Below are 487,587 nucleotides of genomic sequence, written 5' to 3' on the forward strand. Positions count from 1 at the left end.
ACCTTTATGTCTAGCTCAGGGATTGTAAACACACCAATCGGCACTCTGTATCTAGCTCAAGGTTTGTAAACACACCAATCAGCACCCAGTGTTTAGCTCAAGGTTTGTAAACACACCAATCAGCACCCAGTGTTTAGCTCAAGGTTTGTGAATGCACTAACCGACACTCTGTATCTAGCTGCTCTGGTGGGGCCTTGGAGAACCTGTGTGTCCAAACTCTGTATCTAACTAATCTGATGGGGACATGGAGAACCTCTGTATCTAGCTCAGGGATTGTAAACGCACCAATCAGCGCCCTGTCAAAACAGGCCACTCGGCTCTACCAATCAGCAGGATGTGGGTGGGGCCAGATAAGACAATAAAAGCAGGCTGCCCGAGCCAGCATTGGCAACCCGCTCGGGTCCCCTTCCACACTGGGGAAGCTTTGTTCTTTCACTCTTTGCAATAAATCTTGCTACTGCTCACTCTTTGGGTCCACGCTGCTTTTATGAGCTGTAACACTCACCGCGAAGATCTGCAGCTTCACTCCTGAGCCAGCGAGACCAGGAACCCACAAGAAGGAAGAAACTCCGAACACATCTGAACATCAGAAGGGACAGACTCCAGACGCGCCACCTTAAGAGCTGTAACACTCACCGCGAGGGTCCGCGGCTTCATTCTTGAAGTCAGTGAGACCAAGAACCCACCAATTCCGGACACACCATTATGCTGGGAGACTTAATGAGTGGCTCATGAAATGTGATAAACATCCTGGGCAGAATATGAGTGGAAGCCAGGTGTTCTAATCTCCAGCTGATGAGTTTGCAAAGCAGATTGTGGTGGGCCTGGTCTACAGCTCAAGGAATAAAATAGTGCTATCTTTTCATTAAGGAAAATAGCTTATAGGACAAAGAAATAGCAGGTTAGCAAACCATTTTATGTGAACCCACAAAGCATTCTCTAAGCCCCAGTTTGTGAGAGGCAGATAGATATACACAAAGGTTGTAGAGGCAGTCACAGCTGGAGAGCTAATAAGTTTTTGAGAGATGATTTGGCCCTTAGATGACACCACTCCCTTCTCATTAGGGGGCACTTGAGAGGGAGAGGCAGCAACAGCCTTCCCTGACCTTCCCTGCAGGCCCTGAGCAGAAGTTGAATAAAGGCCTGGAGTAATTTTAGAGCTGATGGGATGATGGCCTTTTTGTGGCTAGAATGTTCACTCTAGGAAATTTTGAAAATAAGACACAGTGGCATGGTAATCTAAGAGTCTATTTATAAACAAGGATTCTAAATTTTGATGAACCAAAGAATAGGCATAAATTCAAAATACATACTTGTCACCATTAAGAACATTCTTCTCCAAAAGAACAGAATTTCTCAAGCCAATCTCTGACTGGGACAGGAACCAAGAAATATACTGCTTAGGGTTGTGGATTTTAAAGATTCATGAACTCTCCTAGGGAAATCTATATTAAAAATTAAGAGCATGGAACTTGGAGTCAAAACTGAGTTAGATTCTAGTCTTATTCTATATTAGCTACACAACCTGTTATTTAATCTCTTTGAGGCCTCATTTTCTCATTTTTATAATGAAATATCATGACCTTGGATAGTTCAGTAGAAGTTTTGGGGTTACAACCAAAGAGTCGGAAATTTTAAATGCGAGGGGTCCCTGGGTTTGTTCCTCTACTCTCCATCTTCATGAGACCAGAAGACTAGGGTGTCAAAAAAAACTGTACCCCAAGCTCAGCTAAGAAGCTGGGCAGGCAGAGAAAGGAGCACAGTCCAACTCTCAGAGTTGAAAAGAAGGTTCAACTTCTGAAAGATCTTTGATAACTTAATCGCTGGAAACATATGAGTGAGTTCTTTTTCCTCATTTATTTGCTCATTTATTATCCCTTGCAAGTCCAAGGGCTATACTGGCCATTATAAGGCAGACCCACTTTTCTGCTTCAAGCTAGGACACTTTGCTCCAATGTGGGGAACTCTCTTGGACCACAAATAGGAGGAAAATTTAAGTCATCTGAATTCTGAATTATTCAGAACCATAAAGCTGAACTTGCCATCCAAGCCACCAGAGGAATAAATTTTTCAGTATGCCTCAGCTTTGTGAATTTGTACATTTGAGAAGTTTTGTGAGTTTGTGAGTTTGTCCTCATTTTCTTCATTCATACCAAACTTTACAGAGATTAGCATATTTTTAGTGACACTAAAGACAAGATTCATCCCATTCATTGAATCTCTTTTTGAATCAAATGTATAATGAGCCTATGCTTATAATTATCAATCCCAGTGAACCCCACTTCATTTCTCTGTGACTGTCCCAAGACACACCTTCAGCCCTGGATTCTCCATTGTGCCAGTGTCATTTTTTCAACTGTGTATTAGGCATTTGAGGATAAACTGCTGCCCGCTAAAGCTAATATATTTAACATTAAATTTATATTTTCTCCAAAGCACTTCATTTTATTAAATAGCCACTAAATGAATACTTGTTGGCTAAACCCGTAAAACTCTTCTGTTCATCTTGATATTAACATCCATTGCTCCATTATTCCCTCCGTTTACAAGCCTTGAACACATTCCTGTCTTTGACTCCGCCCTTTCCATGAACCCTCAAGTTCAATTAATCACCAGTTTGTTCAAATATTTCTTTGACACACATTCACCCTTGTCAATGCCCAGATTCAAGGATCTTACTATTTTATAACCTTTATTAAATTCTTTATTCTCACTTTCTCCCTCATTCTAATCTATCTTTTTAATTAATCGATAGTTACCAACCATGGCTTTGACTCAGGACTTACCATTTCTTCAGTAGTGAAATGTGCCAGGCAGTGTTTTAAGATCCTAAAGCTGTAGGTTTTAATCTGTGTTGCAAAGATCCATGGGAGTCCCATAGAGGGAGGAAGCTAAGGGGAACTTCAAGGCTCTTTTGTCTCCTCTTCCACCAGAGATGATCGTTCGTTTCCTCTATTTTACATATAGGAATCTACATAAATTGCTTTCAAATTGTCTTTCTTGGCAAAAACGAGTTTGAGAATCATTGGTACATGTGTAAAAGGCAAACCTCCTTAGCCTGCTATTTACAACTTTCCCAATCTAGCCCCACACATCTTTACAAATTAGTTCATTTTATGTCTCTTCATGTTGAGTTTTCTCAATGGTTTTTTCCAATAGATCTTAGGTGCTCTCACCCTCCCTACTCATTGTCTCCTACCTAAATGCTGCCCATCTGTGGTAGTCAATGGTTCTATTATTCATCAAATATGTCTGCTTCTCTATTCTTCTGGTACAAGAGAGGATTACATTTCCTAGGATCTTGTGTATAGTTCTGGCCAGTGACTTTTGAGTGAAAGTGGTTTGTATCCCTTACAGAGAAGAAAATTAATTGTCAGTTGCAGACCCTCCGATGGTCTATCTTTCTCTCTGGTGCTTCATATCTACACTCCAGATAATGGTCACACTATTAGACTCAGTCTAGACTGAGCCTGAGACTGAGCAGAGACTTCAAGTAGATAGAGTGAGTAAGAGCCAAACGTCTGTGCTTAAAAGTCACTAAGATTTTGAGATTTTGTTGTGTTACTGTAATCTTTCCTAAGCAATACACAATCCTTCTTTAAGAATGGGCTAAAATTCTTCTCAAGGCAACTCTTTAAAAAAAAAATCATTTTATTATGTACACCAAACCTGCTACCACCAAGGAAAAATATCTCTCATGAATCATATCTGTGGCATATCAAGTAGTCATTCTATAGAATGCCAAAACACTTATTACTTATGCTCATGGCATTTAAATCAATAGTCTGTCCCATATTGTTAAGTAATAGATGTATGTGCATACCTGTTTTTCATATAAACCACAAACTTCACCTTGATTATTCCCTACTGTGTATCAGAGTGGAGGGAGTATAACACTGTGTGCTTCTCTCCCAGTCCCACCTTGGAGCAAATATATTTATTAATATTCCACATGAAATTTAGTTAAATTACTATCAGAAGGTTGTCAAACGAAAGATTACCTCATGGCCAGGCACAGTGGCTCACACCTGTGATCCCAACACTTTGGGAGACAAAGGTGGGTGAATCACGAGGTCAGGAGTTAGAGACCAGCCTGGCCAACATGGTGAAACCCTGTCTCTACTAAAAATACAAAACATTAGCCGGGCGTAGTGGCAGGCACCTGTAATCCCAGCTACTAGGGAGGCTGAGGGAGGAGAATCGCTTGAACCTGGGAGGCAGAGGTTGCAGTGAGCTGAGATCGTGCCACTGCACTCCAGCCTGGGTGACAGAGTGAGACTCCATCTCAAAAAAAAAAAAAAAGATTATCTCATTAAAATATAGGATAAAAAAATGTACAGCCTAAGAATTAAATATGTGTGTGATGGGCGAGAAAACCAAGTGCCCCAAAGGCTATGCGTAGATATTTCTCATTCATCATTGGCCTCCTCATCCTCCCCTATCTGTAACTTCCTTGAATCAAGAAGAAAACAAAGAGTTTTGAAGGTCCACTAAATTGTAGAGCCAAGGATGAGGACCTCAGCTTGACATATCTTGCACTTCTGTTGTCTGTGAAGTTCAAGACTGTATCAACTTTAAGTTCCTTCTCATATATAGCCCCTGAGTATCCAGCCCAAGGATGCTAAATATGCATTCATTTCTGGGTTGATGGGATTTTTTCAATTCCCCTCAAAGGATTGAATCACTTCCATGGGCATATCAAGTTGAAACAGAAAGTTGGTGACTGCCCTGAATTACTAAAAAGAACTGATAGTAGATAATACTTATTTTGTACTCACAGTGTGCCAGGTATTGCTCTAAGCATTTTGCATGTCTTAATTTAATATAGCATGGTGGTTAGTGTGGGGACCTGGGTCAGACTGCCAGAACTTGAATCCTTGCTCTTTAATTATGGCCTATGTGACCTTGGGCAGTCAACCTCTCTGTGCCGTAGTTTTTTTCATTTGTAAAGTGAGGTGGTTGGTCACAGTGGTTCATGCTTGTAAATCCCAGCACTGTGGAAGGCTGACATAGGAGGACTGCTTGAAGCTAGGAGTTTGATACCAGCCTGGGCAGTACAGCAAGACCCCATCTCTTAAAAAAATTAAGTCAAAATGAAGTAATTATCATGATAGTACCTACTACACAGGGTTGTTGTGAGACTTAAAGGAAGTAACATATTCACAGATCTTAAAACAGTGTAGAGCCAGGCATGGTGGCCCATGCCTATAATCAGAGCTACTCAGGAGGCTGAGGTGGGAGGATCACTTGAGGCCAGGAGTTTGAGCCCAGCCTGGGCAATATAGCAAGACTCTCTCTCTAAGACAACATGAAAAGTCAGTCCAGCACAGTGTCCAAGCTCTGCATGTGCTGCCTGGTTTTCTTTTAGGGAGCCAGTCAGAATATATACTTGGGACCTATAGAACATTGCAGATGGGAGACACTAAAACAAATATCTTCACTCTTAGTGTCATGTCAGGGGAGGCCTATGAGAAATCAGTCATTGTCTTCCAGAGGGATGAGGAAATTTGTTCCTGACAGAGGTTCCTGCCATCTAGCTGTGTTGCCGCTGCTGTTTTGCATTAGAGAGATTTTTCCCCACCCAAGAGATAACCACAATATACTTTGCACTTCAGGGCCTTTCATCCCAGACATTTATGGGATGTGATAACAACTCTCCTAGCATTTGTTTCCCACCAAAGTAGGACAGGCCATCAATGGATTGAGCTTTATGGGAATAGGAATGTTCCAATGCAGTTGAATGAGACAAGAACCAGGTCTAATATAATTCTTCAGAGGAAGAGAGGATGCGCATTTGGCCTGCAGTAATTGGTTTTAGAGCATAAACAATTGCCAAGATGAAAAAGATGAACAGTTTGGCAAATCTCAGCTCTGGAATCCTGTGCAGAGATACTCCCAGGTTGCTGTGTCATCCAGTGCCATAGCCACAGCCTGTCAGCGTTTCACTCCCCAGAACATCTAGAGGAGGTAAATCAGAAGTGAGCAGCCTGGTGCTTGGACAGGTGGGTTGAAGATTTGGCTCAGTCAAATGTGAGGATGGCAGCCCTCCAAAGGCTGGCCTGGAGTAGGAAAGAGGAAGAGAAAGCCATCTCCCCTCCTTTCAAAGGGCCTGGCTTGGAAGCTTGCTTCTTTTTCTGCAGTGGCTGCCAGGAAGGCGTGTGAAGAGTTCTCTAAATGGTGAATGGTAGTCCTATTTGCCAACTATGGGCAATTTGCAGTAGAAAAGAACAGAAAATAGTTGTTTGACATAATATTTGTATTGGTAGTTTAACTATAATTGTAGAAATATTAGAATATATAGAAAAAAATCCATATTATTGGCTCATAACTTCACTGTTTCAAATACCATTCCTTGTTAACTTTCCCCAAAATCATATTTCTACATATTTCACACATGAATATAGTGTGATTTATTTAACCTCTCCTCTTCCCGTGCTTAATTAGGTTGTCTCTAATTTCTGAAAATCACAAAAGGCAGAGATAAATATACTTGACCGTACATTTTTATTGTCATTTCTACCAATTTACTTTGCAGAGATTCCTGGTAGAAAAATTTCTGAGTCAAACGGTATAAGCAAATTGTGATATAAATTATATGTGTGTGTGTGTGTATATATATATATGGAAATATATATGTGTGTGCATATATAACCATATTTGCTTTTCAGGAAGGGATTGTATACTTTCATAACCATACATGAAAGAGTCTAGCTCATCCAAGCCTCCTAGCCTTAAAGACAGATAATAGACAGATGATAGATAGATAGATAGATAGATAGATAGATAGATAATTTGCCTTCATATATAAAAAAATACTGAATTAAATTAAGAAGCAGCTGAAAATTCACCCACATGGAACAATATCATACATTGTAAAATGTCCTGAAGGTTTAAACGGGGTAGGAAATAAATAAAATTGAAAGGCTTCAAGAAGCAGCTAGTCTTAAGTTGAACATAAATGTGTGGTAAGTATTTAATCAGGTAGATTTAAAATAAAAACCTATGTATACCTGGGGAAAGGGGAAAGACTGAACAAAGAGAAGAAGCCAGAATAAGCAAGAAATATTTGGTGGATGGTTTTACCAATGAATGTTTATTTCCACATCTGTTCATTCAAATAATATTTACTTGGTATGTATTAGCTACCTGGCAGTGTGCTAGGTGCTGAAACTCCAAGGATGAATAACAAACACAGCTTTGGTCTCCTAATGAAATAGTCTCCTAACTGGCATCCCTGCCTGCAAGCTCAATCTACCACTATCCATCACTAGTACTGCCATCAAAGCATCTTCCAAACTATAAACCTGTTTACATTACACCCAGGTTTTAATCCCCAGATCATTTTTACAGGATTGGGAAACTTCAGCGGCTTAGCAATGCTTTGGGATAAAATCCAAAGACCTTAATGGGGTTTTCGTGGCTTTTCTCCATCTGGAGGCTTCCTACCTCCTCACATCTAGCCTCTCTTCCTCTCTTCCCAAAAATAATAAGGTTCTTTCAGTTCCTTGAACTGGTCAAATGTGAACTCTTCACACAATGTCTAGACTCCTGGAATTCACAAATGCTGTTTCCTCTTATGAAACATCTCCCCCTCTGAGCCCATGTTCCTGCTTCACCATTTTTCACCTAGCTAACTCCTGTTCATCTTCTAGCAGTCAGATTTGGGAAGGCTTCCCTTGGCCGTGAGTCTGGGTTAAGTTTTCTTGCTACTTATGCTCAAAGCACTTCTTATTTCTCCTAGCATAACTCTCATCACATTTTATTTGCATAGCTTCTTTTATCATAGCACCCTCAAGACTGTAGTCTCTATAAATACAAAAACTGTGTCCTTCATGTTCACCTCCAAGTTCCTAACATTGCGCCTTACACACAGTATTTTCTCAATAATTATTTATTGAAATATTTTGAAATAAAGTTAGTTGTAGGGGACTGACCTGCAACTAACCACCTATTCTATCAACTCAGAGGCCAGATGTTCACAACACTGAATTACGGAGTCAAACATAACCAGCAAAGGTTCTGAACAGAACAGAACCCAGGCTCAGGAACTAAAGCATAGCATGCCAATATAATATCAACTTAGAGCAGTTCAGTTATCTCTCTTCTCTAATGCCTCTCTCCCAAGGCCATGGTAACGAGCTAATAAAACCAAATATGTAGGGCCCTGAATAAGGCATCCATTAAACTCTCACATTTACTAAGTATTCATTCCTTTCCCTTCTCTCAGCTCTTCATCTTACTCCCAAAGAAACTTGGACAAGTCACTTCTTCCGGGGCTTTCATGTTTTTTGCTGTAAAAGTAAAGGATTGGAAAAAACAGTTATTGCCTAAACTGGTCAAACTCAGCATCATTAAGACAGCTTTGGCTGAAAACTTCCAAGGGTGGACCTGGAAGCCAGTTTCTTTATAAAGTTCCCCCAGGTGATCCTGCGGCAGCCAGTCCAACTTAGAACTGCCATCCAGTGTGTTGGAAACACTAGCCTTTTCCAGCTCTAACAGGCAATGGTTTCATTTTTCTCTCTGCTTCTCACATGGAAAGTGTTTATTCAATAAATCAGAATATGACTCACTTGGCTGGCATTTTTTGTTCCACCAGATGAAAACTATGCCATAATTAGCAGTGAAGGTCTACTCTATGTGTATGTGTATGTGCATGTGGGTATATGTGAGAGTGTGTGTGTGTGTTTGTGTGTGTGTGTCTGTGTGTGTGTTGGTGGACTGGGGTGGAGAAGCGTAAAAAAAGTCGTGCATCCCTCAATCACTTCCATTCCTGACTGGCAGAAGTAGACTTACCAATAATGACATTACAGCACAGTGAAGCAGTGAGCTGCTTCCAGAAGGCTGCCCTTAAATAGAGACAAAGTGAAGATGTCCTTTATTCTTCTGCTGTTATTACATCAACATCAATCACATTTGCATGTTGGCCAATGGCCACTGTCCTTTTAAGTAAACACCAGAATACTGGTCATTGTGGGCTCTAAGAATGGGTTGGTAGAAACAAAATCAAGACCAGTCCAGAGCTTTGCCATTAGTTTAACAGGCAGTATGACTAGAACCAAAGCCCATTAAAAAAACACTAATTCGATGTCCACTTGATATAACAATAGAAAATACAAAAGCTGAATGGATCATGCAAGAGATTCAAAGCCCATGGAAAAATTTGAACTCAAAGCTGGCGGAATTATATGGCATATGTTTTCAGTAATCCATAAACATTTCTTGAGCCCCTTCTCTGAACTAGATGTTGTATTATAAATTGGGAATACAAATCTATTAAGACCTGGTCTATCTCTTTAAAGAAATTTCAGTCTATTGATATGGAATTTGAAAGAATGCTAATTAAGGATGCACTGTGTGCTAGCTGTATTACACATGATATTTTATTCAAACTCCTTAACACTTCTACATTGTATCAATATTCCACTGACATTCAAACAGTCTGAACAACTTAATATTCAGAGATAATATTAGAGAAACTGGACTACTTCTTTATTAAGAATACAGATGGAACTGTTCAGAAATATTATATATTGTACAGAAAAGATTTGCAAACATTGCCTTCTAGTAAATAACCATGGCTCAAGCACTAATTAAAGGAATACTCTAATTAAGAATCATCAATCCTAATAAGTTTCTCTGTGACAGCCCAGAAACTTAATGGTTACTGGAGTTTTAAGATGAAAGATTCTGATTCTTCAAATGCCATTGTCATTTGGGTGTTAACCCTAGAATGAGTCCTTGCCAGCCACACAAATCTGTTCTTCTGTCTTCCCAAGCCAGAATAAGCAGAACTTTCCCCTTATTTACATCCACATTTTGGCTAAAGCAACAGTCCAGACTCCAAAGAGTCATATGGAATGCTAACTGGGCACTGGTGGTCAAAGCATCATGCCAAAAAGGCTGAAGTTCTGGAGGCAAAATTCACCCAGTGGCTCCCAGAACAAAAACCCATATATTTTCTTTTTTCCTTTATCAACAAAAAAAAACCATCTCAAAACTAACAGTCTATCTAGGCTAATAATTGGACAATCAAGTATTCACTACTCCCCCCTACTCTTTTTAAAAATCTCATTACTGTAACTGGAAAGAGGTAGAAATAATCTTTGTGTCTGATTGAAAACAGGTTTCCTGATTCTCTTGGGCTTCCACATTTAACAGCTCATTCCACAGAAACAATCTTGCTTCTGCTTGGCCTAGAAAGTTTCTGACTTTATTGGTGCATTTTAACACACAGTCTGTCCCCCTTGAATGTGACCTGTCATCATTGAACTTTGAATATACAAATCCCAATCACCGTCTCCTTCCAAATTAACTGAACACATCTCTCTGTTTTGACTCGAGTTAGATGGTTGCTGCTAAACTTGAAAAGGTTGCGTCTCACTTCCTGGCATCATTGGACAGGTTGCAAATCATAACCACACTAATTAGCACATGGATTTCTGGATTTTAATAATGCCAGGCAAACGGAGATGTAAAGGATGGGAGAGGAGAAAGAGGAAAGGGTCACTCAGGGGAGAAAATGGAAGGGAGGGAACATGGGCAAAAGGAATTTGACTTTGTTTTATCCTCCAAAGCAGATACTTGCTGGAGGATTAACTTCAGGGAAAAATCCTTCAGTATTAGCCTTACTTATTTGTTACACAGAAATAAACATTCCTATTCTTTCTTACTAGATCCTCTTCTCTTCTTATTTTGAATCATGGTAATACAACAGGTTTCAGAAGGTACTGAATTCAATTATTTCTGGCCTTGCTGTCAAGTGCGGTCAAGTCAATTGCAATCTCATCAATTACATAAATGAACTAGAGAAAATGGGTCTTTGGAAAGTTTCTGAGCTAAGCTTTGCTTTCATAGCAAGAAATACCAAACCATCTTTTAAAAGTATACATATATGTGTGCATATACATACACATACATATACATATGTATACACGTATATACATATACACATATATAGATGGTCCCCAAATTGCAATGGTTAGACTTAGAATTTTTTGGCTTTATGATGAGTTTATCAGGACATAATCCCATTGTAAGTCGAAGAGCGTCTGCATGTATATGTATGAAATGCTTCCAGGCCTTCTTCAAATAAAAGAAAATTTTTTAGAGAAAAAAATATCCTTTAGGGAACACCCTCCACCCATCCCAACGGCAGTTATTCCAAATGGAGACTTACTTAATTGTGTCACCTACCTACCTCTTCCTTCTCTAGAATCTCAGGCTATTGCATTGGCATTCTCTAATTAGGAATATATTTGAGATATATCGGAAGAAGCAGACTGTGTGTCTTGATTTTAAACTTTGTCTCTTTGCTTTCTCTGTATTCCCCCACATCCCCCCTTCTCCAGTCCTTCAAATAGCCATGTCCTAAATGAACCTTCCAGCCCAGTCTGATGTTAAAAGAGAAATGTTTATCTTGGAGTGTAGAGATAATTGACAATTAGAAAAGAGGACGCTTTTAGCTCTTGCTCAGGGCACTGAGCTCCTGAACAAAATGCTCTTTTCTTTGAAGCCGAGTGGATTGCTGAGTGACTCAGGCAGGGATATGTGCATGTTTATATTTAGGGCCTACAAGAGTCAAGGAGCTTTCTGGGACAGATTTCCCAACCAGCTGGTCCCAGATAATACCAATAACTCATAAAAGACAAGATCAAATGATCCCAGCCCCTCCTGGTGGGAATTTCTGACTTTAATCCCTGATGTGTTGGTTTAGGGGAACTGATTTTTGGAGTGAAACCCAGCTCTGCCCCTAGTTTTTATTTTTTTCTGTGCACCAGAAAAGGAGGCTATGGAAAGAAGTGGCTTTTCCCCAACTCTAATCTGAAAAGTTAGATTCTTTTTTTTTTTTGGAAATTTATAACTGGTTTTATGTTTCTAATTATCATTGTATTTTTATCTCAAATGTGGCTCACTTTATTATAAATTCATTTTTATTTTATACACTATTAAAAATAATTTTTCCATTCTATCCTCAAAATCCACAACCATTACCCCCGCAATAAGGGTAACTATTCTAACGTGTTTAATAAGGTTTTGTTGTTGTTGTTGTTGTTGTTGTTTTAATGTGTTCTTAAGATTAGGTATATTATATATAAATATATATTTCTAAATTTCTATGGAAGTTATGACATTGTACATCTATTCTGTTTCTTGCTTTTGTTCTCACTATTTTTTAAAGATCCCTTCATCACACTTAGTGCACATCTAATCTCCTGCTTCTATCTGAATGCTACAGTGTCTGTCTACTCCATCTTACCTCTCCAATGCTCTGTGTTGCCCCCTGCTATGGTTTAAGTGTATCCCCTGAAAAACGTGTTATAAACTTAATCCCCAATGCAACAGTGTTGGGAGGTGGGGCCTAATGAGAGCTGATTAAGTCACAAGGGTGGAGTGAATGAATTAACATCATTATCTCAGAAGTGGATTTGTTATAAAATGGGTAGCTCAGCTCCCTTTTTATTCTCTCCCTCTTCTCCCCTGCCAGCAACCCCCTCTCTGTCACCCTCCCTTGCCCTTCTACCTTATGCCATGAGATGATTCAATAAGTACACCCTCACCAGATACCAGCCCCTCGATCTTGAACTTCCAAGCCTCCTGAACCATAAGCCAATACATTTCTGTTTATTATAAAATACTCAGTCTCAGGTATTCTGTTATAGCACAAAACAATCGAAGACAGCCCCTAAGTCCAAGAGTAACTAAATAAACCTTCCAAAAGAAAACTAAAGGCAGAGGATTTGCCCTATCAAGTACTAATACACACTACAGAGTCATAATAATAAAAACAGTGCATTTAATGGTCAAGAATAGAAAAAATATATCAATATAGAGCCAAGGGACAAATTACTGCATATACAGAGATTTACTATAACACATAAGGAGAGTACCATAAACAATGGGGAAAGGAGGATGGTTTGATAGGTAGTGGTGGGAAACCTGGTTCACTATGTATGTAGAAATAACTAGAACTCTAATGTTACATTCAAAGATGGGTCATAGATGAATTAAAAGCCCACCTGTGAAAGGTAAAACTATAAAGTTATTAAAAGAAAATATAAATACATATTTTACTTATTTTATTATTAATAATATTTAAGTAATATTATTACTTAAAAGTGTTTACCTGGGAACAGGAAAACACTTTTAAAATAAAACTTCACAATGCAAATGTAAGACAAGAAAAATTTGATTTATTATTAAGTAAGAATTCCTGTTCAATAAAAACCACAGATATAAAAAGTTATTTTCTCTCTTTCCACCTGGATAGTGAACAGAAAATTGTTTCATATGGCTCCTTTTCACTTGACCTGCTCCAAATTCCAAAGAGTACTCATTCGTTCTTTCTGGTCAAAATTAATGAACAATTCAGTTTTCATTCTATCTAAGCCCTGCATGGTTTTATAAATATTGAATGGAAAGACCTCACTTTTTTTTTCAATCTACCCCAAGCTAGTATCCCCCAAAAGGAAAAGAGAATCTTACAAGTGCTTCCTGATGTATTAAGCAAAACTGTGTTCATAGAGATATTTTGCTCTTCTGAAAGCATCAAATTATACAAACATTTATTCTCTCTCTCTCCCAGGTCTGACACCAAGCATACATAGAATTCCTTACATAGTTCTTCTAGGAGAATTCTGAGTTTGCAGAACTAACAGGTTGGGGTGAGTAGCAGGGATGAGATGTCTGAATTCAAAACCAGTTCCGTCCTCACTTTCAAAACAATGACCCAGAAAAATGACTATTTGTTATTTAAGGTAGCAAACTCTTTCCAAGCTTTCTTAGTAACACTGACAGAATTAAAACTCCTTCGATCATAAGCATGAAAGCTAGAAAGGAATTAACAAGTTCAGCTATCCTCCACTGTGATAAGGGTACTGCGATAGAGTGTGCTGACATGACCACCCAATGTTACAGAGCTAGTTAACTGAGCCAGGCCTATGACTCAAAGAGTTGATTCTTGGCCCTGTTCCTAGATTTCCCAATTGTATTAGCAGAGGTGCCTCAAAGTGCCACAGTGCTCACACAAGGTTGCTGTCAGATATTTTAAATTTTCTAGGAAAACAGTAATAGTTGACATTTGGCAGACACCACACCAACTACTAGCTCAAGATAGTTCACAGTTTTAAAATTAGATTGCATTACATTTGTTCTGATGATGTACTACATTTATGAAGCTGGGTTTTCATCTATCCATGCAATGAAAAGTAAGTACAGCAAAGAAATCAATGTGAAACAAGATGTAGAGATGATGGTGTCCAATCTGGTTCAAAGATTTGAGAGTATACGTGGAGCCCAGCAAGCACACATATCCCCATTAGCAGGTAATTGTACTTATTTAAGAATGAAAGTAAAATATAATTTCTCTCCATAAATATATATTAGCTTTTCAAATGGCTTCTAAGTTGTTAGGACAAATATTAATTCATTTGGATTTTAATACTTAAGATACTGAATACTTAATACTTCTCCTTTTTTAAAATAAACATAAGGTTTAAGTATTTCTTTTGGCTTAAGCTCTCCATGAAAAAAATTCTAGGACATACAGAGTACCAAGAGCCAAAAAAAAAAAAAAATGCTGAGAACTTTTGCCCCATTCCTTAGATAGTCACTCAGAAGGGTAACCTATTTCACAGTCACAAAGGCGTCCCTTTAGGGACTTTGAGACTTGGAGTGGAGACTGTGAAAACCTCCATCTCCACTTTAGCAAAGCAACTTCTTGTTTACTAGTTTTCTGCTTTACACATTTCCACAGACTTTCATTTGGAGAAAGGTTTGAGGAGCTGGGGACAAATGGATTGAATCCACTGGCATGGTAGACTGAGACTGGATTGGGATAAGGAGATGAAGAAATTCTTTGTATTAACAATGATAGGTGGCCAGGCATGGTGGCTCACGCCTGTAATCCCAGCACTTTGGGAGGCTGAGGTGGGCAGATTACCTGGGGTCGGGAGTTAGAGACCAGCCTGGCCAACATGGTGAAACCCCATCTCCACTAAAAATACCAAAAAAAAAAAAAAATTAGCTAGGCGTGGTGGCATGCACCTGTAGTCCCAGCTACTCAGGAGGCTGAGGCAGGAGAATTGCTTGAACCCAGGAGGCAGAGGTTGCAGTGAGCTGAGATCATGCCACTGCACTCCAGCCTGGCAATAGAGCGAGACTCTGTCTCAATAAATAAATAAATACATAATAATAATAGTAATTTATAGTAGCTCAAATGAAAACCTTCTTAACTCTAGCCTCAGCTTCCAAATTAGTCTAAATTTCAAGGTACTTTTAGTTTTTTCTAAATACTAATGATTCAGATTTAAACCACTATCTGTTTCTGACCCTGGTTTGATATGTTATTCATGTCTATTGCCAGTATCCACACACACCAAATCACCTAGACTTGTAACTTAGAATCATTTTTGCCTCTTCCTTCTGTCTTACTCTTCACATTCACTTCAGGCATTAAATTGTGTACATTGGTCAGGCGCGGTTGCTCACGCCTGTAATCCCAACACTTTGGGAGGCTGAGGCGGTTGGATTACGAGGTCAAGAGATCGAGACCATCCTGGCTAACATGGTGAAACCCTGTCTCCACTAAAAATACAAAAATTAGCCGGGCGTGGTTGCAGGTGCCTGTAGTCCCAGCTACTCAGGAGGCTGAGGCAGGAGAATCACTTGAACCTTGGAGGCAGAGGTTGCAGTGAGCCGAGATTGCACCACTGCACTCCAGCTTGGCAATAGAGTGAGACACCGTCTCAAAAAAAAAAAAAAAAAACTGTGTACATTTGACCAAACAGTGTGTCTCACACCTGCCCTCTCTTTTCCATGGTGGTATAGCTAGTTGAAGTGAGTAAGGCAGGATGTGGTCCTGTTTTCGCTGAGTTAAATGATGGTTTTTCTGATGGGTATGTAGGTAGATATAGGAGTAGAATAAAGAAGGAAGATATTGATATTATCTGCATGAAAGTGATATTTGAGGTAGCAAAAAAGAAAGTCAAGAAGAGAACTCAGGAGAATATGCTTAGCAGCATGAGAAAGAGGAACTTTATCAAAAGATTCAGGAAATCAGTCACATAGAGACTGATACCAGGGGGCTGGGAGAGACCTCAGCCGACATCCAGGCTCTTGACACCATCGTGAGAAGGAATGCAAGGATGAGTCAGAAAATAGTGAAAGTATGGCGATTTATTGCAAAACAAATACACTCAAGAAAGTACATATTCAAGAATGGGGAGTGAGGGTGTACTCAAGAGAGAATCCCACAGTGGAGTTTAGGACTGCTACCTTTATGGGTTTCTTTAACCAAGGAGCTGAATATTTATGAAAATCCCTGGAAAAAGGTAGAGGTTTCTCGGAACATGGTGCTACCCACTTTTACACCAAATATGTGTGGTCTCAGAACTCTCATGTCACTGGTCGGTGTGTGATTTGTATGTTAATGGGCATATAGTGAGGTCCCAGGTGAAACCTAGGTAGAATCCACGGCCATGTTGGGTCCAGTCAGTCTTAGCCAACTTGGTCCACACCCTGTTTTTCAGAGTCTTATCAGCCCATAGCCTCTAGTCATGTTAAACTATTGCCTAGAATTTTTATTCTCCTGTGACCACCCTGTACTATTCCTGTCTCAAGAGAACCATTGTATAATTCAGGAACAAACACCAATGGATGAAAGAGGGCCGGAAGGAAAGGAGTGACTATCCAGGCTCAGACTGTGTTCACATATGATGTTGGCCAAGGAGAAAAGGAAAAGATATAGAGAACAGTTTCTGGTCTTTAAAAAAATCTATCGTCCAGTTGAGACCAGGACATAGGACAACAGTGAGGAATGCAGGAGCAATGTTATTTCAAAGCCAAAATAAATCTATTCATTGGAACCCACCAAAGGAAAAAAAAAAGGAGGACTTCAAGGTTTCCCTTTTCATTACATATCTTTAAGACCTAATACTTAAACTCCTTCAAAGCAATTTACTAGGTATTTAAGATATATTTGAATGACAATGAGCTCCAAGGAAATTTAGCACTCATTTACATAATCAAGTAATCTTTTTGTGTTACTCGAAGGAACACAACTTAGAAGGAGTTCCAAGGTGTATGGAGTCACGGAGTGTTAACACTCACCAAGACTGCAGAACTTGCCATTTAGACATTGCAAACAGACAATTTATAAGCTACTTCTAGCCCTCAGGCATTTTTTTTTTGGCTCAAACACTGTTTGTTTTATTTTGTACATCTCATCAACAATTAAAAATAAAGAGATTTTACATAAAAATATCTATTTCTAAGTTCTCTGAAACAATCAGAAGGGTTCCCCGTTGTGGACCAGCATTCCAGAGTATCTGCCATCAGCTAAACCGACTCACAGGTGCCCCCTAGAAGAAAGCACCAAAGGCCTGGCTGCTTTAAGTATTCTGCTTTTTGTAGGCCCACAGCCGGGCAAATCTGCACATTTTACAGGCGAGGAACATCCTGGAAACCAGAGTGACAAGAGACTTGCTCAAAACTGATGGCTTACTAGAGGCCAAAATGGCCCCAACTTAATCTCTCAAACCAGATCTCCTGATTTATTGAACTAGGTCATTCTACAATGTGGTTCACCAAAAAAAAAAAGAAAAATAATTCTATCCCAGGTCTGTTGCTTATCTTTGAGTGACCTTTGGTAAGTCTGCCCAATTTTCCTCATCAACAAAGTTTTAGCATTGCCATGTGCCCTAATGACTTCATAGTGTTGCAGTTATAATAGAATATTATTTTCAAAAATACTCTCTAGAAAAAAAGGAAAACATAGTAATTTGTAGAAAAGCGAAGTTCGCCAGAAGCCCTACCTAATTTTAGGTTCTAGACCTAGTTCCTCCACCAGCTGGTTGTATGACCTTTCACATGTTTCTTAAACTCTGGTTTTCCAATTCAAATATTTTATTTTCCACGATCTTTGCAAGATTAATCTCATTCGTCACCTTGTAAAATGTTTTTCTTGAACTAAAATCTTTATGACTTGGGCCAAACCCAATGTGAATTAAACTAATAGAGAATAAAAATGGACTATTGGGTCAGGTCTACTTTATGCCCTGTCAGAAGCACACTGAGATATTGATAATGCATAGCCATTTGAAACCTCAGTGCCTCCCAGCTTGGCACAAAGAGCAGAGATACAGAGCGGAGCTCAGAGAGGAAAAGTAGAGATATAAATGACTGGAGAAGTGCTTCCAGGGAGCTGAGTCAGCCGAAACAGAGCCTCCTGCTGAGCTCAATGGATCTTTTCTCAGTTGCTTGTAGTGTTGGCTGGAGGCTGCTTGGCAATGCCTGCTGGGAAGACAATTTTTAGTCCATCGATTCATTGAAGCTGGGCAGTCTGCCCCAGCACTTAGGCACTCAGACAAAAATGCCCTTAATCACTGGCAAACCCAGAGATGTAGCAGGAGCCAGTGGCTCCATCAGCACCTCAGGTCTGACCAAAAGAGAAGGGTGGTCTAGAAAGCTCAAGGCGTCAGTCTCAGAATTCATAGGATCTATGGCTTGACTTTTAAAGCCAAAACTCTAAATAATCCCTGATCTTGAGGACAGAAACATTGTAACTCAAGAGCACTGCACTCTTTCTTTTGCCCTCAGTGAAACCAAGAGCAGCTAAGAAGCAGGTTTTTCGGGCTTTACTCACACTGTCCCCTCTGCCAATCTTCCTGATCAACTTAACCCAGGGTGTGCCTCCTCCGGGAAGTTTTCCCTGACCTCCCTCTTTATGTTAGAATCAGCTCCCTGCCCTGACCTTCTTCAGAACCTCCTTTGTTCACCACTATTATATCACCATCACGGCATACTTGTCTGTTTTTTTTTTCTCCATCTCCTCAATAAGATTGATCTCTTCAGACTGAAGACCCTTGTTAACTATTCATCTCTAGCATCTAACATAGTGCTTGGCATATGAAACACCCTTGAATTCTTAAATGTTTATGGAGGAAAAGAGGGAGGGAAGGAAGGGAAAAGGAAGGAAAGAAACTTAGGAGGGTAGGCTGAAGGGACTACTGTGATGAAAGTGAAAGCTGAGGGAGTAAAATGGGACACCTAAGTGGGCTATCAAGGTCCCCAAAAACTGTGCTAACAGCAGACGCAGGTGTCTGAATAGTCAATACAGTTAAAGGAAAAAAATAATCCTGGAACTGAGAAACGAAAGGAGGATCAGGTGAGATCACTAATGTATAAGTAATTTGAAAATTTGAAGTGTCCATAAATACAAAGGATTATTACAATTTCCATGTATTATTGTATTATCACAATCACTATGAAGGAATTAGGACCACTTTCTCTCATCAATTCATGGTTTCTTTCCCTGTCCCAAACCTGAGATTGTATGACTCAAATAGGAAAACATTGAAAAGGATTATCTGTTCCCTGTTTATGAACATGTCTTTATCTTGTAAGTAAAATATCTTCATGAACTGAAAATTCCTGCAACACAGAAATTATATCACATTTAAAAAATAATGATGATGATGCGTTAGACAGACCATTGATGGTCCTCAAAACATTCACTCATGTTGGACTCTTAGGAGAACTTCTGACAGGCCAATCAGCTAGGGCAACCCCAATTTAGATGATCAAACTAAAAATCATTGAGATTAAGTGACTTGATCAAGATTGAGCTTGGTAAGCATCTCAAAGGATCTAAGAACAAAGTAAACGTCCAAAAATATTTACAGAAATGGAGTACCAAAAAGGATCTAAAAGATAAACAAGTCCAACTTCCTACATAGCACAGGAAACCCTTCCGACAAACGGGCACACCTAACAACTAACAAGTCATCTAAACATTCTTTATTTTCCAGAAACAAAACATTTTTCCATTATCCATTCATCTTAGAGGCAGTTTACTTATTGTAAAAAGAGGATAATAATTAGCACATATTTCTTGGTTTATTTTAAGGATGAAAATACATGATGTGTATGAACTACTTAGCAATGGCAATTACCAGCACATAGTGGGTATTCAATAAGTGTTAGCTCTTACAATTTTTATTAGTCTCTTCTTGTGTTTTCTGTGTTTTGTTTTGTTTTGTTTTGTTTTACAGAGCCTCTCCAACCTTTCACATCTTTTTGCTTCAGACTCCATCAGTGTTTCAGGTGAATAGAGTGAAATCTGTTTATGATTCTCTAAATTATCCTTGGTGGAGTAGAAATTGTTGGTCTTAATTTTTCTGTGTATCATAGAGACTTAGAGATGTGATGAATTGACAGCAGCTGAGTCAAAGACAAAGCCTTCTGGGAAAGAAAGATTTTTTTCTTCAGGACTTGAAAGGAGCCTATTTGGCAACTTGCCATCTCAACAGCATGACTGTGTGGCATCCAGCATCCTACAAATATAGATGGAATTCCCATAAAACAAAGTTTTACAGTAACAACTAGCTCATTGCTTAGGAAGCTCTGATTCAAAGAATACTACATTAAGTGTCTTGTTTATGTTAACAAACTTCTTAAGTGAGAAACACCCAGATTGTAGGCAAGACCACTCACTGAAATGTAGAAAGAAATTACTGGAATTTCAACTTATATAGTAATGTAATCTTTTCCATTTGAATTTTTATCTTTATATAGAGTTTTTGTTGTTTGTTTGTTTGTTTGTTTGTTGTTTGAGTTTGGGTCTCACTATGTTGCCCAGATTGGTTTCAAACTCTTGAGCTCAAGTGATTCTTCTGCCTCAGCTTCCCAAAGTGCTAGGATTACAGGTGTGTACCACCACACCCAGCTTTTATATAGGTTTCTAATACATATATCATTAAAGTTGCACATGAATATGGTTTATGAATAAATGTGCATATATTTGAGATCTATGATCACAATTTTTACAGCTACGGTATGTGATCAAGGTTTTCAAATCATTGGTTTATATTAATCCTAAGACTAGAAAGTGTTTAAAGCAGTAGCTAAGTAACAATCTTCACCATTATACATGAGAAAAATAGAAAATATATACCCACTTATAAATTAATATTGTTATTTTCCTCATTTCCTGATTTGATTTTCCTAAAATTAATTTGATTTTGCTAAAATTAATTCAGTTTCCTAGGTCTCTACTCTGTCTTTATAAAAGCAAATTCATATTTACTATGATCAGTGTAAAAAGAGTGGGTGGAATATGCTACCAGCATTCAAAAGAAACATTCCTAAGGGCTAATGGAAAACCACAAATCTGACTGGAGGTCTTGACATCCTTTATAGCAGTAGACCAAATGTTAGCTACATCCGCCAACACTTTCAAAAGTTTTTATGGAACAAACAGAGACAAATACCAAATGCCAAGTAACCAAGTTACAACACCTCACTTCCTTTAGGCAGCACTCTCAGAAGCATGGTTCAATTCTCATTTTCAAGTTTGAGTTAACTCTAGACCCACGCCCTGGCCTCCAAAACTGTAGAAAAAAATATTGCAAAAGATGTCTTCTTCATGTTCCTCAAGGTAGTTAATCTCACCCAGAGAGTGGCAAGTACTTGGAATCTTCCCGATATTTTTTTCTCCTCCAGAGTTTTAGTGATGAAAGGTGTTGGGAGAATATAGAATGCTAAGCCCTACAAATCTTGCTGGAGAGATCTCCTAGAGAAATCAGAATCTTTCAAGATTGTTTTAGAGAAATATGCTACCACTTTGATTCCTTTCTAACAACTCCCCTGTGACCCAGCTGGCCTGACAAACTAAATCATGATACTCTGCAAAACATACCCTTTCACACATGAATGCCCAAGGCAATGTTTCCTAACCGTTCATGAGTCATAAAACCTATGGCAGAAATCATTCTACATGTTCACCAAAACATTTCATTTTTCCCTCTGGGCACCAGGAAAACTATTTTTTTTTTAACTTTTTCTAATCTATATGAGGCTATGTGATGGGTTCTGCCCAGTAAAAGGTGGGCAAAATTGATATCAGCCACTTCCAGGCCATGCCCTTAAAGTGTCCTACAGAATCATCCCCACTCTATGTCTGTTATCATTAGCTGTCTGGATGCAAAGTATCAAAAAAATGACTTTATTTATTTATTTGTGTATCGAGACAAAGTATCACTTTGTCACCCAGGCTGGAATGCTGTAGCGTGATCATGGCTCACTGCAACCTTGACCTCCCGGGCTCAAGCTATCCTCCCACCTCAGCCTCCCAATAGCTGATACCACAGGTGCATGCCACCACTCCAGGCTAATTTTTGTATTTTTTGTGGAGAGGAGGTTTCACCACATTACCTAAGCTGGTCTTGAGCTCCTGGGCTCGAGTGATCTGCCTGTCATGGCCTCCCAAAGTGCTGGATTACAGGCATGAGCCACCATGCCCAGCCCAAATGAAGAACTTGGAGTCCATGGTGAAAGGCAGAACCTTCTCAACTCAACTGAGCTGATCATGAGTGAAAAGCACATCTTTAAGCCACAGAAATTTTGGGAGTTGTTTGTTGTAGCAGCTAGAAAGGTTAATACAAACTTCTTTGAACAAATGATGAAAGATATGTTTGCTCATAACAGAACAATGCAAATTTGTCCATACATACAAAAGCTGGTGTGCAGATTCCAGATGCCCATCTGTGAACCTCATGACATTTTTTTATGAGGAGAAATCCTATAGCCAGTGTCAACACAAAGGTCCCATCTATCTCCAGCAGTGCGTTGAAATTCTTCCACTACCACATCCTTTATTTTGAATATTTTTTATTTTAGGGGTATAATCACAGTATAGTGATTGATTTGGTAGTTTCCCTCTTATTAGACCCTAAATAATTTGAAACCCATGTTACCTTTTGGTCCACAGTTTTCAGAAGAAACATGGACAGGTGAGTGAAGCATAGTAGGCAGTGGTCCTAGGTGCCCGTGGAGTCCAGTAATGTAGAAATTCTTTCCTTCCCCTGGAAGAAACTGACTGAGCTGTTAGTATTGCATTGGCTCTTCAGGACTGAGGGTAGCTATGAACTACGAATTTTAACCAACGAGATTTTCTAACTTCAACCGTACCAATAAAACATCATTTTCAATATGGTTCCTTTATCTATCCCTCTTTTATGTTTCCAGACATGAATGGTTTTTAGGAAGTTGTAGCTGATATGGAGAAACAACTAAAAAGCCACCAAGCTCTTACCACTCCTATTACAACCACGCTCTAACATTGATGCTAGCTGTAGCCATACTCACCCCTTACACCACTCTCCCTTCCCCCCACTTCACCCAGCTTGTATTACCACTAATGTTTGTGTTGCCATTTCTCTTGTTCCCCTGGCACCTCCAGTTAATAATGGCACCTGGTAGTAAAGGTACTATTACTAGCAATGGCATGCATTTGGCACAGTTTTAAAAGAGATTTGTAGGATGCGGTCTTGAAATTTTCCGAATGTATAATTTTATTTAAATGATTTGTAGAAATGAATCTGTGTTTACTTCTATATATGCTAGTTTATGAATAATTTAATTATTTACCGGTAATCTGAGTGGCTTTCTTAACCCGCAAACGCAATGGGGCACTACAGACAACCTCACAGTTAGAACTCAGTCGTCATGGCTAGGAGCCCAGGCTTTTCCAGAGTTCCCCTCCCTCAAGTCATTCTTGGAATCACTAAAGAGGCTTATCTATGTCGAGAATCCACCAGCCAGATCAAGATCATCCACAGCCTTCAGGCCCCAGTGGCTCCCCAGAGTGGCCTCTCTGAGTTGGATGAGGCTCTGGCGCCTGATGCTGCCGGAGGACATGTGGGAATGTGCCCAGCCCCAATGCTTCTGGACCTAGTACAGACCTCCTGCACCTTCCAGCCAAAAACCCATGTGGCAACTCCTCTAACGAAAGATCACCCTTTCTACTTTATAGCACTTCTGAAGATAGGGGTGGGGAAGCAGTAGATCCCAAAGCAAGAGGCATGAACGCTAAAGTGTAGTGACTTTTAGTGACACAGCTCGCAACCCACACACACACCCCACCCCATTTCCCAGAGGGGCGGGTCGCAAGAAACCCCAGCCTCAGCTACCACACTGGATCCAGAATGTTCATTCCCTAAGACTTTTTCTCAGGAGACTATTCAACCCCTGTGTCTACTCATTCATGCAAATGAACACTTAAGAGAGGAGTGTCACTTACCTCTTTTCTCATTATCGGACTCCATGAATGCAGCTAAGGTACCTTGTTAAGTACTTCATTTTACACTTATGTAATAACAAACAATAGACACGAATTGGTTGTACAATAATGAAAACTTCTTCAAGCTTCCCACAAAAATGAATTTTATGTTTTTATTGGCCTTCATGTTGTTATTCTCAGGAATATGTGTATGTGGCTATGCTAAAGCATATCACTTAGGCCCCATGTGCTGAAGAAGAAATCATCCAAGTGGAGAAGTGGAAAAATAAGTCAGAAAAGAAAATTATTCTTCCAAGTTTGTTCATTGTTATGAATATATTGTTTATTCTTCTCTCTTAATAAATAGAAAATTTGCTTTATATACATCATTATGGTATTCTAACCACCAACAATTTACCTTGCCCATATAAATAGCCAATTTATAAATTGATACTACTGATACCGCTGGTTTTATTTTTTAATTTCTGAAGAAAAAAGATTTAAACAGGGTATAAAAGTGTCAATCACAAGGCAACTTATGTTAGAATTTCATTCACCTTACACAAAATAGTAAGCACAGAATATCAAGAGTTTAGATCATTTTGAATACTACAAAACATAGGTTTTGGATTTTGTAATCTTATTTAAATTTATAGTTGAAGAACAGTTAATTGTGCCAGAGTATTTATTAATCAACCAGTGGAATAGAATACATTATAAAAGACCTTATGGGTTTTGATTAGTTTCCAAAAGACTTGAAAAAAACGATGAGAAATTTGTCCACTCCTTAGGTTTTTAAAAATCTAGTTAATATTTACATTGTCATGAAATTTATATTTGCATAGTACTCCATAAGTTTTAAAATACTGTCAAATGCATTGTCTCATTTGATTTTTCAACATCTCCGTGAGAAAGTAAAGCCGAATTAATGCCTGGTTTTAAGACAAGGGAAAAGAGGTATAGGTAAGAGGCAAGAGTCTTGTTGAAATCAACACAAACAGAAAATTAAAATCTAAGAATTCGTTCTACAAAATGTCAGTCAAGGTCTTTATATTAATCACCTTCTCTAAGTCAGATAAGCTAAACTTGGAATCTGGGTCCAGCTTCCTGGGTAACCTGTGGTAAGTTAGTTATCTTTCCTAAGTCTCAGCCTCCTCATCCATAAAACAAGAACATTTCTCAAAACCTCATTAAGGTTTTTTTGTGAAGATTTGCATAAGAATGTATATGTAAAATTGCCAGATCTTGTGTAAGTGCTTAATAAATATTCATTTTTTCCTTCTCCCCTTTGTTATTTCAAGAAAGTCAGTCACACTGTCACAGTCCCCTTGAATATGAATCTCTAAAAATTATTCAATATTCATCTGGAACTAGGAAAAGATTAAGTTGGAAAATCATATTGAGTAGGAAATTCAGTGGGGTAGGATTGTCTGCTGAATACTCCTGACATTTCTCTGAACCCTCTTCTGCCCAACTCCATGGGACAGCTAGCTTTATATGCAGATTTCCCCAGGAGCAGCCTCTCTTCAAAAATTCACCTCCTTCCATCCACCTGGTCATTGATGCCTCATCCTAGTTGACTTGATTGAAAATAGCCTGTGGCTTATCAGTATAGAAAGGAAATTCTTTGGCTTTGAGCTGGACCCTACACAGCTAGACAGCATTATTTTGGCACTCTAATTCCCAACATTGGGAGCCTTCTGGATATTTCAAAATGCTGTATGGTCAAAGAAGTCAAAGAATCAGTGTACTGCAGTATAAAGCACTGGCCAAGGCACAGGAGACCTGGGTCAGAGCCTTAATCATCCTCTAAGTGTTGACTCAATAAAGCATTTTCACCTCTCTGAAACTTCTGTTCTTCATGTATAAAACAAAGAGGGTAAAGACATATTGAACCCCTCTTTCTAATACTGTGAGTTTATGATGTGAAGGGGATTTGCAGTTTTTGGTCTAAGAGTGCTGAAGAACAGAATCATACAAAATCCAATACAAGAGCAAAAACGACTTGGGTAATTGAAGGAGGTAAAAGGGATAATGACATTTGTTATTTGTCAAGGTGTGAAGCAGAGTCTGAAAGACTTGTCAACAAGCCAACAAGACCATTGGAAGAAGTCCTAGATGAGACTGGTAGACTTGGGATAAGGAGTGAGGCAGAGAGCATGGGAGAGGAAGGCGGAGGCAAGCAAACCTTTAAAGAAACTTGAGAGCTGCTTGAAGAAACCTAACCAGGCAAAGGACCAGAAGGCCCCTTCTGCAGAAAAATGTGCTTTGGCCACAACAAAAGGGTTTTGGCTGGCCTGCTTATCCTAAGTCCTTCCTTCCTACCAACCATCTTGCCAGTGTTGCCAAATTGTTCATCCTAATTCAGAATTTCCTAATGTGTCTGGGGGATCTTATGCAAGGTTTCCCAAATGAGGTTTAACTTGATAGCATTTTAAGAGATGGGTAGAAGCTCAACCAAGGTGAAGCTGTTGTACTTAAAACAAAAGAAGGAGAAACAGCATCAACTTTATGGATGTCATTCTGAGTGCATTGCATGTATTGCATATAATCCTGTTGCATATAATACTGTTGTTCTGGGTACATTGCATATATTGTATATAATCCTCACATCACTACCAAGATGTGATTATTATCTCCATCTTACAGATGAGGAGAAAGAGGCTCAGAGAAATTAAATAATTTGTCCATAGTTACTCAGCTAGGAAAAAGCCTACACCGAGTCCATTACATGATTGCTCTTTTTCCACCACAACTCTCAATACATGCAAAGCCACAGAGTTGCAAAGGAATAAGATTTCTTTGGAAAGCATTGTCTATGCTTTCTCTGTGTGAACAGGAGAAGAGGTGTGGCTAGGTGGATGGTGATATTTGCTAGAAGACCACTGAAGTTTTGAAGGGATAGTGGAAGACAGGCAAGTTGACACCTAAGAAGTCTGGTGGTTTGTATCACAAGAATCTCTGTGACTGCCTCATGCCTCATTAGATTTTTTATTTTTTTTTTTTGACAGTGTCTTACTCTGTCACCTAAGCTGGAGTGCACTCTGTCACCCAGGCTGGAGTGTAATCTCGGCTCACTGCAACCTCCACCTCTTGGGTTCAAGCGATTCTCCTGCTTCAGCCTCCCTAGTAGCTGGGACTACAGGTGCACACCACCACACCAGGCTAATTTTTGTATTTTTAGTAGAGGCGGGGTTTCACCATGTTGGCCAGGCTTATCTCAAACTCCTGGCCTCAAATGATCCACCCACTTCAGCCTCCCAAAGTGCTGGAATTACAGGCGTGAGCTACCATGCCTGACCCTCATTAGATATTTATATAATATTGTCAAAATCATTCTTTTTTATTAGCAACTGTATCTAGAACAGGATCAGGACCTCCAAGCTACCTGTTATCTGTGATTAAACCACTTTGGCACCTGCCATTAAGATATTAGGTCCAGAGGTCTAAAGATGTCAGGCCCATTCTCCAGTGTAAAGGGGTAAGGAATGCAGTTGCAGACACATTTGCTCATCTTACCAATCAGACTGCAGCCAATAGATTATTCCTTTTAAAGAAATATTCCTTAGTGGAGACCTCATTGGGAAGCCCTCATACCTGGATGCACTCAAGAGAGTCTTCCTTTCTCTGCTGGAGCCTTAGACTCATGTTTCTTTCATGTTTTATAAGCCATACCTTCACTTTCTGAACCAAGATAAGCCTGCTGTAATTTTCATTTTTTTCACTGTGCTCTGTAAAAGAAAATCGGAAGCTTGTGTATAAAAAATAAAATAACAATAATAATAATTATGGGACCAGCTCCACATGACAGCAGCAATAACAGCTTTCAAAATCCTTTGAGTGTAAAAGTCTTATTTGTTTTATGAGCCAACACATGGAGCTAGTCTTAAAAATAAAAAAAAACATGAAAGGTTTCTTGCAGCTCAGATTTCATAGGAAAAAAAATTGTATCTTTAATTAAGATTTATGGGCCTCGGTAGGGCCCAGTGAGAGGAGAGAAATGGCTCAAGAGTGTAAAAAATAACAGTTAAAAATGGGGAAATATGATTCAGGACCTTTAATTCCTCCTGTCTCTTTTGCAGGGCTTCCAGTAGCCCCAGGCAAAAACAGGCACTTATTGTCTTTAAAACAGCATTATTCTTGGCATAAAATGTTTATGAATCAAGATGAAACTTGTAAGGAATAATAATGCCAATCTTACTTGAAAGGCTTCTTTTGCTAGAAACAATATTTAGTTTAATGGGAAAAAAATTTCTTAAGAGAGAGAAAATATGCATATTACTTTCTATATAAGGGAAGATGCCAAAAAGTCGACATCTTGCCTGGTGTTGGTTTAACACCTTTCAGTTTTCTTAGTGTTATGTGCTTGATCTCACTGGGTCTTCTCAAGAACTTTGAGAAGTAATAGAGCAGATGCTAGGACCTCTACTTTGAAAATGAAGATTCTTTTTCATGATATAAGGTTATAATTGCACAGTCTGGAAATGGACATAAATAGAAGTTTGATTCTAAAGCCAGCACTCCCTCCACTATACCATAGTGATATTCCTCTGAGTATATACATGCAGGTTATTTCTATAACATGTATGCATTTTTAAAGTTTCATAAGAAACATTTCTTCAAAAGCATTGAAATACAAAATACTATGCATTTCAACACTATAAATATTCAAACTGAACAATAAAGATACTTTGTGCACATTTAAAGTGATTATAAATAAAATATTTTAGATTTGATATAGAAACTGGAATGCACCAAGAGTCCACCTACATCCCTCCTCAACTGCATTTGAGAATCACAAAAATTGAGAGCAAATCATTTCAAAAATACCTGTGGCCACAGTTGTCCCTTCTATTACATAGACAATTAATTATGCCATCTTATGTTTGTCATTTTATCAAAAAATTATTCTATCTCTTCTTTCTCTACAAAAAGTATAAATTACTTTAGGGAAAGGATTGTGTTGTCATCTGTTATTTTTATTCTAGCTAAAGTTGGAAATGCTGTCAGTATTTAATTTGTCAATTAAGTAGGACTTGCTTTAATTTTTAATTACTTCCTTAATGCTTCAAGGCATGCCCTCTTGATCTTGTGCCTCAATAGTAATACATAAGCCATTCCTTTCATGATTGCATCTCTTTAATTATTCATAGCTGCTGAGAGGTCCTAACCCATCTTCTCAAATTCAAGTTTCAATCTGGTTCTAGCTCTACCACCCTCAGGACCAGCCTGCCCCTTCCAATAGGGGAAATTTCTGTGGGTGTCTACATACAGTTCTGGGATTTTGACAACCTTCATTTTGTTCCAAAGACTCACAAATCTGATAATCACTCTTCCAATAACCTCAACCTTCCAGAAAGAGAAGGGAACCCAAAGAGTAGATGAAAAAGCTTTCCAAAGGACATTCAATGTATTCATTTTGCACCAAAGCAGTCCTTATGTCCTCACCACTCTCTCAATGAATCATTTTTATGACTTCATAAAATATCCTTATGAAGATAATTCCATAGTCAATGTCTCTAGCCCCAAGACCGTTCCAAAAGACCAGCCCTAAAGCTACTGCTACCTGTATATCTGACCAGCACTTCAAACTCATTCTATTTAAAATTACATTCATGATTATGGTTCCTAAACTCTCCTTCCTTATATTGTCCATCAGTACTTGCTTGACTCATTCTCTCTTCCCCCAGAATACCTACACTTCTGTAAATATCCCTTCTACTTTCAATGATCAGCTTCAATTTCATCTCCTCAATTTAGACTCATGATCCCTTTATCTAAAAAGTGGCCCCAGCTTCTTTCAAACTTCTAAAACATATTGTAATTCTAAATGTTACCCAAGAATCTTTCCAACCTCTAAAATATATTGTAATTCTAAATGCTACCCAAGTATATTTCCAACTTCTAAAACATATCGTAATTCTAAATGCTACCCAAGTATCTTTCCAACTTCCAAAATATGTTGTAATTCTAATTGTTATCCAAGTATCTAAACCAGTGATTTGTGCAAAGTCAACATGAATGCCTTTTGTGATATATTTTGCTTCCATTTTGCAAATGATAAAGGAGCTTAAGGAGAGCTATTTCCAAAGTGAGTTGTGCAAGATGAGATCTAGTGAGATACACACACACACACACACACACACACTATTTGATTTCCATTTAAATTTAACTTAAACTTGGAAAATTAACTTTATTCATATTTAATAAACAAACGGCCTGCACTAAACCTTGTATGAAAAGGTCTCATGTCCCATGTAATACATAAGAATCCTCAGAAAAAAATTTATTTCTCAAAGAAAAAAGTGAAAGTGGAAGCCTCATTCTTTGCTTTGCTTTCCAAGTAAGGCTGTGTATTGCAGTTCATTTCTGTCTTATTAAGAATATTTGTGGGTCATGTTGTCTATTGTTGACTACATTACCTCCACAATAAGGTAAACCAGCTTAAAATATTCCCTCATTGAATAACACATGAGTTAAAGTTAAAAATAATAATGTAAACACAAATGAATAGCCAGAAAATGGTACAACTGAAATAGTTATGAGAACATTATATGGCAAAAACAATGGATTCTGTAATGAGACCTATTGCGGGATAGACTTTTAACCTCATCTTAGCATAGGTGAAGCATTAGATTATAGCTATTGGTAGTTATGAAGCCATCAATACGTAGGGAGACATTTTATAATATTGTATATTGTATCTTGCATCATTTAAAAATTATATTTTGGTTATGTTTCTATTGTTCATTATCTGTACTGTAGAGTCTTTATAATGTATAAATAAATATTTATACAGGTGTTTTTTGTTTTGTTTGTTTCTTTTTCCAATAGGGATAGACAATGACATAATTCAGAGGCCACTGTCCTGGAGGCTTGATTTCCCCACCACAGGCTCTGGACATTCATTGGTGGAGTGGTGCTATTGCTGATGATAGTGCCACATCCCTGGTGGCCAAGAGACACAGGCTGACGATGTAACACAATGCTGCCCGTTGGGCTCCAGCAATTTTTCAGCACCACTGCTGCTACTGGTACAGGTCTCAGTCACAAACATCTAATAGAAAATCCACCAGGCCTCAAATGCTGCAGAATTTTACAAGTACAACACGTTTAGCTCACATTCATTTTTTTTTCCCCATATGATCCTAGAGCAGCAAGCTCAGAAAGCCTCAAGAAAGCCTAGAACCGGATATTCTCTCCAGTGATTAGTCCTGTCCTGCATAATGTCAAAAATTCATGATCTCTCCCCAGCACCACTGCTTCCTTAGCTCTGATCTATTTTTTCTCTTGGGACCTTGTATGTCCTGCCCCTTCCCCGGGCTATGCTCAGGCCACCCTAGACCATCAGACATATTTTAATAACTATGAACTCAAAGGAAAGCTGTAAGACTCCCAATTCCTTTGCCAAGAGTCTTAGCTGCTTTTTCATAATTTCATGAATTAAAAAGTGTGAGGAAGATGCTGCCTTCTATGCCAGTATTTAAGACACAAATGAAAGTGGGAAGCTTAGAGGAAGCCAGACCCTTACCCTCTCCATCAATATCCCCTAAACCCCAAACTCTTTCAAGGAATGGGACAGTTACATGGCTCTTCTCATTTTCTCCATGATAAGTTCCATTGAGGGCAAGGAAAAACAGCATAGTGTAGATGTTTGGGGCACAAGCTTGGGATCAAATGGTCTGGGATCCTCACAATCCTATCGCTGATCTGCTGTGTTGATTTGGGGCAATTGACAGAGCCTTTCTGGTCTCAAATTCCTCCTCTCTGAAATGAAGAGGAAACTGAGGCACTGAGAATTCACTGAGCTAATTCTTATAAGATACTTTGAACAGAGTTATCTTTCACATAAAGTCACCTAATACATGTTAGCATTAGTAATTATTATTGTTACTATTTTTAATTTTCTATTTTCATGGTTTCTATCAAACACCATGTATTGTTCTCCATATTTATTTGTTTAATGGATAAATTAAGAAATACCTGAAAGAATGAGTGAATGAATGAATTGTATGTGCTGCAAATATTAAAACAGCTTCTAACTTACATGTGTTCTCCACAGGGCCTCACCATGTGACAAGTATTTTTTTTCTTCTCAATAATTAAGAAATGAATACAACAAAAAAGAATACCTGCCAAGCAGCCAACTTATATATTTTTCTTGATTAGCCTCAGATTTCCATGACTTTAACCAAGAAAAATAACAACTGATTATACAAATCTGAAAAAGGGCATATTCCCTTCTCTCCTATGCAATTTTTAGATGTTTTTGTTGCCCGTCTTCCCTCTGGAGTTGCCTGTATTCCTCCAACATGTTCTTATTCATCAAAGAACTCCCAGGAAAATCTACAGAAAAGACCTTTTAGATCTGAACAGCCCATCACCATTTGGGGAATCTCCTTTAGACCTGAACAGACTGTACCATGTGGCCTAAACCTAAAAAGATGTAATAACCAGGAAACCTTTGGGCTTAAACAGAGGCCCAGAGATCCACAAGTACCAAGCTGAGAGTAACTGAAAAAGTGAGGACATTGCAAAGTATAGGAATATTAATCACACCAGAAGAAATGGCTAAGAGGATATGACCAAGATATTCAACATTGCAATATGCTCCTTGAAAATTGGTTATTTCTTTTCTTGAAAATGTATTCGCTCCACAGGATGTGAGATCACACAATGAACTTAGGGAAGGTATTTTTCAAATGCATATAGGAGAAATATGAAGTTCATAAACAGTCTCTGGAAAGTATATCTGAAGCCAGGAAGTGATTCAGGATATATTCCTATATGGAATACTTAATCAGGTCTTATATCACTAATACTATATGCTATTCAGTCCATAGTAAAGATACTCTTGTAACCTGAAGCACACACTCTTGAAGGCCCCAATGATGAATTCCGATTCTCCGTGTGTCATGACCACATCTTTCTAGATGCATGTGCTGCTGGTAGACCCACAATCCCTCCATCTTTGGTCAGGAGAGGAAGGTACCAAATGTCTCTTCTGTCTGGGTAACCAATGCCAGGAAAATGAGCGAGTGACATTGTCCCTGCATGTCCAGTTTTCCTCTGAAGCAGTTTGGCCGCTGAAACCTCAGTAGAAATCAATAAGAATGAGTCAGTAATGCTACGATAACAAACACCTAAAAAGTTCCAGTGTCTTAGGGCAACAAATATTTATTTATTGTTCATATTGCATATCCATGTTGACTGGGCTGAGGGCTTTGCTCCATTGCGTGGTCATTTCAGGGTCCAGGTTGATAGAGTAGTCACTACCTGGATGTTGGCAGTCATTGTAGCATTGGGAAAGAGTGCTCTGGTGGGTCTCATTGGTAATTAAATGCTTTAGCCTGGAAGTGACATACAATTTCTCTAACAACTCATTAGCTAGATTTTGTCACATGTTCCCATCCAACCATGAGGGAATAGCACATTTAATCAAAGCCAAGAGATTAAAATAGTAACGAATATCACTAAGGACTTTCTCAGCCAGAAAAGATGAACAAATGTCTTATTATAAACTTGAACTTAACACCAAGGGCATAAGAGTGGGAGGAGAATACAATCTAATCTTTGCCCTCAAAGACGTGGTAATCTTTTGGGAGAAACAGAACATCCAGAAGAACAACAAGAGTTTACTTTTAGTGAAGACCATTTACAATCAGAAGGAATATGAAACCCCTAATTCTACAACAACAGGATAGAACATAATTTCCTCTTCAACATGACTGAAAATGTCAAATTATACTCTTCAGATCACTAATGATCTCATAATTCTAAGACGTTCAACTCTTAAATGCATTCAAATTGTTCTTTTCTAAAAATCATTACAATATTGGATCGCTTTCTCTTTAATTCTAATAAAATTAGCAAAATTATTTTCCATGCAGACATTATTTTACACACATGATAATGTATATAATTAATAAGAACTAGTGAATAAACAAAGACAAATGTAAAACAAAAGACTCTGAGAAGCGAGGCCTGACAATGGGATAACTTCACTCCCAGCACTGGTATTGTCCAAGATTCAAGTTTGTGCTTCTATATGACTGCTAAGTTTTATCCAATCCTAGATTTTTTGGATCACTTTCATAAAACCAAGAATACTCAGTCTGAAAACACTGAAATATAAGACAAATGTGTAGAAGAGAATGCATTTTACCTCAATTTCTATCAATGTGCCATTTTGAGGGTGGGGGAAGTAAGTTTTGCTCTCTAAGCTTTGTCACCTATAAATCACTCTCTGTAATCTTGGTTCATCTAATCATCATTGCTTCAGCAGCCTTCCAATGGCTTTAAATATATGCTTTTAATATTTTATAGCATTTCTATTTATTCCAAGAAATCTCACAAGCTACTCTATCCTTCCTGGAATAGACAATATTGGATCATTTATAGGGCCCGTTTCTCAGCCTGTGTTTCAGTTTAGAGAAAAATTTCCATTGCAGTTCAAAGATACCAGAGAAGTTCTTGTGAGTGCAATAAAAACAGAACAAGTATGACATAAAATCATAGTGGTTATAACTAACAAACAGCCTCTTCCCGCTTATTTGTAAAACACACACAATATATTTAGATTTCCTTGTGTTCATTCTCTTTTTTGCTCTAAATGCAATACCTTTTTAAGGGAGAAAATTTGCAATCACTAACTCTCTTTGCCACTTTCAAATGAAGGATAGAGTATCAGATCTGGAAGATTCCACAACTATAAAATGTCCTTTTTTGCATATGAATAAAAGATGCACTGCTTATCAGAATCATGCTATATGTTGTGAAATATAGAAAACGTACCCAAAATATGTCCAGCATATTCTGACACTCAGGAAGCTTACACACATAGACTAATTTATAATTTAAAGAATAGATGGAGAAAATCAACAGTGAGGTTATATAGTATAAACAACAACAACAAAAAGAAGTTCAGAAAAGATATAAGATTACCCTGAATGACTACTGAGGCATTCAAGGGGAAATTGTGAAAAAGGTGGGTTGTGACCTGTAAATCTTGAAACATGAGTTTTATGCCAATAGAAGAAGAAGTTAAGGAATGAAAGAAATATGGAACGACCATTGAATAAGCAACATAAGTAAATGTTCTCAGTTAAGAACCAGTGGAGGGACTTCTTCCAAGCAGGATAGAGTAGCATGTGGAATTTCTCATAGAAGAACTAGAAATGGCTATAAAATATCAAAAGTATATATTTAAAGACATCAGAAAGCTGCTGAAGCAATATGATTTGATGAACCAATATTATAGAGTGAGAACTACAGAGAGATGAGCTGATTATCTGCCGCTGCCTTTCTCTAAGAGCACTGGCTGATTTTGGAAACAGATGAGGAGGAATATCCAGGCCAGGCTTTGCCTGTTGATAAGACCACTTCTGGGGCCTAGGTAGCCAGCAGATTTGGTGGCCTCATAGGATTGAAGGGTTATATTGAAGATTTTTTTTCAGTGTATAAAGTGTTTGCTTTTTGCCTCAAGATATACGCCAAATTCTGAAGCTACACAGGAGCAAAAGTTAAAGGAGAAGCAGACGCCTCTGCAAAGAGAGCAGAGCTTTTCATAGTATGGCAGTCCTAAGGACAGAAAGATTAGAGTCCAGAAAACACCACTTAGTTAAAAATTCTCCAAGGATACACCTTAGGAGCAGAATGATACGGGGCTGATTGAACTTTCCAAAAACTAGAACCCAGACTCAGTTGAACTCAGTGCTTGATTGAAATAAAGATGACCAGTCACCACTGAATTTGCCTGGCAGAGGAAAGAGTGAATCTTGGAAGAAATTATCTGGGGTAACCAACAAATTTTATACACAATATCAGGCATTCAATTAAAAATTATTAGACATGATAAAAAGAATATATAGGTCACAAAACAAGCCTGAAAACATTTGAAAAGAATTGAAATAATATCAAGCATCTTCTCTGACCACAATGGAATGAAACTAGAAATCAACAACAAGAGGAATTTTAGAAACTATAAAACACATGGAAATTAAACAATATGCCCCTGAATGGCCAGTGAGTCAATGAAGAAATTAAGAAGAAAATTTAAAAATGTCTTGAAACAAATAATAATGGAAACTCAACATATCAAAACCTATGAAATGCAGCAAAAGTAGTACTAAGAGGGAAATTCGTAGCTATAAGTGCCTACATCAAAAAGAAGAAAAACAACAAGTAAATAATCTAATAATGCATCTTAACGAACTATAAAAACAGGAGCAAACTGAACCTAAAATGAGAAGAAAAGAAATAATAAAGATAAATTAAAAAATAAATAAATTTGAAATGAAGAAAACAATACAAAAGATCAATGATACAAAAAGGTGGTTTTCAAAAGTATAAACAAGGTGGACAGATTGTTAGCCAGACTAATAAAGAAAAAAAGGGAGAAGACACAAATAAATAAAATCAGAGATGAAAAAGGAGACATTACAAGTGATACTGCAGAAATCTAAAGGATCATTAGTGGCTACTATGAGCAACTATATGTCAATAAATTGGAAAATCAAGAGGAAAAGAATAAATCTGTAGACCCATAAAACCTACCAAGATTGAACCATGATGAAACAAAACCTGAACAGTCTCCAATAACAACTAATGAGCTTAAAGCCGTAATAACAAGTCTCCCAGCAAAGAAAAGCCCAGGACACAATGGCATCACTGCTGAATTCTACCACATATTTAAAGAACTAATACCAATCCTACTCAAACCATTCCAACAAATAGAGGAGGAGAGAATACTTCCAAACTCATTTTATGAGATCAATATTACCCAATTATACCAAAACCAGACACATAGACCAATGGAACAGAATAGAGAACCCAGAAACAAATTCACACACCTACGGTGAACTCATGTTCAACAAAGTTGCCAGGAACATATGCTGGGGAAAAGAGAGTGTATGTCTTCAATAAATGGGGCTGGGAAAACTGGATATCCATATGTAGAAGAATAAAACTAGACCCCTATCTCTTGGTACAAAAATGGAATCAAAATTGATTAAAAGCTTAAATCTAATATCTCAAACTATAAAACTACTAAAGAAAAACAGTGGAAAACCTCTCCAGGACATTGTTCTGGGGAAAACTTTCTTGAGTAATTCTCCACAAGTACAGACAACCAAAAGAAAAATGGACAAATGGGATCACATCAAATTAAAAAAACTTCTGCACAGCAAAAGAAACAATCAGTGAAGTGAATTTTCTCCCACAGAATGGGAGAAAATATTTACAAACTATCCAAGTGACAGGAATTAATAACTAAAATATGTAATGAGCTCAAACAACTCTATAGGAAAAAATCTAACAATTCAATTTAAAAATGGGCAAAAGATTCGAATAGACATTTCTCAAAAGAAGACATACAAATGGCAAACATATGAAAAGGTGCTCAACATCATCAATGATCAAAGAAATGCAAATCAAAACTACAATGAGATGCCATCACACCCCAATTAAAATGGCTTTTATCCAAAACACAGGCAATAGCAAATGCTGGTGAGGATGTGGCAAAAAGGGAAGAAAAGGGAACCCCTGTACACTTGTACACTCTGTTTTTTTTTAATACTTTAAGTTCTAGGATACATGTGCAGAATGTGCAGGTTTGTTACATAGGCATGACGTGCCATGATGGTTTGCTTGACCCATCAACCCATCATCTACATCAGGTATTTATCCTAATGCTATTCCCTTTGTACACTCTTGATGGAAATATAAATTAGTACAACCACTATAAATAACATTTTGGAGGTTCCTCAACAAAACTAAAAATAGAGCTAGCACATGATCCAGCAATCCCACTGCTGGGTATATTCCCAAATGAAAGGAAATCAGTTTATTGAGGAGATACCTGCACTCCCATGTTTGTTTCAGTGCTGTCCACAATGACCAAGATTTGGAAGCAACCTAAGTCTCCATTAATGGATCACTGGATAAAGAAATGTGGTACTTACACACAATGGAGTACTATTCAGCCATAAAAAGGAATGCGATCATGTCATTTGCCAGAACATGGATAGAACTGGACGTCATTATGTTACGTGAAATAAGCCAGGCACAGAAAGACAAACATCACATGTTCTCACTTATCTGTACTATCTAAAGATCAAAACAGTTGAACACCTGGAGATAGAGAGCAGAAGAATAGACACGAGAGGCTGGTAAGGGTAGTGATTTGGGGTGAGCGGGAGGTAGGAATGGTTAATGGGTACAAAAAAAAAAAACAGAATGAATAAGACCTAGTATTTGATAACACAAAAGGGTGACTACAGTCAAAATAATTTAATTGTACATTTAAACATAACTAAAAGAGCACTGTTGGATTGTTTATAACACAATGGATAAATGCTTGAGAGGATGGATACCCAATTTCCCATGATGTGATTATCATGCACTGCATGCCTCTATCAAAATATCACATGTGCCACATAAATATTTACATCTACATTGTACCCACAAAAATTAAAATTAAAAAAAGAATAGATAAATATAATTGAAAACAAAGAGAAAAACATACAATAATAATAAACTAGCAGATATTCTAGAGAATGCCTTTGGAAATAGCAAAAACTTTGATATTAAAATAATAACATTTTTTATTTTTTGATGTTTTAAATAGTCAAAGATATAGATAAAATGGGTTAAAAGTAGAAAATCCCATGAGAACTTATTAGGAAAAAACAAAGAATCAATAGGAATTTTAGAACTTAAAAATAAATTACCTGAAAATAAGTACCAAAGAGTTAAAACACCAACAAAACAGCAGTAGGTTAGATGGAGATGGCTATAGATACAGATGATATAAATAGATATCATCCAAACTGAAGCACAGAAAATAAAAAGAATGAAACATACAGAAAAATGCATAAGAAGCATATAAACATATTAAGAACAAATGTAATTGGAGACTCAGAACAGGAGAAAGAAGAGGATGGACAAAACAATATTTAAAGGAGTCATCAACTGTACTTCTACAGACCAGCAGCAAACAAATAAAAATATTTTAAATGTAACATTTAAATTATACAATAGCATCAAAAACATCAAATACATAGGAATAAATCTAACAAAGCATGTATAAGACACAAACGTTGAAAACTATATTATTGACATAAAAGAAAAACTAAAAAATATATATATATATACCATGACCATTAATTGGAATACTCAATATTGTAAAGATATTTATTCTTCAAAATTAATTAGAGATTCAACTCAATCTTAATATAAATCTCAACGTGTGTGTGTGTGTGTGTGTGTGTGTGTGTGTGTAAATTGACAAGCTTATTCTTACATTTATCTGGTCATGCAAAGGGCTGAGAATAGCTTAGCCAATCTTAAAGAAGTGTAAATCCTCTTCTTGGACTTGAGCTGAAGGATTTATACTTCCAGATGACAAAATTTGGTATAATGTCATAGTACTTAAAAAAGTATGCTATTGACAAAAGGGTGGCAAAACAGACAGATAGAAGAACAGAATGGAGAATCCAGAAACTGCCCTATATCTATAAGGTCATTTAGTTTATGACAAGGATAACATTATAGCACCTTGGGAAAGAGATAGGCATTTCAGTCAATAGTGCTATGAACAAAAAGTACGCCAAAAAAATCAATTCCAGATGGACTTTGTACCTACATTTTGAAAGAAAAACCAGTAATTATTTCAGAGGGAATCATAGGGGAATCTTTATGATCTTGAAGTAAGCAAAGATTGCTTAAACATGATGCAAAAAGTACTTTTGAAAAACTACTGATAAATTGGTTTTTATTAAAGAACTTTGTTTATGAAAAGAGGACAATAAGAATTCAAAGGAAACCCAAGAAGAGTAAGAAGATATTGGCAATACTAGAGTCCAAAAAAAGACTCACACCTAGGCTGCTGGGCGGGGTGGCTTGTGCATGTAATCCCAGCTACTCAGGAGGCTGAGGCAAGGGGACAGCTTGAAGTCAGGAGTCTGAGACCAGCCTGGGTCAAATAGTAAGACCTTCATCTTAAAAAAAGAAAAAAAGAAAGAAATCTCATCTGCATCAGGAAGAAAGACAACATGAAAATCAGCAAAAATTTTGAAGAGAAGCTTCATTAAATCTAAATGCCCAAATGTCAAATTAACATATAAAAGGTGCTCAATCATTCGATATCAGAATAATGCAAATTAAAACCAAAATAAAACAAAACATAATGGCTAAAATGAATCAGTGCAGATAGTAATACCAGTTGCAGATTGATATGACTGAAACTCTCATAGCCTACTGATGGATGTGTGAGTTAATAGTAGCTTGAAAGAACTGTATTTGCTAGAGCTAAACCATGTAACCCAGTGTTTTCACACCAAAAAACATACTCATTGAAATGTGAACATTATGTTTATAAAAACACATGTACAATAATGTCCATATCAGTACTATTCATAATAACCAAAAATTGTAAACCACCAAAAAGTCAATGAGTATATAATGATATATGTATGATATATGTATATGAATGAGTATATATGATATATGTCCATTTAATAATAAACTATTCATATACAGCAATGAAAATGATTCAACTTATATGACATACATCTATATGGATGAATCTTATAACACGGAATGAAAGAAGAACAGATATTTTGTATAAATTTAAATATAAATTTATAAATATAAAATAAAATCATGATGCTATTTATACAGCTTTTAAAATCAAGCAAAATCAGCCAAAGTCATTTTATCCCATATTTGGCAAAGCAATCCAAAAGCTGAATCCATTTCTGCAGCTAGAGTAATCTCTCTGATGTTGGAAGATCATAGTCATCATTGGGCCATGACTGGTGACATGAGAGATCTTCTCTTGTGCTCATAATATTGTTATTTGAACTGGATGCTGGTGACAGGGGAATGTTTACTTTGTGATTTCTGTACCTTCCTATACGTATGATATTTTTCAACAAAATTTTACTTAAGGAACAAATGTGAGATATGGCAAAGAAATTCACAAAAGGTAAATTGGGAAACGAGTTCAGAGAAAGAATTTGTTTGTTTAAAAAAGTAAACACATCTTTTAAATGATTTGTTTTATTTTAACATAAGATATTATTACAACTTTGCTGCCTTAGCACACGATCACCTAAAACAATCCAAATATTTGTAGATGTACAAATCAAGGTTTTTTCAATGCCAATTGAGCAAAAAAAGCAGTATTCTTAGTATTCATGTGTTCATTTCTCATGCCACACACACCTGGGATTCTCTCTTCCTGCTCAAAATGTCAACCACCATTGTGATATGCATTACAGAAAAGATTCTCTCAACAAACTTTTCTGTGTCAGGAATAAATGTTTGCAGTGGAAACATTTTTGCTTTTTAAAATTGAAAACAGTTAACACTTCAACTTGGGGCCATGTATCTCACCAGGGTGTGTTCTGTCACACACAGCTAAAACAATCATATCTTATGAAATTGCCATAAATGCTCATAGTCATATTGAAATTCCAACAAAATGATTATACTTCATAGAATGTCATGGTTATTATCTTTCTACTTTTTTTTTTTCTTCTTTTTGAGACAGAGTCTTGCTCTGTCGCCCAGGCTGGAGTGCAGTGGTGCGATCTCGGCTCACTGCAACCTCTACCACCTGGGTCAAGAGATTCTCCTGCCTCAGCCTCCCAAGTAGCTGGGACGACAGGTGCCCGCCACCACACCCAGCTAATTTTTTTTTAATTATTATTTTTAGTAGAGACAAGGTTTCACCGTGTTAGGCAGGATGGTCTCGAACTCCTGACCTTGTGATCCACCCGCCTCAGCCTCCCAAAGTTCTGGGATTACAGGTGTGAGCCACCACGCCCGGCCTCTACGTTTAACTTTTAAACAGCATAGATGTCTGAAAGTGACTAAAGACTTCAAGGTGTTAGTGGAGATCAGAGCTGACCATACCTTTACCACCAAGCAGCAGTTGTGACCAATGATCATATAAACAATGGCTGCTCATCTTCTGGGCTTCCCGGAATTCTGCTTTATTGCTCTACAAACTCTCCCTCTCCCATTCTAATATCCCACCCAAGTTCTATGATCCTCTGTATTATCAAGAAAAAAAGATAATCCACAGAAGCCATTATTGCGTTAGCAGTAATACCAACAAAATAAATTGAAGCTACAGTGAACTAATGCTTCAATGAAGTGAGCGCTGACTTTATTATAGAGGTATAAGTTTTCTTGGCTTATGGGAAATAATACTTATATTCTGTGTCAAAGAATGTTCTTGTATGTAAGACAAATATGGTTTAAGTATTGCCCTCTTCCTGTAACCTCCTTTAAAATCTAAATAGCCTTTAAAGAATACCAAAGTTCTGAATACTTAATATAGGTTTGATTATCAGATCACTTTCTTTTATAAAGAAGGACAGCCTAAGACCACAGGGCCAGAAAAATGATAGATGAAGCACTTAGAAAGGGAAAAGAAATAGAAAAATGGAGGGATAAGTTGGAAACACAAACATTACCTCCTTCAAAATTATCCCAGGGACCAAAAAAGAAAAAAGAAACAGAAAAACACACGTATTGCTGTTCTCTGTGGCTGCCCCTTGCACATAAGAAGCTCTCCCATGTGGCGTTCGGGTTGACATTAAAACTATAATAAACAGATACTGAATCCCATTCTAAACCAAACACTGACTGTTAGGCCCCAGGAGTTCAGAAAAGATGAGAAAAAGAGAGGTTTCTTCTGTCTCCATTGAAGCAGGAGTTTACAGCAGCCAAAGTCATTTTACCCAATATTTGGCAAAGCAATCCAAAGGCTGAATCCAATCCTGCAGCTAGGCTAATCTCAACTTTCATCACTGTCTGCAAACAGATTTGGGAGTTGCCAACTGCCTTGATTCCATTGGCCTGGAAAAAGTTTTGTAAGCTGAGTGTGAGGTTCTGTTTGTCACTTTTGTCCTTGGGCTAGCAGGTGGATAGATGACACCCAAAGGACACTATCTGAGAGGTGGCAAATGAACAGGTTTTTCCCTTCATAAAAGAGGATTTGGGGGAAAGTAAATTTTCTATTGAAATACAAATACAGGAGAAATAGCAACTCACTACCTGCTCTTAACACTTTTTAGTGAATCTCAGGTCTGAGACTTGGGCTAATTGGCACACTAAGGACAAAGTGACACACTCAAGGTAAATATTAACTGGTGAAAGGGGAGAGAGTGTGAAAACCATCTTCAAAGAAAATCAGGGCTGTGTGAAAGAAAGCAAAAGCAGTCTTAGTCCTTCAATATTTGAGAAAAAAAAACAATGAGTAGGAGATAACATGCAAAAAAAAAAAGAAATCTATAAGAAGATTGTGAAGAATTCTGAGAACTAGCCCTTTAAGACTGGTGGAGATTTATTCAGGAGGGAAGCCCTGCCCCAGGGAAAAGTTGCCAAGAGACTTGTTTTTAGGAGATCACCAGCCCAAATTTCCATGACTTTCTACTTGTAAATTCAAGTTTACTTCTGGCCCGTGTGGTTCCAGAAATGACAATACTCATTGAAATCAGGGTCTCATTGTGCTCATCAGGGTCTGACCTTACCTGAGCTTCCATCCTTGTTTTGTTTGTTCGTTTTGTTTTTTTTTCTTTCTAGAGTAAGTTTTGCTATCTTTCCCAGGTTCCACTTTCCAATGCTTTTTTCCACTTCCTAGTTTTGGTTTTGCAAGGCCCATTCTCTGTGAAGAATTTCTTTCCATGAGCTCAGATGGAAATGCACCACAAATCAACACTGCTGGCCTCATGGTTTTCGCGCCAACAAGAATTCCATGAGATTATCTAGGGACCTGGTAGGCTAGAGTAGTGTGCCTGCCCATGGTGGCACCAGAATGCTTGAATAAGATGAAGAGTTCTACCACCTTCAGGATAAATCAAAAGGTCTAAGGAAGAAGACACCTTAATATAGCGACAGAGCTCTGTACCATACACAGCAGCCATGGACACTGAGTTTCCGGAAGAACTCACCTGGGACGCCTCTACCGTCATACTGCTCAGGAAGCTCATTAGCATTTTAAGGAGACCCGGAAGCTTCAACCTCCCAGTTAAAATATAATTTTAACTGACAGCTTAAGGGCATCAAGGCATTTCCCTCCCTTTATTTATATGTAAAGCAGGAAGAAGCACAACAGTTACAAGTTCCAGTGCCCCTGGGAGAGGAAGGTGTGATTATCGCAGGGTAATCTTACCCCTCCAGGTGCAGCTGCCAGGCTCAGCCAGCTGCTGCCCTCAGCTAACCAGCTGCTTAGAGGACTGTTGCCTTTGGGGTTTGGAGATATGTTCCAGGTTTGGGGACAATTTGGTGAGGCAGCAGGGTGGGAGGCAACTGCAATTAAAGGGTCCGCACATAGTATGAGACCTCAAGTGAATCCCTCAGATTCTGTGAAGTAACAATGACAATGGTTCTTTTTCTTGCTGGAAGAGGTTGGGGAGAGAGGTTTCCCATGGAGAGCCTCTGAAAGGAAGTGAAGAAGGGGAAGCTGTGAGGTTCACACAAGGTAGGAAGGAGCAGGAACCCTCAGCTTTCCTTTCCTGAGTCTGAATGTCCATCCCTCTGCATGCATAGCTCTGCTGCCAGGCTACCTGCTAGTCTTAGGAGGAAGAGATGATGCTGTTTGTTCCCCAGAATTTCATGGAGGAACCAGTTTCCATATACCCATGGGTCTGAAGTTGGCAAAATAAATTTCCTCATTATTTTAGCCTGAGTAGGGTTAAAAATCTTCACATAGAACTTTTCTATGAAACAAATGAAAAATGAAAAGCATGCAAACACCTTCATGAAAAAAAATAGGTATTTTATGAAATAACCTAAAGTCCAGTTGCTATGGTCTGAATATTTGTGTCCTCACCAAAATTCATACATTGAAATTTACTTCTAAAGTGATGGTCTTAAGAAGTGGATGTTTGGGAGGTGACATTAGTGCCCTTATAAAAGAGGCCTGAGAGAGTTTGTGTATGTCTTCTATCTTGTGAGGATGAAGCAAGAAAGTGCTATCTTTGAGATAAAGAGTGAGCCCTCATCAGACATGGGATCTGCTGGCGCTTTGATCTTGAACATGTCAGCCTCTATAACTGTAAGCAATACATTTCTGTTGTTTATAAATTACCAACTCTAAGGTATGTTGTTATAACAGCCTGAACAGACTGAGACACCAGTTATAGGTGTGACTGTTTCTACTCTCTTTGTTCATCTAACCTCTATCTGGGTGGAATGCTGAATGGCCTTGAGCTCTGCAAAAGCTCATTTTGCTTGGCACTGCCACTGACTACGGTGGGACTCTTGACTCTCCCAGAACCTCAACTATTGATATTATTGGTTCAGAATGTAAATTTTCCAAGGTCTCCTCTAGCCATGAACAGGATACACTTAAAATCTCCAGTCCCCTGGAAAAGAAAAGAAATATGTTATCTGCTTTATAAGGGTCTCCTTATGGCTTTGGAGCATCTTGAATTATTTTTTAAGTCACCACTTTTACACTTGAAGTCTCTTTGACTTTTGTGTTTGCAATCACTCCTCCAAAGTGACTTTCTCTGTCTGGGTGGTTTGTTGGTAACACAGTCCCTTGCTTGTCACTTGGCTTCCTCACCTAGTATTCCGAGCCTATATCCAGGCCTAGGGTGACTGATAGTCATATGACTCAACAGCTTTTACAATCATCCTGCAGCCTGAGTGTCTCAATCTAAGCCCTCTATAAATGAAGAGATGCCTCGAAGTCCTTATTGTTGCAAAGCAATATCTCTACTTACCCTTCTCTGGCACTCACTGAGAGATCTGGACACCAATAATTACAGAAATTGCTTTCTTTCTGTGGAGAATTGTGGCCACCTCAATGGACCCTTTGCACTGAGGGGATTTGGGAAGGGAAGTGAAATGGGGCTATAGTAATCAGGGTTCAGTCGTGGAAGCACTACTACCATCAGTATCATGGAATAAAGGAATTAAAAGAATTAGACCTTACATAATTGAGAAAGTCACTGGGGAAGTAAACGTCAAAAAGGGGGAGTGGATGGATCAGAGAAAAGTGATTAGTCATGGTGTGATGGAATGAGCTGAAGCTGGCAGGAAGGACTTCATAGAGGATATGGGAATTCAGCTGAGTCTCAGGGAGCTATTAGGGTAAGGATAAAGGAAATAGAATGATTTGAGCTGCTTGTATTTGTTCTCAACCCTGGCAGTACATTAGAATCACCTGGGGAGCTTTTTAACTTCCTGCTACTCAGACTTCATCCCAAGTCAATTAAATTCAGTCTCAGGAGATGGGGCCTGGGCGTCAGCATTTTCCAAAGCTCCCCCAGGTGATTCTAACCTGCAGGCAGTGTTGAGAATAACCACTAAGGTAGACAGAGCAAGATGAGCAAGACTCTCATTATTTTAATGTTATAATAACACTTAGCATCTGCGAGGTCTTTTCATGTTCTTGGCATTTAACTTGGCATTAATATACGAAACATATATTAATTACTTACCAAAAGAAAACCCCAAAAGGCCTTTCCTTGGCCTCAGCCTTAAGCAGGAGGATGAACACCTGGGGGCTCTATCTGTATATCTGCTGGCAAATGCTCACACCTGAGCCTTCTCGCCCACCCACACAGCAGGAGGAATGATAGCATGCACCAGTAAGCTCCCACAGCTCCCTGCCCAGACATCCACTGTAGGTGCTATGGAGGTACAGGGTAATGTATCTGTTTCACTTCAGTTTCTCCCAACAGATGGTGTAGCAGGCACGGTGACTTACTCCAAGTTGTATTCACAGCAGTAAGTACAGTGCCCAGTACATTTTGAGTCACTGAATAAATGAACAAATGAATGAAATAAATTCAGTCAAGGATATCAACTCATTTCCAGTATTTCCTGCATCCTGGAGATGTTCTCACGAATTATCTGGCCTCTTGGACTCTAGCTTTTGCCTGGATAGCCAGATAATAACTTCTTGGCAGCTTATGTCTTTTCTGTCCTCAACGAACTTGATCTCTCTTCTGTGTTCACCTATGAAATGGAAAGGGATTCTCAGCCTTCCCAGTTCTTCTGGGTGCACCTTCTTACCTAATAGACCTTATACCAAACTGCCAAGTTAGAATCTAGGCAAGAGCTCCAGATTGGGCAGAGCCTCAAAGCTGCCACCTCTGCTCCTGATATCTAATTCATCTTTGACAGTTACATAGAATGTACTGAAAGTATACTTTATTCATAGAAAGTTACTTCAGTTTCCACTTTAAAACAGTTTGCCCCCAATATATACAGTATCAAGATGGTTAATATGAAAACCAAGGCATCCCCACCAGTAGCAGTTTTAGAAATGTCAGATGTGCCCTGCACAGGTTTTTTTTTTTTTTTTTAATGAACTATTGAACAACATTTCTTCTGGGAAAATATGCCTTTGTCTTTCTCATGTCATCTGAATAATTAAATTTAGTAACTATTTCTGTCTGATCTTGTATTTTCTTTTGCTCTGGTATATTATTCTTGTCTCTTCCCAAAAGTGTAAGCTCTTGAAGGCAGGGACAATGTCTTTCACTAAAATATAAACTCCATGAGAACAAGGACTTTGTTCTGTTCATTTCAGGGTCTTCTTCTCAGGCTTGTCACAGGACTTAGAACACTTCCTGAAATGTGACAGGTGCTAGACAAACATTTGTTGTATAAACGTAGTAGCATAGGGATATATTCTTATTATTGAATGTATGTAATTTTCCTGACTTGATAATTTAGATTGATTCATATTTCTTCTCAAAGCCAATTGACAAACTTCCAGCTTAGGTTAAATAAACCTTTGGGAAGGTTCTCCAATTTTTCTTTCTGTACTTTTTCTTAACAGCCCAGTATCTGGTATTTCTGGCCTTAAATCTGGCTACAAAAACAAATTCCCTATATGAGGCTGACCTTACCCTATAAAGTATGACTTTGAGTGAAAGATCACTACTCCAAAAAGACACTTGCTTTCTTGCAGCCCAGTGAGAGCATTACGTTCTTTTATTAGCTCAGCTCAGTTAAGTTTTGGAAATAAAATAATTAACACAGAAGTATGTATAACTAACAGGCCTATACTTAATTTTATAAAGTGTCTGCATTTAAAATAAATTAAAGAAAAAACAACTCCTTAGCCCCGAAGAAATTTTAAGAGATGGGACAAACAGTAGTGAAGAATTTCAGACATTTTTGGCTACAGATGCTTTTTATTGGAAAAGGACTTCTATTATGAGGAAGGCCTTGTTTTGGTCCCAGCTGCATAATCAAAGCCAAATCCTTTTCCTAGATCTCAAACTTTTTATTGAAAAACAGCTGCCATTGAGCCACAGGAGCAGTTTTCAAATTTACAGTCTTTCTTTTCTTTTTGTGAAATGGGGTGGTACAGGGACAGCTATAGGGTTAACTACAAGGAGTCTTTAAATTCACATGTGCCAGTTAGCTGAATGCATAACATCTCATACAAGCTATTTTAATATACATAGATTCTATTATGGTTAACTAAATACAAAATCGCCTTAGGAAAGTCTTGCCAAATTTAGAGTATTTGCCATTATTCATTTTCTTCTTTATGTGATGTTAACTGTACAGACACGCCCATATTTATCAATATTGAGAATTGCCAGTCTAAAATAAATCCCTCTAGATCATTTCAGTTGTTTTTAGCCAGAAAATAGAATTTACTCTGGGTATATAGGGTTTTATGTTAGAAGTAGGTCCTTATCAAACTTTTAAAAGAGCTTGGAAGGCAAAGTTCATGAGAGTCAAAGCTAAAGATTTCAGCCTAAACCCCTAAAGTTCAAAAGAACTTGCCAGAAAGTCCCTTCAATCCCCAAGATTCTGTATGAAGCCCCCACCAACCAGCCCTGGTCTGCAGCAGTAAAGAGTGTTTCTCCAGAGCTAACCAGAAAATTCGTGTGAATCTCACATTTACTCACAGACCTGGCTGCAACTGCCTTCAAAGAATAGTGACTTCCCCTTCTCTTTTGTCTTCCCAATCTTATGTAAGTGGTAAACACTAAACTAAAACTATACGTGAAAAAGAATACTGAAACACAAACTTTGGCTTAGGCATTAGAGGGGGGTTGTACTGATGGGAACTTTACAGTAGCCAGTGGCATGGACTACCTCTTTTGTCAACTCAGCATCTCCACACACCCATTTTACCCATTTTTAACCTTCAAATAGGATATTACCATCATTTTGACCTAACATGACACAACTATATCTCATACAACCAAAGACCTGCTTTTTTTCTACCCAATGCGTAGACACAAAGCCCTGTGTATTATTTTATCTTTTGGCAATGTCCTTCATTTCGAGGTGCACACCAAATTTTCTTTGGTGTACTATAATTTAAGCCCTGAATTATAGGATCATTTATAATTAATGCATCTTTTATTACAAAATAGAAGATGGGGAGGTGGGAGGAAGAACTGACGGACATGTAAAGCACATAAAAGCAATGGAGAAAAACATGCATAACCAAAAAGTTCTCATTTTTGCAACTGATCATGTTGCCAGAGTTAGTTTAATAATTTCCTTCTGCTACCACATATTCTATGTTTCCTTTGCCCTCAGCAATTTAGTTGGTCATGAATCTTTACCTGGCAGGTTATTCCATGATGATAAGTACAAGAATGGTGGTTTTTCAGATGCTATTGAAGGCATGGAAAGCAAATACAAATCTAGGCTCTATCTATTGCAGTGAAGATAAATTATTGCCCTTTCTATGATGGAAAAGATTCAATCTAATCACAAAGTGACATATTTTTCTCCCAAGGAATGGAGCCATATACAGATTTCATTGTTGGTCTTTTCTTTTCTTTGTCTTTTTTTACCTTTTAAGTTCAGGGGTACATGCGCTTGTTTGTTATATAGGTAAACTCATGTCATGGAGGTGTGTTGTACAGATCATTTCATCACCCAGGTATTAAGCCAAGTATCCATTAGTTATTTTTCCTGATCCTCTCCCTCCTCACACCCTCCATCTTCCAGTAGGCCTCAGTGTTTTTTGTTCTCTATGTGTCCATGTGTTCTCATCATTAAGCTCCCACTTATAAGTGAGAACATGTGATATTTGGTGATCTGTTCTGTTAGTTTGCTAAGGATAATGGCCTCCAGCTTCATCCATGCTCCCACAAAGGACATACATGTCCTCATTTTTTTATGGCTGTATAGTATTCCATGCTATTTATGTATCACATTTTCTTTATCCAGTTGTCCATTGATGGGCATTTAGGTTGGTTTCACGTCCTTGCTATTGTGAATAGTGCTGTAATGAATATACATATGCATATGTCTTTATAATAGAACAATTTGTGTTCCTTTGTGCATATACCTAGTAATGGGATTACTGGGCATTGCTGGTCTTTTCTACAAGCAAGTTTGGCATTCAGCTGCACCATGGCCAGATCAGCCTTAATGAAAGCCCATGTTGTCATGCTTGTGCAAAACCCCAACCCTGTCATCATGGGCCCGCTATGGGCAAAAAACCATCGAGCTATGGCTGGAGTATCTGGGGAAGGAGGCTAACTGACATACACGGCACATGTCTTCTTCTCTACCTGAACTTTAAGAACCATTTCAGCTCTTTACTGAACATTTAAGTGGGACATACATATCCCTATATTTTCTACTTATTCGGTGAGATCTTTTCACAAATTTCTTCCCAGACTTTGTTATCACTAACGTGCTAATCTTGTTTTCTACTAAGTACGTGACCACCTAGCCTAATCATCCCTGTGTGCCCTTAGCCATCTTTTCTTCAGCAAAAATGAACAAAAAAGTTCAATGCTCAAAATTCTGCCCCCTTAGAGAATTTCTCTTCACCACTATCCTTCAATGCTGTCCTTAGTGGGGCCATTCTACTCAGCCATTCATTTTGGGGGTGGTGCCACCATATTGGACAGAATTATCAGGAAAACGGGTCCATTTCTTCTTCTTTAGTCGATGGTAATAGAAATCTTCCCATACAGCCATGTGTTGGTTGAGTCAGCAATAATAAGTGCCATGGAAGTGTATATATATTATTAAATTTGGCAAGGATCCTTTGAAGCTCTTGCCATTAAGAAATGTAATCTATTTTTCAATCTCTTGAATCTGAGCTCTTCTTATTACCCTTGCTATTAAATAGAATTCAGCAGAGATAACTTTGAATTCTGAACATAGGCCTTAAGAATCCTTGAGGCTTCTACATTTATATTTCTTGGAACTCTGAATTGTCCATGTGAAAAAAGCCTGGGCTAGCCTTCTGCATGACAGTAGAAACATAATCCAGTCACCTCCATTGCCTCAGCTGATAGCCTGTCAACAGCCACACATGTGAGTGAGATCACCCTAAATATGCCAGCTGTAAACTGACCTTCCAGGTAACAGCAGACATATGAGCAAAGCTAGCAGAGATAAGTGAAGTTGCCACAGACCAGAAGAATGATCTAACTGATCGACAAATTGTGGAAATCATAATATAAATTAATGGTTGCATTTTAAGCCATTAAATTTGAAATGTCACGCTATTCAGTTTAGGTAACTGATATAGAGTCAGCCATGTGCTCATACACCTCAATTATGTATCCAAAAACCTTCTCAAGCCTAAACTTGTATATCCTACTTCCACGGAATGACAGAATGCTGTGTATGCCCAGATTCAAGACTTTGTGGGTCATATGGTAACCAGTTAAAGATGAATAGTTCATGTCACATAGCAACTTTGTGTCCTATAATTAAGTATTCATCTCTATCAGGGCCCTGTAGAAATCAGAAGCTGCTTTCAAAAGAACTATAGCTAAGTGCAAAAAAACCAGTATAGCTTTGCTCCAAATCTGTATATATTTGAGTTATAATTCTTTTGTTGGAATCACACAGCCTTCCCTATCTTTCAACGATACTGTGAGCACTTTGGATCTGCTTGATCCTATATCTCAAGAATCAGAAAACCTGGTGTCTGCCACAGAGCCTTATTTTTATCGGGACCCAACTCAAAACTGGCATCAAATAAAGGGGTCAGGATAGTGTGCACTCATCTAGCATGTGATGTTTCTAGGATCCAAAGAGGCCCCCCTGCCACACCATGTTGTGCTCCTTTCTTTCTTTCTTTCTTTCTTTCTTTCTTTCTTTCTTTCTTTCTTTCTTTCTTTCTTTCTTTCTTTTCTTTCTTTCTTTCTTTTCTTTCTTTCTCTCTTTTTTTTTGAGATGGAGTCTCGCTCTGTCAACAGGCTGAAGTGCAGTGGTGCAATCTCAGCTCACTGCAACCTCCGCCTCCCGGGTTCAAGCAATTCTGCCTCAGCATCCCGAGTAGCTGGGATTACACACCCAGCTAATTTTTGTGGATTTTTAGTAGAGATATGGCTTCACCATGTTGGCCAGGATGGTCTCCAACTCTTCACCTTGTGATCTGCCCGCCTCGGCCTCCCAAAGTGCTGGGATTACAGGCGTGAGCCAACACACCTGGCCCTGTGCTCCTTTCTTAAAGATAGTATGTACGAGATTCAGAAATTTGTTCTTCATCATGGCGGGGAAACTTGGCGGGGAAACTTGGCAGGGAAAGAGAGGGAAGGCTGTGTAATCCAGACCATTGGATACCTAAAAACTTCCTCAAGATGGATGATACCTGAATTTTTACGGGTTTGATTTTTCTAACTTCTGGCATGCTTATTACTTCCAAGACATCTAGGGCATTGTCTATGTCATGATCATCATTTCCAAGCAGCATGATGTAATTAATCTTACAGATTATCATCATGCCCTGTGTGATGGTGAGACAATCAAGATCCCTGGGAACTAAATCATGATAAAGAGTTAATACAGCCTGAAGTAAGTCAGTGAATGTATATTGCTATCCATGACAAGCAAAAGTAAACTGTAAAAATGTTTGCTAACAGGTACAGAATCAAAAAAAAAAAAAAATCACCAGAGCAATAGCTTAATACTAGGCATCAGGAATTTAGATGGTTTGTTCAAGTAAAAAAACAAACAAAAACAAATCAAAGCAAACAACAAAATACTACATCTAAAACAGCAGCTATATTTAGAGCTACCACCCAAGTTCAGAAATATTTATTTTATTCTCTAAATTTCATCTATCTTTTAGACAGGCCAAGTAGGCATATTTCAAATCTTTGATAATACTACTAATCTGAAATTTCCTCTAGTACATTATACTGATTTTGGTTTTCTGCTTTGTTAGGGATAAACTCTTACTTGGTCCTTCTTATCACTGTAGCTATCTTTTCACAGGTTAGGAAACCAATAGGAAAATTTTGTCATTTTCCAAGTATGTCTATTCCAACTATTTATTCAGGAACTGGGAAAATAACTAATGGTGTTTTGGGGAATCACGAACACATTCTGAGATAGGACTTAAGCCAAAATGGCATTCATTGCTTAATTTTTGCTAGTTTCTACTCTAAATTTGTAGAATAAATTGGCATTTTGAATACCCTAGAATTAGCATCAATTCAGATGTTAAGTAATCACTCAGAATTCTTAGTATTCCCCAAGGCAGAGAACCCTTTATTAATGACTACAAGTCAATTTGAGGAAAAGCAGGTAGAAGAGTCATGTTATAAACATTGGCAGTGGAGCAGAGTCCTCCTTCAAGATGCCACAGCTTTCCCTTTACTTAGGAATCTTGGCATCTGTGAAGTGAAGTCTAAGAATTGTGAGAGTCCATGATTTCTATTGTAGTTACTCAACTTCAACATTATGTGCTTTACTCTCTGGTCTAACACCTATAGTCCATTTCCACACCTAAACCACTATACGTTGACAAAATATTTTGATTCTTCTTGTATGAGTGGAACTTTGGCCCTAACAAGAAGTTAAATTTTATCTTATTCTCCCAGGTTTTATCAGGATTTGAGTGTGATTATGGGTTTGGAAGCAAAGAACGGTGATGGGTGGGCCTTCAAGAGAATCATGATTCCTTTGCAAGGTCAATGCCTGAGTTGATATTTTTACAGGGTGGTCAGGCAGGAAAGGAAGCACCACAGCTTCTTCTGGCAACAGAGGCCTGGCAGGTTTGGGGTGTTCAAGGTATTTGGATTCATTGAAATCTGCCCAAGTTTCTCCTCTATATTTCCAACGTGCCAGTCTTTCTTGATTAATTCTGTATCTTTGATATAAGGGACTTAATAAGTCTGTACATTCATTTTGAATATAAATTTACCCACTCTCAGGATTATAATTTTAGTTGATTTTTGGAAATATTTGCCCAATGGCTATGAGAAATATAAGACTCCTTCGACACAGTAACTGAAGTCATACTCTATAGTATTTAAAGCATTCCTTGAATAACTAATTTAAAACCGTGACATTGTCTTTCTTTTTCCAAGTTCTACATTATATTCAGAAATAGCCAACCCCACCCCACATTCCTGGTATTCTTTATTTCTATCATAAAGTTCAGTTACTGCTATTGCTACTTTGCCTTCCAAAGTCTTGCCTTCTACAGCTACATAACTCCAGGAAATCAGAAGTGGTAATGTAAATAGCTGTTTTGCTGCTGCATGCCATGCGTGTACTATCAGTGACCCATTTTGAGCTGCTGTTGAAATTGTTAGTGCTTTCCACTATGATCACATCAAAGAATCAATTTGTCACTTTCATCCCTAGCATTCTAATAGCCCCAAACCACCTACAGTTAAAAAACAAAAACAAACAAACAAACAAAAAACTATCTATGTTAAAGTTCGATTAAGCAATAGGAGTCACTCTATTTCAAGTATAAAGGACTTAAATCAGGAAATAGTAGCTTAACTACTGGAAGAACTTGGAAGCACAGGTTGGGGAAGTTGACACTAAAGATCTTACCTGAACTACCAAAGCAGAAAGTTTGGAGAGCTCTCTGGAACACTGTTTCTATTCTTAAAAATTCCTGAGAAGTTTGTATCTCTTTGTTGTCAGCAGTGAACCAAGTGATTCTCTAGGACTCACCAAGAAGTTACTGTGAGCCACTCTTCTGTTCATGAATCTGGCTGCAGTGACCTCCAAAGAATAGTGACTTCTCTTCCTTTTTCCTATTTCCAGATGACAGGCAAATGCCTCTCACTGACAGACTCAAACCTGACACCATATAGAGAAGAAGATTCTGAAAAAAGGAGTCTCTCACTTCCCCTTTACAATGCAGAAGACACCAAAGATGAAAGTAGTAATATCAAATTTGCTAAGGACACTCCAACAAAATGATCTAGCACTTTTATGTGAAAGACCCTTAAACCATGAATTAGAAAATGGATACTGTATCCTATAGTTTCCACTGACTTTGTTTCATCTGCCTAAACCTTACCCAGGCACTCCCATTGAAAGTGGGAATTTTTCTTGGCCACTCACCCTGAGAAACACTGAAAAAGAGAGACACTGTGGGGGGGCAAAAAAAAATTTATTCAGTCATCCCAGGTGTGGTGATGATGATAGTATTTCAATGAATCTTCATTGTTCAGTTCAAAATGGAAAGGCATCCAGAGGCTTAAAACAGGAGCTAATATTTGGAACACGGTTAAGTCACATGAGCACCTACATTCAATTCAACTAGACTCAAGAGCATTTTCTGTTTATAAAAAGTTCACCTGGCATGGGATAGAAGTAAAAAGATTAGATTTTCAGCCAACGTATTGCCAAGAATTACAATGAAATCAATTTTCTTTTTTCATAATTTCATACCTCCTAATCCATCTGACGTTAAGATGTCCGTTAATTCTTCTTCCTGAGAGAATATTTATCAGAGCATGTAAATAAACCAGAGAAGATTTTCACTTTAGAAATAGCAGAAGGTAAGAGGACTAAGGGGGAGACTGTTCACTTTCTAGAAAATATTTTGCTCGGTGTATACATATAACCTATTCAAGATAACATAAAATAAATATGAGCAGCAGAAGACACTTAGATTTGGGCTTACCAAAAGTTTTCCTTGTCTGCAACAACTCCAATCAGTCAGTAGTGGCTGAGAGAGCTGTGTTGAGGGGCCCAATGCTAAGACCTAGCTCAGGTTGGGGTGGGGAGGTGAGGGGAAGAATGCTGTGATCACCATAAGCAAAAGAGCAAAGGTGATGGCACTGTGCACTTGACATCTTTTCATTCATGTCATGTAAACCTTGGCAACCAATAAGTCTAGCATATCTTACTAAATTCAGCCATACATTATTTCCTAAATTATTATTTTTGTGTCACTTTCAAAAACCACCAAACAGGAAAGCAGGCCAAGTATTATTCTTCACGTTTTACAAAGGTGAACTCAGAAACTTAGAAATCTCAGATGGCTTGTTGAAATGATCTCACCCAGTAAGCTGGAAGTGGCAGAAGCCACACCAGAACACACCTCTCTGAGTCACACATCCGAGGGTTTTTCTCACAGTTCATGTAGTTTGAGAATAATTGGCATACCTCTTACGAGAAGCAGAGGGGAGGAATGACAGTGACTTTGAAAGTATTATAACCAGCTTCTCTACAAGCTAAGATCTGATTTAAAAAAAAAATTCTGTTTAGCATTAAGGAGAAAACGCTAGGGTAACATTTAACCATTCCTATGTCTGCCCTTTAAGGCCAACACATTGTTTCACGGGGACACATGTAACTGATGGCTGAATGTTTAACTTTGTGACTAAGAGCCTCAGCTAGCTGAGGAGAAGGGATTAATAGAGTGAAAGAGAAATAACAATGCTGACCTAATTCACAGGGATATAATTACCCAATTCACCATTGTAAAGTACTTTGAAAACAAGTGTGTTATAAATGCTAACTAACATTATTACCAAAACTAATTCTGTGTTACTATCTCATATCAAGGTTCCCAGAGTATTCCTTGGACATGCCCTGCCCTGCCTGCCCACTCCTGCGAGGTAGCATGTAAAAACTCTGACCAGCCGTGACACCTATTTTTCCCACACCTACTCCTCCTGTTCTTCTTGATTCACTTTTTCATCTTTCTTTATGGCTTCACTTCACTTCATACACAATCATGAAAGAATCTTTGCTTCAGTGATTGGCATTCCACAAAATGCCATTAAGCCAGAACCAGTTTTCCTCTTGCTTTACGGTCAGCTTTCCCTAGTGGTCATCCTATGTGAGCACAGTAGCCACTTCATATGCCAATAGGTGTTCAAAAAATGCCAATAAATGCATTGCGCCTCATAATTGTCCAGCCCTTTTATTTCTACAAGGCACTCTTCAAGCCCTTCTCTCATAAAAACTGTACAAGAAAGACCAGACAGGGATGGTCACTATGGACAGTTGAGTCAACTGATGCAATAAGAAGTTAAGTGGGCCAGGTGTGGTGACTCGCACCTGAATCTCAGCACTTTGGGAGGCCAAGCAGGGGGGTGGGGGGGGGTGGATCACAAGGTCAGGTGTTTGAGACCAGACTGGCCAACATAGTGAAACCCCATCTCTACTAAAAATACAAAAATTAACCAGGTGTGGTGGCACACACCTGTAGTCCCAGCTACTCGGGAGGCTGAGGCAGGAGAATCTCTTGACCCAGGTGGTAGAGGTTGCAGTGAGCCGAGATTGTGCCATTGCACTCCAGCCTGGACAACAGAATGAGATTCTCAAAAACAAACAAACAAACAAACAAGTTAAGTGACTCAGTTCCCATTAAAATGAGCAAGGAGATTGAAATATTCAACTTCACAAGTACAGCAGGTTAGCACAGTGTCTGATATGTCATAGGCTCTGAATAATACCTGCTGCATGAGTAAGTGAATGAGTGAACAAAATAATGAAGTAATGAAAGCATGTGTTGAAATTCAGTGCTGTGTGTTTTCCACTTAGCCACACTGATACCATTTTCTGTGTCAGAAAAAAATTCTAACCTGGTAAAATACTGCCCAGAGAAACAGTGCCAGGGTGAGGTGAGTCCTGCATCCACTTTTCCAGTAATCTTCTAAGACGGGTAGAGAAGATGCCAACAGAAAGCCCTGTTCCCGTGGAGTCCTTCATGGAAGAAGAATGGGATTAGACACTGACTGTTACTATCAAAGAGCATTTCTTGAGGGCCAATTATCATAACAGCTTACATTTGCAACTGCTTTGCCATTTGAAAAGCACTTTCCCATTCATTAGTCCATTTGATCCTTCTAATAATGCTGTGGAGAATGTGTCCTCATTATCCCACATTTTATCGATGAGGAAAATGAGCTAAAGGGAGGTAGGTAACTTGCTCAGGGTTTTATATCTCTCATAAACAGCAGATAAGTTCTGCAAACAAAACCTACCAGCTTCAAAATTAGTGTTCCTTCTGTTGCATTGTGTTGTCTTCCAAAACTCAGAAACTTGTCTCTAGGACCGTTTCCAGAGAAAAGTCAAATTCTCCATCACCACTGCCTACGCCTTCTGAGCCCATGCCCTACCACCCAAGCTTCCCCAGGCTCCTGACCAGGGGCTCAATGGAGTTGTCAGCTGGTCATATGCAATGTATAAACTTGATCACATTCACTTCCAAAGAAAGTGTCTGTGATTAAGAGCTCATCTAGTAGAGTCCTTTCTCTTTAATAATCCATTTTTAGATGACAATATGTCCAGATTTTACCTTCCAAAAGCCTATTGTCTGCCTAAATGCAAACAAATGACTAATGGAGAAATTTAGAGAATTTAGCAGGGAAAGCATTTTCGCTGCACGGAGGCCAGATTAAGACACAGTAGACTCCTATTTGTGAATTACTAACATAAGCATTGAATTTTCCAGGTGCTTTCAATAAGGATTTGTTCATTCACTCTTTCCTACAATGAGTGCTTCCTTCTACTTACAGGCTTGCAAAATGCTGCAATGTGATAATGAATAAGAATGAATGACTTCTAAAATTATTCAGTAAGTCCTGAATTCCTGCTTTCAGTAACTTCAACTATTTCATATGGCTTTTACCTGAAACAAGGTAGGCTTCGCCCTTCCCACTGCAGGTAAGAAAGAAGATTTGGAGCAACATTAATGCATGTTTCTTTGAAAGTGGTTACTTCATCTACTGGAGAACACCCTGGTTTTAAACTTTGCCAATATCTCTTTTTTGTTTGTTTGTGTTGTTCTGGTCTGTTGTGCTTTATGTATAGAGAAATACTTACTGATTTAAAAGGACCAATAAGTCTTTTTATTTGTAACTCAAAGTAACTCAGACAACCGCTAAATATCAGATTGAAGGTGTTAGATCCTCCCTCCCACCCTACTCTCAAGCTTACTGTCCATTTAGTCCATTTAGAGAGGAAGTTATATAGGGGTTAGGGGAGTAGAAATAACTCAGGTTTGAAAATCATCACTAAAAAAAGAGATTAGAGAGTGGCTTCTAGCACATGGAAATTACTGATAGCAAAGCTCGTCACATTTTTGCTGGAAAGAAAACTGTGACTACTTAAGAGTTAGTACAACCTTTGACCCACCAAATGTGCACCAGTAGAAAAGAAGCAACAAATGCTGAGTAGTCTTCTAGTAAGGCAAATTATCTCACACCTGCTTTAGCTGTGGCCGTAGAGAAAATGTTCAAAGAGGAGCCACCAAAAACAGCACACACAGGAATTTCTTCCAGAGGCATATTCAGGGTCTCATTCAGAACTTCCCAATTCCTGGTACAAGGATTCTTCATAAGGACTGCCGAGAGGGATTCCACAACTGCGGGAGAACTTTGTAGATGGGAGTTTTTATAGCTGTTATCCTGTCCCTGCTTTGTAAAGTATAGCGGGGGAGTGAGATGTGGGGCAGAGAAGTGTGGGGGACAGAGGTGGGAGGACAGAAAACTTATCCTTGAGTTTGTCGGTCACCAGACCAGAAGGAGTCGAATGGAGTCCTCATGAAGAGAACTTGCATCACCTGGAAATCCTGAACACTGGCCTGGATGCACTGAATAGATGTATCTTTAGATTTGTCTTCCATGGAATGGGAATGGGAATGGGGACAAGTGTTCTATGGAGGAGTGCATGGTTATTTGATGCCCCAAGTGCAAACCCATTCAGAGACTGCTGCATGCTCACTATTACAATTTCGGTTTCTTTTTGTGTACATAGGGAGACTGTACTGTCCAGCCATCTTTGGAATTACATAGCGTCATGTTCTGAGTTCTGGCCACTGGAAGAGAATATGTGCACCACAGCCTGGACTGGCCCATTTCATATCTCTTCTCCCCATTGAACATACAGAAGAGAAGGATTTTAAAACACAAAGAGTGGCAAAAACTACAAGATGAAAGGAGTTTGGATCCTGAAAACATGAGGTGGAAGACAGGCTACTGAACACTGGTGAGATGAAATGGACTTCTATTGAATTAAGTCATTAAGATTTTAAGATGTCACTGTTTTGGAAGTTTGTTTCACCTAATAAAACTATGTTTTGAATCCTAGGGGAAGGACTTAAACCTTATTTCTCTCTGTGATTCTTGCAGCTCCCAGCACAGCTCCTGATTCATCTTGCAGAGTGTAGAAGATAAAAAAAAAAAAAATTTTCAATAAAAAAGCAAACCAATGAATTCAGACCAGGCCTGCACAGCTATATCAAAATGTGGAAGGATAGAATTTGAATTCCCCTGATTAAATGAAATAGGGAGGATCCCTACTTGTTTCATGGGCTAAAGAAGGCTATTGCTCACTTCATAGAGACCTTATGAGAACTGAATTATATAACACATACAAAATATTTAGCAAAATGCTTAACACAAAATAAGCATTTAATAGTTGGTGGGTTGTTTCATTGTTAACTGTTAATGCTACACAAAATGGCTTTAGTGGCTACAACAAACCATGTCTCTGAGAACAGAGAGGAAGTAGCTTTCTCAAAAGCACAATCTGCGTCTGATTCATGGTCTATGCCTCAAATGCTCAAGCACAGTCTTACACACATAGTGGTAGGGAGGAGTGAATTGCATTCTGTGGAAAGTGTGGAAGGATAGGGAAGAGGAAAACTTATTTGAATAATATTAAGAAAAAAACAGAAGTAAAAATGTAGATAATGCCAGTAATTAATTCCATTGAGATGTATTATTTCTGACAGATATAGTGTTTGTGGTTTTGAATCTATGTTGAGAGAATGTTTATTCTCATACATACACATTCACTTTTTATTCATTGTCACAAACTTGGCATACAACGGCGAAATGTTATAATATTCCCTAAATGGAATCTACTTAGGAGCCAAGATATAATAAAATGCATGAAATGACTTTTGTACAAACACCAAATTATTTCAGGACAGTCCTAAGTAGAAATCCACTGATCACTTTCTACTTGCGTATAGTAGGAAGACATGGAGCACAATAGAAGACTTCCTTCAGGCATTTAGCTGTAGTTAAGTAACAAGTATAGAAATATTTATTTTTTTACAGTGTTTTTATGTGATTTATGTTAAAAGCATAATCCAGTTATAAAATGTAGAGAAAGAAACAAATCATACTAGCAATCTCTTGCAAATTCAGCCTCATACCTTCAGACTAAAACTAAAATGTAACACAACATATTTGAAAATGGATCTTGGCACCAATGCTATGTATTCTTAGATGTGCATTCATTACCTATGGAATGAGATGGGATGCAATGAGACGAGATGCAATGGAACAGATCCAAATAGAAGTACATGTCACCAAATGGGATTAAATGCCACTGGTTTACACAGAAATTTCAGCTCTGCAATTCCCTTCCATGAGGCACACTGGGGACTTCCAACCCCAAACTCATTTTCCTCTCCTGGATGAATGAGTGACCTCTGGTGCCTTTGGGTGCTGAGGATGGATTGCCCAGGCAAGTTTCCAAACACTTCACATTATTTGAGGGGAAGATGCTATCGCTTCTCAGTGGAAGCCTGTTATTAGTGCAGGTGAATCACGGGAGGAGAGAGTTGTGGGTGGATCCTGTATTTCATAAGCAACAACAGCAGTAAGGCAGGGTGGAGGTTGGGGCAGGGATCCAGGACCAGCAAAACTGGGGAAGGTGCTGATGGAAGGATGATTCGGTTTTGGCTTATGGGAGGGTGTGTTGTCAAGAAGTCTGGGCTACAAGGCTAAGTGCCAGCATGGCAGGTTCTTTCCCTTGGCCTGACAAGGAGACAAGCACAGATTCAATCAGAACTTGCTCCAAGAATGTACTGAGAACATTGGTCCTACCCTCTGGGAACTGATCCTCAAGGTCAGGTTATCTTGCCTGGAGCTCCAGTCCTCCTATATTTCAGATCATAGACTGTCCTAGGAGCAGACAACCTGGAGACATTGGTATCTGATTAACCAGGTGAATACTGGCAGATACTACACACCTAGGCAACCCAAAGGATGCATTTCAGGATGTCAGCTGCAAAGCAGCCAGGAGGACTCAGCAGAATAGTCACAGTCATGGAGGGTTAGGAAAAGGAGCTCTATTGAGCAGAAAACACCAAAGAAGGAGTATGACTTGGGGAAATGTTCTCTTCCTTGTTCTATACTTCCTTTGGAAGCTGAGCACACCTTTGATCATTCATTCATTTGTCATTCAACATTAATTAAGTGCTGGTTAGGTGTCTGCAATACTCTGGACACGGGGGAAATAATAAAATAATAATAAAACAAAAAATACACAGCTCTGTCCTAGCAGAGCTTACAGTCTACTGTTGGTGGGAAAACAGAAATAAAATACTGAAACGTAAAGAAAAAGATATGATTTGTCAGAAGATGATTAGCTCAATAGAAAAAAAATAAGAGACAAGGCAGTAGAGTCAGAGAATTGCTATTTTACAAAAGGTAGTCAGGAAAAGCTGCTCTGAGAAAGGAACATCTGGGCAGAAATCAGAAGGAAGTGAGATATAGGTGACGGCATAGCTGGATAGAGAAGACTTCCAGGCAGAAGAAGCTGACACTAAGGGCCTGGGTGCAGGCATCCTTAGCAGAGCAAAGAGACTGCAGTGAGGCCAGAAAGGAGAATTGTGAGAGACTGGGCTATGGGGGCTGGATCACGTATTGCCTAATGGACTATATCTGCTTGTTGGTTTGTTTGTTTGATTGATTGTTTGCTTGTTTGTGTTGGTGAGTAATATGAAAAGGTTTTGAGCAAAGGTGTGGCATGATATGATTTCCATTTTTAAATAAGCACTCTGGTGATGTGCTGAGAATATGCTCTAAGGGTGGGTTGTAGGCTGTTTGTAATACCTGAGGCTGGGTAACTTATAAGGAAGACAGGTTTATTTGGCTCGCGGTTTTGCAAGCTGTACAAAAACCATGGTGCCAGCATCTGCTTCTGATGAGGGCCTCAAGAAGCTTTCACTCATGGCAGAAAGCCAAGGGAAGCCAGCATCACACGGTGAGAGAGGGGAGGGAGGGTCCAGGCTCTTTTCAACAACCAGCTCTCATGGGAACTAATACAGTGAGAACTGGGTCATTACCATGAAGATGGCACCAAGCTGTTCATGAGAGATCTGCCCTCATGAACATCTCCCACTAGGCCCCCACTTCAACTTTAGGGGTCAAATTTCAACAGGAGATTTGGAGGAGACAAGCACCCAAACTATATCAAACTGTCAGGGTGGACACAGGTAAGCCTGTTAAGGTGTCGTGACAGAAACCCAGGGGTGGCAAGCATACCATGCAGTTGATGCTCTGTGTCACCTCCCAGGACCCCCACAGCAGTGCGGCTGCAGCCCCAAAGTATGACCCTCCACCAGCCTCCCGTCTCAAGCATGCTCAGTTCTGTGCTTCTCTGCCTGAGGAGTTTCCTCCAGAACTAGGGCGGTCTGTTCAGGCCACACACAGGGCAGTTTAAAATTACCAGCTACCAAAAATTTAACACCCTGGGGCAACCTTCTACCAGGGAGAGCTGAGACTTGATGGATAAATGCCTCTTCCCGTCCTTCAGTGGAACTGTTCTCAGGTTCATTCACACGGACCACGGTGGGGCTGAGCCCCAGCTGCACACAGCTCATTAATATACCTTACCGCCTTTTCTCCCTTTCTGGATTTCCTGCTTCCTGGGATGACCTTCCAAACCAATTACTGGCCCTTCACTTCTTACCTCGAAGTCTGTTTTCAAGGAGATCTAAGCGATGATGACAGGTGAAAGGTCACAGGGGCTTGAACAAGGGTGATAGCCCAGATGAAAAGTTGTCAAGTTATTTTGAAGCTGAATAAATAATACCCATGAACTGTAGAAACATAAAAAACAAAAGAGGAAAAGAATTATCTGTAATTCTACATTTAGAGGTAGACACTGTTAGCCTATTGATATATAGTTTTTTCCTGGATGTTGATACTAGTTGGGTATGTTTTTACATGTGCATTTATATAATTTTTATGTTAAAAGAATCATATTAAGCATACTATATTGTAGGTGATTTTCAGTTAATATATTATAAACATCTTATTTTTTAATAAACTCAGTAAATATACATCTAAATTCAAATTCTCAAAGGTTCACTCTACTTAGCATATTCTACTCCACATAGCATAAATTTTAAACTAATTCCCCACTGTTGAATATTTAGTTTATTTCCAATTTCTCAATACTATTAACAACACTTCAATGAACACCCTTGTACAAACATCTTTGAACACTTGTCTGATTATTTCTTTAGGATAAATTCATAAAATGAGACTTCTCTGTCAAAGCATATTTACAATTTTAAGTACTTTACATATTGCCAAACACTCTGCCACAAGCTTTTACTAATTTACATTCCTATGAGAGTGCGTGTTTCCCCTTAATCATGAGCAGCACTTTAATATTCTTTTGAAGAGAGAGAGAGAAAGGGAGAGGGAAGGAGGAATTCTGGAGCCTACCACAATCCTTCTATATTTCTATTAGACTTAATTATTTGATTTTAATTTAATTTGATGTTTAATTTTTAGAACTAGCTGGTTTATTAGCATTTAATTAATTGAATAATTTCATGCTTATTAATGAAGATTCTAATAGATAAACTACTTTTTTAAAGAATATCTTTTTTTCTTATAAAATGAAATGGAAAAATATTACCAGAAATTGTGTGTCATCTCCTTGGAATCCATATTCCTGGTTCCCCACTTCCTAATATAAAAGAAATAATATATTTCTCATGGGCACGAGGTAAACCAGGGTGGTTCCCGTTATTTTGCACAACAGTTTTGCAGGAAAGTATACTATGAAGTCCCACAAAAACAACATGCAAACGCTTATCTCAAAAATATCAGACATTATTTTTATTTTTGCCAATTCACTTGAGAAAAAAAATGCCTAGTATTTCATGGTATTTTAATTCACATTTCTGTAATTACTAATGAATGTAAAATATATAAAATATATATGTATGTAGATATATATCTATACAATGTGTGTGTATACACATACACACTTTATTTTACTGTTTTTATCCTTTGCTCTATCGTTTTTATTGGAGTACCTGTCTCTTTTCTTATTGACTTGAGAGAACTTTTCCATAAGGTTATTAACCCTTTTGTAATGGGAAAAAAAGAAAAATAAGCATAATATTCTAAAAATTATGAAACCAAATAAAATAGCTGTTTTGCAAATATTTATCCCAGATTATCGTTTTCTTAATTTCCTTTACTACACACAATTTTAATGACTTATGGTTAAAGTGATTATCTTTCTAATGCCTAAAGGAACCTAACTTTGGTGTTTATATTGAGAAGGGACTTCTGTACTCTGAATGTTCTTCTGGTTGGCTTATTGATTTACTTTTTGGTATTTGAATTTCTCATCTGTTTGAAATTTGTTTTCATATACAATCTAATGTTCGGAGTTTTATTGGTATGTATTTTCCTAAATTGATAGTACCTATTCAATACCATGTACTGAATATTGACAACAGTAATAATATCTCACCTTTTTAAAAGCATTTACTATGTGCCAAGACATTGTTCTAAATGCATTTATGCAAATTATCTGATTCCTGGATTCCAAAGGCTACCTTTACCATGGAGTAAATTATTTGATGTCTTGGGTCTATTTCTACTCCTGAATTTGATCTCTAAAGCAGGTGTTTCACCAGCAGCTCGAAAAGGCTTCCATCCTCTGAGCTCAATGGGGTGAGAGATCTATGTGGGAAGGAGGCAGTTTAAAACCCTTTGAGGCTAGTTTTCTCACTCTACTGTATATCTTTTATGTGTGTTCATAATTGACAAGGTGGCATGTTTAATTTGTTTTACTTTGGTTACTTTTTTTCTCCCTATAAAAGTGATACATATTTCCAAGGAAGACAAACAAAACCTTGAAAGCTAGAGGACAGCTATAATTCCACCACTTTTAAATTTTTGGAGGATCTTCATTACCTTTATTTCCTGGCATACTTAATGGGGCAAGAGGACTGTTTTTCACACTTGTAATTATACCATATGTGGAATTTTAATTTTTTGTAAAACATTCTAATATTATAATGCTGATATTTTTCAAAGTTAGCATGAAAGCTTTAAGATGAATACCATTCTTCTGATGGAGGTACTATAATTATTATTCTAATGGACATATTGATTATTACATTTTTGTGGCTATGTAATGCTGGAGAACATCTTTATGCATAAAGTTTTTCTGTATTTAAAATTATCTCCTTAGCATATGTTTTCTGAAGTGGATATGTAGGGCCAAAATCATGGCTATCTGAAGGATACATGCTATAAAGTTGTTCTCCAAAATATTATACAAATGTACACTGTCTCCAACAATGAGTGATCTTGCATCACAAAGTTATGTCAATATTACATATGCTCATTTTTGCCTCAAATTATATCACGTGGGTTTTATTCCCCAGCTAGACTAGTTATAGGCTCTCTGGTCTTTGGTCACAAATCCCACCTCTGATTTCAGCCATTTATTTCACAAATTCAAAGAATCTATTCTAGCTATATAAAAGACAAATTCCTGGTGTGCAGCTGAAAGGAAAAGCCTGTCTCCATAAACACAATGGCTTCCAGCACAGGTCCGAGGGTGACTGGCACTAGAGGTCAGGTCAAGCTAGCATGGCTCCACGGTAGAGGACTCATATGCTGTTGGGTCTTGGCAGCCATATTTGGAAAAGATTCCCTTCTAGAATTTAAGGAATAAGACTGGGAAAGGCAAGGCAAGGTACAAAGCTGGGCTGCATTTCATGGAAAAGGATTATTTCTAGAAAGAAAACCAAAATCCTGGACAGGATAGCAGTACAGCACTCACAAAAACATGAAAATGGTGTAGAGCCAACAGGGAAGAATAGCAAGCTAACAGTGCCATGCTGGAACTGGGTGGCAGGGCACTGCTCCTGAGTCTTCTGGCAACAAAGACTCTTACACTGGGTTCTGAGGGGACTTGATTTGAAATTCCATGTCAGTGCCATTAAGATACTTCATCTTTCCACCATATTTGCTTTGGGAGTGTACATGGGGCTGAGCCTACAGATGGGAATGTGAAAGTGAGCCCAGCTCTAAAAAACTAGGAGAGGCCGCTTTAGAGGAAAAAAAGGCAAGAGATTGCAGAACAGGGCCTGTTTTTGACTGAATATGAAACATTACACTCAAAATGCCCCCTAACAAGCTTTTACAAACTGGAAAGAATCCTCATTAGAGAATCTGAGCCAGATCCCCACCAACTACTCCAGGGGCCTTGGACACATTGCTTAAGAACTCTGACAAATTTCTTTTCCACTGGTGCAATCAGCTCACTGCAACCCTGAACTCTTGGGCTCAAGCAATTCTCCTCCTTCCTCAGCCTCCCAAGTAGCTGGAATTACAGGCATGTGCCATCAGGCTTGGCTATTTTTTTTTAATTTATTTTTGTAGAGATAGGGTCTTTGTATGTTGCCCAGGCTGTTCTCAAATTCCTGGCTTCAAGTGATCCTCCTGCTTCAGCCTCCTGAAAAAGCTGGGATTATAGATGTGAGCTATTGTGCCCTGCCTGAATTTCTTCAAGTCTTGAATGGGAGCCCCATCCTAGGACACTTGTTTGACAGCAAGGTGAAAATAAATCATGATACAGTCACAAAATAGATACAGCTACACAAAATGAATGGACTATAGCCATATATCGAAATAGAAAAATAAAATAATATCAAAGTGATATAATAGCAAAACAATATTGAGGAACCAAAAATATTGAGTGGGAAAAAGTCTCAGGAGATTACATGTAGAATGATATTCTTTTTAAATGAAATTCAGAATCAAACAAAATGAAAAATGCATTCAAAGCAAAATACAATTTAAATACATATATAGGTATAATATATATATATACATATATATAAATAAAACTATGTTTTAAAAGGAAGAAAATTATAACACAAAACCTAAGATAAATATTACCTTGGATGGGGGAGACCAAGTGAGGGAGGAAGGGCCGACATAGGGCTATGACATTCTCTGATACATTTAATCATATTCCAGTTCTCAGATTGGGTTGTAGGCATATGGTGGTCATAATAAATGAATTACTAAGTAAGTAAATAAGCCAAGAAATACTATTCTGCTATTTTTGTTTTTTCATTCAACAAGCTTTTTGGTTTTTGTTTTTTTTTTCTGAGACAGAGTCTCACTTGGTCACCCAGGCTGGAGTGCAGTGGCACAATCTCGGCACACCGGAACCTCTGCCTCCCGGGTTCAAGTGATTCTCCTGCCTCAGCCTCCTGAGTCACTGGAACTACAGGCACATGCCACCATGCCTGGCGAATTTTTGTATTTTAGTAGAGACAGGTTTTTGCCATGTTGGCCAGGCTGGTCTATGAACTCCTGACCTCAGGTCATCTGCCCGCCTCGGCCTCCCAAAGTGCTGGGATTACAGGCATGAACCACCGCACCCGGCCTCAACAAGCTTTTAATAGGTATCTACTATGTGCCAGACATACAGCTGAAAACAAGACATAAGCCATCCTTTGTGGAACTGCCATCCTTATTTAGGAAACATAAACTAAAGGAATAACAAATAGATGTATTATAAAATGTCAGGTCGTGCTAACTCCTGTGATGCAAAAGGAAGCAAGACAGTGGGCCAGAGAAGACATGGGGGCAATCTTAAATGGGGTGATCAGGGAAGGACTCGCTGCAGAGGTGGCCTTTGAGCAGAGACCTGAGTGGAGGGAGGAAGTCAGCCATGTGCGTGTCTGAGAGAATTGTGTTCCAGGCAGAGAGAGCATCAAGGAAAAGGACTCTGGGCCAGAAACCCGCTAAGCATCTTTGAAGAACAGCGAGAAGGTCAGTGAGGGTGGAGTGAACAAAAATGATCGTAAATAAATAAGAGGTAACCGGGGCCAGTTGGAGAAGGGTCTGGTAGGCTGAGATGAGGACTTTAGGTTGTTTTCTAACCTACTGTTTCCTTTTCAATAGGAAGCCATTGGAGGGCCTTGAGCAGGCAACTAACAAAACTGCCTTACTTTTCAAAAGCACCTTCCCAGCTACTGTGTGCAAACAGACTGTTGAGGGTCAAAATCAGGCCAACCCAATCTCTTCACGCACTGTTGTATGTAGCTCTCTTCCAATCCTGGCAGCCTATGGCCAGATCTCAAACTAAAATTGCTTTCAATATGTGTATGAACAAATGTCTGTCTCTCTCTCTCTCTCTCTTTCTCTCTGTCCTTGCAAGAACTTTTATAAACATATGTATATGAATTTTATGTGTATGTTACAGCTTCAGATGATACACTAAAGATCTGGAAGCTGTTGAAAATGCATAAAGCACTTAACCTGCATATAAGTGTGTCATGTACTTTGAGGGTTAAAAATTAATTACACTTTATTCTAAAAACAGAGGCATTAGCACATGAAAATATTTCACTAATTGAAGGTATGAGCTTGTGAAATGAATGCATGTTTATGAAAAGCAATCTCATTTTATTTACTGGGAGCCTCTGCATGAGGCAAGTCCTCTTGGCCAATCAAATGCATCAACTTCATGCATAGGCCGATAGACAAAAATACAACTTGTAGATAGGTCACTATGTTTTTACTCCGTGGTAGACAAATCTATCTGGAAGCACAAAATGACACTAATCCCATACCTGTCATGGTATTCCCTGGGTTTTCTCTCATTGGGTGAAACATATTTTTTAATGATGGGGTACACAAACACTTATGAAGAAGTTGTTTCTGTGTTTGTAGATCATCCTTGGGAATCGCTATATCACAGTATTACACAAATCTACAAATTATTTCCAAGACTTAATTTGCCCAGGGTTATCTTCCTCAATGCTAGAAGTCTCGTGAGCAATTTAGGTCTTATATTACTTTGCAGCAAATATTCCCATTCATTTCAGAGATATTCCTCCCTTCTCAAATTTCCACTCACTCCTACCGATAATCTGCCAAACTCTCTACAGGGTTCCAAGTTTTGAGAACCCAGATAAAGGCCCTTTGCATACCTGCCACTCCCAAGGCCCAGCTAAAGTCCTATCAGTCCCAGGAGATCGTTGGTTATCTTTCTCTACAAATGCCTGCGGAATTAGTCACCAGTGCTACTCAGTCTCGCATTTAGTTTTAGTGTTGTTGTTTCACTCTTGCGTAAGGCCAAAAGTTTTGGCACAGTTTGATGCTAAATTGTCACTTTTTTTTTTACATTTTTATTTTATTTCATCAGGTTCTTAAGAAAGTGCTGAACGCACAGAAGATAATAAGGCATCTGGACTGGAATATGTAAAATTACTTAGATTAAGCGAGTAAACCTGTTTAGTCCTTTGGAAATTATGGAATCTATACGAACAACACAATGTCTTGTTAAAAATACTAATATTAACTGAAGCTAAATTCTGGACAAGCTGCTACTAATAATTCTAATTAATAAATGTCAACAAAGTAGGCTGGAGTACCAAGTGGGCAGTCTGTAACATCTTTGGAATTTAGCAGGCATGGACTCTGCATTGCCACATTGCCCTGAGTCCCTGGGACCCCTCCAGGAGACCTGGCCTCTGGGCTCTGCTGAGCCTGCTCTAGGGAGGACTGTTCTCTTATCTTCAGGCAGGATTTGGCTGTGCATGTCTTCTTTATCTGTGAATGTTCATTATTTCTATTTGTACCTGAGCCTATATTTATGGATAATCTATTGAAGGAGGAAATATGGCTCAGGTGAGTGGGAATGACAGGGCTGTATTTAATGGCTACAGCAAATAACCTTCTAACGGCCGAAAGAGTGTCATATCTCACGGTTATGATGTCTTCAAAAGGTGATATTTCTGGCTGTGTCATCATAGCTGTGAAAAGCATTTTCTCAGCATCTAAGAAAAATGGGAAGACCGTGGGGTGATGGAGGTGCACTCAAGACAGGCTGGTATTAATCACACGAGCTCAGCCTCAACTTTTGTCTACATTTAAAGAAAGAAATTTGGGGTTGGGGGAAGGGTGGGTAGAAAAGATACAGACTTTCCAGTTTTTGAGGTGGGTGTTTTAGAGATATGTGACAGAGACCTTGTCTTAGGAAAATAGCTTAGGAGAGCTAATTTTCTGTGAAGGTTCTCACTCCCCTTCTGCACAGCCCTGTTTTTCCAACTTCTGGTTCCAAGTCTATCACCTTATCCCACCTGCCAACCCTATGAAACCTCCTTATGTCTCCAACCCACTTAAAATGTGAACCGAGTTTCTCCCAATATACTTGGAATCATACTGGATGTTATGAGGACACAGGAATTACACGACATAATTCTGACCTTTTGCCTCTGGTGAGACTTCCTCCAGAGACACAAATCACACAGAGGCACATACTTTACTTACACTGTAACCCTCACAAGACGATGCTCACTGCATAATGTCACGATGAATTTATGTTCTCTATTTTTGTGTATAGGGTTGACTCTGAGAGTTATAGCATAATACTGGGATTACTTAGGACTCCAGATTTGCCCTCCTGCCTCCACCAATGCAGCTACTAAAAATATGTTTTCTTTCTTTCCACCTTGCTACCTTCAAGACCTAACTCACGTCTCACCTCTCTCATGAATCTAGTCCATGTTACTATCTGCCTTTTTTTAAAACATTTTTGCTAATAGTGTCTTAGATTTGTCTATTCCCTAATTTTTGACCCATATTTTAGCACCATGTTGGTTACACAAAGGTCTCTTGTTCACTGATTATTTCATGTAGTTTATCACTGAAAACATTAGAAGCAAGGAAATACTATAGAGTTCTTTGTACCTCATGGTGTTTAGCCCAAATTAGATTCAGTTAAACTTTCTTTGATTGTAAATTTTGATTTCCAGTTAATGTCCTAAGTTTCTGTCTTTCTTAACCACACTCTGAATTAGCCATCTCATTATAGTAAACATTAATATATCAATATAGACAAAGAAGCTTTTATTCTCCCTATTTGCCACAAATAAGGAAACTGAGGCTTAGAATAATATTTTTTGTCCAAAGTCACATATGGTGGCACATAGGAAATTGTTCTTTCAGTGCACAGATTTTTCTCATGGAAAATATACAACATTATAAGGGTATAAGAAAGTGAATGTGGATGACCTCATGTAGCTAATTTCTAGACTATAGTACCAATTTGCATGCATATCACAGAGAAAAGGTCTCAACCACAGGAAAGAGTAGGGCTTAGGACAGTGTCCAGCACACGGAAAGCATTCAAGAAATGTTTTACAGCTGGGCACGGTGGCTCACGCCTGTAATCCCAGCACTTTGGGAGGCCGAGGCGGGCGGATCACGAGACCACCCTGGTTGACCATCCTGGCCAACACGGTGAAACCCCGTCTCTACTAAAAATACAAAAAAAAAATTAGCCAGGCATGGTGGCAGGTGCCTGTAATCCCAGTTACTTGGGAGGCTGAGGCAGGAGAATCACTTGAACCCCAGAGGCAGAGGTTGCAGTGAGCCAAGATCGCACCATTGCACTCCAGCCTGGTCAGAAAGAGCGAAACTCCATCTCAAAAACAAACAAACAAACAATTTTCCATTATATGTTACTTATTATTATTATTATACATTTATTATATCAGAATCATCTGAGAAGCTTTTTTTTTCAAAATCCAAAAACCTGTCCTTCAAGGGCATAATTGAATAAATCAAAAATAAAGAGAAAGACATAGAAATGTGCAAAAATACTTTGAATTGAATAAGTCTCCAGATGATTCAGATACATCTCCCTTTTCCTGCCCACCAGTGCCTCCAACACACATATGACCCCTACCATCAAATCAAGAACCCCAAAGAATATGGGTCAGTACAGTTGGCCCTTCATATCCACAGGTTTCACATCCAGCTGCAGATGGAAACTCACAGATACAGAGGTCCCACGGCCCTATGCCATTGATTCTGGTGTCTGCTGGGGTTTCTGGAACCAATCCCCTACAAATACAGAGGGCAAACCGTGCTCAGTTCTTCAAGTAGAATTTAATCAACAAGCATGATTTGATTCTTTGTTATTATTTTGTTAGTATGATGATAATAAAAATGACTGGTCTCTTTCCAGTATAAACAAGTTTCTTAGATACGGTTCTGTAATTTTTCTGGCTAGTAGCCACAGTAGTGGCATGACTACAGAGAGACTAGGGCATGCCATATAATAAAGAAGGAATGTTGACACAAAAGAGCACAGCTACCTATGTCATCCACAAAATATGTGATGCAGACGGTGCATGGAAAGTTCGATTGCTGCTTCTTTGGGAAATGTGACAGAATACCTTGTGGTTCTGTTGCTGAGGAGAATTGTACTTATCCCAAGTAGAGGGCAGCAAAGTTTTGGGGGACAAGTCCCCTCATCATGCCTGTGTCTCTGCAAACAAAAGCTTAATAGGAATTAGGACCTCTTTTCCCCAGCTTCAAAAGAGAGTACCCTTTACCAAGCTACACAGACAACAACTGAAGAGTTTCCTCTTAAAAACAATTTGCAACTTGCAAAAGTCATTGTTTAGCTCTTGGATTTCACCAAATCTAAACAAGTTGGAATAACTTGAGTAGAGAGCCTGCTGGAAAATATTACAGGCTATACTCCATGCATACATAAGCCTTAAATCAAAGGCAAGACAGGTAACTTGGTTGTTTGTTTACCAGGGTTTCCATAAGCACATAGGAACAATATCCCATTTATTGTTCAGCTTTCTTGTTTCAAGCTATGTATAAATGTTTTTATTCATCTCAGCCCATATTTTTCTGTTAGAGTTTCTGTTTTTAACGAACATTTGGGTACTGAATACAGTGAAATTTTAGCTATTTATGAAAAAATGAGAGGAGTGAAGAGTTCAAGAGAGTTGAATCTTATACATAACTGGGCATTTAAACATCATTTATTTTTGTTTTCGCCACCTTTTTATGAAAATCTTTATTCTTCTCTACCTTTCTAACCTGTTGGATAAGTACTTTTTAAGGATGCAGTCTGGTACAGCAAAGTCATCATAGTTTATTGGGTATGTAGATGTGTATTTCTGGAGAAAAGCACTCAGCTACCATGCTCTACATTCTTGTGTTTACTTTATATGGTTCTTTTCTCAGGCCATGATCTGTCGCTTTCACTAAGTAGCATATCTAACTAACTCATTCCCTCCTCTAACTCTACTCTTATATTTTCCATGAAATCCAAGCCTAACCAGCTATCTGGGGGCTTTCAAGTGGCTTCTAAAAAGTCAAGTGCTCAAACTTTCATATAAATATTTGTGCAATCCATTTTGTTACCAAGAACAATTGTTTGCTTCTTTCTGTTTCTATGTTCTGTGTTCTGACAGTGAGATTAGAGACAGTAAAATTCCAGATAGGTAAGACGTAACTGACCTCTGTAAACTATCTTTCTTTTTCATGCACCTACTGACTTAGTTGAATTCTCACAATGACAATAAAGGAAGTAATCATCTAATAACAGCTACCATCCATGACACGTCTGCCAATGCCAGCTCTTCAACCTGAATGATTTCAATAGATAGTACTGCTCCTATGGGTAATACACTTTTAAGAGTGGGAACTGAAGTTCTTGGAAATGAAGGTATTCATGGAAGATCACAAAGCTTGTTAGGGGCAGAAATGAGATTTGAACCCAAATGTGGCTGTGTCTAACGCCTGTGTTATTTCCATTGTACGATGCCACACATAGTAATTGAAAACATTTTAAACTGTGACAAGATTTGGGATTGTATTTTCCAGTTTCTTAGCCAAACCTCTTAAATATTATACTTTCAGAATATGCAGTAACTGTTGTATATGGATTTTATTTTTAGTTTATATATAATAACAGTACATATTGATGGAGTACCTGTGAAATCCTAACACATGTATACAATGTGTAATGATCAAATCAGGGTAATTGGGTTATCCATCATCTCAAACATTTGTCATTTCCTTATGTTGGAAAAATTTTATATGTATTTTTTAAAACTGCCAAGTGAAGCTATTATTCTGAAGCTCCTGAAGAATAATTCTTTATATCAGAAATAGAAGAAATTCTTGATATCAGGAAATAGAACAGAGTAGCACAGGTTACTGAGGAAATTCTGGATTCCCCTCATGGATTTTGCCCTATGTGTGCGTGTTTTATTTATTTTTTATTGAATTATAAATAGGTAAATGTTGACATGGTTCAAAAAGCAAACAAGAAATTTGAGAAAATGTATAGAGTTAAAAGTCTCCTTCCCTTACCTATTTTCTTTGGCCCCACATCCAACAACCTTCATAGGTCACTGACAAGCTTGTATATCTTTCCAGTATTTGTGTAGGTCGATGTAAGCATTGTGTTTTTGAAAGATAGCATAATATATATCCTTTGTTTACTTCACTAACAATATACCTTGGAGGTTTTTCCGTATCACTAAATAGAGAGGATCCTCATTCTTTTCTATCTGGTTTCAGTGTATTCTATTTTATGATGATACCATGATTTATTTGAACAGTCTCTCAATGCAACTTTGGGTTGTTTCCATTTGTTTGTTCCTCTAAACCAAGCCTAAATGAATTACTTCGAACAAAAGTTATTTTGGACTTATGCAAGCCATAGGATCAATTATCACAAATAAAACTCTGGGTCAGAAGGACATACATTTGTAATTTTGGATATTTTTCAATTGCCCTCCAAAAGAGTTGTGCCAATTTTCCATGAGTGACAGTGCCCATTGCCCCACAACATTGCAGTAAAATGGATCAAATGTTTTGATTTTTGCTTATCTGTTAAGTGAAATATAACATCTCAGTAAAATTTAAATTTGTACTTACTTCTCTTATTATGAGGGATACAAATAATCTGTTCATATATTTAAGATATTCACATTTCTTTAACTGTGAACTGCTTATTCATTTGCTTTGCCCTTTTTCCTGTCAGGTTATTAGTCTAAGAGGCCACATATTTTTTTCTAACCTGTCATGTGCCTTTTGACTCTGCTGACGGTAGGGCTTTGTTTTGTCTTTATAGGAAGAAATCATTTTTTTTTAGCACAATCATAATTATTTATCCTCTCTGGATTCTGAGTTGTGGTTAAATAGACTATTTTTCACCCATTGGACAAAGTTCTGGATTTGATGATATCTAAGTTTGTAGCATAGTGTCAAGCACATTAGATAGGACTCAGCAGGCTAGAGTGTTAGGCCTACGTCCACACTTATCACTAGGCAAACTTTGTCAAATGATGTGACTCTGGTGGATACCCAGCTACAGAATCAACCATTATCCATCCTCTTGTTTTCTGAATAGTATAAGCAGTTAGCTCATGAGAGAAACAGAAATGGCTTCGAAACTAAATAGCCAAATTCATCCTAAATTGAGAATAAATGGTCCCAGGAAATTACATATTAGTAAACCTGGGATGCCAAAACAAGACTGGACGGTTTTACCAACAGAAATTTATTTTCTCACAGTTTTAGAGGCTGGTAAATCCAAGATCAGTGTGGTGGTGAATTGGATGTCTGATAAGGGCTCTCATCCTGACTTGCAGGCAGCCAGCTTCTCACTGTGTCCTCATGTGGCGGAAAGAGAGGGAAGAAGACATTTCTGGCTCTTCCTCTACGTAGAAGTCCACCAACCCTATCAGATTAGGGCTCCACCATTATGTTCTCGTGTAACCTCAATTACCTCCTGAAAGCCCTATGCCCAGATATAGTCACAATAGGGATTAGAGCTTCAATGTGGGTATTGGAAGGGGGCGCTTAATTCCATCCATAGCAAACTGGATAAACAAATTAACCAACTTTGCAATGTAGAAGCAAATTCCTTCAAATATAGATCAAACATCAATACATGAATCTTTCAAAAGCATTAGAATGATCACATCAGAGCAGTAAAGCAAAAGTATCATGGTTAGAATCCTGAGGTTCTATCTTAACATTTATTTCGTTTTGGTTTAACTTCCTTTTTTACAATGAAGTACAGATGAAGGGAGTGGAGAGTGAAGAATGTGTTCCCCAGAAAAGCATCTTAAGAGAGTCTGAAGCTTGGATGTGAGCAGCCCAAATCAGGCCTGATGCTGTGCACCTGCTCAGCTTTGCACCAGGGAAAGCTGCTGGCTTATCACCACCTCAGGCTTTCTCCCATTCCACATCTTCCAGAAATCCCCGGCTCCAAAAACTCAGTTTTCAATTCATGTGGCAGGTAGAAGAGCCAGACTACAAGTACAGTAAAAATATCATGAGGATTTTCACTGGCAAAATGCAAATATAAAAAAGTAACAACATGCCCTTCATCCACTAATTTTATAATTCTTCTGAGACAAGCGATAAAGTTTTTTTTGCCTGGTTTTATTTCTCTTTCTTTATATACACACATAATGTTTCCCATTGTATTCTTTATGTTTACAGATAGTCTCTTTGCTCCATTACTTTCCTAAATCACATGGAAATCACTTGCAGTGTTTCTAGGGCTAAACGAGAGTAAAAACAGGAAAAAGTGGCAAATTGGATGCCAGGGATGGCCCTTAAGCAGGCTGTTCTCACACGGTAACATGCTCTCTCCTTCTGAGGCCTGGTTAAATCTTGACTGAACTAATTGGATTATGCAGTGGTCAGTCTGTTAATGAAAGTGCTGCTCATGTATACAGCACTTTAACTTTCAGAGGATTGCAATATTTACAACCTAATTTTATCCTGATAGTAGCTTGAGTTAATTAACTAGGCTAAAACCTTTATCCTCATTTTCTAGATGACATAACTAAGGACCTGAGAAGTCTAGATTTATGGTGTCCAAGCTGAAAGTCTAGTTCATGTCTTGGGTATCCTGACTTAATTGATCATTTTGGCTTGTGCTACTTGAATTCAGCTTGAAGCTGGCTGAAATGACATGGTTGACCAAACCACTGCCAGTCAGAAACTCAGCCTCAGGCAACTGCTGCTGAAAGGAAAAAGGAGCCTTGGATCTATGTAGACAGCTACACTAGTCAAGTCTGATCAAATTTATTTATTCCCAGAATTATTGGATCAAGGTGGTTCAGACAACTTGTGTCTATACAGAGCAAAAAGATACTGAGGAACTAAATCAGTTACCTATAAATTTCTGACTTGAGGGTCCTAACTGCATTGAATCACTAACATTTGGTTAAGGATTGGCTTCCATTAATAGACATAGGCATTTTCTCCTTGGAAAAAGAAATGTTCTGTGAATAGTCTTTTAATTAAATAGCCACAATTGTATCATGAATGCCACTAGAGAAGGTAGAGTGAAGGAGTCATGCTAAAGTGGGATCTTAGGGGTGAAAAGTGGGATGATGGACATACACAATAAGTCAGAGAGGCAATAAAATAAAGTGACTGTAACAAGAAAACCATGAAGAAGGCATCAAACCCTACATGGGCTGTAACCATACTTGTAATGATCACTTAGTTGCTCCTTTCAACCATGAAATGTCAGGCATGGAATCATAGAATTTCAATCTTTAAAATTCCTGTATGGTTAATATTTTTCTCATGACATTTGTCACATCACATATATTTAAAGAATTTGAAAAGTACAAAGAAGAAAAGAACATTCATCCATATTCCTACCCATCATTAGACACCTTGGTGTCTTTAGGGTCCTATCCTCCACAAATCAGTTCCCTGATGCTGATACTGGTTCCTCCATGTGTCCCACAGCAGACTCACCCAGGACTGGACTTGAAAACCCAAAAGCTTTCCTTGCTGTCTGCCCTTATCTAACCACTGAAGCCTTGTGTTCTGTTCTTTCCCCTCCAGGCTTGGTTTCCAGATTTCCAAGAATACAGCCAGCTACTCTGGTAACCAATTTGTGCCAACATGTTGATTAATGGATACAAATGTGCAAATCACACCAACCTTTCTTCTCTCCTGGGTGATCTGTATGTTTTAGCTGTGAGATGCCTTCTGGAGCTGTAAGGCTTGATGCAATGGAAATAGCCATTGTGGAACCCAACCGAGAACTCTTTGGTAGCACCCGCATATCACACTAAATAGGCAACCACTTGTTGCAACTAACACTTAGTCAGCTTCTTTTGCCAGATGGTGAAAGCCGTAGATAAAAGAACCCAGAAATCCAACCCAAACTAGTTACTGAAAGGGCCCGGATAAAACTTGGCTCCACAGATGCTCATGAGCTGGGAAATGGCAGGCAAACATGCAGTGAGTTATGGAAGTCATGCAACAGCCCTGGCCTTCTCTGAGATTCATTTTTTTGCAGAAAGGATATAGTAACAGCTAAATTGGGTCAGATCTGCTGCAGTGGCTGGAATAAAATAACAAAGACAAAAGCTTGCTGTGCAAAGAATTATAGGACACATGAAACCCCATGAGACTATCTATGCTATTATTCACCAAGGCGAGCCTTAGATGTACCCGGAGAGACGTCTGCCTTCACCACAATTCTGGGTTTCAAGATAATGATGTTGGATGTTCCAGCCTCAGAACTGTGGTGAAAACTCCTAACATCATACCAGTGTCTTTGCATATCCCTGGCTATTGGGTTGGTGATAAAATAAAGGGAGCACTCTATACCTGCTCCAAACGGCTTTTGGCTGAGATTCTAACATTATAATAGCATTGGAAATTAACAATGTGCTAGAAATGTTTTGTCTATATTATGTAAACTTTATAATAACGATGAAGACAGATATGTATTTACAGAAAGAGAAACTGACTCCCCAAATTTTTACATAATGGGCTTGTGGTCATACTGTTAGCAAAGGGACAAAGCTAATATTGACATTTGGGTCTACATGGCCCTGAAGAACGTCTTTTTATTATTATGCCAAGTTATTTCTAAGATGCAAATGAGTCTGTGGAAATTCAAAAGATGCTTTTTTTTTGAGACCGAGTCTCACTCTGTCGCCCAGGGTTGAGCTCAGTGGCATAATCTTGGCTGACTGCAACCTCTGCCTCCAGGATTGAAGCGATTCTCCTGCCTCAGCCTCCCAAGTAGCTAGGATTACAGGCGTCCACCACCATGCCCAACTATTGTTTTTGTAATTTTAGTAGAGACGAAGTTTCACCATGTTGGCCAGGCTGGTCTCGATCTCCTGACCTCAGGTGATCCACCCGCCTCGGCCTCCCAAAGTGCTGGGATTGCAGGTGTGAGCCACCACACCTGGCCAAAAATGCTTTTCTTTTAGTTAGTCTCCATAAAGGTTGTATGATACTCACCCAGAGATTAAAGGCAATACACAGATGGAATGGCAATTCATCATAACTTCCAATTATTTAATTCACCTTCAGATTTCCACCCGTCAACTTCCTTTATTCCTTAAAATATCTGTGAGGTTAAAACACAAAATGTAAATGGTAGAAGAGGTTCAGCACAAATCCATCTTCCCCATCACTTTCAAAGACTACTTAACCTCCACCTAAGACATTCTGAGTTTGTTAAATGATAAATCCAAGTCAGCCAGGGGTCTCCAGAGGCCTTTTTGCTCTGTTCAGGACTACAGTTAGATGACTTCCAATTATTTTCCCCTTCCTAAGGATTCACAAAGATCAGTGTGTTACCTGAATGATGAGGCCAGATACTCTGAATTCAGATTTAGCATTTCCCAGTTTCACCCCTTCCCTCTCCATCTCAACGTTGTTTTTTCCAAGGAGTCTGTTACTTCCCTAGTAACCAGAGTAGGACAGGGCAGGTGCCATTCCCACTGTAGGGTACATGCAATGAGAGGAAGAAATTAACACCCTTACATATATACAGGGCAGTCCATTAATAGTCTAAGTTGAATTAATTAAGGCAATTACTAGTTTTCCCCTAAAAAGCAGAACACTTTAAACTCAGGGGGAAAAAACCAGAAAGTAGAAAAATATTATCTGAAGAAAGAGGCTATTTAAAAGCATGGAGCCTTGGAAAGTGCTATAACTCCTGGCAGATCTTGGAGGGCTCAGGAATGGGTCTCATGTTGCCTGAAAAAAAAATAATTTAACCTGGTTTTGCCTGGAACACTGAAGATTAACTCATGATTTGCACATAGAATAATCATTAAGGCAAAAGTTTTCACCTATTGATGATCTTTGCTCTAGAACTAAAACTTTACTGTAGAACAAAAACTAAAATCGATGTTCCCTATTTGCCAATTTTACACCCTTTGAGGTGTTAACCATAAATGTGTAAGCTTCAGATTTTCATTTCAGGTACAAACTAATATTTTAACAGGAAACCTCTGGTAACAATGTCATAACACAATAAAATCAGTCTATGGATACTCATTTCACTTAATGAGGCAGATAAGTTTGGCTAGGAAGGGCCATATAGTAATATAAATTCTCCTTAAGAACCAATCAAAAGTATGTAATGTGTATTGACTTTGGAATTCAAGCACAATGAAACCTTACTTACTCTGCATAATGTGGTCATTATTACTACACTATTAGTTTATTGAGCCACAGGAATATTAACATTATATCCTGTTGAAGAGCCTTGATTAGTTAGGAGTAGGTCAGAGAGTGAAAGTAAGTGAAGAAAATTCTAACCTAACAGTTAGAAACTACAAGAGCGTTGATTTTTTATGTAAAATATGGGTAGATGATCCTGGACTGACATAGTACTCTGAGATACCATGCTCCTTTAGTGCATAGTCTCAATCTCTTGGTCCAAGTGGCAGCAACTGCATTCTAGGTACTGTGTTAGTATGGAGAAAAGAAATGTCAGGAAAGGCATTTCCTGAAATTGTATATACCACTTTTACTATCATGACATTGGCCGGAATCATTCGGCCATGACTTGGTGCAGAGGAGGCTGGAAGTGTAATCTTTATTCCCAGTATTCATAAAAAATGTGGAAATTCTATTATTTTGGGGGAAGAATGAGTGAATTGACATCAGGTTATTTACCACAAGCTCTATTAAGAATTAGGCAAAAACTGGAAGAGAAGCCATCAAAGCTCAATGTGTGCATGTGGATGGGTGAGAAGGTGTGTGCTTTGTTTGTATTTTTCATAGCATCTATAACAGACATCTCCTTGCTGATGGGTTTCTACTCAAGAGACAAGACATGCATGTGGGGAAAGATATCGAGAGATACAGGTGGGAAACCAGAAGAGCCAATGAGTGATAGAAATGGGATGTGCAGTGGTTCTTCAGAGGATACAGGTTTTACTGTAGTCTTCAGCAGTAGGCTTCTGGGAGGAGTTGAGGGTTGAGGAAGGCCCCTGAAAATGCTGACATTCATAAGTAGGCAGAGAAGAGGAAGAAAAGACCAGGGAAGGGACATAGAATATTAAGCAATGGCATAAAAAGAAGAGTAAGTCTAATCCGGCTACAATATCCCTGCTGCACAGTGTAAGACAAACATTTTTCATTTTTAGTTTCTGTCATTTCAAATATTTATTTAATACAAATATTTCTTTTCTTTTCTTTCTTTTTTTGTTTTTGAGATAGAATCTTGCTCTGTTGCCAGGCTGGAGTGCAGTGGTGCACTCTCATCTTATTACAACCTCCGCCTCCCGGGTTCAAGTGATTCTTCTGCCTCAGCCCCCTGAGTAGCTGGGACTACAGGCACACACAACCACACCCAGCTAATTTTTACATTTTTAGTAGAGATGGAGTTTCACCATGTTGGCCAGGATGGTCTCAATCTCTTGACCTCGTGATCCTCCCGCCTCAGCCTCCCAAAGTGCTGGGATTACAGGCGTGAGCCACCATGCGCGGTTACAAATACTTCTTTAATGCCCAGTCTGCATCTAATACCTAAGAGTCATGCACCTAAGAGCCATGACTCCATTCAGAACCCTTTCCTTGAGAACCACGTAAATTATTCAAATAAATATTTTAGGGAAATATATAAAATTATATAAGGCTTAGTGTACAGAATCGGGTGAAATAATGGTGGAAAAGAGCTGAGACATGTAGACCAAACAGAATCAAAATCAATAATTAATCTGAATTAACCAGGTAATAGAAAGGAGAGGATTATAGGGTTAAAAATAAAAGACAAAAACCTGATGAACTTAAATAATCATCTCCTCTTGTTTTTTGTCTATGAAGTGTCAGAGAAGGGTTTCTTCTTTTCTTCCTTCTTTTCTTTTTTTTCTTTCTCAGTGTAGACGTTCCTATTAGACTATAAGCTTGAGGAATGCCAGGACTACATCTGTCTTCATTGCTGCTCTACTTCCAGTGCCTAGCAAATTGAAAATGCAAAAATATTTGCTGAATCAAATTGAAATCTTAATCACAAATATGTATATGTATGCATTTAAGAATATTACTTGTGTAACACATATAAATGCAAACCCAAATATATATAATTAAAAATAGGCTCATAAACAAATTTGATTGCAGAACACCAAATTTTAAAATTTTTTGTACTTATTTAAACAATGACTGGAAGCAGCTCAGAAATGTTTGACTGTATGCAGGTCAATGATAAGAACACAATAGTTATATTTTGCTGGTAAAGTCATTTTAAACTTGTGAATCATGTACCTACATATGAGTGTTTAAGAAACTATTTAACCTTTTACAAAATATTGTCTTTGGGTTTATTAATTTATTGTATCTTTACTGTCTTTTTAATTAATTTCTGCTATTATTTAAAATATTTATTATTTCCTTTCTTCTGCTTGTATAGATTTATTTTGCTGTTCTTTTTCCTAACTTCTGTAAACTGATAATGAGATGATTGATTGATTGATTTTTTAGCTTCTACAATTTTCCATTATATATGTTAGGGCTACAAGTTTTATTCAAATCATGACTTTAGCTGCATTGCCAAAGTTTCATTATATTGTATTTCAGTTAGTTATAATCTATCATCGTGATTTTTATTGTGATTTCTTCTTTGACTCATGAACTATTTAGAAGTACATTGCTTAATTCCAGATAGGGATTTTATGATTTTAATGGATTACCTCTTTGATACTAATTTATAGCTAATGCCATTTTTTAATTTTAATTTTTGTGGGTACATACTAGGTACATTTAATATTATTTATTTATTCTTTTTTTTTTTTTTTTTTTTGTAAAAGCAGGGTCTCCCTATATTGCCAAGGCTGGTCTTGAATTCCTGGGCTCAAGCGATCTTCTTATTTCAGCCTCCCAAAATGCTGGCATTACAGGTGTGAGCCACCATGCCCGGCCAGTTAATTTTATTTTGATCAGAGATCATTCTGTGACTTTTAAAATGTTTTAATCCTTTGAAATACGTTAAATCATGCTTTATAGTTCATGAGCCATGCACATCTTTCCAGTTTTTCCATTTGTCTATGCTTGAGGCTGGATATATTTTATTGTCCTAACTGCCAGTTTACCAGTCCTCTCTTTCATTGTATTTAATCTGCCAATAAACCCATTTATAAAACCCTTACTTTCTGTCACCGAGTTTTTTCTTCTAGAATTTCTATTTCTTTTCTTTTTAATAAGAGGTATGCATCTGGTTAACTTTTGCAACTTCTCTTTTTCTAAATATGTAAATAGCAGGTATTTTACAATCCGTAACTGATAACTCCAAAATCTGGATAACATTTTACTGCTTTATTCTTTTTTCTTTTATTCATCTTTTTAAATGCTTAGTAACTTTTTAAGTTTTTTAATTTGACACAGAATAGATGTACATCTTTTCAGAGTATATGTGATAATTTAGTATATTCAAATATATGTCTTTTCTTTATGCATATTATTCTCTTTTAGCTACTTTAAAATGTACAATAGATTGTTGTAAACTATAGTCACTCTACTGACCTATTGAACACTAGGTCTTTTTTCTTTTATCTAACTGTGTATTTGTACATATTAATAAACCTCTTTTCATTCCTCTCCTATGAGTCCTAACCTTGGGGAACTCGTAATGCCTAGTACTATTGATTGAATGCTAGATATTATGTACAAAAATTACAGAAGTTCTGGTCAATGTCACATTCATCTGGAAAAAATGTATTTTTGATCTTTATGAGCAGTTTACCTTAATTTAGTCAGATATTGAACTGATTTGGAGCTGGACTTCTATCACTCTAAGGCCTATTCCATTTTGATCAGAGATCATTGTGTTTCTAGGTTACCCTTACCTTTAAGATGAAGGCTTCAGGAATTTTAGATGAAAGCCTGGGAATACTTATCAGAACTCCTCTTTCTTGGTGGAGCCTGAACTATAAATTTTTTTTCACATATTTTGTCTGCACAATAACTCTGTTTAGATTTTTAGCCTGTTAGTGTGTTTTCTCTTTGACCTCTCAATCTCCTGTTTGGGAACCATCATACTCCTCACTAGGAAAAACGGTATAAGAGTTTAATTATTTGTGTTTTTCTTCTCAGTGTCTTTGGTCCTTCAAGTCCTAGCTGCCTTGGAAGCCCTAAACTGCATTTTTTTTTTCTTCTCAGTTTCTGATATTATCAGACTCTGCTCAGCTCTTCTACCTTTTTGCTTCTACTTTCTACTTCGTTTTTCAGACTCTTGCTTTATGTGAGTTTTCTGAATCAGCAAATGCTTTGAGGAAAGAAATAGTGAAGACTACCAGGTTTTCCTCAATGCATTTTCCTTTTTGAGAGAATCCTGGCACCTAACGTTTTGACTTCCTTGATTGTTCTCAAATGCCTTCGAAGAGATGTGCTTTATTCTAAGCAGGTGAGTAGGTACAATGCAAGTTACTCCATTGTAGCCGGAAACAGAAATCTATTTATTTCTCCATATAACTAAAAACCTACTATAAGTTACCCTTAGTGTTAACCTCAAGTTCTGCTTAGCCAGCAAAGTCATGTAGAGTGATACAGAGAGCTGGGGAATTTCAATAACAGAGTAGAGGGAGATCACGGTAGAGAAGGATCTGGTTGGAGCTTGCAAATAATCTGGTAACTACTCCTGAGAAGGTGATCCAATCGGTTGTTGCCTCCTCTGGCCAGGACTCCTGTATGTCTTCAGCTGAACTGCTTCCCTTCTCTAGGTCTCTTTCCCCCCCAAGGCCAGAGTCTCCTGAATGTTAGTGTGTATGGCCAGGTAGGACCCCATTTGTGTTTTCCTTCTCTGTGACTTTGGCCCTTCAAGTCCTAGCTGCCTTGAAAGCCCTATGGTGCATTTTTTTTCCTTCTCAGCTTCTGATATTGTCAAACTCTGCTCAGCTTTTCTACCTTTTAGCTTCTACCTTCTACCTGCTGTTTCAGACGCTTGCTCCATGTGGGTTTTCTGAATCAGCAAATGCCTTAAGGAAAGAAATAGTGTAGAATATCAGGTTTCCCTCAGTGCATCTTCCTTTTTGAGAGAATCTTGTACTTTACATTTTGACTTCCTTGCAGTACCTCTTCAGAATCACAAGGGCTAAACAGGTAAGTATCTGATCTAGGCACTACAGGGAAAGCTTGATGATAAATACAGAAAATAGTTTATGCAGATGTTTGTTTGTGGGGAGGTATCAAATGTTAGGGATGAGTTGTGGCATGGAGAAATCTATGGCAAGGAAAATCCCTAGTAGTAGTTAGTATCCAATAAATACTTTGAAATCACTGAAGCAGAGTGCTTCTTTCCCTCCTTCACTTAAAATCCCCTGGGCAAGACAGAACACTTGTATTTATACTAGAGATACAATACTTCTGATTTTTTTTCCAAGCTAACAGATTTAGCTAACTAACTGAAAACTAGACCTTGAGTAAAAGCTACTGAGTAGATAAGAGAAACTGTTTTTACAATGTATGAGGACATTTTCAGCAGCATCTCTCATGCTGCCTCCTCAGTTCTCCTGCTGGTGTCTTCCCTCCCTCTTCACAATAGACAGACTGATTTCCACATAAACTTAAATCCCATTCAAACCAATCTGATTTAAGGAAAAATTTTAAGTAATCTTTTCATCTCCCTTTTAACCAATAGGGTGATAAAAAGAAACTGGTTTGTGCAAGTCTTGTTGGAGCAGCCTAACATGATCTGGTGCTGAATATTTAATTTCCTGCCAGGATAGCCTATTTCTGTACTGATCATTGGACATGACTCACTGCCCTACAGTGGTTCCACTCTGACCAGTAGGATCCCTCCACTGAAGTTTCAGAAACAGAGATGCCTTCTTGGACATCCCCTCTGTGGATTCGTAGAACTCCCCATTTGCTGTAATCTCTATTATGACCATCATTTCCCATTGGTCTGATTTGCCTTGTATCCGCATTGCCAGATGTAGGTCCCTGCCTTAGTCTTGCAATCTCCTTCCTTCTCCCGGGGTCATGAGCAGGTCTTCCAGAGGCTGGTGGCAGGGTGTTGCCACCCTAGATTTACTCTCACAGTGTCCTGTCTGCTTATTGGCACACCCACAACTTTATCTTTGACTCTTTATCTCCATTGTGTCTAAACTTAGTGTCGCTGGGGGAAGGCTTGCCCTGCTTATCTTGCTGACCCATGGCTTTCAGCCATGACTTTTACCCAAAGTCTGTCACACCTTCTTCACAGACACAGCATTAAGTTCCAACTCTTTTCACACCTGCTCTGGCACAACTAATAAATATATAAATCCTAAGATAAGGAATATAATTGCCTTCTATCAGCCTTGTGTTTTATTATGCTAGAGAAAAGGCGTAGTCACTACTTTCATTAAAGAGGCATTCTTATTGAAAGACTAGCATGCACAAACAAGTCAACATTTTATCTTATGCATGAAGGTTTAAGAAAGTTAAGTTTTATTAGCTTGTTCATTTTATTTTTCCTTTCTGTTCTCAAACTTGAGAATATTGGTTAGAGGTAATTGCGTTATACATCACAATGCTGCAACCATATACAGGTTGCTGCAGTGGTTAAAGCATTAGATACAGATAGTAATACTATCTAAAAGTTGTTACATCACCATAAACAGAATTTTATTATTATCATTATTATTATTATTAGAGACGATAGCTCACTCTGCCACCCAGACTGGAGTGCAGTGGCACAGTCACAAGTTAGAGCAGCCTATACCTCCCAGGCTCAAGCAATCTTCTCACCCCAGCCTCCCGAGTAGCTAGGACCACAGGTGTGTACTACCATGCCTAGCTATTAAAAACAAATGTTTTGTAGAGATGGGGTCTCCCTATGTTGTCCAGGTCGGTCTCAAACTCCTGGGCTCAAATGATCCTGCTTCTTCGGCCTCCCGAAGTGCTGGGATTATAAGAGTGATCCACGGCACCTAGCCCACAAACAGAATTTTAAATGACTTGATGAAATGATACAAAAAATAAATATAATCCAGGTGATGTGGAAACCACTCTCATTTGCTTGCCATCTTATGTGTCAGACACTGTGCTCTACTGTCTTATACACATCATCTCATTGTTTAGAGAGAAGGAACTGACGGTGGAGAAGTTGAGGAATAAAATGAAAATGAATATACACACACATATAATTTAATCGGTTGAAAAAAATGTCAGACAGGGCTTGATGAAAATTATTTTTAGATACAAGTTTTTTTCCCCAATTTTAAATAATGGATGATACAGAGTGATTAGAGACAATATTATGGGTTTCCACAATATTGTCCATAAGGAAATGTATTCATTTATAATACTATGGGAGATGTCCAGGTGTATATGACTTTGGTAAAATTGACTGAGGATCTGGATAAGCAAAGTTGTGAGTTATTGTACTCAATCATCATTTTTTATTGAATTCAGAGGGATCTTCAATCAACTTCTCTGCTGACCTGAAACTAAGGGATTTAAGCATCTATCTGGATTAAATGTATCTCCCAGGCTAGGATGGAATCTTACCTTTCATAGTATATTCCACAGTCCCTACCATTGTGTCCAGTGGCTTATAATATTAAGGATGGATGTAGCCTACATTTTCAATATGAATATATGACATTGTAATTATTAATTTTTCTTTGCAAAAAGTGTGCCAACCATTTTCAGAAATACCTCATACATATTTCATACTTACGGCTTGTTTTTAACCTCTCAAAATATTGTTTCTTTTACTTTTACTCTGAAACATTTTGTTACTTTCAATTATTACAAGACAAAAATTTAAGTAATTGGCTGAGAGAATATTGGTCTAAATGAAACATTCAACCCAATTTTGTTTTCTTTGGACCACCGTTTAAATGGAAAATGAACAATTGCAAAGTGTATGTCAAATTATTTTCTCAAAGAGATACTGCCCAGATATCTCTCCTTTGAAGGCTCACTGAGATGGCCATTTGCCGAACCTCCTAGTTCCTAGTTTTCTTTTTCCTGGTGTGCATTGGTCTGCAGAAAGTGTAACCAAGCCCTGGCATCTGAATACAATGGGAAGGACTCTGAAACTACAGCCCAATGTGCTAGTTTTAAATCTGGCTTTATTACCTGCATGCTTATCTTTCTGGTTCTCAGTTTTCTCTCATCACGAAAATGAATTGTTTTGGTCCAAGTGATCTCTAACAAACTGCCAGCTCTTTAATTTGAAGTCTCAATGATTTGTTTAGTTTAGAAGGCTGAAATCAACAAGCCTATTCAATACTTACTAAAGAGGCCATGTAAGGAGCATCCAGGTATCTCTTTGCTGCTTTCTGGCTAGGCAGTCGTGCAATAGAATGGCTATGTGAAGCAATGGATAAGAGGATGGGCTCTGGAGTCAAATTACCGGGCTTTAAATCCCAGTTCCAACAACTACTGGGTGTAAAACTTTCCTCAATTTGTCTCAGTTTCCCAACTGGTTCAGTTCCATGGATCTTGTATTGAATCACTTGGAGCTGGGGTTGAACCAAATGACATTTTTAAAGATCTATCTAGTGTCAAGATCCACAGTACTATATTTGATAGGTGCGCTGATGCAAATAACTATCAAGGAACAAAGAGTGACTCTGTGGATTTCAACTTCAGAGTTTGAAATGAATCCAATGTTCAGGAAGCAGAGCTCAAATTAATGTTTTCCCATGGCCATCCTCCTACCATTAAAAAACTGTCCTCTACCCAGATCTCTCTAATGCTCATATGATGTTCACCAAACTAAGAACCAACTCTATTTAGCAATAATAGGCTGACAATTTCACATGTTTCTAAAATACTCCATGGTAAACCTGAATGATCTAGCTAGGACTAGCCAGGTTCCTTTCTATCTATGTCCTTTGCTTCTTTTCAAGGCAGTTCAAGTTGTCCATAAAAGCTTGCATCTTAACTGTGGCTTACTTGGATCTCTCTCTTCTTTCCATCTCTTAGCTTCATAGTATCATATAGATAGAGAACACTTTATAGGTCATCTCACCTAAGCTCTTTCCTATAAGATAATCCCTTCTATACACTCACATTAGTCAATAGCAGATATAGTTCCATATCATGTCTTGTATTTTTTTCTTACTGTTTACATGTCGTCTTGTCTGACAAAATTGCAAGCTGCATGAGATAGGCATATTAGTCCATTTTCACACTGCTGTGAAGAAATAGCTGAGACTGGGTAATTTACAAAGAAAAGAGGTTTAATTAACTCACAGTTCCTCATTGCTGGGGAGGCCTCAGGAAACTTACAATCATGGCAGAAAGGGAAGCAAACACATCCTTCTTCACATGGCAGGAAAGAGAAGTGCAGAGTGAAGAGGAGGAAAGCCCCTTATGAAACCATCAGCTCTCATGAGAACTCACTATCAAAAGAACAGCATGGGGGAACTGCCCCCATAATCTAATCACCTCCCACGTGGTCCCGCCTACAACACATGGGGATTATGGGAACTATTAATACAATTCAAGATGAGACTTGGGTGGGAGCATAGCCAAACCATATCACAAGGGAAGGGCTGTGTATGGAGGACTCTTCTGCTACTAATAGCTAGAGCTGGCCTTGGGTATGAGGTTAAGAATAAGCAGTAACCTCTGTTCTTCAGGTTCAAACACTAAGAGATGAAAGCAGTAGAATGACAGATTGGGTTCACATACATTGCATGAGTCTCTTTAAAAAACTAAAAGTTATCAAGGTGAAAAACATTTCATCATAGTTTTTATATTTGCAGTACCAAGTTCAGGTCAAATATACTAAGTTCTAATGAACGTTTATTGACAAATACATATGCTATGTATCTCCTGTACTCTCACAGCCCCTAACATAACCTTGGCCACATAGGTGCTTTTCATACATTATTTCATTTAACTGCATTTAATCCTCATTGAAACTCTAAAGAGTTGGTGCTACTATCTATAAGCTCATTTTTTTCAGATGAAGAAGCTAAAATGCAGAGAGGTAGCTTGACTAGTTTTCCTCAGGGTGAGTCAAATTCAAACCTGTCTAACTTCAAATCCAAATTCTTCTCCTGTTACAAGATGACCTTGTGTTGCAAGTATGTAAATTCACGGAGAGTCTTTACTCTTCATTCTAAATCGACCTGGAGGGCCAGCCCCATCTTTGACACATTCCCTGTAGTCCTGCTGAAGAAGTGCTTGGGGCTACTGGGCCACGGGGGTACCATCTTCTTGGCCTCAGCCATGGGTACCAGGAATGTGCCTTTGACGCACTGAAGGCAATCAGATATTTTCCTATGAGGAAGCTGTATTCCAGAAAAGATTGCCAAAACAGTTGGAGGTTATCATGGAGGGTTAGGAAAACCAAAGTCAGATGTAAGCTAAAGTTATATAGGAGCAAAAGCAAGAATCTTGCAAAGAAAATTTGTCTCCAGATGGATAAAAAGAAACACAGGCAGGCAAGAGTCAGTATGGCCCTGGAGAGGGAGACAGAGGAGCTGCCTGGCAACTTCCCAATTCCCATGAGGCCTGACTATACTTCTGATATCTGTCTTCTAGGAGGTTCACCTTTATCTTTTTAATAGATTCCCTTTTAACGTAAACAAGCCATCCCTACAATGACCTTTCTGTGCATCCCTTTTTCTCTTACAGCCCATGTGGGTGGGATTTTTAGGGAGAAAGAAGAACCTCCATGATTCTGTGGTATTCCTCTGAGATCTCTTTTTGGCTCCTATGCCAACAGAGTGATATAAACATAAACTCCTGACGGCAGGGCTCCTAAGGCCCTGCTAGGAATTGGGAACATTTCAAATATTGCTTCATATTTGGAGCACTCTGAAGTCGCAGTGACAAATTTACCAAAGAGCCAGAAAATGAAAACCCAGAAGAATGCTCTTCTCTACCTTGTTGCCTTTCAAGTAGTGAAAGCCAGTCTCTTGGAGGATGCTTACAAGGATAAGTGTGCCAAGAAAGCTTCCTTTAGTGAATTTCTTGCAGCCAGGAAAGCAAAGTTTCCAAAACTAAAATCTAGTCATTGTTGGACCTGGGATTCCCTTCCTGGGACAATTACATTGTGCTCCTCCTTAGCGCCTTGTTGCTTAGCAACCACAGTAGTATCAGGGGAAGGAACTGGAGAGATGAGTCTTTTCCAAAGTGGGGCTGGAGTGGAAGGAATCAGGAATGGAAATTACCTTCTCATTTCCTAGAGAGAAAAAGATATGCTATGGACCCCAGAGGTGGCAAAATTAGGCTGCATCAGGAAGGAGTCATGTCCACACGATATTTTAATAATCAAAACTAGTATTTGAACAGAATTATTTAACTTTGTAATGTAACCGTACATCTGATCTTTCCTGTGAGCCTCATAATCATTAATATCTTAGGGCAAGACTGTAAGTTCTCAGCTTATAGAGAACTGAGGTAGAGAGGTCTGAAATTGGCTCAGCTTCACCCAGACAGTTAATGGCAGAGCAGGACTACATTCCAACACTCATTTTCTTTCTCTCCACAATATCCTTGATTGATTCATTCATGCATTCATGAAGCAAGACTAACGTTCATCTCATATGCATAGATAGGCATGATGATCTTAAAATACTGGAATTTTAAAATAATTACTGCTCTAAACTCACCCCCATGCCTCTCATTCTGACATTCTGTCTCCTGAACTCCACAGGATCATATAACCGAAAGGAAATCACTTGGCTGAGCAGAGCCATGGGTCTGCGTCCACTCTATGGATTGATTCCATATCAGGTTGGTTGTCAAATATTTTTGACATTCCACCAGTACTTACTGGGCATATACTGGGCTCCAGGTACAATCTTATCCAGGGAAGATACAGAAGTATAATGCAAAGTCCTTGATCTCAAGGACTTTTAAAAATTTTCCCCTCAATCTGCAGTTGGGAGGAAATAAAAAAATAAAGACCCCAAATTTTTTCTAGAATACTTCTCAAGACAGGGAGCTCAATATTATTTAAGTAATGATTTGTTCTCAATGTAGGTTCAATAACAGTATTTTTCATTATATTGAGCTAAGGTCTGCCTCCTCATAACCTCAGCTGACCAGGGCTTGTTATCACCCACCCCTCCACCCTCGAGCAGAGTCAAGCAATCTCTTTTCTATTTTCCCTGATGCTTTTCTTATATTTAAGAAAAGTTTTCACATCCAATCTGACTGTTCCCAATATGCTCTCACTGTTCTTCTGGGACTCTCTTGTGACCTAGAATCAAAAATTGAGAAAATTTTAGGGCTGGTTTGGTCCTTAGAGACTTTCAAATACTCCTGTTTTTTTCAGAAGTGGAATCAGTGGGGCAGAGAGATGAGGAGACTTGTCAAATAAGTTTATAACTAAGTCTCCTTTATGATCTGGTCTATGGTCTTTTTTATTGCAGCGTAGAACATACTCTGAATTTCTACATTTCCAGAATGGCCCCTAAACTCCAAATGTGACTTATTCACTGTATAGTTCCTTGTGGCTATCACCTCCCTTGTTTAGGGACACCTATGCATGCTATATTAGCTAAGAGAGTAGGAGCTTTGTAAATATCCTGATCACACTGTGGGAGCATGTGCTTTCAATTGGATCAGTGATTCTCAATGCTTGTTACATATCAGAAGCACCTAGGGTTTTATTAAAAGTACTGATGCTCAATGCTGGTTACATATCAGAAGCATCTAGGTTTTTATTAAAAGTACTGATGCTGGGTCTATGCAAGTCCAGTTCAATAAAGATGGATCCCAAGCATCAGTAATTCCTCCAGGTAATTTTGATTCATAATCAGTATTGAGAATCACTACATTAGATATTACTAACCCATTTCCCAGAAAGGCGAGAATCAACACCGTAGAAGGTGACTGGCTCTGAGCATTTGATTACACTGCTTGATCTCAACTTCTTATAAAGGAAAAAAGGATGGGTTTGTCTCATTTCTTTTTACCTTTAGCTTCAGAGATATGAAAATGACATGAGCTGGGCCAGGCATGGTGGCTCATGCCTGCAATCTCACCACTTTGGGAGGCCGAGGCTGGTGAATCACGAGGTGAAGAGATCGAGATCATCTTGGCCATCATGATGAAACCCCATCTCTACTAAAAATACAAAAATTGGCAGAGCATGGTGACACACACCTGTAGTCCCAGCTACTCAGGAGGCTGAGGCAGAAGAATCGCTTGAACCCAGGAGGCAGAGGTTGCAGCGAGCTGAGATCGCGCCATTGCACTCCAGCCTGGTGACAGAGCGAGACTCCATCTCAAGAAAAAAAAAAAAAAGAAAAAAAAAAGAAAAAAAGAAAAAAAGAAAAAGAAAAAGAAAATGACATGAGCTGCTCTTGTGCTTTGAGGCAAACATTGAGTTGTATATATCCCTCTGTTCCTCAAATCCTGCTGCAAATGATCATTCTGCAGATCCTTGGAGTACATCTGGCATAGGGCCTTGGACAAAAAGGAGTTATCATTATGGTCATTTTACAGGTTAGGCACATGGATGCCCAGAACACAGAGCTATATCCCAGTTGGCAGCAATTCAGATATTTGGTGATATCAGAGGAACAATTATTCTCAACTACATTTATTGACATTGTCCATGCAAGGCACAGCCTAGTCCTGATAAGTTTTATATTTGGTTGGAAAACAGGTAATGGAAAAAAATACATGTGTGTGCAAAGGGGAAAATGAAAAGTGTATGTTAAATACACATAGAAAATAAATGTGCAGCAATTTTAAAAAGACATGATTTCAGACCCCACTCTCCTCCCACCACTTCAGCATCTGTACTCCACACACTTTGTAAGCCTCTTCTTCCTGATATTTTTGTGCATTCGTTGTAGTTAGAGCTTCGCATGTCAGTCTTTCCCACTAGGTCATGAATTCTGTGAGGATGGGGACTATGTCTTGGTCACATTTGTATCTCCAGTTGCTACTAATGTATCTGGCACATCACCATGCTCCATAAATATTTGCTGAGTGCCCGCATGATTCTGATACTGGAGACTGTGTGAGACTAAAAGATGTATGTCCTGTGCATTCTCATCAAGTGCTCGGATGGCCTTTTGATTTCTTCAAGGGCTCCTGGGCCCTGGAAATGGGTATCTTAAAATTGCCTGACTCTATTTTCAGGCTAGATCAAGTTCAGACTTTCTGTGTGTCAAGGTTTGTTTCTCAGACGATCACAAAGTGGTCTAATTGAGAAAGAAAATGAGAAGAATTCCTGTGACATTCACCTAGGATTTGAATATAGGTCCCATTCTATTAACAGATGTACAGTTTAGGGATGGGGGTTTAGTTTTTAGAAATCCTTTATTATCATATATTAAAATTTTTATATTTGTAATATATTATTATATACCAAAAATATTAATGTGTATAAAATATTTATTGTATCTATTTTACATATGTATATATATTTATATGTGTGTGTGTATATATATATATATATATATATATCTCCAATCATGCGTCAATTAGCTTATGGGGAGGTGTTCTGAGAAATACATCAGTAGGCGACTTTGTGCAAACATCATGGAGTGCACTTACACAAATCTAGATGATATAGGCTACTGCACACTCAGGCTATATGGGGTAGCCTATTGCTTCTAGGCTGCAAACCTGTACAGAATATTACTGTACTAAATACTGTGGGCAAATGTAACACAATGGTAAGTATTTGTGTATCTAAACACAGAAAATGTACAGCAAAAATACAGTATTATATTATATGGGATCACAGTAATATATGTGGTCTGTTGTTCACTGAAACATTATTATGGGTGTGTGTACACACACACACACACACACACACACAGAGGCATATATATTTTTTCATATATATGTAAGAGAGTGAGAATATCCCTCCTTTCCTTTCTCTCCTCTCCCCTCTCATGATTCAGAGATGGGCTACATACAAGGAAGGAACGTTGGATAAGAAGTCAAGGAACATAGCATCTATTCCTGGCTTTGAATTAACTTAGTGGCTTGGGGTAGTGCATCGTTTCCTCAGTTTTAAAAAGATGGGATTCTAATAGATGATCTCACAGGTAAACTTCTACTGCACTATAATTCTACAGACTTATCATCTATTGCAGTGAATTTTAATAAGGTATGTGCTTTTCTTAGCTACTTTTCTAATCCACACAACACCACAGGAAGGAAGACTCTGTAAATACGCCTAGGTTATAGAAGGGAAACGACTAGGGCAATAGGCTTTAGTTCTGGTTTGGATGACATCAGACAGCCATATGCTTGTGGACAAACCCTTCTGATTTCTGGGGCTACTTTCTCCACTGGAAAAGCGCGGGGAATAGGCCACATGCTATCTTAGTTCTCTGTGGACTTTGGTGTAGGATTTCAGAAATCTGGGTGTACAAGCAAATGAGAAAGGTCATTTGATTACAGAGAATAGTTGTTTTGATATTGTATTCTGTGCCTTGATCTCTACTTCTATCATCAGCTCATATGCTCTGCTATTTTTTTTCCTAACTAAGCATTATTTTCTCAGCAATAACAATGACGCGGTAAAAAAGCATAGTAGAAGACCTATCGAAAATTGCTCCACGGGAGGTCCTGCAGTGACAGAAGAAAAGTTTGTAGCCAGTCAGAACATTCCTCTGAAAAAAAGAGGACAGAGCACTTGGATCAGTAAAAGGGTGAACTATCCGTTCTGAGTCAGACTGAATCTGCATCCAGACAGGAATCGGGATGGGATTGGGGCTGGAAGGGGTTCACCCTTCAATCCCCAGTCTCTTTCACTCCACTTCACTGCAGCGTTCCTATGAAAAACTTGACGAAGAAGTTCTGTGAAGGAACTCAAACCAGCAGCCAATGCAGGGAGGCAGCCACTGATGGCCTCAGTGAGGGAATGCCCCCGACGTACCTCCAAATCATTCCTCAGTCCAAATAGCCTAAAACTCTCATGAAGAACGTGATAGGAGTCCTCTCAGAATCCGAGTCCTCGGTCAACTTTACCCCAAGTTCTTTGAGCGGAACCATTTGCAGACCTTCCCGAATCCGTATCTATCCTATATTGTTTTACAATGTAGACATGTCTCTGAAGGGTTCCATTCGTGTTTCCCTGAAAAGACCCCCTTTGTAGGCCAAATACAAAAACTCAGAGATTACAAATGCCACCATATTTTGTAAGAACTGAAGACATTCCACTTTGTTCTTCCCACCCTGAAAACAACTGCATGCCAGTCTGCGTTTGTCATCTCTCCGTGTCCTTCCCTTCATCAAGTGTCCAATTCTCTTGAATAACGAGAAAATGCACATGAGATCTGAATGCATACAAGTCGCTTAACAACAACAATAAAATAATAATAATAATTTAAAAAAACCCTGAAAGTGAAATATAATTACCAGGTTAAAAAAAAAATGCGCCCAGTTTCGAGAGCCTATCACAGCTCACGTCTGGGCGCGCAGTACCCCCCCGACACTGCTCCTGTTGTGTCAGATAGTGGCAGTGTTGAGCCCAGGAATACGCGCGGAGCCCGCGGCGATCCCCGCGGCCGCTCAGTCTTCGCGGCGGACTCCGGCGCGCAGGAGCCACTGGGCCGCAAGGGCGCCGGGGAGCGGGAGGGGCGCTGGGGGCGGCAAGGGGTCCCAGATCCCAGGCCACGAACTGTTTTCCTTTTCCCCGGGCAAGAGCCCCGCTCCCTTCAACTGACAGAAATTCACTGGGGCAGGGGGGCGAGTGGGGAGAGAGGTCGCTCAGGGCTCGCTACTGGCTGCGCCTCCCCCGGCTCTGGTCTGGGAAGCGGCTCTGGGCCCTCCGGGCGAGCAGCTTGGGCGCCGGCGCCCCCTGCGAGGAAGATCGCGGGGTGACGGTCGGTACCCGTTCGGCTGGGCCGCGCTGCCGCTCCGATCCACCTCCCTTCCGCGCCCGCGCCCTCCCCCTTCCTTTCACTAGGAGTCCGGGATTCGGAGAGGGCGCGGGAGGCAGGCACACGGGCCCGACCCCACTCCAGCGCTCACCGGGGACGCGGGCGGGCGGCGACGGGACGCGGCGGGGGCGCGGGGCGGGCGCGGCCATGGAGCAGCAGCGGCGGCGGCGGCGGCGGCGGCGGCAACACTAGCGACCGCGGGCGGACGAGCGGGCGGGCAGGGCCGCCGGGCTCAGCGGACCGAACTGCACAGCTCAGCAAAAGCGCCCTCGCCCTCCGCGCGCCGCCTCCTGCGAGCCCAAACCCACCAACATTTTTTAACGCTCCAACCCATCCTTTGAAGAAAAGCAAAAAAAAAAAAAAAAAAAAAAAAAAAAGCAAAAAAAGAAAAAGCATTGATCGGAGAGACGGGGATATATATATATATATATATATATATATATATATAAAATTTTTTTTGGCTCCTGCTAAAATTAGCAGGGCTCGCCGCGCGCCTGTGTGCCAGTGTGTGCGAGTGTGTGTGCGTGCGGGCGTGTGTGTGTGAATGTGATTACTCCAGGACTCCTCGGGCTCCGGAGACGCCATTTTCCCCCTTGATATCTCTCTCCATAAATCGGTGGCGCGGCGGAGGCGGCAGAGTCGGGCGGGAAGCGCGGGGCCGGCCGGGGCGCCCGCCGCTCGCCGCCGCCTCCGCGCGCCCGGGGGCCCCGGCGCCCCCCGAGCTAGGGCGGCCAGCTCGCGGCTCGCCGTTTGACAGATGCTCATCGCCATGGAGTTGCCGCAGCAGCACCTTTGGGGGCTCGGGCGAGCGACGGGAGCCGGGATCTGAGCGAGCGCCGGGGCCAGCGGAGCCGGAGCCGCCGGGACATGGGTGAGCACGCGCGGCGACCTTGGCCCGGGAGCCCGGGCGCCCAGCCTCCCTCCGCGCCGCGGGCCCCCGCACTCCCGGAACCGGGGGCGACGTGTGTGCCCTGCATGCAAAAGTTCACGTCGCCTTGCTGGGTCTTTGACTTTGCACCCGGCGGGAAGGGGGAGACCGGGCCGAGGGGGCGGGATGCCGGTCCGGGCGAGGTTGCAGGAGATGGGCGCGATTCCGGCGGGCCGGCGGGTGGGCGGCGATGCTGGCTCAATTGGAGTGGCTCGTTGGTGGCGGCGATGGTGGAAGCTTTGGGCTGGAGGGCTGGGAGCTTATTGAGTTTCGCCTAATCTGATCTACCCCCCCTCCGCCCCCCGCCTTTTGCACCCTCCCTCGGTCCTGCAGCCGGCTGGCGGGGCTGGCGGGTTTGGCGTTGGTGGAGTGGACTCGGGAGGGGGAGGGGGTAAGGAAAGGGGTGGGAAGGCAGGATTTTTTTTTTCTCTCTTTGTAACTTGCAGGTTAAGTGGAGCTAGAGAGCTACATTGTAACCTAGTTGGATTTTTTTGGGGGGGGAATGTATCAGAATCTAACGTGTCGTTAATAGAAAGAAGAACAGGCAAGAAGTGGTCCAGCCGGCGAAGGTTGGTGTGTGCTTGTGTTGTGCCTGTGTGTTAGTCTTTTTCTTAAAAATCTTAATCAATGGATTTGAGTCTCTTTCTTGTGCTCTCTGGTTTTGGGACTCTGAAAAGATAGGAATTCCCTTAAAAGCAGACGAATGCCTTTTTGAAAGCACGCATTGTGTGCGTTTCTAGAGGAGCCGTGGGCTTGGGAATGAACGGCAGGCTTCCCCGTTCGGTGGTTTCCAGTGGGAAATCACTCCGGAAAGGGAACCCTTCGGTATCGATTTATTGTTTTTGTCTTCCAAACCATTATCTCTTTGACCGAAATACTGTCTGAGAAGTTCCGCAGGGACAAAGTCAGGTAAACTGGACCGGGCAGATCTTTGGCAAGATGGTGATAACGGGGATGCTGTTTTCAGTGTCTGTTTGTGATGGAAGCATTGTTGGGTAATAGCAATTTCTGATCGGTAGAGCATGCTGGTTCTAAAAAAATAAGTTAACTGCCGAAATACTGTCTTCCAGCCCCCCTCCCCTGCACAGTACAGCACCTATTCCCCCCGCCCCCCCATCCAGACCGCTTACTACAAGTCTGAAATCGGATCCAACTGGAAATATTTTCATTGGAGATTGAAAGTTGTGCAATTGGAAATAGATGAGGCTAGAGGTATTGAGAGTGTGGAAGGGGAGTTCTTATTGCCCCCTAATGCTGCATTTATTCTTTATGTGTGTCTGTGTTGGATTCTCAGGGTGTGTATCTGTCTAAAAGGACTGTTGTGGGAAGGATTTCCGATTCGTTTCCGTTTCAAATAAACTGTCCTGATAATCTCACGGTTGACATCTAACGCTAAAAGGGCAATTTGTGTGTCTCTTTATCCCTGCAGAAACTCTCCTCCAAAAGGGCAGTTTATTCTGGAATTCTACAGCAGATACCTTTCCCTTCCAGCCCCTACACTCCCCCCACCTCCTGCCAACTATCCACACCTTTCCCCTTAAAGTTTAGTTGGAGTCCACTGGCGTTGATTGTTTTTCTCTTACATCTTTTTCCTTCTTTTTCTTTTCATTCCTTCACTCTTCATCCTGTTTTTCTTCTTTTTCTGTAGATTTATACTAAAAACTAATTTCTTGAAGTCTCTGTACTGTCACCAAAACTATCTGCCGATTTGGCACCATCTCTTACCCTCCTTTAGTAAATAGGTATATCTCCTGTGCCCCATCCAAACTCATCTTCACGTGCAAAGCATGTGTGTGTCGTGGGAGAAAGGGGATGGGGTAGAGAAGAGGTATTTGGAGAGGAAGGGCGGTGTTGTGTGCAGGCCACATCTTCAACACTGGACCAGACCTGGGCATTCCGGGGAGAGTTTCCTTTGCACACCCCAGCTGGGATGGGAAGGCGGAGCCAACCAGACAGGGGCGTGTGAGGGAGGAGAAAGTTTGTAGCACTTTAAGATGTAGCTAGTTTACCATCCCAGGTCACTCCCTCCCTTTTTTTCTGATTTCTCTGGCTTCTACCATCCTTAAACTCCCTGAGGGAGGCGTGAGCTCTTTTGCTCTGACGAGGGATTCCCAGGTGTCAGAGTGAAGGTGAGGTGCTGTGTTTTCCCCTGTGCTTAGTCTCATTGCCTGTTCCCAGAAAAGGGTATTAAGACAGAGTGTTTGGGGGAAAGTCGGAAGAGGAGGAAGAAATCAAGTGTGGTTAAACAGAGTATTTGCAAACGGCAGGGAATGTAGCCCCCAAAGATATGGAGACCAGGTACCCAGAGTGTTGCTTGGCACACGATTTCTCCTCCCCCGTTAAGGGGACAAAACCAAAACCAAAACAAACTATTGGTCTTGGGAAGTTGAGTTGGTGTTAGACCTGGGCTGTGGGAGTTGCTAGCCACTATAGTAACCTGAGCTGAGCTGGGGGAGGAGGTGGTGAGCGAATGCACCACCGGGAGCCAGAGGAGGGAAAGGGACTCGTCTCTCTTAGCTGGGAAAATAGATGTATCTCTGGAATAAACAAACTGGAGGTGGGGGAGGGGATGGCTTGCAGTGAACATAAGGTGGAGTGTCTGAGAGGCAGTAGTGTCGGTTAAGAAGGGGGCCACTTCTAGCTTGGGAGAAAATATCAACTGCCTTATATGTTCATGAAAGGGCTAGGCAAGTGAAGGGCTGTAATTTGATCTTTTGTATGTTAGCATCAGAATGTTACATAGGAAGGCTCTGCTGGAAGGCCCAGTTTTGGACATCACACAGGGGAACCTAGAGGTATCTTTAAGTTAACCCAACAGCCCCTGCTGCCATAAGGGCTTCTGGTCATGGACTTGCCTTGCTCAGAGTGAGCTACTTTGTAAATCACCTGACCTAAATGAGGGTTGGGGAAAAAGGAAACAGTGCTTGGGAGTGTTTTAGGATTTAGTTGAAAATGGTGAGTGGGGAGAGGCAGGAGGCAGGATTTTGCTGAAGAAGAAATAAATAGGTAGGTACTTTCCCCTGGATTCCATTTCTCCTGTTAACTTTGAATTCCTCTAGGGGATGAATCGATACTTGTCTGGCACAAAAGTGTACCTCTAGGAGAGGAGAGTTCTCTCAATGTGGTCATTATTTTTAGTTGTACTTCAATCTCTGCTCCAAAGCTTCTATATAGTATGCAAAAGGAAGCAGATGAGAAATAGCTAGCTGGATGGGGCATCCTTTCTGGGTTCCTGTGGAGACACTGAAACTTGGCTGGGCCTGGACCTCCCAGAATGCCAGTTTTTTCCTTGGAGACTTGAAGTTTAAATTGAAACCAGAAAGCTATTGAAGGCAGATCCAGCCAATGAAACCCTGTTTTCTCTGATGCTCAGGAATGGGAAATAAATAACTTTTTGCTGATGGCATTTCAAGTTGCTTCAGTTTTGCTCCTGCCAGAAGAATGGGGCAAATTATTATGAACACATTAGTATTGTAAGGAGGAGTTGCAGTGCTTTAAAAATGGGATGGTGTTATTGAGTTTGTTCAGGGACTCAGTGTATGTGAGAGTCCTACCAGAGGCTGGTGGTGGGAGCACAGGAGGCTGCCCTGGAGGGTTAGCAGCACTGGGTTGAAGAAAGGAAGCCTCACAGAGGTCTTGCTGCACATCATTTTGTCTGGTCCTGGGGTTCCTGTGAAGGGAGCAAAACAATCCAATTCCATTCCTATCCTGTGGCATATGTTGAAACCTAGTGAGTTTCCCAAAATGTTTTGGGCCATAAGTTTGGGCTTCTTTTAGAGTGGTTTTTAAAGGCAACCCAGGTGTTTTACAAACTCTTCATGAAGTTGCACATACTTTGGCCTGCCATATACCTGAAAAGTGCAGGAAAGAAAACACCAGGATGTCCACAGACTATAATTCGTGAATGCAGAAAGATGATGCCAATCTACATTTTTGCTTAGCTCTGAGTTTTCGTTTTCCCTTTTTACCGAACTTTCTATTAGATTTTGATGCCCCCCTGAGATACATCACACTGGGGCTGGAGAAGGTTTTGGAGGACTGTAATTGTAGATCACTGAGTTGAAGCTTCTGGTCCTTACTGTTCTGATTTAGAAGTTTCGTAGGTTCAGTCCAGAACAGCTGTTTTTAGAAGGTTTTTTTTTTTTTTTTGCCCATTAGAGGGTACCATCTAAGGTTGAAGAACCATTAAATAATTAATTAATTAATTTTTTGTGACAGAGTCTCGCTCTTGTTGCCCAGGCTGGAGTGCAGTGGCGTGATCTTGGCTCACTGCAACCTCTGCCTCCTGGGTTCAAGTGATTCTCCTGCCTCAGCCTCCCAAATAGCTGGGATTACAGGCACCCACCACCATGCCTGGCTAATTTTTGTATTTTTAGTAGAGACGGGGTTTCACCATGTTGGCCAGGCTGCTCTTGAACTCCGGACATCAGGTGATCCACCTGTCTCAGCCTCCCAAAGTGGTGGGATTACAGGTGTGGGCCACCGCGCCCGACCGAGGAACCATTATTTTTTAATGGCCGTTAGCTTAGAAACCAGCAGTTGACTTCCTACCCTGTTCATAGCAAATGATACCAGGTAAAGAATGTGAGCAGCCCTGAAGTCCATAGGATCCTCTGGGAGGTAGCTGCCACCCCCTCCCAGGAGCCCATGATGGTTAATGATCAGCAGACCCAGGTAGAACAAGTGTAGGCAAAGCCAGCTGAGCTGACCCTCAGGTAGGCAGAGGCTGTGCCACTCCAAGTGCTGAGGAGGAATAGGGGATGAATGGTGAGCAGATAAGAGTTTTAGAACTTTGTTAGCTTGGAAAAATGTTTCCTTGGTCCAACTTATCTTTTCCCACCAAAAATACCCCCTTTCATATGCATGGCATTTTGTTCTTTTCAAAAATATCTTTATATGGCTTCCGCCCCCTTGATTCTCCTAAGGAGGAAGGCCAGATAAGCATTTTATCTCCGTTTAGAGGATGAGGCAACTGATACACTGGGTTGCCTGAAATGACACAAGTTGGTGGCCAACCTGGGGCCAGACGGCTGTGGCAAAGTGTGAAGAGCCTCACATCTGAAGTGACAAGATCCTCTTTGGATCGTGTCCCTGTACTTCCCAGTTAAATGACCCCTGGCAAGTCAGTTAACCTCTCTGAGCCTCCGGAACCTAATCAGTAAAATAAAGATAAAGATGCTTACCCTGCCTACTTCACGGGGGTTATGAGGATTAAATAATACCAGCTAATTTCTGTAATTGAACTCTGGGAGGATTTCCATGCTGCCTCCTGGAAACTGGTGCCTGGGATTATTGTTGCCATAGCCCAGCAATTAATAACCCCTTGGAATGATCAGAAATGCCCACAAGGGCTCCTCGTGTTCTAATAATTCAACCGATGTCCATATAACTGTATATATTGAATTATTAGATGCCTACTATGCCATGTGCTTTTTGAGGCTCAAAGTCTCAGGTGGTATCCAGTTGGACTCAAAGATGTCCCAGTGCTCAGGAAATGCTCTTTGAGTTAAGGATCAGCAAGAAAAAAGGAAAAAGATGTGCAAACACACAGGGAGGGGAGGCGAAGTGGAGAGAATGAGGGGGAGGTTCTCCATCAAGAAACCACAATACTTAAGCAATGGCATTCAGGACAGAATTTCTAGCCCCTCTAAAGAAAAGAACTAATAGCAGCGTTGCCGCTGTCCCAGCAAATCCAGTAAGTTCTCCAGAATCAGGAAAGTTCTTCACAGCTCATTTGTTCCCTGACTCTTCTGTGTCCCTCCTTTTACCCTTTCTCATGAGAGCTGGTTTGCCCTGCCTGGCAGCCTGCAGCAGGCACCTTGCAGTGTTCTCGAGTGAACCCCAATTTTATGCAATATGCCCCAGGCTGTGTTGTCAGACTGGTTTCTTCACTGACTCTGGACATTCTGAACATCTTCCTGCCTCCACACCTCAGCTGTCTCTGTGTTGTCACCTCCAGGTGGCCAGCTAGTTGCACCCAGCCTCCTCTGTGGGAGCTAACTAGTTCCTTCTTCCCAGCTCTCAGCTCCTCATCCCCAGTTCCCAGAGCAAGGCACCCCACTTATGCTGCCTTGCTGTTTGTTATCACTTACCCCCTCCAAGCTCTGAGCCCTTGAAAAAGGGGAGAAGTTTTCCCACACAGCCCTGAACCTTATTTATGAATGATTTTTTGTTTCCTGAATGAATCACAGCATTTATGAAGAGATAGAATATTGAAAGTCAATGTTGTTTAAGGTGTATTAACACTCTGCATTATGAAGCAACACAGTGAGGGCCCCTTAGACAGTGTGAATAATAACTACTTTAAGCCAATAATAATTGCTTTTTATATTTTTGGCTACCTTTCGGGGGTAATCACCCAAAAGTTTCTCCCTTAAAGTTTAAGAGTTAAGCATATTTTACCACATGTGCATCCTTTCAGTCACCGATTCACTCATTCAATCATCAAATATTTGTTAATAATAATAGTGCCTACTGGAGTCTCATTGTGACTCTAACACACATAGCCCTTGACTTTCTCTGAAAATTCCAATTGTATTTTTTGTCCATCTTGCTCATTTTGGCACTTAACCATACAGTCATCTTTGTTGCTGAAGTCCAAGTGCTTTTCCGCTCTTCAGTGATGGAGTGAGCCTGGCCACAGTGGAAAACAGAGAAGGCTGAGGAGGCCGGGTGCAACTAGTTGGCCTAAGAGGTCAAGAAGGCTGAGGCAGAAAGCAGCCTGGGCTCACATCTATTAGCATATGATGTGGGACAAGCTACATTGCCTTTCTACTGTTGTACAGTAAAAAAGTTTGGAGTGGTATAGAGTGTCCCTTCTAAAATTCTGTGATTCTATAGCTAGAGGTGTCCTAGGAATGTTAAGGATTTCTTAAAGGTCAGAGCTCCTCAAACCCCTTTAATGGCGCCGCCAACAACTGTCCAAACCAATCCCACTGAGGATTAATGCCCTTTGCTAAATGTTTGATGGGTTGAAAGAGTTACAGAAAGGGAAGGTGGTGCCCTGGGGTAAATAGAATTGGGGGGAGCACTTATTAGAACAGTGGAGTCAGTCTTGGAGGACAGGGAAGGGGAGAGGAGGCAATGGTGAGCTGAATGTGAGGACATACCACTAAGAGTAATGTGGAAGGAAGAAAGGGATTAAATTACCCACATCTGTTTTGAATTGGTTCTCTTTGGTAAAATAACTGACTTGAATCAAGGGAGATGGAACAGACAAAGACAGTTTCTAGGAAGTCCAGAATGTATTCTGTAGTTGAGCTTTGCTGCTGCTTCCTGTCAGGTGGCATCTGGAAACCCTGCTATGGATACTTCACTCATGTCATGGATCTAGTGGGCTGGATGTCATTTCTCCATGTAGATTCTAAAGATCATGAAGTCTAGGGCCATGCCTGGGTTCCTGAGGTGTCCTCTCCATCCCCATAGCACCTGGTCTGCCCAGCCACATTGCAGCCTGTGTTCAATAATAGCTAATGGGTTGGTTTGTGTGCATTCTGAGATCAGATACGGTGACCCACAGTCTGCAAAACCAGAGCCTTTGATTTGGGTTGGAGTAGGATCAAGGAAATTGGGCTTTGGCCTAAGGTGCTGTAAAAGTTCTGTGGGATTGATGAAGCACCTGGGAGCATACTGGTTGGATATTTAGGAAGAGGAAGCCTCTTTAAGCCACTGAAATGCTGCAATTGCTTTTAACCCAGGATCTAGTAAAGGATTTGGGATGAAAAAGGAGCATGCAATATTGTTAGCCAAATTTAGTAAACAGCAATTTCTTCATTATTCCTTTTATCTGCCAATGATTTTCAGTTCTGTCAGTGGAAAGGAGCTTCTTGGAGTTTGAATTTGTGGCTTGGAGAAAGGTTGAGATGGGGAAGCTGAATTTGATGGAACCAACTTAGTAGCCCATCAGAAGCAGTGGGAGCACCAATGTGCTTGTAGCAGACTAATGAAATCTGCGTGGCAAGTCCTGTACAGTTGTTGGTGTCTCTTTCTGTGACCTATTGTTATTTGAGCAATGAGACCTTTGATTTTTTTTTTTTTTTTGAGATGAAGTCTTGTACTGTCACGATCTCTGCTCACTGCAACCTCCACCTCCTGGGTTCAAGCAATTCTCCTGCCTCAGCCTCCCAAGTAGTTGGGATTATAGTCACCCGCCACCATGCCCAGCTAATTTTTTATATTTGTTGTAGAGACGGGGTTTCACCATGTTGGCCTGGCTGCGTCTCGAACTCCTGACCTCATGATCCGCCTGCCTCGGCCTCCCAAAGTGCTGGGATTACAGGCATGAGCCACCGCGCCTGGCCAAGACCTTGGTTTTTAAAAAAGTATTGATTAATAGTAGTGACTAAAAGGGATGATTTGATGTGAAATCTCTGTGAACCTTTCTACTCGTTATACTTTAGAGCTCTATTACGACTGGTGTTTTGATCCACAAATATTTATTAAAATATCAGCATTGCAGATTGTGTGAGCCATTGTGCCTGGTACACTTGCTTGGGAAAGGCCTGCTCTGAGATGTGGCTTTTGCCCTGGGAGAGTGGGCAGTGTATCTACAGATACGTGCTTTGCTGAAATGGAAAGCATTCTTCTGCAGCCAAAGTTGGAACATGATCCCAAATGGAATTTTGCTATTTGTGTGATCAGGCCTAGGGTATAGTCAGGGAAGATTTCAAAGAGTATGTGTTTAGGATTTGATGGAAGATGTAGAACAAAGGGACATTCTTGGCGGGTAGAACAGCTTTGGCATAGGGGCAGCAGTGGGACAGAGTTCAAATGCGAATTGAGAATTGCCTCAAGGAAACAAATGCTTATTTCGAACATGTACTGCATCTGGCAGAAGCAGCATGGCCCTGAAGATGAAGGTCAGAAGGCTGACATTGAGGGGCAGACACCCCCATAGCAGACACCTTTGTGGTCCGAGGTCTTCTGTCCACAGTGAGAAGGATAAAACCCAGGGCCCTCTATGTCAGACTCAATGTGCCTGTTATAATTCAAACTAATCAACCTTCCAACTCTCTGAATTAGCAAAAATTGGTTTGTTCATTGACATTATTATTGATTGTGACCAGACTCTGATGGGTGCCATGGGGATCCCAAGAGATGGAGTGAAAGATGCTCTAAGAGCCCATGAAAACCAGGGGAGGAGTAGCAGCAGCCAGCCATTTAGGTCTAAGTGCTGAATTGTAGTGGGAGCCCGAGGGGTTTAGTGTCTCCAAGGGTTAGTCAGATCAGAGAAAGCTTTGAGGAGTAGGTGGAACTTGAGCTGAGTCCTTGACAATGGAATAGTCTTGGGTAGGTATGGAGCAGCAGGGAAGATCATCCATTTGGGAATGTAGAGGGAGAAAGGAGAACAGTTCAGCATAGGGCTCTGTGGAGTGTAAGGCAGCAAGACAGATGGGATGGTGTCCTGTAGGAAACAGGCCAAGGATTCATCTCCCCTAAGCTGAAATGGGGAGGCATGCCCACAGCTTTCCAAGTGCAGGGAGAGCAGTCTTGGGGAGCAGGTGGGTGTGCCTGTCAGAGACTTCCACACATAGCACACATGAAAGAACGCTGACAGCTGACTCTGCCTCCTGCTGCTAGGTCCTGTCCGCTACCAGCTCTTCAGCATGGGGTTCAAAAGAGGTATCTTTAGAACAAGAAATGAAATTGTATATAAGCATTTGGAATGGGGATGGGCCGCTCTGGGGAACATAAAACTCTTGTGATACTGGTACTTATTTCCAAGTGTTTAATGTATAATTGGAGAAGGAAATAAACAAGATTCAGTAACAAGACAATGTTTAATGACAGTACAAGGTAGCTAGAGGAGATATATCACAGAGAAAGGGAAGTGGAGCTGATATTTGTTTAGTTCTCTGGTATGCTTAGCATCTCCTTTGCAGCAGAAGCACAAACATATACGTGCCAGATTACACTTTATGTTCAAATGACAATGAACAAAGCAATGGCTTAATCAGACGGTTGAGAAGTCAAGGAATTTGAATTAAAACTGAACAGGTAGTGAGGTGAAAGAGAACTTTGAAAGACTTTATTATTATCTGTTAGATGGTTCAGTTTATCCTCATTGCCTCCAAGTATGTCTACCAATTCCTTCCTCAATTTATAAATGGTGTGGTGGAGGACCAGAGTTTTCAGGGACCACTAATACAGAATATTTGAAGACTGGTGGCTCTATGGTTCAAATAACATTTGGAGTCAGACACAACTGCCCCTGTGATTTCAACAAATCCCTCAACTTTAATTTTCTTATCTGTAAAATGGATGTGTCTCTGGGTTAAAATCAGTTAGTAAATCAGGGTTAAATAGTATAATAAACTTAAATCAGATGAAAAACGTAAATAAACTTAGAGAATACCTGATGTATGTTAACAATTCAGATTATTTTCTTTACGATGTGAATTCCTCCTCCCTGCTTGGACAGGAAATATTATGGTCACAATTACTTCTTTCAAATCTACTGTATTTAACCTATTTTGGTATTGTGCTACACATATTATTTACCTTTTTTTCCTGCAAGATTCTGTGAGGAGAATTAGAAAAGGCAGATGAGAAAACTGATGCCCAAGAGAGTTTAAGTGACGTGGCAATTCAGATGGCACACTGGTTTTAGAACTCATGTATGTAGAAGCAACTAACAACTTTTGGTCAAAAGTTGGCATCACTTTGTGTTTTAGATACCTCATGATGTCAAACTAAGAGGCTTTGTAATCATATATACCTCGATTTGATTGTGAATCTGGCACAGAAAGTGTGTGCTCTTGAGTAAATCATTAACCTTTCTGGACCTTAATTTCCAGGTCTGTAAAATGAGGACAAGATCTTCTGCATCACAGTGCTGTTGTGTGAATTAAATTGATAATGACTGTAAAGAGCTCAGCACAAGTTAGTGGTAATGTTTAACCACCCCCCGCCCCCCAACCCTTTCACTACAAGAGAACACTTTTCCTTGACTGCACAGAGGAACACAGGCACAAGTAACGCATCAAAGCCACAGCTCAACCTGCAAACTTGATTGGCCCAGGCAGGATTGTAGAGATTTTTCACCAGGGAGCAAAGACACAAGGGTCATGCTGTTGTGTTGTGTTATTGGTTCCCAGAGGAGACACTGTTTTTTACAGCTACAGCTGGAACTGTTGGTTAATGGATAGTATGTCAGACCTCAGGTCTCAGAAGTTTCATCTCCTTTCCTTATCATAGAGATCCCTGAGTACAGAGACTAACGGCATATGCTTAGTTTTGTCTTAGGCTCAGCCAGCCCAGCCAGGCTGAGCTGCAGAGTCAGCAGAATCTGATAAAAAGGTGGAAGGTACCAGCCCTGGCTTTGAAGGGCTTCTGGTTGAGGAGACAAGGCTCAGTACCTGGGAATGTCAGAGCTGGAAGGGGCCACAGGGTTGAACTCATGTTCTCTGGTCCCAATTCTACATATAATGATGGGAAGACTCAGGGAGAAAAAGGAACTTGCCCAAGGCCACCAGCTCTAAATGGTGGAGGAGGGATTAGAATGTGGAATTCCTGACTGTACCCAGTATTATTTCCTCCATGAGACAAACTGGAAACAAGAGAAGAGCAATAATCAAACAACAGCTAAATGGTCAGGTTAGCAGATGCAAAGGAAACAAGTTGTCTGTGCTTCTCACTGTGTAGCAAGATGGAGGAGGTTGGTCTTCAACTCCTGTCCCTCAGGGCTTGACTTGGAGTCTTAGAAGAGAGGGTGGCACTTAGTCAAATGCTAGCTTGGTGATCAACTATGGGAGTAAATCAAATGTAACAAAAAAGTTTGCACACTTACTAAGGTGATCCCAGTATGTTCTTTCATAATTATTATCTCATTTAATCTTTACTTCTTGAAACAATCCTTGAGGTAGGATTATTACCCCATTTCCAAATGAGACTTGAAAAGATTAAAAATGTTTCCTAAGAACACAATTACTAAGTGGAAAAGGGAGGCTAAGAAATCTAAACCTATGTCATCAAGTCAGAACTGCTTCCATTCTTCTTTTTAAGGAGAAACATGGCTTGAACACTTACTGTTGGACAGTTACTCCCAGTGTTCTCTATGCTTCCAGCTGTGCAGAGACTCATTTAAAATATAGCCCTTGTCCTCATGGAGCTTGTGGTCTAGTGGGAGAGAGAGGCAGGTAATTAAAATGTTGAAACAGAGCTTGCCAAATGCTTTGTGAGAGCAGAATGACCAGGGAAGTGAGAGCAAGACCGTGCGTGTGTGTGTCTGTGCACATGTGTATGCAGGAAGAGGTAGAAAAGGAGGGTCCAGCCAGTCTCCATGAAGGAGGTGAAATCTGACCCAATTCTTGCAGGATAACAAGAGTTAACCAAGTAGAGAAAGGAGAAAGGGCCAGCTAAACAGAGGACCTATCAGGGAATCATATACAGTAATGCCCATCAGTGGGACTTGGGAGATCTGCAGCTTACGAGATGCTGCTAGAGCATGTGGTAGGTGAAGTAGTCTGGAAATGCTGCTTGGAAGAGGTAAAATGTGATCAGGAACTTACCACACAAGTGCAGAGTATAAAAACACCACTGAGTAGGAGCTTTGTCCTTTGCTATAGACAGGTGATGTATCTTCAGGGTCAGAGAACCATGGTGTAGAGCTGCCCTTGCTCTTGCCGATTGAGAGCTAGGTAAGAGTTGGGTCACCTGCTAGATTTACCAGTGTTGTGGAGCATTTACTCTGGGTGTTTCTGCAGCTGGAAGGAATTCCGGAAAGATTACTTAGTTATAGGCAGCTGAGTCAAGTGGTGTCTGTCTGGCCTCTCATTCAACATTCACCGAATGAGTAATTTGGAGTGTCTCTCTGTATCAGAAACTGTGCCAAGCCCTGGGGGTGACCATGGTGAGCCAAATAGGCACAGGTCTTACCCTTCAAGGGCTTATCATCTAGTGGAGAAGGCAGAGTTTGAAACCAAGAATGGCACAAATATTTAATTATATAATTAATGTTAGGAAAGACAAGTTCTGGCCTACAAAGGCACAAAAAGGGGAGTTATGATCTGGTTTGCGATGCTCAGGGAAGAGGCATTTAACCTCAGCCTGAGTAATGAAGAAGTCTAACTCCAGGGGAGCAAGAGGAAGATTCCAGGTGCATGCAAAGTCCCATGAAGTCACTTGTGACTCCCCACCAAAATACCTTAGAAGACATAAAGAAGGATGAATAATCAACCACTCCCAAAGCCAAAGTCAGACAGTCAGTCTCTTGCCAGAACCTGACAAGAGATTCTTATAACTATAGGCCAATGAGTCTAGGTTGAAAATACAATTTCTTCCTCATCTGTAATTAAGTAGGATCACACTCCATCTTTTTACACCATTTGCTTTCTTAATCAGTTTCTGTCAACCAGAAAAGCAGGCAGTCATCAAGTCTACTGTATGGGCAGCTTGAACAAAACCAGCTAAAGACTTCCCTCCCTGACATCATTATGCATATTCTCAAAGACTATAGCTCTCAGAAGACAAATGGGCAAGAGTGGGAAGGGGAGTTCTGGGAGGAGTGGAAGAAGGGCATTGACTTCTGGGCAGAGATGTTGCTTCAAGTAAAGTTCTGAGGTGAGCATGGAGTCTTTGTCATAGAGCATATTGTGAAGTTTAGCTGTTCAGCTGTTTTTGTGAATCCAACAGAAAAGACTTTTCTCAGTTCAGCAAAACAATAGTAGATGGATGTTTACTCTCAGTGGTGTTCTAGTATATGCTTAACACCCTGTTTTCCAGATTTTTTAAAAGCACTGACTTGTAAAGTTTGCTCGTTCTTATGGTGTAAACACTCCCACCATGGCTGAGCTCCCTTGCCCAGGCTGGAGTGCAGTGGTGCGATCTCGGCTCTCTGCAACCTGAGCCTCCTGGGTTCAAGTGATTCTTCTGCCTCAGCCTCCTGAGTAGCTGGGATTACAGGTGCATGCCACCACGCCCGACTAATTTTTGTGTTTTTAGTAGAGATGGGGTTTAGCCATGTTGGCCAGGCTGGTCTCGAACTCCTGACCTCAGGTGATCTGCCCACTTCAGCCTCCCAAAGTGCTGGGATTACAGACATGCGCCACCGCACTCCATGGCTGCATTTTAAGCTACCAACTTAATGCCACTGAATGTGGAGTTGGGGAGAGATACACACAGTGGGCTCTTATGAACCCATAGGCACTAGCTTCATTGCATCCCTGGTTACTGTTCACTAGAACTTGATATGGTCTCTGGTAAGAGGAGTAGCTCGAAGAGGAGGATGTGACTGGCTTCACAATGGGTAGAAGGTAGTCCAGTACTTCCTCTGTAGGCCAGGCTCTCTCCTCATCAGAGTGTGAGCAAAGAAACAGAACCCAACACAAGCCCTCCTGAGGTGGAAGAAACACTTAAAACAAGGTAAAAGGAACAATATCAGGAAAATTAGTTAATCCAACAGCAACATTAGAGTTTCAGAAAGCTACCTGGCATCTTTGACAAGAAGTATGACCCATGGAAAAGGAGCATTAAGAAACAAGGACGGAGCATGCTGATGAAAAGACATCAGAATCAGCTGAAAAGTGGATGCATAAAGTAAAGAAAGATTGCAGGGATACAAAATGTGCAATTGCAGAATTAAAAAAAAATCCACAGTGAAGTCAATAAAGGCAAAGGGGGCATGGAAAATAGAATCAAATTGGTATTATGGAGAACAGATTGGGGTATGCTCTCCCACAAGGCAAAAGAAGGAAAGAAAAGCAGTGAGAGAGAAAATGATAGAAATGGAGAACAGAGATGAGAGCTCTAAACTCAGAATTACAGGAAAAACTTCGAAAGAAGCCAGAACCATTTAATGGAAGAAATTACCAAAGGAATAATTGAAGGGAACATTCCTGAACTAGAAAGAACCTGCATCTACAGATCCAAAAGGCTCATTATGTTCCAGGAAAATTAAAGGGAGAGAGCTCCACACTACACTCATTTTGTCATTAATAAAATTCTAACATAATGAAAAAGAAAGTCTTCAATTATAAACACATAAAGCAAGTTGCCTAAAGAGGAAACCAAATCAGGCCAGCCTCTGTTTTCCCTTCATTAGTTTAAATGCTGAAAGACATGCTACAAAATTTTGAGGCAAAAAGTTCTAGCCTGAGAATTATCTGGTCAGCCCAGTGTGTTTTACGTGTGAAGATGAAAGAAATGCCTTGTGGTATGGGAATTTGCAGAGTCCAGAGCCGAGGGAGGACTGAGGATGAAGAGCTTGGGGAAGTTTGCAAAAGTTCAGGAATGAAGCCGAGTACTCTTCCTGTGTTTGGGATTGTTTGCCTTTAAGACCTGAGAGGTGCACGTGTTGTTCATGTGTTTATTTTGTAATAAGGAGCATGGAGTTCTACTACCAAGAAATACAGTAAAATTTTTTTAAAAAGTAAAAATAATAAGCTAGTGAAGTAGGCTGGGAAACCACCTTTTTTTTTTTTTTCTGTTCATTGATGAGACACTGAGGCTGAAAGAGGCTTATGAAGGCTCCTAAGTGGCAGAACTAGGCCAGGAATTCATTTCTTTTGACTCCTGTTGAATATACTAAGGGCCCTATCTCTACCACCTTGTCCTTTTGGAAAGCAACAGTCAGGATGACAATGGCCTGTATGTGCATGGCACCTGGGCAAAGCAGAAGAGGGAGGTGAATAAATGATGCTGGGAAGCCCAGCTTGAGTTGCTTTGTTCACTTGTTAATTCAGCCATCCAGCATTTCTTGAGTGTTGATTATGTGTTGGCCATGGTGCTAGGTGTTAGGATTTTGTGGATGAATACGACACAAGTCCTGCCTGTTCCCAAGAGACTCACAATACTGCTGTAAGGGAGAAATACCCTCATGTACTCAATAATAATACCTATGATCTAGCAACTTGACAGGGGTAATCATATAGACCAGGCACAGTCTAAGGCACTGGTTCTGACTCTAGGCCATCAGAACCACTGAGAGGGCTTGGTAAAAGCTGGCGTGTTGGGTCCCAGCTCTGGAGCCCTGATTCAGTAAGTAGAGCTCGAGAACTTGCATTTCCACCAGGCTTCAGAATAAGTAAGAATTCCCAGTTGGAGAATGTATTTTAGACTAGGAAAAATATTCTATCTAGCAGTTTTGGAGGGGAGGGAGGATGTACTCTGGAACTTATTTGGGTATAAGTCACATCTAGCCAAGCAGGATTCCCCTGGCCATTCAGAGAAATAATTCTTTAGGTTCATGCTGTTCATTTTGGAGTGTACCCATAGGTCTATGGCTCTGCAGGGCAAAATTACAAAGTGTTAAGTATGAAACAGACTTTCGTCCCAACCCATTCATTGCTAAGGCAAGTGTGGGTCATAAGAGATCCACAAAGTGTGGGTAAAAGACTCATAGTGGCTTGTCTAGCATCTGACTGCCTGTGAACAGCAGAGCTAGGAATAAAGACAAAGTTTTGGACTCCTATCTCAGTATTCTTTCTAAATACATCTGTTTCTTTTCCTTGCCCTTTTGTTTGCCTGGGGCCGACAAGGCTGTTATCTCCTAAGCAATTTTATCTTTCCAATCCTCCTCCACTCCCAGCCCCCACTGCCGCCCCTGCCCAAGTCCTGCAGGCAGTCATAGAAGAGTTAACTTTTGTTGGACTGAAGGCCTGAGCCAAGTACAGAGTGTCCATTGTGTGCCCGCCCCCTCAGGAGGAGTCACTGACTGCTGGAATGTGACAAGGCAAAACATTTTTACCTTGCCTTGGCTTCCCCAACTCTGAGTGCGTGAGCCTGTGCGTGTGCTCACACGCGCATTTTGGCAGGGCTGAATCACAAGAGGACTCGCAGTTGATACCCAGACTCACCAAAAAATTGAGCTGTGAATTTGGGGAGGCAGGTACGTGCTGGGAAGGAAGCTAAAGGAGAACAACAGCTTTGTGTGCTGATGAAGTAAACAGACAGGTTAGGTTTCTTTGCTGTTTCTTTTGAAAACTTATTTTATTTTATTTGTCTAAGATGAGGGTCACATATGGACACCAGGGGCTGGATTATAATCCTCAGGATAGGCAGCAAATTTGGCTGGGGCTGCTGCCTGGGTGGGTGGAGCTGCAGTGGGAGTAATTTGAACTACACGACTTTGAATAGCTGTCAGAGGGCGAAGCCATTTTCATTCAGAAAAACCTTGAAATCCTCCAAGCACCCAGTCCTGCAATGGATGCTATAGGTAATGTCAGCATTATACAACTACAGTTAGGCTCAACCTGAGGCTGAGCTGCAATCATGTTAGAGAAATAAGATTTATATGCCCAGAACAGCTAGAAGACAATACAAGGCTGGTATTTAGTGGCGAACTATACAGCTGGGTGCAATGTCAGTCCGGCCAAGGAGTGAGCACCACGGTCTGGAGTTTACAGAATGTTGCCATGGAGAATTGAAGACTTGGGGATGATCTGGAAATATGGAAAGGCTTGGGATCTTTTTATTCATTTGTTTATTCATTCCTTCGTGCAACAAACATTTGGGGAACACCAATTGCATGGCCGGCATTGCAAGGATGAGAGGAAGTGGATATAAGAACAGATTCTGTGTATTTTAAAAAATACAGAAAGAACTATGTATAACATTGCTGTGGAGACTGGTTTGACTTGAGTAGTTACTGCAAGTTGGTGGCTAATTTGCTTTGGTCTTTTAAGGCGAGATCAGTATGAAAAGTCTGGAATAGATGAATTCCTAAAGATTAAGGCTATTTGAAACTGCATTACTGTTTTACCTACAGTATTTATTATGACATACTCACATTGCCCTGGTTTGGGTCTTCAAGCAATGTGAATGAAATTTCAGCTGAACTTTCTTATGGCCCCCTGCCTCTAACATCAGATTCCCTTAATCCAACCCTCACACCATGTACCAGAATTATCTTCCTAAAGCTTAGATTTGATATTATTCCTTCTCCACTGCCATTCCTTAAATGGCTTCCCATTACCTGTAAGATAAAATCCAAACTCGTTAGCACAACATTCAAGGAAGTTCATGACTTTGCCATGACCTTTTATTTCCAGCCTCACCTCTCATAGATTCCCAGTTTCTACCATACTTCCTAGCCAAACATCAATTCCCTGTTTCTTCTGCATAATCCTGCACACGCCTGCCCAGGACGTGGCCTCACGTCTTCCCTTTCTCTGCTACGTCTTCCTTCTTCCTGCTCTACCTAGGAAACCCCCATCAAGATCAAAGATCTGTCTTCTGCTCTCCTCAAAGCCTTTCTGTGTAGTTTCCTAGCTACCTACACCTTGCTCAAGTGGAGAAAACTTTCTTCCTTTTGATTCTGTCCTTTCTTACAGTACATATAAAGTTCTGTGTTGTTTTAGAGTGATTTGTCAAATCTCTCATCAAAAGTGTAACTTCCTTGAGGAAAAAGATTGTGTTTTCCTTAGTATTTTGATTTGAGAACAGAAAAAAATTTTTTGTATTGAATTTTTTTTGTGTGGATCTTTTATGACTTGAATTTTAAGTTTCAGAACTTTGTCTTGTACACGTAGTAAAATGTAAGAAATGATTGTTTCATTTATTTCACTCTGAAGTGAATCTTTTTTTAATGGAAGATATTTTCTTAATATTAATAATATATTCAGTGTATAAGCCCATCAATTCATCTAAAGTTTAGAGTTCACCTTCTTTTATTGTATCACAGAATCTGTAACATACATTTCCCTACTCTGGTTCAAAGGTCCAAATGGATTTCATTTAGGAAATTTGTATGTATATGCTTTGTCTTTTCTCCTGACCTGGGGAGATTTTATAGGTAGGTATTAGAGAATTAAAATGTCGTTGGAGATTCCTGCCAAAGGGAATAGACTGTGAACATTACTGCCATAAGAAAACATGGCTTGCAATTTGCATGGATCTGGGATACACACTGAGAAAGACCTACTGGATTCTTACCGCTTGACAAATGGGGAAATTTCCTAAGGTACATTGATGTCTCCAACAGCTGGGGTGGTGCCTGACACTAGTAAGAGAGGCCTCCGTAAAGTCAACTTGAGTATAACTTTTTAAAAATAATGTGTATTATTGGGCAGATAAATCTAGATGAGACAAAAAATCTTATCAGTAAAAGAAACATCAAGTGTCATCTGGTCTAACTTCTCCCCACCTCCCAAAGTGGAGACTTTGTCCATCTTGTAGCATGGGTCACAGGTGGCTGTTTTCAGTTTTGGCTCAACAGTGTCAGTGAAGATGCTCATGCTCTCACTAGGGCAGCTTCTTCTTTTTCAGAAAAGCTGTATTCGTTGAATCTTCCCCGAAGTGGAAGCAGTTGTAAATGTGTCTTTCTGCAAAGCTGAGCATTTTCCAGTAGCTGAATATGCTCCTGGGCTTCTCTGGGGAGCAGGGTCCGTGTTGGAGCCGGGGCTGCCTTCCTGGCTGGCTTCCTCACAGGGCGTCAGCTAAAAATGTGCTGATTCTGGAGACAGAAGACAAACGTCTGGTCTTCAGGCTTCCAGTTCTTGGTTATTCTGAATATGTCTTTGCAGGCATCGTTGGGCATTTTTTGGTGGGCACATTTGCCAGCCACTTTAAATTGATGGGCTCAGAGGTAGAAACCTAAGATGTACAGTCATGTCTTCTGCTGGGAAACTTAAGTGTTCAGCAGCTGAGAAAGCTTGAGTGTGATCCAGCGTACAGCCTAAGGGTGGGAGGATGTGATGTTTGCAGCCCCAGGGCTCTTGGTTTTCTCCTGAGACTGAGCGTTTGGGCTTCCTTTTGGGCTTTGAAAATTATGAGTATGAAATTGGGAATAATAGAACGTGGGGTGAAGAAGGGTGAAGGAGAGTTTAGCTGATCCTGTGACAGTTTGGAGAGAGCCTAACTGATTTTTCTCTTCTCATCTTGGAGGAAGGTAGAGAGGAAGATCCTGGGGGGACTCCTGACACTTCCACAGGCCTATAAAATGCTCCTTCTCTCCCTTTTTCTCTTTTGCTGCTATGGAGACACAATACTACTTCATTTAAGAAACCAGAAAGGGAATTACAACTGTCTAGAAAGGCTATTTTTAATCTAAATAATTGATAATGATTAAATTTCTCTCTTTTGTGTCAGTAGAAACATTTGTTGAAGTTGTTTTCCATTAATCACAGTGTTATAAGTGATTTGCCACTGAACTCTTTTTATTTTCTTTTTGTGTGCCTCAAACCTAAGCTTTGCATTTGCTTGAAGAAATAGAGAGGTCTTTGCATAATTGAAATAATGCATAGTGAAAAATGATAAAGGTAAAATGGTTAAGAGATAGGCTGAATGCCCCTCCTCCAAGTGGGTGGAGAGCTTGGCCCAGGCAGCCTGGGGGTTGTGCTCAGCTTTGCAAACTGTTCTTCACATGTGACAGAGAAGCGGTGCAAAAAGCCAACCAAATACAGTTCCAGCAGACCTGAGCCTCAACACTTCAGACTTCCCTTTCGTCATGATTGGTTTTAACAGTGACTCAGCCAGCTGAAGCTTCAGTATAAAGAAACCTCTAGCTTGCTACCGGGCTGGAGAACTCGCACCTCTTATCTTTATTCTTGGGCCTACAGCTATAAAATTAATAGCAATCCATTATGAAGGCGTGTGTGAATGTGTTTTTCCCTCTGCTCTAGTAAAATCCAATTTGGGGATGTGCTTATTCTGGTTAGCTGTTTTTCCATCATTTCTTTTTTCCGGATGCCATAGATACGTGGAAGGGGGCCTCTGGAACTTAGATTGAGTAACCTTGGGGGTCATTTTCCTTTCTGCCATGCCTAACTGTCTCTTTGCTTCTCAGTTGCAGATCTGATCTCTTCTGAACACCTCATCGTGTCTCCATCCCTGGGAATCTGACCCTAGCAACTGGACCACTTTGTTCTTGGAATTTTGGGTGTCCTCTTTTCTCACCTTTCCCTTTTCCCTTTTCCCCTTCCCCCTCCTGAGAACTCCGGAAGACTGTAGAGATTGTCATGGAGTCCAGGGAAACCTTAAGCAGCTCCCGGCAAAGAGGGGGCGAGTCAGACTTCCTGCCGGTCTCCTCAGCCAAGCCCCCAGCTGCTCCTGGCTGTGCAGGAGAACCTTTGCTCTCCACTCCAGGACCTGGGAAGGGGATCCCGGTGGGCGGAGAGCGCATGGAGCCAGAGGAGGAGGATGAACTAGGCTCAGGGCGGGATGTGGATTCCAACTCCAACGCGGACAGTGAGAAATGGGTGGCAGGAGATGGTTTGGAAGAGCAGGAATTTTCTATCAAGGAGGCAAACTTCACAGAGGGAAGTCTGAAGCTAAAGATTCAGACCACAAAGCGGGCTAAGAAACCCCCAAAGAATTTGGAGAACTATATATGTCCACCTGAGATCAAGATCACCATCAAGCAGTCTGGGGACCAGAAGGTGTCCCGTGCTGGAAAAAATAGCAAAGCCACGAAGGAGGAAGAAAGAAGCCACTCCAAAAAGAAGGTAGGAAGCCCTGTCTTATGGTTGTTTTTGTTTGTTTCTCTGTTTTTGCCATTTTATCCTCAACTTCTTAGGGTCTATTTATATATTATATTTGACTCTAGAACAACGTGGGGTTGGGGATTCAGACCCCTGCACAGTTAAATCTGTGTGTAACTTTTGACTTCCCCCAAAACTTAACTACTAATAGCTTACTGTTGACCGGAAGCCTTACTGGTAGTATTATCAGTTGATTAACACTTATTTTATATATTATATGTATTATATACTGTATTCTTTCCAGAATTAAGCTAGAGAAAACGATCTTAAGAAAATCAAAAAGAAGAAAAAATATATTTGCTATTTATTAAGTGGAAGTGCACCATCATAAAGGTCTTCATCCTCATCGTCTTCATGGTGGGTAGGCTGAGGATGAGGAAGAAGAGGAAGGGTTGGTCTTGTTATCTCAGGGGTGGCAGAGGCAGAAGAAAATCTTCATATAAGTGGACTCTTGAAGTTCAAGCCCGTGTTGTTCAAGTGTCATCTGTACTTATCTACTCGTTAATTACCAATCTCCTTGATGGAATATTTAGAGACTCAAGAAGAAACACCTCTGCTATAATCTTGGTATAATGTCTAGTTCTTTATCATATCTTCTGCATATCTGACAAAAAATAGCTATAGAATTGTAATTTTGGAAAGTTCCTGTTTATTGTATAACAGCCAAGTGTCTGGGTCAGCTAAGCCATAACAAACTTTTTAGTATTTTTTTCTTTGTTTGCATTAGTTTTCATAGTTAGGAGTGAGATATTAAAAAATTTGAGTTAATCAGAACAGTCAAGAATTGTTAAAATCTCCTTTTGATTTCAGTCATTACTACTGTAAATCTTCCTAAGATGAATTACTCACCTGACTAAGGAAACCCAGTCTTTGTAGTAACTGAGACTCTCACAGAGCTGAAAAATCATCATTGTGAAAGCCAGTGATGAGCATTAGAACTGGAACTGTAGAAAAACAAGAAAGGGGGCAAGTGATTGGCCTGAATCTCTGTCCAACACATCACGGACTTTTAAGATTGGACATTGACTCAACTTGGTTAGTTGTCATTTTCCTCCTAAAAGTCAAACATGGATGTGCAAAGTAGCTAGACAGGTGGTTGGTGGTGTCAATTGGTTGGGAATGAATGAGTTCATATTTCATTGAATTTATTTTATATCCTAGGGGGTTACAGTGACTTACAGTGACCTCCCTTCCTGTGTGTGGCACTCAGCTGTGATAGCAGAGGACTGCCTTGGTATAGTAAGTTTTTGTCTTCGAAAATCTTTGGGACTTGGAGATGGCTCTAGAAGAAGCCCTTTTGTTGACAGAGTTTTGGGGTTCTAGGTTGTAGGTGTTAATCATAATCTTTGTCACTCTCTCCCTGACATTTGATCAATTATTTGGGCTCTAGATATGTGGATCAGCTAAAAATGGCACAAATGAATGAACTTCTTTTCTTTATAGCCCGAAGATATTCCATAGCATTTCTGTTACCATTAGGTTTTTTTTTTTTTTTTTTTTTTTTTTTTTTTTTTTTTTTTTTTTTTAGCTTTGGGGCAGTTATTTTCAATAAAACCACTAGGAATCATATTATTTCTTTAGCACAGGGCTTGTGTCCATCCTTATACCGGGTGTTGTGGCTGATTTTGTTGCATTTAAAATCCAAAGAACTGGCTAGAAGAGACTTTCTAGGGTGACTGACTCCTCACAGTTTGCCCAAAAAATCTGTCCTGGTTTCAAGACTGAAAATTCTGCATCCAGGAATTGCCCCAGTTCCTAGCAAACTGGGACGATTGGTCACCTTAGTTTAACATTTTGGAAGACAAAGGAACTTTTAGAAATTGGTTTGTTTTGCCAGAACATAGAGGTTGTGCTCTCTCCTCCCCCATTACAACTTTGCAGTGATTTCTGGATACTCTGTCGTGAAACCAAAGGTTTAATCTCCACACATACAGAAACTTCTGAGATTCATGCAAGAAAATGCAACAGTTCAAATCAGGCTCTGAAAGTGAGGCTTTGCATTGGAGTTGGGTCTCTTAAGATATGAAAATGAGTATCTTTGTTTCTGGCCATTGAGTTGGCCAGTTCTTTGTGTGTTGTTGTATTTTTGTGTGGGTGGGTTGTCTTGAGTAATGGTTACCCTTTGTCTCCATCACCTTCACTGCCAGGATTTAAGCAGCAACCCACAGTTTTGGGAGTTCAAACCCAAATTCGCTGCCCTAAAAAGAGAATACATTGTCCTGATTAGGTACCACTTTTCCTAAAGCCACTGATTGTTCCCAAATATAGCTTTCTCCCCATTGGAACACACCAGAATAATGTTTTGGAATCTGTACCATCGGGATGATTTCAAAGCTGAAATGTGCAGTGGACTTTGGTGCTCATATCTGAAGTTCTCAGGCTGGTCATTTTCACCCAAGAAGCTGGATGCTCTTTGTGGACTTTATGGGAAAGAAATAAAATTGCTTATTTGAATATGTGATTTGCCAAGTAAGCATTTTTATGCCTCAGCAACTGGAGGGGACAGAGAGGAAGAAGAAGGGCTGAAATTCAATGCACAGTGCTCTTTATGATGACACTGTGATGGGAATACCCTTGAAAACTTTTTAATTGTTAGAAGCTTGCTTCATATGGTACTTCTCCACCCTTCTTACATTTATTTATGCCTAGCACTGTTACTTTCCAGAAATGAATTAATACAGCTATCATCACTGAGTCTCAATTACTTGATAGATGACAGGAACATCCTCTGATCTCTATGGGATGAGAATGTTAACTTTATTACCCTTAATTCCTGCTGTTTTGCAACCAGAGAGTAAGCAAAGGCTAAAGCTGAGGGTGAGATGTAGAAACCTTGCCTACTATGTGTGTGGAAAAGTTTAGTGGCATAAACTTGCAGAATTTACTTATTTGTATGAATGAGAAATATGTGATCAGTAATTTGGCTCAGAATGGATGAGGATGAGATTTCGTAAGCAACACACCAGCATCTAATCCTGAAATCACCTTCTGGATCTATTTTTATAAGTTGTACCACTCTTTGAAGCAGTGGACATGGAGTGGCCTCTGGGAAGCAGGTCCTACACTAGGAGCTAGAAAGGAAGCCCTGTTAAGCTGATCTTTGAGCTGCTAGTGATTCCTACTAGGGAGTCACCTGAATATATGTGCTGACTTTGAGCTGCTAGTGATTCCTACTAGGGAGTCATCTGAATATATGTGCTGACTTTGAGCTGGGGTTGGCAAACTGTAGCCTGTGGGCCAAATCCAGCCTCCTGCCTGTTTTTGTATTGCCCCTGAGCAAATAATGTTTTTTACATTTTTAAAAGGTTGGGAAAACATCAAAAGAATAATAATATTTTGTAATATGTGAGGCATATGAAATTTAAATTTCAGTGTTTATAAATAAAGTTTTATTGGAACACAGCCAAGTTCATTTGTTTATGTTTTGACTCTGACTGCTTTTTCTTATAGTGGCAGAGTTGAGTTGTTGTGACAGAGGTACTATGACCTTCAAAGATTCAACTATTTACTCTCTGATCCTTACAAAAAATGTGCATTGATCCTTAACTTAGGGTAAGGACATAGAGTTTCAGGATAATAAAGGTTTTGTTTTATTTTGTTTTGCTTTAATAATTCAGCCTCCAAGTTTGGAGGCTGGGGGGAATTAGGTGTTATATTATGTGCTGCTTTTTGTTGTTGTTATTTAAGTGAACCAGTTAATTTTGCTGAAGTCATTGCTTGACAGCTCCAGGCAAAGACAGCTTATATGGGATCCCAAATGATTTTCGTTTTCATTGGTGTTTGAAAAGAAAGCTCTGTGTGATACGGGTAGCATGACTTACATATCATAGGCTAGTTCTCTGTGATGTTAACTCTAGTTATACATGGTCCACTGCTTTGGGATGAAGGCATATATGTGTAGCATCGTCAACAGCCTTGTTCCAAATTTTAAACCTAGGGCTAACTCTCCAAACTGGAGAAGGATTATAGATCGTCAGGGAACATCACCACTTAAGTGGTAAGTTGTGAGGAGGAGCCCATGGAAGTACTACCTCCCTGGCTCAAGGATGCACGGACTCTTCTAACCAGGATAGAAGTCTCTTTTCTCTTTCATATAAAACTAGGATAGGAATTGAGATGCTATTTGGGAGAGGGCCTATGATGGATTTACATGCTTTACATGAGGTGTGAAAGCAGCATTTGGTAGGAAGTAGAGGCTGAGGGGAGAGCTCAGAAGCTACTTCGGGGCCTCTGAACTCTCCTTTGGACAGGTCTAATTTTGCAGATGGACCCCACACATGTAACTTGTTCTTTATCATGGGACCAACGTGGTTGCAACTTAAACTTACTCAGGTAAGTGACTTAATAACTTACACTTCCTCAGGTTTGCTTCTAGGTGATTAGATTAAAACAACAGAGACCATGAAGATGAGTCTCTGGAAGAATGTTCCAGTAGTGCTGGGCACAGTGGCTCCTGCCTGTAATCTCAGCACTTTGGGAGGCTGAGGTGGGTGGATCACTTGAGATCAGGAGTTCGAGATCAGCCTGCCCAACGTAGCAAAACCCCATCTCTACTAAAAATACAAAAATTAGCCAGGCATGGGGTGGTGAATGCCTATAATCCCAGCATCTTGGGAGGCTGAGGCAGGAGAATCGCTTGAACCCAAGAGGTGGAGGTTGCAGTGAGCCGAGATGGTGCCACTGCCCTCCAGCCTTTTTGGGTGACAGAATGAGACTCAATCTCAAAAAAAAAAAAAAAAAAAAAAAAAAAAAAAAAAATTCCAGTAGTGACAGGGTTTTGAAGAGTTTCCAAGCTGGGCAAGGCTTAGCAGCTCTTCTCTTTCGTGAGGATGTTGGGAGTCAGGGACACCTGTCTAGATTCAACAGCAAGATAAGGGCATGGGAGTTCCAAATGGATGCCATACAGTGACTCAGGGTAGGAGATGTGGTGTGATAGTCTGACACCAAGCAGCTTTGTGAATCTGGATCTGCAGTATGAATTTGCTGAAGCCCTAGTTTCCTCACCTGCCAAATACAGGTGATGATTTCTACATGATATAACTCAGAGGAAGATTTTAGAAGAAAATGGATAATTTACAGAGCAAACATCATCATAATAACTTTGATTTCTTGAGCTACATGGCAGACCCTCTGCTAACTGTTTTACATTACTCACCTTATCTGTTAGTCCTCATAACAATGCTGCCAGGCAGATCTTATTTATTTACAGGAACTTGAGGCTCAGATTGCTTCAAAGGAGGAGGAGCTGGAAGGGGCGAGGTTTTCCTATGAAGCCAATTCTATTAGACTCCAAGCAAATGTGTATTCCAGTCCCTTAGTTGCCACACCCTATAAAAGTAAAGGATTTCTGAAAGGTGAGGATCACTAGAGTGTTTTTTCCATACTTTCTCATATAGCTGGGGTGGCACAAGCATAATCTGCCACATTTTCCCTAATTCTAAGTTTTCCATGGTTTTGAGAGAGTGTTCAAAGCTCACTAGTTAAAGCCCTATTTTTTTATTCATTGTACTTACAAATTTTATTTGCTTTTGACAAAAATACAACTTCTATTTCATTTCTTTGGATTTAATTTTTCCTCCTCTCCAGTTCTATTGGGAGATCTTATTTCCTCCTGTTGCAAGGACTTCAACCTTATACCCATCAGGTGCCTGCCATGGTCCTAGAAGCACATTCAGGATTTGTCTTGGTCTAGACCGTCATCATATGCCTAGGGAAAGACTCTTGTATTCCGTCCTGAGCATTCACAATCTGCTTTTGAGAAGCCAAATAAATCATGCACTTATTTCCTCCTTACACAAAGAGCAAACACACAAAGTATGGATAGGAAAAAAGTTTCTTAGGTGTTGTTGATGGGAAGAGAGGTTGGCATTAGATTGCAGAGAGCAATGAATGTCAAATAAACGAGTTTGGATTTAATTCTGTAAGTAGCAGGGGTGCTCACAGGGCTTTGAATCAGGGAGAAGGAACGGTTGCAGGGGTGCTGGGGAACTTGCTGAGAGTGACTCTGTGTAGAGGAGCTTAAAATGGGAGACATGAAAGGGGAGCCTTTTGGTAACACAGTTTTCAGCAAGGAGAGATTGGTCTAGGGTTCTTCCCTTTTCCTGGCATGTCCTGAGAAGCACATTTCTCTCTTGACCTTTAATGGTTGTAGCAATTTCGTTTACACGTGGGTGAGGAGGGGTCTATGAGAGGAGGTGTTTGGCAGAGGGTGAGGGGTGGCTTGCTTTGCCAAGGGTGCAGGTTGCCTAACCTCTGGCTGCTGCACCCATGGTTTTCTTCTCCTCCACACAAGTGGGTGGCTCAGAGAGCCTTCTACCCTCCTGGTGGTTCAAGTGTCCTTCCCTTGCCATCCTATTTTGTCAGCACTTTCTCTGGTCACTCCCAAGTGTACTGCTTTACAGAAGACTTGGCCTCTCTTCTTCTGGGGGTGGGAATGTGGTGTTTCAAACTCCTGGGAGTATGAGCTTCTTCCTCCACAACACCCTCATCCTGACTTGGAGATGAGGTCTCCATAGCATTTCTACACAAGAGGTTGAATTTCCCCTCTTGTTTCATTTTAGTTTTTGTCTCCTGAGATTTAAAAACATTTTTAAGTACCACATTTCTATGTATTCATTAGAATGCCTGGAAATTTTGTTTCCTGATAGATTTCTCTCTGATTATGTTGTAGCTAAAGCAGCAGGGAAGGTGGGGAACGACCTTTTCTGCAGGGCAGCAGGGAGCATTGGACATGTCAGCTGAAAGTGTGAGGGAAAGAACCTTGGCCTTGGAGATGGGGAGCCCTGGGCACCGGCTCTGCCTCTGTGACTCACAATCACATTCGGCCAGCATACTTTACCTCCCTGCTTCTCAGCTTCTACATGTTCAAAAAAAAGAAAAGAAAAGAAAAGAAAAGAAAAAGATGAAGAAGAAAAACAAAGCAGCATTTTCCCTCTGAGGTCTTGTTTCTGTTCTATAATCTAGAAACTTTAAGGGCCATTCTGTTTCATCAGCAGGGCAAGTGTTTCTCTTTAAGAACGCTCATTACTATAAACAGATTTTTGACCTCTGTTTGGACCCACTGTTCCGTCATCAAATTGTTTCCTTTTAGCCCGAAATGTCAAAAGATCTAAAATCATGGGAGCAAGGGTCAGAGTTGAGCTTAAAATGTGGTGATTTACCAAACTCGTGTTCCGTAAATATATTTTGGGAATATTTGGTTATCCCTCAACCCCGTCTTCTATTTTTCTCTTTTTTTCTTCCTGTGTTTGGGATTCTCTGGGGGTTTAAAACATGTAGCTTGGCTGTTTCCTCCTGGTTTGGTGTTCTCTTGTTTGTTTTTTTCTCTTTGGACCCCCCCAAGGAAGGTTTTTTGGTGAATTCTATGCCATTGAAAATGCATCTGGCAGAGTAACCAGCAAAAACTGTGTTCTGTTCAGACAGAAAGTCATTTATTCTCTGAAGCATGGCTGGTGTGCTCTGTATGTGAAATTCTAGATGAGGAGTACAGGGTCTATTAGAAAGAGCCTCCACTCTGGAAGTGGATTAGAACTCAGATACCCTGATTCCAGGAACATGGTCTCTCTGCCTCTGGACAGAGACAGCCTGCATAATCTTAGGCAAGACTTAACCTCTTGAAACGTTTCCTGACAGTTGGAAAATCAGGGATAACAGCAGCCCCTCCTTGTTGATGTCACTGTGGTGAGGTTGAAGTTGTCCGTTGGACACTTAGGACAGCCCTTTGCTTAGTATGTCCTGCTCTCATTGCTGTTTGGCATCTCTCCCTGCGGACCATCCATAGGAGCTTCCTTAGTTGAGGCACAGAGTGGGCACACAGTGATCTGCAGTGGTGCTGGGCACTTGGGAGGCCTGGGCTGTGTTGAATTATGTTAGCTGGGGGGCAGCACCAGTGCCTGATGTCTGATGCCTGGAGAAACTTCTATTAGTTGAGCATATCACTAATGATTTTTTTTTTTTTTTTTTTTGGTGTTGGTGGTAGGAATTGCTATACGGATTTATTTAGAGATAGTTCAAAGGTCTTTTATCTCTGTGGTCATTTATCTGCCAAACCGGGATTACTGCTGAGCACAAAGGATGACTCAAAATGAAAGTTTCAAAGCAGTGTCAAAGGAACCATCAAGTGGGGTTCAGCTGGCGGCTGCTACTCTTCCAGCATTTGCAAAGTCGGCCCCTCTTCCTCATCGTTGCAATTTTACATCCTCAAAAAGTCCTCTCATTGCTACATTGCTAGTTGACCCGCAGTTATATTTCCTTTTTTTCTTTTTAATAAAAGGCAAGAGAAACAATCCGTTTTTGCCTTTTCCTACCACATCTTTGACTTTTCTGATTCCTGCAAGTTTAAGTTAAAAACATCCTACCTTCAAGCTACAAAATGCAGCACATCCCAGGACATCCCTCACCTGCTTTGCTTGTTTATTAGACACAAGTGGCTTTGTTCAGAAAGTTACTGGGAACCGCTAAGGATAGTCAAGGTGGAGAACACAGGGTGGGGTCTCAGAGTCTGAGGCCTTGGTTCAGGTTCCTGATAACATTAAATATAGAAAATACACAGCACAAGGCCTTGAAGCCATGCATTTTAGGAGTTTTTTTTTTTTTTTTTTTGAGATGGAGTCTCATTCTGTCACCCAGGCTGGAGTTCAATGGCAGGTTTTTGGCTCACTACAATTTCTGCCTTCCAGGTTGAAGCAATTCTCCTGCCTCAGCCTCCCAAGTAGCTGGGACTACAGGCCCATGCCACCACATGCGGCTAACTTTTGTATTTTTAGTAGAGACGAGGTTTCACTATGTTGGCCAGGCTGGGCTCGAACTCCTGACCTCGTGATCTGCCCACCTCAGCCTCCCAAAGTACTGGGATTACAGGAGTGAATGACCGCACCCAGCCAGGAAGTTTCTAATATCTGCAATAAACTAAAAATTTGTGTTATACTTTGCACACAGCCAAACTGTTTTGGGGAAAGTGTTTCAACAGCATGGTCCTCAGAGTGACTTGACTTGGAAGGTTGGCACTAAGGCTCTGATCACTCCCCTATGGAGCCATCAGTGGCCAGAGGAAGAGGCTGCCAGAGAGGAGGGCAGGAGTTAAGTAGACCCAGGTCCTCAAGAGGCATACAGACAGACACAACATGCAAACACCTTCACTGATTTTTAGCCACGCCACGTCGTATGAAGTCTGCCTGAGGCTGAATTATATATTAACTGGTGGATCAGTGAGCCCCCGCTGCTGGGGGAGTGCAAGCTGAGGCCGCCATCTGAGTGCGTTGAACAGGAACACCCAGAGCCCTATATTGCAAGAGGTTTGAACTATGCAACTTTTTTCTCTTTTCTTTTCTTTCCCACCCTCCCTCCATCCCTCGCCCATTCCTCCCTCCCTCCCCTACTCCTCCCGCCTCCCTCCCTCTCTCCCTCCCTCCTGATTGTTTCTGCTGCTTGGCTCTGGCTGTGGGTAAACTCCAGCACTGCAGCTTCATCTGGGAGACCCACAGCTCGTTTGCTTCCTTCCTTCCTTCCTTCCTTCCTTCTTTTCCTTCCTCTCTCCCTTCCTCCCTCCCTCCCTTTCTCCCTTCCTTCCTCCCTTCCTTCCTTTCTTCCTCTCCTTCCTTCCTTCCTTTCTCCCTCCCTCCCTCCTTCCCTCTCTCCCTTTCTTTCTTTCTTTGTTGCTTTTTTTTTTCTTTTTTTAAAACAGGGTCTTGCTCTGTTGCCCAGGCTGGAGTGCAGTTGTACAACCATAGCTTACTGCAGCCTCAAACTCCTGGGCTCAAGTGATCCTTTCAGCTCAGCCTACTGAGTAGCTAGTACTGCAGGTGTGCACCACCACATCTAGCTGATTTATCTTTAAATTTTTTTTTTTTTTTTTTTGGTAGAGATAGGTCTTGCTATGTTGCCCAGGCTGGTCCTGAACTGGCCTCAAGCAATCCTCCCGCTTCGGCCTCCTGAAGTGCTGGGATTACAGGCCACCGGCCTGGGCTGACTACACAACCTCTAGGGCACTTCACCATTTTCCATAATACCCCAGTGGATCTCGCCCTATGAAGGCAAGGGCCTCCCTGTATATCTTGAGTCTGCATTTCTCTCTGAATTCCCAGGTTGTTGTATTTTTCTCCCTGCCTGCCCCTTCTTCCCTGGGCCAACTTCCCTCACCTCCCCACCAGCCTGTGACCTCACACGGGAAACAATGGAGACCTTTATTTACTCTCAGAAGTCTGAGCAGTTCCCACCTCAGTACCTGGCCTGTGAGGCCATTTGATAATCATCATTAGTATCAAATGCAGGTTGCTTTGGTGTGTTTTCTAGACCTTGTTTATTGTGGTTCCCTCCCTCCCCCACCAGATGGTCGTCTTTGCCTCCCACAAGTTTCTAGCCAGTTTCACAGTGGGGGATAGGAGGTTGGGGGTGGGTAGGAAATTCTTAAAAGGAGATAGAGAGCAGCTCTGTCCCTCCAGGTGGGCCACCCACCATGTCTTGCCAATAAGAAGCAATCATTTGCAAATATAAACTTGCCCAGGAGTGTGGACAGCCTTTTATGCCAGGCCAGTTATTTCATTTGTTTAGTGTTGTTCATGAGAACTCAGCTCAGGAATTTCAGCATTTTTTACAACACACAGTACCCCTGCAGAACCAACTTAAAGCAGTAGCTCCTCATGGTGGATCATGGGTTTTGTAGTATACAGTGGGACTCTCCATGATCTCTCCATTCTTATCCTTTGGGGGCAGCATTATGTAGAAACTAACTTATTTGGGTGTGTGATTCTTCCTGTGTCATCAGGTTCCTGAACTAACCCAGTCTTCCTGCTTGATTCCTACCATTTAGATAAATGGCAGGGCAGTGTTTCTGATTGGGCTTGCGTGCTATTGGATCATGAAGGAAGCCAAGATTGGGAGATCCAGAAAGGGTCCTCGAATGAGAAGTTGAATTCATTGAGGACACAGGTGAGAATCAGGCATCTGGTCATTAGGCAGGAGAAGGCTGACAACAGAAGCTCTGTGTCAAAAGAAAGTCATAGGTCCACAACTGAGTCACACTTCCAAAATCGTGGATATTGCTAGAAATTAGAAGAGCCTCTGAGCATTTCTCTTTCAGCATCCCTCTTTTTTTTTTTTTTTTTTTTTTTGATACAGAGTCTTGCTCTGTCGCCCAGACTGAAGGGCAGTGGTGTGATCTCTGCTTACTGCAAGCTCCGCCTACCGGGTTCAGGCCATTCTCCTGCCTCAGCCTCCCAAGCAGCTGGGACTACAGGCGCCTGCCACTGCACCTGGCTAATTTTTGGAATTTTTAGTAGAGACGGGGTTTCACCATGTCAGCCGGATGGTCTCGATCTTCTGACCTCGTGATCCTCCCACCTCGGCCTCCCAAAGTGCTGGGATTACATGTGTGAGCCACCGCGCCCGGCCTCAGCATCCCCTTAATGGAACAAAACACCCCTTTCCAACTCCCTAAGGCATAGTTATTTGACTGCTGCTCAAAGGCCTTCACGGGGGGGGACGTGCCACCTTTCGCGGCAGCCCTTGTTTCAGAAAGCTCTTTCTTATATTGCACTAGGCATCCCTTTTATAGCCTAGATATTTCCAGTTCCTGAAAGTGTTCCTTGTATTCCATGGTTTCCTGGTGCCAAACCACCCTGGTTCCTGTGCTGGGAATACTAGTTTTTCAGTGTCTCTTCTAAAAGGTGTAAGTGGGAGAGCTCACAGAATAGAGTACAATACTGGGAGGTGATCTGGCCCTGCATTATGCCAGGGTATTGTAACCTCCTCTGTTCTAGACACAGTATCTCTATTAACATGACCCCAAGCTGTACCAGCTTTCTAGAAGCTATGTCATTGTTCATATACACTGAACTCAAGGTCAAGGAAACCTGCCAAACTAATATTGTCTTATGCTACTTTTGCTGTACAAATTATCACATCCGATAGTCAGTCGATTCTCTAGGCTAAAATTCAGGTGTTTGCGTTATTATCATCTCTTTGTGCACAGTTCTGGGCAGAGACGTGAATCGAATGTTATACAGATGGTCTGGTTTGGGTCTAGTGACTACATAGAAGGCACAGAAACAAGGCACTTTTAAATGTAGTTGCCCAACTCAGTCAGAAATCCTTTTCTATGTATTCTGTAGAGATACATCTCTAGATGGCTATCTGCCTTCTCCGAACCTGGTTTCTCATTTATATAATGACCTCCTTTATCTAAATGAAAGGGCTGTTAAGTGTGTGTTGTTAAAGGTGAAGTCTATTATTCTCAATTATGGTGTAAGCTCCCTGAGGACAGGAATTGTATCTTTTAATGTAATATTCACTTATTTTTATTTTTCCAGCCTAGATGTTAAACAAGTTCTTCTTAGGTCTCCTTTTTTTTTTGAGAAGGAGTCTTGCTCTGTCACCCAGGCTGGTGTGCAGTGGCACGATTTCCGCTCACTGTAACCTCCACCTCCCAGGTTCAAGTGATTCTCCTGCCTCAGCCTCCTGAGTAGCTGGGACTACAGGTGCATGCCACAACACCGGGCTAATTTATTTTGTATTTTTAGTAGAGATGGGGTTTTGCCACGTTGGCCAGGCTGGTCTCAAGCTCCTGACCTCAGATGATCCGCCCGCCTTGGCCTCCCAAAGTTCTGGGATTACAGGCGTGAGCCACCGCACCTGGCCTTAGCTCTTCTGTTCTATTAATATCAAAACAGCTCCTGCTTAGTCAGCTCTGTGTATTTTGCATTGGTAGTTAGAAACATCTGAAATCTTGTGTCTCTCGGGGTGTGTGTATGTGTGTGTGTGCGCATGCACGTGTGAGCGCTCTCCTATCCAGATATACTGTAACAGAGCTGAAGCATCTTAATTCTAGAAGTACCTACAGAGTTTAATGGGGTTTTCAGCCTAAGTGCTGTGTAGGGTATAGAAAGATGTTGCTAAGAAGTATTGATCTCAGGACATTTAGGGAAAAACCCAGGGCACTGTATTTAATAAGTAACTGTCAAAATATGTGATCCAGATGATAGTGCATGGTGTGGACAATCACATCTGCCCAGCACCTTGATAAAGTGTACTCACATCTGCCCAGCTGTTCCTTCTTTTGGGTTTGCTCTTCGTATAGTTAAGCAAAGTTGTTATTTCTCCCTGTTTTATAAACTGGGGAAAGGACTCTGAGGGTTTAAATGGCTTGCCTGAGCTTACAGCTAATTACTGAGGTTGGTGGGGTGGGGGGTGTTTGGGACTCAAACCCTCAGGTCTCCTGGTTTCCAGCAGTGGAAGCTATCTTCGAAACATTCCACCCTGCCTTGCCCTGCTGGGGCATCTTTAAGAAGAGAATAGTTGAGTCTCTTGAAACTCACCTGGTTGTTTCTGCTGCTTGGCCCTGGCTGTGGGTAAACTCCAGCACTGCAGCTTCATCCTGGAGACCCACAGCGCCTTTCTTGACTGCCCATAGCCGTATCCCTGCTAGAAAACACTGGGCAGGTCACAGCGGCAGTGAGGCGTGGTACGAAGTGATGGGCTGGCAGCAGCACAGGGCTGTGGGATAATAGGCTCGCTGTGACTTAATCCAGAAGTTATTTACAGGGTATTCTAAAGTGTCCTGGTTTGGACTGAGAATGTGGGATTCAGCTGAGGCCCTTGCAAAATAAGATTCCATGAGCGCTGACTAGCCTGAGGCCTGAGGGGAACAGTTTCCCCAGTCAAGGGTTCTGGGTCCAAGTCCCTGTTCTGCCTTTAACAAGTCCATCTGTGTTTGCTCATATTTAATAAGGGAGTCATAATGTCACTCTTCTTTTCACATTATTCTGAAGATAATCTGAGCCAATGGCTATAAAACAGTTCTGAAATGTTAACAGTGCAATGGAAATAGAAAGTGTTCTTTTTTAAAACTACTGTATAGTAGATTTCCAACAAACTATCGTTGCTAATTAAACTTTTCCATCACTTCCTTCAATATCCTTTTATTCCCTGGCCTCTCTCCTCCTCTTCTCTTAATAAAGCCCCCAGACGTGGCTGTGATGGACAGCAGCTGCAGGTTGGAAGTGGGCGCGTCCAGATACCCACCACATGGTGTAATTGCCCTTTGTGAAATTCTGGGGTGAGAGGTCAGCCCTCTTTGCCCATCTTTGTCACTTCTCAGTCATCTGTATCCTGGTGGCAGTTGTGTTATCCCAGCATCCTTCCCCTACCCCCACCTTCCCTCCCTTCTCCTGGAGCCCAGGAAAAAACCATCTGCTGAGTTGGCTTTCAGAAGATTTTTTTTTAAATACCAATTTCCCTTTGTTCCGAGGCAACCTCCAATCAGGGCTGGTGTCTGCTGGGTTTGGCGAAAGGCTGGTATTGTGTTTCATGCTCCCGGAGGAAAGGTTGTCCACTTGCTTTTCTTTTTGATTCGATTCCCTGCCATTCTGCAGGAGAGTCAGTGGTTGCAGCTGCTGCTGTCAGCTATAAGTGGGGGATCCCCTTGTTTAAGAACCTATACGTTAATCCCTTGGCAGGAGGAGAAAAACAAAACAAAACAAAAAAAATAGGGAAAAAATTAAATCCACCACTGACGGAAGTTTTTCTTTCTGTGTCCAACCTGCCCCATAAGTCACACCCGGATCCTACTGCTTGCTAAAGGTGAGGCCTTGCTGTCCTTGGAGGTTTTCTTGAAGGTTCTTTGGTGTCCAGGCTCTTTATGTTTTCTTATTTCTGAAAAATGGGAACTGTGTATCAGAAGCATAGGTGAGTCATTCTTTTTGTTTGTTTGTTTGTTTTTGAGACTTAGTCTCACTCTGTTGCCAGGCTGGAGTGCAGTGGTGCGATCTCGGCTCTCTGCAACCTCCAACTCCCAGGTTCAAGCGATCCTCTCACCTCAGCCTCCCAAATAGCTGGGATTACAGGCATTTGCCACCATGCCCGGCTCATTTTTGTATTTTTAGTAGAGAAGGTGTTTCCCCATCTTGGCCAGGCTAGTCTTGAACTCCTGACCTCAAGTGATCCACCCACCTTGGCCTCCGAAAGTGCTGGGATTATGGCATTAGCCACCGCCCTTATCCAGGTGAGTCATTCTTTTGTGGAACCCCTGAATCATAGAGAAAGCCAATTGGCTGTGCAGGTTGCTTTCCTGGACATAACAACAGCTGCCATTTTGCTACTTAGAGGAGCTGAGAACTTTGCCAAGCACTTGACACACATTGCTACCGAATCTTCCCCACAACCGCAATGTGATGTTACTATCCCCATTTTACAGATGACTCAAATGTGGCATAGAGAGCTCCAGGAAATTGCCCTGGGTCTCAGAGGCAGCCAGGAGGTTGTGATACCAGTGCCACACCCTCTGAGCTCCAAGGCAGCCACCGTGGCTCCTCATGCGGTGCTCAGGCAGCTGAACCCAAGGCTGGAATCAGAGTTTCTCACCTCTGACTCTGCCTTCTGGAAAACCAGCAGAGAGGTGTTTTTCTGGTCCTTCCATTAATCTCTTTGTAAAGTGAGACCACAATAGCTAGATGCCAGGGAAACGAGAGAGACAGTTGGGTCGAATCTTGAGAAAGCTGTATAAGATCTGCTCCCAAACTTCATGCTTTTGTCCTCTTTTTCTGTCATGTTCCACAAAATTGATGAAACTTGTCTCAACAGATTTAGGATGCTCAAGCACATTCTCTCAGATTGTCTTCTGACTTTGCAGACACAGGGCTCTGCTGGCCTCTGGCTCTGCAGGGTCTGCCCTCACTGCACATACTCCCATGTCTACTTTGGGGCCATTGCAAGGGATTGGCCCTTTACCAACAAAAGGGTATATTTTGATCCTTTATGGTGATGAGAGAAAGGGTCAGGGAATGAACATATGATGAATGCACTAAATTGGTAAAAATACATGAAATCCAAAAAGCTGTTCTTAAACACACCATTTCTTCCCTCCTCTCACTGGTGGACTAAGCCTGTGACCCAGAGCACTGAAGGACCTGAGGATTCCCTTAGAATAGAGTATAAAATAAAACAAAGATAAGAGAAAGACAGAGATAGAAGGTCAGAGAGGTTGAAGTTTTCTCTGTTTCTTCCTCCTAAGGACATAGAATTTTTCTAGATGACTTAAAATGCATATATGCATCTGTGTGTGTGTGTGTGTGCTTGTGTGTGCATTTTAACTTCTTAAAATATGTCATAGGTTCATAATAGTGTGGATTATAAGAAATGTAGCAACTTTACTAATGAACTCAACTTTACTCCTGAAACTAATAAGAGTTTTTGCTCAGCACTTTACCATATGGAATGATCTGGTTTTTAGTAAATGCTGTCTCCTGTTCATTTTTGAATATAATCCAGATATGAAAACAAGTCTTGCCTGAAGCAATGAGGGAGAAATAGCAGATAGGATCTAGAAACACTGGACTAGGTGAGGGAGGTTGAAAGTGATGGATGCCACAGATTGGGTAGCAGCAGGTGCAGGTCAGACCCTGGACCTGGAGTCAAGAATGGCCCTCATGCTCAGCCCTGCCAGCTGATTCATGCTGCACCTTGGGTTAGCCAGGGTCCCTCTTCAGAGCCCAGGGTCACCAAAAGCTGCAGATCCCAGAGCTGTGAGAGCAGGAGGAGCGGGAGAAGTGTCAAAAACAAAATTTGATTTCAGAACAGTGGGCTCTACTGAGTCTGAGAAAGATGTCCTAGTAGCAAAGAGAGAGAGAGAGAGAGCTAAGCTGAATGGAACCAGGATGGCCCTGCTGATGCTGCTTATCCACTTAAACTGCTCTCTTCCTTAGCATAACTGAGTCATTCATTCATTTATTCACTCATTCAACCAAATATATTTTCTTCAGTAACACTTTATTGCATGCCAGGCAGTACTATGGAGATGTAAGTGGGTATTGTCCCTCAGATGTTGCAAGTGGGGTACCGTTGTCTATTTGACTCATAAGCTGCAGACAGAAAGCTGTCTGTAGTTCTGGCTCTGGGGCTTTTCACAAATGTTTGTTGCTTCACCCAAGGTATTGGCAGCTTCCCACTGGTATCAGAGCTGCTGCAGATACTCTATAAGCAGAAAGCACCTCGTAGTATCTCAACTAGGACAGAGGATGTCAGAGCTTCTCAAAAAATAACTTGTAATTGACCGATTAATTTGACTGAGTAATAGGGACAGTCTGTGCCTAATTGGAAGGAAAGTCAAGAAACACCTTCAAGCAGAACAAGGTGAGATGTTAGTTGAAGGCTTCCATTCTGGTGTCTATGTGAAGACACATGGGGTTTTATGGTACTGATATATTTAATCTATGGGATGTCCTTGAAAGTCCCAGCATAGGAAGAGGAAGGTAGAATAGTAAGCTTGACAAGAAACCTGAAAAATCATGCATCACACATTTTGGAAGACGGAACAGAATCCAAAAAAAGTAGCAGAGGAAATAGAAGCAGAAATCTGATAAATTAGGGGAAGGTCAAAACACCTGAAAGGCCCAGTGTATTCGGGCAAATCAGGTTCAGAAGTGGAGGCCACGCGAGAGCTGACCACTTCATGGAGGAAGGTAAAAACTGCATCCGAGAGAGAATGTGTGCAAGGGGTGGAGGGCAGGGGAGTGGTATGTGCGTATGGGCGGCACCAGGATTTCAAGGTCTGAAGGGAAGGACTGCCTTTGAAAGTCTCCATTAGTTCAGATGACCTTTTCCGAGAAGGAATGGAGAGTACCCTGGAGGAGCCTGGTCTGTGATTCTGGGACCTTTTCAAAAATGCTTGTTGCTCCTCCACCCAAGGTACTGACAGCTTCCCACTGGTGTCAGAACTGCTGCAGATACCCTATAAGCAGAGAGGGGCTGCTCCAGTCTGGCCAGCTGTGCCCCACTCCACCTCCAGGGAAGAGCAGGTGCTGAACTTCTGGATACCTGCCTTTCCTTCTGGCTTCATTTCTAAATGACAGCTGACCTTTGCTCCCAATTTTAGACTTGCAGCAGATTCCTCTCTGGCTGGGCCCTGATTGCAGGAGCAGCAGTGGCCACTTCTGCTCATCTTATTTAACACTGGGAGATAATTGTTGGTCCTTGGAGCTTGTCATCCTCAGAAGACAGTCCAGCTGTGGGGGTCAGAGGTCAAAGCACACAGCCTGCTGGCAGTGGAGGCAAAGATCTGGATGGGAGGACAAACATGTGAGAAGATGTCAAATCTGGAGAGCATCCGGGGACTTCTCAGGCATTTGTGTCATTCTGTCCTCATGATTCTCTGAGGACCTCAGCTGAAGAGGGTGGCGCGCATTGGTTTGCATGTTAGAGAGAGTGCACTGTTGTGTGCTCATACACATATGTGTGAGCATGTATAGCCTCTGGGATGATAGATATTGCATACAATCTGATAGAGCCCTGGCTTAAGAAGCAAGAATTTTAGTCTCTCTCCCTAACCACCTGTGTTTCCTCACCTGCCTCTTGTTCTCAGAGGTCACCTCTTGAAATGAAGGCCATGAAGCAGAAGACACTGAAGTCCTTTCCAACTCTGATATTCCAGGACATCACCATAGAAATACCTATTCCTATAACTAACTAAGTATTCACATGAACATGATTATGTACATGTAAACAAATTTTATCGAATCAACAGTATAGTTTTCTCAATAGCCGCTGCTGTAGGTATCCAACATATATATTTGAGAAAAAAAGTAGACAAATTCAGCTACACCTAGTATGAATGATGCCTGGGAATGAAGAGAGGAACCACATGGGCACTTGAGCAGGTGACAGGATGCAGAGCCATCGCTCCCAGTTTAGACTGACTTGTCTGGCTTTTGGGGAAGCTTCCCAGTGTCTACCTTGTTAGGGAGGTTAGGCCCACGCATGGTGCTTATGTTGTACCCGATGGTGGAACATGTGAGAGAGTACAGGGAGGGATGGAGGAAGAAGCTTGAGTGGGCCTTGAAGAAAGCATAGGATTTAGGTGGGAGGGAAAGGGGTATAGGCAGTGTGCTTGAACACTGTGCAGAGGGCAAAGTGCTCATGGTGGGCAGCCTTGATCTGCTGGACTGCAGAGTTGACCTGGAAAATCTGGAGTGGAAGCTTCAGTAGGCCAGATCAGACAGATTTGACTTTTTCCTACGTGCACTAAGAAAGCAATGGAGCCCTCCAACCCCCACCCCCCACCCCAACCCCTTGGGGAGAAGAGAATGAAGGAATGTGCAGAGAGATGCTTTAGGACATCATACTGCGTCCAGCATTGGTGGGGAGTGAGCCCAGAGACTGGCTAGAAATTGATGGCAGCACCCAGCGAAGGGCATGAGTGGCCTTGAGTTCTGTCATCACATACAGAGAAGAGGCTGAGAGAGCCTTCTGGGACGTGGAAAGGAGCCACCTCTAAGGTCTCTATTCTTGTGACCTAGAGAAGTTCAGGTGTTTTTTTGAAGAAGTAATTGATTTCTTTTCTTAAGAATTCATAAGCATCTTACTGACACTTATTGAAAGCTGACTGGAAAGGGCCTTGCATGAAGAAGAGCTCTGGGTATGCACAAAGGTCCTGAATCCAGCCTCTGTCTTGGAGTTTTGTTTCCAGGAGTTATGCCTCATATAGGAATGCACAGAGGAAAGACTGCATCAAGTGTTTCTTCCTTTGCTGCATAAAGCCAAAGTTTACTTTCTGTATATGAGGCCAGTTGTAACCCATCATGTGAGAAGGTTTGGATTTCATCTGATAGGTTCACTGTCTGTTTCTAGTCCATTTTGTTTTGTCTATTCTTTGCCACTCATTTCTTTTCTGCTACTGGGTTCTCCAGCTCAGCACGGGACTCCATAAATCTCTTCTTTTCTACCCCTTTCTCCAAATAAGGGTTTTAGGGAAATGGTGTAGGTGGGTCGGGGGCGGGGGAGAAGTCAGCATATGTTTGCTTCCACAGTATCTCCTTTTAAATCTATGTTACCCGCTTTAAATATGACCCATTCACACTGTGGATGAACGAGTTGCACTTTTTCTGTGTTGAAAAGGAACAAGAATGCATATGGCCATGAGGGGGACTTTTCCTTACCCTCAGAAGGTGGGGGAAGAGGGCAATGGTGTGAAAGAATGAATTAGTTCTGGCAAATCTTGTTAGTGTCCATTGTAAGCAGAGAAGCTACCTAAGCCATCTGTGGTCACTTGCAAAATTGTTCCTTGTTTGTTCAGGCTCCCCACCGAAGCAAATCTTTGTGGCTTCTGATAATTTGCATATTGTCACTTGTTTGCCAACTAGAGGGTATCTGGACATGTGTATGTGAGAGGGCATCTGCGTGGACATGCATGTGAAATCTTTGTGGCTTCTGATAATTTGCATATTGTCACTTGTTTGCCAACTAGAGGGTATCTGGACATGTGTATGTGAGAGGGCATCTGCGTGGACATGCATGTGTGTACCGAAAAGAGCCCAGCATTGGTATGACATTGACATAGATGTTTGGGGGGCCTGGATTTGACTGGGCTCTAAGCTCAGTAGGAGAGGAAGGAATCCTGGGAACCTGTTTATATTATTTTGGGATATTCCTAGTCACCATCTCCGGTCGCCTTTTTGTGCCCCCTTCCCTTGCTGCCCTACCTTCCCATGAGTCCCCTGCTGCCCTACCTTCTCACACAATTTTGCCTCAATTCTTGTGCTTAATGGGTGGTGTGTGTGAGCAAGAGGCAGAACGTATTTAGGGCAGCTTGTTATAAGCTAAGGGAGATGTTAGAGTAGTATTTGCTACCAATGGATCCTTCTATGTCAAAGATACTGTTGTTTTGTCTCAATTAATTCTACAGTGTTTATGGGGACCTATTGTAGACCCTCCTGCAGAGCAGCAGTATTCGGGTGCTGCAGCTGTCTAAAGGCTGCATGGCCACCATGATTTCTGTCTTCCAGTGGTGAGCATCACGTGCTCTGTGGATGGGATGAACAAAATTCGGGAGTACGCTCATGAAGGGACTGGTTATTGGGTTCTGATGGTCACTAAAGGATTCCCATCTGAGTGCTTGTAGAAGGCTGATGATTGTGAAGGGCATGTCTTCAGGACGGTTCTCTAGTAGGCTTCTAGGATTCCAGATTGGCCAAAGAAAATGGTAAATGCAAATCTGCAAAAATTAAACAGCACAAATACCGTTTCTTTTCATCATCACAATATCCTATGGGAAGGATAATGTAATAGGATTAGAATCTAGGACAAAAATGGGAGTCCTTCTGAGTTTTATTTTTAACAGCACCAATAACTAATTGTATGACATTGGTAATTTAACCCATTTAGGCTGGAGGTTGAAAATTTTTGGGTGTGAAAAATCAGACCTTGGTGATGACCTTGAGCAGTAGGATATAAATAACTCCCACAAGCTTAGTGTTCCAATAATGGAACACTAGGCATAACTGGGTTAATTGGACAAAATTTCCCTACCCCTTAATTTCTCCTTTGTGAAGTGGGTAATCTTGCCTTTTCCTTCTCCTTCTCTTCCTCTCACTTCCTTTTATATGAGACAAACTCTGCCTATAAAGAAAGTTGCTGCTTTCATCTCTTCAGAAGTCCTCTTTTTATACTGTCAGGCGGTATTCTCCATAGCTATTTGAGAGGGTCACACTGTTTTTTATTGCTTGATGGATACACACAAAGAATGTTAAAGCAGAAAGAGACCTTGAAGATCATCAGAGCTGTCTTCCCTTCACAGATGAGGACATAGAGCCCAGATCAGTGATGTCTCGTGATTTGTTCAAGATCACATGGCAATCAGCGACAGTCGGCGGGGGGAAAAAAAACAACACCCTTTTTAGTCATCACAAAGCTGAGTGCTAAAAATGAGACAGGAGACTGAATTGCTGTGGCCGGTCATTGCCACTGCATGGGAGTCTGCCCCAACTATTTGCTTGGCCCATCTTATTACAGTTTGGCACTTCTCTCTTGAACCTTCCTGAACCTACCACGCCTTTGCCCAGGATAATCAGATAAAGGGGCCTTTTATTTCCCAGCTGCCCTGTGCATGCAGCATTCAGAGAAGAGGGGCTGGCAGTGGGGGTGGGGAGGGGAGAAAACATTTGTCTTTCAATACTGGCCTGACATGAAAGCTTCACTGCCGGGCATTTTGAGAACCCAGCTAAATAATGGTCGCAGCCAAGACAAAAGATAAAACTGACCCACTAGTTATGCAGTTACTTAAACATGATTTACCCTGCATAATGCTGCCTGGGACCTGAGGGTCTCGTTTTTAACGAGCCAAGAGACAGAACTATTAATTACATGGGAAGGAGTGCTATCAGAGAGCAAAGTAGTCATTGCCAACGAAAAAGTCCTGAAATATTCCACGCCTTTCTCAAATACTCACAGAAACACCCAGAAGTGGCACAGCTCACATGTTGGTGGACACAGGCAAGGATGGGGAAATGATGAGTCCCAGTGGTTCTAATGTTGGATGTCACAGGGCTGGGGGTTTAGCTGGAGCCAGGGAAGTTGCAGTGGTTAGAGGAAGTTGGGACAGGGGTTTAGAAGCAAATTATCTTGTGGTTTGGCTGAATGTGAATGTTGGGAAAAGTCAAAGAGGAGCTCTGCATCTTACTGCTCTAGCGGACATGATTTCCATTTTATTTCTGCATCTTACAGCCAACCCCTGAGCCTCTAATCTCAGTGACATGCCCATTTAAGGGAGTTAGGATATAGGGTGGGGGAGGGGAGCTGGCCTAGACCAGAGAAGAGGCTCTGAAGACCAGAGATAGGTAAGTGAGAGTGGGAGTCTGTTTACAGATTGTCTCTCATCCACTGTGATATGTTAATTTTTCTGAGCATCTTTTGATCAGATAAGCAAATCTCAGAAGCACAGCTCTTGTTCTGATTGCTTTAGGGGCATCACTGTACCTCTTGTGGTTAAACATAGTAGCCTGTGACACCAGCCCTGGAGTGGAGTGTCTGGGCTGGGAGGATGAGAAGGTAAAGCCTAGAGGATTTGAAGAGGACAGGGTCAAGGGTTAAAGGACAGGGGTTAGCAGCAGGCAAAGGCCCAGGATTGAAATATTTGCTGAAGGCTGACAGGCAGCAGAATAGAGGCAGACAAGTGGCAAATTCCTGTTTTCTCCTCTAATTGAGAAAATATTTTGAGTGGTATTCAGTCAGACTACATAATGAGTGGGGGTGGGGCTGGAAGTGGAAAGAAAGAATATGAATGAGCAAGAATATTATTAAATTACTGCAAGAAGCCAAAGTGTGTGCAGAGTTCAAGGAGCTGTATGAATGTGCCCTCCTTCCTTGCTTCCTAATTTGGGATGCACAGCATTCATTTCTTCACTCACTCATTTAGCACATGGTCACTGGCAATGGGGGTTTACTTTCAAAGGAGGGTTTAGTAGCTGCCCATAGAGTTACCATCAGATAAATGTAAAAGGGGCCAGTTTTCTCTCCCAAGGCTAGGGAGACACATAAGCAGGTGATTGCAACACGTGAGACTCCCATCTTGATGCTGTTATTGTTCTTTTCTTTTCAACATCTAAATCTGGTAATCATCTGTATCTGCTCACAGTTTGGGGAATAATTTCATATAATTTCACATCTAAGAGAGACTATAAAGTGATTCCTGCACTAAGTCTGGCTATCCCAGGGCCTCTGTTCTTAATGAGTTACCTGTACTGTCCAAGGAATTGTGTAGCAAAACTGGGTTGGGGGGTGTGTGTGGAGGGGCAGAGTCTGGGTTTGGGGAAGTAGTTAGGAAACAAAGCAGTTATGTCTTGACTCAACCATAACCAGCCTGCCCTTGCTTGAAAGATTCGGCTTTCATATTTTAGGAGCACAGGTTCATTTTGTTTTCTAGGCTGACAGTGAATAGCACTGATGGTTTATTCACCAGGACCTTTCCTGAATTATAGGGGCATATAGCTGGGAAGGCCTTTAGGGTCATTTTGCCAATAGGAACCCACAGAAGTTAAGGGACATCCTCCCGGTGCTATGTGAGGTTGTGGCAGAGCTGGGACCTCCTCCCCCTCGGCCCCCTGACTTCCCAGCGGCTCTGGGTGTGCTGTCACCTCTTCCAGGAAGTGATGACTCAGATTATTTTCATCAACATACCTCCCCCCTCCAACTCCGTTTTCTTCCCACAGCCACCAAAGCCAATAATAGACTAAGGCAGTTTCAGTTTTAGACAATTTCCTTTTTTACTTAGAAATCTATGGTTAGAAAAGGGTGTAGGGTGGTAATAGTGGCCAGGGGTGGGGAGGGAGGCATGAGAAGCTTCAAAGGGGATGGGCATCTCCTGGCTCTCTGGTGGCCTGGATGGAATTAGAACCAAGAACTTTCATATGACCTTGAGTAGATCTCTAAAAGATTCCTTCCCTCTGAAGTTTTTTGACTTTTAAGTTCAGAAGGGAATTTCCTTTCCACCAATTCAGGGACCATTCCTAAAGCTTCATGAAACCCTTACATAATTTTTAAACTTTAACAACTAACTCATGTGAGTTGTTACACATAGCTTGTAAGTGACATTTCAAGCCTTCTTGATTTTCATTCCAACAGTTCTAGATACATAATACATTCTTTTCAAGGAAGGTAGGGACTTTGTTTTGTTGTAGTAACTAAAGCTGGCAATCATTGAAAGAGATTATGAATAATCAAATAATAATACTTATCTCTTGAGTTCTGTATGGGAGGCACCAATCTAAGCCTACTACCTGCAAATGTATATGTAATCCTCCCCAAAACTCTTAAGAGGTAAATCTTACTGTTCTCATTTTGCTGATGAGTTAACTGGCATGGGGAGGTTGAATAACTTGCCAAATGACATCTAGAGAGTATATAAAAGAGGTAGTGTTTGAAGTCCAGTTAGTCTGATTTCAAAGTTCATATTCTTAAACACAAAGCTATATAGGACCGCCTCCCATTTGCAGATTAGAAGTCATAAACTGTAATAATATTACTTTCAAATTTCATCACGTGTTTGATTCTAAGTGACATGAACTTGAAGTTTATTAAATATGTAAAGTACACAAAGACTTCATAAAGGCCCTATTTTTAATAAATGCCTCAAGCCACACAACTGTGTGCTTCGTTACATAATTTGTTTTTGTAATAATACGTGGAGAAGAGCCCAAGATGAAAGGGCTGGCTAGATTATTGTGTGTCAGTTGTGCACACACTCTGTTTCTGTTTTTCATTCTGGGATCAACTGGGGAGATAAATCCATTTGCCATTGATCTTACCATCGTGAGGGTGGAGTGGTTATCAGAGGATCCTGGAAAGTTTAAAGCATTATCCAAATGCAAAATAAAAGAGGTGGACAGCTTTTTATTTTTTTTAACACTATAAACATGTTTCAGTTTTGCTGTTCAGACTCTTCTCTCTGAAGTCCTTTTCCATAATGTTCGTTTGGGTAACTAGCATTGGAACATTTGGATAACTCAGTGTTTGAGCTCTCTGGATGAGTTGCATGCATTTGACTGAAATATTTGATCACTGTGTGTGTGTGTGTGTGTGTGTGTGTGTGTGTTGATACCCAAATAAAACAAACTCTTAAGGTTTTACTGTCAGTGTCCTTATTTCTGTCTCTCACTTTGGGGTGAGAGATTAGGATAAGTGATATCTGCAGAGGTTCCTGTCTTGAGGCAGGGCCTTCCTTCTCATTTGAAAGCATCTTAAGGATTTGTTGCTGAATGCCTATCTTCCTGTGGTTCACAAAGACGCATTCAGATGACATTCTAAACTTGCTGCTTTCACGGCAGCCTTTTCAGTGAGTGGCCAGCATCACTTTTCAGTGTGGGGGGATGGACAGTAGGTGGACACTGTCTATGTATGAGCCCTGTAGTAAGTTGCCAACTGAATGGTTTGAGATGTCCAGAATGTTCCCTTCAACCTCAAAGGAACAACAATCATTTACGCAACCCCTACTGTGTCTTCACCAAGCTCTCAAAACACCTTAAATATGAAATCTCTACCACCATCATAAAATCAGATTCTCGAAGGTGAAAGAGAATTATCCTGAGTTTCCTCACAGACATTTAGCCAATCTCCTTGGTGCTTTGTGGGTGGCCTTTCTATTGTTGAACACTTCTGGGCTGAGATGCTGCTTCCCTTGTTGGGTCAAAGTAATCCAACAAGTAATTCTTCTTATAGCCCCCACTTCTTGGTCTTATCTAACCCTCAAACACAGAAGCTGTGCTAGAGAGTTAGTGACACTTTGCTCAGAACCCAAATTAAACCCAGAGCAATTGTATCCAATAAAAAAAAGAGACTGAATTTGAGGGGAGGTCCTTACACGTACCATTTATCCCCTGTTTGCTCTACCGTCACTTATTAGGTTCACTCTGAAGAATTAATGAAGGCTATCTCAGGAAGAAAAGCAAAGTCTTCTCTCATTTAAGACTCACTACTTAGAAATATGCTAATTCTGAGAGACAGAATAATGCACTTCTACTCCATTGTGATCACTTTTGCACAGTTTGGCTACTTTATTCAAATTCCTGTATTGTACTGTCTGATTTATTCCAGAGAGCAGGACAATCAAGAGACAGGCAGAAGTAGAAACCTTCTGGAGATTTAGCAGTTATTCACTGTCAGAGACTGGTGGTTCTCAGAGCTGATCATTTCCCTGGACATGATCACGTCTCCCTGTGCTAAGTTTATTTGCAATCTATTAAAAACTACACAAGGCATGCGGGTCTCGGGAAAAAGTCACTGTTTTGTTTCAAGTGCAGGTAATCAAATTTAAGTGTGTTTGGGTACCTGTTACTGATGTTCCATAGGGACCATTTGTTCATTCAGTTAACAGTGGATGAGTGTGGATTCTAAGGTAGTCATTGTACTCATCATTAAGAATATAAAATCAAATAAGACATGTCATTTGCCTTTAAGAATCAGACAAGCTTGAGTCAGATAGGCAAATAAAATGGTAATTATAAAATAATGTATCAAATTCAATGAACAGAAAGTATAATCCTCCAAATCCTATTGGGGGCAGGGAGAGAAAGCTCTGGGATGGAGGGAAGGTAGTCTTGGAGCAAGTTTTGAGGAACAAGAGGAGTCAGCTAGAGGAAGAAGGAGAACAGGCATTCCAGGAAGAAATAATGGCATATGCAGAGGCATGGGTGATGAAATGATAGACTTGACTAGAAGAAATGCAAGTAGATCCATTTGAATGAATGATGCCAAAGGTGGTTGGGAGCAGAGGTAAGAACTAGGCAGTGGGAAGAATGCAGCTAAGAACTAACTAGTGCTTATTGAATCCTTACTGTGTGCCAGATAGAGTTCTAAGCCCTTTACATGTGTATTTCAAGTAGTCTCCATAAAACCCTAGGCAGTAGCTACTATTGTTATCTTTACCTTACAGATCAGGGAACTGAGGCATAGACACAGTAGGTCATCTGCCTGTTACAGAGCTAGTAAGAGGTAGAGTTTGGATTGGAACCCATGAAATCTGGCTCTACAGTTCACTTTGAGTCACTGTTCTTTGGACCCCGTGTCCTAGGAGGTTGAACATTATCCCCAAAAACTCTGATTTATTTTAGACAAAGAAGGACATGAGCAGAGTTATGTTCTGGAAAGGTCACATGGAGAACCATGCAGTGAGCAGATCATAGGGGAGAGAGACTGGAGCAAGAGATGCCAGCTAGAGGCCTTTGACATAACGTAGGTGAGAAGTGAGAAAAACCTGAAACACATGGTGACAGAGACAGCATCAGAAGGGAATTGATATAAAAGGCATTAAGCAGGTAGCATCTGCATGACTCAGTGGCTAATGGGATTTAGTTGTTGAATGAGAAGGCGGAATTTAAGATATCTCCTAGGTAAATGGATATCACTATTCATAAAGAAGGGAGGCCTTGAAAAGAGGATGCTGCAGCAAGTCAATGTGATTCCTGTTGAGTTTAAAGGGGCCTATGGGGACACCCATGTGGTGATACTTGTTAGGCAGCTGAATATTTGAGTTCTGCAGATTACTGTGGGCTTTGGAATCTGTTAATAGTTAAAACCATGGGTGTGGCTTAATTTGCCTGGGATAGCTTGTAAAGTCTTAGAGCTGTGGAGAGATCTTTGGAGATTACAAGCATTTAAAAGATAAGCAGAGGCAGAAAAAAAAAGTGTTTGCAAAGAGTGGTCTGGCTAGAGCAGGAGAAACCCCAGGAGGTCCCGGGGAGGCTGTGGTTTATGTCACACAGGCTTTTGCACCGCAGGGTCACTGTGACTTTTGAGAGAGTGTTTTCTGTGGAGCTGTGAGATCAGAAGCCAGTGAAGAAGATGCAGAAACTGTCATGTAGACTAATCTTTGCAGAAGCCTGAGTGTGACGTGAGGTCTAGCTATGCATCTGTGTGAGTCAACTTCTTGAAAACTCAGCGTGGAACATCTGCAGAAGCCTAGAGTGGTGCGGCTGAGACCTTATCTGCCCTTGTTATATGGGTAGCACTAAATTCCCTTAGATACATATTGAATACGACTTGCTTTATTCTGTTTGGTTCTGTGCATTTTACTATGGAGTATGAAGAAAAATTATATAATATAGGTTCTGCCCTCAAACAAGTTTTATTCTGTCTATTCTACATAAGACAAACATGGAAAACTAAGAGTCAATATGAGCTAAATGGTCAATAATTCAGCTGTCAGATACTGGGGAGGTAAGAGTTTGCTGGAGTCCTTGGGATGCAATGAGTAAACTCTATCCTGAAGGATGGAACTACGGAGGATTCAGAGAACATGCGATCTGCTATACAGATATGTAGATGGGGTGGTATGCAGGAGTCAGGGAAAGAAGGCAGTGAGGAACCTCGCTCTTTTCTTGACCCTGGACTTTTTCCAGCCTCTTTTTTCAGGAACTTTCCTGTGTTGCTTGGTCTCTCCATCCAAGAGGCTCTCATGTACCATTTTTGCCTACCAAGAAGAAAGCATTTTGACACATGCTCCCTGTTGTGCCTGTCCTCTTTTTCAGACCCTCAGCAGATCCTTCTTGCTTTCATCATTCCCCACTGGTCTAAGAGAGACATCAAAAGGAGCAGCTAGAAGAGTTACAGTGGGGGTGGGAGAAAGAGGAAGCTTAAATGGTATCAGGGTTTCTAGATGATAAGATTGTCCTGGGAGCCCTTTATAGACGAGACACAAGATGTTCTAATTATCTACTGCTGTGTAACAAACTACCCCAAAACTCAGTGGCATTAAAACTAGAGCCATTTTGTCATGTTGTCAGGGTTGTGGATCGGCCTAGTAGTGATAGTTCCTCCATAATCAGGAACTCAGTTGGAGTGGCTGTGATAGTGTGACATTGCCCCACTTGTGACTGGCTCTGGCTGTGGGCAGAGTCTGTCAGCTCTTCTCCATGTCTTGTCTGCTGTATGACCCTGGTGACTGGGCTGGGATGGATGCAACAGCTGGGGCTGCCTGGGTTCCACTCTGACCTCTTGACATGGCTGACTTGTACTTTCCAGCCAGCATGGCAGGTCTCGGGGTAGTTGGACTTCACACATGGTATCATTCAGAGAGAATCAGGTGGGAGCTGCAAGGCCCCTTATGTATGACCCTCAGCATTTCCAAATATCCCTTCCCCCACATTCTGTTGACTAAGCACAGTCACTAAGGCCAGCCCAGATGATCAGGCTTTGCAGAAGCTGTGCTTTTTCCACATGGCCACAGGCGGGAGAGGCACCACTCGCTAAACTGACAGAAAACAGGGTCCGCAGAGAGGTTTATGAGACTGTCAGAATCCATGTGGGTTTTTGTCTACTGTCTGGAAGAGCCCTGAGTTAGGAGCCAAGAGACCTGGGTTGTGATTATGGCTTCATCTCGATCTAACCAAACTTAGAATTGTTTTGATTTGTGAATAAAAATGTTGGTCATGATAGTTTTATATTTTATTCTACTAGACCCTGGGGCTAATGGAATTATTCTGATTTTAGAAGGGAGGAAAATGGTTCTTTACACACACACACACACACACACGCGCACGCACACACACACACATATCCTTATATGCTCCATAACCTGAAGTTGAGTGACTGACTGCAATTAAACAGACATTGGTCTAGTTCCTGTTTCTGCCACCCGACAAACACGTGCTCTCTCAACCTGACTTTCCTCATCTATCAAACGGGCATAATTCTAATTGCCTGGTCCACGTGAAGACAGTATGAAATACAATATTCTCAATATTCTGTGTCTGTTCAGAGTAGACTCTCCCTAAGAAGCATCATAGTAATTCTGATTGTTTGCCCTGATAAGAATCAGGATTTCCATAGCATCTGGCTGAACCTGTTTTTCTCTTCCTAATGCCTTGTTTGATCCCATTTTTCTTTATTATGAAATACCCAGTGGCTGGTGTGTGTGAGGTGCATGTTCTCAGTTTTTGTGTTGAGGCTGTCTAGTTCTATTTGATGAGCAATGTGTCTGTGTGAGTATGCAAATATGCTGGACTCTTTGCATGAAGGATTTAAAATAGAAGCTGACCTAAGAAAGTTGATTACCACTCAGATAGACGATCACATACCCTCGTTATGAGTCCTGAATTGGTTGAACTTTGTGACTAAATATGATATTCTTGGAATTTAGCTTACTGCTCCTTGAAGCTGAGCAGGGCTATGCAATTGTATTTTCTTTAACATGCTACGACTTGACTGCAGACGCCCTAAACCCCTGATGTCTTCTGCATGTACGATCAAAAATTCCTAGCTCCGGGAACTTGCTGTGCTGAGCAGACATCCAGTAAAGGAGGAAACCCAAAGCCTGTGTCCCGACGGATATATAAGTGAAGACGTTAGTCAAAACAAGACGTTAGTGCTATTTCTCACCCTTGCAATGGACAGGAGCAGCCATATTGTATGTTGCATTTATTTAGACCCTTCTGCCGAGAATAAGTGCTCTGTAAACATGCCCTATTTAGCCCTCAATGCATATACTGCTGCCTTTCTGAGGTCTTGAAGTCAATGAAATAAATTACTCTAAAAAGAAGTGCTATGCAGCCCCTTAGAACAGTAAACAAGAACAGTTCAGGTCTTTTCAGGAACCTGAAGCCAAGGGATGGTTTGTTTTTTTGGTCTCCAGGAAGAACCAGTACAGAAGGAGGTATTGACCTCGCTACTTTGGCTGGCACCCACCAGGTCCCTTCCTGGCGCTCACATTCCCCAAGTGTGTAACTCAACACCTGTCCTTCTGCGGCAAACAGAGCTTACAGTGATGGCTGAGCCCCTCCTGCCCTGGCCCTACCGGCAGCTCGCACCTTTCACTTAGGATTTCAAACTCTCAAAAACCAGAGTCAGAGAATAAATTCTCCCTCAGGATTCTGGTTTGGGCCAGGAAAAAAAAAATAATCAGAAAAACAACTCCCACAAGAAGTCCTGGGATCAGCACAGCAATCTCTTTCTAGCTCCAGACCTAGATGAGGGAAGGTGTAGGGATCTTAGAGACCTCTAAATCTCACAAGTGGCTCCCTCTGAACCAGAGAGGGGCATGTGGTCTGAGTGATGTCCTCTTTTACTGTTTGAATGCCAGCTCATCTGAGCTACACAACACCCCCTGTTATTTCTGTCTGACATGGCCAAGCTGAATCTCTGGTAAGTAAATAATTAATTTGGAAGTTGGGGATGTCAGTGGAAAAGTCGGCTCTGACGGCTCAAATAACAAGCCCCAAATGTGATAGCCACTCTCTGGCCCTTTGAGAGACGACCTGTCGGTTCTATTAGATCTGGACAGTCCTGTCTTCCGGCCTGTCTCTCCACATTAAAGTCAAGGAACTGTATCTCTCCATCTTTGGATCACATCTCTGTCCCCAAATGCTTGTGCACACTGTGGAGTCTGGTGTTTTCTTTCCTAACTCCACCAGGCCCATGCAAGTCCACATGACTCATGAGAAGAGATGAGTCGCAGCTCCAGTATCCCTGTGGGTTTGGGGAGGGGTCAGGCTGTGAATAAACCACTACGTGGCTGATTTTACATCCTTCTCTTTCACCACAAAAACCTCAATTTCCCTTTTTGTGGAAAACAAAAACCCTCTTTCAGTGTTCCATCAAGGGGACTGTGGCCTTTGAATTGCACGGTGTCCCTGAGAAATTTTAAAGATTAATCAGCTTTTTTGGGGAGTGGCTGGGAGAGGCCCTATTCCTGTCCATTAGGGAGTAGCAGGTCTCCCCTTCTGTTCCTTCTGACCAGGCTGCCATCTTCATGTGTAGATGAGGAAATTGATCAGCCTATGAATGATTTGCAAATCCACAGATGTGTGGCTGAGACCCTGAGGGCATTCATCACAGGATCTGCCCGGTCCAAAAGTTCCCTTCTCCCATCACAATTCAGGGCCTTCACAGAGCTGGGGGAGTGAGTAATGATGGGGGCAAAAGTCACACACTGAAGCAAATGAGGACAAGCCCTGAAAATCAGACCCTGTTGAGGCCTGGTCCAGGGGCTTTCTAGTACACTAGTTGAGATCATTTCTAAAAGGAAATAACAGAATAAAATCTCAGATAGGCAGTATAAGAATTTGTAAATGGTAAATGTGCTATAAGGGTGAGTAAGATGCATTGCTTATTGCTTGAGAGGATTTCTTTGCCCTTCAGTGTATCTGGATTTGTCATTCATGAGCTATTAATTAAATTCGTACTCTCTGCTAGTATTCGTTTCTTCCCTGGGCCTTCCTGAAGACTGCATGTGTGTCCTAGCTGTCTGCTATTCCAGCTCTCCTGTATATTCTGGGAGTGTGTATGAATCAACTTAGGCCCTTGTTAATACCATTGTTCTTGCAAGACATAAAAAGAAAGTGAAAAAATTTAGTTTGACATTCTAGGATCTTCCCATTTCACCTGAAATGTTATTTAAAGACTTATCTCTTACCAGTTTCTGACTTCCGTGAATTCCCTGACCACACTTCCAATTCCCACTTCCATACTTCTGTTTACATTGCTCTGACCTTAAATGTCTCCTCTCTCTCCCTATCTAGTCAATACTTACCTCTCCTTGAAGAATCCCCTTCCTTCCTGGTGTCCTCAGCTCATGCCTTCCTTACCTCTAAACTTCTAGAGCACCTCTCCGCAGTAACAGTCATTTCCTGGCAAAATGTGTCCCTCCATTGTTACGTTTCTTCTTTTGGACTATTTAAAATTCACTTATTTTATTACATTTTATGTTGCTTTCTCTTATTTAGGTTAGAAATTATCTTGGGGATAAAGGGTTTAATTTATTGGCATTTCCCACAGCATATCACATAGGAAGTACTCAATAAATACAAATTGACTCTATATGATTAAGTTTTAGACAATATCGAAGTGTGTTATGTTCCATTTCTACTCCTAAGGAGTTTTGCTATCCAGTAAGAAGAGAGTTATTTATAAGTCTACATAGAATTCTACTTAGAGATATTCACTAATATAATATTGTAAAGTTGGAAAGCCACACCTCAATGATGTTTCTCAATATTCATTAATCCCAAGAAAGAGTGTTGGTATAGATGCAGAGGATTTAGTCCATGTTGCTAAATCCTGTTGAAAATGTGCTTGAAGATTCATCTGTGGTCATGTGTGCTGAAATCAATTGAGGATACAGACCCAGCTTGGCTCTGCATTAGGAGGCAGGAGACCTGAATTTTAGTTCTTCTTTTTTCAGTTGCTGGCAGTTTAGCCTTGGGTAAGTCACATAATTTCCTGGGCTCAGCTGTTTCTTCCTTACAACTAAGGTTGCATCAATTGCTTGTAGTTAGAGATCTGAACCAGATGATCTATTAAATTTCCTTTCTATCTCTAGGTTCTTTGATTCTATTATTTAATGAGACTAATTCTGCTTGCCATTGCACAATACATTTTAGCAAATAAAAGTTCAACTGAACAGACATGATAGTAACAAACACCCAAACATCTGCAAGACTAAACATTAAGAAGAGAGACAGACAATGGCTTAGGCGGGGGTACCTATGATAGGTGCTCCAGGGCACAGGGAGGGTCAGATGCTGGAGTGGCCCAGTCTTCCTGGGATAAAAATGAAAAGGATCAGGAACACTTTTAGAAAAGATTCTAGATCAAAACTGTAAGGATGCATTCCCCTTCCTGTCTCACCTACGCCTACTAGTAGTCCATGACTTAACACAAGTTCTGCCAGGGACAGAATGGTATAAGATATTTCTTACCTGCTGCTCTCGTGTTCAAGGAAACTCATCAGAAAGATGCTCCAGGTTGGCTTCTGGTGAGTCCTTTTTCATAAAACATCTGGGCAGTTTCAGCCTGAGGAACATATACTGCTATCTTCAGCTGCTGTGGTGGGAGGGAAAGATAACATTTTGTGGGGCTTGTTTTAGTCACTATCAGCTGCTGCTGCCTTAGAATCATGAAGAACATTTTTACCTCCAAATGCAGGTCACTCTACTGGTCTTTTGGAATAGCCACAAAGGGAAATGCCATATCATTAAGAAGGTCAGGCTGGGCATAGTGGCTCATGCCTGTAATCCCAGCACTTTGGGAGGCCAAGGCAGGAGAATCGCTTGAACCCAGGAGGTTGAGACCAGCCTGGGCAACATAGAGAGATCCCTTCTCTATAAAAAAAGTTAGTCAGGCATGGTGGTGCACGTCTGTCATCCCAGCTACTCAGGATGCTGAGGAAGAAGGATCATTTGAGCCTGGGAGGTCGAGGCTGCAGCAAGTCATGATTGCATACTACTGCACTCTATACTGGGCAACAGAGTGAGATCACGTCTGTTTACTTAAGCTCTGTAGGGTATGCAAAAGAACACAAGACAAGTCTTTAAAATTGACACTGTTATTGGAGAGATCAGTTTTATAGACATAAGGATGTCATTACCCTAAGTTGGGAAGATACTGTCATCTTGTCTAGAAAACTTACCTTGATAACATCAACCCACTGTGATATTTCTCTTTTTTGTGCCACATGGTTGGTAATGTAGATTCTATCCTACTTCACTCTTTCCATTTTTCATGCTCCTTTGAAATCAGCATATATTTCAATTATATACAATATGATGTTGTGTATATATTTTATCACTTTAATTACTGAAAAAGGATCAAAACAGAAGTTTCTACGTACAGTTCTCTCATAACCCACAGTGCACTTAGAATACTTAATGCATTATTTGTTGACTGACTTGCTCATACAGTTTGCATGACTTTGCAGTTCTTTGGAAAAGAGGTATTGCTGGAAAGGGAGTTTTATCTGGAAGTGTTTCATAAAGCCTACTCTTATCTCCATTGTGCCCCAGGCAAACTTAGCCACTGTGTCCTCTGTGCTCACTCTCTCTCTCTTACACACTTCATTGCCCTCCTTCTTTCAGTCTTTTTTCCTCAGTATATCTCCAGTGTTGAACACAGGGCCTGGTAGACCGTAGACACTTGGTACATCTTTGTAAAAGAATAAATGATGAATGAATGATATTGAGGTCTAAAAGCTCAGGATGAGAAAGAGAGGCAAATTCAGTTGCAAGTCTGGCAAGTGGCTCAGTTGGAACTCCTCAGCAGGCCTGGCTTGCTAGAGGCCTGTGTTGAGTTTGTCTGGGACAGGCCTCCTGTGAAGACTCACATCTATGATCCAGCAGTAACAGCTTTCACTGTCAGGCACAAACTTCTTGGCTGACTGAAAGAGCAACGTGTTAGTCTCTAGAAGTGGAGTGGACTGGTGTCTGAGGTGAGTATAGCCCACTTGGATACAGATGCCCAGTATTTGGTTACCTGCCCTGGGGAGAGGACTGGTTTCTCCCTGGTGTATAGACTCATAGGCTGGCTACAGACATATATACACACACACCCAACTACTGATTTGCCTTGGGAGTACACTGTGCTTACTTAATATTGTACAAGCTGGTGACCAGATTACCTTATGAGAAGGCACATGATGTAGAGTGTAAAATCCACTAGATTTGAATTTAGAAGACACAGATTCTACTTCCAACTCTGGTTTGCCCTGAGTGTGTAACCTTAGAAGGGTCACTTCACTAGGCCTGACTTCTGTCTGTAGGATGAAGGCATTAGGCTACATAATCTCAGAGTTTAAAGCTAGAAATTTCCAAAGCTGGAATGAGTTGCCTTTGTAGGCAGTGAGTTTCCAATAGCTGGCTGGAAGTTCCAGAACAGGGATTCTTAGCCTTAGAAGTGTAGTTGTGTTGGGCCTTTCCAACCCGATTGAGTAACTTTCAGCTGATTTGGAATCCCATCAGCATGGGCCAAACTGACGTCAGCAGGGAGACAGACACAGCATTACGTTGTTTACTCTGTACAACCTATAAGTGAATTAATGACCTGCCATGTCACTATTTTGATAGCAACAACATCACCCCCATTGTCTACCATTTATGAATTATCTTTTTTGGGCTTGTCAATTGATTGGACATCTGCATATCCTAGGGCATGTGCAGATCCACATGGTCACATGCTCATTCTCTGGGTCTTCCTCCTCTGAGAACCTAGCATGTGGTGTTCTTTGTGACTTGCCCATATAAACTGCTATTAAAGCCAAAGACTGGGTGCCCTGTGCTGGCTGTGTCCCTCTGTGAGAGACTCAGATGCTGAGGTCTCCAGTGGCACTTAATGCTCCAATTGCCATTGTTTGAAGAACGACATCTACCCTGTAGTCATATGTGCCTATGTTGACATCTCTTTCCACTTACTCTTTGCAATTCTCTTCTGGTGTCCATGCTGCTGGTGATCTTTATTAACAGTAAAATTCTTCAAGAGCTCCATAGCCCTGAAAGAAGAATTATGCCATCACTTCCATTTTACTCAATTTCATTTTTCTGGAAGCATTAGAAGATGAGTGTTCACATTTTCCATAAATTTATTTGCAGCTTGAAAGAAGGAAAGATTGAGCGCTGTGGCTCACACCTGTAATCCCAGCACTTTGGGAGGCCGAGGCAGGCAGATCACCTGAGGTTAGGAGTTCAAGACCAGCCTGCCCAACATGGTGAAACTCCATCTCTACTAAAAATACAAAAACTAGCTGGGTGTGGTGGCACATGCCTGGAATGCCAGCTCCTCAGGAGGCTGAGCCAGGAGAATCACTTGAACCCAGGAGGCGGAGGTTGCAGTGAGCCAAGATCATGCCACTGCACTCCAGCCTGGGTGACAGAGCGAGACTCCATCTCAAAAAAAAAAAAAAAAAAGAAAAAAGGAAGACGGTATACACGAACACACACACATACACACACAGAGTCTCCTTTTATGTGTAACAGTTGCCCACAAACTTAGTGGCTTAAAGCAACAAAAATTTTATTATTTTATATTTCTGGGGGTTAAAGTCAGAAATGGGCCTCACTGGGCTCAAATCAAGGTGTTGACAGAGCTGTATTCATTTAGAAGACTCTAGGAGAGAATGTTTCCTTTTCTTTTTCAGCTTCTAGAAGCTGCTGTCATTTCTTAGCTCTGTTCTTCCATCTTAAACCTAGTAACTCAAGTCGAATCATTTTCAACCTGCCATCTCTCTGGTTCTACCTATTCTGTTTGCTCTTCCACTTTTAAGGACTCTTGTGAAAACATTTGGACCTACCTGCTTGATCTAAGACAGTCTATTTCAGGGTCAGCTGATTAGCAGCCTTAATTCTGTTCCGCTTTAATTGCCCTTTGCCATCTAATATATTCACAGGTTCCAGGGATTAGGACACAGGACATCTTTGTGGGGCCATTATTCTGCCTATTACATCTTATTTTAGTAGTGCTAATAACTTGGATTAATAAAACATTAACAAACAACTTTACCTTGCCTTTATCTCCTTGATCTGTGACTGCTCCTCCAAGCACAATTCTTTATACTGGGGAATGAAATAATTGCTTTTTAAACAAAAAGCAATTTGCTATAATTTGTAGAACTGTTGGAGTCATAATGCTTTCAAGATATGTTTTAATAAAAAGATACTTGTATATTTGTAAAAGAGTCTGACTAAATATTTTCATTCATCTGAGGTTCTGGGAAATCTGATTTTAATTATCAGTGATATCTGAATTTGGATTCAGGTCTTTCACATTTAAAATACCCTGAAAGGATAATTTTGGTTATTCAACTTGTATCAAATGAATGACAGATACAGAAGAGTTTGGCAATGTGTTCATTAAATTTAAAAACCAGTATACTGGGTTATCATCCAGCAAGTGCTAACTGTGTCTTGGCAGATGTCTGATGTCCGAGTAGGAGTGATTATGGTTACTGTGTGAAGACTTGACTCTCAAGGAGTTGCAGGATCATACGTGGGAAGTGGAGGGGTTCCCATGTGACCTTCTATGAAGATCAGAAGAATAGAAAACCTGAAGAATAGATTTTGGTTGGAAGAATAGAAAGTCTGCCTAGAGTGTCTTTGGAATGCCAGAGGATGAGATCGTCTTGTTTACTAAGAGTTGTCACGGTTCCCCTCACCTCACCTCCCAAATCCTGGTAAGGAACCAGGACCTGCCAAGGTGAAGCACTGATAGATTTGGCTGGCCTTGAATCTGCAGGTGCTAAGGTTTGGGTTATTATTCTAGAGCGGGCATTGTGAGTCATAGGGCTCCAAGGATTCAATGGTAGAGTTACGTCACCTCCTTTGGGCATTGCAAAGTGAGCATAGGTATTTGCCTACTACTCTGCTGACAGCTTGGGAAGGTTGCCCATTTTACCTTTACGCTAATGACGATATTACCTATTACACATTGTGGCCATTACAGTGTGCACACCAGGGGAGGAGACAGCAAGAAAGTGGTTATCAGGACAGCTGAGGGCTGGCACTCCTTAACACTTGTGATCAGTTATTTCCTTTCTTCATGTTCGGAATAGGAATAATGATTCCTGCCCAACTTGCCTCAAGAATTATTACGAAGATGACATGTGATGTAAATGCACTTTGAAAGTGTCTAGTGGCTATTGAGTTCCCAATACTTTAAAAGAGAGAAATAGGGGTAGAAAGCCTTTCTAGGTTAAGGTGAAATGATGCAGTTCAACTCTCTGATCCTGTGCTTTTCCATACATTTCTCGTGGACACTGGGAAAAGGATATGCTGCCTTTTGCTTTGAATCACAAATACTGTGCATTAATTGGAGTTTATTTGTGGAAAAGCATTTGTGGGATGAGTTTGTAGAGTGTAGAATGGAGGGTGTGTATGTTTGAGGTAGGGTGAGTACAAGTTGTTTGATCCATTATTAGTTTAATTCTCATTTTTAATTGGTTTTAATTTAGTGTTTTGTCTGAAGTGATGATCTACATTCACAAAATTTTATGGATGGCTCTTTAGGGAAAAAGGAACCTGCACTTGGATAAATTTGAATGTACATCTTGATTTCTCAGTTCTCTCGGAAATATGGAGGCCTGCTATATCTTGCATTGTGGACTAGTAGATTATAAGATCATCAAATATAGAAACTAAAAGTGACTTTATAATTAACTGGCCCAGAGGGCTAGAGGAAGCAAATGAACAAACAAAAAACTTTAAGGCAAAAATTGGGCATTCATTCAGTATAATATATTTTCATTCATTCAGTGAATATTTTTGAGTACCTATTCTGTCCCAAGCCTTGAGCTAGGTGCTAAGGGCACCAAGATCAAAGACCCAGTGCCTGCCTGTAAGGAGGTCATGGTCCAGAGAGGAGATAGGCATTAAACAAGCAGTGTTCACTGTGCTCCTTGCCAAGTCTGGCTGATGGGAGGATAAGAGGGATGATCAACAGCAAATAGGAACTGTCCTAAGATTGCCTGGGGGTGGGGATGGGGCTGTGAGGAAAGGCTAACTATTTCCTATCTCTTCCTCTAGAAAAATAAAATACAACTAGAGTCCTAAGAGATCACCTTTCATTGCCTGTGCCATCGGGACCCCTTTTCCTTTTCGGTTCCATGCAAACCCATGACCCTAGATGCTGAAGATCTATTTTTTACCATCATCTTTCTTACTGTTATTATTTATGACGGTCATTGTTTTAACTGCTCCAAGGAGATAATTGCCTTAGTTGCTAAGGCAACCCAACATATTGGGTATAAGAGCAGCCAGCAGAAAGGGTTTGCCAAATTGCAGGGCTGGGTGGGAGGTGTGGGGTGGGAGAGCAAGGGAGCTCAGCTGTGGAGCTTGAAAATAGCCATGTTCAAATTATCTCTGCATTTCTTCCACTGAGGAGCGTGAAGCCACTTGGAATCCGGTGCCTGCCAACTCCTCACCCACCCCTGACGCTTCCTATTTTCAACCCAGCCAGTGCACTCCCTCACTAACCCTCAGTGCTCAGCCGAGAGAGCTTTCTTGGGTTCCAGTTCCCAGACTCACAACTCCTATTCTGTCTGCTGCTACTCAGCCCTGGAAATGTTCTTGCCCTGTATTTCTGGCCTCTAAGGACGGAGGTGGAGGTGGGTGCAGCACGCACAGATGTGTCTGTAGACTCCCCTGTCTGGGCAGTGCACATTACCCATTTCAAACAGACCATAATCCCTGGTGGTCTTGCTCAAGTCTTGTCTTCTTTCTAACTTGGAGAACTATAGGCAGATGACAATGACCATTTACATTTTAATTTTTGAAGACTGAAACATCTTGGGGGATCAACCTTGCTGTCTCCATTAAATAGGTAAACTGAAGCCAAGAGAGGAGAGTTATGCAGACAAAGCAATGCAGCAAAAGTGGGTGATCTCAGCCCCGCACCCCGGTCTCCTGACTTTCACACTCAGCCCTTATCAGTGCCATTAGCTTTGCTCCTTGGCTACTGACCATCTCAGTCTGAGGTCTTCTGGGAGATTTTGCTCTGGTTTCATGTCCTCTAGTTAGCACCTTTTTTGTCTCCTGGCCCTGGTCCTTATGCCAAGATGGGGTGGCAGAGAGGATGCTGGGGCAGGAGGATGCGGAGCACAAAAGTATAGCTCATTGGCTGGCATTGCTTTTCATGATTTGACCATCCAGAAGCAGCTATTGCCATGAAAGAAGATAATGGCAGGAGAAAAGGCAAGATGACAAAAGAATCCCTACCAGAAGATTTGGGAGGTTGTTACTGACTTATTTCAGAAAGTCTTCTTTCTTCTCTTTTTTTCCTGCTCACCAAGTACGCATTAGCCCCAGGATGTCTGTGGGGAGGGCCAGCCTGCCTCTGTGTCCTTAGCAACCTCCAGGGTGTCTCCCTAAGTATGTCCCAGGGCCCTCTGCTAGAGCTCTGCCTCAGAGTTGATCTATCTGAACAGGTTAAATAAACAGGTCTGTGTTTGGGTTAATTATCACTGGTTCTGTTGCTCTCCATTACTGCTCCATCCGGGACTCTGGCCAAGGAACAGATGGGAGAGGCTGCATCATCACCCCTGCCTCCTCATTGTGTCTGGCTCTCCCTCCTTCTCTCTCTCTCTCTCTCTCTCTCCCCCCCTGTCCCGTTACCCCTTTCTGTCTCACTCCCTTCCTCCTTCCCTTCCTGCCTGCCTCTCTCTTCCTCCCTCCTTCTCTTATTCTCCACCTTCCTCCCTTTCTCTCTCTCTCCTCTTCTCTCTCCTAGCCCTGCTTCCCTGCCTTCCCTTCCCCCTCCCTATTTTTGCTCTTTCTCTCTCTCTCTCTTTCTCTTTTTGGCTGAGCAAATAGGCCAGATGGTGGTGAGGGGAACAGACAACAAGTGAGGCATGGCATATGGGGAGCTTGTTTAATTTCGGCTCCTGTAGGGAAGTAGATTGGAGGAGGTGAGCTACAAAAGCAGAAAATGGAAAGGGGAAGGGTAAGAAAAAAAAGAAAAGAAAAACAACAACAACAACCGACCCTTCCAAGGGGGAAATTGGATTCAATTTACTATTGTTGGCCAGTAGAAGCAGTTGAGAATGAACTGAATCGAAAGTAGAAAGTGCCCTTTTTGAATTTCAAAGGTACAGCACCCCCCCAACCCCCAACCTACAACAGACCTCACTTGTACCAGCTCCATATTGCCCAAGGATCTGGTTCTGGGAGAAGGGTCTGCCAGGGGCAGTGGGCATGGGCAGAGTTTCTTATACAACGTGGGATATGGCTGTGTGTTGGTGGATCAATTCCAGGAGAGAGAGGAAAAAGAAAATAGCTCTGTGGCTAAAATTAGGGGTCAAGGGAAGACTAGCCCCCATTTAACCTACCTCTTTTTTTCTACTAGTTGTCTGACTTGGTTTGATGCACCTTTTGTTTCGATTTTATTCTGCTCTACCCATGGACAGCTGCCCAACATAGCCACACCTCACCCTGCTGCCATTGTCTGCTCCCTTTGCATACTTGGAAAAGTGCAGGCAGGATCTCGGAGAAGTGAGTGTAAAGATGTCACTGAATGGCCCTCTAGCAGAAGCCTTTTGTTTTCAACCAAAATGTATTTAACCTTCATGGTGACTGCCAAGAATGTCAAATTTAAGGCTACATTAGCTGGAGTTTCTGGAGAGATTCTGGCCACATATAATGGCACATGCCTTGGTCTCATTGGTGTGCCATTCCCACAGATCAGCGAAATACTGCCTGCTACACCCCTGAACATTTCCACTCTGCCATTGCTGGCGAACCCCCACTCTCAGAGAGCAGGTGGATTTCTGACATCCAGGAAAAGCTGTGACCCAGTGCAGCGTTGAGTCTCAGGCTCCTGGGTCTCTGGGGACTGGAAGAGACCAGAAGCCTTAACAATTACCCTAGGAAAGGAGAATACAATCCAGGCTCATCTGCTGGAGCTGCACGCCTGCTCCCCCCTTCCCTGCAGGGGCCTCCCCAGCTCCACCAGGCAACCCGTTGTTCTGCAGCTGATAACCGGATTAGGCAGCAGAATGGGGCAGATGAGTACCCTGAGGGGCCCTGCCTGGGAACAGGGGCTCCCTGGCCTGGCGTGAGGGCTGCCACTGTCAACACCCTAAGCCGCTGCCTCCTGCAGGGCATTTGCATGTGTGTGCGCCCTACTGTACGCGCCCAAGAGCCAGTGGGAAATGCCGGCGGTGGCAGTTCACACGGGGCACTGCTGCACAAAGCCCCAAGGCCAAGCGGCACGGTGGCCCTGGCTGGCGAATGTCGCGCACCCAGTCTCTCGCAGCAGCGCCTGGCGCGACGACTGCTGGAAGCCGGGCCAAACGCAGTCTTTGCATGAGTGTGGCCCTGGCTGTGGGAGCCGAAGCACAGCCACCACGCGCGCCGGAGCGCAGGGAGAGTCGCCTGCATCGTCCAACCCTCCTCTTAAAAAAAAAAAAACAAAAAAAAAAACGCTTTCTTCGTGCTTGCTTTCAGTGGCAGGCCGGCGGTTTGATCTCCCCTGAATGCTGTCCCCTCATTCGAGGCTTCGATTCTGAGAAGATTCAGGGCATTGTCCAGGGTGGCGGGATGTCGGATTGATTTCGGGGCCTTTGTGTGGACGTGGGGCTCCTGAATGAAGCTGTTATGCGCGTCTGGGGCTGGCGGGCAGGCTGTCCGGCTGCAAGCTGGGCCTCCCTTTGTTGTGGGGGCCTCATTGAGCCCACGGAAGAGGCTCATTTCAGCGTGATTTACTACCACCCAAACACCAGCTGTCTGTTGTGCTGCGGCTGCTGCGACGCCCTGCCCGGCCCCCTTTTGGGTAGAATCTCTTCTCCTTGTGAAGCTCTCAGAGCCCCCACCCCTTTCTTTAAATGCTTAAGGTAGATTTATAATCATTCGTGTATATTCATATTATATACTTGTGTATGTACACCTAGGTATGTATATACACACATACACATACACCCATGTGTATTCTTTTGGTGTGTTTCTTTTTAATAGAGGGCCCTGAGCTGAGGTAGGGAGCAGGTGGAAAAACGCTGCGGGGCTAGGGGCTGATGACCAAGATCGCAGCCTCAGTTCTGTCCTTGATTCATTGTGTGACCTTGGGTCAGTCACTTGATGTCTCAAAGACCCAGTTTCTTCACCAGAAAAAAATAAGAGCATTATTTTTGATAGAAGGAAGGCATGCCTGTATTTCTTGAAATATTACAGTATTTCAAAGCTATGACAAAAATAGAAAAGAGAGTGTCCTATTACTCTCTAACAATTTTGTAAAGCATTATTCAGTGAAAAATACAGCCAGAAGCAACAGGAAACGAGCTTGTGCTCAACCTTGCCAGGCACTGGGGAGGCAGGGTTCAGACTCTGTCTTGTCCTGAGGATCTCAAAATGGGGAGTCAATAAGGAGACTAGGGCCATGGAGCCTTGGAAGTGCTAAGTGAGCATCAAAGGAGGGAGCAGGAGGAAGCCTTGGAGGGAGAAGGGCCATCAGGGAAGGCTCCTGGAGGAGGTGGTGCAGGATTGTTTTGATGTTCAAGGTAGTTGGTAAGAGGCGGGGTGAGCAAAATTATTTCATAGAACTTGAGTGTCCAGTGTAGTGGTGACCATCCCTTCTCTGGCACCCTTCCTTGATCTGGAAGGCACACACACACCCAGGAGTGAAGAGAGAGCTTGAATTGGGGCAGGGAGATGTGGTCAAATATGCAGGGTAGAGGGGTCACTCTGCCACTCTGCCATTTCTGTTGGGATGTCTTGAAGGTGTCTATGTTGTCAGTCAGGCAGATGACCATTTAGAAGGTGGCTGTAATAGTTCAAGCAAGAATAGTGATTAAAATATGGGGCGTCATAGGAGAGATGACAGAGGTGGAAAGGGAAGACATTTATGTAGTGGGACTGCCTTTGAGAATCACTGGATGTAAGGAGTTGGAGAGAAAGGAGTGGATCTGTAATGATGCCCACATTTCTGTAAAATAGGATACATGATAGTACAATAGTCATAGCGTTGCTAGCTTGGCACATAATAAGCACTCAATAAGTGATGGTGATAAATAATCATGATGAATATTACTGTGTTTTTTAGGTGATCCAGTGAGTGGTTGCCTTCAGGCCATGTTCCAAAATGGAGAATACAGGAAAAAGAACATATTTTTTAAGGGGGAGGTGGTAAGAAAAGTAGGATGATATGTTTTTAACAGAATCAAGTTCACACAGGGGTTATCAAATGTGATATTTGGGGAGTGGCGTCTGAGTTGGAATATCTCTTTGTTCCCCCATAATGTTTAGCTTAGTGCTCAGAACATGCAAGGCATTTAATAGATGTTTGATGAACTTGTGGATTAATGTATATTCTGACTCTTAACAATCAGGAACTATCAGTTTAGAAATAATCATTTATTCCTCACATATTAAGGGAGTGGCAATTAATATCATGCATGGGACACAGTAAAGAACAAGCGGGTGGGGTCTGTGCCAACATGGAGTCTGTGGTCTGGTATGGCCGTGAGGACAATAGGAAAGCTACGTGCACATGTGATTGGAGACGATTCTGCATATTGTTTCTGAGTGTGTAAGCACTGTCTTCAGGTAAAGGTGAGGAACAGGTAGGGTGTGCTATGGATGCATACGGCACCTAAGTTATATTGAACCAGCCTCATGTTTTTATATAGTGTCTGATGGCCAGAGATAGACCTTGGCCCAACAGTTAGTCACATGCCAGCCCCAGCCTTGGCTGCTGTTTAATGCTGTGCTGCAAGCACTTAGGGAAGCTGCATGTGAATGGAGGTTCCTGGTGACTCCAGCATCAATCATATCTACTCTGAGGCTTCTACAGGTGATGACCAGGTCTCCAAGGTCCTGCTTCTTCCCCATGCATCCTTTCAGGGATACCTTCATGACCCCCAGGGGTTTTGCTCTTGGTTCTCCTTCATGTGGGTTAACAATCTCATGAGCTTTTTAAAGTTTATATTTAGAACAACTATAGGCTCACACTTCTGGGACCTGCTCCAGGAGGTGTTACAGTAAGGACTAGAGTCATTCAGCATCCCAGGAAAAGGGAACTGAAAAGAGCATTAGAAATCCTCAGAAGAAAAAAAAAATTCTCCTTTTATTAAGAGTGAAAATAATTCTAGAAAGGAGAGGTGCTGGCCCAGGCCACACAGCTCGAGAATGGCAGGGAGGAGCTTTAACCCAGACATCCTGGCCTCCCAATCCAGAGCTTGCTCTACTTTTTATGCACTGCTCCACATTGTTGTGCATGTGTGAGATTAAGTACGCTGATGCCTCTGTCTGTTTCCTACATTTCCCATGAGAAATATGAAAGTCAGTATTTTACAATATGCAGTCTGTGTAACTCAGTTATTCAGAATGTTAAGAGGTGTTAGAGGTCAAAAAAATTCTCTGAGCAAGAAACATTGGGAAACAACTGGTTCAACAAAGCTAATCTGATGTCTTTGCAGTAGGATGTCTCAAAGCCTTTAATGTTAATAAGCATCACAGATCTTCAAGTGTGGTTGAGTTTATGTTGTTTCACAAATTTATTAGGTCACAAGCTGATATCTAGGAGATCAGCTATCCCTAGACTGCACTCCTAGTTCTGATTCTTATGTAGAGACAGCCTCCCTGGCAGAGAGCATAGGTCAGGTTGTATTTGTAAAGATGCTGCATGGATCTATGCTTCTGCCTTGGGAGGCTGAGTGGGGTGGGGAGGCTGGCAGTACCCTGACTGCACTGGAGTACAGGACTCTGGAGAAGGAAGCATCCTGAAACACCAACTCCATTGAGTGTCACTCCTCCTGCTCCCCTCCCACTAGAGGAAGAAATGGAGGGAAAGATAGAAGAAAGGAAGGAAGGATGGAAAGGATGGAAAGGAAGGATGGGAAGGAAGGAAGGAAGGAAGCCATTTCACTGCTCTCAAGGATCCTCATGCCCTAACAAGAAGAAGGGGTGCAAATATATTTCTCAGAGTTAGTATAAAAGATGATCTCTCTGTTTCCTATTTACTTAGGAAGAAATGTTTAGACATGTAGGCCTAGAGAGGCAAAGAAAATAAGGAGAGCAAACAAGAACATTGGTTTACTTTTCCAGAGGAGGAAGAGGAGAGCACACAAGCCTGGGGAAGAGCAGAACATGATAGTTTTATCAGCTTCAGTCTCACTGCTTTTCCTAACAAAACTTCAGGACAATTCCTGATCGTGGTCAAACTTCAAGTAGCTCAAGAGGTCATGCTTTATGCAGTGGGTCAGTTGATATCATGAACTCAATCCAAGACTGCTTGAGATGCCCCTTGAAAGGAGGGTTGTGCGTGTGCAGGCACCATGTGCGTGCTTGTGCATGCACATCCCAGGAGCAATGCAGGTAAAGGGAATAGTGTCCACTTAGCTTCTGTCTCATTGGCTTGGTATTTCTGGACCTCAGATCCAGACATAAAGATCAGTCTCAGATAAGCGGCTTTTGGCAACTTAGATTGTGTCTGTTATTTATTGGGAAATGCAGGATGGATCATGCAACGAGACATATTTGCACATTCTCTGTGGGGATGTGGCAGGACACACAAGTTGACTCGCAGACAGGTGAAGAGAGGTGGTAAGCAAAAGTCTCCCAGGGGCTGCTGCAGAACACTCTGCTGGCTGTCTGCATCATTTCTACTCTGTTGTAATCTCCATGACCACAGAGGCTTGCCTGCTTGTCAGCAGAGTGATTTCTGGGGTAGTTATGAGAGGGGCAAGCTTAAGGGGAGGCATTAATGCACATTATCTACAAAGAGCAGCAACTTAGGATCTCCAAGCCTTCTTCCCCCTTTCCATCACTCAAAGCAACACTCTCCCAAGGCAGATGCATAATCATACTTATGACCTCCTCTGCAGCACTTATAAGATATCATCCTTTAGTTCTGTTACATTCATTACCCCTCGTTGGGGAGTTAATAATTGGACCCATTTTATAAAAGAGAAGGTGAGGCGCAGAGATGCAAGTGATACTCTGGCCTTCAGAGAGAAAAATTACAGTGGAACCAGAGTGTGCCTCCAATTCTAGAATTCTAGAATATTGTGGGAGAGAAAGGACCAAGGATGAAGCTCCCTCATCACTGGACACACTCAAGTCTGGCTGCTTTCTGCCTGTGCCATTCTTTTTCGGGAGAAAGGCAACAATTAGGAAACCCAGACCCTGGGAGATGGAGCTTTTCCCTGGATTCCAGGGAAGCAATTTCTTCTTTTAGCAAGAAAGTATGAAGGACTGATACTGTGCACAGCATCTTTGCTAGGCAAGTGAGAGAAAATTGATCTGCAACATGTGGGTCCTTTTTTAAAAGAGCTTGCGGTTTGTTGCATACAGACATACATATGAAAATTAAAATACCATCTCTCACCAAATCTAAGATATCATAAACTACAAGACAGTTTCAAAGAAGTTAGAAGTAAAAAATTGTGCATCCTATAATCATGGGATATGGTAGTAATACAAAAGGTAAATAAAAATGAAAGTTAAATTATCCAGAGTTGTTACAGCCATATGTGTTCATTCACTTGTTGTTTTCTGACTTCTCTGATATGCCAATGCATGGTGAAGCATCCAATGAGTGGTACTGACAGTTGTTGCTTTGAGCTCACAATGAAGAAGGATGGCTGGGTGGGAGCAGGGTGGGATAGAAAGTGAAGGACTCATAAATGATGCAAGATTGAGTTAAGGCTTGAAGAACAGGAAAGATTTCAAGTGGGAAGGCAAGAGGGAGGTGTGATGGGGAATGTCTAGCTCTGGGCTTAATTGCCAAAGAGGACTTCGGAGAAACTGGTTTATTGATAGGAGAAGTAAAATACTGGTGTATTAGTCAACTTGGGCTGCTATAACAAAATATCATAGACTGGCTGGCTTTAACAACAGACATGTATTTCCCACAGTTCTGGAGGTTGGGAAGTCTACATTCAAGGTGGCAGTAGATAGATTCAGTTCCTGGTGAAGGCCCTCTTTCTGGTTTGTGGATGGCTGCCTTCTAGCTATAGCCTCACAGGGCAGAGAGGGGAAGCTCTGCTGTTTCTTCATTTTCTTATAAAAACACTAACTCTATTATGAGGGCTCTACCCTCCTGACCTCATCTACACCCAGTTACCTCCCAAAGGCCCCACCTCCTAATATCATCACACTGGGGGTTAGGGTGTTAACATGAATTTTGGGGGAGACACAAACATCTGTCCGTAACAATTGGGAACCAATTTAAATTAGATTTGGGTTCTGGAACTTAAATCATTGGACAAACTTGGGAGATGTTTTAGGGTCCAAGTATGGCAGTCATCCGATGGATGTTTTGAAGGCATTTGGCCACCTGAGTTGGCATTTAATCATGCCAGACACCACCAGACTTCTTCCGGGTTTCCTATCTCCATTTCACTGCTCTTTCAGAGTTCTGCTTTGTAGAGAATATAAGGGAAGGGAAGACATGACCCCTGCTCTCAATAGGCTTAGCTAGGTCATAAAAAATATCAAGTTATGAAAGATTTTAAGAACAAAACTAGCTAAGATGCAAAGTGTGTAGGGTACTGACAGTCTGTGTTATAAATATAAAAAGATAGGAGACCACTGTGGGCCAGTTGAGTAGGACGTGGCTCTTTGGGGCAAGTGAGATTTGTGCTGGGCCTTGAGGTTATGGGCTGTGGTTATGATGAGGCTGATGGAGTGGGAAGCAGTATGAGCAAACTTAAGTGCACAAGGGTCAGCCTGGTATTTGGGGGTCATGGAGAGGTATGGACAGAAGAGCATTATATTTAGCACTTACTATCTCCTGCAGGACATGGCAAAGTAAAGTTTTTTGTTTGTTTGTTTTTATGGAATGTGTAGACAGTGAAAAGGGTAGGCAAGGGAGGAGAAAGAAGCAGGAAGGTAAGGGAGAGTTAAACATGCTTTCCACATCAGCCTCACCCTTCTGTTCCCCACAGCTAGCCACTGCTAGTCTAGGAGAACAGTTCACAAACTCACATTCTTTAGCTGGAAGACCTTCACAGCTTACCTAGCGACAAGATTTTGAGAGAGTTTGAGAGATAGAGCAGAGAGCTGGAAGGTAAGAAAGTAGATGAGAGAGGTTATCAGATCAGCAAGGGCAAGGAGTTCCTAATTTGATTTGTGTCCATTCTTTACTTTCCATGCCCCTTTCTCTTTTTCTACCACTATTTGACAATGAATCATATGGAAATTGTGGTTTCTATTTTTATTACTATTTATAGTTATTTGCAGGTTTTATTGTTATTTGATTTATCCTTTATTTGTCATTTTGTTTCTTGCAATTTCATTCATATCTTCTCTCTTTTGTTATAATGCCAGAAACTTGAAAGGAGGAACTATGCTTTTTCGTATTTCTCAAAGTGTAAACAGTTTTCTTTTTCTTAGTAAATCCTTAATAAAGGTAACTTCAATACATTTGGAAACCAGGCAGGCGTATTAGTCTTCTCAGGCTGCTATAACAATATACCATAGACTGAGTGGCTTAAAAAATAGACATAAATTTTTCACAGTTCTGGTAGCTAGGAAGTCCAAGATCAGGGTGCTGGCCAATTCACTTCTTGGTGAGGGCTCTCTTCCTGGCTTACAGGCAGCTGCCTTCTCATTGTGTCCTCACATGGTGGAGACTTTCTCTTCCTCGTCTTATAAAGCCACTAATTCTTTCTCTAAAGGCTTCACTAACCTTTATTAGCCATCTCACCTTGACTACCTCTCAAAGGTACCATCTCCTTTCAACATATGGATTTCAACATACGGATTCTGGAAGAACACAATGACGTCTATAGAAGCAGGATACAACATTTAAATACAGGGAAAAAAATAAAAAATATGGAAGAAGTGAAAGAACAATCCACGTTTGTATATTTGATTTTTATGTATTCAATGAATTACCCGCCCAATCCAGGTGATTTACCAATTATAGAGTGAGACACTGCAGGACTCCAGTGGTTCTTGAATGATTGATCATTACATTGATTGGTGGTCAGTGCTGGGATGAGCCCAGGACTATCTTCTTCATGAACAGAGAACCTAGATAGCTGTCTGTGGGTCTTGAGGTAGAAAGTATATATGTCATGGTTAGAGACCTAGGCAGGCAACAGGAACGCTTCAAGGAATGTGGCAGTTCTTGGGGAATGACCTAAATGAAGTGCTGGTGGGTATTGAAATCTTTAGTTGAGTAGGGAAATGTGCAGCATGTTTTTGCACTCCAGCAGCAACAACTGTGGACTTGACTGATTATCAATTGCTGTCTCTATGTCATCTAAAGAAATGAGTATACTGGACAAATTTTATATATTTTATATGTTACTTTAAGGGATGTGGTATGATGAGAACTCTTGTGTAACTGACTGGGGGCTCAAAAACAGAAAAATACTTAATAAAATCTCACATTTACAAAGAAGGTTTGTAGGAAATAAGATGGAGAAGTGGAGGCAGCATAGAGAGTTATCACTGACTGGTCCATGGGGCCTTTGACCTAGGTTCCAAGATCATTGTCAATAGTCATAAGTGGCCTTCAGGTTCTCCTCTAACCTTCTGGAATTGGATGCCCAATTTTGTATATATGTGCATTTAAGTGTTTTCTTGGAAGAGCTTACAACATTCTTCAAATTCTCAAGATGGTCTGTGACCCAGAAAAATTAGAAATTACTACTGATTCCAACTTCTCAAATCTACAGATGAGGAAACCAAGACTTAGAGAGGATTAGTAACTTTCTCAAAGCTACTGAAAGCTGGGACAATTATGGTTTTTTTATGTTACATTGCTATATTCTCTCTACTGTTCCTCTCTGAAAGATCAAGAGGTCACTTTGCTTGTAGATTATTTCCAAAACCCTACAGAGAAAGATGAGCTACTAATGAGTTTATAGATCAGTTTCCTGCCAGAACCTCTAATCCACTGAGGCTGCTCTTGTGTTGGGACCAATTTGAACCCACCATGGGTTCATCACAGAAGAATGGGGATTTTGTGCAACGAATCATAAAACCCCAGAATGATAATCCGGACAGATCCTAGGAGGCTGGCATGAGAATACTCCTTCATCCATGGGAAACATCATTTTAAGGAGCCTGGCCCCCAGGTGTCCTAAGCATAGGAACTACAGACATAGCCTGGGTTACTTAATGTCGTAGAAATGCCTTTGCCTAACCTTTGACAGACTTGTGTATTAGAAGTAGTGCTACCTAAACAAATAATAGAAATACACCATTATGGAGCCTTTCTAGGCCATTGCTTCAGTCTCCCACACCCAAGGAAATTCATTTCTCAAGTTCTGGGCATATGGGCATTGGCCACCCTATCCCATGCCTGCCAAGACCATGAATGACCCAGACAGAAATGCTTTAGGTGAGCATGAGTTTCATGTTGGAGGTACGGAATGTTGACATGGGTGGAAATCAAGTCAAGTGTCTAGGGAAAGAATAGTGGAACACTAAAGGTGGTGTGTGGTGGACCAGTGACAGCAGGGTGAGGGAGGAAGGAAAAAGACTGAATCATAGTCGTGAATGGGAAGGAAGTCAGGAATCTGGAAGAGACAAGGTGAAGAAGGATGGCATAACTCTTGGGGCATAGTTGAAGCCATCTCACCTAATTCTGGCAAAGTCTGGTTAGAGTTGGCTGTTCGAAGGTAGCTTGACATCTGGCTACCTACCATTTGTGGACAGCTCAAACTCATGCAAAGTTATTTCTAATATTGCACTGTAATACTCTCTCCTTGCATTCACCATAGATCGCCTCTGTTCAGTTTCTTAAAAACCCTACAAACCAGTTCTATCCTCTGTTCTATGAGACAGCTTCCCCAGTATTTGAAAATGACTTGGATGCAGTGCCTTAGGCCTCTCTGTCTTAATCTGTTTCCCAATCACTCTGCAGGTTATTCCTAGTAAACCTTCTTAAGTGAGAGCTACTCTCTTTATGCATGTCATATTTAAATATACCTTAAATATGAATAAAATAGAACCTATTCCTCCAGATGTAGAACACAGTGAGACTTCTGTAGGGTACTTTATGTAGGGTCCTAGTCTTCTTAGGCTGTGTTTATGAGAACTTAAACCTCAGTAGTTTCATTAATGCTAAGTTGATTTTGGATTGGCATCCCAGAATGTGGAGATTATTTCAAATTTGATGTAGTTTGTCCATCATTTTGGTTATTTCTATTTTGTATCATCAGTGGATTTGAATTTTTTTTAAATGTCTTAGATGAAATCATAGAATAGGCCAGGGTTAAGTTTAAAAGTCAGGAGCATTCTTATAGAGAAGTCCCTTTATGTCTGTGGTCTTGGCCTCTTAAAATAAGTACCACATACTCATATTAACACATGAGACCATATAGATACCCAGTCAAGAGAATGGAGCTTCATCTCAAGAATTTATCTAAACCGCTTAATAAATTATTTAGACTCTGTCACCCACACCAGTGTGAACTTTGTCACTCTGGTTCTCTTTGGCTCTCTGTCTACTGGACTTGCATCTCACCTTCATGCATCTGTTGCTGGGCTTGATGATGAATTCTGTTTACGCTTAAAATCCTCTCTCAGGAATGAGTCTGGAATTTAGTATACCCAAAGCCCCAACATAGTGGGTCAAAGACACTCCTTCAGCCTAGTGCTCTTGGGAGAGAATAATCAATAGGTTGGTATTGATTTGCTAATCATTATTCTGTCCTGGCATTTTGACCAAATTTCTGGAATCTATCTCCAAACTATCTTATGCCCTTAACTCACTGAAAGATATGAACTACTAACTTGTTTCTAACCCTCTGCAGGTTACTAAAACTTCAGACCCATTTCACACTTTGTAAAATGAAGGATCTTGGACAAAACAGCTTTTCAGAAAATGTTTTCCAAAATGAAATGTTGTTAGATTAAAAAATGAGAAGGGAGGAAATTCAGTGATTAAAAAAGTTTTACAGATGCTTGTGTGATGGTTAATATTAGGTGTCAACTTGATTGGATTGAGGGATGCCCAGATGGCTGGTGAAACATTGTTTCTGGGCATGTCTGAGGGTGTTTCCAGAGGATATTGAGACATGAGTCCGTGGACTGAGAGGAAGACTCACTGTAAATGTGAGGCATCATCCAATTAGCTGGGAGCGGGCTAGGACAAAGTAGGAGGAGGAACAGAGATACTCAGCTCCCTCTTGTTTTCTCTCTTCGCAGTGGGACACCTTTTTTTTTTTTTCTTCCTCCTGCCCTTAGACATCAAACTCCAGGTTTGTAGGCTTTTGGACTCTGGAACTTACAGCAGCCTCCTGAGTGTTCCCAGGCCTTAGGCTTCAGGCTAGGGGATGCACTATTGGCTTCTCTTGTTCTGAGGCTTTTGGACTTGGACTGAGCCTCTTTGGGAGCCACACTACTAGTTCCCTGGGAGACATGCTTGTGGCTCCTCTGGTTTTCCAGCTTGCAGACGATCTCTCTTGGGACTTTGTGTTTGTAATCATGTGAGCCAATTCCCCCTTAATAAGTTCCATTTTATATATATCCCATTTGTCCTGTCTCTCTGGAAGATCCTAACCAATACAGCTTGGTTAAAAAAAGTTAAACAGGGTACTCACTCTGTGGTTCTTCTGTGTACGTGTTAATAAAATTTGTGTTCCTTTTCTCCAATTAAAAAACAAAATTGGCCGGGCGCGGTGGCTCACACCTGTAATCCCAGCACTTTGGGAGGCCGAGACAGGTGGATCACGAGGTCAGGAGATCAAGACCATCCTGGCTAACATGGTGAAACCCCGTCTCTACTAAAAATACAAAAAACATTAGCTGGCTGTGGTGGCACATGCCTGCAGTCCCAGCTACTCCGGAGGGTGAGGAGGGGGAATCACTTGAACCCTGGAGGCAGAGGTTGCACTGAGCTGAAATCGTGCCACCGTACTCCAGCCTGGGTGGCAGAGTAAGACTCCATGTCAAAAAAAAAAAAAAAGAAAAGTTAAACAGTTTTCATTATAAAGCGTTTCTCAGGGTCTTCCACATGCTAATGTTGCTAATGTGCCTCGTGAGTCTCCACATGTGAGAAGTGCTATGCGGTTTTTCCCAAACTTTATTTGATCATGGAACACTTTCAAGTAGGACACATTTTCCCTGGTACCACTTTTGAGAAACACTGAACTAGTTGGTTTCTCACACAGCCTTCTGGGATCACAGTGCTGTCAAGTACATCCTTCACTCAGAGAGCCCAGGGCTGGACGCAAAGGGCAGATTGCTGCCCAGCCACAAGCCAGGCTCCAGGGCACACGGGGAGTGCTTGTCCTTCTGCTGCAATGACCACCATGAGGAGGGTGCCTCCTGACCACACCAGACATTGAAGAATGGAAGCAATTCTTTGGATGTGTCTCTCACACCACCCCTTTCCCTTCTCTTCCCTCCCCTCCTCAGCATTCAGGGCTTCTGCCTTGCTAAGCTCATTAACCTCCTTAATGATGTAGTATCTTTTTTCCATATAAACCTCTGTCCTTAAAATTTGCCATTCTCAGTGCTTCCCAGGAGGAGAGCTTGCTCTCCTGGGCTGCTCTGTGAATTGGAACTTGGCACCCCTCTATGTGGGGAGAATAAATGGCATGCTGTCTCTGGGGTGAGGACATGCTTAGGAGAGCACCAGGGAACAGTTTTGTGGATTTCTTGATTTTTCAAAATGACATTACCGGTTCACAAATGTGGCATTTTGGTGCCCTGCAGATGGATACTCTAAATTTATTTGACAAAAGGCAGATTTAGCATTTTAAATTCTTTTTTTTTGGTAGGGGAGAGCGGCTGTATAATTTAGTTCACGTATCTGACTCCTCAGCCATCCAAGATAAGATACAGTTGTTAGGATGAGCCCCTATGATATTGTCAACAGCATCAGGTGATTTAGGGCAGTGGGGAAGGTTGGAGATTATTTCCAAAATCCCTTCAGTGGCCACTCCCCCTCTGCCCTGAATTTGGCTTTAAGGCCAAGATCAGTCTCTCTGATCATTTTTGTCCGTGAAAAATGTATGATCTGAATTAAATACACTTAGTCTCCATTAGTGGTTTACCAACTATCTGTGTGGTCCATATACAGCTCTACCCCTGCTGGGAATAGCAAGCATGGCATTCTGTAGAGCCTGCCTCACTGCTAATGCTCGCTGACTAGACAGATTCAATCCGCACTAGCCACCTATAGCCAAGGATGCATGAACACACGCATACACTTATATATGCCTGAATTTGAGTGCTCTGTATCCCCGGCCAGCCTCCACTACAGTTAACTGGATTGCATTATTGTAAGGTCTAAAGAACATTATGTTAGTAGCAATAGTGAACATTTACTCAACACTTACTATGTGCCTCCCTACTGTGTGCTTCATCTGTACTATCTTATTTAATCTTCCTAACAAATCTGACGGAAATATTTAGCAGATAATGAAATTGGAGATTTAGAGAGATTAAACGACTTGTCTCAATTTCACACCACCGAGATTTAATCCTGACTCCTGAGTCCAGACTCTTAAGAACTCTGTTTGAAAGTATTATAGGAAGCAATGCATAAATAACACAGTGCTGTGTAGATCAAGTAACATTAATTTGTTGCTAAACCTATCACAATTCAAAATGTGTCAAAGGATAATAATGAGGAAAGTCTAAGTCCCAAGACATCCCAGGTACATCATTTATGTTTGTTAGAGAGATGTGTTTCTGACCGTTCCATTTCTAGTTGGAGATGAGTCTCTTATACATTGTCTCAGCGAGTACTAAGGTTGAGGCGGGGTGGAGGACTCTCTTATCAGGAGGGAGAACAGGGAAATCCCAGCTTCCATCCGTCCCATCTATTATCCGTGTAGCGTACAGCTCTAATTTTGCCACCGATGCAGGGAGAGGTTAGTCTGGACATAGATTACTGAGGCAGCCGCTGATGTCAGGACACCCCAGAGCTCATAGACTGAGAGTACACACACACTCCTGAGCTTTAGCCAAATTAAGAAGTTTGATCAAATAAATCTGTTCTGAGATCATTTTCTTTACTAATTGGCACTTTCCTTGGAGCAAATAAAACAGCTGAGAATAGATCTCAGGACCTTAAATCTTGAGACTCCAGAAGTCACAGAGCTGAAAGAATTTTTTTTTTTTTTTTGAGACGGAGTCTCGCTCTGTTGCCCAGGCTGGAGTGCAGTGGTGCGATCTCAGCTCACTGCAAGCTCTGCCTCCCGGGTTGAGGCGATTCTCCTGCCTCAGCCTCCCGAGTAGCTGGGACTACAGGGGCCTGCCACCACGCCCGGCTAATTTTTTGTATTTTTAGTAAAGAGGGGGTTTCACTGTGTTAGCCAGGATGGTCTCGATCTCCTGACCTCGTGATCCACCTGCCTTGACCTCCCAAAGTGCTGGGATTACAGGCGTGAGCCACCACGCCCGGCCTGAAAGATTTTTAAAAAGATCTTGCTGCTGATTTCATAAATCACATCAATGAACCATTGCATGTCCTTGACAATCTAGTTCTCCTGACTGCCTCTTTTTCTTTCCTGGTTTGATCATTAGGATGGTCTTGTGAGAAATGACGGACCTGGATTCCCACCTATGTTTTCCACATCAGAAAATACCAACTTGGATTAAGGAGCATTTCTTCCATTGTCCATTGATGGAAAAGCCCCCCATGCGTCCCTGGGACGTCTGCAGGGACCACCACAGATGCTGTATGTGTGTGATGCTGGCCCGTGGTCTACACCCAAACTCTCTTCAAAACTAGTCTCTCTAAATAACACGTTTCTCCATGAGAAAATCTAAATGTGGGCTCTTCCAAATTGGAGAACCATCATTTTTATTCCCTTAGTTCATAATTGGTGAGTCAGTTTTTTTGTGATGTGGCAAGGGGAAAATATTTCAGTTATCAAAATGTGCTGCTGTGGGGGTTAGATGTGCTTTTACAGGGCATGGGATGGTGGCAGCCTCTCGATTTTACCCATAGTGGTCCATGAGCCGTGAGCACTGTCTTCCTGTTTTATATCAGGAGGTATGTTTTCAATCAGCAGACCTTTATGGCTCTGCAGTTGCCCCCAAGAATTGTGGCGTCTGCGAAGCTTTCCTGCGAAGGTGATACGTTCAACATGTAAAGCATAATCCCTCCCTGAAACCTTAAATTATCTAAACTGAAAGAGCTTTCCGGGTCTAACTGGCTTTTCTCAGTGAGGTGGATTGTTTTCATTTGCTTCATTTCTCCTCTTTTGGCCTTTGAGCTGACTCTTGTCAGTTTCGTTCCTATTTAAAGTTAGTTTCACCTTTCAGTTCCCTCCTCCATCTTAGCCTTACAGAGTTTCAGTTCCCCAAACAGTGTGTGTGGGGTGAGCTGGGGAGAGAAGCTTTATAATTCAGTCTAAAATAAAAAGATTTCCCTGAAATATTGCAAAGATATTGGACAATGAGAGAAAGGCAATTTGATTGAAGAACTAATCTAGCACATTTTATGATGTTAGGCAAGTCACTCATGGCAAATCTTTGAGCCTCACATTCCTGTGCTGTATGCAATGGCTTTAAACTAGATTTTAGTTCTCAATTCTGGCTGCATGTTGGAATCACTAGGAAATTTTAAAAGCAGCAACCAAAAAACTCCAAAAAACTGACGTCTGCATCCTATCCTGTACCAATTAAACCAGAAAATCAAGAGGTGATTTTTAGGTATTTCTTTCAAGCTCCCCAGGTGATTTGTATGTGTGGCCAGGTTGGGAACTTCTGGCCTGCATGCTTGTGGAGAACCTGGGCTCCTTCTCAGCTGAGCATTGTCAGGAGTTGTGGTGGTGGAGGCTCTTGTTACAATAGCTGTAACAGTACTAGGGTAATACATGTCCCTGACTGGTGGTTCCATTTCCTATCAGACCTTTGCTTAGCTTGGTAAACACTGTTGCTGAAACAGACCTTATTTTAAAGGTGGCCATATAGAATATTTTCACCTTTAACTTCTCACTACTTCCTTGTTGAGATAGAGGCCTCCTCTCATCAGGTCTCAGACATCTCTCTCTGGATGGGGAAGGGAGGAAGCTGGTTTACGTGGGTGCACTGCAGAGGCCTGAAATGTGTCTGTACTTGAAGATGCTCAGCTTAACCTATAAATTATCAGCCAGGACCTGTTTAGAAGCCCAGTTCTGCCTTGGTTACCCAAGATCTCAATGCAGCAGTGGCCAGCAAAAGCCAAATCTGAAATCTTGGTCAACTGACCTTATTTCTGTCATCAAAGGAAGGAGTGAGGCTTTGACTGAAGCCCAGTGCATTTTATTACCTTTAAGTTTAAATGCTTATTCAGAACCATTCTGGCTGACACACCTCCTCTTTCCTTTTCCTTCTCTCTTCTCTCTAGCCCCTGCCAATCCAAACATGACAGAAGCACAAAATCAAATTCAAATTTCAAGTGTAGTGTGCGATAACAATACATTTTTCAGTTATTTTGCAATCACTAGACCTAGAATTTGATTTTTTTATAAGATGGGTATGGAAATAGAGGGAGGTGTATATACTGTTTTTTAACTCGCAGTAAAATATATTTAAATAGCATCGAATGGTGATTTCCACCATGCCATCTTCAGTTTGAGAAATAAAGGACATACAAAAAGAAGGAAGGAATCTTAAATAAGATTTAAGTTATGTTTATGATATCAAAGACATTTCAATCCTTTGCATATGGCTGATTAATGTGACATAGTATCTGTTGCCCATAATGTCTTTCATATTGAAATGATTATAAAAATGGTTACAACATTTGTATCTACTGTGTACCAGAGATTGACTTAGAACTTTTACATTGAGGTCATCTTTAATTCTCACCACAAAATCAGCCGTGCTACTTTATTTATTTTTAAAGCATGTTTTATTTATTTTTAAAAAATTTATAATTGACATAATAATTTTACGTATTTCTAGGGTATAATGTGGGTTTTCAATGGATATATATGTAGTGTAATGATCAAATTGAGGTAATTACCATATACATTACATTAAACATTTATCATTTCTGGTGACAGCATTCAAAATTTTCTTTTCTAGCTATCTTGAACTATACACTTCATTGTTATTTGCTATAATCACCCTACAGTGTAATAGAATACCACAACTTATTCTTTCTATCTGACTATAACTTTGTACCCATTGGCCAACCTTTACTGGTCCCCTCTCCCACATTTTAATTTTACTGATAAATAAAACTAAATAAAAACTGAGGGTTAGCAAGCTTACAAAGCTTGCCCAGGGTCATACATGATAGATCATAGCACAGCTAGATCAGTCCATGTTGATCCTAACATTCTTTACAGCACCCTACTAATCCTGAAGAATTGACTACAGTTCCTTATCAAGAGAATGTCCTCTTGAGTAAGGGCAGCCATAGATTACAGTGCTCTTATTGGATCTATGTTGTTATGTCAGTGTATTTCTTAAGACAACCTACTATATTTTTGTTAGAGATTTATGCCATACACATATTGCTTTTGAATGGACCTTTGGTAATCATTGTTGTATATGAGCCTCGTGATAACCAAAGGAATTAGGCAGAACAATTGTTTTTCTTTCCTTTTTCCTGCTAAGGGGAGAAAATCAAGGCAAGGAGAAATCAGTTGCCTTGTTTATAGGTTTTTTGATGTCCGAGCCAGGGCCTGGACTCAGGCCTTCTGACTCCTGCTCCAGTGGTCCTTCCATGACTTGTGACTCGTGGTAGGTCTTTGTGCATGACCTGGCCCCATTGTTGTACCCTGGCTGACCCTGGCCATCTAAATGCACAGAGGGTGCTATATTAGGACCGTTATGTAATGAACTGGGCCAGCTGGCCAGACTGGTCTTTCAAGGTTTACCTCTCCCTTTGGCCAATTGACAGTTCTACCAAGCTTCTAAACACTTTTTTTTTTTTCTTTTTCCTGCTTCAGGCTTTCCTGACTTCTTTTCCCAGTTCTGGAGTGCTCTCCCTGGAGTTATCACTCTAGCAAATTCTTCCAGTTCTTTAGGCCCAGCCCAGAACACACCTCTTCAGGAGCTCTTCCTTGACAGCAGCCTGTTCTTGGTATTACCCTAGGCCCTGAGTTCTTAAGATATTGTTATCTGGACTGTACAACCCATTAAGCAAGTTGCACATACAGGTTTACATTTTGTTCAGATCTTCAAGTACATGTAAAGCTAGAGGTATTTGTCCATTCTTTTCTGTGTCCCAGGTATGGAGGTAGAGGTGGGAGTGGTGCTAGCATAGTTCTAAGCACGCAGTGCTTAGAGCAGATAACCATTGACTTGTCTCTTGTTTACTATATAGTATTATCTCAATGGTTGACAGGGTATATTGTGAAGCAGAAAGGGAAGATGTAATTATTTTTCAAACAGATATGGGTCAAGAGTTTCCCATTGAGGCTGGGAATGTGGGAGTGGTACCCAGGGAAGGAAAGGCAATGCAAGCCCATGTCTGGGGTGAAAAAGCCAAGTCCTTCAAAGTATATTTAACAGTTCCGTCACCATCAATGATTAGCATTGGCAGAAAAAGGAACAGCCATTTCTAAAGTGAATCTAAGTGTCAGAATTTAAAGGTCCTGAACTGAACTCAACTATTGACTTGCTTTTAGCTCTTAAGTTAGATCATTCTTTTTATGAGTTATTCATTCATTCTCTAAATAGTAACAGAGTATTTATTTGGTGTAAGGCATGGTGTCAAGTATTACATAGAATAAAGACTTGGTAAAGATTTAGTGCCTGTCATCCAAAAGATATCATTAGCAGGAGGCAAACACTAATATGTATATAATAAGTGCTATATGAGCAGCACAAAGACAAGACAGAAATTATTCTAGACTTTGAAGAGACCTCATTTACAGAAGTCTTCACTGATGAATTTAACTGGGCCTAAAAATTAAATAGAGATAGGGAGGGAAGCATGCCAGTCCATAAGTAAAACATCATTCCAGGTGTTGAGGGAACAATGAGTAACTACAGAGGCTGGAGTAAATAGTTGAAGTTATGAAATAGTAGGTCATAGAAGACGTTAAATGCAAGGTCATGGAAGTCAAACTTTGATGGGCAGAGGGGATATGTTAATGGTACAAACCAATGTGGCATAGAATCGAAGGAAATAATTCAAATTCGTGTCCCGGTGTCTTCACCTCTACAATAAGAAAAGGTAAACTGATCACTCCCTCTAGGCTTCCTGGCATGTGGTGAGAAACAGAGAGGCAATTGACATCAAGGTGTTTGCGTGTCTGGTGAAAGGAAGCACCACCAGCCACAGCATGGAGCTGCGTTGTTTGCAGTTGATGTTTACTGTATTGACTCTCTAAACTCCCACTGTGAACATTTTGGAAACTCAAGAGAGATAGTAAATGGCAATGGTCATTTAAAGCTATGAAACGCTTTCTCCGGTACTCTTCTAATTATGCTGAAAGCCAAAATTTAAATAATCTTTGGAGAGATATCCCTACGCTTCTGATAACATTAATTACTGACTGACCTCACAGTCTCATTTGACATATTAATCCTTTCCTCCTTTTTAAAATATGTTTCCCTTGGCTTCTGGGACACCGCTCTTTATTCTCTCCATAGCTCACTGGTTGTTCCTTTTCTGAATCCTTTGCTGGTCCCTCTTTATCTCCCTGACCTCTAAACATTGGAGTGCCTCAGGGCTCAGTTCTCCACCCTCTTCTCTTCTCTGTCCTTTCTCATGGCATTAAATATCATTTACACACATAGAACACCAAATGTTTATCTATACCCTGGACCTAACAGCTGGACTCCAAACTAATATCCGTTGTGTTTTCCACATAGTAGCTAGAGTAATCATTTAAACCATCAGTCAAATTAGGATGCTCCTGTGCTCCAAACCCTCCCATGGCTCCCCATTTCATTTTGTGCAAAAGTGAACTCTTGGCAATGGCCTGCGGAGTCCTGCATGACCTGGTCCGTTAGCTGTTGGCCTTGTTTCACTGTGTTCCACCTTACTGAATACTCTAAACCAAAATCTGTCTCAAGCACTTGGCTTTTGCCATTTCTTCTGCCTGTAAGATTCTCCCCCAGACACCTGCAGTACTTGCCCCTGATTCCTCTGCTTATGTATCCATTCGTTATCCATGATGTTTCTCCTGACTATCCTGTAAAAACTCACAGATCTCTCCCCTTCTAACTACCTCTGTTGTTGTTGTTGTTGGCTGTCCTCCTTCTTCTTCTTCTTCCTTCTTTCTTCTTCTTTCTTCGTTCTTCTTCTTTCTTCTTCTTCTTCTTGGCAGAGCCTTGCTCTGTCACCCAGGCTGGAGTGCAGTGGTGCGATCTCGGCTCATTGCAAGCTCCGCCTCCTGGGTTCAAGCAATTCTCCTGCCTCAGCCTCCTGATTAGCTGGGACTTACAGGCACCTGCCACCATGCCTGGCTAATTTTTTGTATTTTTAGTAGAGACGGGGTTTCACCATGTTAGTGAGGATGGCCTCGCTCCCTGACCTTGTGATCTGACTGCCTTGGCCTCCCAAAGTGCTGGGATTACAGGTGTGAGCCACCGCGCCCGGCCATCTCTGTTCTTAACCTGCCTTATTTTTAGCATTTATCTGTAAATGCATACTACATATTTTACTTGCTTATTTGTTTATTACCTGCCATGCTGTGCTAGAGTGGAAGCTTTTTGAGGGCAGGGACTTTGCTCTGCTCACATTGTGTCCTTGTGCCTAGAACATAGTGCCTGGCACAGAGTGCATGTTCAACAAATATTTGTAAAATGATTTGTGAAGTAATCCCCTCTAAAAATAGAACTCAGAAGAGACAGTCAGGGTTAGGATCTAGCCCAGGATGAACTTTGTTAAAGGCCACAGCAAAGGAAAGCCCTTAAGTTGGAAGCCTTGGGTTGAGACCAGGTTTTGCCGCAAACAAGCTCCGTGTTACGAAATTCACCTAGAGCTCACAAACCACACTTTCCTTGTGTGTTGAATGGGTGCTGATATCTTGCCTATAAGATAGAAGTGAAGATCAATTGAGTAGGTAGATGTACCTTTCCCTCTGTAGGAAAAAAAAAAAGCAGATTTGGTTCCTCTTCTTTCCTTGCAGAAGGAAAGAAGTTTTCCCATTGGTTTTGTTTCTCTCTCTTTGGAACAAGATAGCGACACGAGGGTTTTGTTGTTATTGTTGTTTCCAGCTTTAAGCAGGCATTTTGTGGGTGGATATGAAGGCATTTGGTTTTATTTTGGTGATGGTTTCTAATTTTATCTTCTCTTGTTTATGTAGGTTTTTTGTTTTGTTTTAATGTGATAAATGGCCAGCAACTTCTCTGAGCCCTGTGGAAATGGTATCCAGGCTACGGAATAATTATTTAGTGAATGGCGGATCCAGTTTATGTTGGCACAGATCAAATTAATCATTATTAATCATGCCCCAATGACAGTAACCTCATCCCTTGCAGAAGTGCTATTCTTTATTAAGCAGTAATAGCTGTGAGGAATGACTGAGCTCTACTCCGGTTACACTCTACTATGCCTTTCCCTATTTCTCAGCAGGAGAGGGAGAGCAACACACATCCAGAGTGAAAGTAAAAGGAAGAATTAAAAACAAACAAGCACCCATGAAGCATCTCCCTCTTCCTACTACCTATGACAAGAACTCAAGTTCCAGCATAAGAAAAGAAAAGGGGCTTTGCAGTATGCTGCCCCTCAAAAGGAACAGAGTAAATGATTATAATAGTAATTAGAGTTATACTTAAGGAAGTGGTGTTTATTAGCCAGCCTGTAGTAGGACTAAATCCACAGGCTTCCTCACCTAGTTCCTCTGCCAGTGCTTGGATCTTGAGAGTTGCAATCTCTAAGCTTTTTAAACTCACTTCTATCTGAAAGGTACTTCCCATTCTGGGGTGTGTGTGTGTGGAATTGCTTCCAAGAACAAGATAAGCTCTTTGCCTAGGGAAAGTTGGTAAAGGAGGCTTACTGTTCAGTTTCAGTCCACATTGAAATACAGGACATATGGAAAATAGAGCATGATACATGGTCCGGCAGTGGACAACGGGTCATGGGGCTTGGCTTCAGTTCTGGTTGTGTGACCTTAGGAAAGCTCTTAACTTCTTGTAGTCTTGATTTTTCAGGTCTGTAAATTGGAATGATGATATGGAACATTATTTAGCCTTAAAAAGGAAGGAAATTTGAATGCATGCTACAACATGGATGAGACTTGAGGACATTATATGAAGTGAAATGAGAACAAAAGAACAAACACTGTACAATTCCATCTATACAAGTATCTAGAGTAGTCACATTTATAGAGACAGAATAGAATAGTGGTTTCAGGGGGTGGGTGATAGAAGGGAAGGAGGGGTTCTTCTTTTAACGTATATAGACTTCCAGTTTTGCACAATGAAAAGAGTTCTGTGGATGGATGGTGGTGATGGTTGCGTAACAATGTGAATGTACTTAATACTACTGATTATACACTTAAAAGTGGTTGAAAATGAGCCATGGGTGGTAGTGGGTGCCTGTAGTAACAGCTACTTATGAGGCTGAGGCAGGAGGATTAGTTGAGCTCAAAGTTCAAGGCCTGCCAAGGCAACATAGCAAGACCCTGTCTCTGAAAAAAAAAGTGATTAAGATGATAAATTTTATCTTATGTGTATTTTATGCAATTTCAAAAATGTAAAATGAAATGGTAATAATCTCTAAAAACTTATATCTTTGAGTATGGATCTATTATAGTCCCTCAGAGTGCTGGGGAATAAAGTGATGAGATCACTGGAGGGCAATCTGTAAGACCCCATGAAGGTCTGTCCCATGGAAGGGGGAGAATTTCCTTTCATTGTGGTTTCACAGAGCAAATTTAGAAACAATAGGTAGGAGTGACAGGAAGAAAAACTTTGTATCAACTTAAGAAAATTTGTATTTGCAAATAAAAATTTAAAAAGGCTGTCCAAGAGGAATGAGCTCCCACAGGAAGTAGTCATCTCCCTCTCCTGGGGATGTCCAAGCACAGATGATGCGCTCATCTGCATGGCCATTGTCCTCCTTCCCAAGGTTCTACAGTCCTTTATTCCTTTCCCTTCTTACTAGTGTGAGTGTTTTCTTTCATTCCCCAAAATAATGGCATCCATTACTACAAAGAAAAACACAATCCTGCAGCTATTAAGGACTCCACAGGTTATGTGGGAGTAAATTGAGTTATCTGGGCACAGACCAACTTATTAGAAAACTATTCTCAGAGGAGTCACCACCTGTGACTTGGGTCTTGAACTTAAAAGTTTCTAGTTCAGCAAAGGAAAGGATGTCAGCAAATTCAACTCACCAAATTGGTATTCAGCTTAGGAACTCCTTACCTCCTTAAGATGGTTATATGAAATACTTGTAAAAAAAGATTAAACAGGTTAGTAAATTGCATTAAATGTGATATGCGTTATTAGCTTCATGTTTGTGATTAGGGTCAACATAGGCCACCACCATCCCATCTGCAGCATTATAATCCTGGGGGAGATGTATGCTGTTTGATATCATGTGAAAATTATGTTATTCTTATGTCTTTAAATGTTTGACATCATCACTTATTTACAGCGTAGATATTAAGTGGGAATAAAACGAAATAGACGTTTCATAGAGTCTTTCTCAAACAAGCCTTTGATATACTCGTTTTCTCAGCACCCAATCTTCTGCCTCAAAGTTAGGAAGCTGATAAAGGATAGTCCATTTTGAAACAGTGTCCTGAGAACTATTGGTAGGATGAACATTGGAAGCCCATAGCATCCTGTGACTGCCTCTATCACATTACTTGTTCTAATGGTTAGAAAATTCTGATGACTTTTCTTTCCCGTAATAGACTGAGCTCCTTGGAATCAAGATTCATGCGTCTTTCACTTTGGTGTCTCTGTATAGGAGCACAGTAGGGGCACCTGTTGTTAGTAATGTAAGATCTTGTAGAGTCTGGGCTGGTGGTCTTTAAGGTGTGATTTGGGAGGTTTTGATGCTTCAAAGTCCAATGTTGATTGCCAAGAGATTGTTAAGTGAGAGGAATCTGTTCTTCTGACCCCACTCTAACCATACAAGCTCTGCTTTTCATTTATGTTACATATTGGGATCTCCAGTGAAGTTTTCTCTAAAAATATTTTGAAAGACACATACACAGATACTTAAAACCTTATTAAATGCTTTCATGGTGTATGTGTGTGTATGTGTGTGTGTGTGGTATGTGTCTGGTATGTATGTCGTGTGTGGCAGAGCTTAGGATAAGGTGTAAATGTTTTCAGATTTCTTTATTCAGTTTAATTCTTCAATTAATGTTTCTCTACTTTTGGAGGAATTGGGTTGGTTACAATACAAGTTGTTCCATTAAGGATCTGTCAAGACTAGCTGAGGTTTTTTTCATATTCACCAAGATTTTTGGTGATTACCGGGTGTTTTGTTCTTTTCCTTCTAAAAGGATTTGAGCTTCCCATTAGTGGATTTATAATGATCATTGCTTAACCATATCAGACAATGAATTACACAAGAAACCTACAATTCCTGAATTGTTGCAAACCTCATAAAGTATATACGGAGATCTGTTTCACTAAAGACTTTGTTATTTTGACAGTTGCCCTTGGTTGCTCAAGAAAACCTCCTGGAAACCCTCATAAGAAGACAAAGACTGCTTGCTCTGCAGTTGTTTTCCGTATACCCACAGTGGGTGATAGAGTGGAATATGGGCAGATAGACTCTTTTGTCTCTGCAACAGCCCTCTGAAAAGAGTTGGACAGTGGGACCTGTTGGGTATAACATACCTGCTTGTGGTTTTTCTTCAGTAACAGAGGTGGGAGGTACACTAAAATGGCAGGGAAGAGAGGAGAAAAAAACAAGATGAAGGGTCAGCTAACTGCTCAGGGCTGAACCAAGGAGGCTGGAGAGGGTGCTGGGGCTTGCTTTTGGTTTGGTGGTTGGTCCAGAAAAGGAACTCTCATCTACAATGAATTCAAGGGTCCCAGCAGTTGGACTTTCCATGGGAATCTGGGTAGAGAATTTCTACTTAACACATGTCCCTTTTTACGTCTTGATGCCATTTTTTATTTCTTTCCATGGTAGCTCAACCTCGGGAAGCTTTGGACTTAGCCTGAAACAAGTCTTTACTCTTTAGTATTGGTTCTAACAAATGCAAGTCCCTTGGGAGCAAAAGGTTCAAAATACAAAAGTCCTGATATTTTTTTCAGACCACAAGAAGTTCCTTTCAGAATGTGCTGTTTATCTCTGCTCTTACTGAATGATGATTTCTTAGGAATGTGTCCATTAAAAGATACCTATTTAGATTGCCTTGGCTTAAGCCAAGTTCTCCAATACATTCTGATTGTCTAAATTCTTTCTTCTTTTCTTCTATGTTAGGTGCATTTCAGGGTCCAGAAGTGAGTATTGAGTGTGTATTTCTGTATCTACTTGTTGAGAATGGAGAGTAGAGAATTCAAAGCTTTATTCTTTCCCATAACTATTCTTATAAGGAAATCAAATACAAACAAAAAAGGAAGTCACATGCACAACCACTATTATGCTATATAGAAGTTCATGAAGTGCCACCTTTCTGTGGCCATGGAGGGAAAAGGCAGAGTCTTGCTGGCATCTTCAGCCACTCACATACATATGCTGCTGTGCTGAGGGTCATCTTTTAGCATCGAGACCGACAGCACCTGTGTACCCATGTGCCATCTAGACCATGTACATGAAGGCACACCAGCTGCTGTGTGGCCTCACAAAGACAATTCCAGAAATCCTCAAATTCTCACTCTCAACTGAACCATCTAAAGAAAGCCCTAGGCTGTCCCTGACTCCTAGTGGATCCTGAAATTCTTTCAAAAGGAAGAGGAAAACGCTGCTTTCCATTTCCTCTTTCCCCTCCTCCCAGCTCTTTTGAGAAATCAAACACAGAATGCAAATTCTACAGGAGAGATAATACTGATTTCTATTCGAACTGAAATATTAATGACTGATAACTGATATGTTAATGAGAAGAGTTTCTGTGGAAGCAATTGAAAAGAGAATAAGGACCCTATGGCTAGCATGTTTGGATGAGAGAGAGCATAGAGCCATAAGTAAAACGTGCTGAGTATTGGCTGGGAGCCTGGAAGAAAACAGCACCTCCTTGGTTTGCCTGAGGCTGATCCTGGGTGAGATGGTGGGTTAATGTCCTTACTTCTGTGGCTCTTGATCAGTTAGACATCAAACATCTTCCAAGTTCACCTCCTTTATTTGGTTTATTTTTAACCTATTTTATCTATTTTCACCTTTGATTTATCCTTTTAGTCTAGAATTTTGGTATTTTTGAAGTGTCCTTGGGATATGCAGTGGATTCGTGTTTTCATCTATTGCACTTGGATGTTTCATGACAAATATCTCACCCTGTTTTTGTTTTTGTTTTTGTTTTCACACTTGCCAGAGCAAAACATTTTTCAGCCTTAATTGTTCAGGAACAGCCCACAAAAGATTTAGCGCCATTCCTTTAAAAGTCTTCAATTGTAGGTGATAACTATACAGATGTCTGGGAGCTCAGTAAACCAAATCTTATCAGAAAGTGTGGGAGGCATTATGCACTAGAATGTAGAGTCAAATATTTCCTGACAGTAGGGTGGGAGCAAGAAAAGTTGGATTCCAGAAGGCATTCTTGGAATCAGAGAATGCCTGAGAACAGAAGGTGGAGGTGTGACTCCAGACCCAGGATTGTCACCGGAAGGCAATATAGAGAACTGTGTGGCCCTTAGAATGAGGGTTCTGGGTCATGTGAGGTTCATCATGGCCATCACAGTGGCCTGCTGCATATTGAGCTGCCCACTCTAGACTATTGATTTCACCTTGCAGGGAGGCCAATACCATGATCTCTGATAGCCTATGTCACTCATTTTCAGCCTGCTGTTGGGGTTGCTGGCTGCATCAGAATTACCTGGGAATTTTTCATAAATACAGATTCCCAGGATCCACTCCAGATCTACTGATGCAGAACTTCTGAGGGTGAAACTTCAGGATCTACTAGGAGTTAGGGACAGTCTAGAGCATTCTTTGGATGGTAGGATTGAGAGTGAGAATTCTGGGACTTCTGCAATTAAGTGTCTTTGTGAGCCCTCACAGAGGCTGGTGTGGTTTCGTCTACCTGGTCTAGATGGTGCATGGGTGCACAGGTGGTGTCAGGTCCCGTTACTGAAAGAGGACCCTCACCAGAGTTTCTGAGGGTGAAACTGTTAGATGAGCAGCTAACATAACAAGCACAATGAGAATAGGCAGAGAGCTCATCCAAAAGACCCTGCAAAGGGGCCAGGCCCAGACCATCCATCCAGTGATTTCTCTTTAACTGCTTTGGGCTCTGCAAAAGGACATTTTTTATGTAAGTCCCTAAGACAGAGTTGGGATCCCCACAGAACTGGACACAGGGTCAGAGACACCCACGGTGAGGAGGACATGTGGATGCCATTCATCTCGGGCCTCCCTTGGGCTCAGAGGGACCACGTTATGCCTGGGAAAGAGCAGAAGGTGGAGGCAGGGTTGTGCCCTGAATTCTCATCAGCATGCAGCCCTTTCCACTCTTATCAAAATCAACGTGGGTATTTCCTGCTCACAGGCCCCTGGAGGTGCAGCAAGAACAGAGGCTGGCTGGGAAGGGAATGGAGGAGAAACTCTGTATTGTAGATTCAATATCAGCTCCATGATTTCCCCCCCAAGGGATAAATATTGTGCTTTGCAGCTTATATGATGGAACAGACTTCCTATGTGTACGATTCCAGGAAGAGAGTTAATAAAACCTCTTGATACCTTGCCTCCCCGGCAGCATTTATTTGTCTAGCAGTGAGGCTGTGTGCTGTTCATACAGTACTGGTGTTAGGTTGACATTTGTTTTGACCTTTAAACTTTATGCTTCCTCTTTCCCCATCCTCTCCCCCGCCCCAGCCTCCCCACCTCCTGTTGTTCCTCAGCATGTGAGTTTGATCTTCTGTGACCTGGGCTTTTCCAAAGGTTGACTCTCCTGGGCTTGGATTGGGTGGGGTGCAGGCTTTTCCTCTTTTCTTTGCTCAAGGGTCATCGTGTGACTGTAAAATTATTGTCTGGCAGCAGTGCGAGCGCCATTTCACATGTGGGGAGTGTGTAGAGTTTTGTTTTTTCTTTAAATAAGAAAAAGGAAAGAAAACACCTCGAGGACCCACATCTGCCTGGAGAGCACAGGGCTAGGCCTCCTGCACTGGCTGGAGAACGCATCCCCTCCTTTGGAGTCCTGCCCTGGCCCAGCAGGGACTGGGAACCGCATCCCTGGGAATGCTGGTGCCCGTCAGGGAGAGGAACATTCTTGGCTCTGAGGCTTCTTCAGATCCTGGGGGTATTTTCATAAGAGCGTAACCCCAGGGCTAAAGGAAAATTCCACTCTTCAGCAGAGTGATGCGTCTGTTCTTGGTCATCCTCCCAAGTAATTATGTGCCGTGCTTAAGCTTTGAGCTTTGCACTTGGACTGAACTGGTTTGAATCCAGCTCCACTAGATACTACCAGATAACCTTACCCAGGTTTCTTAATGTTTCTGCACCTCAGTTTTCTCATCTGTTTAATGGGATTCGTGGGGAACATTCTGAGAATTAAATATAGTAATCAATATAGAAATTCCTGGAATAATCCCTGGCAGAGTGTAGACCCTCAAAACATGTTAGATCTTAACATGATTCCTCCTTAAGCGTCTTCTACCTGAAAGAATCTTTTATTCTATTCATATTTTCATAATTCAGTTGGATTTTTGGAGGTATGAACTGTGCCTTTTTGTATAGAAATATCTAGCAAAGGTAATTTGGTCTTTAAATTCCTTTTACTTTCTTGGTATTCATTGAAGACCAAAGACGCTTTGTTCATGTGGATCCTTGAATGGATTGTTGCTGCTTACCTTATCTTCCTCTCCCACCTACTCCTATTGAATAAGGGTTCATAATTATCCATCTAAAATCTACAGTAATTAAAAAAATAAATGTATAGACAGTCCATAGAGGAAGCATAGCATATACACTAAGGTGCCCTAGATCTCTGCACTATCTATTAGTGGGCATGCACAGTTTTTCTCTCCTGATGTATCATGTGCTGTGAGTGATCTTCCTGGAACTGAGGGATGGCCATGGAGGGAGTGCTCTGTAGCTTTGAAACCTACCAGTGGGCCTTAGTTACAGACATGGCCCCAAAGGAATCATAGCAAGCTTGGCTCACAGACAAGCACAAGGAAAGCAGGTAAAGAGGAACCCCAGGAGACACTGCAGAGCTGACTCCAGAGAACTGTGGGGTCTGCTGGGCACCTCCCTCCCCTCTTCTTCACAACAGAGCATTGAAGTTATGTTTTTAACACATTTTTGCAACGTCAATAGAAACAAACTGTCTTCTTGCTCCTAGAATATAGAGAAGTGGTAGTGGGATATTAGAGTTCCACTCTTTAAGTGTGTATTCCCAACTGATGGAAAATAACACCCAAACCAAAACAAACAAACAAGTAAACAAAAACCCAGTCCAACCACTGGGGGCCTGCAGAATATCTCAGGCTAGCCGAAGAGAATGTGATAAAAGTAGGTTCATACCTTAGGTTCCAAGTATTAATCTCAACCAGCCTCTCTCTCTCTCTCTCTCTCTCTCTCTCTGTCTCTCTCTGTTTATGTGTGTGTGTGTGTGTGTGTGTGTGTGTGTGTCTTTCTTCCCCCTCTCTGACTGTATGTCCTCTTTTGGCATGGCATGGTGAGGTAAAAGGCATAGCTCCTAGGTGACATGTTAACATACTTCTAGTTTCCTACCACAACCACTTATAGGTGCCTGGGGACAACATGGCCATTCAATCAGATTGAAAACAAAAGTTTGAGCCAGTGGTAGATTATAGTTATTGAGGACAATGTGAGAAAGAGGAAGGGAGGCCCAAGATTTATACACCAATTCCTCCTAGAAATTTGTTTGGTTTACTATGAGCTGACCCTGTGACTTTGAAGATTTTAATCTTAAAATTAGGACAGGTTTTACTGCCTCTTTTGATGTACGCATGGATCCTGGCACAGTCAGGAGAGTCTCAGTCAGAGTGAGGGGCGAAGCCATAGAAAATTGTTCCATCTGAGGAACTTTATTGAAACATACATTTCTGACCTTGATCCTTGGAAGTACCCTTCAGGAGAGAGTATATGTGTTTGAGTGTGTATGTGTGTGTGGGTGTGTGTGTGTGTGGGTGTGAGTGTGGGGGTGTGTGGGTGTAGGAGGCTTAGATATATGCATCTTATAAAATAAATGCAAAGACATGCTGATGACCCATCTTGGATCTTTATCCCTCCTAGCATGAGCATCCTCTGATGGATCACTGCTATAGGTGGTGATCACAAGTAGGACGTGTAGAGGAGACTGGCAAGAGTTGTCATGTAGAATGTGACCTGGCAGTAGATGATTTGTGGATAGGGTGCGAGCACATGGGATTATGAAAACTCAGAGTTGGAGGTCACTTGTGAGTAATCTAATCTAACTCTTCTACAGACACTCTGGAAAATATTCTTCAACCTCAGCCCGAAAATAGTTATACAGTCTGGAAGGGTCCTAGCCAGGATTTGAACCTGGGTCACCTGATCCCAGAGCATATACTGTCGACCCTCATTGAGACAAATGACTGTACCCTCTCAATTTGAGTGAGTTACAGGTCTCTAGGAGTTTAGCAATAGATTCCTGAGATTCTATGCTTTTACTTGGTGTTTTTTTTTTTTCCTTTTTCTTTTTCCTTAGTCAGAGCACTTCAAATTTGATATAATGCTTTGGAGCTAGGCTAATGGAAAGGTTCCTAGAGGTAAATTTAGAATTTTTTTTTAACTTTCTTGAAAATGCTGATGAAAACTATGAAAATGCTGATACCTTCAAATCAATGCACCTTGCATTGCTACTAAAGGTCTCACCAGAAATCAAAACCTTTAGCCTGTGTCCTGGATCCTTTTTTCTTTAAATTGCTATTGGGGGTATAGTTTCATGGCTCATTGATTCAAAATATTTTTTGGTCAGTTACTTTATAGAGGCTCTGGGCAAGGTCCTACACTGACAAAGTTGAATAAGATGTTCTCCTTGTCCTCAAGGTGTTCACCATCTTCTGGGAGAGACAGTTAACTCAGTCAACATGGATATTTCTATGTGATACCTGCAGTTAGCAGGATGTAGAAGATGCTACAGTAACATAGCCTGGGAAGGCAGGAAGGTTTCCAGGGAAGTAACATAAGGTTTATGAAGTCTAGAATCTTTTCTCTTTCTCACTGAGTTCCTGTAAGAATTCAGTACTTCAGTTCTGGCTACTTTTTTTTCTTTTTCTTTTTCCCTACCATCACTTCCTCCATAGTGTTGTTTTCAAGAAATGAATAAAATATAATTTTGTCTCCTTACTTTCTAATTTGTTTTTTTTCTATAGTTTTTTGTTTTACCTCTTAATTCCTTCACTCAATTCAGGTGATTAGGATGGAGCGTACTTTTCATGTTTAGGTCAGTTTAGGAATTTCCAAGTGTAGAGAGCACCATTTTTTTTTTTTTTTCGTTGTCCAACACTAAAAAACAGTGAGTCATAGAGACTGGATTTAGAATAACGAGATTAAAGACTACCTGAGCTGGAAGAGACCTTAAGGGCCGTCTCACTCATTGCCTGCATAGATCATAGATACATGATGGATTTGTGGTCCAGAGAAGCAGATCCCTGCTCAAGCCACTTTCTTTGCACTTTGATCTCTACATAAACTGTCCAAATGGGATCATGTTTTCTTTTCTGAATGGCCCTATCCTGTCTCTATCCCTTAATTGCCCTTCAATGTTCAATGGACAGAGCCGTTTTAACGTAGTTGTAATTGACTTGTATTTCTCTCTCATCTCCTATGAAGTCCGGAGGTGTGGCTATCTGTGTGTAGCTGCCCTGGCAGGTGAGAGGGAGGGTATTATGAAAAGGTACCCATCATGAAGGTACTGTGGACAGGCAGTTGAGGCCTGAATGTCAAGCAAGAAGCACTTTTCTTTAGGATACTTTCTCCCCTGGTATTTTCTTCCCCCCACCTTCTTCCAGGGCTCCACCGCGCACCCAACCCCTAGGGCTCATATTTTACTGTTCCTGATTGACATCAGGCTATAGAGCCCTCTTTTCGCTCCATAGCACAGCCCATATGGATGCCGATTTAAACCCAGGCTAGATTGTTTTTTTTCTAAAAGGCCAAAGAAAATATGATTTCAAAACCAGACAGAATCTCCTCTCATTTCATTTAGTGACACCGTGAGGTGGAACTGTCTGGATAAGACTCCATCTAGCAAGTTAAAAACTCCCCAAAAGCACAGGGACAGGAAATTTCATGGTAAATATTTAAGCTCCTGGGCTCCAGGGCAATTGGAAAGTGTGTGTTAAGAAGCTTTCCTCTTTCCCTCTAATTCCCTGTATTCATCACTTGAGCTGTGCCATTTGGGCTTATCCTTTATGCCTAAAGAAGTCTTGCCTTTTAATCTTTTAGCCACAAAAAAATAGTAAAGAAATATAAAACACCTTAAATAATAATGCCCCAGGGAGATAATATCCTAGGAAATTTAGGGCTTAGGTGTTCCTATGGAGCACACATGTGTTCACAGATGCCCATCTCTGATGCTGATCAGTTAATAGAGGTTAATACTTCGTGTAGGATCAGCAGGGCTTGAGGTCTTGTCCTGGGCATTCTGCTCCTACTTTGTCGCTGGGTGACTCAGTTTCCACACTGGGAGAATAGGGAGAAGAGTTTTCCCTTAGGCTACCTCCCAGGAGGTGGAGAGGATTAACTCAGATGAGGAAGGCAGAGATGCTTTAGAGGCCAAAATGTGGGCAATAAAATAAGGTAGGCCAGGTGTGGTGGCTCATGCCTGTAATCCCAGCATTTTGGGAGGCCAAGACAGGAGGATCCCTTGAAGCCAGAAGGTTGAGACCAACCTGCACAACATAGTGAGACCCCCGTGTCTACAAAAAATTAAAAAATTAGCTGGACATGGTGGTGTACACCTGTGGTCCCAGCTACTCGGGAGGCTGAGGCAGGAGGATCCCTTGAACCCAGGAATTTGAATCCAGCCTGGTCAACATAGCATAACTCCATCTCAAAAAAATAAAAGTTAAATTACTTGGCCACTATCTCACCATTCTAAGTGGCAGAACTGGGTTATACACTCAACTCAGTCTTTCTCTGAAACTCAGAGTCAACCCCTAGCACTTAGTAATCTCTCCATCAGCATTAACTGTTAGATTGTGGCTGTCATTTTGAATGTCACAGTTATGCATGCTCCTGTGTGGACCTGACTGGTTCCTGGCCCGGCACCATTCCGCGTATGTCCTGGGGCTGCCATCCCCTCATCTGGTGGATAGAGTTGCACCTGTATATCTCTGGCTGTTCTGCTCACCCCTTCAGAGCAGACATCACCACCCTTTCCCCAGGCTTCTATGCAGGCAAACTGAGGACACAGGAGGTTCCTGGACACCCGTCAAGGAGGAAAGCAGGGATGCATGTTGCTCTGGGCTCCGTATCAGTTCATATTTGGCACTGCCTCTGTAGTCTGATAAAAACAGGCCAAAAGAGGAAATCCAAATTCAAAATCTGACTTTCACACAACTTCTGACAAGCTGAAATAGGCCCATTTTGGGGCCAATGATAAAAGTCTGATTTCTCAAGCACTTTATTTGTCTATTGGATCAGAATGGCACTGATTAGTACTTTCTGTGCAAAAGCAGAGACGGGGAGCCGCCTTCCCATTTCTGAACCCGACTGTTCTATTTACAATCTCTAAGCAAATTTCTGGAATTTCACTGACAGATTCCCTGGGGCATGAAAATCAAGCTTCTTGTGTGTGTGGATGGGCTGTGGGATGGGCTGGCGTGTTCTCTAAAGCGTCTTTATCTGCCTGGGCCCCCTCCCTCTCTTCTCCCTGAAAGAGCCAGTGCCAAGACTTGAGTTGTTTCATTTGGCTCAAGTCTGGAGGCATTGATACTGAGCTGGCCTTGTATGAAACCCACTTGCTGGTCCTGTTCGTCTGAGAGTCAAAAACGTAAGATCCTCTGGAGTAGAGAACAGTCCCTCCTTCCCATCCCCCTCTTATTCTCAGCCTAGGGGGGCCTATTCTCAAAAACCTGGAGCTAGAGGGGGGTCACCTAATCACTCACCATTTTTTCTCTGAGTTTTATTCGGGGTATTTTGTAAACTTGGACTTAGGGTTAAGAAGTTCATCAAAAGCTTTATCAGTGAGGCTTTGATGTCACTTGCATAACATTTTCCTAAAGAACTGTCAAGTACCAAATCCTACATATTGTTGATTTTTATCATCTGATTTTCTTGATCTCATTATGGTTTTTACTAAGAACACAAACAAACAAAAAGCCTCTGTTCTACCTTTTCTGGGGTCAAAATGTAATTTTCTTAAGTTGGCCAATTCAGTGGTAAGGCACTATAGTTTTCCACTAAGTGACTCTTTTCTAGTACTCTTCAAAGATTCTACTTAGTGTTTGGCCCCTTCCTTTTTTGCATCTGTTCCTGTCTCTTTCAGCCTAGCTCAGAGGAGGAGTGAGGAGCCTGCGGAAGGCTTCCATGGAGTGGAGAATTATGGAACTTGTCATTGTAACCCAAGGGCTGGGGCAGACCAGGGATCTCTCCCCTGAAGCCCCTGCAGGAAACTGCCTGCCAAGGTCTATTTACTCAGCCCCAGAGCATTTAATCCTGCGCAGTGTGGGGTGGTGTCACTGGGTCAGAGCCTTCGAGCTGCGAGCTGAGCAGCCGGGTGGAAGGAGAAGGATAAATGGCTGGTTAAACCCTGAGGTGTTGGGTGGTCACTGAGCAATGGTTGGAGCAGCCTCTGGCCACCGCCGTGTGTTGATTTTGTAGTGAGATCATTACCTTTCCTGGGTTGTTAAATGCAGTTTAATCTTCCTTAAGACAGGACTGGACAATGTTGCTTTTGTGACTTCAGAGAGTCACTAGACAGGTTAGAGGAGGCTGGGTTTCCAGATATCCACCGGGAGAAAATCACAGCCTTGTCAGAGAGGCAGGGTATGTGTGATGCTTCTGTTTTCTTCTCATATACACTGCATCATCATCTTCAGAGCCTTGCACTTGGTGCGGGTATTGGAAGGCTGAGGACCATGCATTGAGCCTTCACAAAATTGCTTAGAGCAAGAGAATACTCGCCTCTGATAGAGCATAGTACTCTCTCCAAACCAGGAGTAGAGGTTTTAGGAGTGCAAGAAACACATGTCATGCAGTACAGATGTCAACATATATAAACTGCTTCAGCATGTATGAGGTTCCTTTTGTGGCTAGGGTGAGTCTTGCAGTTTCTTTTTCTTTTATAACAATAATGGCCTGTCCGTGGTTACACTGGGGACAAACAGTTGGCAGGAGAGGATGAGGAAGAGAGAAAGGGAGAGCGAGAGGGAAAAAGAGAGGAGAGGGAGAGAGAAAGGTGGCTTACCTAGGCTGCCTCTGGCTAACTGTCGAAGACTTTGTGCAAAGGGAGGCCTTGAGAAAACTCTGACACGCTTGGAGTCTATGTGTGAGCTGATCCACCCTCTGTAAGGGGAGGCTCCTTAATTGTCTTCCTTTTCTAGCTTCTTACCCCTCTGCTCTGCTGCATCAACCTCAGAAGTCACATTTCCCTCCTGCCTGCTGCCTTCTGTTCCTCTGCGGTTGTGTTTTCTTCCCTTGTCTTAATAGTCTAATAAAGTTTAAATTGCAGCCCCGAACACACACACACACACACGCACGCACACACACACGCACGCACACACGCATGCACACACACACGCATGTGCACACTCACACACACTCTGCACTTTCCCGCCAACACTTTGGGACTACTTAAGAGAGTTCCCTCCTTGTTTGGGAGTGGGAACTCACAGCTTGCCTGCTCCCAGCACGACCTGTACCCAACTGTGCAGTCATCTGGGTGTTCGGAGACAAAAAACAGACAAGCCCTGCTCCTCCAACTCTTGCAAGGAGGCATGTGTTGTAGGAGACTGTATTGTGCCCCAAATCCCCAAGGTTCCAGAAATCAGCCTCTCTTCCCCTGCCTTTTCCTAATATTTTACAAATGAAGGAAACATACAGCTGGGCTTTGAGGAGCCCTGAGCCCTGACTCCTCTTCCTGATCCTGCCCCTCTGAATAACACACTTCTCATTTTGGAGCTATCATTTCTGTATCTCTTTCATCCCTTGGGTACCTAAGATTTTAATGGACCTTAGCCACTTTTTAGGATAATAAATCGTAAATATTTGTTTCCATTGAAGGGGTCAGCTTTTCCTTACTTTAGGACATGCTCATTTGTTCTTGAGTTCCAAAACTGACAGATCAAGTTCACGCTGGAACTTTTTCATCCAAGTCATGGTTTTGTGGCATTCCCCATTTGAGATGCCCATGGACACACCTTCATATATTCGTTTATCCAGTCAATCAACAAATGTTTTTGGAAAACTGGCTGATTGCCAAGCTCTGTACTAGACCCCAGCCTTACAGGGAACAAAGCCAAAATAATAGTTGCCCTCATAGTTATGGTCTACTGAGGAATAGAGACCTTAACAAGGCAATATAATAAAGCTGTTGAATGTAAGGCAGAGGGACCAGCATACTGTGGCAGCACCCAGAGGGGCTGTCACTTGGTATTGGGGGTCATGGAGCTCCCTAAAGATGTGGTGTCCAAGCTCAGAGCTGAAGAATGATGACGAGTCAGCTAGGTGAACAGGAGTTAGAACAGAGTGATGAGAAATCTGGCTGGCGGGGGAAAGAGTTCCAGAGAAGGGGAACAGCTTATTCAAATGACCCTAAGGCAAGGGTAAATCCAGTGCTTTGGGGAAACTGACAAGGACCAATATGTCAGGCCTGGGTCAAGCAAGGCAAGTGGGCAGGCTGCTGGGCTGGCGAGGCAGGTAGGAACAGGGTACAGGGTATGAAGGAGTGCATGTTAGGTAGGGGTCTTCCCAACCCTCTGAGGAACTCTGGAATTTTTCCCATGAACAATGGAAAATCATTGAAGAATTTAAGCGAGGGAATGAAATGACCTTAGTTGCTTCTTGAGATGATTGTTCTGGCTCCTGTGCAGAGAATGGATTATAGAGCATTGAGGGTGGCTATGCAAGGATATGCCCACTTAACTAAAATTCTTAGAGACAGGGAAGATTTCACACATGGTATTCTGATTGGCATAACTCCCACCATGATATTTTTTAATGTAACCTCTTATCACCAAAGCAACAGAATAGAGCTGTTGTGCTTCTTTGCACCGCTCTCTCTCTCTCTCTCTCTCTCTGTCTCTGTCTCTCTCTCTCTCTCCCTCTCCCCCCCACCCCCACCTCTGTCTCTCTCTATATCTCAGGGAGAGGTCCACATCATTTTCATTTATGTATCCCTATTGCCTAACACAGTTCCAGGCATAAAAAATGCCTAATCAATGTTTGAGGAATGAATGAATGAAGAAATGTGTAATCCCTCATAGATTCCCCTCTTGAAAGAATTTTTCCATTAAAGTTTCCCAGATTTTGAACCCATGTGTTAGAGAGGATGGTACCACAATGCAAAAAACTGAACTAGGAACCTGGGTTCTCTTCCCATGTCTGCCCTTGAGAAGCTGAGCAAATGGAGCCAAGCTGCAGTTTCTTGATACCCTGTTACTTGAAGTGTAAAATGAAGAAGTCAGGCCAGAGAAAGCCTGTTAATCACTGGTTTTTGTGATTCTATGACTTAAGGGACTGTAATACTGTTTAAATCAAACACAACTCTCACTATTTGCAACCCTTAACGTTTTGAGTTTGTTATAAAATGTCCTTTGCTAGAAGGATGTCAGAAAACCAAGCCTACTTATCTTGGGTATTGCATTATTCCCTTCTGGTCTGGGGATTAGGGAAAATGAAGTAGCTGTTAGGAATGCAGAACGACCTCAACCAGAACATCAGAAGCCACTTAAGAGGCACACTGCTTCCAGCAGGACATGGGTAGAAAGAAGGGATTCCACTATAAAGAGAGATTTGTAGATATGTTTTCTTCTTTCTCCACGTTAAGGAGAGAGAAAGGGAATGAAAGGAAAAACAAGATCTGAACTTTCACACCCTGATAAGGATTTCCTGGTATTTACAACATGTAAAATAAACTCTTTTTTTTTTTTCCAAAAAGAAATGTATTTTTTGCTACGTAGCCAACATGACTGGTTTTGGGGAAAAATATAGACTTTTGATTCTAATATGTAGATTAGAAAGAACAAAAGAGCTCACAACTTTCTTCTTAAAGTATTTATTTACCTCATAGAGGAAGGAAAGAAAAGCCAGGAGGAAAGATGAAGAAAGCCCTGTCAAGAGTGCTCCAGCAAGGAAAGTTTCCTGGCTGTATGGAAATCATCTAGGTGGGGTGTGTTGTTTTTCCCCCTGTTGGGACTCCAGAGGGGGGCTTCTCTCTTAAAAAACCTGGGATGGTTCCAATGGAGAGAACTAGATAATCTTTCAGGCTAAACTCAGTCAACCCACAGGGATTGATAGAAGCCCATTGTCTGCTTTTCCAGGAATCCTGGGGGTTGCAAATATGTCTAGGTCAGTCTGGAACTTCCCCCAGCTTGTATTCGCGGTGGGCATACACCACTAACTGGTCAGGGAATAGAAACGGGCAGAGGAAGACAGCATGCCAGGGTGATCTTGTCCTTGTGATAATTATATCTTACCACTGGGAAGCCCTAATAGTATTTATATCCATGACCCCATTTTCTTAAAAATTAATTTTTGGGGGTACGTAGTAGGTGTGTATATTTATCATCACTAGATCCTCACTGGAAGAGGCTTAGTAAACGTCAAGGATCACTGAACTGAAGTCTGAATATCTAGATTTCTGGGAATTTGGACTAGGCACATAACCCCAAAAGGTTTATTTTCTCCCATATAAATTTGCCTTTCTTATCCCTGTTCTCACTTTTCCCAAAGTTACTAAAGGGATCAAATAAAATAATGGATTTGAAATTGCTCCATGAACTCAAGGATATCAACATTTATGAGATATTTTGCATGTTTTGGGGGACAGATAAGAAGTGCCCTGCACATTTTGGGATTGAAAACATACTGTGGTAGTGGAATGGTTAGAGACTTGCTCAAAGTGCCACAGCTTGTTTTTAGCAGAATCTTTCTCATGGATCTTTATCCAGGAGGTATTTCCATTATAATCTGGGGTTGCTTCTTCCACTGCAGGAAATCAGAAGAAAAGGAAGGAAATCAATGAGAAGTATATTCATGAGGCAGATTTCATAAATCATCAAGTGTCCGTGGAGCTCCTTAGATGCAATTTCTTTAACTCACAAAATAGAAAGATACCCCAAGCCTTATCCAAGGTAATGGTAATTGTGCAACATGGTAGAATGCTGGCAGTAGTGCAGAGTCAATGACCTAAACAGAGCCTATGCACAAAAACAAATGACAAGGGTAATGATATTTGTTTTGTGCTTTACAGTTTCCACAGACTTTTGTGTATATCAGCATATTTGATTCTTTCAGCAATCCTATAATATAGGGATGGAAGGTGTTTTTATTATCCTTAAATTTTAAATGCAGAACATGAGGCCTGGAGAGTTAACTTGACTTGTCCAAGATTGAAAAACCTGTAAGAGGTGAGTCTAGAGTCAGGCCTGGATGTTGAGACTTCAAATTCTTATCTCCATGGTGCTAATGGCACTAATTCTTTATATTAAGCCTTGGGCAAATGGTTCATTATGCCTATATTGCAAATTTCTTGTAGTGAAATAAGTCATCTCAAGAAAAGAAGTGGGAAGCCTTGCTTCCAAGCAGTTAATGTAGAAGGCCACCCTTGCCTGATAGGCTGGGTCCTGGAAGGTCACTGACAGGGACTTGGGTAAGTCAGTGCCTTTGTCTTCCGATCTGGAAGATGAAGGGGTTAGACAATTCTCTCTTGCACTAAAAATTATGTTTTGAGATATATGGATGAAAGATATTCTAATTGTGGACTTTCCTAAAGATACAATGCAGAAAATAGGAGTTCTTTCATGTAAAATAAGCAGGTTCTATTAATTCATTTTACTTTGTGGACTGCTTTACATTACTTTTAAGGATGTCCCCATCTTTTTTCATTCATTCTTATAACATTCTTTAGCAAGGTTGGACAAAGGATTTTTTTTCTTTTTTTACTTCCTCTGGCTATTCTTGCCTTTCTGTTCTTTAGACAAGCCTGGCCCAGTGCCTCCCCAAGGGGTCTGCACTTGCTATGATCTGTTCTCTGCCTTCACATGACCTACCCCTTCTTGTCACTTAGGTTTGGATCACATGTCACTTCCTCAGAGGGCCTTTGCAGATTCTTGCAGTTAAGGTCCCCAGGCCATGTCTTTTTCTATCACATTGACCTGTTTTATTTCCTTCATAGGATTTATTGTCATCTGAATTGTGAATATTATTGATTTGTTTACATTATCATGGTCTGTCTTTCCTGCTGGAAGTTAAGCTCCAATAGACTTATTTTTCTTGCTCTACGTTGTATACCAAACACCCAGAACAGTGCTTTGCACATAGTAGGAGGTTAGTGCATGTTGACCGAAATAAACATCTTATGAGAAATTTAACAACTGCTCAAGAGTACGTAGTCAATGAAGGACTGAACTAGGGCCAGAGTTCAGTCTCTCAACTCTTAGTTTATTGTTCCTTTCACTGATATGATGCTGCCAAAATGTATATGTATTTATACATGGGAGTTCCTGATAATTACTGATAAAATCTGGAGTGATTGTGAGACATTTATGTGAAACTGAATGCATTTCTTAAGGGAAATGAGGAACTCCCTGAGGCTCACACCATTCAGCTTGTGACAACAGAATTTATAATCGATGTACTTTGTATATTGGGAATCAATCATCCCATATTTGTTTAATTCATTTTTAAAGGAAGCCAATTTTAGGAGCATTTTCAATATTTTTTATTGATGATACTTGAATTTTAACAAATAAATACACATCATGTACACACAATCAGGAGAGAATATAAACAGTGACAGGTGACAGGCCAGTTAGATTCTTGGTCAAACTGCAGAGATTTTCTCTCTGACAGAGGCTGAAAGGGTTTTATGGGTGAAACTGTTGAGCATGTGAAGTTGCCAGGGGACATGGCTGTTCCCTCTAAGTTCAGCCCCAGAAGTTGCATTGCAGGTGTTTTCTAGATGGCCTACTTTCTCTCAATTACCCATCATGAATCTCTCGGTTATTAGAACTTTTGGAGGGATGAGGTAGTGGATGTCACCTAGATTACCTCTTAATTGTATTGTTTTTCTTTTTTTATTCTTCTGTGAAGCAAATTTGCTTTCATTTGCTCTATGTTTTCTCTTTTGAGCATTAAGGAAGCTTTCTCTGGATACAAATGTCTGAGTGCTGGTGAAGAGGAGTATGTTTATTGATTTTCCAGTCCCTAGACTTGTCAGCCCTCATCTCCCCATTAGAGAACAAGTGTTATTAATCTGTCATTTTAAGACCATTGTTCCATCTCCTTGCTGATTTTACCTTTGGTTCTTCCCCTTCGTTATCTCTTGATTGAGACACAACATGCTCAACAGCACATGGCGTTTCAGGTTAGGGCCAAGGATGATTTTGTAAAAACACTAGCTTCTCTCTTATATGTTGCCACTTTGCGATTTTGCCTATGGGACCTGCTCAGACCTGAAAGGATGGTATCATTGCCTTATAAGTACATTTTATTAACCCCCCCACCATAAATCAAAGCATTATCTTATGCAAGTAAGCTCTAATTTGACTCTTTTATTTTTCTCACTCCATCACCCAAGAGTTTCCTGCTGTTCCCCTCTGTTTTTACATATGACCTTCTCTGTTTCATGGGGTGCTTCTTCCTCTAGTTCATTTCTATCAATCTCAGTATTGATTTTTCAGAAAGGCCATTGATGAAACTAGCAGAGATATGTCCCTTTCTCCCACCTTTTATTGCTGGCCTCTAAGTCAACTTCCTGTCTATGACAGAGAATCTCCTTTTTCCCTTGGAAATGCAATGTTTTAGTTATTTGTGGTTGATACTTTTTCTAAAGTTTTTGAAAGCTACAGCGTTGACATCCTAGATTTTTTCCTGTGTACATGCTTATTGATTTGCATAAAGAAGACACACACACCCCAGGCTTTTTGGTTTAATATTGACAACAGCCCAGATTTAGTCCTAAGCTCTAGCACACACAGAAATGCAAATATGTGATTTGAGAGGTCCTTGATTTTTTCCCCAAGAATTACATCTTTTCTATGCCACCTAATTATGGAACTACTGTGTACTGTTCTATAGTCATAAGCAGAAGTCACTGGCCAAAGAAAAGATGCAGATATGTTATATGGAACTTGGAAGTTGTACTTTTGGATAAATATGCCTTCTTGGTAAAGATCAAGGGTAACAGGGAAGGGAAAGATTCCATGTAGGACTATGGGGAGGGGAGAATGCATTTGAAGCTCTCTCTAAGACATCAGCAGCTCCTTTGGGCAAAGAGAAACTGCCCCGACAGAAAGAAACATTTTTGGGTATTAGTTAAACATTGCCTGAATATTTGGATCTTGCTTTTTTCTCTCCTCCTCCAAGAACAAGTTTTAGTGGCCTGGGTTTAGAGAGCCACACGGGACCTAAGGAGGGAGGGGTTGTATTGACTTTCACTTGATTTACTAAAGCAATTGAGTTTGTCGGGGGAAATGTGATCGTCTCCATCAGCTGTCGTGCTGAGGTTGCTCCTATCAGGCTGTCAGTAGCTTTCAGTTTCTGATCTTTCTCTCAAATTTGCTGTCTATTTGAAGAGGAGACGAAAGATGCTTTGGGTATCAAGAAGGGAGAACATTTTGAGCAGTTACCTGGGAATCCATTTATAGACTTTGATGCCCTGTCAGTTTTATTCGGATGGTGTGTAGTAACATAGAAGGGACAATAGTGCTTTCAAAGGTAATTTAGATTTCTCTCTTTAGGAATAATTTTATTTATGAGGAACTGAGCATGAGTGGAACTAGGATGAGAAAGGGTGCTGGTGTGTAGGCAGGCTTCTTTCCTTGTTTATGGTGATATAGCTTAATTCAATATCATACAGTAGCAGTAATTGAAAGGATATTTCATTTATATAGCATCTGTCAGCCTGAAGTACTTTCAGAGTCTTCACAAACAGGAACTGCTTTCCTTCTCAGAAAAAAATGCTGCTAAGTTGAAGATGGAACTGAGGCAGGCTCCAGGAACCCTAACTAAATACAAAACTGAATGAACTATTGTGGTAAATGGGAGCAGGCGCTCTTCATTTTATGAGATAGATGAATTACTGAAAAAAATACACAGACATGGAGTTTCTTGGGGAAGTCAATTAAAAACAAAATCCCAGTACTGTAGTAGTTGGTCATTTAAAAGAAAATTGTTGGCCGGGCGCGGTGGCTCACGCCTGTAATCCCAGCACTTTGGGAGGCCGAGGCGGGTGGATCATGAGGTCAGGAGATCGAGACCATCCTGGCTAACAAGGTGAAGCCCCGTCTCTACTAAAAATACAAAAAATTAGCCGGGCGCGGTGGCGGGCGCCTGTAGTCCCAGCTACTGGGGAGGCTGAGGCAGGAGAATGGCGTGAACCCGGGAAGCGGAGCTTGCAGTGAGCCGAGATTGCGCCACTGCAGTCCGCAGTCCGGCCTGGGCGACAGAGCGAGAGTCCGTCTCAAAAAAAAAAAAAAAAAAAAGAAAATTGTTCTCTAAGGAAAAAAAGGAAATAAGAAACAAAAGACTTCATGAAACATAAATAAAGACCTTCTGATTTGTTTAGTTTTACTTATTTGGACTTGTATACATTAGTTTATTGGAGTTTTTTTTTTTTCTTCACAATAGGAGCAGAGCTATGCTTTAGAGATCAAAGATAAAATGTGGCACCGGAAGGTAATGTCCCAGATGTTAGGTGGAAAAATTTCTCAAGTGATTGAAAGAAGTTCATCCTCAGAGTGTAGAATCTTAGTTTCCGCTGGCTCCTGGGAAAAGCCATTCCTGATGGTCGTAAGAAATGGTGCCACTTCTCTTGGGCAGATAGGAGGGAAGGCTGCCTCCTTTCTGAACTGCTTCCTGAACTCCTCCAGCAGCAGGAGGCAGGGGTAGAGAGGGAAGGTATATTTTGGGGGGCTTGTCCAATGACTTCAGGAGACAGGATATCACTTCTGATACATTTGCAAATTAATATGTCACCCGACAGCAGCTGGCTTGTTCCCTGTTGAATCTTTTATTTATGCACAACCTCCTAAGCTATGTCTCTGTATTTTATCTTGATGGGGACCCTGTGGAAGGTTCTCATTGTGTTAACTTTAGATGGCTGAGGCCATTAGCAGAGTGAAGAGAACAGGTGCTTGGAAGCCTGGCCTTGCTCATATAATAGTCTGTGCAGGCTCAAGACCTTATCTTTGCAGTATTTCCACTCACTTATGGTGTTGTTTATTCTGTTACAAACACTCCTAAGAAGGGAGCAGAATTGTTTATGGAAAGGCAAGCATGGAGTACTGTTTTAGTACTGTTTTAATTAGTAAAACTATCAGTCATGAAAGTGATCATTTAAATGTAAGAACAACTCCCCACTCAGAGAAACTGATTTTTTTTTTTCCTTTTTAATTTTTTTTTTTTTTTTTTTTTTTTGGAGACAGGATCTCACTCTGTCACCCAGGCTAGAGTGAACTGGCGTGATCATTGCTTACTGCAGCCTCGATCTCCTGGGCTCAGGTGATCCTCCCATCTCAGCCTCATGAGTAGCTTAGCCGGGACTACAGGCGCACACCACTCCTCCTGGCTAATTTTCTGATTTTTTATAGAAACAGGGTTTTAACATGTTGTCCAGGGTGGTCTTGAATCCCTGGGCTCAAGTAATTCACCCGCCTTGACCTCCCAAAGTGTGGGGATTACAAGTGTGAGCCACCGCACCCGGCTTCCTCCTGTTTTAAAACATGATTTAAAGTGTCTTATTTCTTTTAGATCTAATGGACTTTTTGACTCGTTTTAGTGACAGTGGATAAGAGGAGAAAAGGATCATGCAGAAGAAAACATGAGATTTGATCCTTTACCAAAATAGCTTTGTGACCTGAGATTAATCATTTAACTTCCCCAGTCCTCAACTTTTCCCTCTGTAAAATGAAAGACAAAATGGTTGTTGGTATACTTTCCAGCTCAACATCTCTAAGGTTCTAAACTTTAAAGCTGCATAAAATTGATTTATTGAAATAACGTTTCCTTGCTCTGTGTTTCAGCAAGTACAAACATGCCCTCTTGAATCTGACTTCTTTCAGTTTATTGAAGAATATAGAAAAAAATAAGACAGGATCTAAGTGATCATCCGAGCAGTATGTGGAAGATCACTCAGCAGAATTTATTTCCAGGCTGTGTCCATTTAACTTAAATACTGTTGAAATTTATATTCCTATTTGGGTAGCAGTCCATCACCTCCCTGCGCTCTCGCTCCTGTTTTACTCTGCTTCTCTTCTTAAAAAACAAACAGTAAAAGATTTTATTTTCTGATGATTTTTCTGTCCTTATCTATGAACGGAGAAGGGAGTAGGATGGATATTGTGCTTTTAGTAAACGGAGTCTGTCCCAACCTGTGTGCATAGTAAACTCACTCCTCCCACATTCCTGAAATTTAGCAAAACCAACCATGACATGCCTGGTTTATGTTAGTTTTATTTCAGAAAGTACTTTTCCACACTGATTCCTCCTGATAAGGCCTGCCCGGGGCTGCTTTGCTGGCCCCGGGAGAGTCAGAAGTCATTGTGTGACAAGCTGTGTGATCCAATTCACTGGACAAACCCAGGAATGATGTCATTTACCCAGATCTATTCTTTAAACCAAATCCCCACCCATCATAAGATTTTTCTCACTTCTCCTTTGAATCCTGGTAGCTGCTGCACAGATTACAGTTCTGTGATCCCTGCAGGAAGAACAGGCTGTGTTTTATGTGGAAAAAAATAGCCACATGCCCCCCTGTCAGTTTTTCTTGTGATTACTTTTGCTCCAGAAAGGAGAATTTGGGTACTTTTGGCCCAACTTAAAAAATAACACAACAACAATTAAAAAAAAAATCTCAACCAAATCAAACTGTTCGTCAAGAAGTACTATTCAGTTTTTTTTCTCTGCTGGGTACCTTGAAAGATAAAAGGCAACTCTAAGATACTGCTTCCAAAGTATTAGCACCACATGGACTCTCGTTTACAAAGATTTTGTTGCCTGAGCAGAAGGTATTTATTAGATAATCATACATTAATTTTCTCATGAGTTAAAACCAGCCAGACCTTCTGAGCCATGATAGCAAGTGCCGTCACACTGAGGTGCTGCAAACCCTCACAAACTGAGAACCTTACTCCTTTAGTTAACATGGGCAGCCTTATCCCCAGAAAATGTAAAACTTCACTGTGCTTTTTCAAGTATATTCCCAGGATTCCTTCACAGGCCTGTAAGGCATGGGATCTCAGTATTGGCTGCATGACAGAAATGCATGGGGAACTTTTTGAAGACCAAAATGCCTTGGTCTGACCCCCAGAGATTCTGTTTATTTGGTCTGGGAGGTGCTGCCTGGATGTTGGGATTTTTAAGAGTTGTGTGGCCCAAGTTGAGAAGCACTGTCCTAGGGGCTCAGGAATTGCTTGGCCAACCTTCTTGCTTTAGAGAAGCCTAAACTTTGGGGAGATAAAAATGTACATTCCTTAAAAGAGTCCACCCTGAACGAACACAAAACCTAGATAAACTATGAGAGCAGTTGTCTATTTAAAAAAATTATTAAAAATATGCTTTTTTCAGAAATGCTAATTGAATACCTGCTGTTCCCAATACTATTGTAGACCCTGGGAATACACAGGCTGAGCTGGTGAGGAGTCTGCCTGCCTGGAGTTTAGAGAAGTTCAAGGACAGTTAAGTTGACAATGGACTAGAGCTACTTTGCATAAGAGGTGCGCTGAAGGCAGGATTTTGTCCTGCCCTCAATTCCAGGAGATATTTGGTAAAGTCTGGAGACATTTTTAATGTCACAGTTGGATCGGAGGCGCTCTTGTATCTAGTGGGTAGAGGCCAGGGATGCCACTAAACACCCTCAAATGCACAGGTCAGCTCCCACGAAAAACAATGATTCAGTCCCAAATGTCAAAAGCACTGCATTTCGGAAAACCGTCCTAGTGGTAGAGAAAGAAGATGGGAGAAGGACTTTTTGCAGGAAAATTCTCTTACTGTAATGTTTCTTACTCCAACACAAAACACATACACACACATATATACATGCACACCCACACAGATAAAACAGACAAATCAGTGCATTGCTTTGTGGGCCTCACATCAGCCTCTGAGGAGACTTGCATCTCTCAGTGGTGGGGGACACATTCAGGGTTTCTAGACGTGTCCCAAACCACTCACTTTCCCTGAATTTTCAGCATTTAGGAGAAATTTCCATGGAGAAGAAGAATCGCTGTCTGGTCATCCATGCAATTTCCTGCTCAGTTTTAATAGCAGCTGGGCTTCTCCCTGTCTAAGGTTGAAACCAAAAGGCTGTATTTTCCTGTGGGGGCGAGAGAGAGAGAGAGAGAGAGCGAGAGAGAGCAAGAGTGAGAGAGCGCTTACAAACGCCTCCCTGGACATTTAGAATTTCTAAATAGAATTTTGGCTCAAGTCTTGAAAAGCACAGAGTGATGTCAGCTGAGGCGGCCGCTTAATTGCCCTAACTTCTTGGGGAGGGGTAAGGCAGGTATCATCTCTTCTTCTTCATGACCTCCTACTCAACTGTGGGGAAGGCATCCATCTGGAGCCAGAACCATGCACTTCAGTCCTGGTTCTGACACAGTTGGCTGTGCAGTTTCGGGCTCATCATTTCATTTCTGTCTGCCTCTGCTCCATTTTCTGTGATCTAACAATTCTGCTTTTGGGCTTTGGGTGAGGATTAGATTTAATTTGTATAAAGTACCTGATATATAATATAATAGATGTTTAATAAATAGCAGCATTTAAAATTGTTACCATCAGCAAAGGGGGAGTACAGGACTAGGAGATCCCCAATGTCCCATCCACTACAATACGCAAATACAGTGTCATGCTGGAAAATACAGAGGCTTGGCCTGCACGGAAATATGGGGAAAGGTCTTTGTGTTTATGTGAGAGAGAAGATATCCATGTCTGTGTATGTTCCAGATGATTTTTAGGTCCCATCGAATTCCCCCTTGCTGCAAGGAACAGCAGGAGCCAGAGCGTAAGGTAAACGTGTCTGTTGCCTGCCTGAGAAATGAAGTCAGAGCCGTGCCTGAGCCCACCATTCAGGGAGCAAACTGTGCACCCAACTTTGGTTCCGGGTCTTTGGTGGTAGAGCCAGCATAGGGTAGTTGCCAGAGCTGGCATGTGTACTTTTCCTGTTGCCCACCACCGCCTGGAGTACCTGGACCGGATGCCCACGTTCCTCCCCCTGCTGAGCAGGATGTGTTAATTGTCTTTTGCCCGGCCACTTCCACCTCTCCTCTGCCTCCCCTCCATGCACACCACACAGACAAAGTAGGAATATGCTTTTTGATGTTGGCTGGTTTTAGAAGTTTGCCTCCCACCTTTTTTTCTCTTTCCAAAGGAGAACAACCTGAATACCACACACAGTGTTATCTAGCTCTGACTTTGAAGAGGAATTTCTCCCCTTAGGGCTCTATTCCTGGTATAGCATAATCTAGGAGAAAAAAAAAAAAGTTTATCCCAGGGAAGCCAAGTCAGCCGAGAGTTATTCAGAGTGTCTGACTGCTTGTTATATTTAGAAACTACCCGGAGGAGAGCTTTGAGAATGCAAGAGCCTTCCAACTACGAGTGGTCCTGTTGGATTCTCCTTCTGGTTACATGGAGTGGCCAGATGAAGAAAGTCTCCCTGACTATTATTATTTGGGAATCATGGGATAAGAGAAAAAGCAGAAATGCAGCTATAGAGTGTGACAGCCGTAGAATTAAAATCTAGGGTCTCCAAATTATTGTGTCCAAACCTCCCCTTTTGCAGATGCATGTGCTGAATGAGCCGTCATTGGTCTGCTGAACCTCAGTTTTTTTATCTATAAAATGAGGCAGCTGGGTGGAATCAGTGTTCTAAACCTTTGCTGCACATTAAGATTATCTGGGGAGTTTGTTAATAATAGAGATGCTGGGGCCACACAACCAGAGATTCTGATTGAAAAGGCCTGGTGCACACTGAGCACCGGCATATTGCCAGTGCCCCTCCTCAGGGGAATTCTAATTTCCAGCCCTGGTTGACATCACTGGGCCAGATCAGTGCTTCTCAAAGTGTGGTCTCAGGACCAGAAGCAGCAGCATTACCTGGGAACTTGTTAGAAACGCCTATACTTGGACCCCACCCCAGACATACTGAATTAGAGACTTGGGTGGTGGGGACCCCCTGTGTGTTCTATTAAGCTCTCCAGGTGGTTCTTATGCATGAGACAGTTTGAAAAGAACAATAGATTGGATAACTTTTTAAGGGGTGCCTACTAGGTTTCAAACATAATCCTATAAACAGCCTAGATAGGGTACAAGATCAAGCCAAGGCCACACAGATGGATAAATATGTAGGGGAGCCCTTACCAGAATCCAGGCTTTTTGAACTGCTATCCAGAACTCTTTTAATTATCCAATTAGGAAGATGTTTAGGATTCATGGCATGTCATTCCAGTCTCTCTTTCTCTCTCTTCCCCTCCCTCTGTTGAGCTTCTTGTGGGCCAAAGGATTGTGGAGGACATGTTATTTTTAGTTCATGATATACTTACAGTACAGAATATGTTAATTGCAAAAAGAAATTGTTCTTTAATTCTTAGCCATTAACAAGGGGTTAGTCAGAGTTGGACTATTGGCCGCTTCTTTGGTTTCTGTAACTACTGTGACTGAACAGATTTTTTGGAGGTTGGTTGGCAGGTAAATGTAAAGATAATAACAGCCTGCAGAGTATGAACAGGGGAGGGCTAAATAAGAGGGGGAATGGGGACACCAGCAGCACCTTTCCCTTGGGACACAACTGTAACCCTTTTAGCTCTTCTAAAATAGCTAAGATTGCAGCCATTGTACGGCATTTTGTAAAATTCACTGTCTGTGATGGATACAGCTGTATTCTTAAACAGAAATGACTTTTAGGACTGAATTTTTGATGCACTAAGAGATCATTTTATTTAGTTGTCCTAGAGATAAATGCTGCACCCCACCACCAAGAGGTGGAACTGGGACTAGAAGCTTGCTCTTCTCATGCTCAGGCTGAGGTACTGGAGTCGGAAAGAGCAGAGGGGACTTCCAGGAAGATATGGTCGTGTACAAAACTTGGGAGATTACTGGAGGCAATGAGATCGTAATTCAGAGGCTCCCAGGGCTGACAGAAGGAGTTTTAGACATTGCCCAGCACATCTCTCATTTTATAGAAGAGGATTTTGAAGTTTGGATGAGGAAAGTAACCTGCTGGGAAGTCACAAAGGGTTGCAATGACCCCAGCCCTCTTGGTGTCGTTCTTACCCAGTGCTGTCCCTAACATATCACCTCATTGTCTAAAGTCACTCAAATAAACAACAGGAAGATTTGCTGGACCTCCTACCTTCACATACCACTGCAGGCTCTTCAATAAATGGTATTGGGTAGGGATGTGACTTGGGATCGTGATTCATTTTGTTTAGGGATGACTATTGGTGGCAAAATGTGTCTTAGGATCTGAGATTTGTATGTGATAATTCTTCCTTGGGTTATCAAGCAGGAAACATTCATGGATGCAAGACATTCTACCTAATATTATAGACGAGGCTCAGATGCGGTGGAGGATCAAGGCTTACCCAGATTTGAAAATGTGGCAGAGGCCCTCCCCTCTAGTTTCAAGAAAAATATGATTCCTGTGCTCCAGAAAAGTAAGTTGATAAAGTGCTGCTTCTACCTAAGTGCAATAAATCTAGTATAAAATAGCAGTGTCTTATGAGGGGATGTTATTGTGAATAAGGTCACTGCTTGCCATAGTCAATGGTCTACCAGTTCCATGGATATTTTCCCACTCCTCTCTTTCTCTTTTTCTTGAAATACCATGACTTATTAAAATGCCACAGTGATGGTGATGAGCCCTGAAATAGCATGGGTGGTCTCTTAGTTGTTCGGTCTCAGGTTCCTTTTAGATCCTCATAGTGTCAGGAACCCTGACCAGTTTATAATTCACTCATTGCTACTTGGCACATCGAACACCAAGTCTTCTTCCTCATAGCCTGAGTCTCCTTCGGTAGCTATAGCTGTTATTAGAAGTAGAGTGGGAGTGATTGAGCGGTTTTAGATCAGGTTTACTGACTAAGAGTAGCAGGGGAAACTGTGTCTCATTCTGCCCACCTATTGATTCTGGGGTTTCTAAACTCATCTACTGGTTACATCCAGGGTGATTATTATCTGATGAAAACCTGAAGAATGTTTTTAAGGTGGAAAAGGCTACAGATAACAGGTGTATTTTTAAAAGCCTGACAAGAATACGTGTATTTTATGTATTTTATACATACAATGTTTTATGCTAACCCTCAAATTTTGAACATTTAAAATCATTGCTTAGAAAATCACCATACAGATACAAAAGCATACATACATACACATGTGGCCTTGCCTTGTTAAATAGAACTCAGTCAACATAAGCTCTTCTCTCTCTAATTGTTAGAGAGTAACACAGAGATATTGTCAGTCTTTAAAAATGGGTAGAGCAGTTTGGCCCTACACTAAACATCCCTAGACTATGATTTTACATTGGTTCCTGTGCTGTCTTTTTATATCATTTGAGTTTTCTTTCTCACTGTGAAGATGCTAGTTCTTCTCCTTTTCCACTGTTAATAAACATAACCAGCTCTTTCACCAAACTAACCTTCCAATTTGTGCTTCTAATCTGCTGTGGATGGGATACGACATAATCAAGCTGGTGAAAAATGTGCTGAATGTTGGAGCAAACTGATCCCGAATTAAGACTCAAGTAGATCTTCTATAATGGAGTTCTCTTTCCACAGATTTTTCATTTTCAGTCAGCTCAGTGAATTTATTTATCGGGTATTTGCAAAATGAACATCAATATTTTATGTATTGAATTTCCCTTAGGATTATGATTCCTTCCAGAGTCACAGAGGAAATGGGAAAAGAATTATATATATGACTGAATTAAGTAAAGTTTTAGAGCTAGAACGGTTCCTGCCTATTGCGCTAGGAGAGACCTCCAGGATAATCTAGAATTATCTAGTGGTAATCTAGACCAGTGCTTGTCCATCCTCACTGAATGCACGTAAGAATGACCTGGGGAACTATTAAAATACCAATGCCTGTTTCCCTCCTAAAGAGATGCTTATCTGGGGTGGAGCCCCACAATCTGTATTTGTTAAAAGCTCTTTATGTGATTCCAACTGCAGCATGAGTTGAGAATCAGGCATCTCATACAAGTCTCTCACATTACAGATGAATAGTCTGAGGCCCAGGGAGTGGAAGTGACAGGCAATACAGCATTGTCTATGCCCACAGTCAGCAGCAATCCCTGCACATGGCAGAATACTGTTATGATAGCCTTCTTTCAATGTAGGGTTTCCCTGTCTAAACAGCTCCTATTCCTTCAGCTTTTTCTCAAGTGACATGATTTCAGAACTTGGCCAGCACATGCAAGCCTGCTACACACACACGCGCACACACATGCATACACACACATACACACACCACTTTTATCAACTGTGGGATGCTCTACTGTAGCAAAATAATAATCTCTACTTTATTTTGTCTCTCTCTCTTCTCCCTTATCCCCTTTTCCCTTCTGGACTTCCGCCTACCTGAAGGGGGGTAAATGAGGCCTCAGGAATGCACTTGCTCAATATTGTTCTCTGAACTTGATCTGCCAGTGATGTATTAATTAGCTGGGGCACTGCACCTTAACGAACAGGTTACAGGCAGATCCTGGTGTGTGTTAATGCTTAACCAGAGATGTTCAGCAGTGGTCTCATTTGTGGCCTCAATGTAAAGAGAGAACTGTTCTTATTGTATTTTTATAGATGTTTTCTTACTTGTAAGTGTTGACGTATTGGTTTCAATGCCATATGTCAGCATATTTGCTATATGTTGTCTCACATATGTTTAAATTTTTGAATAATAGCACTTTCTGTGTAAGTTATAACTCCTAAGCTTCAATTTATACATGTTTTTCTCCCATGCATGTGTAACTGTGTATGGCATAGCTTTCACTCTGTCATTACATGTTTTAAATTTACCTTAAAATCAATGAATGTCATGTATTTTGCATTAATCGCAGAGCAATATGATACTGCTAGCTGTCATGACTTATTCTCTGTTAACCATGATGAAAAGCACCAAGCCACTACCCTGTCCCTACCCCTGGTGTAGCCTGGTGAGAGGTGGCCCCATCCAGGCTGAGTCACAGATGCAGGTTCAGGATCTCTTAGAATTCTCTTGGCGAAAATGGTAGCTCTCTCTTGCGCCACCTCCCAGCTGCAAAACAGAGTCCTGCTCTTTCCTTGAACCCAGTACTCTGGGGGCTGATGTTAATGGAGGACAGGTAGAAAACAGAAAGTGCATGAACCTCCAGGTGCGCCATGGAGAGAGCTCATTCCCACAGCAATTAGAGATTTTTTTTTTCTTTTCTTGAGAACACAGCATATTTTGCCCACAATTATACTTTTGCATTGACTTCCCAAACTCTCTTTCTCTTTAGCAGTCCACCTCTCTGATCTCATCTCAAATCCAGAGCCATCCTGTTCCGGAAGATAACCCAGGTTGTCATAGAGCTTGGCAGGTGGATTCATGTTGGGCTTGCTCTTGATGCTGGTGTCTTATGAACACATTCCCTGACATCTAAGCAGTCACCTGTTCTACTAAAAGCATATAGGATCCATTTGTGGACCCAAACGCTATGGATGCTTTTAGGCCAGGAAATATACACAGAGACACAAAGTGTTATATGCAACATCTGGAGATTCATAGACCCTCTTAGGAGGACCATAATCACAAAATAAGAATCCTTGGGTGCAGGGATGGACTGTTCCCTCCCAAGAAATAACATAATGTTGAGAACATGTAGACTTTCAAGACATAGTTGCTGAAACCATAACAAAAAAAATGGTGTTCAAAAATCATAAAATCTGAAGATCTCATAGATAGATCATTTAGTGGAAGCCATTCATTTTACTCATGAGAAAATTGGGCCCCAGAGAAGGAAGGTGGCTCCCTAAGGCCACACTGAGGTTAATTACAGAAATGGAAATGTCCCTCTGACCATCTTTTCTTTCTGGAACAATGAAATCCTTCCACCTAAGTGAAGGTGGACTTAACTTGGCTTTTTCTTGGGTTCTTTATAACTCCTTGAGGTATAGGAAGATACCCAGGAATCAAACTTATACCCCAGGGTGGAAAGAAAAACCAAAGTGGCTGAATCTAAAATAGCACTTCCCCTTTATGAGGAAAGTCATCATTTTTCCGGCAACAGGGGCTTTCCACAATGGTATCTCTGGGTTATAAGGAAACCTCTACTCTTCTCTGATGCTGTGTTTTTAATTTGTGGGGAGCTGGAAACCTCACACTGAGACTGAACTTAACATATTGCCCTAGGAATGGAGGTCACTTACGTGTAGCTCAGCTGTTTTCCTAAGCATTCAAAAGACCAAAATAACTCTCGCTTATCTCCTATCTTGGAGCCTGAGACCTGAACAAACATTATGTAGAGGTAAGTGTAACTTGCCCAAGGTCAGCCCCATACTTAGCCTGAAGTCAACTCATCCACATTTCATGCACTTGCCTCCACTGATAGGCAGTGCTAGGCCTCTGCTGGATTTTTTCCATCCTTTGGTTCCTCAGTGAATCAATCAATTATTTGCTTGTGTTTATTGGACTTCAGCTGTATATTAATTAGCCATTGTGGTGGGCACTGTGGACGAGATCTGGCCTACAAGAAACTTTTATGTGTTGGAGAAGTAAAATCAAAGCTTGAGGATTTTTATGAACAGAATTATGACTGTCATTAACATCTTATATTTGTGTAGACATTTAAAATGGCTGTGTGTTCCCCATAATAGCTTTAATAGACAGGTGAGAACCTTTGTGTAAGAGTGGACAGGGCCTTTCCATAGGTTGTTCTCTCTGCTTGGGATTTTTCCTGTTCCCTCCACTAGCCTCCTATGCATGCCCCACCTAAACTTGGCCTTGTTCTGAAGTCAGATCAAGTATAGGTTTTTTTCCGAGAAGCCTTGCCTATTAGATCCTGCAGCCACCCCAGATCACAGAAATGCAGGCATGCGTAGAAACACATTCCTTACCTCCTAAAACTCATCTCCTAAAACTGCACTCTTGCGCATGTGTGTGCTTATTGAAATGATGTCTCTCTACCTCCAGGTTGTGAGCTGGGTGTAGGGAAACCACAAAGATTGCTGCAGCATCACAGGGATAGTAATATCGCAGATGAACCATGATCACACTAGGCTTGAAGAAGGAGGATCAGTTTCAGAATGTGTAGGTTTGCTGGGGATGCGGAGCTAAAAAGAGGGCACAAGCAAGCTCTGTTGGAGGTATACTTGATAGGAGCTGTGGCCTTTGGTTAAGGACACAGCTAGCCTGGGGTGACCCAGCATGGAGGAAGCTGGGAAAACAATACTTCTGACCTCACTCACCTCCCTTTTGTGATCTCCTGCTGGTGCCCCTTCTTGGCTAAAACCAAAGGGTAAAGGAACCTGAATGTGTAGGTATAGAAATCAGCATCACTGGCTAGATAGCAGACCAAGAGGCAAGGGCAAGATGTCCTGCCCAGTGTGGAAGCTACCCCAGTCTTTGTTCCTTTCATCTCCTTTTCAGGTCAGTACCTTGGAAACTGTGGACAGCTGTTCATGACTGACAAATCATTCCCTACCAGAGTTAATATTTACTCCCCTTTGGCTACTGGGACCTTAGGAACCAGGTGTGTGATGGGCAGGGAAATTGTCAAAACTCAGGCTGGTGGTTGTCAGTGGTTTCTCTGGCCTGAGGGAAGTGGATTTTTATTTTATGCTAGGAGACCTCAAGGCTAATTATTCACCAAGTTGTGGTGGCTACCGTCTTAGCCCAACATAAATTTTAAAAATGCCTGCTTTGGATGTCATTTCCTTTTGATGTTTGGGGTAAGTGATGCTTCTGCTTTCACTTTCTTTTGGGGGCTGGGAGTCCTTTAGAAGCAGCAATGAAAAAAGCAGGGATTTATATTGGGATTCTGTTTATAATTCTTGAAGGATATCTATCCCCATTCTCAGATTTGATCTTCACACCAACCCTGGTGGCCTTCCGAGCACGGATCCGACAATCAAAATGTAAATAAACAGTTTCAAAATGGCAAGAACTTTGAAGAAAACCTGTGGTGCTGGGAAGGGCAGGAAGCTTTCCTGATGCATCTGTGCAGAGGGGTGAGCAGGAGTGAGCCAGTGAATGGAGAAGGGAAGAGCAGCCCAGCAATGAGGACGTTTTTCCAAAAGACCCCAAGAGGGAGTAGTTATGGCTGAGGAAATTTTGAGGAACTGGAAGATCCATGTAGGTCCAATGAACTGATGAGAAACAGTGGGAAATGAGACTGGAGTGAGTACCTGCCCCATCCTTGTTGACCGGGAGAGAAAATTACTGTCCCTAGCTTAAAAGCAGTGGGTGCCATTAAAAGACACATGCACACGTATGTTTATTGCGGCACTATTCGCCAATAGCAAAGGCTTGGAACCAACCCAAATGTCCATCAATGATAGACTGGATAAAGAAAATGTGGCACATATACACCATGGAATACTATGCAGCCATAAAAAAGGATGAGTTCACGTCCTTTGTAGGGACATGGATGAAGCTGCAAACCATCATTCTCAGCAAACTACCATAAGGACAAAAAACCAAACACTGCATGTTCTCACTCATAGGTGGGAATTGAACAATGAGAACACTTGGACATAGGAAGGGGAATATCACACACCGGGGCCTGTCGTGGGGTAGGAGGAGCGGGGAGGGATAGCATTAGGAGATATACCTAATGTAAATGACGAGTTAATGGGTGCAGCACACCAACATGGCACATGTATACATATGTAACAAACCTGCACATTGTGCACATGTACCCTAGAAATTAAAGTATTTAAAAAAAAAAGGTTAAGTAGGGGCAGGACAAGATCAGATTTGTTTGTAAAGAGATCCTTCTGGAAGTTCTAGGCAGCTACTCTTGTAGCTTGAGTGAGGGTTGAGGATGGGGCATTAGACAGAGAATGAGACAGGTTTGGGATCTGTTTCGAGGTAGAAGAAAGGAACTTCTTGACAGGGACATGACTGCCTTTGGAAAGTCATCCAGTTGAAGTGTGACATGAGTACTGTCACTACACAGCCATACTCAGCAGTAGAAGCCTTGACTTTGTTACCAATGAGGAGTATGTGTGTGCATGTGCACAGGTTTGCATATGTGTGTGGATTTGTGTGTGTGTTTCTCAACATTGGGACCATTCATGGTTGAATGACTTTTGAAGGTTGAGATGAATTTTATTTTTTTAATTTGAAAACAAATATTACACTTGTTTATTGAGCTTGCCATATAAAAAGAATGAGGTGTGCGAAAGGGAGTAATTTAACAAAGACTTTTTTTTTTTTTTTGTAATTTCTTGGTCTTTGATTTAGTTTACCCAGAATCCAAAAGGAGCACTTCCTACGTTGTGGTAGTTAAATTGTTCCTTTTCCAAGCAGACATGCCTATAAAGTCATTAATGTATTTATGGGGAACCATCTGGCCACTGGAAATGATCCATTTCATACCCTAATGAGAATGTTCTTCTCAGCCCTTCAGTCCAGCCCAGGTTAAAGGAATTAGACAGCCTGTAGGTGAACTCTGGCTACAGTAAATTTCTCACCCCACCTGGCACTTGCCTCCTTTCTTGCTCTCCTCTGCCAGGCAGAAATAATTGGCATACACCGTCCTCCAGGGAATCTCCTTTTCAAGGTTCAGATCAGAGCTGGTGCTTCCATCATTTTTTTTGCATCAATGTCACTGGCCCTGAATCTTTTTCTGAAACAGAGACAGTCATTCTTCTGAGGATCCAAATATTTTCTATGATAGTTTCTGCTCACCTTTCCTAGTCTGGTTTCATGGAAGAAAGATTCATAGATAAGTAGGTTGATTCTTGGAAAGAACCTTTGTGCAGATGGCTTTTGTTCCAGGAATCAATTATGAAGACCCACTGATACTTGTCAAGGCACAGGATTGGGGACTTTAGCTTTGCGAAAGTGTCTGACTATATACAACCAAAGAATAAGCGACAACTTTGCTTATTTGATCTCATTCAACTGGAATGCTCTCTTTCCTTGTCAGTACCCCATTCATTCTTCAAGAAAGGAGTGTCTTCCTCTGAAAAATATTCCTAGACTTCTTAGATTCCAGGTGTATCTTCCTTCCTCAGCATTCATCTTGAGCCCATGTATCTATTCCTTGTCCCACCCATGTGATTGCTTTATGCACACATCATAACTGAATCTGCTTGAGAGAGAAGGGAATGCCTATGTGTGGTTTGTCTCACAAAATCTAATAAGATGCCATATCCAGAACGATGACTCATAGTTACTTAATGAATTATTCAGGTCAAGCATGGCTTTCTCAACTATTCCTAGACTTTTCACTTCTCCTTAGTAATAGCAGGTCTTCATTTCTGGCCATGGGGTATGCACGTCGGTAACCTGCCAGTCCTCCAAGAACCAAGCTTTTTGTTTGTTTTTTGTTTTTGTTTTGTTTTCAGTAGGAATCAGCTATGTTCCCCTGGCATCAGAGGAAACCTGTAGGTATTTCTGTGGGTCATTTGGGCCTGGGTGTCCTTGAGTAGACGTTGAAAAGTATTCTTCCAAAGCACAGAGCCCCATGCGGAGTTAAAGCAAAGATCAGAAAACCAGAGAAGGTCTCGGGAGAGAACACACCATATAAGGTAAGGGCCAATATTTGCTTGCAGGGATTGGGGGAAGGGACATCCTTAGGAACCGAGAGTAATGACTTTGGTCTTCTGAAAGTGCTGTTCTGTTATATAGCAGGCCATTAAACTATGTTAACAGTCATATCAGTTATGTTCAAAATGCTGCTCCTTTGTATATAAACACAGTGGAGTTCTGTAGCTGTGAAGGCCCAGGCCCTTGGCACGGCTGTTCCAGGGTAGGTAGTAAAACGTTTCTTCAGGACTCTGCAGCAGCTGCCCTAATGGAACACTATTGACTTGAGTTACATCGGAGCTAAATATAGCTGGTGCAGTCATGTCCACAGGATTGCATCTGATAGCCAGGACAGAATGTGCTTCTTAGAGACATGCACTTCTTAGACTGAGTCTCCCAGAAGCTGCTTCGAGACTCCTGCCCTTTCCCTTTCCTCCATTATTTTCTCTCTTGATTACTCTTTCTTTTCACTTTTCCTCTTCCAGCTTTCCTGTTCTTCCCCTCTCCATACTTTAGGTCTCACTTCCTCAATAGTGAAAACAAGGAGTTGGGCATCTTTAAACTACCATTCTTAAATTCTTACATTTATCTTTTCTCTCTGTATTCTTTTCTCTTCACCTCTTTTTCACTATTTTTCTCATTCTTTACATTTCTTAATTTTTCTCTATAACTCTTTCACTTTATCCACCTCTAAACAGGGTATATTCTTTAAAAGAAACTTTTTCCTATCTAGCTAAAATTTACTGTTTTCAGGAAGAAAACTCAGATTTAGACAATTGAATATTTTTTCATTAAGTAGTGATGTCTTCTCATGGTCTGTTGCAAAATGACAGAGAAGTATGAGGTAAACTAGCATATTATTGGAACTATTTTTTTTCTCCTTTTTCATCCCTCACTCTTTTGGCTAATTAGTTATCAGGACAAGGTAAGAGGTTGTGTCTGCAATAAGTAAATTGTTTTTAGCCATCCATACCTTTTGGCAAACCAGTTGCCCAAATACACATGATTTTGAAAAAAGAGAGGCACTTGAAACAAAGAAAGGAAACCAAGAGGTTATAAAATTGAACAAGTTAATCTCTTATGTCTTAAAGTGGAGGATATAGTGTGTGCATGGTTGTGCAAGTCTGTGAGTCAGTGTGTGACATTTATTTCCATTCAGGTTATGAGGATGAAAGAGGAGAATATGTAGATGGGCTTAGGCCAGGCGATTTTGACCAAAATGTTATGTATTCCTCATCATGGAATATTCTAATTTGCTTCAAATCATGTGAACCTCATTTCAAGCAGCAGATATTTTCCTGAAGAGATATGAATTTTTGTAAACTGTAGAGTCCGTGGAGAGCCTGGAGAACATTCTGGCAGAATATGACAGGTAGAATAGGGTAAGAGAGCTGTTCGAAAGTAATCCTGTGGCTAACTTATTTTGCAAGATTTGGTTTTGGGATCTGGGTTTTCCCCTCCCTTTTAATGGGTACCTTAAAAAGAATGAATGCTTTTACTAAAGGATCCCAAAGTATTTTCATAATTCTCATGGTCTATGAGAGAACATGCAGTTCTATCCACTATGAGGAAGGCAAAAGCCCATAAATATGGTTCAACTTGCCCCAAGCACACAAACAGAGAACTTGAGTATTATAAAGGGATTTGGGGACCATTAAATCCAGCCCTCTTCTTATTAGTAAAAAGAATGAGCTCAACGTGGGATGGTGATTTCTGATAGAGCTTGCATCGTTTCTTACACTCTCATGGTTTTTTTCTCCGGATATGGGGGAACATCCTTAAGGGCCCTGTGCAAAGGCTTCCACTCCTCCAGGCCATGTCACCTATCAGTCTGTGTGACATGTGTTTCACAGAACACACAGTGAGACATAAACGATGATGGGAAATTCCTCTGTAAGCCTTAGACACAAGGCTGCTGCAGGATCCTGGCCTCCCCTGGAATAAGCACTGTGTGTGCTTCAACTCCTGGACTCAAGCTTCTCCCAAGATCTCAGGCTGTTTGCAGTCCCTACACTTTGTCCATACAACTAAAGTCTAAGGAGAGCTGATAGAGGAAGTTTTCTCTCTCTAGGGATTTAAATTAGGGATTTAAATGTATCAGAAGACTTTAAAGATGAGAAACCGTTTAAGACTCCAAGTAATTAAATAATAAAATAATAAAAGTATTCCTAGCATGTTGAAAGGTGACATTGGGAACCTGCTTATTTGCTGCTCAGCCATATGTCTGAGGGATTAACTTATTCTGTGTGTCTAGCAGCTGCCAGACACCCATGGGGATGGCTGTGGGTCCATGTGTATGCACATGTAAGTGTGTGTGTGTGTGTGTGTGTGTGTGTGGGTGTGTTTGTACGTGTACTTCTCTTCCTTCACCGTCTCAAAACCTACCAGTTATTCAATTCTATGCTCAAATCTCAACCCCTTCACAAAGCAATTTTGGACTTCTCCAAAGGTGTTTTTACCCTGGACATCTCCTTTTTAACTTTGATTATGTTCTGTTGTCCTGGTAACTTCATATGAATTTCCATGGTCTGTTAAACTGTTCTTTCTTTATTTCAGGCATTTGCTTTTTCTTCTGATCTAGATCGTTATTTCCTTGATGGCAGAGACTGTCATCTTTTTCTTGATTTCGCCATAGCCTGACCATGGCCTTGAGCTCAGCGCTGAGCTTGTAGGGCTAGAGCACCTTTGGTTTGGGCATCCAAAGAGAGCTTGGCTGGCACAACTCATTTTTTCAGCAAAGGAAGTAACACTTCACTCAGTTAAGGTTAATCAGATAAGGCAGTGGTAGGGCTAGGGGGAGCACTAGTTCATCCAGCCTCATTGTTCTATGCTAAATTATAGGTGTCTGAACTAAATTTCAGGGGAGAAGTCTGGTAGATCCTCCATGCTTGGCAGGAAAGTGTGCTGGAGGGTCTAGAAGTCATGCCCCAGACCTTCTTTTCCTCTTTGCCTCTGTCACACACTTCTTGATATTTCTGTTATCCTGAAGTACCATGTGTGCATACATGCACCTGCCTACCATTAAATGAAGGAAATGCCACTTTAGGAAGCTGAGAATAAATAGAAAAATGTGGAAGAAAAGTTAATCTACCTAGGAGAAAGTAGAAAAAGAGATCTTTGTTTATTTTTAAAAAATCTGTTTTCCCTTATGGATAACTTTCAAACTCTGTTTTTGGCTTTTCTTAAAGCCTGTGAATCTGTCTTCTGCCACTGGCATATTTTAGCAGGAGTGGTCACAAGACCTTGTCCCCTGCTAATGCATCATGTTTGATTCTTCTGTGTAATATTTTCTCCTTTTCATATCTTTCAGGAAAGGTTCATTCTAAGTTTCTCTCTCTGTCTCGCTGTATGTGTGTGTCTTTCTGCTATCACAAAGATATCTATATATTTATGTACCAGTTTGTTTTGATTTTCTCACTTATGTGACTACTAGTAACACTTAAACTCTTAACATGCTGAAAACTAGCCTACGTTTTCTGACTGAACTTTGTTTTTCCGTAGTAGACTTTGGCTCATAATGAGCTCCTTTTTTTTTTTTTTTTTTTTTTTTTTTTTTTTTTTTTTTTTGGCAATGGTGCTTTTTCTTTAAGAGATAGGGTCTTGTTACATTGCCCAGGCTGGAGTGCAGTGGCTACTCACAGGTGTGATCATACCTTATTTAATTCCTGGACTCAAGCAATCCTCCAACCTCGGCCTTTTAAATAGCTGGAACTACAGGCATGTGCCATTGCATCTGGCTTGGTAATGGTGCTTTAACATAGTGTCCTTATGTTTAGGACTCAGTTTCCCTCCTGCGTGCCACCTAGCCATTGCTTTCTCATCTTTTAATGTCTAACTTTACATGTAGATTTACCCAGCCTGAACCAGCAGCTTCCATTTCAGGATTCCATTATTGTTCTCAGTAAGCCCCAGAGAGCTAATATAGAACTGGGTTCAAAACTGCATTGAGTGTGTTAATCTTCACCCCCTAACTACACTGTAAGCTCTGGAAGGTAACAGTGGGAATCTTATATTTTTTTCTGTGGCAATCATTTTGCATAGCACAAACTTGGCAATATAATGTGAGCTCAGACTGAGGCTCAGAACACAGGGAACAGTATACATTAAAACCACATTTTATAGATTGTACATATAGTTTATTTCTTGGTTGTATATTTGCACTGTAGATCTAAAGTTTACGGCCACTGATTTCATTTTTCCATCTTAAGAGTCTTTTTTTTTTCATCTTCTGCTAAAGTATTAGTAAGTACTCTATCAGTAAGCATTTTACATTTATTTTACTCAATTCAGAATCACAAAACTTTTTCTATCCTATTTTAAATTATCCATGTGCCATTGTAGAGACATTTCCATTCATATTTGGTGCTGGATTTTTTGTTTGTTTGTTTGTTTGTTTTTCTTTGAGATGTTTCTGGCCGAGAGTACTTAGCAGTTTCACTTTGATTCTGAGAGCCAACAGAAACTCCCAAATGGAAATGATATAGAATTCCCTGGGCCAGTCAACATCTTACCAATTTGGATTTATTTGCTGAAGTCCATTTATGCCTCCTTGATTAATTTTTCAATTATTCCTGTTGTAAGGGAACTAGTAGGATCTTCATTTCTAGAAAGATTTATATTGCTAATTTAGGGTGTCCTGCACAGTGCTATTGCTGGAACCCAACATCTTTTCCAGCCTCAGAGGAGACCAAAGTGGACAGTGTTCCAGTTAGGGGGGAAAATGGAATTCACAAGGGCATGGTGGTATAGATGATGGCAGCTTCAGGGTGGGGGAAGTGACAAGCTGGACATGTGGGCTGGGTCCTGAGGCTGCACAGCCAGAAGGAGCAAACCAAGGAATTTGGACTTTACCCTCAGGGTCAACAAAGCCATCAGAACCTACGAATAGGCAGTGGAATCTTCATATCTGGCTCTTAGAAAGGTTTTCTGGTGACAGAATGGAAACTAGATTGGAGGTGAAAGATATCAAAACCCCACCAGCACTCTGGAGGCTCCTGTCGTTCCAGTACCTTCCTATTTGTGCTTTAAGCCAAGAGGCAGTAACAGCTTTTCTGTTAATAACTTCCTGTGCTTCCCTTTCATCTATCCACACGATTGTAAATTAGTTTTCCTTAACAATCATGATTTGGATGTGCCATCTCTTTCCTGTTAAGACCCTGACTGATCTACCCTCCTTCACATGTCTTTATAAATCTTTGTTTCTTTGTTTGCCTCTCCACTAGCCCCTGAGCATCCACAGCAGAACCCATCTATGTGTGGTTCATTTTCAAGTCTTCACTAGTTCAACTGACATTTACCATTTACCAATTAAGCTTCATTTGAAGCCATCATTTCAGAGTTGGGAAAGGTCAGAGCCAACGAGAGTAGCTCAGGAAGTCTTCAGGGGGAGACCTGAGGTGGGCTGAGAAGCCTCTGCTGGGTGGGATGTATAGAGTGAAAGGAGAGTAATTGTAAGAACACAGCACATGCGTCGACAGAAAAGCGGTCAGGACCCTCATTGGGGCCACTGAGGAGATCAGCTTTTCTGGAACACATGGTGAGCTGCAGGAGGAACCAGCAGGAAGTGCATTTGAGAAACCGAATTTCCCTTCCAGAGCTTGTTTCCCCCTCTAATTACATTTGATCCAGGCTAACATGATTCTTGCTGACCCTAAGCATTTGCTGTAGTAGGGCTGGGGAAGAGATTTCAGAAATTGATCAAGGAAGACTTACAAAACAAACAAACAAAAATACCATTAACCAGCTACTTATGAGTAACTGGGAGTTGCTACAAATCCTTGCTTTCCCTCATCCTAATCACCAATTGGATACAAATCTCACGCAAAGCAGGATTAGGTTCCCGCAGCAGTATATAACCAATGGTGCAGATTCCTTCTGTGTTTTAATCATTGGCAGCAGAATCCTGAAAGGTAATTCTTGGCCTGGGTGCCTTTTCTTTTCCCAGTGAGAATAGTGCCTTTTTCTATTCAACTACTGGAAGGTTCGTGTGTGGTCAACAGAGAAAACAGAGCAGAAGTTCTGGAAACTTGATTTTTTGAAAGAGGAATATGTGAGAAATAGTTGGATGAATCTTTCAAACCACAGCTTGATCCTAGAAACATGAGGTTTCCCTTCACTCTCCTATAAAGGCAAATCCAGCAAAGATGAAAGTTTAAAAAAATTAATTACATGAATAAGCTGACCCCAAGCATTCTCTGTAGTAGGACTGGGAAGAGACTTCAGAAACTGACCAAGGAAGAACCTATTTCAAAATGAAGAAAAAAAGAAATTCAAAACAAGAAATTACTCTCATTTCCCCAGTCTGGACATACATGTCTCAGAGAAGAGTAATGTGTACATTTGATTCCTGACCTTAGGATTTAAAAGGAAAATTCATCTGAAATCCTGAAATAATCCTTGGAACTGTGAGGGGAAGGGATATATGGGGAACCAGGCCATAAAAATCAAGTTGAAAAGTTACCCATGGCCTTTAGTATTTTTCTGGATCCAGGGAAGAGGCTCTGTCAAGCAATTTGTCCCTAATGCAATCTCAGTACAGATGATGTTGTTCTTTTAATAAGAGCTCTGGTCTCATTGGCCACAGCTCATTACCTTAGGGTTGGGGAAGGAGGTGAGGGGTGAAAGGAGCAGAGAAAACTCAAACCCAAGTGTTAGGAAGCCTGATTCATGGGAGATCCATCCAAATTATATATGAGAAGCTCTGAAGCCTGTGGGTCAGTGGACAATAAGAGGTTAGGAAGATTAGGAGGTTGAAACACTCAGAATAACCCTTTTTAGGAAAGAATCTAATGCAGAAAGCAAGGGTCCCTACACCCCATTAGAATAGCTAGTGTTGAGACCACCACGTTCTCCAGGCTTATCCCATCTGCCCTGCAAAAGGCAAATTGTCCTTAGGGCCTCCCTGCAAGAACTATTTTCTCCCTCATTTTTACAGGTCCTTGTGGATTTAATGGATTTTATCACTGCATTTATTAGAAAGTAAAGCAGTGGGGAGCTCTTATCCTGGGTACCCTTTTCTTCATTTCTCAAAATATTCCTACCTTTCCTCTCTTCCCAACATATTCAGTCTGCTTTATTCTCCCATATGGGGTCTCCAAAACAGGCAGCAAAGGACAAGGAAAAGAAAATCAAGATTTGAGAATCGATAGTACTGGATCTGGGCCTCAATTCTACCTGGCGCAGGCCCTCCTTCCTGAACACCCATCTAACATTGGGAAAATTGAACTAGACAATGTATAAGGTGCCTCCTAAGCTCTAACATTATGTCATTTTTAAGGAACACAATGAAAAGTGCTCTAGAATCCCTTAATACAGATGGAGGGTTGGTAACTTTACAGTATTGGCTGAAAGCAAAATGCCTCTTTCCTTTTTATGGTTTCCTGGTGTCCATTCACAGTCAGATTCAAGTAACATTTGAATAATGGAACCCCCAAACAGCATAGGAGAATTCCATTCCCAAAGCTTTCCAAATGATCATTGCCACAGCTGAGTGAATAATGTTTGATTTAGGGTCTGGAGATCCTAATTGTAATATCTTTTGTTCCTTATCATGTCATGTCCACTTGGGTTTGGGAAGTAGTTTTCTAGAACTTGAGCACTTCAAAGCTTGCTGTAAATTTCCATGTAGATCACTGGGTTGAGGGAATGAGGAAAAGAGAAGTTGAAATGGAAGCCCACAGGCTCCAATTTTCTTGCTCAGAAATATTAAAAAAGAGATTTTTCTCAAGCCTGAAGGGACACTGGATGTTGCCTCACCCAGAAATTGGCTTCAGGTGATTAATTCCTTTGAATGTCATGCAGAATTATATCCACATATGAACATATGCATTTTCTGGGGCGAACCATGTAAATTTCAAAAGATTCTGAAGGGGGCTCATGACTCAGTAAAGATTCACTTTCCTCATTTTCCAGATTAGAATGCTGAAACTCCAAGAGGGGAGGTGCTGAAGACCTCCTGTTTGATCTAAGAGTCAGGACTTGAACACAGACTTCTTGAGAACAATTCTATTGCTTATTCTCCTTGAGTCTTTTGCAGACAGCTTGCCATAAGGTATTAGACCAGACCTGAAATTTGAAATTCTTTGAAAACATAACATACTTTATTTACTCATGAAGAGACAAATCTAGCCTTGCAAAACATTTTCCGGGCTGCAACCTTGATCCATCCGCCCATCACTCTCTGAACATTCATCCAGGCAGAGATGTTTAAATGAATACACATACACACGTGCTCACACATATGCATGTGCTTGCTCACACCTGTGTGTACACACATCGTTTGTCATGTGTGTCTCTTCCATACTGCTCCACATGCTTTGCCAAAGGAGGGAGATATCAATGAAAGTAATTACAGGTTGGCAAATTGTTTGTGCTGACTGCGGTAAAGAGAATGGGTTTTCTGGAAGGGTGACCATTCTCTGCCCTTCTGCTGCTGTGCAGTCATATGACTCTGTAACCTGTACCTGCGTGGGTATGAAGTATACATTCCTAAGTGGAACTATGACTGCTGAAGATAACAACAGAACTAAGGAATGAAGGGGGTAGAAAGCAATTCTATTTAAAGTTGCAGTTAAACTTTTGAGTTCACATTGAATGTCAACATCTGCCTTTCTTCCCCTACCATGAGGAGGAGTTAAGCAACACAGCTGTTCATGTCCCTGTGAGGACTACAAGCCTGCCATGGCTCTGGGTATGCAAAAGGCCCCAAGTCAAGACCTGTTTCTGGGGATCCCCCATAGAGATCAGAATTCTTGAGGTGGTTGGTCTCAATGCTGACACTGGAAGGGAGGCAGTTGGCTTTTCATGCTTTAAAGACCTGTGTGGCAGCTTTTCTGAGCAGGACAGCTGATTCACCAGAGAATAACAGCTTGATCCCATTCCCCATAGAAATTAGCTGTAGGAGGCCCAGAAGCATCTGACTGGGTGGCCTGAGCAGCTGCCCCATCAACATACCCAGGGCTTGTAGAATTAGGGGCCTGCAGAGAAGTGGAGGTAGTATTGGTATGGGGCTCTCATGAGGAGACTCTCATGAGGAGAGCTGCATGTAAGTCTCTGCAGACATGGCTCTCTACCTCTGTTCTCCCAGTCCTGCTATCCCATGGCACATGCACACCCCCACTTGTCCCCCACCGCCACATACACCCCTGCAGAGGTTAAGACTATACCACAGTGATAATGATGTCATTCCTAAAATACTTGAATAAATTTATGTTTTTGCAAATTCAATAATTTTTTCTTGATACACAGTTTCCCTTTGGCCATCTATGATTTGCTTGTAATTTGGATTGATTTTTAGTGCTCCTAGATTCCTCTAGAAAATAGTGTCAGGGCCGTAAAATAGCCTTAAGAGAGCAAGAAAAAAATGTTTTCTCAAGCACTTGTGGGTTGCACTATTTTATTAAATGAACAATAATTAATTATTCTCCTCATGATTGCATGTGAGATATTTTTGCTCATTGGTTTGGCATGGAGCACTGTCCATGTGGACAGTGCAAAAGGGATCTGTTGGTGCCCTGGCTGGGTATCTCTGCCTCTCTCCTGTGGACTCCAGGAGAGTTGCCTTTTCTGTGGCAGCACTGATGTCTGTGCCCCAATTGCTCATTGTATTGCTTCCTGCCAACACCTTGAAAATCAAGTTTCTATATGTGAACTGGGATGAAGCCAATATGTAAGCTGGAAAAGGATACCTTATGGGGCAGCATTTTCTTTGCATTTATAATTTGATGAGGGCTAAAATGTGAGAAAATGCTACACTTCAGCAGGCCTGGGATTTCTCTTATTTCAAGATTATTTTCCTTGATGTGAAAACCTCACAGGCCAGAAGTGTTGCCAAGATTGTCCCTTCCATGGCATTAGCCATGGGTGACATCAGAGGTCTCTTTGGGGCCACATCAGTGACATGTTCATTCTGAGAATCAGTTGTCCACAGAACAGAGAGGATACAGGATGTAAAAAGGTAAAAAGGAATGAGTCCACTTAAAAAAAAAAAGAAAGAAAGAAACCAATGCGGTTTCTCTGTGACTTTGTCCACAAGTGTTTCTCTGAGAGTCTTTCCCACTGATGTCCTACACTTAAACAAAATTAAAGTTGAACACTCCATTCTGTGGCCATGTCCTTTCAGGCTATCTTTGAAATGGAGGCATTACCTTTGGAAGATACCCTATGGTGATGGCTCCTCCCCATGTTTTTACATGGCAGAAGATATAAAAACTTCTGGCTGTTTCCTGGGAAGTAGAAGGGCTTTTTTTTTCCCTTTCCTAAAGGAAACTCTTCTTCATGATGGGGAGACAAGTGCTGGACAGGGCTGGAAAGAAAGAAGCCAATAGCCCACTCAGCCATTGGCCTTGCAAGCTCTTGAGGCTTGGATTTCCTGCAAAATGTGACAGTGTGACAGAGCTGAGTGCATGCTAGACTGGGAGCAGGGTGTCTTCTGTGAGATCTTGGACCTCAGAGTTGCCATCTGCAAATGAGAAGCTGGAACCAGCTCCCCAATTCCATCTAGGCTCTACATTTCTATGATTTTGCCATCATTAAAAAGGGAAACTTACGCAGCTTTTGCCTTCTGAGGAAAGACAGAGAACATGGTGATGGATCCAGCTTGTATTCAGGAATTAATTTATGCAAGAAACACATAGTAATTCTGCAGAACGTGCCAAGCAGTGTCCTGAGTGCTGCAGATGTAAGATTTGAGTCAGACCCTCAGGTTCCTCGGAATGCTCACACACTAATGGACCACATCTGTTTCTGGACATGGGAACACTGATGGGTTTTTTGTTGTTAACCCTGGAACCTCCAAATCTCCTGGAGTTGTAGGAGAGTGCTGGAGGCCCTGTCTGCCAGGTTGAATCTGCAGGTCCTTTGGTTCTGTTCCGTGATAGAGTCCAAGTCCTATAGGCTGGAAATAATGATAAATAAAGACGAGGGCCCTTGCCCTCCAGAAACCCCCAATCTAGTGGAGGACCCAGGCAAAAAATAACCTGAGAATGTGATCTATAGCTGAGGCAAGGGCTGAAGGAGTAGAGAAAATGCACCTAGGCCAGTGGGAGTAGGGTGATGGGGGAAGGTTGGTACAGAGAACCACACTCATGAACAGAGAGTAGAATCTTCTAGAAACTACCTCTAGCTTATTGAATTTGCACAGTTATATAAGAATATATCAAGAACTTGCCTCATGCAAAACTTGCACTAGATGCAAGATAGTTGTGGTAGAAATGGAGGTTGCTGGGTGGGGTTAGGAGGAGTTTTGGCCCAAAGAAAACAGATAGCAAATTAAACAGAAGGCCAGATCCAAGGGCCAGGTTGAGTGCTGCTGATTTTTTAAAAATTGAATTAATTACAATAAATTGGGCCAACATGATATATGGCTTCTTACACATCTAGAATTGGCAAAGCAGACATACTGTCTGTTAGTCTAAATGACGGCAAATTTTAGGTGGCCTAGGAAGTAGGAGCTTCTAGTGATAAGCCAAGACTAAATAAAATTCCTTCTCTATGTAACCGAATGTTTGATTAAAACCCCACATGACAAGGACAAGTGTTTTTAAGAATCAGAGATCCATATGAACAATGATCTTTAAGGCTTCAGAGAAGAGATAGATGCAGGCTGGCCGCACTCTGAGCTGTAACCTCTGATGTCGGGCAGTGCACAACTTGTGCAGCTATTCATAGTATTCCAGAATGTCAGAATCTGAACAGGTTTTTAAAAATTGGCTTGGATTGATAATCAGATTTGGTGATGAGCATTTTCTGGTAGGTGAAATATCGTAAGGACAGGTGTGTAGAGGTGGCTATTAAGATAAAGTATGTGGAATTTGGGGTCCTTGAATCCTGTTTAGCTGTACTTGGTGTCAATTGAAATCTCATAACATTGGCTATGTAGCCTCCCTCTAATATCATAAGCATATTGTTGGGCAGGGAGGACTGCCTCATATGACAGACCCTGATGGTGAGGTGAGAAGATATATAGCTGCTGGCCTTGGCACATCCTGTGCCAGCAACTAAGTGAAGACTTGTATTCCTCTTCTCTCCTTGATTCAGAAATCAAGCACCTGATAAGCTCTTATCATATTTCCAGTGCATGTTGAGCACTAAGGAGTAATAGAGGAAAGTATTGTTCCCACCGTTAGGAACTGAACTCTTTCGATGAGGAAACAAAGTTAGACCGCACACAGTCTTACATTAAAATGTGTGGTAAAACCCATCTGGACTTTAGGACTTTGAGATGTGAATTATCAGCAGGAGTTTTGAACTGAACTTTAAAGCGTGAGTTGGATTTGAAGAGGAGGCTGTACGGGGCAGCCCGTATCTACTTTTCAGGGGCAAAGAAGGGAGAAATGGGCAATAGACATTTGAATTATCAAATGAGACATAGTCTATTAGACTCCTCTTTGGCTACTGTTTACTTTGGTCATTTTCTTGGGGCTGGAGATATACAAGTGGCAGAAATCTGGAGCTTTTCTGGACATGTTTTTTTGATGCTACTGATACCTTTGCTATTCATGCATATAGTGTTTTCCAGTTTCTGTCCCTTGGAGGATGCAGGGCAAGTGATAGGACTCATGTATTAACAGTGAGGCTGCAGCCAGGATTACCCATTAGCTGCTCTCGTCAACCAACACAATTGGGATTGTCAAATTTTCTTTGAAATTCCAACACATTGTTTCTGTTGCCAGGCAGATGAGGAAACTGAGACTCAGACAGGCAAAACAACAGCCTGAGGACATATGGATGCCCAGGAATTGGGGCCTGCAGCTTCTCTTGGCCTCTGTTTCATCTTTGAAGTCACAAGCTTGAAAGAGATGATCTTGGAGGACCCTCCCAGCTTCAATGTCCAGAGTCTATAATATAGCTTTTCTGAGGCCACATGAATGAGTCCTCTGTGACACCACACTGTTTCTTTTGCTGAACAATAGTGATTTGATTCCCCAAATCAATAAACAAATTAGAGAAACAGTCGAGAGACCCTGGGAACCAGGGACAATAGATGAAAGAAGGAGGCCTGGGAGACAGAGGGGGAGGTGAGGGAGGGGCTCCAAGGGATCGTCCCATAAAAGCCAATGCAAGGCAGGTGGGGAAGGGAACAGCAGCTTCCACAAGCCTTTTTCATTCTGTGCTGCAGTCATCTGCCTGGGAATCTACTCATGGGTGGGAGGAGGTTTAGGGCAGACCCCTGAGAGGAGAGCGAAGGGGAGGGGCTGTGTAGCAGGTGCAAGCAAAGGCTACAATGCAAATTCTCAGGAAAGCCTGAGGGGCCAGGCTAGAGGGGCAGTTGTGCAGCATATACTGGGAAGACAGAGAGGGGTCAGCAGCTGGCTGAGGGGAAGGGGTGCAGGAGGAGAAGGGAGGGAGCCCTTTGGGGCGGGGTTGGCCAGACTATGGGAAAGGCAAGTGGTAAGTTTTGTACCTCTGTGATTCCCCTACCTCTGCCTTTACTAGAAGGAAAATTTCCCATCAAAATCCAGTTATCAAGCCAGGACGGGAGTCCTTTCTGTGCACACCAGAGCATCAGCAAAAGAAGGGGCGTAGCCTTTCCGTGAATGAGTCCTCAGCTGCCTGCTGAAATAAATGCTGCTTTTACAACCTGTCAGAGGCCTGTGTTCAACGAAATAGAACACCGCAGTTCAACACCCCCACATCATACCCTCCCCTAAATTTTTATTCTTCTGGATCCAGTTCTAACAAAGAAGCAGTTAGGATTTTTAAAAAAACACCTTTCAAATTTGTCACTTTCTGCACCTCCCTTCCTTCCCCGTGGGTCCTCTTGCCTTTTCCTGACCCAGGATACTGTGTGTCTTACTCTGAGTTGACAAGAATGCATTAAACATGTATCCAGCCAGCGATTTAGGGAAATTGACGATCTTCTGGGGCTTGTTGTGTTTGGGGTCAGATGATAATATTGCCCCTTAGGTTAAATCCAGACAGCACTGAGGGATCTCCAAGCTGGTACGGTGCATACCCTCAATCGACAGGAGGCGGATCTGCACAGTGGCACAGCCCTGCTGCTCCTAAACCTAGAAGGCTTGGATCCAAATGACTTTATGTAGTGATTAGGGTAGAACGAAGAGCATTTAATAAGAGACTTTACAAAAAGTGCAGGTAGCTAACAGAAGAGCGTTACTTTTGAAAGCTGCAGGCTTCATTACATTCCAAACCAGCCAGCTCACCAGGCAACCACAGCCCAAACTGGGCGAGTGACTTTCCTAGGGTCACGCAGTTAAATATTGAGGCCTCAGAAATAGAACACCCAGTCTCTGTCGTTGTCAGACCACCTCCACGCAGAACACAGGCAAGAATCTAGCCCAGTAAAGAGCTTCAAGAGGTGGCTCACCCCTGTAATCCCAGCACTTTGGGAGGCCGAGGCAGGCAAATCACCAGGTCAGGAGTTTGAGACCAGCCTGGCCAACACAGTGAAACCCCATCTCTACTAAAAATACAAAGAATTAGCTGGGCGTGGTGGCAGGCACCTGTAATCCCAGCTAATCGGGAGACTGAGACAGGAGAATCTCTTGAACCCGGGAGGCAGAGCTTGCAGTGAGCTGAGATCCTGCCATTGCACTCCAACCCAGGTGACAGTGCGAGACTCCATCTCAAAAAAAAAAAAAGAAAAAAAAAAAGGCTTCACACATGAGTGTTGTCTTGTGGAGGGAAAATGCGGGGACTACGAACATTCTTCAAAATCAGAAAGTCTTCTTGGTTGAGGAGGAACGTGGGTCTCTGTTGAACGATGAGGTGCACCATGACTGCACTTTCCAAACTGAAATCAAAACATGTGTGTCCTTATGGGAACAATGGGCAACCAGAGTATGGGAAATTAGAGCTGTCTCAAAAAGTCTGGCACTTACTGTCTTTGGACATATATAAGCTTCCAGACTTACGTGTTTTGCTATATAATTGACTTACGGCTTGAACATTGTTTTAACCAGGTGTCTTTACTCACTCAGCACCACTCTTGAGTTTCATAAATCACCACATTTAATCTTCTATTACAGCGAGATTAAATAATTTTCTGAAAGAGTAAACATCCAGGAAGCTGCAAGTCAGGATTCGAAACTTCGTCTGCCTAACCCCACATTCTGCACTCTCTGTTAGTCTGTGCTGCCTTTTGAGAAGCATTTTTTTTAATTGGAGAGATGTTTCATTGCATGTTTTTTCACATGCAGAAAGGAATTTATTCATGTCGAGATTTAGAGGATCATAAAATCACCGAACCTTAAAGAAAGAAGGACTTCAGAGTTCGTTGATCTCAACCAACTTGTTTTGCAGATGAGGAAGTGAGGCCCAGCCGGGCAGTGACATTGGCCAAGGTCAGGCTGCATTGAACCCAAGACTCCCAGCGGAGTGTGCCTTCCACTCTGACATGGGAACTCCTTGGGTTTAAAACCAGTGACCATGGTCAGTGGGATAGTGGCCAAAGGCTGCCAAGGTCACCAGAGTCTTCTGTGGGCTTTGTTTAATGTCTTAACTCCCACTCCCATCCCCCATCCATATTAACTACCTTTTAAAAAGATTGAAATCATGCCTGCCTACCTCATGCAAAGTTAAAGGTCTACAGAGATCTAAAAGGCATGAACTACTATTTGTGATACTTATCTTCACAAAAGAGTTTATAAAAACAATTTGAGATTTCTTTTTATGAAAAGAAAAGACACGCACACACTCACACACACACACACACACACACACACTCCTCACCATCATAACACGATTATATTTAGCGGTTAACCAGTGCCCTTCCACCATCTCCCTCTGTGAAAACATGCTACCATACACTCATCATCTTACATATCCTTTTGAGTTTGCTTTCGCTTACCATGGTTACAAATATTTCCCCATGTTTTCTTGGTGATTCTAATTACCGGACAATATTTCACTGAATGTGTGTGTGTGTGTGTGTGTGTCTGTGTGTGTGTGTGTATACACACACATTTACTTTAATGGTTTACTATTATTGGACTACTTTTGGAAGTAGTTGCACAGCTTTTTATGTAGCTTTTTATTCTCTGAGATTGTTTCATTCAGACAGATACTTGAGAGTGGGAGTAGACTTCCCTTTTTCCTCTTGATACATGTGTCACGCTGTTTTTCAAAAGATATATAAGAATCAAAATGCTACCTTTGGTTGGAGATGGGCAATCCATCACCTGGTTTCCTTTTGAGCAGTAGTACCAGACACCAGATACACGCAAAATTCATTTTCTCTCTCATCAGAACTTCTGAATGTTTATCTGTCACTCTGTCAGCTGAGAGAGTGTGGGTATAATTCTATCCTTTTCATCCTCCCTCTGTATATCACTGGATGTTTTCTTTCTCTGGTAAGGCTTACTGTGTATGTTTCCTTCATTTGCAGACTGTCACAAAAACATTTTTGAAAGTAGGTGGAGGTGCACATGGAAATGGAAGCTTTTTCTCTCACTTAATCTTCGTAAGATCCGAAGTGGTGGCAGAGGGTACCCCTGTATTACAGCAGAGGACACTAGATCCTCAGAGGTCAGCAGCCTGCTCATGGTCCCATGCAGGGCAGAGGAAGGAAACTCCCATCCAGGCCCTGTGACTGCATATTTAGCATCTTTTCACAGCCCCACAAGGAAGTGTAATTGTGTGCCCCCACTGAGATCACACATGGCTTGACTATCTTGGTCTGCTTTGGCTTACATGATAATCCTGTCCTCAGGTTAAAATCAGGCAACAATTGGACCCTAACAATTTCCATTGAGAATGATTGTTTCAATATGAACTGGGACTGCGTGTAACCTACATGGACACCTCTTGAAGACAAGGCAAATTGTAATGATCTCCAAACCAGCAGCAAAAAGTAAGGACTCAACAACCAGGTTAGGGCGAAGAAGGATCATTCTTTACAAAAAAAAAAGTTGCCTTGCTGTACACGTCATCATTGCTGATGGTGGAAGGAACAGACAACTGGAAGTTGTACTAGGCTTGCCTGTCCTGGCAGCTTTGGGAGACTGGCTGGTTATGAGGAGTGGCAGCGCTTGCTGGCAGCCCTTTCTGGCCAGCTCAGTAGGGGGACATTCCTCACCAGGGCAGCCCAGGCTGGGCTTGGAGCCACCCAGCTGAGCGCCACGTGGCGGGCAGGCAGTCACATGGCTGGGATTTGGGTTTGGAATCACAGTGCTGAACCTACAGCCTAGTCAACTCCCTGTTTTAGGGCATTCATTTTTTCAATCACACCAGTTGGTTGGCAGGTGTAAATGTTCTGGGGGAGGACACCAGAATGGAGTGAAGACATCATCTGTTTCCTAACTCTTGTAGCTTTTGACTGGGTACTTTCCTGGCCATCAAATGCTGAGAGATCTAGCACCTGCTGGTCCTCTATGTGGGCGGGAACTGTGAGGTCCAGCCTGGTGTATGTCTCTGTCCTAAGCCTTATATTTCTGAATGGTGGTGGGTGGGGGATGGGGACCAAGATTGAGACCTGGGGTTCTTTTCTCCTTTACAAACTGTGCAGGCACAGGGCACAGCTTCAGAGACCCTCCATACTGGAGGAAAATAGTGCAACTCTACTAGCTCCCTCACTTCGTCATCCACACAATTTTCTGAAATGTCAATCCTGTGCTCACTTCCTGGGAATGCAGGGTTGGAATGATTCCAGTTCCACAATGGGCAGAGATCATGTCTTGATCACTTACGGTGGAAATATTCCATGTCTAGCACAGTGCCTGGCACATGGAAATTGCTCAGTTAACACTTGTCTTATGGACTGATTGAAGATGTAGTCTCTGAGTTCAAGGAGCTCACAATTTAGTGGGAAAAGGAAGATGGATAAAGAGTCACAATGACATTGTGGTAAGTGACTTGATAGAAATGTATACTTGGTAGCTTGGGAGCCATCAAAGTAACATTTCCTTTCATTGAAGTAAGAGGATTACAGTTCCTTATTGGCAGGTAAGGATCTTGCTCCCCACAGGATATCCAAAGAAATATATTGCTTCCCACAAAGATGTATTGACTCTGGAAACAGCATGGGTTAGTGGAAAGCAGTCTAGGTTGGGGGTAGGAAGACCTGTGTTCCAGACCTCTCTTGCTGAGTGGCCTCAGGCATAATCTCTTTGTGCCACTGTTGTTTTCATACGTGAAATCAGGACGTTAACTCCTTCTCTGCCCACCTTCCAGCAAAGGCATTGCTTAACAGGCCCTACTGGCTCCCTGTCCTCTACAGAATTAAATCCAAACTCTGGAAGGTGGAATTGAGGCTCTTGCTGGTGCGTCTCTTTCCTTTTGCATCTGTCATTATGGTCACATCAGTCTCCTGGATTTCCTCAGACATTCTTTGTCTTTCTGTGTCCCTATACATCCTTGCGGGGCCCTACCTCTGCCTCAAATGCTCTTTCAGAATTGGCTTGTCCAGAGACTTTCTAAACTTAAATGGCACTTTCTCCCCTGTGCAGAATGGTCACTACCTCACCCATGGCTGGACCCATGCCTCTTTAGGCATCCTTCTAACAGAGTATTAATTCCATTTTATTGTCTTGTTTATGTACCTTTCTTCTCCCCCTGGTTTCTCAAAGACTTTATATACCCCTGCCTATCCCCTGTTCCTGACACACAGCTGAGTGTTAAATAAGTGCTTGTATTGTAGTTGAATGTATCAACATAGACTGATTCCTTAATATCTGTTATTGCAGCGGGAAAGAAAGACTCATGGGTGGAAGCTACAAAGAAGCAGGTTTCAGTTGAGTATTCAAAAGAATTTCCTCAGAATCAGAGCTGTTTAGCAAGGACCTGGGTCTCCTTGGTGTACCTGGGGACTTGTGTGCTGTCCGTAGCTAGGAACGCCTGCTGTCAAGAGCTGTACCCCACATCTGTGACAGCACAGCCCCTCTTGTGTGGTGCTGCTGGAGCAGGAAGGCAGAAGGGGCTGGGGTTCTCTGAAGCCATTATTTAAAGGATATTCCTCTCTACTGATTAAATTCTCACTTGTCTCTCCCTTTATTTCTTTGATTTCCTGCTAGTGTTCAATCAGCATTTGTTGACTGAGTGACTCTGTTTATTTGTACAACAGTGACTTTTGTTCTGCAGAATGGAATAATCCAGTCTGGAACACGAATTCCATGTCTGATTTAGGGAGAATGTTTGCTGTCTTCATTTGTAGCTCTTTAGTTTGACCAAGCACTCCCATTTTGAGAAGAAAGTTATTGAAGGTCAGTGTGGTCTATCCCTAAGTCCTTCATCATCAGCAGTCCAGGCAGTATTTGGGAAGTTAGAAGTTTCTGAGAGTGACCATGTCTTATCCCCTTCTTTATTTTTCATACCATCTAGTGGTGTCTTGCACATAAATATTCATCAGTTTAAATTTGCCTTCTAAAATTATTGATAGTTGACATTTAACCACTGACTGGCAAATAAGATCCAATCAAAATGTCATGGAGTAAAGGGTGTTTAAATTCTTTAGCTGTTCATCCCAAAATTTCCTTTAGAAATTAACCACCTGCCATAGGGAAGATGCGTAGATGATTAGGTTAGAAGTTAGATTGCAACTCTTTGCAGCTCGTTCTGCTAACCCTATTCACCAATTAGCCTCACTCTTCAACTGCCTCCGCTAAAGATACTGAACTGAAACTTGCTCCCTATGGCAGCTACATGGAGAAGCTATGGTTTTGACAGGTAGCATATGACAATGGCTATTCCACTATTGAAAACCTGGGCCTCTGACTTAGGTGCCCCCAATCTCACCTCCCCACTAGTACACATATACATGTAGTTGAAAGTCAACAATTACAGTTGTTTTCAATGGAGTATAGAAATAAGAGAGAATTGGCTGGGCACGGTGGCTCACACCTGTACTTTGGGAGGCCGAGGTGGGCGGATCACCAGAGGGTCAGGAGTTTGAGACCAGCCTGGCCAACATGGGGAAACCCCATCTCTACAAAAAATACATGTGGTGGTGTTAGCCTGTAATCCCAGCTACTCAGGAGGCTGAGGCAGGAGAATCACTTGAACTCAGGTGGTGGAGGTTGCAGTGAACCTAGATCATGCTGCTGCACTCCAGGCTAGGCGATAGAGTGAGACTTCTCCAAAAAAAAGGAATAAGAGAGAATTTATCTTTGCCTAGCTCTTCATGTCTTATTAATTAAAATAGACTACTGCTTACACAAAATATCCAGCAGAGTCAAAATCTTAGAGTGGATACTGGTTACTTGCAAGCTTTTAGCATTTAACAGAATAAAAAGAAATAGATATCCCTGGATTTGTTTTCTTACAGGTGATACTAGTGAAAAAGATCCATGCTTTCATCCATCTGAAGGAAAATACCAAATGAAACAAAAACCAATGATAGCTTCTCCCTCTCTGCTCTAACAATAAGCAGTTATATTTTCAGAAAGCAAATAAATGATTCAGCAGGAAATAGGTGGCATTTATTTCTTATGCCTAGCTCTATCATTTGGTGCTGAAAACACTTGCTCTGTGATGAGGACTCACTTCTATTCAGGCTTACGAGCTGCTGACTTAGGGACTCCCACATACCGGGAGAAAAATATTCTAGAACAGGACTTATGCTCAGGTCAAGGAAGTTCAAACCTCGATGCAGAGCAGACCCCTTGTTTATGAGACCTGGGGCTTTTGTGCAATAAAGAAATAGAAATAATCTTTATTAGCTAAAGTGGCAAAGCAGTAGAAAGGGGGATGATATATATAGGAGAGCCAAAGATCTGTGAGATCAGTCCCCTTGATTCACAAATAAGAAATGATTTTACTCCTTTCATTCCCACCCTCATTGTTCTGCTTAGTTGTGGTAAGTTCTTGAGGTGAGCAGTGAGGTTAAAACCATTTGGTTATGGGATTAGTTGAATTTAAGAGAAAACAATAGTTGGTGAATCCTTCATGTATGAGCACTTTGGCTTCATACCAACCATGGCAGTAATCCCAGGTGGCTGTGAGGATGACTGTTCAGTGTCTTGACAGGAGACATTACTCATTCTCACCCTAACCTCCATTCAAACTTCTTTTCACTCCTGCCCAAATCTTAAGACCAGTTACCTTGACTTGAGAAGTGGCTGCCTGTGTGTGTGTGCATGCATATGCATCTGTGTTATGTGTCTGTGTTTGGTGGGGGTAGGGCAGGGGCATAAATCTTAAGGCTGCAGCTCTCTTCTGCTGCTTCTCTGCAAAGTTCAACCATCCTTCAGAGCTCATCTCAAGCTACCCTTCCTTGAGCCCACCCAACAGTGCACCCTGCCTCTGAGAGTTCGGTGGTGCCCATCTAGTCTCTAGCACTCTACCCTGATACCTGCTTATTTACTGCACATAACATGGGATCTATATAGGGTTTTGTATGATTCACTTGGGTTATTGAATGTGGCATATGTGTATATCTCACTCGATTCTATTCTCTCTGTGGTAAGGGTCCACATTAAAATTTATTCATAATTTTAACAATATCACCTCACTAACCCAGTTCTTGCATAAAGTAAATGCTCCAAAGGTATTTGCTGATGGATTTCCTGATTGCGCCTCTATATTTCTGACGGTGTAACATAACACTGCCAGAGGTGTGTATCTTTCATTTTAAAAGACCCATTAATATTCAACATTAGCAGAATAATTTTCTAAATGACAAGTTACAACCTTTTGGCTGTCTCCTCTTTTTCTTTTCCCCAGGGAATTGCCCTTTTAATGCAATTGAAAAAAAGAAGGGGATGGGAAGAGAAGGAAAATGGAGGGCAGAAGAAAGAGAGCAATAGGAAGGGAAGGAAGTGGTGATTGCCTAGGGAAGCAGATGAAGAAAGGGAGTGGGTCATCGTAGCAAGTAGGTAAGGGAGGGAAATCCTGAAGCAGGAAGATAAAGGAGCAAAGTCTTGGTCTTGCTGCAGCCATGGCGACTGCTCCTCTCCTGCTCTTACTTGGAGTAGCTGCTTCCCACCTCTGCTCCCGGTAGAGTGGAGTGCAGATTCTCCTGCACATTATTCACCTAAACATATAGAGTTACTTTTTTCACTTCTGCTTAGGAACTTGCTGTATCTTATTCTGCTCTATCCCCACCTGGGGGCATTAAGGTTAATGTTTCAAGTTATGGTGCTAGACTTGGAGTTAGACTGGGATAGATCTTAGAGTTATGTCTTGCCTGTTTCCAAGGGAATTTCAGAGGTTTACAAGTGTAATAAAAATTCAGCAATTAGGGGGAAAGCAAAGCAGAGATTATCTAAAAGGACTGGGAGCTACCTGGCTCCTTCAAGGCTCTGATCTTTTACATGGAGGACTGATGTGGGCTGTGTTTGCTGGAAGCCAGAAAGAGAAGGGATCCATCTTATATGACAGTTTTTGTTTAACCGAGAGCACAGGTTTATCTATCAGAATATTTTTTCATCCAGTGAAAAAGGCACACAATTTTTCTAAAAGTATCTTTAAAAAAGAATTGTCTCTTATATAGTAGATAATATTTTTTAAGAGCAGTTTTAAAAAAGACAAAGGCTTTCAAACTGCCCCTCTTGAAATGTAAAGGATATAATGTTAAATTGGATATCCAAGAAAACATTTATAAAGTAAAATTAGATAATGTGGTTTATCAACATTGGGACAATCTTCACCTGACCTTTGTATTCCAAGATAGTTTTGATGAGAAAGGAGAAAAGTAGTTTTATGGATGATGCAGATTTCTTGATGCAGAATTAATGGATAGTACAAATAAAAATACTAGAATAATAATAATGTCCTTGTCTTTGCCGGGAGCTCTTCATTCAGTCTTTCTTTTATTTCTCAAAGTTTACTGTAGCAGCAGAGTAGTGCGGAATAAGTATGGTCCTTGGTATTACAAGACCTGAGTTCAGTTCCCAACACTGTCACCTACTAACTGTGTGATACAGGATAAGGGAACTAATCTCTCTACACCTCGATTTTCTCATCTGCTAATAAAGAGTGACTAGTACCTTGATGTTTCAAGAGTTAAATGCATAAGCAAACGACTTGCATAATACCTGGAATTTAGTAGGTTCTCAATAAATATTAGATGAATCTTTTTGTAACTAAATGTGATTGAAAATGTCATGTCGTCTCTCAAGGAAGGTCAACAGAGGCCAATAGAGTTCAAAGGAAAGTTCTAGTGTAATGATTTTCATTGGTTCAAAATATACTTGGTCCTTTGGAGGTTCACTGTGGTTGCCTTTCTCATTCATTGGGGCAAAGAAATGGGTGGCAAAGAGGTATGGAAAGACCCTCTTGCCCTTTCACCCCTTTTTCGCCTCTCCTGCCTCTCTCCACCTCCGTCAGTCCCTGGCCCTCGCACAAAAGCTCATTGCATTCAGCTCTTTGGTGGCTTTGTACCTGTTGGGTCTGCCCCCATCTAGGGCCCCTTTTTGGCCTTTCTTTTTTTCTCTCTCAAAAGACCCCAAGGGGGTTCCAGGGCCCAGTGGCTGGGCTCCCAGGTTGCCTCACAGAGAAGGTGTTGTTCAGCAGAAAGGCATGTGGAGTCCCAGGGTGAGAGAGTTGGGGGCATTATCAATCATGAGCTGCTAAAAGCCAGGAGAGAGACGGGAGAGCTAGCAAGAGCAGGGAGGACTGAATTGAAGTGGAGGATTTTTTTTTTCCTGTTCCTGTTGTTGTCGTTGTTGAAGGGAGCGTTCTTGGACATCTGCCCAGACACATGCTGAGTTAAAGAAGCAGCAGGATAAATTCTTAAAGAATGAATTGGGAGAGGGGAAGGAGCTGCGGGTGGGGAGGAGTAGTGAAAAGGAACCAAGGAATGATTCCAACCCCCAAACAAAGGAGGCCCCTGCAGACCAGACCAGCCTCAGCCTGGCCCTTCTGTGGTTCAAACATTGGTTTGTTTAGCACATAATCCAGGAACACCAAGGATCCTTAATAGCTGCTTTGGGCCCACAAAAGGGCCACAGAGGGAAACTACAGTTTCTTGAGCTTTCTTCTTTATATCCAATGCAGGCTAAGAATGCCATGGGAGAGCTTCTCTCCCTCACTTGATTGGCCCCAGAAATGCTTACTGAAGTACCTCAGTTCATGATGCAATCAGTGTGGTAGCATAAGCATAGGGCTCACTAGTGGTGATGACATGTTCTATTTGATGACAAATGTCTTTTTCTTTTTAAAGAAAAGAAACTTGTAAAAAAATGCTCTCCTAGATTCTATGGTAGGAAATCAGGGAGCTTCTAATTAAGGAACTTCCCAATATAGTTTCCGAAAGAAAAATAAGCAAAACAAAAACAAAAGCTTGTGACGATGGTGGGACAGTTGGATTCTAACTGCATCCCCTTCCTCACTAGACTAGAATTGCCCATAGACGTGTCATTAGAGACACGCTTGTGTTATTCAGTTCATTCTCTTTGCTCTAAATTTCTTAATAGAAATTATATTGATTGTTGTTCTTAGACTTTGGAATAGGTCGGTTCTGAATATTGAGCTGACATGTCAGACAGCCCCCATGATAGCTCATTCACTCATTTCTTCATTGCAACATATACATCTTCACTATCAAATGTATATCATTGACGGTCTTTTGTGGTTTGCCCCTATGCTAGGGTTTGGGAAGATGCAGGTATATTGGGCCTTAGCCTTATCAATCAAACCATGGAGGACTGGCATTTTCAGCTAGAGTTAACAAACCTTATTCTTCTTGGGTGAGGAAGTTCATACCAAAAGAGAAACTGCATACTTTATAGAAACATTAGGCGATCAAAGCATTATAGTCAAAATATAGTCTCTGAAAATGGCACAGGTTTAGTATTGTACACTCTGCACGTGCCACATTTGTTGACCCTGTTAAGCCTTCAACCAGCTCTGCCATGGGTACCCACACTTTCCCTGTAGTTCCCTAGGTGGGAAATGAAGAAAAGTAAGAAAAGCAAAATATGGCCAACCAGTGCCTATTCAAGCCTAGTCATGCTCAGAACCTTTTATTGATGATCTGAAATTAAGAAAGGTGGTAACACTGCTGTCCAAAGCAAGAGAGATTAAGAGACTAGCTTTTCAAAACACAAACTTGACTTTATTATACATTCACATAAATGTATTCACTTCTCAAAGTGTTCTTCTCGTGACACTATGCACTTAATATTGCCATTGTTCAAACTATGATTGAAATGTCCCTTTGTTGTCTTCAAGTCACTGGTTTAAAAAAAAAAGATCAGCACAGTGGTCTCTAATTTATGTAGCTGATTGTTCTTGACAGGGCCCCAGGGATCTCCAGTTAGGAAGTTCCGTTATGTTGAAATGCGGTGAAACAGGTTATCCATGGCCTTGTCACATGGCAATGAAAACAAAGGGACTCAGGATCTGTGAGCTGCCACATGTGCTGTCTTGACAGCTCTGGCAATGGTTCTTGAACCATCAGTCATTATTCAATGTAGTAGATGAAAATTCAGATACTACTGAACTTGATGTCTCTTTGAATATGGTGATTTCAGGGGCAGCTGAGGGAATGAGATATTTTTTATCTATTCCAATCTGTTTTAAATTATTTTGAAAATTATTTCTTGAACATTGACTGTTTTTCCTATCCTGTATAATATGAAGGGTCGTACAGAAAGGGGGTGGATGATGGAAGGAGAGACAAAAAGAGAAGAAGCTTCTGCTGACTTGTGCTTTGTATCTACAGGGCTGCTGTGGAGGAAATTGTGTTCCCTTCCACCCAAATGTAGACAATGAAGCCCTAACTCCCAATGTGACTGTATTCAGAGTGAAAAAGTAATTGCGGTTAAGTAAGGTTATAAGGGTGGAACCCTGAGCTGATAGGATTAGTGCATTTATTAGAAGAGACACTACAGAACTCATTTGCTTTCTCTCCACCATGTGAGGACACAGGGAGAAGGCAGCTGTCTGCAAGCTAGGAAAAGAGCTCTCAGCAGACACTACACCCTGCTATAATCTTGATCTTGGACTTTCCAGCCTTTAAAACTAGGAGAAAATAAATTTCTGTTGTTTTAGCCACCCAGTCTGTGGTATTTTGTTAAGTAGCTCATGCTAAGACAAGACATTTTTCTGGTTACATCTACCAGATAAATGGAAAAGAGTGAAAAACAGTGAAAGTTTCCTTCCCAATTCCCTAAGGTCAATCTCCATTTAATGGTGGGAGTGACTTAGAGTGAAGAGAAATGGTTCCCACTACAAGCCCTGTTTGGGTCCATGTGGGTTTTCTGAATCCGCAGATTAGACGTTAAAGTGTTATTATAAACTTGGTTGTTGGTGTACCTTCTTGTTTCTCAAGATTGCAAGCTCAGAACATCGTATACATGTTACTGATCTGCCCTATTGCATTGACGCCTGTGAATAATTTTTTTTGGTCAAGTATAATTCTATTGAAAAGACGAAATTTTGCTGATAAAGTGTATCTAAACTGAGTTTATTTAGACTTGTAAGTCAGCTGAACAACGGAAAATACTTAAATGTTTTTTGAAAAAATAAACTGCTTAAGATGAATAAAAATTAGTAAAATGAAATCCTGAGTCTAGTTATATCCTGGTTTCCATCAAGAAGAAGGCCGACCATGATCAGTTCTGTTTCGGCAACATGACATTTTTAATCTCAACTCATCATTAGGCACCTACTGTGTGTCTGCTATTTTGCTCATAAAAAATGTGGGAAAGGAACCTTATAGTAGAAATTAGTGGTCTGGTGCAAATAAGATTTCTAAAAATCAAATCAGGATGAAATTCTATAACGGAGGGGCAAAGCGGTCAGTTGATTGAGTCCTTGTCTTTAATCTCTTTGATGTGGCACAGTCCCACTTATAAAATTTGGCCATGCTCAAGGCCAGATTGTTGTCAAAGTATATTTTGCATGTCTCAGATCCTTCTACGTATCCACATTATTTACCATTGCCTAACCCTTCTTGTCAGGGGGAAAATGAGACTTGATGGGTTCTAAATAACTTAATGTGAATCAGTATAAAATAGTATTCTTGAGGTCTTTTTCTCATGAAGGAGAGAACACACTATGATATAATGTCATACTTTCCAAATGGTTTACACAGAGGCACTCATTCCTCTGCATGTTAGTAAAAATTATATTGTAAAAAATTTAAGTAGGTAAATAAGTTTGGGGAAAAAAACTAAATAATTGGGTTCTTGATGGTAGAACTTATTGGAATCTTTAATAGTGTACTAATCTTCATTGAGAATCCACAAAAGGGAGAAGAGGGGAGGTGATGTAATCCACACAGCATTTTCCAAACTAATTTGACCATGGGACGTTTATTTTGACCCAAAGTCAGAAAGGACCAGCATTTTACTGAACACAGTCTCTTTGGGAAGTGCTGCTGCAGTTTAAAAACTAAATTCTTGTGCAAAACAGTGACCTTATGTAAGGTGGTATTTTACTCAACCATACAATTTGAGGACTGGCCTAGAAGATCTCAAAGGCTCTTTCCAGAATGTAATTTTACACATCTTTTATTATAAAATCTTGGCAGCATCTCTAAAGGGAGAATTTCAGGCTAAGGGAAGATGTGTAGGGGAGATGTTTGGAAGTCCTCTAATTGCACTGAGGAGTTTCCTGTCTCTTTTTTGCCTATACGAAGGGTGTTTCTGCTTATTTGATTGTGCAGTGCAAACTTTTGGGATTTGATCAGATGGAAGCTGGGTGGGACAGCTCTCAGAGAGCAGAGTTACTAGGGATACTGTTCTGCTTCCTTGGCCAGAATACAATTTTATTCTCATCCTCTGTAAACAGTGAATACAGGAAAACCACACACAAGTTTTAAACATTCTGTTGCACGAAGACTGAAGGTTACTGTATACTATTTGGGGGAGGGGAGGGGTAGAAACCCTATACATTGAGAATTTGAATTGATTCCAAAAGTCTGGATTCACAAAACAGTACATTGTGTTTTCTCCAGTTTGAAGTGTTTCCTTGGTTTCATGACTGCCTTATAGAGGGAGTGGATCATTCCACAAAGCATTGGGAGGATGGGGAATATGTATCATTTGGAGAAACTTAAATTCAATTTTCTGCTCAGTGACTTCCCAGAGTGCTGAAGGCCTTGTATAGAGCTGTCTTTTCTTTTCTGTTTTTATTCGCAATCCTCTTTTTTAAAAAAGGACAAATAAGCACAGTTGTAAACTTTGTAAATCCAGTAGAGGCCTGTTTGTGAACATTGCCTATGATGAACCGTTCTTATGTTGGCCTCAACTGATGTGGAGTAGTGTAGCATAGACAGTGAGCTCAGTTTGACTTGTTTTCATGGATTATTTTAGACATAATACTTTCCCTAGAGATTCCCAGAGATTTTTCTACCACTATCCTGTATAAAACCAGACATGTGATTAAGGGATATCTAAGGTTAGCAAGTTTCAGAATTTCCCCTCCAAAGGTCCATCTCTTCCATGAGGTTTATTCCTAACTCTTGAAAACATTGCTGACCTTTTCTTCCTTTGGGTTAGATACCATTATGACTTTCAATGATCTTGCCAAAGTTTGACATTTAATTACATTAGACTCAGATATTCATGATTTTCAAACATAAGACTAACAATGAAAATACTATGTTCTGACTCCATCTCTTACTAGCTGTGTGAACTTGGACAAATAGTTAAGAGCCAAATGACTCAGAATCCTCATTTATAATTAAAAAATAATTGTACTTATCGCCTCAGGTTATGAAGAGGAGTGAGTAAGGTAATATAAGGTGAACACTCTTCATGTCTGGTGCCATATACATGTTCTATAAATGAAGGCTATTGTTACTATTGGTTCTGGGTAACACAAGGCATGTAGACTTCCTGAATTAAAATAAATATTATTTAGGTGATTGTGACACTGATTGTAACAGATTTTAAATCCGCCCATGACCTGCCCTCCCATTCACTTGCTGTGCATTCTGCCTTAGGGTGTCCTTGACCTTCTGTGGGACTGAGTTGTGTTTATCCTGCTGTGTTTTCACTCTTGCTGTCAAGGATCATGGCTTATAATTTTTGCATTCTCCTGATAGGCTGATAAGCACAAAATTGGTATTCAATAAAGATTTATTGATTATTAAATAGGTTGATTTTTAAAATGCTAAGAATGAGAAGCAACATGCCTCCTTTGGCTCTGGAGAACAGGTGGTCTTTGGATACAGTGGACAGGAATGAGCCCTTTTTTATGATTTTTGACTGTCAGGCCCATCAGGTGACGCTAGACATCATTTATAAATTTGAAAACAGAGTTGAAAAAGGTGTAGGCTTCCAGCACAGGTCAGATTCAAGCCACTGACCAGTTATACCCTGGTCAAACATCAGTGAACATAACCATTATTCAGGGAGATTTTGTAGCATGCAGCATCCCAGGCCAGGCCCGGGGCTACCCCTAGAGGTTCTGACTCTGAAGACCTGGCAGAGCCTGGGAATCTGCATGTTCACTATGTGCTCAGGAAATGCTGATGCCCCTGGCTCTCTGACCACTGTCTCAGAAACACATCATCAGAGAAACATGGCAGTCAGGGCGAGCCCCTCTAGCTCTTTGTTTGGTATGGCTGAATTTCCTCCAAATCCCAGGATGCAAACTAGTCATGGCAGAACTAGATATCCATAGTTATTCTTTTCACTTAGCATCAGGATATTTGCTAGGTAATGCTGACATCCCCAAACTCGGTGCCCTTTGGGTCCCCCTCCCCAGCCTTCCTCATCTCTTCCTGCCCCTCTGAGGCAGGGCTGATGGGCCCACCAGGTTCTCATTACAGGGGCCTGGCTGGGCAGCACTGTTCTTAGCTTCCCATTCCTTGGGCCCTGCTGGTCCCTGAATGAGAAACAGCTGTCTACCCACACACTACTCGATCTAGGCTAGTTACACAAAATGCATGCTGTTCTGCAAGTCGGGTCTCAGCTCTCCCAGTCTTCTGGCCCCTGAAGCATTTCATAGTTGATTTTTAATCACATTGGACAAATGTCTGCAGCAGGCCAGGGCTGCACCTTAGAGCATAGTCTCACCCTAGACCCATCACCTCTGGGTCCAAGGCCAGCCACTGTGCCACTGTGTCTTACTGGGGACAGTGGAGGTGGATGGAAAGTGTCTGCTCTGATTAGGGGCCTAAGATACTGGACGGTAAGTCTAAGAGCCCACAGGCTGGGCATGACGTAAGCCAAGTGCCTAGGCTAGCACTTATGTATCACCATCACCTTGGAGTTTTGATAGAAGTACAAAATCTCAGGCCTCACCTGGGATCTTCTGATTTATGCTGGAGGTGGGGCTCAGCCCTCCAGGTATTTCTGACACATGTTCAAGTTTACTTTTAGAATGTTGGAAGCAGCAGTTGTGTTTAAGGTGGAAAGATCTTTCTGGAGAAAGGGAGGCTTCTGAGAGCCTAGCAGAGCTTGGTTTTCCTCCAGTGTTCCGAGAAGTAGGAGTGTGATGATTTGCTGTGACCAGAGGGTTGGAAGAATGAGGAGAGTCCCTGGGAGTGGGAGGTTGTTGGAGTCTGGAAGACTGGGAAGTACAGGCATGGGTACCAAAGCCCATGTCTGTCCTTTGGCCTTCCTGCATTACATGGGCCTGGGAACTGGACCAGAAGTGGCAGACAAAATAGGGATGAGTATTAATTACGGCCCAGGAAACAATGGTCAAGACAGAGAGCAATGCCTTCGAGGAGAGAGCTAGAAGTGTGCCCAGTGGTTCCTGCCCACAAGGCAGACATGCAAAGGTGGGTCAGCTTCCTTAAATCCAGAGAATACGGTCTGCAAATGCTGCATTTCCTGGCTCAGAAATGGCCACTTTTTACTCCAAGCTCCCCTGGCTCATAGCAATTCATGCAGTAGTTATTTTAAGTGGAAAGGGGAAAAGATAAAGGATCTTTTAAATTACAAGATTTGCCTTTGATTCTGCTTCTTGGACAATGTATGTTCTTTTGTTAAACAAATACCTGGTTTTGGGTATAAAAGGTGAGGCCTGCAAGGCATGGCATGAAAGAAAATAAATTGTTCTGCATAAGAAATGATTGAAAATTTTAACGTAGGTGTGGGCAGAGTAGAAAACTGAAAAGAAGGTTTGTGGAAGGGGGAAGATCTTATTTCCATCAGAATAGAGAATCAAAAATAAGAACATAGGACTGGACTTCAGGAATTTGTAGAAACTCAGGGAAGGCATTAAACTCCTCATTTAGCATGAGATAATGGGTGTGGATCCGTTGTATATAGATCTCCAAGGATGGTTCAGCTATGCTATGGGTTACCTTCAGTTTCACCTTGCACACAGAAGCTCCCAAGAGGGCTGGGGCCTCATTTACTGGCTTCATTCCTCAGCAAGAACATGGTGCTAAGCCTTGCATAGAGAGAGTACTAATGAGATACCTCTTTATGGGAATGACAATACAGTGAATAAGTCAAGACATGGCACCTGGGAATGTATGGTTAATTGCTAAGTACGTATGAACTAGACTGACAGTATAGATTATAAAACGGTAATGGCCAATTCAGAGCTGTGAGTCGAAAGGAGGGCTTCCTGAGTGTTTGTCAAGCAGGAAGAGTATATGTGGATGGGTAGAAGGTGGCTAATCCCAGAGATGATTTGTGGCCCCCGGAAGCTATAGAAGAGGCACAGAGCAGGAGAAGAAGGGGTTAATCAATTGTTCTCCAAATGTCCTCCATCAGCAGGGACCAGTAAATGTAATGATTAATCAATCAAATAATTACTGTACACTCGTCAAATGTCAGGAGATGTGGCAAGGACTGAGATTCAGAGATGAATTAAGATAGAATTACTTGCCCTCAAGGAGTTGTGTAGAAAGTGACCAACAGGGGCAAGACAGAAACTAAAAATACAACCAGATACCTTTGTTCAACATAGGCCCACATGGACATGGTAGGGACAAGAAAGGATATGAGTTAAATCAAAAGGAGGGAGAGGGGAGCCAAGGGCAGTTCTCTGGAAAGGGTGCAGTTGTAGGTACTTGGAAACAGGAGCAGTTTTCTAAGCAGAGGAAAGAGGAAAGGGTATGGCTGGCTTATGAAGTATGAGGTGGGACAGACAGGCGACTAGGCTGGGGAGGGAGATCTTTATCAGAGCAGATGGGCCTTCTTGGAGTTTCTAGGGAGATTGGATTTTACAGAGCAGCTAGAGGGAGCCATTGAAGAGTATTAAGGATGAGGGGAGGTAACAGAAGTCCTGTTTTAGGAAGGTCCCTGGGTTGGGAGAAGCAGCACAGGGTCAGGTCACAGAGGAGTAGCCATGCAGTGCTCAGGACAGCTCTCCCTGGGGCCACTCCCCTCCAAGGGAGGGGCTCTACAGCTCTTGCATCTCGAAGAGGCCCTTGGGTGCGGTGCATTTTATCAATATCATCAAACTAAGCCAGCCTTCAAAGGTTTGTGAAGGAGGCAGCGTCGTGTTTGACAGTCTCTCTACTGTGTCCTCTTTGCTCCCTGCCCTCAGCTTTTTCCCATTCCCTGCCTGTGCTCATGCTGAAATCTCTCTCCAGATAAAAGCCCATCTGATTAAGATTTAAGCAAAAGTTTAGCAAATAAAAATACAGGACTCCAACTAATACTTTTTTTGTCCCATGAATAGTTCTAAAAAAGAATTTTTAAGTATTTTAAATTCAAATTTAACTATTGTCCTATATTTTATCTGGCAACCCTACATTTAATACGTCTAAGAATCTCATTTTAGAGTTTAGGGATCCACCTTGTCTGGCTGCTCAATGTTTCTTTCCCATAGGAAGATGCTGAGGCCCCTAAAGGTCAAGTGGTTTGTTTGTGAAGTTCACACGGCCAAGCCAGAGCAAAGCTGTGACTTCCAGACCAACTCTGTGTCCACTTGGCAACCTGTTCTCTGTACCTAGGAATGAATTAGTTAAATGTGGCAGACTTCCTAGAAGCATTTGCATTTTTAAAAGAAGGCCTGAGGGCAAAAACTCCTAGAGTAAGAATGTCTAAGAATGAAAATTCAAGTCCTATTCAAGAGGAAAGGCATTCTGTCCTGGAGCTTTCTTGGAATTAAGGCCTCTTTCTGCAGCCAGGGGAGCCTGCCTGGCCTTCTGATCCGGCAACTAATCACGTGAAGCATTTGGCCACGGACAACGATCCTGTCCATTGGAACGATACTTTGAACTTTTCAGAGTGCATTCAGAAACATCATTTCCTTACTCTCTATAAGCTTTTTTTTTTTTATTGTAAATGTTATTTACATGCTTTCCATATTTCCAATTTGGTTTCTGCCACCAAGCGAATCAGGAAAGTTTGATCCACAAACACTGAATTGTATATCAGCTTTTTATAAACACACTGCAGTCAAATTTCCATTATTTTCTTTGCTTAACCTGCTGCCTTCATTTTATTAGAGTCTCATGCCTTTTCCCTAGTTAGGTTCTGTCTAGCATACCTCTGGTTCAACGTTATTGCTGCCCAAGAAAAAATGTCAGATTGTTTAAAGCCATAGAATGGAAAAACTGGAAGTGCCCTTAGGCCCAGCCAGGCCAAGCTAGTGCTGGAGCTCAGAGCTGCAGAGTCCAGGGGCCTCTCCACTCCACTCCACTCTGCTCCACTCTACTCCACTCCACTCTTTCCTTAGGATTCTGAGTTCTGACTCTTCCCTAGTCTAGAAGAATGCTCTGAAGTTTCTGGACAACCATGGGTTGCCCACTTTTTCAAATTAATTCTTCGTCATGGTTTTTGATGCTTCTCAATACTAGTCTGGGAAATTCTAGGCTTACACAGGTATATAATTGTCTATTTGGCAGCTGAGAAAAAGGACTCCACAGTGATGAACTTACCGAGGACTGGGGCAGTATGGGACAGGTGTTTGTCCTTGGTTCTTCCAGCTCCAGCAACAGTTTGGTTTTGCTGTGATCTGTTCTTAGCAGCTTCTCTGCTCATGTTCCAGCCTGTGAGGAACAAGGACATCTTGTTATATTTCTATTTGAGCCACTGCAGTTTTGGGGCCCTGTCACTTACATCCCTATTTTTTTTTCTTTGCAACTGTATGGGGCCATGATTTTATCTCCATTTCTTTCCACTTCTTCTTTAAGAAACTTTTCATGCTAATGTTTTGAGTTGTTTGTACACTCCAGCCCTCACCAAGGATTGCAAAGGGCAGGAAGGGCTCTGCTCCATGGGCTAAGGACTTTGTTTGACATCTTCATAACCAGCAGTGCTGGTGGTCACCACACCACGTAAGAGCCAAGGATACAAGTCCCTGTTCAAGGTGGGCAGTCTTTGCTATGCACTCCTTTTTTCAGCTGACACTGTCCATATAAGGCAAGTAGAAAGTGTGAACTGAGCACAGAATAAGAGTGCTTCATTCTGGCTGGAGGAGGGTCAGTCAGGCTTCCTGGAGGAGGCTAGTCTTAGTCCCTGTATCAACACTCAATTATTTGCTAGTAAATTATCAACATTGTGATTTCATCTATAGCAAGCCTTTTTCTTTCTAAATCATTTATTTAAATACCTTTATAAATGTATGAAGTATGTTAAATGCATTAAAATAAATTTAATGAAATCGTTTTTATTTGATAACGGATACAGGACTATTGAATGTTCTAGTCCCGCAGAAACTAAGAATATATGCCCTTGTACATAGTCATCACATAAATGCTGTCTTTGCATCACATGGATGGGGTGGGAGAAAGGCTCAGCCTCAGCACACTGGAAAATGCAGGTGTTTTGCCTCAGCCTAAGAGGCGATGCGGTCCATTTGCTGCAGGAAGGAGCTGGGAGGGACACATGCATTCCTAGGATGAGCATGACAGCTGCCCAGCTCCTCCTGACTCAGGTCTTTAGAGGCATTTCATTATTTCTTGGAAAGTGTTGCAAGCCTTACATTTTCTGACCTATCCATATCAATTCCAGGGCATAGATATATACTAAAGGATGTTTTGATTATCTGTCGTTTCAGATTATCTGCCTTACAGTCGTGGGTGTATACAGAGACATATGCAAACACATCTCCTCTAGTCACACTAGAGGAATTCAGCTGAATTGCCCACCATTCTCTTGAACTGACTGGGTGGGCCATGTTTCCACAATTCTCAGGGCTCGTTCCCACTGTGGCTTGTTTTCTCTTGCTGACCCATGCTTGGTGGAGTCTCCCTCCTCCTTTCTGTAATGAAGATGATCCCAGGCTTAAGGATTCTTCTAAGTCCTTCAGCCTGGAGCAGCCCATGCCTGGCTCTGTCCTTTTGCTTCCTCAGTCACTTCTAAAACATTTTGTGAGCCACATTTAACACCCAGCTATATTCAGTTTAGCATTTTATTATCTACTCCATGTTATCCATCCTGTATTTCAGAGTAGGAGTCTCTTACTGCTTATCTACTCCTTTTGTATTGATGTTTAGTATTGAGCTGTATTCGCTTCACACCCTGCGCAGTGTCTTCTTATGGATGTGAATGACAGCCTTCAATATATGCCAGAACAGTGGAAGATTCTACCCTTTTTTGATCTGATACTTTAGCTTAGCCCTTACTGTAATTCATGACAGAATGGGAAGGAGCTGGGACACCATGAAGATGCTCTTTATCCAGATACTGGGAACATCTGGGTCCCTTGCTGCAGTTGTACATCTGTCACCTGGCCAAAGCTAGGTAGCCCTTGGGGTGTGAAGGTGACAAATGCTTATGACAGGTGTACCATTTACATCATTCCTTACTAGGACAGTTTACTCCAAGGCCCTGCTTATTGCCGCTAAGAGAAAAGTGCTTCAGCCCCAGTTCATCCCTTCTCCAACCAATGGGGTATGGGGTGGGCTGGATAGAAACTGTCTTCTCAGCTCTTTCTTGAATGCACGTGAGCAAATCAACCCTTTTAATTACTTACGTTCTGAATCTCATTGCTCACTTTTTCGGAAAACAGGAACACCCAGAATGACCCCCTCAGCCCCACCCCACACTACACCTTAATAACGTAATGCCTGGAGCTGACAGTTGTTGTGGCATGCAGGAGCCATGCAGAGACAGATGTGACAAAGATGAACTGATCCCATTTTTAAGAGAATGAAATAAGCTCTTTAAAACTAATAATCAGGCTCTCTCTCAGGCTGATACACACTCAACTGTCGGTTTGAAGGATGAGACCCTGATGTGACTTCTCAGCAATGAATGATTCTCTTAATATCTTAAAAAAAAAAAAAACCCAGCCTTCTCATTGCTTCTTTCTAAAGAATTAACTATTACAGGATAGACAGATGAGAGACCTGGGAAGCACTGCTTCTGGAGGGCCTGAAATGCTCAGCTGGCAGTGTCTTAAACAGTTTACGAGTGTAGATGAACCCCAGAAATTGTGCTCCTTGGTGGGATCAGGGTGAAGAGCCACCAGGGAAGTAGCAGACATTCTGCCAAAATAGAAAGTCTAATCTGTTTCTCCACTTCCGTCACCCCGGGGGATGGGCAGACTGGTGTGTGAATGGGGAAGGAAGAAGAATGAGTCAGCATGCTAGGCAAACCTGGGTGTTGCTGCTGCTGCTGCTGCTGCTGCTGCGAGGCTGCCCTTAGCCCGCACTGGCTCTTTGAGCATCTCCGGACTCTCAGCTATTGTTACAGATGTGATGGAGAACCATGGGACGTGCCCTCTGCTATGAATCTTCCATTCTCTTGGCAGTCCAGTTGTATACTGTGCAGAATGAGCTGCCAGCACTGGAAATAACACCAAGGTTGAGGTAAATGTGCAGTATTACAAAGTGTCCAGACTACTTAGGCTCTAACAGCATAACAACAGGTAGAGGACCAAAGAGGGGCATCCAGATAAGTGGAGGTCTGAGATGAAAGATAGATGGGATAAGCATTCTCCTTCCCTGTATGGGTTTTAAGGGTACCTGTGTACAGTAAGCACAGGATAAACATTTGTGGAATGAATAGATGGACAGATAAAGGAGGACTCAGACTTGATATTTGCTGAATGCCCAGTAATAGTACAGAGGGATGTGATTGCACCTCCTTAGGAAGAGCAGGTGGAGAACAATCATATTGATATGTAATTTTTGATAGCAGCAGGAGCAGGAAAACGTAAGAAGGAGGTCATTCTGAGAACAAGTTGTCTTCTTGATCCACATTGCTTTTTATTTTATTTGACTTATGCATTTAGTGTTTATTGTTTCCCCAGAAGAGGCCTGTGCATGGTCGAATTCTCTCCATGGCTGTTCATGATTTAGGGACAGAGCACCCTGCACCCTGCCATGTGTACACTTCTCTTTATGAGGCTTACAACGTTTATTGTCTCATTCCTCCATTTGGCAAGGTCAACATGGCAAATATATAATTTCCATCTTTAACAGATGTGGACCCTGAGTTGGAGACATGAACTGACTTGTTTAGTTTCTCGCAGCCAATGAGCCAGCATGCCTTTTGGCTCAAATTCACCAGCATGACTACCCTTGCTAGATCCCAGCAGTGACATGGCGCTACCTCTGCAAGGGGCTCATGCTTAGTGGCATAGCACACCTCTTTTGCAAAAGGACTCTGCTAAGCCAAGCATGGCCCACTTTTAACTCTCTTCATGCAGTGGGATAAGGGAATTGATCAATTGCCAGCTCACCTCAGGTCTGGGCTGTTTTCCTATTTCTCAAGATTCATCCTTATGGTAATGACATTTTACATCTTAAAATACACTTCTTTGTCTTGGGCCAGATTTCACCAGCTGGAGTAAAGAAACTGTCTTTGGCTCTCCTGGACAGTGTCCAGGCATCTGGAGTAATGAGAGGGAGATGGGAATGAAGAAATGGTCCAACTCTCACGTTCCCAGTTCCTGAAACTGCCAAGGGTTTTGTAAAATTGTAAGAAGTATTTTAGAACACAAAAAACCCATCTAGTTCATTGGTACTCAATTCTGGCAGTACCTTTAGAATCACCTGGAGAGCTTTTTAGAAATGTCAATGCTGGGGCCTCCCCATGCCCAGGGACTCACTTTCAATTGGTCTGGAATAGGTCCTGAGTATTAAATGCTTTTAATAGCTTCTAAGTGATTCTAATATGTAGCCAGGGTTGGAAACTTATGATTTGTTCATCCTTAACATAAAAGTAAGGAAACTGATACCTAGAGAGTTTAAGTTAATCACCCTGTATTAGCTATCTATTGCTGCATTAAAATTACCCTAAAACTTAGTAGCTTAAAACGATAAGCATTTATTACTTCTCAGATATTCTATCAGTTAGGAATCTAGGAGCAGCCTAGCTAGGTCATTCCGGCTCATGGTCTCATGAAGTTGCAGTCAAGGAAGATGTTGGCCATGGCTGTAGTCATCTGATTGTGTGATAGGTCTATGGGATCCCCTTTCCAGGGTGGCTCATTCACACACTGGCAAATTCCTCCCGGTTCTTGGCAGGAGACCTCCAGTTCTTCAGCGCATGGACTCTCCATGGAGTTGTTGGGTTCTCACAACAAGAGAGCTGGCTTTTCTTAGAGCGAGTTATCCATGGAGAAAGTCATGATGCCTTTATGACCTTGTCTTGGAAATCACACCCCTCACTTCCACCACAATCTATTCACTAGACATGAGTCACTAAAGCCAGCCACACTCAAGGGGAAAGGGATTAGGCTCCACCTTTTGAGAGGAAGAGTACCAAAGAATTTGTGGACTTATTTGAAAACCATCCATGGCCAAACTCATGTGACTCCATGTAGTACCCGAGCTACAAGTCTCTTGACTGCTAGTTCAGTGCCTCATCAACTAGTCTCATAATTAATTGATTGACTCTCAATAAGGAAATCCCCATGAAATATTTAAGATCCCATCAATTACCTTCTTCCTATGATTAAGCTGGCTTATCAGCATCCAAGGAAGGGCCCCTCGTTCCTTAGGCATGTGACCATCTCACCCCTTTTGTGATTCTCTCTGACTTATCACCTCTTTTCACCTATTAGAGTTCTCTGAAGGATCGGATTACCTTGCCAGTGGAAATATATGAGCTCCCTGTGTGATATACCATAACTGCAGCAGCACATCATATAATTTTCCCCGAAGGCTTGTTGCAGCCTATGTCGAGTCATTTGTACTTATGACAGCTTGGGCGTGATTTAGTGCGACCTCACTTTGATAAAAGCCATTTAAAGCTCATAAATATGGGTGACATGCTGCCTCCCTGGCTGGGGATTTTAAGGAGAGACTGAGATTTGCATTGCCATTCAACTTTTATTGTTCGGTAAAGAGAAAAGAAAAGAAGAGAGCGAGGAAGTAGGAAATGGGAAGAGAGTGTCCAGGAGGGACTGAGAAAGACAGAGGGAGAAATGAGGCACATTGCAGGTTGCCACTTGGATGGTGGGCATCAGGCTTCCCGTGCTTGCCCCAGGCTCATCTCTAGCCTTTCCCCAGGAGGGCTGGGACATGTGAAGGGCACCAGCTCAGGGGGAGGGCCTGGTGAAGCACACAGGAGCAAATAGGTCACCGGACATTATGAACCATTTACTTCCTCTTTTAAAAGCATTGTTAAATCACAACCAAATTACCGTAAATTGTCAAATTTTATTGAAACAGGAAAGCCCTATAGCTTCACTCTTCCCAGCCCTGCTCCCTGGGGACAGCTTTACTACAAGGTGGAGCAGGTGACTACCCTGGTCATAGAATCTGAAGGGCATCAATCTGGTGCCTTCCCCAAAGAATATCCCACAGTGCCCCACAGGGAATGGGCAATTCCATCATGTGTGAGCCAACTGGTTTTGGTTGGGAGTCCTGCATGGTCTACAGATTCGCAAAAGGGAACCCACTACAGCTTACCAATGAATGCATGGATTGTTAGGGTTAGACCCAAGGGTGGCAGAGGCAGGAGGTGTGTGGGAGGAAGCTGAAAGGAGGGACCACACAGTACACACTTCTCTAGTTTTGTGGGTGGACTTCCATTTGGACACCCTGCTTACCTGTTGCCCTCAATTTCCATCTGAGGAACCAACTGTTACAGATGCAGCCCTGATCCCTCATGTGGATTTCCATTGGCTGTTTAGTCACAACCACTGGAAGATGCTGAGGTCATCAGCCATGACCCTTGAGCTGGCAGAGCCATGGGGGGACTCCTGGGGCTTCCCCTTCATTCTATACACGAGGAAAGCCAGGGTCTGACAGCTGGTCAACCAAAGAGACCGATAGCAGCCAGGCCGCTCAGCCCAGAGCTGCTCTTATGCCATGCAGGCCCTAGTAAGCCAGACCTTTTGTAGCCTGCCAACTCTTTTGCTCAGAAGCAGTAGCTGCAGGGGAGGGACCTGGGAAGGAGGATGATGAGCAGACAGCTCCCCAGGCAGCCACACTGTGAGAGGGGCATGGCACCTCTGGCTGCAACTTGAACAGAGGCCTCACACTGAGGGCCTGAGGGCCACAGTCATCCCACAGACATCTCTCCTTTGAACCACTCAGTGTTTTACCAAAATTTGTCAACATTTGAAAATAAAGAGATTTCTCACCCACATACTCATGCACACCACACCCCTACTAGATTTTTGGCTTCTGTCAACCATCAGCTGGAGAGTTCCTGCCGCTCCCCAGATGACCCACTGCCCTCACAGGACTTGTGTGAACGTGCAGCCTCTCTCCTTTCACAGGTGGGAAGACCGAGTCTCCTCAGTTGCTCCTCTGGGGAGCCAGGTGAAGTTAGTGGCCGAGCAGGGTTCTCCTGACACCCATTTCTCAGGTCCTGCTTGAAAGCCTTGCCCTTCCAGGCCAGCCGCAGTCCTCAGGGTCCCCACAGTGGTCATGCACCCCTCCCAGGTGGCTCTTGGTGGGTCACATGCCTCTCCAGTCAAAGGGGCCACCCTTGAAGTGCAGGCATGTGGAGGCAGTAGGGAGTATGGCTTCCTGGGAGCGGGAAAGGTGATTCATGGTTTATCCATCAGTTTCTCACGTGAGGCTAGGCACACAGTCAGGCTTGGGAGGGTCTCAGTGCATTTGCACTGACTATTTTCTGTAAACCCAGGACCAAACCACCACAATTAAACTCCACAGGCATCTTTATCAGAGTGTCCTCCCAACAGACAGAGAGAGGATGTTATTTTCCACAAATTAAGTCTCCATTTAGGCCAAGTTGCCCTCTCAGGTTCACAAACTCTTTTTGTCTTTGATCCAGATTTTTATTTATCTTTTTACCAAAGGCTCAATTTTCACTCCTGTCATTTTTTTTACATGTGTGTATGGAAAATGGGATCTATTCTTTGCCTTATAATACAGTTATTTGGGATGAGGGAACGTATTTTCTCCCTCAAATAAATTGGTTGTTAATTAAAGCTTTTTGATGTGCTGCAAAAGGAGAATATATTTGATATCAGCAGCTGTGTGCTGTTTGATTTATAGTTTGTGCAAGTGCTGTGAGGAATATCAGCCCCCTTCCCCCATATAACTCCTCCTTCTCTCTCCTGGGTCTCTCCTCCCACCTTCTCTCCCCACCCTGCCCCACCCCACACACACACGTGCACACACGCGCGCACACACACACACACACACTATTAAAACCCTACTGCATTGCTCTGACTTCAACTAGAGAGACATACTTCCTGCTTCTTACTGTCTTATGCAGTGATGTGTGCTCTGGAGACCATGCATGGAGGTGTGTGGAACCTGAGTGTGTTGCAGGAGGTTAAAGCAGAAGCTTAGAGAAATTCTGCAGTCTGCTCAGAAAGGCACAGTTAATAAGGCCAGAGCTGGGATTGGAGGTCAGTTTGGATTGCTCCAAAGCCTCCCCTCATCATGCCTCCACCCACGATCATGAGAAATCATGGGATTTTTCCTGCAGGCTCTTACCAACAAGCGGGAGGGGCAGGCTCAGACATGAATTAGGTGGACAGCTCAGCAAGGCGGCATGTGCTAAGTGCCTCCATGAGGGTTCTCGGTGACTGAAGCTTCCAAGTTCAGAAGTGGAGATTGCTGGAAGTTCTTGCTGTCCAGGGAGGCTTTTCAAGGCACACACAAGCTTCCTGCACCAGACAAAGAGGAGGGCTGAGCTTGGCATCAGGCCGGTAGACAAGAGTCTAGGAAAAGTTTGCTTTCAAACACGGTGTGCTATTCACATTCATGCTTGGGGCCAGGAGAGAGATTGGCTTGATGGAGAGGAGGGTCTTGATGGGAATCGGTGACAGACAAGGTGTGATTATGTGAGGAAGAGTTTTTGTTGTTGTTGTTTTGAGTGACACAAAAGAGTGATATGTGGCTATTCCCTTTCACTATGGGGTGATTGCCAGAGTTCTCTTGCAGTAATTAGAGAAGAGACAGAGATCTCATTTTCTTTAAAACTCAGAGCCGAAGAGGTTTGATTGAGTGTGGTTATTGGGCCAGATGATGCTACTTCTCCCTAAGTTAGTTTCCATGCTCTCAGTTAAATGACGTTCCTGTGTCATGGTTCTTCCACAGTAACATCTCCTGGAATCTCAGGAACCATCCAGCCCCCTTCCACTCTCCTCATTTCCCTCGGCCCCTTTGGAACTGCCTGACTGCAGTAATTTACACACAGAGAACTTTCCAGGAAACAGGAGGCTTCACACTTCATCTCATTAACCTACATGGTGCCAGAGAGCTGAATTCCCATTTAGGGTACCAAGATATTTTGCCTGATGCCCTTCTGCACTCAGTCTCTGGTCTCTGGGTGATTAATTTCCTTGTTGGTTTGCACAGTGCACTGAATTCAAAGGAGGAAGACTGCTGCTGGGGGTCTCTAGGGTCATAGGCCCCCATCTGTTTGGCCCATTTCCATGCATCCAGCACTGCCAGGGGGCGTGATGCTCTCTGCCCTGCAGCTCAGGCCTTTCCCCATGGGCAGCTGGCTCACTGCTCTCTCTAGGGCTTGTTCCATGCAAGGCCGGGCCCCTAACTGCTACTTTCTCATTTATCTAAATTCTCCAGGGAGACCACTTCTAATTAATTACCACCTACCCTGCACTCAAGAGGGAAACCTGCCTGGGGGATGGTGGGAGGGAATCGATGTAGAAATTCTATCAAGGTCTTCAGGTTGCGAGCCCTGTTGATGGAAGCAATACCTCTTCCCAGGGTAAATAAGAAGAGGGCAACTGGCTTTGTGTGACGCTGTGTCTGAATTTGGCTTTCCTTCTGTGCCTAGCAGAGGGGAAGGCTGGTGGTGCCTGAGAGCAGAAGCCTCTGAACCTCAGCCTGGAAACTCAAGGCTCCTCATGTTGAAATGGAAAACCACATTCTTACCTGTTGCCCATGGCTCAATCCTTAATGGGCTGCAGTCTCTCCTCTCAGAGAAGCCAGGTGATGACTTAGGAAGTAACAACAGTGGTTCTTAGCTCAGGCCACACTTCTCAACTGTGAATTTTTTAAAAATAATCCAGATATCTAGTTTTGCTCCTTTATTTTTAAAGTTTAATGCTCCCATAGTATCTTTTCTTGAGATATAATTCACATACTACAAAATTCACTCTTAAAAGTGTGCAATTCAGTGGTTTTTGGTGTATTACAAAGTTGTGCAACCATCTCCACTATTTAATTCCAGAAACTTTCAACCCCCCAAAAGAAACTCATACTCATTTTCCATTCCCTCTCTCCTCAACCCTAGAATACCACTAATCTACTTTCTGTTTCTATGGATTTGCCTGTTCTGGATATTTCCTATACATGGAGTCATATACAGCATGTGCCCAGTTCCATTTTGAATCTGTGAATTGAAATATCTGAGCCTTATATGTTAAAAAAGAATCTCAGGTGATTAGGCACAGCCAGAGTTTGAGTTTCCTGAGCTAGAAATAGGGAAGTGCCCTGCACATGGATGACCCATTGCTCTAGTAAACAGCCAGTGCTCAGGAAGTGTTTGTTGAATGACCAAGTCCACATTCTAGAGTAATCTTCCAAAGCCTAGTGGGATTAGGATGTCTGCCTCCAAAGATACTTACCAATTAGCCCTAACTTCTTCAATAACTGTTCCACCAATATTTTATAGAAATCCCAGTCAAAATCAGTTTTAGTCTCTCCTTTTCCAAATCAATATATTGAATGAGTCTCAAGGGCTGTTACCATCTCCCAAACTTGTCTAGAACTTTTCCACATGGGGCTGAGGCTGGGAGTGCATGAAAGGTGCTGTCCTTTGCAGAGAGCTCTATAATGGCAGGGGTGGTCCCGGTCACGCAAAGAAACGTAACTGAAATGGCCAGACTAGGGCCTCCTGAATGCACCAGGATGAAAACTAGAATGATATTAGATAGAGGAGAAGAAACACAGCCTATAAATATGTTAGAGTTGGAACCCTGTGGGAAGGAAGGTTAAGAATAGGCATAACACTACAGTGATTAGAACATGGTTTAGGGCCAGTCTGCGTGCTCACCATAGGGTCTGTTTAGCAGTCCAATTCTTGCTTCTTCACTTCTGAGGCCTTCTGTTTTCCAATGGAGCCAGTCTCAGCCAGAAGACACTCAGGTCATGCCTGTCTGCCTAGTGCCTTACGCAGTTCTGCCACGGTGCCTGGATGGTTATTTATTACATTAGCATCTCCATCCTTTCCTCCGTGCCTTCTGGGATGAGTGAAGGAATCCAGGGTCAGCTCTTGGTCAGTACCTGCAAAGAAAGAACCCTCAGAAGAACATGGGGGTCAGTGGCTGAGCATCCAAACTTGGCAGTTGTGTGAGGAAGTGGGAATGGCTCGAAGCAAGCCCATCTCCAGGGCTAGAAACACAAAGTAGAGCTCCCTGATGTAGAGACACGCATGCATTGCTTTGTGCAACAGGTACTTTTTGAGCCCCTACAATGTGTCAAGCACTGTGGGGGTAGGGCACTGAATAAAACAAGACAAGTCCCTGTACTTCTGGAGTTTCCACTGAAATGGGATGGGACTGGGGTAGGAGAAGGGAGATACACAATAATTGAGTAACAAATATAGAATAAAATGCCAGTTAGAGATCATGCTACAAAGATAAGCCGGGTCCAGAAGATAGATCTTGCTAGAGGAGAGGAACACAAGCTGATTTGGAGATTCTAGCCAGGAAAGGCCTTTCTGAGCCATGTCATGACCTGCATGAAGTTAGGGAGGGAGCAGGCAGGCATCCCAGGAAAGAGCATTCCAGGCAGAGAAAACAGCAAGTACAAGAGCCTGAAAGCTCAACCCTGGCTCAACATCTTAATGACCCTGGAAACTCTCAGAAATGCTTCAGGGCCAGACCTCACCCTAGATAGGTTTAATTAACATCTCTACTCTCTGAAGGTGTGTGTGTGTGTGTGTGTGTGTGTGTGTGTAACCTATGTAAATCACCAGGTGATTCTATAGTGCAAGTAACTAGGATTGTAAACTACTGGGTAAGAAGAACAGCAAAGAGTCAGTGTGGCTGAAGCCCAGTAAGCTAGCGATGCAGGGGTGGGAAAGATGAGGTAAGCAAGGCTTAGCTAGTTTGGGGAAGGCCTTAAAGCTCATGGTAAAAATTACAGATATTATTACAATTGATGGAAGGCCACTAGAGAGTTATGGGGGAGGGGGCGAAATGAGCAGATTAGCACACCTGGGTCTGTGCCCTCCTATGGAAGTGTCATCAAAGGCTGGGAAGTGGCCTGCAGAAAAGCTGTCTTTGCTCATATGGAAATACACATGGCTAAGCCATGTTGGGTTATATGTGTTGAGAAGAGACATGTATACACATATCGTGGGCTAGAAGTCACAAAACTAGAAGACCTGTGAACTCACCACATTTTAATTTCTCCTCTGGCATTTTAGATGAAGAAGATAAATTCATCTATAGGTGCAAGTACAGAGAAATCCCCCAACTGTCTCATTTCTTCCTGGAGAGGTAACTTAAACAATGCAAACACAATGAAACAGATGAGAAGGGTTGCAGATTACATTTCTGACAATGCATAATCTCCGCTTATTTGAGCATTGTCATTCGGAAGCCTCCCGATGATTCCGGCAGGTCTGGCTTCTAACTCCCCATGGACGGAAAGAGGCATGAAGAGAATTACATTTCTCCAAGGATGGGGCCAGAGGTCACTCTGTGCATTGCACAGCTGGCTCTAGTCATATTGAAGTGCTATGGCCTCAAGTATTACTAACAGAATAGCTGATGGCCCTGTTGTCAGTTTCCTGACACTCACTATCTATTACAAATTAAGCTGAAATTGTGGATTTCCAAAAATCAAGGAAGAAAATCTCCACCTGCTCTCCCCATTCTCATGCATTTATTATTACAAGTCCCTAATACCATAGCCTTGTAAAGGCTGTGGGGATGCAACATGCTGTGTACTGACTGGATGTCTGTGCCAGAACGTCCCCCATCTGCTGCTGGGAGGAGGAAATTGGCACAGAGCCCGTATGCTTCTGTGGACAACATATTAGTAAAATATCTCGGGACCTTTTAGGTAGAGCCTTGTCCGTGTAATGATATGCCAAAAAGACAGATACCTCCATACCTCCACTTCTCAACCTCTGTTCTATTCCCAGATCCCATGATTCAATAAAAATGGCACTGAACTGGGAGTTAGAGACTTAAGTTTTAAGGCTGGTCCTATCACTAACTAGCCTTACAATCTTGAGCAGGTGATTAACCTTTTAGAACTCCAGTGCACTAATCTGTAAAACAAGAGGACTCGATGTGAATATGCCCTAATGTTTCCTTCAGCAGTATGAGCCCGGGATGGTTTCCCTATTTGGCAGGGCACTGAAGTGTGAGTGAGCAAGCGGTGAGGTGGGTGCGGGGTGTGTCAGCCCTGTTCATGCTGCATGGCAGTAGCACATCCGTGACGCCCTCTCTGAAGTGTGACTGAGCCACAAGTGATGAAGGCCATGGGGAAGAGTCCACAAGCACTGGGATGAGAGAGAGAGAGAGAGAGAGAGAGGAGTTCAGCTCTCATCTTCATCACTTTCTAACTGTGTGGTCTTGAGCAAATGACATAACCTCACTGAGCCTCAGATCCCATACCTTCAAAATGGAATTACGGTGTCTATTCACAAAAAGAAATGTGAGGAATAAACAAGATTTATATGATGCACCTGGCACATGTGAACATTTATTAAAAGTTTATTATTATAATCAGTCACCTATTCCATACTGAGTAATTATTTATTATTTATTCTTTTGGGGTATTTGGTTATCTTCCAACATGACATAGAACTCAGCAAGAGAAAGATTAGTTCTTTTAGTATATGCTTCTATTGCAAATGTTTCTAAATTGTTCCTGAATCTTCCCCCTTGGCTCTCACCTCCAAAACTTGATCATTCTTGGTGCAGAGGACCCCACAATGTTGTCCAAAAGTTGGATCTGGAATGTTTCTTTAGCACTAAATCAGTGATAAAAACTGCAACATTAACTCATGACATACCATGGAATTTGCATTCCAGTCACCCATTGGGATCTTTAAAAATGCATACAACTCACAAAGGACTCTTGTCCATGTGGAGAGATTAGACTTCCCCTTCACTCAAGGGGGTCGTCAGTCCCACCCAGCATTGACATGCACCCAGGTCATGTGTACAAAGCTTTAATTCGGCCCAGATGGCTTCTTTTCTTTCCTTTTTTTTTCTTTTTTTTTGAGACAGAGTCTTGCTCTGTTGCCCAGGCTGGAATGCAGTGGTGGGATCTCGGCTCACTACAACCTCCGCCTCCCTGGTTCAAGCAATTCTCCTGTCTCAGCTTCCCAAGTAGCTGAGACTACAGGCGAACGTCACCATGCTCAGCTAATTTTTGTATTTTTAGTAGAGGCAGGGTTTCACCATATTGGTCAGGCTGGTCTCGAACTCCTAACCTCAGGTGATCTGCCTGCCTCAGCCTCCCAAAGTGCTGGAATTATAGGTGTGAGCCACAGCACCCGGCACCAGATGGCTTCTTATATCAGGAATAGGTGGAAAATCCCCCAACTCCTTTGCTCTGAAAAACCTTTGTATAAAGAAGCAGCTTTCCTGGCTTCTTGGTTCCCCAACTTCTCCTGCTTCCCAGACCTCTAGGCAGCCTCACTGACCATGTCAAAATTAAATCACAGTAGATGTTCATTCCAAACCCTTTGTGTTTTTTATTCACCAATTGGTAGACACCTGTCTATTCTAGCCAAGGAGAGTGCTTAGTTCTGGAGACAGGTGCATACTCATAAATGCCTATCTCCTGCCTTCAAGGAGCTCCCAGTCTCCTATCAAAGACACAGGATCTATTCAACCTTGGGATCTATTCTGTTAGGTGTGGAGGGGGTCCTGAAGTGCACTATGTAACAGCTGTCCTCTGGACCTTTGGTCTGGCTGATGAAGCGGGGCACATATTGTCATCATCATCATCATTATCATTATCATCATCAAAAGTTAAAGGAATTATTTACCCTTCAACCCAAGAGCCATCTGAAGGACAGTATATGCTAAGTGGTAAATAAGTGGCATAGATAGAACATGGTAGACCATTTCAGAGAAGGAGGGCCCAGGAAAGCTTCCTGTAGGAGGTGAGTCTTCATTTGGATGGTAGTGATGTTTATGATCTGGATTGGCACAGAGAAGTGGGATATCAAACTTTACTCAGGCAGAGTTTATAAATAGAGGATGAGGTCTGGGCTGAGATCTTGCTGTTTTAGGGAAATGCAACTCAGAAAGTTACCAGAAGTGGTGGTCAAAAGAAACATATAAACTGGTAAAACACCTGGACTCAGCTCTTCTGGCCACCTTTGCATCTTTATTGTTCTTTCTTCTCCCAGCATGAGCCTACACGGTCTCTGTACCAGCTGTGCATCACTTCAGGTGACTTCCTTTGTCCCTTTCTCTCTCCTGGTCTCTTCCTTTTCCCCTCTCTCTTTCCTTCCTTTTACACACACAAGTGCCAGCCAGGCACATAATATGCTTTTTTTTTCTGGATCTCATTGTCCTCTTCAATAAGATGAGAGAGTGTTAGAATCCTTCATGAGTCTAACATTGAATGAGTCCTGCTTGCTTTCAGTCTGCCATCTGCCCCATTCTCTAGGTTGGGAATGCTAGCCTCCAGAGGTGAAACCTGGGCCATGGGCCTCTCTGGGGACCTCCTCAAGGTTGCTAAGCCTCACACCGGCGAGGCTACACTTGCCATCCCTGGGCTCTGCTCCTGGAGCCCACCCTCTTTCTGAGTGCCAACAGCTGCCTGCCCCATGCCCCAGGCTCACGGCCTTCCACGCCCTCCCAGGTGCAGGCGGTTCTAGGAAGCGAATAAGAGCCTCAGCTTTGATCACACACACAATAACCTCAGCACCGAGGCATCCATCCTAATCACTTTTGATTACAAATGGATTAAATGGGACAGCAGCTGCACAGAGCTGCTTTGATTCAGCCCCGCTCAATAATGAGATGCACAGGCACAGGCTGGTAGGCTGCAGCTATCAGCCCCGCCCAGCCCTCAGCCCACCACCTTCAGGGGCTCCTCTGAGTGGTAGGCAGTGATCAGAGACACAGAGGAAACTAAGGCAACTTGCATGAGCCCTGAAATCAGTAACCTCAGTGCCCTCAGCCTCTTTTGAGATCTCCTCATGGCCCACCTACATGCTATACTCTGGCAGTTGTGCCCCCACGTTCTGCACCATTGCTGCAAACATGCAGCTTGGTCCGTCCGTATTCCCATGAAGCTGGGTGTGCAGCCATGGGTCAAACAACAGCTGCTCTGCTTAAATGAATCCCCAGAGGGTCCGGGGGCTCTTCCCCTCCTCTATGCCCCATATATGGCCATGTGATCTATCAGGGCTGGTAGGGATAATAATATTCTCACTAATATCATTTATTGGTATAATAGGTATAAAGCACATTCATGGCCTCCATCCCATTTTATTTTCCCCCAAATCCTGTGAGCTAGCCAGGATTTGGAGGACCTTATTTTCAGAAATAAGGAAACTGAATTTCAAGCAAGTAAAATGGCTTTTCCTGGGTGCCTTTGATACCCATTCTGGTTCTTTGGGGACCAGCCCAAGCTCTGTCATTCTGCCATGTAAGCATCTACCAGCTTCTCCTTCCCCTCACTGGAGAGTGTCCTGAGTGTATCTAATTTCTAATGGTGGCCCCATGAAAGCAGTGATTGCCATGTGTGTCTATTTTTGTGTACAGACTGAACCACTCAAGGGCTGATGAGGTATGAGCAGCTGCCTTGGCTAAATTGCAAGGCTTAAGGGAGGGAAGGGAGATAAGTGGAATTCAACCCCAAAGCCAAGAGTCCTCTGGGCTGGTGGATGCACTAACAAATTTGACCTTGGGGCATTTAATGTTTGGCCAAAAGAGTTTGAAAGAGCACTGGGGAATTCCCTGTTTCTAATAAAAGCTTCATAGAAGAGCCAACATTTCCAGTCACCTCCTGCCCACCTTTGCCCTAAGCCCAGGAAGGCAAGTTGCCAACCTTATGCTGAGGTGGCCACTTACAACTTGCCCATGGTAATAGCCAAAGCCCCTCCGCATTGCCCACAGCTCTCCCATGTGAAGAGATTTAGAGGGCCAGGTGTAAGGGAGAGGAAGGGTACAAAGTTTAACACCAACAATTTCATCTGTTAATGTGGTACAGTATCTTCTCCTGATGATCTCATTTTAGTGGTCTAAGTTGAGCCTCGCCATACCCCTTAAAGATATCACAGGATGGAGGGAAGACTAACTCATATTTATGAGGCACTGACTCCTTTGTCTCATTACAGACATCGAAACATCCCCATCCAAACATCCCTATGAGGTAGCTAATGTTATCCACCTTTTATGGATGATAAACAGAAACTTGAGATTCAGCTTCTAAGAAGAGCTCATATCTGAACTTGAGTATGATTGGCTACTAAGCATGTGTTACTTTGCAGAACACACTGCCCCATCTGCATTCTAACTGCACAAGTGAATAAATTGAGCTGAATATGTGAAATGATAAGTAACTGGAATAAGGTCACAGTGCTAGGTCATGACAGGATTTGGATTAGAATCCAGGAGTCTTAACCTCAGTCTAGTCCTCTTTCTACATTATAAACTGCAGGGGCTCTTCCAACGTGCAAATTACTTTTTCCTGCCAGAAGCCTTCACCATGATGTTCCATCTACCTGAAGTGCCTCTCCCACAGCTCTTCAGTTAGCAACTTCTACTCATCCTTTGGGGGATGGCTTTATTGTCACTTCCTCAGGAAAGCCTTCCTTGACCACTCTCAAATTCTACATCAGACCGGTCTTCATTAATTCTTTTGTCCTACCCATACCTTTTTTCTCATTACTTTTTCTTGAACTTATCACAGCTCTAAATTATATTTGGTTTTCATATTCAAAATAAATGCTGTCTCCCCTAATAGACTCTTGGGTTCCCTGAGAGCAGGGCTTATATATTATTTGTTCATTGGCGTATCCCCAGAATGCATCACAAGGCCTGGCACTTGCAGGGGCTCCCTAAGAGAAAGTTGAAATTCAGAATGAATGTAGCAAGCAGATGAGAGGGGGAAATGAATCTTCAGTTCCAAAGAAACTCGCAGACATGTAGACCCACTGGAATAGGTCCAGGTGTAGCAGACTCACTGCGTTTATCTGGGATTTACTCAGGTACATCTTGAATTCCTAATAATGCAGATTTCTCAACGTGTTCTACAAGGTGGGTCAATCCCAAACACCTTTTGATTCTCCTTCCCTAAGACATCCTCAATGTATGTAGTGCTGCAGCCAAGACAAGCTATGCATCAGCCCACAAACCCACTGTGTGTTAGTGTTCTGCATTGAGGCTCCCAGCACTGAGCCAAACCAAGATGTTCATGGGCTATTGACCATGCCTACCCTACCACCTACCCACTCCAATCTTCCCAACGTCAACAAAAATCATTCTTCAACTTCTTAGGCAAAAACCCTTGGCATCGTCCTTCACTCCTGTCTTAACCTCTCATGCCATAGCTAATCAGTCAGCAAATACTGGGGGCTGTTAAGAAAACAGCCAGTGGGCACTTTTTTTCAGTGTATCTCAAATTGTGCCCCACATTGGTTTTTCTCCTCCATATTACCCCCCATATCTCTCAGAGTCATTCATGCACCATGACCTATACCTCTTAGCTCTGACCTAATGGCTCTTACGTGATGTGGCCTCACTCTGCTGTCACCTCCTACCACTGCCCTTGCTCTTTTTCTCTGCTCTAGGGTGCCAATCTCTTTGCTGTTCCACCAACACTTTGAGTACTATTCATGTCAGTAACTTTGCACATTCTATTTCCTCTTTTGGATTGCTCTTCTCCCAAATACCAGATGGCTCACTCCCTTCTTTCATTCATTTGGGTTTCACTCTAACATTCCCTCCTTAGAGAGGCCTTCCCTGATCAGCTTATTTAAAGCAGCATATCCCCCACTCTGCTTTTTCTTTCTGCTTTATTTCTCTCTTCTTTTATTATAATTAACAGGTTATAGTGTTATGATCGTTATTGTTTATTGTTATTATTTTACTTCATTGTTTGTCTCATTGAGAATAAGGACTTTGGGTTTTTTTTTGGTTCGTTTTGGGGTTTTTATTTGTTTGTTTTTTGTTTTTGTTTTTGTTTTCATTTTGCTATTTCCCTACATCCTAAAAAAATAAATATTTATGTAATGAATTCATTGGCATCTTTCACATGAACTCCGTGCAAAAGTCTGACTACCCTCACACCTGGATTGGCACTGAGGACATGGTGATTCCTGAAGTTGTTGGGATGCCCTGTTCCATACAAGTTACCTGGACTGAATTCCAGACTAGTTGATGTCTTAAGTGGACGGGCTGATGAACACACCAGTGGTGCATTGGGGCCAACTCATGCTAGGTGGCAAGAGCCAGATGGGCACATCTCTTTCCAACTCTGCAATCAGTGACTTCAGGCTAGTAGCTTGACATCTTGGGAGTATTTACACTATGGAAATTGGCAAATGCCTCACAATGGTGATTCCCCCACCCAGAGAGCCAGTTGTTGAAGAATTTCCAGCACATGACTGGTTAGTTACAGTTACTCTCACTGGCATGGTGTGCTCAGATCTGCCTGCCACATTGAGGGGAAGGCTTTTATAAGCTAGATGATGAGTGATGGCATTGCGATCCGTGTTCAAGAAGAAAAAGTTGAAAGCACTTGGGATATTTTGCCTGGGCGTGTCATCAAAGGATCAGAGGCTGGCTACTGGAATAAACAGGCTGTAGCGTGTGCCTACGGGCAGGACTGGGGAGCAACGGGAGAGGATGAGTCCTCTAGTTTTGGTGTTTGGATCTAACTTCAGTCATGGGGCCTAGAAGCTGTTGCTTAATCCATCTTGTTTTTTTTTTTTTTCAGTCTGTAGAATGAGGTTCACATTCCCTATTTCACAGGAAGATCATGAAGGTTAAAAAAAAAAGCAATTAGTTCCTGCTCCCCAGAACTAGAGAGACAAGTTTCAGTGAGGCATATTTCAAATGCATAAAGGTAGAACTTGTTAAGGGCTATTGCTGTGTCACTAAAATAGCAAGTGCCACTTCCCCAAAGTGCTCAAGCTGAGCTCCCATCTGTCAGAAAAGGTGGAAAAGGGAATTCCTGCATTGGAGGAAGGCTGGTCTGGATTATCCCTTCCATGCTAAGACTTCTAAAGCCAAGAGCATGTCCCTGGGCAAGTCACTGCCCGATTTTTTGCCTCATTTCCTCCATCTGTCAAACCAGCAGGGAAGTTTCCAGCCCTTCCTGTTTTTCATTGTTGTTGGGATGATTATGTGAGATCATCTTTTGAAATGTTTCTAGGTTGAGGGAGTAAAGCTATTTTATCAATCTCATATCTTACTACTTTTGTTATATTAAAAATGCTTTATATCTTGAAATAGGACAAGACTCCCTGTGACTTGATTATCAAGAATGCCTGCCATTTGCACTCAATAGATTGAAAGGGTAAATATTTAAAGCAGCCCTATTGCAAAACTCTTGTAAATTTTATGTGGAAATAAGCTGTGTTTGTTATAGTTGGAGTGCTTATTAATATCCTATGAGGTTGAGGAAAGCCTTAGAGTGAGTAGAGAGAATGGCCACTGCTGTTAACATGCACATGTCTTTCATTGCGATATGGCAAAGGTAAGAGAGGGGAAAGAAGTTGGTATTCTTTTCCACTTTCTTGATGTTCTTCTTTCCTGGAGCCACCCTTGCTTTGTATAGCTCCCCGTGTAGCAACGGTTCTTATGCTCTCCAAATTATGAGCCTCCCTCACCTCTACTTTCTAGATCTGGAATTTCTCTTTATCAAAAGAGCTGAGTTCTCCAATTTTTCTTATCTAGTTATAAGTGAAGCACAAACAGAAATCCTGAGAATAGTTGCACAGCATTTGTGGTATAATTGACGAATACTGGGTTCTTTATTAAAACTAGAGTTAAGTAGAAAGGGTTGTGGAGAAAACATGAAACCTCTTCTTCTATGAAAGAACAGTGAGAGATGAGGGCATGGCTCTTCCTAGAGATACAGATAGGCTTTGCCAACTCCTGTTACGTCAAGAGCCCTACCACTCCACCACTTTTGTTGTGTTATCTGTTCCTCAAGTGGACTCTAGGTAATCTCTCCCTTTAGTAATAGACAAGGTGTATGAAGCCTGATAATGCCTTGGGTGAGTGTCAGAGCCATCCATAGCCTATCCAGTTTCAAAGGCTGTCAGATCAGAAAGGATTGTACAGAGTTCTTCATGTTAGAGGTGGGGAATATTAAGGGTCTGCAGGGATATGACTTGCTCAAGGTTGCACTTTTAGTGAATTGCTGAGTGTGTCTGCAAAAGTGAACATTGCCAGTCCCTTCGGTGGGCCCTTCTTTGTGCTATAAATAAAGGGTTTGGGCATGTGATTACTAAAGGGCTTTCAGACTAACTTCGCAGCTACTTCCAGTCCTGCTGATGTAGGATCTGTGTGTTACATTCATTTTGCTCAGTCTCAGTGGGCAATGTATAGAGAGCTATCCCCCAACTGAATCAGCCAGAAATTCTGGACAGGTTTGGCCAAAAATGGGTAGACTGTGAGTCAAGCATACGTGTGAGTTCAGGGAGAACAATGAAAGGATATCTTATTTGGAGAAGAGGTCTGGGGAGATCTAATCCACATTTGACTGAGATGTTTTGGCATAAAGAAAACCTTCATTTCCAGATACCTCTGTGAGATGAGCACAGAGTTCTTGAGAGTGAAATCATGGAGATTATTTTTAGCAAATGGATTGGTTGAGGCAGGATTGTATGAGACGCAAATACACACATACATAGCCCAGAAAAGGAGAGTTTCTGGCGACACAGCTGCTTCCAGAAGCTGTTTCCAGAAGGTATGAAACACAAGAGGGAGATTTTTAACAAAGGACGAGGAAGTATACATGCCAAGGAGCCAGACTTCCTTGGAAGTTGTCATGAGAAGAATCTAGTCCTGTTTTCCAAGGATGTTTTGTTTGCCTAATGCACTGAGAGCATCTTTAGAAGCTGTGGCAGATTCTGCAGAGTATCTTCAATGGTGAAGAATCATTTTGAAAACAGCCAGCTGTCTCAGTCCTCAAAGAGCTCCCAATGCTAAGGAGTGGCAGGACCGAATCCTGGCATTTGCAATGCCAGTAACACTAATGCAAGAGCAGGGCCATCTGTGGAAGGGATTGCAAATTGATTGCACAGTTTTCAAATAGCAGTTCAAAGATATTTTCATTTCAACCAATGGCAAAGCATACAAGCAAGCAAGTTCCAGTTGGCTAATTAAAATAAACAAGCAAATAACCTGATTTAATGTCTTTGAAAATACTCAGTAATATTTCTGATAAAAACTGTTAGCAGAAGTATTTGATAGACAAAGACTATATTTTAAAATATTTATTTTGTGAAGGTTGTTTTTTGCAAAGGAGAGGAAGAGCTTGCTTTTCACCTCTCTTCTCTTTGGTGAAGATAGTTGTCTTCCTTGAAGGCCCTGCATCCTGCTGTCCAGCTCCTTCATTCTGTCAGGCACAAGACTGTTCTTGCCACCTGTGCTCTTTCTAGATCTCATGCTGTGTTGGATTTGAAGATGAAACAATAGCATGTTTCATACCTGTGGTAATAGAGATGGCTTACTTGGGATTTTCTACTTCTCTGTATTATTAAAAGTTATAATACACTTTAATATTATTAAAAGTAATAATTGCCCACCTATATGATCATGATATCACTCTTTCTTGGGATGCAACTATCTCCTTCCCATTATTGGTTACCATCTGTGATGGTGTCTGGAACTTGGCATGCCATTGCTGGAAGGAAGGAAGGAAGGAAAAAAGTGTGGGAGGGAGGAAGGAAGAGAGGAAAGAAGGAAAGAAGGAAGGAAGGAAGGATTGGGGGAAGGAGGGGGAAGGGACAGAGGGTAAACTTGTTTGGGGAGAGAAGATACACATGATAATTAACAATGTTCATAGCAGTGTATAGTACAAAATCCTTTGGTCACCCAGATTTAGGAATGAAACTCCTTTGAACAAAGTCAGCTTGAGTTTAGAAAAATTTGAAGGGGAGATCAAGATGGCAGAGACAATACCTTAGATGCCTATCTTGTGGGGCTGCATGGGGCTAATGGAAAGTCTGACTTTTACCTGCATGGTGAGTCACCTGAGGCATGGCTGGCAGTGGTACCAATGTCCCTGGGGACCAGGCTGCCTCCCTGGCAGAGTAGGGAGGGAGATAGCAACCTTCCATGAAGGGATTCCCAAGGGGATCATGGATGGCTGAGACAGAGAACTGGACTTTCCATGATTCAGAGCTATGTCCACATTCCAGTTCTGCCACTTTTTGCTGTCATAACCTTAGGTGAGTTATTTAAGCAGTTTGAGCCTCAGTGTGTTCAACTATAAACTGGAGAAAATAATACTATCTTGCACTGATAGTGTGAAATTTAAGATAGATAATGAAGTTAAAGTACCTACCTGGTACAAGAACAGGCTAAAGTAGGTCCTGAGACAGAAGAACAGGCAAAAGTAGGTCCTGAAAAATCATAGTGACTTTTCATATTATAATAGCCAAGAGTTCAAGGTGGGCTTTCTGGAGGAGATTCTCCTATTTTTCCTGCAACTTTTACAATTATAAAAGTTATGAATACCTGCAACTACAAGGTTCAGTTCATTGAGTTCTGCCTGGCTTTATCCCTTTCGGATGCCCACCTGTAATCATGATTAATTGCTCCAGATTTGGCCGAGGGACCCAGATTCTCTGCCAAATTGGCTCCACTAAGCTGAGGAGCAGAGCTTTTGACTTCGGTGCTCAGATACTCTCTGAAACAAGCACCTTCTGACTTTTCCATTCTCTGCCACTGAGTGAGCCCAGGGATTTAAATCAGTTTCCTGGGATTCACCAAGGGGATGAATTAGAAAGCTTTGATACTCATCTTGGGCCAAGTGAGCAGATCATCTGGTCAGTTCTAAGCAGAAATTCCGTAAATGATGAGAAGAAGAGGAAAGCGAGGGTGGATATTCCCTCAGCACCCAGCTTTGCTTGGCATATGTTCAAGGAGGGAATCCTCCTTTATTGGCTTTTTACGGACTTTGGAAACAGCCCACAGATGCTTGCAATGTGATTTCTTAATTTTGTTGGAAGGAAAGGACCTACAACCCAGATTGTGCTCCTGAGAAGCAACATATCTTTAGCTCTTTCCTCTTTTCTTACATTAGTTGTTCTTTCCAAAACATGTAGCTTGCAGAACTTCAGATGAAGACAGCAGGCATACTGCCTGCAAGATTGGCCAGGCGCAGTGGCTCATGTCTGTAATCCCAGCACTATGGGAGGTCAAGGTGGGCAGATCACCTGAGGTTGAGAAGTTCAAGACCAGCCTGGCCAATGTGGCAAAATCCTATCTCTACTAAAAATGTAAAATTAGCCAGGCATGTTGGCGCGTGCCTGTAATCCCAGCTACTTGGGAGGCTGAGACATGAGAATTGCTTGAACCCTCGAGGCAGAGGTTGCTGTGAGCCAAGACTGTGCCACTGCACTCCAGCCTGGGTGACAAGAGTGAAACTTCATCTCAAAAAAAAAAAAAAGTATAAAGAAAGAAAGGGAAGGCATTTTCCCCATGAGTAACTCATGCACATATTAAAGGCAGTACGGTCTTAAAATGAGGTCTGGTCATGTGTTCAATCCACTCCTAGTAGGAGACGACTATCTTAGCATCTTTACAGAGATAAGCTGCTTAATTCTCTTTCCCCAGGTAAATTCTATTAGCACTGAGAATGGCTTGCTCATGTATGTAGTATCCTTCTCTGTTAAAATATGGATTTGCCAAATTTATTTTTTACAAAGCTTTAATTTAAATAGATGTTAACATGGAAGTCCAATACAATATACCAGTAAAAGTTATGTTATTCTGAATAAAGAGGGGTTAAGAGCCTGGAACTCCCACCTCAGTGCCTCTCACTCACCTCACAATCCCCAAGGCCCTTCCATGAAATTCAGGGCTTCTTAGCGCACAGTTTGAAAACCACTGTCTTGTGGATTTCCTTTTTCTTTTCTTTTTTTTTTTTTTTTTTTTTTTTTTTGAGACGGAATCTTGCTCTGTCACCCCGGCTGGAGTGCAGTGGCGTGATCTCGGCTCACTGCAACCTCCGCCTCTCAAGTTCATGCCGTTCTCCTGCCTCAGCCTCCCGAGTAGCTGGAACTACAGGCACCTGCCACTATGCCCAGCTAATTTTTTTTTTATTTTTAATAGAGATGAGGTGTTAGCCAGGATGGTCTCAATCTCCTGACCTCATGATCTGCCCGCCTCGGCCTCCCAAAGTGGATTTCTTATTCATCATTCATTTCAGAATGTTAGATACAACATGGACAACCTGATAGAGCTCCCAACAGTATACATACCCAAGGTAGCCAGAGGCTCATAAGATATTATGATGTAGTGAAAAAGAACATGAGTTAGCCAAGCCAGGCTCAAATACATTCTATCACCTACTAATCCTGAATGAACCCCAGAGACTACTTTAGTCTCTTGAGCCACTTTTGACTGAAATGATTAATAAATGCTGATATTAACATCCATATCACCAGTTTCTACCAGATTTACCTATGTAAACTTCTCACCCAAAAACCGCAGAAGATGCCCTACATAAAATCCAGTTTTCTTGCATCTAAAACAAATTATATGTCAAGTTTTAAAGGGGTGGGACAAACTTCTGTAGGTTCATTAAGTTCAAATAAGTTTCTTTGGGTTCATTAAGTTCAACATAAAACAAGACTCATCATCTCAGTGAGTCTATATCAGGGCATTTGGAGGTCTCGTCTTTCATGTGGTCTCTAATTATCTCTTCAATCTGAAAGGTGGAGGATTAAAGACATTTCCACCCAGAAGTTGAAATAGCTATGACTTGGACAGCAAGCAAATGTACACACCACTGTAAGAGTATGGGTTGTATGTGCCAAGGTTACACATGGAGTCTTTAAAAATATATATAAAAGCTCTCTTGGCTCCATATCTGGGGGATTTTGTTAAAGATCTCACCTGTAAATATTAGAACCCCATCATTTAAAGAAGCAATAAAAGAAAAATATAAGGAATCAAGACCAGGCTTGCTTGGAGTTATGTACAAAGTTATTATTAGTCATCCTTGTTGCTCTTTAAGAAGGGAGCCTAAAATTAAGACTGGAGGTGTCAGTGATTTCAGGTTTAACCTTTAAAATTTCATGAGGCTGAGAGGATTTAGCAAAAGGACACAGTTCAGCTAGGATGGCAATTTTGAGTATATAACTTGCTTCTTAGGCTGGTGGGAAACCACCCCCGCGGTCTCTACACTACCCGTCCACTGCCACCCCCACCCCAATGCCTTGGCCATTTGAACTAATGCCTTTTGAATTGGAAGATTGTTTACTGTTAGCTAGGGTGTGGATTTGACTTCAGCCTCACTGGAATGGGGAACTCATGTAGCAGTCTGAGTGGCCATCTGTCCAAATTCCTGTTTGTAAGCCAATAACAGATCCATAGTACAAGACTATCTCTTTGTCCTCCCCTCTGACCTTCTGATTATTAATAGGAATTCTTCCACAAAGTGTAAACAAGCTCTTAGAGGTGTGTATTTTCAGGGGACAGAGGAGATGGTGTCCCTCCATCTTTTCTCCAGCCTTGGGGTGAGAGGGATGCTTTAGGGTGCTGGCAGGGTAGGGCCAAAGGGAAAATGACATTCATTTCATAGGTGGTAAAATGAGACCTGCATAGGTAAATGATCCCATGACAGATCCCATATTGAGTTGTTGCAGAACCAGGACTATGACAGAGGTTTGTTTGTTTGTTTGTTTGTTTCCCTCCAAGTCCAATGCTGTTTTGTATGACAGTGTTTCACTTATCCTTGGAAAGAGTAGCAACCTATTGGTTCCATTTTACCTACCTTATTTTCCAATTTCCAGATTTCCTTCTGTGGTCCCAATGGATTTGTGGTCTCCTTCATGGTTGGTCATTTCAGAGCCTTTTGCTTGGTAGAAGCCCTCCTTAGACCCCTTTCCTTTTCTCTGTCTTGACCCCTGACATATCTTACAATTCTTCCTGCCTGTTTCAGAGTCCCCAGTACCCAGTATGGCTGGATATTAGAAACTTTCTTTGGGTTGCATACATACAGTTAGATTTTTTGTTTCTGATTCTCCACTGGGTAAGTCACTTTATCTTTCTGTGCCTCAGTTGCCATTTACAATGGAGAGTGTGGGGCTAGTTCATCTCAAGCAGCCCCCTGCACACATATGATTAGATGTTTGCCTCGGCTTGCTGGAACAATTTTCCTTACCCGTAGGCTGTTCTGAACTTTTTTATGGGTTGAAAGGTTGTGGTGGGCCTGAGTTCAACTTCCATTCTAGAGCCAAAGTAAGAAGTGAGTAACACTTTACGAAATAAAGAGGGAGAAAAAGATTCATTTCCTACATTGCAAATAGAAATGAGGGCAGATTGAAAAGAGGAGAGGTGAAGTAGGAGGCTTACTTAACAAAAGGATGGTACCTTTGAGGGTAAATTTGAAAATGGGTCATTTGTTCTCGCCAAAGCCATCTTCACTCTGTCTCTCTACCTACCTACCTAGCTACCTATGCATCAATCCATCTGTCCATTCATGTGCCAGCATCCTTTGCTTTGGCCCATAAGAAAGGAGATAATCTGGGAAGAGCAAATGACTTGGAGTATCCCCAGGGCCACCAGTCTTCAGCTTGTCCAGCTGCATAAGATCCTTCTGGCCAGATGTTCAGCATGACCCACACCCTGCCTTTTGTGTCAGTGTCCCCCTTCCCAGATGCAAGCATCTGGGTTCAGCCAGAGCAATTGGTGCGGGTATGTGAGGCCCCACTCTATCCAAATGGAGTATGCATTTTTGATAAAGGGCCAGCAGAGGGGACATGACGTTTGTTCCTGGGGCAGGAGGACAGAGGGGAAAAAAATGGAGTCACCTCCTCCCCTCCTGTGTGAAGGTTTAGAAGCTATAGAAGTTTGCAGGGAGAAGGGCAGCTGTTTGGAGGGACAGCCTTAGGCTCACAGAGGTCACAAGGGAATGCTAGTGGCAGCTGTACCATGGATAGTTTTGGGTGGGAGACGCAAAGAGAGAATCCCATTCAGAGAACAGAGTTTGAAAAAGACAAGGGAGCAGAATGCCGCTGCTTAGGAAGCTGAAGGGATTTCTACTCTCACCTCCTTAGGACCCCACAGCATCCTTCATCTCCCTTCAATTCTCCTTGTTCTCCAACCCTGCCCTCAAGCTCAGAGAGAGAGAGAGAAAATAAGAAAGCAACCTGAATTTATGCCAAGAGAGAAACTGCAGCTCCTCAACAAATGGAAGGCAGGGTCATCCTCCTAATATTTTGAATGTGGACTGTTCCAGAGAGCAGCAAGACATGTCAGGAATGAGATTGGTTTGAGCAGGGCCCCAGGAACACTGCCGGGCTCCACCAGGGAGATGAAAGAATTTTCTCCTTCCTTTGCCTTTTAAATGTAATTCTGTCTGCCCTCTGCACCCCGCACCCTCTCGACCCTCTAGCTGGGAGCGGTGCGGACATTTAGCCATCCTGGGAAAAGACAGGATCCTTTTCATTAACTCCAGCCTGATTGGAGTCCCTAGGGCCATGGCGAATTTCATTTTACTCCCTCTCTGCCTCCCTGTCTTGGATCCCCCTCAACCCTAGACACAACAAGGCTACCATGAGCAGTGAACTGTTTCCCAATGGGATGGAGTGGAGATAGGGTTCAAGCAGGAGAGGCAGTAGAGAAGGGTCTAGGATGTGCGCTTTTCAAGGCAGTGGCTTTGAGGAGGGACATGTGTACTTCCTCCCCATGCCTCAATTTCCCCTGGATTTCTGAGCAAATCTATCCCAGCTTTAGGGTAGAAATCAGCAGCCAGTTATGTCTGGTTGTCAGCGCTGGATTGGACAGATATAATCTCGAGTGGAGATTTCTGCAGAGGTGCTCAGGGTTAGCAGACTTAACCAATCCTATTTTTAACTAGCAATGTGATCTTGAAAATGTCACTTATCAGCTTCTTCTGCAAAATAAGGACTTAGTCTGGAGTTTTAAGGTATGTTTTAGTACCAAACATTGGTTTTCAACTGAAGTCGCATACAAGAACCAGGGAAAAGCAGAGCCACTCTGAGTGAAGGTAGAGAGACAGGCACAGTGCACGCCCTTTGTCTACACATTTTCTCACCCCAGTTTCCCAGCAGAGGTGGCTCCTGAGCCCACTGGGGACACAATGATTTTCTCCTCTTCTCCAGGGACCTCCAACTGCCTCCCTCAGGCCCTGACACTAAGAATGGAACTCTTTTGCGATATCCTGATGTAGGTGGTCTGTGATCTTTTCCTTTATTTCTGATCCACACCTGAGCACCATATATTAGTGCCTGAGGTTCAGCTGTTTCTCCATCCCTTGGTGTGTAATTTGTAGACTTATGGGAAATAATCTGCTTTGAAAAGGGGAGTGCTCAAGATGCAGGGTTTATGTTTGGCCCAACAGCCCATGCATTTGGTTAGAGCGTGGTTAGAACCCAGAAAGGCCAGGAAGGCAGAAGGCCAGAAAAGCCAGAAAGGCAAGGGGGTTGTGACGTAATGGTGAGGAAAGACACACTGTTGTACATACCGTTTTTTCAGGACGCATTGTGAGATGTCACAAGCCTTGCCTTTGGTTGTTTCCCAGGTCAGATAACACCTTCAATGCATGCTAGTTTGTGAGTTAAACATTCCAAATCTCCCAAATAAAGGAATCCAGATAGAAGTTATTTGAGTTCCATCCCTGACATTATATCCCTGTATCCTCCCACACATCATCAGATGCACTAACACATCTGAACTGGGATGGGCCCATTTAACATTTTACTGTTTCAACCAGTGCAAGGGGTGAGACCACTATCTCTCCCTGGTGATGGATTTATTCACCATTCAGCTTCTTTCCCTTTTATATTGTTCTTCCTTAAATTTAACCTCCAATTTCTACACTGAAACACCACCCAATATTCTTCTAGTAAAACCTGTAGTGGCTGGAGAAGAGCTTGTCCCCAGTGCCTGAGTTGATTAATTCATTCAAATATTTGAGTGCCTCCTTCACACAGGAAACATGCTAGGCGCTGAGTGCTGTTTCCTTTTGTTGGCTTGGAAGATATCTTAAGCCTGCCTCTCACACTTCTGTTCTCTAGGCTCAGCAATTTAGGTATTCTGGTCCTCACCTCTGGGCTGACAATATTTCCATTTTCCTTTTAAGTCATTTGACAAACAGGTTATTTAGTGATAATTTTATGTCCAGACTCTTCTCAACACATTGAGATATGCAAAATTTACATAAGATAGAAGCCATCGTCTTTTTAGACAGGGTCTTGTTGGGCATGTTCTTGTTAGGTGAAAAATAGACGAGTAAAAATACACACAACAGCACGAAACAAAACTAGGAAGATATCTACCTTCTGCACGCCCAGGGTCTGGAGAATTTGAGCACTGGTTCCAATATACTAACACATGTTGGTGGGCGTGTTCCTGCACAGGTCACTCTCATGCCCGTACCTCATCCCAGCCTTTTATTTTCCGTCCTTTCCAGCTCCATACGAATCTTATGCCCAGCTCAAGCTAGAGGTAAAGGTTTACTGATAAATTCAGATGGATAAATGGTCATTATCAATTAAATACAAGCATTTCTGCAAGGAAGAGTTAGTTAAGGGTTGTTCACCAGGATACATGCTTTATGTTACTTTCTGTGGCTCATTTGACTAATATTCTGGCACTCAGCTTTTTTCCCGTGCCATATCTCCTCAACAAATGGTCTCCAGTGTGCTATAATTCAGACGCATTTTATTATAGAGGAAAAAGCATGAGCTTTGGGAAAATATAGTTGGGGATTTAAATCCCAAATACATGTACTAGCTGTGAAACCTAGAAAATGTTACTTAGCTTTCGTAAGTCTCAATTTTCCCATCAGTAAAGAGGAGATACTTTCTGTCTCATGAAGGAGTTGTGAATATTAAAAATGAAAAATTACATAAAGCAGCACCCAGTATGCCAGCCACCCAGGTGATCCTCACCGTATCCTAATTCCCTACCTTTCTCCTTAAGGTCGGCTGTGGCTGGCACTTAACAGATGCAAATGGAGGTGTGTTAGGATTGGCCATTTCCTTTTTCACATCTTTGCTCTTGCACCTGCTCCCACCTGAAGTGCGTTGCCCTGCCACCTTTCCATGTGAAATCAAGGCCAAATGCAAGCTCCATCTTATTTCAACAAGCCCACCCTGACTGCTCTTGCTTCATTTCCCCAGTTTGATGCTCACACTTGACTGCACTCTGCTCCCACTGATGTACACATGTCTGCATGTCTGATTCTTTCACCAAACTTTAGGTTCCTTTAAGGCAGGGACAAAGTCTATCATTACATTTCACCCTTAGTTCCTAGTAAGTGGCCTAATGTGTTGTGGCTTGGCTGTTTAATTATCATCAGAGGGGTCAAACCAGCTCTCCACCAGGGTGGTGCTGCCTGCCCCCAAGACACCTTCCACATGGGGGGATCTAGCCTGCAGGATGGGGAATGGGGGGGTGGGGAACAGTGCAGGTTTTACCTTCTCCACCTCTCTTCTGCTGGATCCTAGCTTCAACATCACTTAAGCACCATTTTTGGCAGTCATTTAAGGAAGCTAAAAATTCCAGTTGAGCTTTTCTGAAGGCTGGAGGCCCTGGGGCTCAGCATGATTTCTTCTCTTTCTTGACCCAAACAAAACATTGTTACAGCAAACATGAAGTCTTTCCTATTTTTCACAAATGCTCTCCAGGCCTAACAAAGCTAGCAGTCACCCTCCTTGAATCAAAATAAGCATCTGCCTTTTCCTCTTTATCTCACACTTTCCCAGCATTTATTATAAGAATGTGATTATTTTGCTAGTTAATCATACATTTTTATTTAATGTTTTCTTGTGCAAAACCCTGGAAAGGATGCAAAAATATTTAAAACCGTAACTTTAGTCTTTAATATTGATTAAACACAGAGGTGCAGAAAGTACATATAACTGACTTTTATTCTTTTATGTTGTATATGATTGTTTGAAGTATAAATGATAAAATCCTAATAGTGTATAAAATCCTAAATAGTGTATAAAATCATAGGCAACATATGAAAAAGGGAAACTGAGTCACATGTAGCTGTAAAGAGGAGAGGGTCATTTTTACTGAGCTGATTTTTTTTTTGTTTGTTTAAAAAAGAAAGAAAAAATGGTCGGGTGCAGTGGCTCACACCTGTAATCCCAGCACTTTGGGAGGCCAAGGCAGGCGTATCACCTGATGTCAGGAGTTCGAGACCAGTCTGACCAACATGGAGAGACCTCGTCTCTACTAAAAATACAAAAATTAGCCGGGCATGGTGGCAGGCATCTGTAATCCCAGCTACTTGGGAGGCTGAGGCAGGAGAATTGCTTGAACCTGGGAGACGGAGGTTGTGGTTAGCCAAGATCATGCCACTGTACTCCAGCGAGAGAGAGAGAGAGAGAGAGAGAGAGAGAGGACGGAAGGAAGGGAGGAAGGAAGGAAGGAAGGAAGGAAGGAAGGAAGGAAGGAAGGAAGGAAGGAAGGAAGGAAAAGCCCTCTTAGAGGAGATGGACCTTTGTCTCTGAAGCAGTAATTCTTGTATCACAGACCACTTTGATAGCAGGAAGAAAGCCAGGGCCCATCTCTCTAAGGAAATATATACATCTATAGATTCACACATACTTACAATTTCAGGGAGCCATGGACCTGATGAAGGCCATCCATAGCCCATGGTTCCTAATTTAAGACCCTCTGAAGAACTGATAGCACATAGAAATAGTTTAGAGAGAGCAGCAAGAGAGAAGTGATGAAGTCAGAGATGGAGCACAAAGTGGGAAGGCCATTGAGCCTAGATTCCCAGTCCAGAAATCTCACATTTGCCTTCTGCGATCCCACTTCTGTAGCTCTCATCCAGGCTATGGTAAGTCCATTGCTGGTCAGTTGTCGTGGGGATACTGTATGCAAACTGAAAAGTGTCACTGAGAAAATTTCTTTATTCTTTTGCAGCTCCTCACAGCCAGTGACCTTGCAGCCAGTGACCTCAAAGGATTTCAGCCACAGGTAAGTTCCACTGATGCTTTTAAGAAGTTTGGAAGAGTAAAATGATCCAGAGTTTGGTTGTCAACAAGCACCTTTGGGGCCAGGACAGAAACCCGAACCTTGGATTTCTAGCTTCTTTCCCTAGCTAACTGACAATGACCTGGTGGCTTGCTCTCCTCCTCCAGCTCCTCTCATTCTAGCATGGACAAAACCACCTCTTTCTGCTCTTTCGTTCCTAATATTCTATAGGAGAAAAATATATAGAGATCAAGATGCTCGGAATGTTAAGTGTTGGGGATTCAGCTTAGGAAAGGGTTAAACCAATGGCGGCAGAGGGTGGGTTGGGTTTGGGGTTCTCCCCTGCATTTCTCTCTTTTTGGACAGGACACTCGCATGTCTGTAATCTTTGCGGCAAATGCCTCCTAGTCAAGGCCTGATAGCCAAGTTAATCTCAGACTCCTGCAGAGGCAGACAGTTGAGGTTTGCTGATCTTGGTCAGGAAATGGGCCACTGTTATCTCTGGCCAGAGTGGTGTTTGGAGGTTACTATGGGCAAACTGTGTGAGGATGTAGGCAAGGGCTTTCTGGAGACTTTTTTGCAGGGGTGAAAATGGACATCATCCTGCCTGTCTCTGGAAAAGGAGTCCACACAAAGACACATACACACAAATCTCAGCTATACAAAAGCCCTTGTGTGCTCACATAGAGCCTGGTGTAGTTAGAACATGTACATAAAGAAAGATCAATCCAAAGGTGATCATTAAGGGACTTGGCCCCTGCCGCTGTCCCCCTTGCAAAATGAAACTTTCTGTCACCCTTCAACTCAGTGCCTGCCTCAAGGTCTCACAGTGCTGTACCTTTGTGGGAAAATAAATTATAGCTAACGGCAGCGAACTTCCAGGGGTCGAGCAAATATGTTTCTAATTGCAGGAATTTCATGTATTTGGGCACGTTTTCTTCTTTAAAGGTGTTTCACATCCAGGAGCCCACTGCACCCTCCCTACCCTTCTCCCATGTGAGCCACATCCTGTGCGCACCCTCTCACTGCTGAGGAACCTGAGGACCCAGTCCTGATGCACAGTGGCCCCAGATCACACAGAGAGCTAGGAACAGGTGACAGTGGGAGGCTAGAGGAAGAGAATTAACAGAATCAAGGGCCCTGTTGGTGAGAATCAAAGATAGATTCGCACACCAGTGTGGGGTGTTGTCATCTCACCTTGTTAATCCTCCTGTCTGGAAAGTAGTGAGTTTTTAGACAGAGATGGCCAGTAAGCCTTTTTTGTCAACCACTGAAAACCTTTAATTAATTACTTTTTCACATATTTACACAAACTTCCAGTTGGGCTAAGGGAATGTGAAACAAAAACAAAAGAAAATCAACATTTACCGCCTACCCCACCCACCTCCACACCTACACTCATACATGGTGGCAATTCCAGGTAAATATTTTGTTTTAATCTGAAAATTTATAACATTAAAGGAAATTGTGTGGTGCTGTTTTACTGCTTGAAAAGGACACCCGGTAGAGACTGAGTTTATTGGAGTTGTGTGTGTGCGCGTGGTTTTGGCATGGTTTCCTTCGGAGCTGAACACGTTCTCTCCGTGTTTGTTGACCTACACTTTTAGATATTAGATTTAAACTAATAGAGCAAACTTTCCAGTGAAGGAGAAGTTAGCTATATTTGAGGTTCGTGCATAACATTTGAGGGCATTATCCTAGAAAGGCAGCTTCCAGCCTCCCCCACAACCAGCCCCACAGCTTCCAGTGCAGATGGCTCGCTCCTCTGGTTCTGTTCAGCCCTTCCATGTTATTCCATTTGCGTGTCATCACCCTGAGGCAAGAAACATAAATGCCTATTTTTCACTCCTCAGGATGCCTGTTCTTGAGGCCAGGAAGTCCTGGGAAACTGGTGGCCAGGGTGTAATGCCCAGATCAAAGTTAATTCTCTAGTGAAAGGCCCAGATGTGTCTCGGGTCAACAGCATCCTTTTGGGTGCTTTTTAAAACAGAAATAGAAAGCTGTCCACAGGCATTGCACTGCCCCCTCCAGCCCCACTGCACCAAACTGCTGGCTTCTGTTGTTATTTTTCCCCTTCTCTCTTTGGGTTTCAGATGAAACTGAGTCCCACACAATAATGCATGGGTGTGTTCCCCTCCAAGACCCATCATTGACTGTCAGGAGGGGACTCACTGAGGACCCCTCCCAGGGATAACTATCTGTCCTCTCAGCTTTTGCATGGTGCCCACTTACCACTTGAATGTAGAGGTTTTCTGTTTGTTTTTCTTGATGCCTGTTCCTGCTTTAGACTCTTAAGGAAGATAGTTACAAAATCTTTGATGATTTTGAAAGTGTGTAGAGTAGTGACTGTATTGAGCTGGCTTTTCTGTTGATTTGTCTCTGTCTTCTCTCTGCTTCCAGATAGAGAAGAGGAAGGTAAGGAAGTGATTACCTACCTTTCTCCCCATGGTTATTGGTTACTAAAAATGCGATGTTCATTCCTGGAAATAAACACATGACTTTTCAGGTTGAGCCTGAAAGCCCGTGTTTTCTAGGGTATTGTGTTTTAGCAGGTGGTGATCTCCCCAGAGGCTGGTGAGCCTGGCCTCCGGGCCACAGGGTAGAGCTTCTTCTAGAGTCAGGCCTGGTGCTGGTAGGCGGTACTATTCTCAGCAAGTTTTAAAGGCACAGATGGAAAAGCTTCTGAAATTCACACCTAACCCACCCTGACTCTTCTACCTCCAAACACATCTCCTTTTACCTTCTAACATCCTGTTCTTGCCTTTTGAAGCAACAGACACACTTGAGTACCCTCCTTTCTAAGTCTTTGGGTTACTGGAAATGAGAACCCTCACTTCTTTTGTCTGTCTGGTCCCCTGCATTCCTAAGAGGAATAAGAGCTGACATCTAATTTTCTTTAGTAAAAGCCCAAAAACCATATGCTTTCCTCTGCATTTTTCTTTTATGCTTTTTTCCCTCTAATATAAAAGTTGTAAGTGTCCATTGTAGAAATTTGGAATATACAGAAAACCATCAGAAAGAAAATACCCTATCATTTCACCTCAGAATCATACACAATGACATTTTGGGGTATAGTCTTCCGATCTTTGTTCTACATAGACACACACATCTGTTTTTTTTTAATGGTAATATTTTATATGCTTTTTTGTTACCTTATTTTTTGTTGGTTTGCATGCTTTCCACAACACTGGAAAATCCAGCAGCTAGCCATGCTTGCACTAGTTGTTAGTACCATCATTCATTTACTACCCCCTCTTGCTGGACAACCCATTCCTTTTGCAGGCTGAGATCTCCAGGAGCAATCCAAGGCAAACGCTGGCATCCAGTGCCTTCATCCAGGATGCAAAGAGCATTCAAGGCTTCTTGGCATTTATTTATTTACTTTTATTTCTCAGTTCCTACAAGAATGTGCAGGCTGCTTAAACTTTGCAGTAAAGTGCCTGTGGGTGATGCCCACGTGCTTGTGCACATGCTTACGAGGTGGGGGAATGTGGTAAGGAAATAGCCATAGCATGGGCACCATATTCAGACTCAGGTCCTGCATGCCCAGCCACAGTGGTGGAACAGTGATGTGACAACGAACGTCCACCACAGAGGAAAGCACAGACTAAAGGATTTGGTCCTCACCTGCTACATAAACCCTCTGTTGTCTCAGAGAATAGGATACTTCCTTTAGGCAAAATGGAGTATTATTTCAAGTGTGGGGCAAGTGTAATGGCCACCTATGAAGGGTGGCTGTTTTTAATGAGTTTCTAAAATGTCAATTGCTACTATGGTCAAGGGCATGCTGTGGTGGAAGATAAGAAGAGAGTAAACAAGAACACATAGGAAAACATGTTTTAGTGCAGAGAAAACAGAACTTTCACTCACTTAGTTGCCATTTCATTCAACAGGCATCCATGGAAGACCTTTCTGTAGGGCTCCCAGCTATACACAGACCCTTCCCCAGATGTTGACAATTCTGAAATGTTCTGCCACCAATATTAGCTTTGTGACCCTGACGAAGTTACCTAATGTCTTTGATCTTGATTTACCTTATTAAGCAAAGGAGTTGTGCAGCTTATTTCACAGAGAGTATGGGCATTGATGAGACAATGCATGTGAAAGTAGCATTGTATGCCTGAAATGCACAGTGAGGTATTGTTTCTTCCATTAGAGAAGTGCAGAATAAATTAATTGAAAATTCAAATGTAGAAGAAATTATATGTCTATGGAACAAGCAGGGAGGTCGTCCCGGCAGAGGTGGTGTTGTACCTGGGCCAGGATGGGTGAGAAAAAAGTGAGGCAGTGGACTTATTCCAGAGCAGGGGAAGCATGGAGGAAGGCTAAGACAACAATGGCGATGCTTAGGTACATCTGGAGGCTTGGTGTGGTTTAATTGTGGAGCCTCAGAGGAGAGCATCGTGGGAAATTATTTGCAAATTAAAGTGGGGCCAAATTTCAGGTCTTAAAGGTCTGGAAAATGAAATAATAGGTTTTTTTAAAGTCTGAAAAATAAATTAGGCTTAAAAATTAACTATGACTGAAGTTTTCATACTTACACAAAAGTTAGCATAATAATATAATAAACCCATGTACCTGTTACCCAGTTTCAATGGTATACTGCTAAAAAAGCCCACATTTGTAGCATCTGCTAATTTCTGTTGTGTAAATATCTCCATCATGACCAATTTTAAGCTACCAGTGGTTTAGCAACCTGTTGGCAAAGTCTTTGACAGTCAGCTCTGCACCCCAGCGTGCCACTGGGATAGCTTCCACAATTGTTACCATTTTCCAAACTTGTCTATACTCTCATCTACTTTGGTTTTTAATTTTAATTATTTGGGGGTATACTTTAAAACAAATCCCAGTCATCATGTTATTTCACTAATAAAAAATTTAATTAACTTATCTAACAAATAAGGGCTTTTATAGAACAATCACAATGCCATTATCACATCTATCAAAATTACCAGTAATTTTTAAATGTTTTCGAATACTCAGTCCATATTCAGACTTTTCTGATCATTTTTAATATGTCATGTTTTAGTTGATTTGTCTGAATCAGGAAACAGAATTTGGATTTTTGGAATCCATCTGAAGACAATGGGAGGCATTGAAAGTTTGAGGGCAGAGAAGAGTCAGAACTGTGATAGATGAAGGTTCCTCAATGGGTAGAAGGCGTGATGAAACCAAGAGGGCATCAAGCACTCAGCCTGTGCTGTTGGTCCATACAAGGAGTAGGGGGGAATGAAGGTGGGCTGAGGACCGTGGGGGTATCACAGAGGAGATGAATGCCAAAAAGTTTGGTGGCAGAATTAGTGGACCAGCAGCTTCTCAGTAGCTAGAGAATTTGGGATGCTGTTAACCAAAGTGAGGGCCCACGAGAAGTGCAGTGTTCATTCCTGGAGGAAGAACGATTAAGTGTTCAGAGGAGGAAGGCTCAGTCCTGTTCAAATGAACTGTTACTCCACTTTCCTTAGTCCCCACAATTAGTCCTACTCAGAGATCATCAGAGGACACAACCATCTGCAGAACAATCCTGGGTTCCATGAGTCCTCAACCAGAAGTTTTAATGCCAAACCCCAAAGTATTCTGTGAGGAGAAGCTGCTTTTTAGGAAGGTATGACTGTGGAGTTTCTGCATAGAGAGAAATCCTGGCTGTGCTTATCTCCCAACAGAAAAGGAAGGCTGAAGCAGGGCAGGGGCTGTGACAGCAGCTGATGTTTCAAGGAGGGTCTATGTATTGGTTTGCTACAGATGGGTATTCCTACACTGGGAAATGGAAGGCAACTGGGGGAGTGAGAGTCTTCCGACAGCTCTTTTATTTTGTAAAAGGGAATCTCTGAGTTACCAGGTTGCTTGTTCTTCTAGGGTTGATCATGTTTTTCAGAACAAAGTCACCATTATCTGACTCAACTCTAAATGGACATCAGCTGTCTACAAGTTCAGCATCAACACTTAGAAAGAGTAAAATTGGGCCGGGTGCGGTGGCTCTTGACTGTAATACCAACACATTGGGAGGCCAAGGCGGGTGGATCATGGGGTCAAGAGATCGAGACCTCCTGGCCAACATGGTGAAACCTCGTCTCTACTAAAAATACAAAAACTAGCTGGGCGTGGTGCTGCGTGCCTGTAGTCCCAGCTACTCTGGAGAGTGAGGTAGGAGAATAGCTTGAACCCAGAAGGAGGAGGTTGCCGAGATCGGGGAGTGAGCCGAGATCGCGCCGCTGCACTCCAGCCTGGCAAGAGAGCAAGACTCCATCTCAAAAAAAAAAAAAAAAAAAAAAAAGAAGGAGTGAAATTGAAGCTCTGGGTTTTCCAGGGCACTGAGCCTCGTTAGACTCAACTGGAGTTTGTGGTAATGCATGTTCACCCTGCTTTTGGCTCAATACACATATACCAAGGACTTAGTATATATAGATGCCGGAAGATGTTCTTTGAATTTTACGTGTATTTTGTCATTTAATCCTCACAACATTTTGTAAAATTAATAGGAACATTAGCCCCATTTTACAAGTCAGCACACAGAGGCACGGGGAAGTTAAGGTCACCAAGCCCATATGTGCTAGAAGTGGGATTTGAACTCAGGTAGTCTGGCTCCAATATCTGTATTCTTAACCACTTATGCTACGCCATCTTGAATTAGATTTGTCTCTACAGTGAACACAGACCAGTGTGACCACTGGTAAGTTCAGGACAAGTGGCTGCACCTTCGTTTTTGAAGATTGTATTGAGTTTCCTTGATCTTTGACAAGGGCCATGAAAAAGCAATTTCTTTATCTGAGTAATAGAGGGAATTGCTGCATAGCATTTTGAATCCTTCCACCTTGGCAAATAGTTTCTTATTGTTCTCATTCCTGTCCTTCCCCAAACTCTCAAAGGGAGAATCATAGTGGTGTTTGTCCCTCCCACAGAGGAGGAAACTGATATGAGACAGAGGTAGGCAGGGCCAGCAGTGAGGATACAGGTTGCTTGTTTTGATTTCACCACATAATATTTACTTTGCTGTTTAGGAAAGAGCCATCCCAAAGCAAAGCAGTGTATAAGGAAATCCTGCAGCTGCTGCTTCCTTACACCCTCCCACACCCCCACACCCCTATTTTAAAATGGAACGAGACACTAGAGACCAGAAAAGTTGCCATTCCCAGCCTTGGCTGCAGACAGGAATTATCAGGGCAGTTTGAAAAATACAGGAATCCAGTCCTAACCCCTGTAGTGTGGATTGAATTGGTCTGGGTGGGGTCTGGATATTGGTATTTTCAGAAGCTCTCCAAAATCTAAGTCAGCCTCCTCATTTTCTAGATTAAAGACTCCAGTAAGGAGGAAGTCTGGAAGAGAAGAGGAGGCCAAGGCATCCCATTCAAAAAGCAATTCCTGTCCCAGGAACGTGCCATGTGCTTCTCATGCCCCCGGAACCCATTCCCCGCAAAACCCGGTTCTCTCACTCTTCCTTTTCACAGTGAACCTGCAGTCTGGGCACAAGAAGTATAACTTCGCATGGATTCTGCAAAGCCCACACCTGTGGTCATTCCCTGTTCTTTCCATTCAACAATGGAGACTTGCCCAAGATTGTAAACTAGTGAGTGACAGCATTTGGGCTTATGATCTTCTCTGCCTGCTAGCTAGACATTCTCTCTGGGTCTAAAAGATAATCCAAAAAGATCCAGCTTCACAATGCTGCCCTGAAGAGATAATGCATTAGGCGGCCCTGATGCAGCATTCACTGTCTTCCAGGGCAGGCTTGATCCCATGAGTTTGCTTGCTCAGACGATCACTTAGGAAACACATGCCTTTACTCTCTAGGCCTTTTTTCTAGCTTGCCTTGTATCAGCTATGCCATGGATCTTTGCTCTCTTACCCCATGCTATACAGAGTATGGGCTCCAAGCCACAGCTGGCCTGTCAAGTGTGTGTCGCTGGTCCACCATGGGATACATTTAGAAACTTTTATAGCAATTTGACATTTTTGTGATATCCAAGCATGTGATTGTTTTCCTACGGATTTGTCTTATAGTATTTTACCAAAGTTTCCACACAAAAAGTATGGATTAAGGACAAAGTATCTGGTCCTTCATCAAAGATCGTTTGATAAGCTCTGTTCTAGTTAACCAACACTGAGCTTTCCTAGTTTTAATAAAAGAGTAGGATTTGGACTCCTTATTTGTCTTTTTCTTCTACAAGCCTGTATGTGAATATTTGTAATAGGAATAATGTTCACCCTCCAAAAAAAATGGTTCCACTCGTAACAGTATCTTTCTTGCTACTTTTAGGATAACTGCACACAATGTGTATCTTTTCTCATAATTCCTAAGGAAACCCATTTAATTATTACCAGACGTGTGACAATAACAGGGCATTTTTAACAAAAATATTTGCCCACGTGCATACATACACCTCACACTGAAGCCCAAACTGACACTTTTACTCTTCTTACATGAAATCAACAGTTTCCTCCCACAAGTATACATTTTTTGAACTGCTTACCTTGACTGTGTTTTTAGTGGATTTTTTTTTTTAACCAGTATTGGCATTTGGTCCTGGAGAAAGAAGTTCTCCAGGTGTTTTCCAGAAAGTCTGGCATTTCCGTGGAATATTCTGAAGTCTTAATAAGTTCTCCTGGGATACTAAATCTCTAGACCTCAGTGAATATTTTGTTTTTTAATTCCAAGACATTCTGACCATCTGAGGGCTGTGTGCAGGTGGGCCTGACTTAAAACAAACCTAATGTGCAGAAGGTCACGTGTGAGAAAATTGATAGATGACAGGTGGGTGTTGGGGGGTAGGTGGTTATTCTTATGCAGAAAATTTTTTCCACTTGATCAAGGAAATCAGTATAAGTCATCCCTGCTAGTATATTCAAATATGATGTCGTATTTCAAAATCTGATTTAAACTCAATTTTTTCAGAACAGAAATATAAACAAAGTGAGGCCAACTGGTTGAAGTAACTTTGAATGATACCCTTAGCAACGAGGGAGTAGGAGTAGATGATGTCTATGATCCCTGGAGACTCCAAAGATTTCCTTATTCTGTGAATCTTTCCACTGTCTTTACATCTTCAGTTTTTCATTCATTTTTTTTTTCTCTTCAATCCTTTTGGTAAAGTGGCCTAAAGATGAGCTTCTTAAAACTTCTCCTGTAATTCTGCTCACTTGAGACCTGGGGTTATTGATGTTTTGTACTGTATCTCTAATGTCTGTGTTTATTACTAGATTTAGTTACAGCATCATATTTTCCTGTGTCTAAAATGTTAGTATGATACATGACTGTGCTTTATATATTTTTAGGTCTAGGAATGACTCCTGCATAGTAAATGCAAATTCACAAACCACCTTTAGAGCTTGAGAGGTTTCTTTTTCTTAATTCCTTTATCAGGATAGTTCCAAATCTCCCTCTTCAGGATGGAAGAGGCCCATCTCCACAATAAATAAGCAAGCTCACTTTTTTAGTTCTTTCCAACCCCACTACCTGGCTCCCACTCTAACCTTTTTGTCCTTCCACCTATCTACTCACCCCGTTTCCTACCATGTTGTACCAAACAAAAGACATCCATTGAGAGGTGTCAAGAGACCTCCAAAAGAGAGGGGCCCTCATAGTGGAACAGCTTGCAGCTCTCACATGGCTTTTTGCAGACATCTGCTTGCTTGTGTTTGGAGGCTTGGTTAAGACTGCAGGCAGCCTCTACTGCATTTTTTGGATATTTCCCTGATAGTGGCCATCCTCTTCCACCACCCTCCAGCTCTGCCATGATTTCCTTTGTACATCTCTCACCTTCCTAAAAATATGCACCAGAGTTACTGGCAGAACTCATGTTTCTAATGGGTGACCCAAGCCAATGATACATGGAGGGGAAAGCTTTGTGTGATGTTGTTGTAATCTTTACAGCTATAAATAGTAAAAATTGATGCTTGTTTAGCAACAAAACATAAATCTCTCCCACTTTGCTGTATCCAGTATCAAGCACAGAGAACATTTTCCATTACTTTATAGTTTGGTAGTTAAGAGCAATGATTTTGGAACCAAACTGATAAGTTTGAATCACAGGTTGGACTTGTACTAGCTGTGTGACCTCTGTAAGTTATTTAACTTTTATGGCCAGAGTCATCCTTAGTAGAGGAAGGATACCTACCATGGGGTTTTGAACAGGATTGAAAAGATAAGCCCATAGAAAAGTGTCTGGCATCTAGTAAACACTCCATAAATGTGCACTGTAATTCTTGTTACTCTTATAAATTACATAATTGAAATTGATCTTGGACTGTTGAAGTCAGGGTTAGAGCACAAATTTCAGCTTCCCAAGACCATATTACTAGAGTTTGGGATTGTCCAACAGAAAAAACAAACAAACAAACAAAATAAAGGAAACCCACAAAACCTAGATTCACCTAACCTTTCACTAGGCTGTTTATGATGCTTGCCATTTTAAATGAGCAGTGATAAACACTGTAGTCCTGGGAGAATGGCCCTAGGAGAGGAAGGAGGAGGACAGAGACTGATGAGAACAGGCTAAAGGATGCGTAGGGGCCATTTGACCAGGAGAAGGGAACACCTCACACTTGCCTTCATTGACTGCTTCCTTCTCTTCCCACCTACAGCACTTTCTGAACTAACATTTTATCTTTCACTCATGGAAGAGGAATAGCTATAAGGTACTAAAAATGATTTTTAATAAATGTATCAGTAGTTCATTCAACCACAGAGTATTGCCTCATTTAAGCAACTTTCTCAGGCCCAGTAATCCTCTCCACATATTTCTGGAGGTCCACTTTGGCTCCTACCCTGTGGAAGATTCACACGTGCAGTGATTGGTTGCCCAGAAACATCAGTGAGGAACTGGACCAAAGGGCATTTGGCTGTTTGGAGAGACTGCACTAGGACTTGGGGATTTTTTAGGATTTTATATGATGACTTTCACACCGCTAAATTCAGCTGCTTCCATATGAAAAATAAGAGATGATTCAAGAAGCACATGGGTTTTGGATTTAATGGGGCATTGGGGGAGTGAGAGGGCATCTGCAGAAAAGAGCCATCCAGGCTGCAGAACTCTTGTTTCCAGCAAATAGTCCATTGTTGACGTGGTGATAGGGCAAGTAGTTTGCTGATGGAAAAAAGAGAGGTCTGTGCCAGGCTTAATTGTATTGTGAGAAAATGCAGCTGGCTAAATTTGGCTTCCCGCCTTTGATATGTGTAGGAACAGAAATCCCAAAGTAAAGAACATGGGGTGAGCATTGTATTAGGCTGTTCTTGTATCGTTATAAAGAAATATCCGAGACTGAGTAATTTATTTAAAGAAAAGGTTTAGTTGGCTAATGGTTCTGCAGGTTATTCAGGAAGCGTGGTGCTGGAATCTGCTTGGCATCTGGGGAGGCCTCAGGGAGTTTACAATCGTGGCCGAAGGTAAAGGGAAAGCAGGCACATCACATGGCCAGAGCAGGAGCAAGAGAGCGAGTAGGGGCAGAGGTGCCACATGTTTTAAATGACCAGATCACTTGCGAACTCAGAGCTAGAGTACTCTTATCACCAAGAGGACAGCCCAAGTCATTCATGAGGGATCTGCCCCCATGGTCCAAACACCTCCCACAAGGCTCCACCTCCAAGTTTGAGAATGACATTTCAACATGAGATCTGGGTGGGGACAAATATCCAAACTATATCAAGCATGGTGTAAATACAGTCTGTGTGCTTCCAGCAAAAAGTAGATGCTCAATCAATATTTGTGGGACCTATTCTAGGGCTGCTTATATACCCAGGGGTCAAAGCAAATCCCTTAACAAAAATTCAGGTATACAAATTCTGACATTTCTGTAATGCTTTCTGGCCTTGGGATCATATCAAAAATGTCTCCTACTACACATTTTATCTTTGGAGTTAACAAGTTTTGTGAGCCTATTTTAAGACCATCAAGTTTTGGAGGTTTACTTGTCACTCACCATGATTTTATGGTATAACAGGAATGTTCAGGTACCTCTGGAGGTGGGATCAAAAGTGGACAGCTTTGAATTAAATGAGCTTGATTCACCCACCTCAAACCCATTGCATTTTTGGTTTATTGGCATCTTGTGAACAATGACCTAAGGCAGGGGTGGGTAAGAGGAGACGGGAGGGTGCTGGCAAAAAGAAATCTGAGACTGCAGGCATCTAGAGAGACAGCACATTTCATTCTTGATAAACTCCAGCAGAAAAGAGCAATCAGCTAAACAAGAGCTGGACAAATTAAATGGCTGAGTATTATTTCAAAGGAGAGCTCAGGCAGCATCAGAAATTCCCCATCAGCTGTAATAACGCCAATTACTTTGCCAATTGCAGATTCCATCGTGATGTGTTTAGTGCAATCAGGCATCGGACTCTTGCAGGGGCCTGATGGGTTTTGTTTACCCTGAATGTACATTTGTAGAGAATCTTTTGCACCTAAAGGCTTAGAGCTCTGAATGTCCTTCGCTAGATCCAGATTCATACACAGCTGAGGGAGATTATCTTTGAGATGGAGGCAGGGGCAGGCTGGACCCAGTGCCCCCGCCCCTCACTGGAGAATGCCTGGGATTTAAATATAAAGAGCACAGCTGGGTTTGGTGGTTCTAGTAAATGTGACAGTCTCCAGAAAACCTCTCTGTAGAGTAACCAACCAGTTAATCAATATATATTTCTGATTATGAATGAGCAAGGCTTCTTGGCATGTTGGAGTGTCGGACGGATAACCATTAAGCAGCAATAACAAACATGTAGCTCTGGGCGGAGAGACTTGCCAAGAGTTCATTAAGCATTAAATACTGACAAATGGGGGTGCGGGGGTTTTCATTGTCTCCCTTTGAGAATCATTTGGTGGAATGTCAAACATACAGATCATTTCACATATGGAAAGAGATCAGAAAAAAGGGAGATATCTACTGCTGTCCCCAATATTTTAGTAGAGAAAACAAAATTTGGAGAGTATACAGAAACATTCATTTTTTGTTTGTTTACATTTGGCTCCATAGAAATGAATGGGTGTGTGGCTGCCACTACTTTGAGGAGTGAGCTGCGATTCTCCATTTATACCCTCAGTCCAGGAAGGTGCTAATCATGAGCACTTTGGTCAGGCTGACAGCTCAAGTGGAAGTTATATCTATGACTGCTGGGGGTGCGGACGAAGCGCTAAAGGCTGATTTGATTCCACTTATGCTCAGCTGTCATCTGGGGCCACAGCTTGAAGGAGAATGGGATGCTATTCTCTTCCCTCTGCTGTGTGACAAGCAACCTTTGTGTCTTTTTTTTTTTTTAACCTGCCTCTTTCTCCTTCACACCTATGATAAAGGCCTCTTTGCCTGCAAAGAAAGAATTCTCCAAATTCAAAAGCAGCTTCCATTGCCTCCTAGTGAGTGACTCTTGGACTCCTCAAGCCCTCCTTCCCCCAGCTGTTGCTGAGGGCTCCCTGTTCACAAGGATGGGTCAGGTCCTATTTTAGATGGGAAGGCAGACATGGGATCAGACAGGAAGAATAGGTCATAGGATATCAGATTAGCATGGCAGGGCTCATGCTATAGGCTTCAGCAACCTTGCAGATCATTTATTCTAGGCGGGGGTGTGTGTGTGCGTTCACATGTATGTTTTCCCTAAAAAGAGGTACTTCAGCCAGTGCATTTGGTTTGACACCAGTGTTTCTGCAGCTACCTCCTGTTCAGATAATGTTCCTGGCTCTCAGATAAGAGGCAGAGCTTGTCTCCTGCACACACTGGGGACAGGAAAGACTCTCAGAAATCATGAGATAACATATGAAGCAGTGAATGGAGGGGAGGGCACCAAATCTTGCCACATGTACCCAACATCAGTAACTTCACCACCTATGGCAGAGATGGAGCTGCCTCATCCTGCCTTCTCATTAGCATGGAATGGAAAATATTCAGTGATTTATCTCTTTGTCTGTAAGGAGATTCATTTGTTCACATATGAACTCAGAGGACATCTCTGACTTGGTAACATAGCCTCCACCATGAGAAAGATGTTCTGAGATGCAATTTATCAAAAGCAATCTCAGTGGAGTGTGATCCTTTGTCTGCCCTCTTGAGTCTAGGCCAGTTTTAGAGGCTACTAATGTAGCTCAGCCATGAACATAAATTCGGTTCTTGCAACTAATATTCTTCCTCCATCTTTCTCCACAATGTCTTTAAAATAAGTATATGCTATAAGCATGCCATTTTGAGAAAGTTGGCCCTTGTGCTAATCCTAATAACTCCACTTTCCTTAAATATGTATCAGTCTAGATTAGCTAATCAGGTTGTCTGTCACCATATTAATTCATCTCCACTAGGTACAGGACCGTCTACTAAAACTTATGGCCAGAGGGCCTTTCCTTACATACATGGAACAATTAGGGTCCTTCACTAAACTTACTTACAGGATATAAAACAATAAACAGCCTATGTTTATGAAGCAATTTTAAGTGCTTTCTTATACTTGGTGAGCACTAGAAATGTGAAATAGGCAAGGATAATTAACTCCATTTTACAAAAGAAGACACTGAGGCAGATTAAGGGAATTTTTTTTTCCAAAAATTCTCAGCTGTTAAATGGTGAAATTGCAGAACTGGGTTTAAAATCAAGGTCCTCACACTCTAACATCTCTTTCCTCTTTTGTTCAGTCATGAGACAACAGGGAAGTGTGTATTATGTACCGATGGCATCTTCATACATTTCTCTTTTATGTACAAAAGATTTAGCACTTCTGCTAAACTAATTGCTCCCCAAAGGAAAACTAGAACCACTGGGAGTTGATTGAAAGAGGCGGATTTTAGTTTATTTCGGAGAAATTTCCTAGCAACGAAATGAGCTCACTCCCATGTGCCTAGTTAGCACCCCATCTCTGGATACTTTAAGTAGCATCCAAAGGCAAGGCAGTAGACTAGAGGATTTTCTGCAGGTACAGGATCAGCGAGAACTGAGGCTGAATCACAGCTTCAACACTGGCTATCTCAATGACCTTGTTCAAGGTGGATTACTCCTCTGAGCCTCAGTGTTCTCATGCATGCAATGGAGGGAACAATATTCACCTCATTTGGCATAAGAAGGATTAAGTATGCATGTAACGGACCAAGCACTTTGCCTGGAACAGAGGGCTTTTTCAATAAATGCAATTGTAAAACCCTCTCCAGCCTGGCCTTTCTCCAAGTCAGTGTATCCCATATGTCCTCTCTATCTGCCACCCTTCCCAAGGCTTTTGCCACTTTTGCCTGGGTGAGGAAAGTTGGTCCCAGCAGAACCTTCTCATGGCAGCATTGGGAGCCCAGGGGCCATGAACCTCACTTCCAGTTTTGGGTCCAGAACTTTTGTAAACTGACTTTGGATTCAGAAGCCAGAAGAAGGTCATTAGGAAAAATGGAACTGGAATCCCCAGCAACTGAGTAATTCACAAGTATGCCATCAGGGAAATAGTTTTGATGATTGCCAAGAGATGACACATGGCAAATGTGTCAGTGAAAATACTCTTGTTTGAATAAAACTTCTTCTAGTCTATTCTACTGGACCCTGCTGGCACCTCAAAGAGTTTTTTGTTTGTTTGTTTGTTCTCCAAAAATAAATGGCATGGGTAACTGGGTCTCTCAGTTTGTCATGAGTTCAGTGTCTAGGTATATTACTACAAACATAAAATATGCATCTCTTATTACATATGTCTGATTACTACGGTAATACATAAGTATTGTAGAAAATTTGGAAAATTAAAATTAAAGAATTTAAAATCATCTTAAATCCTACCCAGGAATGATCACCAATAACACTTTTAGAATACAGTCTTTAGATTTTATTTTATATGAACACACATAAAAAGATGGGACCTTGTCACTTTGAGCTAAAACCAGGCAAAGCTCACCACCTTAGATTTTCATGATATCAGAATGGCGTCTAGACCTGAAGTTGTCATTACCTGGCTGACTCTAAGAAATTCCCTTTGCAACCTTAGCTCTCAGTTTTCTTATCTGTGAAATGGCCTTGATCAACATTTTGAAAATCATATTTCCTGGAATGTTATGGATGTTTCTTGAAAGAATCTGTATCAAATAGATTTGGCAAAGGCAGAGTTAAAGAAAAAACAACATTGAATATTATCAATATTCTCAGAGCTCTTAACAAGTAAATGAGCACATGAATCCCAAGAAAGGGACTTAATAGGCCATAGAATCCTTTTTTCCTGGCACACCTGTTAGTATGTTGTAGCAGTAATATTCTTCAGAATATCTTGGGAAGCACACTGTACCGCAATCACTAAGGTGTTTCTAATTCAATATGTGCTGGATTCCCACTTTTTGGTAACACATGAACATTGAAACTGATCCCCTGGAATGTGAACCTGATAGGATTAAAAAGCTAATCCATGTGGCATTGACTCCCATTTATTTGGCGAAATCGAGGAGTTAAAAATTGTTGAACAGCTGTAACCTTAGACCTCGGAAAGTAAACATTTCACAACTGATATCAAGGTCACTGACAACCTGAGTGCAGGTGGACTGGAGATGTTGGCTGAGATTTTGTGGATGCCAACCCTGGATCGTGTGTAGACAGGGAAAACATGCTCCCAGGCTATGTCCTGAAGCTTCACATGTGCCCATTTCATTAAAAAAAAAAAAAACAAAAAAAAAAACAAGGTGACTTACCCTGTGAGAGTTGCTTCAATTCTGCTATTCCTTGTGTCCTCCGTGTTTGAGTCTTATATTCAATGCAGTTTATTTTCCTAAGTTCTCAATGAACTGCAGTGGAGTGCCACAAACTATGCTTCATACCTGCTTTACTGGATAGCTTGGCTGCAACATATAGTCGGATGGTTTGGGAAGGACAAAAGTCTCATGCACGGGAAAATTAGAAAACAACATGACCATGTCCCAAAGTATGTTATAAAGTTAATAATAAAAATTCAGGGGGATCAAGAAAAGGACTAAGCTATGTGGCCAGTGTGTCTTTGCTACGGTGTGTCTCAGTTTCTTCATGTAGCACATGGGAGGTGCATACTTGAATGATGCCTCAGAAGCCTTCCAGCCTCTAGCATTTTATTCTTGTCCATCCCATTCCAGTAGAGATGAGACCTCCAGAGGCTATGAGAAGTACAAATGAAGGATTTTCAATATAGGTGTAGCACTTCCAGAGCTTACTACTTGGGACAGTGAGCCGTCTTGATGAACTACTTAAATCTTCACTTTGTCCAAGATGTTCCTCAACTTACTTGGATCAAAGCCTTCCTCTTTCTCGTCTTCTTATTTTTTTGATTAGATATATTTTTCCTAGTTGGATAGTGTACTTTTATATTTATATGTCAAGGTGGTTTTCATTTAAAGTAAAAAAGCAATGTTTAAAATTTCTAGCCCTTAGGTCAGCACAGGTGATTTCTGTAGGAAGGGCCCTGTCACCTTTTAGATACATCCAATTCCTCTTAAACATGAGCACCTATCAGAAATAATGAAAAAACTCACCTTTGGGATTTTCATTAGTTTGGCAATCACTTCTCCTTTTGAAAGATTGGTGGACTGTACATTTTATTATTATTATTATTATTATTATTATTATTATTATTAGTTAAAAGGAAGCCAACTGTTTCATTTGATACCACACAAAGATAACAGCATTGTAAAGTCCCAAAGAGTTTCCCACTGAGTTCCTCCAAAGTGACGAATTCCTAGCAAAAGGTCTTCTCACACTCAGCTTGTCAGAGACCTTGCTTGCAGCAGTGTCTCAGGAACACTTGTTGGCTGAATGAATGAGTGAAGGAATTGGTAAATTAGTGAGTAGTGTCACTGTGTGGTATCTAAGAAGAACTTTGACTTTGGGGTCAGATAGAATTGGTTCTAAAATCGTGTGGTTCCTCTTAGTAGATGTATGACCTTCAGAAAATTACTTAACTTCCATTTTCTCATTTGTCAAGTGGGGACATGAACTCCCTTTGAGTGTTACTGGAAGGATTAGAGATGATCAATGTAAAGTGCATGATACAACGTAGGTGCCCAATAAAAGGAGGTTTCCTTTTTCTCTCATTGCTCATGCAGCATCTGGCTCCTAGTGGGCCTTTGGGACATGTTTGATGACTGAAGGGAGCTGAGCACTATGCATTTGGAGGCCATGAGTCATTCACACCCAGAAATTACAACTCCTTTATCTACTGGGCTGCTGTTCTCACTGGGGAAGTCCCCAGTTGCCTGGTTGGCACATTGTTCCAGCCAACCAGGTATTTACAGCTATCTCTGGCTATTCTGAGCATGAACAAGATTACCTGGGAATTTCCCTCTTGATAGGACTAGAGACTCCTACCCTTAGAGCAGAGAAGGCAGCTCTGATAATGAGATGACAAAACAGAGGGCTTTTCTCTGTTCTCAACTAAGTCCTTAGTGGCAGGAAAACAGACTGTAGTGTGCACAGGCTCAGGCCAAGGGCCACAGAATATCTTCCGAGTAAGAATACAGGAGCAAGGACAAGCTAGGATCATCAGTGATACCCACTCAGAGTGGGTAAAATCCTCAGGCCACAGACAACAGAAAAAGGCAGGCAGAAAGTAGTGAGCAAGTGGCCAATTGTGTCCCGGATGCCCAGGGCTTATTAGAGCAGGGGAAGGCCAGAAGGAGTCAAAAGCCTAGGCAGAGGTGGTCAAACAAAGATCATGTCAAGGAGCAACAGCAGGTTATCCAATTGTAAATACCTGGAACCCAGATTCCAAAATACGAGGGCTCAGTGGGAGGCAGAGAGAACACTGGGGAGCAAGACAGTAGAGCCAAGCTAAAAAATATCTGGACAACCAAGAAAATCATTTTCTGGGATCAAATAAGGAACTGAAACATTAGAAGAGCAGTCAATCTCCATCCCAGATGACAGGCATTCCAAGTTCCTGCCTGGATGGAGTATTTCAGGGTGCTGGTCCTGGTCTCTGCCAGGAGGGGTGATCAATTTCTACACCAGGTTCCCAGTGAGTCAACTTGGATAAGTTGAGCCTAAAGCCATGCACCTCAATTGGTGAGAAATAGAGCTAATAAAACTCAAACCAAGGAATTTATCCCTTGTGAGTTAGTTAGTTCCTCCTGCCTGAAGGTCCCTTCTTAGCATCTAGTAAAATGTCACTTACAGACCACTTTTAGAGCACACACAGCCAGGGGTTTTGCTCAGGTCAGTGCTTGGAGGAGCCTTTTTTCAGGATCCCAAGAAGTAGTATTTCAAAGCTGATGCTGTTCACTCATTTCTTTAGTTAAAGATTTATCTTCCCTCAAGCCTTATGAATTGAATTGGTACCAAAAGGATGCACTTCCCATTTGGTGCAAAGCAAATGTAGCAGATAAGAAAGCTTTGTGCTTTTATTAAAACTGTCACAATCAGCCTGTTCATTTCCCCAGACTTACCTTGTCTACTAAGGCCTAATACCTCTCTATTATGTGAATCCTCTGTGTGGCCTTATATGAGCAGTGACTGTCATTGACATGGCCACAGAGATTAATAACATTGATGCTACTGACAGCTTACCCAGGGGTTTAGAGAATGGGAACTGATTGCTAGTAAATTGGAGGTGCAAGAAAAAGTGCAAAGAGGGCCTAGAAAAAGTTGACAACCAGTCTTTTTTGGGAGTCAAGTCAGCTGACTGCTTTAGTTTTAATACCTTCTTGAGGCCTAGAGAGTTGTCTTGATTTATGTTTGAAATGGTACCTACCTATTTTTTCCCAAACATGTAAAGTGTAGTATCAAATAACAACATACCTGACCACTCCAGCAAGTGGAAGCTTCTCTCTCATTCTGCTTTATTCTGGAAAAATAGCAGCAAATAAATTTTATTTGCTTGTAGGCCTTAATTTACTTGAAAGTTGAATATATTTCCTAGCAAACATTTTGTTTTTCTTCCTATTTTTGTAGAGTCAGTCCCCTCCATGGTTTCTTTTTCTTCAGCATTTCAAAACAGAGATAAATAATTTTGCTAATGCTTTTAGTATTTCTCTGATTCCTTCATTAATCTCCAGGGACAACCATAAACCTCCGTGGCTTTAAAAACATTTCATTTTTCTTGCCAAACCAGGAGAAGAATCAAAAGAGGAAGTTAGTTATCTTTGTACTAAGTTGCCCACTCTTCCTCTAAAAGTTTGAGAGCTACCATCAGAGCCTTATTTATCATCCCTACTAAATCCTGTTCTTTGAACCAAAAACAACTAAAAGACTTGGATCAGTTAGCTTAGACTGTTTTGATTCCCTGCAGAGTTCAGTTTGGCCCCAGTCATGTGGGGAGTGTAGACTAGAGTCATAAGAAATACTGTCTTTGGATGCTCAAGTCATCTTCTGTTCTAGGGAGCTCAGAGCGTTGCTAAGGGAGTGGTGATGGTGTCTTCTAGGTGTGAGTTGCACTGACTCTCCACCTGAAAGTGTTGACACTGAGGTCCACAATTGTTGCATTCTGCTGCAGAAGTCTTAACAGATAGTTAAATTAAACTATTGAGATGAGGCCTATTGATATACAATTAACCCAAGACAGTTTTCTTAGATATATGTGTATATATACATAGAAAGAACAGATAAATTTGAATGTTGGTAACCCTTGCCGTCTATGTGGGGAAGCCCCAGTGAACAACTTTTACAAATAATTGGCCAATAGAAATTCTTCTGCAATCCCTATTTCTCTAAAAATGTTCTCCCTTTTATTGGATAGTATATTTTCCCAACATTTAATGAAGGATTTTTAAATTCAGTCAGCATTTTTGTTTACTTGTTTACTTAATTAACAAATTAAAATTGTACGTATTTATGATGTACGACATGATGTTTTGATATATGCATCCATGGTAAGGCTGAATCAAGCTAATTAACATCTGCATCACCTAACACATTTTTCATTTTTTTGTGATGAGAATATTTAAATTCTATTTTCAATTTCCAGGTATACAATACCTTGCAAGTTTCAAGGATACCATGCCTTGTTATTAACTATAGTCACTATGTTGTAAAATAGGTTTCCTGAATTTATTCCTCCTAAGTGAAACTTTGAACTCTTTGACCAGCATCTCCTCAAACCCCTCACCCCACCCCCAAGGATGTTTTGTTTTATGTTTTCTTACTGCAGTATCGCCAAATCTTTATGTGAAAAGCAGGACAAGAACGACATTGTGAAACATAAAGGGGCTGTTAGTTCTGTATAACAGTAGATTCTTTTGTGTCCTGGGTTTTTCTCCATCTGAGAGATTGTCCTATTTCTCTTCACCTGATTAGGAAACTCTAGCAGATGGGGAAGGCTCTTCCATGGGAATCTTTTTAGAGGTCAAAGATGGAGTATTTGGAGATGTTTGTATAGATCCTATGGACACGATATATCATCAAGTTATTATTAAAACAAATATGCCCATTTCCTCTATTTAATTTTGAGGATCCCTCAAAATAGCCTCAGCCTACACCTGGAAGAAGGAAAATAAGAAGGTGACCTGTGGACTATAATTTTTTCACCTAGTCTTACACTTGAGAGTGCTTTGTTGCTTAAAAAGTAATTTCCTAATGATTTTTGCATTTTATTTTTGAATAAAACCTGCAACCTCATGAAGGCAGTTACTGTCATTCAAGTTTTTTAACTCTAAGGAACTGAGGATGGAGAGATTAAATGAATTGCCCAAGCTCACAGTGTTAGTAAGTGACCAAACTGGATTGGAATTTACATGGATCTTCTGATTCCAAGTCTAGGGTTCTTGGCAAACACTAAATGCTAAAACATTTGACAAGGAAGGGGTATTAGTCTGTTTCCATTCTACTGATAAAGACATACTGAAGACTGGGCAATATACAAAAGAAAGAAAGTTTTAATGGATTTACAGTTCCACGTGGCTGAGGAGGCCTCACAATTATGGCAGAAGGAGCAAGTCACATCTTACATGGATAGCAGCAGATAAAGAGAGATAGCTTGTGCAGAGAAACTCTCCCTAATAGAACCATCAGATCTTGTAAGACTTATTACTATCACAACACCAGCATGAGAAAGGCCTGCCTCCATGATTCAATTACCTCCCACCAGGTCCCTCCCACAACACGTGAGAATTCAAAATGAGATTTGGGTGGGGACACAGCCAAACCATATCAGAGGGGCACATCAATACAAAATGAAATGAAACAGAAGCACTCATATATTTGATCATCTAGGTTTGATCTACATTTTATTATACACATTCAGTCAGCAAACATTATTAAGTACCTATTGCTTGTAAGGCACTGCAGTGCTTAGATTTTACCTCTGAATATAGGACAGAGGTGGATTATATTGGGCCTCATTATAAGCCAACCTTGGCATGAGTGAAAGTCTTATAATGGGGCTTTGCACCAGCCACAGCTTCTAAAGTCATCATGGGTGAGTCTGTTCCACAAAAGTGAGCCAAGACTACTGTAACTATGCTGTTAACTCAGGCTGCAAATGTTCTATTCCTGAAAAAAAAATGTATTTGAGGCCTGCATGATCTCAACTGGCTGTAAATACCTTTCAGATTTCCTGGGTTATTGCTTAGTCTTCTACTGTTCCTTTCCGTCTTTATCTGACCAATTCAGAGTCCTGCTTCACAAATGCCAAACCATTTTAGTTTCTGTATAATGGAGGCATTTTTTTCCTCTTTAGGTCACATGTCTTTCACAGAGATTTTTGTCATAGATGTCTTGAAATAGGAACTGTAAAAGACATTATTTTTGAACGTTTGAACATTGCTTTTTATTTTCTCAAAGGAGTTTGCACATGATCAACAGATATATTCATCAAACCCACCTACGAGATGAGAAACCCAGACTCAAAAGTTGAGGGGAGGAGAAGTGCTCTACTTTGAGAAGAAACAACAGAAATTAAGCTCAAATGTCTTATAAAATGAATCCTGAATAATCCTTTTACATTCAAACATTTTGACAGTTTTTGGGCATGAGAGGAGGAGTGAGGAGTTTATTTGGAGCCTAAATTATCTCCAAATTGTTTGTTTGCTATTAAAGGGCTGAAAGAGAAGTAAGCAAAACAAAAATAAAATTCCACTGGCTCTCCACTATGGATGAGAAGTTGCACAAAGGCCTAGCTGTTTCGTTGGTGGAGAGCTACATGGCTGCCCAAGTTTTGCAATAGAACTTAGAGAATGGCCTTATATGGGAATTAAGGATGGGAAGCAAAATGTGTTTTTGAGGACTTAAACAGACACTCCAGGTGGTGCAGACAGGTGCAGACAGCATTGACATAATGTCACCTGCATATGTACATGGCTTAGGCCTTTTAAAGCCCATTTACCTGTGCTATTGTGTTGAATTTTAGCTCTAAAATAGGTTGTGATTTGATCTTGTTACCAATTCAAAAAATCAGTTAGGCATACCTAGTAGGTCATCTTGTCTCTGCTTGAAAGTTTCCAGTGATGGAGAGCTTTCTGTTGGCCAGGTAATGTATTTTGTGGCTGGACAGCTTTTATTGTTTGGAAATTATTCTGTGTATAGAGTTCAAATATATTTTATTGAAACTTCTATCTACTGGTTTTATTGTAACTGCTACATAATAATTTTTCTTCCTCATCCACACAATAACTTCAACCATTTGAAAGCAGTTATCAGAACTCCCTTAAATCTTCACATCTCCAAGCTAAACACCTCTCATTTTCTCAACCAAGCCTTTATTAATATGGTCTTCATCTCCTCCTAGCTCTGTTCACCTTCTCCTAGAATAGATTTCTGGCATCTCCATGACCCTAAGCAATCAAATCTTCTGGTAGCTCCATGACTTTAATAACAGTATATTAAATGTTTCCTGACCAATATAGGGTGATTGTTAGCAGCCTCTATTGAGATTTTTTATTTCAATTACTGCCATCTAGGATTATGATGACTATTTTAGCAACCATTGTTAGCTCAAAAAAAGCTTGTGGTCAAATGACATTAACAGTCCCTTTTCCATAACAACTGTGACTCATTTCTCCTCATTTAATTCCTTCTCATCTTCTTAAGAACGAGCAACCTACATGAAAAGTTTCAAGGGTTAGAACAGATCCTGTCACCTCAATTTAAAGTAGTACTAGATAACATTTACTGGCCACTGACTAAAGGCCAGTCATTAGAACTGTTCTGAGTAATTTTCCTACAATAACTCACTAAATGCTCATAATAACCCTTGGGGGTAGGTTCTATGAATGCTCCATTTGAAAGATGTGCAAATGGAAGCGTGGAGATGTTTGGTAACTTGCTTAAATTCACACAATTTGTAACTGAGAGAGGTGAGATGCAAACACAGGCTCTTCAGCCCATACCCTTCACCCTGCTTTCTAGCTGGTGCACATAGTTAGTAGTCAACAGGAATTGAACCTCGGTCTCCTGGCTGATAGATCAATGTTCTCTCCTCACCCCGGTGTGGCCTTCCTGAAGTGGTAACAAGTCTTTCATTTTTGAACTTTATATAAGCTGTTTTGTTTTGCTTTTATACAAACTGAGATTCATGACCCATTATGAATTCAATTTAGGGGGTCAATATAAGCAAGAGAAAGGAAAAAAGAAAAGAGGGAGGGAGAGAGAGAAATATCAAAAGACATCATACAGAGTAAGTGCAAATTTTGTTTCTTTAAACTCTTATTTTAACATGTGTAAAATGCACACAAAAATACCTATTTGTGTGTGTGTGTACAGAATATGATGAAAAGTGTATCTCTTATCTCTCTCATACGGTCAAAACAGTTTGAGAGTTGCTGCCTATCTATTGTATATACCAAACTTTGTCCATTTCTTTATGCTAAGGTTAAACAGGGATTGGAGGGGACACTTTAGTTTTAAAACTCCACTCTTGATCTGCAGCCAGTAAGAGCACAACTTGCAACTAAGCAGAAAGTTCAAGCAAAGAACCTTAGAGTGAAAAGAGATGACTGAGGGCTGAAATAAAAAACAAAAAGCTATTCCAATTTCATTTGAGTTTCCATTCAGCAGCCTCATAGATTCCTAACTCATCACCTCAAGCAGGTCACTTCCCCTCTCTCCAAGTTGTTCGCCAGAACCAGCCAAAGAATGCAGGAAATGGTACTCTCTTTTTCTGAGTGAATCTTGGCAAAATGACTTCAATTTAGCCAGCAGTGCAGGAAGCGATTGTAAATATAAATTTGTTTTATATGCTCCTCCCAAAGGAGACTTGCAGTTTGCCTCCCTAGTAAACAGGGATGTGTATTCCTGATCATCTTACTTGGATCATTTTTTTTTTCACCCTTCTATGTAGCAATGTCCTTAATTGAGGTAGTAATATTGGGCTTGTTGGATTGTCATGAAGTTTAATTTGAATGTTAAAGGACCCCCTTGGTGCTCAGATAAAAATCATTATATAAGGAGGAAAAGAAAATTATGTTGACTAATTATAGGTATATAGAATTCCCATTCATTATGTCCACAATGATATGTATCTGAATATGATATGTTGTAGACTGAAAATAGTAACTCTCCCTGGTTATTTCCACAGTCACTTTAGGCACTTGGGAAAATGCATTCTCCCATTTTATTCAATTAAAGTATGTGTAGGAATGAGGCAAGTACAGTACAAAAATCTCCAGGAATCAACAAAGGACCACCAAGAGAATTTAAATGGATTTCAGCCATTGTAAACAGAAGACAATTTAAGTCCAATTCACTGTTGAAAACTTAATTGAGGCTGGGCACCGTGGCTGCTTTGGGAGGCTGACTCAGGAGGATTGCTCAAGGCCAGGAGTTCAAAAGCAGCCTGAGCAACATAGCGAGACCCTATCTCTGCAAAACTTAAAAAAAAAAAAAAGTAGCCAGTCACATGTGCCTGTAGTCCCAGCTACTAGGGAGGCTGAGGTGGGAGGATCACTTGAGCCCAGGAATTCAAGGTTGCAGTGAGGTATGATCATGCCACTGCACTCCAGCCTGGGCAACAGAGGAAAATCCTGTCTCAGAAAAGAAAAAGCAAATGAAAGCAGAGAAAGAAAGGAGAAGAGGGAAGGGAAGGGAAGAGGAGGGGAGGGGATGGGAGGGGAGGGGAGGGGAGGGAAGAAAGGGAGGGGGAGGGAGAGAGGAAGGGAGGGGGAGGGAGGGAGGAAGGAAGGGGGGAGGGAGGGGGAGGGAAGGAGGGAGGGAGGAAGGGGGGAGAGAGGGAGTGAAGGAAGGAAGGAAGGAAGGGTGGGTTTGAAAAACCATGAGTTCACATCAAATACTCAAGTTATTGAGAATTGGGAAAATCTAAGAGCTGTAGAGAGTACTATGCATTTTGAACCCATTTTCCCTGAGTGTGTGTCCTCAAATATAATTGTGTAGTCAAGTGGTATTCAGTCTTCTCTGTTGAGTGATTATGGTTGAGTTAGAAAATGGCAGTGACCTTTGACAGCAGAAGTGAAATGGCTGCTGAACGTACCATAGCAAGTTGTTGGAGCAGGAAGTTGGACTCACAGAGAAGTGCTCTTTCCATTACCCCATGCTGCCTCCCAGTGGGAAGGTGGCAATGGTGTTAGGATGTAATCTCATAAGTTACTATCTTTTCTTCCCACTGGACAGGTGGCTCAGAATTTTAGGATGACTTATTAACTTAACAATGTTGGGTTTAGCATGCAATTTGAGAACTAAATGACTTCTCTTCAGGAAAAATTAAATATTTTGTTTTATTTATTTCAACCAAAGAAAAAAAATGACACTTTTTTTGCATTATGAGCTATTTATTAACATCGAGAGGCAAATCTGAAAACCTTCTTAAAGGGGATTTGATGTAACAGTGAAATGGCAAAGTAAAAATCATTTCCCCATGCCCGCATGCTCACCCCACCCTCCTTACACACACTCCCTGATAGGAGCATGATCACTCCCTCAGTGAAAATGTTGGAGAGGAATCTAGAGCCACAGCAGCGCTTCCTGGGTATTGCATACCTGTAACATTTGATCCTCTTAACTTTGCCGGTTGTCAGTTACTTCATTGCCTACCCCTGACAGGTGGGCTGAAAGGGGTGGTATTGGGAGATGATTAGGGGCAGTGTCTCAGCACACAATCTTTGAATTGGTATTGGAAAGTGGCTTGGAGGTCCACTGTTCTAACTTCCCATATCATAAAGGACTCTCTGACAAAAGGACATTCTGTCTCGTCTTAAATTTCCAGCAGCTTCTCTATTTCTGAACATTTTTGATTTTCAGAAAACATTTTATATTTTGCGGAAATCTATTTCCCAGCTACTTTCATCATTAGTCTCTTCCTGGAATTATGCATATTGTACAAGTCTAATTATTCTTCTGTGCCTTGGCCCTTGATGTATTTGAAGACAGACATCATCCCTGACCCTCCCCACTCTACATCCAAGTTTTTTTGTTTTGTTTTGTTTGTTGGATTTTTTCCGGCTGGAGTGCAGTGGTGCCATCTCGGCTCACTACAACCTCTGCCTCCTGGGTTCAAGCAATTCTGCCTCAGCCTCCTGAGTAGCTGGGACTACAGGTGCACACCACCACATCCAAGTAATTTTTGTATTTTTAGTAGAGATGGGGTTTCACCACGTTGGTCAGGATGATCTCGGCCTCCCAAAGTGCTGGGATTACAGGTGTGAGCCACCACACCCAGCCCTACATCCAAATTTTGACTCTTCAGGCTAAATATCCTCATTTTTCCTCCTATGATATCTTTCTTCTTTGATAACCACCATTATTTGTGTTTCTGTTTATCTTCTCCAGTTTGTCAATGTCCTTCTTACTCTGTACTCTTTGATTACAGATATTTAAGCAGCCATCAATCCACCCAACTGTACCATCACACACACACACAGGGTTCTATCAAAACTGCAAGGGTTGATCGGAAATGTTTACCCAGCTGTCGCCCAGAGTGTATTGACTCACTCCTGTTGAGACTTTGCTTCGCTTCTGGTGGGGCAGCTGTGCACTCCTCACTTTTGATTTTCTGCCTTGTTGCAGAAAAGCACGATAGAGGTTAAGATTGCATTTGCGCTCCAGAGTTGCTGAATCTCTCTGCTTTTAAGTTCTGCGGGGTCCTTTGGGGGCCATTTGAAACCCAAATTGGTGAGGTGTGGCCCACAGTCTGTGGCCACATAACTCACTTGGGCTGCTTCCCTATCCCACGCTGTCAGCTGAAGCTTCGGGGCATCCCTATGTTTGAGAAAAAACAATCTGGACCTTCTGTATATTAGAAAGGGTGAGGATCTGAAGCTTTTGTGAAGACAATATGGTGCTTCTATTGATCCATGTGAGTCGAACATATGGAGGCTCTGCAAAAAAAAAATAAAGTCTGCCCTATTTAGCGACCCGGGCTGATGAGAAGGTGTGTTACAAATTCGTATTCCTCCCAGCATGTGGTCTGGGACACATCGGGCTCATTTTACTGATGAGTTCCTCGAATCAAGCAGGGGCCATCATCTTTTACCAGTTTATAGCATTAATTGAGTTGTGTGGGAAACACTGCAGGTGCGTCTGTGAGAGGAGAGAAAATTAGGAAATGCTGTTCCAGCTCTCAGAGAATAGGTAAATAGAAAAGAGTGAGCAGCCGTGTAACTGGCAGCATATGAACAAGAGCAGCTGTGCAGGGGCAAAACGAGGCCATCTTTTTAGATGGAGGAAGACAGCTCTAGTGCTAATGGGGGAAGACAATCTGAGCTTTGGGCTGTTCTCTTGGTTATGGTGACCACATTCATCAAGCCAGAAATACAGACCTGTGGTGTGATAGAGGATTTTTAGTGCACTTCTGGGAGTGTTGAGTTGGTAAACCTTGGTTACTGAAGTATTGAGACTTCCAGTATATGAGAGTGTTCAGTAGAGACAGTAAATCAGAATACTGGAAGTATCAGCTGTCCTAAAAAGGTAGGTGTGTATGGTAATTGTTGTGATAGTGCCCAGACTTCTGAGGAATGGAAACCCTGACTCTAAACTCACTCAGGGCTCTTTGCTTGTAACTCAGCATACCTTTCCATAGAGAGATGCCTGTTTCATTGTTCCTCCACATTCTTTCTGGATCCCACAGCAGTGACCCATATTGATCAAAGGTCTTTTTAGCCACACCACTACTTGATTCTATATATTTATAACTCATGACCTTTAAATTGAGTTACACTATTAAGCACCAATGGGTTTCCTGGAAGTAATATATTTATACAGTGAATGTACATTGAGGATGTGAATGGCTAGCCACGTCTCAATTTATGGTACATAGGAGAATCACTTGGGAAAATTTAAATATAGATAGAGAGATATAGATGGATAGACAAATTTTCTGTCTCCAACTTCTAATTTAGCGTGGCTAGAATGGAAGCCACCTAGAAAGTTAGAATTTTAATAAGCCCTGCAGGTAAATCTGATGGAGGGCTTCCAGATGTGTATTTTCAAATGCTAGCTGGAAGACAATTCTCTCAAGGGGCCCCAATTTCCTGAGTTTGGGGAAGGAAGCCAGGAAGGCTGCCTCCAGGATTTTCTCTCCCTTCTCCCAGTCTTCATGAAAGGGCTTCGAGTTCTACTGTACAGTCTTGCCAAGCAGAGTTTGGAGCAGAGTAAATTCCTTTTAGGATTAGAGGATTAGGAAGCTGAAAGGTGATTCAAATTCTTGATTAAACAGAAAGAAGGAAACAGGAGGGGACACACCCGAGCACCCACATCACTCCAATGTGTTTTCTCTGTAATTAAAGGAAGTGATTGTAAAATATTTGAGAGGATTAAATGCTCAGAGAATATAGTGATCAAATAACATGAGATGCTGCATTCTTTAAAATGATCTCTGGCTTGGCTTTCCATGTGTTTTTTAACTGCTGTCACTTATACCTCAACACTGAGGGATTGCCCAAATGGAAATACTCTCTGCTAAGTTTGGAAAACAGCCCTGGGTCTCATATCGGGAGATACTGGGTTCTAGTCTGGGGTCCTCCATGAATTTTTAAGTGACAGTGAGATAAGGTATAATGTTTTTATTGCTCGTTTTTTGTTCCTTTTGTAGAGTTAAAACAATAATTCCTTCAATGTCTTTCTATGCTTTTGCCTTTATTAATATCCACTACTCCACCAATGATGTGTTGAAAAGCCATTTTAAATATTCTCTAGAACAAATGATATTCTCTAAATATTCTCTAGAACAAAGGAAGTAAATTTTTAAATAAATAGTCACATTTGTCGAGTAATTTCCAGACACCAAACTTTTTTGGGGAATAGAGAGAGGCATTCCTCCCCAAAGGAGATCATAACCGGGGATTGCAAGGGGTCCTGGTGATTTAACAAGAAAGGAAGGCAATTCTGTCTCCAAAATAAAACTGCAATAGTTCCTCAGGCCAGTGCATGTTGGCCATGCTGTATGGTCAGCCATGTAGGAGAGAGCTCCAAGCCTTGGGACCATACAGCTCAGGACTGGACTCACCACTCAGCTCAGGACTGGCTTCATGGGCATTCCACGCTGGCAGTAATGAAGGGCCCACACTTAGAAGATCTCACACTTGGTTTAGTGCTTGGTTTTTGCTATCTGAAATTCTTAATCTTTGAACAAGGGGCCTCACAACTTTATTATGCATTGATCTCCACAAACTATGTAGCTGGTCCTGACTCAGATTCTATGTGCCCTTGGACAAATTACTCATCCCTCTAAGGTAGAAGAGACCCAAAATTCATTTATATGATTGTGATGACAAAATACAAAAATATATATTAAATGCTTTTTAAGTATAAGATATTTAATAAATATTATGATTAAAGGAAAGGAGAAAGACTAGAGCTGAAATTGGCCAACTTTTTCTATAATAGGCTGAACAGTAAATATTTTAGGCTTTGCAAGCCATACAGTTGCTGTTGCAATGACACAACCCTGCCACTGTAGCTTGAAAGCAGTCATAGATCATGCAATAATGAATGGGTGCATCTGTGTTGCAATAAAACTTTATTTAAAAAACAGGTGATACAATTTGCCAACCCCTGGACTAGAAGGTAGCAAAGCCAAAGAGAAAGAAAGCTGAGATGAATAGATCAGTGGTTTCAAAGTGTGATCTTAGGACAACAGCATCATTAGTACCTGTTAGAAATGCAGGTTCTCAGGTCTTCCCCCTGACTTGCTATCTCAGAGGTTCTGGGGTTGGGCCCCAGCAATCTGTGTTTAACACATCCTGCCAGTGATTCTGATGCATGGCCCAAGTTTGGGAACCACTGCTCTTAAAGAAATTCAAGAATGTCAAACTAAATTGGAGAACAAACTTAAGAAGAATCCATCAATTGACTGTTGATCATTATAGTGATCTTTATGCTGCCTTATAGTTGTGAACACACCTCAAAGCTTTTCTGCTTTTCTCTCCATTAATCCTCATAACCAGCCTGTGTTTCATAAGAAAATAGTCTTACAGAAAATTATTTGAGTGATTTATTTTCTCTGTTCTCCCAAGGATGATACATAGCTAGTACCTTTCTAGATTCATAGGAGAAAAATTCGTTCACAATGAATGCCACAGAACATTAGTTTGCAAAGTGTGCCCCCCAGACCAGCAGCATCAGCATCCTCTGGGGACTTGTTGGAAAGGCAAATTCTCAGGCTGTACTGATTACTCTGGGGATTGGTCCCAGTACTGTTTTAACCAGCCCTCCCGGTGATTCTGAGCACACACTAGTTGGAGAACCGCTGGGTAAGGGAACTAAGGCCTCCCAACTCTGCTTGAGAAGGGCTGCCACAACCACCAGTGAAGGAAATGGGTTGAGTAATTGCCCAAGGGCACTTGGCTGGTACCAGGAAGGGTGTGGATTTGAGTCCAAGCCTTCCAATTCTAAGCCCAGGGACTTTTATACTCTGCCAAATAATACTAGAAACAAATAAAATCTCCTGTCTCCCCCGACCTTTTTAATTTAACATGTGAATTCATTTAACTCCACAAAAACAATAAACTACACATGGGTCTTTAATATATAAAACAGAACAAACTGTTTAATTTAACACCCTGAGAAGATTCAGCTTCCTCACTTGGGCTAATATTGTTAATTTAGTTTTGTTGGGGGAATTAGCCAACTCTTGCTTTGATGGGTTCTCTTCTTTCTACCCTACCCTGCCTAGCATGAGGAAAAATCTCTAGTCCTGCAGTGGTGTATAGCTCTGTCTATTCTGTGCTCTTCTATCTATTCTGGGATGAGACTGGACTTTCTTGTCCTTTGTTCAGGCAGGAGCAATGGCATTGAAAAGTTGAAAGAAAAATAAAGTCAGCAGGAGATAGACTTTTGAGCTTCTAGCTTTTGAAGCCAAACAGATTCATCTAATGAATTCCGTCTTTTTGTGATTCTTTGTATTCTTAACATCATCTTTGCCTGCATATGAGTGACTTCTGGCCACCGAGGGGCAGCACTTCAGCCTGTGGCCATGTGGGAGGCATTTTCTTCCTTTTGGCTGAAGCTTTGGGTATGATGGGAGGTAGGGAAGGTGGGGAATGGGTGGCACAACCCTCTGCCTGTAGCATTTAACCCACACAGTGGGCTTGGTGACATCCTAGTGATTTGATTTATTCCACCCCTAGAATCCAACCTTTCCTGTCATTACAGCCAGACATTATACACTTAGGGCATAAATATGCTGCACATAGAAGCTATAGGGAAACACTTGATACTGGGGAGATCCATTCTGTAATAATTGTGACTTGACCAGTTAGAAATATTACCCAGGGACAAGCATTCTTAGAAATGTTTAACCATTAAGGTTCTTAAACCATTAAGAATCACTACTTTTTATTAAATTTCTTTCCCACCAGTATATATTTTAACACATCTTTTAAATTCCCATAGAAAGTGCTAATTCCCCAGTTACAAACTTATTTTAGAATCTAGTTATTCTGCCTATCTAGGCTCATGTCTGTCTAGAGCTGTATGCTTTCATGTAGTAGCCAGTAGCCACATGTGGCTATTTAAGTTTGAATTAATTAAAATTAAGTACAATTTAAAATTCAGTTCTTGGGTCACACTAGCCACATTTCAAGTACTCAGTAGTTCGATGTGGCTAGTGGCTGGACAGTGCAGGTGTGTAATAGTGCCATCATTTGAACAGCACTGCCCTAGAACTCTGTTCCCACTCACTACATATATCTCTCTCTTTCTCTCTCTCTCTCTCTCTCTGTCTCTTACAATTTATAGTGTCTTCTCATGTCCTTTGCTCCTATCAAACCTATCTTAACCAGCACCTGTGTTAAATATTTATTTCTACATTATATAGTCTAATTGCTAATATTGTTTCATGTATGTACCTTTTAATAAGAGTAAAACTTCCCAGCTAAATTGGGTTGGGGCTCTTGATGGTGGAATTTCAGATATCAGCTAGTGCAAGAGAGAGGTGGAGCCAGGCAGGGGTGGGTGGGCTGGGAATGGCATTCAACCAGGCCCTCCCCAAATCATACACAGTAGATAGGCATTTTCTAGCCAATGTTTACTATGAAAATGTAAAAAGATACAGAAAATTTGAAAGAATACCAGATTATTATTGGTTCATGATTTTATATGTGAATATATAAGATATGTTTTGCAATTTTATAAATGTTCATGTCTTTTTATAAAAAAAGATGCTATTGATATTCTGTCTCTAGCAGGCAAGAATACTTGAGTAACTCTTTTTACCTCTTTATGGTATTTTCAGAATAAATTCTGACTTATGTTATTGGGATTATTAGTGCCTCATTAATTCAGCAATAAATGAAAATATGGATCTCAAAAATTGGTAATAAAAAGTTATTTCATATATATGTGATAAAGTTTACATGTTATATATATATATGTTGTATTGCCAAATATGGCTATTAAATACTATATAATATTTTTTTAAAAAATAATACAATGAACATCTATATACCTCTACCTAGATTCAAATATAGCTGAAATTTGCCAAATTTATCAAATTTGTTGGCCCATTTGAAAGGTCGATTGCAGGAAGCATGACCATCCACTGCTACGTACTTCAGTGAGTACTTCTTAATTCCCTTACTTAACCACGTCACCATTTTTCACACACACACAAAATAAACACTGATTCCACATCAGTTAAGCATTTACTGACACTAAACACACCCACCTGTTCCTATTCTATTCCACATAAAAAAATAGGTTTTAGGTATAAAATAAAGCTCTTTTTCCCCACTTACTCTGGGCAGTGCCTCTCCAACATGCATACACCTGCTGCCCACACAAGGAGTTCAGGGCATTTGTCTTCCTTGCTTGCCCTGAAATGTCAGGGAAAAGGTAGAGAAATAGATCATTATCTGATGTTATTGACAACTTAGATCCCTTTCGCTTATCAGCCAACTAAGTAAGAAAACTCTCTTTTGAACAATGCCCAGCCACGCTGTGAGACAGCTTTTAAACCAATCTACAGAGAGTCCAAGATGACTCTATGGGGATGACATAGATGATGAGAGAGAAAGAAACAAAGAAATGGAAGGCACAGTCCTTGCCCTCAAAAACTTGATAAAGCAGTCAGGGCTTTTGAGCTGGACAAATACAACTGTCATTATTATTGTAACACCTATCACACAATCTCTTTTTCTCTACAGTGAGCTTCTTGCAAGTATCTTCATCCCCAGGGTATATCACAGACTAGGTACAAAATAAATGCTTATTGAAATTCACCACAAACAGTCATCAGACCCAGTTCATCTAATTTCACAGAGTAGGTGCTCAGTAAATACCACAGTGGTTAAATTGAACTGATTTATTCATCTCCTTTCTGGGAACTCTTTGAAACTTAATATCTGTATTGCTCATTTGATAGTCTGATGTTGTTATTTAATAATTGACATCTTATTTATTTTTCCTTATATATAGCTTGTCTCCATATTAAATTAAAGGTCTTTTAGGCCAGGAGCTACATCTTCTAGTTCTTATTATCTTACATAAAATCTTCTAGGGTACTGAGTCTACAGCAGGCAACTCATACATATTTGCTCAATGAGTGGACACATAGATGAATAAATGAATGAATTAAACAGAATTGAATTTTGCAAACAGGAAATACAATTATTTTGGAGATGAGGCTTAGTGTGGATCCATGCTATAAAATCAATGACACTATCGCTTTTTCAAAAATAAGGGCAAAATGAATTACTCCTCTGTGACTAACTTTTTTTGTTTATGCATAAGATTTCTAGTTTTCTGACAATACATACACACAAAACATAACACAAATGCAAAGCTATTTGTTGCTCTATGCCTGGGAGTGAGTGCATATTCCTTTTTGTTTCATGGGCATATGTCACCTCTGTTCATTTTGCTTTGAATTCGCCTGCTCTTGTAAGTATAATGCAGTGGATTTAAATGTCCTCTTTATAGTGTTTTTCTCATAGTCAAAGATGTCAATAAAGTTGGTATTACCAATAAGAAAAAAAGAAACCTCCCAAAATGGAAACTAATTTTCACAGACTTAGCAATGCAAAATCCTGTGATTGTATTGAAACTAGCTAATTACAGAGCACAGGTTGTAATGAATCTGACTTGATAACAGCTTATCTTAAAAAGACCTGGTCATCTGTGGTTAGGGTAGGCTAGACTGACTTAACAACTATGTGATGGTTCAGGGCCTGATGTTTCTGGCTAGTAAGCAATACTTCTCCATGCAGTGACTCAGGGACCCAGGCTCCTTCTACCTCATGGTTCTGCCATCTGCTAGGTCTTATCTTCTTGCATCAAGTTGGCAAAATAGGAAAATGGGAGCATGATAGAGCACTTTCATTCCTCTAAAGACTTAGGACTTGGTTGAAAAAAGGCACATCTCTTCTGCTCACATGCCACTGAAACTATCTCTGGTGGCCACATCTAACAAATGGGAGTTGACAAATGTAATCTAGTGGTATACTCCAGAAAGAAATGGATTTTTCATGAAGGGCTAGCAACCTCCGACAGGAAGTTTTAGGTGACCTCAAAATGCAACAGATCAAAGGAAAATGTAGACCATGAATAAAAGTATAAGAGACCACAATTATAGAGGTGAGTAGCTTTAGGATAACATACTGGTACAACCCAGCTGGAGCAGGTGTCCGGGTACCACATATTAAAGGGAACCTCAATAAAACAAAGCTGGAACAGAAAAGAACAGACCAAGTTCAGTGGAGTCCAAGAAGCATGTTCAGGGAGAGAAGATGACTAGCATTGGAGATGTTTGTCCTGGGCAAAAAAGATATGGGAATATGCAGTGATTGCTAAAAGCCTTTTAGAAGATGAAGCTGACTTTTTCTGGAGGGTTACAGAAGCTTGAATGGTGACTCCCATAGAATTTGGAAGGATACGGAATATGTATATGTTATTTACTTTATACACAGCTCCTAGCACTATGTCTAACACATCTTAGATACTCAGTAACTATGTCTGGATGGAATTAATTAGTAAATTAATTACCAGTACCCAGATTTCAGTTATGGGTGCTAAGAGAATTTCCTGAGAAATAAAAGGGTTCTGATACTAAAGGCACTGAAGAATTGGGTGAACTTTCCAGGAATGCTGCAGCCATGACAGAAATGGGGATGTTGCAACAAGCCACAACATTCACAGCATTCAGTATCCTCTAAGCTAAGGTCGCTTCCACCTCTGATTCAAGGACTCCTCATTACAGGGCAAACTTTTCAGAAGTGACTGTGTCACAGCAGGTTTCAGCATCGAAGCTAACATCAACAGGTGTCACACAAAAATTAATTGACTGGGAGAACTGTCAGAGGAGTTGTTTCCTCATAATTGGAGGAAGCCACCTTTGGAAAACTCTTTCCAGCCCCTTGCCTCCATGCCAGAAAGTTTTGGTGCTACCATGAGCTTTGGCTCAGGATTTTACCTCCACAACCTTTTAGCCACTCATCCCTTACCATAGGTGTCCTCATAGCCAACGGTCAGAATCACCTATTGGGCACCCTTTCATTTCCTATGGCCCAGCAGCAGTTCTGATTAGAAAGGTCAGTCGCTTCATGATAAAACTCCTCAGTCCTATTTTACAGATAGCCAGGCGTTATGTGGATAGGTTCACTAATACCAAGTAAAGACTCCAGGGGACACTGGAAATCTTTGCATTTTCAGCTAAGTCCAGAACTGGTCTGATTCTTGGAACTTAAGTGATTAAGAGGAGCCTGAAACACCAGAATTGTGGTATTGTGGACAACTCTGTAGAAAGCTCCAGGAAAGAAACTAGGGGCTATCCTTTTTCTCTTCTGATAGTAGTCCTAGCAGCCACTAAAGTGACTAGCACCTACTCTGTTTGTCCTTAGTGTTTGTGTGTTCTTAGTACCTTTTGGTGTAGCTAGTACAAGTGAGAATCAAAGGGAGAAAATATCCAGCAAAGATAAAATTTTAGACAAACCATTCCTCATAGCTCACTTTCGTCAGGAGAGAAACTGACAAGGCACAGAAAAAAATGTCCTCCTCTCTTTTAAGAAGAAAAACATTCAATATTCAGTAATAGGAACTGTCCTAAATTGAGTCAGGAACTACAATTTGACTAGATTAATTTTATGTGTTTATTTGTTTGTAGCCCTCCCTTGTTCTGGAAGGTATATTAAATGACTTAAAGGACAAAACTCAACAAGGGAGGAGAAATAAAGAAAACACAACAGAAGAAATCAAAGGTGGGGATATAAATGCACTCAAGAAGAGGACTAGACTAGTTTAAGTAATCTTGTTTTGGTGGTCATGCTCATAATTGTATGACCTTGATAATGCTCTTAAACCCTTTTTTGTTTGTTTGTTTTTACTAGCAGCTTTAAAAAGGTATGACTACATGCCATAATATTCATCTTTTAAAAAGATACAAAATAGTGATTTTTAGTATATTTGCAGATTTGTGCAATCAGTATTACTTTCTAATTCCAGATCATTTTCATCACCCCACAAAATAAATCCTGTACCCATTAGCAGTTACACCCCATTTTCTTTCTATAGTTCCTGGCAACTACTAACTTACTTTCTGTTCCCATACATTTGCCTTTTCTAGATGTAATCAAACAATAGGTGGCTTCTTTTATTTGGCTTCTTTCACTTAGCATAGTATTTTTAAGGTTTAGCCATGCTGTAGGATGTATTGATACTTTGTTCTTTTTATGGCTGAATAATATTCCATCATATGGATATATTCTATTTTGTTTATCCATTCAATAGCTGATAGACATTCTGGTTGGTTCTACTTTTTGGTTATTGTAACTAATGCTGCTATGAACATTTATGTAGAAGTTTTTGCATGAACATATGTTTTCAGTTCTCTTGGGTATATACTTAGGAGCAGAATTTTGGGATATGTGGTAATTTTACACTTAACTTTTTGAAAAAATTTCCAAACTGTTTTCCAAAGCAGTTGCACCATTGTATATGCTCAGTAATAATATATGAGGATTCAAATTTCTCTGTGTTCCTACCAACATTTTCTGTCGTCCATCTGTTTTATTATGGCCACCCTAGAAGGTATGAAGTGGCATCGCATTGTGATTTTGATTTGCATTTTCCTAATTGCTGATGATGTTGATCATCTTTTCCTGTGCTTCTGGCCATATGTATATTTTTTGGAAAAGAAATATCTATCCAAATCTTTGCCCATTTTTCAACTGGGTTGTCTTTTTATTGTTGTATAGGGCTTCCTTATGTGTTCTGGATAGAAGTCTTTATCAGATATGTGACTTGCAAAATTTTCCTTTTATTGTATGAGGTGTCTTTTCACTTTCATGCCAGTGACCTTCGAAGCATAACTTTTTATTAAGTTTAATTTATTATTTTTCTTGTTCCTCATGCTTTGGTGTCATATCTGGGGAGGGTTTGCCTAACCAAAGGTCAAAAAATATACTCATGTTTTCTTCTAAGAAATTGATAGCTTTAGCTCTTGCCTTTAGGTTTATGATCCACTTTGAATTTATTTGGTGTATTGTAGAAAGCAGGGCTCCAGCTCTTCTTCTTCCTCCTCCTCCTTCTTTTTTATTTTTTATTTTTTTTTTGAGACAGAGTCTTGCTCTGACACCTGGGCTGGAGTGCAGTGGCGTGATCTCAGCTTACTGCAACCTCCGCCTCCCGGGTTCAAGTGATTCTCCTGCCTCAGCCTCTTGAGTAGCTGGGATTACAGGCGCCCACCACCATGCTCATCTAATTTTTGTATTTTTAGTGGAGACAGGGTTTCACCAACTTGGCCAGGCTGGTCTTGAACTCCTCACGTCGCCACCTCGGCCTCCCAAAGTGCTGGGATTACAGGTGTGAGCCACCACACCTGGCCCCTCCTCCTTTTCTTCTTTCTCCTTCTCCTTCTTCTTCTCCACTTTCTTCTTTTGCATGTGTATATCAGCTTTTCCCAGCACTATTTATTTATTGAAAAGACTTATTCCCCATTATATTATATTAGCACCCATGTCAAAAGTCAATGAGCAATAAGTATCAGGGTTTATTTCTGGACAATCAGTTCTGTTCTATTGATTTATATGTCTTTTCTTATGCCAGTGTCACACTCTTGACTGCAATAGCTTTGTAGAAATTTTAAAATTGGGAAGTGTGAGTCCTCCAACCTTGTTCTTTTTCAAGATTGTTTTGGCTATTCTAGGTCCATGGCATTTCAATATGAATTTTAGGGTCAACTTGTCAATATCTGTAGAAAGGCTCTCCTAGATTTGTTAATGCTCTCCTAGATTTGCTAAGCCTCAATTTTCTCACGTATTTAAAAAGATTGGTAATTCATGTCCTGTAGAGTACTTGTGAAGCCCCCCAAAATATAACTCTGCTTTAAATGTTTAAAATACTAATTTCAAATCCACATTTTATATTGTTTATCTCATTTTATAAAATTCAACCAATTTTAATCCTCATTTTCAGAAAAATATATTTTTGCCATATTTATTAACCTAGCATTGTCATCATCACACCTCTGGACTCACTGAAAACTGTGACCTTTCCCAGCTTACACAAGGACCAGATTGGTTCTACTGCCAGGTACCTGTGTTAGAATTGAAGAATTCTAGATGTGTAAAGGAAAATGGCCTCACCTACCTTAAGGTGGGATGTGGTTACTCTCAGAAAGGTGAGAAGGAAGGAGCAATTGAAAGGAAGGATGAGTAAGGAGAAATGGGGAACTTCTTTAACTGCTGGCAGTGTGTAGAGAATTAGACTGAAAGTGGCTTGTCTTCAGAGGCTGGTATCTGGAGGGCAAGGCCGAGGAGAAAATGTGTTCCTGCTTGCTACTCCACCTCTAGCTGGAAAGCCCCATTATTTGAATGGACCAGAATCCAGTAATCCAGTTTGTAGGTGTCTGCTCGGCTGTCATTTGTTCTCCTGGCTGACTGCAAATATAACTCAGAGTGATGAAGATTACAAGGAAGAGTATCTTGGCCAAGGTCCAAGGCTCTGAGGTTTTCTCATTCAGTCTGTCCTCTGAACTTAGGAGGGAGTATCGTACCAATTCTGCTGCTAGGCTCAGAGTAGTCTAAAGCAGAAAGCAATCAAACCACAGCTTTTTCTCTTCTCCTGTCCCAACTATTTATAGTAACCGATGCTACTGTCACAGTTATCTTAGCTCACGTTCACTGAAAGTAAGACCTTATGCTATGCATTACCTTCATATGAAGTCAGCACAGTTATTATTATCCTGATTCTACAGATGACAAAACCAAGGCACAGACAGGTTATGTATTTTGTCAAAATTATAAATATTTAAAGGGGAGTATGTCCAGGATTGATCCGAGACGTACCATGCTATACCATGTCAACCCTCTTCTGTTTCTTGTCTCTGTAGCTCAAATAGCATTTTCTCAATTTGGCTATACTTGGAGAATCACAGAATTAGCTTACAACCCTCAGGAATTAAGACTCTTAAGAGCAGTGGCCTAATTTCATTTCTTCAAGGAAGCACCTTCCAAGATTCCGTAGATTACACTATGGTTTCTTGTCTATGAATTCCTATTGCATTCTTTCAAGAAGTCAGCACCTGAGTCCATAACTATCGGATGGGTGTTTCTGAAGGCTGAGAACTGCCCGCCGTCTGGGTTACTGGCATCATTGACAATGCCGAGACATGCCTCTTCCTCTCTGAGATTGTTGTTAACTGGAGCAGGAGGTTCTCACTAAAAACATGCCGACTCCCTCCTATGGCCTTCATGATGTAACCATCATACACATTGCTGCTGTTCTATAATAATAGGTCACCATTCAGGGACAAACAGCAATGACTGACTCATTCAAGAGATGGCGAAGGGGTGAGCGGAGGGATGACCAGGTAAAGAAAGGTGTTTTTTAGCATTTTTCCTTACCTCAGAGCTCCATTGAAACCAAATCTGGATTGACCTGATTTTCCAAACCTTTATGTCTTTGATGGAGTCAGGAAGATGAAAGAAGCTGTTGTCTGTACAACCTATTTCCCCTTCTGTGAGTTGAACTGAATTGAAACTGCTCCATGTTTATCAAAGATCAGGCAAAGATATGAGCAATGTCCTGATGTCAGTGATACGGGCCAGTGTCCTGCCCATGGTCAGCATCCTGGGTCTCCATTATTGGAAGGCCTTAACATCTTCATGAGCAACCCTTTTCTTCCCCCAGAGGAAACTAAATTTCTTGCCCTGTCATACTAAAAACCTAGAGGGGGTTTTATCTATTTTACTTTGTTTTGTAAGCGTACATAAGAACTCCTGATTTCATTTTATGTTGTTAATAGTGGGTAGGGTTGTTTCTACTTTTAGCTCTCCTCTAGTGCCTCCCCACAGGGAAATCAGCCTCTGGTCCCTCCATGTGTTCAAGTGTACAGGCCTCTGGTTGCCCCCTGCCCCTCACACCCTTTTCATCCACCCTACATTATTCTAACTTGCCACTCTCTGAAGTTATGGAAGGTGAAGGCCAGGGAAATTGTGGGTATCAATATAGGACTTTGATTTTCATACCCCCTTGTGTATGTACATGCATTAGTGCTGTGTAACACAGGCTGTAATTTCTTTGGGAAAGAAAGGAAAAGTGAGAAACAGTTTCCATAAAATAAAAAGACCATTGGACCTGGCTCAAATTTGGAGTGGGGGAGGGAGGATCCCTTACCTGAAAATGTTGTATCTGTGATGAGTCATCTTGGTCTAATATGATTACCCTCATTTTCTATGGTGTATCTTTAGCTCTTTGAGGCTTCTATTATTGAAATACTACTAGCTCCATAAGTGGAACCTGTCTTAGAGTATATAACTGAGAGAGAATTTATATTAGGTTGGTGCAAATGTAATTGTGGGGTTTGTCATTACTTTTCGTTGCAAAAACAGCGATTACTTTTGCACCAACCTATAATTGAAAAGGTCCTTAGAAATCCACTACTCTGGTTCTTCGTCCTGCAAATGATATTCTCCAATAAGAGGAACTGAAATGACCTCCAAAGTCACTCAACAGCGTTCACATTAGAACCCAAAAAGCCAAAATCCTGATGCCCTGATTCTGCTGCCTACCAGCCACCTGTCTCCAGTTGAATAGCATTTTATCCAAGTTATAGAAAAGATGGCCACCCTCTGGGTGTCTCACCATTAGGTGATAATGTTCTCCTCACTCTGCTTTGTCTGCTTAAATTGTACTACAGGTCTAGCCCTGCCAAACCTCACCCAGGGAGCCCTCTGAGCTCTCCAATGAAATCGTTCATCAGAAAGGTCCTGCTCTATATGCTATTCACCACCCCATACCTGTTCCCTAATAGACATTCAACCCATATTTACCAGCACTTGACTACATGCCAGGGACAGGGACAAACATTGTGGAGGAGGCACAGATGTGTAAGCCTTCGTATTTACCATTAAGGAACTTCAACAGTAGTGGAAGAGAGAAGGTACAAACGTGTGTGCTCCTGCATACACACACCCACACACACACACACACATAGGCACAAACTTCAAGGCAGTAGGTGACAATTAATATATAACAGATATAACGAAAATGCTAGTGGTTTTGGAGGAGAAGTGAGAACCTCCAGCAGGGGTGAGAAGATGGAGTCTGTTTCTGAGGGAAGTGGCATTGAACTTTCCTTTTAAGTGTAGCTCAGGTTTATTATAAGAGTCTTTTTCTAGATGATCTAGTCTTTTTCTAGATCAAACATTTATTATTTGATAAATGTTGGGTTTTGACTCGACTAAACATGAAAGTTTTCAAGTAGAAAGACCATGTTCAAGGCATATAATGATAGCTCAATTGATGTTTGTTTTGGAAGTGCTGAATTTTACTTGATTCTCCTAGAACTTGTAGCAATATCATCCAAGGAATGATGAAATTTAATTAAGTTGAGTCTGTAGAGGACCATATATGTTGTGAAATAAATGCTACTGATTGCCTTCCTTCTCAAAGCCCACTTTATTTCTTGATGCTCACTGAGCACACCTGTCTACATATTTTAAGGAAACTTTTTGTTTTTTTTGTTTGTTTGTTTTTGTTTTTTTTGAGACAGAGTCTGGCTGCCTCAGCCTCCCAAGTAGCTGGGACTACAGGCACCTGCCACCATGCCCGGCTAATTTTTTGTATTTTTAGTAGAGAAGGGGTTTCATCGTGTTTGCCAGGATGGTCTCCATCTCCTGACCTGGTGATCCACCCACCTCAGCCTCCTAAAGTGCTGGGATTACAGGCGTGAGCCACCGTGCCTGGCCAGAAACTTTTCTTTACAGTAACTTTTCTATGTGCAGAGAATGTTTACCCCTCCTCTGTGCACCATCGTGTACACAAGCAGTCAGTTAGCTGCTTCCTTTTCTGCTCTCTCCCTTCCTTCTTTCTTCTCTCATGGTTACTGGCCTTGTCTCTCAAAAATAACCAAGGATGCAGTGGGGACAGGTGGTGCCTGTGTCGTCCCGGTGCTCTTGAGGTCTGGCTCTGGCACCTCTCTTCAGTGTCAGCAACCACAAACCAAAAAGTTCCCTCCCTCCAGCTTTGGCTTTTATCCCCCAGGAACCACAAGTTCTGGAGCTAGGAAACTGAGTGTTTTAAAAGAGGAGACAATGTCCTTTGAGAAACCCACTGCTCTAAGCCCATTTTGACTCAGCCCTAAGATCTGCCTTTCCTGATCCAGCAGATTACCAGGGGAATTTTCCTTCATAAATGTACATTGATGGGCTTCTACATCAATGAAGGTTAAGTTCAGCTTCCCATACGCCCACAGAACAAGTCTCGGGCAAGACAGAAGTTGAGTTTTCTTTTGATTATGGAAGTACAGGGGCAAGCATGTCAGGACTGGTGAGGCAGTTTCATTACATCACCAGGGACTGAGTCTTCTCCTGTCTGTCCTTCTGCTCTGCCATCCTTAGATCAATGCTTCCGTCCTCCTGGCTACCTCTTATGGTTAGATTCAAGTGTAAACTCTCTGGTTCAGACTGCATGCAGTGAGGGTCCTGAGAAAGCAGAGACATGCATAGAGGGTGCAGGGCCAGCTTCACAGAAGGCAGAGACTAGAGGTGAGTCAGGACTTAAAGCTGGGTACAACTTGAACATGTAGGGCACGAAGGGCCTGGAAAACAGAAGGAGATGTCCTTGGAAAGGGCTACAGTAGTAACAAAAGTGGTTTCCCTGCACTCTAATGAGGAGCTCACACTGGCTACCATTACCGGTCCAAACTGAAGCCTCCTTGTATTGGTGGAGTAGTGAGAAGTGTGTTCATCTCTGCCTTGGGCAGCTCAGAGCTGTATGTATGTTGGCTTTTCAATGTGGTCTCTCAGGCATCTTTGAATGGCCCACAGTGACTATAGCCAACTGTGGAAAGATCAGGCTGATGCCATAACATGGCTGGGTTCATTCCATTTTTAGTTACTGAAAAGGCTTGGTTCATTGGTTTATTTTTTGTTTTCACTATCCCTCAATTCCTTTCTCAGCCTTTTGCAATACCAAACATGACTGCCATTCTGGTGAGCCAAATAATAATAATAATAATGCAGGACTCAGGATGAGGCTCAGACCTGGTCTGTCAGTGTCCACGGCTTTTGTCCTTAGCTGGGGGACAGGCCCTAGACTCAGTGTAGAATATCTGGAGCTGCAGAAGGCACTCCCATCGTCTCTACTCCCAGACACGCCTTTCTTTCATACTCTTTGTGTGTGTTTTCCTTTGCAATTTGTACATTCTTTGCACAGGTGTCAACCCAAAGTAAACTGCAGTGTCGTGAGTTACCTGGGATGGGAATATGTGTCATTGAGAATGTGGGGATCACCATTAGCTGTTGATTATGAACACACTGGCCTAAGACAGAACTTGACTAATGAGGCTATGCCCTGCCCTCTAGGAAATACTCTACTGTTAGGCAACACAGAACGTACTTGAGCTATTGGGGAAATTGTGCATTATATTTTGCTTTGCCATGTCAACATCAAAGATTGAAGTTTTATTTTTAGTCTTCTTTGGTTGTTTTCACTGGTCAGGATCAAAGTCACAGTTTCTCTGTATGACAGGCAAAGACTGGAAGTAAACGAATGGATTTGGCATTCTATTCACTTTTTGAGTGACTATCACCTTTTAGATTCTAATAGAAGGAGAGACATTTCATGCAATAGTCTATGTAATCAAATGATGGTGGGAGGTGGTAGGAAGAGGTGAGGATGGATACCACTGGTTACACAGCCTTTAGACTGAGGTGAGATTTTTAGAAGGTTAATGTCTGGAAGGAGCCTGAAAGTTCAAGGTGACCCACCCCCTCATGTTATAGATGAAGTACTATAGGAACAGAAATAGGACTTGAACCCAGGACTCCAATTCCCAGACCAGTGCTTTTGGCAGCAAGCTTTCCTGGAGCTCTATCAACCCCAAGACTCCACCCAAGCCAACGTCCTGAGGACAGGTGCTTTTCAGCTGGCTGCTGGTGTAAGCTGTGGCTTTTAAAATCAACGCTTATTTTAATACTTTCACAGATCATAGACAAGCAGAAGAGTCTATCTAAAAATACTAAAATTTACTAAGTTAATGGTTCAGGTTGCAACTGATGTCATTACTGCATCTTAAATATGTGTTTTATATTGATTTGAATATAACTGTGGAAATTCGTAATGAAGAAATTTTGCCTACTGCGTGCCCAACTTGGTGATCAAAGATCCCTAATATAATAGGGCATCCTTGGGAGAAATCACAGGGAAACCTTTGCTCACTGCATTTCCCCTCACTTCATTATGCTCCAGGACACCAGCTTTCCAAGCAGTTCTCCTGACTTCAGAAATGTCATTAAGGACTGATCCTCCAAGGAAGTATGGGGTTTTATTTGGTGGCTCAGGGAAGAATTATGAATCTTTTCTTCCAGGCTAAAGGATCTTGGCAGCAAATGGAGGGTACAAGTCATTCAACTAATCAGTGAGTCAATTAATAAGTATACACAGGGCACTTAACAATGTGTGCAACCCTATGCTAAACACCACGGGAATATAAGAGCAAACATGATCTCAGCCTTCAAAGAGCTCAGAGCACTGTTTAGAAGAAAAAAGACAAAAACACATAAAAATAATAGCTAACAACTAAGGACTCAAATGTGCAGTATTGACTGTTAATAGTAATCACATGTCAGACGGGCAAGATGAGAGACGGCTGAGCAATAAAGAATTCAGAGAAGGTTCCAGGCAGGACCAGAGCAGGGCTTTACTTGAACAGAATGTGGTTAAAGCAGTGAAATGAAATGCTTGGGAAGAGGCAAGTACAGGCACCTGCTACGACTTACTGTGTGCCCTAGGCAAAGTATTCCACTTCTCTAATCTTATTCTGTCCCCATGAGATGACTGTTATAATATGATCCTCATTTTACAGATGAGGAAACAGGGCAGGGGCAAAGAGACTAGATGTTCCATATCACACACTAGTGATGTCAGTTAAGCTCCAAATCTAAGACTAGACTCTTCCAAAAAGTTTTCTCTTGGCCACACATAGTGACTCAGGCCTGTAATCCTAGGACTTTGGGAGGCCGAGTCAGGCAGATCATTTGAGGTAAGAAGTGTGAGACCAGCCTGGGCAACATGGTGAAAGCCCATCTCTACTAAAAATGCAAAAATTAGCCAGTCATGGTGGTACGCGCCTGTAGTCCCAGCTACTCGGGAGGCTGAGGCACAAGAATCTCTTGAATCTGGCAGGAGGAGATTGCAGTGAGCCGAGATCATGCCACTGCACTCCAGCCTGGGTGACAGAGCAAGACTCTGTCTCAAAAAAAGTTTTCTCTTAACTACTCTCTTTTTCTTTCCAAATCATCCTTCTTATTGATGCTACTCTTAGTCCAAACAAACATCTGTTTCTTTTCTGATTTCCGATTTTCAGGCTGGCTGGAGTTTGTGGGACCAGGAATGCTGCCTGATGAAAGGTTCCTTGGAATTTTCCCATAGAGGACAATCTTTTGCCTGCCACCCATGAATGTTTCTGTCTTTCCTTTTTTTCTTTCTTTCCTTCATTCCACAGATATTTATTAAGTTCTTCTCAAGCTCTCAAATATCCTAAACTTAATTTGTGTAAATATTGCTACAGCCCAGGTCACAGTGAAATCTTAGACTGAGACACCACCTTCTATTTACACAGGCAGCATGAACTGTTGTTGCCCTATTTGGTGAATACGGCATAAAGTATCCAAGAAACAGCCCAGACACGGAGAGAATATTTTCTGAGCAGTCAGCATAATGAGATTGAATGAGTCCTAAACTATGTCAGAAAATCTATATTTAACTCCCAACTTTGCTATTCATTCTGTCAACCTCAGACAAGTCATCTGAACTCTTTCTGCTACATTGTCTTCAAGTATAAAATGGAACTCATAGTTTCCTCTCTTATGAACTTTACAGGGATGTTGGGTGGTATGAGGGATAACATAAATGAAAATGGTACCAGAAAGTGAAGGCCCCCACCTCCCTGAACCTGGTAACACAGATTTTGCCAAATAAGCCGCTTCCCTGGTTTCCCAGACCTCATCAGTGCATGGCTGCTGTCCAGCCTGCCAATTCATTGACTTCACCATGCCCTATTAATTGATTCTGGGGAACCCCATCAGGGAAAGAAATTAATAGGTGTAGCTGTTTGGAGATAGCCCTATTCTCCAGAGAACCTCCTGAATGTCCCTCTGAGTAGATATCAGGGAAAGGACACCCTTCTCAACCTTCTGTGTGGGATAGGAATAGCGTGCACCAGGATGCCTGTGAGACAGGTGAGCTGGAAGCCCTTACTTGCTGCATGTCAGTTTCCTTATTTGTAAAACGAAAAGGTGGTGAGTCTTACTTGGTGGTTTTTGAACAGTGCTTTCCAAGTGCTGTGTAGGGCCCACTCTAGGGTCACTGCCTGGGGAGAGGCAGTTTGGTGCAGGATATTTGGGAGTGTTTCCAGCTCTCTGATCCCAGAGTTACTCAGCTTTTACTTTCTTTATTTGTTTATGCTCCAGCTGTGATTTTATTTCAACCAAGGGTTACAAAGCTTTAAAATTTTTTTAACCCAGGACCAAGTTATATCTAAATGCCCGACTTTGTGGTTCTCTGATACAGTTACTGAGTGAGTTGTCTTTCTTTCATCTTCTTCCCTTGTCTATGTGCAAGGGGTTCAATGCTCTGATGCCTCCCCATCCACCCCCAGCAGGAGGGTTGGAGCTCTGCCTCCTCGAGTTGTTGATTTCTGAGTCCTCAGCATTTCCCTCACCCTCTCCAGCTTGTCCTCAAGCCTGCCAGTGTCTGTTTCATGCAGCAAAGGCTGTGAGGTGCCCTGGAGCTCTGTGTCCTTGGCTTCAGCACTCAAAGCCCGTGCATGGCAGGGCTCTGGGATACTGGGCTTCAAGGGGATGACTCTACTACTCACCATGACTTTTGGGACTCCCGGGAGCCAGGTTTGGAGAAGGAAATAGAAGGGGAAAGGAAGCCCTGAGCATGTCAGCCCCCACCACAGCGAGCTTGTGTCTCACCTAGAAAAGCCTCCTAGTGCTCATGTGCCCTTAAATGGACTTGTTCACCATGGCCCTCCCACAGCATGCCGCCCTCGGTTTGTATTTTGGAGGGCTTAGTAGATTAGATGTCTGAAAGCCAAAATCCTTCCCGGTGCTGCCGAGCCATTCATACTTTCTTCTCAATAAACAGTTGTCAGACAATTGGATTAAATGAACCCCCACATATAGTCTACTTCAAAATAATAATCCTCGGGACAGCCTGTTCCTCTGCATTATCTGTGTTTACTTTTGGATCTGGTCACAATGCTCTGGTTATACTTTCTGGCAACATGCACTTATGGGGCAAGGGTCACTGGGGTGGAGCCACCACCTCATCCTGAGGAAGAGGGGCCCAGGCTCAGCTGGAGTGACCTGGAGCGTAGGTTTCCCCAGGCCAGGCCTTCTCCATGAAAGGCTTCCTCGGCAGCGGCCTTCCAGGAGAGGATCCCAGTGAAAAGACCACTTGACTCTGAGTTAGAAAACATGGAATTTATCCTACCTGGCCACTAACAAGCCATTGGACTATCAAGAAATGGAAGAGATTTCCCTCATAATCATAGGTTTCTTGTCATTAGAGATGTTGAGGCAGAGATGGGTGGCCCTTGCTCTGAAATGCTGAGGACAGGAACCCAGCAGTAGGTAAAAAGTTGGATCAGATATCCTCAAAGGTCCTTTCCAACTGTGAATGTTTCCACTTCTAGCCTTCTCGTGCAGTTCTACCTAGTGCACAGAATTGCTAGAATGTTTACAAAAGAAGATGTACATAAAAACATTTGACTATATAATATGGCAAGAGAATGTGAGAATTTGTGTTCTAGTTATCAACTTTAAATCTGAGGTGATGATCTTATGTGCACTGCCACTGGGATGGACCCCACAAATGACAGTTCAACAGAACTGTAGGGGAAACTCCCCTTTCCCTGGAGCACTTTGCAGAGATATGTCAACTTCCAGCAGACTCTTCTCCTGGGGCTTAATATCTATAGCAGTCCCACTTTGGATTCTGCTGGAGATAAAGAAGTAGCAAAGCCAGCATAGCTCGGCCCAGTGCCCTTTTCACACTCATGTGGTTAAGGATGCCAGTTCCTGTACTAGACCTTGAGCTCCACGAAAGCATAGCCATGTCCATTCCATTCTCTGCCATGTGGTCATCATCTAGTCCACAGGGTCTGTCACATAGTTTGTGCTCAGTAAATATTTGTTGAACAAAAATATAATACATTAAGAGAATTAAGGAATTAACCATAGGGTTCTGACTCTGCAGGTAGAAACTATTTAGAGATGTGAGAGCTCATTTCACCTAGGTCTCCATTTGCATGTTACTCTATCAGAAAGGGTATCCTTAGCCAGCCTGTCTAAATCAAATCCCCCCATCTTTTTTTTTTTTTTTTGGAGACAGAGTCTCACTCTGTCACCAGGCAGGCTGGAGTGCAATGGCACAATCTCGGCTGACTGCAACCTCCACTTCCCTGGTTCAAGTGATTCTCCTGCCTCAGCTTCCTGAGTAGCTGGGACTACAGGTGCACACCACCACACCCAGCTAATTTTTGTATTTTTAGTAGAGATGGGGTTTCACCATGTTGGCCAGGATGATCTCGACCTCTTGACCTCGTGATCCACCTGCCTCAGCCTCCCTAAGTGCTGGGATTACAGGTATGAGCCACCATGCCCGGCTAGATCCCCCCGTCTTTAAGCTTGTCCCCATATCCTCTCTGGTTTTTCCTTAATAATCTGTGCCATTTGATTAATATATATTTATTATATTATATATATGTATACATATGTGTATTGTATGTACATATACACACATACATATGCATATACACACATATGCATATACATACATGAATTTGTATCTAAATATTACATATAGGTTTGTATGTATGTCAGATATATCTCTGTCTGTGTAAACACACACACATATAGATATAAACATAGTTTTTGGGTTGTTTGTTTTCCTATCTCCTTTCTCCCCACTAGAATGTAAGATTCATGAGGGCAGGCAGGCTGTTTTGTTCACTAATTGTCTTAGGTCATTTTGTGCTTTTATAAGAGTATACTTCAGACTGGGTAATTTATAAGGAACAGAAATTTATTTCTCATAGTTCTTCAAACTGGAAAGTCCAAGGTCAAGATGCAAGAAACTTACCTGATCTCTCTGCTGCCAGTATGGTGCCTTGAGTGCTGCAACCCTCAGAAAGGAACATTATGTCCTCACATGGCAGAAGAGTAGGAGAGAGTGAACCCACTCTCGCATGCCTGTTATCCATAGGAGTATGAATCCATGTATGAGGGCGAAATGGATTAGTCCCATCTCTAGATACTATTGCATTGGGGATTAAATTTCCAATATCTGGGTTTGGAAGGGAACAAAAGCATTTAAACCACTGCCCTACTCATCCGTGTATCCTAGAATGGGATCTGGCATCTAGTTTTTGCTCAAAAAATATTTGTTGAATGGACAACTAAATAAAAGAATGTTTACTAGAGAAAATGGACTGGAGTTGGGTGTGAGAACTTACAGACTAATTGTAATTCGGCTAAGCCCGGCAAGAAAGAGAGAATCCTGCAAGTGAGGGGTGCAGGAAGATCAGACGAGTTAGTAAAAGGGAGAAAAACAAGAGCCCAGTGGTTTAAAAATAATCTCTGTGCTTATCCATCGTCATAAGGGTGGCTGTCAGTCATCAGTGGTTGTCCACTGTGGTTTCAGCCTCTGCCAGTAGTGGCCACAACAGTCCCTATCACATGAGTTAGAGCCCTCAAGAACAACAGCTACTTACTGGGAGTCTATGGAAAGCTCCTCCACTCAGGCTTCCCCACAATTTATGCTTTAAGAGTATACTGATAGATTAATTAAAAACTAGCTACTGGCATCGGCATAGTCACCTTACCTCTTTGCAAATGACTTGCTTGCCCTGCCATCATTCTTCAATTTTTGCCTTTGTTCTCACATCTACTAAAATATTAGTAATAATTACAGGAATATGGTGTAATTGGAATAGCGCTGAACTGACAAGTCTGAGGCCTCGATTTCAGTCTTTATCATTAACTACCTGGATGACCTCTCTGGTTCTCAGTTTCTTTATTCATAAAAGGAGGTAATCAGTTTACATCAATTGTAAGCACTTTAATTCTCAAATTAATCTTCAAATTCTACAATAGTTTTGTTCTTCATAAAGTCAACCATTGATTTAGGAGGAAATTCCTAAAGTCTACTGGCAGTTCAGTTGTGAAGAACCTAACTACAGTGTAATAAATGATGCTTAAACTCCCAGACCAGCTAGTACAACTTACAAAGACTATTTGAAGCATAAGGTAGTTGAACTCTCATTCTGATAGTCCAGCAGTCTCCAGAATCACTGACTAGTGGGTGTCAAGTGCTGAATTTCTCTGAGCTTAGCCTTATGAGCCCTGAGCAGGGGGCTGGACACTGCCTGTTGGAACTGGGTTGAGGTTCCAGTGGCAGTGGGTCTTAGATCATCCATGTTGGAGAGGCTAAAGGCAGAGCAGAAGGGAAGCATGGAGTTCTCCCAAACGAAGGTTAGCGCACTGGGGGAGACCCATAATCAAAAGAACAAAAATACTTTGCTTTCAGTAGTGCTTTATACCTTTGGAAATGCCTCTGCAATTTTTTTTTATCATCATAGTCAGTGCAGATGTCATTGCTTGGATCTGCGCTAAATGTTGTAAGGGATCTCCTCAAAAGATTTACAGTCCAGGAGGGAGGGCAGCAGCAAGTAACTGTACTGTAAGCCTGACTGTGCTAAGCCCTATAGGATATACAGAATGAGTATCGTGGGGGCCCAGGGGACGGAGGGATAAATGTCAGCATGAAGCTTTATGAAGGAGGGGGCATCAGAGATGGCTTTTCCCAGCTGGAACAAGGCAAGCAAGAGTAACACAGCAAATGGCTTTCCAGGGCACAAGGAACTCCACAACTCATGTCACAGGCATGTAGGATCTTTTGTGATGAGAGTGGTTACTATGACCCATGTATTTCCAGACGTCAGATTAGAAGGACCAATTGGCCAAGCTTGAGGAATTTGAACTCTATTCCTGAATCAGAGTAGCCACAAAGATGTATAAGCATAAGAGATACCCAAATATTCCATTTTGGTTACTTTGCATGTAAAAATAAAATAAAGTGGCTTGAAGTGGTTTCCTTATTCTCCAAGTGCTTATAGATTAGGATAGTAAGGAGCGCATGCGCAGGAAGAGATGGAAAAAATATGAGTTAGCTCTCCCAGTATCTCATTTCTTTCTCACTGTGTAAGCCATTCTCATGCTCATTTTATATATAGGCAAATAGAGGAATAGAGATTTTGGTAAGTAAGTTGCCCCAAATCTCACATGTAGTAACCATAGAGCTAGAGCCAGAACAAGAACTTGCACCTGCAAAATTGCAAAACGGATGGTCTTTCTAATAAACTATATTCTGGTCATGTCCATGAACTTCACTGAGGTTCTAGGAAGGGAGATGTGTTCTGCTGCATCCGTTGTTACCATGTGAGCTACAGTCATTGTTGGAATGTAAAGTGTTGGTGTTGCAAATTACCTTTATAAAGAGCTGGAGTAATTATCTCCTGCTTCCTGCTCTCCCAAGTCAGTGGGGTTAGAATCTTAGTTTTGTGTGGCCCAGTTAAAAATCTCTTTTCTCCAGTTCTTTGGAGCAGCTGTTGAGAGGACAAAGGCCCCATTTTAATGACAGAGTTTTTCTTGCCTAGCTGAAGTGATCACTAGTGAGCAGACACACAGCATTGCTAACCTCTCATCTCTGGGTGAAGTGTCTCTCTCCTTTCAAGCTAAAGGGGCACAGCATCTGTAGCAAGGAAATCTAATTACATGGCGCAGGTTCTAACTTAAGATGGTGTCAGTTGTAGAATGCTGGAGAAGCAGAAGCATTATGATAGGCACTTACAGAGACCACTGTATCCTCCAAGGGATGAGAAGAAGAGTGTCAGGGACCACTCTGGGAGATAACTAACACAGAGCTCAGAGATTCCACAGGTTGGTTCTCAAACCATGGATTAACCTAGCCTTGAAAAGAGCCGCTTGGCTAATTGCATCTGCCAGCTGCCATGTTGGTTACTACGTTGCAAAGAAGGATGGTGTCATGATATTACAGATCTCTAGAATAGCAGTACTGACAGCTTCAGGGATCACCTCATCTGACCATATGGTTTTATATTTGAGGAAACATAGAGAGATGAAGTGACTCACTGAGGGTCAAAAAAATATGACCTTCTGGGCATTTGAAGAACATGGAACTTCCCTTGCATAAAAGGTGTGAGTTTCATTCAGCTCAATTCCATTTGTGTAACTTTAACTCCTTTCCTCCTGAGCAACATGACTGAGTATTCCATAGGCAGGGGACAGAATTTCCATTTAACTAATGAACAAACTGAAGTCAGGGAGTTTAGACATGTCCAGAATCACCCAGAGATCTAACATTGTATTGCCTGGATAAGCAGGCAAGTCTCCTGATGTTGTTGAGTCTTTGTAGAGCATTGATTCACAAGCATTTGGCCATTTACTTGGGAAAAATTTGTCCTATGCCAGCCATGTTCTTTAAATTAATTATCTCCATGGCCAAGAGTATGCATTTATGAGCCAGCTGAAAAGTCAGGGTTATTCCATTTGGGGGAAAAATTAAGTAGAATTAAGCAGTTAATACACCACTGAGCATGGAAGCTTCAGCATTGAACATTAAACAGTTATCTTGATACACTTTGCTTCTCTTCCATCTATGGACATGATTGATTACTTAACCTCCCCTTATGACTGGTCAAAGCTTTGAGAATTGGTTGTTATGGAAAATGAGCTATGCAGTACATTGAAACCCACAACTTTCATAATATTCCTCCTGACAGTGCCCTAATGCTACCTGGAGGAGTGTGTGCAGTCTAGAAGACACAAGATAGCAGATGCCCATGAGAAAATGAGCCAGCATGGTGGTTGCTTAAGGGTAAAGAGAATGAGGTGTTGAGGTGCATTTGCAGAAGTCCCATGGCTGCCAGGGAGACCCACACTCCAGTCCGTTTTTTTTTCCTTCTCTTGCCAAATTTTCTGCTTTTCAGAAAAATCCCTACAGTCATCTTTTTATTTGGCTGTAGACAGACACAAACAGGAAAACATCAAGATGGCCCAGTTGTAGATGTGGGACCCTTGAGACTGTGGCTTCCGTTCAGCTTGCACTAAGAGGGCAACTGCCATCTAGTTAATAAATGATGCCAGGTTGGGGGTTAGGCACTTTTGTGATTCTAGTTCCCCAGGCTCCTGTCACTCTGTCCTTCCCTCTGATAAACAGGCTCTGGGATCAGTGAGTCAGATGTCATCCACAGCCTAGGGCTTGGTGTAGAGTCAGTGCAGGGGAGCTCTAGAAGAAATGGCTAGAGAGGGAAAATGACCTGTACTGTATTTAGAGCTTTGAAGAGTGAAGTTTTTACTCCATCTTTAATCCAAAATTAAGAATAGTTGCATTTTAGTATTTATAATGGTACAGCTGAGTAGAACTGTGTATACCCTTTATCATATTAGCCACTTTATTATTTATTATATTAATGGGGAAACTGAGGTTCAGAGGAACAGTGAATGCACTAGAAACCAGGTTTGTTAATATGCTTTTCCTACCATGCCCCCTGTGCTTTGAGTTGCCTTTGCATTCTAGGAGTCAAATTTGCTAATATGGCAGAGGATGGGTTTATTCAGAAGAAATCTAGAAATACACCATAGACCCTAGGGTTGTTTCCATGCCAACTCACCTGATTATTTAGTAACAAATAGACTCCCAAACCAAAGTACATTGCTCATCCCCCACCCTCAACCTTGGGGATAACTGATTAAGCTAGATACCCCATTAGCAAATCACCTCCTATGTGGCATCAAATGTGTTCCCAGATGGTTCAGAAGAGCATAGTCACTTTTCAAGATCAGGGAGAGCAGAGCAGGACGGCAGTTCAGGATAGGCGTGTCCAGCTTAGGCAGCCTCTCTCCATGTTCCAACCATGCTCTTTTTCCTTCTTGATCCTGTGTGAGTTTTTTTTTTTTTTTTTTTTTTTTTTTTCACGAGAATGAGCTAAATTTTCCAGGGCTCGTTTAATGGCTGGGAAAGTTGCTACAGTTCTGCCTGGATTTTTTTTTTTTTTTAAACCACAGCGCTCAAGCTGTTGGGTACATACCCATGAGGCAGTAACCATAAAGCTAAGAGACAACTAAATCTTAGTTCCATCTCCAAAAATGTATGTTTTTTTTTCACCCTGAAAATTCACACATAATAAAATACTTAAGAACCTCCTTTCATTTCCCCGTATAAATACAGGGCTGCAAGGGAAGGAGATTGGATCCAAGAAGAGAGGACAGGCTGTAGCCTGCACCAGAGCTGGGACCCACTCAACTCACAGACTCACTGCAGAAAAACCAGGCTGGATAGTCAGGCTACTTTTATGATGGGAGAAATGACTATTTTTATAGCACACTAAATAAAACCTGCTTTTGGAGCTAGAAGTTTACTGCCAGAATGGGGAGGGCTGTTGTTTTTGTTTTCTGTTCTCCTTCCTTTCTCCCAAACCCTCCTTTTCAGCTGAGACAGGAAAGGAAGGTAGTGAGTTTTCAGGAGTCCTTAGAAAGTCTGTAGAAATAATATGATTTTAAAGATTATACTAAACATTATCCTAATTTATCCCAGCATCTCATGCTGATTTTACAGGGAGTACATTCAGCATTCTTGCCTTTCCCAAATCATTAGAAGAGTTCTCTCAACCAAGCAATAACAAACAACAGCAATAACCTCCATTTATATAGTTTTTTTTGGTTTCCAAAATGTTTTCACATCCATTAGGACTTCAGGGCAACCTGGAGAAGCCGGGTGATCAATTCTTTATTATAGAAAGAAGGAGTGATACCCAGAGAGGTTAGGTTACTTGCCCAAGGTCATGCCACTAATTAAGAGGTGAGTGAAAAGTAAAAAGCAGATACATTAAATAAAGAGCAAATAAAATTAAGACCCTCAGCTGGGAAGGGGGAAGTTGTTGGGGACATTACAGTGAGGGTAAGGCAAGGCTGAGGCATGATTCTGAATGTAGATATTACATTTTATTTATTTTTATTTGTGTTTGAGAGGGGGGTCTCACTCTGTCACCCAGGCCAGAATGCAGTGGCATTGTCATAGCTCACTGCAGCCTTGAACTCTGGGTTCAAGTGATCGCCCCACCTTGGCTTCCAAAAGTGCTGAGATTACAGGTGTGAGCCACTGTTCCTGGCCGAAGTGTCGATATTATGGAAGGTGGTTTCTGTTGACCTGCAGCTGCAACATGCCTTTGTCTTAAAAGCCTTATGCCTGGTGCATAATTATCAAAGGCTGGGAGAAAAAAGGCCTAATACATCTAAAGCTTCCATAAGGCCACAGAAGAAAGCTTTTCCCTGCATGATTTTGTCTGATGGTTAGTGCTGCATCATCAGGAAGTGCCGCAGAAAGATGTTTCCCTGACTGGGGATGCAGTGTCCTCGTGGCATGACACAGTGGTCCCTCAGGGGCCCTCCCAGCTTCCTCGTGCCCCATCTCTTCTTGGATTCAGGGAATTTCTGAATGCCATTCCCAGAAGTGCCTATCCCAAAACATGGTTAAGCTAGTGGATCAAGGAAAGAGGTCCTCAGAGCAACTGCCAATAGGGCAGTGATTAGAAGGGCAGGTGTCTGAGAAGGGGCCTGCTTAAGAAGCAACCAAAATCATCCACACCAAGCTGTCTAACCAGAAATGCTCAAGGAACTGATTTAAAAACAAACAAACAAACAAACAACAACAACAACAACAACAACAAAAAGAAATTCTGCAGGAGATAGTCAAGCCATCAAGCTAAGCAAAAGCTTCAGGTTCAGGTCAGTCTTTCCTTGGAGGTCGGTTCAAGAATCCAGAGCTATTGGGAGAGGTTCTATAGGTAAGAAAGATTCAGCAAAGTGTATGGGCTTGCCGGGTGCCCAGAGGCTTTATGAGGGTGCTTTTCACATGTCTCCTGATGGAAGGGCTACTGTCAGGGAAAGTAGGAGGGGTAGCTTGAGATTGGAGACAGGAGACTGTGGCTCAAGTTCTGGCCCTGATTATCCATTTGAGTTTAAGCAATCCATTAGTCTTTTAAGACTTGATCTCTTCATCTGTAAAATAGGGTCTCCAACGTCCTTCACAACTAAGATTTCATATATTTACAAAAGCACCATGTCTCGTCTATAGTGCCACCGAATGTATATGTTTGTTTAATGAATGATTCTCTGATGAAGAGAGTCAGATGCCTCAGGCTATGACCTAATGTAGCTCTGCAGCCTACATTCAACCTTCACTGTCACCATTCCATGACAGCAACTGCCCACAGACAGGCGCCAGTGCTCATCATTGAAAATATGTGATTCATCTTGTCCCCATGACTCTATAGCATGTCAGCACCCTCACCCCAAAGCACTGCTTCAAGAAATATACAATGTCTAGCTTTTTATATTTTGATAGAGGAAAAGACAAAACTCTCTAAGAAAAGGGGATAAGGTGTGTCCATTTCACAACTCCTGGATAACTGATGAACAATCTTAAGGTATCTATACTCCAGGAAGGCAGAGAAGATTGAGGCTGAGCTATTTGGCCCGAAATAACTGCAGAATCACAGCCAGTGAGTGTGCCCAATCAAAATGTGGCAGTAACCAGAGCCAGGTCTGGGCTGGCCTCCTCTTCAAAGCAGTTATTGTCACTGTGGTTATCAGTGACCTCTCCCAGACCTGGCATCACCGATCAGGAGTTTGAACTAGAACTGTTGCCAAAAGGGATGTGGGGATGACTAGGGTTAAATGGTGCAGCATGCTGTACCCCTGTTAGTGGGTAACTGCATTTATGATGGGTGTCAATACTAGTAATTAATTTTTAAAAGGAGACTAGTAATACCTGACATTTGTTGAACACTTCCAATGTGTTCTGTGATGACATTATATATATAATTATACTTTAAGTTCTAGGGTACATATGCACAATGTGCAGCTTTGTTACATATGTATACATGTGCCATGTTGGTGTGCTGCATCCATTAACTCGTCATTTACATTAGGTATATCTCCTAGTGCTATCCCTCACGCCTCACCCCACCCCACGACAGGCCCTGGTGTGTGATGTTCGCACCCTGTGTCCAAGTGTTCTCATTGTTCAATTCCCACCTATGGGGGAGAACATGCGGTGTTTGGTTTTCTGTCCTTGTGATAGTTTGCTCAGAATGATGGTTTCCAGCTTCATCCATGTCCCTACAAAGGACATGAACTCATTCTTTTTTATGGCTGTATAGTATTCCATGGTGTATATGTGCCACATTTTCTTAATCCAGTCTATCATTGATGGACATTTGGGTTGGTTCCAAGTCTTTGCTATTGTGAATAGTGCCACAATAAACATACATGTGCATGTGTCTATATAGCAGCATGATTTATAATCCTTTGGGTATATACCCAGTAATGGGATGGCAAGGTCAAATGGTATTTCTAGTTCTAGATCCTTGAGGAATTGCCACACTGTCTTCCACAATGGTTAAAATAGTTTACAGTCCCACCAACAGTGTAAAAGCATTCCTATTTCTCCACATCCTCTCCAGCACCTGTTGTTTCCTGACTTTTTAATGATTGCCATTCTAACTGGTGTGAGATGGTATCTCATTGTGGTTTTGATTTGCATTTCTCTGATGGCCAGTGATGATCAGCATGTTTTCATGTGTCTGCTGGCTGCATAAATGTCTTCTTTTGAGAAGTGTCTGTTCATAGCCTTTACCCACTTTTTGATGGGATTGTTTGATTTTTCCTTGTAAATTTGTTTAAGTTCTTTGTAGATTCTAGGTATTAGCCCTTTGTCAGATGGGTAGATTGTAAACATTTTCTCCCATTCTGTAGGTTGCCTGTTCACTCTGATGGTAGTTTCTTTTGCTGTGCAGAAGCTCTTTAGTTTAATTAGATCCCATTTGTCAATTTTGGCTTTTGTTGTTATTGCTCTTGGTGTTCTAGTCATGAAGTCCTTGCCCATGCCTATGTCGTGAATAGTATTGCCTAGGTTTTCTTCTAGGGTTTTTATGGCTTTAGGTCTAACATTTAAGTCTTTAATCCATCCGTCTTGAATTAATTTTTGTATAAGGTGTAAGGGAGGGATCCAGTTTCAGCTTTCTACATATGGCTAGCCAGTTTTCCCAGCACCATTTATTAAATAGGGAATCCTTTCCCCATTTCTTGTTTTTGTCAGGTTTGTCAAAGATCAGATGGTTGTAGATGTGTGGTATTATTTCCGAGGGCTCTACTCTGTTCCATTGGTCTATATCTCTGTTTTGGTAGCAGTACCATGCTGTTTTGGTTACTGTACCCTCGTAGTATAGTTTGAAGTCAGGTAGTGTGATGCCTCCAGCTTTGTTCTTTTGGCTTCGGATTGTCTTGGCAATGTGGGCTCTTTTTTGGTTCCATATGAACTTTAAAGTAGTTTTTTCCAATTCTGTGAAGAAAGTCATTGGTAGCTTGATGAGGATGGCATTGAATCTATAAATTACCTTGGGCAATATGGCCATTCTCACGATATTGATTCTTCCTACCCATGAGCATGGAATGTTCTTCCATCTGTTTGTATCCTCTTTTATTTCATTGAGCAGTGGTTTGTAGTTCTCCTTGAAGAGGTCCTTCACATCCCTTGTAAGTTGGATTCCTAGGTATTTTATTCCCTTTGAAGCAATTGTGAATGGGAGTTCACTCATGATTTGGCTCTCTGTTTGTCTGTTATTGGTATATAGGAATGCTTGTGATTTTTGCACATTGATTTTGTATCCTGAGACTTTGCTGAAGTTGCTTATCAGCTTAAGGAGATTTTGGGCTGAGATGATGGGGTTTTCTAGATATACAATCATGTCATCTGCAAACAGGGACAATTTGACTTTCTCTCTTCCTAATCAAATACACTTTATTTCTTTCTCTTGCCTGATTGCCCTGGCCAGAACTTCCAACACTGTGTTGAATAGGAGTGGTAAGAGAGGGCATCCTTGTCTTGTGCCAGTTTTCAAAAGGAATGCTTCCAGTTTTTGCCCATTCAGTATGATATTGGCTGTGGATTTATCATAAATAGCTCTTATTATTTGGAGATACGTCCCACCAATACCTAGTTTATTGAGAGTTTTTAGCATGAAGCGCTGTTGAATTTTGTCAAAGGCCTTTTCTGCATCTATTGAGATATTCATGTGGTTTTTGTCTTTGATTCTGTTTATATGCTGGATTATGTTTATGGATTTGCATATGTTGAACCAGCCTTGCATCCCAGGGATGAAGCCAACTTGATCGTGGTGGATAAGCTTTTTGATGTGCTGCTGGATTCGGTTTGCCAGTATTTTTTTGAGGATTTTTGCATCGATGTTCATCAGGGATATTGGTCTAAAATTCTCTTTTTTTGTTGTGTCTCTGCCAGGCTTTGGTATCAGGATGATGTTGGCCTCATAAAATGAATTAGGAAGGATTCACTCTTTTTCTATTGATTGGACTAGTTTCAGAAGGAATGGTACCAGTTCCTCTTTGTACCTCTGGTAGAATTCAGCTGTGAATCCATCTGGTCCTAGACTTTTTTTGATTGGTAGGCTATTAATTATTGCCTCAATTTCAGAACCTGTTATTGGTCTATTCAGGGATTCAACTTCTTCCTAGTTTAGTCTTGGGAGGGTGTATGTGTCCAGGAATTTATCCATTTCTTCTAGATTTTCTAGTTTATTTGCGTAGGGCTGTTTATAGTATTCTCTGATGGTAGTTTGTAATTCTGTGGGATTGGTGGTGATATCCCCTTTATCATTTTTTATTGTGTCTATTTGAGTCTTCTCTCTTTTCTTCTTTATTAGTCTTGCTAGCAGTCTATCAATTTTGTTGATCTTTAAAAAAAAAACTGCTCCTGGATTCATTGATTTTTTTGAAGAGTTTTTTGTGTCTCTATCTCCTTCAGTTCTGCTCTGATCTTAGTTATTTCTTGCCTTCTGCTAGCTTTTGAATGTATTTGCTCTTGCTTCTCTAGTTCTTTTAATTGTGATGTTAGGGTGTCAATTTTAGATCTTTCCTGCTTTCTCTTGTGGGCATTTAGTGCTATAAATTTCTCTCTGCACACTGCTTTAAATGTGTCCCAGAGATTATGGTATGTTGTGTCTTTGTTCTCATTGGTTTCAAAGAACATCTTTATTTCTGCCTTCATTTCATTATGTACCCAGTAGTCATTCAGGAGCAGGTTATTCAGTTTCCATGTAGTTGAGCGGTTTTGAGTGAGTTTCTTAATCCTGAGTTCTAGTTTGATTGCACTGTGGTCTGAGAGACAGTTTGTTATAATTTCTGTTCTTTTACATTTGCTGAGGAGTGCTTTACTTCCAACTGTGTGGTTAGTTTTGGAATAAGTGTGATGTGGTGCTGAGAAAAATGTATATTCTGTTGATTTGGGGTGGAGACTTCTGTACATGTCTATTAGGTCCACTTGGTGCAGAGCTGAGTTCAATTCCTGGATATCCTTGTTAACTTTTTGTCTCGTTGATCTGTCTAATGTTGACAGTGGGGTGTTAAAGTCTCCTATTTTTATTCTGTGGGAGTCTAAGTCTCTTTGTAGGTCTCTAAGGACTTGCTTTATGAAGCTGGGTGCTCCTGTATTGGGTGCATATATATTTAGGATAGTTAGCTCTTCTTGTTGAGTTGATCCCTTTACCATTATGCAATGGCCTTCTTTGTCTCTTTTGATCTTTGTTGGTTTAAACTCTGTTTTATTAGAGACTAGGATTGCAACCCCTGCTTTTTTTTGTTTTCCATTTGCTTGGTAGATCTTCCTCGATCCCTTCATTTTGAGCCTATATGTGTCTCTGCACGTGAGATGGGTCTCCTGAATATAGCACACTGATGGGTCTTGACTCTTTATCCAATTTGCCAGTCTGTGTCTTTTAATTGGAGAATTTAGCCCATTTACATTTAAGGTTAATATTGTTATGTGTGAATTTGATCCCGTCATTATGATGTTAGCTGCTTATTTTGCTTGTTAGTTGATGCAGTTTCTTCCTAGCATTGATGGTCTTTACAATTTGGCATGTTTTTGCAGTGGCTGGTACTGGTTGTTCCTTTCCATGTTTAGTGCTTCCTTCAGGAGCTCCTGTAAGGCAGGCCTGGTGGTGACAAAATCTCTCAGCATTTGTTTATTGTAAAGGATTTTATTTCTCCTTCACTTATGAGGCTTAGTTTGGATGGATATGAAATTCTGGATTGAAAATTCTTTTCTTTAAGAATGTTGAATATTGGTCCCCACTCTCTTCTGGCTTGTAGAGTTTCTGCTGAGAGATCCGCTGTTAGTCTGATGGGCTTCCCTTTGTGGGTAACCCGACCTTTATCTCTGGCTGCCCTTAACATTATTTCCTTCATTTCAACTTAGGTGAATCTGACAATTATGTGTCTTGGAGTTGCTCTTCTCGAGGAGGATCTTTGTGGCGTTCTCTGTATTTCCTGAATTTGAATGTTGGCCTCCCTCACTAGGTTGGGGAAGTTCTTCTGGATAATACCCTGAAGAGTGTTTTCCAACTTTGTTCCATTCTCCCCATCACTTTGAGGTACACCAATCAGATGTAGATTTGGTCTTTTCACATAGTCCCATATTTCTTGGAGGCTTTGTTCATTTCTTTTTACTCTTTTTTTTCTCTAAACTTCTCTTCTCGCTTCATTTCATTTATTTGATCTTCCATCACTGATACCCTTTCTTCCACTTGATCAAATCGGCTACTGAAGCTTGTGCATGCATCACGTAGTTCTCGTGCCATGGTCATTTAAGGACTCCTCAGGTCATTTAAGGACTTCTCTACACTGTTTATTCTAGTTAGCCATCTGTCTAATCTTTTTTCAAGGTTTTTAGCTTCTTTGCATTGGGTTTGAACATCCTCCTTTAGCTCAGAGAAGTTTGTTATTACCGATCATTTGAAGCCTTCTTCTCTCAGCTCGTCAAAGTCATTCTCTCTCCGGCTTTGTTCCGTTGCTCACAAGGAGCTGCATTCCTTTGGAGGAGAAGAGGTGCTCTGATTTTTAGAATTTTCAGCTTTTCAGTTGTGGTTTCTCCCCATCTTTGTGGTTTTATCTACCTTTGGTCTTTGATGATGGTGACGTACAGTTGGGGTTTTGGTGTGGGTGTCCTTTCTGTTTGTTAGTTTTCCTTCTAACAGTCAGGACCCTCAGCTGCAGGTCTGTTGGAGTTTGCTGAGGTCCCCTCCAGACCCTGTTTGCCTGGGTATCACCAGCGGAGGCTGCAGAACAGCAAATATTGCACAACGGCAGATGTTGCTGCCTGATCCTTCCTCTGGAAGCTTCATCTCAGAGGGGCACCCAGCCGTATGAGGTGTCAGTCGGCCCCTACTGGGAGGTGTCTCCCAGTTAGGCTACTCGGGGGTCAGGGACCCACTTGTGGAGGCGGTCTGTCCATTCTCAGATCTCAAACTCCATGCTGGAAGAACCACTCCTCTCTTCAAAGCTGTCAGACAGGGACGTTTAAGTCTGCAGAAGTTTCTGCTGCTTTTTGTTCAGCTATGCCCTGCCCTCAGAGGTGGAGTCTACTGAGGCAGGCAGGCGTCCTTGAGCTCCGTGGGCTCCACCCAGTTCGAGCTTCCTGGATGCTTTGTTTACCTACTCAAGCCTCAGCAATGGCAGACGCCCCTCCCCAGCCTTGCTGCAGCCTTGCAGTTTGATCTCAGACTGTTGTGCTAGCAGTGAGTGAGGCTCCGTGGGTGTGGTACCCTCCGAGCCAGGCACGGGATATAATCTCCTGGTGTGCCATTTGCTAAGGCTATTGGAAAAGCGCAGTATTAGGGTGGGAGTGTCCCAATTTTCCAGGTACTGTCTGTCATGGTTTCCCTTTGCTAGGAAAGGAAATTCCCCAACCCCTTATGCCTCCCAGGTGAGGCGATGCCCTGCCCTGCTCCATGGGCTGCACCCACTGTCTGACAAGCCCCAGTGAGATGAACCTGGTACCTCAGTTGGAAATGCAGAAATCACCCGTCTTCTGCGTCACTCATGCTGGGAGCTATAGAATGGAGCTGTTCCTATTCGGCCATCTTGGAACCTCCTGTGATAACATTTTTACCAACCTTGTCTTGTTTAATTCTTAACACAACCCCATCAGGTAGGTGCTGTTGTTTTCCCTTTTTTTTTTTTTTCTTTTTTTAGACTGAGTCTTGCTCTGTTGCCCAGGGTGGAGTGCAGTGGTGCAATCTCAGCTCACTGCAACCTCCACCTCCTAGGTTCAAGCGATTCTCCTGCCTCAGCCTCCCAAGTAGCTGAGATTACAGGTGCACATCAGCATGCCCAGCTAATTTTTGTATTTTTAATAGAGACGGGGTTTTGCCATGTTGGCCAGGCTGGTGTTGAACTCCTGACCTCAAGTGATCTGCCCTCCTCGGCCTCCCGAAGTGCTGGGATTACAGGTGTGAGCCACTGTGCCCAGCCTGTTTTCTCCATTTTTGAAGTAGAGAAGATAAGTAACGAGCCTCAGTTCTCATAGGTAGTAAGAGGCAAAGCTGGGATTCGAACTTGTTTTTCTGATTCCAGAGTTTCAATGCACTCCCAAGATTTCCCACTGTGTAGGAAACTCTAGTGTAACCCTGACCAGGCACCAGGCACTGGTCAAAGTGCTTTACATAGATTATTTGATTCACTTGTTGACCTCATCTTAAGGGTAACTATATTATGTTTCCTGTTTTACAGATAGGGAAAGTGGGACACAGAGAGGTAAAGCAACTTGCCCAAGGTCACACAGCTAGTAATATTTGGACTCAGCTCAGATTTGACCCCATTTGTGCTGGCTCAAGAGTCTGTGCTCCTAACTGCTGTACACTCCTGCCCCATTTCCTCTCAGAATAAAGACGGAAGACAGTCCACAAGTGACACATGCCACACTATCTTCAGCAGGAATCCTAGAGAAAGTTCAGGGGCACATATAGGAGATTCCAAAGGCAGTGGCCATGGGTTGACATGGGGACCCACATGACCACTGCACCTGAGGCATTGTGATGGGAAGCCATCAGGACATGAACTTGTTCTTGCAGCACTACAGGGAGGAGCGGCAATGAATCCAAGGCTCAGACTCCACCCACAAGGCCAGTCATCCTGGCTCTGCCCACCAGCCTCTGTGAGGTCACTTCTTTCAGAGGGGACTTACACTAAATGAGTGAGGCACCAAATGCTTGCAGTTCACAGTGTTCATGGGAAGCTTAAAAGCTGGAATTTTAGATGAATTCAGCATTTTCTTGACATTTTAGACTTGATTTATAATCAACGGTTATTTTAGCCCTAATGGCAAAAAACACCAGTTTGGCAGTAAAAAGCATTAATATAAAGGAAAAAAGGGAAACATGCGGTAAAGAGGAAAAGGATGCTTCTTTTCCTCTGCTCTTTCTTATCTATTTTTTTCTTTTTCCTCTAATACCCACAGGCTAGGTATAATCTTGGTGCATAATCTTGGAACCCTCTCCTGCTTCTGCCTGCATGACTGTCTCTCACTGGTCTCCCTGCACCCACTCCACCCTGAGACAAAGCTGAACAATTTCATTTCAGCTCTCCCATGTAGAAACCCTTGCATTACAGTGTTGGCCAAACTTGGCTGAAGTAAGAGGCTCTCTAGAAGTACCTGTTAAAAACACCAGAGTCCTGGGCCCCAACCCAGAACAATGACTCCACATGTGCAGAAGGGGAGCCTTGTGAGCTGTGTATTTAGAAGAGGCCACTGGTGATTCTTAACCATAAACAAGCATGGGAAATGACTTTTGGCCAGGTTAATGATCCTCTCTCCTCATTCATTTAACTTTCTCCAGGAGGCAGGCTTCTCAAATCCCTTGCCATGCATGCCCTGCCTTTCAAGGGGCTACAGGTTTTTACTGATAGGACATTCACACGTGAATGTTCCACCACACTAATTTTGCCCCTTCATTGTAAGATACCAATTCTCAAAGAGGAGACAAGAATGTGTTATGTTTCTTTCTTTTTTGAGAGGAGTAGCATGGAGAACAAAGCCTCAGTGAAGAATAGCTAAAACATTTTTAAAACTGAAATGTTGCTCCCTGTAATTCTTCTCCATCAGGATGAGCCTGCAGTTGTCCCTCAATGCCTTCCTACTGCAGAATGTATCTGAATCAGGACTGCACCCTAATTTTGGCTTCATCCCTCAGAAGCCCAGCCCAGGGCTCCCAGGACCCCACTGGAGACCTTCAGATGCCTGAGCAGGGAGGGCAGAGGCTGCTGCTGGAAAAGACAGAGCCGTGGTGCTGTAGTGGGATCCCGGGGCAGCGGGTCCTCGGCACTTGAACAGTGAAATCTGGAGGCCACCAAGTCCCTTCTGGAAGGATGCAGCAGTGCCACTGCATTCCAATTAGCCCCTCCAAGCCTGCCCCATGGCTGTCTCTGAAGTGGTCACCTTGCAGCTCCACACTAATTTACCTCTCTCTTTCAGTAAGTTTTCTGAAGTCGGCTTCCAGCTCTACTGCTGAGAGGCTGTTTTTTTATTTGTAAGTCACATAATTGAAAATCCAGTTTTTATAATTTTTTCCCCTACCAGTACACATGTCTCGACCACGGGGAAGCCCCTGGAAGCCTGCTAAAAACAGCCATAGGAGGGGGTGCTGGGAAGTCTCTTCTAGGGGCACGTTTGCTCTCAGTTGCAGTGACCTGGTCCTCGGATGCCAGCCAACACAGAAAGGGATGCCTGTCTCCTCTGCTTGCCAGAGCCATCCAAGGACACGCAGATAGACTCCATCTCTAAACAGGAAAGTGATATCTAAGAGGTAGAACAAGGTAATCTGTGCACAAGTGAGCTCTCTATGACTGCATATTGTCAGGTAGCCCCGAGGGAAGCTGTACAGGAAGATCTCAAGCTCTGAACATTAGGCTAGGTTGAAAGCAGAAAGTGGTGAGAGACAGCAGCCAAGAGGGTGACCAGAATGAATGATTGCTAGAAATGCCCAACTGAGTTTAAATGAGGTACTCCCTGGTTAATGTCTCCACCCTAGACCCTATTTCTGCTGGATGTTGTTTTCAGAAAAGCAGTTCACTGAAAAGTATGGGAATAAAATAGCTATATTTATATAATGCCTACTATGGGCCAAGCACTGTGTTAAATACTTGACAGTCTTCAACTTCTAATGCTTTCAACTCCCCCTTTAAGATAGGCACTACTGGCCGGGCGCGGTGGCTCACGCCTGTAATCCCAGCACTTTGGGAGGCCGAGGCGGGCGGATCACGAGGTTAGGAGATCGAGACCATCCCGGCTAAAACGGTGAAACCCCGTCTCTACTAAAAATACAAAAAAAAATTAGCCGGGCGTAGTGGCGGGCGCCTGTAGTCCCAGCTACTTGGGAGGCTGAGGCAGGAGAATGGCGTGAACCCGGGAGGCGGAGCTTGCAGTGAGCCGAGATCCCGCCACTGCACTCCAGCCTGGGCGACAGAGCGAGACTCCGTCTCAAAAAAAAAAAAAAAAAAAAAAGATAGGCACTACTGCTAGTTTCTAGACAAGGAAGCTCAGGTGTAAGAGGTCAGGTGACGTGTCTAGTGAATGGTATGTAGAGCTGAGATTCCACCCCAGGCACAGAACCTGAGCCTCCCCACCACACTGCAGCCTTTCAGCTACTCCTTAGAGCCCAGGAACAGTGAGTCTGGTCAAGGTCTTAGGAGAAGACCGGCACATCTCAGATGCTAGTCCTTGAGCTCCACCTGGGAGCTTATTAGAAATGCACGCTTGCAGCCCCATCTCAGACTTCCAAAATCAATCTGCGTTTCGGCAGATTCCCCAGGTGACTCTTGTGCGCTCTGAATATGAGCAGTGCTGGGTTCCAATTCTCACTCCACGGTTTGGTCTGGCTCTTTCCTCTACACTCCAATCTTCCTCTCTTTCTCCCCCGTCCCATAGTTGAAGTGTGGAGGGGGAAGAGAACAATGAACAGACTTTAAAATATAAAATGATCTCTCATGTTCTTATCACTTCGACACATTCCTCTCAGCTCCAGATATTGTTTCGTCCTCAGCAAAGTCCTGATCTGTGCTGACAGGGAAAGGGACTCCACTAATTGGAAGCAGGGAGTGGGGGAGCAGGGGAGGGAGGTGAGGGGGCAGACACCATGGTCAGGACCACTCTGGAGCAAGCCACGTCCTGGGTCCCTGCGTTCCTCTGTGCCACCACTCCCTGCTGTCTGGCCCCACAACCCTGTTGGCTTCCCTCCTCTGGGGAGGATAACAAAGGCTGGCTCCCCCACCAGGAGCGTCCTGAGACGTCCCTGAACGTGACAGTCCCTCCAGCCACTGCCGATGTTATTAATTTTTAAAACAAACTTCCTGATTGAGGTTCTGGCTGCCTCTAAATTGTCTCTACAAGGAGACTGTGTACTAATTAACCCATAGAAACAATCAATGATGTACCTTTTTCAAGTTTCAGGGTGATTAGAATATGAAAATGAAGAGCACAATGGTGCAGATGTTTTAAAATCACAGCAGACAGCAATTAGTGACACGGAAACCAGCTGCTTATCTCTCCAGATAAAGCCTCTTAATAGGGAATTACACTGGAGGAGCCATTACCCAGATGGATCTCACATGATTTACAGAGGAGGCGGGGCAGTGTTAACTTTGATTTGTGAGCCAGGTTCTTGTCAAGCTTCCTTCCTTACCTCGGAGGAAGGTGAATTTGTGGCTGGGGTGGAGACACGGGCTTCACCTTTCTCCCTGGTGGCCCAGGTTAGGGAAAACACCAGGATGAGGAGAGGAGAGAACAATGGTGTTTACAGAAGCCACCAGCACCTGTCTTCTTGATTCGGGCTCTATTGTTTTGAGATCAACTCAGTCAGCTATCTCTGCACAGAGGGGAGAGTGAGGATCTGGGAAGGGGAAATAGTGAGTGGCTTGCGGGCCGCCCTATGTTTCACTGGAAAGAAAAGGCCCCTGCTTTCTGCTGCTTGGCTTTGGAGTGTGTGCATGTGTGTGTGTGTGTGTGTGTGTGTCTGTGTCTCTGTGCCTGTGTGTGTGTGTGTGATATAGGGAGTTCATAGTCATCATTTTTGAATGGATTTCTCATTTTTGATTATTTTAACATGATTGAGGTTAAATGTACATATACTGAAATGTACAGATCTTAAATATGAAGTTCAAAGAGTATCAACAAATGTACACAGCTGTGTGACTCACACTCCTATCAAGACACAAAGTACATCCATAACTCACTGGAAACTCCCTCATGCCCATGCCAGCCCTTCCCAGCCCCGGTCCCCACCACACTCTACCCTGGAAGCAACCACTGTTCTGACACCTATCATAATAGATTTGTTTTGCCTGATCTACACCTTTATATAAACAGAATGGTACAGTGTGGATCTTGGGGTCTAGCTTCTTTGGCTCAGCATGATTATGTGTATGTGTGTGGCTTATCCATGTGGTGGGGTGTGTCCATGGTTTGTTCCTTTTATAGATGAGTTTGTCTTTTCTGCCTTTGATTGGCACCTGAACCGCTTCAAGGTGCTAACAACTCTGAATAAGCTGCTATAAAGTTTTTATAAAAGTCTAATTGTGGATGTATGTTTTCTTTTCTCTTGGGTAAATATATGAGTGGAATTGCTGGGTCTCAGGATTAACTTTAAAAGACATGCTGAGAGATCTTCCAAAGTGATTTTTACTGTTTTATGCTCCCTCCAACAACGTATGATAGTGTCAGTTGCTCCAGATCCTTGTCAACGTTTGTTATTTTCAGTCTCTTTCATTTTAGCCATCCCAGTGAATGTGCAATGGTATCTGATTGTGGTTTTAATTGACATTTCTTTGATGGCAGATAATGTTTGAAGACATTGATATGTGTTCACTGGTCATTCCTGCTTGTTACCGGCACAGCATATTTTGACAAACGTATTTTGCAGTTGTTGGGTGAGGGTAAGTTGGTTGATAGTACAGATGAAACCTCTGGTGGGTTTTTTCTGATTTTTTAGGAAATTTGTTCGGCAATTACTGAGAGAGGAGTGTTAAAATACCTTTAATTGTGGAATCATCTCTTAGTTATTGTTTTATATCTTTGAAGTTCTATGGTGAGGGACAAACAAATTTAGGATGATTGTCTCTTCTTGGTAAATTGACTCTATATCATTTTGAAATGTCCATAATTATCTCTGGGAATGCTTTTTACTCGGAAGCCTATTTTTCCTTACATTAATAAAATCATTACAGCATTCTTATGTTTAGTGTTTGTGTGGTATGTCTTGTTCCCTCCTTTTACTTTTAAGCTGTCTTTGTATTTAAAGTGTATCTCCTATAAGCAGCATATAGTTCAGTTTTTCTTTTTTATTCACTCTGATAAGATGCCTTTTATTTTCTTGCAGTATATTATTTTTGGTATCTCTAGAGTTAATATAATTACTGATACTGTTGGGTTTAAGTTTACTATGTTGCTTGTATTTTCTGTTTTTCCCATTTTCATTCTTTTTTTCTGCTCTCTTTTAGAGTCATCAAGCATTTTTTTGTAATCCATATGTTTCCTTGTATTGACATTTTAGATATGCAACTTTTTTTAATACTGATTGCTGTAGAGATTACAATGCGTACCCTTAAAATATTACAGTCTACTTTGAACTAATATTACATCCCTTCACATATAAGAAGATTACGAATGTATACCTCTATATGTACGCTCTTATTCTTTGTTTTATTGTTGTGGTGGAGTTTATTTCTACAAATGTCATAAATCCTAAAATCTTATTTCTGCTTTAAGAAGTCACTTGTCTTTTAACAATCTTAACAAGAATAGAATATTTTGTATACACCAATATATTTACTATTTTCAGCACTTTTCATTCATTCATGTAGATCTCAGTTTCCATCTGGTGTCATTTCCTTTTGGCCTAAAGAACTTTCTTTTACATATCTTGTAATTCAGGTCTGCGAGAAATGAATTCCCTCGGTTTTTATTTATCTGAATATCTTTATTTTGTCATCATTTTTAAAGAATATTTTCGCTGGATATATAAATTTGACTGTTTTGTTTTCATTTCAGTACTTTAAAGATGTTGGCTCATTGTCTTCTTGTTTATATTCTAATTAATGAGAAGTCAGACTTTTTTTTTTTTTTTTTTTTTTTGAGATGGAGTCATACTTTGTTGCCAGGCTGGAGTGCAGTGGCGCCATCTCACCTCACTGCAACCTCCACTTCCTGGTTTCAAGCAATTCTTGTGCCTCACCCTCCAAAGTAGCTGGGATTACAGGCATGCACCACAACACCCTGCTAAATTTTTTTTGTATTTTTAGTAGACACGGGGTTTTACCATGTTGGGCCAGGCTGGTCTTGAACTCCTGACCACCTCAAGTGATCCATCCCTTGGCTTCCCAAAGTGCTGGGATTACAGGTGTGACCAGACATTATTTTTGCACCCCTATAAATAATCTCTTTCTTCTCTGATGGCTTTTGAATTTTTTCTCTTTATTTTTGGTTTTGATCAATTTGTCTACAGTGTGCTTAGATGTGGTTTTCATGGGTGTTTTTATTCTGCTTGGGATTCGTTGAGCTTCTTAGCTATGAGAATATGTATACACTAATCTTTTGGTATTCTCATTATCAGTCTGTTAGACCTCTTGATATTGCTCCATAGATCAGTGAGGTACTGTTTTTCCATTATTATAATTAATTCTTGTTATTATTTTCCCTTCTGTATTTCAGTTTGGATAGTTTCTACTGCTTTCTCTTCATGTTTACTCAACTTCTCTTTTGCAATGTCCTAGAATCTGTTAAGCAACTCCAGTGAGTTTTTTTTTTTGTTTGAGATATTGTATTTTTCAGATTTAGAATTTTCATTTTATTATTTTAGTGTAGTCGTTGCGATCCTGAGACTTCCCATATGTTCATCAATTATGTGTATCTTTTCTTTTAAATACTTGCACATTTTCATAGTAGCTGTTTGGAGAGCCTTGGATTGGATTTTACCCTCCTGATTGTGGGTCCCATTTGCCTGCTTCTTTGCCTGTCTAGTAAGCTTTTTATTGTGTTCTGGATATTGTGGATGCTATATAAACTGATTTTGTTGTTTTTCTTTAAAGAGTTTTGACTTTTGTTCTGATAAGCAGTTAATTTATTGGCAGATCAGCTTTATGCTATCGAGAGTTCTTTTCAGAATTTGTTAGTGAGGGACTCGAGTAGCTTTTATTCTAGAGCTGGAATAATTCTGCTCTTAAGGAGTACCATTTCTGAGATCTCAGCTGAATGCCTGGGATATTCATTGAAGCCTCCCCACTCTGTCTGGTGAGAAATCCAACCTTGCCCAATACTATATGACCTAAGGACTCTATGTTTAGCTGATAGCCCCCAGTAGCTAATCTCTGCTAGGCTTTGTGAAATCTTACCTTCAAGTGAAGACTAAAATTTTTCCAGATACTTAAGATAATCCCTATGAAGGTTTCTAGAGTTCCTTTCTACATAGCTCCCCTTTCTCAGGTATCCTAACCTGCAAATTCCATTTCCCTCAGGAGCCCCAAACTCTGATCTTGGTTTTGTCTTCCCAGTGAAGTCACAGCTATCTGGGCTTTTCTTCCCTATGCCCAGATTTAGAAAGTACCCCCAGGCAGAAAACTAGGGCTACTCTGGAACCTCGTGAGTTTCCCTTCTCTAGAATCTCAGCCTGTGTTGTCTATTGTCTAGTGCCTGAAAACAATTATTTCATATATTTTGTTTAGTTAGTTTTATATTTATCTCCATGGAAAGGTTACGTCTACTACCTATTACTCTATCATGGCTGAAATCAAGTCAGTGATTATTTTGAGTTATGCAGAATTATTTACTACTCAAAGAGGTATATGGTAGGGCCCTCTGTCGTGTATGAGCTGTTACCACCTTCAGTAAAAGAAGTGCTCTAGTATCATCCACGGCCCCTAAATAGCAAATAAGAATGAATTTTATGGGAATAACATCCAGGTGAATTCCCAGGGTGACAGAATATGAGGATGGGTTCAGTTTACATATTTAATTGGAAACTTCATATTCGTTTAGAGGCTGGATAGCTTCTCTGTGTCCATTGGAATCAAAGAATCATAAGATCATGGTACTAAAAAGATACGTAGTGACATTCTTCTCACAACTACCAGTAGCAAATGCAGGAATGAACTGGGCTAAGGAGAGATAAGCTTTGGGACAATTTCAGCAAAAGATGGAATGTGCATTCCTCCTGTTCATGAGCATAAATGGTAATTTTTCAGTTTTGTTTTAAATTAAATGACAGAACCGTTTCACTCTCTCTATCTCTGTCTCTCAAATGAAATCCCTTGTTAGGCTGGTCTGTTCTGTTGGGGGTTTAGGGGTTAAAAGGAAGGTCTGAAACATTTTTCTTGCCCCATTCACTGGCTACAGTTCAGAAATGTCTTTGCAAAATCCTAGGACTTTGTGAAACACATTTGAAAGCCACTGAGCTGGAACATCTCTTGATAATATCAGAGCCTCTCTAGTCCTTAACCCAGACCCTGTCTTTGATATAATCCAGTGGTTCTCAACTCTGTCTGCTCATTGGGATCACCTGAGAGCTTTGAAAAAGTACTACTGTTCAGGTTCCACGTCCAGAATGTTGATTTAATCACGCTGGGTCAGATCTCAGGTATGTTGATCTTTACAAAACTTCCTAGCTGATGCTAACATACAGCCAGAGTTGGGAACCTTTAATCTAGTCACACAGCTTGTGGTTGCATTCTTTGTCTCCCACACTCAGCTCCTGCTGAGGTCTGAGCACTTGCTTCTAGCTTCAGTGATGGCCTGCCAGGATTCCCCAGGGGTTTGGAATCCCACAGTGGGAGGTCATGAACACCAGCATTCCTGGTCCTTTCTTTTTTCTTTTTTTTTCTTTTTTTTTTTTGAGACAGAGTCTCTCTCTGTTGCCCAGGCTGCAGTACAGTGGTACGATCTCAGCTCATGGCAACCTCCACTTCCTGGGTTCAAGTGATTCTACTGCCTCAGCCTCCCGAGTAGCTGGGATTACAGGTGCACGCCATGATACCCATCTAATTTTTGTATTTTTGTAGAGACAGGATTTTGTCTTGTTGTCTGGGCTGGTCTTGAATTTCTGACCTCAAGTGATCCACTCATCTCAGCCTCCCAAAGTGCTGGGATTACACACATGAGCCACTGCGCCTGGCCTGTCTGGTCCTTTCTTATCCACTCAAATCATTGATTCTTCAGTCCACCTCACCTTCACTTGGAATACCTACACAGGGAATTATGTTAGAGTTTCATACTATGTAAATTACGGAGAGTTCAGAGAGCAAAACAGGAATGCTCGGTGTTGCTAACTTGTATATCCTAACAGGCCTATGGTGGTTGGTTCTGCATGTTTATCACCAAAAATTGCTGTGAATGTTATAGCAACCACAGAAGGGCCCTACTCCAGAGAAGAAATGTGGTGTTAAAACATTAGATTAGTGGTTTTAAAACTTGGTTGTCCATCAGAGTTCTCCTGAGGAGCATGTTAAAATGCATATGCCTCATTCTCTCCCTGAGAGATTGTGAGTTTGTAGGTCTACAGTGGGCCCCAGTATCTGTATTTGTAACTAGCACCTTCAGTGATTCTGATACGGTAATCTAGGACCACATCTTGAGAAGTGCCATGTTCCAAATTAAGAGATGAGGCCTCCCTCATTGCTCCATACCCAGGCATATTTTCCTGCTCATGTAATCCCAAATATCTTACAAACAGTAAATTTAAATTATTGATGTCAGCAGAAAGTAGCACAGACATAGCTAACCCAAAAGAGTAGTTTATCTTCCACAAAGTCAGGCTTCTTTTTTTTTAATGAGTTATGTGATTTTTTCTTAGATTCAAATCACCATCTTCTCATCTCCTTGCAATAAACTTTGCTTTAGGTAAGCCTGAGATAAGGCTAGGTCACTCATTTGCTTCCCATTTTTTGGACTTTTAAGATTTTACTCAGTGATCTAATTTTGTTTTGAAAAATAAACTAAAAAGTGCTTTTTAAAAAGAAACCTGACTTACACACACTTTATTTTTTTATATTTTTTTTATACTTTTAAGTTCTAGGATACAGGTGCACAACATGCAGGTTTGTTACATATGTATACATGTGCCATGTTGGTGTGCTGCACCCATTAACTCGTCATTTACATTAGGTATATCTCCTAATGCTATCCCTCCGCTCCCCGCCCACCACCAAAAGAAACTACCATCAGAGTGAACAGGCAACCTACAGAATGGGAGAAAATTTTTGCAATCTACTCAACTGACAAAGGGCTAATACCCAGAATCTACAAAGAACTCAAACAAATTTACAAGAAAAAAACAACCCCATCAAAAAGTGGGCACACACTTTAAATGTATATTATTTAGTTAACTTATAGGGGAGAGAATAGCTATCTACTTTACAAAAGAATTCTTTACATTACAGAAGAACTTGCTTCCATGAAGAAATACTGTAAGCACAAATCTGCCTAGTGTTTTCAGAGTTTCACTGAAGCATTCGACCTAGGCTCAATGTACATGGAAAACATTTTTCTTATAAAAGTGAGCCACACCTTTTAAACTGCCATGAATTTCACAAACAATCAACTCTTGGGAATGGGGAGAGAGGTGGGAGGCAGCCAGGCAGCCATGAAGCGTGCTAAGCTAAGTTTGGTATCGAAAGTTTTCCACCAGAACTGTGTGCCCAATATGGAATGTCATTGACTGTTCCCTCACATGTTAGCTGTTTTAGGAGATAGTTCTGCTGAGGGCTGAGGGTGGTATAAAGGCTTAAAAAGACTCAGACCTTATCAAAAAGACAAAAACAAACCCCAAAACTCTCAATCTAAAGAGAAAAAGGAGATGTGGTGCATAGGTTAATAAAGACCTGAGTCAGGGAGCCCGATAAGATATCATCTCCCCAGACCACTAGGATGGGAGGCAGAGGCTGTGATGTGTGCTTCGCCTGTCTTGCGGCTTGCCTTATCCATCTCTGTCTGGATGGAGTAAGTGCTCAGTTCTCAGCAAAGGACATATTGGAAATGACAGCCTCACTATTGTGAATATAATATGTCATGGCTGACAGATGAAGCGCATTGTAATGGGATATAGCTATCAGCCAAGGCTGGAGGAGGCCTTGTTCTCTGGACCTCTTAGAAAGCACTCCTTCTGGGTCCTCCCTGCCCCTTCTCTGCAGCCCAGCTGAGTGAAGATCTTAAAGCACCATTCCCCCCATTACTCCTGATCCTTTGTTGTGCTTCCCTTTTGTCCACCCTGCACTTTGATTGCTGAGCAGTCCCAGCAGGGCAGACTGCAGCTGAAATGGTAGGAACAATGGGATCAGGCAGTGGTCCAGAGAAGCACTAGGGACTGGGCATGCTTAACTGTATTACTCTCAGCTGGTCTGCCCTGGGCGTAAGTGAGCAGGCCCCACCTTTCAACTGCTAGGGTGAAATCCACCCTTCTGACAGTCTCATGGCCTTCTCCAAAGGCAGAGTTAATTGAAAAGTGAAACAATTAGGAGATGGGGAGAACTAACAGTAAAAATTGCATTGAAGGGGAGTTACCTTATAAGCTCCTTTCATCTCTAAGTATTTGGGAAGGATTTCTTGTTTAGCACGTAAGGCATTTCAGTGTTCCAGTTTCATTAGGAGCCATCATCAAATGACAGATTAGTAGTGTATTGTCTTTTGTGTGCAGCTGTATATTTTGCCATGGTAATAGGCACCTCATCCATTTATTTATTTAACAAGCACTTATCGAGAGCTTTCTGGGTGCTTGGCTTTGTAGTAGGCCTTAGGGATAAGATGATAAGTCTCTGACCTCAAAGTACTTATAGTCTAGGAAAAGGAGACAGAAAAGTACACAAATAAATGCCACCTAGCAGTATAAAGACTGTGATAGATGTCTTTATGGGAGGCAGTGGCAAATACAGGAGGTATACAGAGAATAAGAAATTAGGCTGAAGGCAGTGACCGTGTTTGCAGACATGTTGCAATACATAGATCATTGATCTCACTATTGACAAAATGAAATACCTGTCGTAAAATGTATGCTTCTTCATTCATTCAGTGGATGTTTATTGAGTGCCTACTGTGTGCCAGGTGCTCTGCCTAGTACTTCTGTGATGGTGTATACAAGCAAGAAGGGGAGACAGGCATTTAATTCAGTTAGCACACAAATCAAATGTAAAACTAAAACTATGGTATGTGCAACAAAGATAAGTTACATGGTTTCATGAAAACTTATAATGGGGGTATTTCTATAAGGTAGGGGTGTCTCCCTGGGATTGAGCTGAAGCCAGAACACGAAAAAAACATTAATTAGGGACTCTGTTAGGTACCAAGAGTAAGATAATGGAACAGCAGAGAAAAAAACGGTAGGAGTTAGGGCCCAAGATCCTGGCCTAGCGTCACCATGGAGCCTCTCTGTGGACTTTGGTGCCCAGAACTAGAAAAGTGATGGTGGTAGAGGTGGGAAAAAAAGAAGGCCACTGCAAGTCCTGTTTTACCCAGGTCCAAAAGAATCACACCGTTTGTCCCACTTTTTTTTTTTTTTTTTTTTTTTGAGACGGAGTTTCACTCTTATTGCCCAGGTGCCCAGGCTTGAGTGCAAGGGCACGATCTCGGCTCACCACAACCTCTACTTCCCGGGTTCAAGTGATTCTCCTGCCTCAGCCTCCCAAGTAGCTGGGATTACAGGCATGCACCACCAAGCCTGGCTAATTTTGTATTTTTAGTAGGGATGAGGTTTCTCCATGTTGGTCAGGCTGGTCTTGAACGCCCGACCTCAGGTGATCTGCCCGCCTCGGCCTCCCAAGTACTGGAACTACAGGCGTGAGCCACTACACCCAGCCATCCCACTGTTATTTTTAATAATCACCCCCACTAACCTTCAAGGTGCTCCAGTATGAGTAATCATACACTGATACCCTAAGGAGCAGAGAACTTAGCCTCCAAGAGCTCCTCTAGACCTGTGATCCTGTTAGTAAACACAGAGTGCCAGCTAATTTCCAAAGCATAAATAGAAACTAGCAATGCCCTGATTCATAAAAGATAAGTAAGTGGCACTTAATATTTTATGCCACGAATAAGATTTCTATGTTTTTGCTGAAAATGGAATAGCAGCCTATGTCCACAGCAGTAATGCCAGTAAACACCCTCAAGTGGTCGGATTAATTCTCTATATGTTGTTGATGGTGGTGTTTCTACTATAAGTTGCAAGATGAATTAAAAAATTAAATTGTTTTCTTAATTTTCTCCTGGGTATTTGCAGGCTTCACTTGAGGAAACTATCTCATGATGCTTACAAAATATTGTAAGTATAAACAGGATTTCACAAAATCAGAGAGGCAGGAAATAACCCTAGGGATTCCAGAAACTAGTGTGAAGGAAATCCTGGTTTCATGACTGCATTGAATTGTCCCTGTAATGCTTTATGCCATCTGTGTTTTGACTCTTAACAGGGGCTGTAAGACATGTTTTCCTATAAAGCATAAGTTCTATAGCTTCAATGAAAAATAGAGATAAAATGAGATATACAAAGATAGATGATAGATAGATAGATAGATAGATAGATAGATGATAGATAGATATTACCAGCTAAAATTTTCTAAATTCATGAAGCCAGTCATCATATACTTCCTGGAGTGGTTCTTTAATTTACTAATATTTTCTCTGTTTAACAGTTCTTAGGCTAATGCATCCTGTAAGTTTACTACTTTATGTATAAATTGGGCTTATAATAAACCTTAAGGAATACTACTTTGAACTAGTATCATGGCTTAAAATTCATCTGGAACAGTGAAAGCATATTTTTATTAAAAGTAGCTTTAATATCTCCAAACGATGTGTTCACTATCCATTCTCATTGTGGTTTTGTAGACACTGATTATGTTGTGCCTCCAGCAACATGTTCAGCTTTTTATTTTAGCTGGAGAGAGTCAGTCCTGAGAAAGATTCTGGAGACATTCCTTTAGAATCAATGTAGGGGAAACACAGTTGACAAAGTTTGGAGGAGTGATCTTGAATGACAACTATTTTTTTTTCCTGACACATTTGTCTAGTAGACTCAAGGTTGCTTTTGAGACTATCCAAGAGTTTCCTCAAGAAAGCAATAAGTACGTAATACGAAGTTTAAGGATTTCTTTGCATGCTAACCCCCAAACAGAGCAACATTCCTAGAGTCCACAAGGATTTGAAGGCTTAGGACAATTCTTGTGTGTTTCTTTTCTTCCATTTCTTCTCCGTGCCCTCGATTGGCCCACTTTTTCCCATGCAGGCTTCATACTTCTCTCCTTAATTCCTCAACCTGGGCTGTTTTTACTGGTTACAGTGGTTCCTGATGAGCTACTTGTACAGAGATGTTGAGCTCTAAGACAAAGTACAAGCTGAAATGAACTGGAACAGGAGGAAGCGAGGAAAGACATACATTCGAAGAGAAGCAGGGACAGAAATAAGAGACTGTTCGAGTTAGGTGAAAGAACACTGGGAGTCGGGAATTTCAGATTCTCTCCTGGGATTTGCCATCTTTGGCAGGACTCTCCATTGTTCAGGTCTCAGCTTCTTCACTTGTAAAATAGCATGTAAAAATGTAAAAAGGCACTGGGCTAAGTGACCTTTGTGTCCCCTCCCTCCTGTCTCTAAAGATTGCATTAAATCAAGGTAGGTCAAGATTCCTGTTATTTAGGGATAAAAGACAACAATTAAAATGTGCTTACTGATGTTCAAAACCAGTGCAATACATCTTTACTACTGCAATTGAGAAAACCTCTGTAAGACATTCTAAAATTAAAGGTGGCTGTTCATTTCGGTATTCATTTCCAACTTTCAGATCATTGAGACTTTTGATGTCAAATATTAAGTAGCTTCAACATGCTCATCTTTGTTTCTCTCTCTCTGTCTCTCTCCCTCTCCACTCCACCCACCCTTAGGCTTACGAGAGGCCCCAGAAACATTCAACTCTCCATTATGACACGGGCCTCCCACAGGACTTCACCGGTGACACCTTAAAACCAAAGCACCAGCAAAAAAGCAGCAGCCAGAACCACATGGACTGGTCCACCAACTCTGACAGCGGACCCGTCACTCAGAATTGCTTCATCAGTCCAGAGTCTGGCAGAGAAACTGCAAGCACCAGCAAGATCCCCGCTCTTGAGCCCGTGGCTTCCTTTGCAAAGGCCCAGGGTAAGAAAGGCAGTGCAGGGAACACGTGGAGTCAGTTGTCTAACAATAACAAAGATCTGCTCTTGGGAGGTGTGGCTCCATCCCCAAGCAGCCACAGCTCACCAGCCCCACCCAGCAGCTCTGCTGAGTGCAACGGGCTTCAGCCCTTGGTGGATCAAGATGGAGGAGGTACAAAGGAGCCCCCAGAACCACCTACGGTGGGCAGCAAGAAAAAGTCCAGTAAAAAAGATGTGATAAGTCAGACCATACCAAACCCAGACCTGGATTGGGTCAAGAATGCCCAGAAAGCATTTGACAATACAGAAGGGAAAAGGGAAGGTTATTCCGCAGATAGTGCCCAAGAGGCATCACCAGCCAGGCAGAACGTGAGTTCTGCCAGTAATCCTGAAAATGACTCAAGTCATGTCCGGATTACTATCCCCATCAAGGCACCCTCTCTGGATCCAACCAACCATAAGAGGAAAAAAAGACAGTCCATTAAAGCGGTGGTGGAAAAGATCATGCCAGAGAAAGCCTTGGCTTCTGGAATCACCATGAGCAGTGAAGTAGTTAACAGGATACTTTCCAACTCTGAGGGGAATAAGAAGGATCCCCGTGTCCCTAAGTTGAGTAAAATGATAGAGAATGAGTCCCCCTCAGTTGGCCTTGAAACTGGTGGAAATGCTGAGAAAGTTATCCCAGGAGGTGTGTCTAAGCCGCGGAAGCCACCCATGGTCATGACACCTCCAACGTGCACAGATCACTCTCCATCCAGAAAGCTGCCAGAAATCCAGCATCCAAAATTTGCTGCAAAACGAAGGTGGACTTGCAGCAAACCAAAACCTAGCACCATGCTTCGAGAGGCAGTTATGGCCACCTCTGATAAACTGATGCTGGAGCCCCCGTCTGCATATCCCATCACCCCATCCAGCCCTCTCTACACCAACACAGACAGTCTTACTGTGATCACTCCAGTCAAAAAGAAGCGGGGACGACCAAAGAAGCAGCCTTTGCTCACAGTCGAGACGATTCATGAGGGAACTTCCACCAGCCCCGTCAGTCCCATCAGCCGAGAGTTTCCTGGCACTAAGAAAAGAAAGCGACGACGCAATTTAGCGAAGTTGGCCCAGCTAGTGCCGGGAGAGGACAAACCCATGAGCGAGATGAAATTTCACAAGAAAGTTGGAAAGCTCGGCGTGTTGGATAAGAAGACCATCAAAACTATCAATAAGATGAAGACACTCAAGAGGAAAAACATCTTGAATCAGATCTTGTCCTGTTCCAGCAGCGTTGCTCTGAAGGCAAAAGCTCCCCCAGAGACCAGCCCTGGGGCAGCAGCCATTGAAAGCAAACTGGGCAAGCAGATTAATGTCAGCAAGAGGGGAACCATCTACATTGGCAAGAAGCGGGGCAGGAAGCCAAGAGCAGAGCTGCCACCCCCATCCGAAGAACCCAAAACAGCCATCAAGCACCCCAGGCCTGTTTCTAGCCAGCCGGATGTTCCAGCCGTGCCTTCCAACTTTCAGTCACTTGTGGCGTCTTCACCAGCAGCTATGCACCCACTTTCAACACAGTTAGGTGGGTCCAATGGCAACCTGAGCCCTGCCAGCACTGAAACCAATTTTTCAGAGTTGAAAACTATGCCAAATCTCCAGCCCATCAGTGCTCTTCCAACCAAAACCCAAAAGGGAATACACAGTGGAACCTGGAAGCTGTCTCCACCCAGACTGATGGCCAACTCCCCTTCACACCTGTGCGAGATTGGCTCCCTAAAGGAAATCACGCTGTCCCCTGTGAGCGAGTCCCACAGTGAGGAGACGATCCCCAGCGACAGCGGCATTGGGACAGACAACAACAGCACTTCTGACCAAGCGGAGAAGAGCTCAGAATCCCGAAGGAGGTACTCTTTTGATTTCTGCTCCCTGGACAACCCGGAGGCCATTCCGTCCGACACCAGCACAAAGAACCGGCATGGCCACCGGCAAAAGCATCTCATTGTGGACAACTTTCTGGCCCACGAAAGCCTCAAGAAGCCAAAGCACAAGAGGAAACGGAAAAGCCTGCAAAACCGCGATGACCTCCAGTTTCTGGCAGACCTGGAGGAGCTAATCACCAAGTTCCAAGTGTTCAGAATCTCCCACCGGAGTTACACCTTCTACCACGAGAATCCATATCCCAGCATTTTTCGGATTAATTTTGATCACTATTACCCGGTGCCATATATCCAGTATGACCCGTTGCTCTATCTTCGTAGGACTTCAGACTTGAAGTCAAAGAAGAAGCGTGGTAGGCCTGCAAAAACCAATGACACCATGACAAAGGTGCCTTTTTTACAAGGGTTCAGCTACCCTATTCCCAGTGGAAGTTACTATGCACCCTATGGAATGCCTTACACATCAATGCCTATGATGAACCTTGGTTATTACGGTCAGTACCCAGCTCCTTTGTACCTATCGCACACGCTTGGAGCAGCTTCCCCATTCATGAGGCCAACAGTGCCACCACCTCAGTTCCACACAAACTCCCACGTAAAGATGTCCGGTGCAGCTAAGCATAAAGCCAAGCATGGAGTACACCTGCAGGGACCTGTTAGCATGGGCCTTGGTGACATGCAGCCTTCTCTGAACCCTCCCAAGGTAGGCAGTGCCAGTCTGTCCAGTGGTCGGCTCCATAAGAGGAAACACAAACACAAGCATAAGCACAAGGAAGACCGGATCCTAGGGACCCATGACAACCTGAGTGGTCTTTTTGCAGGCAAAGCCACAGGCTTCTCCAGCCACATCCTGAGCGAGCGGCTGAGTAGCGCAGACAAAGAGCTCCCGCTGGTGAGTGAGAAGAACAAGCATAAGGAGAAACAGAAGCACCAGCACAGCGAAGCCGGCCACAAAGCTTCTAAGAACAACTTTGAGGTGGACACCCTGTCTACACTGTCACTTTCCGACGCCCAGCATTGGACACAGGCCAAGGAAAAAGGAGACTTGAGCAGTGAGCCTGTGGACTCATGCACGAAAAGATACTCTGGCAGTGGCGGGGATGGTGGCAGCACGAGATCAGAGAACCTGGACGTGTTCAGTGAAATGAACCCTTCGAATGACAAGTGGGACAGTGACGTGAGTGGGAGTAAAAGGAGGAGCTATGAAGGCTTTGGAACGTACAGGGAAAAGGACATCCAAGCCTTCAAGATGAACCGCAAGGAGAGAAGTTCTTATGACTCCTCCATGTCTCCAGGTAAGGCTGTTTTTCTTCAGAAATGGATTATCAAGTTATTTCATTGCTGGGCTTTGCACCTCAGACACATCTGTGGCACATTGTGTTCACTAGTTTGCAAAGAGGTGGGAATCAAATTAAAATGGGTCTCCTTGCACATTTGAGTTTGCTGCACATTTTGTACATTGTTTACTTGGTATTTACTATCTTCCTTCTCTCCTGGAGCCATTGTTTGAGAAACTGTGAAGCCATAACCCTAATAGCTGCCTAGGCTGCAGTCGTGCCCACTATGGTTATGCTTTTTATTAAAGATGCTGTTCTTAGGTCCTCATCTGATCTAATGGTACAGTTTGCTGTTTGGATACAGCCTCTAAAACTCATTAGGAATACTAATAAGATCCAAGAATGCCAAGCCTGGGAGGAAATGACTAGCTAATTTATCTGGCATGCCAGCTCCACAAGTCACACATCTAATGTGAGAAGTCTACTGCAGAGCCATTAGAAGCTGATGACCAGTGAATCCTGAAGTCTAACTCATCAGGTAGCCACAGCCTTGGGCCATATTGTTTCCATTTTTTTTCCATGGGCATTTGATAAGCTGTCCTGGGCAGGTCCCTAAAATGAAAACTTGACTACATTCAGATACTTGTCATTTTCGTGCACTAAGTGGAAGGAGGCAGGCTGGAAGGTGATATGTGCCTCCTGCTTCCAGCAGACCTTATAACTGTGTCTCTTTGCATGCCCACTAGAAAGGGATTTTGCTCACTAATTTAAACTGAAATGCTGGTTGCTACTAGAAGGATCCTATTCCTTGTCAGTTGCTGGCAGAATTCCCTTGCCAACCTCCCCAACCACACAAAATCCTTCCCTGCTGTTAGGGCCTCACATTTCTGCAAAAGTATCCCTTTGACCCTGGCCTTACATCATATATGATAAGACCCCTATAAAGACCAGAGAAGTTAGTTATTAGGAAAATAGTAGAAACTTCTTACCTAGGAGTTGCAGAAGCTAAAAAAAAAAAAAAAAAAAAAAAAACAGTTCTTGTGTTCCCCCTGTTCCCAAATAGTATAAAACCCTCCAGCCAAAGCCTGGCTTTAAAAACCAATCATCCATGTTTAAGGTTTGGTGTAGCATTTCACTTCTGTTTATGATGTGTACCACTCACCTGTCCTCTCCCTTCCCAGGGAGCCCATATTTCCTGAAGGCAAGAATAGTCTATTCATGAAGAATTAGAGACATTTTCTAGGCCAGCAGATTTCAGGAAGAAATATGATTATGAGGTAGAAACCACTTAAAGATCGCCCCAGATTGCCACTAGCCTGTGAGTTGTAGTGGTAGATGTTCTCCTTGGTTAATGAAGAAACCAATTAGCAGTCACATCTCCTGCATTTACTAAAGGTAATAAATGACCTACACTTTGTGTCTGCCCAAAGTGGATGTGCTCATCTGGGCTTCATCATTTCTCATCATCAGACTTTGTTGAAGGTGCTTGGTTTTATGCAGAGTGCAGGCTAAGCCCACCTGGGCAGGAGGTACTACCTTGACCTTGCATGACATGTGAGAAACTGATCTCTTTCAGCATGATGAAACTGATTCATGGGACTTACACTAGCTGTGGACAGAAGATGTTCTTATTTTTGTAATTTTATGAGCCTTATTTAGCTAGAAAATAATGGTGAGGGGTAATTGTTAAGAACCTACACGCAAAAATCCTAACTTAACAGACCCAAGGAGCAAGACCTCAAGAAGCTAAAACCAGACGTTGTTGCATGTTAGGTTTCTCAACGATTTTACGAGGATTTGTCTGTGGCCAGGCTGTGTTGCTGAGTGCTGGTTGACTTCATAAAATTTCCCAGCTGGGGTTCACGTCCAGTCACTGTGTGCCCCCACTCTAGTTATATTGCTTTTCATGTGCTTGCATTTATATCGCATTCATCACTTTATTAAAACTCCTCCTCATCCCTGTCCCATCTCATCTCATCTTCAGCCAGCCACTTGAGATGGGAAGAAATAGGTGTCATGACAATGTCATGAAAGAAAGCTGGATTCAACCCGAAGAACTGGATACAAGGCCCAACTCTGTTACTAATTCTCCGTGTGCCCTTAGGCATGGGATTCCACTTCTTTGGGGTACTGTCTGCCCATCTGTAACTCATGGGGTTGGGCCAGACCTCTTGTGTATAGTGTGCTTCCATTCTTAAAGCCATTTCACATAAATTTTTGTGTAACACCCTTTGTGCAATGTTATTAGACAGGTACTTTTATTCCTATATTACAGATCAGGATACTGAGGCTCAAAGAGATCAAGAGAACTGTCCAGGTTCAAAAAACCACTGGTTTTGATTCTAAGCCCAGAACTTTGCCTGCTGCACTGAACCTTGACTGCCTGCCTGCCACCAAGCTAGTGAAAGCTGTGTTTAGAACACAGCTCTTGGTGCCCAGTCCAGTGCTCCTCTATGTCACCTCTGCCCTTTCTTTCAGAATCCCATTCATCCTCAGATCACATACCCTTCCCTAAGGCATCTGCACAGTGATTGTGTGATGATTACAAAAGAGAATAGTTAAGGAAAGAAGACACTCGTTTATTCAATTCCTGACCAATGTAGAAGGAATCCTTGTGGCCTTACCTTTTCTGAATATCAGCCTGGAGACACCATGGACAGAGCTTCCACCTCTGTCCTTACTGAAATCCAGCACTCTGAGTTATTTTTGCCACTGCTTTGTTTCTATCTCTGTCCTCTATGAGGTTATTTTTTCCCAGAACTTTAATGAATCATAATTGTTGGTGGCTGCTACATCTATATGAGCTATGCCTGATGTTCCTGCATATCTTGTTAAGTTTCTTACTAAGACAGACCAGATTCCCCCTTATTCCCCTCCCTTCCAAGCCTTAGCCTCTCATTGCTTATATCTCGAATGTCTCCTTCATGGCTGTGCCCCCAAAGCATGAGAGAAAAATATCTTTAGCATCACATAGAATCCAGTGTCAGAGTTTGTCAAGACTCCCTGAAGAGCATTCACCTTAATGTGATAGACTCTGAAGAGTGCCAAGTTCCATGAAAAGACAGGAGGCAGATGAGATGAAGCTGAGCTTACTAGATGCATTAAGAGCTTTCAGTGACTTTATCTGAGTGGAGGTGTCTATTCAGCTGGATGGTTCTGAGGGTCATGATTGGAAATAAGCACCTGCACTTTCTACAACTTCTCTCCCTCCACCTTTTCCTTCATCACACTTGATTCATTTCCTTAGCATCCAAATGTCCTATTTCACATGAGCTATTCTTCTCTAAAATAGATACAGTATAAATATAGATGTCATCCTTTTTAGCCTGTTGAGGATGAGAATTAGAAGCAGAGTCAAGAGAAGGCTTTGAGTGCTCCCTGAGATCAGAGCTGATGAAAGATACCATCTAAACGTAAGTCATTACCATTATGGAGAGAGGAATTAGAGACCCTATTTAGCAATAGCAGCAGTTGCACACTCCATTTCCTTTTTCTTGCTTGGAAAATCTTTCATTCTTTCTCTCCCTGCCCAGCAGATGGTTGCATTGTCTTGTTAGCCCACTTCTAACATACCTAGGGCTAGGATGCAGTACAGACTTCTGACCATTTTTCTGTATTTTACGCCTCCTTTTTTTGGTTTCAGAATGCAGTAGCTCTTTTGGCCTGTTTTCTAAATGCATACCATCTGCTAAATGTCCGTTTATAAAAATGCTTGCCTGGGACCAGAAAATGGATAAATAGTGAGAAGGTGCAATCTCAGAATTGGTATAAGCCTTATCAGCTCCTATTTGGGCCTGTCTGTCGGCAGGCATTGCCTTCTCTTGCACACTAACATTTAGCAGAGGGCCAGAAGAGCAAATGCATACTCCAGGGGTGACAATGCATAGTCAGAATGATGCCATGTGCCCTCAAAGCCAAGTTTTCACAAGGTGGTGGAAGAGTGATGAGTGACATTTTCTATTCAGACCACTTGGAAACAATCTTTGCATACTTTGACCTAAACTTATGCCAGATACTGAGACCTCATGACAACTGCTGTTCAAGCTCCTATCAGATAATTAAAAAAAAAAAATGAGAAGAGTGAATCTACATGTGTTACCTCTTAGTTTAGTGCCATTGTTAAGAAGGTAGCCATCCCAAGTCCCCGAATGTTGAGTACTGTCCTCATGATGAGTGGATTCTGAGAACTGATTCTGAGAGCACATTTCAGATATCCAAATTCTGCCATGTAGGTAGCTGGATTCCCTGGCACCTGGCCCCCTCCACCTCTCCTTGTAGCTTCTTTCTTGCCCTTTGCCAACTCCTCTTATCAGCACTGTGGAAATTTGAGGAGGCAGTCTCTGCTGTCACTCACTGGCAGGATATGAATGCCCAAGCCAAAAATAATACAAAAACCTCCTCCAAGCAGTCACCCAGATGAGGGAATTAGCCACGTGGATGAAATGTCATGAAAACTATACAAAGGAAATGTTTCAGGATCATTTCCTTAAAATGGAATAAAAGGAAGAAGAGGACTAATGGGAGGAGAAAATTAAGACCAGGAATAAAGAGAGTAAAACCTGGGAAGCTGATGAAATATAATCTTTTTAACCTTATTCCAAGTCCAATTCTGAGTCCTCTTGTGGGAGGAAATGAAAGATTAATTAGCTAATGGCTGTTGTGGAGTTCAAGTAGGGTTAGGAAGACCTGTCCAAATCTTATCTCTCACACTAACCAGCTGAAAGACCTCTTCTGTTTTTTGACTTTCAGTTTTCCAAAATGGGACTATGACCATAAAGGTTCTGACCAGACCTAATAGTTGAAGATTCTAAAAGACTCAAATTTATACAATGGAATTTCAATATCTACACCACTCCCCTGCACACATGTACAGGCAGTAGTTACAAAGTAAATATCCAAGTTATTGACCATGTTGACCAAATAGTTAGTTGTTCAATGAAGTTTGAAAACAGGTACCACTGGTTGTATATTAATCTATGAGACTCATCCCATTCATCTTTAGCTCCAGCCATTTCACTTAGCCATTGGATTTCTCCTTTGCGAAAGGTAGAACTCCTAGTGCTTGAGTCCCACTGGCTGAAAACATAGTCACTATCTGAGACACAAATAGGTTAGAACACAAATATGAACATTTTTATGGGAACAGACAGGGCACACTTGGATTTGTATTTAGACTCAGCATTAAATAAATCTTAATAATGTAGTACAAACATCTCATTTTGCTGATGAGCACACTGAGGCTTAAGAAGGTCAAGTGACTCATCTAATGATACATATTTAATTGGGTGAAGAGCTCAGACTGGGAAGCTTCACATCAAGGAGAAGGGCAGGGAAAGGGAGAGAGAGAGTGAATACAAGAAAAAAACAGAAAGGTGAGTCATGGGAGAGATGTTAAGCTATATGTTTTCCTTTGCTGTGAGCTGTTGTAAAAGGTAAGCATCTCTTTGACAATCATTTGGTTTCCAGGCTATCTCTGGGGACCCATGTCTGGGACTGGAAATGATCTTTGTGGGCTCTGATGGAAGTCATTTTTTTTTCCTTTCCTGTCTTAACAATTGCACATACTTATTTTATTGAGCCTCCCAAGTTTCCTCCTAAGGTTTCCTTTTGGAAACCAAGAATTAATCAAATTAAATGATATAACCCATAACTTTGTAGCAACGTAACAAAAAAAAATAGCTGAGACTCACAGCATATCCTTTGCTACATTGAAATCAGAAATGGAGCAATTCTGCCTTTGGAGTTTGAAGTCCCCGAGCCATTTATCTTCCCACAGTTGGCAAATGTTCTCGTGTCCTGGTGAAAGTTTTTATTTTTACCTCTGTGGGATTGGGAAATTATGCAGATTCAGGTGTGGGTGCAGAGAAGTTACAATTTTGACAGACTTGGCTTTGCTATAATATGGATCCTTTCTTGGCTGGAGAAATCAGGAAGCATGCCTTTGGAAGGCTGTCACTGGGCAGAGATAAGCAAGGCACCTTTGGAAGGAAACTCCAGAAAACCATCTCCTTACTCTATAAAAAGAACAAGTGATGAATACTTTTAAAATTGTGGCCTAGGCTTGAGCCAGTATAGCACTTAATCCAAGTTGTCTGAATTCAAGGGAAAATGATAAGGACAAGACAACATTTTTTAATGATTTATTTAATGCCTAGTATGTATAAGGCTTGTTGCAATCCCAGAAAGAAATCAAAGATGAGTAACTCAATGTTTTTGCCTTCAAAGAGACTACAATCCAGGAGGACCTCTATAATTTAGGGGAAGAAACCAGCAAGCAGCTCCTCATGTTACAAAGCCAACTGCAAGAGCCATCAGAAAGCCACAGAGAAAGAGCAAGGGCTGTCCAAGTGACTTGTGAGCCACTGCTGTGTTCTCAGTGGGGGAGGAGAGGTGGGACCTGGAAATACTCTTCATAGCAGTCACCATGTAAGATGGGTCTTGAATGATACAAGACACTTTGGGAGAGTGGAGATGGTAAGGGTGGTCATGAGAGATGGGGTAGGAAGCATGACCTAGAACAGGAGCCATGCAAACAAAGGTATGTAAGTGGAAACACCCAAGAAATATTTGGGAAAGCATGCATAGTGCAGTTTTTTTGTTTCTGTTTTTGAGACAGTCTTACTCCATCACCCAGGCTAGACTGCAGTGGTACGATCTCACCTCACTGCCACCTTCACCTCCTGGGTTCATTCTCTTGTCTCAGCCTCCCAAGTAACTAGGACTAGGTGCAAGCCCAGCTAATTTTTGTATTTTTAGTAGAGACAGGGTCTCACCATGTTGGCCGGGCTTGTCTTGAACTCCTGACCTCAAGTGATCCTCCCGCCTCGGCCACCTAAAATGCTGGCATTACAGGCATGAGCCACCGTGACCAGCCCATAGTGCCGTTTTATTGGGGTTTGGATCTGTAGTTGGGGAACATTGGCAGATAAAGTGAGGAAAGAATATTGTGGTCAGGGGCTAGAGGGTCTTTTTCCCGTACTCCGAGGCTTGTGCTTAATCAAGCGAGCAGTGGCAAGCCACTTTTTATTTTATTGTGTTCCATTTTATTTTTAGAGACAGAATATCTGTCACCCAGGATCCTAGCTCACTAAAACCTCCAACTTCTGGGCTCAAGCAATCCTCCCACCTCAGGCCCCCAAGTAGCTAGGACTACAGGTGTATGCCACCATACCCTGTTAATTTTTGTTTTAATTTTTAATTTTGTAGAGACAGGGTCTCGCTCTGTTCCCCAGACTGGTCTTGAACTCTTGGGCTCAAGTGATCCTCCCTCCTCCACCTCCCAAAGCGCTGGAATTATAGCTGTGAGCCAGTGTGCCTGGCCAGAAGCTACTTTTTAAACAAGTGAAAGCCATAAAATGACCAGATTATACTTTATCTTTCTTCCCTGACCACTCCCTTTCCCTAACCTCAATTGGGCAAACTTACCTCATCTCTGTACTCTTCATGCTGTGTTGTAATTATTCACTTACTTGTTTAGGTTGTACCCACCTGCCCTTCCTCCTCCACCCTCCACCCCCGGATTATAACTAATCATAAAGGCATCATTAGTTACACAAATGCTCAAGCAAAAAATATATTTAAAAAGAGCCATCCTTGATTTCATCTCTTTCCCTCTCTAGCTAAAGTCAAAGGTGATTCCAATGTATTGCCTCCAGGCACTGAGAGGGTGGGAGTACATGAACAGAATCCTAGAAATCAGAGCGGAAACCCAGCTGGTGTCCAGAATGATGAGGGGCTTAGGCAGCAGTTGCCAGTGCTGTGCAGAGCTAGACCTAGAGATTCAGCAAGGAGAGAGTCAGAGGGAATGAAGGAAGGAGGGTGGAAGAGATGACCTGGCAACCCACCTTAAACACAGAGGCAGAGGAAGCAGGGACCAGGAAGGATGCAGAGAAGGAATGCCAGAAATGCTGGAGAATGAATTTAAGAAGAAAGAAGTGATCAGCAGAGCCAGAAGATGCAGAGTTTATGGAGGATGAAAACAAATGAAAATATGCATGAACATATTGGTGACCCTGAAGACAACAGAAATGTTAAACATTATGTATTTGATGTCTCATATGTTTGGAGCCTCGTGGACTGTGTGCCTAGGCTGAATGGCAAGGAGTTAATGAATAAGTGGATGATGAGAGAATGGGGGCTGCAGGTGCAGAAAATGAAAACATTGCTGTGGTTCTAGCAGTGCCCCAGCTTCTAAGAAGACTACGTTTGTGAAGTCAGCCCTTGATGAGAAGTGATACTTCCATTCTCAATAGGCCTTAAGTCTAAGTTTCTCCAATTCTAGGAGCAGAAACACAATGCCAGATTCCCTTATACTATGTCATTCCACATGTCATAGTATAAGGCCAAAAAGGCCATGTGTAGAAAAGGTAAAGGTTATAGTATTTGAAAAGAGGTAAGAGATTTCAGGTCAGCTCCCCCTTCCCTGCCTCACAGACACACAGGCACATAGCTTTTGATCATATGATGACTATTTGAAAATTCCTTTCTGTGGTACCTTGGGTGTTTGCTGTGCATCTGTGAATGTATGGAAGAATGAACAAGTTATCACAAGTTCGAATAAATGGTTCTGTTACTGAGCCATGTACAAAGGATTATAGATGAAAGCCTAACTGTCAGTCTTACAGAGCTTTTTACTATTGTGGAATAAAATATACATGCTGGTACATAAAAACTTGCACTCTTAAAAATGATTGAGAGGTCTTTGGTCACCCAGCATATAGCATAGTGCCAGGGACAATTAGGGAGACCAGAAGGAAAGAAAAATCAAGAAAGAGACTAAGTTAGCATTCGTAAAACAACCAGAGAATAAATGCAGACCAAGTTTAATCCATGCTAACTCATTGGCCAACAATGGGAGCTGCGGGGACCCAGGATCAGGAAGGATAACAGTGTTCAGTGAAAGACAAAGTCTTGCGGCAGAAGCTTGGAGAGTAGGTTCACAGTGAGTGCTCCAGCAGCATGAGTGAAGATATTTGAGGGGTACAGGAAGGCACTTGGCTAGATGGAAGTTAGCAGTTGAGTGGGGATGGATTTTTAAGAGGCACAGCTACCGTGAAGAGGGGATTGAACTGCCTCCCAGAGGAAGGGAAGATACAATTGATGCTCAGGGGTGCTGAGTGTGAGATGTTTTGAGCTTGGTGCTAGGTGCTGAGTGGAATGATGAAGTACCAAGAAACATGCCTGTCCTCAATGACCTTATACAGCCATCAGGAGACAAGAGATGGATATAGACATGTACACAAAGCAATCAGCGAGAATAATGGGAGTTATGCACTTAATGACTAGAAATCAAAACCCATTCTACAAAAAAAGAAACCCCAAAACTAACTATCAGTGAAATAAGCTGCATGTTGTAAATGCAAGTTGATACTGGTATCTGTCCTGTTACAGAGAGATTCAGAACAAGCTGGATAAGAAGAAGGAGGCATTAAGTGAGGTCAACAGAGTAGAGCAGGCAAGTCCCAAGAGCTGCCTCTGCTGTGGTTTCCATGATCTTCAGTGCGGGGGCTGGGGAGAAAGTTGGGCAGTGAGTCAATAAGAAGATGGGGCTCACCTTGTTGATGGAGGATCTGAGGACCCAGAGATAAAAAGCTTTCCCTGAGGCTACATCACAGTCATCCCATACATCTGAACAGGGTGTTATGCTTTTCAAAGCGTACTTCCTTACTTTCATTTGATCTTCAAAATCCAGTGGGGTCTGCAGATAGGTGTTGCTTTTCCACTCGACAGCCAAGGAAATCAAAACCCAACGTGACCAAGCCATTTTTTGTTCAGAAAAAGTGCTAGATCCCAAGTATCCTGGAATTTTCCTAGCATCCTCCCAACCCCCACTGCCATTTTTCCCACTATATTTCTTAAGTATTTGATCAGGCCAGTAGCATGACTTACCTTCCAAGTTATCCCTAAAGAACTCTTGCCAGTGGGTTAAATAGAGGAGCCCAGAATAAGGCACTAACTAATAGGCAATTTAGTCTTTGCTAAAAATAGGATATTTTACATACAAAGGGAGCTCTTTGGAACTGGGGTTAGCCAAGCCCAGGGTCTAATGTCAATTCTGTGCGCAAAGCCTTTAGCTCACCTGGGGAAAGAGAACTTGAATGGAGCGTGAATGTCCTGAAAATCACAAGGAAGACACAAGTGGTGCACAAGAATATTCTTATTTGCTAAATTACAAAACACTAAAACTAACATTTAAATCTTTGTTTTTTTTAATTACAATTTAAGGGGCTTTACCCACCTACTGGTAAACATTCAAAAACTTGCATTTTAAAAATGCTACGTGCTGACTGGGCACAGTGGCTCACACCTGTAATCCCAGCACTTTGGGAGACCAAAGCAGGCGAATTGCCTGGGCCCAGGAGTTCAAAACCAGCCTGGGCAACTTAGGGAGACCCCGTCTCTATAAAAATATACAAAAATTAGCCTGGTGTGGTGGTGCACACCTGTAGTCCCAGCTACTTGGGAGGCTGAGGTGGGACGACTGCTTGAGCCCAGGAGTTCAAGGCTGCAGGAAACCACGATTGTGCCACTACATGACACTGAACTCCAGCCTGGGTAACAGAGCAAGACCCCATCTCAAAAAAAAAAAAAAAAAAAAAAAGGGTTATATATACTAAAAGTAAAACCGGAATGGAGCAGCAAGTCATTAAGAGATCCATGAAAAAAAAACAAAAGAGAGATCCATGAGTTTGGGCTACACTTCAGAAGTTTGGGAAGTTGTTAGAGTGGATACCTCATCTCAGTTTGAATGTCCACAAGGAACTGGGATGTAGGCTGGAGAAACTGTGGTTCAAAGCCTATCTGAAGCCTATCTGTCACGTCTTATATTGCAAGTAAGACCAATAGGCAAAAAAGGTTTCTCTTATATGCTTCTTTGTGCTGTTATATTTTTACTTTATTCTAATCACAGTTTTAAAATTATTGAGTGCCTAATATTTGTAAAACATAGTCCTGGGCAAAGTGGCTCACACCTGTAATCCCAGCACTTTGGGAGACCAAACTGGCCCCAGGAGTTCAAAACCAGCCTGGGCAACAGGAGTTTGAAACCAGCCTGGGCAGCTCTAAATATGTAAGGGACACCTTGTCATCCTTTAGTACATGTGTCATAGTCCTACAAGTCTGTGTCAGTATATCCACCACTAAATAATTCACCTTTTTAGTGCTAAATACTGTTTTTCTATTTGAGGTCCCAATGGCAAGGACAATAAAAATGGATTCCCCATCTATAAACCTATAACATGGAATTATTTGAAAACGTTTTTATTATCTTAAAAAAAAAAAAACCCTGTTAATAAAGAAAATTTGAAAAATTCAGAAAAAAACTAAAGTCACCTACAATCCCACTGCCCAGAAATAGCCACCATGATAATGTAAATGCACAGGTCCCCAGCTGATGGTAAGCACTCACCTGGCTTCCTGTTCCAATCTGCCGTTTCTCCAGCCTAACTTAGGAAAACCAACTCATGCTCCCCCCAGGCCACACCCTGTCCTTTGCCTCCTCTTTTCTCCACTACCACTATGGTTGCCAGGTCTTTTCAGTTTTCTCTTAAGTGTTTTCCCAGATTTGCTCGTGATAACCTTTCCTTCTGCATGTTGTGTCATTATCCAAACGGGGATACATTTTAAAAATAAATGCAGGAGGAATTGGGCGTGAAAATCATACAGATTTCTAGATTGTGCTATTTAACTAAAATCTCCACCAGATTTCAAGTCTCAGGACATTAACTGAGAAGGAGACAAATTAGGGCTGAAGACAATTGCCAAATATCTTTCTTGAATATCACTGAATGTTGAATGTTTCTTCTCAGATCAGAATTGGACAAGGGGGAAGGCAATAAATTTTTCAAAGTTTGAAATTCCAACTTCACCTCAGCAATGTAAAATGTAATCAGCCAGTTTCTTTTACAATTACCACTCTCACTTCGCACACATACAACAGACAGAGACAGACACATGCACACAAACACACACACACACACACACACACACACAGATCACTCAGAACAAATCAAGTTATGGATACTCTCATTGGTCAGTGTTGCCATCACTCATACCAAGAGCATTTAGAGAGAAGGCACTTGCTATTAATTTTAGGCTTATCACCAGAGAATTCCTTATGCTTGCTTATTATATAAATATCCTAGTATATCTATGGAAATTCCTAAGATAAAATCATAAAGCCAATAGTTTCCATTTCAAAAAGCATCTCCCCTGTTTGTTTTTTCTTCCATTGCTCCTCAACCAGTAAGTCCACATCTATATATCCTCCAAGTTAAACTTTTGCACAAAGGATCAGGCAAAGGAGAAAACAAAATTTTCCAGGAGATTTCTTAAATCTCCATGGACAATGCAAGCATCACAGAGAGTTTGCTCACATCGCTGAAATAGCTTTTTTCTTTCAGTCTTCCTCCATTATTTTTGAATTTCAACTGTGATAGAGGTAAGTGTACTGCAGTATCTGTCTTATAGAGGAGAATTCTGTTTCTGAATGTCTTCCCTGGTGATGAGATCTCTAACAGTGGCTCCCTGGAGTCCCCAGCTTGGAATGTCAGCTCCACCTACAGTGTCCCTGGGACCCCAGAAACACTTCATTCACATGAGCTTACCTTCCGCCATGCCAGGGTTGCAACTTCTTGGTCCAGAGCAGTGACTCTGTGCTTCATTTTTCATTTCAGTGATCCTTTGGGCAATAATCAAACAAAGCTCGATTGCATCTGTCTCTCCTTACAGCTCTAACTAAATAAATACATTAATTATTGGAACAGAAAAAGAAGAATGTAATATTTTTTCATGGAACGCCTATGAAGGCAGCCATAAGTAAATGAATAATTGATGTCAGATGCAGAAATAGCAATTCCTATTGCATTAAGTCTAAAACTATCTGGCTTAAAAGACCCTCCATTATCCACTCTTGCTGGTCTCACCTTGTTTCCTGATCATCTTCAAGTATTTCCTCACTATGAGTCCTGCTAAATCTCCTCCTTATCCTATAGAAAATGTCATAGTGAGCCCCTTACCTGAGTGTGCAATCACCACACGGCTTCTTCATGTAAAACTTCCTCTCCTTTTCCATCTGGCTTGCAAATCTCACCTACTAATTTTCTTACCCATTCTGGCATCCCCTGCTTCTCTGATGTAACTAATATTTTCACTTTCATTTCAGTGCTTATTTTTATATGGCCTTATATTGTTTACCTTTATATTAGGTAGGGATGTCTTATTCACCCAAATCAAATTTGAGTTGTAGGAGAATCGCAGTCATGTCATACCCTTTTCATAGCTTATACGATCCTTAGGATGGTGCTGAGCACAGATATTACTGACCAACTGACTGTTGATCCTTGCAGACCACCATCATTTCCTGACTTATGCTTTAAGAAGCACTAACTTAAGAATAAATTGAACAATTTCTAACGCAGCTTAGTAGAGCAAAGAAAGCCCAGGAGTTAAAGACTCAGATCTAGATTTGGATGCTAAATATCCCACTTGCTCGTAGTGCAACCTTGGGCAACTTAGGCTCTTAGATGTCCCTTTCCTAGCCCGAAAAATGAAGCTGTTAATACCCACCACACAGAGTTTTATGAGAGCCAAAGAAGGGTAAAATATACACAGGAGCATCCAGCACACCACTTACCATATAGTTGTCAATAATGTTCATTTCCTTTCACTTCCACTTTAGATAATATATTCAAACAGAAAATACAAAACAACAGATTGGTATAGAAGTCTTCTTTAAACAGCAGGCTTTCCTGCCCAATTACACTCTTACTGGGATGAAGTTAAATCCAACTCTGAATCACACAGGGAAAGGCAGAAATTAGCTGGACCACAGTTGTAGTTCATGATGAAGATAAGGTGTCAGGATTATACCGTTATGGTGGATAAGTAACAAAATACACATTTCACCCAAAGATAACGGAAAGCTCACTGAGTAGGCATTATCCGTAGAACTTGGGAATTCTCTGGAAAGGGCAGTCATCACCATCCCTTGGCATCGGGACTGTCACGGCAAGAATGTGTATGACTATTCAGTAGCACTTGTTTTGTAGACCAATGTATCTGCTAACCCCAGCCATAAAAATGCAGTGATAAGAAAAATAATGAAATGTGGATTGGTACTCTATCATTGTTGTAACAAACCACAGATTTAGCAGTTTAAAACAATGCAAACGTGTTATTTCACCACTTCTTATGTCAGAAGTCAAGTGGGCACAGGTGAGTACTCTGTTTAAGGTCTTACGGAGCTGAAATCAGGTGTGGTCAGGGTTGTGTTCCTCACTAGGGGCCCTGGAGAAGGATCCACCTCAGAGGTCAATCTAATTGTTGATCCACTCAGTTCCCTGTGGTTTTAGGTCTGAGGCCTTTTGCTGGCCTTTGCTTCTAGGGGCTGCCCACATTACTTCTAATTTTTTCCATGTGGCCCGTCCAGCAACAGAGTCAAATCACTATGAGTCTTAGACATTCCTCCCCCACCACACCACAGCCCCTGGGAACTTCTTGCTCTTCTCTGAATGCAAGTACCACATTCTCCCACACCTTCTGGCTTTGCACATGCCATTTCTCTCTCTCAGAACACCTTGCAGAGAGGAAGATCCTAGCATTTTGCCTCATGACTAAGTACCTGTGTTCTTTGTATATTTCTCCTTGTGATCTGGTAGATGGAGGTCTACCTTGTGGATAAGTTTGAAAATGCAGTGGAAAAAAAACATTAATTCTAGAACTGCAAATTGCTCAGCAGGATGGTAAAGAAGGACAGTTCATTTTTAGACTAGCATATGGAATGCTCCATGAAGGAGATGGTACCATACCTGGTCCTAAAGAATTGGTTGGATTTAGGTACACTGGGAATAAAGAGGAACCATTGAGGGAAAATATGAATATATATGTATAGTGTTCTTTGAGAAAATATTGCACTTATTCATTCATCATACACACACACACACAATTCCTGGGAATACAAGAATGAACAAGAAAGATAAAAGATAGGGCTCCTGTACTCATGGATTTTATAGTCTATTAGTAGATGTACAAGAAGAAGAAAAAGCAAATATAATAATTAAATGGTTCAATGTGATAAGTTTTGGGAAAGGGAAGCTGGATAGTGGGCATGATCTGCTGTACTTCAGTGGTAAATTCATCTATGTGGACGACCTGGGGGGAAGCCAGCTAAGTAAAGCATGGCCTTATCAGACAGCCTGGACTGCCAAGTAGTAGGCCTTGAGAGGGCGCTGCCAGCAAGAGGAGACCACTAGGAGCAAAGGAATGGCATAGTGATCACTGTGTCTTATGCTGATTAGTATGGCCATACTGTTACTTACCTTGATGGTTTAAGTAGTTCCAGACCATCTTTCAATTTTGTTGTATGTCTCAATGGCTTCATAAATTCTTTCTTCCCAAGTAGGCAACAGTGAGTTTTTCTCAAATCCCTGCCTGAATGATTGAGTTGCAATGACTTGCTCCTTGAGAGTGCACTAGCAAGACACACCAGCAACCAAAACCTGTTTGTCATCCAGGAATAGCCTGCATGCTAGGAGGAGGTGGTTTGGAACATGTGTAAAATCAAAACATTTCTCACTGTTAATTTCTTTTCACAGTTCAGAATCTCTGTTCTATTCCATGTGAAAAGTAAAATAACTCCTTTGCTCGGATTTCTTGCTGACATTTCTTTTTGGTGGGAGTCAGGGGTGGGAGTTCACTCTGAATGCTTACTATACCTCCTGCTACAGCTCTGTGGCATTTTCATAAAATACCAACCACCAAAATTCTAGTAATCACAAAAACATGTGCTTTCTCCTCATATCCACTGAAATTCTTTCTCTCATTAAAAAATAGAAGTCTCAGAAATGTAATTAGAAAGCTAAACTCGATATCTTTACATTCCTTTGGTTTCAAGGCGGGGGAAGAAAGCTGCAGTTTTTCTAATTTCCCTTCAGTTCAATGCTACTCTTGAATGGGGAAAATGATACAAAACGTCTGAAGAATTGAGAGTCTGACAAGAGGGGAGGATTTGTATTTCCTTGTTATTAAAAAAGAAGAAAAAGCCCTCAGTTATGTCTAATCTTTAGGAACGCAGTGCCCTGTCCAACCCACGAACTGTTGGCAGCATCATAACTCTACACAGAATGTTCTTTTAAGCTTTTCCCTCCTTCCCAAGCCTTTCCTGTGAAGTTATAAATCTCAGCATTTAGAGATATTCTTATGCAAATAAAGGAGGGACTTTAGGTTGGGACCTTTCATGTTGATTCTGCTGAGGGCATGCTAGAGAAACAGCCCCAAGAAAAGCAGGCGCACTTCCATGGCTAGGTTCTAGGTTTGACTTTATTTGTGAAACCCCATCTGTCCCTCCTACACCAAGTACCAACTCCAGGAAGCTGTGATTTAATAGCTCTGTGCCTAGAGGAAGTTTTACCCAACCCCTCACAACATCCTCCTGATTGTTTGGAAAGTGAAATGATTCTGAAGATCAAACTCTACCGCTTCTTGCACTGCCTCCTCTTCTGTGTATAGCTGACCTCCTCATTCCACCTACACAACACTCCCCTTAAACTTTGTTGCAGCAGGCAGAGCAGTGTGGCCTTAGGTGTAGGTGCACCTGGAAAAACCCCAAATAATGTCCACTTGAGGTCACATAGGCAAGCAGATGTCCTGAACCTATTGCTGCCCTTGAGTCAAAGAATCCTAATTCTCCTTATCTGGTTATTTTGGCTGCTCCGTGATAGTGACATATTTTTCAAAATACATTCATGTGCATTTTCTCCTTTGACCATCATAGCCCCATGAGCTGAGCACTCATATAACGTCCTCAGGGAGCATTCCCAGTGGCTTTGCTCAGGGACTCAAGCCAAAAAGGTGATGATGGGCTCTGACTTAGTACAGTGAGTTATCACCGAAAGGAAATGGGAAAAGAAAGAGACTGACCAAAGAGATCCAGCCAGGCAGCCTTGTGCAAGTGATTTAAACAACCTCTGCCTGTGTTTGCAAATCCAAAATAGAGATAATAGTAGTTAGTAACTCACGGGGTGTGTCTGCTTATAAAGTTGTAGCATATGTACCTATATGTAGCAGAATGCCTGACTCATAGAAAATATACCATAAATGTTAGTGGTTATTAATGATTATTATTAATGTATTGAACACCTATAGTATACCAACCTTTATTTCATATTTTGTTTACAACGATTCTAGTTGGTTTTCAATAGAATACATCACTGTTGGTATAATTACAAATGCACAGGCCTTTTTTTTTTGGAACAGAGTGTTGCTCTTGTTCCCCAGGCTGCAGTGAAATGGGGCGATCTCGGCTTACTGCAACCTCCACTTCCTGGGTTCAAACGATTCTCCTGCCTCAGCCTTCCAAGTAGCTGGGATTACAGGCACGTGCCACCACACCCAGCTAATTTTGTATTTTTAGTAGAGACAGGGTTTCACCATGTTGGTCAGGCTGGTCTCGAACTCCTGAACTCAAGTGATCCACCTGCCTCGGCCTCCCAAAGTGCTGGGATTACAGGCCTGAGCGACCGCACCCGGCTGGGCTTGTTTTCTTTTCTTTTTTTTTTTAATTATACTTTAAGTATTAGGGTACATGTGCACAACGTGCAGGTTTGTTACATATGTATACATGTGCCATGTTGGTGTGCTGCAACCCATTAACTCTTCATTTAACATTAGGTATATCTCCTAATGCTATGCCTCCCCCCTCTCCCCTTCCCCCACCCCACAACAGGCCCCAGTGTGTGATGTTCCCCTTCCAGTGTCCATGTATTCTCATTGTTCAATTCCCACCTATGAGTGAGAACATGCGGTGTTTGGTTTTTTGTCCTTGTGATAGTTTGCTCAGAATGATGGTTTCCAGCTTCATCCATGTCCCTACAAAGGACACGAACTCATCATTTTTTATGGCTGCATAGTATTCCATGGTGTATATGTGCCACATTTTCTTAATCCAGTCTATCATTGTTGGACATTTGGGTTGGTTCCAAGTCTTTGCTATTGTGACTAGTGCCACAGTAAACATATGTGTGCATGTGTCTTTATAGCAGCATGTTTTATAATCCTTTGGGTATATACCCAGAAATGGGATGGCTGGGTCAAATGGTATTTCTAGTTCTAGATCCCTGAGGAATCGCCACACCGACTTCCACAATGGTTGAACTAGTTTACACTCCCACCAACAGTGTAAAAGTGTTCCTATTTCTCCACATCCTCTCCAGCAACTGTTGTTTCCTGACTTTTTAATGATCGCCATTCTAACTGGTGTGAGATGGTATCTCACTGTGGTTTTGATTTGCATTTCTCTGATGACCAGTGATGACGAGCATTTTTTCACATGTCTTTTGGCTGCATAAATATCTTCTTTTGAGAAGTGTCTGTTCATATCCTTTGCCCACTTTTTGATGGGGTTGTTTGTTTTTTCCTTGTAAATTTGTTTGAGTTCATTGTAGATTCTGGCTATTAGCCCTTTGTCAGATGAGTAGATTGCAAAAATTTTCTCCCATTCTGTAGGTTGCCTGTTCACTCTGATGGTAGTTTCTTTTGCTGTGCAGAAGCTCTTTAGTTTAATTAGATCCCATTTGTCAATTTTGGCTTTTGTTGCCATTGCTTTTGGTGTTTTAGACATGAAGTCCTTGCCCGTGCCTATGTCCTGAATGGTATTGCCTAGGTTTTCTTCTAGGGTTTTTATGGTTTTAGGTCTAACATTTAAGTCTTTATGCATCTTGAATTAATTTTTGTATAAGGTGTAAGGAAGGGATCCAGTTTCAGCTTTCTACATATGGCTAGCCAGTTTTCCCAGCACCATTTATTAAATAGGGAATCCTTTCCCCATTTCTTATTTTTGTCAGGTTTGTCAAAGATCAGATAGTTGTAGATATGTGGCATTATTTCTGAGGGCTCTGTCCTGTTCCATTGGTCTATATCTCTGTTTTGGTACCAGTCCCATGCTGTTTTGGTTACTGTAGCCTTGCAGTATAGTTTGAAGTCAGGTAGTGTGATGCCTCCAGCTTTGTTCTTTTGGCTTAGGATTGACTTGGCGATGCGGGCTCTTTTTTGGTTGCATATGAACTTTAAAGTAGTTTTTTCCAATTCTGTCAAGAAAGTCATTGGTAGCTTGAGGAGGATGGCATTGAATCTAGAAATTACCTCGGGCAGTATGGCCATTTTCAAGATATTGATTCTTCCTACCCATGAGCATGGAATGTTCTTCTATTTGTTTGTATCCTCTTTTATTTCATTGAGCAGTGGTTTGTAGTTCTCCCTGAAGAGATCCTTCACATCCCTTGTAAGTTGGATTCCTAGGTATTTTATTCTCCTTGAAGCAATTGTGAATGGGAGTTCACTCATGATTTGGCTCTCTGTTTGTCTGTTATTGGTGTTTAAGAATGCTTGTGATTTTTTCACATCGATTTTGTATCCAGAGACTTTGCTGAAGTTGCCTATCAGCTTAAGGAGATTTTGGGCTGAGATGATGGGGTTTTCTACATATACAAACATGTCATCTGCAGACAGGGACAATTTGACTTCCTCTTTTCCTAGTTGAATACCCTTTATTTCCTTTTCCTGACTGATTGCCCTGGCCAGAACTTCCAACACTGTGTTGAATAGGAGTGGTGAGAGAGGGCATCCCTGTCTTGTGCCAGTTTTCAAAGGGAATGCTTCCAGTTTTTGCCTATTGAGTATGATATTGGCTGTGGGTTTGTCATAGATAGCTGTCATTATTTTGAGATCCGTCCCATCAATACCTAATTTATTGAGAGTTTTTAGCATAAAGGGTAGTTGAATTTTGTCAAAGGCCTTTTCTGCATCTATTGAGATAATCATCTGGTTTTTGTCGTTGGTTCTCTTTATATGCTGGATTATGTTTATTGATTTGCATATGTTGAACCAGCCTTGCATCCCAAGGATGAAGCCCACTTGATCATGGTGGATAAGCTTTTTGATGTGCTGCTGGATTCGGTTTGCCAATATTTTATTGAGGATTTTTGTATCAATGTTCATCAGGGATATTCATCTAAAATTCTCTTTTTTTTGTTGTGCTTCTGCCAGGCTTTGGTATCAGGATAATGCTAGCCTCAAACAAATGTGTATTAAGCAGCTACTTATTTTGTGTCAAGGAATCTAATATATGGAGACCCAAAGGATGCAGTTGCTGCCCTCTGGAGGCTGCCATTCCAAGTGAGAGAGATGCTCTTAGAAACAGAGAAGGGCACTGTGATGTCTTTGATGCTGAGACAGTGTGGGGCCATTGGGGGCAAATGGATAGAGTCATCAATGCTTCCTGGACGGCTAGAAAAGGCAGCATTTCATTAAGTTTTGAGGGCCCGATGGCTAGACATAGAAAAAGAGCTGATAAAGGCAGAGCAGCAGTGAGAAGAAAGACAGGAACCCTGAGGCAAACAGCTCTGAAAGAGGCAAGAAAATGCTGGTAGGGCTGCCTCATGGGGCATGATGTGCAGGGATAGCCGCGGTAAGTGGAGAGGCAGACAGAGGAGGGGCAGACACGCCACACAGAGGAGTTGGTACTGTTAAGACTGCATTTTCGGATACCACACAAAGGTTTTAAGCTGGCAGAGGGGGGAGTAGGGGTTAATATTCTCTGAGTCGTGCCTTAGGACAGGGCTTGTCAGACTGTAGTCCAGAACCATTTTGTTATTGTTCTTCTTCTTCCATTCCCTAATTCATTGCTGGTCAATACCTATGTAAAATTTAATTAAAAGGAAAATTTTTAAAAATGAAGTAAAAATAAAGTGCAGTGGCTTACAAAATACAATTCAAATTTGCTTATGATTAGATTGTATGAATATAAAATTATTTGATCACATTGTTATGAAAGTTTCCAAATGTTTCCACTCAATTTCCATAATTATCATAGGCCAATAACAGCCTGTGTATGGGCCCTGGTCATGGGCCACATTTAAGTGGCATTGCTTTAGAACCATGGCTCTACCAGAAGAATAAAGAATATATCTCAGAGGGAAGAGGGAAGCAGGAAGACCACCTGGGAAGCAACTACAATAATCCAGGCGAGAGATTCCGAAGCTCAAAACCAAGGTAGCTAAGTAAGTTTGGCAAGGAGGGGAGGGAGATGAGAGTAGCTGAGGATAGAGACTGCAGGACTGCAGAAAGGCAAAGAGGAGGGAGTTGGAGGGAGGAGTCTAGGATTATTCACCCTCACCTGCTATGGTGTTTTCACTGCATAAAAGGATTTGAGGTTCTAAACTAAAAGCCAGAGAGGCTCCCTGCTTCAGATCCAGTAGACCTCCCCAAATGACTGATGTGGACTCATGTGCACAGGTGGGTGACTAGATTTACCAAAGCCTGGTAACACAAAACCCAAACAAACCGCAAATATATATTTGTATATATTTAAAAGAGGAGAAAGGCAGTACATCTTTTTAAAACAAAATAAGAACATCCCAAACTCTCATGATATTAAGAGCAAGACGAGTCAAAAGCAGACCAGTTTTACCTAGAAAACACAGTCACTGTATGAATTTCACTTTCCATTTATGTATAAAATATGCTACATTGAGAAAAGGGAAAGCAACAAAACAAAGACACCTAAGTAAAAATAGGATACATTTTTACTAAATTGGCCTGTGAGTGATTCTTTTTAAACACTAGGTTATTGTTCTTTTGCCCTTTGTGAACATGTAGACCTCACAAAGGCACTTTTTGAAATCTGATTTGACCAACACCTCTTTATTAACTTCTATACACGTGGCCCTCTTATCAATGCCACACAAGGTGTGTAAAGATCAGTAAGGGGTACAAAGATATGATTAGAAATTTTCGGATCCAAGAAGAGAGGCCCTCTTCCGTTTTAATGTTCGCACTTCTCTGGCCTTAAGAGTCTTTCTGCACTGAGAAAGAAATTTATGATTAAGAACCTGTGAATAGGGTATAATAAACCCTGTCTGCATCTGCAGTTCTACTAGACGCAGGGCACTGTTAACAGTCTTACTTGTGGGGAACATTCATTGACCATTGACCATTCACTACTTACATAGAGATGGAATTTAGGCTTCAATTCTACAGTCTTGTCAATTAATTGCCCTACACTAAAAGAAATTCACTTTTAATGCCAGTTATAGTTTTTCTCACGTTAGCAATTCCATCATTTAATAAGTGTAGTAAGCATTGAATTACTGAGGTTCGATACTCAGTGAACTCAATGTAAGTGAACTCAGTGAACAAAGTGAAGATACTGTACCTGGGACAGCTTGATATCCTAAAACTAATTCAGCATTATCCAGCACCCCAAGAAGCATTGTTAGGTGTTCTGTGAAAAAAAAGAGTTTGATTATCAGAATATTAAATACTCGAATAAGCAAAAATATATGATTACTACATAACTTCGCATAGCTTTCAACATAATGAGGAGTGATATGGATCTATCTATAAAGGAAAAGTCATCTTTTCCCAATTTATCTGACTGCACAACTCTTGTTTCTCCAAATCCACCCATTAAGCTATCAAAGAATACTAACATTCTGCAGAAGATGGTTTGGGAAATACTAAGCTAATTTAATCCCCTAAAATTAAAAATGCCAAAATCAAAGCTCAGAGGGTTAAGTGTCCTTGCTGACATGAAGCAGTAGTGGCCAAGCCTGGACCAGAATACAGGTCTGCAAGCCTGGGGCTCTTTCTACTTTCTGTCTACCTTAAGGAATTATTTCTCAAAATACCTACTGCCACCTTCAGCAGACTGTGCATGTATATTCAGTGTTTAGTAAGTCGAGCTTTTGGGGAGGGATACACACACACACACACACACACACACACACACACACACACACAGACTCATACTCCTATGCACATAGACACCAGAGCTTCTCAACAGTATTAAGTCCCCTTTTGCACAAGGCCCAGGAAATGTGCTGGAGCAGGAAGCAGGCGGCAGGTGCTGAGGAACAGCAGAGGAGAGCCGCCGTGGGTTTTGGAGGCTCCTTGTTTACAGTCCGTATTAACCCTGGGCTGTTGCAAAGGCCAAAGCTTGGCTCGCATTTGAGATATGAAGCTCTGACATTCAAGAAGCTCCAAAGCAAATGAACCTGAGTGAGTAAATAAATAAACCACAAAGAAAAAGCCAGTATTAAAAAAGATTTGCATGGTCTGGTGTAAACTCAGGAAAGGCAGGCTGCTGGGAAGTAAACTGGCCCTCATCCGCCCTGCTGTGCCTAGTCTGGGCACCAGAACTCAGAAGCACATGACTGAGCCATCCCGTGTTTGGGGCCTTAGAATGGTGACCCAGGTACATGTCCTCAGGGCAAAGATACTGCTCAGGGCAAGGAGGGAAATAAATGATCATGGTTATAGTTAGTAGCTATTAGAGTCACAGGCTTCCAAATTCCCAGACTTGGATCCCAGCTCTGTCACTCACTAGCTGGATGATATGGGTGAGTTATTTACTTCTCTGTGCCCCAGCCCTTTTGTCTGTAATATGTGATTAATTATACAGAGAGGCATAGATGTGTTCTGAGAATTAAAGGAGTGACTTCATAGAAGATGCTGAGAACATAGCCTGGCATATAGGAAGTGCTCAAAAAGTATTCATGTATTTATATTTTATTATTGTTGGTAAGTCATAGAGTCATAATTTAAGAACTATACGCTTCAGTTTCTGTATCTCTAAAATGGGGGAAAATTGTGTCTATTCTGGGACTTCTTGTCAGGATTGAAAGAGTTGATATATGTAAAGAACATATTGAGTTTCTAACCTGTAATAAATCATCAATATATGGCAACTCTTACTACCTCTGAGGATTCCTCCATCTCCAGCCCTGAAATGGTCCTTAACCTTCACTGTGGGGCCAACCCCCATGGCATTGAAAAGGTTTCCTTCTGTACTCACCAGATGTGTTCTTTCTGATCCCAGATAGAGCTCATGGAAATGTCTTTTGGGCATGCTGTGGTCTACTCTGGATAGATATCAAAAAAGAAATGCGGAAGGTATGTGTGGACAACTGATATATTCTAGGGAAAGGGGGAAAAAAGGAGCAAAGAAGGGAGAGAGGGCAGATAAGCCTGATCTAACTTTGGTTATAAACCCTGGCCAATGTACAATCAAGAAGGAGCACCCGCCAGAAAAGCTGGATGTGGCTGGCAAATGTCCCAAATCATTCTGTAGAATGAGGGACCACGAGTGGGGAAATGCTTTTTGATGGATGAATTGGATTGTGAATAAAATGCTGCCTTCCAGGCACTAGACTTGGAATTACCCTGATATGTTGGTTTAATTCAGAACTCAGTGTTGCCTGAACATTGACTTTCTAACCTTAATTGTCTTCTGATTTATTAGTAGATCGCTGTGCTTCTTATGTTTCCTTGGTAGAAGTTACAATCTTGTTTCCCAGAATAATCCCATAGCCTGGGACAGATTTTAGGGATGACAGGCTCAATTCACAGAGGCCAATGTGGCCGATAAACATGGGTGTTTCTGCAGTTGCTGCCCAGAGTCTGACCCACCTGAGAGGAGAGAACACCTTTCACTTTGCCCTCCAGCCTTTTCATCTCCCCCTTATATCTATTCAGGAGTGACTGATCTTTGCTTGCTACTGATATAAGGAGAGCTGGTGAATTAGTAAAATCTTTCCCAACTTCCCCAACAGTTTTCATCTATCAGAAAGTTCAGCGGCATGGTGCATTTTTCAGCTCTGGGGCCTGTGCTCTTTCTATTCTTGAATCTGAGATAACTACACAGCATCATAAAACTTCCCATATTCCGAAAACAGATCCATCCTCCCACCTCAGCCAGCCAGGGTTGCAACCAGCCCACAGGCCAACATTAGGTTGGGAAGAGCAAGGAAAAAACATAGCTCCATTATTCCTCAGCTTGCAAAGGAGACTGACAGTCACAATTGATGACATAAAACACTAGGACAGGCCCATATTTTAAGAGCGTCAATACAGAGTTCACCATCACAGGCCCCGATTTCTAAGATGCCCCTCACCACATTTATTTCCTGCCATTTTCTTTTTTTTATTCCGACTGCAGAGTGATCAAGGAGAGAAACTGGAAGCTGGGCCCAGGGATAAGTTGTCTGCCCGTGCAGGGGGAAACCATAACATTTTACATGATATCTTGTAGTGATATTAATCACAAAGCCCAAATAAACTGAAGCCCAAATGAGTGAGCAATAGGAATCTAATCCTGATAGTATTATACTACCTGGTATTAACTTATACTCACCTGCTTTATCTGCCATGATTCTTATGATATCTGCCTCTGCCCAAGGTGGACTGGGTTAAATGTGATTAGCTCCATTTAACAGATTTAACAGATGAGAAGACAATATTTCAAATGAGGGCTCTTACTGAATGTCAAAATGGAAGCTTGCATTACTGTCATTCTTAACAAAGTCAGCAACACCAACCATAGTGAGTCTTTTATAGATGGACATAGAGATGTATGTTTCCCAAGCCCTGTTCTGTTTCCTGCACTGCAGACATGGGGTGGCTGCCCATGATGGCCTGCAGTGAGTTGGAGCTATTGGCTCAGTTTTAAAAGCTACAGGACGTGATGCCATTTTACATTGAAAAAAAATATTTAATGATCCCGGATGTCTTAAAGATTGTGCAGACACAATTATCCCAATTTTAAGATGAGGATATTGAGCCTCAAGAATTGAATAAATTGTCTAAAATCATGTGTCTCACAAGGGGCTGACCCAGAATTCGAACTCAAATCTGGCTGACTTCAGAGTTGGTGCTTTTTCTCCTCTACCAAGCTGCTGATTTAAACAACTCACTTATTTTACAGAGGTTGAGTAGGAGACCTCTGAGAGCCCAGGGAGGCTTTTCCTCTCCTGTCTGGTGACTGCTACCACAACACCATGAGAGGACTTCTACGGGCTTTTTGGCCATTAGGGGCCCAACCCACCGAATCTGCATTTGCTTCCCTTTGCAATCTGAGAGGTCAACTCCAGTATGTTTAAAAGTTTTGTGCTTTAAAACTGTATTCCTGGAAGCAGTCTGTTTTAACTTTGCCCCTAAGCCTTTCATATTTGCCTGGCCCTTTGTTCTAGGATAATTTCAAAGGAGCTGCCTTACTGTAATGAAATTCAGTGTACTACTGGCTGTATCCATATAACATTTCGTTCAGTTCGATGCTCAATCCACAATCTTGAAATAAAATAGTAGTCAATGAAATTTTCTGTATAGTATTATCCTCCATAAGTTCAAAGATAATTTAGTAAAGCTTGGCTCATGAAAGTGATCACAAAGCTGTATGATTCTACTGGGATACAGGGGTAATGTATTTGTGTGTTGAATGAATCTGAAATTTTGAGTCATTGATTGAGCTGGTCATTTTGATTTAAGAATTTGAGAAGAAAGTATTCCAGAACTAAGTGCTAACCAATGGTCCACACTGATATAAAAATCACAAATAACTCTTACATATGGAGGCTCTCAGAGAAACGAAATATGGTCAAGGCTCAAGAAAACTCACTCTATGCAATTGAATATTCCTTATTTTTTCTTAACACCATCTATTGCACATATTGGCTCACAGAGCAGAAACATGTGACTGTCTTGGTTCTTCATTCATGTTCCTCATTTAATACATTTACAAAAAGCAGTTCCTTCTTAATAACTAAGTTCATGTGTTTGAAAACCCATGTGGATGTAAATTTGGAGGTATGGAAATTTTGGAGTCAACTCAGCAAATGTTGATCCAGTGTCACTGTGTGCCCAGACTGTCTGAATGTCGTGGTTAGAGCAGTGACCACGAGAAGTGATGCTTTGTTCTCTATTCTTGTTTCTGTGGAACCGGACAATAAGCAAAGCCAGGAGCCTATAATATGATCTCAGATATTGATAAGTACTGAGTATAGAATGAAGCAGATTGAGAAGATGTAGAGTGATTGGGTGAGCTGGGAATATTTTGATAGTGGTGTCAGGACATGTATTTTATAAATTGATTGCTGAAATAAGACTAGAAATAGCTAGTTTGCACAGTAAACTGTTTTTAGGGCTCAGCATTATTTGATTACAACTTGCGTCTTGTCACAAACCATGGTTTAGTAGGGTTGGAAATGAGGAAATTTTACTACAATATGTATTATAAGAGCCAATTTCATAGATCGTAGAATCTCAAAGTTAGAGGAAAGCTTAGAGGTCATCCAGCCCCAAGTAGTTTCTCTGATTCGCACATTCTTCTGCTTTAAAAAAAAAAAAAATCTAGTCTCTAGAAACTCATTACTTTATAATACAACCAAGTTCAGTTCTGAATAGCCCCGACCTCCCGTGCCTCTCCCGTCTCTTACAAACGGAAACTTTGTCAGAGGAGGGAGAGGCAGGGAGGTTGAGGAGCCTTGAAAGGCTTTTTCCTTTTTCTCAAGCACTGGGGCTGCTCACCTTCACTGAAGGCACAGAAGGTGCAGGCCTCCAGCAGGAAGACAAGAGCCCATCCCTGCTGCCAGTTTCAGAAACAGTTTCCACAGCTCTAGGTTAAGGTTATGGTCATGTGTAGCAGGGTAAGAGGTTGCAAAGCATGGTCCTAGGGAAGCAGTAGGAGCCCAGGTTTGAAAGCAAGAAATATGGGTCTTCTAGACCTAGCTCTCATGGACAGGCTGTTGGTTTTGGCCTTCGCAGATCAGTACTTCTGCCTGGGCCTCAGTTTATGCATCTGTAAAAAGAAAGAATTGCATTAAATCAGTGGTTCCCAAAGTTAAAGTGGTCCCCAGACCAATAGCATCTGCCTCATTTGAGAACTTGTTTGAAATGCAAATTCTCAGGCCTTATCTCAGACCTATTAAATGAGAACCTCTGAAGCAGGAGAACAATAATCTATTAAAAACCGATGCACCCTTAAGTTTGAGAAACATAATTCTGCGTGATCTTCAAGGCCCTCAATTCCAGCCGTAACATCCTGTGAATCCCTGAGGCAGAGGCCCAAAACTGCAGCCAGCTCACTTGCCCCGACTCTCACCGTAATCTCTCAGGTTCCAGCAGTTTCTTTCTGTCTCTCCTTGGATCCCTGAGCCAAGCTACAGAGCCAGTTGGCTTCAGGAGGTGACTCTAACTCCCAGAACATGTACCTCCCTTAAAAAATCTATATCCAGTCTTACACGGAATCAATGCTTACAGTCACCTTGTATCTAAGCAAACTGAATAAAGCTGGAAGCACCAGCAAACCTGCTTATTTATTTCATGACAAGGGAAACAACTTTCAGTTCTGTGGGACTTGACACCTTTGTCAATAAAATCTGCAGATTGCACAATATAGAGTTGTTTTAGAATTCATCTTTCTGACAATAACAGGACTTTGCAAGAGAAGAGCATCCAGGGGTTATTATGGCAGCCACATCTTTGCCCTGAGACTACTGGCTGCCTTGCCCACATTTACCTTTTACATCAGAACCACTCAGTGAATCTACATCGGCATAGAGAAGAATAAGGGAAGAATTTTAAAGCATGTGCCCCCTTTTGGTTGCTTCTTTTTCCCCCGCTTTTTCGTATGTCTAAAGAAGGCAACCAGATTTGATTTTTTTTAAGAAGCCCTTAGTTTTAATAGCTGATTAGCCTACAATAAGGTCGAACTTGTGTTTTGTTTCTAATTAGCAGTAAAAACAACAGGGTATTAACGTTTGCAGTTGCTTCACTGTAGCATCTTTCCAAGATTTTCTATTCACGCTGTTCAAAAGTGCCATATACATTGGAAATGTGCATTTATATTCAGAGCAAGCTTATTGTAGGAAGCATAAAAAAACACCCCATAAAGCGAAAGTTTGGGGAAGGTGGGGTGGAGTTGAAGGTAGTAAAAGCCTCTCAATTGCTTGATTGTGTGAACTGAAGTTGCTGTAGAGTAAGTCACCATTTGTGGTTTCACAGCTCTGGAATAAATGACACTTCCAATAACATTATCCTATACAGGTGTAAAATATACAAATTGGGTGAGGAAAATGGTAGCATCATTGAAATGCGCACAAGCAAAAAGCCTGGGAAGCAAGCATATGGCAGAGTGCCGGGCTGGGGAGGCAGGGGCCGCCGGCTGGAAGATCCACACACCTTGGCTTCCTGGAGCAGTCGCCTCAGGGGGCCAGAGCCAGAGCTCCATGCTTCCACATCTAATTTGGATGATTCTGTGATTATTATATCATTTAGGGTATTCCCTGCCTAAACTCTTTTTAAATTTATGGCTCTGGTTCGACTTGCATTTTTTTCCCTCCTCTTCTGAGTTTGTCATGAGTTGTTGAAAAGCATATTCAATCAAGCAAGAGCATAGCTTTTTGAGTTTATCCATACAAGTAAAATAACAGATTTAGTGAGTGATAAGCGAAGTAGTCATCAACATAGATAAATATAGAGACTGAAAGCTCTATCATTTATGTATTTCTTCTGCAGCAGAATATATGATGCTTCCTCTTATTTTATTTCTGTTCCCAGTGGGTCATATAATTTCTGCTGGTTTATGAAGGCTAATCTTAAAACCCTTTTTGACTTCTACATTTAAAGGCTTGGAAGTGAGTATGACATCATGGGGGACACTCCAAGCTTTAGTGAGGAGTCATGGGTTTCAGTACTAGTTTGCTCTGCTAAACCCAGTCCCTGGCCTGAGGGCAGCCGTGTTTCTATGCTGATTTTATAGATGGTGACACCAAGGCCTAGAACAATTAAGGGACTTTACAAGGTCATGGGATGCTTAACTTCAGCCCTGACTATAACTGCAATTATGGTATGTGGGCCCCCTGAGAAGTCACCGAAAACCCCTGTCTAATATTTCCTGTGGACCCTCAACCTCCAGACCACCAGGCCTTGTAGGTAACTTATTCAGTGGAAGCCAGGCCAATTGAGTAAATCATGATTATGAACATTGAAAAATGAGAGGAGAGAGAACATGAACAGAAGCATTTTAGTTTATAGAATCATAGAGTTGGAGGCATTTCTTCAAGCAGACAGATTTTGTGCGTATCAAAACGTGATTGGGGAAAAACAGGTACACGTAGCCTCCTTCAGATGCATTTTCTGTTATGGTCAAGTTCATTCCAATAATAATTAATTTGAGGGCTTGTGAAATGTTAGGTGCTATTCTAAGTGTTTCGTATGCATAACTTTATTTTTCCACCAACCAGCTCTAAGAACTAGGGACACTCTTACCCCCATTATACAAATCAGGGACATGAGGCATGGAGTGAAGAAGTAGATTTCCAAGGTCATAGAGCCCACATGGAGTAGAGCCAAGATTTGCCCCAAGCCCAATTCCAGAGCCCATACTCCTAACCACTGTCCCATTGCCCTTCTTGTAGGAGCAGATTTTCAAGTCTCATTTTCAGTCCCTCCTGCTGCAGCAGCAGGCCTTATTTTTCTTGCTGAGTAACACCAGAAATGGTAATCAGCTCATGCCAGCTGAGTGCTTTCTTCTAGGCTTGGCAACAGCCATGAGCCCATCACCTGGTTAAATAACCCCCTGCTTGCCACTCCATTCCTTTGGTCTGTGATGGTATGGAACTTTGGGAAGAACCCAGAGACTAAATATCTGTTTGCTGTCTGTCATTGAACAAGTGACTCACCTTTTCTCAACTTCAATTTTGCATTTGTCAAAAGATTGTTGTTCCTGACCTGGCCATCTTAGAAAAGGTACAGAATCAAAATACCATATAGGCCAGGTGCAGTGGCTCATGCCTGTAATCCCAGCACTTTGGGAGGCTGAGGCAGGTGGATCACAGGTCAGGAGTTCGAGACCACCCCGGCTAACATGGTGAAACCCCGTCTCTACTAAAAATACAAAAATTAGCCGGGCGTGGTTGCATGAGCCTGTAATCCCAGCTAGTCAGGAGGCTGAGGCAGGAGAATTGCTTGCACCTGGGAGGCAGAGGTTGCAGTGAGCTGAGGTTGCACTCTAGCCTGGGAGACAGAGCAAGACTCCGTCTTGGGAAAAACAAAAACAAAAACCATGTATCAGTGGTCCTCAACTTTTTTAGTGCTAGGGACTGGTTTTGTGGAAGACAATTTCTTCACAGACAGGCAGGGCAGGGGAGTGGGGTGCGGAGAAGGGAGGATAATTTCAGGAAGAAACTGTTCCACCTCAGATCATCAGACATTAGATTCTGATTAGGAATATGCAAGCTAGATCCCTCACATGGGCAGTTCACAATAGGGTTCAGGCTCCTATGAGAATCTAATGCTGCTGTTGATCTGACAGGAGGCGGAGCTCAGGCGGTAATGCTCACTCCTCCTGCACCTGCCGCTTAACTCTTGCTGTCCAGCCCAGGTCCTAACAGCATACCAGTCCATGGCCTTGGGTTTGGGGACCCCTGCCATATATGCTATAACTACAGAATGATGTACAATGATGAAGTGATGTTGGCATTATTATTATATGTCATCAGGATGTGGTGTGGATTAAATGAGGTCACACCTCTAAAGCATTTTTCTGTCATGTTGCCTGACATGTAAGAGGCACTATGAGTTGGTTGGTTATCATGTTACTAATTATTATCATTGCTAATGTACCTTGCAGTGATTTAAAGTTTACATGCTTAATTTGCAGAGAAGGCACGAATTTTAAGTTTACATAATTCAAAGTTTACATGCTTAGGCCGGACGCAGTGGTTCACATCTGTAATCTCAGCACTTTGGGAGGCCAAGGCGGGCAGATCACCTGAGGTCAGGAGTTCGAGACCAGCCCGGCCAACATGGTGAAACCCTATCTCCACTAAAAATACAAAAACTAGCCAGTCGTGGTGGCGTGCGCCTATAATCCCAGCTACTCGGGAGGCTGAAGCAGGAGAATCACTTGAACCCAGGAGGCGGAGGTTGCAGTGAGCGGAGATCATGCCATTGCACTCCAGACTGGGCGACAGAGACTGTCGCCTTTTGAACATAAAATGTTTAAACACTGAATGAGGTGTAAGAGATCTGTCTACATGTGCTTTCAGGTTACAAATGTGGGTAGGGGTTCTGAGATGCTAAAATTGACAAGAAAGTCTTAAAAAAAAAAGTTTACTTGCTTAATTTGCCAGAAATGGGCAGTGCCTCAGAGCTAAGCAGTAGGTACTATTGTTTCCATTTTCAGATAACTTGTAACTTGTTCAGAGTCTAGTTTTGTTCAGATTTTATTTCTCTGGAGCTATGCTATTCCTCTGTCTCTGTCTTAAGTGGCCCAGACAACTGTACATGTGATAATATAATAGTAATAATAATTCTGGCTTGGGCTTAATACACTTATTAATGTTGAAGTATTTTAAGCTGTGGAATCAACCAAGGAGCACAGTCTTATTTATTTCATATGAATCTCACGCAAGGGCACAGTTACTTGAGTAATGATTCTTTTTCTTCTTTTAAATGTTCTTAACTTAAATCTACAGTACAACTGTTTAGTTTTTACAGTGTCTAGGTACCAGTCTATCAATTTGTCAGTAATCACTCTGTAATCCACCATTTAGTATCTGCAGGATTACTTGTAATCTGCTTTTAGGGCTATGAATTCTCCATTGTTCATTTTCACTGTTCAACCTTTAGCCAGCTACATTGCCAAAAGTACCATGATTTCCTCACAGATTTACAATGAAGGGCACAGAGATCCTGCAGGGGAAGCTAATGTAAGACTTTTTGATTTAGAAACAATATTTGGAGCCAAGAACCAGAGTACTCAATACTCCACTAGAGTCTTGTTCCCAGAGGGAAAGAGCAACCAATTTATAGATTTTTAGTTTTAAAGTGAGTTAGAAAAATATACATTATGGCAGAGAGTAGCTAAGGAACAACTACAAAATGATGTTGCTTCTTCTGGTGTGCGTAACCAGACCTCTCCATCCCAGTGCGAACATCATGGTGTACTTAGTCAAACCTCGATAGGATAGCCTGCTACACACCTAAGCTATATGGTGTAGCCTTTTGCTCCTAGGATACAAACCTGCCCAGCATGTTAGAGTACTGAATACTGTAGATAACTGTAACACAATGGTAAGCATTTGAGTATCTAAACATAGAAAAGGTACAGCAAAAATACGGTGTCAAGGATAAATAATGGTATGCCTCTCTAGCGCACTTATTGTGAACGGAGATTATAGGACTGGAAGTTGCTCTGAGTGAGTCAGTGAGTGAGTGGTGAGTGATTGTGAAGGCCTAGGACATTACCATATACTATTATAGATTTTATAAATGCTCTACACTAAATGTATAAAAAAATTTCTTTCTTCATTAATAAATGAAATGTGGCTTACTGTGACTTTTTACTTTATAAGGTTAAGTTGTTTTTAACTTTTTCACTTTTGTAATACTTATATTAAAACACATTCTACAGTTGTGCAAAATATTTCTTATATTCTTATTCTATAAGCCTTTTCTTATTTTGATTTTTTTTTTTTTTACTTTTAAACTTTTTGGTTAAAAACTGAGGCACAAACAGATACATTCACCTAGGCCTACATAGCATCAAGATCATAAATATCACCAACTTCCACCTCCATAGCTTGTCCCACTGGAAGGTCTTCAGGGGCAATAACACGTATGGTACTGTCATCTCCTATAATAACAATGCCTTGCTTATTCTGGAATGCCTCCTAAAGGACCTGCCTGAGGCTGTTAACTTTTTTTTATAAGTAGAAGGAGTGTACTCTAAAATAACAATAGTTAGTATAGTATAGTATAGTATAGTATAGTATAGTATAGTATAGTATTGTATTGTATTGTATTGTAACTAAAACCAGTAACATAGTCGTTTATTATCATTATTAAGTATTATGTACCGTACCTAGTCCTATGTGCTAACTTACACATGACTAGCAGTGCAACAAATCTGTTTATACCACCATCACCACAAACACTTGCATAAAGCATTGTGTAATAGCCTCTATGATATTGTAGTGGCTTACAACATCACCAGGCATTTTAGGAGTTTTTCAGTTTCACTACAATTTTATGGGACCACTAACATATATGTGGTCCGTCACTGACCAAAACAATGTTATGCCATGTATGACTGTATTTAAAGCTCCTTCTCCAGAAGAGCCCCCAGAGTTTTCCTGCTGACCACTCTCTAGTCACACATGTTTGAGACAGACAGCAATAAGATAGCATAAAACACAGAGACTCATGAAGTCAGTGGTACGCAAACCCCCAATTAGGATTATTGCCTGTCCATCAATAACAATCACTAGACAATGCAGATTCTGGTTCAGCTGCCTCTGCTCAAAATGCTTTGGAGCTCTCTTGGAAATTCTTTCAAGCCCTGCCACATTCTTCTAAATATCTGAAATGTCTTTGCCTTTGAAAGGAAGATGTGATTTATGGAAACAGCCAAATCACTTGGAGCCAAGTCTGGCCGGGAGGTCAAGATGGGTAATGTTAGTTTAGAATTACCCATTTTAGATAGGAGCGCTGTCAGAGGTTTCTCAGCAATGATTGGTTTGGTTCTCCGTGAAGATAAAGCAGTTTATTATCTTTAAGCTTGCTGTGGAAAAATACACATAATTAAAACAAATTTAATATTGATAATAATCCTAGTCTCTCACCCTGTTTACTATTATGTTGTAGCACAGCAGCATGTGCCTGTATGTATGAGAGTGTGGCCATGTGTGTTTGATTATATGTAAATAGATCAATCTACAGTTAGATAGACAGACATATATAGATACAGCTATATATACTGTTTCTCATGAGATATTTTTTCATTCCCTTTTCCCAGGCATAGTTTCCAGAATTCTCCTATAAATGTGAACCTGTTTAATTGTTGATATTCTCCTAAGATAAGCAATTCTTAACCTTTTTTTAAAAGGTTACAGCTACATAGTTCTTTTAGAATCTGCTGAAAAGTATGCACCCTTTTGTAGAAAAAATAGAAATATATACACATTCATACGATTTGGAAAAGAAGGGACACAAATATCATGTTTAAAACTTTCGACCTAGGATTTGAAAAGCGGCATAAAATTCACATCATAGGATATATTTACAAAACTAAGCTAAAAATGACTTTTCAGTAGACACTGTACATTATTATATAGCATCTCTAGTTAATTAGTTGAATTTCAGGTTGCCTGAATAAGGCTAAGAACAAATAAGTGATGATAATGGAGAAGGAGAAAAGTCAGTGGGTCATTGTGTATTGACGTTGGGATTAAAATAATATAAAAGGTTTCTGTTTACAAGATACAGCAGGCAAGAAATACTTCAAAACCTTTCTGATATAAAATGTTTAAAAGCTGAATGAGGTGTAAGATATCTGTTTACACGTATTTTCAGGTTAGAAATGTGGGTACAGGTTCTGAGATGCTAAAATTGACAAGAAACCTCTAATACAAAGAGGTAGCTAGCCTTAAAGTTGATGGGCTTTTTCTGCAGCTATCTGCCTATTTCTGGATGTTCAGACTGTTTGGTTTATTTGGTTGCTTATAGGGAAGAGAAAACAAATGTAATTCCCATGGAATCTAGGATGTATGACCAAAAATTCCTTTCAAAGAGTGTATTTTATAAGGCAAAACCCTCAGTAAAAGACTGAAATAGCATATAGCCCATCATAGTCTTCACTATAGTTGCAGGGGCCAGTAACCTCTGAGAAATCTTAATCTCAAGACAGTTCTCATATGAATAGGGGGTCAGGGGAGCAGGGTCAAAATAGGTACTTGCTTTGTGACTACAAATGACCAAATGAAAATTTTAGTTTAAAATTCTCCTGGTTTGGTGGAACCCTTAGGCACCTAACAAGTGGAAGTGCATATTATCTCTGGAAAAATGCACTTAGTAACCATGACTCAAATAGTTCTCATAGAAGAAATGCCAAAAACATAAATCATGATAAAATATGATAATGCAAAATACATGAGGAAACAAGTTTTTATAAGACTCAGCAGAAGCAACAAGGAGTAAAATTAGACCCACTATATCTGGAAAAATATGAATCCCCTCAACTACAAGATAAGTAAGCTCAATATGTTTTAAAAAGTAAAGAAGAACATCAAAAGAATAAGTACAACAGATTATGAAATATGGCAAGGTAGATTTGAAAACTGCCCAAATAGAAAGTCTAAAAATGAAATACATAATAATTTAAATTAGAAACACAATGATGGATGATGTAGCAAATTAGGAATAGCTAAAGAGAGATTTGCTGAACTGGAAGATAGATCCAAAGAAATTATATGTAATATAGACAGAAAACAGTAGAAACAAAGGTTAAGAGAATCATAAGTTAAAAAACAGATTTTTCATACATTTTATTGACGCTCCAGAAAAGAGATAGTAAAAGGAATAGAGTGAAAAGGATATTTGAATATGTAATCCTTAAGAATTTCTAGAATTGATGAAAGCCATCAATCCTCAGAAGCTGAAAGCCCAAGAAATTCCAAACAGGATTAAAAAAAAATTATCTGCCGAGGCGGGCGGATCACGAGGTCAGGAGATCGAGACCATCCCGGCTAAAACGGTGAAACCCCGTCTCTACTAAAAATACAAAAAATTAGCCGGGCATAGTGGCGGGCCCCTGTAGTCCCAGCTACTTGGGAGGCTGAGGCAGGAGAATGGCGTGAACCCGGGAGGCGGAGCTTGCAGTGAGCCGAGATCCCGCCACTGCACTCCAGCCTGGGCGACAGAGCGAGACTCCGTCTCAAAAAAAAAAAAAAAAAAAAAAAAAAAAAAAAAAAAAAATTTATCTAAGTGGACACACTGTAATCAAACAAAAGCCAGGAGGAAAAGATAGATAACCATCAAAACAAACAATCATTAGGTTTTTAGCCAACATCTCAACAGTAACAATGAAATCTAGTATATGGTTAAAAACTATCTTCAAAGTATATAAAGAAAAATAACTTGTGAAGCCAGAGAAACATCCAGAGCAATATCATCTTTCAAACGCAAGAATAATGTTTTAAGTCTAACAAAACTGAGAGTATTTTCTACCAAAAGACTCCACCTAAAGAGAGTTTTCCCAAGCGTATACTGCAGAAAGACAAAATATTTTCGAGAAAGAAGGTTGGAGATGTGAGAAGGTATAGTGAACAAAAATAATAGAAAAAAATGTGGATAAACTTATATTTAAATATTTGAACATTGGCCAGGGGCAGGAGCTCATGCCTGAAATCCCAGCACTTTAGGATGGCAAGGTGGGAGAATCAGTTGAGGCCAGGAGTTTAAGACCAGCCTGGGCAACATAATCAGACCCTGTCTTTACAAAAATAAAAGATTAGCTAGGCATGGTTGTGCATGCCTGTAGTCCCAGCTACTCAGGAGGCTGAGGTGGTAGGATTGCTGGAGCTCAGAATTTCAAGGTTGCAGTGAGTTATAATCATGTCACTGCACTCCTGCCTGGGCAACAGAGAAAGACCTTGTCTCAAAAAACAAACAAACAAACAAACAAACAAAAAACAAACAAACCAAAAAAAAACATACACACACACACAGACCCCCCCACACACACGTTGGCTCTACAAAACAAAACACTAAAAATAATGTTCAATTTGTAATACTAGGAATAGCATAGAAGTACTAAATAATAATGTAAATAGGAGTAATCAGGTTAAAATATTCAAAAGTTGCCTTATTGTTTTAGAAAAGTGTAAAGGTATTAACTTTCCATGTTGTTACATTAAATTTGGGTTCTATAATATCTAAGTTAGCCACTAAACAGATAGAACTAAAGGTATAACTTACAAACCATCAGAGAGAGAGAAAAAAAAAAAAAAAAAAAAGAAACCAAAAAAGAAGAAACGGGATGGGAGTGGTGGCTCACGCCTGTAATCCCAGCACTTTGGGAGGCCAAGGCAGGCGGATCACCTGAGGTCAGGAATTTGAAACCAACATAGTGAAACCGTGTCTCTACTAAAAATGCAAAAATTAGCTGAGAGTGGTAGCACGTGCCTTGTAGTCCCAGCTACTCAGGAGACTAAGGCGAGAGAATTGCTTGAACCCAGGAGGTGGAAGTTGCAGTAAACCAAGGTTGCGCCACTGCACTCCAGCCTGAGTGACAGAGCGAGACTGCATCTCACAAAAAAAAAAAAAAAAAAAAAAGGAAGAAACAAGAAACGGAAAATTGGACAATATAAATCATGAAATAAAATAATAATAACAGTAAACATAAAAGCTTTAAAAAGGCCAGATTGGATCTTCAAATTTATAATCTAGAAATATGCTTGTTGTAAAACATATACCTAAAATATATGGAAATATATGACTGAAAAGGTATGAAAATAGATAAATAGGAATAGAAAGTTTGTATACTTATATAAATACCATCCAAAATAGTCTTTAATGTCTTTTTCCTTAAAACAAAGTTATTGACTATAAAAAGGGTCATAGCACAGCTGAAATGATAGAATGTTCAGTTAAAACCAAGAATATTTTAAAATTTCTACTTATATGTGCATAATAACATAGTTTACAACTATATAAAGTAAAGATGACAAAGGAGAAATTCACAAACTTGATCTTCGAATGGAACATTTTAACAAATCTTTCTCAGTAATGGATCAAACAAACAAAACATAGATGAGTAAGAATATAACAAATCAAAGAAAAGCAATTTCCAAATCTAATTGTAATAAACACGCATAAGTGCTACATCCAACTAATAGAAAATACAACAAAGCACATGTAGAACAATAATAAAAATTGATGACATACTGGGCTATAGAGCATGCCTAACAAATTTCAAAGAGTCAATGTCATAGAGATTGTATTCTCTAACAAAAGACAATTAGATTAAACCCGGTAATCAAAAGATAACATTAAAAGCCCCAAATCATTGGAAGTTAGAAAACACTTATATTTAATTCATGGGTCAAAAAATTTAGAACTGAATAATAGTGAAAACACAACATGTCAAAACATGCAGGCTGCAGCTAGGTTGATTCTTGGAGAGAAATTTAGAAGTTTAAAGATTTACATTAGGAAATAAGAAAGGCTAAAACAAGAAAGGCTTACCATATGACTTAAGAAATTGGAAATTGTTTATTAAATGAATATACTCAAAAAAAGTAGAAGAAAGGAATGTATAAAGATAAAAACAAATCAGTAAAATGCAAAACAGGTGCTGTAGAGAGGATCAATAAAGCCGACATTTTTTTTAAAGACTGATTGATTTTTAAAAAATTGCTTCTCAGCCTTTTGGCTAAGATCAAGTGATAAAAAATTATGATCAAGATTAAAATTATGATTAAGATCAAGACTGATAAAATTATGGCAATAATAGTTGAGGAGCAAGGGGAAGGATAGAATGCAAAGAAAAATATTAGGGAGAGAAGTAAAAAGAAAAAGTATTATGGAAAGTATGTAATTGCAAATGCAATTGAGATGAAAAGACTAATGTATTAGGAACAACTGTATGTCAACATATTTGAACACTTACATGGCACAGACATAGCTTGGGAAAAGAATATAACTTAAAAATATCAATTCAAGGAGAAATAGAAAACCCACATTTCCCTTTAATCATTAAATAAATAGAATCAATAGTTTAAAAATCGTTTAAATAAAAATGGTCCAAACGTTTTACAGTTAGTTCTGCCAAGAATTCCATTATTACACAAACTTGCTTAGATTATAGAAGAAAGAACTTTCTCAGGATGGAACATTGATCACTCTCAAACACAGAATGAGAAAAAAGAAATAATAGTGGGCCAAGTGTACCTATAAAGATAGATATAAAAATTCCAGACAAAATAAAAACAAACGTAATCTAGAAATATATTTTAAAGATGATACATTTCAACTATGATTTACCTCAGGAATGCAATTTTGATCTAACATTAGAAAATAGATAAATACAATTCCCCATATTAACAGAACAAAGGAAAAAAAGACAAATGATTATGTCAATTGATGCAGAAGTCATTCACTAACAGCCAACGTTCATTTATGACAAAGGTTCTCAGCAAACGAAGAATAAAAATAAACTTCTTTATCCTAATAAGAGATATCAAGAAAAAACTCTGCAGTAGGCACCAAACCTAACAATGAGACATTAAAAGCCTTCTCTTTACTATCAGAAACAAGGCAAAGAGGCCCAATGTTCTCACATCTATTCAAAGTTACATTACAGGTCTCAGCCAGTAAGCTAAGGAAAGTAAAACAAATTAAAAATAAAAGGTTTGGAAAAGTAAAAATAAAACTCTGATTATTTTCTTATGATATGACTACAATGACATCCAGAAATAATATATAAACAAGTTATCAAAATTAATAAAAGTATAAGACTAAAAGTGATTAAATACAGAAAATCCTTTTGATATATTTTTCTACTTATTGCTGATGTATAGAAATGAATACTTGAAAGAACAAAAAGTAATACGATACCTAGAAATACATCTAACAAAATACATATAGGATTTCATTTTTAAAAATGAGTCTTATTGAAGTTTATTAAAAAATACAATTGAGAAAAATATGTTGATGAATAGAAAGATGCATTATGAAAGTATCAATTTTCCTCAAATTTATCTATAGATTTTAATGAAATTCCAGTCAAAATTTCAACAAGCAGATTTGGAACATTGTAAGATAATTCTATACTCAATATAAAAAGCCTACATGAAAGTTATAGGAATAACTAAGATCTCTTAAAGAAGAAGAAAAGGCGGAGGACTTACCCTACCACATATTAAAATATACAAAACCCACTTTTAGATGGATTACATTATTAACTGTGATAGTTGAAACTTTGTCCTTTTAGAAAATATAGAGCAACACTTTATGGCCCCAGAATAGGAAAGTATTCTTAAGACAAAAAGGCAAATCACACAAATTAATAAATCTGACTATCTTAATGAAACTCGTTTATCAAAAGACATAAAAAAGATAATGATAGCCTATCAACTGTGAAAATATTTGCATTTTATATTACCAAAAAAGGAGAATTTGGAATATTTAAAGAACTGCTAGAGTTTAATAAAGAAAAGACTTTCAACCTTACTTTTTTACATAAAAAACCTGGGTAAAAAAAATGAAAAGGTATTTTAGATGAGAGAACACACACAAAAAAAAGTTCAGTAATTTTCCTGATTCTATTCCAGGAAAATTATAATCAGATTATAGGATTACTCTTGTAATCCAGGAAAATTACAATCAGGAAAATCCAAATTAAAGCCACAATCACCCACACTGGCAAAAATGGAAATCTGTGAATACTAAGGATTAAAGAATTATGGGATTAATGATAATTCCTTTTTATTCTGCTAGGAGGAATACCAGTTGACACAAAAATTTTGAAAAACAATTTGGCATTATATAGTAAAATTAAAGATACACATTTCCCACATCTTACCCAACAGTTTCATTCCTCCATGTCTGTTCTCACAAAACTCTTGCCCACATGTGTAGAAGATAAATACCAATGTGCTCATAGGGAAAATTTTTTTTGTGATAGCTGAACACTGGACACAACTTGGTTGCCCATTGACAATAATGTAGATATGTACATGGTGGAATATCCATACAAAAGAAGATTGTTATCCAAGAAAATGAATGAGTCACATCTACACATATCAGCTGAATCTTAGAAATAGCATGTTGAGCAAGAGAATACATGGCCCAATATCTACAAAATTCAAAAATATGAAAAAACATACTATTCAGGGATCCATATGTATGATAAAACTGCAAAGAAAGGAGGTTGGGCAGGGTTGCCATGTATGGTTGTATATTGCACAAGGATTTCCAGCCAAGGGAGTAATTAGAGCTAAATATCAGCCCTTCAAGATACTCCCAAGCCTTTTGCCCAGGTGTGGGAATTCACCTCACAAGGAAGAAAAAGGTACTTTTCTTAAGTTTACCCAAAGGCACCTCTTGCATGTTGGGAGTAACACACATGTGAGTGTCAAAGGTATTGGCAATATAATGTGTCTTAAGCTGAGTGGCAGTAGACAACTGACCATGTTATTTACTTTTTTTTTTTTTTTTTTTTTTTTGAGATGGAGTCTTGCTCTGTTGCCCAGGCTGGAGTGCAGTGGCGCGATCTTGGCTCACTGCAAGCTCCGCCTCCTGGGTTCACGCCATTCTCCTGCCTCAGCCTCCCGAGTAGCTGGGACTACAGGCACCTGCCACCATGCCCGACTAATTTTTTGTATTTTTAGTAGAGACAGGGTTTCACAGTGTTAGCCAGGACGGTCTTGATCTCCTGACTTCGTGATCTGCCCACCTCGGCCTCCCTAAGTGCTGGGATTATAGGCGTGAGCCACTGCGCCCAGTCATTATTTACATTTTTAATGTACATTTTAAATGTGAATATGCAGACTTAATATGAAGACCACATTTTTAAAATGTACATGTCCAGGCTTTTGTGTGTGTGTGTGTGTGTGTGTGTGTGTGTGTGTGTGTGTGTGTATAAAATGTACATAGATAATTTAACATTTCTGTATTCATCCATTTATGCTGCTAGTAATTCGTAAAGAACAGAAATTTATTTATCATGGTTCTGGAGGCTGGGAAGTCCAAAATCAAGATGCTGGGATCAGTGTCTGCCAAGGACCTTCTTGGTGCATCCTCACATGGTGGAAGGTAAAAAACAAAGATGAACACTGTCTCCTCACAGGACAGAATAGCAGAAGAAAGCAAACCAACTCCCAAGAGCGCTTGTTGTATTATATAGCAGCATTAATCCATTCATGAGGGCAGGGCCCTAAACACTTCCCATTAGGCCCCATCTCCCAACACCGTTACAATGGGGCTTGTTTCCAACATCTGAATTTTATGGTCCACATATAGGCCATAACACTTACCAAATGATTTGAACTGATATTTTTTAGGAAAATGTTTTTACCAACTTTGAGAAATCAAATTTCAACAGGTCCACAGTGAAATTCAAATGAAGCTACCCCAAAAACCCAATACAGGGTTTATGTCTATTGAACATCAAGTAGCTACTGTTCTTGTTTCTTCCTCTCTCCCTCCCTCTTTTCTCTTCTTCTCTCTCAAAAAGTATAAAATACTTATGAGGCTGCAGAGAATACATGTTTCAATGAAGTCTGATAGCCAGGAGCAATATTTGCTGGGCACATGAAAAGTCTTCTCCAAAGAATGTCTCAGAGAATTACAGAGACTAGAGCCTGCTCACCCGGGGCCAGATTGTCAATACAGCAAGGCTCTCCATCTACAAGGTACTTAGGAGAAGAGGAACTTGTGGGGTGGAGTTCAGGCATCTGGGCAGAGCCAGCTTTCTCTCCTTGCCTCCATTCAGCTCTGTGGAGTCACCTCTAGGAGTGCTTCTCTGTCCACGTGTAGGCCTGACAGTGAAAGAGGAAGTATTTACAGACTGGATTTTAACTCTGTCAGGCACTGAAAAACTACCCATGAAGATGAAACTGCTAAACTGACTCTCAGAATCCTCCCCATTCATATCGAACTTTCTGATTTCCAAAGGGCTTTCCCATATGTTATCCCATTTGTGCTTCCACATACTCTGGGGGAAAGGGATAGAGCAGTAGGTACTAGCATTTCCATTTTACAAGATGGAGAACCTCAAGTCCTGAGAGGTGAAATGAGTCTTGTAACATCAAGTCAGGCAGATCTTTGGGCTGCTACTCCTATACTCTTCTTTTCCAGCCCACAGAGCACTGGATTAAGGCAGAGGCAAGGGAGAAGACAAAGGGAAAGAAGGAAAAGATATGAGGCTAGTGGAAGAAAAAGGGTAGGAAAAAGGCAAAATAATGGACACTCCTGTGCAAAAAGCAGTGAGATGGGTACAGGCAGGTCTCAGCTGACGGGAGTATCCCAGAGTGTTTCCTTCAAGACTCTTTATTGACTAGGGAAGATCAGATGAGAAAGAGGGGAAACACTTGCCATAACACAGGTGGCGTAATCAGGGATGAGGAGAACATCTTGGGAGAGTTTTGGACTAAGAGAGTTGAAGTGTAGGTCTCCCAGTTCCAGGAGCATCTCTTTGTTCTTTGTGTCACTGCATCCCCCATCAGGCTGACAGCATCTGCCCCTATGATACTAGCTGAGCCACCAGCCCTTCAAAATAGGCCTCCCTAGTCCTCTGTAGATATCACTCATAGGGACCATGATGTCAGGATGGCCTTAGGCCTTCCCAGAAACCTGCCATCTCGGGACTGCACTCTCCAGCAAGCACACACACCTTCCAGCATTGGAAGAAACCCAGGCCTTATGCTTGGCCTATTTGCCAGGTGGCTCCCAGCTCTAATCCTTAAATACTGCAGCCCATTGCCAGTGTTATGCTGAGTATTCCTGTGTAACTTTTCTGCAAAGTTCTAGCCAAGCCCTGGCAAGATGCAACTGAAGACAAAACAGTTTCCCCTTAGGTAGAGGTCACTATACAATGGAGCAATTCTTGAGATCTAAAGATCGAGGTTTTTAGACTAATGATTTGATCTCCATTGCATTAGTGTAAATTGGAAATGGATACCATATCTTTAATGCTAATTAGGCATTGCATTACTTAGTCTTCCAGGCCTCATGTAAATAACAATTAGCAATAATTTAGCAGTTGTACATGCTGGCATCTTCTAAGCCATACCATTGTATACCATTCCAAATTCCTTTGCATTAATTAGGATCATAAGCCAATCAGCACTAATTAGGAAGAAAATAAGTATAATAATAAATGAAACAAAATTAGTGATTTGTATCTGGTCGGTAGTTCCTTCCCTTTGCAGTTCATCAAATAGTCTTAATGCGTAGGAACTTCTTGTAATTGAAACTAATTATGAGGTTTCCCCTGCTACTTTGAGCCTCATGTTCAAATCCCACGAAGCTCATTAAATAAGTAACAAAACTGGAATCTTTAGCACATATTGTAACTTGGATCATGTTAATTAGCACCACACGCAAAAGGCAGTGAGAGGCCGTTTAGCAGCCCCTGTTCTAGTTAAAGAGAAGGGAGATTGGGACCGTTACAGTTCTTTGGGGCTTTTAATAAGCCAGGCCAGTAGTGGGTGGGTACTGTGGTGAGAAAGTTCTTGTTATAATACAATGATGGTTCGGGGCAGAGAGGACAACATGGAATCCAGGGCCAAGCTAACCCTTGACAGGAGCATTTCTAGCTGTCACAGTTGTGTATGGAAAACACCTGAGTGGGGTGGTAGCCCCGTTTCCGGGGTATCTCTCCTCACACCAGGCACTTGCCCCATACTTGACTCTGTGGCGACCTCTGCCCAACCTTGGGCCAGTTACAGAGCTTTTCTCTTCAAGGTTGAGTGGTGAGCATTAAAGACCCCGGAGATTTCACTTGCCCTGCACAGAATAAAATTGTATACACATAAACCCATGTGTCTGTTTCTAGTCAAACATATGTACCGTTCAGTAGACATATTGGCTGTATTCACAGCTTCCAGCGCTGATCTCAACGACTGCCGTTCCTTTTTCATATACAGCTAGATCTGTAGATAGCGCTCTAGGCCGCAATTGGAAGATGCAGTAGAAATATGCTCACCCACCAATGTGTCTTCTGCCCTCCTGTCTGTGCTGTGGAGCAGTCTGAAGTTAAGCACTCAGGATGATGTTGGGGAAGGTTGGATACGGGGAAGTAAATCCACAGGGATGTTGGTTTATGGTGTACCCACCTACAGTACTAGAACTCCATAAACAATATTATTCACTGCTGTTTTATGAGAAACAGTTCTAAAATAGCCCTAACAGAAAACACTTGTTACTCTACCATTTTGACATGTCAGGTTTGATGGCTTGATGAGCAAAAAGACATGGACAGAGCTTTCTAGACACCCAGTGGAATCAGAGCTACTGATGTCTTAAGCTACTAATGTTAACTTTATTTATTTGGATGTAGAACCGTCTGGTTCTTATGTAACAACAGAAAACAATCCTGATCATCCTTCTGGCCTCAACTAATGCCTCATTCTTCTGTAAAGCAGGTCCTACTGTCTGAGCTCACAGAATTTTTTTTTTCTTTTACTCCTGGTGCTCTGGTTACCACTATGAGACTCACGTATGTGTGATTCCAAGTTATCGGATGATAACCTTAGGGGTAATAGTCTGGTCTCCCTAGTCAGGTTATTAGTTATTTAGAATCTGAAGTCCTCATGTGTCACATTCCTTTTCAGCCCTATAGTGGCTGACCCAGGATGCGAAAAAAAAGTTTCCAGGAAGTTATGATTTTTTGACAGTTAAGCATTGAAGAGCCTCCAGAACCCAGCATAAGAATGACCCTTTGAAAGTAGAAAAATCTCATTTTAATCACTCCTGTTTTGTTCTTAACATTTTATATATTATGCAGTGTGCGTGATGGGAAGGTGAAAAGTCTGTGGTCTTAACCTTGTCTACTGAGTGATACCTGAAGAAAAAACTCTGGGATATGTTCAGAGTACATCCATGTCACTGGCATAGATCATGAAGTTGGTGCTTTGTCCACATAGGCACAATAAGATACAAAGTCAGAACCACCTCAGAGATAACTCGCAACGACCCTTCTTACTAATGCTCATAGCAAAACAGGAAAGTAATAGATATCATGTTGTCTGCATTGCTAAAGTCAGCTAAACCTGGTGAATCCATTTCATACCAGTTGATTCAATTTTTCTGTGTATGTACAGCCCCCAACAGCACACGTAATTATTTTTAAGGATGTAATTCTGAATCATGTAATGCTGGATAATTGACAATGAAACTAATAAGATAATAGTTATGCCCTGCCACCAGTAGTTTACAGTCTAAGAGAGCTCGTGACTGATCATAGTGAAATTAAATACAGCCGAATTAAGATGTTTAATCAAAAGAAAGAGAATAAGCAAAACACAAAAATCATGTGTCTTTCTTGTTTTAACCACAGATTATTCTTTCCAAAATTTTCTCATCTGTAGTCCAATGTTACGTTATATGACAGTGAACTGTTGGCACACCAGCCTGTCCTAGTAGCAGTGCACTCTAACCTCCTCATTGGCATGAATGCCAACAAAGGAAATCAGGTGATGTTTAAGAGGGATATGATTTGGCATAAAGTTGTCTAGACTGGGCTTTTGAGCCAAGACACCTATCCTTAGTAGAGGGTGAAAGAGGAGGCTGGTCTTGGTTATTAGGCACTAAGACATTTGAACTTGGATAGACAAAAACACACTGATGTTAGTAGAATCAAGTCATTAGGCAGAGGTAGGGTCACAAGGAAAAAGCAAGAGCCCAGGTGTGAGAGCTAGGCCCAAGGACAGAACAGGGGCTATAGTGAGCAGCCAGGATGTTGGGCAGCCCATGTATTGCCCTGAGGTCTTCTGAACATGTTCCTGCCTGGAAACAGGGCATGGTAAGTGTAGGGGGAGGTTGGAGACTGCAGTTAGAGGTCTGTGGATCATTGCAAAGCCCCACTCCTCCATCACCACCACCAAATCTGTTGAAAATGTGTCTGTCTAAATTGTGCTAAATATACTCTTAAAATAAAAAATATACATGTATATTTTAGGCTTGATAAGGAAGCCTCCCAAAATTCCATAGCTTTTCAGCTTATAATTTTTTCATTGGAAAAAATGGAAGAGAAAGCAGAGAAGTTGTAAGGGAATATGATGAAAACCTTAAACAGTAAATAAGATGCTGCTAAAAATCTGTGTGACTAGAGCCATACATCAACGGGAATGCACACAACACACACACACACACACACACACACACACACTCCTAGGAAGCTCTGTACTAGACAGAGTGCATGCTTTACATTTTTGTCGCCTTAAAAGCAGTACTGAGTTACGAAGACAGCCTAAGCAATAAAGATGAGGACAGGATGTATTGAAAGTGGGACCCCAACAAAATAGAGGTTGAAACAGCCCAGGTCCTGACTACTTTGCAAATAGAATGATTCCTTAGTATGTGTGATATGGTCATTCATTCATTCATCCATTTGCTCATTCATTCATTCATTCATTCATTCTCCATTTGCTGAATAACTCCTCCGAATCCAACACACTAAATGCTTGCCCTACCAAGGACAGCAGTGTAGTCTGGAATTGCAGCATGAATTGGGACTGACAGTGACTTGGGTTCAAGTCTCAGCTCTTCCACTTGTTGAGTAAGACATTTTTGGTAAGTCTTGTCACCACTCAAAGCCTGTTTCCCCATCTGTAAAATGAGGGCAATATTAACTCCTACTTTATTGAGTATTGTAAGGATTAAATTCTATAATGCCTGAAAAGCTCTTAGGCCAGTATACAAAGTAAATGCACAATAAATGTTAGTTGTTTGTGTTGTTGCAGTTAAATGACAGTATTCTATGTCAGTAGAAAATAGAGGAAAGCCAATACTGACTCCCAGTAAGAGCTTAACAACAAGTAGAGCTACCTATACAGAGTAGGCTGCCCGAAGAGGTGGGGAGCTGTTCATCTCTGCCTGTGTTCAGGCAGAACTTAAACTTCCAATATTAGGGATACTGTAGAAAAGGCCCATCTTTGAGGAGGAGCAGCAGGAAGGACCCTACCATTTCTCTTGTACCATTTGTGCTGGGCCTGCTGCTCATTACTTTATAGATGTGTTCTAATTTGAGCCTTGCAAAACTCCTGCAATGAAGATATTACCCTTCTCCTTTTTGCTTTGCAGGGACAGGTAACATACCAAGATGCCACAACCAGGAAGAGGTAGAAAAGACCTTAGACCCCTAAATCCATGCTTTTTCCACTGCACTACCTTCATGCTCGGTTAACTCATACTGAGACTAAAGGATCCTCAGGAAACTTACTTAAGACAGAATAAAGTCAGGGTGGGATTTTATCCCACAGAGTGAGAGGGAGCTGTTCCTTTTTGAATCTCCAGATCTCATGCATTATCCAAGGCTCCCCCACCAAAATAATAATCATAATAATAACCTGCCTGAAAATACCACAGATCCGAAAAGTCTGGAAAGCTCCTTCAGAAAAGCTTCGCTTCCGTACATTGATCTCTCTTTGAAAAAAACAAAGCCTTCTCCCCCACAGTTCAGTTCCCTGGCTCCCTGCCCTGCCACCCATCCCTCTCCACCTTCTAGCTATGCTGATGAAAACAGGCCAAAACAGAGCATTTCAAAAATTCACCCTAGAACCCCAGCTTTCAGATCTGCGATCTGAAAAGGGCAAAGAGTGGAAGATGGTGGAGGGCAAGGGTTGAGAAGAACCATTTTTTTTTTTTTTTTGTCAAGAGGAACAGATTCCATTCTTGAATCCTTTGCCGTGTTATAAACAAGGCTGAGCACACAGCATTCCTCCTAAAGCACATGGTCCTGTTTTTACAACACAGGCCTGGTCCCTGCTGGAATTCAGTGTTTGCCTCAATACTGTTCGTCCTATTCATTTGGGATTTATTTTAATTTGGTGGTATTAATGGTGGCCAGGAATGGAACAGTTCTTTCATTCTTCTTCTGTTTTCCTTCTTATCTCCCTCCACACCCTCGATCTTTTATATTTATATTTTTAAGCATGTAAATGTTTCCAAGGGCAATGCCGAATTCTAAGCACTGCCTGTTATTGCCTTTGGTGGGTGCCTTCGCCCTCAAACCTGTAGCTTCCACTTTTGCTGGCATTTTGCAGTTCCTTCTCCAAGGTGCTCAAACTTCAGCAACTCTCTCATCTGAAGAGACATTATTGAGATTGTTTTCTTTATATAGAAAGGTGTTCGTTTGTTTTACCCTTTCAGGCTAGTTTTAAGGGCTCAGTTGAAAATGTAATCTGAGAAGGGACAGTGTAGACTTGGCTAAAAATGGAAACAGTGGGTCTTCTTAACTACTCACCACCTCTTTGAGGATTGATAGTTAAGAACTTGGGTTGTTGGGGTGGAGGTGGGAGCTGAGCACCTTGGTATATGTGAGAAACTAGTAATTAGATTGATCCATTTAAGAAATACACTGATATGTGCCAAACTCAACAAATAGGTCTTTTTCTCAAAAGGATACATCACATTCCACAAAGCTGCCATCGCTCAAAATACTTTGGAATATTTCTGAAATTATCTCCAGAGATTTTGGTATATTTTCTTTTAAAATTATTCATCAGAGAAAACCCTCATCCTCTGAGAAAACAAAAATATGCAAACTTTCAAAAATCACTTGTGCACAATTCTAGGGAATCTGTGTATTTTTTAGTTCCTCATCCATGAGCATACAGGACCCTGGGCTTTATTGATTGGCTCACAATCTGGTTCTATTGGTTTCAAACTCCAAGTGACATTTAAACAATGGCAATATCGTTGCAATAAGTAGTTTGCTTTTCATGATTACCCTCTTCCATTACAAGTAATGTATGTATGTGAGTTCAAGCCTACTGAGTGGGCCTTTGTCCTATTCAAGGAGCATGATTAGACAGCAGTCTATGCCACCCAACACCATCATGAACCAGCTACATGGGCAATATTTACTCTAGGCATGGCCTCGAGGACAGGAGGCACTTCCCACTGTAAACATGTGAACGAGCGAGTAGCCTGCCCATATCTCCATAGCCAAACCATCCTCATATGAGTCCAATAAAAGACTTCACTTCTCTTTCCACATTAGATGCTGGAAGAATAGTAATGTCATGGGAAAAAAAAAAAAAAAACAGCAGTAATCTGAAAGTCTTTTTTTCTTTTCCTAAATCTTCACAAGGTCTAGTTGCATAGGCACCCAAATGTCTGTTGACCTTCGTAATCTAAATGTGGTGACTCTCTTTTAAATTCCAGGAAGGGTGACATTTCTTATCACTGTGCTTTATGACTTAGGTGTGGGTAGTCCTTTCGTAAGATAGTATCCCACTACGCCAGTGATTCTTGCCTGGGTTTATTTAGCCCCCCACCAGGAGACTTTTGGCAATGTCTGGAGATACATTTATTACAGCTAAGTGGGGGCTTCTGCTGGCATCTGGTGAGTAGAAGCCAGGGATGCTGCTGAATACCCTACAAGGCGTGGAACAGCCTTTACCCTACCCTGTAACAAGGAATTATCTCATCTAAATGTCAGGCGTGCTGAAGTGGAGAAATCCTGCACCAGAATAAATCTCACCTGATGAACACCAAGGTAGCATATGGCATAGGTGTGAACATAGCCCCGGCAAAATATATGCACTTCTGCCTTCTTTGAGCATGACTTAGTATGGGGACCAATTATTGTGGTTTTCTTCCATTCATGCCATAAAAACGGAATACTCCAGGTAGATGTTGTCCTTGGCATCCCAAATTCATCTTTTTTACACCGATGGTTGGCGTGATGATTGGCCTCATTGTACCTTGGGTGTGATGCATCCTTTCACATGCACTGTGTAGAAGAAACAGCATCTCTACTGTCCAAGTTTATGTAAACTTCACTTTCTATTGTGTAACCAGCTGCCTGTTACAGAATCAAAGAATATCAGAGTAGAAGAGTCTCTTCTGTTTATCTTACCTGTGAGGAAACAAGAATTATAAGAATGTGGGTAACTCTTCAGGTAAATGAAAAAGAAACAGGGTTAGGACCAGGTGTCCTGAGATCTAACCTGGTGCCCACCTGACAGCCTTTCCACCACTCCTCCATCTTTTAGGCAGAGAGTGTGGCAGCCCCAGGCCCAGTGTTTCTGGCTCATAACATATCTATTTACAGGCCTAGGCAGTGAATCACAGGCTTCACTCATGGGTGAGAGCTTATTTCCCTCGGCTGCTGGACCATGCAGAGTCTCTGAACGGCAAAGCTCAATCCCTGACATTTCTGCCAAGATTAGAGAATGGTTTGCTTTCTTCACTTCACTCCCAATGTCATTTTTTAAAACATCATTAATTGACATTGGGAGTGATCCTGATAAGCTTCTCCATCATCATGGTCAGGGAACATACCAGAAATATAGCTGGTGTGGGACAAAGGAATTTCATGGGATGTGATTGTTATTTTAAAAGTAAATAGTAGAAGAAGCCAAGTGATCTGCAGAGTCCTATAAGGGCTTTGGCGCAGCATCTCAGTGAAGGAATGAAACTAATATTATGACAAGAGAGATGCCAACCATCATCACTACACAAGAAAAATAATATATAGGAAGAAAATACAACCTCATGTACTACATAGTCACATTGTGTTCCCTGGGCATTTACTAAAACAAGAGTCTTGATGGTTAACCCTTAAAAGTCTCCCAAATTAAGGTGCTTTTCAAACCATTCTTAGACTCACCACAAGGTAAGTGAAAGGAGATACAGTCATCATTTTTCTGGTGGGAAAACTGAACAGAAGACTATTCAGCCCACCAGCCAGAAGGTGGGTTTGGTGTAGGATGATGCCTGTAATAGGGTCATAAGACCATGGGGTCAACAGATTCTTAAAATTGGGAAAGAATTTCTAAGTGCATCCAGAAGGTATACACTGGATAAAAGAGGAGTTGTGAAATATGACTCAGGGAAAGAGCTGCAGACTCTGTAACAGTGTTCAGAGGGAACAGAATGCAAAACCACCTGCAGATTCACCAAATCGGGCAATAAGCCTTCAAAGGTACTCCAGGCCTGACTCAAGCCCTCCTGCCTCCGTGAAGTCTTAAAATCTTCCTTTTTTTTTTTTTTTTTTTTTGAGACAGAGTCTTGCTCTGTCGCCCAGGCTGGAGTACAGTGGCATGATCTCGGCTCACTGCAAGCCCCACCTTCCGGGTTCACGCCATTCTGCTGCTGCAGCCTCTCAAGTAACTGGGACTACAGGCGCCTGCCACCACGCCCGGCTAATTTTTTGTATTTTTAGTAGAGACGGGGTTTCACTGTGTTAGCCAGGATGGTCTCAATCTCCTGACCTCATGATCTGCCCACCTCAGCCTCCCAAAGTGCTGGGATTACAGGTGTGAGCCACTGCACCCGGCCTTTTTTTTTTTTTTTTTTTTTTTTTTGAGACCGAGTCTGACTCTGTTGCCCAGGCTGGAGTGCAATGGCATGATCTCAGCTCACTGCAAGCTCCACCTCTCGGGTTCAAGTGATTCTCCTGCCTCAGCCTCCTGAGTAGCTGGGACTACAGGCATGCACCACCATGCCCAGCTAAGTTTTGTATTTTTAGTAGAGACAGGGTTTCACCATTTTGGCCAGGATGGTTTCAATCTCTTGACCTCATGATCCTCCCACCTTGGCCTCCTGAAGTGCTGGGATTACAGGCGTGAGCCACCATGCCCAGCCAAAAATCTTTCTCAACCAGCGTATTTCCCCCATTTACTCAGCACCCCTACTTCATATATGTCTGTTCCTACTAGCTTGTTCTTTAATTGTTCCTTGTAGGTTCGTTCAGAGTCTTTGCAACTGTATCAGTTTGAGATGTAGTAACCAAGTTCCACAAGCTGGGGGCTTAAATAACTGAAATGTATTGTCTCACAGTTCTGGAGGCTGGAAGTCCAAGATCAAAGTGTCTGCAGAATTGGTTCCTTTTTAGGACATTGAGAGAGGCTGTTCCATGCTTCTCTCCTTGCATTTGGTGGTTTGCTGGCAACCTCTGGCATTCTTTGGCTTATGTATGCATCGCCCCTAACTCTGCCTTCATTTCTTATGGCATTCGCCCTGTGTACAGGCCTGTGTCAAAATTTTCTCTTCTTATAAGAACAACAGTCATATCAGATTAGGGCCCACCCTAAAGACCTCATTTTACTTTGATTACTCTATAAAGACTTTCTCCACATAAGGTCACTTTCCGAGGTAATAGGGGTTAAAAGACCATACATCTTTTTAGGGGGACACAATTCAACCCACAATAGCAACTAAACCTTAAGGTCTCAAGAAGAGGAATTGCCTTATATTCGCACATCCTCTGTTGCACCAAGTGAACTCTACAGCACATAACAAGTTTCTTGGTTGATCAGAAGTACAATGCAGAGCCACAAACATATGGTCTGTCCAGCTCAGGGTCTCATCTCCCATGGAGCTGTAGAGGGCTGGTTTGCGAGAGATTATCATTTAAGAAGTTCTGTCAAAATATGCCCCACTTCCCCCAGTTATAAACCTCCTCAGTATAAACTGTGAAGTTGGGAAAGCTGACTCAACCATGCTGCTAGTGGAAAAGTTAACATTCCACCCTCAGTCCTCTCACTCCTGAGCTAACGACTTGCCTGGCCCACAATATCTCTTCCTGAATCAGTTTCCAATTCCAGCCACTCCTAGTCAATGGATCATATTTGTTTTATGCAACTGTTACTTTTATCTCTTTCATTTCTCCTGTGCAGTCACATCCTGTATTAGATGGGTGTTTTTTCATTTGTCTTGCTCTGTCTTCTTCTAAATGTACTTGCTAGAAAACAATACACATCTTGAGGGTTTGCTGATGAAATGGAACAAAAGATCTCCAGTAATGCTTAAAGCCTCACTTTGATTATTATTCTCCAGTGTGAAAATTTACAGGGGCTCCCAAGAGCCTACTAGATAAAGCCTATGAGGCCTCCAGGCCATTCTCTATGTACCTTGCCTACCATCTTCCATGATGTACCCACATAAATCCTCTGCACCAGGACGCAGTCTCCTGATCTTTCCCATCTGGTCTTTCCCATCTCACAGCTGTGAATTTTTTCCATTTCCCAGTTTTCCTACCATCATTGGGATTAATTCGCACATTTAACCTGGAGATGTTGCTACTTAAGAACACTCAGAAATGAGGAATTTCCTCTTCAGAATTGAGTCAGCTGGCCATATTCTGTCTCTTTGTGAAGGCCAAACCATTTCATGAATCTAACATGATGCAGTAACCTTTGAAGCTATTCTGAGGATGAAGAATGCATCCAGTTGAACCAGGGCTGACCCACCTCAGGTCAGAGTGGATCTATCCATCCAGAGCCCAGAAGTCATATAAAAGGCAAGTTTTTGCCCCAAGCCTTCTGAAGGAATGATCCAGTAATGCCTCCAGAGCTTCCTGAGGCTTGACAAGGGCTTCTTCAGAGCTCCTGAGATACCAAAGCTGGCTTTACATTATCTCTGTGAGTCCCTGAAGCCTCCCAGGACTTCCAAAGAAATCAACAGCCCTCCAGTATATGCTAATGCAATGAGGGTTCAGAAAAAGTTCAAGACACCTCTCTAGATATCCTTATTTGATTTGCCCCCTTTTTCTTGTGGTATGAGCAGCAGAAACCCAGTTCTATCTTGTCCCTAGGGGACAAGAGGTTTTCTTCATCAATCTCATGGGAATTGAGTATATATCAATAAGTATAAAGTCTCAGTGATAACTCACGGGGATCCTGAGGGGTCTGACCAGAAGCCGAGTTTTGAAATGATGTGTAGTCTTCATCGAAGACCATGTATGTCCATCATGAATCTGACAGAAATTTTACCCTGAGATTTGTGTCTCTTCTCTCATGAATGTATCAGAGTTAAACCCAGATGTACTTCCAAGAATAAGGGCCCAGGGTCTGCCCTTAGGGAAGTAATGATGCTGAAGATTCCATGCTGTTGCTCTCTCAAAAGGAAAAGCAGTTTGCAGAGATGGAAAGAAAAAGGACTCTGCAGTTTGATAGACCAGATTTCTACTTTGGGTTCCAACTTTTTACTAGCTCTGACCTCAGGCAAAATAGTTCAGATATCTAAGCCTCAATGTCCTCTTCAGAGAAATGGAAACAATCATGATATGAAGCAGGGAGCAAAAATAAATCCCAGAACTCCATGGTTTTCATTCTTCTAGGTAAAGGCAAGGCTGTGACTGCCCTATAAGCTAATAAGAGCAGACCCCAACTCCTGGTGTGGGATTAGTGGTTAGCACTGAGCCAGCCAGGTGGGGAGGAGGAAGCCCAGCCCTGCACTCTCTCTGCTGTCTAGGTTGGGTTTGAAGCTGATGAGTGTTTAGGACAGCTCTAGCAGCAGAAGAGTGAAGACGAGGCAGCAGAACAGCTAGTGTCCCCTTGGCTGTGGAGCAGGACATGGTGCCTCACGTGGAGCTGGCTTTCACAGATGAACGAACAGGAGACTGGGGAGGCAATTGCCACCGTGTGCTGTGGTGGCAACATGACTTGTAATGAGGGCTCCTCAGAAGTCGTGTTCTCACATGGGAGGATGCAGGAAGAAGTGTGTTCCCTCCCAGCCGCCAACTGTACCCACAGGGCACCGGAAGGAGTTTCACTCTCAGCACTGGGCCCTGCAGCCAACCTCACAAAATGCTTTTTGGAGTTTGCCAACAGGGAAGCTTGGGCTGCAGCTGCAGCAGCAGGTGCTGGCTGCCAGGTTCCCTGTGGCAACGCAGTGTACGCCAGGTTAGCAGCTTAGCCTTGGAGAAATGGCCTCCATCTCGGATGCCTGTGGCCCAAAGCATGGAGCGGAGCTGCGTTTCCCCATGGTGGGAAGATAATGACTGCGCTGGTTTTTATGGGGCATTATATAACCTCAACGAGTGGTTCAGCAGTAGCAGTGGCTTTAAGAGGGTATGGAAGATTGTAACATGCTTGTTGTTTTTTGTTCGAGGGATTTTTTTTCACTTTTGTTGTCATCATTCAGTCTGATTCATTATCATTCATGGGTTTGCTCAGGCCCTTGGCTAATACTTTTTTATGACTCCAGGAGGGCATTGCTTCTGGCCACATGATAACTCAAGTCTGCATTTGTATGTTTTGCAGGAAGATTCATATCTAGGATCTTAATTTGGGCCTCTCTATGAAATAGAAAGAACAAGAGAGAGACAGATTAGGAATTGCTAACCTGTTCTGTTTGATGTGCAGACTGAGGCTCAGAGAGTGACCTGCATTGTTGCATACCATGCCTGTTCTGGAGCTAGGACCCCAGATCAGATCTTCTGAGTCTCACTGCCTTATTCTTTCCAATCTACCATGCTGCTCATGCCTCCTGCTAGCCCTGTGTTTTTGTTTCCAGTTGGCAGTGGACTGTTTAATCACGTGTCCTTTCCTCTGATCGGTTGTGGTCTTGCCTTTGGTACACAGATCAATGCCTGTTAACCACAGTTCCTCGCCTGGGAGGTTCTGTTACTGAGCACAACTGGAGGAAAAAGAAAGGAAAAACCCTGAGTTATAAAAGCATCTCTGCCTGTGCACCATGCCCCTTTACTCCATGCGCTCTCCTGCACTGCAGGCCCCATCTCCATCTGCTTCTATCCCACCCCACGAAGCTTGTTTTGACATGAACTGCTGTGGCTCTTGGAGATTCAGGCTAAGTGAGACATCAAGGGTGGCTTAACTCCTGGACCCAAAAGCATGTTGGTTAAACATCATCTGATGCCTTTGCCTCCATCATATTGGTAAATTCACGCTCTAGTAGATGGTTAACTTTTAATTCTTCTCAATTTAGGAGGAAGCATAGGCCTGGGAAATTCCTAAAAGCTGATAATCCCCAGTTACTTTTGTAAATTACATATGTGCACCCACACACACAAATGCTTCCTATAGTGTTTTTCTGTAACTTCTTAGGAACTTGACAGTGATATGTGTCATGACATTTTTTGGATTAAGCAGGTGTTAAAATGTGTTTACATTCCTTAAATAAATAACTAAGCACATACAAAGGCATCGCAGACATTTTTCCAAAACATAATGCTGAGGCAGCACGTATCTTTGATGGTTCTCATTGGTGTTACTATGAAAATGATTTCTAGAATTTCTCCTCTTAATTTACAACTAACTGAAAACAATGACAGTAATACTAGCAAATACTAATTGGGCATTTACCATGAGCCAGACATTGTGCTTAATACTATGCATTTATAAATAAATACTCATGTTTTATTCATTCCTTACGACAACTCTGTAAAGTTGGACACTACTAATATTTACAGATGAGAAAATTCAGGCTTAAGGGGATTAAGTAATTTCTCGAGGTCATGGTTGTCATAGCTGGTGCGGACTTATTCTGGAGTCTAAAGGAAAGCAAAGTTCTAATTTTAAAAGGCAAATGATAATTTTATAACTGGATATTGATAGGATTACATATGATATTCAGTAAGAAGACATAATTCATGTGATCAAGTGAAATCAAACAATTTACTGATATGGATGCTGTGGGGATGCCAAAGAAATACGCAGCACAGTTCTAGGATTAAAGAGTCTACAATCTGTTAAGGGTAAATAAGATATAAACACGTGAAAACATAAATCACAAATGATGATTCTGATTTGCTTGGAACAGGACTACGTTGTTAGAATCATAGACTCCCAGGGTACAAGAAACTTGTACTCCAGGGATGTATGTTGTGTCACTAACATGCACCACCTATCAGACCTGAGATGGGCCCCCCGATAAAGATCTGGTCAGTGATTAAACAAATAAACCAGCAAGATCGTCTAGATAAATCTCCTCTCTGGTGCAGGAATTCTCAAAGCAGCAGCCCCAGGGCTTCAGAGAGACTAGGGCAGCCTGTGCCATCTTATAGCAAGGGTGCATTCAAAGTGCTGATCCAAGACAGCAAGATAAGGAAAGGGTGTCTCAGTGGAAATCACCATGCTGCTTCCTTCATCCACAGAGTCTCACTAGGAAAAAATGTAACTGCTGCGCTGAACAGCCTGCTCAGCATAATACTTGATTTACACACAGGTGTAGCCTCTCTTTCTCTCAGGGGCCAGGTAATTGTCTGCTGACCAACAGCCAGTTTGCTAACCAGGCTTTGTGCTATTCTAGAGCTATGCATGTGAGTTCCAATAGTCTTCTAAAACCTACTCCCCAGGCGTGGCTGCCCCTGCATGTGCATTGGCTCTTTGCACTGCCCCATGAGTCAGACCACCTAGTTCTGAATGCCACCTCTGTCCAGCTGTGTGATCTTGAGCAATCAGTCTCAGAAGATGAAAGATGGAGATAATCTGAATTAAAGAAAATAATCCATAGAAAATGCCCAACTCATAGTAAGACTTTGTACCTGGTAGCTCTTATTGCTGTGGTTGTCGATGATGTTGTTAGAAACTCTAGAGAAGTTTCTTTAAAAAAAGAAAAGATCCTAGTAAAATAAAGATCTTACCTTATATTGAGGGCTCAAGAAATGTTAGAAGAGGGACTTCTTCATAATTCTCCAGGCTTGACCCAGGGGAGTTGAAGAGAGACAGACAGAATCCTGGTGTGATACAATGCAGTCAGGATTTGTTTGAATCATATATGGTAAGAGATGCACTATGGAATGACCGTCATGAAGGAAGAGTTTTTTATACTCACAGTATTCCTGGGAACAGGAGGCATGGCACACCAGGCAGGGCCACTGGGGGAAGAACTAGGTCAATCAAGAGGCAAAAGGATGAAGGGAAAGTGGGGACAAAAACCTGTATTGTGGTTATCATGGGATGGAATCGGGGAGGCTGGGGAGGCAGATTTCGGATTGGCTAGTCGGAATAATTTCAGGGGCCTCCAGGGTGTAGAGATTGCCCCCAGTTGTCTGGTACCTTGCCCTGGGGTGGTGTGAGTGTGGGGAATAGTGACTCATCCTGTGAGAGCCTCATAAAGGAACTGGTTGGTAGATGTGGGCTCTGGATTGGTTCTTTTGCATGTGAAAGATGCATTCTCAAGGGAGTCCTTTGCTAGCTCTAGGAATTCACTAGCCCTGGGAGGAGCCATCTCTCCAGGATCAGCAGGATTTGTCAAAGCATCATAAAATACAGGAAGTAAAAGAAAATGTGGTATATATGCACACATACAATGGAATACTACTCAGCCATAAAAAAAATAAAATCATGTCTTTTGCAGCAAAATGGATGGAACTACCAGCCATTATCTTAAATGAAGTAACTCAGAATCAGAAAGTCAAATACTGCCTGTTCTCTATGATAAACAAGAGCTAAATAATATGTACACATGGACATAGATTGTGGACTGATAGACATTGAGGACTTGAAAGGGTGGGTGAGTGGGAGAGGGACGAGGGATGAAAAATTACCACTAAAAGCCCAGACTTCACCATTACAGAGTATAGCCATGTCATAAAGCTATACTTTGTAACTCCTAGATTTAGTCAAATGTTTTAAAATACATGCATAATACACTTGGCACTGCAGTCCTGGAAGGCGACAGGAGTAGAGTCAGTACTTAGGAAAGGCAAGGTGATGGCTTTGTCAAGCTCACAACCACCTCACACAAACTCCAGGTTGAGCCCCGTGGTGTCTGCACAGTAGAGAGCAGGATGCTGAGTCTGTGCCAGCCCCAGGCCCTGCAGCCTCCTGCCATTCCTGGAGGCTGAGATAACATGGGGGGACCCAGAGCTCACCTCCTTGGCCCCACCCTGCCTACCTGCTCTACCTTTGATAACACACCACGAAGGATGCTAGGAAAATCCGGTTGCCTCAGCCCAGTGGGAATTTGCTCTCAAACAAACAAAGGCCTGTTTGTAGAGCTGGAGTCCATTTAGACACAGACACAGACCATTTAGGATTATATCTGACTGTTTCTGACTCTTTCTTTCTTTCTTTCTTTCTTTTTTTTTGTTTTTTGTTTTTTGAGACAGAGTCTTGCTCTGTCACCCAGGCTGGAGTGCAGTGGTGTGACCTGGGCTCATCGCAACTTCTGCCTCCCGGGTTCAAGCAATACTCCTGCCTCAGCCTCCCAAGTAGCTGGGACTACAGGTGCCTGCCACCATGCCCGACTAACTTTTGTATTTTTAGTAGAGATGGGGTTTCACCATATTGGCCAGACTGGTCTCGAACTCCTGACCTCATGATCCGCCTGCCTTGGCCTCCCAAAGTCCTGGGATTACAGGCATAAGCCACCACACCCAGCCCTGACTGTTTCTGAGCAGCAGCCACTGAGCGGCTGTGCCCTGTGTCAGTTCCCAGGCATCCCCAATCCTGACATGAAGTCTGAAGCTCTGACGGTTGTGGTTGACAGACAAAACTCACCCACCATGTTTCTTTCTGCTGTGTTTTTAAATTTACTTTCAGGAAAAGGCATGTGGTGTCCAAGACACTTGGGAATACACAGATGTGTTTAAACAACTTGGTTTCTTCTCAGGTTCTGCCTTAATTCAATAATCCATTCACTCTTTCATTCAATAAGCAAAGGATGTTCGGCAGAAAAAAAAAAATTCTGAATTCTGAGACAGTACAGCAAAATGAATCATTGAGCATTGGGACTCAAATTCTCCAAGGTGGGAGGGCTGTGGAAAGCCAGTGCCTGCTGTACAATCAGCAGCCAGAATGTAGGCTGAGGGAGGTAGTAAAACAGCCTGTGCCCATCCATTAAGAAACAGCTGAGCTTCATAGGGAAAGCTTGTCCATAGCAAGGAGGTGGAGATCAGAGGAATCGGTTTCAGCCCAGGCCATCTAGTTAGGACTGGTTTAGTTTGTGGGCCACAGACTTCCTCTAGCTCTGACCTGCCACCCTGCAGGAAAGAAGCAAAGGAGGAGGAATCTGTGCTGGTGACTCAGGGCACATTCCCCAGCAAGGGAGAAATAATTCAGATTACATCCTCCTGCTGTTGGATCAGGGCAGCGCATTTCAATTTAAGCCCATACAGCCAGAGACAGGTTCATGTAGAATGGAATAAATTAATAAATATGCTGTTGTTTAACTGGGAAAGTGCTCTGGCCTAGGGACGGCTTGCTGAATTTCCTCCTGGCACACACTCAGGAAACAAAAACATCGAGGGAACTCAATGTCTGATTCTTGACAGGGTCAAGAAACAAGGACCGTATGGCATTGTTTAGTGGTTAAGACTTTGTAGCCAGGTTGCATGCATTCAAAATCTGACCCTACCACCTACTAGTTGTGGTAATAAAGGGTGAATCACTTACCTTCTCTGTGCCTCAGTTTCCTCCTCCATAAAATGAGAATGAATATAATGCTCCAACAAATAGACTTGTTGTATTAAATGATATTTAAATAAATAATAATTAATAATTAAATAATACATGAAAAGGTCTTAGAGAGTGCCTTAGCATGATGTACCTGCAATTGAAGTCTTGGCTATACCTATTACCAGCACAGTGTGTGAGATAAAGAGTTTCAGGAACTGGAATGCATGCTTCAAACAGCCAGTGGGGTGCCTGCTCCGGACTCTCTGCCTCCACATCAGGGGATTCCTGATCAGTGGCGAGCATGCCAGGGCTTGGGGAGGATGTTCTTGGAGCTAGATCAACTTGCCCTAGATTTTTCGGGGTCCAAGGCACAGTGAGTAGAAAGGAATGACCCCAAACCTGGCCAGAGCAGAAGAGGGGGAGCCTCAACAATGAGATGGAGTAGGTATCAAGGTACTAGAATAAAATCAACTTCTCAAAAGTCGTATTTCCACTCTCTACTCTAGGGGTCTGGGCAAGATGGGTTGTTCCACCAGGTGAGGTGTGTCAGGCCATCTCACATTTTGGCCCCAATTCAGAAACCTGCCCCCTCTGCCAGATCTATGGATTGGCAACTGCTGCCTAGGTCTTGATCTACCTTTACCTCCATCACCATGAAATCTTCACCTAAGAACCTAACTACAGTGAATAGGTATAAGGTGCTTAGAAGCACACTTAACCTTTCGCAGGGCCTTAAAATACAACAGACATGCACCTGCCTTTCTCGGGTGACCCTCAGCATGCCTCCAAACATCCACTCATGCCCCAAGCCTGATAAAACTGGCAGAAGGTCAGAGGGTTTTTAGAGATGTCTAAACATCTCACAAACGTGTTTGTGAGAAGTAAGAGAAGAATATTGGATTACACTTTATGCCTGTGCATCTACCTTTATCAATGTTTCACACCAACAAGCACATGTGTGATAAAAGGCAATGAGGGAGGGAGTCAGTGGCAAAATTGTGTTATAGAAACTATCTTGGGGTGAACAGAGAAAAATAGATCATAAGTATGACATACATATGCCCATAAATCATTTCTTTTACAGAGAGAAGGATAAGAGATTTGACATTTAGTCATGGGGATATTCTGTTCTTGAGTTACATGCTCTTACAAGATGTCACATGTATTCAGTCCTCATAATTACCATATGAGAAGAAGTATTACCATTTTACACTTCAGAAAACTGAGGCCAAAAGTCCTACATGCAGCCTCCACCCACAAGGAGGTTCCTTCCTAAACAGACAATCCACCCTAGCATCACTGAAAGAAAACAAACAACAAAAGAAAATACAGCCCGTACATGATAGAGCTGACCAGCTACTTTATTTTGCTTTCTAGAGGCAAACAATTAGTTTGAGCTGTTGCCGAATTTCATATGAACGGGGCTGGTGAGGGTGGGGGAGGTTTTCCCTTATACACTATTTTAGGAAAACTCATGATTGAATGTAATTTCTGCAGCTGCCATTAGAAAGCAGGATGGCAGCCACAGCGTCTAGGAGAACAGCAGGGCGGGCTAAGCCAGGGTGCAACTGAGAAACCCAGGGAAGAGAGCAGAGCCCATGCCCTAAAGTGACACCAAGGTCAGGACCCAGCCCATAGAGAAAGTGGTGGGGGAGAGTGTGGACCCCTTCAGCCCCCACCTAGGAAGGGGGAGCATCCCACAGAGTTCCCTGTCGCGGCGGAACCTTCTGTATCTTTGTTCTCTCTCCGCCACGGCTTGTAAGTATTAGCCTGATGTTGTTTACTTCTTCTCCCAATCTCTCCAAGGAATATGATTCACACGTTTTCAGATTTATTTGAACAAAATGCAATAAATATGCTGCTTCAATTTTAACTGCTGGCCTGTAGCCAGGGTTTTTAATGAATCTGGCCTGTGCTACTGAAGTGTTCCAGGATCTCCAGGGCTCTGGGCACTGTGAGATTATACACATTGGTGCGCGCACACACACACACACACACACACACACACACACACAGAGAGCTCTCACTCCACCCCCACCCCTACCTCCCCACCTCCCCACCTCCTATTCCCCGGAGGGCCAGTGACTCACAGTCAACGGCAGGTTTTCAGAGCCGACTCTGGTAAAAATTAGCAGGAGCCTTTTATTGTTCAAGGAGAGGAAGGACTCCTCCGTCTCCTTTCACGGCTGCGTGGAAGTGTCATCTTTTAATTTTTCCCCCTCCATTGGAATTGCTGTACCCACCTCTAAAAACTGCCATCATCAGCCTTTTTGTCTCGTCCTTTGTTTTCTTGCAAATGGTCACTAGACCGGGCCCAGCCTGTGGGGACTTCCATATAAAAACAGCTGGCTATGGAGGCTTAATGTGGAGATAAAAGGACTCTGAATTGATTTTCACCACAACCACACAGCCAGTGCTCCAGGCTTTGGAGAGCTAGAAAAAAAACAGGAAGAGGGACCCAGGCCCAGGTGGTCTGGGCACGACACACTTTCTCAGAAGGAGTGGAAGGAGGATGAAACTGGCTGACAGCAGACCTGAGGCACACAACTCCAGACCCCACCCTCCAGTAAATATGGCCAACATAGGGCAAAACTGTGGACTCTGCAAAATGTGTCCCCTTGGGTGGCCCCAGCCTCTTTTGGCAGGAAAATGATCACTAAGACCCCCTCCAGCTCTAAGGACCTGCAACTCCAAAGTCCTGTGCCCACTGTGAACACTTAGCTGCATTATGGATTGGCATCTGAGAAACTCCTCCGAAGGAAGGGACCTTTGCAGGGAAGGGCAATTTTAGGGACTGGGATATGGTTTTCCACTGGTGACAGAGACAAAGAGGTGGCTGTAAAGGTGGCTATCAATGTTTTGGCAAGTGCTGCCTCGTTACTAATGAACACTGCCACCTAATTTGTTTCTTTTAAAGTGCAAACCATGGTCTGATCTTTTTCCATTATGACCAGTGACTTTTATTGATGTCAGAAGCCCCTATGTGTTCCTCTTGTCTTCGAATTACTCTCAAAAGCAAATCACACATTGCTCTGCAGGAGTCTGCCCACCACACTGCGTCCCTACCTCACTTTAGCACGTTCCCTAATGGGGCCTTCACAGTCATTAGGCAAAATAAGCAAAGAAACTGCAAAGTTAGGAACCTGGGCAGGAAAATCACATGAAAGTCCTGGCTGCTCTCAGTGAGTTGGTAAGAGGACCAGGGTGCAGAGGTCTGAGTTGGGACAGTGTCACCAACAATGTAGTATGACTTCTGGGAGCCTCAGTTTCCTCATCAGTGGAATATTGGAATCCACTTAATGATCCTTCCCAGTCCTGATAGTCTGGGATTCTAACATCTGGGCTACAGATTTTGAGTGATTCTCCCTTACCACATCTGACCCTCCATTTCAGAATTAAAGACACTCACAGTTAAACACCTCCTCTGTTTTTCACTTTCTTTAAAGGGGAAATGGAATAATAAATAGCCCTTATTTCTACTGTGAATCCTCAAATCATAAAAATTGAATTCTCTTATTTATAATATTTATAGACTTGTAAAACATTCCTTATGCAGACTGAGAAAAATTACCATCTTGTTTTCATTTCAAATGGTAGTGTTAGTTGTGTGGTTTTGTATGTGTTGAGCTGTTCTTGTCTGTGCCCTTTACCAAACACTGTGTACTTCCATTAAACACATATGTGTTGATCATGTGACCTCTCACTAGCCCTTTGCTGGGTGGACGCTCTTGGAAACATATGAGAAGTATATGACATTGTCTCTTTCCTCAACTTACTAATTATCGTATTGGGAAGTCAGGATTGTTATGTGTAACAGTAATAATGTTAAAATAACAGCATGCTAGTTAGGAGCCAGGTGATGTGTTATGTGCTGGATAGATTTTTACTTCATTGAAGCCTCACAACAAATTCCTTAAGATATCTCATTTTATTCCCATTTTACAGACAGGGGATCTAAGGCTTAAGTTAATTTTTCTGCTCAAAACAGAGCAGTGGTTAAAGATGTATCTGATTGATTCTATGAATTCGAAATGTCATGTGGCTAAGTATTAAACTGATTACGAGCAAAATTTACGGAGCTATGGCATAGGCTCATGCTCCCTGCAAGGTCACGGATGTGGAAGTTCTGAGTAAGGGAGGTTACCTGCTCCTGATTAGGAATGAGCAGGAAGGAACCTAGGACAATGGAGAGGAGGCACTGATCCAGAGGTGAGAAGGAGAGTATAGACTCCTAATGAGAGATTTTCAAACAAACACTGGAAAACCATTGGCTTGCCACCCCACCATGTCTTCAATAACAGACAAGCCTTTGATGACACCACTGGAGACAGGAAGCCTCCACCTGCTCAAGCCTAGAACCCAGGAACTCTCTAGGCTGGATGTCCTTCAAGCACATTTTTGGCTTGACAAAAGGGCTGCCCTCAGATAACTTTGATGATTTTAAAAATGGTACTTTTAAAAACAAACACATTCCACATATTACATAACCAAGGCTGGAAAAAATAATGTTTTACTGTCAGGTTTGTTAGTTGGGAAATGTAATAATTTCCAGGTTTGGGGAATACAGTCGGGGAATTTCTTTTTACTTGACAAATAAAAATTATATATATTTATCCTGTACAACATGTTGTTTTGAAACATGTATATATTGTGGAATGGCTAAATCGAGCTAATTAACATACATTGACTCATGTATTTATCGTTTTTTGTGAGTAATTTTTTTAAATCTCTTTAAAAGTCTGGCATTTGCCTCATTGGCAATTCTTGACTATTTCATTTGCTCTCTGAATCCTGGTTTCAGCTTCCTTTCTTCTCTTTGGGAAGCTTAATTCTCAGGTTCCTGTCAAACCTGACAGTTATTTTTTAGCTCTGAGTACATGGATGTTTTCCATAGTTGTGGCCTAATTGCACATTCAGTCAGAATTGGTATTTTTTTTTCAACAGGTTCTGCAACTTCTTAATCCCACATTAGGCCATTACCTGTTTGAACCCAGGGCTAACTAAACAGAATTAAGAAACAAGCCATTTGTTGACAAGAATTTTTTTTTATACCTTTACCTAAAGGACATGCATAAAAAACACCTCTCATTCTCTCTGCCGGTTTTTGGAGTCCACACACTAAATTGTCAATTGTATTTCCAGTGGCCATGGGAAAGGAAAGCTGCTTAAGAAAAAGCACCTACCATAGAGACTTGGGTTCAAATTCCTTGTAACATTTAGTTGTGAGACCTTTGAATGCTTCTGAACATTTCAGCCTCATTTTCCTTATATATAAAATATGGTTGGTATTATCTACCTCCCAGGGTTGTGGCAGGTTGAGATTTAAAGTTACTCATATAATCGTTTGGTCTTCAGCCGTGGACAGTTAGTTGGTCCTGAAATAACCAAAGGGACTTTGTTAAAAAGTGGCTTCTCCTCGATCCCTTGAACCTGGGAGGTGGAGGTTGCAGTGAGCCGAGATCACACCACTACACTCTAGCCTGGTGACAGAGCAAGACTCTGTCTTAAAAAAAAAAAAAAAAAAAAAAAAAAAAAAAAAAAAAGTGGCTTCTCCTCGAAGGCAACACTAGGGCATGTCCTTCTGAGTCACTTTTACTATGAGGCACCCACACTTACATCATAGAAACACCCAGACAAGCCTGGACCTAACTGGGTTCTCCAGGCCTTTCCATGCCCAAAACCCATTACACTTTATTTGGTTTATCTAAAGAAAAAATGAGATCTTTGTTATCTTCTAAAAAATAGGAATGTTTCCCACATTTGGCTCTCAGATCTTCCCTTAAGGTGGCCAGGTGAATTTCCTACAGTTTAGGAGCAGAGGAAATTCTTCTATCTACCCAAAATGCAGAATCAGAAGGAATTAGAGGCCATAAAGAAACTCAGGACAAAAAGCAGTAACATGCTCAAACTCATAGAGCTAAAGATAAGTGAGTCTGGAAATCCCATGTCCTGAATCTCTGTCCTCTCACCATGCAATTTTTTTTGATGACCATAAACCATGCACTGAACACCTGAAGTCACCTCTGTATGGAGATGCTCCTGTCCAGCATGGTCTGTAAATGAATCACTAGGTGTGCAAAACTTTCCAGACATCAGTGCAATGTGCTTTGTTCTCTATTGCATATCCATCTGCAAATGTGGGGTGTTTGTGTATTGAACTAATCTCAATGTTCAATACTCTTCTTTCTATAGCGGTCAGAAATTCAATATGTGTGGTTTGTCTTTAGTTAGAATGATAATCATCACTGCCCTTTCTTGGTTATTATACCAATTCTTTTCATCTTTATCTTGTTTTGCAATGACATTGTTACTAAGGTCTGGCAGACATCCTTCTTCAATATAGTTGCTCAGCAGACATCTGTTGAACAAATAAATAGGTAATATGAATAAATACATGAATATCACAACACATATCAATTCAGTGGTATCTATAACTTACTGGACTGACTTCAGTTTGCAAATTAAACAAGGCATGAAATTTGAAATTAGTAAAACAATTTAGTTTTGGGTCTGTATGCCAGCTATCATCTATTTTGACTATTTTTAATCAGTTATTAGGATGCCACGGTTTAAATCTATAATGCATGTGCTTGTTTAGGAACTGACATTAATCCCCCAGCCTGGTCTAATGGCCTCCCCAACTCGCTCTCCTGGTTAAACTGCCTGTATGGTTTCTATCTGCATATCTGTCCTCTTAGACCACCAATGAAATGTTCACCCTCTGTCATTATTATTCAGTTGTTTCTCTTCTCTTCCCAAACCTCCCATTTTCTTTCGTGTGTTCAAAGCTTTTTCATAATTGGAGAATGAGCATTATAGGAAATTTGGTGCTGGGAATGAAGTCCTTTAAAACTATGTCAAATATACAACTCATAAAGAGAAGAAGAAAAATTGAAAACCCCAGAGCAAATATATAAAAATTCACATTTGCAGAATACATACACTAGAGAGGGAGGGTCTTATTTTCTTGAAAACATAACTCTCTCTAAGCCCTCCTCTCCAGCTTTCTCTAAACATGAGCTGTCCTAATGAATCAAATAAGATTTGATTTGCAAAAATAATCATTTGAGCATGGGTTTAGGTGTCTTCTGAGCAAAAAACATAACTTATTCCTTAGTGTTTCCCTCATAGTGCCTAGAAAGAAACTTCTAATGTAGAATTTGTCCAATAAATGTTGAGGAAGAGAAAAGGAAACCAAGGGAAGGCAAGTCGGAATTATGTACAGTAGGGCACACGAGTTAACTATGCCCTACTGTTAACTGAACAAAAGTTCAGTTTCTACCCTTGATTCGAAAGTGTCTTAAAATTGCTTGGCCACCTTCTCAAAACCTACTAGGAGCAGATTTTGTCCCAAGTTGGACACATAGAGAACAAACCACCTCTTTTCCATGGCTGAGTGTTTATGGTTCTACATAGACATCCTTCATGACTCCATATGACCCACAGGTGAAATTCAAACTCCAGGCACTATTCCCTGTCTGATCCTGAGCCCAGTCTTCTGTTATATTTCACCTGGCCACCCCAGAAACCTGTAGTCTGGCCACACAAGAATTCTTGTGTTTCCCCAAACATGCGGTACTGTTGTGTGCTTCATGCCTTTATGCTGGCTGGCCTTTCTTCCTGGAAAGTCTTTCATCTCCTTTCAGTGAATGCTTCCAAATAAGTGCTGAGTGCAACCACCTTCTCAGTGACGTCCTTCCTCCCCAACAGTGAAGTCACTCATTTTTCTAGTAGTCATGGCTCTTACACCTGAGCCTGTGATCCTTCTCACAGAGTAATAAAATTAGCATCTACAGGCCAGGCACGGTGGCCCACGCCTGTGATCCCAGCACGTTGGGAGGCCAAGGTGGGCAGATCACGTGAGGTCAGGGGTTCGAGACCAGCCTGGCCAACATGGTGAAACCCCATCTCTACTAAAAATACAAAAACCAGCCAGGCATGGTGGCAGGTGCCTGTAATCCCAGCTACATGGGAGGCTGAGGCAGGAGCATCACTGGAAGCCAGGAGGCAGAGGTTGCAGTGAGCCGAGATCACACCACTGCACTCCAGCCTGGGCAACAGAGCGAGACTCCATCTCAAAAAATAAAAATAAGAATAAATAAAATTAGCATTTACATGTTTGCCTCTGGCACTTTGAAGATAGAAATGTGTCTTTGTATCTTAGTAGCCTCACATTTAAGCCTGGGGGATAGGTACTACTATTAGTTCTATTATTGATGAGTAAACTGAAGCACAGAGAGATTAAATAACTTACCCAGGCCTGGATAACCAGTAGCTTGTAGAACTGTGATTTGAACACTGAGAATGGGCTCAGAGCTTATCCTCTTAACTGTTTTGAAATGCTGCTTTTTCATAAAAATTATCATACTGGTTGCCTTGTTACTTTTATTGTGGTATCTATGTTAACATAAATTCTGATTCTTAATCAACCAGATCAATTATTTATGTTTGTATCTGAGACATATAGTAAATAAATTCCATTTTTAATGATTGTGCTAGAATATGCTAGTTCAAGTCACCTCCATAAATCTCTAGTGTGGTCCCAGGTACAATGGAAGGTAATATGGGTGATCTTTTCGGCTCAGGGGAGATTTTTATTTTTATTTAAATTTCTTGTTCCAGCATCTTGTTTCATCAACTGGATATTCGGCTACCCAAAGACTAGACTGTTTCTTATATTTTACAGTCCCCCAAAGGGCACGGAGTTGCTGTATTCACAGTAGGCACTGAAACTTTTACTGAATAAATTAACACGTGCACAAAACTGCTTCCTTATAGCCAACCACCAGCCGTTGATTGAGAATGTAGCATCAAATTGAATATGTAGATGATGACAAAACTTGGCTTATTGGGGTTCCAGCGTTCAGAGAGTTCGAAGTTAGTTAGGATGGCAGAGATCGAGCAATTAGTTGGCCAGCAACCTGTCATCCAAATTGCAACCCTCCAGTCAGGCATTTGGTAGTGTCCACCCTAAATGCCTTTTAAATATTCAAAGTTCTTTGGCTTTGTTCCTGGCTAGCCTGTTCTGAGCATATTCTCTGTGCCAGCCACTTTGCTAAGCATTTTATTGGCATTATCTCATTTAATCCCTACGATAGCCCTCTGAGGTAGGAGGTTTGTTACACTTTTAAAAAATAAGGAAACTGAAGCTTTAAGAGGTTAAATCATTTAAACAAGGTCAAATACCTAGTTAAGTGACAAAGCTGGGATTTAAACCAAGGACCGTCTGGCTCCAGGGGCATGGCCTTATCCACCAGCTGAAAACTTCTTTTCTTATAAGTGGCATATTTCCCAATTACTGACTAACGTATTTGGATTTTGATCCTTACACAGAATGCTTCTGTCTCCATGTCTTTGCTTTACTCTCCTCCTCTTAACCTCTCTCCCCTCTAAAACAAAGACTAAACAATTTCACAGGCTGTTTCTTGTGTCTTGAGACAGGCATAAAGAGTAAGGACTTCTGTAATAGGGATTTCATTTGGAAGGCTGAGAAATGGGAGTTTCAAAGACTGGAGACAAGATGCCAGTTCAGAATCAAAAAAAAGATTTTTGATTCAAACTAGCATCCTGTACTCACCTCTCTGGTTCCATGATGCTGAATAATAGTGTGAGGCTGCTTTTCCTGAAATGCTTCTTTCTTTTTTAATAGCATTCTGCCTCCATAGCAGTCTGTGAATCTTTGACTCAGAGGCAATATCTCTCTACCAGTTCCAAACCTCCCCAATGACAGTTTCCTTTCTTAGCTCAAGCCCCACCGAGGGCTCTTCATCTTCACTGTACACTTCTGTAAACTTCCCACTACTCTTCTCTGGATGACCTAAAGACCTTCTCAGACACAGTTACTATTAAAATACTTCCCTTTTATCTTAACTCGTCAGTCTTGCTACAATGTAATGGCAGGCTGTCCATTAGCTCTGCGCACAATGCAGTGGTTGGAACCAACACAGACATCATCCAAATCAGACTTACTTTGGACCACTCTGGAGCCAGGCAACAGTGAAATTACCTTAGAGGAGGGTTGAAAGAAATGCACTGCATCCATTTCTTAAACAGGGGCTTACAGAATCAACCAAGTAGAAAGAAATGTTGAGATGCATTTAACCTCATTAGTTTCAGTAGGACTGACTCTCTCCAATCCATCAGGGTTGAGCTACATTAGTGAAACTCAACTATTTCCAAATCTCATTTACATAATGGATGAGATGTGAAATGAGCCCAATGTGAAGGGAGCCGCCTGGAGGCACTAAAGTTTATCACAATATGTAAGAGTTCTTTTAGATCATTGCATTAAATTTCCACTAACAAGATAACAAATTAATTGTCTGTATTACTGTACTAGCCCAAAGTCTATTGAGTACAGAGTATCAGCCGAGGAAGGCAGCTGGGGTTTCAAGGGCTACAGATGCTCAGAGATGCTTAAAGGGAGGTGATGAATACTACCTTGGCTTTCTCCTGCCCCTTTAAGAAATCCCAGGCACCTCTGTAATCTGATGGTGGACTTTGGCTTTATTAGTGAAGTAAGCGAGGATGAGTAAATCAACTGTATCAGACAAGCCTCAGGACATCTAGAAATTGATCATTCTGCCGAAATAAGCACTCTGTGTTTATTAGCTGGGAGTTCATCACTATCGCTTCTCCTCATCCAATTGCTAAGAGATTTCAAAGACATCATCATGGTATTAGCTTGTCTGACTGAACTACTAGAGATAAAGATTAGGAGATCTATCTAATGATGGGTCTGAGTTTCTCTGATTTTTTTTTTCACTTCTATTGCAAAGAGGAGAGCTTTTCTAGCACACATTCTGTATCTACATGTGCATGCCTGCACACAATCACTATGTATTTGTATTCTACAGGAGGAATTCAAACAGTGAAATAAAGTAGGTGGTTTGAAGAAAGGACACCCAATAAAGCACTTAAAACAATGCAACTTTCTCATCTCAAAAGACATGACTACTTAACAAGGGGAATGTATGCTGAATTGATTTCTCAAGCCATATACAGTGGGTGATCTTTTGCTGAGAAGACTAATTATATTCCATAACCTTATTTACAATCCCAACATCAATACATGGCCAAACTTCTACAGATATGTCCATAAAAGGTGAGGACATGTTGGGCTAATCTTTCGCAAGCCAGTAAATGTGCATTTATCTGTTTAGACATATATTTATGTGCACGCATGCACTAAGTTCCTGATATCAAGCTCTTTTTTCAATGTGGCTTCTAAATAAGCAGTAATCAAAATGCAAATAAGGTGACCCAGTTAGCATTGAGATCTGTATTACCATGCAGATGTGCTCTGCGACTATGTGCTCTAGAGGTAAAAAGGAAGACACTACAAAAGATGCTTATATTAACTGGCATTGATTACTAAGTCCTTCACATTAGGAAGAATCTAGAGAAGAATCTTCTAGAGACAGTGGCCCTACAGCTTGTATCACATCTGGCATTTTTGGCTTGGTCTGTTTCTAAGCCATGCTGTGATTATGGCATAACAAGCATACACCAGGAGTAAAAGAAGACTGGTTTCTTGAAGTCTCAGAATATAACCTTTGAGCACCAAGCCAGCATGCTGGCCTGAGACGATCCAAGGACATGACTAGTGTCAGAATCATGCCTCTGCCACCCTCTGTATGTGACACTAGGCACAGCAAGTCACATCCCCTTTCTGGGACTCAGATACCCAGGAAGGACTGGACTAGCTTTCTTCCACCCTTAACCTACCTTGATTTTACTTTACCGAAGCTCCAATATGTTCAGCAATAGCCTGTAACATGCTTTATGTCTATTACTATAGCAAATTCGTAACCTACCTGATTGCCAAGGATGTAACGTGCATACTTGGTACATTGTACTACTAAATTGGTCTTACTTACATGCACGCATTGGTTTTTTTCCTTGTTAGTACCTTTTGCAACTCCCTTTGTTATACTTTTCAGAGAATAGTTACCACCCTATTGTCTCTGCACTTTTTAAAGCATGGTTGCAATTACATCAGCATTTTGTTTGGTTCTGTCCATCTGTGCTTTGTCCTTCTGTAGCATGTGTGTGTGTGTGCATGCGCGTGTACACACGTGTGTATGTGCGTGTACAAACCAACTTAGGCAAGAATTCTAACCTGAGCTTAAAAATATCTATGAACTTTAAGCTGGGTTCTGTGTGTATATATGTGCTTCTCCCTCCCCCACCACCACTGACCTGGGAAGAATAGAATCTGATGTTGGAGATGCAGAAAAATTAAAACCTTTAACTTGGGATGTCTCCTCTTTGCAATTTTTATGTCTAATACCTCTCCATTCTAAATGATGTCATTGGACACTTCTAGAGAACACCTTTGAGCTGGCATAACCTTTCCACTATAGAATCGAGAGAGAGTGACTTCTGCATTATTATAATTTACTGCATAGAGTAAAATACTCTTTAATGTAAATCTATTATTTTCTAATGAACAAAAATGTTATCTCCTCAGTCTATTTCTGCACTTCTGAATTAAGAAGGCAAGAACTAGCCAGACCATGTATAGTGGTTTCTCTGAATCTAGAAAGCTCAGAATCAGAATAGTGATTTATTCTGACCAGAAGGAAACCAAAGCAGAATGAGATTCCAAGTCTTGTCCAAGTTCATCTAACTATCATGGGGAAGAGCTTGCAATAACCCAATGTCTCATGATTTCAGTCTCTTAACTTTCATATTAGCAAATTATTTCTCTCTCATATAAGATATTAACCAAAAATATCCATTGAATAATTTCTTTGGATCAGTCTTATGCTAGCAAGATATAGGAAAAGAATATAAAGTCTCTGCTTTCTAGGAATTAAAATCTTGTAGGGGACGCACTTAACTTTAACATATGTAAGAAATAAGTTTAAAATGAGCCAATCACTAAGTGTAGTGCTAAGAAGTAATCATGGTTAACACAATTGAGTGTTTACTATAAATGGGCACCAAAGGAAGTGTTCTTACACGTGCGTTAGTTTTCTCTTGCTGCCATAACAAATTTCCACAAACTTAGTGGCTTAAACAACATAAATGCATCATCTTTCAGTATTGGAGGACAGAAGTCTGAATGGGACTCATTGAGCTAAAATCAAGGAGAGCTCCATTTCTTTCTAGAAACTGTAGGAGATAATCCATTTCCTTGTTTTCTAGCTTCTAGATGCCATCTGCATTCCGTGATCATGACTTCCTTCCTCAGTCTTCAGGACAGCAACATAGCATCTCTCTGACCCTGTTTCTTTTTTCTTTTTATTTTATTTTATTTTATTATTATTATACTTTAAGTTTTAGGGTACATGTGCACAACGTGCAGGTTAGTTACGTATGTATACGTGTGCCATGCTGGCGTGCTGCACCCATTAACTCGTCATTTAGCATTAGGTATATCTCCTAAAGCTATCCCTCCCCCTCCCCCCACCCCACAACAGTCCCCAGAGTGTGATGTTCCCCTTCCTGTGTCCATGTGTTCTCATTGTTCAGTTCCCACCTATGAGTGAGAAAATGCAGTGTTTGGTTTTTTGTTCTTGTGATAGTTTACTGAGAATGATGATTTCCAATTTCATCCATGGCCCTACAAAGGACATGAACTCATCATTTTTTATGGCTGCATAGTATTCCATGGTGTATATGTGCCACATTTTCTTAATCCAGTCTATCATTGTTGGACATTTGGGTTGGTTCCAAGTCTTTGCTGTTGTGAATAGTGCCGCAATAAACATATGTGTGCATGTGTCTTTATAGCAGCATGATTTATAGTCCTTTGGGTATATACCCAGTAATGGGATGGCTGGGTCAAATGGTATTTCTAGTTCTAGATCCCCGAGGAATCGCCACACTGACTTCCACAAGGGCTGAACTAGTTTACAGTCCCACCAACAGTGTAAAAGTGTTCCTATTTCTCCACATCCTCTCCAGCACCTGTTGTTTCCTGACTTTTTAATGATTGCCATTCTAACTGTTGTGAGATGGTATCTCATTGTGGTTTTGATTTGCATTTCTCTAATGGCCAGTGATGGTGAGCATTTTTTCATGTGTTTTTTGGCTGCATAAATGTCTTCTTTTGAGAAGTGTCTGTTCATGTCCTTCACCCACTTTTTGATTGGGTTGTTTGTTTTTTTCTTGTAAATTTGTTTGAGTTCATTGTAGATTCTGGATATTAGCCCTTTGTCAGATGAGTAAGTTGCGAAAATTTTCTCCCATTTTGTAGGTTGCCTGTTCACTCTGCTAGTAGTTTCTTCTGCTGTGCAAAAGCTCTTTAGTTTAATTAGATCCTATTTGTCAATTTTGGCTTTTGTTGCCATTGTTTTTGGTGTTTTAGACATGAAGTCCTTGCCCATGCCTATGTCCTGAGTGGTAATGCCTAGGTTTTCTTCTAGGGTTTTTATGGTTTTAGGTCTAACATGTAAGTCTTTAATCCATCTTGAATTAATTTTTGTATGTGGTGTAAGGAAGGGATCCAGTTTCAGCTTTCTACATATGGCTAGCCAGTTTTCCCAGCACCATTTATTAAATAGGGAATCCTTTCCCCATTGCTTGTTTTTCTCAGGTTTGTCAAAGATCAGATAGTTGTAGATATGCGGCATTATTTCTGAGGGCTCTGTTCTGTTCCATTGATCTATATCTCTGTTTTGGTACCAGTACCATGCTGTTTTGGTTACTGTAGCCTTGTAGTATAGTTTGAAGTCAGGTAGCGTGATGCCTCCAGCTTTGTTCTTTTGGCTTAGGATTGACTTGGCGATGCAAGCTCTTTTTTGATTCTATATGAACTTTAAAGTAGTTTTTTCCAATTCTGTGAAGAAAGTCATTGGTAGCTTGATGGGGATGGCATTGAATCTATAAATTACCTTGGGCAGTATGGCCATTTTCATGATATTGATTCTTCCCACCCATGAGCATGGAATGTTCTTCCATTTGTTTGTATCCTCTTATTTCATTGAGCAGTGGTTTGTAGTTCTCCTTGAAGAGGTCCTTCATATCACTTGTAAGTTGGATTCCTAGGTATTTTATTCCCTTTGAAGCAATTGTGAACGGGAGTTCGCTCATGATTTGGCTCTCTGTTTGTCTGTTATTGGTGTATAAGAATGCTTGTGATTTTAGTACATTGATTTTGTATCCTGAGACTTTGCTGAAGTTGCTTATCAGCTTAAGGAGATTTTGGGCTGAGACAATGGGGTTTTCTAGATATACAATCATGTCATCTGCAAACAGGGACAATTTGACTTCCTCTTTTCCTAATTGAATACCCTTTATTTCCTTCTCCTGCCTGATTGCCCTGGCCAGAACTTCCAACGCTATGTTGAATAGGAGTGTTGAGAGAGGGCATCCCTGTCTTGTGTCAGTTTTCAAAGGGAATGCTTCCAGTTTTTGCCCATTCCGTATGATATTGGCTGTGGGTTTGTCATAGATAGCTCTTATTATTTTGAGATATGTCCCATCAATACCTAATTTATTGAGAGTTTTTAGCATGAAGGGTTGTTGAATTTTGTCAAAGGCCTTTTCTGCATCTATTGAGATAATCATGTGGTTTTTGTCTTTGGTTCTGTTTATATGCTGGATTACATTTATTGATTTGCGTATATTGAACCAGCCTTGCATCCCAGGGATGAAGCCCACTTGATCATGGTGGATAAGCTTTTTGATGTGCTGCTGGATTCGGTTTGCCAGTATTTTATTGAGGATTTTTGCATCAATGTTCATCAAGGATATTGGTCTAAAATTCTCTTTTTTGGTTGTGTCTCTGCCAGGCTTTGGTATCAGGATGATGCTGGCCTCTTAAAATGAGTTAGGGAGGATTCCCTCTTTTTCTATTGATTGGAATAGTTTCAGAAGGAATGGTACTAGTTCCTCCTTGTACCTCCGGTGGAATTCAGCTGTGAATCCATCTGGTCCTGGACTCTTTTTGGTTGGTAAGCTATTGATTATTGCCACAATTTCAGAGCCTGTTATTGGTCTATTCAGAGATTCAGCTTCCTCCTGGTTTAGTCTTGGGAGGGTGTATGTGTCGAGGAATTTATCCATTTCTTCTAGATTTTCTAGTTTGTTTGTGTAGAGGTGTTTGTAGTATTCTCTGATGGTAGTTTGTATTTCTGTGGGATCAGTGGTGATATCCCCTTTATCATTTTTTATTGCGTCTATTTGATTCTTCTCTCTTTTCTTCTTTATTAGTCTTGCTAGCAGTCTATCAATTTTGTTGATCCTTTCAAAAAACCAGCTCCTGGATTCATTAATTTTTTGAAGGGTTTTTTGTGTCTCTATTTCCTTCAGTTCTGCTCTGATCTTAGTTATTTCTTGCCTTCTGCTAGCTTTTGAATGTGTTTGCTCTTGCTTTTCTAGTTCTTTTAATTGTGATGTTAGGGTGTCAATTTTGGATCTTTCCTGCTTTCTCTTGCCCTGTTTCTGTCATCATATCTCTTTTTCACTAACTCTTCTCTTCTGCGTTCTTTCATTTGAATGGGCTTTTGTGATTGTATTGTGACCATCTAGATAATTAAGAGTACTTGTTCTATCTTAAGGTCAGCTGATTAGCAGCATTAATTTTTATTTGCAATCTTAATTTACCTTTGTCATATTCACAGGTTCTAGGAATTACGATGTGGACAGCTTTGGAGGGGAAACATTATTTTCTGTTTACCCCAATATGTAAACTCCTTTAATCCACACAACAACGTCATTAACAGATGAAAAAAATTGAGGCATGGAAAGCTAATGCAACTTTCCCAAGATCACACAGCTAGTAAGACCAGCAGTCTCACTCTAGAGAATATATTCTTTACCTATTTGCTATATTTTATAGCATGTATACTATACACACTTTAATGGAAAAAAGGAGTTTAAGAATAGAGGAATATGTAGGCTAAAGTAGTTAGTGCAGTTTCCTAAAAGGTTTGAGCCTAGAATGATAGATGTGTCCATCTAACATTTGTAAGTACCTAGTATCTACCAAGCTAGGTGCCGGGGAACCAACAGGAAGTGAGACATGGTTTGTAACCCCAAAACTTTTACAATTGCCTAGAAGAATTGGAAGAGAAATGAACAAATAAGTATGAAACAGGAGGTATATTCTGTTACAGAAGTATGTTCAGGATGGTGAGACGACAAATGGGAAGGAGGCCTGAACTCTACCTGACAAGAAGATGTGGTTTTAATTTTTCCCAGCTGCCTTTCCAGGCATAGCTCAGTATTTGTTTTTTTACAACTCATCCAAAGCACTCTTTTTGCAGCTGCACAAAGAAATGTAATTTCTGCTTTTGCTCTGGTCATTTTCCAGCCCTGGCAGGCCCTCCTTCTGCTTCTAGTTGTGGAATTCTACCCAACTTTTAATATTGAGAGTTCTGTACCTGTGTGTATCTTCCTGAGTGGATGGTTGACTCTGTTCGGAAAGGACTCAAGTTCCTGAGGCCTGATGGTGCTTGTCACCTATGGGTTCTTAATAAACATTGAAATAATAAATGGATGAAAGGAGGTCACCTCAGATCCCACTGAGATCTCATTTGCCTCCTAATTTGTGAAGGACTCGTTGGACATCCTTCGTTGTTTGGTTTATCAATTTTATAGGTGTTTCTGTCTTACCCCCCTCTCCACTTCTAAACCATCTCTGTGAAGACAGAGATCACAACTTCCAAGTTTTGCTAGTCAACTCTCAAATGATTGTTAAATTCCAAATGATTTATTCTAGACTCAGTAAATAGTATTCTGCCCAAGAGTAACCTTCATCCTAAAAGGTGAAATTTATCTTAGAATGAAAGTGATGATGATAAATTTCCTTCATTCATCTCTTCACTCATCCTAGAATGAAGTAAAACTTATTTGACATAAAACTAATGCTGATAGGGTCACCACCTCTGATTACGCAGGTTGTTTGTTGTTCACAGGTGCCTGGCATGGGAGGAGAATGGGGATAAAATCCATCCTGTGTTCCTCTCCCCAAGCTATGAGACCCTGGGGTTCACGTGCACACAGAAAGCTGTGTCTTTTTCTAATTTGCCCAAAGGTGCCCTCTCTTTACTAAGCTCTGAGTCCATGGAGCTGCATTCACCTGGAATTTGCCTTTTTCTAATTCACCCAAAGATGCCATATGAATAGTAGCAGAGGCTCTGTCTTCTGATGATTAAAAAGTGCTTTAGGCTCTTTCATTGCCCTTATAAAAAGCCACAGCTACCCTTATGCTACAGAAAAATTATTAGAATGTAAATCTTGGGGAAAAGGGCCTTTAATTGTTTTGACCAGTGCCATATTTAAAAATAAAATTTTTATTGACTTTGGCACAAAAAAATATTATTTCCCAAAACCTACGGGTATCTATTACTTGATTCACTTTATTCTATAATGTCGATTCCCCTTATTGCCATGAATGAAGTTCATTTGCAAACAAGAAAAAAGAACAATAGAATAATCTGAATAGACAACCATTATATTAGCGAGGGAATTATTATCAAGTTTTCAAAAGTAGTTTTTTCCTTGTGAAAAATATGTCATTTACTGGTTTACCCAAAAGTCTACTTGTTATAGGGAAAGAAAGAACATTGAATTAAGTCAAGAAACATGGATTTCAGCTTCGCTTCGTCCACACATATGATATGTGAGCTTGGGCAAATCACTTGGTCTTCTGTGCCTTTATTTCCTTGTTCGTAAATTAGGAGTTTTACCATTTGCCTCTTGTCCTCCACAGGGATGCTGCAAGGGACAAATAGCATAATGCATATCAAAGCTCTTTGCAAGCTTAAAAACCACTAACTGCTCAATATAACTCCCAGTCTATGCCAAAATCTGTCTTCTGCAGTGTAAAGGGAGCCAGGAAGATGACTAAAGGGACCAACCATCCCAGTGGTGTCAGCCTCTTCCACCATGCCAGCCTGGGCTTTCTTACCATGAAATATCTACATTTGCAAATCTTAGAATTACAAAATTAATTAAACTGTTCAACAAGCCTATATTAATCACATACTATCTGCCAGGTATACTGTGCTCTGCAGCGGATGTTACAAAATGAATTACATATGGATCCCTTGGTGATGACTCCATCGCCTCTTTTATTTTAAAGAAACTATGCAGAACAAAGAACCAACTGGGAATCAGAGAATCTAGATCATCCCACCTCTTACAGCTGTGTGATTTTAGACATATCACATGACCTCTCTGAACCCCTTGACTTTCTTATCTAGGAAAGGGTAGTAAATAGTAGCCATCCCACAAAGATTTTTGTTTGTTTTTCTTCCTATAGAGAAATGATATAAAGTAGATAACTAGCTTTATAAACCATGGAACAACATACAGCTTCTCTAAGGTGAGGCTGGTTTTTATTATCCAAGGTTGCAGAGCTCATTAAAGGGATCCTGGGAAAGTCAGCCACCACAGACCCTACTTTTCCTTCATGACCTCTGTGACCTTGAGCAACCTGGGGAAGAGGTAATTGAGCAGCAACTACTACTTCGGAAGAAACAGAATCGAAATATTGAAGCTATTGACTTACCCTTAAGGTAGTAAACAATGCTTTGGTCTCTGACCTTTTCGCATCCTGGGGCAGTCAATAACCTGGCCGCTAGATGCAGCGCCTGCCACTGATTTTGATTTGGGAGTAGTTTAACCTTGAACTGAGCTCCAAGTAACCAAGGCAACAGGAAGTCAGCTTCTGCATCGAAGGAGCAGGAATCCATAAATCAAGTCCCTAATGCAAACACGGTGTGCAGGTAGAGGTTTGAGGGGATAAGTGGTCTATGAGAAATTACCTTTGAAAATGAGTGACTATTTCTACACAGGCTACAGCACAGTTTCAGAGACTTTTTTAAAAAAAAAAAATTATCAATAGAGGTCAATAGGTTATAGCGGAATGTTTTTCCTATAGGTTTAAGTTTTCTGTATTTCCTTCCGGCTGTGTCTTTTAATTAAGAACAGATGTTGGATCCACAAAGTTATTAGCATTGTTATTTTCCTCTTTAAAAACTTACTGGCCTCCAAATAGGCAATCCTCACTGCAGTTTGTCTCGTGTTGGGGTTTAGGGATGCTCTGAACACGCCTACCAAGGGTGCTATCCATACAGTCTACTTTCTGAGTTTGAGACAGTGATCCCTTCCCAGAGCACACCCGTGGCATTACAGATTGTCTCTGTGTAAGCAGTGGTGCTACATCTCAATGGTCCAGTCCGTACAAGGTTAAATCTGGGTTTCTTTATGATCACCCTCTAGCATCAAAAATCTCCCTCCCATTGATAGAAGCCTGGTTCATGCTGGGAAGAAACGTTTCAAATGCCCCCCCCGCCCCCAACTTTGCTTTTGCTCATCATAGAATATCAGTCACCACCTGGAATGAAGGGTAATGAAGAGACTTCCAGTAGCCTGCCCAATGCACTCTCCCAAGGACCAGTACCCCATCACCGTCTCCTGACACCTCTGCCCTCAGATAGATTTTGTGGATTAATGAGTGTTCATAGATTAGCATTTGTTTAAAGCTTTCTTAATATTCTTGTTGTGTTATTTCTAGGATTGTTTCCATTATCCTTTCAAAATCCAAAAATGGCTGAGAAAAATGTCTGGCTTTTCTTTTTCTTTTTTAATTTGTTTTTGAAATCATTGGGTGGTAACTAGAAAGCCGTACTATAATCTAGAAAATTCTAAAGGATCTAGGGTTTTCAAGAGAGCTAATAGTGACCATCTAAATTATAGAATGTTTTAAATATCATTTTATTACTTTTAGTATATTCTGTAACATGAACACTTGAGTAGCATAGTACACCCAAGAGAGATCTGATTGGATCAACTCTAATGAATTGATGTGGACTGAGACTAATTTGGATTGTGAGCATTTGCATAAAAATGGGTACAATTAAAGTGACTTGACTCCGTTTATTCCCAAGTGGGAGTTAAATATCTGACTGCTAATCCTGTTTATGGCCTTCATGCCCCAAGCATAGCATAATTTAAACAAAGAATTACTTTCCCAACTTGTGTCCACAGGTATAAAGATGACATATCAGTGAGTTTTTCCAGAGGAGCTGTTATGCAAAAGAAATCTGACCGCTTATATTTCCTGAGCTGTTCTGTGGAAATTCTGCCTCCATCCATTCGGTGGGAATGCCATGGTGGTGCAGTGTACCAAAATGGGAAATTTTCATCAGACTCATGCCTGCTCTGCCCATTATCAGACTTTTTAGCAGCCAAGTTGTGAAAATACCTCAGTCATTCTGCCCCAGTGCCCATAGGCTTCTGGATATTTTCCAAACTGTGTTTGTTTTCTGAAAGGAATGAAAAGTTTAATACATATTTGTGGGTTTTTTAAATATTAACAATAAAGAAGGCTAAGAAGTGGCCAGGTGCCGTGGCTTATGCCTGTAATCTCAACACTTTTGGAGGCCGAGGTGGGCAGATCACAATGTCAGGAGATCGAGACCATCCTGGCCAACATGGTGAAACCCCGTCTGTACTAAAAATACAAACAATTAGCCAGGTGTGGTGGCAGGTACCTGTAGTCCCAGCTACTCGGGAGGCTGAGGCAGGAGAATCGCTTGAACCCAGGAGGTGGAGGTTGCAGTAAGCCAAGATTGCACCACTGCACTTCAGCCTGGGTGACAGAGTGAGACTCTGTCTCAAAAAAAAAAAAAAAAAGGCTAAGAAGTAAAAACACTCCCTCTTCCTTACCAGTCTCTGAGCTCTCCTTCCTCAGAATAACCACTGTTACCTATTTGGATGTGTCGCTTTACAAATGATTTTGAATGAATTTTAAATATGTCTGTACCTAGCCCATGATGAGCACACCTGCAAATTTTACAAACAAGGCATATTATACATACTTGCTACACCTTCTAGTTTCTTGATGGTTGTGCCTTGCAATCTGTCTGTCATAGAATTTGATGTTTGCCTATCTCCACCTTCAAAGTGCTATGAAATATAAACTCCAAGAAAAGCATAAATGGCATTTTTGTTCATGGTATCACAACTGGGAGTTTCAGAGACTGGAATGGAGAATAGGAGGAAGGAAGGAGGTAAATGTCAGCATGACTGTCTTCCTTAGGTAGTTACAGATGCCTTATCCAGGTGTGATACTGGGGCCTCTTCATCCTTAGCATGAAACATGCTGTCAGCAGACTGGGGTCATGATCAGGTATTAGAGTTTGGCCAGGTGGACCAATGTCATCCCTGGGTTTAGTGTCCGGCTACCTGGAAACTTCCAGCTTTGACATTAATAGCTGTATGAGTGAGTTCAGGTCTCCTTTAACCTTTTAGAAATGTGTTCCCTTCATCTGTAAAATTGAGAAAATGGTAATATCCACACTACATGCTTCACAGCGTTGCCACGAGGCCCAAGAGAAGCTGATCTCACTATGTGAGGTAGTGTTACTCTGGGAGGGGACTGGATCAGTCAGGTTAGTTGGGATAGAAAAAATGAGTCAAGAACCAATATGGTAAGGCCCAATTTGTTGTTGCTGCTGTTAGTGTTATGTAGCCTGCAGATGAAGAAACTGAATAGGTAACCATTTGAAATGGATTCACATACCCTTAGCCTCTTGACTTACATTTGGATGAGTTAGAGAGCCTTGTTTTTGCATTGGGGTTGGAGGGAAGGTGCCCATATATTCTTAGTCATGTCAGGGAGAAGAACTGACCCTTTGCTTGCTGGTTACCACTGGTTCTGAGGAAGCAGCAGGTCATAGTAATGATAGTCGCAATAATAGGGATAATAATAATGTTAAGCACTTTTATAGCACGGAGTATGCACTAGGCACGGTTCTAAGCTCTTTACATGGATTGACTTGTCGGATGCTCACAACAGCCCCTACAAGGTAGTATCATCACCACCCCATTTTTACAAGTAAAGAAGTTTAAAACGTGGAGAGATTAAGTAACTTACTCGTCATCACAGAGTTGGAAAATTGCAGAGCCTAGATTCAAGCTCAGGAAATGGGAATGCAGAATAGCTCTTACTGTTTGTTACACAGGAAATTTCTAGTTCCTTACAGGGGCACCTCCTGACTCCTCAGGCTTTTCAGCATCATCATGACATGACATATGATGCGTGTTATGACCAGACACTCAAAGGCCCCCAAATCAGCTCTCCTTACCCTACAGGCTGATGACACACTAATCCCCACAGTTCATCTTCCACCTCCGGCATGCTGGCCTCATCTGGATCATGTTTACTCCCCACCCATGCCTTAGCCTATGCCCTTACTGAAAATGCCTTTCCTTCATCCTTGAAGCTTCAGCATGAGCCTTTCCTCACTTCTTTCAACACTGATCTCTCCATCCTTAGAACTCCCCAAACACCTAGGATAAGTAAAACACAAGCCTGCACGAGCTTGCTGTCCAATTTTTCCTTCTCATTCAGTCTTCTTTCCCCAGCTGGATGAGATGAGAAGTCTTACTAGGGTGGGAGCCATGTCTCTTCCACTCTGAACTCCCCTTCATGCTGCACACAGCACAGCCTCTGTAAAGATGGGAATGTACATCCTCAAAAGGCAAAGGGGCACCTGATGGATTATTCTGCTTCATTAGGCCTATGCTGTGACCCCACCACTTCCAGGCAGCCAACCTAGAATGACAACACTCCTAACTTCAGCCACAAAAGCAAAACCAGTCATAGCTATTTTTTCTCTTTTAGCATTTTTAAATTTCATTCTTGTTGTACCAGAAGGAGGTGTTCAAATCATTTGACCATTTCCTCAGATCATGTCCAGGTTACATGTTGTCTATCTTCCTGTTCCCTTAAAGTGACTGAAAGCTTTGGGGTTGTTATTTTTTAGGGATGCCAAGTCCCCACTTAAAAGTGGACCAGACAGCAGTGCATAGTAAGAACGAAGGCTCAGTGCCCACCATGATGACCAGGAAGAAGCCAGCCGCAGTTGACAGTGTTACAATTCCACCAGCCCCAGTGTTATCTCTCCTTGCTGCATCTGCAGCAACGTCGGATGCAGGTGAGCACTTTTCAGATGCTTTGGGTTCACCCCAAGCAAGATGAATGTGGAGAAAGCCCACTGAGAATGGCCTGTTGAATACAGGTAAGAGTTCTCTGTTTTGCCATCCTCCCCTAGACTCTGAACATGGGAGCCGTTTCAGCACTGGCTCTTTGAAGTGGGAGGAGATCTGAGAAAAGGAGATCTCCTGGGAATGTGGAGGGTGGGTACTCTGGAAAGCTCTTCATTTTATTCTAATATGGGTCCACTGAGTAGCAACTAAATGCTAACATTATTAATCACTCTTTATCAAGCCTTAGGAATTACTAATCTCTGCATCAAGGGCCTTATATATGTTATTTCTTGTAACTCATAAAATAAGCACTTGTATCCTCATTTTCAGAAGAGGAAGCTAAGAGTAAAGAAGCCTGCCCCAAGAACCTGTGGACAGTCAGGATTCCAAAGCCCATGCTCTCAACCAGTGCGTTTCACTGCCTCCCTTGCTCATCAGGGTTGAAAGATAGTAATCACTGATTTATTGATGCATCGGTACCTTCTACCCATGAATTGATGAATTTCTCAGTAGTTCCCAGAGTCCTCACCAACAGTGGATAAAATATAAATGCCTTATTTAGATATCTCAAGTTCTCCACAGCCTGGTCCTTTCCACCTCTGTTCCCCACAGTGCCTCCCACCAGCCCCTGTGCCCACCTCCACTGTGTCAGTCTCATCCCTGCCTCCAGGAAGACAGGCCTTGGGTTTGGCTTAACACCTGAACGTGGAGACAGCCTTACTCAATTCCTAATTACATCCTACAAGTCCTTAAAACCCAGCTAGTCACAGCTCCTCCAGGACATCCAGAATCTCTACCGTGCAGTTCCCCTCATTTCGTAGACTGCAACTTCTCCCATGTAACAAAATTGCACATACCTCAGAGGCAGAGTCAACCGTTTAGATTCTTGCTATCTCGCTGACATACAGCATGACAATGTTACATACATATTTCTTGAATTAACATATTAATGTAAATGTGGCAAGCACATTGCAGTATTTAGAAAGCCCTGTTAGAAACCCAAGAAGAGACTCATTCTTAATATTTAGTCCAAATTCATTTTTCAATTTAGCAGTTTGCTTTGAGCAAAGAACTCAACTTGTCTACATACCTACCTCCTTCGTGGAAATCACTGGTGATTAGAAAATGAGCCCAGTTGAAATAACAGAAAGAAACACTTGGAATGACACTTCCCCAATTGAATTCAGCAAAATACTAGTAGGTTTTTTGTGATAAAGGATGTTTTCATGGAAAAGTAGGTGTAGGAAAAGCTGCTGCCTTACCCCTGGTTCCTTCCTGCAGGGCTTTCCGGGGCCTTGCATTGACCAATGTGCATTGGGAGGTTGCAGGAGGGAGACACCGAATTACACAATCATATCTGAACACACAACCCTTTTTTCTGGGACTGTCTCCTAACATCTCTTGGAAATGGTGTTCTCTCCAGCCATTTGAAAACTCTTGCTCTGAAGGAATGGGGTCATCTCTCAAATATGATCATGAGCCTTCACTTGGTGTGAAACAAAAAGTTTTTGGTGGAATGGCCAGGTAAATGGTGCCAGTGAGGAGTACAAGAAGAAGACAAAGGAGGGAAAGTCACACAGAAATGCAGAGGAAGTTACTCCTGAGACTTGATGGATTAGTAGCACCTTGGTGGGAGGGTGTCCAAACAAAGGGATCAAGTTGGGCAGAGTCTTGGAAGTGGGAACTGGTGCTGTGGCTGACTTCAAAAAAGACATCATTTGGCTTAAGCAAAAGATTTGGGCTATTGTCTGCACCCACCCAGATCAGTGGTTATTCAACCTTGTCGATTAAGCACTGGAGACCTCTCTTTATGGATTGAGAAATTAGCCTTTGTGTTTCCACCTTTGCCGGCCATGCACAGATATTTCTCTGAGGCCAAAGACAGGTGGTCCCCCATTTTCCTCCCTTGCACTCTTTCCCTTCAGTATAAGAGAACTTATTGTTGGGATCACATGCTTATATGGGCCTGCCTCCTCTAGTGCATCCAGTAAATAATTTACAAATATGCCAAATGGGCAGTAGAAACAGGTGATATTATACTTTCATACTTGCCTCCCTGGTAATCAGAGCTGAGCCCAGACTCCCCTGTTGCAGGATGCAAGAATGGGCTGTTTATTTTTGGCAGTACTTAAATGAGACCCTCATGAGAATTTCACAGATTTGGTCCATTTCCGGGTCTCTGGCTGTTGAGCTGGACTTTTGGGGGGAAATAGGCCAGATATCTACCCCAGGTGCTGGAAGACAGACCTTCCTGAGATTTCACTCCCCACAGATAAAAAGCTTCCCACAAACCTGGGAGAGCTAGAAACACACAGGCTGGGCTTGTGGCCAATGCTCTGTTTTACATGTGAAGAAACTGAGGCCTCTTGAGATTCAGAGATTTGCCTGAGGTTATACAGTTGGATTGGAACCCAAATTTCCTGATTTACTGCCTGATTTCCAGTGGATTCCCACTTCTGTCATAGTCCCAACATGAGCAAAGGCAGATTTTTTTTCTCCATAAATATGGACTTCTACTTCTTTTGGAGAACAGTGAATGAAACTCATAATTTGATGGGGTAGATAGATAGCTTTAGCCAAAGCCAAGCACAAAGTAGGTAGTTAACAGTTTCTGGATTTGATCTTATTTAATTAGGTGCTTGAAATATAGTAACATATATAGTACTGTAATATGTATTTCTGATGAAACAACTCACTTGATTTTTGTTTTCTTTAGAGTGCCTTTCTTCATCTTTCACTATAAGCAAGGTAGAATTACGTCTGGCTTTAGGCAGGGATCAGCTTATTTTCTAATAGGTTACCATTCCTACAGAATGGTTTTGGAAACCCAGACAATTGCAGGGAGAAAAAAAAAGGACAGAAGAGTTAAACTAGGTGGCTTATAAAACAAATTTAAGCAATCGTGTATTGAGATAAGAAGGTACTGAAGTAATTCAATTAATTAGAAATTTTATTTAGAAATAATGGATGCAGGCCAGGCATGGTGGCTCACACCTGTCATCCCAGCATTTTGAGAGGCCAGGGTGGGTGGATCACCTGAGGTCAGGAGTACAAAACCAGCCTGGCCAACATGGTGAAACCTCTACTAAAAATACAAAAATTAACCAGGTGTGGTGGCATGCTCCTGTAATCCCAGCTACTCAGGAGTCTTAGGCAGGAGAATTGCTTGAACCCGGGAGGCGGAGGATGCAGTGAGCCGAGATTGCACCACTGCACTCCAGCCTGGGTGACAAAGCGAAACTCTATCTCAAAAAAAAATAAAAAATTTTAAAAAAAAGAGTGGATGCAAAAATACCTAGTACAGTTCCTGACACATAGTACATGCTCAGTAAATAATCACTGAGTGAAACAAATGTTTGAGAGGCAGTAGCTGTATGCTTTTACAGCATTAAATATGGTGAGAGACATCTGAGAAAAACATACTCAATCTTGAAACTGCTTTTTTTTTTTTTTTTTTTTTGAAATGGAGTCTTGCTCTGTCACTGAGGCTGGAATGCAGTGGTGCAATCTTGGCTCACTGCAACCTCCACCTCCCAGATTCAAGCGATTCTCCTGCCTCAGCCTACCAAGTGGCTGGGATTACAGGCACATGCCACCATGCCCAACTAATTTTTGTATTTTTAGTAGAGGCGGGGTTTCACCGTGTTGGCCAGGCTGGTCTCGAACTCCTGACCTCAGGTGATCCGCCCACTTCGGCCTCCCAAAGTGCTAGGATTACAGGCATAATGACAATTAAATGGAAATCATTTGACAGGCACTTTGTAGGCCGCTGGAAAATACTTGCCAAATAATTTATCAACCTGTAGTAAGAACAGCACTTTTTTCAAATAGGTGATCTTTGGTAAAAGTACAACAAAGGAACATTCCCACCTTATTTTATAAACGATACAATATGGGAGAAATGAATATGAGTCAGGGGTTTACAAATATGTGTTTTCTAGCTTGTATGCATATATGCATGTGTTATATGGGTCCCCCAATTTTTTTGTTTCAGGCAATTTTTTTACCTTCTCAGAGTCTCAGAGGCATAATGATTATGACATTATTGATTTGTAAAAGGGGGCCATCGAGGAGATGCAGGAGAGAGTGGCGAGCTGGGAACATGTCAGTTTGTGAGCTACTGGGAGGGAGGATGACAGTGGCTGCCGGAGGTGCTCAAACAGATCAGCCTCAGTGGTCAAACTGCTCAATAGCTATTGATCAGCTGCAGTCCCCTGGTGCAGCCAAGGAGGTCTGATTCAAGGGAGCATTGCATCATTATTGTGAGTAATTAGGGCTAATGCAGTAAAAGCGCCACTAAAGTTTGCTCAAAGTGAGGCATAATTTGAAACAACTTCTATTACACTAGCCCAATCATGATTTAATAATCATATCAGATAATCCATACCTGAATAAGCCAGGCTGATTTTTCTGATTTTCTAGATGTTGAACTAACTTCTCAGGGAGATCACGTAATGTATAGAGAAACTGTGATTTCATTTCAGAAACATGTTTTTTCCCCTTATATTTAAGATGAGTCTGTATGAATAAGTAGATTCCAAATGGTGGTAAGAACTCAGAAAAACATCAAGGCAACAAAATCTGTATGGTTTTGCACTTGAAAGACTAGACTAGCAATAATGGGAAGACAAGTATATCCTTTCTCTCTCTCTCTCTCTCACACACTCACACACTCACACACACACACACAAACACATACACACCAACATTCTCTCATCTTAAGTCCAAGGAGAAAAAAAAAAAAGCAAACATGTATCAGCCATGCTATCATTGGATCTCAACTGCTCGAGGTGTAGCTCAGTTTGAGATAACAAGGAAGTAGAGTGAGCACAGCTCTTAGCTTCTATCTGTTGTATCAAGGCTAATCCATTATTATTTCAAACTATATTATCTACCATGTTTAAAACTACCAGAGCCCATGAATAAGTAAAAATATTTAAATTTCATAAGTCTGTTAAATTTTTAGGCATTTTGCTTCTCATGGCAGGGACTAATGTTAGGGAAATCATTTTGTTATTAGCCCAGCCATCAGTCGAATCAGAACTAACTGTTACCTGTAGTCAAGATGCAAAACCTTAAGCTTGAAAAATTAATTACCATTACAAATAATAGTGGGAATTCTTAATACTATGAAATCAGAATGAAATTCAGCATACTAGTAGCTAGAACAAAATGATGTGAAAATTGCTTTCAGCTCCCAAATTCTATGATACTTGAGTTTTCTCTTAGCCAGCTGCCATCTGTGGGAAGGGGCCCAGAATAAGGAAGTAATATCCAGCTACAAAAAAGAGCAATGAACAGGAATTTAAGAATGATGCAATTATTTATTTTACTTCTTTTGTTGTTATGTTGAATGATGACCTGGAGCCCCTAACCAAAATAACAGGTCAAGTCAGCCAAAATCTTATCTTTAGAAGAACCAAAATAGAAGAAATAAAGGTGCAATTTGATAGGATTTGGAACATCCAGGGACCATAAATATATACATTGAAGAAGTCTCCAAATTGTGAAATATATTCCTTTGTGCCCAGTCTAAACACTTAAAATATTTAGTAGAAAACCTCCCAAAGAAGATCCAGAGCAAACAAAGCTTAAATTTAAAGCAATCGTTCAAGTTGTCTGAAAAGTGCTACCTATGGGCTCATGCTGAAGCCTCACAAAATGAGCCCGTTTGTCCTGAAAGCTGTGCTGAATATGGCACGTGCATGAAAGGCACTCCCTCCCGCAGCTCTGGGCCACCAAGGGACTCGGCAGGGTTGGAAGCTTCTGTGTTTCCCCATCACACACCAAAAGCCTTCTGAAAAACCTCCAAAACTTGTTGTTATTTTCACTCTTAAAGGAGAAATAAGCTCTTTTCTGATTTAATCTGAACCTCCTAGAGCAGCTGAGCTTCTCCTATGGCCAAGGGAAGCCCAGGGAAGCACCAAACCTTCCAGAATCTGACCCTGCCTTCTGCCCCAGCTTCATCTCCTTGGAAATCTGAACCAAATTTCAACTCCTTTGGGATTTCCACTGCCACAGTATTATTTTCAAAAAACTAAAGTTATTTCAAAGGTTCATTCAACTCTTTAATGCAGAAGACAGCATGGTGGTAAAGCCAGCCCAAAGGAGAATTAGACAACGGGGCATTATGAGAATGCAGGCACTGGAGAAAGCGTGTAGAGCAAGTTGTTCAGTTAGTGTCCTAACAGGCAATAAAATCATAACCTCGTGGTTTATCTCTTCTACCAAACAAAAATCATTTGCTTCTTTGCTGGGCAAAAGTCCACAAGTTAACATAAAAGCTGGCAGATTGGCCAGGTGCGGTGGCTTATGCCTGATCCCAGCACTTTGGGAGGCCAAGGCAGGTGGATCACCTGAGGTCAGGAGTCCGAGACCAGCCTGGCCAACGTGGTGAAACCCCGTCTTTACTAAAAAAAAAAATAAAAAAATACAGGCCAGGCACAGTGGCTCACACCTGTAATCCCAGCACTTGGGAAGCCAAGGCAGGTGGATCACGAGGTCAGGAGTTCGAGACCAGACTGGCCAAGATGGAGAAACCCGCTCTCTACTAAAAATACAAAAATTAGCTAGGCATAGTGGCGGGCACCTATAATACCAGCTACTCTGGAGGCTGAGGCAAGAGAATCACTTGCACCTGCTGAACCTGGGAGGCGGAGGTTGTAGTGAGCCGAAATCTCACCACTGCACTCCAGCCTGGGTGACAGAGCAAGCTCCATCCTCCCCTCCAAAAAGAAGCTGGCAGATTCCAAGCCTTTAATCAGTAGTGGACAGCAAGCCGAACAAGGGCACATTTTCCTGGACTGTTAATAATCCTTGGGGAGGCCCAAAGGGACTTGTCTCCTTCCATTTGCCTTGTTTCTAAGTTTTGGCTCATTTTTTCTACACACCACACATGGGCCATGAAATGCTCTGGTTGAATGCATGTGTTCTGGCTTTATATTGCCTGTGTTGAAATCTCAGTGCTCCACTCACCAGCTAGGTGATCTCAAGACTTCAGTGTTCATGTCTGTAAAATGGGGAAAAGAATATGACCTAGTGTCAAGGATCGTGGTGAATAATAATGGAGATAATCCTTGGGAAAAGTTTAGCAAAGTACCTGACACATAGTAAGAGTTTGACAAGTGGGTGCTGTTTTTGCTGCTGCTATTGTTGATGTTGTCTGTTTTCTTCCCTGGAACTTTTTTATCTTTTTCCCCCTTGCCCACCTCTCATGCCCTTTGAATGGCTAATTCATGATGCTTCTTCAAGCCTCAGCATAGGTGCCTTCAGCTCTAACAAGCCTTCCCTGACACTCATATTGAGAACCACAAGGTCAAGTTGAATGCCACATCCTCTGTGCCTCCCTGGCTCCCTATAAGCTCATTGATCATTGATTCCTACATTTAATACAGTGTCTGTGCTCCACCTGTGTCCCACAGTGGACCAAAGGATCGCATAGTCCCTGTGGCCAGATCTTATTCAACTTTACCTAGCACCGAGGTGGGCAAACAATAAGTAATTGCTAAATATTAGCCAAAGTGTATTGAACAACTGTTTCCTGCACAAACGTGTTTGGTTCATGAAAAGGTACACTCAAGAGTGTATGAACTCTAATATTCATTAGAGTTAAGGGGCAGTGATTTTCCTTCAGTTTCTATATCAGATCCAGAAGCAGCAAACCATCCTAAGAAAGTTCACCAGATGGAGCAACCTAGAACAACTTGGCAGCCCTCCAGCCTCCTTTGTTCATTAATAGCAGCCCAGCCCTTAGTTAGTCCTCCAGCGTATTGAAGATGATTATTCTTGAGTTAAAGATTCAGCCTATATGGCATTGTACTTGCACTACCAAAGTGTGTATTTATTCAGAGAAGAAGGAATATGCACGCATATGTGTCTTCCTTCACTCAGAAGTTCTGTGAGAATTTCAGGATAAGCCATTCAATGGAAAACGGGAGAGTGCATCAGCCTATGCAGTACTTTAATTATTTTGTATGTGTTAGTCTTGCATTGTGGCCAGAGTATTGGTTTCACTAGGGCAGCAACCATTTGCTATTTAGATTTTGTCTCACTCAATAAGTATTGGGCATCTCAATTCCCAAAACCTTGGGATGTATGGAATGAAAATAAGAGAAGCAAAAGCCAGGAGACTTGCTGTTAAGCAACTCATAATCTTATTTGAATGTCAGGAATCTTGCACGATGCTGGGTGCTTAGTAGATACTCAATAGACATGCCTGGACTTCACTTAGCTAATTATTTTCTCTCCAGAGCTGAGATTTTAGGAAATACAGAGGTTTAATGACAGGTTTGAAAGTGCTGTGTCTTGAGAAGTTTAACTCAATTTATCTTCTCTGAATGCTTCATACAGATTATGCTCCCAACCACCTCATGCCACAGTCAGACCCTCTTAAAAATAGAGTAATGATAATAACACGTTTTATCTTCTTCCCAGTGATAGTATCATTCACACCTCCATTGAAGCCCAGTGGGAGGTTTGGCTGTGAGGCATCAGACGCCCAGGGAGTCAGGTGCGATTATTGTAATGACCTCACACTCGGAAAAGAAAACCTCCCATACGTGAAGCGATTTCTATTAAGATACTCATTTTATATCAAATATTCAAGCTTCTCTTTATAAATGGGAGAGAATGAAAGGAGACTCTTATGGGGCAGAGTTTATGTGGCAAAGAATTAAAGGGCACATATATTTTATGATCAGTTTTGAGATGAAAGTGTGGTGCCTGCCTTGTTCACTGGCGCTTTCCATTTCTAGAAGTCTAATTAGATTGTTGGTGTCATGGTGGTGAGATAATTTAGTGGCAACTGAAAGCAACTGTGTTAATGAGAAGGGGGCACTGTGCATTGGGTTTTCTGTAATTAATGGAGAGTTTTTGAAAAACTTCTTGGTTCCAATAAAGTTGGCATAGTGAGCCCAGCTGCAGGAGTAGGGGGTGGCAGGGCAAAATCTTTCCCATTCATTGCTGCAGAAATGGTCTCAGGCAATGCAGAAGAACTATGTAATGACTGTCATTAAGAATGATCTTGAGTGGTCCAGGCAGGCTGTAGTCAGTCTAAGACAGCAGAGAGACAGAGAAGAGGCATGGAGAGAAAGGAGGCAGGGACAGAGAATAGAGTAAAGATTGTGAGACAGGTGTGACAAAGACAGAGAGAGAGAGAGAGAGATCACTCACCTGTCTGCTCTCTCCATTCTCTCCCTGGGAGACACTGGAGTCATCCCAACATATCTTCCCAAGGAGTCTCCTCCTGCTGCTTCAATTGGAACAGACTAGACAAACCTGGATTACAATAAACTACAAGGGACTTTTGCCAAACACTTCATGTTGCAGATGAGAAAATTGAGACCAGAAGGGTTACAAATATTGCCTGACTGGGAACTCAGAAACTTGGACTCTTTCTGGCCACCACATTGAGGCAGAGTGGAACTGGATTTGAAATTCAAGGGTCAGGGTTATTGCGGTGTCCTCATTATAGTACTGCCATACTTTTTAATCCATCCCCTTAGGTAAGTCACAGAGTCTCACTGAGACTTCTGAGTTCTAGTTTTCTCATCAATGAAATGAGAAAAGTGATTTCTGCCTTCTAGGCAGGAGCAAGAAAGAAATGAAATAGCAGATGAAAACACCAATCACATATTCAAAACTTAACATGTAAGTATTTTATGAAACCCTCTCATGTCAGAACTAAAGTTATCTCATGTCAGGATTTAATCATGTGAAGTCACAATTTAGCCATGTGATGACTTAGATCATAATATCCATTAACTATCCTTTAGAAAATGATATGTATCCTCACTCCCCCTTCCAAATACTCTTATCTCAGGACACAGTCCAAGTCCCCTACCCTTGAGGGCGTTAGTGGCTATATCAAGCTCATCTTATTCAAACATCTGTAAGACTTTGTTAAAAATTGTCAACCTTTTTTTTTTAAGAACTTGCCACACTGCACTCAATTCTATGAATGATATATACAAATAGAAGATTAGGGCCGGGCGCGGTGGCTCACGCCTGTAATCCCAGCACTTTGGGAGGCCGAGGCGGGTGGATCATGAGGTCAGGAGATCGAGACCATCCTGGCTAACAAGGTGAAACCCCGTCTCTACTAAAAATACAAAAAATTAGCCGGGCGCGGTGGCGGGCGCCTGTAGTCCCAGCTACTCGGAAGGCTGAGGCAGGAGAATGGCGTGAACCCGGGAAGCGGAGCTTGCAGTGAGCCGAGATTGCGCCACTGCAGTCCGCAGTCCGGCCTGGGCGACAGAGCGAGACTCCGTCTCAAAAAAAAAAAAAAAAAAAAAAAAAAAATAGAAGATTAGCCCCTGCCCCAGAGGAGCTTTAACACTACGTGGGAAGGCCTGCCTCCAAAACATGAGATGACCAAATAGTATTTTTAAATGAATAGATCGAATAACAATCTGAGATACTAACAAAACTATTATTCAGCAATTGGTTGGTCATGAATTTTCAACTGAATGGTACTAAGAGATTCTCTTTTGGGAAGAGAAGAGTTAAGATGGACTTCTAAAGATAAACTGAATTAGGTAAGCAGACAGAAGCTAGGAGATAGGAATACAGCATTTATATGGAAATAATGGCAGATGAGTCTGGAAGGGAAATTTGAGATCAGAAGATGGAGTACCCAAAAGTCTAGAATAAGGCAGGGTGACTATTCTGACCGGCAATGATAGCAAAATGACAGCCATGGCCCAATTGCTGTCTACACTCGTGTTTTGGTTGGCCTACGGAAGGTTATAAATTTTAAAAAATTAGCCATTTATGAACATCAGAAGATTTACATAATAATCAAGATTTCTGGCTTTATGAAACTGTCATCTTTGGGCTCAGATTTTTAACTGGGAATAATTGATTGGAATAGGATAAATTTTCCCCATTAAATGTGCCATAGTCTCTTGTGTTTACCATGCCCTGCCTCCTACCTTTCTTCATAACCCTGACCAGCTTCTCTCAGTACCTTGAATGTCTGGCTCCCTACAGGGAGCCATTGAAGGCATTGAACTGGAGCAGAATCAAAACAGTGTGCAGGAACAGTTAATCTAGCAGCAATGATGTGTCATCTGCAGTAATATCTTCCGTTATTTAATTATGGAATTTAGGGGGTTGGAAAAGGCCTTCGAGATGGTGAAATTCAGAGAAATTTGGCACTCCAATACAGACAAGAGTATAAAATTAATGAGGAAACCCAGGTTTTATCAGTCTTTTTCTAGCTCCCTGTCTTCTTTGCTTTCTTAAGGAAATATAGCATGAAATTAGCTTTGAAATGAGGCAGCAGTTGCTTTGATTATTGCCTTCACAACTTCTGAGATGTGTGCTCTTAGGAAAAAAATACTTGGTTTTCATCTCTGTACTGTAGAGGAACTAAGGGACACTAATCAAGGTCCTCAAGTGGTTGTAATCACAATTAAATGAGGAAATACATGAAATACTGCAATATACACTGTAGGTTTTCAAAAAATGTTAGTTCCTTCCCTCTTTGCCTTCATTTGAGGGCAAGAGCAATGCATTCTACTTGCCTTGTACGGTGTAAGGTATGATACAAAGCATAGCTGTTACAAAAATAGTCCGTGAGTTTGTGAATGGTTGAAAGCTACCTCCTCACCCCCACAACTAGTAAAGAGTAAAAGTCCTTTTTGTCCTCTTTCCCCTATCCAGGACACCTAAAGTTTAAGATCTGTTGTTTTAATGTCCATTGGAACTAACTCCGTTAGTTTATTTTATGGAATCAGCTTTTGAAAGGGACATAAGGAAAAACCTCACTTTCCCTCTCTCTTGGAGTGTCTGACCTATTGAAGAACACTCTTCCCCAGGAATTATGTTTTCCTTGATACCTCTTTAAACTAAAAGAGACCAGATAGTCTTCATGAGACAATCAGGAAATGTGAGTTAGTGCTACCAATGGATAGTTTCAAAAGACAGAGAGAAGGAACTGATCGAAGGAATGGAAATTTTTCAGTGGTCCCAGCAATGTGTGTGAACACTCTGTGTGGCCGGGATCCAGGGCTAGCCAGCATCAGAAAAATGACAGGACTCAGAACAAAAGAGAATATGCCTAATACTACCTATAAATTCAGCAGGGATCCATATCAGCCTCTAAGCAGGCTTCCTGGAGTGCCTGGGGATAGTTTTGTTACTCAAAAATTCTCCTCCAGGGCATCTTCTTGTTCTCCAATGCCTGAAGATATTTTGAGAGGACACTTTTTATTTTGAAATCTAGTTTTGTTAGTGCCTACCTAGTCACAATCCTGGTCTTTGTCTTATACAAGTTGCCAGAGTTAAGTGATTTGGGCTTTACATATGGAAAGTTCATTTTGTTGTGTAATTAATGGGAAGCAGACTCTGGGAAGCTGATGATCCAGGCCCTTATTTATATGAGAGCATATGTCTGTGTTTTGTTTATGACTCACTCTCCTACTCCACGCATTGTAACTTGGATTTGTTTACACTAACTTTTCCTAGAATCCAAGCCACATGGTGTATGAGCCAATAATTTATGGTCTCTAAAAGGGAAAGATGATGAATGAGCTTTTTCTTCTTAAATTGTCAAATCTTAAATTGAGGAGGGAGTGTTTGCCGTCTTGAGTCTGTTCAAGCTTATACTTGAAAAAAAGAAAAAGTTAAAGCAATTTTTTTTCAAAAAACTCCTAGTATAGCACTCAGAATGTGAATGTATATATATTTGCCAAGAGAGCATATGACCCTTCTCCCGTAATAAACCATTATGATTCTGATTCACATGCTTGGCAATGAAAAGACCATTCATAGTGGAGGCTATACATGTGCTGGGGCAAGGGAATATATGGGAAACCTCTGTCTCTGTACCTTCAGTTTAATTTGGCTATGAATCTAAAACTGCTCTAAAAAAGTCTATTCAAAAACAACAAAAAAGACCATTCCTTCCCCCGCTTCTCTCTCTCCCTCTAATGTATAATATGTGCATGTGTTCCTTTTCCAGGGGACCCATCGTTTCAGTCAATCTTAACGTTCTTAACATCCTTAATGTCCTTAAATGTTCAAGCTGGTTTTCTTGGTGACTCTTAATAAATTCCAATCTTGCTTTAGTCCATGTTTTTGTCATTGAAACTCCACTTCTCTTATGGAATGAAGTTTAGGTGTTGGTCTATATTTCACAGTACTTGGTTCTGAGAGACTTTCAGTTAATGGTGCTCTGAACGGAGTAGGGAACAGCTGAAATATGTGAGGACCTAATTTAATTGACAGTGATTTGAATCTCCAAAAACATCCTTTCATGCCTCAAACACAGACTTTACAAAATAGATCGTAAGTGCTAAGTCAAGTCACGTAGATTGATTTCAAGTAAGTCAGCTAGACTCTGTGCTGCTCACTAGGGGGAAGGCACAACATTCCATGCCCCGTACAGTGCCTGGCACAAACTGGGCCTGAATCAATGTTTATTCCAAGCATGAATATGAAGGGCTAAGAGATGGTCCTTGTCCCTTAGGAAAAATAGAGTTTACGAAGAGCGTTCATATAGATTAATCCCATAATCATAATAGAGGGCAGACTAAGTGAAGTGCCATCAGAGAGATACAGGCAACATAGAGAGGAGCAAACAGATGAATGCTGAAATGAGAGTCCATGCATGGCTTTTAGGAAGAGGACTTAATTGGACTTTTAAAGAATGGGTGGAATATACAAAGATATGAAGTGTTCATAAAAAGCTTTAAGACTGAATTATAAACTGAATTCCAGTGGAAATTTGGGAGCACTGGAACAATGCCTGGTATTGCTTTGTGTTGTTTCTTTTATTTTTTTCTCACTAGGGCAGAAGAGTTGCCTCTGGATAAGAGAAAAATGCAAGACTTTTTTCCCTATTCAACATCAGATGTAATATCCTCTCTGACACTTACAGAAATAATAGAGTTGGGCACACACACCTGTAGGCTATGCAAAATTATTGTTTCTGTGGTTCATCCATCATCTACTAACCAGACAGACAGGAGAAAGTCGAAAGCAATTGGTGTGAATTGCTTGTTGTTTTTAGGGAGAATACAAAGATAGTTAATTTTGTAAATTGACATCTTTTTCTTTAAAAACTTCAATAAAGAAAAAATGATAGCATGGCTTTTAGTCACTTGAATCCAGCCCAGAGGTAGTTAAAAGGACAGGCATTAACTTTTAGAGTATTCGAGCCCTTTGAAAATTCCTAAAAATCTGAGAACTCTTTTGAGAAAACAAAATTAAGTTTCAAAATTTTCACAACAGACTAGAATATTAATTCACAAAGTTAATAAAATTAAACTTTGCAGATTTAAATAGAAGGCTTGCATTTAAGCTTAACACCCAATTCCACATAGCCTTGGCCAGTGTTGGTAGCTGTTTATTTGAAAGTGTTTAAGGGAGTTAATTGAGCCTCCATTTAACATGAGCCAACAGTAGAATGTTGTTGGGGGAAAAAAAAAATGCAGTTTTTAAAAAATGTAGCTTTTTTTAATATAAATGTGGTGCCTTGAACACAGAAAATAATCAAACCAATTTTTCTGTACTAACCACTTCATATCTAGAAAATCAGTTCAATTCTAGGCACTAAAATCTCAGATCAACTTTAGCAGATGATATAATCTCCAGAGAGTGATCAAAATGAAAAATTTGTTTTGATCTAGAATTCATCTGATAGGAAACACAGATGAAGGATTAGAGGATGTCTTACCCAGAGCACAGAAAACCTGGAGGTATATGACTTTTGTAGAATTATGTTTATTGAGAAGCAAGGGTCCTTTCAAGAAATTGAGAGATTTGTCTGGAGACACAGAACTGAGGGGTGATAAGCTAAGATCAGAACCTCATTCTTCTAATGTCCTGGTCAATATGTTTTCCATCAGATTGCCAAGTATGCTAGCTAATACATAAACAAATGCAGTTACTATTAAGACCAGGAAAAAAACAAAACAGAGATACTCACCATTATATGTAATTCTTGAAGTTCTAGCATGGTCAACAGGACTTATTTTATCTGAGCCTAAATATTTAAAATGTGGAAATTTTCCTATGTTCATGTTTGCTATATGGTTCTTTGTTCTTCCCTCTATTTTTTTTCAAAGTTTTAAAGAGACAAAGAAAATGTCTCACAATCAGGTAAGAACATGCATGCACAATAGTTGGGGTATTATATAAGAGAAGGTATTTATGGTTAAGGATAAAGTGATACCACATTTGAGAGGAAAGAAAAAAGAAATATAAAGAGCCCTTTGAGAGGGTGCAACCACCCCCACTGTGTGACCAACTGGCATGCTGTGAGACTCAACAGATGTAGCTTCAAACTTTTTGGCGTTAACTACATTTCTATCCAGCCTTCCATGTTGTCTCATCAGTGTGTTGGGACTTGATCCATATTACAACAAACAAAAGCCAAAGTTGAATGAAACAGAGGACGGCTAAATGCCCTCGTATTTCTCAGTTTACCAATGCTGCCATTCCCAATTCACTCCTTACCAAAAGCCTAGGAAGCCACTAATTTTTTTTTTTTTTGAGATAGAGTCTGGCTCTGTTGCCCAGGCTGGAGTACAGTGGCACAATCTTGGCTCACTGCACCCTCCGCCTCCAGGGTTCAAGTGATTTATCTGCTTCAGCCTCCTGAGTAGCTGGGATTGCAGGCGTGCGCCACCACACCCGGCTACTTTTTGTATTTTTAGTAGAGATGGGGTTTCACCATGTTGGCCAGACTGGTCTCAAACTCCTGACCTCGTAATCCACCCACCTCAGCCTCCCAAAGTGCTGGGATTACAGGCGTGAGCCACCGTGCCCAGCTGACTATTTATAAGTGGCTGACAAATAGCATCTCCAGAAAATCCCCCAGACTTAAAACACTCCTCTGTTCATCCATGGTGGGCAACCCCTTGTGATGAATATTCATGATGCACCTTACAGGGAGCTATAATCTCATCTTTTGCTGGTTCTCTTATTTCTGAGGTCTCTGTTTTGCCCAGTTTTTTCAGGACTGCCAAAATCTGGCTTGCCCTCCTTAGAAGTCCCTTGAGCAACCTAGCAATGTTTTTACTCAGCTTAGATTATCTCTGGAATGAGTCGCCACTGTCATTATCTGTCCAAAGTCCCAGGTGGTTTGTCTAACCCGTGGGCCCATGAAATAACTGGCGTTATTTCCTTATGGTCAGAGAAGCCTATAGACCAGGACCTGTGAATTGCCTAATCAAATAAAGAATGTCAGCATTAAATCCCATTCAAGGAGCTCTCCATGGATAGGGCACCCCTCACTGCCATGGAATTGCATGCAACTCAATTAAAGGTGTTCTGGGGAATATAAAGATGAATGCTCTCCAGGATTTGGGCTCTAGGAGTTGACAGTCTGAAACAATCTAGCAGGAAATATTAATCAAACATCTACTATGACACAGGAACTGTGTTCTTTGTTTTGAAGGGTATGAAAAAGGACAACACATGCTGTCTTCAAGAAGCTTTAATGCTTCCTAGGCCATAGAAAGTTAAGATCTTTGAGGATTAAATACCAAGTGAGTGAATAAACTCTCGAGGAGTTTTTTGAAAAAGAAAGGACAACTTTAAAGCAGTGGGCTCCAGATTTTTGATCATGCAGTGATATTAGTAACATAATTTTGAACAGTCATACCATTTAAATACATACTAAAAATATGTGCCCTCTTTTTCTTAAATACAAACTTTAACAGGATGAGATAAACTTGAAATACATTATATTCTTAAAATTATTTTAAATTTCATTTTACCTATTATTAATGAAACAAAAATATTTTTGTTGCTATCAAAATGTTATACTGATTTAAATATTTTTAATAGTTTTTTAAGGAGAGCCAAGCAATTGAGTTTGTATACTTGTTTTTGAAAATCTTGGTTTTTTTTTAAGCACTTGTGATAAGTAATTTAAAGTTCTCTTTCTGAATTCAGTTTGTTTCAATACTTGTTGTAGGATAAAGAATATTTCACATACACGTAGATTCAAAAGAATAAAGTACATTGTTGACTGTGCTTAAATCAGTACTATTTTTTTCCAATCTCATCTATCAGTTAAACAAGATTTTTGTTGAAACTTGGCAAACCATCCTCTTTATTAACAATTAGATGGTCCATTTTTTTTAGTCCAACTCTTCATTCGAAAGTAGTTCTGTTTGCAAGGTATTCAAATTTGCAGATTAAAGGGATTTTATAGGTTATATTATTTTCAGCAACAAAATTGCCAAATGGTGGAAACATTTGCAATAAATTTCTAAAACTGCTCTTTCTATAGCATGAGTTTCTTTCCAAAAGCAGTTACTTTCTGGCCCAGTTTACTGTAAAGGGACATTAAGTGTTTTGTTTTTTAACATCTGCAGGGTAACATTACTGACAGTCCATTGACAGCCTAGAAGAGTTAAGAAAATTTGGAACCCTTGTCTTTTTGTACAAGAAAATTGCCAAATTCATCTTTGAAAATGGCAACTCATGTATACAGTTTGGTGTGAAATAACCAACAGAACTCTATGTGGTATATAAAGTATTGTATGGGTCTTCTTCATCTCATTACAAAGTATTTTGAAATGTTTTTCTGTTGAAAAGTCTTGCTTTTCTAAAATTACCGTGTGGGCTGGCCTGCTACAGATTTAAAATATGGGACACTGACAGCACCCTGAAAGCCAGTGAGATCCCCCATCAACCCCTTGAATGCACATGGCCTCTCCTCCTCCCAGGAATCTCATGCCCAAGTGTGACAGGTGACCTGTCATCTGATGGGCAGCGCAAGTAAGGGCATGGCTGGAGTTCCATTTATTAAGCATTAGAATTATTTAGGTAAAATATAAATAATGTAAATACAAATTATTAATGTGTTCTTTCTGCAGCTCAGTAAATTGTCTGGCTTCCTCTGGAGGGAATGTGCACCCCACTTGGGAAGCTGCTGGTTTAATTTAGAGAGGCAGAGAGGAGGTGAACAGTGTGGGCAAGGTGGCAGGGGCAGGAGAGCACTAGGCCGATTTCTAAATCCAACACCCTTCCTGAGAAGATTAGAGAGCTGCCCTGGGGCACTAACTGTTTGGTGGCCTAGCCCACTTCAGAGCTCACACACATAAACATGCTCACACTTAACATACCCCACTGCTTCACCTCTCCATCAGCCAGTCTGCCCACCTCTCCTACCTTGTCCCAAGAAAAAATGTGAAATAGGAGCAGAACACAGACCAGAGTCCTTCAAGCCACTGCAACTAAGATAAAAAGTTCTTTCACAATAAACCCCTAAGAATAAGTTGTTGTTTGAATAGTCAAGCAGTTACTATGCTTTAAACAAGCTAGTCATGTTTTCAAAGAAACCCCAAAGTATGTTAAGATGATATTAAGAACAGAGTGAAAACACCATCATATGACAAATCCCCCACATCTGCTAACTCTTAATTCTAAATTACTGCTTTAAACTTAGCAGTTCTGTAGCATTTGTGTTGATAACAAGCAGCAACTCAGATGCCCCCTACCTTGCAGAGGCCTCACTAGCAGAGGCAACTTGCCATCTTTTTCAAAAGAGCTTTTAAGGCCAGGACTGTAGAAGGTTAATTTAAATTCTAAGGATGGAAGAAGAAAGTTTGCATGCCAAGGTAGGTTGCCTCATTCTCCCCATTAAAAATAAAAAGCAGCATTAGGAAAATAAGAGACCATTACCAAGGCAAGCAGAAGTACAAAGTAAGATAAATAAATAAAATGCAGGATTTACATTAGAGAACATGAGACAACTGAATGCCATTGAGCTTGTATTTGCTGATCACATAGTATGCACCAGATCAGGTACTGCTGTATCAATGGGCCTGTGCTGGGAACTCTGGAAGTAGAGAAAAAAAGATGTGGCCTTTGCCTTCAGAGAATCTTCTAACATGTATCAGCACACAGAGCAATTCATACTGCAACTCTCCGCCTTGATTGAAGCACAAGATATTCCAGCTGTATCTGCCCTGAAATGCACCCCAACTCCAGGCAGTTCAGCCTTCCTCAACATCTTTCCACCTCCCCTTAGGAACATTCAAACAGCAAGAAAAATTCTAAGGAATCTAGAAGTAAATTTGCCTCCCTCCACAATCCACCCAAAGCTTTCTTGTAAAATAGAATGTGTCTTGTACATGGGCAAAGTACAGTCCACAAACATGAGTGTCTATTTCTTGAGAATCTTCTATATAACTAAGCCTTGTTAGCCTTTGGCTCAGGGGGCCTACTGTATGTACAAATTCTGCATCCAAAAAGCAGTGCTAAGTCCATTCTCTAGTTACCATAAACGACTTGACAAAATCAACAGAATGCTGATGAGCCAATCTTCTGATAATGGGAGTGAAAAGATAGAATGTCTAGATCTGGACCAAAACCAGCTCAACCATTTGCATGGCAATTTCAAATATAGATAGGGTCTGAAAGAAAATTTGTATTGCCGAGTTATGAAGAAATGAATTTGCATTTTGCCTGGGCCACTCAATAATTATTCTTTAAAACTAACAAAGAGCAGGCAAGATATAGGACAATTGTAGGAAGGAGAGCAAATATGGAATCAATCTTGCAGCAAGAGCCCAGAAATGACTGTCCAATAATGAAACAATTTGAAGAGAGAAAAATCTGTAAACATTTAGAGGGACAGTGAAATCATAAGCAATAAGGGGAAAGATTTGTGAATATCAAACCCTGCCAAGTCTGAAGTTCTCCTCCCCCCACACTAAGATTTTAGAATTATTCGATTAAGTAAATGTTTTAGAAAGCCACCCCACATTTGGGGATGCAATTAATAATGAGTATAGAAAAGAATTACGGCAAACTAAATATAGAAGGGAACTTCCAAGAGCATCTGGTTCAGCCATCCAATGTAACAGATGAAGAAACAGAGATGGAGGGGTTAAGGGGTTTATCTCAGTTCACCTTGTTTTCCAGCTTCTTCTACACGGAATCGTTTCTACTGTACCATACTCTGCTATTATTCACACAGAGGAATGACAAATCTGAACTGAAAGTTTGGATAACAAGCATAAAGGAGAAATAAATGAAATTCAGATGTTTGGTAGATGTGAAAAACCCTAAAGATTATAATGTGCAAAAGAACGAGGGATACTAAGTCCTAATGCCTGATGCCATCAATGGAGATTGGCTCATGGCATATATTTATTTATGCAGTTGGTGAAAGCATAAAACACAGAGAACTCATTCATGTTTCTGTGCCATTAAAACAGGAGGGCAGCTACAAGCTAAGCCTTCTAGGGAGATGGTGGATGCATGACCTTCACGGGGAACATCTCCTCTTATCCTTCAAAAAATATTTAGGTGAAATAAAGCCCCAAGAGGGTGAAAATTAGAGCACTGTCCAGCCCTAAGATTTTAGGATGTTTTATTGCCACTTATTTATAATTTTTTTAACATTGTGTTATCAAAAATGTCAGACATATACCAAAGTAGACAGAATAGCATTAATAAACCTCATGTACCCATCAATATCAACTTCAGCTTCAACAATATCAACTTACAGTCAATCTTGTTTCATCAATACTTCCACTTACCTCCTCCCTTCCTTAGTATTTTAAAGTGAATCCCAGATGATAGTATGTGATTTCATCTATTAATATTTTAGTATGCATTTCTAAAAGATAGGTACTCAAAAAGCATAATCACAATGCAAATATCACACCTACGGAAATTAATAGTAGTTACATAATATCATGAAATGCCCATTGTTCAAATTTCCATTTATTTCATGATCTCTTTTAACAGTTTGTTCCAATTGTCATCCAAATAAGGTCCTTTATCTCTTTAGTCTCTTTTGATGCACAGTTTCATCTTCTCCCTGCCCTGCGATTTATTTGTGGAAGACACCAGGTTGTTTGTCTAGAGTCTCCCACAGTCCACAATTTACTGAATGAATCCCTGTGTGTCTTCTGTCCTCTGTAGTTCAAGGTAGTTAGTTCTAGATCTGTGCTGCCCCATAGGGTAGCCACTAGCCACACTGTAGCTATTTAAATGAAAATTAGGTGATATTAAAATTCAGTTTCTCAGTCACACCAGCCACATTTTAAGTGCTCAGTAGCCACAAGTGGCTAGTGGCTCTATGGGGCAGCACACACATAGAGAACATTTTCGCCATCTTAGAAAACTCTGTTGGACAGCCCTACTCTAGTGGCTTAATAAAACTCTATGAGGTTGCCTTGGGGGGAAGTAGATGTTGAGTAGTAGGTGAGTCATCCACCAAATCTTTGACTCACAGTTGATCTCCTACACAGCAGTCACTTTAAACCTCCACAACTGGACTCTGAAGATAAAATAAAAGTTCAAGATGTACGTGTGTTTTTAAAGTTATGTAAGTAGTATACTTAAACATGTTTTTGTGATTTCCTTTTCTACCCAACTCTTTAAATGAGATTTAACCATGTTGATATATTTATGTGTAGTTTATTCATTTTAATGGATGTATAATATTGCATTATTTTATGTAACACAGTTGATTAATTAGATTGTTCTCAGTTTTCTGTATCATACACTGAGCTTCAAGGAACATCCTTATATGACTTTTGCCTCCTGATATATATGAGTAAAGCAGGCAAGCTTGACCTGAAATTGCTGGGACACTGAATGTGTACATCTTCAACTCTAACAGTTATTGCCCAATCACTCTCCAAAATGATTATAACAATTTACACTCCCACCAACAGTATGTGAGTGTTCCTAGTTTCTTACATCATTACCAATACTAGGTAGATTCAGATTTTTAATTTTTACCAACATGAGCTCATATATATGCAACAAAAGGATTAAAACAAGCATAGAAAAAAGGGAAAGGAATGGAGAAGGGAGCCATGACTTAGCTCCATCTGTAATGTTTTCTTATTAAAAAAAAAATGACAAAAAGTTAACATTTGCTAAATGTGAATGGTGGGCACAAAAGAGTTGGTTATGTCATTTTTTAGGATTGTTTGGTAGATTTACACTATCAGAATTAATTTTTATTTCATAATCCTTTTTTAATGCAAAGACTTAATAAATTATTCAGCACATGTTTTTGAATATGGAATTATCTGCTATCTGCTAGGTTTCTGTTTATTTATTTTGGTTTGGAGATTTTGTTTTTGGGGTTTGTTTACTTATTTATTTTGGCATTTCATTTTAAAAAGACAACACATAGAGTGACAATCCATTGGTTATATTTTCCCCAAATGACCTGCAGCTCATGGAGTATTTCCATCAAGCTTAACTCGGTCAAATACAGTATTGCCAACTAATTGATTTACTTTATACTTCTATATTACATGTCAGCAAGGTGATTTACTTTATTCTTTCATGCTATTTTATATAATATATCACATAGCATTTGCTTCCTCTATGACTGATATAAACTAAAGAGAGGGCAAACTGTAAATGAAAGCTTTGCTTGGAATACTGTCAAGTTTTGTGGAGTATTACTACTGACTAGTTGCCATTGATTCCTGAACTATGTGGACAAGGTAAATTATCTGTCACTGACATGAAGGTGGGCTAAGTTTTAGTATCACTATATTTGCAATGATCACTTTAAAAATCCAAACTAGAACTCTTCTAGGGAATACGACTACAAGGCCTGATTAGACTGATTTGTCAGTCCAGAAACAATTCTTAAATCTCTTTTATATACAAGGCACCCTGCTAGGCCCTTTGAGGGACATAAAGACAGACAGGCATTGGTTCTTGCCTCTGATAACTTACAACCAGGCAACCTTTTTCTTTTACAAAACTAACTACAAAAATTTTATTTTTGTAGTCAGAAGCTCACTCTGGCTTTGTTCTATTTTGATCTTTATAACTTATTTTAAAGATCATTCAGTAGTTATTCATTGCTCGGTCAGTCTCACTGACCTTTGGCCAAAAGCTGTAACATTTTGACCTGGCCTGTGGGACTCAGCTCTTTCCACTCCATGAAGCTGGGGGTGTAAATAACTTCAAATAAAACCCTCCTGGCAATCTGTGCTGGGCACAGCATGAGAGAGAAATGGGACAAAGCAGAGGAAAGAATCAAGTGGGAGTACCCACAATAAGTGAGAATGGTATCCATGTTTTAAGCGTCTTTTTTCCTCCTCTCTCTTAAGATATTTATTCTGCTTCTCTATTAGTAGGTACAAAAGTAATAATGGGAGGAAACAACAAACCAAAATGATAAAATGCAACACACTTCCCTCTATGCGTAGGTCTTCCACATGGGCTCCTTTCGGGTTGAACATGCAGCGTAAATCATAGCGGCAAAGAACTCAGTGAAGACACACTTCTTATGTTTATAAACAGCCAGGGGGAGTGGCCACCTTGAAGGTGGAGCCATGGAGTCTGTGTGAGTGTATGTGCCCATTTGTGTGTGTGTGTGTGCATGTGCACACAGGTATCACACATGTGCCTGCTCATGACCAACACAAGGAGAAAGAATGATCTGCAGGAGGAATGGTTGGCTATATCTTGAAGCCATTCACGCTTTATGGTGTCTGAACTTCAAAACTAAGCAGTTCTGAAGGCCATTTAGTGGCAGCAGCGCAGGACTTCCTGAGACAAGAAGTTCGGCTCATAAAATAGAGGTGCAGCTGGCCAACAGGACATGAAAAGAGCTCTTTGCAAACGCCAGCCTGGTAGGGGTAGTGTAAATGATTCAGAAACACCTGGCTGATACTTCCCTTGAGGTTCCCAGAGGATGAACTGGTTATGAAGGACCTGGTTAACTGAATGCCATCAGGGAACTTGACTAGTCCAGAACACTGGGGGAAAAGCACAGCGAGATGATGCCATGATAACTAGAGTGCTCCAGGAAATAAGCCTCCTTGTGTCAGTGGAGAAGGGTTAGGAATAAAATGGTTCAGTTACATATTCTTATCCTTGATCAGGCCAAGGCATCTCTTCTATGAGATCGATAGTACATCTGCTTGATATGGAGGCCCACGTGCCTTTTTATTCATCTAACACCTACAAAAAGAGAAAGTCTAATCCTTTGCTAAATTGAATCGGATCAAATGTCAAAAAGGTGAATACAAAATTACCTATATAATAAGAGAAATAATGGGAAGATTTATATTGTGATTCTGCCATTGAGTCCCACGGCTCTAGGCCAGTTTACCTCCACAGTATGAGCCTCAGTTTCCACATCTTTACAACGGAAGCAACAATATTTCACATAATTGTTGGGAGGACTGAAATCATGTCAATAGAAGTACTTTGCATGCACAGTGAATATTTGAGAAATGTTTGTTTTTATTTTAATAAAGAAAAAGGAATAATGCATCTTGGGCACGGAGACATACCCATAGCATTAATTCTCTATAATCTTTATAGCCAAGTAGAATGCTAGCTGTCAGTGAAGAGGCTGAGTTGAAGGCACCTTGCATCCTGTGCTCAATTTCTTATCTCTTCCCCTCCCGCAGTCGGCTCCTCCCTGAAGAAGAGGTTCAAGCGGCGGGAGATCGAAGCCATCCAGTGCGAAGTGCGGAAGATGTGCAACTACACCAAGATCCTGTCCACCAAGAAGAACCTGGACCACGTGAACAAGATCCTGAAGGCCAAGCGGCTGCAGAGACAATCAAAAACAGGCAACAACTTCGTGAAGAAGAGGCGCGGGCGTCCCAGGAAGCAGCCCACCCAGTTCGATGAGGACTCCAGAGACCAAATGCCGGTGCTGGAAAAATGCATCGACCTGCCCAGCAAAAGAGGCCAGAAGCCCAGCCTGAGCCCGCTGGTGCTGGAGCCCGCCGCCAGCCAAGACACCATCATGGCCACCATCGAGGCGGTCATCCACATGGCCCGGGAGGCGCCGCCCCTGCCCCCGCCACCGCCGCCGCCCCTGCCGCCACCGCCGCCACCACCCCTGCCCCCGCCACCCCCTCTACCCAAGACCCCCCGAGGCGGAAAGAGGAAACACAAACCGCAGGCCCCCGCTCAGCCCCCACAGCAGTCGCCCCCGCAGCAGCCCCTTCCCCAGGAAGAGGAGGTGAAAGCCAAAAGGCAGAGGAAGTCCCGAGGGAGTGAGAGCGAGGTCCTTCCCTAGGGCGGGTCTGGGCGTCTGCACCTGGGGCCTAGGGAACTGACACGTGGGAAGCGCAGTGAGCCGGGGCGGGGGCGGAATCCCCCGCTGCAGGGACACCCACGCCCTTCTCTCCAGAAGCCGGGCAGGCAGAATCCGGCCAGACGACGGGGCTGAGCCATCAGGAGCTCTTGGGAAAGCAAAGCAGGGAGACACCTTCAGAAGAAGCTTGTCTGAGCTTCACCGCAGCTCCCACCACGCGGCGCTTCAGTACGGCTGGATCCTCCGCAGGCGAGCGGAAGGCCCCCAGGAGGAGCAGGCTGGTGGCACTCTCCTGACCTCACGCTGCCAAGGTGCGCCCTCGACTCCCGATTTCATTTGCTGGCCAGGAAAATCGAAAGGGAAACACCCTCAATTAGGAAACATTCCAAGGGGAGAAAAGCTGCAAATTGCTCAACTGGCATTGCTGTAACCCGTTCCATTTAATTGGTTTTTATTTCTTTTGATTTTCAAGCTCTGCTAAGCTTTGGGGTACCAACGTCATCTTCAGGTGACCTGAATCTTTCCCTTAACCGTACAGTTTCTCGATGGAATTGTGTGATCAGAAGGTGGAATTCTAGTGATAGGCGACCTCAGACCCGCATTCATGTTCTGTGTGCCTCTTCTATTGCACATACACTGATTTTTAGCATTGTCTATTCCTATTTTTCCTTTGCCCATTGTACTTCCATATATCTTTTCATTAACTTACTTGCTGCCTTTTTTTTTTCTTGGTACACATTTAAATAAAGTAATCCTTAACCTGTGCTGTAAAGTTCACCCTTGGCATGCTGTTCCAAGAACCTGGGTTTGAATCCCAATCGTTGTGAAACATACTCAGTATTGATAAAACCTTTTTAATAAGTGATGCAGAGCAGCCAAGGATATGTTGACCCAGATGTCAACCAGGCTATTTTTATACTTAAAACATGTCAGCAGAGCATAGGCAGAATAAAATGGTTTAAATACCCCACAGCAAATAGAGTAACTGACAAACCACCAAAAACTGAAACCCCAGACCCACCAGAAAGACAAGTGTCTAGCAATGCCTTGGTACCTGATCTTTTTCATTCAAATAATTGTCATAGGTTGTTCAAAAAAAAAAAAAAAAAGGAAACAAAAACACAATAGAAGTCCATTATCCCTTGATAATTATTTCTTAAAAGCAAATGGGAGTAAGTGTTCTTATCTGGAAAAATAAATAAATAAAATGCTCAAAGGGTATCACCACTTCAATTTTATCAAGCCACCTTGGACAAAGTATCCAAATTGTGGTTGCCTTAATAAACTAAAACATTATTGTACATAATGTAATTATAAATCTATCAGTCTGCATGGATGCAAACTGTGTGTGACAAATCGTCTTTTAAATGGTCAATTTCAGCTGTACATTTCTCATCCAAGTTGTACTCTAGCCATTGGTTTAGCGTGGACAGATACTCCATCTCTATTATCCATTTCCACAGCCCAAATAAAATATGTTAAGCAGGCTCAGAATGAATATGAAGAATTCCATTTCCGTAGATGTTTTCTAAAAGTCAGATTGTGGAAATTTCAAATAAGTATTTTCAATTTCCTCCCTCACTCCCTCTTACCTTCCCCAAGACATCAAACACCTGGCATGGTAGATTATAGAAAGAGACACTGAGAGAGAGAATTAAATTTTCTAATGGGAATTAGAATATCTGGTTTACCTCCAAATTAAGTTTCTTTACAGGAAGTTGGGACCAGCTGGAAATTGTATTATCATTTCGGAACACAATATTACTTCCTTAGAGAGAGATGGATTTTTGTTGGCAACATAAAAGAATAAGTGATGGGGTATCTATGTGAGTAAATTTTTAAATTCCAAGTTAATATGCTTGCAAACATTACTGCTGCGTTATGGCACCAAGAGTTGGTTGAAATTACCCACGTAGTCATACTCCTGTGCTCTGTCACCATGGACTTCACATCATTTGCTGCCCACTAGTTCAATCGCATTTAATCCTAGCAATATGTAAGTTTAAAGGACTGCATTCCCCTCTACTTTAAAGCTTATATCCTAGATACTCAGTTTGTGACCTTGGTTGACCTTTGGCATTTCACGCAAGTTGAACAGCAAAATCAAAGCAGCCATTTTTAATTCGTCATTCCCAAGCCCTATCTGAGTGGTTCCAAAGTCACCTGAGAGGAAGGTTTAAATTAGTCCCTCTCACCCCACCATTGCTATAAAACAGCAACGTTTTCATTCCAATTCAGCCATAAAGAGGTTTCTCTTCTTACTGGGTTTTGAAATCATTTCCTTTTTTCTTTCGTTTGCCCTTCTTCCTTCCTGTGTTGTACTATCTCTCCAACCACGTCTATAAGCAGACTCAATCTTCTTGCAGAGGAAGATGAGCTGGCACTCTGCAAACTTCTTTAATAAGGACCCAAAGTTTACTTGACATTAACCTCTAGTAGGTGAGAAATTCCAAAAAAGCTTTGGGGTACATTAGAATTTCCAAAGCTCTGAAAGATATTTCAGGAGATTTAACAGCAGAGTTGCAACTTACACGTGAATTCTGGTCTATAGTGGTCATGTGAGTTAAATTCGAATCCTCTACTTGTATGACCCTAGGAATAGATTGGAATACTGCAGAGGACCAAAGCTGAGGCATGCTAAACAGCTGCTTGGAGGTGGAAGCAAGTTCAGTCACCTACTCAGCTTCCTCTCTCCACCACCCAGTTCCTCCCTCAGTATCACATTATTTTTTTCTTCTGCTTTTCATTAACCTAACTCATCTCATCAGTACAACCATTTTCTTATTCTCTAACTACCCCCAATTCCTTTAGCCTCTCCCCACCTGTCCAAACTCAGCTCAGCCGTGGGCCAATGCAGCTTACAGACGGTTGCAGAGCTAGGAAGAAAACCCAGCTCTCCCAACCCTGATCGTGGAGGTCTCTGGCCCCCCAACACTGCCTTCTGGGGGCTGCATTTTTTTTTTTTTTTTGAGAAGAGGTCTTTTGGGATGCATGGTGCTCCACATACAGCTTCACAAAATATTTCATTATAAGAGAAACCCCTTGATTTTTATTTCTTTTTCTTTTGTTTTCTGGATTACCTGCCTTCAGTAAGCAGATGCAGACCCACTTGTAAGGAGTCTGGTTAGTGATGAGAAAAGGATGAAATCTAGATACAAAAGTCACCTTGAAGGTGATGATGGATCTTTAATCCACTTGACTAAGTGTCTGGAAGAGCTACTTGCTCTTCCACCCCTCATCTCAAATGAGAGGAGCAGAAGTTTAACTTCCTCAAATAGCCCAGCTCTGGCTAAAACCCAAAGAAGAAAGGTCAAAGGAAGGGAAAGCATGTCAGGGGCTGGTTTGTGACTTGGCAGGACCAGGAAACAGCAGCCACTGACAGCCCAGAGAAGGTGACTAAGGGCTGGCAGAAGATTAGAATGTTAATTTGGCTGCTGTCCGGACTAGGAGGCCATGTTCAATGGCAGTCAGAATTTGTGTTCTGCGCATTGCTGGGTCTATAAATATGATAAGCAAGTGGTGACAGAATTATAGTATAAGGTGATGTACTACATGCAGATCATAAAGGCTTTGGTTTTAAGACTTAAGTAGAAAATCCCTCTCCTAGCTTATTACCCAACAATATTCAGATAATGAGCTTTTGGAGAATATCTTTTTCCTATCACTAGAAAGATTTACCTGGGAACTGTCTAAAGTCTACACACATATTTCCAAAGCCTTTAAATACCAACTGCAGCATGGAGAGAGAGGGGTGGCAGAAGCTGAAATGCCTCAAAAGCCATTTAAGTGTTACGTTGCAGGATTTTCAGTCCTTCTCGTTATGTAAAAGTAGATAAATATAGACGTTATTCTCAACACTACCCTATAGTATCACAGTGGTCCAAATGCCAGAGCTTACAGATAATGTCATCACAGTGCCTAGAAACTCGAACTGTAATATATCGTAGCATTTTCTTGGTGTTTCTTAAAGTTTCTTTCCACAATACAAGGTCCTCTCTGCCTCTTGTTTCTTGGAGAGTTCACCCCACTGATGAGTCTTCCTTCCCTGTTGGACTCAGTCATTTGGGGAACAGTCTTAGAAGCACATATCAACCAAGGAAGAAACTTCCTGGATATCTATTGCCCACTTGCCCAGGTCTAATAAACACTAAAGGGGGGAAATTGAAAGGAGCTGCCAACTGGTCAACGTGGAAGGGCGGTTCCACCCTAGATTGGTGTCTTTCTTTTTCTTCCTTTTTTTAAAAAAAATCTATTTCTTAAATAATAATAAATGCACATGATGTGTTAAATATGTACATATATATTTCAAAAGAAAAAATGGGGCACAAGATTGTCTTACAAGTCGTGCTGGCTAATTTTTAGTTTGTATTCATAAGTGGTTTTTAAAAGCCTTTTTTAAAGTGTAATTTGCATGTTCTACTTTGATTGTATGTAAACATATTTTAGAACAAAAAATGTATTTGTATTTTATTGAATATAGAGGCAAGAAAATTGTACATTGTTTGAAATGTTCTTTTTGTAACAGTTTTTATTCATAAAGCATTTTTGTACATTTAAAATGAACATGGACTTGCTGTTATTTGAGGCGTAGATACATCTAGCATGCTTACTGTCATGCTCCTCCATGGTCTTAGATGTTGGGTTTTAAACATTTTTTTCTAAAAGAAAGCTCAGTCTTTTCCGCTACCAGATCAGGTTAGCACAGTATAGAGCACTTAACTATTAAAAAAAAAAAGTTAATCCTATTCATATGTTATTCATTGTGTGAAATTAAAGACATTCAATTCAGTCTAACATGAGTTGTGAATTCTTTTGTTTTATTTTCCATCTGGTTTACATCACTAAGGAGTTTAATAGCATTTGGGGGTCTTTGCTCACACCAACTGGATACAGAATCATTGAGAAAATTTTAACAACCGTCTCTCTTTTGTATGATACTGGGAAGTACATTCTGGGTAAGAGTTGAGTCTGATTTACTGGGTTACTGTTCACAGAGTATTGCACTAACTGGCCACCAAGCCAGGGCTGATTCATAGAACCAGTTAGGCCTCTGCTGAAAGCAATCAAAGGGTACTGTAGGATATTGAAGACCCACCCTGTCCTAAATTTTTAGAAGAGCATTACAGATAGGGATTAAGCTTTCTTACTAAATATCCCATGATGTCAGACATCTGAAGGAAGGATCCCTGGCTGCACTTAAGGTTTTACT

The 487,587-nt window shown here is 41.5% G+C and overlaps 1 protein-coding gene, 2 long non-coding RNA genes and 1 other non-coding gene across 22 annotated transcripts, besides 25 other annotated features; 1 reads left to right on the forward strand and 3 right to left on the reverse strand.

Annotated features, from left to right (window-relative positions):
• Window positions 1–77,110: 77,110 nt before the first annotated feature.
• On the reverse strand, window positions 77,111–83,320 carry LOC105372089 (uncharacterized). Its single transcript, XR_935417.3, has 4 exons — window positions 83,163–83,320; window positions 80,728–80,870; window positions 80,386–80,494; window positions 77,111–77,406 (listed from the first exon to the last, which is right to left on the reverse strand). It is a non-coding gene; the product is annotated as an uncharacterized LOC105372089 (long non-coding RNA).
• On the reverse strand, window positions 95,593–98,534 carry SETBP1-DT (SETBP1 divergent transcript). The gene is made up of 2 exons (NR_187430.2): window positions 98,278–98,534; window positions 95,593–97,551 (listed from the first exon to the last, which is right to left on the reverse strand). It is a non-coding gene; the product is annotated as an SETBP1 divergent transcript (long non-coding RNA).
• Window positions 97,675–98,314: a silencer, noted in NCBI's record as "silent region_9411". NCBI's record gives its function as "represses an Ori minimal core promoter by ATAC-STARR-seq in GM12878 lymphoblastoid cells {active_cell/tissue: GM12878}" and the evidence as "EXISTENCE:reporter gene assay evidence [ECO:0000049][PMID:35858748]".
• On the forward strand, window positions 98,735–487,172 carry SETBP1 (SET binding protein 1). Of its 19 annotated transcripts, XM_047437480.1 has the most exons (8): window positions 99,550–99,683; window positions 119,837–125,884; window positions 131,338–213,706; window positions 218,652–218,953; window positions 287,892–287,945; window positions 368,543–372,002; window positions 457,147–457,317; window positions 481,741–487,172. In XM_047437480.1, exons 4-8 carry the CDS (start codon window positions 218,945–218,947, stop codon window positions 482,358–482,360), a joined length of 4,314 nt encoding a protein of 1,437 aa, XP_047293436.1. In that variant the 5' UTR covers window positions 99,550–99,683; window positions 119,837–125,884; window positions 131,338–213,706; window positions 218,652–218,944; the 3' UTR covers window positions 482,361–487,172. The 19 variants fall into 19 exon arrangements, with proteins under 19 accessions (XP_024306917.1, XP_024306924.1, NP_001366070.1 ...); XM_024451149.2 differs by lacking the exons at window positions 99,550–99,683; window positions 131,338–213,706; window positions 218,652–218,953 and adding an exon at window positions 98,735–99,057 and having other exon boundaries at window positions 119,837–120,494; window positions 121,692–121,769; XM_047437479.1 differs by having other exon boundaries at window positions 131,338–218,953.
• Window positions 98,985–99,234: a silencer, noted in NCBI's record as "silent region_9412". NCBI's record gives its function as "represses an Ori minimal core promoter by ATAC-STARR-seq in GM12878 lymphoblastoid cells {active_cell/tissue: GM12878}" and the evidence as "EXISTENCE:reporter gene assay evidence [ECO:0000049][PMID:35858748]".
• Window positions 99,375–99,424: a silencer, noted in NCBI's record as "silent region_9413". NCBI's record gives its function as "represses an Ori minimal core promoter by ATAC-STARR-seq in GM12878 lymphoblastoid cells {active_cell/tissue: GM12878}" and the evidence as "EXISTENCE:reporter gene assay evidence [ECO:0000049][PMID:35858748]".
• Window positions 101,296–101,365: an enhancer, noted in NCBI's record as "active region_13250". NCBI's record gives its function as "activates an Ori minimal core promoter by ATAC-STARR-seq in GM12878 lymphoblastoid cells {active_cell/tissue: GM12878}" and the evidence as "EXISTENCE:reporter gene assay evidence [ECO:0000049][PMID:35858748]".
• Window positions 101,476–101,545: an enhancer, noted in NCBI's record as "active region_13251". NCBI's record gives its function as "activates an Ori minimal core promoter by ATAC-STARR-seq in GM12878 lymphoblastoid cells {active_cell/tissue: GM12878}" and the evidence as "EXISTENCE:reporter gene assay evidence [ECO:0000049][PMID:35858748]".
• Window positions 101,596–101,685: an enhancer, noted in NCBI's record as "active region_13252". NCBI's record gives its function as "activates an Ori minimal core promoter by ATAC-STARR-seq in GM12878 lymphoblastoid cells {active_cell/tissue: GM12878}" and the evidence as "EXISTENCE:reporter gene assay evidence [ECO:0000049][PMID:35858748]".
• Window positions 133,657–136,436: an enhancer, noted in NCBI's record as "VISTA enhancer hs2335". NCBI's record gives its function as "enhancer in: hindbrain (rhombencephalon)[9/13] | midbrain (mesencephalon)[9/13]" and the evidence as "EXISTENCE:transgenic organism evidence [ECO:0001131][PMID:17130149]".
• Window positions 134,890–136,089: an enhancer, noted in NCBI's record as "CDK7 strongly-dependent group 2 enhancer chr18:42296193-42297392 (GRCh37/hg19 assembly coordinates)". NCBI's record gives its function as "activates an origin of replication core promoter dependent on BRD2, BRD4, P300/CBP, MED14 and CDK7 cofactors, with strong dependence on CDK7, by STARR-seq in HCT116 cells {active_cell/tissue: HCT116}" and the evidence as "EXISTENCE:reporter gene assay evidence [ECO:0000049][PMID:35650434]".
• Window positions 140,763–140,812: a silencer, noted in NCBI's record as "silent region_9414". NCBI's record gives its function as "represses an Ori minimal core promoter by ATAC-STARR-seq in GM12878 lymphoblastoid cells {active_cell/tissue: GM12878}" and the evidence as "EXISTENCE:reporter gene assay evidence [ECO:0000049][PMID:35858748]".
• Window positions 143,996–144,045: an enhancer, noted in NCBI's record as "active region_13253". NCBI's record gives its function as "activates an Ori minimal core promoter by ATAC-STARR-seq in GM12878 lymphoblastoid cells {active_cell/tissue: GM12878}" and the evidence as "EXISTENCE:reporter gene assay evidence [ECO:0000049][PMID:35858748]".
• Window positions 144,176–144,365: an enhancer, noted in NCBI's record as "active region_13254". NCBI's record gives its function as "activates an Ori minimal core promoter by ATAC-STARR-seq in GM12878 lymphoblastoid cells {active_cell/tissue: GM12878}" and the evidence as "EXISTENCE:reporter gene assay evidence [ECO:0000049][PMID:35858748]".
• Window positions 151,875–153,074: an enhancer, noted in NCBI's record as "MED14-independent group 3 enhancer chr18:42313178-42314377 (GRCh37/hg19 assembly coordinates)". NCBI's record gives its function as "activates an origin of replication core promoter dependent on BRD2, BRD4, P300/CBP and CDK7 cofactors, and independent of MED14, by STARR-seq in HCT116 cells {active_cell/tissue: HCT116}" and the evidence as "EXISTENCE:reporter gene assay evidence [ECO:0000049][PMID:35650434]".
• Window positions 161,020–164,698: an enhancer, noted in NCBI's record as "VISTA enhancer hs1362". NCBI's record gives its function as "enhancer in: neural tube[6/6] | hindbrain (rhombencephalon)[6/6] | midbrain (mesencephalon)[6/6] | forebrain[6/6] | cranial nerve[5/6] | other[6/6]" and the evidence as "EXISTENCE:transgenic organism evidence [ECO:0001131][PMID:17130149]".
• Window positions 162,854–163,355: an enhancer, noted in NCBI's record as "H3K4me1 hESC enhancer chr18:42324157-42324658 (GRCh37/hg19 assembly coordinates)". NCBI's record gives its function as "activates a minimal SCP1, AML or CMV promoter by ChIP-STARR-seq in naive H9 embryonic stem cells {active_cell/tissue: H9 hESC(naive)}" and the evidence as "EXISTENCE:reporter gene assay evidence [ECO:0000049][PMID:30033119]".
• Window positions 178,009–178,318: an enhancer, noted in NCBI's record as "active region_13255". NCBI's record gives its function as "activates an Ori minimal core promoter by ATAC-STARR-seq in GM12878 lymphoblastoid cells {active_cell/tissue: GM12878}" and the evidence as "EXISTENCE:reporter gene assay evidence [ECO:0000049][PMID:35858748]".
• Window positions 199,372–199,574: a silencer, noted in NCBI's record as "fragment chr18:42360675-42360877 (GRCh37/hg19 assembly coordinates)". NCBI's record gives its function as "represses an EF-1alpha promoter that drives an FKBP-Casp9 reporter gene in an ReSE screen in HepG2 liver carcinoma cells {active_cell/tissue: HepG2}" and the evidence as "EXISTENCE:reporter gene assay evidence [ECO:0000049][PMID:32094911]".
• Window positions 221,688–221,737: an enhancer, noted in NCBI's record as "active region_13256". NCBI's record gives its function as "activates an Ori minimal core promoter by ATAC-STARR-seq in GM12878 lymphoblastoid cells {active_cell/tissue: GM12878}" and the evidence as "EXISTENCE:reporter gene assay evidence [ECO:0000049][PMID:35858748]".
• Window positions 221,796–222,278: an enhancer, noted in NCBI's record as "ENSG00000152217_18:40637097-40637579 (NCBI36/hg18 genome assembly) insert fragment". NCBI's record gives its function as "drives selective reporter gene expression in differentiated C2C12 myotubes {active_cell/tissue: C2C12}" and the evidence as "EXISTENCE:reporter gene assay evidence [ECO:0000049][PMID:22144875]".
• Window positions 244,182–246,586: an enhancer, noted in NCBI's record as "VISTA enhancer hs2336". NCBI's record gives its function as "enhancer in: hindbrain (rhombencephalon)[4/4]" and the evidence as "EXISTENCE:transgenic organism evidence [ECO:0001131][PMID:17130149]".
• Window positions 258,131–258,280: an enhancer, noted in NCBI's record as "active region_13257". NCBI's record gives its function as "activates an Ori minimal core promoter by ATAC-STARR-seq in GM12878 lymphoblastoid cells {active_cell/tissue: GM12878}" and the evidence as "EXISTENCE:reporter gene assay evidence [ECO:0000049][PMID:35858748]".
• Window positions 305,697–305,926: an enhancer, noted in NCBI's record as "active region_13258". NCBI's record gives its function as "activates an Ori minimal core promoter by ATAC-STARR-seq in GM12878 lymphoblastoid cells {active_cell/tissue: GM12878}" and the evidence as "EXISTENCE:reporter gene assay evidence [ECO:0000049][PMID:35858748]".
• Window positions 312,746–313,040: a silencer, noted in NCBI's record as "tiled region #15026; HepG2 Repressive non-DNase unmatched - State 24:Quies". NCBI's record gives its function as "represses a minimal TATA promoter and a strong SV40 promoter by Sharpr-MPRA in HepG2 cells {active_cell/tissue: HepG2}" and the evidence as "EXISTENCE:reporter gene assay evidence [ECO:0000049][PMID:27701403]".
• Window positions 361,998–362,607: an enhancer, noted in NCBI's record as "OCT4-NANOG hESC enhancer chr18:42523301-42523910 (GRCh37/hg19 assembly coordinates)". NCBI's record gives its function as "activates a minimal SCP1, AML or CMV promoter by ChIP-STARR-seq in naive H9 embryonic stem cells {active_cell/tissue: H9 hESC(naive)}" and the evidence as "EXISTENCE:reporter gene assay evidence [ECO:0000049][PMID:30033119]".
• MIR4319 (microRNA 4319) lies at window positions 388,744–388,828 on the reverse strand. The gene has a single exon (NR_036203.1). It is a non-coding gene; the product is annotated as a microRNA 4319 (primary transcript).
• Window positions 427,314–427,815: an enhancer, noted in NCBI's record as "H3K4me1 hESC enhancer chr18:42588617-42589118 (GRCh37/hg19 assembly coordinates)". NCBI's record gives its function as "activates a minimal SCP1, AML or CMV promoter by ChIP-STARR-seq in primed H9 embryonic stem cells {active_cell/tissue: H9 hESC(primed)}" and the evidence as "EXISTENCE:reporter gene assay evidence [ECO:0000049][PMID:30033119]".
• Window positions 427,816–428,315: an enhancer, noted in NCBI's record as "H3K4me1 hESC enhancer chr18:42589119-42589618 (GRCh37/hg19 assembly coordinates)". NCBI's record gives its function as "activates a minimal SCP1, AML or CMV promoter by ChIP-STARR-seq in primed H9 embryonic stem cells {active_cell/tissue: H9 hESC(primed)}" and the evidence as "EXISTENCE:reporter gene assay evidence [ECO:0000049][PMID:30033119]".

The sequence above is a fragment of the Homo sapiens genome, chromosome 18, assembly GCF_000001405.40.
Source record: "Homo sapiens chromosome 18, GRCh38.p14 Primary Assembly".
In the NCBI taxonomy this organism is placed as follows: Eukaryota; Metazoa; Chordata; class Mammalia; order Primates; family Hominidae; genus Homo; species Homo sapiens.

What these genes read in the sequence shown, in the direction of transcription:
- SETBP1 (XM_024451149.2), top strand. Translation starts at nt 120,009, where the DNA reads ATGGAGTCCAGGGAAACCTTAAGCAGCTCCCGGCAAAGAGGGGGCGAG. An exon ending in CAGAGGACTGCCTTGGTATA is followed by an intron (nt 121,770 to 287,891) that starts GTAAGTTTTTGT and finishes ATTCTTTTGCAG; the next exon opens with CTCCTCACAGCCAGTGACCT. An exon ending in TCAAAGGATTTCAGCCACAG is followed by an intron (nt 287,946 to 368,542) that starts GTAAGTTCCACT and finishes ACCCACCCTTAG; the next exon opens with GCTTACGAGAGGCCCCAGAA.